The sequence below is a fragment of the Lepisosteus platostomus genome, chromosome 10 (genome assembly GCF_059453375.1).
Source record: "Lepisosteus platostomus isolate fLepPlt1 chromosome 10, fLepPlt1.hap1, whole genome shotgun sequence".
NCBI classification, from domain to species: domain Eukaryota; kingdom Metazoa; phylum Chordata; class Actinopteri; order Semionotiformes; family Lepisosteidae; genus Lepisosteus; species Lepisosteus platostomus.
The window spans coordinates 44,053,081-44,629,796 of record NC_142620.1 but is presented as its reverse complement, the minus strand read 5'-3'; the positions used below and the strand labels follow the sequence as shown (position 1 = coordinate 44,629,796).

The window sequence follows — 576,716 nt, the reverse complement described above, 5'->3', positions numbered from 1 at the left end:
TTCCTCGCTCTTCTTGGTTCAGTGTGTTCTGGGGTCCTGGCTTGGACCTGCGGTTTGCTTTCTGTAAAGGTGAGCTATCCCAGCCCAGTCGGAATCTACTTCAGTATCTTCAACCCGGGACTGCGCTAATGCTGTTGTGTCAACAAGGTTAGGACATGTTGGACTTCCCCTGCCTTTGTGTTGGGGCCAGGTGTTAAGGATCTTTAATATTCTTCCCTCCAAAATAATAAAACTGGCATTTCAGGAAGTGCTTTGTTTTAGTTGCTTAGTCTGTTAATGCAAAACAATAAGCACTCATTTCCCTTATCTTCCTGGAGAGGGGGGAGTTTTGTTTTTCCTAAAGATGTGACTGAGTGTCTCATTTTTTTTCTTTAAACAATGTTTGTGGTCGGGGTGGGGGGAGCCCTTGTCCCGTAAATTACCTTGATTTATGGACAGAATTGTCCAGTCTTTTGTTTTTCAGCACTTTTTTATCATTCTGTTCTTCTGTACGTCCGTGGAAAGATGTAAATTCTTGGGTCCTATTTAAAAGTCTGTATTTTATTTTCTGCACTATGGGGAAATAAACATGCAAATACAGAAGAACGTTTTCTTGTCGTGCTGCCTTTTTTTTACTTCATGTCTCCCGTCACCAAAATCCAAGCACACAGGTTTTGTGTTCTGATTCACTTATAAGTAACGACCATGTTTACTGCACACAGGATAAACTGAAGTTGTCAAGGTTAGCTGCATTCGTAGCTTATGTTTTAAAGGGTGAGTGAAAAGTGCTTATTGAAACATTGTTTGTAAAATGAAAGGGGAGACTGGGAAGTACCAGCAGACTGATAAAACAAGATTTTTTTAAAAAAAATTGAAATAAAAAAAAAACAAAACAACACACCCGAAGCCCGTTATGATTCATTAGAAACCATGAATGTAATCTAGGACAGCCTGAACTCGCATTTAAGTTTCTCACTGCAAGTTGCTGTTGTGCCAAGAGGGGAAAAAAAGAGAATAGCTATAATGCAGCTCATACAATCATTACAAGACTTTATGATGTCATTAACATTCCTGGAACTTGAGGCAACACGTTCTGTAAATTGGATGTTTCAATGTTGTGAGCCTTTACTTATTTGGATGGGTTGAGCTCTTACGGTGTGTTACAGTGCCGTCTTGTGGTAGTTGTGCAAACATACATACATTTAACAAATGTGGTGACAAATCCTAACAGGAGATCACCAAGGGTCTCTGTTAAATCCAGTTATGCTTGGGTCAAAAGTCTGTTAACTTACTAAGATATATTCTAAGCCATGTTTCTCCAAGAGTGAAATTAAGTTGTGAGCCCAAGTATTTCAAACATATGATGAATGGTTTTCAGCTGTGAAATTCAAGCAATAAGCAGTGCATTAATAATGGTTGTTTTCACGTTTCAGAATTTTAAGCTCTGTAATTATTTTTTTTTAATTTACCTGTAAATAGACTTTGAAAACTGCAATATTTAGGTGCAGAAAACTAATTGGGCGTGTCAAACTCCTGGAGAACCTGTCTTTTTTTCCACTACAATTTTTTTCCCACACAGTATGACCTACTGTACATAACACTAATACTACTAAGCTGGTCACTGCACTTTTAATTAAGTGAATTATTGATAGTAATTAAGTGGGGAAAATGATCTTAAGAAACATACTTTATCTATTAAAAATGTTTATTAGTTTAGATCAGCGTGAAATAAAAACCAGAAGATACCAGGAAATGAGCTTTAGACCCCTAGTCTGATCAATTACACATTGGTCAATTGAGACTGAATGAAAAACAACAGGCACTTGAATTGCAAAGCCCGGAAATTTGGAATGACTAGCTTGGATGAGAACCTAGAATAAAAATGTTTTAAACCTGTTTTAAAATGAATACATTTTATGTCAGTCCAGTTAAGTGAAGAATTATCACACCGACTAGCAACTCAAGGGAACGCCAGAGGTGCTTGACAGGTCCTGACTCTCAGTGGCCAGGGCATTTCTTGATAAAATTTCCCCCCTCAGCCTTTACTGTGGCCTCCAAATTGTTCCCATGTATGATTGGCTTGCACTTGCCCTGCGATGGACTGGCGCCCCATCCAGGGTGTACCCTGCCTTGCGCTCGTTGCTTGCTGGGTAGGCTCCGGCTTCCCGCGACACCGTATGGTGTAAAGTGGTTTGGCAAATGACATGACTTTGCCTTTGTACCTTAGAAAGCATTGATCATTTGAGACGCAGTAGGCGTTCCCTAAAGAACAGCGGGATTTTCTGTGCGGCTTATAACGCACATGTGAAAGCTTCAGAAATGTATGACAACAGCGACTGACGACCTCGAGTCATGAGAAACAGAGCGCTCCTACATTTCATGACTCTAGCAGCTGCAGGGTCTTATTCCTGGCAAAAGAACTGAAAGACTTGGGTTGAGTTTCTTTGTTGTTTTGTTTTTTTTTCTCTACTAGATGTAAATGCGAGAAATTTGTTTCTTCTTGCTGGTATTTCCTGACAGAAAGACTTGCCGAAAAAAACAAAACACCATTAAGACATCCCACTCCTAGAACTGTCCTTTTAAAAGGCATAAATAAAAATAAATTAATGGCCCATGATGTTACAATACCAATGACATGAAAGCTTATATAATTTTTATATAAGTTCATATGATTTGCTGTTTCTGTTTCTTTAATTTATATGTCTTCTATTGGTTTATAGACATGGATTATATGGTATATTTACTAAAACTCCTGGAAATCTGAAAATACTTCTCAAAACATAGTTTGCACCTGGATAAACCATTGATCCTGGCAAGGTGTCATGTCACTCCAGAGTTCTTAATTAAGTAAGGGTGATGTTTGCTGATTTTAATCAGCCAGTTTTGTTTCTAATTATTTTCACAGTTGTGAGTTATAAAGTATCAGTTGAAAAACACCTCGTCTAATTCTCTCTTGCGAATGGATGGTGCTTGACAGTTTGGAGATGGAAACAGCCCACTCAATACCCTTCTTTTCTAACTGCTTCTTCCAATTCTGGGTTGGGGTGGAGCTGGAGCCCATCCTGATAAGCAGCGGGTGCAAGGCAGGGTATACCCTGGATGGGATGCCAGTCCATTGCAGGGCACACAGAAAGGAACAGGACCACACTCACACCAGGGCCAATTTTCCTAGAAGCCAATTAACCTACCAGTATGTCTATGGACTGTGGGAGGACACCAGAACACCATGAGGAAACCCACCCGAACACAGGGAGAATAAACAAACACCCCAGGAATTGAACCCATGGCCACAGCATTGTGAGGCAGCAATACTAACCCATCTCACAAGCATAATTTGGTTAATTTGTTAATTTGCCTCACTTCTACCTCTGACTTTCATTAAAACTTTGAATATTGTTAATTATTTCATAATTGTCATTCCATAATTATCTCTTATTCCATAATTGTCTCTTCCATCATGCTTATGATAGCCAGTTTGTAGAAAGCAGTTTCTACAAATGGGCTATTATTCGCATTATTTTTCTTTAACTTATATAGCGCTTTTCTGGACACTCCACTCAAAGCACTTGTGCACCACCACCAATGTGCAGCATCCACCTGGATGCGACGGCAGCCATAGTGCACCAGAACGCTCACCACACACCAGCTATCAGTGGGGAGGAGAGCAGAGTAATGAAGCCAATTCATAGATGGGGATTAATAGGAGGGCATGATTGGTAAGGCCCAATGGGAAATTTGGCCAGGACACCGGGGTTACACCCCTACTCTTTTCGAGAAATGCCCTGGGATTTTTAATGACCACAGAGAGTCAGGACCTCGGTTGTACATCTCATCTGAAGGACGGCGCCTGTTTACAGTATAGTGTCCCCGTCACTATACTGGGGCATTAGGACCCACATGGACTGCAGGGTGAGCGCCCCCTGCTGGCCCCACTAACACCTCTTCCAGCAGCAACCTTAGTTTTTCCCAGGAGGTCTCCCATCCAGGTACTGACCAGGCTCACACGTGCTTAGCTTCAGTGGGTTGCCACTTGTGAGTTGCAGGGTGATATGGCTGGTGACTTTAAGTCTGCAGTCACATGCACATAAACATAAGATACTTTGTCAAACACACAGTATATATAAAACAAACCTTACCCACAGCAATTTACTGTGTTTTACCCCTCATTTGTGTTTTATTCCTTTTAGTAGCAGGGGTATCTTGAAATGTGTAACCTTGTGCCCAGTGCCCACGAATGCTGTTTCATAGGAGCAGTCCTTGATCAGATATTCGATATCACGGTTAGTACCTGCTGTTTCGGTTTCGCTGGTGGTGAATATGGTGCCATGCACCATTGCCAGATTGCACCCTCCAGGAGGGAGAGGAGGATGAAGCAGCTGGATGAGGTCTTCTCTCCCGTCTAGTGACTGGACAGCAGGACCAGGACATAGAACAGTTATTAGAAGCACACAAGGCAGTAATATGTAATACGGCGCTTAAGAGTGATTAATTTTGCCGTTTCGGTTTAAATGTGCAAGTACTTCTCCCAAAGTAAGCGTGTACTGATGATAAACTGATACGTTACATTGAACTGTAATGAGAAGTATCAGAGCAAACACACTCTTGCTGCAGATATTTTTAATTAAGAACGACAGGAAATAATAAACCGTCCCTAAGTAAACTGTAACTGTAATGGACTTTTTAAATGTTGTTCAACCTAACATTGTGAACAGGAAGGATTAGCAGGGCTAGTTTTGTATACGAACAGGCAGTCATCCCCGCTAGGCGGCGGTGTGTCCTGTTGCGGGCCTGGCGTGGTATGGTCCTCTTCGGCACCCGTCCCTTCCTCGTTATCCGTGTCGGCCTGGAAGTAGGAGGTCCTTTTCCTTGCAGACACCGCCATGGTGAGGACAGTTTTACTCTTGGTCTCCTAACACTTAACCCATAAACATCTTGTTTTTTCTGTTCAATACCCTTAACCGAAGTGCAACAATCACGACTTTAGTGTTTGTAGTTATGCGATCGCCCGGTATTTTAAGATTTGATGCTGTGGATGAATTGGAAAAAAGCCTTGAAAAGAAAGATGCCGGCGGACGCCACAGTGTTACCTCGTATGGCGGTTTGTCGTGAGTACAGTAGGGCAGTAGTAAAGGCAGAGTACGACACAGCCCTGGTTTTCGTTTTGGTTGGGTTTGTCGTTAGGTATTTTGCACGAATATAAAAAAATAATGTAATCGCGTGGTGCCATAGGGTAGCAGATCAGTCTGTGTGAGAAGCTGGCCTATAGCGGATTCGAGTCGTGGCCAGAAAATGAGCAGGGAGAAAATTCTGGATCCATAACTGCATGGATTATTCGATCGAGATATGGTTTGTTACGAGTTATGAAATAAACGTGGTTGCTAGTTTTCCGGCCGGTAGCGATTTCAGCTTTTGCTGTGTGGCTATAGACAGGTTTTTAATGAGGATAAGACCTCATTTAGAGTCTGTTAACCCACAGGGTGGACTACACACATGGGAAACCTACTGCTTCATTGTGTTCTAGAAAAGCAATAGATGTGGGTTCTGGGAAAAGTCGGGTCTTTCCTGTCGTGTCGCCCTGGCTACTCCGGTTGTAACTTATTAAAAATGCTAAGTGTTTTTTTCTTTGTTCTTTCAGGCCCGAGGACCGAAGAAACATTTGAAGCGCGTCGCAGCTCCTAAGCACTGGATGCTGGACAAGCTCACGGGAGTTTTTGTAAGTGACCACAGGATGCTCACATGTTAGTGCCGCAGGAGTGGAGGGGGTGTTATAGGATCGATGCTGAAGTGACCTGTGGATCTCAGGTGTCTGAAATACTGAAGAAAGTGACATTCAAGCCAGAGTAGAAATTACTGCTCAGCCTACTGTAAAACAAAGCTTAATAGTCCATTAAAAAGGGTAGAAATTTGTTTTCAGCATAGCCATACCATTTGTTTTACAAAAACTGCAGAAACAACACTCAACCTAAAATAAGTGCATATTAAAAATGTTCTGTAGCATGTCTAGGACTGTGCACGCCACTCTTTGGTTAAATTGGCATCACAGCTGGGTTGAAGAGGCGTCTTGAAACATGAGGGTTTTTACTAGAGGGTTTGGAACTTGTCCGTCGGCGCGTGTCTATGAGGAGACGCGTCTTGCTGAGTCCTCGTTCGGCCGTGTTCCGCAGGCTCCTCGCCCCTCAACCGGCCCCCACAAACTGAGGGAGTGCCTCCCCCTCATCATCTTCCTGAGGAACCGGCTGAAGTATGCCCTGACCGGAGATGAGGTGAAGAAGATCTGCATGCAGAGGTTCATCAAGATCGACGGCAAGGTGCGCACGGACATCACCTACCCCACCGGCTTCATGGGTGAGTGTGCCGGGCGCGGCCCAGGACAAGGCTGCTGGACTTTTTCTTCATGTCTCTGGAGTGTTCGTGGAAGCGGATTTTGATATTCCTGATGTTTTTAAACTATTGATCATAGAAGCCTTGTTTTAAATTAAGTACTTTATGCTTGCATGGATTTCCCATTTACCAGGGCATTGGCTTCAGTATATCTAGCTTCTTTGTACAACATCTTAAACTTGAAAATCACCGCAGGGGAACTTTGATGCAGCTCTTACCCTTCCTCTCTTCATGCACACTGGCACAGCTCGCTCGTAGAAGAACTCTTGATTGTTTGAGGGTGGATTTAATTAACTGAGCATGTTGGTATTGCTATTGGAAAAATTCAGGGGAAAACATTTAACATCAAACTGCGAACGATTGCAATTTCAAATTAGTGTGTCAGAGGAAAACCCAGGAAACTTTTAATGCACTATGAACATCTGGCACAGGAGTTAGATGAAGTTTGATACCTACTAATGATGAAATATGCATCAGTAATTTGCAGTATTTCTAGTTTTTGTATTAAGCCTCCTGTAGTTTTTTTTGTAGTCGTAAGGATTTAAACCCTTGTTTACAAAGATAGATTTGTTTAACTGAATTATTTTATTAGGAGGAATTGTTGCATTACTGGTGTTCGTGCTGGTTTAAACAGGGTGCCGCCTGTGTTTTAGTAAAATTCACTTCACTTTGTAATCCTGTCAGCAGTGATGGTCAATATTAATAAGAATGCGCTGGGAGTTGCCGTTTGTGTTGTGGTATCCAGCGATTGAAGTGATTTCCAAGGCTGTGTAATGTAATGAAGCTCTAGGGGCCTGGGCTTGCTGTTTGCTGAACCCATTGTGTTTGGCTTCAGATGTCATCAGCATCGAGAAGACGGGAGAGCATTTCCGTCTGATCTACGATGTCAAGGGCCGCTTCACTGTTCACCGCATCACAGCTGAGGAAGCCAAGGTGAGTTTTGGGTCAGTGCCACCTGGAGCAGTAAGGGGTGCGCTTATCTTTATATTTCTTTAAACTTGATGTTGTGTTGATAGGTAAGTCTCACAATGCAATGTTCATTATATACTGTGCTTCTGAACCTTGTGTGTTGATAGTAGAAAGTGAATTTTTTGCACCATGGACAGATGCATGATCATTTGGCCATGCAGACTGTGTATTATACTCAATTAACATGCTGATAAAGTTATCGATTTTGGTGTGATGAAAAGGTCTTAAATAGCTGATCAAGCTTCATCTTTTCCTCTGAAATACCGAAAGGCTTCTTAATCAGCTGTTCATGCTTTTCATAGGTCGGAGAACAAAAGTTGACAAAAAATTTTTTTCTGAAGAGCGATCATGGTTTTTTGCAGCTGTGTTCAACAATTGCAGTTGTATGCTTGTGCTCATCTTTGCCTTTCATGTTGAAACCCTAATGTGGAAACGTTCTGCCTCTCAGTACAAGCTGTGCAAAGTGAAGAAGATCATTATCGGCACCAAGGGCATTCCCCACTTGGTGACCCATGATGCCCGCACCATCCGGTACCCTGACCCCCTCATCAAGGTGAACGACACCGTCAGGATTGACCTGGAGACGGGCAAGATCACAGAGTTCATCAAGTTCGACACAGGTAATTGGGGAAAGGGGAGCGGGGTTGAGTCCAGGCCCCTACTGGGGCTCAAGCATCTTACCTCCTGCTGTTTCTGAACCATTCTTGATATCTTCTAATTAATACAGCTTATGGATCCAGTGTCCACACAGCTGCGGTCTTTCCTGATACACCTCAGATGGAAACAGAATGCTTTCAGAAAGCTGTGTTTTAATTCTTTTGGATGTTTTTGCTGTTAAATGTTGATGTTAAGTGGGATTTAATCCCACTAGAGTTGAAATAGTTATGTTGCGGCCACTTCAGGAGTGAAATGTTTCCAACATCAGTTTTGATGGTGCCCCCCTGACTAGGTAGAGAAACTCACAGATCTCTTTAAAGTGGATGGTAATGCTATTCTTCCATGCAAGAGTTGAGGGTAGAAAAGAGCCATCTCATAGAATGCAAAAGAACTGGTGTTTAAAGATTCATTAGAAAAGGTGTTTCAGAGCCTTTGCTTATGTTTGAAAGGTTATTTTTTTATATCTAAGAACACCCTGAATGTGGGCTTTATGCAAGTCATTAAACCTAATGTGGGTAATTACATGTATATGAAGTTATTTTGCCAATGAAATCAGTTGGATGATTTGGGAACCTTGACTCTCTTAAGGAATGTCTGGTGCAATTTGGAGAATCATTTTAAATTATACATGTATGTTTCACCTTGGAATGTGTATAATGGTTCTTGGATTTTTTTAAATTGAATCAGATATACTAAAGGTTACAGTATTTACTTATTCAAATGACTATTGTCTTACTGTTTTTGAGTTTGTGTTTTATTTCTTGCACTGTTTGAAATGCTGAAATAATCTGCAGTAGAAGCACGATTAGTGTGTTTCTGTTAAGATGTAATATTCTTTTGTCGAAAGCTTTGCTTCAGTTATTTGACATGCCGTGTCATGCCTTGTGGTATTATAAGAGTCTGGAGCTCGAGTTGAGTATCAGTTGTGCCTCTTTACTGGCCTGGTAGCACTTCACAAATAGGATCTGTTAGAGCCACTTGGTCATTTTGGTCATTGAGGCGGAGCAGTGGCACTGTGGCTAAGGATCTGCGCCTGTGGATGGAAGGTTGCCGGTTCAAATCCCGCGGCTGGCAGAGGAATCCTACTCCGTTGGGCCCCTTTGAAAGGCATTTAACCCCAGCTGCTCCAGGGCTGCCGTATAAATGGGTGACCCTGCGCTCTGACCCCAAGCTTCTCTCTCCCCGTCTGTGTGCCTCTGTATCTCATGGAGAGCAAGCTGGGGTATGTAAAAAGACAAATTTCTAATGCAAGAAATTGTATATAACTAATAAAGTGATCACTTTTTTGTGGCACTTGTAACTAAACAGGCATGTTAAGGTTTCAGTTTATATATGTTGAGTATGAGAATGGACAGCACCCTGACTACATTTGAAAAGCCTTTGATGGTTTTTTAGACACGCTGTGGGCTTGGACAGTACTCGATTCGGTTTGAGAAGGGTTATCAAAGGTGTGAGGCTCAGGAGCATCTCCTGTGACCAGAACTTGGTTTTTCACAGGAGGTGAAAAAAAAGCCTGTCACTAACTGTGTTCTTTTCCCTGCAGGTAACCTGTGCATGGTGACTGGGGGTGCTAACTTGGGCCGAATTGGTGTGATCACCAACAGGGAGAGGCACCCTGGGTCTTTTGATGTGGTCCATGTCAAGGACAGCACTGGAAACAGCTTTGCCACCAGGCTGTCCAACATTTTTGTGATTGGCAAGGTGAGGCTTCCTGCAGAGCTACCCAGTAGGGGTGTACATATAGAATTGTGAACTTAATTTGATAGTCTGGTGGGGCGCTTTAAGGGACCTTACAAGTTAAGAATAGCTGCAAAAATCTATATACATTAATCAGTTCTTTAGTGTGATAATAGATTTCTCTTTGAGAGACAAGAGGGACCTCTGGACAGTCTCTGATCTATTTTGACTCAGTAGCTTAAATGGAACAGACCTGATTACTGGAGTGGTAATCACTGCCATCTGTCTCTCTAGTTTTATAATTTGTAACTGCTACAGGTCATCTGCTTTGGGCTGCAAAGTTGCAAAAATTATCCAGGCACAGACCTGTCCTTAAAGCAAGTTTTTGTGCAGTGGTAAATCTGAGTGTAATGGCACTCAGTCCCCTGCTTGGACTTGGGGAAGTGTGAGGGAACAGAGCTTTAATTCTTGTTAAATATTACTTCAAGTGGCATACACTCCGCTCTTGTCTTCACGTTCGGAGCAAGAGTTCTCCAGTTTGATCCCTGTATTGAAATCATTTGTTGTAGCTGTGTTTGGAATTTCGGGTATTTGCCTAAGTTGTTGACAAATTGTTTTTTTATCATATCATATTGAGGTTTTTATTGTATAAAAACAACAGCTGATTTCTAATGATTAGATTAGGCTAATGAACATTGAAAAATCATCTTAAGTATGACTTTAAAAGTAAACCTTGGCAATGTTTTTCGCCATCAATTATTTTTACTATTAGTCTTTTTTTTTAATAGAGGGGTGGTTAGAACTTGATTTTTCCAGAATCGCTTCTAAGAGCAGTGGAGCTCTTTGGTACTCTTTCTAAAGCCTCTTGACCAAGTGACTGATGCCTTGCACTGAGCACTAGAATGATATTCCTGTAGTGCATGCTGTAAGACTGTCCTGTCTTGTGTTTCAGGGTAACAAGCCGTGGGTGTCTCTGCCCCGCGGAAAGGGTATCCGCCTCACCATTGCTGAAGAGAGGGACAAGAGGCTGGCAGCCAAGCAGGGGCAGTAACTGTGCCAACGTTGACTGGGCAGCCCTGTACAAACAGCAGAGATTCATGAAATTTGAATAAAATGTTATTTACAAAAACACCATTTTTGGAGTGTTACTAATGTATACAAGACTTGCTTTCTGTGGTCTTACTGAGGAGTTGACTTGTGTAATCAGTTGTGCATCGGTACTTTTTCCTGGTTTCTGGGTTTGCACAACCTGATTTACCAATTCATTCCTCTAGTAAAGTCTCTCTGCTTCATTGGTAATGTAGTTTCCATTGTAGAATGCTCACATTATTTAATTCTTTGGGATTAAAATGCTGAAGGTTAAGTGAGTTATCTGTCTATAATAGCTACATGTTTCTAAATGTTTAAATGTATTCATAATGCTTTGGGCTCTTCCTGTTGCCTTTTAATGAGCGCTTAACTTGTGAGAGATCCAGCCACTCATTCATGCAGCACCTCTCTGTTTCCTCCATGTAGCACAGCTCTTTCTCTAGCTCCTGCCACAGGTGTATCAAGAGTGGCCTGCAATGGCCATCGATACAGTAGGCCTCAGGGGAGTTCTGCCACATATCGATCCCTGAACATTTTCTCAACAGGTTAATTATCACAATGCTAGAACATTCCACATGTCAACCCAGTACTGAGTGTTTGTCTTTTGTATTCAGCCCCCTATAATATGAAGGAGCAGATAAGGTTCTAGAAGCTTCTTTTCTCAGTCTGCTGAACCAGTGAATAAAAACATTAGAGGGTTAGAACTGCATTTTTAATGTATTTACAGGCCATGAAAGACATTTGAAAATGTAAATGGGACAAATTATTTTTATGGTTACATTTACATACTGTATTCATTTCTATGTTATTAAATTTTGTTTAGAAAACCTTGAGGTACAACAAACATCTTTTGCTAGATAAATCATTGAGGAACTGTGGAGGCTGCTGTATATGCAGATAGTTTTGGGGTACTGTGTACAGGAACACCTGCAGACGGGTGTAGAGTGTGGGGAAGTGTGTTCCTCCGAATGCTCCGAAACTATTTCCCAACATGCTTTTTATCCATTTTATCCAGTGCGGGAAGTTTTTCAGCTGCAGAAAACGAAGCACGCTCATTGGTTTGTGATTACCTCACTATCTGTAAAAGAAAACCACAGAAGCGCCGCAGGAAAAAGAAAATTGGAGCTGGTCATTGTTTTCCCCTCGGCAAGTGTGTTCTGCAGTGTGTGCTCCCAGGACTTGACGAGGGAAGGTGCCATATGGGCACTGCTGGGCGCAGCCTGCTTTTCTGTACCTCGCGCCAACGCACTCATCACAGACCACACCGAATAACCCAGTGGGTGCCAGCAGAACTCCACAGGGCTGTCTTCGGAGGTATTCTCCTTGAAAGCAAGTGTCCTTGGGCTAATTATAGCACACAAAACAGGACACTGGACACCATGCTCTCTTTTAAGTTTACTGGACTCTAGCATGCAAGAGAAGGATTGAGAGTTGGTCTCCACTTGGGCTCCACCTGGCCTTGCTCAATGAATTGAAAGTAATTGTACATTCTGGCACACAGATGGAGGAGCTGTTATGCTGCCTTGGACCAACCACAATCTGTCCTGTTCAGAGCTCATCCTTTCCTGCTCGGATCTGTAGTGCTGGAAGCTGTTCTGATTCTGGCAAGTGTCGAAATTCTGGGATAAGATTTATTTTAGAGACAAAGGTTTGTCTAATCCAAGAGTATTTCTCATAGTGCAGAAGAAAACTCATCTGTCTTCTCCCTGTTGCCAGTGGGTATACTCCTTTTGTCTTTAGGCAGCCAGGTTTGGCTGTGTCCATTTTCATTTGCCAGTCTGTGGTTACTGAGCCTGTCGTATCAGAGCAGCCAGGTCTCACTGTGTCCAGTTTCTATTGCCAGTCTGTGGTCACTGAGTCTGTCCTCTCGGAACAGCCAGGTCTGTGCCTTTGTCCAGTTTCTATGGCTAGGATGTGCTCACTGAGCCTGTCTTCTCTGGACAGCCACATGGTCTGTGTCCATTTTCTATGGCTAGGCTATGTTCCCTGACTGAAAAGATTAAACCAGATTATCTTTGAGTTATTTGTGGGACCAGTGAAGTGAATAATTGGTTTGGTTTATGCTGTTACTCAGGTCTTAATCTGTTGAAGATTGAGAGATTTGGAATGCCAAATGGGGAGTGTCCCTCAAGAATTAGAATTTAGGTTTCTTAGGTTCTGGGGCCATAATTGTGTCAATTAAGAAATTCTGAGATAGCCCCAGCTTTCTGAAGCTCTGGGACTGCATTTGTTTGTGCGGTGCTGTGTGGGTGACTGGTGATGTTTTTGTGACACTGACCAGTCATCTTTTGTAAGTACACTATGTATTGAAAGGCAACATTTTTTAAACCACAGCTTGAATAGGCCCTGCATTGGTAAACATTTTCAACATTTGCTTCTAGACCATTTTGCTACCTTACTCAAATAGTTTGCTTTCTTCCCTCAAGGGTGTTTTTTTTACTTCTGAAGTGTATGTGTGTGTAGTAGTAATTTGGATTTTACGCTGGCAAATGTGTTTGCTGAGCTCTGGAAAATGCATTAGTGAATTGCTTTAGAAAGTGATATCACCCATGCTATCATGTAATTTTATTTGTATACTAGCTGGAGCCTTAAGGGCCAGACAATATCATGCACTGCTGTCACAGTGGCTCATGGTCACCTTTATTCTGTATTTGAGACACCTGCTCTTGATGCTTGGTCCAGCAGCATTTTCACCTCCTTGGCTGACCTCCTCAAATGCTAAACAAGGACGGAACCTGTCCACTATTTGAATGGGAGACTTCTAGAGAAACCAGGTTACTGCTGTAAATGGTGTTGTTAGACCAGTAGGTGGTGCTCTTTCCTCTGGTCTGGACTTTCCAAACCAGCACCACAGTATGTTGACAAGGCACTCTGTGCTGAAGAAGGTATAAACCCTGAAGTGAGAGACAAAACTGACTATGTGTGCATTAAAGATCCCAGGATGTTATTTGTAAGAGCAGGGGTGTTAACTCCAATGTTCATGTTAAACCTAAACTCCATTTCACGCGTGATCAATCTGGCTGACCTACACTTCCTCCATAATCAGAGAAATATCTCACTTCTCTATCTGATCACACAGGTGGGAGCTGCATTTCAATAATTAAGAGGATCCTCTCTTATATGTGAAGCTCCTTGGGATTAAAATTGTGCCCCATGCAAGATGCAAGCGATAATTGTTAAATTATTATTTTTAGTTGTGTATTTCCAGAATTAAGGAAAATCTATCTGTCCGTTTTGGACAGGGGGCACGTTTGCTTTAGAACTGTGAGTAGTATCTTTCCCCAGCAGTCTTAGTCTTCTGAGTCTGCAAATAGATCAGCAATACTGGAGATGCCTTTGGCCCTCGGAATTCCCAGAAAGGAAATGAACTCAAAAAGGGAAGAACCAAAAACGATGGGAGGCGAGGGACTGTGTATTTCTCAGATATATTAAGCTGCCCCCCTCCAGAAAACAATGGAAACATTCAGATTTCAGGCGCAGGACGGCGAGCCAGCTGGTTTTAATCAATTGCTTCCATGTGACCGACTTCATATTAGCCCCGAAAAACGGTCGTGATAAGATAGCCTAGACGGTGCTGCACAGTGGCCTGGCAGTTCCCTAGGGACTCGGCTCTTTTGCTCTCCTGTCGGGTTGGAGCCCTGTCCTGTTCATAACGACACCCTCAAGCAGGTCCAGATGCTCCTGAGGTGGATCCCTGAGCACGCCAGCCTTCGCCAGTTCCAGCCGTGCAGCTCTTTTTCCACATGTGAAATGACTGCCAGTCACGTTTTTGTTTTTCATTTTGACGTTTTCGCGGAAGCTTGGACCCGCGTTCCCTAAGACGAGGCTTTTCTCCCGTGATAGAAAAACGGCAGCTGATGATGAAGAAAGATCCTGCTCCAACAGCACAAGCATTGCACAGTTTGTCACAGTTAACTCCACACACCCAGGCATTGCCCTGGCCCTTCTTCTTCAGCAACAACAGCCTGTATTTCGAGCACTCAGAATAAACACAGACGTGGAGACCCCGGGGAAGTGCATTTAAAACAGAGAACAGGAGGCGCTTCTTTCGACAAAGGGTTGTGAGAGTCTGCGACAAACTAGCCAGTCATGTTGTTGAAGCAGTTACCTTGGCTTCCTACCAGAACCGGTTTAATAAGACTGTTGGATCAATTGGCTACTAACTACCTAATGGTTATGACGACGGGATGTTCTCGTCCCGTGTGTAACCTTTCTAAAGTTCTAAATGTTTACATGCACATGTATGGTCCTGAAAAACGCAGTAGCCCCCTGCGTGTCATGAGCCCAAAAGCGAATTCAGGATCTCTCAGAGCATAAATAACCGTAAGGTAGTAGGATCTGCTCTTTCTGTCACCCCTCATTTACTACGAGCTAAATACAGGCACCTGCTTATACCTTAATTGCAGCGGCGTTATCTCCACTCTTTGCAGCTAATTTCTAAAGGATTTCACGATTCACGTACGGCTTTCAATGCGTTTGTGTTTATAAACCTTAAACACTTCTACCGCGTGGGTTTGCTGAGTCTCCTTTCCCACGGTGACAATTTGGTGTATTGTACCTTGCGGAAACTCAGTGCTACCAGAACGTCTTGGGTTCACTGGAGGCAGTCCACGGGCTATGACTACTAGTCCTGAACTAAAAAGGTGAAGCAGAGACAGAACGCGATGAGGTTCCAAGCCTAGTGGTACCTTGGTATAGTGTTTCCAGATTCTGGATTTGAGAGCAAAAACAAAGCAAAGACTACACATATGAAGGTGGTGTACAAAACCACACATAAACGACAGTGAAAAAATGATTTGATAAAATAACAGGTGTATCATGCAATAGTGCAGTAATTATTGCAAAATAACGCAAAAAATTAGTTGAGAAAACAAAGTTTTCTAACGACGTATTAAATATTAAGTTTCCGTTATAAACCTAACATGCGGTAAGACTAGTTGTGAGTAATTTCCATTTAAACATTAAGATGTTCTTGTATCCTTTTTTTTTGGCTTGGGGCATTTTTGCTATCGCTCTGTTTCGTGCCGCATCCAGACTTGTAACATTCACGGTTTTCTCAGTAGTCATTCCTGGAGGAGTGGGCTATGCTTTGCTCTCTGATGATAGGTGAACGGCCTTGACCGGAGCGCTTTTTGGGTTTCAAGTTAAAACAAGAAGGCTACAGCGCTCCAGCTACAGCTCCGCGCAGTGGACAATTAATTACAATGCAAAGAGACATGAAAGTCATCGCAACTCCTGGCGAAGATTTCGCAGCAATAGTTTGACTTTTCTCGGAGTGCCGACCGACTGTTTGTTAAGGGTACCCTCGGGCGAAAATGCCTTTTTGTAAGAGGGCAATCCTTCCCAGAGATGTTTGCAAAGGAGACGCGAAAAGGCAAGCGGCGATATTCGCGGATCTGGTGGACGTTTGCGGCTTTTCGCTGTGCTCAGTGCTAAGACAGCTCTCGGATTTATCCAGGCAGTCCGTCAGCATCATAGAAGAACTTGAGGGGGAGATCGTTTCGATTTATCGGCGTTCCGGGACTTTGGAGAGCAAAGTTATCAGTCTCCAAAAACACGTTTCTGCGCTAGCTACAAAGCCATCAAGAAGGAGTAAGTAAAGGCACCAATTTTCCGGTCATTTCACGGGTGGAATTTTAATTGCAGACTTCTTTCACCAAGTTTTTATTTTAGTAAAAAAAAAAAAGTGCCAATAATTAAGCTCAGATTTTCTGACATAAATGTAAGTCGCTTTCGTTTTATATGATGCATGTTGGATGAGAGTGACTGTGATTGTGTATGATAGGCACGCACTCTCAAATTAAACTTTGATTTTGCCTTTTTCTTTGACCTTTCAATCATTATTTGACAAACATATCCAGTTGCAGATATATGCAATATAAAACCAGCAGCCTGATATAAATGAATTTCCTATTTTTCTCTTTCTCTTATTTCCTTCTTAAAAGGTGTTTATATTTTTGTCTAATACTGCATATATTTAGTAGAAATAGGAGCAAATTCAGGTTATTCATACCGTCTGTACAGTATACGATTAAAGTATATAAAGCCTTTAGGTTTATGAAATCCCATCTGGATAATGTTTGGGGTGTAACTGCGATCAAAACCTTGTTCAACTACACAAGCTGACAAGTTCAACTCGTGACACAGGATTGGCTTGTGCGGAGTCCAAAACTCACAGCTGGGACGAGCAAGTCGTGGTGTAGTGGGAGCGGCAGAGGGAGGCAGATACAGGTTCCACCCCCAGTCTACATTTCCATTGCAGTTTTAGATAAAAAAACATTTTATTTCCGACAACTTTGACATGGGTGTTAAGCTCAGGAAATGCTGTACTGCAGTTTATTATTTTGAAATACTTCGTTCAGTGGCTGATTAATTAAATAAAACAGTCGAGATACTACCCGTACAATTACTAAGGGCAAATTTATTAATAACGCGAACACATATAAGATGGTAACGGACCTGGCGACCTCTTATTTCCGTTATACTGACAATGCAGGAAAAATAATATACTGTAGGACGCAACGCGCAGTTACTTCTAGTTTATATACAGTAGTAGCAAATCAGGGCTCACACACCATGATGACTTCTGTGGTTGGCAGCGTTTGAGCTCCTTGAGCTAGCGTTCAAAAAGCTTGAATTTTTGTGTATCTTTATGCTTTGGAGTAGTCTCGTGGGAGATATTTCCATTATCATCAGTTATCCAGAATGACCAGTGAAATGTGAACCAGGGAACACAAGTGGAAACAATGTGGAAGAGCAATTAAAACCAAATAACAAGAGGCACTTCTTTACAAAAAGGATCGTGGGAGTATGGAACAAGTCACCCAGCCATGTTGACAAAGCTGATACACTGGCGTCTTTCAGGAAATGGTCGGATGAGATCCTTGGACTGGTTAGGTACTCGCAACCAAACAAGTTGGATGGTTTGGATGGCCTCCTTTCATCTGTTACCCGTCTTATGTTCTTACAGTTTCTCTAAAGTGCATCTAAAATATTTCAGTTTCAGGTCAGCCAATTGCAGTCTGTTCTTTGCCCTCTTCAGAAAAAAAAGACATCTTGTTAAACTGTATTGCTTTAACTGAAGGGAAAACCCTGTTAGGATACTGTTTCTGCCAAACTGAAACTAAAGAGGTTGTTTTTTTGAGCAACTGGCTGCAGTTTCTTGATTCCCTTTGGTCAGAGCTAAACCAGAGACATGGTAAGTGGAAGTGTTTAGTAAGAAAAGATGGGCTGGCATCACAATATTTCTTGAGGCTTTTTCATCATGGTGAGACTTCTTGGCTGGGGAAAGGGTTCAACCAAAGTACTACAGTGGAGTTTTTATCATGAGGCACAAGCAGCTGTACATTCAGAACAAATATATTTCCTCTCGGTGCTTCAACTAGGCCCAGATCCTCCCCAGCAGTGTCCCACGGGGCTGCAGGATAAAAGATTCAGTTTCAGTTCCCTTTTCCATTAGAAGAACATCTGGGTAACTGCTAATTCCAGGAAAACAGACGACGAAGGAGCAACACAGCTTAAGAGAAATAGAATGGGATAGGACAGATATGGAATCAGTAGAGAATGGATGACAACAGTTTAAGGTTATTGAAGGAGATTCACACCAAGAGAAAGGAAATTCACAGCTAGACAGCAGTTGTCAAAGTGGATCTTATTAAATAAAATGAATGTGATTAACCCTCAGCACAGGTGAAAAAGGATATTAGAAAGACTGGCAGAGAAGTAACTTAGAGGGAGTTAACTGTGGGGGTTAAAAAAAATAAAAAGATCTATCAGTACCACAACAGCAAAAGAATAGTAACGTGTTTCAGAGACAGAAATGAGAAAACTTATATTGGATAATGTATTAAGTTAATATTTCACTCAGCCCTTTACTAAGAAAGAAATTATCAACACGGGTCAGGCTGAGGTAGAAAGAAACAGTTCTATATTCAGTAATACTGCATTTCTGATAAAGAAATCAGCAGTGGCCGATGGCATTGTAGCAATTGAACATAAGGAAACAAGATATGATACTTTTTGTTTGTTAGCAAAATTCTTCAACTCAATTCCTCACTCAGGATGAGGAATAATACATTTCGATTGGCTTACCTTTTGATAACGTAGTGCTTATTCCACCACAAAAGTGAAATAAAACAACAAAACCAAACTAAATAATTACAGACCAATACACCCAGTACTAGAGTTACATGTAAGGGTATAAAAATGATGATTAGAAGTCATAAGCAGTAATAAGCTTATAGGGGTTGAGCAATGGGAAAGGTTGGTCACACTAGCTAATGAACAAGCAACAGTATTCCTGGATGCAAACAGTGTTTGATATAAATTTTCACAAACCATTTTATGTAATGTATAATAAAAAATGTTTAATTGCATGTGGTAGCAATTCAAGATAATATATTTGGACACAGTTAATCGATAGTATGAATAACAGATAAGGGGGATAAATGCTCGAATTCGATTGCACTATTGTAGTACCATAGGGATCTTAGGACCACTTATCTTCCTTAATAAGGCAGGCATTCTGAATTGCAATGTAGTTAGTAAACTAGTAAATTTAGCAAAAGATGGGAAGGAAAAAACAACTGGCAGAATGTTACATACAGGAAGACAAAAAACCCATACATCTTAAATATGAGAAATGCTGAGCTTGAAGTGCTGGTATGCGCATGTAGGTTATAGTTTTTTTATAGTGGTTCTCAGCCAAGGTCTTGGAGACCATTGTGTCTTTTGGTTTATGTATCAGTTGCAGGAAATTTGTTTAATTTTTTTTATTTTAGATGTTTCTTCAAATGTTCTATGGGGTTGGCAATTCATATCAAACCTGTACGGTTCGTGAGTTTTAGAACTCCTGAAATGTGAAATGTGATGCAGTGTAAACTAGGAACGTGTGATACATTGTCAAGCCCTCCTGGGTCTGTTCACCACAAATTGATGACCCGTTAAGAGCATTTTAGTCAGAAATCAGGAAGCAAATTACTAATTAGCTTAAGAATATAAGCATGGCTACAGGCAAGAGGAAGCCTTTTGACCATCTGGCCTATTCAGTAGTTAGTAGTTCCATGATCCCAGAAACGTATCCAGACGTTTCTTGATAGAAACCAGGATATTTAACAATGTAAATAGGAAACTTGTTCCAGACTCCTACAAGTCTTCTGGTAAAGAAATACCTCCTGCTCAGAGTTTTAAATTCACTTTCATGTAAGCAAGTTTCCTCTAGTTCGCTTTTCACTGTTCGTTTTCAAGAAATCTCTGTCATGGGTTTGAGTAATTTGAATACCTGTAATGTTGCAGAGAGACTGCATAAACCTCTGCATGCTGGAGTTGCTGGAAATAATCTACTTTAATTTGGCTATTTTTGACACTAGGGGCTAAGTGTAGAAAAAAGAGGGAGCAGGTCTGTTCCTATTAGCAGTGGTGCTTAAGGGCCCAGCTGGGACACATCCCATCAGACAGTGGTCTCACAGGAGCAGAGCTGACAAGGCAGTTAGTCACTGAGTCAGCAAAATTCGCTTAACTTTGTAATATTAACACTAATAAGTCTGCTAGTCTTGATGGTATTAACATTTTTGTAGAACTTGTTGCCCATCTGGTATTAACTACGGAGAACCCTTTCCACAGACTGGATGTCAGACCCTAACTGCTATAGACATACTGTATGTCTTGCCTTCCCAAGATCTTGGACAAATTGTTAACAAGCAGCTAAGCTCTTTTTTATACATCAGTTACATTTTATTTGATACGCAGTCTGGTTTTTGTTCTGAATGTGTGTGAGTTACAGTAGCTGTGAACGTTCTTAAAATGCTCTTGACAAAAAACACACTAGCGCAGCTTTTCTTATAGATTAATTCCTTAAAGTAACGATGATAAGACTTGTATCATTCAATATTATATAATAAATATTTGGTCATTCGGAATCTGTGCAATAGGGCAAGTTATAAAGGGCCTTGCTGTATAAATAAGAGCAACCCAAAGCATATATGAATTGACTTTTTTTTTACTTACACCTGTAGGATAAATGGCAAGCCTTCTCTGTGATCATCTACATCTGACCAAGTTACCTGCATGGAGTTGTTTATTTCAGTTCCTTTATGTGCTTGGTGTTTTACTGAGGCTGCTTATTTTAAAAGTGGATTTTTCCTGTCTATCGGTATTCGAATCCCGTAAGCAAGTTGGAACCTTACAATTTCAATTAGAGTCAGTTATGTACTGTATTTAACCAGGTCAGCAAACAAAAAAAAAATACACAAAATATGTGCGCATAAAAGAGACACTTTTCTCTCTCACTGGGTGAATCTTGATTTCTTTATGCACTGGGTTGATGAACCCACAGTGCCTTGCAGCTGTTCCCCAGGGCGAAGTGTTAATGGTCTAAGTCTGTGCCATTTCAAATACAGTCCAGAGAATGCGAGGATGCAATATTCTTGGTTTCTCTCCTCTGCAGGCTCTGCGGGAGACAGGGTCACTGTGGCTTGGTGACGAGAATCAGACTCTTGACATCTCTCCACTCCTGCAGTGTGACACAGCCTTCTCGTTCTCAGAGAGCAAGCAGTGACCTCGTAATGCTAGCTCCTGCTTCTCGACAGATTTATTAATCACACACAGGCCACCTTGGTTCATTTTACCCTGACACAACTGAGGAGGGTTGTGTCATTAGCTTACCACTAACCAAAAAATTAAAAGTAGAAGAACTTAAATGTTTATGATTAGTTCTGGCGTGTCACCCCGGTCAGCTTAAAAGATGTGCTTGTGCAGAGATCTTGAGGCGGTATTTGTTGTAGGGCATGATTTTGCTACTTGCCAAGAGCTCACTTTTACACCCCCATCTGCATCTGTGTTTCTCATCTTGCTTCTTTCCATGCGTTTAACAGCTTATAAGCAGAGCTCAGAGACAGAGGGAGCAGCTGGGGGATGTGAGCGTTAAGGGCTGACATTACATCCAGGTAATGCGCAGCAGTAACAACTTCCTGTCTTGGCTCAGGCCTTCCTCTCAGATACAGGCCTTGCACACACTTTCCGCTGTCCTGGTGTTGCCACGGCAGCGCTCCAGATGTGGATGCCAAAAAAAGCCCAACCAGGACGGGAGTGTTTACAGATGGACAGATGAGTGAGGAGATTGTCTGTCGGCAAGGTCGGGCCTGGCTTTCATCTGTCTGTTCTTTACAGCTTCAGAATATCAGGGCAACTTTCCTTGAGGCTTCTCCTTCTTTCGTTTGTTTGAGGCATTGATTTGCCTTCACAGCCCAATGAAATGGAAAATGTTTCCTGTTCAAATTGCTATAAAATCCACTTTCAAAGGTTACTCTTCCTACAGAGGTAATTTTTCAAATTACGTTTCCATTATAGCTTATCGTTATGACTACTGAAACAGCAGTTTGGACCCGTGCCTCTTATTGTTATTGTCAATGCAAAACTTGGAAAGCACTGCCTTATGTTTTCAGACCGTAATAAAAACATCATTAATGTCTTTCTGTTTGTATAACATGGAAAATGGTATAGACAGAATAAGAGAAACATTATATGTAATTAATATAAAATACTCTTCTAATGTTGTATTAGTTTTATAGTGTTGTCATGGTTCATCCTTGTAAAAGTGCTTTGATATAAGACTGCTACTTTTTTAAGTTTTATGGATTGTGTTATGTGTAAATTTTTTTCTTCAGGACTTTACACCGAGTTAAAAAAACAAACAAATGAGCAGACACAAATAAGCAAACACACATAATTTACTAATTCTAATCATACCTGCTTACACACCCCTCAGCTCAATAAATAATGCTTTATTATATAATCAGTACAGTTGTTTTACAAGAACCAGCAGCTTGTATACCTTGAAATGTCTCAAATTGCAGTGCAGTGGGAGTCTGATGTATTTCCTTCCACCCAGTGTGCTTGTAAGTCAGCTCGGTGGCTGAATCACATTGGCCTTGAAGGAGATGGAATTAGTTTACAAAAGACGCTGTGTGCTGTGTAACAGCATTTGTTCCATGGTTTTCTGCATTAACAGCTCACAGGGAGCTTGTGGGAGGTCTTTACAAGATGTGTTTATGGCAATTTGAAAGCTGCTTAATCTTATATTGTGAGTGGATCTCACCAGTGTGTTTCCCCTGTGGGGACAGGGTTTACACCCAGGCAGACAGTTGTGAAGATTTCACTGAGAAGGCCTCTTGGGTTGTGAAAGATGAAACAGAAGTGACTCCCTGTGTCCAGATCCTCTGCCCAAAGTAATGATAAACGCATGACCAAGTCAGGGTCTCGATTTCAAGAATCCCGTCATGGAAGTAGAAGGTGTGTTTAGGTGTTGCTTTCTTGAGGCTGCTTCTCGGTGCGGGACTCAAGCACCGCAAACGTTGCGCTCACTGAAAGCGGCTAAAAATAGGGAAGGGTGTGAGTCTGGGGATTGATGCCTGACAGTGGCCGCTATCCAACAGCTTGCCCACGGAGTCCCTCATTCCAGATGGCATCGTGCACAATCCTGCAGTTCCATCAACAGAGCAAAGATGCTCAGAGCGCCCCCTCTGCCTCTCTGATAAGGCCGAAGCTAACACAAACCCCCCCCTTTAGCACTGCGGTGAACTGTGGCAAAGCAGCTCCAGCACCAAGATGTTGGATATTCTTCTCTCTGGAGCACCAGCATATCGCCGACTACTGTCTTCAATCCTTTTTTATATTTGACTCTGTCTGTAGTTGCAAACGCAAGTCAGTGTCACAGTTGACATTCAGGAAACCGAGGGGTGTAAATCATTTTGCCTGCCTCTTGGCAACACATATCTCACAGACGGTGATTTTCCTTGTGTTTACAGTCAGGCACAGCCCTAGCAGTAGCTGTGATGTGGCCTGGTCCAGAGCCCGATCCTGGTAAACCTGTGGTACCACTTTTCATAGGGGGTTTTCGGTGTTGGTATCTGGGTTCATTTGGGTTGCCTCTATTTTAACATTAGACCAACAGCCACAAAGACAAAGGCCTCCGGCTCTCTAAGCCTGGTATCGTGGTCCTGCAGTTGGTGCCTTACTGCAGCACACTGCCTCCGGAAGGAGCCAGGCTCAAGCTGTGAGGTGGATATAGTAAGTCCAACAGATCCTGCTTCAGCGTTGCCATGGAGACGGCACATGTACTGTAGGTATTGAAGCTGACCCAGGTACAGCACCTTTTTGAAAAGGCAAATGGTATCAACCAACTCCCACGTACGACTGCAAAAATTCGGTAATTGTTACTTGTTCTCGGCATATCAGACAGACAATAAATAATAAAAATGAATGGCCCATTTCTGAGTTACTATAAATCACATCTCGACACCCATTTCACCACTTTCACAGATGGCTGCGGTACTCAGAAAACACATGCTTGCTATTTAAAATGAGGCTTCTTTTTGAGTATGCAATCATGTCTCCAGATTTTCTTGGCTATAATAGCTGGGGATTTATTTATGTTTTATAGCACTGTGTTCCAGGCCTCCTTGACATGTGAGAATACCATATATCTCATAAAACTTTGTTGTTTTAAATATTTATGTTTTCCTTACAATATCATGCTTTAAAAATGCTCTTTTCAAATAGATTTTCACTTCAGTTTATATGAAGCAATCTTCATACAGTGATGTGAAAAAGAAAGTACTGTACACCCCCTTATGATTGTGTGGTTTTATATATTAAGATATATCCGACCTTCACCTAGTCCTAACACTTGATAAATCTGACCTCATGCGACAAATATCACTCACAGTTTTTACTTATTATTTTTTAAACAAAAAATCAGCCAACATTCAGAATTCTTTTGTGAAAAAGTAAGTGCACCCTAGCTGTTTCCATGTCAGTTAAGAAGCTAATTTAATCAGGTGCTGCTAAACAACTGTACATGATTAGTTGATCATCAGGAAGTACTTCCACCTGTATATAAAATCAGAAACCTTGTCAGTCTGGTCTGGAGCATTCAGGTTTGTACAACCTGGGGTGTTTTAGTAACACAGGATGCGTGTAATCAGAATTAAGCTTAGTGTTAAATTTACCTCGCTAATGGATTTTATATAATTCCACGGCTGATTCCTTCTCAATCATTGTTTTTTTTTTCTTTTTAAGTATAACAAACTGATGCAAGTGGATCCTTAATAACCCTTTATCTTTTAAAAAGGTTTTAATTGAATGTTGTGATGAACTGTACAATTGGTGCGATGGCTCTGTGGCTAGGGATCTGCGCCTGTGGCTGGAAGGTGGCCGGTTTGTATCCCGTGGCCGGCAGAGGAATCCTATTCCTTAAGGGAATATTCCTTAAGGGCAAGGCCCTTAACTGCTCAAGGGGTGCCGTAAATGGCTGTCCCTGCGCTCTGACCCCAAGCTTCTCTCCCTGTCTGTGTGTCTCATGGAGAGCAAGTTGGGGTATGCGAAAAGACAGATTTCTAATAGAAGAAATTGTATATGGCCCAATAAAGTGATCTTATCTTATCTGAGACTATGGGATATACATTCTTCATTTCATACATACTGTACAAACTTTGATTTCCAAAGTTTACCTCAGCACATGACTTCACTATGCTCTGTGCTTGTGTTTTTGGCCATAGTGTATTGCACGTAATCCAGGATACTCTCTTATCCTCGTGTAGCTGTCTGCCAACTTTGATATGTGAAGGAGGGCTGTGACATTTATTACCGTTGTGTGAAGATGAGAAAGACCACATTAGTCTTGCCCATTCATCACATTGTTATCATTTCATTTTCATACATTGAGATGAAAAACTCCTAACATTTCAGTAATGCTTTTTATTCCATTCCCTGACACATTTTAATGATGAATCCTCCCTCACGTTTCAATACCAAATGACTTTGTTAGGTGTATAGGCAAGTTCACCGTGTTTATCTGTCCATGTTTTGTGGTTGTACTTCTAAATGACTTTTATGATCATATAAGCTCTGTCTTGTTGATTTTTGGATTTGTCTGGTCGCCATGCACAGTGCTTAGTGCATAGACAGGACCTGTAATAAAAGAATGAGGCAGTTTCACATTAATATTTTTAATGAAACGTTTACATGTGTATTTTTTAGTTTTGCAGTTATAATTCTATACCTCTTTTGAGGTTTTTTAAAACAGAGCACCTACAGTATATATTAATCTAGAGTTTTCTTTCTACAATTTAGCGATTGTAGATACTGGGGATTTGTTAAATTGCTTGGATAAAGAAAAACACAGGAAACCTATTGATGATCTCCTGGAACAAGAGAAGGTTTGTGAAATAGTGTAATTGAATAACCTTACCTAATGCCTAGTAGATCCCTGAATACTATGCTTACAGGAGAAAACAGATTACACGCACTTTGGTAAACTCTTGCTTTGACATTTCAGCAACTCCTGTGACTTATAATGGCAACTGTGCCACCACACACAATAGCTTGTGATTAAATCAGGAGCTAATGAATGCAGCTTTCAATGATAAAATAATGCAAAATTGTTGTCATGCCAACAGGAGTCTATTTATACTGCATTTTTGGTTTCAAATTCATGCTTCCTTGATTAATATTTGAAGTATCTTGCTATATAAGAGGAAACTGCATGTTTTGTAAGAGTTTTGTTTGTCTGACTCTTTTGTTGCACCTGACCTCCGTATTCTGATGTGGTGAGTATTTGACCCCCCTGCCCCTCCTCCCCCCCCCCAGGAATACAGCAGATGTCTTCTCCTCCAAACTAGAAGTCAGTGCTCCTAATAAATCACTTTCATTCCTCACCACTACGAGCGTGAGGAAAACTAAACACGCCATCTTTACAGTGTTTGGTAACATTGTTTTAATTTACTGCCCTAACTTCCGATCCAGCGAGAAACAATTTCAACTGTGATAACTTTCTGTCAGCTTTGCCGCATGTCACATGTGGCTGCATTGTGGCATTGTGGTCAAGGCTCTGCCCTGGAGGGTTGCAGGTTCGAATCCTAGGTGGGCCGCAGCTGTTTTGCCCTTGGGTGAGGTTTATACTCAGAGTGCTTTAGTAAGTGTCCTGTAAATGGGTCTCCAGATTGATCAAATGGGTAAATGGGTCTCATCATTGGAAATGAGAGTTTCTTCTCAATTGACTGACATGAATAGAAAAGTACCTCAGGTGTTTGAAACTTGTTCTGCTTTTTTCCCCCACACATTCGGTTTGGCCATCATACAGCAAAATGCACAAAACAGATGCATTTTTTTCTTCCAGTATCAGAATGCCTGACCTTTGCTACTTTCTGTAGCAAGTTTCAGTAGGTGAAGAAACAAATCCCTGTAATATTGGGTTCACATCAATTATTCAGTGTAATGTGTTGCCCTCTTTCTCTTCAGGTTTTCATATTTCTACAGGATCAAGCTGTTGTTGTAGCCATGTGGTATGACTCTCTAGGTTAGAGTAGTAGACGTAGATTTTAGCCTTTGTGAGCTAAGCACTAATCACCAGGTAGAAATGTGTTGGACAAAACAATGCTTAATCGTAGGTGATGTTTTGTGGTTGTGCACCTCCACTCTACAGCCTGCTGGACGCACCACCACATGTGAACCTGAGCCAGCAGCTCACAGGAAGGCTCTCTGAGCGTTTCTTCAGGATTTAAGATTTAGTCTGTGCTTTTAACAAAAACACTGCAGAAAATAATGCATGTTTTAAAATAGAGTTATTAGAGGGATGTCCCTGAAATGTATTTAGACTAAGCAGGTTTGATCTAGAGTAGCACAGTGGTTAGCATTGCTGCCTCACAGTTCTGGGGTCCTGGGTCCAGTTTTGGACCTGGGAGGCTGTCAGTGTGCAGTTTGTATGTTCTCCCCATGCTGGCTTTCCTCTGGGTGCTCCAGTTTCCTCCCACAGTCTAGAGACATACTGGTAGGTTAACTGGCTTCTGTGAAACCTGACCCTGGTCTGTTAGTGTCTATTTGCTGTGTGTGCCCTGTGATGGACAGGTGTCCTGCCCAGGGTGTACCCCGCCTTGAGCCTCTTGCTTGCCAGGATATAGGCTCCAGTTCTCCTGGGATCCTGAATTGGAAGAAGCGGTTAGAAAATGTATGGATGGAGGTTTGAAGTAATGGCTCCTTCCTCGGCTGATGCTTTTTTCAGCTGGACCTCTGTGTGCCCAGCATCCAGCGAATGTTTGACATTTGAATTTGCATATACTTCTTGTCTATATAGTTTGTTGCTATTGTCTTCAAGTGTTTATCTTTTTTATGTTCACATGTTTTTGTTTTTTTATGGGAACGTATCTGGTATTTCATCTTGTTTCCATCATGTGTTTTGCATTGCCGGGCTGTTGGAAAGATACTTGAAGGCATTTTGCGGTCCAATTTGAATGGAGACAGTTGACTCCAGGCGCAGACAGGGAGAGGGGTGTGAACGAACTAAACAAGCTGATGCCCTTTTTCAGTATTTAATGATATTCACACACTACTTGCTGAAAGTTCGAATTAGAATATAAACGACGATCATGCTCATTTGGAATGAAATGGCAGATCCCATCCAGAAAATGAAACTTCGGCACCCTTTGTGTAAAGAGATATGTTGATCCTTAAGAAATCATTTGGTTGACTTTATCAATCCATTTGCGCAATCATACAATTCGGATTCTACACTTCTAAATCAATAGACCGGCATTTTGTATTTGTTTTCCTATACATTGTCTGTGGGAGGATGATGATACATCAGTTTTATCGCCTACATCTTACTCAGTGATAGGTTCAGCATCTCCCATCTAATAGTTCACAGGCTTGCTCACAGCCCATCTTGTCATTACTAGCTACCATAAAGGCTGGATAGAAACTGGTCTTGTTTGCACCCTTACTTATATTCTTGTTCTTTCTGTCTACATGTAATACTCTGCAGTTGACATTTACCAAGAGTCCTGAATATTGATGAAGTCTTTCCTTCAAAAATACTTGGACAAAATGTTAAGAGATTGTGGAAGACATATCCACGTTTTTAAAAGCATAGCACGTACTCTATAAGGTGTACAAATGAAGGGTGGTTGAAAACTCCCCTCCCCCTTTCCCCTATGGCCTAAAAATGATGATTTGCTGATTTTTCGGTGATTCTCGAGTCCGTGCTGCAGGACCCCGTGACCTTACTGAGTCCAGCCATGCTCAAAAAAATAGTTTTGTGCTCGGCGCAGAGTTGAACTTCCAAGACGGCCCAGTTAAGATCAACAAACAATCTCCCTGCCGGCTTTAATGGCTTTAAAATTCATTCCAGATGGCAGGGGCTTGACAGAAAGCAGATGCCTTGGCGGCCGGGAGAGAGGAGCTGAGTGCTGTGAGAGTAGGGTGCTGGGAGCTTTTGAAAATGTGTTTGTTGGCAGCATGGCCACAGAGCCCCAGCCCAGCTATAAAACACATGAAAACAATAAATTAAAGCAACACCAGCTCACTAGTTTTTAATTCCTCTGGTGTGAGTGAATAACTCATAGAATGGAAATACTATACGTCAGGGGCACCCACAACTGGAGGGTGGGGTTTTTAATGGAAGGTTGTACTTTCTGATGGTATCAAATTTCATAGACAAGGATGTACGTCTACATTCACGTGCACAGTATACCATGAAGATGGAAATGTACACTTTAGCTAGGTCTGGCCCTTTCACAGAAAACAAACTTCTTCGTCTAAACAGCCTGTTAATTCCACTTCATGTATATCGAGTCAAAGAGCGCAGCTGTTTTACCCTTATTAGGACATAGCTAATTCTGACAAAAAACATGACCTTATACTGTATATGCATCTTGCAAGGAACTCCTTTCAGGGTTTTTGTGGTTTTTGAGAGTAAGGAGCAGTCGCTGTGAATGAATGCTAATTAACCCTGGCAGTTTCACAATGCTAGAAAGCAGAGATGTCTAACATGATTTGTAGTTGTATGAATACTTTGTGTATTTTATTGTATTATTGACTTGTCTTGAGAGTTTAATAGGAGAGGATCTTCTTCTAGAGACATGTTAAGTTGTATGACCTCAATTCTTTTGCTGGGTCTGATCATACAACTTAAAGTTTAAGTTGGGTACTTCTGAAATTATTTTAGAATAATATAGACACACAGGTGCGTATGAGGATATGCATGGAATACATTTTAGAAGTAACATTGAGTACAATTCAACAGATATTTATATAATCCTTAAATCCTTGTGTCCCTTCAATGAAGAATTACAATAACACAGCTGCATTCCAATGAAGAACATTATTTTAAAACGATCTCTAATGCCCATACAACATTGCGAAGAAGTGTTGCCTATTGTCCGAAATGGAATTCCTGTTTGTGCATGTGCAAGTTTGTGTCTGCGTGTGCTTGTGTCTGTTTTGTGAGAGAGTGACAAGCCAGGGAAACTGCAGACCCCAGGAGGTCAGAGTCTCGTGCCTTGAATTGTGTGTCTTTTTGAGATTGGGCTTCTCTCACTTTCCTAGTCCTGGTTCAGCCCAAACTGTGAGCTTGTGAGCTCCGGCCTTCCTTTGGAATTGTCACAGCCTGAGGAACTAATGTATGTAGTGTGGAGGGGAGACGCCAATTCGCAGTTTGCTCCCTTTCTTTTTTTAAACCTGAGTAGGTGTGAGCTATCTTGCCAGAGCTGTGCCGCCACATTACAGAGTATTTCTCTTTAAAACTGAGTGAGTGTACGTGTAAACAGTACGTCTATGAGCTAGAGATAGAATTAGGAGAGGAGCAAAAAATTCCTGTGCTTTGCAGTGCCTGGACCAGAACTGAGGGGAAAAGGAGCCTGTTCCCTCTGGCAGTGAAGCATGCCACTATTTAAAGGTAATTATGGATGAAATTCTGATTCTGTCGGGGGTTGCAGTAATGTGGGAGTACATTAGGCAATATTACAGTCAAAGATGTGAATTTATGCATCGTTCTGTAAAACTGCAGCATGAAATTGTGGAAGACATATCCATGTTTTGAAAAATATTGCATGTACTCTGTGAGGTGTAAGATTTGTTTTCACTGTCAAAAGAGCAGAAGACATCATAGAGTCTTATTTTTATGTATTAACTTCAATTGGAGGATTGGAATAAAATGAACGGAAGGATTGAAGAGGCCATGTCGTTCAGTTCTGCAATAGGTAGTTATATGTTCTTCAGGTCAAAGTAACTTTGTTTTGTGGGTGCACGAGGCTCCAACACGAGTTGCACTTTTGTGATATTTCATTGGGGTAGAGCATTCAGGTCAAAATGGGCTCTAAGTCGTGCATACCGTCTAAACTCACAGGCACTGCTGTCAAGTCTGAGAAAACACTCCCAGCCACAGTAGGCTGTGAGTACCGGTCACAAAGGTTAGAGAAGCGCTGCAAAGACCATTTCACACTTCAGCATTGATCCGTTTGCAGAGGTTTGAGACAGGACATTAAGTTCTTGATGTCCACAGAAAAGGCAGAGACTCTAGAATTTCTCAACTGACAAAGATGTGATCCTGACATGACGGGTCTGAGACTTGTGATCGCTGTGATCAAGGCTCCAAAGAGGCATCAATGGGGTTAGCTGGCCTGAGCTTCACACAGTAATCACTGAGACTTCCCAGGTGACTGCGGAGCTCCAGTTAGCACTGATTCTCGGATATGGAGCTGTGCGTCCTGGACAGTAAAAAAAAAATGTAAAAAGACATGTGGCTCAAAGGTGGGCAGGTGGTGGAAGTACTTACACTACCAACTTCTCACTCTCCCCTGTGTGCGGTCACAGGGTTCGTACCTGCAAGTCTTGACGTGAAAAACACATAGTTGGTAATTCCAAAATTGGGGGGGTTATAGTAAATGTAATTGGTGATTTTATTTTTTTAAAATAATACAAAAGGCAAAGACCCTTGCCCTCCTTTACCACTGTGTGGTGCAGTGTTACAAAAGGTGCCTCTTGGAAGGGATTCAATACCCTCAGCCTGCTCCTGTAAGAGATGAGAGGTAACAGAGGTGTATTCTCTGCCCCTGAGAGAGACATGCTCACCTGCACAGTGGATAGAACTCAAGCAGTTTGCAGGCTTATTTTAAGATTATGTATTGATTTTTTTCTTCACTGCATTTTAAGGCTGTTTCTGGATAGCAGTGTAAGCCAGTACTTTCCCCCAGAACACCAGGAGTCCCAGGAGCAACCAAGAGCAGGCTGACCCTTGTGGTCCAGTTGCTAGTCAGTTCAAGCCTGGGCTGTCTCATTGGCCAGCTGTGACCTGGGTTCCCCCAGCAGTGTTCACCCATTGGCTATGCATTGCCAGGTCTGTGAGTGCTGTAGGTGCCCAGGGTTCTCTCGATAGAAGAGCAACTGCTGGGACCCGCCCACTGCCTGCAGTGACATCAGCGAGAGACATGCTGCTTCTCCACTCAGCACTGACTCTCCCTTATGGCACTGCGGAGCTTGACACACGTCAAGTGATGAGTGACTCTGACAGGAGGAGAACTACAGGTGTGCATCCGCCAACTTAAAAAAATTACAATTAAGATTTTTTCAAGGATTATTTCAAAGTTAGAAGGGTAGTTAACACCCCTCCTCCAAATACTCTTCCAGCCCTGACCAGTTTTATCACGATGATGTTTGAGCATGACCATCCCGTACCAAATTCAGCGCTGGAGAAAATAAAAATGGATTCGCCTTGATTCTTAAAAGCCCCCTTATGGTTGAAGAAAATAATCCTTAGTTCATCTGTGTTGGTCAGAGATGAACTGAGAAATGTCCACAAAGTCATGGAGAGCTGGGAGCTGTACTAACAAACCTGACAAATATGCCGTTTCTTCCAGAAGTTCTCTTATATTTTAATACACCACTTTGTTAAAAAACTGCAGTGGTGGGACCACAAAACTTTCATTTGTAAGAAAAGGGTTTTATGACACTTGTGAATTCGAAATTTCATGAATCCCCAAACCATTATCACATTTCATGTATGTTTCTATAACCGTATGCGGTTGTCTGGTCTGGTGATTTGTCTTCTGGGTTTTGATGATTTTGTGGTACACATTCTGACAAGGATGATGTAATCCTTGGGTTTGTTATTATGGTCCTGAGCTTTAGCATATCAGTCACTGCTTTCCAGCAGATTTGTGACCCCGAGAGTGTGAGTGAAATGTGAGAACAGTTGCAATGTCTTTGACAATGAAGTCAGGGCGATAGGCACTCACTGTGGACAGCAGTTGTGGGCCTGGTGCTTGTTATTAGCACCATGGGGTACTGTATTACTCATTTAAAAAAGGAAACCTGAAGGATGAAATTGTACATTGAAATTCCTTGTTGGTTCTGATCTCCAGCTGTAGAGCCACAATTCAAAACTGATATTACTGTATGTGAGTGAGGGGGACAATATGAATTTGCTATATTTTATAAAATGGAAAGACATACACATTCCTTACCCAGTTCTTTTAGTAACTTGATAATATACTACTCTTAATGATAGAGTAAACATATTAACATAAACATATTAGTGATAACCTTCCACTTCTGCCAGAGTGAGAAATAAGTGACAACAACAATGACAATTGTTTACAAGGTCAACCTAGAGGACTTCTTCAGAATCAACAGTAAAACACAAACCACAGGATACAAGTGGAAACTACATGGCATTTAAGACCATAAACAGGAGGGACTTCTTTACACAAAGAGTTGTGGGAGTGTGGGACAAGCTGCCCAGCCACTTTGTAGAAACTCTGACTTTTTTCAAGAAATGGCTGGATGAGATCCTTGGATCAATTGTCTACTACCTACCAAATGGACTAGATGGGCTGAAACACCTGCTCTCATCATGCTGTTTGGGTTTTTTATGACATACTATTTTACCATTAAAGGTTTAGAAGGGATCTGGAATTCCAGTATACCGAGTGACCAAGTGCAGAAGATAAGGATATTAAGTCAAGTCTGTAGAAAAGGGGCCTCTGTTGGATATTAGCCTTTGATTGAGTTGTACAAAAGAGAAGTGTTCTGGATTCCCCAGTTCTCTTTCAATGAGAGAGTGAAGAGAGAGCTTTTTTGTTCTTTGAAGGTCATTCCCTTAAGGGGTTTGAAGAAGAGAGAGCTCCATGTTCCATGGTGCTCATATGACACGCTTATATAAGGCATGGGTATGTTTTTTCGAGTATGGTTATTGCAGAACCAGAAAGCACATCTGAATGAGGAGTTTTTCCTTGTTTCAGAGGAATTTACATTATGCAGTATTTAGTCTTAATTCTTCCAGACACTCTGCTGGGTCCTCAGTTTCTGAGTTTGCATAACTGGTGACTGTGAAGAGGCTGATTGCATTGGTTTTTCTGAAAGGAGCTGATATTGATTAGTAGAAGTCAAAAGCAGTGTAAATGTAAGTAGAGGGGGGGTCTTGTGGTTGCTAAATTCAAAATGTAGCAAGTGATAAGCCAGAAATGTTGTGTTGTTTTTCAGTTAGCTTCAAGTTGCTTTTCAAGAAGACTGGCCAAGTGTTATTGGAAGACATTGCAGGATAAGGTTTTTGGGAGCCTGTTGTTTTGTTTGTGGGAATGAGTGTTAGGGCCGCCTGTGAACTGTGCACAAAGATGGAATTTAGAGTAATGTATGTAATATGATGTGGAGAGGTGGGGGCTTCTTGGGGAGGGGCTTGACAGGATATGTTCTTCCACTGGGCGTCTGTTCATATATTTGTCTGTTATTTTGTACTGACTCACTTTAAAGAGGCTCCACATGCTGTAGGTGTTGTGGGAACTGTACAAAAATGCCATTTGCAACTGTTATTCCATATTAAACCCTTTTGGCAACATTTTACAACATATGTTGACCAACAGGGACTCAAAATGATATCTGCCCACTCAGATAACCTCATGGGCTTTGTTTTGTTATGACGTATCTTGTGTTGACAGAACACTCTTGATAAATTGGCAAATAAACTTTCTCAGGGGGAGTTCTCAGGATTTAGTATTTAGAAATCAGTACTGTGTGTATGCCTGGCAGTGATAATACAGTCCGTATGTATACAGCTGTATCTCTGAGTGAACTGAGTGTTGGTAACAGCCTGTCCCACTGCACTACTGCACAAGAGGATGAGGATTCTTGACAGTGGTGTTCCAGTATATCTTGATGTGTTGACACATGTTGCTCGTTGACATGTTAATGAGTTGAGACTCTTCACCAGACACCAGACTTTGGAATCCTCCAACAATAAGAGATCATCCCAAGATACCTAATCTGTGCAAAAGTCTTGCGTGGAATACGTCTTGAGCAAAGCAGTCCAGACATCACTGGTTCTGAGCTCTGTTACTAGGCAGCTTAGGCAGAAGGTCCTGAAGCAGTGGTATGTAATTGCCTGAGCACTGGCTCTGGGTAGGCTCAGGTTGGCCAGGCAGTTCTTGGCTTGCTGCTCAACAGTGACCTCTCTTCCTCTCAATGCTAACTCTCCTAACGGAGCCTGCAGTGTGAACAAGAAAAGGAAAAGTAAACCCCGTTTCTCATCATACTCATCATACATAAACGTCTCTTTGGTTGTTAATGGGTTCATGTTGTGTTAAATGTATTACTAAATGTATCTTTTACCTGCCTGCAAAGTAAATTTCCCATCTTGGACAATAAAAGGAAGTAAGTACAAACTTTAAATACTTCAGCAGCTTCTCACTCTGCTCTCCCTTTTCAACCTTTTCTGCTCTCCCTTGTGAAGTGACCTGTTCGTGCAGGCTGGGCATGGGTTCTGAGACATGCAACCTGCACGACTGACACTAAGATCATTTCCTTTTCTCCACCACTACTGAAAAATGCTGCTCAGCTTCCTCCACGTTCTGAGCCACGTAAAGTACAAACTTTTTGTGCAAAGTGTCAGCTGCACCAACCAAAGCAAACAAAAGATCTGTTATGTTGGATATGGAAATAGAACATCCAGTACATAATTATTTATAATTTTGACTGGTGCAGAAGGGAAAGCGGACAGGTGAAGACTGGGTTTTATTTGACTACCGCATGATTACGGAAGCAGTTCAGTAGGGGAACGATTGTCACCAAAACTCGGTTTATGTATTCTGCTTTGCTGAGGTTGGCCCAGTACATTCTACATCCCTGCCATCAAACGCACAAATCTGATTTGATTTAATTTGTCTTGATAACTATATACAAAATGCATGTTCTGGAGAACATTTGGGTGTTCTCTGCGATCTGTTCAGATACTCTGCTTCATTTCACTAACACAAAAACTCCCTGGATTCATGCAGTTAAACGTAACAGTGCTACATGAAGCTGAGCCTGTGCTGTCACTCACTAATGGCAGTTAAAAATAACTGACAGCAAAGGAATGCAGTTCTCCAGTCAAAGTTGACAAGTAAGCCTTCCATATTAGAGCTCAAGTGATTAAGTAGGCTATAATCATGTTATTCTAATACTAATAATACCTGACTAGTGAGAAAATTAGTAGCCTCCATATTAGGGAAGATAAAAATATATGCTTGTTATGTCTTGTGGGTGTAATTCGTAACTCTGATGGCATGCTGGTTTTTGTACAGTTTGTAAGAAATGATAACCCACGATGATAACATCTACAGAGAACACACAGAGCAGTCATCTGGGATGACATATTTTCATGTTTTCTCTGTGGTTATGGTTATCTGCCAGTGTTCTTTCTCAATTGATGTTAATCTACTGAACACAAAGAAACAGATTCTCAAATCTAACATCACTGGCACTTCGGAGAATTAGTACAAAATCACTTCAGAATCTTCCATGAGCTTACTGGTTATACTCTCCCCCCCCACACACACACCCCTCCGAGTTTTAAGATGCTTTGTTCCAGTTATGTGCGGTTAGTCCCTTATTGAAAGTTTACTATTCCATACCCTGGTAATGTTATGATAACAATGACCAGGGCAGTGAAAGTGAACGTGTGGTGTGAGCATGGGAGAGGAAGAAGCTTGCTACTGCATTTACCTTGTGAGAATTTTATTTAAGTTCTTGTGGATTTTAGCTCTCATTTCTTCCTCCTCATGGATATTACGGTATACTGTTTTTATGATGTTTACAATTGAGCAGTGCCATTGGCTGGAAGATTCTACCTTCTTTTCCCAAATGACTCCACCCCAAAAAAAGAAGTCCTGCATTGAAAGTCCCACTCAGAAGCCTCCACATGTGCAGTACCAGAGTCATCGTGATAGATCCTGGAATAGCGCAGCGCTGCTCTCAGATGGACAAAGGAAGGAGCTGAGTTGTATGTGTGTGAAGGCAATCTCACTTTGCTTCCCACAGGACTGTTGTGTAGCTGGATTGTTGGAAAAAAAACTCTTGGCTCTTGGATTTCCCCCTTCCGATTATGATTCCCTGCAGCTCCACCATCTCAGGCAGCCGCAGCTCTGTGAGAGCGCTAAGGCGCCACTGCATCGCTTGCGCTACAGCCAGGAAGCGTGCTGCTGTCCCACTGTGGGCTGCTCCATGCCCATCGCCCTGCTGGCACTGCTTTCCCTGCTCAAGCTGGTACAGAGTGCCAGTCCGCCCCATCTCTCTTCCACACAGCGCGCGATGTGTTGCCAGGAGCCACTGGAGGGGAAAAAAGGAAAAGAATGCCGAAGGCCAGAAAGTAACCAATTGTGACAATTAGCAAAATCTCAGATGTCAGGAGCTTTCTTTTGCTTTTCAACCTCCTCCAGTTCCAGTCATTGTGATAATGAGCAGAGGCACCAAACTGAGCTTGCGAATTCTGTCTCTGCAGGGTTGCTCTTTTTCTATCACACTGCTTTGGGGATTTTAGTTCATTTTCGACCTTGTTGGGCTTTTTGGCTGCTGCACAGTGCTCACAGCGGCCACGGGGACAATGACCTTTCTGAGGGACTCAGCCATTCGGCTTCCCTTTAGTTGTCCAGTTTTTTTTAATAATTCCAGGCCAGTAAAATGTTTCTCCCTGTGTATTCTCTCCACCCCTGTCCTCCCTTTCCCGACTTTTGCTCCTAGTTCTGACAAGCATGTGTGTACTGAAAAGTATCTATAGTCTATATAATTATATAAGTGTATTTGTTGTCCGGTCCTTCCTCTTCCCTTGAAGTATCAGAGATACTTAGTCACAGGATGTCTGTTGTAGCATTTCATTTGGTGGCTGTTTTCCCGTTTGCACCGTCCAGAAAATATCATAAACATTCCTAATTGTAGGGCTGTTCACTCCAGTGTCCAGGCCAAATATTCCCTTGGCTTTTACCAGTCATGGCCTCCTAGTAATCACCATCTTTGAATGGGTTTCATTACTTTGTTCCCCTCCCCACTGAGAGCTGATGTGTGGTAAAGCCAAGCAAAGTCCCCATTACCTGAAAAGCACATGGAGTGGAGTGTCCAGAAAAGTGCTATATTAGTATAGGGAATTATTATTATTATTAATTGCTCAAGCATGGTCTGAAAACGCCTGTACCTTATGTGTGAAGAAACAGAAGAGGTATTTTGTTAATGAGGGTACTTATAGTCCATATGGGGTCTGGTTAGTCCTGTTCTGGGTGACCACATACTGTACCTTCTGCGTTTCGTTCTATCCCAGTGAACTAAAATAATTGAAACCTTAATTGATCCAAGAAGTTGCTTCAGTGGAATATTTGCATTTTGTTTCTAGGCAGACGTTTGGGATTTTATTTCACTTACAAAATACAATGGTTAAATCTCCAACATGTTTAATAGCCTGGAACAAACAGTTATTGTTTAATCTTACTTAAATAATTAAGCCACCTTACCAAACCAAAGAGAATGTATCAAGAATGCTAAAATTCCATTTTTGACACGTTTTGTGTTATTAAAAATTCTGGATTGAATGGTGGCCACTATGAATACAGTTTGAGGCATAAATCAGTTATACCTCATACAGTTTGGCTTTATTTGTTAATACGCCTGTGTATTCAATGCCAATTCAAAAGCTTTAAGAGCATAATCACTTTTTTTACACTTTTGCACTCAGGGCATTTTAGAGAAGATTTCGGTTTAGGCCAATGCAGTGCATATAGTCATATAGGTCAGAAAAAAATGTGAAGATAACATTGAAATATCAGTTTTCCTAAATATCCTTTTAGTCCTAAAACACAGCCGTGCAATCAAAAACCTTCTAAGTTTAGTCGGAATTCTAACCCTAACCCTAGCTCAGAGTTTGGGCTAAGTTAGGGTTAGGGTTAAGATGCTCTTCCAAGAGGTTCCACAGTCTTCCACTGATTTGACTGCAAGAAATAATACACTGAATAAAACTTTTAAGTGAGAAATAATTAAGCCACCTTACCAAACCAAGGAGAATGTATCAAGAATGCTAAAATTCCATTTTTTACACGTTTTGTGTTATTAAAAATTCTGGATTGAATTGTGGCCACTATGAATACAGTTTGAGGCATAAATAGAGTAAAAATCAGTTATACCTCATACAGTTTGGCTTTATTTGTTAATACGCCTGTGTATTCAATGCCAATTCAAAAGCTTTAAGAGCATAATCACTTTTTTTACACTTTTGCACTCAGGGCATTTTAGAGAAGATTTCGGTTTAGGCCAATGCAGTGCATATAGTCATATAGGTCAGAAAAAAATGTGAAGATAACATTGAAATATCAGTTTTCCTAAATATCCTTTTAGTCCTAAAACACAGCCGTGCAATCAAAAACCTTCTAAGTTTAGTCGGAATTCTAACCCTAACCCTAGCTCAGAGTTTGGGCTAAGTTAGGGTTAGGGTTAAGATGCTCTTCCAAGAGGTTCCACAGTCTTCCACTGATTTGACTGCAAGAAATAATACACTGAATAAAACTTTTAAGTGAGAAATAATTAAGCCACCTTACCAAACCAAGGAGAATGTATCAAGAATGCTAAAATTCCATTTTTTACACGTTTTGTGTTATTAAAAATTCTGGATTGAATTGTGGCCACTATGAATACAGTTTGAGGCATAAATAGAGTAAAAATCAGTTATACCTCATACAGTTTGGCTTTATTTGTTAATACGCCTGTGTATTCAATGCCAATTCAAAAGCTTTAAGAGCATAATCACTTTTTTTACACTTTTGCACTCAGGGCATTTTAGAGAAGATTTCGGTTTAGGCCAATGCAGTGCATATAGTCATATAGGTCAGAAAAAAATGTGAAGATAACATTGAAATATCAGTTTTCCTAAATATCCTTTTAGTCCTAAAACACAGCCGTGCAATCAAAAACCTTCTAAGTTTAGTCGGAATTCTAACCCTAACCCTAGCTCAGAGTTTGGGCTAAGTTAGGGTTAGGGTTAAGATGCTCTTCCAAGAGGTTCCACAGTCTTCCACTGATTTGACTGCAAGAAATAATACACTGAATAAAACTTTTAAGTGAGAAATAATTAAGCCACCTTACCAAACCAAGGAGAATGTATCAAGAATGCTAAAATTCCATTTTTTACACGTTTTGTGTTATTAAAAATTCTGGATTGAATTGTGGCCACTATGAATACAGTTTGAGGCATAAATAGAGTAAAAATCAGTTATACCTCATACAGTTTGGCTTTATTTGTTAATACGCCTGTGTATTCAATGCCAATTCAAAAGCTTTAAGAGCATAATCACTTTTTTTACACTTTTGCACTCAGGGCATTTTAGAGAAGATTTCCGTTTAGGCCAATGCAGTGCATATAGCCAAGGGTTTAGGCTAAGTTAGGGTTAGGGTTAAGATGTTCTTCCAAGAGGTTCCATAATCGTCCACTGATTTGGAGTGCAGGAAACCATAAATAAAATTGACAGCGAAAGGTTCAATTGTGCAACTGAGGGCTTGGAAGGAACACAAACCAACAGGTGAGTGGGTCACCAGGGCCAGGACAGAATGACAAGGTTAGACTGATAAGTCTTCATGTTTAACATGCCTTCATTCCTAATTTACATGTCTTCTTTACAGCCAGGCCGTATTTGACACAAGATAGCACGGCTATGTATTTGTGAAAGTGTGGCAGCCTTTAATAACTGCAGTATATCAGAGGTCACAGGGAGAGGATTCAGCCTGAGACAGGAGCTGTGCAGGACAGTGGGGACAGTGCATGGCTGTTTCCTCTGGACCTGGAACATGGCTGCAGGATGCAGTGACTTTGCTTTCGTGTTTTAAGAGAGGCTAAGAATACAATTCCCAGAATGTGTGGCTGCATGCTGTCTGAAGAAATACAGAGCTCTTACAGTGAGTGGTTTGATCCTTCTTGTGATCTGCAGTAAACCAGGGTTATTTGCATTCTCAAACAGGTCGTTCTCATGAAAGCTGCTGCTGAAGCACAGTAACTCTGCATTCAGGAAGTGCGTTGAGGAACGTGTGTTCTCCAGTAAATGCTTAGTAAGGCTTGGAGATCTCTAGAAAATGGACACGGCGTTTTCCAAGCTAACGGAAAGGGATGTTTTCCACTCGCTCAGCGATGAAAGTGTTTGGAACAGATGAGTAAGAGTTGCCTCTAAGGTCAAGTTATCACAAATGTTTTTATTGTCTTCGTATGATTAAATTAGAGCCTTATGACCTTTCTCTAGTTCATGCCAAAACAACAACAGATTGTTCCCTAAGCTCTCCTCTCTGAACCTGACAGCATTTCGATCCCAAATCTAGCAGCTGCAGTTCACACCTTGTTTTTATGATTTCCTACTCCCCTTCACGAGAAATCCTTGGATGTCCGAACGCAGGCAGCACGTGACTGTCAGACGGATAGGCCCCCAGGAAGAATCTGAGGGTCAGAGCTTCCGGCCTGAGATCTTTTGGAAAAGTAGGTTCCCAGCATATTTTTAGTCTGTATTAGAAAGATCTGGTCTGGCCTTGTTTTTGTTTCTCACAGAGTGAAGTTTCAGTGGAGGAGAAAAAAACTTGTAAGACTGCTTGGGGTTAACTGGGATTGTGTTGTTGAGTTTTTTGCTTTCATGGTGTCTCAACTTTTTCTGCTGAAATGACTGACTCTGGGGATGCAGAACAGTTTCACTTCTGCATGGCAATTATTGTGTGTGAAAATGGCAACTGGGTGGTCTTGCAAAAGGAGTGTGCAGCAGCAGCAGACTGTCTGAAGCTTGTCTCTTGGCCTGCACAATAGTATATCCACTATGTACTACTAAAAGATTTTCAAAAGTTGCTCCCTTCCTTGGGAAGAGAATTCAGATTGTTCAATTATGTGGTTTGGACACATCGAAATGGGGGTATTACATTATATGTCATTGTCCTGTTTATTTGGTCTTGTTTCTGTTTTGCCACATGTGTTTATTAACAGTTCTTGGAGATTAGAATCTAAACATCTGCTGTTATGAAATAACTAGAGGGGTAATAATTTGGGTTGATGTGTGTTGTATGTGCTGGATGCCTGGAGGGATGAGTGCGAGTGTTTATTAGCTAAAGAAGAAAAGGAAGTCTTTTGAGTTGCCTTGGAGAGAGTGGGACCCCTCTTACACATCTGGGGGCAGCTGGACTCCTTTGTGTCCTAGGAAGAACAGGAGAGCAGAGGGCCTGAGGCTCTAACTGTTTGAACAGATATACATACATGTTTTTAACCTCTTGTAGGGAAACTTTCTAATAAGTAATCCATTGCCCTTTCAGATGACTTTTTTTTGGTAAAAGTAATCGCTTACATGTGTAAATGACTGGATAATTATAAAATGATAAATTCATCAAATCACTTATTGTTGCACCTAAGCGCTTAATTGTGTGGATATCTGTATCTAATGATGTATATGCAATAAAAACACGATGGAGTATAACAGCTACAATTTTTTTTCAAAAATCCATCATATTAATCGTTTACCTTACAATTTGATCCCTTTCTACTTATTTCTTGTTGGTGGAATTTGAGTGCATTTCATTGTGCACTTTAACCGACTTCAGGCAGTTTCTTGTTGAAAGCCATGAAAATATCCCAGTGAGATTTTCCTCCGGGGGGGTGGTGACACAACAGCGGATCAGCCTTCACCCTTGCCAGTTCTTTCTCCGTGTGTGTCTCCCTGTGTTGACTTTCTTGCGGTCTGCCCACTGCACACTGGCACAAGGGGTGGTTTCTGAAGTCCCTAACCACACATTCAGGAAACCCTGGCAATCGAGCAGCTCACTGGCGTAATGCAGATGTGACAAGCTTCCTGTGCCAGACAGAAGCAGTGGAAAAACAGTTATGCCTCAAAACAACAACATTTTTTCACTGTAAAAGAATTATCCATCAAATATTTAGGGTTATTTATGGTTTATTTATGGCATAGAAAACAGGAAGTCAAACGTGAAATTTACTGTTCGCGAAATACATGCACTGTTAGGGCAGAAGCTCTGGAAATCCCCTTTTGCCGATTGAGTAAACTGTTGTGGTTTATCATCCTCAGTACAGGCTGTGGTATGCTGAAGTACAGGGAGGTGTGGGGAAGGAAAATACAGATTGGGGGAAGCCAGAGTTATGCATATACATTTTGTATATAATATAAACCTCGTAAAACCATTGGAAAACTGCACCGTGGTAACATGCTGTTTTGATTTAGTTTAGTATTTCTATGCACATTTCTGAAGTATAGTCAGCCTGTGGAAGGCTACTAAAAATGAGCAAATGTACTATTTATCGATTGCAATAGTTTTAATGTTCTGTCAGAAAGAGGGTACACAGTGGATGAGCACATTGCCAACAAAATGATTTTCTCATTAGGAGATTAATTCCTGGTGGAGAACGACGTGATTTTTTTAAAAACAAAAAGATTAACAAATCCCAAATACCACTTCCAGCAGTTCTTTTGTGGTTCCCTGTGTGTAAAGGGAAGCTTCATGCTACAGGCTGGTGTTTTAAAGAAAAACAGAACATCCCCTGAGGTGTTTTAACAGGTGCATTCTTCCGAACCGAACACCGAAATGGTAAGTTCCTCAACTTGTCCAAATCAAAAACACCTGTGCATTCCTGAAGGCCACGCTTGATCAATATCGGATTCATACATGTGAAAACGAAAGCTCCTCGGCTCTCCAGACCCCAGTCACGTTTTTCTTCAGCCTCCTACCAATTTAATTATGAAAAAGTGGCCTTGCGTTACTGACCTATGACCTGCTGGAAAAAAAAACACTTGGGCTGGTGTTTAAAGCTGACAAGGGGGCTAGACCCTTTGGGTGTCACTCAGTGACTTTCATTAGTTTAAGCCTCAGCTGAAGTATTAGGTAAGAGTGTGTGCTGGGAAAGGGGGCAGACCACACAATATCAGTTCTAGCTCACAGCTTTAATCGATGCCAGGAAGGTTGTAGGCCTATTGCTGTGAGCCTGAATCAGCTGCTGCATTGCCACTTCGCTGTGTGTAGAAAAAATGTGTAAACCTGGGCAAAAGCTCTGTAACTGATTTTTTAAGGCTCTCGGGTAAGACGTATATTTGTAAAAACACTCCAAAAAATCATTGCTTACGTTTTAGTTCCATCGTGGTTTCTCATATACTGTTCCTCTTTGCAGCAGATAGTGTTCTGGGGTGCAGTTTTAACTGCTTTATCGTGGTTGTGGTTATCTCTAGAACCACATACAGTACTAGGCTGTCTCACAGGTGAGAGACAATGCCGGCCACTGGCAGGCAGTAAGAGTGACAAAACAGTGTGCAAAAGTGACGTGTAGGATGACATCAAACAATGAAACTAAGACTTAAGTAATGGTATTGCCATTTTTTTGGAGCGGAAGGGGGAAATGAGAGCTTTAGAAGTTCTGTGTTCAGCTGGAAGTGGGTATTTCTTGTGCTGTACAGCTTTTATCTGTGAAACAGATGACATGTGATGTTCAGGCTACGTATAGAAGTTTTCCCCCATTGAAGCACCCTTCAACATGTCAGGACTTCATCTTCTGCAAAGAGATGAACCATGGACCTTCTTTCCCTCACAAGTCACTGTTAGCGACTGCTAGTTGGAAAGGCCATTTTCTGAAATCAGGATCTTATGCTCATCTCAAGAATGCTATCCGCCTGGAGTTTGTATGTTCTCCCCCTGTTCATGTGCCTTTTCACTGGATGTTCCTGTTTTCTTCCACAGTCTATAACCATACTGGTAAGTTAATTGGCTTCCGGGAAGCATGGCCCTGTGTGTGTATCTGTGTGCATGTTAGTGTCTGCAGTGGACGGGCATACTGTCTACCCATTGCTTGCTTACCATGGATGAACGGTAATGCAGTAAGAATTCTTATAATACGAATTTTGCTCCATAGCAGCATAAATTGGATAAACTACCACATGTAAAGAATCAACAGTTATTAACCTATAATGTAGTGTCATGGTAAATAATTCAGGAACTGGGATTGAAACAACTGGTAGGCTTAAATTAACAAAAAAAAGGCCGAAAATGCCATCTTGCAATTAACAAGCTTTAAATAAGTGTCTCATTGTTTTGCTTCACATCTTGTCTGTTTAAAGTTTCCTCATGTACTTCGCTGTGTGTGAATGGAAGTACAAATCCTTTCACACACTACCAGATGTACTGTTATGTTTTAGGCTGCTTGTATGTATGTGTGGGTGGCAGTACAAGCAGAACAAGGAACAACTAGAGACTAATTCCACCCTGGAAAACAGAAAGGAAAAATCACAGCATTTTGGTTGTTGAGACTTCTTTAGCTGTCAACACCTGAAACAGACATTAAACGATTTCTTTTGCAATGCAGAATGTAGCAGTATAAGGAAAAGTAAAGTAGAATGTGCTTCACTGTATTAGCTGTCTCTAATATATGATGTGATTTGTATCCAGTATAAATACCCCTGGACTCTCACACTCTGTGTCTCCTGTTGCTTCCTCACTAAAATTTCATGTTTGGTCTCTGTCTGGCATGCTGGCATGTACTGAATGAGCACACTGCAACTGGTATACTGTATCACACCTATTCAGTGGGCATTTTACTAATGATTTGAAAGGGCTGTTTTGGGGGTGAGCTTTTGAGAGCTTGGTCACAGGGGGCTTATGGGCATGAAATCAGAAAACAATTCAAGCCTGTTTTTATCTAAGAAATCTTCCTTAGGAAGTGTTTTTATAAGAAGCACTTTTTCATTTTTACATGGCATACAGTACATACTGTAGAGGGCTACAAACTGTGAATCTGGAGTATTGTAAGGAGTGCTGTGGTGCAGTTGGTTAAAGAGCTAGGCACATATTTTCATTTCCACATCACTGAGATCTTCCTCCTCTCCCCTTGCAGTTTTAACTCAAATAATAATAATAAACTTTATTGATGACACCTTTAGATGGTACCTTTTAAAAGTGGCTTCTCAAAGCGCATTACAGAGCAACAACAAAAACACTGAGAGGAGATAGAAGATGAGGGTATGGAATACAGTAGGAAAGCCAAGGGGCAAGGGGACACAGAACTAGTTAAATAAAAAGCCTTTATTGGAAGGAATTCGGGGAAGGTGACTGTCTAATATCTTTAGGGAGAAGTCCCTGTCACCTATAGAGTTTACACAGGCTTAGGGGCCAGAATTAGACGAGCGAAGGTTACAAGGTGGGAGTAGCACGATAGTAGCTCAGATGGGTACCGAGGTGCCAAGCCATGCAGAGCCTGGTGAGTATCAGGATTTTAAAATCGACATGAAACCAGTGCGACAGGTAGTCAGTGCAAGGACTCCAGGATGGGAGTAATGTGATCACTTGCACTAGACCTGTCAGGATTCGGGCTACTGAATTCTAGACATACTGTAGCTTGTGGATTTAGATACCTCGGTGAGTAGGGTGTTATAGTAGTCAATACGAGAAAAGACAAAAGTGTTAACCAGCTTTCTTAGCAACATGTTGCAGCAACATATGATGTAGTCTGGCAATACTGTATATCTGAGATGGAAGAGTGATGTTTTGACAGTATGACAGTATGTTGGTCAAATTTAATAGACATATCTGAAAGCAAGAAATTAAACTGTATTTCCATGTCATATACCTCATTCTCTAAAGGTTCTTAAATGTGTAGAACACAGATAACAAACAACATTTAGAACAGGTCTTAGAGGTGTACGTAAGGTGGTGTTCAATAATGAAAATATCCTTTATTAAAACGTGATATAGAAAGACTAGTTTAACATTAATGTTCTTGTTACAAAATGGTCCTTGTCAAGTTTTTAAGATAAGATGTAATGATTGAAGCAATTTGGGGATGTTGTCTCTTTTTTTTTTTAGAGAATGGAAATGTTTGCTGATTTTGAATCCATTAAAAATCTGCAATTCATTAATGTGCCGTAAAATATATTATTCTGGAAATGCATGTGCCATACATTAAAAGAAGAAGTAAAGCTTTATTACTGCAAAAATGTACCTAATAGGCCAATAGCAAAATCGGCCTATAAGGTACATAGCCTCAGAAAAATGCCATTTTACAGTTCTCAGAAATCACAGGTGAGCCTTCACGGGCAAAAGGCAGGCAGATAAGCCTACAAATGAAAGCTTCAAAATGCTGTATGTGTGATCAGTCTGTCTGGTGAAGATTTCTTTCTCTGACAATACTACTGAAGGTTGACTTATCCTGAAAATCCTGAGTGTCCTCCGGTGAATGACTCTTTCTCCTTTCATAATATTCCTTTTCTTTGTTAACAAGGAGGGCAGCTTTCATCAAGAAGGATCTCAGCTCCTAACACCTGCTTTCAATCAGAGCTATATAACACGCAATTTAAGGCACTCTCTGTGGATAGGATGGTTAGTGAATACAATGTGCATACCATTACCCTCATTAACTCTATCTTTCCACATTATTTACATACACTGCTGTGCATTTGTATATTTAACAGATGCTAATAAAATGCATTGTTTTCTTTGAAGGCACATATGTTAATCAGTGTCTTATGCTTTAATACAGATTACTGTGACTCAGGACTGTGCTGTTTCGTAGTGTGTGTTTTGGATAAGTCTTTATGCACTGATTGAGAGGAGACCCTATATTCTTAAAAGGTTCTTATTTCCTCACTCTAGTAAGATATTAGGCAACGCACTTCACACGGTTCTCAAATATACATGTCCAACAGCCTAGATTCTGAGCTGTAACTACAGACTCCAAAGAGGAGTCACAAGATGTAACACAGTACAGAAGCTTCTAAATCTTGTGACTGAACAGGTGGCCATTTCTTCAGAGTTGTACAGGCACTGTCCTCAATTCCTACAGCACCTGCTGCCTTCTGTGGCGAAGTCTCTCTAATTTGGATCTGTCTTCTTTTCTTAGATACTCATGTAAGCCCCATTCACACACTTTTAACTGTAAAGGCAAAGGGTTTGAGGCCTGCCATGGGGTCAAAGGTCAGTCTGACAGTTATTAAAATGGTGTCTTTGAGAAATCAATTTAAAAAGAGGCACAGCTGTGCTGTGTCTTATTTAATTGAGTACAAAATATTGTTTGAAAGTGAAATAATGAAATCTTTATGTACTATAAGAGACAGACACAGTGGTGCCCTGGCAGTGTGCCTGACAGGATGGTACAGCAGGCTCTTTCATGGGGCACACTGATCTATCATGGAGAAACCCACGTGCCTCTTAAATAGGGATTGACCAAGACACATTATTCTCATTTGCCATAAAAACTCCCTTTATCATTGGTTCTTCTTTTCTCGAGCCACACTCATCTCAGTGTAGCGCATTATTCTGAAGGGTATCCTGGGCACGATAGGATGCAACTCAGCAGTCACTCAGAACTGCATGTGTTCCCGGGCAGTGCTGTTTTTTCCCATCGGGTAATCTTAATTCTTCATACGCAAAGGTGAGTTTGTACTGATATTAAATGCTTTTTGTCACTTCTTTCAAATTTGCTCACCGGAAAATTTGCTCACTGGAAAATGGTGTTTAGTTGGAATATCCACTGGAATATCAACTACTATGAATGATTTACAAGCCGGAGGAAGTAGAATGAAAAAGACATTCCCTTCATGACATTCAGTAATAAAAGATAGAAAGTTGTAGAAAAAGGGATCTGCTGTTAAGTGGGAGTTAAGTGTGTTTTGTGAATTTGTTTGTGCACTGAATAGAATCAGGGATGACGCAGATATCATTGTCAGCAAAGAAGGGTACTCACAACTACAAGCCTTTAACAATCATTTTTTCTAATTTCCCAGTGCTTTGTCCTTTAACAATAATTTTTTTCTCATTTCCCAGTGCTTTGTGGCAGCACCACAGTGTTGACCCTGTATACCTGTATACCTGTATTAATAACCTATAATAATGACAGAGTATAAATAAAAAAGACAAATACCCAATGTCAGATGTTGGATGGATGGGCTCTGTGGTCTAGTGATTATGATAACAGCTGGGTGGTCTGGTGATTATGATAAAGGGATTTAAATCTGAAGTCTGTGATTTCAGCCTTTGGCACCAAGTATGTAGAGTTTGCAAGTTCTCTTCGTGTCCATGTACGTTTCTTCCAGATTGTTACTGTGTGTATTCACCCTGCGTTGGATTTGTATTGTCCTGCCTTGCTCCCTGCCCTGCCAGGATGGGCTCTGGGCTGTTCCAGCCCTCACCAGGAATAAATGGCTTTCTGATTATGGATACTTGACCCTTGGTATAAAACCCCAGCTCAGCCAGTGTTAAAGCAACTTGTGTGGAATCCACAATCCACCGCCTGCCTCTCGTTGCGGTATTCTGTATTTTCATTCACAAGAAGTTTTCTTTTAAATTAATGCAGGTAAATGTATTCGTTTTGCAGTCTAAATGAAATGAGGTGAAGATAACATCCTTAAGGCCCAACTGAGGAATGAATCTGGTTGCTATGGAAATGCTGGGTGCGGTGGAGCATTTAAAAAAAAAGGCCAATAAATCAACTGCCTCCTCATTAGAAACACAACTACTGTATCTATTTGTTATGTCTTTACAACCACTTAAAAACATGCGAGTAAAGGGATAAATGGCTTTGAGAGATGGGTTTATTCGAGTCTGTCTGTTGTCCACTCTAGGGCATTGTGAGGGTTGATGTCCCGCTAGCATTGATCTTCAAGACAGGACTGGTGATGAACACACAACACTGATTATGACATGTGGCAATGAGAAGGTTAACGCCAGTCTTTCTTAGTTCATGAAAAAAGAAGCAGCTATTTATCTTGCTCTTAGCACCCAGCTGCCTGCACCCATTAATGGGAATTGTGTTTGTTCCATGTCCCCACTTGTGCTGGGAAACTATTTTGCTACTGACAAGCCAAACCGTCTTCAGTAAAAGTTCTGAATTGCCCTTTTATATTTATGGGAGCTCCTTTTGTCTATGGCCTGGGTTTTGTTACAACTGAACAGTAGCATTTTATTCAATTGCTCTATTATATCGTGTGACATTTCACTGAGTGGGACGTGCTCGCTGGCTTTGTGGAGGAAACGTTGATACGGCCTGTGGCCAGGTGTGTCTTTCCAGAACCTAATCCTTTATCCCGGGCATGTGTGCATCATTGTTTGAGCATGTAGGGTGATCTTTCTATGAGCGTGTTGAGATATAAAAACCCCAGAGGTTGAGCTGAGAGCCGGCGATTAGTACTGATTTCTGAAAAATGATCCCTTCCCTTTCTGGTGAACGTGAGTCACTGTTTGAGCTGTTCTTTATTTGTCAAGTAATCTGAAAAGGTTTGGCATTAACTGTTGAGCTACAAAACGCTGTAAGATGTTGCTGCCATTAAGTGATGTGTCCAGATCATTCAGACCTCCATCAGACCCTGATGGACCTGAAAGCTGAATCAGGTAACTCAACAACCTCTGTTATGTTTAGGATGTCTGGTCAGTACTGGGATGGGAGACCTAGTAGGAAAACCAGATTGCTGCTGTCTATGGTATTAATTGACCAGTAAGTGATGCTCTTCTGTTCTAACGGTTACGCTGATCTGCTGGTTTGGCAACCTGAATCTGAGAAGCAAGAACAAACTTGTGAACTATGTCAGAAGGTCATTGGTGCTGATCTTCCAGCCCTGTCCTCCATCTATCATTCAAGTGTTTTGGGAATAACAAAATCCATCTGCACCGATCCTTCACACCCCTTGTTTAATAATTTCCAGTTACTCCCATCAGAACACAGATACTCCCCAACTCCAAAACCAACAGATTTAAGTTCTCATTCATACCTGTAGCCACATCGTTACTTAACAATTAATAATAATAATAATATTTACTTACACTTATATAGCGCTTTTCTGGACACTCCACTCAAAACGCTTTACAGGTAATGGGGACTCCCCTCCACCACCACCAATGTGCAGCATCCACCTGGATGACCTACAATTGACCTTCTATGCAAATATGTATGTTATATTGTTTCTTTTCTTTCTTTGTCTGTCTGTACACCAACACTGCTGCTGTAAAAACAACTTGCCCCCCCACCGGGGATAATAAAGACTCTCTCTCCCTTTGGACCATGGCAATGCTCCAGTATGGTGACAGGGCACACTGTGCAGTTGCCGTTTTTCAGGGGAGTCATTAAACCAAGGTCCTGGCTACGTTGGTATTAAAGATCTGACACTGTTTGCAAGAGTAGGTATGTTTTCTACACTAGGGTGTTCCCTGGTGTCCTGGCTAAATTCTATGATCTGACCGCCCTAAAGTTCCCCCTCAATCCAGCAGCTGACATAGTTTCTCACCCTTCCTCTTGATCAGCTGTAAAGTGGGGCTGCTGAGGAAGAATGTGTCAGGGAACCGATATGTAGAATAGGAGGATCCTTATGCGTAACCGTGAATCCTGCAGAATGTGGAGTAGCACAGGGACAATATCCAAAACACATAATCCAGGGGCTTGGTCGATTGGAGAAGCAATGAGTCCGGTAACCAGGGAAACCTGAGAAAGACAATCCGAAAAACTAAATCCAAAGAGCGTGGTCGATGAAGCCAGGAGCAAAGATTAGGATCTGGGAGATCAGTCAAAAAGGTTAGAAACCCGCACAAGAGAATACTTCAGGAGGCTTCTCAATAGTGAGCATGGGTTGGTGTGTGAGGGATCTTTTAATACTGAAGGAAAAGGGATGGTTAGATAATTGGTCTGGGAGTGAGAATTTGAGGAATCTGGTGCATGTGAATGTGATGGGTTCAGTTTAGGAATGAGATTGTGAAACAGGGGGTTTGGAAATGTAACAGCGTTTACGAGGGAGAGTGGGGGGCTGACGTGCGTCACTCAGGTGGGGGCTGGGTGCAAATAGTACCCTCCTATATGTAAACCACTCTGAGATACACCTATATAAGTAACATTTATTAGCAGGTCCAGTGAGTAGATTGGTTGGTCATTCCTGGTCATAGTGGTCCATCAGTATTAGCACAGATCCTCATGCTTGATTCTTGTTATAAAGTCTACAAATGGGCTACTTCATACATAATTAATGTATTTTATTTTCACATTAATTGTACTTATAGAATTACTCTCATGTCAAAGAAAAGGTAACTGCATGTGCCTAAAGATACTGAGTCAATTACACGTCTTAAAGCAGGAAAGGTTCTCTTTTTTTAAATGTTTGTTTTGAATGGGGTGTGGAATTTCTTTAAATAGAGGCACACCTGTATTTTAGATTATTTTATACAATAATAGATCCAAACGTGCTAGAAATTAATTAATTCAGAACCGAAAGTTTCACATTTTAATTTTCTCTGCTTTTACTACTTTGTGATATGTACAATTTTGTGAAGGCGATCAGGCAGCTTTTGTTTAAAATAAATGTTCAAAGGTTTAAAAGGACAAAATCTTGGTCATTTAATAAAGATAACCAATAAATCACACTAAACTCTTGTGGAGCACATAGCATATTTTAATGTGGTTGAGATGGTGATTGTGCAGTAACTTGTCAGAAGGTGGCAGTAAAGTAAAGTGCATACTGAAATCAAGTCCGAGAACAAACTCACTGTTGGGGATATTTAGATTTCCTATTAACTGTCATTATAGTTTTGGACAACCACTACCATGCTTTTTATATGCTGTATGTATGATGTATTATGTTGAAGATACAGTACTGTAAGTAACATAACCGTAGGAGAAACAGATACCCACTATAGGAAGAATAGACATCAGTCTTATCAGCTCAGAAGTATATAATAATTTTTTTTTAAATAAAAATAGTTGTTAAACCCCAAGGTTTCCATTTGTGAAAAACACAGAATTATTTGACATCATTTTGCTAGTTTAATATATTTTGGCTGTTGTTTAGTCTTTTACAGACTTTTTCTCAATAATGCATAGAAGTCTGAATGATTACATTCCTGCATTTTGGCATTTTCAACGTTTTCTTTCTGTGAATGTTTGCGCGAATAGAAAAGACCCATCCTTCTCTGCCATAGCCCTGTTCCCCTCTTGTCTGCAGAAGGTCCAAAAACAGGGATCCATCATTGAAGTACAAAGTGAAGCCTTATTATAATCGAACAGATAAGACTTTTCCACTCCAATTACCTAGATCTGCATGTGCTCCCACACTCAGAGGCCTTGTTCAGCAGGTGAAGTACAGGCCTGGGCTCAAAAACTCCCTTCTTGTCCACAGTAAAGGCAACATTTTTGAGGGCAGTTGTTTATTTTTTTTATGCCAACCCCCTATTTGAAGTGGCTGTCCTGAAACATGGAGCATTGTCCTATTGGTAATGATGAGCTAGTGAACCATCCCAGAGTTTTTCTGGGTTTTCATAGTCGAGAACTGACATCAAATACCATTTCAAGACAAGATGAAAACAAATAGCTACTCTTAAAGTTGACAAAACATGTACAGAATAGTTCAAGGGCCCTCTATAGTGCAGGCTATGTATGGAGACTTTGCAGTAATATTTACCTGTATTAAGGGAGGTAACTCATCCAAATTGTTCCTGACACTTGCATGACCATAAAAACAGTCTTTCATCCACTGAATTACAGTTATGAGACTCTTAACTTCTCTGTGCTCAACTGCTTAGGTATGACAGTTTCTGTACCTCAGACGGTCTTAAGAGCTCTGCTGCATTGATGAATTTAATGGGCTAAATTTTATTTAAAATAACATGCATGACAAAAAGAAGCAAAAATATATCCAGAATGCACTTGGCTGCAGAAAACCTAAAATAAATTTGATACCAGAAGAGGTTGCCATGGGTGTCATTAGCAATCAACTTGTACAAAGTGCTGCTTTAACCTAAGCAGTAAAAGAAGCTTACTCTGATTAAAGAATTTTCAACATCTGTCAGTGTCAGGGTTTGTATGTTACTATGTCAGTTTCTTTTCCTTATTTTACGATCATTGATGTAACTATTGTTCTTGAAATCATGGGCAGTACTCTTACTTTGCTAATGGGGGACAGTCGACAATACTGCCGTACAGTATGTGCTTCTCTCAGGTAAAGCTTGGGGTGTCTGTGATGCTTACAAGGGTTTCTTATTCTCCAGATATTTGATTATTGCACCCATACATATAGGAAGTACTCCTCAGTCTTGGTCAACTTCAGGGCTGTGGTCCACTTCTTAACAAATAATGTTGGTTTGTGAGCACACAGTACATAATATTGCCAAAAATGAAAACACCAAAATTGTTAAATGAAAAATGGCTGATTGTTAATTCTCTAGACTGGTTAAAAATGCATGTCTCTTTCCTCTTTTAATCTGATACAAGTTTCCGCCCCCCAGTCCAAGGTTTCTGTAAGAAAAGAAAGCCTTCTGTCACCCATGGATGTGTGTGCCAGCCAGGAGAGGAAGAAAATCTTCAAAATGGTGTTGTTAAACACTAGTTTACAAGACGGTCCGAATGTAATCTTGTGTTTCCACTCCCCTCTGTGTAAATACATGTGTATCTTTCCTACACCCCTCCCTCCACTCCATCTTCACCCTTGGAGCAGCTCCGTGGTTCATTCCTCATACTTTACTTCAGGGGTATGCCAGGGCTGTCATTTTCTCAGACAGGCAAATTAAGTTCCTCTCCTCCGTTGTCTTCTGGTCTTTTCTGTTCTGTATTCACAACATGTATGGTCACTTGCTTTGTTAAGTGCCTTGCGGCAAGCTTGTTGTGATAGGTGCTATATAAAATAAATTGAATTAAATTGAAATGAACAAAACACAATAGCGTATTAACTATAAGTACGCTCCTTGGTTGTCATCTTGTCTGCTCTTCTGAATAGGCTTGAGATTTGGGTTTTGTCAAGGGCTCCACAGAAGTCCTGTCAAACCGAACGTGTCTTGGGGGAAGGGGGAACAGTAATGAACTTGTATTTTCCAGATGCTGTTGTGGACCGTATCCGGAATTTGACTTTGGTGCCAAAAAGGCAGCAGTTGATCGTTAGCAAGGGGGCGTGCTTCTCAGATTACGCACAGCTGGTTTGGAAGGATTTCACGGCTGCAGTTAGAGATTTGATTTTTTTTCCCCCAGTCTTGTCATTTAGTTTTTGCGCTCAGTTTTGGAATTCAGGATTGAAATTTCACCTCGCCGATTTGAAACCGTTCCCTTAAGCAAAGTAACAGCAGGAGTTGAGGCATTTCTCACCTTCCTAACCTTACTGGATAGCAGTTTTCAGCGTCAGTGTGGTAGAGATGTTGAGCCTGAGAAGGAGTGCAGAGATCATGCCTCATCATGGTTCAAAAGCCTATGACACTGGCACAAATGACCCTCAGGTTATTTTAGTCTTCCTGACTACGAGTAGCAGGAGTGTCAAACCCAGTTGTACGTTCCAGCAGGACTCCAGCCCACGATGGAGTAACAGGATAGCCATCTACAGGCAGGGGCAGATGTTTGTACTAGGGGAGAAATTTTGTCAGTACTAGTAGAGTACAACCTCACCTTGTTCATTTAGGATGATGGGAAAGTGCTTAACTTTCCGCAATACTGTACAAAGAAGATAAACTGCTCGGTCATAGCGATGCCGAGTGCTCGAGTGCATGACCAGGCGGTTTGTGTGCCTGATGATATGTGATTGCTGGAATGTGTAGAATGTTGAGCTGATTCCAAAATTGTTTGGTATAAAAGGAAAAAAATAAAGCAACTTTAAACCAGGAAGTGGTCCTGAGATTAAGACCCGTTTCAGTGGCAACATGAGATAGAAACAGACTTCAGTGCTAAAGCAGGGGTTGTAGTCTGCACATGGTGTACAGTATATATAATAGCTAATGGGATATAGCCATTATTTCTGACAATGGGGCTAATACTTTGTGTGAAGTGCTGCTGAGTCTTTAGTCACTTGGTTTAACATCTTATCTCAAAGTTGTCACCTTCAAAAACTTTTTATGTGATCTGAATTACAAAACATTAGATACAGAATGCACCCAATGAGCGTGTCTTATTCAGAATATTTCAGAAAACCGGAAAAACCTTACCTTGCTCCAGACATTTCTTATTTTGTTATACAGTGGTAGGTTGGGGTGGACCACATCTTTTAATCTCCTTTCGTGTTCTTTTTCATACTGCCAGAAAATGTCCGAGATAGGCTCTAATTCAATAATAAGAGTGAAAAAACAACAACTTTTCTCTCCTTAAAATATGTAAAAGGCTGGCTGTACTCGAATGTCCACCCCCCTAAACGCAGGACACGGTTTAGGTTAGAAAGAGAGGCAGGGCTCATGAGGCTCACACCCTCCCCCTGAGCTCCAGCTGCCTGCTCCCTTTCCCCAGCTGCGCTGCAGAAACAGCCTGGGCTGGATCTAACTCACTGTTTCTTACCTTCCTCCTTGACTCCAGCAATGAAAAGCGTCACACAGGTAGAGTATATGTTTTTTCCTTGCTGCGGCCTGTCATTCCTCTGTGTTACTAACATCCTGGCTTTTGAGCAAAAAACAACCAGAGACAATCTTCAAAGTTAACTAACGGCCAGATTACGTAGGTTCACCGGTGACTCTAACAAAAATTGACTTCTGTGCAGGTCCACAGGCGTGTTGATGTCACAGGTGCGTTGGAGAGAACAGAATGATAAGACCCCTGCCTAGTCTTTGTGCTGTCCTAAATGAAGGGTGCATTGTTAAATTGTCTCTGTTGCTTTAATGGGTAGTGCAGAAAAAATCTCTGTTCTTCATTCTTCTTCAGGAAGATTAGGGCTTTTCAAAATCTTCAGTCTGTCAGATAAGCATGTAGATAAACTACAGCTGAAGCATTACTGGATTTTTTTGTAATCCAGGTCTTTATTTATGTGATCCTTGGATTATGTAAAATGCTGGTCAGAAGCTCCTAGTTAATTCTAAATTTATGTTGAAGTTCCCACCATCAGCCAAAACGTCCTTTGTGGTTTCCCTATAATCACAAAGACAATCATGAATTCATTTACTTCTGAGGAAGTTTTTGTCTTTGAGCTATAAAAGTGTGAGAACAAATAGTCCAGCCTGAAGAAGGATACAGCTCTTGCTTTTGCAGGTCAGCCATTATTTTACAGGACCCAGTCAGCCATTTTTTTTGGAGACCTGGTTCACAAATGAAGGATGTTGCAGCTGTCCTGTTCTTGTTGCCTGTCAGATAGAGGTGGACACTTCTGGGATTAATAATATAGGTTGAGTTGTAATGCAGATTTGTGAAGAAAGAGAAACAGTGGGAGGGAGCTGGGATGAGATGGATTCTGACAAAGAATTGAAGGATATTTCACTCAAAGCACACGACAAAAGAAATACTATTAGAAATGTCAGTTTCCTTCTGAAAGCTTATCTGAAGCCCAAAACTTGGCAACTGAGAACAAATCTAGTGTGCCCTAACGGTTTAGTTGCACAGAAGCTTGATTTTCTTATCCTTGCTATGATTTCTATGTAATAGAAAGTTCTAGAAGTGTCTTGGGGAAATACATTTGTTCACCAATATAGTTGTCAAAAGCCAGCATCAGAGTGAATCCAGGACAGTTGTATATGCAGGCAGGGGCAGATGCTTGTCCGTTGTGGACAATGATGAATTCATCGATTTTTCATTTAGAGGAATTCTTCCCATTTTCCCATTTCGGTAAGGAGAAATGAAAGAGAAGCTGAAGAGTTATAAGCTGTGATGACCATACAATGAGATATTTGACATATTTAAAAAACATTGAAATTTTAGAATTGAATTTGATTTTTGATTGAAACAAACTGTACTAAAAGACACATCCAAGGGGATTTCCAGGAAGTTTCTAAATTAATATCTATGTCTCACTGTGACAGTAAAAATAAACTTAATTGTGTGTGGAAAAATAATCTAAAATATATCCTTAGCTGGATTTCAATGGATAAAAAGTGATTAAAGTGTGTGAAGACAGATGCACACATTTTATACTGTGTCCTGATTTTTTATATGCATTATACAGTATGTTCCAGGATATATATATGGGGAGGGGATTCTCATTTAAAAATAAACATAGTTTGTATAAAGATGCACATGTCTCTTTCAGATAATTTGCTGGGGGTTCTGACAAGGCTCCTACAGCGATGCTGTTGTTAGAGTTAGGGTTGTGGGAGGTCACCTGTGCTATCTGTGAGTGTCAAGGACACCGCTAAATCTGTAAGGGTATTTTCGTTCTGCACTGTACTGTTCTTTCCTGGGCCTATGCCATGAGCCATTCTTGAATTTCCAGCTTCTTTTAGACAACTGTAAGAGTGCCCCGATTATTGCACTTGTCCTCTGATTTTACTTTTTACATTTATTTTTGCTTTACCTCTCAGTTCTTTGATGTTTGGAATGTGATTTGAATGCTTTGTGGTTTTTTTTTTATGAACATGAGTGGACGGTGCGTTAGTTGTAACAGGGATCTCGGATCGAAAGGGTTCACAAAAACATGAAAACAGCCTTTCGCACAGACCATATCGTTTGCTATTCAGCATATTAGGTCTCTAAAGCTGGAACCAGTTCCCTTTTGTGAGTTGACTTGCCCCAGCCCACTATGAGCTGGCATGGAGCCTAGGGTTTCCAGCACGAGATGCCTACATTGATGCATGTGGCTCCCATCTGCCAGTGAGCTGGGGAGCAGGGTTTCAAACCTGAGCCAATGAATTCCGCAGCTTGCTAGCAAGCTGAGGCGTCCTCAGTAACACACTGCAGCATCCAGGACCATCCAGGGCTTTAGAGAAGGGTCAGTCACTTTTAGGACACTTTTATCTGCAGTCTCTTTCTCGTGTTTAAAGAGCAGGTGAGGTGCACAATGTCTTTTTATTAGTTAAATTTAAGGTCAAGTATTTTTATGGCCTGACTGTTTCCATTTTTGTGTTTCTAGCTGACAAAGATCCCGTTAGTTTGGCAATACTGTCATATCCCAAAGTTGGGTTATATTCCTTACACTCAGAGTAAAGCTAATTTGGACATAAAGCAATTCTTTTGGCTTGTTTTGGCTAGTGCATTTATTAAAAGGAATTTTAAAATATATATTCAACTATATTAGAAAGCCAGAAATCTAACTATTGGATTTTCATTCATTAAATAGGCTTCAGGACTTTCACTAAATTGAGGAATTTTGGCTTTCAGACTAAAAAGTCAGGGATAGGCGAACCCTTTTCTTATCTGGTTAGAATTGTTATTCTTAATGTCCTGAATATCTAAGGAGAGACATTTCTGGAAAACAGAAAAACATCAGTGAAAAATGCACTTGAAATGCTGCATTTTTCACAGGGAAAGGCAGACTTTCCAATGAATTCGGCGCAAAAAGCTTTTATTTGATTTATGATAACCTTTTATGTCTGCTTAGATAAGGCCTCCTACTGTCTTAAAGGATGAGTAAGGAGATCATTTAGGACAGTTTTAAGCTCAGCGTAAAGATGTCATGTGTAAGTATTTAGCAATGTGCTTGGATATAAACAGTCTCTCACTGTGGGAACAAGACACTGAATGTCACACAATATGGGTAGAGACAATAACAGGCATGTTGGGTATACAGGCATAATGGTGTCTGTCAACTAATATGCTGTATTCTGAACCCATGGAAACTTGACCACTGGGTTAAATGTATCTATGATCCTTAAAAGCAAGCTATTTAAAAAGTACAGAAGAGAGAGGAGAGGTGTCAAACAGATGCACTCTTTCACACAGGAGGTTGTAGGTCAAGCAAACACTCACAAACTAGTCTTTCAAGCTCTTGAGCCTTTCTGTGGTGTCAAAGTGAATTATGATGTATTTCTGATGTCAGCTCTGGGGGTCAGTCTTCACCCCCAGTATCAGGTTAGTGCTATTTGAGGCTGTTGTTTGAGTAAGAATGCAGCACATCACCACTGATAAGAGAAACATGCATGCAGTCAGTATTAATAGACCCTGCTTAATTTACAGAGGACTTCACCAGTCCCTCTGCCTTAAGCCTTAATTCTAACAGTCTCTCACCTGCTTGAAAAAGTAAAAAAACTCCAAAATTGAAGTTGATGGATTGGCCATATGAAAAACATACACTCAAGTCTTTTATCTCATTTTATTTAGACAGAAGTATAAGACCTAAGCGTATAATAAATAATAAGTGCTGAATACAACCCTAGAGATACTTGCCACTTCTGTCCTTTATTAGTCTTCCTCAAATGCTTTTGCACGCATGTCGTCTTGATTTTTCCTATTGGTAGACCTTGGATAGACCGACTCTTTATTATTTCACTGTGGGGTAGGGGGTCCTGTGCCCACAGTTTGCCTATGTAGAAAATTCGGAATGATATCTGTGGGAAGTGGAGGTTTTTACAACCAGCTCTCGCAAAGTTCATCCTCCATCTTGAATTCAGAGGCAGACAGGTATACAAGGTATAACTGACTGATTCTCAACCCCTCTAGCGCTCATGGGTCCACAGCTTGTGCTCAAGTACACAATCAGCACAACCAGCATATTACTGCAGATAAGAACATAAGAAGAAAAGCAAGGTTACAATAGCCCTGTCTAGCCATGCTCTGGATGTTTGCGGATTGATTCTTTGATTCCAAGGCCATGTTCTGGATGTTTTAGCTGTGGTTTGAAGGTGTTATTAAGGTGTGTGTCCCTGCTCCTTCTGGCTTGTGCCAGCATCATAACACATCATGACTAGGCTGGGTTATTGATGTTATGGTTTGCATTGCAATGTCCCAGGTGTATGCTAACATAACATATATCTCTTGCTTTTATATTGCACATTTTGGAATTAGACCAGCAATGACAAACCTGCAGGAGGAGGCTTGTAACGGATCAGTGCCTTTGGAGTGGAGGCACAGTTCATATTTGACCCCTGTTACAGACAGGAGGAAGGTACTGGCTAGGACAAGATCTAAGTCAAGTGCTGCAGGATACCACTGAGAAAATGGCCCCATCTGAGTTAGCAAACAGCGTGCAGAATGAGCAGCCGCACATTTGAATTAACCTGGATGAGAAGCACAATTGAGATGAGGCCACTTAGTACAGTAGGTCCCGGATCAAAACCATGCAAAAGGGACCAATCCCTCCTGTCTTTCCCACCACAGGACAAGTGCTCTCTGCATTGGAGAGGCCTGCATTGGGTATAAATTGGGTAATAAGATCATGTGCAGCGAATCCTGGCTTGGAAAGCTTCCCTGCGGCAGCACAGCCTGCCAGTCACATGCTGGGAGAAGCATGAGGTGGTTACCATGGAGAAGCAAACAGGACATAATGTGCTACTTTGCTTGTGCAGGTGCACTTTCCCATAATCAGTGTCTGTGTACACTTGATTCCGCCATATCTATTCCACAAGGATCATATCCTGACTTAGTTTTGACAATTTGTTGATTCCTTACATGATACAGCCAGAAACCATATCACCCTTATCACAACTGGCAGCCCTCTGAAGCCAAGCAGGTGTGCGCCTGGCCAGTACCTGGATGGGAGGCCTCCTGGGAAAATTGAGGTTGCTGCTGGAAGAGGGGTAGTAAGACCAGTAGGGGGTGCTCACCCTGCTGCCTGTGTGGGTTCTAATGCCCCAGCACAGTGATGGGGACACTGTACCGTAAAAAAAAGTGCATTCCTTATGATGAGACATAAAACTGAAGTCCTGACTCTCTGTGGTCATTAAAAATCCCAGGGCATTTCTCAAAAAGAGTAGGGGTATTACCCCAGTGTCCTACCTGAATTTGTTCCTGGTCTTTACCAAGAGAGCGTGCTGGTGCAATTTTGTCTGCCATCTTAACATCCATTGGGTGCTGCACATTAGTGGTGGAGGAGGGGAGTCCCCATTACCTGTAAAGAGCTTTGAGTGGAGTGTCCAGAAAAAAAAATAATCTAAATGTAAGGAATTTTTATTATATGATCTGTAATTCCTAGAACATTTTCACGTTTTTCTTGTTGGTTTAAATGAGAAACATGCATTATTTATTCCTCCCCTGATGCCCAAAGAGCAGCAGGGCTGCGTGCTGCACAGTATCTAATGAATTCCTGCTCTGTGGTGTAGAATGATGTTGTGTCACTCTTCACCCTGCCTGTGGTTCCTGTGTGTGGCCGATGGCCATATTCACACCACAGTTTACAACCGGGAGCAATGTCTGACCAGAGTATAAGAGCATTTAGAGAGAATTAGTGGACACTGATGTCAGATTGTTGACACTTGAAAAGTTATTGTCTGTGTGAGTCAGTAAGAATTATACCATTAAATACCAATTACATAAAACAGTAATGATGATGATCATTTTAAATTAACAGCTATCATAAAAAGACAGGTCTTCAAATGAGTATTAAAACAGTCCACAGTAACACAGAGTCTCTAATGGATTTGAGCAGTGAGTTTCATATACAGTATGTGGAGCTGCACGAGAGAAGCCCACTGTGTGTAGCTTAGACATCTTCTGACTCACACTTTCTTAAGAGGTGGACCAAGCTTTAAATTAGTGAGCCTTTAAATTAACCTGGACATTCAGTGCTTAAGACACTGAAGAACAGGAGAACCTTAAAGTCAACTGTACATGTCACAGGGAACCTCTGCAAGTTACAGGATTGGAAGTACAGAACATATATAGATCCAGAATAGTTCTGGGTGATACGCAAGCCGCAGAGTTCTGGATTTACTAATCCTTTTTACTTCTTTAGAAAGTACCCTGTCAGTGACAGTGGTCTAATGCAGATTAAATAAAGGCACAAATCAGTTTTTCATCTTAAAGGTAAAAATGCCTTAATTGTAATGACTTTGAGATAGCCCTTTGTTTTTTTTAACACAACCCTCTGCTGGTTTTGGACAGTAATTTAGTGTATTTTTTTTGCCTTACAGGCACCATTCTGATATTTCTACTACAGAGGCTTTCTGTAGTTTTGGTCTCTCCATGTTGTCTGGGTCACTGCCATGTTTTATTCATCAAGAATTGTGATGAGACACAACGGTGCAGTTTTATCATTGATGTCTTAGAGCCACATGCTTTCAATGTAACTGATATTAGGGATTCTTCATCGCACGTGATGCATAAGGGTTTGATAAAGAGGTGCTTTACAATTTGACCTGCCAGGTACTGTATTAATACTCACTGCTGAACCCTAGCCCAACGATGTATTCAAACAATATTCAGTCAATACGAGTCCACTTATATTAGAGAGCCCTCAAAGAAATGTTCCAGAAGTGCTACGATCTTACCCTCTGAAATGTTTACAACAGGTTGACATAGCTGAAGAAGCCTCCTGGGTTGTTAGCCTGTGAACCTTTCTCCAGTTTCTGCTCAGTCCCAGCTTTTGTGAAGTGTGCACCACTCTCATTCTGACATGCTACTGGGTTTTGACAGAAGCGGGATACACGTGAGCCGGAGAAAAGCACTCGGTTCAGAATGCGAAATAAAAATTATTCCGATTTTTTTAGAAACTGTGCAGTTAAAACTGCTTTTTTAAAACCAGACAGCAGTATTATATGGAAAGACCTGACTGAATCTGTAAGTGTATTTACAGCTACGTAGGCTGACGAGGGGCTTGCATCATTAAATGGCAACTAATTACTGGTAATCTGTTCTGAGCCGGATGTCTGCTGCTGTAGACTCTTTAAAGCAGATTGATAGTTGCAGATTACCAGCAGGGAGTGCAGGCAGATTAACTACAAATTTCTGACACCCGGAGGCTCAGTTCAGAACATCAGTGCACAAGGTGACCTCAGAGCTCCTGAGGTAAGAGTTAGGGTGATCGTCTCAGTAGCTGAGATCTATCAGGATTTGACGGACCATGATTGAAGCCAAGTGGGGAAGATTTTACTGCCACACAGAACAAGGAGTTTCCCCTTTGAATGTCTGCACGTGGTCTTTTCATCACTTTAAATGACACTGGTACTGTACAAGAGCCTGCACTGGAACACTTTGCTTGGTAATTTCCCCATCTGATTTACCTCCTAGAGAAAATGGTGGTGGGATAATTAGGAAGCAGGCTTACTCTTGAGCTGGGCTGCGGTGTTTGGACTTTGGAGAACTTCTATCCTCATCGTCATTTCCAGAATCTCCCAGTTTACCCTTAGATGAAATGTAGTATGTACTGATTGATTGAAACATGTGCTAATTCTTTGACTGGTTGCTTTGATTATTAGAAGAAAGTCTTCTGCAATCTGAATCGGATTGTTGCACAGTGTTTCTGCTGTGATAGTACAGTCAGAAACATTAAACACAAGTTTCATCGTAAATTTCTTCATTCTGAGAATTATGGGAGGATTATGGGATATGTCCTCTTTTTCCTTTTCTTTTGATTGTTGGCTGTGTCATTAGCCTTTCGTAAATCCCAGCTCTTATATTTGATCAGGGGAGAACTACATCTGTCTCTGGGTTTAGTTCTGTAGAGAGAGTCTAGTGGGGAGGATCTGTCGGAACCTAGATACTGAGTCAAGGATATATGGTTGCTTCTTGTATTCATGAACATGTTCTAATTGCAAACGTTGTGTGAAACATTAAGTCATTAAACATTAATAGAAAGTGAGGGGCCATTGGTTGTCTTAATAAGAGCTGTCTGTACTGTACATCTGTGTGCGTGATCATCTCACACACTTCCCTTGGAATGGCTGAGACAGAACAGAGGGGGTTTCTTTTAAAATGGGACAGTGGCAAGCTACAGAGAGATGATAACAGCAGGTTCCAAGAGGTGACCTTGCATTTCAGACTGGGATAACAGGGGAAGGGCATTTTTGTGTCACTGTGGGTGTGGTGATTGAGTAACTTCTGCTCAGCTGGGAGGATCTGTTTAGTCATTTTGGGTCATGCAAACAGTGAACTGTCATCTAGGTTAGGGAGGCTGACCAAATAGAGTTCCTACCACTGTTTTTTTAGCCTGAGAGTCTCTAATGACATTATAAATATTAGGAATTCGGGTGGGTGATCTTTTATCAGACTCTTCTCCAGTAAAATCAGTGGCACTGGGGCAAATCTAGCCCCTACCCTGGGCACTCCTGGACAATCCTAGTGCTTTATAAAGTTCTTAACAGCAAAAGGGGATATGGCACAAACTATGATATGGCTTGCACAAATGTAGGAAACTATTATTTAAACTGTGGAAAACTAATCTCAGTAAATGTGAGGTTAAAATACTGAAAAACATACAAAACCCACACAAATACCTCACAGATGCACTGTAGTTATGTTTTGTACTGTAAGTGACAGCGTACACTGGTCCTTGGTTTCCTGGTAAGGGTATATACTGTAGCCTTGTCAGAGTGTGGTACCTCCCAGAAAGGAGTTTTTCAGTTTATGTTTTTTTAGCAATTAAAACATTGATTCTCCAAAACCCCAAGGCAAGACTTTCTGATTGAATGCAGATTTACTGGTTAAGTGCTTAAAAAAGCCCTTTCTTATGGAAATGGGGGAGTTGAAAAGGACATTAAAAAAAATATCTGTTTCTTTAAATCAAAGAAAGCTCTGTTCCAAACTAAGCGATTTCATTATTACAAAAGGAAAAAGCTAAAAAATTAGTTTAGTTAATTCTAGTATGTTCTTTATTGGATTACAGTGTTGCTAAATGAGTAAAAAAGATTTAAGGTAAACGTGTTCTCTACCTGAGGCTATTCAGTCATTTGCTAAACTCAGGCCTGTAGGGGCCCAGTTGGATTTGCAATCAGTGCATCTATGTTAAATGAAGAAAAAGAAACGTTTCTCTTTGTCGAGCACATTGCCCAAGGCGATACTACACCATCAGTCATTGGTGAGCGATTTGCAGGCTGAATGAAGTGCTGGTTAAATAAATGAGAGGCTATAGCTGGTGGTTGACACAAGAGGGTGCTGTTTTCTCTGTCTAGACTGAAGTCAGCTTTGAACAGCTCTCAAGTGCAAAATTGTGCTTTGTAATGTTTCTTTATTAGCCATATACAATTTCTTGCATTAGGAATTCGTCTTTACGCATACCCCTGCTTTTCTCCACGAGACACAGACAGGGAGAGAAGCTTGAGGTCAGAGCGCAGGGTCAGCCATTGTATGGCACCCCTAGAGCAGTTGGGGTTAAGGGCCTTGCTCAGGGGCCCAACAGAGTAGGATTCCTCTGCCAGCCACAGGATTTGAACCGGCAACCTTCCTGCCACAGGCGCAGATCCTTAGCCACAGAGCCACCGTATTTTTACAGTTTGACCTTTCTCAGTCAGCTAAACTGGAGTGTCAAGAAATGTGAATTTGCACTTTAAGCCTTTGTTTTCTGAAACCTTTGTGACAAATCCTAACAAAACCAAATAACTGAAATCAAGAAAAAGGGTTAAGAATTCAATGGCAAAGAGCAGAGGCCAGTATTGACTGAAGAAACTATGTTCTTCACTAACGAGGCTGCGTTAGTTCCATACTCTCACAACCCTTGAGGTAAAGAGGTATGCAACAGGCTATCCAGCCTAGTTGTTGATGCTGATAGCCTGTGTTCTTTCAAGAAACAACTGGATGGCGTCCTCCAAACAGGATACACAAAGGATTTGGGGAATCTTCAATCAACAAACAGATGTATAAGATGCTTGGATCAATTAGCTACCGTTTTCCACCTGGGATAGATGGACTGAATGACCTCTCATCTCTAACCTTTCTTAAGGTCTTGGTTAACATCAGATCATGCCTGCCTTGGGTCTCCAAGTAGCTCAACCAGTAAAAGCACTTGCCTAAGCACTTGTTGACCATAGTTCTATCTGACTATGGGTTTGAATGTGGGTCATGTTGCTAGCTGGCTGTGACCAAGCTGAGGTGGTGTCTTGCTTGTTTGTGCTTGCGTGTGAACCAGCCAGTAGTCACAGTCCGCACCCTCAGCAAGTCTCTGAGGACTTGATCCACACAGGTCAAAGAGCAACTAACCTGTCATGCCTGAATGAGCATGAGCAGCTACCAAGCTACCCTAACGTGGCAGGCCCCTTGAACTTCTATGAACTGAGGGCAAGGACAAGCTTATTTCAGGCAGTGAGCCTAGATGCACAAGTGGAAGAAGTGAACTGTGAAAACTGCAGGCTCTAGCCCTGAAATAGGCAGCTGTTAGTGTAGCTAAACATTGAAAGTCATCTGTATGTCTTCCGCTTCTTGTTATAACATTTTTTATTTTGCACACGCCCTGTTTATGGTTGTGGGCAGCACCTCGTAATGGGTAAGTCTCTGGACTCATGACTGCCGGGCTGTGGGTTTGAGTCCCAGCTGCAGACACTGCTGTTGTATCTTGAGCGAGGTTCTTTACTCAGGCTGCTCCAGTCCACCCTGCTGTACAAGTGGGGACCAGTCCTACTGGGAGACTCACGTGTTCTTTCATCCACTGTCCGGCTGAACTGGCCACTCTGCTCAGGACATTGTGTCCAGAGAAAGAGTAAGGCCAGAGAAAGGTGGATGATGATGAGATAAAACCCACTGGAGGTGGAAGAGAAATACCCTGTCCCCTCTCTGTTGAGCTGGAAAAGTCTTCCTCAGCCATCATTTCTATAAATTCTCTTTTTGAAGCTGTTTCAAATAGTGGCAAACCAAGTTAAACATGTCCAGAAGACATAGAGATCGAGCAAACCTTAATCAATCCCAGAATACTCCACAGTAAAGAAAGGACATAACACTGGTGATATAAGCTCTAATGTCAAAATGCCAAAATATTAGTTGTTTATGCAGTTTTTTCTCTCCCTTGTGACTTTGCACATAATTGAAATGATTTGTAAAATCTGTACCACAGCCTGCAGGAATCCTCCTACAGAGTATCCTCAGCCACACTTAAGAAAGTTTCAACTCTCAGAGTTTCACTTTGAAATGATCCTGTCAATGAAGTTTATGTGCTGAAAAAAATGAGTCACAGAACTATGAGGCCACATGCTGTTTTCCAGCAGATGTTCTGAATAGATAATTGAGTGAAGGTAAATGTAAGAACTAAGTATTCAGCTGATGTTTTTAAATTGACTGCAGGGAAGCAGATAAAACCTCTGTACTGCATCCACAGTAATTTATAACAGGCAGAGCGCGTCTTTCCAGAGGGTGTGTTTTTTCTGTTCTTTTTCCAAGTGACACACACATACCCTTGGAAGAAGTCTTGGTTTGGCTGGGAAAATCATTTGCATTGGAATATAGCTTTTTTGATTGTGCTTTCGCCTGTGAACAGGACCCGACCAGCTGACATAAAAGCACAGTCGCCTCAGAGCCCAGACCCTCCAGCTTCTCTCCCGCCGACTGAACGCATGCACACACAGCTGCCCTCCCTCCTTCCTGCCTGCCTGCCTGCCTGGCTCCCTCTCTGCTCTCTCTTCTCTCAAGGCAGCGGTGGCTCCTCCTTCTGGAAAGACGCTGTCCCTCAGGAGCACTCCACATTGATGAATCAATCCAGCACCCCCCTCCCCACCACCACCACACTCCCCTGTTTCATTGAACCAGACCTCTACAGCCCATAGCTGGCTCCAATCCAGGCAGGAACACGCACACTCTCGCGCGCGCTCTCGCTTGCTCACCGCAGAGGTAAGGGGATGAGGCGATGTTCTGGGACAGGAAGCACGGAATGATGGGCAACTCGCATCGCCAGCCCAAAGGGAGGCACAAAGCCAAGGAGGCAACAGGTACCAGTCCTCTACACCCCCGCCTTAAGCCTGCCACAGGCATCAGAGAGGGAGTTGTGTGGCGTGATGCAGATTGCCTCTTGCTGTTGTTTACTTATGCTTGTGCTGAAACAGAGGAAGGGAATGCGTGTGTCTGTTTGTGTTGGGGGGTGGAGTTCGAGTGCTATTGGTGTTGGTGGGCTTGCACTGCGCTGTGCTGCGCTGTAAGCCTTGAAATTGAATAATGAGATTTTTATCTGTCTTTCCAGTGACAGGTTTTGTATTGACGCTTCTGTCTTTGTGTGTTTGTTCTGAGATAAAGCAGATGACAGCACCTTTTAAATCTCCCTTCTCTCCCACACCCTCTTTCTCCTGACACTGTCGCAGGAGGGACAGGCAGTTAAGGTGCTGTCTTTCCAGGATCTTTGCACACCCAGACCCTGGTTTCACTGGCTCTGAAGGAGCAGTGAGCAGAGACATGGGTCATCCACAGGGCAGTGCCTGTGCTGTGTAACAGGTGAGTCTGGTGGCTCAAAAGGCATGCACTTGTGCAACAGTGTGATATGTTCTCCCTTAGCACCTGTCTTAGTTTTAGCTCGACGTTTTGAGGTCTGTGTTTTTTCTCTATCTATTCACAAAGCTGAGAGGGATCTTCACCTTGACCATGCTCTCTTCCCACGGCCTGTGCTCTCCCACTTGGCTTCTTCTCATTAACAATTCCTGCCCTCACCTTGCAATGACTGGCTGCAGTGACTGGCATGAATTCCTTTGCATTGTGGGTAATAGCGTCTGACCATCAACTCTGTAGCGATGTGAGGGAGGGGAACTGAGAGGCACAAAATGTACAGAATTGTCTCGTTGTGTGCCTTCACTTTGTCCATTGTGAGAACCTTAACCTTTTATGTCACTGTCCTTGCTCATGATTCTTGTGTGTGAATCTACCATGGAAGTTGGTTGTATCATAAATCCTGAAGAATCAGGTACAAATTAATCGGTTGCCCCGTTAAAACTATTTGAAGAGTTTTGTAATGCATAGTCTTAACTGAGTTTTTTTAAATTGCTCAATGATACAGCCCCTGAAAAACCCTGGGGCGATGCGGTGGCTCTGTGGCTAAGGATACGTGCCTGCGGCGGTTCGTATCCTGCAGCTGGCAGAGGAATCCTACTCCGTTGGGCCCCTAAGCAAGGCCCTTAACCCCACCTGCTCCAGGGGCGCTGTATAAATGGCTGACCCTTTGCTCTGACCCCAAGCTTCTCTCCCTGTCTGTGTGTCTCATGGAGAGCAAGTTGGGGTTTGTAAAAAGACAAATTCCTAATACAAGAAATTGTATATGCCCAAGAAAGTGATCTTATCTAAAATTGACCTCTAGTTGTTTTAGACTGCTGTCAGAGAATTAAATGGTGGGAACTGTGTGCTTAACAAAGTTCCTTGCTTCTATTTCTAATTAGTAAATGCGCCTGGAATGTCAGCTCCTGCTCCCCTCAAGGGGTCATTAGTTCTTTTTTTATAAAAAAATATTAGCGCCTGTGTTCGATCATATAGGAAGGCAATGTGTCTCAGATGGCATTTGTCTGAACCCATCATAAATTAGCCTTCCCCTGTTAAAAAGAGCTTGTCTAATTAATGTTATTCTCAACCACTTGAGAAACATATACTATGCAAAGCTTGCCAATAACCTAGTTATTGATGAAGGGTACAGCTACTCTTAACCATGTATGATATAAAGAACATGGCCCTTTCATGCTATACTCAGTCATACAAAGATAAGGGAGAGATGGAGTCACATGTTGATTGCTCAGCTGCCATTTTAGAAAGCCAGGTGCTTCCAGGCAGGTGTTACCTGCATGGAGCAAAATGAACAGGGCCAACTCACTCACCAGCCCAAATACTAAGGGGCAGGCACCCGTTAAACGTTAAAACTGAGAATCTGCAACATGTCGTTGGGCTGTTTATAGAGAGGGAGGGTGAAATGAAATGAAAGGACATGCTCAATAGCGAAAGAAGGAAGCCCCCTTCTCAAAACCTGGGCTAGAACTGCCCCAGAAAACCAGCCTCCCGAAAGCAGAAGAAAACAGGAGGATTGAAGCAGAAACCAGGTGGTGGCAAAGCAGGTCTCAGAGATGGCCTTCAGGATTCAGCACGTGTCCCAACCGTGGTGAAGCCCTGAGGTAGGAAGCAGTCCAGCTGCTGTCTTTACCACCAGTTTTGCTGAGCAGCCACACCAGGGCAGTTCATGTAGGTGTGTACCTGAGGGCGTCCTCCTTGACTGTTCTTTTCCATGGCTTCTGTTCATTCATTAACTGGTTCTGATGAAGACTAAGCAACTTGCCAGCAGTTATGTCACCCTGCAACTCACGCCTGGCAACCCTTTGAAGTTAAGCAGGTGTGAGCCTGGTCAGTACCTGGATGGGAGATGGGAAATGCTAAGGCTGCTGCTGGAAGAGTGGGGCCAGTATGGGGCGCTCACCCTGCAGTCTATGTGTGTCCTACTGCCCCAGTATAATGACGGGGATACTATACTGTAAAAAGTCGCCGTCCTTCTGATGAGACGCAAGACCGAGGTCCTGACTCTCTGTGGTCATTAAAAATCCCTGGGTGTTTCTCAAAGATTAGGGGTGTTACCCTGGCATCCTGACCAAATTTCCTAATAATCCCCATCTATGGCTTCATCACTCTGTTCTCCTACCCACTAATAGCTGATCTGTGGTGAGCGTTCTGGCGCACTATGGCTGCTGTCGCATCATCCAGGTGGATTCTGTACATTGGTGGTGGTTGTGGGGAGTCCCCACTACGTATAATAATAATAATAATAATAATTGCTTACACTTATATAGCGCTTTTTCTGGACACTCCACTCAAAGCGCTTTACAGGTAATGGGGACTCCCCTCCACCACCACCAATGTGCAGCATCCACCTGGATGATGCGATGGCAGCCATAGTGCGCCAGAACGCTCACCACACATCAGCTATCAGTGGGGAGGAGAGCAGAGTAATGTAGCCAATTCATAGAAGGGGATTATTAGGAGGCCATGATTAGTAAGGGCCAATTGGAAATTTGGCCAGGACGCTGGAGTTACACCCCTACTCTTTTGAGAAACGCCCTGGGATTTTTAATGACCACAGAGTGTCAGGACCTTGGACGTCTCATCTGAAGGACAGCGCTTGTTTACAGTATAGTGTCCTTGTCACTATACTGGGGCATTAGGACCCACATGGACCGCAGGGTGAGCGCCCCTTGCTGGCCCAACTAACACCTCTTCCAGCAGCAACCTTAGTTTTTCCCAGGAGGTCTCCCATCCAGGTACTGACCAGGCTCACACCTGCTTAGCTTCAGTGGGTTGCCAGTTGTGAGTTGCAGGGTGATATGGCTGCTGGCATAAAGTGCTTTGAGTGGCGTGTCCAGAAAAGCGCTATATGACTGTAAGCAATTATTATTATTATTATTATAATTATTATTATTATTAATATGGGCACTTAGTGTCCAATGTAGTGGATCACCTGACAGGACACATACTGTATCCTTGTCCTGCTTTAACATGTGGGCAGTTCCACAGTTTTGCCAGTTCAGTCCAAACATACTAGGCTTCAATTCAGACAATATTTATATATTTATGATGGACGATTCCTGAGTCTGAGTTGAAAGGAGGGAAACAAATAGCTCTACTAATAATAAACACTGAACAAAAAGACATGATTCTGAGGTGAAAATATGTCTACTTTTTGTCCATGGTTGCCCAGGATCATGGATAAAAGATTAGCTTTTTTAAAAAGGATCTAAGTTGTGATTTGGAGCACAAATAATTAAAAGCATCTCACAATTTAAAGGGAAATGGATCTGATTGAAAGCAAAACTCCAGTGAGACTTGCTGTCCATTGCTTTTTGATTGTAAGACTGTAAGAGCTTGCTAGAATGGTATGCCGTGCTTGGGGTTGCAACAAGGAAGAGAATATATTTCTGGAGGCCAGAAATCAAAGCTAAGCTGCCAATCTGTAGTCCTCTGGGGCCACATGGTCTCCACGTTTAAGCTTGTCAATAAACTTGATTGATCTTATTACTTTCTCAATAGGACATACTTTAAAAGTATTCAAGGTTAGTCAGAAAGATGCACTTGGCAAGACACAGCGGCTTTTCAGATCTGAACCCTGGAAAGAATTCTTACGGTTTCCCTGTTAAGAACCTGTTAAGTAATTGAGAGGCAACTGACCTCACTATCCCCAGATGCAGGGTCAGAGGTCAAGTATATTCTTGATTGTAGTCCTGTGGCCTCAGGTGAACTTGCTGGTGGCCACATGTAAGCAGCAATTGCACTGTTCCCTGTGTCAGCAGAGCTGCTGGATGGCATGCAGGTGCTGTCCTCAAGGGTGCAAACACCTGGCTTTGATAGTAACCACGGAGGGGGGAGTTCGGCTTCAGTACTGGCAGTGGCAGCCAATTTTCTTCTCTCCCTTAAATAAACACGCCTTGTGCCCTTCGCCACGTAGCTGATATAATTCCAACTGGCGGCCGCCTGACACATCAGTTCGTTAGGAAATGTCCTGCAGGAAGTGAAACAAGGCTTCTTTGGCCATGATGACACACGGTGCTTTCCCTCACAATGAGAAGCTCAAAGTGTTCCGCTATACAGGGCATTTTATTAGCTCAAGCTGCAGTTTTCAAGTTTTCAAATGTTTGTTTAAATGATATCACTAAATATCACTAAAATAACTGTCTTGTCTACTTAAAAAATGTCTAGAAACGGGGAAACGACAGCTGCACTTTCTCCGTTAAATTACTGAGACGTGTAGGCTGCTTTCAAATGCTCTTAACTAATAATATTAACTGAAAATCCTGAAAATAACATTGAATTTGAAGGTTCTTGAAGATCCAGTCTACTGTGTATTGAGTCTTTCAGATACATATCATTCCCCCATTTCCTAAATGGAGATTGTTTTAATTGTAAACTTAAAATAACATTTAAAATAACATTTGAAACTATATACAAGTACTACATTTCATAGCGTATATATATATACATGTATATAGTGATCAGGCTGTGTGAGAAGCTGATCTGGTTAGTTAGAACGTTATTCAGGGTCGGGTTTCATACTGAACAGCTGTCAGTATTATACGGTATTGTACTGCGCGTTGAGCACAGACTCGCCAAGGCGTCATGCAGTCAAGCTAGTAAAAGCATGACACACAGTTAAGCATGAAGGTGTGAACCGATTGCACTTGAGGTCCACGGCGTTCTGTTTGGAATCTCTGCTCCGAAAAACATTGTTCACTTGAGCAAAAGTGCCAGATGTATTTTGCAGCAAACGGTCGGGCTTCTATTTTCACACGCCCGACCCTGCTGGCTGCTGGAATTATTTTATTATTCTCATTGAACAAAATTCTCCTCACCTCTCTGAGGCAGGAAGAGGCTCTAATGTGGGAAGGAAAGAGGATTAGAGTGCTGACAATGGGCGGAGAGGGGGGCTGCCTCCAACATTTGGTTCCTGCTCATTTCCTTTCTTTCTCCCTGGACATGATGAAGGAAGTGCAGGCTCCTGTGTGCTCTCCCTCTCCCTCCCCTTCTCTCTCTCCCACACTCGCACTGCTTCCCTCCAAGTCAATGGGAGCTTGCGCTCTTGCTCACAAACGCTGTGCCTTGCTTTGCACCACAGATCAGTTCTCCTGCTGAACTCGGGCTCTGTCTTTCCCCCCTCAACTAGTCCCTTATGCTTTGGCTACACACTGAGCTCAGTAGCCCGGCTGCTTCATGCAAATGGAGTATTTTGCCCACTCCAGGATCCGAGGAGGTAAGTGAGGCAGCTTTCCATGGAATTTGTGAGACTGGGGGAACTTGTTTCATCTCTGTCGTCCTTAGATTAGATGGGTGGAAGGCATTACTTAAAGCACCGGGAATCTGGTGAAGGGGAGGACGGGATTAGGGAAAAAAGTAAGGAGAATCCAATGCACTTTAGCTTTTCCTCTTCATTTGTTATTTGATTTCTGTTACTCTGTGAAAGTGGGTTATGGAATCGGAGGGATAGGTGCTGTTCTGTGTGGAAGCTGCAGGTGTGGAGCTCTGTGTGGTTGGAAAGTGAATGCTCACAGGTGGGCTGGCCTGAGATTAGTGTGAATGGAGTCTGAGCAGCTGCCAGTGTGACACACCAGGCTGAAGAGAATAGCATTTCATGTTTCACTAACTGACAATGTATCCCACTACCTTCATTTTATCACCACTGGCAACACTATGCATGCAAATGAAGTACCTGTGAAATGGTACCAGTTGTGCATGTTTTATACAGGTCTCTTTGGCTAAATGCTAAATAAATAAAGCTTTCCTAAGAGATACAGTATTAGTGGAGCTCAGATCTCTCATTCTTTTTTCATGAGTCCATTATTAGAAGGGGTTCCTGACTTAGACAGAAGTAGTATGTACATTTTTATTTTCTATTCGTAACATTCTGGTAGGGACTAAACCTGTCCTTGTTTGTTTCTGAGATTAGATTTGTGAATAGCTGCGACAGCTGGGTCTTTACACGGGACTGTCTCCTGTACCCTCTAAAGAAATGGAATAGACTTGGGTTTGGCCTGGGATCCACATAGTCCCAGTTTGTTTATCTTGCGGACGTGGGAGCTACATGAATCATTGCCGTGATTTTCTGTGTTTAGGAGAAAAGGACATTGCAAACATGTGTTTTGTACTAAAACAATATGTAATATTTCTGTAATTATGTAGCATGTATTTTTATTTTTGCATTTTATATGCAATGTGGGGGCAACATGGTGCTGGTTACCATTGCTGCCTCACAGTGCTGGGGCTCTGGGTTCAATCCCCAGATCAGGGGTGCTGTCTGCATGGAGTTTGTATGTTCTTCTCGTGTTCATGTGGGTTTCCTCCAAGTGCTCCAGTTTCTTCCCACAACCCTCAAACATACGGATAGCTTAATAGGCTTCTGGGAAAATTGGCCCTGGTGTAAATGTGTGTGTTTATATCTGTGCGTCAGCCCTGCAAAGGACTGGTTACCCAGTCCAGAGTGTACCAGGTTAGGCTCCAGCTCCCCCACAACCCTGAATTGGAAGAAGAGTTTAGAAAATGGGTGGATGGATATGCATTTTCCAGAGTCACTATAGTGCTTATCAGCTGACCAAGGGGTGTCAACAGTGGAAATAGCCTATATTATTTCTGAGACCCGTTCTTCCTTGATCAATCCCCTCTTATCAGCCTGAGGACAGACACCTAACATGGTCCAGCAAGGGGATTGTGCATTAGCCAGTTTAGCAATGCCAATGGGAAAAGCTGTCCACTGGAAGTAAGCGGCACAATATGGGTTTGGTCAGGCTCATTGTCAGACTGTTGAGCATGCTCTGGACACCAGGCAAAGGATTCTACTGGACAGCCAGTTGGGCTCATTTCTGTTTCAGGGCAAGGGGAGAAAAAGAGTTTTTAAGAGAACAGAATGTGAAGCTATATTGTGATAACGTTTCTGTGCCAGATCTCAGCAGTTGGAAGGTACGGGCTAGAAGAGTTTTAAAGAAATGTGAAAAAATGAGTCATCACAGACAATTTAATGGGCAGCATCTGTTAATAATGAGCTTCATGTGATTTCTTTTTGCCTCGCAGCTGACAAATGAAACTTTAGCAATTTAAAGACTTTGCAGTCCTGCAGGCAAATGTGAATGTCTGACTGATTGGCAACATTACAGTGACGCGTGCAAGTTTAAACAGAGACCTTGCAGAGCCACATTCACCTTGACTGGAACACTGAATGTTTCTGAATGTATTTTTTAGTAGCCTGTTTACCAAAAAAGGATCTGGAAGTGCAGGCTGTGGAACATACATACAGTGGTCCTGTCCTGCAATTCAGGCCTCCTCTTATCCTTTTGATGTTTATCTGCAGCATTTGTTGAGAAATTGGTTCTGGCTCTGCATGGAGATTAACACTTGAGAGTAAAGCACTGCACATTTACACTGATGGAGTGCTGTTTTTTTTCTAAAAAAAATGCCTCAGACTTGTTGCTGGAACTGGGTCACCAGAAAATGCTCAGTCCAATCTGGATCAGCACAATGGCTACAGTATGACAGATCTCTTTCAACCGTGTCCTCATTTTAAAATTGCTTGGCATTGAAATGTCTCTCTCTGCCCAGTGTAACAATCCACAGTATTGATCCCTACAGCAAATCTTTCAGTGATGAATCTAAAATGTTCATTTATTATTAAGGAAAAGGGTAAATCAAAGGCAGTAAAGGAGCATACTCGGAGTAATTAAACTCACATGCTTCCATTATTTCCGAAAGCTTCTTTGACATTAAGCACAGCCCATCAGAGCAGCAGTGAAAGAAGATACCCAGTATTTCTTCAAACAAAGTCCTCATCATAAGTAGGTCTATGGGACGTTTCTAAACCAGTTTTTGAAACAAATCAGCCGTCAATCAATTATTCTGAGTATGGTTGATTAATATCATTAGGTATGCCCATCGTAGATAAGAATGCTAGTAGGAAATAATAACTGTTTTGAGGCGATTATGATTCAGAATGAAATATTGTGTCAATGCCTATTATTGTTAGAGATAAGGGTGTTTGTATGATCCTTAAAGAAGACACTTCTGAAGCAGGAAGGAATTTGTCAGTGAGTGGACTGATAGGTAAACAGAGAAGCATAATTGACTCTCCTTTGCCAGTCCTAGGTGTAAAGGTCCCCCTTAGTGTCTGTGGCTCTGCAGAAACACTTTCCCCTCTTGCTGAGAAAAAGCCAAGTTCACCTGCAAGAATTACAAGAATCCCATAAAGAGAAACCATTGCTCTTATCCGTCTCACATCAGTGTGAAAGAATGAGTCAGTGGCGAGAGGCTACAGGCTCAGATTTATTACAGCTATCTGCTGCAAGACAGGAAAGAAATTTCCCCTCAATGTTTCATTGAGACACTGCCTGTGGAAGTCATTGGGAGTGGCGCGGTCCCCACAGAGTCGGGATATTGAAGACTGACTGGCTGCCTGGGTAGCCGAATGCTCCTTCCCTGTGTTGTGATTTCTTGTTTTTCAGCTGTTACCTCAGAAGGTCTTTCACTCATGTTTTAACTTTTTATCTTGAAATTGCATCTTTCTGCCAATATTTCATGGACCTACTGTACGTGCTTTATTGTGTGGACTTGTGAAATATTTCCACTGCACACTTATCTGCTGATAGAATGGTACAGGAGGCCATTTGAGCTGGGAATTTATTTTGTTATACAGGTGGAGTGGCGGAGACTGCTCTTCTTGTTTTTTCACTTTTCCAAGGGTGCACCACAGAAATTGTGTCCATACTGGTGTGTGTCTTGGACACCACTGCGTCAATTGCTCTTTTGAAATGAGAACTCAGTGCTGTTTTATAATTCAGTCAGCTCTGAGATCAACAGGCTAAGGTTTGGTCTACACTGATACTGTATATAACTACTGTATATAAAAATCTGAAAGAGACCCAGGAATGTCCCCCAGACATCTGATTGGCTTGCACTAGTGCTCAGTCAGACTAAGTGGAATGAGAGGACTTTGCAGATGATTAATCGTGATCACTATTTACAAGTGGAAGAGAAGAGATCATTCCCTTGAAATGACAGGTGCAAAAGTATTGATTCAGTTCTATTAGTCATCATTTCGTTGTCAGAGCTACTGTCAAAACAGTATTGCTCTCAATTTCATCCCAATGATTGGGTTTGGCTAAGAGCTGTAGCCCTGTGTCTTAGATCAGTGAATCAGAGAAGCTGGTTCTGGTGCTACCAAGCAGTGCATAGTAAAGCTACTGAATACAGTGCTGATGAAAGAAGATAAAGGATACCATAGATGACATTGCCACAGTTCCTACCTTTGGGATTTTTCTGGAAGTGCTGCAGAATCAAGAGTACACCCATTTGGTCTTACAGTGATCAAGACTGTGCTATGGATTTTTTGCCAAAAGCAGTCCTGGTCACTACATAACACAAAGCTTGCCACCTGTTTAATAATCCGTGTTTTTCTTAAAGCTTAAAGACCCTAAGGCATATTTAATCTACAGCTTCTCAAGTCACTTGTTGTTAAACATATGCCAGTTTAGAATGCAGCTTTGAATTCAAGTCAAGTCAATCCACTTGACTTAAGTTGATTTTTGTGAGCTTCTTAAAGTGCTTTTATATCAACGTGAAGTTCGTTTTCAGCTTACTAGAGCAGTTATTCAAATAAACCGAGGACTTCAATGAATTGTTTGTTTAAAAGGAATTTTGCTCAAGTAAATATTATGAGAATAACTTCACCTGGTAGATTTTTTTAAAATTTCTGCCTTCCTTTTGGTTGCTCTTTAGTTTCAGTTTGATTGTGTGTGGGCTAGGAGCTGTGCTTCTCTGGTTGAGGAATTGACATTACCTTTTAATTAACTTGAAGCAGCAAAATGTGCATGGTGTAGTAGTTGGGGATCTGCCCACTTAACTGGGAGGTTGTGGGTTTGAATCCCAGATGGGTCACAACTGGCTGCGTCAGACAGTAAAATGCCCAGCTATACAAATGTACACAGTCGGTAAAAGTGTCGCTAAATAAATTCATTGCAATATTAAATGCAAATTTAATAATGGTTGAACATACTCTATAAAAAAGCTTAATTGCAGCACAAATAGCAAGGTGCATAACAAGAACTGGTTCCCAACAACAACATCTTGTATAAATGAGATGTACAGTATAGACTTCCTCCATTCTCGTGCTGCTTTTCCTTAAATGTCATCTCTAATCTTGCACTGATAACTCAGTTTAAAATAACAGCTTTTTTAAACAAATGCCCAGGGTCTGAGACATTATAAGGGTGCATGAGAAATTTCCAGAACGGTGCAACATTCACTTTGGAATCGTTCAATTGTGAGAAAATAGGACAGTTGTAGGGATTTGTGTCCATCTGGACCCTGATGCTGTTACACTACCGTGAGATTGCTATGCTTGTGTTTTGGCTTTTGTGTGTGCTTCTCCAGCATTTCAGAAGCCAAAGAAAGAGCTGTAAATTTTCCGTTATCAAGCTTATTTTAAGATCTGAGAATCACTGCCAAGGATGCCATTCCAGCCCAGTGAATAAATAAACGGTTGCCTTTCTGTCTTTTGTACAAAAAAGGAACTAAAGGTTTGTATATGGCTCTTTCTGCTACTTTTAAAACATAACTCTGGCGTGCAGAGCTACGCACAGTCCCCAAAAAATTCAGTTCACTGTTCTGTGTGATGGAGAAATGTTGCCGTGATAAGATTCCACAGATTTTTATGAATAATTGTTGAATATCCTCTGCATGATTGTTTGTCATCTTTTGATACACCAACCAGTTCTTCCCCATAAAAGACCATTCTTGCCAAAGCAGGTCTCAGAGATGGCCTTCAGGATTAGAGAGGAAGACAGTTCAGGGCTGCCTAGAGTTCAGAGTCCCTTGCAGTCCAAACTGGAATGTCTGTTCCTTTCTAAGAGCAAAAAGTTCTCAGCCTCATTCCTTGAGGCATCTGCACAACTAGGAGCAACACAAGCCAAATACGTATTTGAATGTTAGAAGAGAGCTCTGTGTCCACATCCCGGAGTAATGTTCCGGAAAGAATGGTGAAAAGTAGGCCCTGGCAGAGATCCAACTTTGAAAACACAATTGTTGCTCATTGTTTCCAGAACCTTTGGGTCGTGTATTCTTTGGAAATCAATTGATTTTTAAAAATTTTTTAAAAAAATTATTTGCCTGCGTGATCTCCTACACAACTGAAAAGAATAACTTCTTCCGTGTTTAATTTTTTTTGCTACAGTTTGGTTTGATTGGGAGGCCTGGGTTTTAGATTAGGCTTGAGTGTGTGGGAAACAAAACACCCTGTGCCAGTCTCATTCTGTTCTCCGTTCTGTTTAATTACTGCTTACTCCAGCAACATGGCCCAGGCAGGGCAGAGCCATTCTGACAATCACAACTGAGAAATGATTTGACAGCAGCCATATCACTCTGCAACTCACAACTGGCAGCCCACTAAACCTAAGCAGGTGTGAGCCTGGTCAGTACCTGGATGGGAGAGCTCCTGGGAAAAACTAAGGTTGCTGCTGGAAGAGGTGTTAGTTGGGCCAGCAAGGGGTGCTCACCCTGTGGTCCATGTGGGTCCTAATGCCCCAGTATAGTGACAAGGACACTATACTGTAAACAAGCGCTGTCCTTCAGATGAGACGTCCAAGGTCCTGACACTCTGTGGTCATTAAAAATCCCAGGGCGTTTCTCAAAAGAGTAGGGGTGTAACTCCAGCGTCCTGGCCAAATTTCCCATTGGCCCTTACCAATCATGGCCTCTTAATCCCCATTTATGATTTGGCTTCATTACTCTGCTCTCCTCCCCACTAATAGCTGATGTGTGGTGAGCGTTCTGGTGCACTATGGCTGCCGTCGCATCATCCAGGTGGATGCTGCACATTGGTGGTGGTGGAGGGGAGTCCCCATTACCTGTAAAGCGCTTTGAGTGGAGTGTCAAGAAAAGTGCTATATAAATGTAAGCAATTATTATTATTATTAAACTGCCTTAGTGTTCACTGCTACCTCAGATTTTAGTTCCAACACAATTTCTGGCTCTTCATGAACATGCAGTGCTAATTAAATATTAATAAGAAGGGAAATAAAAATCTGTGGAAGTTCACTTAAAAGGTATTGGAGCTATTTTGCTATATTCAAATGAATGGTTTACTTAATCTGATTTTGTGTTGATGTGTTGTGTTTTACTAAGTGTTTTTCATGAGTACTGTAGCTGGGATTTACATTCTAAATGATACAGTACTTCAGATATACTTTGGAGAAAAGTTATCAATGGACACAATACTGACAATATTTGCATTGTTGGTCTGCAAGAAAATCCGACTTCATAAGCACTAAATCTGTTTTTAAAAACCTGTGAACATTGTGAAAAATCTGTTTTTGGATGTCTGTTATAAAGGTAGAGTTAGGGATTACAGTAGGGTCAGGATAACAACTACTATGAAAGTTTTACTTAATTTAATGTTGTGCTTGTGTGTTATTACCTTTACTGAAGGGTTTACGTTCAAACTGATGTTTCTGATGTAATTTGAAGAATTAGATTTTTATAGATACAATACTAACGTTATGTGTAATATTCGTCTTAAAAAAATGTGAAGCTCTGACTAAATAAGCATTAAATCCCTATTTCAAAAGCTTGTGAAAAGTGCGGAAAAACCTGTTTTGGGTGTCGTTATAATGAGACTACCAACCTTAAACCGGGGATCATTAACATAACAATCTTTCCATATTTGAGTTTGGACTAGAGTATAATTTACTTTGGTGTAGTTTTGTGTTAATTGCATTTATATTTAAGTATTTTTAGCTTTATTTGAGATTTAAGATCAATTTGATACTCCTGATACACTTTAGGCAAAGCTATTAATGGGCACAATACTATCTATGAAGCTGGATAAGTAAGGGTTGATCCATTTTAAAAGTTTGGGAATAGTGTGATCAATCTGTTTTCAGATATTTTATTTAAGGAGAAAGATAATCCTAACCCTAACCTGGGATTTATTGAGGTAATAATTTTTCCAGGTTAGGGTTTGGACTAAATTCAGCTTAACAATTACTATGAAAGTTATCTGGTGCTGCTGGAAAATGATCATAAGAAATGTAAATGGAATGGAAGATGTGTAAGGAAGATGTGTATATATCGCCTTCATTTTTTGTTTGATCTTGAAAGGTGGACCATAGTGCCTTAAAATTCTTATTTTTTTCTCATTAAACACACAGTATTCAGTTATAATAAAATGATCACTTTGGACTACAGAGGTACAAGTAATTTTGACCCTTCTGCACACACTCTACAGCAGCCCCTGTATGATAAACAAAGTCAAGAGTCTTGGGACTGCTGGGTTTGTGTCTGATTGGTGTTTTATTGGTCACATGTTAGCCTTGTGTAGTTTATTTGTTATATAGTCTTGGCCTTTTTTGCTCTACCTAAGATCCTTACAGTACCTCTTCATACTTCAGTTATGGAGTGCTTTGAAGGTCTGTGTGGAAAAGTTATGATCAGATTGACACACTGTGCAGTGTCAAGTGTCAGCATGTCTCTTGGTGGCCCAGATATAAGAGACAAAGGTGTAAAAGAAATGTGTGAATGAGACCTCATATAGCCTTTTCTCAGTAAACCTCTGAAATGTACCCTTTCTTTCCAGTGCTCAGTAAGAATCGTGAATTTAGCCATCACTGATCTTGTCTGTGAGGCCTGGGAGCAGTGGAATTTGTCCTCCAACGTCTCAAGTCTTTACAGTGCAGGCTTGATTGTCGTCTAAGTAATGACTATTGTGCACCACAAAGTTTAGAACATATGGAGAGTTTCACCTGAGTGAAGGCCATTGATCATGAGATCAATGGGGTGCAGTGGTGGCTCTGTGGCTAAGGATCTGCGCCTGTGGCTGGAAGGTTGCTGGTTCGAAGCCTGCAGCAGGCAAAGGAATCCTACTCTGTTGGGCTGGTGAGCAAGGCCCTTAACCCCAACTGCTCCAGGGGTGCTGTATAAATGGCTGACCCTGCGCTCTGACCCCAAACTTCTCTCTCCCTGCCTGTGTGTCTCATGGAGAGCAAGTTGGGGTATGTGAAAAGACAAATGCAAAAAATTGTACATGGCTAATAAAGTGATCTTATCGTTAGTTTCATCTTCCTTGTTTGATTGACAGCAATTTATTAATCCAGCCACTTCTTAAAGGAACATGTAGAACCAGTTGCAACAGTAGCTCGTTTTTGAATGTAGTCTGTAATATTACATTTTTTTTAAATTTTGACTGGAGAGGCATCTAAACTGTAAATAGTCTGTTAAAATAAGGGAGTGGGGGGACTCTGGACCTGAAAGGCCATAAGTTCACATCCTGAGTTGGGTCAAGGCTACTATAACATTAAGAAAGGCAGTTCAGCAAACATAAATAGATGCTAAGGTGAGTATTTATAGTATTTCTGGATAAAAGTGTCAGCTGGATAAACTAATGGTAATGATACAGTTGCTGAAAATGAAGAATGAAGTGTTATCTGGAGTCTTTAAAATGTCCAGTCAGAAGCTGCTTTCAAAATACCTTATTACTTGAGCAGTGTAGATTTAAGAAGGAATGATTTTTATTCCAGTTTTCCATAAATGCCAATTATCCGCATTAGAGCGCACATGACATGTACTAGATCAATTAATTGATTGATTGATTAGCCAATCAAACACACCCACCTGGAGAGTTCTGTTTGCCAAATGGAGAGGGGAAAAATGACTTAAACACATTGTTAGAGGTCAGATTGTTTTTCTTGGAAAAACAGGAACTCACCCCTCCTGAGATAAACCCGTGCTGCCTGCCAGGGTGACTAATGTCTGAAATGTGCACTGTATAAATTGATTAAGTATATCTGGATCAGCTTATCAAGGGTGATGTAAAGGAGCAAATGTAAAAAAAAAACAGATTGTGTGAGTGGCTTGAATGGTGTTTGTGATTTGCTCAGATGAAGCTGAACTGTGCCTGGGTTCACTCTCAAAATTGAATGTCCCATACACAAATACTAAGTTGGTGTTCCTTTCTACATAGAAAAGTGTAGTCATGCATCCTGTCAGATAAAATTGCTTTTTTTAATACAGGAAATTTGGAAGTTGGTCAATACTGTTAAATTGTTTAATAGTGTTTAACAGACAAAATTCCCACTGGTATTTGTTTCACATATTGACATTTTCTCCAGGAGTGAAATATAGCCATCTTAGCTCTTTTCATAGAAACGTTTTGAGAAGTGGCATGTCCTTTTTTGCACTCCTGGGGTTGGGGTTCTTTAAAGCTTTGTAAGCTGGCATGCCAAGTTTCTTTAGTTTTATTTTTTAGATCATCTGTTTTCTTCCTTGTGTACTTAATAGAAGTTGTTTGTGCAACAGTGAAGGAAGTAGAAACTAGTAAATAAAGTATTGTGGTCTTTCACATACAGCTGGGCGTTTGCCTGTTAGATTACCCTCCTGAACTATGGGAAAGAAAAAAACAAGAAAAACAAAATGTTCTGATATGTAGTTAGAAGAACTGATTTTAAATCGAGGGATGTTATGTTAAAATTGTACAAATTTTACAATTAACCACATTTAAAAAACTGCATTCAAAATTGGCCAAGTTAAAAAAAATGATATTGCCGCTCTGGAATTAGGACAGAGAAGACTAGCCAGGTACATTCCTGAGCTTCATGGATTGTCCTATCTTTATAGAAACGCCAAACCATTGACAATATTAAACGTGAGGACATCTTTGAAATGAACCGTTAACCTCAACTGAATTTTAAACTTTACACAAGGAGTGGTGGGAGTGTGGAACAAGCTAACCAGCCATGTTGTTGAAGTGGAGTCCTTGGCTTCCTTCAAGAAACATCTGGATAATGTCCACAGATCCGGCGGTTAATCACTACCAAATGGCAGAAGAGCCAAATGGAAAAAGGGAACAAACGTTTCTTTTGGAAGTTGTTTTTGTCTCAGATGTAGCCTCAACACGCAGAGTCTTTTCATCATCTAAGAGCAGGTCTCGCTCGGCAGTTGAGCATCTGCTCTGATTAGCTGATAAACTCCGGGTTGGCTGTCCTGGCCCAGCAAGAGGAAATGGAGAGGACCATCTCCGAGGCACGTTGATAAACATCTGCAAGGCAGCTCCCAGACTGGACCCGAGTTTGTGGCATCCCTCAGGAGAGGAGTAATGAAAGACTGGGCAGGCAGGAGCCTTCACGAGCCGCTGTAACGTCTCTCTGAGGCCCCAGGAAACCCTGCTGGCTTCCTCTGTCACGCCTTGTCAGCTTCCTCTTCTGTGGGCCGCGGTGGCTTACTGTTTACAGCACAGGAGCGCATGACCACAGACAGAAGAGAGGTGTACCCTGGTGCTGAAGCAGCACATCTCGCATAAAGCCCAGGGAATTCTGGGGGAAGCGCAGACAGAACACTCCTAAAATCTCGAATAGAGACTCCAGCCAGAAGCGCAAAGCGAGCAAGGGTCTGAACAGGTAACCTTTTGTGTTTGCTCCTTTTTTATCCTAGGTATGATGTTGTAGTGACTTACCAATGTAAGATGCAGGGTGCCAATACTTATTTAACTATGAGTGTTATTTCAAAGATTTATTCTCCAGGTGGGTTTTTCAAAATTAGTAAGAACAGGGCTTATTTTTCTGTGGCAAGTCAAAACTTCATCCATCCAAATCCATTCAGTACCTGAATATGTGGCTGGTTATATCGGGATAATCAAGGTGAAAATCTTAGAGAACTGTACGGGCAAGTGCATTTAATTTCCGATCTGATGTTGCTCATTGCCCTCTGTGTCATGTGTTGCAGCCACTTCAGAGAGGATATCAAGACTTACTGGACAGTCGGGCAAGATGTGCAAGACTCCAGATAATGTTAAAAAAAAGATATAATAATGGCATAAAGCTCAGCCAGGTCCAGATGTCTCTCTTCTAAATTACAGTATAAACACAGTGGCGCCAATTCTAATATGAACAGCTGGAGTACAAATGCTCTGCTCACCAGAGCCACTGAATGCGAACATTTAAATATAGAAAGGATGGAAAGATAATGCTGCCAGACAGCACAGATATGGAGTTTTGCAGATCTCTCTATTTAATCCACTGGCACCATTGCCACCTGCACAGAACACAGAACTTTGAGCTAAAGGCATCATTTGAAGCAGCTCAGGAGTCAATGTGATTCGAGTGGTAGTTATATTAGGCAGCAGTGGAGGTGACTTTGCAAGTGCAGAATGAGTGCTGAGCACATACTAGATTGCACAGGCGTTGGCTCTGAGGGGTGAGAGTTTTTGCTGATTCGCAATATGTGCAATGGGAGCGGTTTTGTCCAATCAGCTGTTTACTTTACTGTCTGGGCATCACTAACGAGTTGCACTGTTACATTTTTGGCATATAGCAATTTCTGCCTCTTTTCTAATTTCTTTCTGTATTTTAATATTTATTTTATAGGGCTTCATATAGGTTTTAAGTGTGAGCCATTTTTCAGTGACATCCGACATTGGTTATTCATAATACATTTTTAATGCCAAACTGTGATATCCGTTTGGAAATACAAATAGTAATTAGTACACATAATTCTTAAACAGCTTTTCTGAACATGCGTAACCTAAGCTTTATAAAAAATATATCAGGGGACAGTAGGTTATAGCTCTTATTAAACATTAAAAATACAATTAAGTCTTGTTTGGCAGATACACACCACAGAGCCTTGTAGATTTAACCTGGCACGTTGCTCTTGTGTCTCTCTGTGAAATTCATCATAAATGAATGAACTGAAAAGAGTATGCAATCAAGAAGGACTGAATTGTATAGAAGGAGCTGAGCAGCTATAAACACCCTACTGTCAGTTTCGAGAGGCTAAAGAAGAATCTGAATACCTGTTGTTTCAGAATTCACATTATATTGAAAATTCCATCTGTAGCCCTTATGACACCAGAGCCTAAAGTCTCCTGGTGAGTTACAGGTCTGTGTCCTGTCAGATTTCATTCCGAGAATATTTGGAGCTTTGCAGCGAGACCTGTAAACGCCAAGGAGAGAGAAATCATAATTTCATTTTACTGTTTTTCTCACAGATCCCCTAATTAAGTTGTTTGTCTCATTTTGCAATGCCCTTCTTGTAACTGGGTGGGTCAACATTGCCGGAAGTGGGCTGTGTCCCTGTGATCACATCTGTTGAGATGCGGTTAGCAGTTTGAAAGAAGTCGGCAGCCGGGTCAGCAGTCCCACACCTGCTTTATTTATTGCCATTTCTGTTGGTTTACCACTTCTGAGGTGTGGAGAACAATAACATCAGGGCGGTTAGATCGGTCCTACAGGGGTCACAGCACTGGGAGTTTTTAAGAAACGTGCAGATGAAAACCAGAACGTTTCTGCTGCTGCTGTAAGACTTGAGTTGATAAAGTGTCAGAGGAATTATTCAGTCAGCCTTTTACAGCTTCCCCAAGATGCCTAATAGGAAGGTCAGTGATTCTGTACGGCAGCATACGGAATGTCAGTAAAGACTGGAGGTCAGAAGTCTGGACTCACGAATAGTCTTCGGTTCAAATCCCAAGTGGGCACACTGCTGTTGCACCCACAAGCAAGATACTGACTGCTCAGGAAAACACAGCTGTATAAATGTGGACCAAACCCTTTTATGTTCACAGTTAATTAAACAGTAGCTACTGTAAGCTTCCGCCTCATAAATTAATAATAATAGGTCACCGACATCGGAAGGACTGTGTGGCCTGAGACCACGATTCCTGAGAGATCGTAACCTGATTGAGTACCGACTGCAGACAGAAAGGCCAAGCAGGAAGGACACCTCCAGGTGTGGTTACTTATTTCTTTTGACGGGTAGACCACAACGGTAGTTTCATAAAATATAATACTGGCATACTGCTTCTGAATTTCCAGACTCACTGTGACAGATTTTGTTTGCTTCAGGTCATACAAAACTCCTTGGTGCTCTTTGTGGTGTTGAAGCAAACTAGCAGTAAAGGCCTCACTCGGGATGGAGCTAGGCAACCACAGGCTAATTCCTCAGTGGTTTCCAGAGCTGTGCAGTGTGGAGCAATGAGGGTGGACAGCAGTGTCGTCACTGCAGGCTTTGAACCCACATCTTTTTGGTACTGAGTCCTAACAATAGATCAATGCAGTTTTTATTTTTAATCTTCACCCTCCTTTCCAACCCTCCTCTATTAGAAAAAGTATTGGTAGTAACAAAGAACCAAATTCCTTCACCAAATCACAAAAATCTGCGTCTCCTGTGTCCCGCTGTGCTGCCTAAACATTTCTGCAACTATCCCAGTATTCCGCTATACAGGAAGCAGGAAATGAATAGAACACAGGACGTAAGTGTTAGTGATATTTACCACTCCTTTAATGTTTCCCGTCCCTGCTAGTGAGCAAAGTAATACATTGGTCTGTGGTTTGTCTGTGCTCAGACACACATCAGTCCGGGTGCAATATTTTCTTTGACACTCGGTGGTACTCGGGGTATACTTCCCAAAAAACATGACACCATCATTTTTAAGAGTTTCCTACTGTATATGTGGCATTAAATCTTCTACAGAACCAATGGACAAATCAACTTGATCCTAGTCTTTGGAAGGGAAGACTTCCAAAGTTCTTGGAAGAGGCTATGCTGTTTTCCAGTGAGATGTGGTTTATCAAAATATTTAGCCATTGAGAACCACTCATTTCATTTCTGCTTTTCCAATTTAATAGAATTGTTTTCTTTGCGATATTTATGGCAGTAACACTATTTTTTTTATTTTGAATGGCGAAATCAGAAACTGAGAGGTGACTCGGCAGACATAAAGTGGGAGAGAATGGAATGCCATGCATGGTCTGGGAAGTAGGGAGATCCATATTTCTTGGCCACGGATCAGATGGACTGGCCACAGCGTGGTCATTTTTAGTCTCAGAGAGCTGGCCTTTAAATTATTGCTCAACATGCTTGTGCTCCCTTAATGAGGTTTGCTTTTGAATGTGTTTGTGAGTGCTACTTAATTAAGTCCTGGGTCTCACATAAAGTCATCTCTTGGTAATTACTGGTCAACTAATGGATGGCATTACATTAGCCAAAGTCAGTGTGTCACGTCTGTAGGTAGACAAAGCTTTGGACTCACTGAACACAGGGGCCGAGGAAGTGACACAAAGTGATTTTCTGACCACACCCCTCTGAAATGAGAGTTGATCCTTCTGGGGGTACTGTTTCAAAACGTCAGACGTATGGTGACTCAATGCCCAGTTACATAAATGTTTTTCAAATCTGGCCACCAAATATACTTCTGTTCCTTATTTCAGATATGATCCATTTTTCTGGATGACAGCTCTTTTTATGGGGTGAGCTCTTAGCTTTCCCACATCAGGTGTTGTACTGCAGCCTCCCCTGGTCACATAACGTTACTTACAGTAGCAGCCACACTGTTCTGTGCTGAAAACAAAAACAAAGGCAGCATCTACAGTTTCAGTTCCCTCTTTTGCTGCACCCAACATGTCTTCAAATCTGCAGTAGAATTCAAAGGCAAAAAAGAAAATCTCTGTTGGGTTTTCCTGTTAGACCCTGAACTCTTTAAATCTATTAAGTCATTTTGCTCTCAAATGCTGTAAACCTGCTCTGTGCTTGAATCAATCACTCTGCCGTTTTCATCGTTAGGAGGTTAGTCCCTGAACTTGGAAAGAGAACTGTATTGTGCTTTCTGAGAGGCACATAAACGATGTCATCAGTCTTAATCTGCGAGTTCCACAAAATGCTGGTGTGAAATAAGGGACTCCTCTGCGTATAAGCTGATTGTGAAACAAGAACAAAACAGAATAATAGATTCTCCCTGCATTTTATTCTGCCTTCAGTGCAGGCTGTCCCTTCTACAGGTTCAGTATGGAGGCACTGATGAATACAGTCTTTGAAACCATGGTAACGTAAGGCAGCTTGGTAAAGAGTCTCTGATTATGGTAAATTACAGTGGATAAGATTGTAACACTCAGTAAGGCTGCTTCTGGGGGGCTGTTTTTGTTTTAATAAATGTGTTTGGAAAGCACAGACCAGATAGAGAATATTTTAGTTGTGAGCAGCTTTTGCAGGCTCTATGTCAACATTACATCATTACACCATCTTGGCAGCTGAACATCTTAACTTCAAAGTGCATGTTAACTGTTAACTGACAACATACACATTGTGCTTTTCTGTTATTTCCTCCATTGAATCCTGTTTTCCCTCATTGAAAATGAGATGAGATGTATTATAACAGTTAGTGAGATGATGAATGCCACTGTGTTTTATATTTTAAAAGCTAACATGACACTGTGGTTCTTGCTGCACTGAGGTTATCACATGATACCTGGGCCTCACACCAAACCAGCAAGCAGTAATGTTATCAAAGGTAGCTCTTGATTGAAATAAATCTCACAAACAAATATGTGCTTGCCTATTGCATATTCTTTTTTAACCTTAGCTGAGCAAGCCACTCAAACTCAGTAGAGCAGTACAGGCATATTTATATATGTGAAAAGCCATGACCAGCATTTCTTAATTTTCTCAAGAAGAAACATACTTATCATTATATACTGCTAGCTCTGAGGGTAAGTCTGCTTCTACAGCACATACACGATACACTGTACAGTATATAGAGGTGTAGAGTGATTATATTGATACTTTTCCAGATTACACTGAATGCACAAGGTTCTGATATTGCAGACAGCCATTCAATTTGGTATTCTACACATACATAAGAACTACATACACAACTATACATGGAGACAAATAGCATATACTGTACTTAAAGACTACAAACTATTCTAGACTGTTAAGATTTTCTTCATGAACCCAGACGTTTTTGGATGTGAGCTCCCTTTGTAATGAAATGCGTCCCTCACTGATGGCTTGTGGAAAAGTTATATTAAAGCTGGAGATACAGTATGGCAACTACCGACCACTGAACACCAAAGGGCAGAGTGTAGATGCTCACATGGAAAGAGCAGTGGGCCGGCAGACCAAATCACCAGACTATTCAGATACTGTGTGAACAACCTTCTTTCAGGGCACTAGAGTTGCGCAAGTCAGTGCTGAGAGCCATTTTCCAATCTGAGTCTTCTTCTTTTTATAAAGGCAGAAGTTGCCCAAGATGATGAGGAGTGCCTTTAGAAAAGTGCTGGCTCTGTGGTGTCCTGACAAACTCCCTGTAGTACACATGCTCCCTCTTGTGGTAGAGGTGGTAGTGGCAGCTTTTCCTTCTCTCCTGCTACTCCAAGCTGCCTATGTGGATTCGGCCGAAACGTTGTGTTTTCTTTCTTCTTTTTTTCAGCATGGAATAAACCTACTACTTGTTCCTATGTGGATTCTTAACCCACTGTAATTCTAAGAGAGATGTCTGGCTACAGTGTGTGTCTGTTGGTTTATACAGACTCTGCAATAGGCTTCACAGCCACTCCCTTTTCTGTACAAAAACAAGTTAGCCTCCCAACTTCTCCTTTTTTATGCCACTTTGGCTAAGTAGAACTGACTGGTTCATCTGCCTGCAGCACTACACAGATGACAGATTTTTGTAGATATTTTTAATTTATCTCTCCTGCAAATTGGTACTTTTTATGAACAGCTATTGAAGAACAGGAAACCCTGTAGTTATTGGTCACCCTCTGCAAGGACAAGAATCTTACTGATCAGGCCCTGATGATTTCAGGGTAAGTTTTTTTTTGGAGGGGAGGGCAGAGAAATGCAGAGCAGGAACGTCTGTGCCAGTGAATGAGCTGGCATGAGTTTAAGACCTACATGTTCTGAGACACACGGAGAGCTGCCACCTGGCCCCTTAATTCTGGAATACCTTGAGACAGGACAAGTCCCTAAACTGACAGTTAGACTATTGCTATGGTGATAACACTCATGAATGATAACGTTGTTTGTAATACTGCTTTGCATTAATCTATTTTTTGAATCGCCTTATTGATTAGTTTATTTCCCTAATTGGCTTAGAGTCTGCCTTGCCAGGCATGTGACAATCTATGAGAATGAAATATTGAACAGAGAAAAACTAAAAAATGAGTGACTACATAAAAACATTGTTGATTTTGGATTTTTTTAGATAACTTATTCCATGTCACCCATTTGCAACAGTCACTAAATACGTTTTTTTTCCTCAAGGAAACACTGTATTAAATTGTGTTTTAACCTTAACACCACTTCTCCATCTTAAAAGTAAGCCCTACAACGACTTAAGCAGTAAATCTTGAATAGCAACCCACAGAACGCTTCCAGCAGATCCTGTTTGGCCAGAGACAACACACTTTGAAAAAACAAGTACCACCCCCCTCCCCCTACAGAGGTGCAGGCAGTTGGGAGGCTTTCACCAGTTACAATCCTAGACCACCCATCTGTGTAATCTCAGTTTCTCATCTTTAAGGTGGCATTGACCCGCACCATCCAACCCTAGACACCACCACCTCCTATCAGCCCGACATCAACTCGTCCAGCGTGATCCTCTGCAGTGAACTAGAACTACACGGAGCCTGAAAAACTATCCAACAGACACCTGTCCAGCACCTCTGTACAGACTAAGCTGTATTTTCTCAGTTATCCCACATTGGCCAAGTCTCACAGGCCTGTAAACCAGCTCAGTACAGCTCTGGTCAAACTCTATACAGTACATCACTTATACACCCTCTCCTACCACACTAAAGTCTAGATTCAGACTGCTATAGTTTACTCCAATCATATCCAGAGTTTATCACTTCTGCTCCTTTCCCTCAAGTGGAATTTCTATCCCTCTGAGTGTTAATTACTCATTAAGAGGAGCTGTGATTCATTCAACAGGTTCTTTCAATGAGCAGTCAGCTGTCCTTAAAAATGTGTTATACTCTTTGTCAGCATAACGGTACAACACTAGGGTGTCCCGAACTTGGGAACTGTATTATTTTCTTACTGTATTTTATCATTTATTTTGCTCATAATTAGTTGTGTGGTTATTGATAAATGTTATTCTGTTTTCATTTTAAATGCTGTATTTAGACATCATTATGGCTTAGTAGCTTGCTTGTTGTGAAATTATACGGTGTGATTAGCAAATCTTGGTAGAAAGTGTTACCAGAGTCATTAAGCAATAGTGTAAGTTTAGCAAAAGTCTGTTGCCTGTAAATTGAGGCGTGAAACTGTGTCCTTTCTTAGGGGGTCTTAAAAACATGGATACCAATTGCCCCTGTGGCCACTGTGAATGAATAAGTAATAGGTTTATTCCATGCTGAAAAAAAGAAGAAAGAAAACACAGAGGTGCTCACACCTGAAGAAGGCTCCACGGCTGAAACATTGTGTTTTCTTTCTTCTTTTTTTTTTCAGCATGGAATAAACCTATTACTTGTTCCTTTGCAGCCTACGCATGCTGACGCAGCTACCCACCTGAAGTACTGTAAATGAATGGCTTGAGATAATGAGGATCATAAATAAAAGAGTAATAACAAACTGTGCCTGCACTAATTTTGGTAAAAAAGGAGGCAGGGAAGTACAGTACATGACCTGTTCTTGAAGACTCCCATTTCAAGAATTGTGTGTGCTTCCGAACAGGGGGCACCTCTTTATCCTATGGGTTGTGGTAAAACGTTTTTCACTGGAAAGTAATAGGAACTTAACTTCTTGTGCCTGGAACATAAAATGATTTCCTGATTCTGAATCAGGAATTGAGAGAGTCAATTAGTTCAGGCTCAGGAACAAATCCTCCAAAGAAGACACAAAAGGAAGATGAGTGTCACTGTCGGTAGGACAGAAAAAATAAGTCCCTCTTTATTCTAAAATGCTTGTGTAGCTGGGAAAAAAAGTAGTAGTATTTACTGATCTCCTGGAGATTAATTAGCAGTGATGACTAAAGGAGCATTTTAGTGACCAACAAGCTGCCCAGCCATCTTGTTGTGTCAGATACCCTGACATCTTTCAAGATAAGGCTGGATGAGATTCTTGGCTCAAGCAGCTACTTCTTCCAAAGGCCAAAATGGGACACGTGATCCCCTGTCGTTTATAACCTCTCTTATGCTCTTTTATTCCTACTGCACTGTATTTATACACTGAATGGAACTGACCTCAGATCTGCGTCAGGACACCACACAGCAGTGTTTTCTGGAGAAACCCCTACCTCCCTCACTTCAGAACTTTCCCATACTCTCTCTGTGCTTAGACCTAAACTGCAATGACAATCTGTTCTCCCGGTCTCTCCTTTCCAAACCTGCTTATTTGTTCTTACCATACCACCTCTCCATGATCAAAGTTGAAGTCTCCTCTTGTAAGCCCTCCCCCATTTGTTGTTGTGGGAACTGGCTGAGATTTGTTTTTGTTTTTGTATAGATGTAACTTCTTAAGAAGTTCGGGCTTAATGAATCTATGTAGAATTTCTCCATGTCACCCCTGAGCTTTTAAATGCCCTTGTAAACATTATACAGGTTGATTGTCTCATCCAAAAGACCAGAGCCCATAAAGCAGAATGTCCCTGTTAACAGACATTCAAACTTGTTTACAACAGGTTAATCAAACAGGGGAGCTAGCGAGAGGCCTAAAATTGAAAGCCTGCCTGGGCCTTCCTTCCATGAGTTTTGTCAAGGCCAGAGTGAAGCTGATTAACAAGATGGCCGATACCAAAAAGACTTATGGCTGTGGGAGTACATGAAGTACATGAACATCCCACAAGGTGTTGTTTCTGATCAGAACAAAATCTAAAATCAATCCCAGGGCCTGGGATTGGGTAGCCTAAGTGTAAAATATCCCCTGTCAAGAAAACTTTTCAGTTTATAATAGGTAGACTATAGTAAAGATGTGTAGCTTTTTTATTTTTTTGCGGAATGGAGGTCTGTTTCTTGGATACTTCTGCTCCTGCTTAAAAAATGATTCTTAGTTGTGATCTGAAATAGAAAAGCAGCATATTTAAGACATTTGATGTGGAAGTACTGTGTCATTTCTCCAGTCCTGTAGTTTGGAAAGGGGAGGGCTTTGAGACAACGTAGGCGTTTTGACCCTGGTGCAGATGTGTGTTTATTATTCGTATTATTCTCTTTTCAGTTACATAAATATTTGCCAAAAGCAAAACAAAAGTCTAGTTCTGTCTTTGAAGCTCCAATACTTAGGTCCCTTCCAGACAGCTAAGCTATTAGCTATACAAAATTAACAATAAAAAGCAAAAGACTTTTACTGCAGTTCATAAATCAAACTGCTCTGTCTTCTCGGTCCGCTGACCTTTCTCTGTCTCTGTTTCTGTCTGAGACTCGCTCCCGGCCTCCGCACGCAGGCGTTGCTTGCCTCCCTGTCAGTTATGCTCTCTCTCTTAATGCCCACTCAGCAGCTCTGACTTTGCTCTTGCCACAGGACACCAAAGGTCCATGTTTCCTTCCTATATGTGCCCTGTGACCTTTGACCTTGACGGTAGCATCAGGTGACAGAAGGTGATTGTGGGAACTGTATTTTTTTCCCCAACTCTGAGACTTAACCGCCCTATACCATAAACATTTTCCAAACACTTGAAGTGTGGATTTCTAGACCTAAGACACATTAAAAAGAACAACCAGAGATTAAAACATTATTTCCTTTGGAACAGCATGCATTTGGACTACGATTTATTAGGTAGAAAAAAACCCCATCAGTTATATGTATATTAAAGTCAGGTTGCTACTTTAAAAGTTCCTTTGGGCATTTTATACATTTTGTTGTGATATTTAAACTTTGGGAATCCAGTTATCAAAATAATACAGTCAGTTTAGGGAGGTACGATATTGCGAAGATCTCCTGACATGTCTGGTTTGTTCACAGGTTCTCATGGAAATTAGTGGAAATACTTTAGCAGAAAAATAGTTTATGATTCAAAACTAAGTAAACCAACTAAACTTAACTGTAGTGTAAAGGCATGGTAAACCTAGGAGAGAACTTAAAGTGTTAGGTAATAGTGTCATGGTTATTTTTTGTCAGTAGCTTGTCTATCACCTACTGTAGCTGCTCCTTGAAGAATTCTTGGTAATTAGTATCCAGGTGATCAGTAGATAGTTTCTTATTCAAATACTCACAAATCTTATTGTAAAGAGGGGCTTCCTTTTACTATCCCAGCTCCAAAGACACTTAACTTCTTTTTGTGTCCCCTGACTCTCTTAATCAGCCTGAACTCGTTTGGGTCAGCCCGATCACAGATGGAGCTAGCATAGAGCCTCTTGCTTCCTTGTGTGACCCTGTTTTCGGGCGCCGACAAAGTGGACCGCTCCAGTGGGGTGCATGTGTGCTCCCTGGGCCCCCTCCTCTCCCTCTCCCTGCCCTTGTGCGCGTTTTCTACTTTGCCACGTCCGCATCGCTGTACATATCTATACATATTGAAATTCCATTTCCCCCTACAGCTGCCACTAACTTGGACTCGGAGAGCAAGAGAACGGCCCACTTCAGATCGTCATGGCAACAGCATGTGAATGTGTTCAGCTCCTCGAGTAGGCCGGAGTGTGTGGAGGAGCTGCATCAGGAGGCACAGCTCAATCTCCAGAGCTTGCTGCAAGGTAGGAGGATGCTGGGGTTTGTTTTTTTTCATTCATTTCTCGGTCCGTTTGTCCCTCTTGTTTATTTCGCAGCTTGGGTTGTTCATGGGAGCCCGAGGGAGGGTAGGGGGCTCAAGGCTTGCCTTTCATCCATCTCTCTGACCACCTCCCCCTGCCCTTCTTTTATTTTTGACATCTCATATAATTTGAAAAGACTTATTCATTCATTCAGTCATGCTGAAACCAGTAATGAGCCTCACCGTGTGTCCTGCTGGGCTAAAAAAGAGGGGACACTCTTCCTCTCGCTGCCTGCGAGGTGTTTTAATTCTTCACCAGGTAGGACATGAATGGAGAGATGTTGTAATGCGCTTCACTGTTCTCTGCCCGGGGCTGTTACAGAATTCCAGTACCAGCTGGGCTGGTATATCTTCGATATATTGGCATTTACTGCGAGAGATATGTGTGAGACCTACAGCTGCAGGAACACACTGTAGATTACTGTTTACCTCATTCATTCCAGAGCCTTACCTAGTACAACAGTTTACATGCACATCTGTCTCTGTACCTGTAAGCTGCATCATTATTTATGTCAGATTTTTTATGGCCCAGCTTTTGCCATGACCTGTGCAGGTTTAGATGAGGCTGTTAAGGCGAGTGAAAAATAACTTGCATTTCAAGAGTTACTTGAAAAAAAAAATACTTTTTTAAAAACTAAATATGGCCTTTCTTCTTAAGCCAGGAAGAATTCAGACAAGAACTGATGTTTAGCTGCTTACCAAGCCATTCCAGACTTCCCAAGTCATTTGTTTTACTAAATACAAGTCCAGTTCCCAGCCCTGTTTGTGAGTGACTCACTGTGTGGTTCCTATCAGTCTTCAGAGCAGTACAGCTAGGAAGGACAAACAAGTTAGAAGTTCCTTATTTAAAAGCAGGGATTTTTAACACGGGCTTGCCTTTATGTGCCTTTCTAGCTGGAAAGAGCTAGTCCTGAGACTGTCTATCTACTCCCCAGGAGCAACTGAATGTTAGATGATGAGGCCATGCAATGTCCCTTTTTGTTAATGAAAGGTACTGTAGTTTATAACAGCAGTGTATAACAGCATATTGTAGCTTATATTCCATCTTTGTTCTTTCTTTGTGTTGTATTGTACATTTTATTTATGATCTTTCACTGCTGTTACTGATTAGCTTTTCATTGTTGCTAATTGCACCAGAAAGGTTCCACAAGGCTGCCAAGGAAAAATAATGTGAGAAGTATTTGAATGTTACACATGCTTCATTGCACAGTAGTTTCGCCAGCTGGATTTTCAGATCTCTACAACACCACTTTCTTTTTTCCATTACACAGAATGGAGTTTGTTGCAGCATTGAACTAGCACTATTGAAATCTGGGGATAGGCTTGTTGTGATTGCTGAAACTGAGTACTGTATGTTCTCAGTATGAAGACAGAACTATGATACACAGTGGCTAAGAACTGCGGTTGTGATTGTGACATTATGTCTTTTAATTCACTGTTATGGAGAATTCTGCCTTAAAGATTAAATGGTGAAATCCAGAAAAGAGAGCACGATCTCATTTTGGGGTCCCAGCTTTGTTCACAGACTGTAACAGGAGATATCCCACGTTTACATCAAACACAGTTTATAATTTTTCGGCTTGGACTGAAATAAAAAATCTGTAACACTGCATATCTGGATTATATATAAGTGTTGTCGCCATCTAAGAAGTCCCCTCTTGGCGTTAGTGGTATTATGAATTATCCCAGAGGAAATGTTCTGCATGTTTGGATGTGTCTGGCCAAAGCACGTAATAATAAAACCTTTCGCTATCTTACTGATAGTGAAATGCAGACAGAACCAAACACATGCTGGCAGAACCACAACTTCACAAGGCAGCAGTACACCGATGTCTGAACATTGCTACCTTGCAGGAGCTTAGCCCATACCCACAACAGAATCTGTCAGGTGGGTTTACTATAGTAGATCACAGCCAACACACTAAAGATTAACCAGGTTGTAGCACCACTGAGTAGTGTGTACAGTAGGCACACCACAACCCCATCTGACACTCTGCAGTCAGTCCCAGAGAAAACGGGTGCTCTTTCCAGACAGGTGCCAGTTTTGCTGATATAAAGTGAAGTATGGGTACATAAAATCTGTAAATGGAAAAAAAATACTCTTAAGAGTTTTAATAGCCTATGTTAGACAAAACATACCCTGATTTCTTCTTTAGCTTTGAAAAAAGAACAAGGGCATTGGCTGGATGTGATACTGGCAGAACAGGCTCCTTCTGAATTAGTAGAGCATGAATGTCTGTCTGTTCCTCATTCAAGCACACAGTAATGAGCCAGGGGTCCAAGTAGAGAAATAAGGGAAATAAACAATCTATACATTCAATCCTTCTTTACCAAAGCATTTCAGAATTTGGAACTATCAATCTAAATATATGAAAGGATTTATTATATACTGTACATATAGTATACGAACATTCATCCCACTTAATACTGCGCATCCACTTAGAAGTTATGTTTTGCACATTGTTGCAAAGTCCATAAAAGCAGATTTTAATCAAACTAAATTTTTGGGCTGGGGTAAAGGCTACTGTGGTGCTGTACTTTCCCCATGGCTGGAGACTGTATTGTGAGAGAGGGGGGGGGGGTGACCCATTTTGAAGAATAGTTCTTGTTTGTGGAGTGCTTATTACCGAAAAGCAATGCAGGCCATTATTCTGCATCAATGAGGCGCCACACACCAGAAGCACGCCTGTTGCCTGTTCCAGTGGGCTGTGATCTCTCTCATTAGTGCTCAGCTGAGCTCTGTGGGCAACAGGAGGGCCAGCCAGTAAAAAGCTATGGCAAGAAAACCTTCACGTCTGCTGTGGGCTCTCCAGATTGTTTGTCGTGGTAAAGACTGGTCCACGTGTGTCACTGTGGCTTTTCAAGCTTGGTGAGTGAATCATTTCAGTTGGTTTTAAAAGGCATAGGTAGGCTTCCAGGGTGCAGCTTGTAGGTAGTGTATGCACAGTGCTCTATAACTGAACGTTCTTGACTGTAATACATTAACCTTAGACCTCATCCTGGGCTCTTGCACCTGCAGTGACTTCAGATAGAGTGAGAGCTCAGAATGTACTAAAGTTTTTTTTTTTCCTTGGGGACTTTTGGGATCAATAGATCAAATTAGCAGATTGAGAGATGACGTGCTGTTGTCGGCTAAAGCAAAAAAAATTTAAAAGTTATTTCATTGTCCTTTCTTTTTAATAAGATATTGTTTTAGAACGTTTAACCTGGGAGAAATAAGTAAATACATATGCTACATACATTTCAGCTTTCTTACGTGTGCTCTTTTAAAAAAGGTGCCTGTGTTTTTATTATTGTAAGTGCATTCTTTTTCTTTCCACACTTCATTTCTTAAGGTCCTAGTAGTCACATTTCCGAAACAGAGCTCACAAAATGCTTTAGAGTTGAGTAAAATTCCATTAATGTTTAAAGCTGCCAAGATGTATTTAAGCAATCATAAGGAACTGGACAAAGATAATACAAGCCCAAACCATTGCAGCATTATTAAAACAAAGTCTTAAAATAAAAGCAAATTGTTATACTGAGCTTTACTAGACACACTGCAGAATGCTATCTGCTATTTTATCCAAATCTGGTAAAAGGTTTATTGGTGAGTAAACTGAGCAAACTTTCCAGTTTTACAAATGAAGATATTAATTAAGATGACGGCTCTGCCTAATTTATACACGTTTCTGTGGAGTTAGTTAACAAGTGAAGTTTGCAGATGACTTAATGGCAGACAAACACTGTAGATTAAATTTAATCAAGTCAGAGGAGCTTTTTTTAAACTATAGATATAGAATGAGGAACATGCCAACCAGAATGTTTCAATATGTAGTTAAATTCTTAGAATGTGTATGAAAATGACATGAAATTTGTGTATTTATGCACTAGATCTCATGTAGAATATTGCGTAAAGTTTTAGTCATCGTATTACAAGAAAAATATTGCTGATCTGCAGTCAGTTTAGCGACGAGCAAAAAGATACATTCTTGGACTCAAAAGGAATGTCCAACTACACTGACCAACTAAAAGAGCTGAACCTTTTACATTTTGATCAGAGAAGACTTCAAGGGTCCTTAAGTAAGCAATCTTAAAGTATTCAACAAAGTCAACATATTGGACTTCTTTGCAAATCAACAGTGAACAGTGAAAGGCAATTGGTTGCTAGTAACTAATTGATCCAAGCATTTTGTCAAGCCATTTTTTAAAAGAAGCTTGGGTATTGGTTTAAGCAAAATGGCTGGATAGCTTGTTACAGATGCCCTCTCCTTTATAACCTTACTTACTGTATGTTCTTATAATCTATTTAAAATCAGAACATTCCCTTTTGTCATCTATATTAAGGATAGTTTCTTTTACATGGTTGGTTAATTTTATACAGAAGTGGTTTTCAACTTTTTTGTTTCAAAGTTGATACAGTTTAAAATAAATCTTTAGGCTAAATTAACACTGATAACACACATTTGGAAAATCTGCCCTTTAAATTTTTGTATCCCTCCTAAAGTTTTTTAATCCATAATCTGAGAAGATTCTTTGAGATTCTGGGGATGTTGTTGTGTTGAGAGCTGTTACAATGTTAAGGCACTGCCTTTTAGAGTCCAGGTGAAGGATTTGGCCTGTTTTTTTTTTAAGTTAATTTCATGAAAACTTCATTTTTTTCTTCAAGAGAAATACAGGAATGACCGACAAGTCTGAGCACCAACTCTTCACTTTTCAGTTGCTAACATGATTGTGAAAAGCAACACAGAAAAGAACACATTTCAAAATATCCTTCCGTTGCTACAGTAAATGTTTTTCAGTTTAGATAAGCTTTAAAAAGCAAACCCGTAGAAAAGTGGACAAAAACTCAGGCAGGGGCCTTTTCTGAAGGGTTGGGCAAGTCTGGCCCAAAAATAGCAAAGGTTATGAGAAACTCCGCTAGTAAAATAATATTGCATTACCAGTCATTCACTATCTTGTTTCTAGTCCAGTCAAATGTATTTTGGACCTTGGACAGGTGTTGATCCAGAGTGAAGTACAAAAGAAAAATAAATACATCTATTATTAAACCTTTACAAAACAGCGTTACACATATAATAATATTAGATAATATTAATATATACAGTATAATATACAATATGTAGTTAGTGCTTGTAAGTGAAAAGAGTTTTGGTTCATTTATGAAAATACAATATATCGGGGATCAAATTACTCTATGATTTTGTTTTGAAAGTCTTTCAAATTCATTATACTGTGTATTCAAGTGTATGTAGTGCACACATGTAGGACAGTCAAACATACTAGGAGGATACAGTAAGAGAAATAATTCAGTTTCAGTGAGTTGTATTGTACTAATGATACTCTTAATAACTGAATGCACATATTCACAGAACTGAAAGATGGTTTTGTAACCATCTGGCTCTTTTCTTTTGTCTCAGCATTGAAACACCTCAGCTGCAGCTAAAGTTTTGCAGCAGCATCTTCATTATATGCAAGACTACACATATGCATGAGGACTGTCATTTTATAGCAGATTTTGCAGCACTAGGAAGAGTTCACTATCTCTGACAGACAAGAAACAGTTGTCAATTTTTGAATTGCATCACAATCTCCCCCAGTTCATACCCCTCCATGACCGAATAATGTCATGGTCAGAATGGATTTTTTTTCCCCTCAGACTGGTCCCAGAGACATGACCTGAAGTGATCTGGGGGTTTGCTGGGCTTTTGTTGACTTGAGAGGTTTGCTATTGTTTTCTACTGCCTAGCATTGCTAGGCAACCAGGCACCAGGAGTTTGGCATCCATAATTTGCTAGAGAGCAAGTTCACTTTTCTCCAGTCTGTGTGAGGGACAGGAGCCAATGAGGTGGCAGAGTTAAGGGTGGGGCCTCAGGAGGGAGGGTCGGGGTGGGGGTGGGGGGTGTAAGGAGTGAAATGTTAATCTGGCTGTTTACAAGGCTTGGAGGGAGCCAAACTCAAGAACTGTGTGTGTGTGTGGTGGGTGGAACACGCTATGCATTTTCAAACCACCTAAGTGTGTTTCCTGTCTTCCGTTATCTTCACAAAGAATTCGAGGAGCAGCTGTACGACCACAAAGTTACAGGGCAGACGTTCCGACATCCTTCTTCCCAGAGCTCCGAGGACACTTCCCAAAGCAGGTCTCCTCTAGCAGCGAGCAGCAAGCGGACAGAGTTTGTCTTCCTGGTAGGTTGCTCTTCACTCTATTGCCATGTCACAGCTCTGTCACTTCACATTTTGAAGACGAATTTGCACATTTAAATTGAGGAACTGGGTTGGGGGCCAGGGCTGAACTCAGCTCAGTATCACAACAAATCCCACTGGAATTTGGTATTTTGTTTGCTTTCTCTTTGGATAATTTGGAGATCACAGTGTTAACCCGGAATAGAAAACAGCAAAAACTGGAAGTGATGCCAGATTCATTACTTCTGTGCTTCCATCTGCAGTGATTTAATGCTGAATGTCGAAATTGAGGTTCTTTCAGACCCAAGTATTTTGAAACATTTTTCAATGTCTTTTATTATGTTATTTTTAATTATTTGCTGGTATGATTCTAATTTCTAATTCTTTATTAAAAAACTTTTTAAGAATCAACTGAAACACTGGCATTTGCATTTGGTCATAAAATCTTCTTCTATAAAAAACAGATTTCAAGCAATTGCAGAGAACAAGCCAACATATGAGTTGTTATTTTTTTAGACCAAGATACAACAAACTTGATTTTTTGAGAGATGATTATAGGTTTTGTGCTTCAGAACATGTTGGATTTCTGAAGAGGGCTTGTTGTGTGCTACAGGCCAGGTATACAGAGGTGGTCTGAACTTGAAATGATTCCGGTCGTTAAAAGAGTTAATTTCTTATTTTATTACCCAGCCATCCAGCTGAAATGTAGGTTACCACAGTGCACATCAGCAGATATGTAACATAAATCAAGAGTTGTGGACAAAATCCCAGACCCATATATATTTCACAGTAAATGGCAGTGCTGAATTCATTATTACTTGCTACTGTATAATAATTAGGGGATCTAAGAAATAAGCGGGTGGTAATTTAAAAGTGATTAAACTGAAGGAGACAAAACTGCACAGCTTGTGAAAAAAATGGAAGATTTCACACCATGTTGCTGTTCTTTGGTCAGTTGCTTCTTAAAACCAAAAACCAAACCAGAAGAAGCGACATAGTTACTAACACCTGGGCTGTGCAAATAAGGTGGAAGAAAACAATGAGGTTAACAGGCAACAAGACAGCGTAGCTAAATCATTTTCTTTGGAAGAAAACTTTTCTGGCTTTCTTTTGGGAGACTTCCCTAAGCACAGACACTCTAATCCCCCCCCCTCCTCAAAACGCTGTGCTTTGTGTTCCTGTGTAAATACGCCAACAAAAGTTTGTGTCTCTTCACCGGCAGCCAGCCGTGAAGCAGGTGTGTGGGGATGAGACCACAACAGTAGGAACCCGCCTGCCGGACTCAGACTCCAGCTCGCCCCACACCCCAGACAAGCACCCCCCAGGCTGGAGCAAGACATTCGAGCTGCCAGGATCGGAGAGGCCACGCTGGAACCTAGGCCGCGGTGTTCAAGCCCACATCATCCCCATTAATGTATCTGGTATGCCATCCGCCTGTCTCTGTCACTCCTCTTCTGCCATTTTGTTCCATTCCACTCCTTCTCTCCTTTCACTCTTCCACACTCAGACCCAGAAGGCCAGTGCAGATAGATAGCAGCTGTCTTCCAAAGGCCCTTGTCTGCAGGAAGTGCTGATTTTTCTCTCTTCCTGCTGTGCTGAGGAACAGGTAGTGGTTGCTGTGGCAACACCCAGCTGTAACTCGAGGCCAGGGGGAGACTGCGGAGTGTTCTTTATTTCTGAATGAAGATCAGGCCCTGTCACTAACAAGGGCATTTAAAGGGAATCCTTCAAATGTCAGCAAACATACAAAAAAAGGTGAATGGGAATGAGTGCATCCCCAAATGACCACCACATTGGGTGACTCAAAATTTAACCACGGTCCTGAGTAAATTCCACTCTGGCTTGTAAAGCCTAGCCTTCCTAATGTTCTTCCTTAATTCAGCTGATGAAGTAATTTATCACTCATACTCCTCATTAAACCAGGTGGAGGCTGTACTTCAGAGGTGGATGAAGCAGTTCTCCACCACTATATAAAGTGCTTCAAAATGGAAATCAAAGTGCTGTGTAAATGAGGATGTATTGTTATTATTATTATTATTAATAATAATAACAAAGTACTTACTCCTATGGAATTAAATAAATCTCTAGCAATTACAGGCTTTTCAAACTACATTTCTTACTAGCAACATTTATTACTAAATATAATTTGCAAGTATAAAGAGGATGTAAAACATAGTGCTAATAATGTACCGGGACATACAGTATATGACAATAGATCTGCTTGCTTCTTCAGGCATTTTTTAACTACTGAGTGTCACATATACCCAACAACTTCAGCAAACAGATTTTTACACAGCTTCTCCTCAACTTGCTGGCTGGTATTTCTGATTAAAAAGGTCTTGCTAGTTGATCAATTAATGGTGAACATACAGCGTTTGTTCTACTACATGGATACATTTCAGGTGACACACCTGAATGAGGGTAGTTCTGCAACTCATTTTGGCCCTAAGCAAATGGGCAGGGGTGATATAAATCACATTTGACCTTTAAAGAGCCAAAACAAATATGCTCCAGATGGAAAATTGAATTCAATTAATTTTATTGAACTGTATTCAGTCTCGGCTGGAGTAAAAACCAGAACGTCTTCTTGGACTAGGAACAAGGTTTGGGAACAAACCTGGAAAATAGTGAATGAACACAATTAAAACAAATATAGCAATTGCCTGAAGTGAAGGCACACTACCTGGTGTGTATATATGCAGTGAAGGTCTAATGTCATGCATCCTTAAGTTGTTCTGCTTCTCATTCTTTTTCTCACTTGTTTTCAAACTGCACCACAACTCACCCCAATCCACAGATTTCATGGGAATGTTTACCATTTCAGGGCCTAAGCTCTCACATTGAGAACTATTTCTGTCTTAATTCAGGACAGAGCTTTGATAAGCACGCCAGTGTGCTCCAGTCCCTTTTTAACACTGAGACTGCCATCAACCCAAAGAATATCCTAAGGAGAAGAAGAACTATAACTGGAGCCCCTGACCTCTTGCTACAGCACCAAGGTGACACCACAGGGCACATGGTAACTCCTTAAATCCATAGGCACTGATCCTGCAGATAAAGTCTATTTAGGATGTAGAAATGTTTCTGTTTTCACATCCCTCTTTCCTTAATTTTCAGTTAGAGATTTCTTTGTCATTCTTTGATGTGTACAAAATATATGTTTTTGTTCATTACCTCACCTTTGTACAGGTATACATGCCATTCATAATAGTATATAGACAGCAAAGTCACATTCGAACACAACCCACAACTGACAATGTGACCATAATTGGGACATATTCAATTTAAGTGCATTTCAAGTCAGTATTTTGTGGTGTATACTTTTGAAACTTCTTGAAGTCTGTGACCAACTGAGTTCACTGTCTGTGGAATCATAAATATTTTTCTTGGAGTTCTCTTTCATTTTGGGGGGTGTTCTGACTTCTTGGGTCTTGTTCTTCTTGGCTGTATGTTGTGTGTCAATGTTATGCTCCATGGTGAAAAGTTGCCACGAAGAAAGGGAGCATTTTCTTCCACATAAGCACCGTGTTTCAACAAATGTGCTGCCGCTATTAGTTCCACCAGCAAAACAGAAAAGTGAGTCAGTTACAGGGCCATTGTGCATGCCCAGGTCATGATGTTATTTCCATCATGAGGAGGTGTTGTTCAGAGTATTTCAGTCCCCTTTCTCCTACTTCAATCTTTCCATCACTTGCTTGAGGGTTTATCTCATATCAACTGTCCATAAAACATTGATACAAAAGTCTACTGGCTCATGTTTGTACCACCAAGAGAAATATAACCAGGCTTTTATGTTGTTGATGATGATAAATTATAACCTGTGTAATTCTGCTGTCTCAATCTTTTTTGAAATTTAGATTTTAAAACCTTCACCTCTTCACTATGGAGGTTACTGGCGATTTCACTGACTTTTGTTTTAGGGTTTTCCTTAACAGGTCAGATGAATTTTCAACTGCACATGTACTCCTTGGTCTTTGCTGATAAGTAGTTATACCTGTAGTTTATTATTCAGTCTTCCAAATTATTGATTTTGATATGCCAATTTGATTTTTGGCAACAGACTCCATACATTGAAGTCAATTTCAGACTGGTAGTTAGATTTTTCACAGCTCTTTCATGAATCTAATTACCCAAGAACAAAAACACCCATCCAACAAGAGACACCGGTCAGCCAATTAATCCAATTGTCCCAATACGTTACTCCTTCAAAATAAAGATTTTTTAACACTTTTTTCAAATTATCCAAGGGAATAGTACTGTGCTGCCTTTAATAAAAATGAAGCACTTTGGACTTGTACTTATCAGTCATGTTTTTGTTTCATGAGAAATGATTATAATTAACAGTTCTTAGTGAAAATCCCAGTGTAGATTTCACTGTATCACTACCTTTGAAGGGTGCTGTATCATACTCAAACACCTATTGTGGTGAGGCATGGCAAATTTCCATATTAGGAGATCTTCATCCTTCATTCTTCAAGCAGCAGTGACATCTGTAAAACTCTGCTGTATAGAACGTATACATATATGTCTCTGTCAGCACGTATCAGTCTAATACACTTACCAGGGGATGAACAGAGGAAATAATTCTGGTTTGATCTCGTGCTTTAATTTTGGAGAATGTCACCTGTTTTGAATGGTGAAGGAGAATCCCTCCCACCCTTGATATGAGATCTAGAGAATTTTGAAAACTGAGTATGCAGCAGTAAGTTTAGGAATGTCTGGGAAGTTTAGAGAAGAGCATATTTTTGAAGAGTTGTCTGAGGAAATTCTGCTAGTTAAACCTCTTTCCTCAGCTCTTTTTTTGTTTACCTTTGAGTGAAAGGGGCAGAAATTGTTCAATTGTATGGATTGCGAACGCATTACAGTATATCTCTGTATAAACTACAGAATTTGGACTCTTGGTTTTTTCAACACATTTTAGAATTTGTGTACAAGGTCAACATTCTTATATCAGCAGTTATCTATTTAGGACTCACTCTCTCTTTATAAAAAATACTTTAGTATTTTGTAACACAGCTTAATAGGGTAGTTTCTGGCTTCCCTGTGACTGTGTATTAGATAAAACAGTTACAAATTGAATGGATGGATAGTATAGAACAGAAAGTAATAAAAGAAAAAGTGAAGTCAAAGTAATAATTTGATTTTAGTGCATCACAGACTCTGTAATTTCTCTAAATGTTTGTTTTTATGAGAAAAATCTCCACCTGAAATAAAAATATTCAAATGTGACAGATTTCATTAGTTCTTCAGGAAAATCAATGTAATATAAGCAAAAAAGCTGGAGATGAGTTCAACTATATTTAATGAGCAGAAGCACCAGGGTAATTGTGGCCTCTTTGTATCCTTCAGGTGACGGCCATGCTGCTGTGGAGCAGACCTTCAGCGCTGACCTAACCCAAGGTGCTTCTACTCCGGGAACTGCTCAAGCCAGGCAGCTGTCACCTTCTTCAGAAACTGCCGGCCACTTGATGCCTCTTAGAAAGACGTACAGCGATTTGGACCAAATTCTTTCACAGACGCCAGGGAGTTATTCCAGCATGATGGAGAACTCTACCATGATGTGCGCTAGTCCTTCCTGGAATGGACCAAAGGGTTCTACGTTTTCTCCTTCCTGGAATAATTCTTTCAGCTATTTGCTGGCAGCGAGCCCTGTTGCCAAGCAGCCCTCCCAACATGAGGGCGCACTCACATGTCCCTTGCAGGGTAGCTCAGGTCTTTCAATGAGTTCAGGGTCACATTCCAGTTCTTTTACATCCATATCCATGGAGCCATCTGCCAGAGCACAGACTGTGGCCAAGAGAAACGACACAGAAGGTGGTCCTACGAGCCCAGGGCAAGACAAGCGAACGGCCCGGGTTCATGCATTTAAGTTCCGCGAAAGATCCCTATCTACCCCGACAGATTCCAGCTCCTTCTGCTCCACAGATAACATCTGCTGTGATCACCGGAGGGAAAACGAGAACTATGCCATGAATTACCCCAGCGCCAGCTCAGAGGACAGTGCCAGCACCGACAATGCTTCCGTAGTGGCAGATCCTCATGGCCGACCCAGGCAGAGGTCCAGGAGCATCTCGCTGAAGAAGCCAAAGAAAAAGCCCACCCCCCCTGTCCGGAGTGTGTCCTTGATGAAGAATAAAGCAGGGAGGAAAAGCGATATCACCTCCTTGACCAAAGAAGAGAGGCCCAAGAGTCTCTTCCTTCCCAGGGATAAAGATAACTTGCAGAACATCTTTGAGGTAGCCCCCGATTTCATCGACTCCAAGGCATTACGAATTGAAAGAGACCTGCAGGCTGCAACTGTAGCAGACACCCCATTGTTGGGGAAAGAGATTGATATGACCTTTCCGAGCCACTGGCAAATCAGCGAGTGGAAATCCAACGACCCCTACAGGTCTTTGTCCAGCTCCAGTACTGCCACAGGGACGACTGTCATCGAGTGCATGAAAGTGCGTGAGAGCTCGGAATCTCTCGAGTCCCCCTCCACCTCCCGCGCTACGTCACCTTCCCAGCTCTCAACAGAAGCGGAATCCAAAATCTCACCCCTAAAGCCCCTGGGGTTGATGTCCCCCTCCAGTGGGTACTCCAGCCAGTCCGAAACTCCTACCCCAACCATTCCCACTTCTCTGATCACTGGGCCTTCACCGCAGGGCTGTAAGATGAGGCCAAAAATCCCAGAGAGGAAGTCCTCTCTCCCGGCCACTTCTCCCAGAGAGAAGAGTTCTCGTTGCAGGTTGTCCTTTGAGCTGCCTGTCACAACTCACTTGGATTTATCTTCTCTCAAAGGGAAGACCAAAGCCAGTCGCCGTCATTCCGATTCATCCACGTCTAACAAGTGCGGTCAGAAGCTAAGCCCCAGCCAAGTGGTGATGCCCGTGGTGACTCAGTTAGACCTGAGATCTGTGCGGCTGCGGTCAGTCAGCCGCTCAGAGCCAGATGACAATGCAGATGGTTCTTCTGACATCATAGAAGAGGAAGAAAGCAAGGAGCACTCCATCACCCCGCAGCCAAAAGTTAAGCCACCAGTTGCCATGAAACCACCACTGCCCAAAAGGCCCCCAAACCTGCTCTTTAAATCTCCATCCTCGTCTCCCCTAGCGTCTGAATCTCCACCTGCCTCTCCAAAAGACAAACTTACATCTGTCGAGAATATCTACATGGTGGTCAAAAAACCCAAAACCAAGAAGCCTCAATGTCCCATTAGTGCTAGCTCCCCTCAGGAGTATCCCGAGCTGCCAATTCCCAGCATGAAGCAAGGAATGGACTTTGTCGACCTGCATTCTCTTCCAGATAGGGAGGACAAGAGCAAAACCCTGCCCAACCGAATAATTGTTTCCAGCCTGACTGAGATGGAAAAGAAAAAAAACAAGATACCTCCACCAGTCCCCAAGAAACCTAACGTGCTCCTTTTGCCAGCCAGTTCATTTCAAGCCAATGGGACCACAGACAGGCCTGTTATCACCCTGGACAGCTGCCGCCCCTCTGGAGCTGTATTCCCCAATGATCTCTGTGGTGAGAGTGAAAACCACATCAAAACTGTTGCAGCCAGTGGAAATGACAGCAAGCAGGATCCTGGAGAAATGGCGCCCTCTGCTGCTACTCCAACAGGTAAGCACCTTGACAGGTCATCTAAAAGAGACACGAGAAGTGTGTGTCTTTTTGCAAGCTTTTGAATAATTCTCATGTTTGATCCTGTTGCCTCTGGAAGTTTTAGAAAAGGTGCATTTAGTTTTGTGTAAGGGCATTTAGTTTATTTTATTTTCCTGTCATTTTTCCCTCCAGGGAGTTAGTTATAGATCTTTCAACACTCTTAAGTGGGAGCGTTGAAGCAGTTTGTGGAATGAAGGCAATACATTAGACACTACATATAAAATTATAAACCTGCTATTATTTTTCCAATTTTTCTCTTCCCTTTTCATTTTTTTAGATGTTGACACATTTGTCTTTTCTAGAATTGATTACTGAAACTTGCCACTCTCTGGGGTATCTAAAACCACAATGATATGTTCACAATTTTCCAGCCAGTGAATGAGACCACATTATGCCTGTCTTGGAGTTCTTGCACTGGCTTCAGATTTTGTGTTAACTTCAAAATTCTCATGCTCATCTATAAGGCCTAAGAAGGCTTGGCACCTCAGTACCTATCTGACTTATCTGTCTACTCCATACCATCCAACCTTCATTCATCTGACTCTGGTCTTCTATATCTCCCCCAAGCTCACCTACCTACTATGGGCGACACAGCCTTCTCTTGCTATTGCATTTAACTTGATACTTTCCTCCTACACTGACCTAGAGACTTTCTACTCTTATCATTGAACGGTGGCTACAGTAACCATGTCTGCATTTAGTGTTGTCTAGAAACCCAAGGATCTCCCAGCAGCCTCTGCCTCAGTCCGTGTGAGCTGTACTGGCAGGCTAGGCAGTGTCTTTATTGGTGTACAGGCCTCATCCCGAGCAGAGCATATCTGAGAAGCCGAGAGGCAAGCAACAGAATATCCATGTGGGTGTCTTGAGTGTTTTATGAAGACAGAAAGGTTTCCTACATATCAGGTCCAGGCTGCTTTCAAGAAGGTACAAGAAGCGCACAAGGAAAGTAGAATTTCTAAAGCAAACAAAGGAAACGAGGACATATTGTAGACAACAGCATTTACATTTACAGTGGAGCAGTCTGATAACCTAACATTTTCCAGAAAGGGACCCATTATTTTTCTATTTGATTGACAGATACTGCCCTCAATGAGAGTGTTGAGGAAAGTAGCACAGGAAGCGAGAAGACCGCCCTGCGGATCTCAGAAGAAGATGACGATGTGTTCATCCAGACATCCACCCCCCACACCACTGAGGACCTCTTCACTATCATTCACAGGTGCTGGCCCATTCCCCGCCATTGCTGGAGTCAGTAACAATTACAAATAACTATCAGTACAGCCCTGTCTTTGCATAGGCATTCCACAGCTCTTCATAAATAAGAACAGCTGACGTCCAACAATGAGTGCCTCGAAAACAGTACTCTGCCTTCCCTTAAGCTTGCAACAAGATTTTTAAAACAAAAACTGTGTTCACTGAAATTCCTTTGCACTAAAGTTCCTTTCAGTAGAAAAATGTATTTACACATCCTTTAGTTTAAGATGAAGTTACCTATTCAGCCAGGTTGGTAAGTGAAGGCAGAATTGTGCAAATGTAAACTGAAGGATAACATAAAAGTGTGACCGTAAAGTATAGCATGTAAATTCTTTAATGAGATGAAAACAACAGGCTTAGTTTGTTACAGTCCAGGGGGAGTAGCACATTATAAAAGGACAGTGCCTGCTAAATTAACCGTGCATGGTGGTGGGCTTTCTCTAGGAACACTATGACCGAACATGTGCCTTGGCACCAATTCAATTAAGATTTGCTGCTTCTTTGTGTAGCTTTCAGCAAAACAACCTCTCTGCCAAAGTGATGGCATGCTTTAAATATTCATTCTTTTTCTTAAGTCTATATCTGGCTCCAGAATAGTGCTGTTGGAAGGAGGCGGTACATGATAGTCCTCTTGGTGTCCCTCTGTCAACCTTTCCAGGCACATTTACTGCTGTTTTCAGACAGGAGGAGCGCTGGGACCACATTTGGCCAGCTTTGAGTAGTGGAGTTCTACATCTTTAAAGAGAAAAAAAAAAATTTTAAGATCGCCCATTTCCTCTAGTTTTGTAGTCTCATTTTTTTGTAGTCTCAGTCATTTTTTAAACGAATGCCATAGCATATATTTAGAGATTAAAGACCAACCAGAGATTATCTACATATTATATATAAAATTATATAGTTCTTATATGTAAGATATATATGTCACTAGCATGGAGAAAAAAAGCTTTGCATTGTAGGTTCCATGGATATTAGCAACTGATGATGAAGACGACAGTTTTGCACAATCACTGCTGCCTGAACTGGACTGCATTGATACCTATACATGTTCTGGTCCAGTCCTCCTGTTCCATTCACTTTGTCTTCTTATTTAAGCATAGCTTCATCTTTGTGGTGTCTTCCTCTCTCTTGTTCCAGCTTGTGTCCTGTTTACACTATGAATTGCATTAGCAAATGTACCCAAGTTTCTGCAAAATATATATATAAAATTCAGAAGCAGATGAAGAGTTTTTCTGAAATTGATTTTTTAGCAGTTTTTGGTTGTCAGAAAAAAGCTGTTTTTGTTCATATATTGTACTTTTCACCAAATTAAAGCAGAATCCTACTGAAAAGTTAACTATGGCTTTGAGTGATACCGATCCCTGTCCATATGACAAGTTGACAAGTTGCATGTCTTTCTAGAATGTAGCTGAGGATATTCTGAGTTGTTCAGCCACTTGGAGTGCAGGTTGGGTCCTCCACTCCAGGCATTCCCAGTTTGAATCAGGGCTATGTTACCAGCCCACTGGGACTGCTGTGCAGGGTTGGGTGAGATTGAGCTCACCAATGTAATGTTGCACACTGTGCATCAGTGATGTCTGTTACCTGCCTGGCTTGTTTGAGCTTATAATGTTGTCCATGATCACTCCTCCAGTCAGGATGAATCCTCACATAAGGGCACTTTGTGAGCAATATCAGGTTGTAGAGCAAAGTCAGCTCAGTCCTCAACTCAATTTGCTGGTTAGGTGGTTATACTGGTAAGTCAAGTTAGATGCTCTTGGAGACAGCACGTTTCTGCACATTTGCCCAAATGCTCTCTTCTCTTTCCCTCCCGGCAGGTCAAAAAGAAAAGTCCTGGGCAGAAGGGAGCCTGCGGATTCCTTTGGCAGCAGGCAGAGTTTGGTGTCTCCGGTCAAGAACACCGTCCCCATGAGCGAGTACAAGAGTCTGTCTCTGAGCAGCATCAGCAGCACCCCGAGATCCAGCTCCAGGAATGAGAACTTCATGGCCCTGCTCCAGAAGAAAAGCAACAAGCCCAGTGCCAGCGCCCGCGTCTCTGCCATGGAGCTCCTGAAAAGCACCAACCCTCTGGCCCGGCGGGTCACCGAGTTCTCTCAGTCTGAAGCCGAACAGACCAGCAACGCCAAGCCACTTCCAAACCACTGATAGCTCCCAGGCCGGTTACACAGAGCAAGAATGTGATGTACAGGAGCCCTGCGGCACATCTTCTCTTCTGCTACACTTTGGATGGTGCCAGCAAACGAGGCATATTGGCTCAACACAGGTTGAAATCCTGTTTTTAATCTGATCCCTTCTTGCTCTGAGAGGCTAGAGACCTGCACTATTACATATCTGTGTGCATGACTCTGAGTACGGCAGTCTGACTCCATGTGTGCGATTCCCTTGAAATAGTGGAACAGTTTCATTATTCTCAGCCAGACTCCCCTTCCCTTACCACAAATAAGTATAGTGCGTTACTAGGACCATCAAGGACATCAAGGAAATAGGTGCTTTGATGGCAGACGAGAAAAGAGTAAATTCGTGTTTCTCTACCAACATTTCATTGGAAGAGTGATTTTTGAAAACCCACCTTGGAAAGATCTAACACATGCAGGATATTGAGATCAATTTGAAAAAGCAAAACAAAGAAAGCGGTTGATGAATGATATTGAAGAGTGAAACTCAACATAATAATACGTAGACAACTCAAACTCGGCAAATAGGACCTAACGCCCCACACATTTGAAAAAAGGCACTTTCAACAAATGCATGGTTCATTATACAAAGCATTTTTATTAAAATGACAGTTAATGTTGAATTTTTATTTGATTTATCTTGTAAATATAGAAATGTATATATATATATCTTTGAAGATCTTTGTTTAGTAAAAGAGAAGCTTTTATATCAAAGTGTGACAAGGCTTCCTTAAATAGTGTATCTTATGATAGTGAAGTCACACTATCTTGGGATCAAAGAAAATGATTACAAATGGCAATGCAAACAGCTCAGATGGTTAGAATGGAATGCCACACTGCCTATATCAACATATATATATACTTATAGAAAATATCCCACAAAATTGAAGGGTCATTAAGTTATAGATATGCCGGTGTGCTCATTTCTCAGTACTATTTGAACCTAGTGTTGGCCAAAGTGTAATGTGCACACATCAAAGCCAGATTGTAGCGTGTTGTCAAGCTTGTCCTTTTTTTTTAATTTGCAAACCGTATACAAGGGCTGAATGTGTTTTTGCACACTTGGATGACCCTTTCATTTTTATTTTTTTTTGACATGGCGGACTTTTTCAGAAGTGAGCAAAAATTCAGGGAGAAGGGTTAAGCCTGTCCTTTTGATTGCGAGGTGGCCATGGCGACGGATCCCTTTCTACAGCCCCTCCTCTGGTCTTTTTCCGAAACGCAAGTCACAGACTAGCCCAGCCCCTGCCATCCACCAGTACTTTCTATTTCCAGGTGTGCACTGAGCCTCTGTGGATCTCCTCTTACCTTGAGAGACAAGTACGACTGTTCGAAAGGGGGAACAACTACTGAACAGTTTTTACTGTAACATTTGTCTTCAAATTGCAAAACTTTTGGCTTCACCATCACTAACCCTTAAGAGCTTAAGTCTTCAGTTCCCTTTCATGCTGAAACCAGGATCCTACATCTGGAAACATGTATGAGAACAAAAGCAATCCCTCAGGCAGAGGGTTCTTTGTCGAAATGTAAATCCAAGGAACAGTAATGAATGAACTTCCATTAAATCTTTCCTTTAAAGTAGGTACAGCACAGTAGCAGTGGACAATGGGGACAAAGGGGACTCCAAACAGAATAATCGGGTTATTTCCGCACACCTTTCACGAGAACACCTATAAGCTCGATGGCATTCACTGGGTTTCTAGACTGCAGCAGAAACTCCTGGTGCTACAGTATTAGGTCTGGACACCATCTTGAAGACTTTGACCAACACCGAAAAGAATCTTTGACTTGTGATCTCTCTCGACCTTGTCACAGCAGACGATGCTGGATTTTAAACACAACAACAAGTCTTTCAGGTATCCAGCGACGGAAACACTGAGGTGACACTTGTTTTTAAATATTTAGCGAATGAAACAAAAAAAAGTGTTTGTTTGCCTTGAACTCAGGCATTAATGCCTCTGTGTTTTTTAAATGCCTTGGTATTGCACTTCCTTAGCAGTATACCGTGATTTTTTTAAATTCTGTTTACTATTATTCTGATTGTACCTATTCTTCAGTGTGCTTCATCTGTGTTTTAATCCCTTGTGAAAGGAAATTCCTACTGACAGAGGAAAGAGAAGCTTAGATGCAGAGTAAAAAAAAAAGAGCTCCAAGGATTATGAATTTCAGAATGGCTAGATTTCTTAAAATGTGGAACTTCTGCCTCTTGATGATGGGAAATTTAACCATAATCATTTTACATGGCATTTCTGTAGTTTCCCCCAAGTTGAATCACAACACACGTTCACTCTGTGGTGCTATACTTTAAGATACCTGTCTGTGGTTCACAGCACTTTTCTTTGATGAAATTTATCAGGTTTAGCTACACAAGTTCCACATGAGTTTAGCATTGCCGGTCCTTTCAGGTAAGATACTGAAGTACCATTCCTGAGGTATCCACATGGTCTTTAAAGGAGACACACTCCCTTCACTTTCTTAGCTCATGAAGTTGTTTGAGCCTTTTATGCTTGAGGTCTTCAAGTCTGGCCCTTTCATCTTCACATACAGAAAGCTGAAGCTTCTGTTGGTACAGTATGTGTTACACAGGGAACCCCATTGTTCCCTTCCTCTGAAAAGGACAAATTGCCTGACGTTCATAATAAGTGATAGCCGGATAGTTTGGCATTTTGTGTTGCTCAAAGGTAGAATTCCAGAAATCTGAAACGGTAACAATCTAGCAACAGATGACCAAAGTATGGAAAAGCAATTTCTTTGAAAAAAATCGGTTTTGGAAAATGACCCAGAGTGGACTTGCGAAGTTCGAAAAGTTGGAGCATGCCACCATGAGCCATCCTGTCAGTATTAAAATAGCCGAGGTTCCCTCGAGTCAGAGGAACCTCTTTTTACAGCAGCTCAATCTTAACAGATTGGTTCCCTTGCACAACTGGAATGGTTCCGAAATTGAACTTTGACGGCTGTGCTCTGCCTATCGTTCTTTTTTTGCCAGCAGTTGGCAGCTGTGGAAGAAGATACTGTATAATTCTGTCAACAGGTCCCAGTTGATGTGCCAGCTCCAGATCCTTCTTGTAAGATGCGAAGACTGCATCGGAGCCAGTGTATCCTAGCTTTAAACAGACTTCAATGACTCTGGTGGAGACTGTCCCCTACTTGATATTTTTGTTTTGTGACAGAGCTACAGGCCTTATTTTGCCTTTCAGGTGTGTCACCCTTCTTCCTTTTGCTTTCCATTGTACTACTCACAGGACTCACAGCTTTTAAAGCGTTCCTTTATTCCCAGTGAAAACTGGTTCCAGTTAGAAATGACCCCATAGTCAGACCCCCGAAGCACCAATTTATTCCCTGTGTCACAGTGAACATTGGAAGGAGTAATCCATTCTACTGATGAGGTTATCAGTAAAAAGCCAGAGGATCCTACAGCAGGAGACCTCTGAAAACATGAGCGCTAACAGAAAGGTGCACTACCGTTTCCGTGAAGTTTGAGGGATGACCAAAACGAAGCTTTAAAAATACTCCCACGGGTTTCATGTGTCCTAAATCTCAACAGCAGAAAGTGGGATTTTTTTTTTCTTATAGGAAAGAAATAATTAAAATTATTCCACCAGTATTAAATGCAGCTGTGATTCTGTAAACAGCTACTTCTTGTCTATGTGATGAAATATCATTTAAATAAATTATTTTTATTGCTTAACACCTGGTCAGTAGTGATTTTTTTCATCTTTAGAACGATATTAGAATATGAAATCTAATCTCTTATATGCTTGAAGTTTGTGTTGATGAACTTTTGTCAGGTCGGTAAGATACAATAATGCACTACAGAACACGCAAGGATGAGGCAGAAGTTCACTGCTCATTTCAAAAGTATTATATGGGCAGATTTTGATCTGTTTAGATTTCTTCTGGCTTTAATTTCTTTATTGGTTTTATTTTTCATATTTATCTAAAGGTTTGTGTCCAAAAGTGTTTTCGGAAGTTTTCTTAATACATAAACATTGGACAAGAACTGGACAAAACTGGAGCATAAAGGTGAATCTCACAGAAAAGGAAAAAGTGAGGCCCATAGCTAATTAAAGTCTATCCAGAAGATACAGCTTTTGCAATACAAAAATTGTGATAAATGATATCTTGATAGCGAAGACCTTGCAGCTCTCTCAGTTCAGCCACTTTGAACATTTGAAAAATACCCTTTGAACACTTTGAAAATACCCTTAAATATCGGAAAACACTTTTCAACTTAAATTGACTTTAACCTGCTACCTCTCTTCACGGAACGCAAGAAGTACAAGCAGCTACTCTGAAATTGGTACAGTATAGAACAGAACCATTTGTTAACAAAAAAGAACAGCTGTTGCCCTCTTGTGGCAGAAAACAGAAAAGGGGAAATGGTTCTCCACAACACAAAGCTGAAGGTTTTTATGGTGTAGGCCAATGAACTGGACAGTATGGCAGAAATAAAACATTTTTAATTACATTTTAATTACGTAATTATTGACTTAAGCGCAAGAATTCTCTAAAATTTGTCGTTTTGGCACATTCTAGATACTGGTTTTCTCGTCAATATGCAAATTAAATTGTCCGCGTCTGTTGCCAGAGTTCGTGAAATTCAAAATAATATGCCCGGCAGTGGAACTTCTCCCCTCGGGAACCTTACTATTCAAAGAAAACAGGCTGTAGAAACATTGACTTTTGGAGTGAAAACTATTTTTTCTCTCTGAACTAATAACTGACCATGTACTGTAAATACTGCGAAATGTTGTGTCTTTGGCCATTATATCTCGAGCCTTTTTTGAAGAGTGACGTTTTATAAATTCACTAATATCACAATGTTTTGTTTTTTTTGCTGATTTAGGGATTCCAGCAGAAATTAGATACCACCACTATTGTAGCATAGCATTTAGATTAAGACACTTCATACGTGTTATTAATTAATATAATTCCTTAGCCATGCCATCTTGTGCATTTGATCTCAACGTTGGCATATTATGCAACCTAATTTGTAAACTGAAATTGCAATTACGTGGTTTGTTGGGAAGATGGAGTATAGCCAGGGTGGAAAAAGGTGTCACTATAATCTATCGACCATCTTTTCTTGGACTTGGTTGCCTTCTGCTATTCCTCCTAAGATGTGCAGTGTAGCCAGTTCTATAGGTGCTGAGCAGTAAGGTATGTTAAGTTAGGTCCGTGCTACTGTTTTCTGCAGAGCCAGTGTAAACTAACTGCTTTCTGTGATTTGCTTTCCTATAGAAACCCTTCTTTTGATTGCCATATCTTTCATTATTGAGGCCTGAGGCTGTTGCAGTATATAGTCAATTGTTCCATATGATAAATATACATTCCTGTTTCTGGTTATTATGGAGACTGGTATCCTGTCTTTCCTCATTAACCCTGCAGTTTTAATATGTCATGCTTTCCTGGGGCAAGTGTTTGTCTGTGTTCTGCTGCCAGCAGCACATTTCCGGTCTCTGACAGGGCAGGGAGCTGAGGGTCGCCAAGTCATTCAGATATCTGTGGCTCGCTACACAGGAAGCCTGTCTGCTGGTACAATGTTCTTCTCCCAGATGCTGGAGTGCAGTAGCCATCACCACCACCACCACCACAGCCTGCCAGCGGAGGGAAAACACAAGGAGATATCTGGGGCTCCTTGACTCTCGCAGTGTTTTCCTGTTCGAAGTCACAGGAACTTAACAAACGTCCGAAATTAGACATTTGTAGAGCCAATGGATGCAGCCTGAAGATTTTGTATTTATGGACACGCAGTTTTTCTATGTGGTAAGTATGAAGAGGTATTTCCAGCTAGTTGGATAGTCACAGGAAATAGCGGAAGGGGAGATCTGTATGTTGAATTCTATAAAGAACAACCTGCACTTCTTGTTGCTAAGGTTGTGGTGATTCTCTGAAGTAAGCGGTAAGACTTATTAATGGTTAGTTAATGGCTATTCTTAGAGTTTAAGCAGCTGAATAAACATGTGCACCGTTATTTCTTGTGCTAACTAGCATTGTTTCTGGATCACATGACTGAAAACAATGTGGTGCTGTTTAGAAGTTTTATGTGAGTGCCATTTTTTTCATGACTGTGTTCTTAATTCTTAATGCTTAAACTGAATATTGATGCAGTTGGAAATCATGCTGCTTCTTGTCCAGGATGTGTGCTTGGCTTTAATCAGTCGTATTTTGCTTTTGCAGTCGAAGAACAGTTTGATTTCATGTTTCATGAAATGAACATTTTGCTGGTGCATAGGGGTATGTTGCCCTGTCATGGACTGGAGTCCTGTCCAGGGTGTATCCTTCCTTGCGCCTGTTGCTTGTTAGGATAGACTCTGGCTCCCCCATGACCTTGTATTGAATAAAGAGGTTTAGAAAATGGATGGATAGTAGTGTACATTGTAAAAAATATTTATATATGTTGAATTTCTGAATGTCATCAGTACTTGGTATAGTTGCTCAACGCAATAAATGAAATCTGTTGTTTTGAAAAGGCACTGGTTATTGGTTTCATAGTCTTGTCTGCAAAGAGGTTACTGTACTGTATGTATAGCAAGGAATAACCTTATTTTATCCAATACAATCGCATGAGTAGAGTAAGCAGTTTGACGAAATGTTAATGAATCTGTTTTGCTGATTTTATTTAATTGGACCCTTTATCACGGAAATCACCCAAGTTCTCAGATCAAGTGGGACATTATGTAAATGACATTGGGAGCCTGTTTGGCACTCTCAGTTTACATTTCCTGATATTTCCATACACAGATGCTGCCCAGATGTAATGTGAACCCAGGATTACTTTCAAGTGCAGCTTTTTAAAACATGCCTGTTGTGTGATGTTAGTGTGAATTTGTCAGAACACTGGGTGACAAAACTTTTTTAATCACAATAATCATTTTCGTGTACTGTGCGCTTTTATAAATCAGTTCTAAACGTTTGTAAAGTATTTATCCATTAGAGGAGTGCTTCCGATGAAAATGTCCAATGCCAACGTATTTGAGAGGTGCTAAATAGAGTCTTGTAAAAAAGGCTATGTCAAAATGTAATGTGACACAGCCACCTTATGTTGATTTTGAATATAAATAATTTATCTTAGGTTTCAACATTCCAGGTACCAAAATCAGTACTTCCAGCTGGCATCATCCTATGAAAGTTGGTCAAATGTGTCATTTTAGAAAGCAAGTCTCATTCCTGCTCTTGGTCCTCTTGATAAATGGAGAAATCAACAGCTATAATTACCTTAACTTTACAACCTCTTTGCCTCCTAAAGTAAATGGACTCAAGTAAATGGAGAGCTGGGAAACAACAGGGAAAAACGTGCATCAAAAGAGTTTTGTCTCTTCTTGAGTGTTTCATTCATCATGTCGAAATCAGCAGGTTTCAATGCAAGAAAAATGGAGAAAATCCTGTTTTTAGCAGATAATGAAAACATAACCGAGGCCCATATCTACAGTGTATTAAATTGATAGAAAGCCCAGCAGCCACATTCACAAAACACATATAGGTATTCGGAAGCTACCACTCTCTTTTTTGTCTGGTCTTATCAGTGTCACAAGCTGGGCATGCAATCTGAGTCTTCCAAAATGCTGAAAAAAAGTATCTAAAAAGCCCGGGAACAACGTTGGGTTAGCATTGCTGCCTTGCAGCTCTGGGTTCTATTCCTGTGGTACTATCTGCATGGAGTTTGTACGTACCCCTGCCTCACAATACTAGGGCTTTGGGTTCAATCCCCAGAACAGGGGTGCTATTTGCATGGCATTTGTATATTCTTCTTGTGTTCGTGTGGGTTTCCTCCAGGTGCTCTGGTTTTCACCCACAGTCCAGAGACACGCTGTTAATTGATGTCTAGGAAATTGGCCCTGGTGTGAGTGGATGTGTTTGTGTCTGTGTCGATTCCTCTGATGGATTGGCATCCCATCAAGGTTGCGCTCAGTGCTTCGTAGGATAAGCTCCAGCCCACTGTGACCCCGAATTGCAGAACAGACCTGGAACCCGAAAAAGTAAAGCAGAACTTATGGGAAGGCTGGTAGTGTACTTGGTAGAGGGAGAACGCAAGGCTGTGGTGGGGCAGTGGTCCTTACATGAGTTACTGTAAGTATGACCGATGATGTCTAAAGCCAGTATCTACAGTTCCACAGAAATGCATGACTCCACCTTAAGAGTCTGCTGCCACTGTTGTACATGTGAGCCATATCTCATAGCCATGTCCCCTGCCCAGCCTTGAGTATCTGATCTGCAGAGCTCAAAGGAGTATCAGAAGATTGTCCCCAACTGGGGGAACCTGCCAGGACAGTGATGTTTCTGCATTGTGCTCTTTATATACCATGATATACCTGCATATACAGCGTACTTCTTTACATCATGTCGCACTCGCAAAGTATGGAAATCTGTGTTAGTCTGATCAGGAATCTGTAAGAGGGGCTGGAGATTCTTGCAAAGCTGTGGGCACCCTCAACTCTATGACAGAGCATGTAGCCCTGAAGCAGACTTTGAACACGAAAGACATTCCCACCACAGTAATTAGTAGAAAACTGCAAATCCTAAGCTCATTTAGAGACCACTCTAACCTTAACAGAATCAATATTGTATTATACCTTTCTCTTTCTGGATGAATGTAGGCAGATATTGTCAGGCTTTCTGTGGGTTAACCTGACCCTTCTCTGGAGTGCATCACTGTACAGAGCACTATATCTGAACCATGCTGAGCACTGTATCTGAACCCAGTCAACAGCAGATTTCTTGGGTTGAAATAGAAATATAACAGGTATACTGTATAGCAAATGCTGTGTAATTGAAGTTAGAGATAATACGTGTGCTGAAATCAGTATAGACCGCGGCAAGAAAAAACACAACTTGTACAGCTGGCCAAATTGTCATTCAATCACTTGGTGAAAGATGGTAAAACAATTTGCACACAAATTGTTTCAGATCATCGTTACTCATCCATTCATATTTCACAGTCAGATTTTTCATTGTAATGTTAAATGTGTTACAGAAGAGGCTAACACTGTTCCCTCACAGCTCCTGGGTCCTGGGACAGTTGTGTGAGGACTTCTGCCAGCTCCCAGAGACATGCTGGCTGGGATAACCAGTGTCTCCAGAGTGTATTCCACGTTGAACCCTGTGGTTCCAGGGGCTGCTGTGCAAGTTATGACTTTCTGATAATGAATGGAAAGATATTGAAGGAGATCCTTATTTATCATAATGTTATAGTGTCTGTGGCAGGATTAAGTAAGCAACATAGGGTACTAGCTTGTCTAGTGTCCTCCATGGGATGCATTCAAGGCCGCATGGGTACAAAGTGGGGTCACCCTGATATAGCGCCCTATCATGTGAACTACGTTCCATTTTTACGTGCGACATTTATTTCTGCATTTATCCTACATGTTCTAAAGATTACCGGTGGTGTTTCAAATGTCACATATATTTTCTTCTGAAGGTTGTGTAGTTACACATGAGGCTTTTGAAATAGTCTGGGCTGCCCAGACGAGATTAGAAGGATGAATAATACAGAACAGTAAAAGAGAAATGAAAGGAGCATGTGGAAAAAATAAAATCAGGCACATTTCTCATCTAAATCTCATCACTCATTACCCATGTGGTATGTAGAGAAGTCTATGTTCTGATTTTAGTTGGACATAGCCTTGCAAATTAGCAAAGATTTTCAGTTTCCACAGCAACTTGCTAAGTGTGTTGCCAACCATGATGGCTGCACCATTTTAAAATAGTCATGCTAGTTAAAGTACCTCACTTAAGGTTTATTCTGAATTATTGCTTCTCTTCCTTTTAAAGAGTGTTTATTCTGCTTGATTTACAGACCCTGCAAACTCTCTCCCCAGAAGTGCATAATTTCCTGTTATGAAATCTATAATAATCACACGGAAAATACACAACACTGGGCTGGGCTGATTGTTTCCATAAGAAGAAAAAAAAACATTTCCTGAAAACTGTTTTATTATGCTCTTTTCTTTATCAGTAGTATTCAAGTCATAGTTGTTTTTAGAAAGCTCTGTTTACCCTTAAAACCTTGACTCATCTGGTAATGACAAATTTTAGAATGTTGTAATTCTGCAACAGTTGGAAGAATTGTCTAGCCTTCACTTTGAGAAATCTGAGTGAAGCTCAGCTGTAAGATGCGAGAAACGCTTTGCAGTAGGAGAATTAGCCAATTGTTTCGTAGCAAAGCTGGATGTCAGTGCTGTCAGGGCTTTGTGAGATCATACAGTATAGTGAAGAGAAAGGAGGTTCAATTTTTTTTTAATTAGAAATGACAAGAGAGAAGCTATGAGACATGGTTTGAAGGAGTCTGATTTTGAATTCTGTTGTGTTAAGTAGTACTTGAGTTTTGACAATGTTTATAACATGGTATAAACTTTTATTGTTTTGTTAAATTCATGTACACAGGTCTGTGGCAAGCCTCACCTGTTTGCTCAGACTGTATAAACCAGCTGTATAAACGGCTTTGTTGTGGATATTAACATGATGATACCTCAGGAGTAGTTGAAATCTGGTGGGTCGAGAATGTCCTGTTTAGAAAATTGCGGCATTTTTGACAAATGCTTGTATAAAGATCATTTTCCTGTGCCTGATCACTGGGGGATTTGGGGAAAACAGGGAGCAATACTAAGGTCTAGAGAACATAAAGAAAATGACAGAAGTCTGAATCTGATCTCTTCAATTCCGTCAGACCTTTCCTCTTTGAAAGCAAAAGCTATGTTAAGGTTGTCCTCTGAGGTGACAACCGGTAATGTTCAATGACACTTGTTGGACAAGTTGACACTTTTTTAGTCTTGTAAAGACTAAAAATGACTGAGCCGAGCAGAAGAACATCAGAATATACTGTATTTAGTCATCACAGCTGGAGTCAAAAGTAAATTACGTAAAATGGCTCCAGGTATTGCATAAACAGCTTTGATACCAATACTATCCTTTACTTTACTTTTTTTTCCCTGAGAACATTTTTTTTTCTGACTCAACCTGGACCCCTACTGCCTTGCCTCTTTGAGAATCCTGGTCTGGTGACACAAGTCTGAATCAATCCTGCACTTCCTAATCTGTAGGGTTCAGCCTGAAATATGAACAGACTATTTCACAGGCTGAGTCACTGGGGAACTTGGCCACAAGGCTAAGAATGTATCTCCATGCAAACAAAATCAATTTCTAATCTGCCTAAGCACTGAATGTTCTGTCAGAGATGTGTAGAATGCAGGATAGATTATTTTGCTTAGCAATTTCCTTTCGAAAACTTTCTTAATGAATGTAACCGTATTGTCGTGTCTTGAACCTTTTGAAAATGTTGACACACTTTATGCACAAAATCATTTTCTAATCTGCAAGGACCCGGAAGCCCTCTGGAAGGAATCAGAGCAAGCTACATCACTTGCCCCTACCTGGGATTGAACCTGGGACCTTCCGGTCAGGAGCTAGTACTGAATAGCAATACTAAAAATAATAAATTAATAGTTCCTTGCATTTACAGTGCCTAGCAAAAGGCTTCACCTCCTGCCAATGATATCAACTTTTGTATATCACAAGTGGTGTATATAGTGTTTTCAAAGGACCTTTTTTTTCAGAATTGTAATAACCAAACTGAACACGGCTACTGTATATGTGAAGGAGGATAGAGGTCAGCAAAACCTTCAAAGGAGATATACGAAGTAAAATGTAGTGATTGCAGAAGGATTCATTCCTCTATGTCTAGTACTGTTTAGAAGCACCCCTGGCAGTAATTGACTGCTGTCAAAAATTTTTAGACACTTTTCCGAAGTGGGATGCTGTAATTGTGCCACCACTGACAATATTGCTCCAGTTCGGACAGGTGGAGATCATCGAACAACTGCAATTGACAGGACTCGCAGTACATTTTTGGTTAAAGTCAAGTCAGGACTTACTGTAGAATTTTCTTGAAGCACTGGAATGGCTGCCTATTTCCTGTGTGAGAGGAGCCCTGGCTGCCTGCAGAGAGTCTGGCTTTGCTTCATTCTGCAAATGAAGCAGCACCCTCAGCTGTTCCAAGGAAATGGGAGGGATCTGAACTTTGTTCATGCTGCTACCTTGAGGCACTGCATTAGTTGCTTTGCAAAGGTGCGTTCACTTCAGAAGCACAGGTGAACTCTCTAATCCTCTACAATGGACTTTTCCTGTTCTCTCAATGAAATGCTCTGGCATTCCTTCAGAATTCACTCGTCTTTAACAGTAAGTGTTGCCACCTTCCGCCTGTGTCAGTGGGGTTTTTGTATTGATATGCTGGTTTCTTTAGTGTGAGGTGTGAAAACAAGAAATAACTGATATAAAACGCTTCCTGTGTCAAGAACTGAAAAGTCATACATGTTACAGTAGTAAGAATAATACATAATGCCACAATCCCTGCTTGCTTTTAAATAATCAGTTCTTCATGGCTGTCGAAAATGTAGTAAACAGAGGCATTGATACAGATTGAAAGAGACGCCAATTTGTATCATGAAGATAATGTCATTTGTAATTCACTTAATAAGTGAATTTGTAATAAACTAATTGGTATAATGGATATTTTTATTGGCATTAAGACATTTTTATTAAGCTTTTGCATTGAAATTTTAACAAGTGATTGCTGAATTAGTCTTCTATGTGGCCAAATGAAACTGTGAAATTTGAAAATGATTCACTCTCTAATGGGAAATGTAGCCACCTCTCTACTAAATCACATTTTGGCAGTTTTTCTCGGCTGTGCATATCAAAATCTCCCAGCTTAATTGCTCCATTTTTTTTTTGCCACCACCCTGAATTCAAGTGGTATTTAATTATGCGAAACGGGAATTGCTTAGTTCTTGCCGAAACTGTTTAATTTGGTATTAACATCTAAAGCACCGGAACTGTAAATACAGTATGTCAGCTGGCAGTGCTCAGAAAGGGTCGGCACTCCTGCCTCACCACTCTTGGACCCAGCTTCTGGGCTAGGACACCTGCCAGGGTGGAGCCTGCATGGTCATTCCCCTTTTTGGATCAGTTCCTTCCCACCTCTCAAAGCCATGCTGACTACATTAATGGGTGTCACCAAATAGTGGTTGTGTTCTGCGATGGGTTCAGTCTCACCCTGTGCCCTGCGATGGGCTGGCATCCTGTCCAGGGTTCAGTCTCACCCTGTGCCCTGTGATGGGCTGATGTACTGTCTGGGGAGCAGTCCTCTGCTTAAATGGCTTTTGTCCAGTGGTACTTTATGCTAATCCTTAACTCTTTGAAAGTCCATGCTTTTAAAGTCCAGTGCTTACATGCTTACAGAATCAGAGGGGTTTCCTAACATGAATTTCAGGACTGCTCAGTACGGTACAGTTTTATTTCTCTCGCTCTTGTCTAGAACAAATCACAATAACTCAGATTACAGGTTTGATTAAAATATCTTCAGTGCAAGAATATAAAGTGTACATTGACAGTAAATTTTATACTGCTCTCAATATACATCACTTTATATTGTACGTGTGTTACAAACCTCCCATTCTCATTATCAGGCCTATTCCTGAATAAATTCTGTACCTTTGTTCTGGGAATTGAAGGAACCTATACCTAATCAGGCACATGAAATGTCTGTCAACATGTACAAGCTCATGGAGGGATTATAACCTGACTGGTATCATTCTGTTTTTTACTGTGGAATTTTCTCCCTGAAGGTCCCAGTGGAAGGCTAAGATATCATAAAATTGGTCTGTCTGTGCTGAAAACATTTCCCCCCTTCTTTATTTTTTCTGTGTGCCTTTAATTTTTTCACCCAGAGAAAACCTGTTTGGTCAGGTAATGTGGATCGCAGGTGTTTTAAGTAATGGAATGACCTCAGCACTGCATGAAACATTCATACATTCCCAACTTATCTATAGCAGCCAATGGGAATTCCCATAGAACTTTCCCTGACAGGCAATGCATGGTTAACCTTAGGATATTTCCCGATCTCAATCCTGATCTGGAAACTGGTGGAGGAGGTGGAACATCACCTCATCAAAACGTGATCCTGAAAGTTGGGCTGAACCTAGTGCCAGACGTGTCAGGTCCTGTTTTGAGCCGCACCTACTGCTCCTAGGGGTTTCAACATGATTATTCAGCCTAGAATAAGGATAATAATAATCTTGGAATCTTGGAACAGGTTTGTGATATCCTTCTTAATTGGTTTGTGGAGAAAGATGTCTTTTGTCCCCCTCCCTCTAGCAATGATGTAGATGTTTTTCCATTTTCAGCATTTCTTTTGTGGCTTTCCTATAATATTTCAAATGAATGCACTTTGGATGTTGTTGCTTGTATAAGGCATGGTATGTGACAGGCACAGGCTATGCAGTTATCTTTTGTTTTGTACTTGGTACACCTCTGTTCCTTCACAACAGAGAAGCCAGATAGTCTCAGACTGTTCCATCTCATTATTTCAGACATGGGCTGAGCTTTCGCCTGTCGTTTCAGAATTTGAACCAGACCACAATGAATTTTTTAAAAAAAGGTAACGCAAAGTACAGTACATGACTTCTCAGTTGCTAGATTTCGGCTCAGGTCAATCAGTGTGAGCCTGTCAATCAGCCATCTAAGTAGCTGATACCCATGATGAAACAGGAAAGTACCTCTGAAACAGAAAACAGACATACAGTACACCCTGCACTGGCCCAGAAAAGCAGCTGAAGTATTCATGAAGTTCTTTTAATGTTGATATTAGTAGCATAAACTGCATTCTTATCATCAGGACTGATCTCTCTATTTGTAAATCGTTCCCTGTTCCAGATTCTCTTTTATTAATTACTGTGTTTAGAAAGCCATTGTGGAAATACTTTTAAAGCACTAAGTAATTATTATTAGTTCACCACTTATTACTTCCCTGCATGTTGACTCAAGCTGCCCATAGTTCAACACTGCTCTCTATAATGTGCCTTTATAAAACCTGTTGAGATGATGCTCGGCTTACAAAGTAACTCAATAACAGTTCTTCTAGGTTAGTTTTGGAGAATCACTAAAAGCCCATTTCAGTCCTTAATTTTCACTGCCATTTCCTTCCAGTTATTACGTCCCATCATATGAATTAAATAATTCCTTCATTTAGCTCACTACAGCCCCTTGAGAAAGAGTGACATTTTTGCACTGGACATGGAATTTGCATTCAGTGTTAAGATTTAAACATATACATGCCATGTGTGTCCTTTTCCTAACATGACATTTATGGTAACACAGCAGTCTTTGCAAGCTGTGTCTTATAGATAGATAGTTTATTGATCCCGTGAGGGAAATTGCAGTGCAAAAGCAGCTTAACACAGACAACACAGCAATAGTGTAACAAATGATACAATAATAATACAATACAATACAATCAGTACAGTAAGAAGTGCACTAAGAAGAGTTACTCACAGTCCAGAACACACAAAGAACAAACCAGAACAGACCAGTACACAAAAAAGTCGTATTGTACAATATAAATATAAATGTATTGCACAGGTCCCTGGCATATAGTGCACAAAAACGGGTGTAAACGGGAAAAAGAAAAAGAACAGATGTATCAGTTTACTGTTCAGTCCAGAAACAGGTCACTGTCAATGTTGCCTCTGCCCAGACGCAAGGCGGATGTGTTGTACAGTCTTATGGCAGAAGGTAAGAAGGCAGTCTGAAATGCCTGAGCCTCAGAAGTGAGGGAATGAGAGAAGGATGGCATCTCTTTTCTGGGCTGTCCGGAGTAATTCCTAGGAAATTAGTTTCAAATCCACGCTGAACTTTCGTTAGCTTGCACCAAGGTGGTTTTAGATGTACTGGAAGGATGAAAAACAGAACCTGTTCTGGTTCTGAATGTTGGAGCTGAGAGCTGCTGCTGATCAGATTCTAAACATGAAGCCAGGAAGGATGAAAGCTTCACAGCTGTTTTCAGCAGTAACCTTTAAATAGGTTTCCTGGTAAAAATAATGATTGACCAGGCACATGTGCTTCGTGTGGATGATTTATCCACAAGGGAAGCAGTGGCTTCTCGTTCTGAGAGCCGAAATGAAACCTGATGAAAGCACTTCAAGAAGTATTTACTGTAACATGCTTTTGCCAGCCTCTGCTTGCACTCTGGCACCAGTTATGTTGTGTGCCCCTTGAGCAATAAACTCAGCTACCATTCCAGAGCTTATCAGCAATGTTTACAAACTGAGTTTAGTTTAAAGAGGGAGATGTCTGCTCTTGTTTTGCAAAGGTCCTCTATGAAACAATATGAATTTACCAAACCCTGAGCTCACAGCAGAGGGCATCGGTGTCAACTTTTATTCTGGGTAGCAGTCTCCTTGCCTGCAGCCTAAATTCAGCTGTACTGTAACTCACTAGTGTTTAGATAGGCATCTAAATTACCATCTCTTCACACGCAGTATTAAGCATGGTTTTCTGTTAGTAACGGTAAGAGAGTCAATGAAAGCGGAGCGTATGAAAATCACCTCTTTTCAAGAGAGCAAAACTATCCAGCTGTCCTAATATACTGTACCTCTGAAACCCATAAAACAGTATATCATAGCCTTCTGCATGAACGCCTCATTCAGGTACTGTTTGATGCACCAAACTCAGCCAACAGGTGCACTAGCAGATGGATTTGTTTGTGCCTCCTCTGGCCTGTGCTTTGTGTTTTATCCCTATGCCATTTCTTGTTATATATGAAAGGGCTCTGTCAATTGTTCTGTAACATTAAAGTTTTAAATACTGATTGCAATATACAATACATTAATAAAGCAAGAATTGCTCATTTTGATTACAGTTTGAAAGAAATATGTCCAATATTTAAAATGTATTTACTAGTAATGTGTACAATGTGGTATCGTAACTTCTTTTCCCACATGTTTTCATAAATATAAGTTTATAAATGAACATAACCTGAAATATGGTGTAGATTAGAAGGGAACGTACTTGTAGGTTGACTACATTAGTGTTAGGTTTTTTTCAACTACAGAAACGATGGTAACACAAGTCGAATTCTTCCAATTTTACACAATGTTGTAGAAGAGAAGTCCTTTATCGGTGAAGACCAGATATATGATCAAAATACGTTTGTACTGCCTAATCTACGAAAGCAGCATTGTATTAAAGTTCCCAGAATCTGTGATTCATTGCTGCACAGTGCTGAGATTGTCGGAGCATTCCTTCTTTGCTGTCTAAAGTTACAACAGTACGTCTACTTTGCAACTTTGTTACAAGCTCCTCGGGCTGTTCCGGACAGATCCTGATCACACTCTTCATGGCGGGGATACAAAATCCAGTCTTGTGTTGTCTCTCACGTAAATATGCCAGAAAAAAAAAATCAGGTTCCTGGTACTCCTTTACAGTAACCCGTTAACAGGAACGAAATCGGAGGGGAGGAAACTTCCTGTGGAGGCTGCCAGGGGATACAACAGGTAAACATGATGGAAACAGATCCCGATGAACTGATTTCTTGATTCCTTCTCTTCATGGGAGTTTGTCAAATACAGTAAAAGTGTTCCTCCCAGAACCAACCCTTAACAAAATGTATTTCAAAATCAGTCCGCCCCCCCCCCCCAATACAGACAAAAGTTTTAATGAATGTTGTTTATTTGTTTATAAATTGTTACATTTATTTCATGATAATATGGTGATGGGTGCAGAACAATGGGTAGAATTCGTTGCTATCATGAATCTTATGGAGGAGTCTCCCATCGATGTCTGGAGAAAGACTTGCTCTCGTGAGTTTCATTCACATGTGTTTTTATAGTATAGGACAGGGGGTCTCAGCCCTGGTCCTGAGGGAACACTGTGGCTGCTCGTTTTTTTTCCAGCTGAACTCAAAATTAGCCCAGTGCTAATGGGTGACTCTAATGAATCCTTTTGCAATATTCCAATTTTTCATTTATTTGTTTCCGATGATACATTTGTAAAATAATTCCTTCTTTGTGTTTGCTGTTTCCAACTGCTTCAGTACTTTAAGCAGCCTCTCTTTTAGTTTCTGAGGAGTGTCTCTAATTCAGTGGGATCAAGCTATGATGAATTTACACAGTTGGGAATGCCACTTTTTCAGACATGTTCACAAGAATACAGTGATCCTTTTGACTGTAGAACCTCAGAAAATGATGCAAGGTTGATGTTAATTACCAGTCCCATTTAACCTTTTAAGAACTGAGATCACATTTTAAAATTTTTTAAACTCAGCTGGAGCAAAAACCAGAAGGCAAAGTGTTCCTTCAGGAGCGAGCCTGGAAAACACTGAGAGGGTGGAGTTGTGTCAGAGTGGCCATTTCATGTATCTCCAACCCTGATCCTCTCCAGAAGGGATGGGGCTATGACCCTCACCCCAGCTTTATTTCCAGGGGAAGAACTCAGGTCAAACGGCCAGGGGGCTCAATCGAAAAAGACATTGGTTTCAGTCTGTCCATGCATTTCAGGCCACAGCTACTCAGATGAGAGTAACACATGGTGGAGTAAGTCTCTCTTCCCTTGCTGTCTTTGCCCTTGTCTCCATGCTTGAACCGTTTTCAAAGATCAGATATAGGAAGTAAATGACAAGAAAGGAGACCATCCCATTCAACATGTTTGCTTGTTAGTATGATGCTAGGATTTACCTCAGTAATAATATAATAAGGAACAAGTAATAGGTTTATTCCATGCTGAAAAGAGAAGAAAGAACACAATCTTTTGGCCATGGAGCCTTCTTCAGGTGTGGTCTTTCTTTCTTCTCTTTTCAGCATGGAATAAACCTATTACTTGTTCCTTTGCAGCCTACGCATGCTGACGCAGCTACCCACCCGAATAATATAATAAAATATGGGAACCATAGTTATATGAGAAAGGGGTGAGAAAAGGGTATTGGGGTAAGGGTAATGATGTCAGCATTGAAACATTTACTGCTGCTTTATTCCGACCCTTTCTCTTAATGCCTGCTTGATTATCAGCTACACAGTTATTCATGATCCATCCAAAGGATGAATGGTTATTGAGATTTGTGGTGCTCCATATAAGGGACACATTTTGGGGAATTAGGTCTAATTTTTAAAAATAAAATAGAAAAGTTCCTAAATGATAGTGACCAAGCAGGGAAACTCATTATTATTACAGAAGCAGCTACGTACAGTATCTTCCATTTCTAGCACTGCAGCAAGAGCAACACATGTACGTACTGTATGCAGGCATGTCAAAATTTTCCAACGCTAAATGTCATAATCTTGTCAAAATCATAAGCAGAGAAATAAACTCGTAGGCTTCAAAACTTTTTACTAAGGACAGTCGCATCAAAGAATCAGATGCTTTGTGAATGTTTGGAATATTTGGTGAGACATGTTGGGCTTAATCCGGTTGGTTAATGGTTAGATTCCTGGCTATAGGATGAGGAGGCTTGAAACCCATTCAGGGAGGACGCGAAACAAGGGGTAGCTGCACGGTGGAGATGGGGTGGAGGAGGGATGCTTGAGAAAAAATGCTAAGGGAGGTGTTTGTGTTCAATGTATATAGCTAATTTTCATAATAATGGTGATTAGGAACAGCCGTGTGAGATTGACCTGTCGTTGTTATCCCTCCCCAACTTCAGTTAATAACTTCCATTAATAAAATTCTACAGCTGCTCTGCTGTGTTACATTCCTCTGGGATCTGTGTGTCTTCCTGCACACTGAAAGACTTAGGGTTGTTACAGAGAATGATGTGATTTTCTCAGTCATTTCAAGGAAAAGGATGAGGTTGGTTGTTATGAGAACTGTAAGGACGGGTATAAATATGGAGAGCCTTGTAGTTTGATTATGTGGAAATCCTTTTCATTTGGCTGTAATGTGGAATTTGTGTTCCCTGCAGGTTTTGGTTACCTATCAGGATGCCTAAAGCAGTTTGACCATTTTTCTAGCTTGGTGATTTTTTTTTTTCTAATGTTGGTTAGGAAAATCTCTGACATGATTCCTGCTGAGGTTTTAAAAATGCCCAAGTTCACAATGGGGCAGGGAAAGAAGCAGGGTTGTTGTCATTTCCATTTCCTGTGGCTTCTGTAGTTGGGATTATGTTTTAATGTCATGGACTTCTGTCACTCTGTATTAGCTTGCTTTGTGCTTGAGAGGGAACTTTGTGTCAGTCGAGAACAATGGCCTGAACACTAGTGCCTATCCAAAGGGAAAGAAAATACAAAGTAGCCTTGATGCCAAGGCTGGTTTGTGCCGGCATGTTTTTGTAGCTGGAATTTGTTTCAATGTTGACCTTCCCTTCTGGGCCTGACAAGATCAGAGACCCTCTGGAGGTCTGAATGCCTCTGTCTTACAGACGACCATGTCGCCTCACTGAAAATTCAGCTTCATTTAAAGACATATTTCAGGGCAGTTGACTGTTTTCCTAACAGCTCACGTAGGGCCCCACTAAGAGATTATTAGACAGTGACTGTTCCTTGCTCTCTGAGTCACCTATCACTACACTATAACGTACGTCATTGATGTGTCAAAATTAGGATCATTTTGTTAAGGAAATCAAAATGCTGGTGTTGGCTTTATGGAGAAACAATGGGGGCTTACAACTCTTCAAATAAAGGAAAGCTTACTAATGAAGTATTTTGTAAAGTATTTAAAATTTATTTGTAATAACATTAAGTTCACCTTTTCAAAAAGGGCTGTCCATTTGATATTATTATTTATATGATGTACAGTACGTGCACACCTTCCCAGTTAACACTTAATTTAAGTTTGCATGTATTTACTCAACATGGATTTAGCTTTAAGAAACTGTTTACATGGTCAGAGAAAATGTTTGGGTCTGTTTTCACACTACGTGAGTTTGCTTTTGGAGGAGGTTGGAAATGTAGAAGAACGGAGAAGAACAAAAGACAAGGGGAAATCTTCACAAATTTTTTAGAACAAATGTGTGTGTTAGGGGTTTTGTGTACTGTATATACTAAAACTAACTTTATAATGTTCAAATGGATACTTTCATAACATTTATAAAGAACATGGGAAATACATGGCTAGAAATCAACTTTAGTATTATTGTTGTTTAGTATTTTCTGAGACTTAATTTTATTTTTTCCTTGGACACACAAGAAACAGATACAGAGACAACTGTATTTTTCCAGGAATAACTGAATGAAGTACACCCAAAGGACTTTAATCCTAAAGTCCCAAAGGACTTTAAGGCAATTAATTGCCAAGCAAATCTACTTCCTTTATAAGACTACAGTAAGTTCATAATTCATTTTACTGCTAGGTGGAAAGAAGAGAAACATACTTGTTTATTAGTATTTCATATAAGGTCCACTATGATTGGTTAGCAAGCCTAAGGAAGCACAGTGAGATGCCAGTGCCACTTACTGGAATCCCAACTCTTTGTAATAGGAGTGGGTGTTTTACGTGAAATAACGTGAATCAAAATGGACTACCACAGGTTTCTACAGTCAATAATCTTGTTTTCCTTGGAAACTCAATACCAAAAAGTGAACTAACATTTCAAAACAAGTAACTACACTTCTGAGGAATAAAAGGCTTTACAATTAAATGCATTGAAGCCCAAGCACTAGCATGTGAGATCTAGACACACCTTGACATTGACACTTTGTAGCTCAGAACACACGTTGGGCTCATTTCAAGTTCTCAGATTTGTTACGAAACCATATGCCCTAACCTAAAATAGATTACAGCAAAACCTAGGGTTACCTAGGGTTATATTTTGTTGAGTATATCATTCTTTTATTATTGTGTTTATTTCTCTGTGATGAGATGCAGGCTTTTTGCCAATAGCAGCTCTCCAAGTTAAATAAAGGCAGGCTCGTTTAGAGAAATGAACCCTAAAGTTTTTTCAATTAATATTGCTGTAACCACTCACTGACTATTTGTGTTATACAGATCTGTAATAACTGTGTACTGTGTGTTTATGTTAACTATGACAACCAACCCTACTTTGTCTCGTGCATGAGATCTGAACTTGTTAATGAGAAGGATACCAGATTAACTTAATGGAGAAACTAAAATTGCTGAAGGAGGGCAAATGCACAGCTCAATAAAGGATACCAATAAAGAAATCATAGCCAGCGACAGGCTTCAGAAATAATTATCCGGGGAGCTTAATACATGAGGAGTGGTGCCAAGGTGAATATTTTGGTTTAATATAGTTTGGCATTTGCTTTTGTCGCAGTTCATCTCTGAAGCCACTAATGCAGCTGATCCCCTATATTGTGCTTGTAGGGTGTTTTACGAGAAATACTGTAAAGTCTGCGGAATCGATCTTGTTCTGCTAGTGTGGCTTAAGCTCTCCCAAGCCTGATAGCAGAACCCCTGATTGTAGTAATTATACTTATTACAGTGTATTAAAGAAATTTAAATGTGCTTTCACTATGAGTGAACCAAGCTCCCCCTGCTGGTTCCCAGGAGGAATATTTCAGCACAGTGCTGCTGTTCCGCAGGGAGTTCTGGGTCTCCTGCAAAGCGACTCCTCCAGTGACCTGGCTCAGGCTGACAACCTTTTCTGGCTCAGGAAGCAGCTTCCAGAGTCTTACGCTTGACATTACTTTGATCATCATGTCCTTGCAGATCAAGCAAACAAGCCGCAAAACACATTAGAGCTATGCTGCCACGGGGGCGTGGCATCCTCCTTGTAATTTGAATGGTGCTCCGACACTGATGTTTAATGAATGAAACGTTCTGCTACTTGTATCCTATGTGCAACAGTCTTCTGCAGAAATGCTGAAAGGAAATGCTTTGGGCTTCAGCTCTACTTGCCTGCTGTAGAGTGAGTGTGTATACTGACTATGCTTAGACACTGGATTGCTGGCTGTGCTGAAGACAGGACATTCTGCGTTTTTGCTCTTGCTCTTTTGTTGAACTTTGTTACCTGGCTTCATTTGTTTGTAAATAGTCTGCATGTGGTGCTTGGAGCCTCAAGTACTTAGAGTCAACACTGAGGGCTCACTGATTACGGCCTGGACATGAGTTTACCAGAAATGATGCTGAGCAAGTGCGTTTTTGTTTGCGATTAAAATGATTTAGTATACTAGACCAACGAAAGGGGTCTGTCGAAACCCTGGAAAACTTTGTTCATCAGAAACTGAATCCACAGGGCAGGGTTGTGTGCTCTCACTGCTTCTTTCATTTCCTGTTTCACTATTTTTGTCAAGTTGATTTTATTACAAGAGCCTTTCCGGATGGCATTTGTTGCCTCTCCACTGCCTTCGTCATACTGTAGACTAGAGAAGACCCCGTGAAAGATTAAAAGCCAAATTTAATATGTTTTGCTGAAGAAACCTTATGAAAGCCTTCATACGTCGGCGGATTAAAAAGAGCACGGGCTGACACTGACCATCATGCAGAGCGTTGGATATTTGATCTGCATGTGGGGAAATGCTGCAGGAAATGAAGACAGTGACTCTACGTGTGGGATAAATTTGATTGAAGTATTACATACAAATTTGTAGAAAGTGGCAATATCAATAAGCTCCAGTTTTGTCATCAAGACCTCCTCCACTTCCCCCTCCAAAAACCCTTCCTTCAGACTGCGTTGATTCTACATTTGCAGAACTGCTTTTGCTCAAAGTGTCACAGTTGGGAAACAATTGCTGTGATTGTGAGTCAGAATAGAACACGATAAAACAGCAGCAACTTTAAAAATGGAGATATTTAACACCTTCCTAGTGTGTAGTGCAAATGGACTGCACTGCAAAGTCACAGGGAAATACAGTCCTAGACACAGTCATTAATCCTGTGATTGGATACCCCTCCACCACCACCACACATCATCACTGAGCAGCGTGTTTACTTGAAGTCTGCTCTTGGCAGAGATCTCGCTCAGTGATTTACTTTAGTAGCTTCCAGATGGAAGGAGCAGAATAGCACTCAAGAGGGTCGAGCTTGCACTGGGACTGTCTGCAGCGCCTAACCAAGTTGCTGACACTGGATCACCGCTATTTTATTCCTTTCCTTCGTCAACCGAGCAAGGCCACTCTCTGGGGCGAGACTTTCCCATCGCATCTTCGCAAAGCTGCAGGTAAAAGTGAGTGCTCCAACTTTGCTCTGCTGTTGGCTTGTGTTGTGTCTAACTGTCAGAGGCTTAAACTTTGCCAGATTGAAGCCAACCTCAAAATGCAAAACACACAGTAGTCCTTTTATTTTTTTAAAAACACATTATTTTCTCCTGGGGACACTGTCACGGATATCCATTAATGTAGAAACAAATTATCAGAGAAAATGTAAAAATAAGTATTTTGAATATTTCTAGACGATGCATAGATTGAGTTCTTTAAAAATAAAGGTAATTCAGCTTAAATACATTTGTATAAAAGACATAGCATGTGTCTTCTTTTCTTTCTTTCAAAAAGGGAGTTTAATTTGAGCTCTAATACAATGGATGCCTGCATTTCTAAGGTTGCTCATGTGCAAAATGTTATTTCTGTGAAAAAACAACTATTCTTTATTTAATTCTTTACTAATGGAACCGAGTAATATTATTTCATGCTTATGTGATCTGTAAGCAATACTAACAAAACAATTGTCTATAATTCTATTAGTGGTATCCTGTCAGACCACGAGAGAGATTTTGGTTTCTCACACCATTAATCAGTGCTGCCTTGAAAGCTGGATTGGCAGGCAATGTTCTTGCAAATTTGATAAAGTGGAACATGATGTTGGGAAATTGTTGTGCTCTTTATATGAAAATTTGTGTTTTCTTGTTATTGTTTAACTATAGTAAGTGTTGGAATTATATGTCACTAACTGAAATCGACAGAGAAAGTGTTCCTGACAAATTTCTCAGTCTGGTCTAAATTGTTGTTGGATTAAAACCATATGTGGAGGAAGTACTGTATTATTTGTAACGCATAAATTCAGAGTTACACATACTTTTAATGATTATAGTTCCAAGGCAATATAAATATAGTTACGCAGAAGTAAAATGATGTCATAACTTCACTCATAACAAAGTCAAACTGTTTTATTGATTTACAGTATGTACAATAAACGGCTACTTCAAACTTCAGACTGCACACACCTCCCTATTCACACTACTAACAAAATATAATTGCTGGCATTTAACTGGCTTCACTGGGATGGCACTAGTAGTTTCAACAGAATGGCAAAAATGCCACATGATCAATGAAAACAGGGAGAATTGTGTGTGCTTTCATTCAAAGGCAAATCTCTTGTTTGTTTTTTACTTTAATGTGTTTCAGCAGCAGGTTCTGCAAAGAAATGTAATACAAACATGAGAATAATTCAAGCGCATCTGGTAGCTGTCATATACAGTATATGTGTATTTATAAATATTCATATAAAAGGCTTCAGACTGGAAGCTGTATTCTACTACTGATTTAGAGTTTGATAAATATAGTCACTTCATGTATAAATGTGAATGGGAGGAGTGAATGAAGAGGAAGACATAAAAATAAGGGTTATAAACAGAGATTGTTCCTTGCCGTCAGGAGGAGGTAAGCACTGCACGTCTGAGACCTGTCTGAATAAGTACAGTCAGAATGGGTTTTTGATCAGGATTATTGGCTTCACAAAACCTGAAGCAAGCAACCCAATAACAGAAATACAATGGCAGCCTTCCGAAGCTCTTTGCATTAGCGATCTGCCTTTTCCATCTCGAGACAAAATTAAGTAAATCAATGAAAAAAACATTTCCTCACAACCTGTGTTTTTTCTAGCAAGGTTTATGCCTTAAGACTTTTTCCCAAGGCTGTGAGAGAGTGCTTGGTAATCTTTCGTTCAGAAGAGCCGATAATCCACTTTGAGGCTGTCCTAACGAGATTGATTGAAGCCCCTGGCCTTACAGTGGCATTTGGGTTCATTAAATGGACAAACCGTCTGCTTGTCCAAACTGACAAGCGCCGACAAGCACGTTTCCTCACAGCTTGTGCCACTTTCTTTGCTTGTTTGTATTGTTGTGTATATCTGTGGCAAAAGAGACAAACAAATTGGGTTCAGTGCGGTCTGAGGGAGGAGACGCCTTGCTCACAGAGTGCTGTCTTTATCAGGGATACGCTGTGCTTCACTTCATGCATCCTTTCACCATACAAAGTCAGTTCACACTCTAACTGCAGAGCAGTCTTGACCAAGCAAACACCATCTAGCAATCTACAATTTGATCGCTTTTTTGATCACCTAACTGTGCTCTACATGAGAGAGCAGACCAGAATCTCCACTTCACAGTTACAAAGAAAAGCTCAAGATTGACATCTGTTGAATAGAACATCATGTACACGTGCTAGACTTAGATTACTGCAGAGATCATTAAAAGATCAAGGGCAAGTTTAGAATTCAGTCTAATAAGCTCTTTTGCACATGTTCAGAAGATATTTACATTGACAAGGGAATCAATCTCCTTTCTTGGTCAAACCACTCACTCCAAAATACAACACCTTAATTGACCATACTGGGTTAAATTGCCCTTTGACATTTATCATCATCAGTGTATATAGAGACCAAAAAATGTTCTTTACTGTTTACTGTGGTTGCTAAAGTGTCAGTTTCATTTGTCTTCTATTTCTCTTTCCTTCATGTATTTTCAGTTCCTGTTAATTACTTATTACTGGCAGTAGCACACAGTGGCAGCCTCTTTAGAGAGAATGAAGACAGAACTGCAAATTTGTGATGGCATAGACAGCCCTCAGATATCAATTAAATCATTTACACAAAAGGTTGAAGGACTGTGGGACAATCAGTCCAGCCATATTGTTGAAAATGCTGGCTTAGCATCTTTCAGGAATTGTCTGGACGAGATCCTTGGATGAATGTAACTACAAACTGGGCTAGATAGGCTGAAATGCTCCTTCTCGTTTGTAACCTTTCTTAGGTTCTTACAGAATTTGGTTTCTAGACTTGAAATTGTTAAAGTTCATCCAGCTTTTGCTAACTTGTGTTCATGTGAGGGTATCAGATCATGGGAAAAAAAGAATAATAGTTTTCCACAAGTTGTAAAAAAATAAACAGGTGGGATTCTTTGGTTTGAGCTAAGATTATATTACTGTTCTAAAAACATCAGAGATGGGTTTTGCACAAAAGTGCTTGCTGAGATTAAAATAAATCCTATTGCGGCTCCATGTCCTTGGTTGACAATATGCACCCTCTAACCTGTGCTCTTTTGACTTTTCAGAAAATGCTTTATTTGAATGTACTACTGAACTATGCTGTTCAACTTTTTTAGCATATTAGCAGTTTGTATCTTGATTAAGTTAAGTGCTCGCGTGTTAAAATGACTCTCCTCACATGCGCATTAAACAGCAAACAATCTTGGTTAACATCTGTAGTTGTTTAAAATGAGATCATTTTAAATGATTTTCATATTGGCCTGTAAGTAAAGACTGTGGCAATATGAATACGTTTGGTTTCTAAAAATAAATATATCATTAGAATGGTTAAAAACTAAAATAAAAATAAGGAAAAGAGTGTAACAGTAATTGGGGATATATTATTGTTGCAGCATTTGCTATATTTACTATTTGGTTTGCCTTAGTAGCTGGCTGGCTCGTTAATAGGCAATATACAGTACGTTTAAGTGGTTATCTCCTGAAAGCTTAGTCCTGTGGAAAGACAATTGTGACAAGATATGGACTGTGTTCATTTCATTTTCAACAGCACTAAGCTTCACCTTATGGAAATCCTGTCAGGGGTTCTCTATTTGGAAACTGGTGCAAATCATTTTTCACCTGTCAGAGGTGATACCTGGTGTTTCATATTCTAGCATGCTACACTAGAAATAACTTTTCTTTTCAAAACGTAGGTCTTTTTGAAGGAGGAAATGAAGGAGGAAACAGTAAAAAAATGTTTTACAGTGCATTAGGAATCTAAAAATGTCAAAAACATTCTCATACCAAATCCATCTTAGTTTGTTTTTATGGTACTTACAGAAATTACTTCCTTTATTCTTTAGAAAATGATACATGTTTCGTAGAAAAGATGAGTTCAGTAACAACCATGCATTGTGCATTGTGCTTCTCCTCTCATGGCATGCAGTTTGTGAATTTTGAGTGTAAATGTGTATATGTACAGTATATACACTAGATGCCATATGTATAGGTGTGTGTGGTTGTACCAAATCTTTAATGTCCTTTCCATGCTCATTTCATAAGTTGCTTTGCATTCCTGAGTTTGTCATAAAAAGTGGTCCAGTAAGCTACAAAGTACACTAAAATATATTGTCTAAGATCATTCAAAGTTTTTTACTGTCCAAATTGCTAGATTAGCAGATGAAATCTTATCACATTTAACAGAATAATTTGCAACTAAAAAAGTGACAAGAATATAGGAGTTTATTTGCTCTGCTGATAGTGGCACAAAGAGTACTGTCCTTGTATTCTGCTTCTCATTCTTGTTTGCTGTATACAGTATGTCTCCACAGCTTGAACGGAATTCTAAAGCTCGAGCTATGTAAAGATGTGTATTCTCTTGAAAACAAGAAAAAAAAGCCAGAACTACATACACATACATTTCATAGTCGGAGAAATCTGTCTCTCGATACAATTTATCCTACCTGTAATATTTAATTTTTCCTGTGCTCAAAACTCACAGTGTATGTGCTGGTAACGGCAACAAAATATCAGGTTAAGTTTTTTTGATGGTCTTTGACATTAGCCAATGCTTTTATTTTTTGTTGTAATTTATTTATGTGCTTGTCCCTATTTACTATAAATAATTAGGATTTTACCCTTTACTGCAGATACAAAGATAGGTTAAAAATACAGTTGTTAAAATCAAAGAAACTCTTCTATTTTTATTCAGATCTGGCAAAGATACAGTAAATGCAGTATAATAATCTTACTTGTATATGCATACATACTATAAGTAAGACATTAATGAGGATTACCAATATCTTTGAATAGTAAATTTAATGCAAATGCTTTCTACACTACGTTTTGTTTTTAGGCAATATACTGCACAGCATCTTGCAGAAACTGGGATTTTTCATAAATTGTTTTTTTTTGTAAGGAAGACAGAAACCCTTTTGTAGTTATTCTACACATTTTTAGCCAAGCAAACAGACTAGTGTGTTCTTGTGGTTAACTTCAAGACATTCCTTAAGAGGAAATAACATACTGCATTTGTTAAGGGTTTCAAGGAAAACTCGCTCAAAGCAAAAATCCCCTCTCCTTTCCGTTTCAGTTGTGTTTTTTTGTGTTGTGTTTCCTTCCTGAAACCAAGCTGTGTCAGAGGATAACTCGAAACTGGTGTCCTGTGGCACTGCAGATCTGAGCTGGGTCTGTGAAACTGTTCCATTACTGTGAGGTCCTCAAAGCTTGAATTTCAAGCATGCTGACAAAAGAGAGCTATGACGAAGTATTAAGAATTTGTAGAGAAAAGGTCAAAAGAGCAACAGAACATTTTCGGATCATTGTGCGGAAAAACACATCTTTCCAAAATCATTCAATTTCTTCAAGGGTGAGAAGCTACTCCAGTAAAAATGCTACTGTATGGAATACAGTGATGCTCTACTGAGCAGAGGAAACAAGTAACAGGTTCAAATTTGGTAAATAATTCATATATGATCATAATTCTGCAGCTGTCTGTGCTGTACAGTATCTTAGCTGTTCTACAGCTCAGATCAATGTGCAATGTGCAATGTTCTTGGAAAAAATCTCGTGACCCCAGTTTTATTAGTGTGTAAAATCAGCACTCTCACAAAGCAAATCTGATCTGACAACGCTCAGTTTTTAATCCTTAAAACTCAATAACAGCATTGTTTATCATAATGGCAACTCACACATTTGGGTTCATGTATAAATTCAGGGTTTTTGCCGAGAGATTTTTCCTGAAATGGGGTTCACAAGCTAGGAAGTTCTGTGTCCCTCTGGTATTTGATAAAATTGTGAGAAGGGTGAATTGCAAAACATTCCCAGTTTTCAAAGCAACATAGTTAAATCTGATGGTGAGGCTGGTGAAAAATTATAACAACAATATTACGGCACAATTGTAAAAGAATCCTTTTGATCTGTTATTTAATCCCCATTATATTCCAAAAGAAGTAAAGGCACATTTTGACTGTCACTCTGTTTTATGTGTCATTTCAATTTTTCATTTTGGAGCTTGGCGATTGAAGAATTGATGTTTTGCTACTTGACATGATTTCTTTTTGGTACAATGTGACTAAAACGAATTCTGCTGACATTAGTACTGTATCTGCAATGTGTCTGCAGGCCAGTGGGGCTGTCTGACCTTGTTGTCTTCTTTAGGATTTCACTCCCTTTTCACTTTTATTTTATTCTTTATAACTCCCTTTTTGTTTTGTTTTTTGGAGCCTGATGTTTTTTTTCCTGATTCAGAACATCTCCAACAAATAAACCCCAGTTTCCTCATATCACTTTCTTTGCCAGTTTTATGAACTTTAAGCAAAGTTGAATCTTACAAGATCAGACTTTTTCCATACTCCTGTAACTGAGTAAACACAAGCAAAAGAATATATGTAAGATAGTTTAAACAAGAAGGTCTAATCCACTTGGTAGTTTGTATTTTACTTTTTTCAAAAGATTTAAGAAAAAGTATAATCCCACCAAGTCTCTTTTTCCATTTCCCACTAATTACAGCATGTAGGTGCAGACGATCATGTAAGGAGGAGGCCAGACAAGTTTTCAGAACTCATCACCCCTATGATGCACTGAACCCAATTAGGAATGTGTGTGGTTAGGTAGCGCGTTGTTGATTGCAGTGTTTTGGGTTACAACAGAATTAATGTGCTGTTTAGATTACACCCCCACTTTAATAGATATTTCAAAGGTACAAATGAGTGAATCACTCTAAAGCTTTCCCAGTCTGGAAAGCATTTTGATCTGTGTAAAAATCCAGGTGGACAGTATGAATCACCGAATGTGGCTTGAAGCTGGCCGTATTTGGGTTTGTTGCCCAAGCAGAAACCCCTCTTTCCGCATTCCTGCTCAGACAAAGTGCTGCTGAGCTGCCACCAGGCACAATTAAAGTCAAGAGGGCGGATTCAATACAGATTAATCACACTACTCTCTAATTTAAGGACTCTCTTTTCAGCGACAGAGCCTTTCTCAGGAACTCGAAATCTTTTGCTTTGTGTGAACTTTATCCATCTGCTTTACACTCAGGATTGCCCCCAAAAACGTATTTTGCACTTCTTTTGTGCAATTATGGTGCAATCTTTTTTAAGGTTGGATGCACAATGAAACACTAGGAGGGAAAGGAACACTTTTTGGCAGGACTACAGTTCCAGCATTCAGGATAAAGACATTGTCTTTTCTAGTTCAGTGGCAGTGGGGTGCACACAGGCTTCTGTTGAACAACAGGAGGATTTAAAGTAAAGGATACAACTGACAGCCCTGCCCACAGGTGGTATAATGTAAGACATTTGAGCAACACTGCCGGACTGAGCATGACTGTGTGAAAAATGGCAGCCTATACACAGTAAAACTGGAAACACTTCACTTTTTCACAGATGGAGACCCTCCGGTATACAGTTTTCTTAAACTGGAGTTTAACCTGCAGGTGAGGACATGGTTGATTCTGGCATTTGAGGTGTTTGGGTCATTCACTTCTGAACTAAAAGAAAGAACTGAATATGCAGTTGTTTTCTTTCTGCAGAAATCGCAGTGATAAAATACTGCCAACACTCAGCTGGCCTCACAGTCTCCTGCTGCGCTGGCAGTTCAGGTTATGGCTTAATAGAGTGTTGGATAAAGAGCATTGCACACAACACCCATGGGATTCTCCACAGCTAAAGCAACACTCCCAGGACTGAGTAGAGCCAGACATTGTTTTTAAAAGAAATCTCTGCCACACACACTTGCAGTTGTTAACAAAACTATTTAATAATCTCCTATTAATAGCCTGTTGAAGTTGAACTTTCCTCTCAGTAATTTGGAATTTATTGTGACTTATTTTGTGCTAAACATGCGAATCATGGAAATTCTGAGAAAGCGTGTTACTCTCCAGAAGGAAGGGATACTGTGTGGTTTTTGTGGACTTTAACCCTGATTTTACTTGACCTCACTGTATCTGCTTTGCTCTTTTTTAATTTATTTTTCCCTTCATGTGTGTGCATATTCTTTTTTTTTCTCCAGGTTGATAATACGTGGACCACCATGTTGGGACAGACTGTCAGACTTCATCCAGTTCCTATCCAGAGCCTCTCGGAGCTCGAGAGAGCCAGACTGCAGGAAGTGGCCTTCACCCATCTGGAAGAACGAGAGCTGGAATGCAAGATTAGCATTCCCAGAGGTACCATTACCTATTTTTCACTTCATTTTGAAGAACTGGGGGCCAGCTAGAGGAAAGATGCAGCTCTTTTCCAATGTGCCATTCTGTTATTATTCTGGTTCTAGTCCTCAATGCAGCATGGCAGCTATCTCTCGCATCACTTGACGATGAAATAAATATCTCCCAACCTACGTGATATTGTCTCTAACCCAGCATGTTGGAGCCATTCTTGTACAGAAAGGTTCAATTTATCCGTTTTCCAACCACTTTATCCAATTCAGGATAAGAATATCGCAGTAAGCAAAGGGCGCAAGGCAGGGTACACCCTGGGCAGGATGCGAGTCCGTCACAGGGCAGACACACAGACACAAACAATAAACACTCCATGGCCAATTTTCCCAGAAGCAAATTAGCCTACCAGCATGTCATTGGACTGTGGGAGGAAACCAAAGCACCCAATGAAAACCTATGCGAACACGGGAAGAATATGCAAACTCCGCACAGATAGCAGCCTAGAAATTTTACTTAGGACTCCAGTGCTGTGAGACACCAATGCTAACCACTGCACCACTGTGCCACCCCACACAATCTGTTTAAAATTGGCAGCAGGAGTCATTTTGTGCTTGTGTGCTGCTGAGGAGACATCGGCATGTAACTACAGTGATTTAAAAATAACTGAAAATGTGTTTTCCTACCCAGTTTGGTCAAAAGGCCATATCTCCAATAGAAAGTGAGATATTCCAGCTTGTGTGGTTCAGTACTTATCAATGCCAACCACTGGCATTATAGGTTGAGGTGTGAAAAAATAATAAGGATAATACATTTGTATTTATATAGCACATTTCATCTCAAAGCCCTCCACATTCAAGGGACCCATGTCATCCAAACTTGAAGTTCAGCACCCACCTCTGTAATGTGTATCAGCCTTTCAGTAGCACATCTACTGCCTAAACAAGTGTGAATGAGAAATAAGAGCATTCAGATAAATGTGGAAGCTCATTGTAAAACATTTCTGTTCTTTAGATGCATATGTTTACCAGATACTGTATATTCAATCTGACTAGTTGTGTGGCTCATGTTGGAAGCTAAACTGAAATGAGTTTAAATTCAGTAGCATGTATTAGGTCAAATATAATAAAGTACCAAGCTTTGAACTGTGTTATCAACAGGGTAACTAGACACAACAAACTTAAATTACTTATGGAAGTAATTATTACGGAATCAAGATACTTTTCTGGATATTAAGTGGAATGAGAATGAGCAATGGACTATTTATCTTCACAAAGGCAAAGATGAAAATGATACGAAGAGATTATGCAACTGGCGAAAATAGATACCTTAACAATGCCATACAGTAAATGCCAGGATGTCCTCATAAAAACATCTTTGTGCACAAGAAGTAATTTGTGTCTGGTTGCTTTGATTTGGTTGGGCTAATGAAAACCTTGCCTTACTGGAATAGAACAGAGTATCGTCTCAGCACTGGTTTATTGTAAATGTTCAAGGGCACTTCCTGTTTCTCCATAACAAAAGGCTACAGAATATATTAATACATATTCCACGCAACAGCAAAAAAAGAAATACTGCCGCAGTAAGAACATACAAATGTATTATTTAGTAGTTCAGTTGCTTATTTGGTAGTTCGCCTAGCCAGTACTTGAACGTACCCAGAATTTGTGCCTCAGTCACCTGGTTTAAAAAACTGCTCTGGACACCTGTAACTATTTGTATATAGAGCTTTTTCATATTGTTTGTCCTAAATGAACACCCTTTCAGTTTCCAATTGTGACCACTTACAGTATGTGAGTCTTCTATTTGACCATGTTTACACATCTAGGGATCTCATTTACTTCAGTCATATCTCTTTTTTTCAACTCTGAACCGATTCACCTCCATTATCCTGTCCATATATAAAAATCTTATCACAGCCTCTTTCTTTTCCTTTTTGTGGCATAGTGACCAAAACCAAAACACAATATTATAATTGAGATCTAATTCGTGTATTGAAAAGTTTAAGCATAACTTCTCTAGATTTAAATTCCACACCTTTTTGGGCTTCCACTTGTTTGCTTTTTAATTTGCTACCCCACACTGACTAGATGAGAACATAGAAGAATCAACATAAGCCCACGATGGCTTTCATCTTAAATCTCCTCTAGATCAGAATCCAAATACAGAATAGGTATTCTGCATGTTTCTACTTCTAAGCTGGGTCACTTTGCACATATCGGTGTTAAATGTCATTTCTCAGGTGTCTGCCCACTCCATGAGTTTGTCTTTAGTAATTATCTTGCTGCAATTTCTGTCTGTCACTCCTCCTGTTAGATCATCTGCAACTGTAACTCTTCAAAGACCATTGTTTTCTAAGTATTCTCCTAAATTAGCTCTACTGGGTGGCATTGTGGCACAGTGGATAGCATTGGTGCCTCCCCCTGCTGGGTTCCTGGGTTCAATTCCAGACCTGGTGTACAATCTGTGTGGAGTCTGTATGTTCTCATGTGGGTTTCCACCTGGAACTCTAGTTTCTAGCCACAGTCCACATAATGGTAGGTTGATTGGATTCTGGGAAAATTGGCCCTGGTGTGTGTGTGTGTGTGTGCATGTCTGTGTTTGTGTGTGTCTGCTTGGTGATGAACTGGCATCCCATCCAGGGTGTACCCTGCCCTGAATTTCAAGAAAAGGCTAGAAAATGGATGGATGGCTGTTTTAAATCATTTACCTGTAACAGATAACAGACTGTAATAAAGGGTCTCTCAGATTAACATGGAAATCGATACTTTGTAAGCTTGAGGAGTTTCTGCACTGCCATGGTTCTACTGCGTTTTTTCAGAACTGGATGTCACAGCTTAGCCACTGCATGCCAGGCTAATTCTGAAGTGGTTTCCTGCAGATTTCTAGCCTCTGGGAAAAAGTGGAACCAGACGACAATGTAAACATGAATACATGGATTTAATTAAAATCTAGTTTGCAACGGAAAACATGTAAAAAAATATTATCTGGAGGAAAATGCTAAATTCTCTCCAAACGTACCTAAACATAGATACTAAGCACATCTGAGAGAACAGAAGGGCCATGTGTTTTGGATTTCTGTGTTGACTTGTGGAAGGTGCTGTGAATGTGTGTAAGCTCCAATACATTCTTCTCTTCAGGGAGATGAATTTCCTCCCAAACACTGGAGGGCTGTAGTCTAACATAAAGTAACAGCACAATGCTGTTTTTCAAGACTGCTGACCAAATGCGAGGGGGTCAATAAACTCTGTGGGAAAACGTATTTCATACACTTATGAGCAATCCCTCAGATATTTTTAATTTACGGCATTTGCTTTTGTTTTATTTATGCCTTCCCATGGACTGTCAGAGAGCACCTTGTGTTTGTCTAACTTCAAATGACCCCTCTACATACTGCAACTTGCTTTTCAAACAGTAGAGAAGACAGAAAGTGGAATGGAATCATTACGTCTTGGAGACTGTCAAGTCACCGCTACTAAAGGCCAAAACTTCAGTCAATACCCTTTGCTCCTGACTTCTCTGAATCTATCCTGCATCATGACCTGTTTTCTTCCTGTTAATTGAAACATTAATACTGTAGATTTTTCTGCCCATCAGTTTTCAAAAACCAGTACAGTAAATGTTTATTTGAATGGTACAATGTGTTTTTTTATACACATAAATAAAAAAGTCTCTAAAATCTGGCATCCGGCCCCCAGCTAGGATAAAGTGACACAATGATGTACAAAGGAGCCAAGGGTATGGAAAAAAATAATTATGATTAATGATGGATCTAAATAATTTCAAGCTCCAAACCAAAGAGGAGACTTGAATTCCTCCATTGTGTCACAATGCTGCGTTCTGAGCGTGCTGTTTATTTTGCTATATATTTTGGTTTCAAAATATACGTTATCCTCCATCCGTTTAACTGAGATCAAAGAGCATTTACTTTTATGGTTGGACAGAAAACAAATATTCATTTTAAACTGTGAAGAGAAAGCAATCAATTTGGATACATAAATGAGGAGACGAATGTAAAAAAATTAAGTAGCGGAAAAATACATTTTTGTGTGTTTTTGCAATGGATCTTCGGAGATTAGACATTAGCCCTCAATAAGCACATTCATCGGTTTAGCTGTGAACATGAACTTCCCATTGGCCACAATAAGCAGAGCTGGAGGCTGTTATCCTGGGTAACTGGTAATATTGCAAAAGTGCTAGAAATAAACTTCAATTTCCTGCAGTCATGGGAATATGACCTTGTCTAAGCTGCCCTCTCCATAGGGGTTGATTGTACTGTTTGTGAATTCTTTGTGCTGTTGTCCTGTGAGTCTCCACTCAGAATGAGACACATCTGGCCTGGTGCTGGAAGCAAAGCTAAAAAGGGCCCTGATCCCCACCCTCTCAGCTTGGTTTACTTGAAAAGGAAACAATGGAGCCTGAAATAAGAGCCTCAGAGGACTAAAGAAAGAGCTGTTATGAAAAAAATAGTTAACCATTATGCGGCCCACTGGAAAACAAAATAGAAGTGTAATTATATATTTTGTATGTCTGGATTAATTTGAATAATTTCTTGAGATACTGAAAGATGTAAGATTCTGTTGTGAATAGAACACTTAAGCATTTTGTGGAGCAATATGTCACAATCTGGAAAATAATTACTTGAACAGGTTTGAAAACTACCCACATTAAACAACACTCTTCAGTGGTTTAGAGGTAATAGGGGTTTCTTGCAGTAAAAATAGTTTCCCATTTAAAGGAAGCATGCTGAATGCCTCTGTTTTTCAGTAATTGAGTAGCAACTTATATGTAATCATTTCTGTTTTTAATTTATTAAAAACAGATATGTTGGCCATGAGTACACTCTTATCAGTGTCTTTTCTCTTCCAGAAACTCGGAAAAGGAGGAAATCACTGAGAAGAAAGTTTGATTCCTTTTCCAAAGAGAAAAAAGAAAGAGGTAAGTGCCAAATGAACAAAATTCTGGGCTCTAATACAAAATTTACATTGCTGCTTGACTGGTGGGCTCATCTCTAGGAGACCTGTTTTGCGCAATTGAGCAAATATTAATGACTCTAAAAAGTAATATTAGCCAATGAAGCTTGGGTTGAAATTTTCAAGATCAGTTTAAATGGCACACAGGGGAACCCAGATCAGCAATTTTACTTATGAACAGGGCTCCCTGATTGTTACCACATAAAGATAATCAAATTGAGTTTTTCAGGTCTCTGTAAATCTCAGGCTCTAACACACCTGAGATTTAGCTATCAAAATAAAAGAGTAAATTTGTATATAGGTGCACAAACCACAGATGTTATATTGAATCTTTTTTTCCTTATGCTACAGTTCAATTTTCAATCATTTTTGGTCTGCAGGAGCCTGCAAGTCCTGTGCAGATCACACATTGAAACACAATCATGTGTTCATAGCATGAAACCTATATTTCGTATGTCTATAGCAAGAAACCAGAACAAGTACCTGGTTGTTGGTATTGTCTCTGCTTTTCATCTCCCAGATTGAATGACAAAGAATGAGAGAATTAGACTTATTCTTTGGGAACAACTGTGCTCTTAGGAGGCATGTTGAGAATTCAGATTGCAATCTAAAGTCATCAAGTGGGCAACCACATACCACACACAGTATCCCATCCTTGGTGGTCCTGTTCTGAACACATACAAATTTCTAGTTAACATTTGCATTGCAGCTGATTAACTATGAGGTTTTGCAGACATCAGGCTATGTCAGAGAATAGTAGCAAACTTTATTCAGGTTCTGCTGCATGATGCATACGACCTTGGTATGAATCAAACTAGATTTAAAAAAGTTAGGAACTGACTGAAAGAAAATCTGTTTTCACTGGCAGGGATGGGGGCTATAGTGAACTTATCTCCATGTTAGGAATGTCTTTAGGCACTAGAGATAGCAAAGCTTGGATGACAATAAGACCTCCACTTTAAGAGGCTTAGACAGGCCACATGGGGACACTCAAGTATACTGAGTATGGATTACTGTTAGACTACAGCATTGGATTCAAGTTTTCACAGGTGGAAAACTTTTAAAGCAGAGAACATGATGCATCATTACTAAACAGTCAGAGCCGAATCATCTCTCTCTGTATAATCATTTATATAGAAGCCAGAAGCCATATCACCCTGCAACTCACAACTGGCAGCTCCACTGAAGCTCAGCAGGTGTGAGCCTGGTCAGTACCTGGATGGGAGACCTCCTGGGGAAAACTAAGGTTGCTGCTGGAAGAGGTGTTAGTGGAGCCAGCAGGGGGTGTTCACCCTGTGGTCTATGTGGGTCCTAATGCTCCAGTATAGTGATGGGGACACTACTGTAAAAAGGCTCCATCCTTCAAATGAGACGTAAAACCGAGGTTCTGACTCTGTGGTCATTAAAAATCCCAGGGCATTTCTCAAAAAGAGTAAGAGTGTAATCCCGGTGTCCAATCATGGCCTCCTAATAATAACCATATATGAACTGGCTTCATCACTCTGTTCTCCTCCCCGCTAATAGCTGGTGTGTGGTGAGCGTTCTGACGCACTATGGCTGCCATCACATCATCCAGGTGGGGCTGCGCATTGGTGGTGGTGGAGGGGTCCCCATTACCTGTAAAGCGCTTTGAGTGGAGTGTCCAGAAAAGTGCTATATAAGTGTAAGGAATTATTATTAATTATTATATACCAGATGAATCTGATGGACTTCATAGCTGCCTCTCGTTTGGGAATTGTCCTATGTTTCCTGTTTTGTGGCCTGCACTTGTCGGGATGTGATTATGCCCAGGCACTTTCCTTCTTTGCAGAGACTGCTCCCAAGGCCTTTGGGATCCCGCTAGCTCAAGTCATAGCGAATGACCGCGCCCACAAACAGAGGCAGGGTGCCCTGAAGGAGAGCAGGAGGGACTGCCTGGACCTGGAGGCCAGCGTGCTGCGCTTCCGTGCCGAGAAGAATAACCAGTCCCTCTGCAGCCCCGATTCGGCCCCCAGCCCTTCCCAGGAGCTCAGCTGCAAGCCTCTCTCCCCCATGTTCTTGGACAACACCTCCAGAGTGCATCGTCGGGTAAGGTTTCTCCCCATGCAGCTTGCAGCAACAGTATGCATGTCTCCAAGACTGTCCACACATCTCTATACTTAACACTGATCCCCTCTTCCACTCGATCCTGGGTCTATGTGTTAACAGAGCCCTGAATACACACTGCAGCTATTTCAGACTATCACATATTAGGCACATTGATTGACATCTGCCTTCATTAGCAGCACGTAGACACCTGAAATGGGGCTCCTTAATGGTTAATCTAGCAATCTCCTCCACCTACAGAGGAGTACACACCTTACAGCTTGTAGATCACAGGTTCAAATCCAGTCTGTCCCCCCGCAGATGACAGGAGCACCCAATTTTTGGTCCAAACATAACAGAGCACAGGAAGGTTTGAGTAGGGTAACAGCCACAAGGGGCTCCTCAGTTCAGCCTGAAGCAGAGAGCCATTCAGGCTCACTGGACACCTTCAGGATTGGCAGATGTTCATTGATCGCTCTGCTTCACATTGGAACAGGATTGTTATCCACTTTAAATTTGACATTCAAAGCAGAATATCTTTGCCCAGAGTGGCCCAGCCAATGAAAGCCCTTGCTCGGAGAGCAGGATTGGCTCTGGTGTCCTGTTGTCAGTTGTTCAAGCCTGGGCTTGAACAACTTGCTGTGTGTCGCAAGAGGCTGGTGAGTGAAAGCCAGAGTTCTCTTACCTTGCCACACAAGACCAGAATCAGATACCCCTTGAGAAACTGTGAATGTGCAGTGACATCAGTGAAAGATCTTCACTTTTTAACTTAATGCTAACTGTCCTGCGAGGCACTGTGAGACTTACAGTATGTGTCAACTGGCAAGAACCTCTATTAGATAGGTGTGTTGGAGAAGTGTGTGTGACACATGGGCTATAGTGGTATACTGAAGTGATGCAGGAGTAAGAGGGTTAAATTAAACAATGTGGTACATGTGTTACTTGCCAGAGAAATAATGAAGAAAGACTGTGAGACAGATAATGGAAGCAAGCATTCTTGGGTACAAAAAAAGCACCCAGGACTGAGAAGGTCAGAGCTCAGGTCCAAATGACCAAAAATGGGCCTCATTCTCTTACTACCTTAAAACAAATATTTTAGCACAAATTGAGTTAAACAAGTAAGGTATCTAAGCCACCACAAATGTTGTTATTCTGCAGTTGGTGTACTGTGGGAGCTTCTATGTGTCATACATCTTTAAGGAATAGAGGCAGTTTGCTAGATTGTAACCTTTCCAATTGACGTTTGGGAGATGAAAGCTGATTAAACTGCCTGTACAACCGTTGCAGTGAGGAAAGCCAGAGATTTTCCGTGTTTTTGTTGTTATTTTTTAGATTAATTATATTCACTGTATGTATGCTCAATACACTGAGTATTTTCCCCACTCTAAATACCTAACTAATGACCAGCGATTCCAGTTAGGATGGTTAAGAAAATGGAAACTAAGTGGTGATTTCAAGTTTTGAAACAAACAGAAACAGTATAACAAATGGCCGAATGTGAAGCCATTGCTCTATGAACAAGAGTTTACTAGATTAATACTGTCTGCCAAATCATATTTTGTTGCTCTGCAAGTGGTGAGGCTAATAAGCCTTTTTTATTGAAGACTTTGGAAGAATAAATAAAGCAATGCAACCCTGGCTGACCTAATGCCTGACATTGCTTCGGGGGAAAACATTTGTTGTTCTTCTAATACAGTTTGTGGCAGCTGAAAGTAAAACATTTTGCAAATCGTTTTGCAAATCATTACATGTACTCAAATGAATAAAACACAATCACTGATATTTAGGATAAATAAATTAGCTGCAGCTAAAATAAGATGCATTCATGTTAACATTTTGTACTGTGTTGGGAAATGGTCTGCAAAGTTCATTGATGCTCCTTGTCGTAGTAAGTCTATTTGTATGAGTGGCATTGGGTTTGATACAGTTCGTATTCAAATACTGCACGTTGTTTTTTTAAAAGAAATGTTTAAGAAATAATATAACCTTTTTACTAGTTCAGTTTTTCAGCACGTTTGGAAAACCAATGAGCAAACAGCACATCTTTAGCAAAGTTCTGGAGACCGCAGCAGCCTGTCGCTAAATTTGTGCCAAGCGCAGACATCGGCCTCAGAAATATATCTCACATTGCGTCATTTCACCTTTGGAAAATCCGAGATATATTTAAATATAGGGATAAATCTCATTGTCTCTGGTGATACATTATTCCCAGACAAATTCCAAGAAAAAGAAAAAAAATGTTTCAATGCTTGGCAGTGAAACATTGGTTATTTGGTTCAGGGTGGGTTTGTCAAAGTCTGCATTAATACCGTCTTGCTATAAAAGGAAGCACAAAATGTAAGAAATTTTACAGCGTCACAGTGTCTTGTCTTTAGCCATAGTTTTGCAAGCAAATATTGACCCAAAACCATTAAAAAAATACTCCTTAAATAAAAGTACTACCCAACATTTGGGGTTCTTATATTTTTCCAACCTATCAGTTTTCTACACAAGTTGAACAGCGAATGAAGCAAGGCAGTCTGATTAAGAGATAAATGCACATCCACAGAAATGCAGAACAAATGTCCTAGTCTTTGTCAGCATTATTAGAGATTAAACAAACTTATTATATAAGTTTATTATATAATAATATACTTATTATATTATTATAAGTTATTATTGGAGATTAAGCAAAAGAAGTCTGCAAAAAAAACTGAAAACTCAGCAATTTAATAATTGCACTGCATGTCAGAGACACAGGGCCTGGCTTAGAAAAGGTTCTTATGTGATAATGTGCACCTTATCCATAGGCTTATCATTGGATGAGACTCGTCTTATCATATAAGAGCCTTTTGCAAACAAGACCCAGTTTCTGTTATATCACAAGTCTGATGAATAGCGGAACTTGCTCTCATATTTCTTATTTTTTAATCTTATTTATTAACATTAGTATTATTAGCCCTGTCTACATTGTCTATGTCAGTGTCTTGTCTGTATTTGCACCGTGGACCAGGAGGAAAGATATTTCGTTCCACTGTATACTTGTATATGGCTGGAATGACAAATGAACTTGAACTTGATGGTAATAAACACTCACAAGAAACCAAGTGGAAACAGTCCTAGATTACCACCAGCCGTGTGGGCACGTGAGATGCATGACAGTGTGAAAGATGCAGTAGTTTAAGTGGCTTGAACTAGGCTAAGCTGTGTCACACTTGTCCTAATCCCTGTCCGTTTCAGGGAGGGCTGTCTGTGGATTCCATTTCCGACCTGGTGGACAGCCAATCGCGGCTGCTGGAGGCTCTCCAGCTGTCCCACCCTAACGAGCTTGAAAGCAAGAAGGTGACAGGGCGGGCAAATAAACTAAGCATCAATCCCATCTACAGGCAGGTGCCGAAATTAGTGGACTGCTGCTGTGAACACATTGAGACCTATGGTGAGTCTGCCCAACTGATGGAGAACTGATGGATTGGAGAACCGGGATGTTTCTGAACACACTTGTAGAGGCCATGTCTGGATTTTATTTCCAAAAAAAAATCAGCACAACCATTTTGATTAATAGCCTGGCTGAAATTATGTGGCAGCCATTAGATATATGAAGATCAGCAATGTCTCTACACATAGATATTATTCATAAAAATGTACAGTTCAGAAAAGAGTGTGGTACATGAAACACAATGCAAGAAGTAGGACAAGTTTCACTGAGAATCCAGACACAAATTAAGCAAGTGCCAAACTACAGTTAAGCACACTGCAGATTTACAGGTCCCATAATCAGAGAAATGTGAGGAACTTGTAAAATAGTGATACCCCAAAACCATAGTCCCTCAAATACAAAGTCAACGATGCACAAAAAGCAGAGAAATGTTCTTCCTGGTTGTTATCAGTACAGTACATCATAGAGCAGTTTTATGGAGGCATTCTGACATCAGCATACTAATCCATTTCTTTTTAATCTTGAGAGAATAAGGACAATTGCAATTGCAATTGAATACAGTGCAATAAAAGTTCATGCAGAGCTTATCTTTTGGTGGACTAGATAGAGGCATCTAAGACATTGAATAACTGTTTAAAAAAACGTACTTGTCTTTTACAACCATATAAAACAGGTTAATATAAACTAAAAAATGCTGTTGCCTTTCAATGCTATTGACTTAATAATATGCAGTACAAGTTAAATTACTAGTGAGACTATTCACTTTTTTGTCTGTAGCTTTCACACATTTGCTTTTGGAGATAGTTTTGAGCTGTATTATTTTTCAGCAGAAATAGTTGGTTTAAATTAAATTTAAATGAAAAAAAAGTTTTGTTTTAAATTGAAATATACAATTACTGTATATAGGAGAAACAAGAAACCTATTGTAAATGTTGTTCTTTCAGCCTGGGCTTTGGATATGAAAGTCATAAGATAGTATATGCACTCTTGATCTAAGAAAACCACTGACAATAATTTTCTTTCATCTTACAGTCATCTATTTCTGCGTAATTGAAATTGTGAAAACGTGAAAGAAATTCCTTTTTCATAGTGCACCACAAAGCAAAAATCCTAAGCTAAATGTTTTTTTTTTCAGGGAACATAAGTGCCAGTTTTTAACCTCAAGTCAGGAGGAGTTCACTGTATCACAGATCACTTTTCTTGTGCTAAATTTTTGAGTCAATTAGTTTCACAGAAATTGATGTCCAAAATGGTTTTTAATAACAATAACCTCAAACCTTCCTCAAAAACAGTAAGGACCTGTAACAGATTTTTTGCCTTTCATCCTTGTCTAATGCTTTGGTTCATTTTCCTTCAGGTTTACAAACAGTTGGGATTTTTCGTGTTGGGAGCTCAAAGAAAAGGGTCAGAGAGGTATTTTCATTTATCTTTTTTACCCGTTTCGGAATTTTCTAATTACATCTTCAAATGTCTTCACTCGTCGCACTCCTTTTCCAAATGGACACCTCCTCTCCAGAATAAATTGTGTGAGCTATATCTTTCATGCCACTGTAAAATTGTTTTTTTATAACTTCTAAACATATACATCTTTCAGCATTTTCTATGTCACAGTATTTCATAAAACTCCAATTTCAGTATCATATGAAAACTTCACTTGCTTCATCTATGCTAGAATCAAGATAATATAAGGTAGGAATTGTATATGAATTATTAATGTATTTGGCTGATACTTTTATCCAAAGAAACTTGCAGTTGTCCACCTGGACATTTCAATGTGCAACCTGAGTGAAGCTCCTGGCATAAGGTTAAAACAGCAGAGTCTCCTCCCAGATTCGCCCAAAGTCCTGATGGCTCCTCCACACTGCTGTCTTAGGAAGAGTATTTAACCTAATACAGACTCTTTTGGTTCTGTGCTCATTGCAATACACCATTTAGGGCATTCACTCCTTATCTGTACTGTTTTCTGTCCTGTAAGCAGTTCTTAGTCTAAATACATGCCTTAAGTATCTACCACCTGCAGTTTGCAAATTATAATTATTATAAGGACTTTTATTAAAAGGCTTCTGAAAATATAAATATGCCATTTCAAATGCTCTATGTGTGTCTGTTACTGTAGTTGCTTGAAACTCACATATGAATTATGCTGGATCTACTTCTCCTTTAACCATCACTATTGAAGTCAGATTTATGTTCTATAATTACTTGGTTTGATTTAGTCATATTAGCAATTGTGGATAAAGAGCATTATTTGCAAATAAGACCTACTTGCCCCTTGAGAAGCTTCTAATTGTAACTGCAATGGATATGTGTTCCGTCTTTTTCTGTAACAACTGTTTCAAAGTAACTGCCCTAAGACCGCTCCCTCGTGTCTGAGCAGCTGCGGGAGGAGTTTGATCTGGGCAACGACGTGATTCTGGATGATGAGCACAGCGTCCACGACGTGGCTGCCTTGCTGAAGGAGTTCCTGAGACACATGCCCGACCCCCTGTTGCCTCGGGAACTGTATCCCGCCTTCCTCCACGCCAACAGTACGAGAAAATACCGGGGTCGATGCTAAGAGTCTTTTCCTTAGAGTGACTGTCCTGTAGCTACCAGGACACTTTGCAGTTTTGCTAAATTGATATCTGCAGCTTGGAATTTATAGTCTTTAGTCTTTTTATGAACACCAAAAATCAATCAGATTTTTAATATTTTAATAATTCATATAATATAGTGCGTCCATGTTGTTGTTTTGAAGCTAATGCTACCTACGGTGTTATTTACAGCTGCTATTTGTTTCCAGTGAAGCCTGGCAAAGTATCGCTACTACAACAGTAATGTACACTGAGATAAAGTCAGTAATATTTTGTGTCATCGATGGCTGGAGTACTGAACAGCTGACCTTAGCAAAGTCATTAAGAAATGGTATTGATTAATACCATTGTAGCAAAGAAGCAATGTTTGAATTTTAGGGTGTTTTACAGATTATGGCCAGTCTTAGCAACAGGACTATCATCTTTCTTTTTTTTTTTACGCTTCTGTCAATAAATGTTAAAATGATTAAGATCTGTTTTCCCCCATCTGTTCGATTACTGTTGTTCTCTTTCCCATTCACTTTATACTTATATGTTCTGTATGTTTGGTTGAGATGCTCCTGGATCTCTTAGCTGTAGTAAAACTCCGAGAGGTTTGCACAGCTCAGTGGGGCCCAGGAGCTGTGTGTGGCTGACAGTAGGCTCCTGCATGATGAATATCCAGCAGCACTGAGAGCAGCTGAGCCGCTCGGCCTGACTGCACCTTATTTGTGTTGAAGCCCTGAAGGGAGACGAGCAGCTGGAAATCCTGCAGCAGCTGATCTACCTGTTGCCCCCGTGTAACTGCGACACCTTGCAGCGGCTCCTGCAGCTCCTTCACACCGTCCAGAGCTACGCGGAGGACAGCGTCGGCCCTGACGGAGAGCCGGTGAGCCTTCCTGCGCCCCCGCCCCCCAGACAATGGGACAATGGGAGTTCTGGGAGAATGACCACAGTCACTCGTGTCAAAAGTGAAACACAAGAGCAAACGTCTTCCTTCTAACACTTACAAACACTTCAGGCAAATAATAATAAGGGCTTATCGGCTCATTCCTGAAAGTGAGATTTTTCTCTCTACATTGAAATATTCCAGCAGAAATGCCAACTTTGATAGTGGTACCACAGATATTGGATCTTGCACTTCATGCCATGAGGGAAAAATGCTGAAAACCTCGCTTTAAGAAATCAAGCCTCGTGGCTTCATCGGCTCTCTGATACCAGAGGGCACGCTAATGATTTCCAAACAAATTATACCATAAATATTGTGTGTTGTCCACATTGTTTCTTCGACATCTGCTTATCACACTTGCAAACTGCAGGATATTGGAAGTAAACCAGAAAATCGAACTCAACAGGAAGCCCACCTTACATTTAAAATGTCGTTCGATTTTGGGGTAGATAGTTATTTGAAAGCATTGCTGAGGTCAGAGTCACAGGAGGAACTCCCAGTTAACTGGTCCCATCCATTGATTTCAGGTTCCTGGGAATAAGATGACAGCCACTAACCTGGCAGTCATTTTTGGACCCAACCTCCTCCAGAGGGAGAAGGCTGCCGAAAAGGACCATAGCCTCCAGATGGTGGACATAGAGGACAGTGCCACCATCATCACCATCACCCTCAGGCTGATAGAAAGCTACAGAACCTTGTTTACTGTAAGATGTCGGTCATATTCTTTTATCTCTGACTTTCAATGCTTCATTCACTTCATGCCTGGATTGTTACTGCTAACCCAAAATCCCAGGACTCTTTAGAACAGAAATTGTTTGAAAATCTGAAAGGTTACATGTGAGAGGAAGTAATTTGGCCTATAGTATATAGCCCATTTGGTAGTTAGTAATTAATTGATCTAAGGATGTCACAGAGGTAATTCTCTGTATCTGTATCTAGGTAGAAAAGAGATTATTTGAGGCAGGAATTGGTTATTAAATAAAAAACAGAGGGTTATTTGTGGTGACGTTGTTTTTGAAGTACCTCAGAGCTCTGTGCTAGGGCCTCTTCTTAATTATATCAATGGCCAAGATTCTGTTATAGTAAACTAGTCAAATTTGCTGATGAGACCAAATTAAGACAATAAGCAAATATTGCCAAAGCAGCAAATGAAATCCAGAAATATTTAAATAAAAGTAAATAATTAATCTTTTATGGGAAACTTTATCAAAAGGCCTCTTATACAGTTGGTATACAGTTGGTTGTACAGTTGAATTCTCTAGTTCAGTTCTTTAACTATTTCAAGTACTTTACATGTAAAAGAAAGCAGACTTATATAAGTTTTATTGTCCAGACTGTAAACTGGTTAAGTTTTCTCACTCTTTTGTGGATGGGCTTCCCATTAGCAATTCTCCAGTCCCTGGATACTATCCCTATCTTAAGGAACTGTTGGAAGAGTAATAATTAGTAATACTCTTGTTGTTGTTATTGAGAATTATGTAGAATACTTTAAAGGTGAGGATTATGGATGGACACAGTATTAACAGCATCAGCAATACTGGTCTACAAAAAAGTGAAGATACAAATAAGTTTGCATTAAATCCATCTTTAAAAGCTTATGAACGAATGTCTTGTTTAATGGAAAAACTAACCCAAACCCTAATCTGGGTCTTATTGAAGTGGAAATCTTTTCAGGTTAAGGATTGTTCAAGGATCGGGTTACCATGAAAGTTTTATGTTTGACTTATTTTGGTATTAGATTTGTGAGTGGCTTTCATGTAAGTTTTTCCACCCATACTTGGCAATAACGTTCAGTTGCATGGAGACATGACACTTGCAGAAATTCTTATTAATGGACACAATGCTACTAGTATCTGCAATACTGACTTACATAAAAAGTAGAGATACCAATAAATAAGCATTCAATTCCTTTTAAAAGACTTAATAAAGTGAAATAAGAATATGTGAAAGTATGTTTTCAGATATCTTATTTAATGGGAAAGTTAACCCTAACCAGGGACTTGTAGGAGTAGAATCTTGCCAGGTTACAGTTAACTCTAGGATCAGGTAACATTTCCCATGAAAGTCTTACTTATTTTAGTGCTATAGTTTCTTTAGTTTCTTATGCTCCCTCTTGTTTTCAGTCTCTCATATCTTCTTACATCCCCTCTTGTCCTCTCCACTCCTCTGCTAGTTCCTCCTGCTTCTCGTCACTGAACACTTCTCTGGTGCAACCAGATACCGTGGAGGTATTCATCAAGACCTCACAGCTCCTCGTGAGGACCCTCCTGTCCAGACTGCGCCTATAGACATTACAGTTCAGCCCTTTCTCTGCTAGAACTGCTGTACCTGCAATTGTTTCACTTGCGCTCATGGCTCTCTACGTTAAGCAGAGTTATTGCACAGTTGCTTGGTCATTCGAATAGTTGTTTTTTTTCTCTGAATGCAAACTAGACTAGCATTGACAAAGATATCAACAAAATGGAATCAGTAATCATAGTTATGATCATGGAGTTCCTGGGGTTGCAGTAATCGATCGTTGAGACAGTTTCAAGAACTTCTGGCAAAAAAAAATCTCGTGAGGTGGAAGCCCCAGTATTGTTCATCATTCACTGTCACAACTTTGTTCTAAAACTTTCAAACAGATGAGGTTTTTTTTTAATAAAAATAACTTTTATAAAAGAAAATCAGGCTGGAGAAATACTGGTGTGATGTTTGCCAGCAAAGCTGTGCTAATGGAAAAATGAACCTATTAGTTTTCCACAGTTTCCAGTCATGTGAACCTGAGCACTGCATTCTCCTTTGCTCCCTAAATCTGTCTGGCTAGAGCTATTTCCCTTCTTCATTATTTCAGCATGTGCTGACACACAGATTAAGCAAGAATGCAAGCCTGCGCCTTGCATATAAATTCCAAATTAAAATATTTTGCGCTTTTCCAAAACCTCACTCTTTGAGGTAAAGTTGTGTTATTGTCTGACACTGACCGCAAAGTTTGTAATCAGGAATCATAAAGGATCCATAGTATACATGCATCTCTGCATTACCCTTCATAATGTCAAGATATTTACTGAATCCTAAATTTATGTTTTGAGAACTAACATCAAAGAGCCTGGTTCTGGAAGAGCAGGACACAGACATCTGGGATTTAAATTTAGGATCCACTTTATGAGCCAAACAGTGAAAGAGAGGGACTGTTTCTCAAATTGGAATGGTCTGGATCTGAATTGTTTGGAAGAGTGATAAAACCTTGTGTTTATGTGTTTTTCATCCCAAAGGATCCAATCCACTCATTCCTATAGCTGAGATGCATATCACCCACCACTGAGCGGTGTGACAAATGCCAGTCATTCTTCTCTACTTTAGCTAAGACACCAGGGTTAGTGCCTGAAAGCATGTTCTGAAAGCATTTTGTCAAGATTATACTTGGAATAATGTTTCATGTTCCTCAAAAAGGTCATATATATTGTTTGAAAGTAATAATTAGTAACGAATTGCTTTTACATAGGACCAAGAGGTTTACATGTGCTCTTTGGGATGAAAGAGCAAATCTAAAGCTTAAAAGTGCAGCTCCCCCTGGGTGACACAGCCATTCTACAGAAGCAAAAAAACCCTGGACAGCAGATCAGGGGGAAGGAGTGAGAAACGGCTTTACCAGGTGAATTGAGATGAATTATCTTTAGGGAAGGCCCAGAGTGCAATTTAACCAAAATTTAGGGGTTTAGGGGTTCTCTTACAAACGGTAGTATCATACAGTTCTTAGTGACCACGTAAACAGGATCTGTTCAATGACTTATCGGAAGGAGGGTGCAAAGGAAAGAGTGCCACCTGCTGGTTAAATTGTAGGTATGAAAAACAAAATGTTCCCCCTAAACGTATTATTGGAAAACATATTTGGATTCATCTGAGGTTCCAAAAAAGTGAGGTGAAATTTTTGTACCACAGGAAAAGATCTTAGTCACCCTGGAAGGCTGTTACAGGCTGATACAGAAAACAGCTGTTTTGTTTTAACAAACGCTGTTTTGTTACAGGTTTCTGCTGCTATGCAACAGGAGGTCCTGATGGGTCTGCTACAGACAGACCCTGATGTGATTGATTACCTCCTGCGCAGGAAACTGAGGTACGCTTTGTGTTTAGTGCCTTGCCTTCATGAAAAAACCGGCCTGCAGGAGCACAGCTGCAAAACTAACTGGTGTGAGGCTTACTTTGATCTCTTAAAAAGAGGTTTCATATATTTTCACAATGTTTTTAGAATAGCCACATTAATGTTAATCTTTGTGTTGAGAGAATTTGTTCAGTATTTTCTTTATTGTGAAGCCAAAAAATGCACATTTGATTTTCTGCTGTGAAATTGTGATCGAGGTACTTGCAACTTAAAAATTGTTGAACGGCAAAGTATGGAGTAGAAGACATTTTCTGCTCAATGAACTCAGCCTAGCCCAAGGACTGCTATGGTTACCAAGTATTGTAGAGTGGATGAGCACTGGCAGAGATGAAGAGCTTGTCTTGTTTAAGGTCATGCCTGGAGATCCTTAGAGAATAAACAGAAAAAGGATTACTCAAAGAGCATTCTGAGACCTATGGTCCAGTCACTGCTAGTGTGAGCCTGGATTATGTTACTGGCTTATTGAGACCAGGAATGCCTCAAGGATTGACTCATAACAGGCTGTGCACACCCCAGGGTTTGGGGTGCACAATTCAGTCAGAGTTCTCCCAGCTTTTACCACAACAATGATTCCTGGGGCTCCTAACTGGTCATCAGTGCAAACTATTAAACTTGCACTGATATAGAGATGTGCGTCTCATTCAGTCCATGATAACTGTCCTCCAAGACCAGAGTATCAAAAGATGAATGGCTTCAGAATGTAGGTGTGTAAAAGGATTGTGTCTGCAGATCCTCATTCTTCCTGTGCAGTACAGGATTTATAGCAAGGAAGCACAGTTAAAGGCAAATCATGATTGAAAGTGTTTGTGTGTAAACTAAGCAAGAGTGGCAAATGTCAGTTGCAAAGACCAGCCTCTGATCATGGTTCTCCTCCTGTGACAGGGGTTTGGATGCAGCCAGCCAATCAGATTCTTCTGCAAGACACTGCTCTTCCAAGATATCCCACGATTCCACCACACTGTCATGTGAAGATTTCTCCCCCCAGGATACATCTTCTGTCATTTCGGATTCGGATGAAAGCAGCCTGAGCAACGAGGTCTTCTTCAGCTTCTTGAGTCTCAACCAGCAAAGGCAACGTAAGTGTTCAGGGAATAAGGGTCCCCTTGACATTGAGGCAAGACAGGTTAGAGGTGAGACAATGTGGTCGCCTCACCAGACACCCGCTCGTCATGTTCTACAGCAATGCCTTTACCACAGTCACTGGAATGTGGAATGACACAGGACCAAAAAGATTCCTCTTAGAACAAAACATCACCAAAGAAAGATGTGCTTTTGTGTGCTGTCAAAGACTCTTTTAAAGGGTAACTGCGACACTGGTTTTAGATTTCAGGGTTAGAAAGTATCAGGATTGATGAGTGCATTTCAAATCACAGTAAAAGAGTAAAACCTCCAGTTTACATCACAAAATAGATTACATTTCCAGGTATGCACGGCCCCATATTCTGCGATTCAGAATGAGAACAAAACTTCCGGAAGCTTGAAGCGGCCCTATTACATTGTAAACAAGCAGGCTTGTGAATACTGTACATCTCTTTTGATCCACTAGAAATCTTGCTCTCGACTTCAAGATAATTTTACCAATGAATACTACTTATTTGTTAACTCTGCATGCAGATCACATTGGAACATTTCTGCAGTGAAATGTCAGCTGCATAACCTGTACTTATTTGCTCATACATCTCATTACATAAGTCATTACGGTGACTAGTGAGCAGGAAGGGCCATTTCACCTCGCAGTTCATGCAAACATGGTGACTTATCTACTTTCACAAAGTTCACAATTTTGTCGTTAATTTGAAATTTGTCAATTTTTCCTATAACGTCAATGGATTATATTTTGTGACCGAGATTTAATGACCCATCTGAGAAATTGGGATTGCAGCTCCCCTTTAAAGAGATATATTTAATCTGATCACAATAACCATTTAATGATATCTGATGCAAAAGTGTCATGTTGTTGTGCCTCACACAGATATAGTGAAATGTGAATGTGAACCATCTCTCTTAGGCCCCTCTGAAAAGAGCCCCAGAAAACCGATGAACCAGACAAGACAGTTTCATTCTTACCACAACCTCTCCAGTCTGTCCGATTCTTCCTTTGGAAGCCGGCTGGAAGACTGGGAGACGTTCGAACTCAAGAATGAGCGTCGCTTTCTCAGGCATAAGAAGCAGACCTCCCACACAACCTCCTGTCAGAGGGGGAGCCCGACTGGTAGTTCCGAGAGCCAGCCAGCATCTGATTCCGTGAGTCCCAGAGACGACGTCTGCTTTTCACCTCTCAACTACAGCCAGGTCACGAGAAACAGCACCAGCCCCAGCTCCCCCATCCAAATTCTCCAGCACCCCTCCCTGGGAGATAAAGTGTTCATGAAGCAAGACACTCCAAGCACGCCTGACGGAAAATCACAGGGTAGTCCCACAAGCTTCTGGGACTGTTTCACGGGAAATATCTCAGGTTCAGAAACAATTGTATGAACTCCAAGACTATTGTCTGCCAGCTCCACTGGAATAACCTGAGAGTGGCGATCTGAGGATGACATGAGGCAGCTGGGTTCACAATCTAGCAGTCTGAGGCCCTCCAACAAAACAAAACATGGGTTCACCTGAGATTGTAGATTATCTTCCTAAATCAGGCAGCTGCTTTTGCATTTTTCTTCCTGCAGAGTAGTCTTAACAATCTGCTGCTCATGAAGCATTGGTTGGGTACAATACCTGTAAGATATTGGGGATTGTGCTATTATTGGACTCCATTTTAATGAAAAAAAAATAGTAGAGATTAAAAAACAAATGCACCAAACACTGAAGATGTACTTGTGTAAGTAGAATTCCTGAATGTTGGAATACAGAAAACCATTCCATTTTGGAGGTCTTCTTTTCATAGTGCTCAGTATGTACTATTACTTGTTGCATCTGGACTTATTAAAACACTGCTCCCATTTTAAAGTGATGCTGGGATTTTCACTGAAGCCATTAATTAGCCAGCAGCTGTCCCTGCTTCAGTTATGGATATTAGCTGCAACTATATACTGCACTTTTGAGACTTCTGTCCAGTTCCATTTAAAGACTGTACATGAAGAAAAGCACTTAGAGGAACCATATTCTGAGATGGAAGTTCTCCAGCACAAAACCTGTGGAACTTCTTTCTCTTCGAACAATAGACTTGATTGATTAACTGCATGATTTAAGGAAGGTTTTGTTGTTGGTTTTTTTTCATTTAACAGAGTAATGAAATAACTTTTAATATGTTTAACATGATTTGCGTTGTTTATTAAACCAAAACGGTGGTTTTCAATGTGCAAGATGTTTTACAGTATATACAACATGATACTCATTTATGAACATGCCTCTTGTACATAATTTTAAGATGTAGGACAGGCTGGAAGATTAAGTGTTCAAGAAAGCAAGATACTGCCTTTTGCTCTCTGTGATGTGACTGCATTAATTTGTCGCAAACATTTTGCCACTGATTGGGTTTTTTTGTTTATTGTAACATTAATACGCAGATCACAAGGGGGAGCTGTGCTCAAAGTACCTGAAGATTTATTTAAGATTATTATCATGCTGTTAAGCCCAGCATATCCCTGATGATTTCTCTCATTATTCTCACACTGTTAAACCAAAGTCTCAAACTCTAGACTTTTGCAAAGCTCTTAAGGATTTCTCCAGAACAAAATACATTTTAAAGTGGTTTATACAACTGTCCACTGGCTGCTAATACTAGGACACTCCAAGAATGGCTTTGTGCTGTTGCCCATTCGAGTCTCCCACCTCTAACAGCTATATCATATCAGTGGTTTCACTGAGCACTGCCCATAGAGAGGAACACTCTATGCCTTCTGAATGGTTATATCCGTAAGACATTAATATAGCAAAACTGAAAACAATCTATACCACAGAGGCATAACAAAGCATGGCATATGGGAGAACTGTAAAGGTATTGTGAAGATTTCCTGTAGTAGACTTGCAGATACTAGACCCAGAAAAAGCAGTGAAAACCAGCACAACTCCATAACATTTCAGATTACTGCTTTACAAAAGCACGTCAGATACAGATGGCAATCATAGAATGGAATTTAGAATGATTCATTATGATGCTTAAATCCTTTAGGTGTGTGAGAGAGAGCACTGTGCAGCTCACAGTCGGTTACAACCAGAGAACAAGTGTAGCTCTTCTTTGAAAGCAATTCCACGTTTACTCCATGTCAACAGTGAAGGTGAGCACTCTGCTCAAATTTCTCCCCCAGTAGACAACTGTACAGCTGTAACATCCTCTGCTGCAAAACATTAACTTCCGCCTGCCAAATCAGTACCTGGATGGGAGACCTCCTTGGAAAAACTAAGGTTGCTGCTGGAAGAGGTGTTAGTGGGGCCAGCAGAGGGTGCTCACCCTGTGGTCCATGTGGGTCCTAATGCCCTAGTATAGTGATGGGGGCACTATACTGTAAACAGACACCGTCCTTCGGATGAGACGTAAAACCAAGGTCCTGACTCTTGAAAAGAGTCTTGAAAAGAGTAGGGGTGTAACCCCGGCGTCCTGGCCAAATTTCCCATTTGCCCTTACCAATCATGGCCTCCTAATAATCCCCATCTATGAATTGGCTTCATTACTCTGCTCTCCTCCCCACTGATAGGTGGTGTGTGGTGAGCGTTCTGGCGCACTATGGCTGCCATCGCATCATCCAGGTGGATGCTGCACATTGGTGGTGGAGGAGAGTCCCCATTACCTGTAAAGCGCTTTGAGTGGAGTGTCCAGAAAAGTGCTATATAAGTGTAAGCAATTATTATTATTATTATTATGGTTAACGATCTGACAGCAGATACCGTACACTATTAGTACATTTTTAATTCTGGTATAATAATTTCCCACTAGGGGACGCCACATACTACATAAAAGTTCAGGCTGTTTCTGCTAACTGCACACAAAAATTTCCCCTAGTGTGCTGTAAGAATCTATAAAACTGAAACTCCCATTGATGTTATGGATTTGTATAGTATTTTATGATGCATTGTTATGCAGCAAACTGGTTTCCTAGGACAGTTTTTCCAAAGGCATACTTGGAAAGTGCAATGAGTACCTGGATTTAATGAGACTAAAGTGTACATCGTGCTGGCACTGTTTATTTCAACACACTGAGTATTTCTCAGTCCAGAATTTACAAGTCTAATAGGAAAACACACTGTACTCAGGTACAGGAAGAATGTGGTTTTTATTTGCTATCTGCATGGTGACGGGCTGATTATCAGACAGGCAGAAAATACATTGCCTTTTCACAATTAAGAATATTGCATAAAGTCTTGAACAGGTAATCAGGAATTTGGTTAAACATCAGAATATATTTCATTCTTTGCTATTAAAAAAAAAGCAGAAAACCAACTTCAGATCAAGTGCGATTGAAAAACAGCACAACGTTTTTTTTTTATATTCCTATTTTTCCAGAAATCCATAAGTTGTCCATTTTCTCTTAACACAGGCTTATTAGATCACATACGATTGAATGAGGTCATATCACTCCGGATGTTTTGTAATACTAAGGAGCTGGAGTAATGAAGCAAGGTTATTACATATCTAAATACCAACTGGTTACATTTCCAGATTTTCCAGTTTCACTTGCTTTGGTTGTCTCTGTATTAATACAGCTGTTCTGATGTCAAGATAATTCTGTCACCTTAAAATTGTCTTGCTTCCATGAATCTACGTTCAATTGAAAACTAAACACTGTTGCCCAGATGGGAACAGTGCAATGTGGGGAGGGCAGAGAGCTTCACATATCAGCTCTGCTGCAGGCTGGCTGCCCTGCTGGCTGTAAGGAGAGGCTTTTCACCACAGACCGCACGCCATGAGCCAGAGGAGTCGACAGGACACGCAGCTGTGACCGCATGCCCAGACCCTGAAGCAAGCCCACTGCATTCCTTTAAACAGCCAATATAAAACAACTCCACGGATGCTGTTGAACCACATCAATGGAAAAAAATAAGGCACTGTTGAAAGAGTCCTGTAAAGTCCAGGAGTGTAGAGTGTGCTTCCTGAATACCAAACTCTGCAAGGCATCTCTGTGTGCGTCTCCGTTATTGCAGCTGAGAGAGCCAGTTTGATCTCATTCTTTCTTGCCTCCCCATAGACTTGCATAGAGGCTCTCCTGAGACTGGGTTTCATTCCAAGGATGCAGACACCATACAGCTACCTACTTTCACAAATTTCAACGTGTTTAAAAATCAAACCCCATTCATTTCTCTTTTACATTCGGCACACTTGCTAAACCAGAGGCAGGTCTTTGATAACAGCGATACAAGGCCTGAGGTTCATGTAATTAACACCGATACATTACAGTACAGAAATCACTGCCGGTTGAAAATCCAAGTCAGCTGCAGAAGACACCTACGTGGGACACTAACATTAACCATTTTTCAAAGAAACAGCAACATAATCTAGTCATGTAGAAATCACAGGAGGTGAAAATGGCCCTGGAATGGATCTGTCTCCTGTAGTCCTTGATTTGGAATACTAGGTTTTTTCTGCATAGACAAAAAGCCCCCCAAAAAAAGGAATCGGCAATTACAGTGAATGCAAAGCACAGTCCAAAACGACACTTCCACTGGGCCAAATGCCAACTATGATTACACCCCGTGTTAGGCACACAGGGACCCAAGAGGGCACAACCTTCACAGAGTGACAGGAAAGAGACACTGCTGCCCTCTTCTGTTGAGAAACATTGTAGGGATCGCCAAGGGCAGGCAAAAACTGCAATACCGCATTCAAAAGCAAAAAAAAAAAGGCTCCCTGCAGCCGGAATAATGGCACAAGGCTAAATTGGTTTTCTGCCACATGATAGGATTGTTTACAATCTGCTACTCGCCTGTTTATTGTTGTAGCTCGAGAGCATTAATGACTAATGGTAATGGTAAAGGGTAAAAGGTCAAAAAGCCTGAAGATACATTCTGTTGAACTGCAGTTGGATGCTGCAGGCAAGAGAATTTTCACATTTCACAACTGGGCAGCTTGGTTCAAAATGTTAAATACGTTAAACTGTCTACATCTGAAACTGACACAAACTCTGTCTCCAAAACACCTCTCCAGCTCAGATCCGAGTCTTTCAGGCCTGTTTACAAGCTACATACAGCGCATTCTCACATGGGAATATTCATTGTTCACATTTTTGTGCCTTTTGTGTCCCACATTCAGCATCTGCCATTACTTGCATTGTACAATTTTGAGCTGCAGGAATTTTTCCCTCTCTGCTAATACATAACCTAATCATAAATTTAAGATAAAAGAGTTTGTCAAAAACTGGCCAGGAAGCCAATCTGTACTGCACAGGACTGAAGCAAAACAAAATATCTCAATGGCTTCAATAATGAAAGCAAAGTGGACAATTATGTTAATTATGTTAACGATGCTTAATTCAGTCCATTAGATGTTTAGCTTTGGCTGAAACAAGATGCCCGCATCAATAGACTTCTGATGTTATAAAAGCAGAAATAAGAATTGCAGCTATGAATAGGGACTCTTAAATTAGCACCTTGAAATATCTGTGTAGTGCTCCAGTTTCCTCCCACAGTCCAAAGACATACTGGTAGGCAAACCTAATGTCTGGGAAGTTTGAGTGTGAGACTGTTTCTCTCCTGCTTTGGACTGGCAGCCTTGTGTCCATTACTTGCCGGCATCAGATGTGACCCTGAATCAGATGAAGTGATAAGAAAATAGGATGAATGGGCAGAATATCTGTATAGCACTTCATAACACCATTAATTCTACTGCAACAGGAACACGTCAGGCATAAATGTAATGAAGTGGCAAATAAATATGGCTCAAACCGTGCTCTTCTCCAAGCTGAGCCTCTTCCAAACCTCCAATGCCCGGACTGAAGTAAACTCGTGTCGCCGAGACTCTCCTCTGTGCTTCATGAACTTCCCCATCTCCAGAAACACAAGGCAACAGACCAGCTGTTTTACCAATTCTTTCTTTATTTGAGACCCCCTTTTTTTTTTTGAGGTTGGGGTCCTGAATGATTCACATCCAAATCCGCACAATCGCCCCACCTCCACTCCCACTGTTGTTGTTCCTGGTCACTTACAGAAACCTCATGATCAGAAGTGCACTTTGTTACGGTTGTCAATGTGGTACAGTATACCTCCCTTGACCGATGGAGACAGAAAGAAAACAGCCATCCTACTGGACGAGCCACAGGTTTGCTATGGCGCTCTGAACTGGTTTGAAAAGAAATTTCTATGAAAGGACTCAGGACTGCATGGAGTCTAAGGTCCAATAAGCCATGTCAGCCATGACTGTGGATTTGTTTTGGGGTGCATGTAGGTCAACGAGCAGCCTCTCTTGGCTACCCCAAAAGCAATCCACTCCGCAGGCCTTGAAAGAAGGCAGAACAATATAAACAGTGGAAATTTAGGAAAGGAAAATATATCTTTTCAATACTCTTAGAATTCACAAAAATAGAAGACCCTCACGCTCTACCCCACATCTGCCCACCTATTTACAGTTACTACTCTTCACTGGGAATAGTCACAATAATTCACAGCATCTAATGCCTCTTTTCCGGTTATGCAGCCTATGTTTCTGAAGTGTCTTACCCACTGTGATGGTAACAGAACACCCATTCTATTCTAGTGGGTATCGCTGGAGTAGAATACCCACGTGAATGCTCTCCAGGAAAGCACAACCACTCCTACTTACAATTCCTAAGGAAAAGGAAAACTGAATACAAACTAAACCATGGTGACCCTCCTCCTTAACTTTGTCTGCAGTGTATCACAGACAGGGTAGATTCCCAAAGCCTTTCCTGCTACACATCCTGATTGCTGTCAACAAGAATATAACACACAGTAGGTATGCTATACAACTGGGGGGTCAACCTCCAGTGACTGGCTATTATACTAAGGACTAAATCCAATCCAACAACCATCTTCTCATAAAAGAATTAGAAATCATACTCAGGAACTTGGTCTTCTAAGCGGCAAAAAATGCAAGAACCTCCTGATCACAAAAGGAAAGGTGCCTGTATCTTTGGACAACACTGGAGTCACGCATGTTTCCTGAAATGAGCAGGGACTTTCCATCAAATTACTAAGAACACAAATGATAGCATTCAGTCATTCAGTGACTTGGTAGGTATATGGACCAGACTACTAAGCCATGCTACTGATGCAAATACCCTGGCTTCTTTGAAGAAAGGGCCACATGAGACCTGAGGATCAATAAGCTACCAACTACCAAAATGGGCAAGACTGTCCAAATGGCTTGTGCTCAGTCTCTAAAGCCCTTCACAGATGTGAAATCATGTCAACAAACACTTGGGCTATCAGACAGGTGAGGCTGCCAAACTGAGAATGGCAACCAGCACTTAACATGCAGCCCCTCACCAAAATAAAGCTGTTACTGTTGATTATAATGTAACTGGAGCCAAGTAATGAGGAAAAATATTTGAGCCTGTAAACCTGAAACTACCTCGGGCTGTACCGAAAGGACACAGGAATTAACCACATTTTTTTTTAAAAGGAGAAAATCATAATCAAAATACTGGAAAACCAAAAGCGCGTTTAAAACTTGTTGCAGGGACACAGGAATCAACACCCTGCAAGAAGTGTGACTTCCCACCAAAATACTAAGAACACAAAAGGGGCAGCCCTTGCCAATTAATGGTGTGATGGTGCTAATCTGGAAAAAGAAACAGGCCCACTGGAAAGTGCTAATGCAAGTGACACTGTGCTGATGCCTGCTGGCACATCACACAGCTCTAACCTCCTGGGCCTGCTGGGACGGCAGCCAGGGAGGGTTGTACTAGCTGCGGTCACTGGCTTCTGGGTTTAGGAAGAGCCATTTCTGTCCTGCAACAGTAAGCTTTCAGGGAGCAAACCAGACTAGATATGAAATCCTCCCACCCCTTTAACCTTTCTCCACAGTCGGCGAACCTCACTGCCGCTGCTCTGCTGATATCTGTGCCCAACTCACATTTTCAGCACCGACATCGCAGCTCAGCAGATTTCGCTGGTCTTTCTTATCTAAACGCCTCCAAAAACTTCTAACTTAGATTGCTGACTACACAATATACAAAACAAACAGAAATCCCCGACCTCCGTTTGAAGCAGCGCATGAACAATTTGTGCCTTTTTTTGATTTACGGGTCCTTTGACGGACCCGGCTTAAAGAACACATTCCTGCCCATGGCGTGAATATAGTAAGAGCGGTTCTGCCTTACCAAAAGGCAACTTGATCCCCAGTCTCTTCACAGAGGTTGGAAATATAATTTAATTGACTAAATGCATCAGAACTTTATCGCACCAAAATCAACAGCTTTGAAAATGTTCATACAACTGGACATGAGAGACGCCTGCTGCCGCATGATAAAAGATGTGCAAACATTATCAATCTGACAGTTTCCAAGCACATGGTTGTTAATCCATCACAGAGGCTACTCTTCACTGACACCGAGTAGCTGCGTGCCACTCCTTTTTGTAATCTTTCACCTTATTTGCAATTGCACCACGAAAAAAACCCCAACTCAAGACGACTCCGATTTTGAACCTCTTCCACGCTGTATCGCCTTGTTGGACGCCATCTTGAAAGCAGCGTCGCTGCGGAGACACTGGCAGCACTCTTCGTGGCACCTCCTGTGTGAAGCGCCCTGCCCGTATCTCTCAGGAGCAATGGCACTCAACCGGGCTCTTCGGACAGAAAGGTGCAACACAATTGTTCCAAATCCGATCCTCATACACAGATGATGGTAACATAACCGGGAGCCGACCTTGAAACCCTCTGATCTACAGAAATCAGGGGGTAGGGGGTTGGATTTGACAAAATATTCCCTCCGTCAATATCGTTACTTATAAACCAATAGTCTACCAAAAAAAAGTTGCAAGTAAAAATCATACAGATACAAACAATTTGTCTGGGGGGGGGAGCAGATAAACTGGGAATTAACTCTTTGAGATCTGCCAGCAGCTCTGTGGCTCACACAGGTTGCTAAGGGCCCCGACTCTCAAATTTGCCTCCTGGGCAGGGCTGTGGAGAAGCAGTGAGATGCTCTAGCTGGGGAGCACGCTGCCAGCTGCGAGAACACTTTCCGAGCCCCACTGGCAGCAGAGAGCAGCCCCTCCTGCTTTTCTCAAGCTCTGGAAGAGCCGCGGATTGACAGGAGGCAACAGCCTGTGTGTGCCCTTTCAGTCAGCACGACAAAAACACTTCAGTGCGAGGACTATCTCCTGGGCAGGCTCTGCTTTACACTTCATTTTTACATTTACACAGCTGTAAAGAGCGTCCCAGTCCATGGGGATAAGGCACTAGGACGCATCTATGAAGCAGGACTTGCTAGGTAGCATTCTCACTAATGAGTTCAGAAAGAGAGGGATATTAGAAGGAGAATTACTTTATGAGGTACTCCTTGTAGATTAATTTTACACTTTAATTATTCATGGATTCAACTGTGTATATAGCAGCATTTTCTTAACTTTTTTTTAATGTTAGTTCTTTGATAGCAATTAGCAATTTTTTTTATAGCAAAAAACTCTGAGAACTCGAATAAAGCCCTGTTGACGGTAGTGTTTAAAACAGAGATCCATGGGGAGAGAGCAGGCCTGGTCAGGTCTTTTTAGAAGTACTATAAGAGATTAGCCATCCCAGGTTCTAAAAGGGTTAACTTAACAATACATATTTTTCTGTGGAGCATTCATAACGGAAGAGGTCGACGACAGTACAACCCACTTTTAACTTAACAGTGCCTGTACCCTGAGCAAATCTCCTCAAAGTTGGTAGGACATGTAGCACGTTCCCCGTCGAAATCCATTCTTCACAGGAAATTTTCTTAATTCTGTCGTGCTCAGCATGGAATTCTGGGGTTTAATTTCCTCTCTCCAAACAAAAATGAAACAGTCTAGTGACGACCGTTAAGAGTCAGAACCTTTTACAGCAAGTTGCAGTGAAGTCAGAAGACTCAGAGGCACAGAAAGCAAGGACTGCTTCCTGCACAAGGAAACTTGTGCCCAAAACGCCTGCCTCAGCCAAAAAGCATGCTGAGCTGATGAGGCCAGAGGGTGCGAAAATGCACAGCCCACTGAGCTCAACATTGCTCACTTGGCTGGAGGTTATTTCCGTGTCAGAAAGGCTGCAGTCCTGTGGCCTGGACAGCAACAAGCAGTGCCAATAGCAATTGGTAACCTTAACAAAACCAAATAGCGTCATCATCCTTAAAAGGTGACTCGACGAGGTCTTCACTTCACAGGTTACAACTTAAGAGTGAGGGCTTCTCTTCTCCGAGATCGTCACGTGCTCTTGTCTGAAGGTCCTTCCCAGCAGTCCCCAGCTCCATGGGACACCCCCTCAAGGGGTGTCAGCAGACCCAGAACCCCAGCTCCTGTCTGCAGTGCCATCAGTCCATCGCTCTCCACCTCAGTCTCTGGACTGGTAGAAGAGGATGTATCCGGATTCGGAGTTTTTGGAAATGTCAGATGTTAAACCATAGAACTCCTCTATCGCTTGAGCATCTATTTTCTGAAGCGGGGGAAAAAAAGAGAAAAATAAAACATGAGTTACAAGGTAATACTGTATAGATTTATATTACAGAAGTGTTCCTCATGATTAAAGTAAATACATATTCATCCAGGCGTGTGCAACGTCTAAGGATGCAAAAGAGTTTCTCCAAAATGACCGCTTTGTGAAATTACCAGTACTAGAGTATACAGTAAAAGTACCAGGTGTTTTAAGAGCCAGTATGCGTCAAGGGGGGCAATGTGATCCCCTTGAGAGCTGAACAAGCTGTGAGGATCCCCTCTCTCAGGATAGTTGTAGTTTTAAAAAGTGTCATATTCCCTGGGACAGTACTGTCACCTAATTGGGAATTAAAAATAGATATGGACTCTGATGTAATGCAGGAGTCCATTCTACCAGCAGAGAGTTTGATAACCGGACCTGCTTCCTTCTCTTTTTAGTCACACTCTAGGAGTGTCTAGATGTTCTCGACCCTATGAATCGCAAAACTGAGAGTGTGAGGCAGGAGTATACGCAGGACTTGAGGAGGTGAGCAGCTCAATCCGACAAGACACAACACAGAAGTGCAGTCAGTCATTACGTTTCCATTAAGGCTAACACGCTGCTGTTAGAATACTGGAATGTGAAGCAGAGTCATAAAAACACATCATTGAGAATATAAACAGCTACATTGTGAATACGAGAATTCCTAAAAAAAAAGGTATTGAACATAAGAATATATTGTTTTTTTTTCAAAATACTTGTCACCATGTTAACTTTCCACGGGAATTTTTGGGGGATTTGATGCTGGAATTTATCCTTTGTATTAATCAAAAGAGCCGATCAGGAACAATGTAAACAGATGCTTTCTGTCCGAGTGAGTCTGTTTTGTAGGCATATAGAAGGTTAACAAGGAAAGGTGCCAGCTCAGGGATCCTTCAGAAGAGGCTGGCACACAAAAGCCTTCTCCCGCACAAAAGACTTGCTGTTAAAAAAACAGCAGTAAAGAAAACTGATGTTGTCAAATTTAAATGTAAAGGCTAAACAGTTCATATGCTGCATGCCCGGCAACCATTCTGTCTGAATTCCACACTAGTGCCTTCAAATTCATAGAAAAGCATTTCCTCTGTCAGGTGATACACAGATCTGTAAAGAGCACATTCATGTGCATAAGGTAATGAAGCCGAACATTACTGCTACTACTACTGACTAAGATGTTGGATTCAGAATAGATAATTGAAAACAGTGTTAAAGCAAGTCTGGCCTTTCCATTTTAATGTGGCATGTATCTATGGCATATATTCTTTAATCAAAATTAAGAGGGAGATATGATAATTCAATCCCAGTAGAGAACCCATTTTATTTGATCATGAAACAGCCTAATTAGCGAGCAACAGGGAAATTGGTGAGCCAGTTAAAAGATGCCAATTCTAAAGAAGACAACACAGAGCTGTAAAAGCCAAGTGTTGAATTTTTCTTTTTTACATCAGCACAGACTGGAAATTAAATGCTACCCAGAGCACATTTTATACCCCAGACCTTAAAGACTTGAAAGTTGACACATTATTTTTCCTTCAGTTCTCTAGAACCTTATCTCTGAATTAGAAAACAATAGAGCCTTTTAAACTAGAAGACTTACAATCACAGCTAGGAAATCACTGACAGCATGAAATTAAAACAAAACAAGTCTAGTTGTCACTGTCAAAGCCAGAAATACTATACTTAAGTACAATTGCACTTAAGTATTTAAGCAAAATTGTATAGCTAACAAAAATGGATTCCACAAAATAACATCTTTGCACACTGCGCCCTAAATCAAAGATCTTCAACAGAGCAAAGAAGTCTCTCCAGGGTAGTTATCAGCACTCTTACACACAGAAATCTCTGAAAAGGTTATAGTTTTCAGGTGATTTCTACATATTCCTAGCCCTGTCACTTGCTGACATGTCAGAAGACTCAGGGCTGCTCTTTTTAGTTCCTGACCTGCCACAATACACAGGCCTGATTTTTGAAGCTGAAGACAAGCAAATTCAGAAAAAAAAAGAGGAATAGCCCTTCCACAAACCTTTCCTTTAAATAAGTGCATATAATCCCACGGGTTTTAGCACATCTTAAAATAAGATAGGCTTTCTCAGAGAAAAAGGGTCCCAGCAGGATGTGAGATCCATGTGCCGTTCTGCTGTTCAATCCTAATCCGCTCAAAGCTCCTTTCCCATGAAGTTCACTGACCACCCCCCGATCTCTCAAATCCTGTAATCGCCTGAGGGCTCCTACCATACCGACAGCTACAACAGTGGGACTCTCTCCGTTTTCTATTACTTCCGACTATCAACGCAACTGGATTTCAGGGCCTCCATGGCCTGGTCTTTATGAAGCACCAGAGGAAACCTGTGTTGCACAGTACATGAGATCACATATAGCTGCAGGGCTCCGACTACTGTATTTATCTCTCTGTGAAGCAGGCAAGTAAGAGATCTGGAACGGGAACGGGCATCTTTTGACCTTTCGATACGACGGGCATTCAAGATGGTGCTAAAAACGGAGTTCAATTACCTTTCCGGAAAAGGAAGGTGTAAGTTTGTGCCATGCCAGGACTGAGTGTACGCTGCCTGTGGAATTTTCAGGCCTCTATCTGCAGTGCTACTTCAGCACTGTACCAGCTCTCTTGTACTATGTGCAGGCTGTCATTGAAGGTTACCCACTATCGGCTTACACCATTTCCCTTGAGCATCCTGAATACAATTACTTCAAACAAGACGGGCATTTGACTGTGCCCATTTTTTTAAAAAAAGTAATCTTTTCAGCTAGATTTATGGTTTTATCCTCCTACTCCCTGTAACTGAGTCAAGGACATTTCCATCTCTTTGTACTGTTGAATTTAGTACAACACAAGCAGGCAAGTCCACCCCAAACTAGACTGAGAAAGAATAAAGCTAAGATTTTAATCCCAGTATCTGTAATGCTAGGAATCAGGAATAAAACGCCTCTGGCCTCAAAAATGCAGGTCTTTTTAAAGCCCTCCTCTATTGATATGCTTCTCTTTCTTGCTAAGGGGTAAGAAACCACAGAGTTGCTCTCCAATGACCCCCCCACCTTCTGTGAAATGTCAGATAACGAAGAAGGACAAGAGGCTGGGACATACCTCTACAATGTCGTCATCGAACAGCAGCCAGAACCCATGGCTCTTCACAATGGTGATGTAGTGTCCTCGATTGGGCCCACTGCGGAGGCAGAGGACAGTGAGTTGTAAACACCAAAGAAAACACTTTCGAATTCTATCCCATCAACAGAGACAACCACAAAACTCAAAAATACCGCAGCTGACATTTTAACTCCATGGCAAAATAAATTAAAACTGCCTTCTGAAGACATTAAATTTCTAGGTATTATGGTCTGTAAATTTTAAGTTAAGGTTTTAGCAAAAATTTAAGATAAAACTTTCTTACAATTGAGAATAAACCAGATTTAGAATAAAATGAAAACCTTTTTGGGACATATAAAAATATTAAACATGGCTCTTCTGACATACATACTGTCTGCTATTCCTCTGTACGTACAGCAGCTCTCATTATGTTGGTACCACAGATCACATTAACACAGACTGCTGTTTCTACAACCTGATACAGTAAATGTTCCCCTTTGGGTCCTGCTTCACTACAATACCTCTTTGTATACAGTAAATTCTATTAAAAACACTGTCCACTCCTTAGCCATGAACACAATCTCTTAAAAAAAACTTTGCAGACCACTAGCAAAAGGCTGCCTCTGATTTTCAAAATACAGAATAATCCTATTACCGAGGAATTATCCTATAATCCTCCAGCAGGTGAAGAAATGAATAATACATCACTAAAAAGGACTTGCAAAAAAAAATCCGAATTCACAGATTTTGGATCTCATTTATTTTCATATTCTACTGTTTCTGTAGCAAACTTGCTTTCTGGGAAATCATGAGACTGCAGGAGCAACGGTGGTTTTGGGGCGATCAAGCAGAGGAAAGGGTGAACTGTGCTTCTCGGTAAAGCGGATGAAAAAGGGGTCTCCGCTTGGCCCCTGTGCCCACCTGCCGCAGTGCACCACCACCGCCACCAGGTCGTACATGCGGTCGGGGTTGGTGGCGTCGCCGGAGGTGTTGAAGAGCCGCAGCTCCAGGGGGAAGACGACGCGGTAGGACAGCTTGGTGTAGCGGTGCAGCTGGTCCATGTACTTGAACCTCTTGAGGTGCAGAGCCAGGATCATGGGTAGCTTCTTCACTCTCATCCTACGCAAAAACACACAAGACAGAGCTCTGTGGCTTCAGGGCAAGGCCTCCGACTCTATTCCTCTTTCCACCGTGTGACATTCCTGGGAAGAAACCAGTAGTTCCCAGGCTGAGCTCGGGGCAAGGCAAGCTTTGCATCTTAAATGGCACAAGACCTGTGGAAAGCGGTTTACTGAGGCAGTGAAGAAACAAACCCTGCTAATTAAGAAAATAAACAAAACAAGTCCCTTTTGGGGGACTAATACCAGACCCTGTCACTTGTGAAGAGAGAACTTGAGCTGCCCTGCCAAGACTGCTTCACAACGCAAAGCACGAGCAATCAAAATAAATCCAGGCATCAAAAACATAAATACAGGAATAAACCAAACAAACCAAATCACAATTTTTGTCCAGTGACATGCCTGCAGCCCAGACTCTGTTGGCTGAACATAAGCCATTTGATCTAACGTGCTCTGAGAAAACACCGTACCAGTTTGTACAGCACCAACGATGGAGCGGGAATGCACTGTTCTAATCACTCTTGTACAGTAGATCAGACTTCACTGAGGTTTTGGAAACGACACAAACACAAATCTGGCTTTGCACTGGTCTCAGGAAAGAAAGGGCTTTACTGAAACAGTCCGACGTGAAATTGTGCTGATCAGAATGGAATTTAAATTATGACAAGGTCATAGTCACATGTTAAGGTTAAAGAGTTTCTTACATCCTAAAGAAAAGGATGGACGTCGCACTGCATTAAAGACTCCCACTTAAAGCATTCTAAGTTTTCAGCAGTTCGAATTTTTAGGCATCAAGACAAATTAATGTTGCTGAAGGTTGAAAGTTGTGCTGTCCAGTACGCAGTGTAATGAATACAGCTTGAATTACTGCATGCACATACAGGCCAAACAAAAAACTTGGGGTGGCCATTAGACTCCAGAAAACTGGATACCTTGACTCATCAAAACGTCTTTACTGATCAATCACTGTTAATTAGATTTAATCATATGAGCAATGCACTAAATGAAACAGTTTACAAACTGAACTGCATTGCTACTTTTCTCTGTGTTAGAATTTACAGGCTGCCTTTTGTCTGCTGAATAATAAACTACTGCTCCAGCCTCTCCAGTCACTGAAATAAAAATTAAGAAATATGAAATATTAAAGAAACGTGAAGTGAAGAAAAATACTAATAGCGACAGTGATTAAGCTTATTTGGTTTTCTTTGTAGTCATTATTGTCGGGATTCTCCCTGTAACTAATCCATTTAACATCAGGCGTAATGGTTACTCTTTTCAGTCTCAAAAATCCCCTTTTGTCTGGAGGGGTCTGGTTTGACTGGAGACCCTAGCAACTGTGCGGCCCTTTCTCCGTAGTAACGGTACACGAGCAGTAGTACTAAGTGCCACGTGGAGACCAGCTGACTGGTGACTTTAGGACTGAGAGGGTACCATAAACAACAGGGCTTCTCTGAAGCATCTCCTGGCTTTTTAAAAAAAGAACAGCAAGTAAGAGTGATTGGCAATGACAAGGTGTTTTTACAGTGCCCAATACCTTTTGCAATTGCAGATGGAGTGAAAGGGTGGACTGAGAAACAGTTTTAGGGCAGTTTTATCTTATATGCCAATGCTAACCAGAAGCCACTGGAGTCACACCAGCAGGGAAACCCCCCCCCCCCCCCCCACACAAGGCTGTGGCAGAAATCAAAAATCATCTGTTCTGGGAGCTGACCTCTTCTGTGCTTCCTGTTTGCTCCGACACTGCTCACAGTAGTACTTGTACTCGCTGCACAGGGTTTCCGTGTTGCTGAATCCCCTGAAGACAAAGAAAGAGGGGGAAAAAAAGAACAATTTAAAAACTAACCTACACCAGCGCACAGGTGCCTGAACAGTGGGTCTCAGCTCACCTCAGACAGTGGGTTATGGAGGTGTTTTGTTCCACATCCACAGAGAGATCAAGGAAATCCTCATCTTTGCTGCTGACCTGTGAAACGAAGAATAGCTTGTGATAAAAAGTACCGGATCATGCCAATATTAAAAACCCAGCCTTCAGATAAAGACGCTGAAATACCACTGAAGGACAAGAGCTGGTTTGTTTTAGAAGAGCCACAGAGGAGCAGGTTATTCGTGTCAGCCTGAATGCAGTACCTTGCAGTTTTCAAACATCATTTACAAATGATACATATCTTTTTCCAGTCAGCATTTTTGTGGCAAACTCTCATGTTCAAACAGAACATTTTTAAAGACAAAATGAGTTAGTCGGCAGCATATGGTTTTCAGAAAAGCAAAAACCTAAGAACGATGGAAAAAGATGTGTATCATTTGCAATCCAGCAACATCTGAAAACTTTTACAGGGTCAGAAAACTTTTGCAAGGCGCCGCATTTAAAGAAAATCCTTTTTAACTACTTTGCTTGTTGAAATAATACCAGGATTACTTGGATCCTGTCAACCTGCACACCTAAAATCCCCAAAGGACACAAACTGTTCACACCTTACCTACAGATCAGCTGCCTAACTGACCCAAGATCAGAGAGACGGGTGATCTCAGGGTTAAGCTACTAAACCTGCCCTCCGACACCTCTGCAAAACCGTTCCTTCCTAGTTCCTACTGCAATATTCAAGCCTTTGCCTGCTTGAAGGGTGGGGACCTCTCTCTCTCTCTCACCGCTTCGCAGTTGAGGCAGCGGGTCTCGTTGGTCAGCGTGCCCTGGAAGATCTCGTGGACCCAGGTCTGCTCCGGCTTGTCGGCCTCCTCGCTGCCCACGCTGCCGTTCTGCAGCTGCCCGTTCTGCTTCTCCTGCTTCCGCTCCTCCTGCAGCAGGTCCGCGATGGTGTTCAGCAGGTAATTGAGGAACTCGTGGGCGTCCTGCTGCATGTAGTTGTCGAACAGCTCTGGTGGGACCAGCCAGACGCGCGCCCAAGAGACACCAACGAGAAACAACACAGTCAGAGCCGGGGAATGCCTTCTGAAGGGAGGGTGGAAAATGGTGGATTTCAGAAAGGGATCTGGATGATTAAGGCACAAATCGAAACCAGATTTGATCAGATCTCTGCCGAGGTGGGTTTGCTTGCAGGCTTCGCTGTTTAGTACTCAACAAGCTCCTGCAATTATGGTCTTCCCTGTAGGACACGTATTAATATGTACAACTACAAAGGATCACAAAAACAACACTGTAGAAGGGTATACAGTGCTCTCTATGCACTTAGATAAGGTGGTAGCCTTGATAAAGAATGGGAGAAAGGTTATCGACAAGATGAAGTCGTTCAGCCCTTGTAGCTCGTTTACTAGTTCGTAGCTCACTGATCCAAGGCTCCAGGTGTTTCTTGAAAGAAGCCAGAGGGCAGCAGCTTCCACTACATGGCTGAGCAGCTTGTTCCAGCCTCCCACAACACTTTGCATAAAGGACTGCTGCCCATATTTGCAATTTATCTAATTTCTTCTTTCAATATTCATAAAAGGGATATTTCACCAATATTCTGGTGAAAGGGACGGGATGAAACACATTTTTGTTGAACTCTTCTTCGATACAAAGGTATTTATCCTTATTTTTATGGCCTGTCGCACTACCCGACATCAACAAACAAGAAAAGTTTTAGCCCTTGTGTCGTTTGTTCTCATTTGCGCACTGCAGATCTCCGTTTGCCACGATTCAGAAATGTGCAAAGTGCTTTTTTTTTTTGCTGAGGATGCAGTAGTTTGAAGTCGCATGCAGTACTGAGATGTTTACCCTCGACAGCTTGAAACGACACTGCAGAGAGACCTGGCTCAAAATGGAAAAGGCTGAAAAGCTCAAGTGGAACGGGATGTGGAATGAGAAAGAGGAGAAAAATCTTCTGTATTTTTTTTCAGGGGGCGGCACGATAAATACTAGAAAAGCACACAAACAACACTACTGCAATGCATTATGAAGTACATTTCCAAAGGACTAAAAAAAGTCTTCTCTCTGGATGCGATTACAGAATTATCTCACATTAAAAAGGCCTCTTGCAAATTCAGCCTCAGGATTCCACTGAAAGGAGAGAACAACAGAGGCAGGAACTTCAAGTATGTCTTGAATGTGAAAGCAACCAATCTTCACCTTTTAATAATGATATTAACATATAATATAATATTAATAATATAATTATAATAATAATAATATCTTCTTTTCCCACTTGAGCCAATTGGTCTTCAGGCTGCATTACAATCCACTAACAGAAAAATGTGTGCTTCCTGGTTTTACACTTAGAAGAGATATATTGAAACTTAAAATTGAATTTTGATTGCAAAAGGGGGCAGAAGGTTTGAGTGCTGACACTTCTTGGCTTTCAGGCGCAGCACAAAGTCTGTTCACCCAAACAATGTCTCGGGGTTTGGAAAAGTTCCACAGGAAAAATATTGGTTACAAGTTTTCATGGGCGCCCTGGAATATCGCTGAGTCGTTTGAAACAGGGAAACTGCTGAGTACTGACCTGCCACTAAAGAACACAGAAATAAACACGACAGCTCAGTCGGATTTATGACTATTCTCCAGAACCTCCTCTCTGGTGCAGTACATCTCGTGCACCTCGGAGCTTCTCTTTCGCCAGGGCAAAAATTGAAAGGATCTTCTCGACTCCCAAAGGTAGCCCAAAACTAGATCTGGCAACCCATTACATATATGTCAGCAAAAGAATGAAGTCTGAAAATGATCAGATTGAATGAAAACCCTCTCAAATTTTTAAATCATCCCAGTTTCTTTTTCCCCAAGTGATTCGTTAGCAGAAAACAAAGTCATATGTCCCAGTGAAATGATACACAGCAAACACAGCAAGCTATTTATGGCAGTGGGGAATAGATAAGATTGGCACCGCTCTCCAGAAACTACTTTGGAATAACACGCTCCTTAATTCACCGATTTCCAAATCAAATTTGGGTTAATTAGCTACCCTGGCAAGAGAGCGGTACCAAAATTTTGCGAGTGGCGAACAATGCAAACAACCCTCAGCTGTTTCCGAAGGACCAGTGAGAGAAAAAGCTGTCTTTGCTTGCTTGTGCTCTGTGCCAGTGCAGAACAGAAGATAAGCATTGCAGCTGCGTGGCATTTAAAAACCTGATCCTTCTTACTGGCCATCCCGTGCGTAATTACGACCTATTTTTTTGGTTATTACCACATCACCTGAAGCTCAGTTTTGCTGTTCTGTTGGAGTGTATCAGTGCGTGAAAAGGTATCGGTGCTTGTGTGACACCCAAAGAAGGCTCCACAGCCAAAACGTTGTGTTTTCTGTCTTCTCTTTTCAGCATGGAATAAACCTTTACGTGTTCCTTTGCAGCCTAAGCATGCTGACGCAGCTACCCACCTGAACTGTATCAGTGCATGTCAGATAATTCGTTTAATTGGGTCTTTTGGGAGATGCATTGCCAAAGAATACCCTCTAAGATTTTTAAATCATCCCAGTTTCTTCTTCCAAGTGTTCACTTGGGGGGGGGTGTACTGAAATGATAAGCAGGAAAAGAAAGGAAGCCCCATTGTGGGTCACCAGTCACATCGAGCACTTAAGCATGTGTGCGCTTCAGCTGTTTCAATTACAGCAGCACCTCACTTTAATGGGCCCACAAAGGAGTCAAGTCCTCCATTTCTGGCCTTCACCCAAGTCAAGATTCGTTTTCTATGCAGATGTTAGGGGAGTAAATCCCTTCTGGACCCTGACTGGGGTGAGAAAAGGAAGCGTGTTAATCTGAGTGCGAGTCAGAAACTAGAACTGTAAGGAAATCTGAACCTGATGCATCTATTGTTCTCGTGAAAGGAGTGTAGTGTAAAGAAATTGCCTGATATAAAAAGTACAAAGAGAAGAGAAGCTCTTCATTTATCAAAACCTACCAGCTTGATGGTAAACAGTGTTCATTGTTTTACATAGTTTACATTTCTTTTGAAAAATCTGCTTATTCTTAGTATAACAACATGCAGTGTTATGTAATTGTAATGCTGTTCTCCCTTATTTTTAATCGGTTTTTATTGCGCGAGAGGGTTTTCACCTGTAATGTATGTTTCCACATACATATGCTTGCATTTCTAAAGACTTTGGACTCCCACCCAAAGACACCAGCAATTACCAGGCAGCACCACCACCCTGTTAAACTCTTTCATCTAGATGTTACTGTATACACAACAAAAACTTCTCAATGCTCTCAGAAAATAGGTGCCTGAAGCTGGTTAATGTGATACTTAAGTCATTATACAAAAACTAAAAATCAAAACACTCCTAGAGAAATAGTTGCTTTAAAGTTTACATAAATTTAAAGTGATTGAAAAAGTACACAGAAGTCAGTCTAGAGACACTAATATCCCCTACCCTGGAAAAATGAACTGTGGAACTATTCCATATTAGGAACTAAAGCCCACCTCAAAATATTTCCTGAAGTGCAACAGTCTGGGGGAATTGCTGGGAAAGGGTTTCCTAAAATCAGATCATCCGAGAAGTGAACTGCATGCTTTATTTGAGCTCTGCGTTTCTGCTTGGCTAGCGTTGCTATAGCAACAGCTCAGGGCCAAAACACAGGCCTGCAGGCCCGGCAGGCCTCACGTGACAGGGGAAATGTTTTCCCGGGGGCAGGGCAAAGCTGGGGCACCCCTGTTCTGCCTCCCAGCCTGCCGGTGAGCTTTTCACTTCCCCTTCCCTTCCCCCCACACGCTGAGCTTTGCTCAGCAACCTGTGCTGTTCACCAGAGGGAGCGTTTTTCAAAACGGGACGTGCCGATACCTTCAATCTGGTTAAATCTGTGTTTTTTGGAACTCCATTCTCTTGAGCCCCAAGCTTCAATAGCATTTTGGTTTTCTTAGGGAAATTAGCTGCATGCCAAGTATACCTGTGATTTTTATTCTTAACCTTTTAAGGGTTGTTAATGTTGTCAGAAGTTTTCAGATTTTGGCAAACAGAAGAAACTTCTAGAGCTGATCTCCAGAGATACACAATTTCTCAGACAAATGTGTTTTTTAAAACATTATATTCATTATCGGTCATTTTCTCCAAACGACAGAAAATGTGACTTGATCTTCACCGCTAAAATCTATAAAATCTGACACTTCAATTTAATTATTTCCTGTTTTACTTGGAAATTCCTGAGAAGATGCCACCAGTGAAATTACAAAGGGGCAGGAAGAACTGAAGAAGGTGCCCTCTAATGAGAGCTTTCTGGGCAAGATCTTTACTTTTGCTAAAACTTTGCACTCATAAATAGCAGTTTGAACCTCACAGTAGCACACCACCTTCTCAAAATGGGAGAACTCTTCAGAGTCCTGTCTGTGCCAGAACATAATTTACATGTCTTGCATGTCTACAGAAATCCCCGGAAACCCATGAAAAGCACAGTTTTGCACACTGAAAGGCTACAACTCAGTTAAGTAGGTCACTACAAGCTACTCTACAACTGTCTTAGGATGTAATTAGATTTTACTGATCTGTAAATGGCACACTAGTACATAGTCAACTGGTCTTGTGCTCTGATTTCTGATAACATAGGAGGAGAATTACTGTTTCTGTTCCACTGGGGATAACACTGAAAATTAGCTGTAAATAGCAACGTACCCTAGAGTCAAGACAGTTTTTTAGCTTCTTTGTTAATGCTGGCGTTTAACAAAAATGTACAGCCTGGATCTTTCCTCGCTACAACAAGCCTGCTAATCCAATAAACCAGAAGCTCTTATCCCAGTTTGGATTCTTACCCTCAGAGGTTTAAGAAAAAATACTTTGCCGTTTTATTTGTGGCTACTTATTCATGACAGCATGACAAAGGACACAAGTGGCAAAACTTTCCACACACAGTAGCCAATGCAGAGCTGATCTCAAAACCAGGACTACAAGATAATTCCTAAAGACACAGATTAAATCAAAGGTCCCCGGGCAGGAACCCAGAAAACTCCAAGGAGAGTAAATAGAGGAAGTCAAAATCCTAAGAGGCCTGATGGAGTCAGTCCAGCCTATTTAGTTCAAAATCAACAAGGGCACTGAAACCAAAAGAAGCCAACAGAGATCAGATTCTGGACTTAGAACAGATGTACTGCCTATGCAGAGACACAGATGTGTGTCTCTAACACACCATCATGTCATGGTTCTGATTTTCCATCATGGGCAATCCTATAAAAAATCTCAGATTACGCTCCAAGATCAATAACCTATTGGCCACCTGATGAAAGAGGTGTGTCAATCGGCTATTTCCCGTCTGTTTCCTTTCTAATGCTACACTATTACCACCATAGCTTTAGCAATAAAATAGATAGCACTGAAAAATATTTCTTTGCAAACAGGAAAGGCATGTCAGATTATTTGAGACAGAGCGTTTTATACCCAGTGGACAACGTGACTGTCCTGCTCCTCCTCCTACGGATGCCACTGTATGTGCACTGTGAACCTCAAGAGCACAGGATATCTTGAAACACCAGAGAGGCTCCTGGGCTCGGTCAGGAAAGGACGCAATAGGAGAGGCTCCCTTACCATTCTCCTTCCTCAGCCTGGAGATGAACTTCTTGGGAGGGATGACCCCCACCTTTTTCTTCTGCGTGGCGATGCTGTTGAAGAGGTCGGACAGGCAGGTCAGGAGGCTCTCCTTCTTCCGGGGCTGGATCTTGTAGGCCAGCACTTTTTCCCGAAAAGGCCGACAGAAGTAAAGTGCTTGCAAGACCGAGTTGCAGTAGCAAGTGTTGCCAAACTGCATAAAAACAAGAGAAAAGGAAATCATTCAAGTCGCACAAAATACACCATCCTGCCAAAAAGCCTAACAGAATCCTGTACAGGCCAACCGAGGGAAAACAACAATATTGAAATCTGTGATTGTGATACTATGAGATTGCTTAGTACTGTACACTGATGAGGACATTTTCCAAGAGCTATGAAAACCCTTATTTTGCTAGTAAAGCAGGCAAGGTTGCTTAATGAAAATACAGTATGTGCTTGGGGTACCTTCATTTTAAATACATTGGGTTCTCTGACCCAATTTCTAATTATTGTATATTTTATATAACTGCATACTTACAAATTTACTTACTATTTTGACGTTTTAATCCACAGTGATTTACAAGGGTACTGTAGAAGTGTATCATCTGAGATTTGAACCCATAACCTTGACTCCAGAGCCCTGACTACTGCTCCACACTGTGCCGTAGATATAACCAGCAGCTCAAATCTGTACTCTGGTGTGTATTTACCGAAGCCAGTTTAGTGAGACAGTTGGAAGGGATATGGCACAAGTTCCCGTACTGCAGCCTTCCATATCACATTCCAGCAGATAGTTATGGAATTCAGTCGCTCAGCCCAAAACACTGCAACTTCATTTTACAGCAGGTCATGAACTTGCGTCTAAAAATAACCAAGCTACTGAACTGTATAGGTACCATGCTGTGGTTGGCCTTTTTAACCAGACAGTTATACTCTTCTGGCAAAGACACTGGAGTCTAAAGGTAGGGTGGAGAAACTGATTAAAAATGAAGAACTGTCCGTTCAAAGTACTGCTACACAGCACATAAAACCATCGTCATCTATACTCCAGTACAATTGCATGGCTGTAATTACTCTTTTAAAAAGAATGAACCACACAATAATGCAAAACACTTACATATGCACTTCTCATTGATATTTAAAAAAAAGTTTTTTTTTTAAAGAAAGTTTCTTAAAATCAGCTAATTAAAAAGGAATTTAGTAAACAAGACGTGACTGAACTCTGGCCGACCATTTTTAATCCAAGAACGTGGAGTAGTTTACAATAAGACGCAAGATACAAGGCAAAGATGGTACTTTTTAAACTTAAAAAGGAAAGTAAAAAAAAAGTACAAGATGAACAAAGAATTACACAAACTGGAAGCCAAGAAAAATGGTAAAACAGAGATTTATACCATTCAGGGGAAACAAAATCATAAAGGAGAAGTAAAATTTCACAAAATCAGCAATGTGTCCTGAGATCATGCAGCCTCTTCTCTTTAAAGACTGAGATAGAGATATATTGAAGGCACTGAAAATCAGTATGGATATTTCTCAACCCCAGTTAACAACAATTTTAGTTATCCCTGACCCCTCTTTTAATTTATTTTTTCAACCCAAGATTAATCTATAAATCTACAATTATCTTAATCAAGCCTTAGCATTACATCCGATTTGGACAACTATTTGAGCCGTACTTATCCCATTGACATTCCCTCTGTGCCAAGTTTTGGATTTTGAATTTAGTCTAGTTGATTCAGATCTACTTACAAAAATTAACCGCTGTAAAACATCTTCTTTTGCCTAGATCCCATCCCTATCTCTTTATTGAATGGCTGCCTGCCAGACATCTGCCCTTAAATTGTCAATATTATCAACAGTCCTCTTTCCTAGAGTCTGGTCCCTAATGCTTTAAAGACTGCATCAATCATTAATTTTACATTTACAATTTCGACCTAAGGTTTAAGAATGTGTGGTTGCACATCAAGTACAGGCTCACATGAGAGCTAATGATTTTTTAACCATTCCAGTCCAGTTTTCGCACTAATCATAGAACTGAGATTGCTCTTGTCTGGGTTGTGAATGATTTGCCTGCTGCATTTGACTCTCTCTATAAGTACTCCTATGCTTGTTGATCTTCGTGTGTCTTAATATTGCAAATCATTCTGTGGTGCTCAAAGGCTTGCCAACATTTTTGTCTATCAATGGTAGTAGCTTTAACTGGTTTTGGTCTTTTCTGGTCAGAAAGTCTTTTGTTTCCCTTGTTCCTCATAATTCCCCCACGGCCTCAGTCAATCCTGGTGTGCCACAAGAGTCAGTCTTGGGCCCGCTGCATTTACTTATATGCTTCCTATCTGTCAGATTATATGCAAACATGGTCTTCAGTTTCACAGATATGCAGATGACACTCAGATTTACATTAAAACATTTCCCCCCTCTGACCTCCTGCCTCCTTCACTTATCATTTATCTGCATGATATCAAGATCTGGTCGACATCAAATTCCTTGAAGTTAAATAGCGACAGAACAGAAATTGTACTGGTGGGTAGCAAATGTCAGTTGAAAAAGCCGGACAGATTGACAGTAATGAAGCAAAGGCTTCTCCATTCAATCACTAGCTGCAGTCAGAAATCTGGGAGTCAAACGTGATCTGCTGTCTTTTGAGTCCCAGGATGACAATCCACTTAAGGAATACTGCCGGTATTAGGTCGTTTCTATGAGTGTCCGATGCTGAATGTTTGAGTCATGCATTTATACAGTAACATCAAGGCTTGATTTCTGCTACTTTTTGCTCTATGGGCTCCCCAACACAGTAAGTAAGTTGCAATATGTCCAAAACTCTGCAGCTAGTTTTCTAACTCACACCAGACCCATGTGGCAGCATATCACTTCCACACTTAAATCTCTACACTGGATGTTTATAAATTCATGTAAGACCTTAGTACCGACTTGCAAGGCTGTTAATAACCTGGCTCCCTCCCACTCAGCTGAGGCTGGTCCTTTGCTTACTGTACTCTGGACTAAATCTCAGACTTTAGGTGACTGTGGTTTTTCTGTTGCTGCTCTGTTGTTGTTGTTGAATGCCCTTCCTCCGACTCTCAGAGAGACAAATTATTTTACCCTGAACTTAAAACACACCTTTTTACTATTGGTCTATATCAGCCTTGTAGCCCTGGGTTTAGAAAGGCTCTTCATAAAAAAATCGATCAATATTATTATTCTTCAAACTCACCAGTAACATTAACAAACACCCATAAGAGAAGTAAATCAAACAGCAGACTATTTTTGGTGCCTCAGAGTGTCATGCTTTGTACTATATGATGACTTTATACATATTCTAACGGAATCACAAAGTCTCCAGAGTTTCCTTCCAAGGCTCTCCCTGATGTACAAATTAGCCAACAAGAGATTACTGTTAATTAGGAGCTCTGGAACACCCTAATCTACTTACTGCGCAATCTCTCTTTCAAAAACAATCAGCTTTTAATTCTCACATCGACTTCTACATACATACATTTCCATAGGACTGCGAAAAAAAGAATGAAACCTTCTGAAGATGCAAGCAGTCAGGTCTGACTGGGATGCTCATCTAGTGGAAACAGAACACCTCACACTACTGAAATTTCGCTACATCCAAGTCAGGAGACTGCAGGAGTGAGAAACACTTGGGAAAGAGAATATGACTCATCCCGGCAGATGCTTCCAGAAACTCCTTGTCAGAATCTTCAGACACGCAGTTTGTGGTTCTAGAACACACGGCCCCCCACACTGACAGAATACCTCACAGATGCCAAGGAGCACTCTGACAGAGACAGCAGCAGTGCAAATGAAGATAAATTCATCTAAACAGTTACTGGTAAGACTAGTTTTCTCTTAAGTTCCCTGCACCATACTGATGGGAGTTTTTTTGCCTTAGTTCCAAAATGCCCTAATGAACCTAATTTGTTGTTGCTCACGACAAGCATCCTGATATAACATATCAAATTAAACATTTCCTGGGGCAGCATGATGGCTCAGTGCTTATCATTGCTGCCTCGAAGACCTGAGGTCCTATCTGCATGGAGTTTGCATGTTCTCACACTGTTTGCATGGGTTTCCTTCAGGTGCTCCAGTTTCCACTCACAGTCCAAAAACATACTGGTAGGTTAATTGGCTTCTGGGAAAATCAGCCCTGGTATGAGTGTGTGCATGTCTGTGAATCCACTTGTACCCACTGCTTGCTGGGATAGGCTCCGTCCCCGTCCCCCCCCAACCCTGTGGGTAAAGCAGTTAAAAAAATGGACAGAAGTATTTTTACCTGGGAGTTCAGCGCACTTTCTGAGACAGCCATGTTTTTTTTCACTGACAAGCATCAACCAGAACAAACAAAGCAGATACAATACACATCAGCCATGTCCTTGCCCAGGGCCTTAAGACAAATCCACACGACAGTGACTGATTGGGAGTGCAGAGGGCACTTACATTGACCAGGCCGAAGTAGTGCTCATTTACGGGGAACTGTTCCGGTCCAATCTCTTTCTCCAAAGCTGAGGCATTGGCGCCCTGGAAGAGACAGAAAGACAGCTTCCTTTATCTTAAAAGCCCTTAGAGACACATCACTGCATGAACCTGACTCCCTCGGACCCTCTGGGCACAGTGCTCACGGGACTCAGACATGACCGTCAGCTTTCCTCAGGACCTGCGGATCAGGTTTTTCTTCTCAACCTGAGCGGTTTCTGCACAGCGCAAGAGTGGAAGCTCAGCTAAAATTTACATTCAGTGTGCTTATAAAGTCGTGCAATCTTTCCTTAACTGCTCATATACTTTCCCCAAGTACACCAACAGGATCATGGGCCTTTCATCGTCACTGATGGGAAAAGAATGCAGACACATAACACAGGTGCCAAGAGAGGCGAGAGAATGATTCGACTCGGCGATAAATCCTGAAATAACAATCCAAAACCAAAAGCAATCCTTAGAATGACGTGGATAAATGGATTTTTAAGCAAATCTATTTCTTTGAAAGTCTCTTGAATATGTTTCTACAGAATACAGAAAAAAACAGCTCTTACAGTATAGCACTGTAGAATAAAAGACTTCTAATTGTTGATAGAAGACTTACTTTTGTCTCGTTTCCACAGATTAAGTCATTTTTTATCACATCTGTCGCTGAGTAAATGTTTAGTACCACAAATGTGCACATATTAACATCCCTAGACATGTTCTTTAACTCTTCATAAGTGTGGACGCAGATTTAAAGTGATTATCTCAAGAAAATAGTTTTAGGGCGCTATACAACTTTTACTCTTGTTCTGAATCTGCAGTTTTCACAGAAATATGTGCACAAAAAATACCAACCACGTCCTTTACAGAAGGCAAATTGCAACAAGATGCCAGTCCACATTGTAACCTGGCTTATTTTCAGAAACACCTCGATAATATCCTCCAAGCTCGACAAGAGTCACGTCTTCACACCAAGAGCTATGTGTCTGTGAAACAAGCTGCCAGATGATGCCGTTGAAGTTGATAACCTAGCTTCTTTTAAGAAATGGTTGAATTCTTGGATCAAACAATTATGTTTGTGACTTTTCTTATGTTCTTAAAAAGGCCAGTAATGATTACGGACATATGCAGATGATAACAAGATCGGTCTGATTTGGTAATGAGCATAAAAATTGTAATGAGACCAGGTCAATCTGCCTTCATCATTTTAAAACTATTTTTAATAAACAAAACAACCTACAAGTCCCTTTCTTCATAAAACACATCACAGATCGAACGGTTTATTGCATCATTCCAAGATAAATATCAATAGTCCCTATTTTAACTGTAACATTTCATAATAACTAATCTGGAAAATAAAATACTATCTTTCAAAGGTTTTACACTGCAGACACGTGTTTATTTTGTTCTTGAACCTACAGGGTGAGGAAGATAAACTTTAAATATAACTTAAAAGGGGCAACTTCAAACCATTATTTGAAGACAATTTATGCTTTATATCTTCTTGTGCGATCACTCTATTGCTTTCTGCCTGAGACACGCCAACGAATCTAAAAGGTGGCGCTTCAAAAGCGGCAGTTTTGAGACAGATTATGTATGCATGCTCGGTTTCGGAACCGGGTCTAATCTCTCCTCCCATCGTGCACTCGCAGACTGTCCACAGGTGCAACGCAGACTAAGGGGGATGCCGGCTGTAAAACAGCCCCTCGCTTGAAACGAGAGTCAGTTTGACTCGTTCTGCACTGCAGCGCCGGCATACAAATGCAACACCCGTAGCTCAGCTCACTGAACCGTCCAGAGGGTCACGGAGATCACGATTTGCACAGCTCACTTCATCACAGTGTACAGCTGCTGAAGTCCGCTCAGCAAACACGCCTCCGCACTTAAAACTGAACCAACGCCAGCAAGAAAATGTTTGTTTAATAAGGGGCGGCATATTTGTAAAATAAAAGCAGCGTCCTTCCTGCATCTGGAGGATCTGAATGAAACGTAACTCCGAACAAAAGTAAATATCTGTCACCATGCTGCTTTATTTTTATTATTGCAAGTTAAAAATAAAATGGACAATCGATCTCCCTCCCAAACACACAGTCCAGGGGGTTCCAAGTATCTTTAATGCGGCCATATGACAGATCGGGACTCCAGTGCTGGTAGGTTTCTAACCAACTTTAATCTGCCTGAAAAGCAGTTTCTTATTCGTCTCAGTGCTTTAATAATAATAAACCAACCCACCCACGCCGCGATCACACTTGTGTTACTACTGAGCCCTGACTCAGGGGCGGGGGGACTTCCTGGAAAACAACTCCACTGCTGATCTACCGCATCGCTGCCGGACTCCGGTAACACACCGGTCTGCGGCCGCGGGACACCGGCTCTGCTCGGTGAAAGGGGAGAGTAGGAGAAAAAAGGCTCACCATCGTACAAATCGAGGCGATTTTTCGGACTGTCATCAGTATTTCCATCCGTCCGCCGCCATATTGGACCGAACCACAAACTAAACTGACAGCCGCAGCGGCCGAAGCTCCGAGGAAGACTGTCCACCGAGCCCACGGGTTCACAAAGAGGGAGTGTCGCTGGGATGCACATCCGCCGCAACACGCAAGAGCTAATAGGCCCTTCCCATACGTGCGGCCATGTTAGAGTGAAAACGAGGCTACCAGCACGCGCAGGCACGGCGACTTTCTGCTGTGCTCTTCGCTTTACCTGTCAGCCACTGTCGTTGGGCTAATTTGTCATCGGAACCTAAAATTGAAGATCACGCAATCACCGCTGTCTGGTTAACCCATACATACTGTTATCGCAATATAAATCTGCTTAACAATGATGCTACATATACAAATAGTAGTTAAGGCATAAAAGCCTTAGACTACAAACTGGAAAAAACAATTCAGAGAAATATGGGAGAGAGATGCGATATAACCTGACACAAACACGTAAGAATGATTTATCTACTTGCTGTCAGCTCAACGTCTTTCAACCGTCATCTCATATGAAGACGGTTTAGATAAATCATTGGATTAATGTACAGTGATTGGAGTTGTTTTCGAATTTAATGTAATCTTTAAGCGCGATGTGAACACATTTGCCTGTGATTGATGTATCTCCTAATCAAGAAATGTTACATTTTCCCTAATTTAAATGTGGGGATATCAAACAGACGGGGTAATTGCAGTACCGGGTTCAATCTGGTGTTCTCTTTCCATTGGGGGGTATACACTCAAATATCCCAGCGTCGTACTGTAGGTGGATTGCAACTGCAGAAATAGCTGCCCTTCGTCTAAATTTCCGCAAACAGGTCTCTTACCGAACTCACCAGCCGAAATCGAGATCTGGTTTTGACAGTTTGTCAGCAACGTCAGAAAATCTTAAATTACACTAAATTTCCCGACAAGACACTCAGGCTCACTGTGCTGGTGGTAGCGTGCCAAGCGAGCAGGGAGTTAAATAGGAACATCCCCTCTCAGCAGTCTTCACTTTACGCACGCCCCCGGCACCCCAGCTGTGCTCTCCGCGTTCTCTGGCTGAGTAAGCGAAATTGTGGTACAGAAAGTTGTGTAGCTGCACTACTGCACAATTCCACAACCTCGACCTGTGCGCTTCTGGCGTGGATCAGTCTCGGAGTCAAAAGGGCTAAGGATCTAATCCAAGACGGAGAGAGGGGGCATCTGCTTCGCGCTGAGCTTTTCACGCAGGACCTGGAGCGTGTACGTTGCGTTTCTACGGGAGGAGATGGTGAGGTCCAGAGCGGTGCGAGTGGTGGCCCGCACGTTGGAACTTGTGGGTGAAAAAGTGAAGTAGGAAGGGGGGATCGTTGTCCCATGCTGGGGGGGTGAGACACGGACTGAGATTTACTTTCTCGGATGCAGTACAAGCAGCGGTTCATAAATGCGCCTCCTCGTCCAAGATCAGAGAAAAATGAGCAGTTACTCTAGTAACTTTCTGCTAGTCCCCATTCCGGAATATCCAGTTTTAGACTGCGTGCCCAACAAGACTGTGAAGATCGTTGTTCTCGGCGCCAGTAATGTTGGCAAAACAGGTATGTGTGCTTTGCAAAGTGCCTTTGAACTCAGGAAATACCCTGCAACATCTGGCCCGCTGTACAGCTGATTGCCTTCGTGTGGATAATCGAGGGCCAACACTCATACACTTTTCTCGCTTTTAACTTCCTAGCGAAGGAAAAGGAGTTTAGGCACTTTCTGTCGCTCCGCGATGCTAAGTCTTGCCGCTTTTCGTATAAACATTGAGAAGACAGCACAGTAACGACATGTCTCTCCACAGAAGACCCATGCCTCAGGGGAAGAAAAACTGCGACACTTTTTTGTAAAGTCTCCGTCAATAATTCATTACGATCACGCTCTTTTCTTTCTATTATAGTAGCCAGTTTAACCGATTTTATAGACTGTAGCCGGCTACAAGAATGTTGTGTTTTGGTGAGGGCGAATATGTAACAGCTAGTTAGATACCTTTTGAATTAAATTATTTTTATTCCGATTGGGAGTGTTAGCAAATCCGTGTTGCTTCTGCAGTCACGGATATTAAGTGAAACTAACCACATTAATTAAAAATGCGGTGATAAACAAAATACTTAACATTTTTAGAAAATTGTGTGTATAATCTTGATCTTTAATGGTCCGCCAATTGTCTCTATGGAGCATGTAAAATGATGAAAATACTAGCGAATAAACAATCCAGATGTGTTGAATGGCCTCCTGCCGAAAACGTTCTTATTTGTGAAAGAAAAATCTTGCAGGCTGGAAAGGGTGGTTGCAGCATTGTTCTTGTATTATAAAGTTTCTACAGAATGTGGCGCTGACGTATTTCTTAAATAGATGCATATGTTCGTAATTATCCTATGAGTCTTTCTAGAGAGAAAGTGCTTATTATCTGGGGAAATTGTTGTATAGTTTAACTGTAGTCCTGTTCTATAAGGAAATAGGTCCCAATCTGCAGTTGGATGGCTGAAGAGTGTGTGCGTGGTGAATGTATATCTACAGTACATGCTGGTATTTGCGGTATGTTTCAATGCAATAACACAACACCCAATTCTCCGAGAACTATAATGTCCCTTGATAAATGCCATAAATATTATTTAAGCAACTATTGAATTATTCCGGGGTTCTAGCTGCATTTTAAAGGTGCTTTACTTTACGTACAGTATAGCGTTCATAACGACAGCGCATTCCTGTACTAAGAGACCTTGCTAAAGCCTTTCGTGTTTAAAAAGCGATTTTCCTCCTCCACAAACTAATCAGCCTTCTGCTCCGCGAGGGGGCGCCACCGCAGCAATTTCAGAAATACAGCTGAGGCGCTCTGTCTAGTAACACACCCTGTTAGAGCTAGAGCATCATACTCCCAGAGCATAGCGTCATGTAGCGGTGTGATTATCCTTCAAATTGTTTAACAGCGTTCAGAGATGTACTGTATATTATACAGAGATGTATAGTAGTCATTATTAGTATGATTGACTGTACATTGCACAATGTTATACGAATAAATCATAGAGCTGTAAACTTATGACATATTAAACTGTAACTTATGCCCTCTGCAGTACAGGTTCGTATATTATACCCAAAGATGTGATGTCTCTTTTTCATTTTGTGTACTACTTTAGTGGGTGGAGTTCTGTAATCATCATAATTACGTAATTATTACTTGCAGTTATTATAGTGCTTTTAATTCCAAAGGGATTCACATACAGGAGGGAATCTACTCTATTCACCACCCCCCAGGGTGACACACAGCAGAAAATTCCTCTGTCTCTCCCATTTTGTTCTGGTCATTACCGTGGAGTGAATTTAGAGCGGAAATTATCCTGAGTTATTTTCCAAGTACAAAATTGGAATAACAAACTGTCTTACATGTGAGGAGACACATCTGGCCCTGAATGGGCTTGTTTCTCCCTTTGAATTTGATCTTGATGTTTGTCTTTTGCAGCCTTAATAGTGAGATTTCTCACCAAGAGATTCATTGGAGACTATGAAGCCAATACAGGTCAGTCCTTTCCCTTAGTTCACCACTATATTTGGTTATAAAAGAACAATAGGTTAATTCAATGCTGTAACCTCACAACACCCTCACACCTGAAGAAGGCTCCACAGCCGAAATGTTGTGTTTTGTCTCTTCTCTTTTCAGCATTGAATAAACCTATTACTTGTGCCTTTGCAGCCTACACATGCTGACGCAGCTACCCACCGGAACTATATTAGGTTATAGCACTTACGCCATCTATTAATTCATTCATTGATTTATGAGATAAGAGATCTCATCTTTAAAGCACTAAAATCATGCACAGAATGCGGATTTTGATGTTTAAACTTACAAAAATCTCAAAATTAATCAGGAAACACGTAAAGCCAAAATTGTATTCTTGTTATTAGATCAACACTGATCAGAAAGCTGAAGTCAGTTGAGAAACACAAGGCAATGTATAACACAGGCAGCAGGTGAAGGGAACCCAACAAGATCAGACTTGCCTTTTGAACAAGGTGCAAACTGGGACATCTCTTACAGTTCTGTGCCAGCTCTGGAAATTTTAAATGTTTTCTGATGTTTTGGGGTGGAAAAAATGACTTCCGCTTGTAATTTTTGGTGGTGTTTTTTTTCCCCATCTAGGAGCCCTTTATTCCCGAAAAATTAACCTAGAGGGGGAGCAGGTCTCTCTTCAAGTCCAGGACACACCCTGTGTTGCACTCCAGGTAGAGCTGGCTTTCCGAGGGGGGTGGGATTGTGTTGTGAAGCAGCGTTTCATCATTTGACCTTTCTTGTTTGTCTCATTTGACTCGAAGTGCAGGAGGAGATCAGGGCTCTTGTGTTTCATTCTCCTGCCAGTACCTGTTCCAGCTGTTTTCTGTCTCCAGAAGCAGAGGAAACCCAGTAATTAACCCAGTTGTTTGGGTCAAGGGTCTGAGAAGTCGCAGATGGAAAGAGACATCTCTGTTCGTCTTGCTTTTTTCTTGTTAGCTTCCTGTCAGCAATGCTGTTTATCTCACTTTCAGAATCAAGAGGTGTGAAAAAGTCACAACATGGTTTGAGTTCAATATTAATTGCACAGTTCATATACAATTTGTTGTTCAGTTTTTAAATTTTCTTTCTTACTTGATAAGAAATGAAATGGCGGTAATGAAATAATGAGTGGTTTGAAGCAGATGTTGAATAATATGTGGAGTGAGAGTTCAAGTGTTGACTTTTTTGTTGCTGTGATTTCTGGAATCTACAGGCTACTTTTTAGCAGGGTATGGACATTTTATAAAGCAGATCAGTGGTAATTATTAAGTATTAGCTATTGGAAGCTGGGAAATGTCACAGAGTTAACCCGATGGGGATAAGATACTCATCAAAAGTTTCCACATGCATTAAACCATGCATCCATTATCAATAAACCAATGGTTTATTAATAACCAATTATCAATGGTCCCAGTAAGCTGTACTGACTTTGCTTTCTAGCTGGATGGCACATTGTGGATATTGCATATCCACAAAAAAAGGACCATTTAGAGTAGCCAGTTGAACCAAGCCAGTGTGTCTCTGGGAGATGACTGGAAATCAGAGTACCTAGTAAAAACTCATCTGACCTTCAGAACATGCAAACTCCACAGAGTGGGATTGTCAGGATCAGAATCAAACCCAAGATGCTGGAGCTGTGGGACAGCAGTGCAAGCTGTGAGAAACTCAACAGTGTCTCCCAGGATTCACACAATAAAAGAAAGACTGGAGACCCTTCAAGGCCGTCGATACAAATAAACAAAAACATCAGAGACAAACCAAAAGGAAATATATAAAAATGACAAACAGAAGTTTTGAGACATGAGACTGGCTTAAGGTGTTACCTCCAATTACTCCCCAGGCGAGTTTCAGAAAAGGATGGATCTCAGCACTTATTTAGTCAGTCTGCCCCAAATGGCCAATTAGTGATTGCTCACACCATTCAATAAAATACCTCTACTCCAATTAAGTAATTAAGTAAAGGGCAGGTGGTTGCCTTTTCACCATGAGGTGAGCTGTTTAACGTGGTAAGAGTCTTTAAAGCACACTTCCTGACAGAATGAAAGCAATAATGAATATAATTGAATAATGAATGAATGAAAGCATGATAAAATAAAAGCAAACAGGAAACAACAACCAGAGACATAACAATTGGATAGTATTGGGTTAAATTAAAAAAAATAATAATTGTAGCTCAATTATTACAAAATGAAACAAATGGTATGTGGATGGTATAATGTACCCCCAGAACACTCTCAGACAATGAAGGAGTGCAAAGTCACAGTGGGGTGAAAAGGCACTCACACCGAACACTCAAACGCATAGAAGTTGTGTATAAACAGGGGTTGTGTTTACGTATGAGTTGGGCGCAGAGCATTGAGGATGAGTGTGAGACAGCTTTAGTCTCTTGGTTTATGCAGTCATAATTTAAGCACTATGCTAGGGACCATAGTCACAAGCATTTGCACATTATGTGTTACACATGAGGTATAGTTATTAAAAAGGAAAGAAAAGAAGTGGTGGTCTTATTGGAGGCAGCCGCCCTGACGTACAGGACTTTATGTCCCTGTAGATCTTATTCTTTTAACTCTTCTTCAGCGGTCTGTTGCAGTCTATTGTTTTGTGTCCTGTTTGGTTACTTTTAGTTGGGTGGGCATCCAAGGGCCAGAGAGGTTTTGTTTTGGTTTTTTTAAGTTTACTTGTAAATTCAGTTTCACTGAAAATGCAGCAGAACGTTCTTCAAATGCCAAGCTCATAAATGCTTCAAGTAACATTAAAAATAAAGAGGTGTTACACTTAACCTAATCTATACAAAAACCACTCAATAGACAGAATCACTGCATTGTCCTTCCTGTTAAATTTAGCATTTTAGCTGTGTGTTATCTGAAGTCATAAACTGAATGGAGAATTCCCATAAAGCTGTTTATCTTTTGCTTTTCTGGAAAAATCATAATGTGGATGGCTTTAACTTCTTCTCTTTTTTACTGTCTGTGAGATAACAGTGGATATTGTGCCTGGCTAGCTCCTGCTTGCTTTCTTTTACAGTGGAAACCTGTTATCAAATTTAGAAAGCGAGTGATTTACGGCTGGCAACACAAACATAGTGACTGTCGAAAGTCTGATCTGGGCACAGATCTTAAAGTAAAGGGTGGAGTGACTGTCTGATGTCTAAAAGCTGTTCAAGTGCTAAGGTTCAGGGGTTCAAAGAAAAATCACATTATTAAGAGTGTCTAGGGGCTTCACAGGTACTAGTGATCTGCAGTACCCACTGACTGGATTCTTTGTAAGGAAAAAACCTTGTGCAAGAGGAGATCAGAGGGGGGTCGTTAATTCTGAATGCTCCTACCTAGCCATGAAGAACTCCTGAGGAGCGTGTTACAGTCTAAAAATGATGTGTGTGCATTTCTACTGCCTGGGGATTGACCACACACAAACAAAATGTTACTGTCTGCAATGTTTAACTCTTGGAACTAATATCAACACATAGGGAGAAAGTGCTGCCTAGTTTTAAACCTGAACACAAAGCGTTAGTGGATTGTCCTCTTAGTTGGGAGGCCTTCATTTTAAAAGGTGATGTTCACTTCACCTTGTGTGTTGAATGACTCTGCCTGTGAAGCCCTGTGACACCTATATTGGGCAACTTTCTGTCTCAATAGGTGGGTTTGCCTTCACTGTAGAGAGGTTCAGTGCTATTGAAAAAAATCCATTTCTCTCTCTGACAAACAAAAGAAAAGGACGGTGCTGTTTGAAAGGCCATCGTGGTTTTTTTGTTCACAGGACGATGCGGATGGCCTGTACTGCCAAGAGCAGATCAACCGCTCCATCTACTGGGCCGATGGCTACGTGCTGGTCTTCTCCATCACTGACCACAGCAGCTACCGCACCGTCCAGCCCCTGTACCAGCACGTGCGCAAGATCCACCCCACGGGCAACATCCCCGTCATTCTGGTGGGCAACAAGTGCGACCTGCTCCGGGCTCGCCAAGTGGCCGCCAGCGATGGAGAGGCGCTGGCCCAGGAGCTGGGAGGGGTGTACTTTGAGGCCTCCGCCCGGGAGAACCACGAAGGCGTCCATGCCGCCTTCCTGCACCTCTGCCAGGAGGTCAGCCGGGCCCTGGGCAGCTGCAACGGCGAGAAACGGAGAGGCCTGCACCTGGTCAGGCCGAAGTCGCCCAACATGCAGGACCTGAAGCGTCGCTTCAAGCAGGTGCTGTCCTCCAAGGTGAAATCGTCTACCACCCTGTGACCTCCTGTCACTCACGCACGGGAGAGGAGGTGTCGTACCCTTCTAGGCCGAGCGATTCAAGACCAGCAACTTGCCGAACTACAAGTGTATTCCTTGGCCAAGATGGCATTGAATGGAAGTGACTGGAGAGACTCTGGCAGCCATGGAAACCTATGATGTCATCCGCCAGCCCATCAGTCTCTATTGCTTCAATACAGCTCTTGCCAATCTCTGTCCTGACTTCACTATGGTCTCGCTTGTGAAGGCTGTATAGATCCGTATCTCAATGAAGGAGCTGCACTGAAACACTTCAGATCCCTGAAAGGCAAGAGACCGTTCAGAGGCTGGTTTCCCATAGGCCCCTGCCAATAAAAAAGCTATTCCTTCTCGTCAAAGTTCTCCTGTGTATGACTGTAAGCAAGTAATCCAATATTTAGGGAATCCAAGTGCCTGGTTTGAAGGAGCTGGTACTTTCCCAGTTTCACTTCTGGATTTTGTCCATTAAAAATCACCAGCCAAAGCATAATCTCCATTTAAGGATGGAATAATCCCAGGATATGTTGACAATCATCAAATGTGCTCATTTAACCAAAGTTCACATATCACATTTTGATCAGACATTGTTGATTGCTATGGATTTCTGGGAAACAGTGGAATTTATAGTAGATATTTTTAATGCTATTTTTATGTAGAAACTTGTTTTAAGAGCAGTTGTTTTTTTAAAAAATAAAGTGCTGGAAATGTTGGTTTGCACAGTAACATACTTGGATCTGTATCCCAGGTCCTGATGAAATAAGTCTGTAGGTATTATAAACACCAGGAAATCACCAGTGGATGAAAAATCGGGGAATGTTGACAATTACAACCCTCCCCTTTGATTCATTCAGTTATGTGATTCAAAGAGGAGCTAAAACTAAAGAAACTGGCATCTCATGAAGACCAGAGTTAAATTAGTGGTTTGTAAAATTCCAACAATGATCTATCACACATTTAAACATTCCTTTTATTTTTTTGGCTGTTGACTGATGTTCAGTGTTGTCAGCACTCTGTTCAATGTATACTTAAGGGGTTCTTAAAGCTCAGAAATATGCAGTTTGCCAAGAAGTTAAAGTTAATGTTCTTCTAATTGGGATCTTGTTTTTTATTTGCTGAATATAAAAACAATCTGTAGCCTTCATTGCTCAGGAATGTTCTCCTCTTTGTATCGGGGAATTTTTAATTTCAGATTTTGGAGGCAGCAGTTTGTTCTGACCCACCAGGATTTCCATTTTGTTTTACAAGGGCACCAAAATGAGTTTCACAGGTAAAAGTTCTACCAAATCCTTATCGTTTATTGTTCTATTCAGAACTGCACACCACAGAGCAATGAAATACAGTTCCAAAATGCCAACAACACCGCACACCCATATGTACTGTGTTTCTGCTTTAGTGCCCAAGCAGGGCAAACATCACCTGTAGAGGCTACAGCTGATACAGACCTGGTACAGACATCACCTGAACGGCTATCGCGTGGTACAAACATCACCTGCAGAGGTTACAGCTGGTACTGCTATCACCTGTACAGCTATCACCTGGTACAGACATCACCTGTAGAGGCTACAGCTGGTATAGCTATCACCTGTACAGCTATCACCTGGCACAGACATCACCTGTAGAGGCTACAGCTGGTACAGCTATCACCTGTGGAGGCTACAGCTGGTACAGCTGTCACCTGTACAGCTATCACCTAGTGCAGACATCACCTAGTCCAGGCCACAGGTGACAGTGTGGTCATCTTGTGTGAGCTACAGAGCACAGTTCCAATGATTAAGCTGATTGAATAAGCCCACCCTGTATGTGACCATTCCCCCCTTCTCCCTTCACAATGAATACACTACCCCAGTTTCATGACATCTGCTGATCTCAACAGAATATTGTTCCTTAATAAAGTTCGCTATTCACATTGGGTCTCCTCTCTGTCTGAATTGCGGTTTGACCAAGCTACCGGAATAACCATCCATCCGGCCATTTTCTCACTGCTTCTTTCAATCCAGGGTCGCGGGAATCCACAGCCTAACTCAGCAAGCAATGGGAAGCAAGGCGGGGTATACCCTGGATGGCAGTTCACTGCAGGACAGACAGACACAAGCAGCCAATTATCCCAGAAGCCAATTAACCTACCCGTATGTAGGAGGGAGGAAAGACACACAAAGACGTGGTGAACACACAATGCATACAATGCAGAATTGAACCCAGAGCTCCAGCGCTGCGAGCCAGCAATACTGACCACTGCACCAATAAAATTCAATCTCCAAGCCATTTGTAAACGAAAAGTTAAGATTTTTCCTGTCCACACCTATGTTGTCTCTTGCGAGGCTTGCTCCTTTCAGGCTTTTCAATTAGTTTAAGACAATCCAGAGCCAGAGAAGGATCCTTTGAAAAAAGGTCCAGTTGGTATGAACCTCTGCTCCCCTGCCCCCCTCCAGAAACTCCAGTTTAGAATTTCACCTCCTTGCTGCATTCCATGGACTAACGGAGTTCAAAGGTCAATGGTGTTTCTCCCGGCTCCATTGGCTGCAGGAGGTGACTGGAAGGAGACAGGACTCTGTTCTCATCAGTCCCAGATGGGTTAAGATGCTGTGACTGTGTGAGTCTGGTCCTCACCCCCCAACCCCTTTCCAGGATGAGTCCACTTTTGTGGATCAGGAACAAGTGGTTTATATAAGAGTAAAGTGAATAGAGGATCGACACAGGCCTAAAACATGTGTCACATTTAGCATAACATAGACATACTTCAAGTAGGTAGCTGCATCAGCGTGCGTAGGTTGCCAAGGAACAAGTAAGGATGTATTCAAACCTGAAAAGATAAGAAAAGAAACACAAGCCCGAAGAAGGCTCCACAGCCAAAACGTGGTATTCTCTTTTCAGCATGGGCTCTCCACACCAACACCATTCAAATGCAATCAAACACGAAGCTATTCCCAAATCAAACTTTTCAGCACAGTGTACAATAATGATACACTTTTCCTTAAGCATTACCTACAGAGCTACTGTAGCAAAAGTATAGAGCCCAGAGGAAGACAATCTTGAGTTCTCAGAACTGGTGCGCAGTGCTGTACTCAAATAATAACTGCATTGCTGGTAATACATATGAATCTTTTTAAGAGATGTGCAGTATGTCTTTAAAAATATTGCTTACCATAGATTTTTATACAGTAAGCTATTATTTAGAGACGTCTGACTTCTTTTACAGGATGAAATTAGAGGATTACCTCAATGGACATAAGATCCTAGGGGATAGTCTAATTGCAGTTAGAAAAGCTAGGTCTCATCCAACTAACTTGCTCGAGATACTTGAACAGCAGTAATGACCACACACAGACCATAAGATATCGTATATTTAGATTTTTTTCAAACTGTGGGGGGTAGGCATTCAGGGAAATACTTGTGTTTGGATTGAGAACTTGCTAATGGATAAACAAGTCCTCCTCTCAACAAGACAGTCCTCCTTAAAGATTTCAAATAGACATCTGCTTTCCTTTCCTGCCAGAAGGGGATTTGAAATAGCATGGAACTACTCTCCTCGTACTCATTTTTTTTAACAGCCCATGACTTTCGTCAAATGCACTGGGACCAAGTTGCCTCAATGGAGGGAAATGATTCATCTTCTTCACAAAAAGAAAACATACGCTCCACAGACTTGGCTTGTTATATCCAGAGGAACGCTCCAAGTAAAAGTCACAACGATCTTCATCGTAGCCTATAAACTCTTTAAAAAGTGAGACCAAATATAAAGGTCTTGTGAGTGGACTGTTAAAGGTAGAGAAATAATCTAATGGTCATTGCAGGAATAGAATCATTTTGTTAGTGTACCATGACTATGAAGGATAAACAAGGCCTTCAGCTCACAGCCCAGCCTGAATTCTCTTATCCTCTCAAAAATAGAATACAAGGTGTGATAGATTAGAAATAGCCTGAATGACTGGTGTTTGGTGTGAAATGATACAGTGTTTGAAAGACTTTGTGTAAAGAAAAGGGCATTTAAGAAAAACTGTAGTTTTGTTCCCTGAAAAGTTTCCATAATGTGAGGAATGTTTCCTTATTTCTCTATTGTACATCAACTGGCACCTTCGTCTGGTGAAATCAAAACCTTTTTGAATCAAAATGCTTTTAAAAAGGGTCCAAAGATTTGCTTTGAAATCCACAAGATGGAAAAATACAAGCAGCATAAACTGAGAAAATTAATCAAGTTGGACATGGAAAAACAATTTGTTGCTCCAGATTTACCATATGGAGGAGTAGAATCTAAAGTTCAAATTCAGATGCATTTTGAAAGTCCAGTGAACAAGGAACAGCTGCTCCTGTTGAAAGTCATTACGAGACATGAGCATGCTCTGTGGCTTATCTGTTATCAGATTTGCAGGAAATGTGGCTGGACTCTAACTAGGACTCCATTCAAAACTAAATCCCAAGGGGTTCATAGGGGATCATAGGGGATTCCATTAAAAAAGCAAGGCTGGGATCTACCTTTCAAAGAGGACATTTTTAAGACTAATGCCTTTAGCTTGTATCATCCAAATCATGTGAAAAAGACTTTAAAGTATGTGTGTTTAGTGCTGTTTCCCCTACCTATGCAACAATCAGCAGACTCTACATTGTAAGGTATAGACTGGCCCTGAAAGTAAATTAAAAAAACTTTAAGTCAAATCTCTACATTAGCTGACACAGTGCCCTTGATAGCTTTGACCTTTCCTGAACTGAAATGAATTAATTGTAGATTTTCTCCAGATAAATCTGATTTCGTAATTTGACATTTTATACAGGTAGTGGCAGAGTACCTCACATTTACTTTTAAATGTGTTCATCAAATATTGCATTATTTTCACTTAGCAACTGGATACTCTGTGGTTGTGCATTGCAGTGGGAGCTTATACATGTATTGTGGCTTTGATTTACTATTCCTTACCTCTGTAGGGGAAACACATAGCTGTTGAATAAAACTGCCAACAAGTCTAGAGATCTAGAGGTCTAGAAATCAGTCACTGTAAAAGGAGCTAGCAGACTGAAAAACATTTTTTCTGCTTGTGTTGTTTCACAGCACTAAAATGCTGGCTGAAGGAAGGCTATGACAGTGTGTTGTCTTTGGGGTTTCTGATGTAAGTGACCCATTTTGGTTACCCAAAAATTAATGAGCCATCTCCTCATTAACTTGTTGTCATTGAGTTACAGATTGATGTCTGATGCCTGAGTAACAGATGGACGAAAGATCAATCTGCAGACAAAACAGTTTCTTAATAGCAGCCGTATTGCAGTAGACTCATAGTACATAATGGACAATCCAGGGATTTGTTTTCAATTCCTAAGCTTTTTTTATTATTTAATTACACGCCACCCTTAGATTTTCAGCACTAGAGAACTCTGAATCCACTAGTATTTCAGACATGTGAAAGATGTTCTCCAGCAGCAAAGGATTGATAAGACTAACATGTTGCATTTTCAACATTTTGAGAAATATTTATGGTCCACCTGCAAATGACACAAAGTAGAACTATGGAACAGACCTGTGTAGACCGCAGTGAGTTGGCTTTCTTTGTTCACTCGACACAGACGAGCAGGACCTGCCACAGCTCTGGACTCTGAGGTTTCCTCCTGTGTAAGGTTCAGGACATTTCGATCCTGCCTCGTATTGCATGTTGTTTTGCCTTGCATATTTGCTCACAGCCTGGCCATTACTTTTGATATTCCTTGGCATAATTCTTCCCTTGCAGCCAAACATTTTGGCATCTACCCTGCTCTCTCTCCTCTCTCACCCTCACTGCTCTCAGTCCTCTCTTACCCTCACTGCTCTCAGTCCTCTCACCCTCACTGCTCTCAGTCCTCTCTTACCCTCACTGCTCTCTCCTCTCACCCTCACTGTTCTCTCTCCTCTCTCACCCTCAGTGCTCTCACTCCTCTCACCCTCACTGTTCTCTCTCCTCTCTCACCCTCACTGCTCTCACTTCTCTCACCCTCACTGCTCTCACTCCTCTCACCCTCACTGCTCTCACTCCTCTCCCTCAGTGCTCTCGCTTCTCTCCCTCTCAGTGCTCTCACTCCTCTCACCCTCACTCCTCTCACCCTCACTGCTCTCACTCCTCTCCCTCTCAGTTCTCACTCCTCTCACCCTCACTGCTCTCTTTCCTCTCTCACCCTCACTCCTCTCTCACCCTCACTGCTCTCACTTCTCTCCCTCTCACTGCTCACTCCTCTCACCCTCACTGCTCTCTCTCCTCTCCCTCTCAGTGCTCTCACTCCTCTCTCACCCTCACTGCTCTCACTCCTCTCTCACTTACTGCTCTCACATGTGTGAAGTGTGTATAATCCCATTAATAGATGATAATAGTTGTATAAACCTTTAAAAGGTGTGAAACACATCTGAAAGCATTTGGGACGATAAGCATTACAGATTAAGGCCTTCACTTTAACAGCCCCTGGCCTTTGGCTGTTGTACCACTGATGGTGGGGTCAGATTGGCTTGTTTTGTGCCATGACATCGCCGAACTGGCCCTCGCTCATTATCCAAGATAAACAGACAGAACCGTAGAAAGTGCTCCTGTTTATTTGCGGTCAAAGCATTTCCTGTGGACACTGGCGCTGTTTAATTTTCTCTTTTCCCAGCCAGACTGAATTCCCACCGACAGAGGCAACTGTTTCCCACAGTGCCTGACACGGGGAATAAATGCCCCTGGGGAGCAAAACCCTATTTTAATCTGTGAATCATTAAGGGGTCTCGGCAGCTTCTCTCTAGAAGGTTATTTATTATCCGTCTTGCTTTAGCACAGACATTTCTTCTAGGAGCAACTGGAGCCATGTAAGGGAAATCCCTTCTGTCCAGCCAAACTAAACCATCTTTCATATCCAGTAATGTAGCCTCATCAGCCTCTGTCTCACGAGCAGCCCTGGGGCCTCTTTGAGATACGCGGAGGCTCCCTTCGAATTGACTGTCAGGAGACCCCAGTCACAGGGCTACTGAAAGGGCCCCACCCTGCGTTTCAGATCTCACCTGCACTGTGTTCACACAGCTCTCATCGTCTCGTCACACGACCGGTCCTTCTCAGCTGCGGCACGCCAGTAGGTCAATTGCTCTGGTTACATTCCATTCTGGGCTTGTACCATCTGGCCCCCCTAAAGATCCCCATTAATCCATCTGGTGAAGCAGTTTTTCACTGCTCCCTCTGATCTACTGGGCAGGAGGGCAACAGGTGTAGAATGGCTGTGTGACACAGGAGAGGCTGCACTTCAGTGGTGGATGAAGTGGGTCCCCTCCTATATGTAAAGAATGTTATAATATCCTGGAATGGAACGTGCTATACACACAAAATAATTATTAGTAAATTGTGTATTTAAATATTCAAATTAATGGTGTATTTCCTGTAAATATCTGAAAAGACTCATTTGTACAGAATATCATTTGTGTTGTCCTATGCATTTCTTGCTTCTTACACAACCATTCCTACTGACTAAATAGCTATTAAATAGGCTTGATCAGAGCTGCTATAAAGTCTGTCAATGAAGGTTAAACAAAGTTTAGAAAGGTTCATGTATAAAACTGTCATACAGACACAATTTCTTATCTCTGATAAATTCTTTCAGAAGCGTGGGTTGCTGTTAGCGATTCGGCCATGTACCAGACAACAGCCGAAGCTAAAACACTTAAGCAAGAATTCTGCTCAAACAATGTTCCAGCGCCATCATCTCGTGCTTGTTCAGGCCACAGAAATGATCTGTAGATGCCGTATCTTCATTCGACTCTACTTTTTAAGCTAGTAACCAAAAACAAATATAAAAGTAAGCTTAGGAAAGAAAATAACCAGATTAATTCAGTAGTCTCGTAGGAACATATACCAGTAGACACCGTGTTCCTCTGGAAACCCTTCCAAATAGACCAGCTGTTGAGGTGGCTGCATACGAGTCCTCAAGTAGCTTCTGAACAATGGTGGAAGTAGGGTTCACAAGTCTTTGCTGTTTGAGCCCTGGCCTGGTCACTAGCCAGCTGCAACTGGGATTCCACATATTTGAAGGCACGGCGTTCAAATAGCTGGGTGAGTTCAACTGAGAGAACTGTTTCTCTAAGACAAGTATCTCTAAGACAGGGGACACAAGATCTGCTAACTGGAGACTAAAATGAAATAAACATTGAAACAAATATGACAAACAACGCTCTTTTACCCAATACATACTGCCAATCCTTCCAGGGCTTAAAATGACCATGTGCGTTTCCACTCCTCAAGTTGACCCACTTTGCTGGAGCTTCTGCCTGGGGGACAGTACTACTCAGTCACAGCACTATCCCTTCTTCAGCTCAGGAGGAAGAGAGATATCACGCCTAACCTCCGATATACTGAGTCTTCCTCATTGGACTGGCCATTCATCTCTTGGCTTGCTATTTCGTTACTATATTTGAGAATCTTTCATACAGATCTTATGGTCTCCCACCATATCCTTTGAGTGGGAGTTCAGTTAGCTAAACTGGACAGCTACCACCAATCTTCATGTCCAGCAATTCAAACTGACTTCTAATTGAACTGAGCGGTGAACAGAATGCTTAGCAGCTATGAGCAACCCACTGGTATAATTAGTATCCCCCAACGCATAATATTCTTTTAGAGGTCTTATAAATGCATTGCACGATTTTAACATATCTTCCTTTGTCTATAATTTTTTAAAGTATCCTAACATTTCATCTGCAGAGTGCTCCTCAGCATGTGAAACATAATAAGGCCTAAATTTGGAGAGTAAATGGCTCCCTTCAGATGCAGGGAGGTGGTATCAACAAGGCAGACTGCCAGCACAGTGCCATTAGGAGAAGGCTCACATTGGATTTGGCTCATATTTCGCAATCTGCAGAAGAGACAAAAAGGATGTTATTAATCAGAAAGGGGAAAAAAAAACATTTTACAAGTATTTTCTCACTGTGACTTTACTGTGGCTTGTGAGATGTTACAAGTCTCTCTGGTGGCTCCAATCTGCTGTGAGCTATTTTTAAGCTCATTCACTGGGGTACAACTGTTATGGTTCTGAGTCTTCATGTCTGAGCGCCTTTTTACTTGGCAGCCATACAATATTATTAAAAGCAGGCAGAAGTGAAATGAGTGGCCGAGCTAAAGTCATTTGTACCTGACTGACTCCTGAAGAGCCTACTCAGCTTCCTCTTTCTGTAAGGAAATAACCACCTCTCTTCAGCAATTTAACACTGAAAATAAAGCTGTCTTCTCCGTAGCCGGCCCCTTAAATCTACTTTGAGGCTGTGACTTCCGGTGAAACGCAGGCACAGCTTTCTTCATTTCAACATTGCATCACTCGTTAAATGAACTGATAATGGTCTGAGCCACCCTCTGGTAAGAGAGAGAACGATTCAACCATCATCTACAGTCATAGATGATCGGTCATCTGCAGTTCTGCGAGATATCAGGTGAAAATGTTATTTAAAGGTCTCTTCCCTGTGTCTGCAGGATGTACAGGTTTTATGGTCCGTACGTAACTTTTCAAAAGCCCTGAACCTAAATCTGAACTGCAATCTCAGGTACGCTTTCAACCACAGGGAGCAGTGCAGGCTGCAGTCCAATAGGAAGATCGTGGACATTTTTAATAATATGCAACTTGTTTTCGTGTATGCGTTTACGCAGCGCCGTGTTTCTTAAGAATAATTTACACATTTCTGGTGCAATATCTTACTTTACTGTATGCACCACATTGGCTTGCGTGTATGAGTTGCAACACAAACATTATTCACAAAAACAAAACGTGCTGTGATTTGCAGTTTTTAACTTTAAAATATTCCGTTTTCCAAAGGCACAGGTGATCAAACCTTTGGAGGTAAAAAAGAATAATTTTGCAAAGCTAGGCGTTGCTCAGATTAGTATTTTTATTGTAAACACGCAGACAAGACAGTGTTTGTCTTTATAAGAGAATGGAGGGAGTAAATATGTCATACGAGTCTGGTTTCAATCAAATTAAGGTTCACTGAATGAAATTCTTTCAGCAAAAAACGTCTGCAGACGATCGAGTGAGGCTTTACGACACACTGCCATCTAGTGCTCAAGATATATATTCATGCGAGACTTCTGAGGTGCTCAGTGGGTCCCACGGCTAAATCAGCCATAACCTCAGTTGCAGCATTACAATAGTTACGCTAAACAGCTGGGTTCCAGTCAAGATGTGGCCTGAGGGACTCATGAGGGGGTCATGTTGTGGAAAACCACGTTGTAACTTCCCAGGCTGCAGCCATCCTGAGAGTTCAAATCCATCATGTCCACGAGTATTAACGCACAGCATTCAGCCAAACCGCCCCAAGAAATGCCCCCCTTGAAAACCTGCCCTTTCCTGCACGAATGCAATGATCTCTCCTCGCCCTCACACTGCACTGCAGGAGTCCTGACCAGCCAAGACGGGACTGAATGAGAAGAACAGCAGAGTGCACAATAACACAGCATCTCAAGAGGGTTCATAATGAGAGCATCTCGCATACAGTATATCCAGACTCACTCTCCCTACCCGCGTCAGGCTCTTTTCATTCCCAGAAAGAGGCCGTCACCCCTCTCATGGGGAAGGCAGATATCTTTACATCAGCCTTCAGTCAAGTCCCGCCTCCATTTTTTGCCATTCCCCACGCAAAACGAGTCTCTCTATCTCTTGAAAGTGAAGGGAGACAGTTGTTTGGCTGCGCCGTACGATAACAGGAAGTCCAAGACACAGTCACAGGGGCCCAATCCAGATTGACAGCACAGCCGAGCTGTTCATAGAAACTGACCAATACGGGCAGCCTCCCAGGAGCACTCGGTTTGGTTTTATATGGGCATAAAGCCTAATCCGTCCACATCCATCTCCTCGTTTATAGGAATTCTAATTACAGGAAAGTACGTCTTTTCTTTTGGGAACTCGTTTACATCCCAACCAAGAACGAAACAGCGAAAAAACTCCCATCCCAAATGTGTCTTATACTTGACTGCAGATGTCACAGCAATTAGGAAACGACACAGTCAAGTCCTTATTCAACGGGATCAATATTTTCATGTACGTTTTTTCCGCTAAGGTATAGTGAGACACATTAAATGGTTTGCATTGAAGGGGAGCTGTTGACAACCCTTTCCGTTTCTAGAAAAAACCTTCAAACCTTCGCCGGCAAAAACACACTCCTAGAAAGAACCAGAAAAAAACAGTCGAAAACTTGAACCAGATCATTAGAAAGGGACGCCTAATCCACCAATAACACAGAAAGAGAAAAACTCATTAACTACACTGTCGTTTCAGTGGGATAGTAAAAATGACCGAGGAAGAGCTCAGGTGTTAAATCATAACCACCAAATCTGTTAGTTGTCCAGGAAGCGGACCGAGCTCAGGAGATACAGGTGTGGAGGAGAGAGAGAATCACCCATTCTTCTGAGGTCTTGTGTTTTACAGAAAGCTCCACTGCCCTTAAAGGCTTGTAAAGCATAATCTGGCCTAACTAGAAAGTAAACGGTTTGTATTTTAACACACATTTGTGTATTCATTTAAGCACCTACATTTTCACTGGGGCAGTCCAAGGAAAGTGCCTTGATCCAGAATGCTTCAGCAATGTTCAATATTTGACATTAAAATTAACAAAAACGGAGAAACCAGTAATAAAAACTATAAAATTTATTTTTGCTACAATGTTTTGCAATCAGTTTTTTTTGTTATGTTTTTACACTTTGGTCATTCCAGGTTCCTGTAAATAAGGTATCAGTGCAGAGTTTTGAAAATCCTCCGGGAAGCAGAACGCAATACAGTAGATTGGATTTAAAATAATCTTCAGGTCACTCTATGTAGGTCGGTAGCGTTGTCACCCACCTGGTATCATTTTAAAGGATTTAGCACGTCATCGAACGGGATTCTAAACCGGGCCCGCATGCGAAGTGCTGAAACTCACCTCTACAGCTTAATTCATCTCCCGTTCATTTTGGGATTATTAAAATCCTTTTTTTCATTTTCCATCGGCGTTTTCTTCCCATTGTTACAAGGCTGAAACATCAAGCCCTCTATGGTTCTGGGTTGGGTCTCAAATCTGGTGGGAGTCCTTTGGGAAATAACCGATTAAAATTATGAGATATCGGAGATCCGCTGGCTAATACGGCTACACAAGCAAGAAATCGAATTCCAGAGTGTTTCTTTCTCGGCACAACATGGTAAGAAAAACATTGCTTTTTTGAAGTCGTTAAATGAGAATTGTTTTATTCAAGGTGTATCTATATACTGTATATAATTTTTTAAAATAATTGACGTCATATTTGCTCAATTCTATCTCTCTTAATAAAGGCATTAAATATTCTGTAAGCATGAAGTACGTTTATCAGTCATAGTTAAGCTTCTTTTGTAATGTATTAGTTAACATGTGACATTTTAACTGAAATACCTGGGTTCATTGCTTAATTATTGGATGATGGTAAATTGTGAACTTTTGCCTTGGACGTAATTGTTTTCAATACGTAATTTCAAGAGCATGCACTACTTCCAAATGGGAAATAGAACGGTAAATGTTTGTGCTCTCCGTCAGAATATCTATGCAACTTGCAGATCAAAAAGTATTATACTAGCATAAACTGTGCTGGAAATATGGCTTCTTCTTATTGCCATATTTAGATTAACCAGCGGTAGATTAATGCGTCTGGTTACAGTCTAATAATAATTTCCAGAAATGAATCCAGTTAGTTTCGGGCCATTTTTGGGGTTTGGGTAAAAGCAAGTTGTCAGCGAAGAGATTAAGAGAATACTTCATTCTTTATTAAAAAGTTGTGCAAAACGTAATCAAAGGATCTCCACGTGCGTTTTGGTCATTCGATGTCTCCTATAAGACTGACACATTTAAGTAATATTCAAGAACCCTTAATTTAACTGTTACTAGCTGAAGGACTAGTTAGGTTACGCCCAGTGCAATTCGCTTAAACTTATGCAGGAGATCTAGTAAACAGGGAGAAACTGCAACTAAGAGCAAGTTATAAATTAAGTAGGTGGGGGAAATGCTTACAGTTTTGCACTTGATTGTCTTTAAAGACAATTGTCTTGCTCAATGGAATGGCTATTTTAAGATCATATCTGGAGATTAACTGCATAACTGCGCAGAAAAAAAGTGAAGAACCTTTGGACTTTTAAAATGTATACCTCGTACCATAATTAAAGGTGATGGTTTAATGTAACACTCAAACTTTACTGCTGTGCAAGAACAGTTTTCTAACGGCACTTCTAAACAATAAACCACAAGTCCTAAAATCTGCTAATTGTTCCGTTTTGACCCTTACGGTTGAGGATCTAGCTGATCAGGCTAGACCGCGGACCACGGTACTTTGGCTAAGAGACCCTTCCTCCAGAGCAATACTCTTCAGATTCTTCATTAAACGGCTTGAGATCCTCTTCTCGTATTACTCCGTCCTACGTTCTGCGTGCATTTCCTTTTTGCTGAGAATCTGGACAGCGGGGTAATGGAGTAATCTAAAAATAAGGATATCCCTCAGGTGAGGTGACATACGTTTACCAATACAAAAGCAAAGACGGATTCCTTTTCCATTTTACATTCTTACAGAGCACCACGTTCTTAGTTCGCCCAATTCTTTTTCAAAGCTGCAACTGTTAAAGAATTGTTCTGGCTGGGTGGTACACACTTTAAGCGACCTGTGTATTGTACTTTTAACAACCGGTGTACTGAAGTAAATACGTTAAAAGTATTACTACAGCCTTTCCAGAATTCAAATAGCACCCTATAAAAAGTCAAGTTTGGAGAGTGTTTGGCATCTTAAAATATACTATATTATTATATATAAGGGTGTAAATATATAATAGATGTTCTTTACAAATGTATACATTAAGTACTGCCTCAGCTGGTATTATATAACACTGGAATAATGTCAAGGTAGCTGTCCAAGAAACAGTCACCCTCAAAGGTGACCACCACAGACAATAATGACCACTTGTGGTTGGGTCCAGCATGCCTAGCACACATGACGGCAGCACTTCCACCCTGAAGCCTGATGCTGTTGGATCCCTGGGCCTGGGCCCGGTCAGTAAGAGCTCTCACAGCAGCCGCCTGTTTGTGTTGGTGGACCAATAGGTGGCGCTCTTCCCCTGGTTCACAATTTCCAAGAATAAGGGGACGTTGTGCTCTGGGAGGTGTTGGGATTTGGATGAGATGCCAGAGTCTTTAACTACTTTATTAAAAAGTAGTGGTGTCCTGTCTAAATTTAATTCTGATCTTGTACAGTCTGGTCTCCCTAAAGTCCCTCTTTAATTCACACTAGTGAAGCAATTTCTCATCCCCCTGCTATGCAGAGGAGCTACTGGCGCAGAATGGCTGTGACACCCAGATGGAGCTGCACATAAGCAGAGGTTGAAGTGGCTTTCTATATATAAAGCTCTTTGGGATGAAAAAGTGCTTTATAAATGTATTTGGTTATTCTTCTTTTTGAATAATATATCTTTCCGAAGAATTGGAGACAGAAATTCAAGTAGACTCTTGAAAAAATGTTTCAAAGACACTTTTCAAATGTAAATCTGTTGCCTCCTTCCACTCAGGGTAACACGATTTGAATGTCGGCCCATTCCTGGACCAATCAGACTTTCAGATTTCCTTTTGTTAACCAGTTGCTTTAAGGCCGGTTACAGAGCACATCTCTGGAGCTGAGCTTTTTATTAAGTTAACTTGGTCTTTCGCTGCCAACTGAAGGATATGTGTAAAACCTGAAAGACTGAGATTGTAGAGGAATGGGGCAGGGGACCAGATGTGTCTCCTCCTTCAGCAGACACATCTTGATGAATTCTTTACCTGTTAAACATTCCAGCACCTCCTGGCCCTTCTTAACAAAACAAGCCACTACTTACAACTCTTTAAGATCAGAATTATATTAAATACGTTCCTAAAAAGGAAGACCATTGGCTTATCTTGCTCTTTCTGCACACATCCTGTACTTGGTGCACCTTCATTTTCATCAGCATACAATTCTGCTTTTTTCTTGACTTCCTTGTAGTGTGAGAACAGTGTGTTGTCAGAGGGAGAAAATGGGAAAGACCAAATTCTCTCCATTGCATCACACATACTTCTGAAAAAAAAAATAATCCAACTGCAAGCATGCATTTCAAAATGCAGCCAAAGAAGGATTTATTAGATCAGAACATTGCATGGTAGTACTAAGACTGCTCACTTCCTGAATGGTTTCAGCATGGCAGGGCTCAAAACAGTGCTGTGCAGCCCCTGTGACAAGGGGGCTATACTTCTCTATAGAAGGCAGGCTTACCCTTCCAGTGACAGGGTGACACTAGAGCCATGCAAAGGAGCAAAAGTATCATGCAGTCAGGAGGCACAACAGGCACAAAAAACAAGTGGCTGAGCTAGAAAATAAAGCATGTGAAACTAAATATTGTGTGAACCTAGACACAGTGAGCATCACATCGGCCTGGGTTAACTCACACAATATTGATGTGGAAGATTCTGAAAAGAGGGAGAGAATATCAAAACTTTGTTTTAAACCCATTCTTTCTGAAAAGGAAGCACAGCAATGTAGAACAGCGGTTAGGGCTCTGCACTCTCACCTGGAAGGTGGCTGGTCCAAGACCAGGTGCTTTGCACCCCTCAGTGAGGTACATCACCCAAATTTCTCCAGTAAAATATCCATCTCTGTAAATGGGTGCTCATGGGAGTCACTTTGGGTTAAAAGCATTCACACAAACAAGTTAGAATACCCAGACACTTCTAAATAATGTTTTATCTCTATTTATGCGTGGGTGTATTGCTTCAATAAGTGCCAAGAATTCTTCACAGGCACTCATTCCCTGACATGTTATTGACTACTGCCAAGAATGGGCAGCTGAAATAAATGTTTGTTAAAATTCAGACACATCTCTGAAGTGTTCCTTTCCAGCTTGACCTCCTGCAGACGCTGCAGAGTCTCGTTTAATCATTTCATAGTTTAGCATGAACAGGGGAAAGTCAAGCAGACTGTAAACAGATATGTGACTGAGATATAGCTGAGTGCACAGAGAGGGATGCTGCTTTTATTGCAGTGTGTTTTATTCCAGTTTCTGTAGCAGTGTAGTAGACCGCAGTCTGGGTCGACTTTGGGCTTTGGAACGGGACATCCAAAATCATTTTTAATGATCAAGGAAGCAGATTCTCATACAATAATCTTGCTGCAAGCGTGAAACACGAACAGGGAGGGTTCGATGCTCAGTGTGGAATGTGCAGTACTTTTGTTTGGCTGAGATTCTGCTCTTAATGGTTTCTAACACACTGTCTCCTCTGCGTGGAAGTAGGAAGTTTATGTTGCTTTTCTATTCTCTTGGTGTTTTGTTGGTTTGCAATGCTGCAATAGTGAGAGTCAGTTTCCCCAGCCAAACCTGTGTATATTGTACAACCGGATATTATGGGGTGATTTATTTATGCAGACGCAATAAAATTAATATACTTTCATCATGATGATGGGTATGCTATTAGTTTCTTGTATGCTGCTATACCCAGCTGCTTTGTATTATAAATGGTGTTGGAGCAGAAGTGAATTAACACATCCCAGCTTCAGTCCTCCAAGTGAAATGTCCTTCATTGGTTGGCTTCTGATCATATAACACTACAGGTAGTGTACCATTCCTCCAGTTAACTTTATTACTATTACTGTGTTACTGCATCATTATCCCTATGTGGCTGTTCTTAATAGTTGTGACTTCAGACTAATTACTAAGAGAATACCATCTGCCCTTCCTGTGGGTTTTGAAGTTGTAAGGTTTAGGTCTCTTCCGGTCTAGGAGTCTACCCTTGATTGAGAACTAGGAATGTGCACGAGACACACAGAAGCTGAATCCTTGAGGAGCTCGGCAGCCTGGAATTGACATTGTTGCATTTGAATATTGAAAGAATACATTATTTTTCAGATTGTTGGTTCTGGAGAAACCAGATTTGGTTACCTCATTACCCATGAGAAGGAAAACATTTGGCTAGTTAAGTTGGTATTGACGTGGGTGTAGTACTTTCACTGCAATGTTTTGATTACAAGCGTTCTGTCCTGCTGTATCAGGGGTCAGATGTTCTGGCTTAGAGCTTATGTCGTTGTGTTGACCTCTGTAGCTGTGGCAGCTTCCCCATGTGCAACAAATATTAATCTTTAAGACATAGAGGCCAGCGTCATATTTAGAGAGATAGAGAGACTTGGAAAACCTTTCTGTAACCTCTGCATTGTTGCGAAACTTATCCTTGGACTAATCCCAGAAGGATTAAGAGTAAACAAGTAATGGGCTGTGGTTTAGAAATGAACTCGATACAGGATTTGGTGAGGATACAATAAATACATGATCCTGGGAAGACTTCTTACCCAGCCTTAATGCTTAAGAAGGGATAGTAGTTCAGTTTTATAGAACTGAACTATGTTCTTCTGTCCCCTTAATCACATCCTCAGCATCATTGCATTATCGTTACTATTATTAGTTGCAGCAAAATTATTGGTATTATTCTTAAAAGCAATGACATGAATTTTATTAAATGTTTGATTTTAAATATTATATTATGCTGTTTTCTAATTTTGGCCATTGTTTATTTACGTCACTTGCTGCCCTAATCCCTGTAATGCACAGTGAAGATGAAGACCTGTGTGCTGACATTCTGACACTCTCATTATTCAACATGCCAGATGCTCCACAGCTCCCTACTGGAGAGTGAATCTGGATTGGGGGAGCTGCACAGCTCTTGCTGAAAGGAGGAGGAACCTGGGAGGAACCTGAAGTCACTGGTTCAAGTCAAGCTGAGGAGTCCCTGGCAGCTTGATCAGTGATCAGGCCAAATGGCTTGGGAATATGACACAGCCTAGACTCAAGCCAGTGATGTCAGGAGTGTAGTACTCTTATACATACTAATTAAGTGTGCTCCTGCTTTGGGAATCCTGGGTGCAAGTGGTTAGCGACTTAGGCCCGAACTCGCAATGTCTGGATTTTCAGTGAGTGCTTTTAATAATCGTGCCACTCAGGAGCTTTCAGGATCCCCACTGTTCATACAGCTTCCTATACAGTAGCTGATGCTGTAACTTGCAAGTGTTACAATAAGAAAGGTACAATGCATCAGAAAAATCACATACTGTCTGTAAAGTTCTGTTGAATACATTGTGCAGTAGTTCACAGAGCAAGAATTTCCAGTAAATGGGATTTAACATGATTACATAAAAGCTCATACTGAATAGCAGTAGACTATAGTTAGTAGATATGAGGCAGGAGATGATTATAGGATCTACAGTTGAATACCTCATTTATCTATTGAATGTTACACCCCAAGCAAACTTAACAAGGAATAGTTAGTTATCTTCTCCCAGCTGCTTAATTATAAAGACCAACTGGAATCAAAATTTCACCAAGATCCTTAACTTCATTACAAGTCTGAATTGCGTTTCAATCAATGAACAGTTTTCACTTTTGCGAAACCAATTTGGTAAAGCAGCATCACCTCACTCTTCTCAGAGTTTGACTGGAGACAATACTGTTGCATCCAGATCTTGGCGTTAACCGAACACGGTGGATCTGGCTGACCCCATGTCAGACTCTGGGTGTCTCTGGTTTCCTCCCGCAGTCCACATACTGGTAGGTTAGTTGGCTTCTGGGAAAACTGGCCCTGGTGTACCCTGCCTTGTGCCTGTTGCTGACTCCCCTGTGACCCTGAACTGAAATAACTGATTAGAAAATGGACGAATGGACTAATGAGTATTTCTTCTCAATTTGAATAGGAAGGTTCAACATTTCGTACTCTGTGTGTAAACCTCATTTTTCTGTGAACTCTAATGCGTGGGCATCTCTGGGATGGTAATTTGGAGATGATTTACTGACTGGTTGCTTGGTTAATGGGTTTTTATTTCCTCTCAGTAACAGTGTGCAATAATGTGGCAAAAATGAAAATGCAACGATAAGCTACCAGGGGCCTGCTTAGGGACACTGAAATATTAAATACTATCCCATTTTGAGAGCTAGTGATATTTAATTTGAATCAGATTTCAAATTATATTGGGGGGATTCAGACTTAGAGGCATTCAGTCATAATCCTACAGATTCTGTTATAGATCAATGGCTCTTCAGTCAAGCACAGACACCAAATATCTGAAAACGGAGTTCCTCTCATACTGAGCAAGACTACTATTGCAACAACTTAAATGCAGGACTTAAATGCTGCAGAGTATATCCAGATCCTCAAGAGATGGTAAGAGCTGGTTTTAATTCATTCTGAGTGTGTCAGAGAGTATGTTCCAAGATTAGGCCTTTCCCTGAGCAGGCTAGAGAATCTTTGAAGTGCATGTGACCAGCTTGTGGTGTGGGATGCACCCCAGCAGTCTGACAGAGAGAAACTAGGGTCCACGGCCATGTCATGTTTCTGTGTTTCTGGCCGCTCTTGTCAGTAAACACCCTGATTTGATCTTGTCTGGGCATTTTCCAGGACGTAGGAGCTGCTGGGGAAACAACCTTTGAAGGGAAGTGAGTCACATGTGAAAAGGTCTGCAATGCTGCAGCAGCTTTGTCTGTTCCACAGTTTGCTGCAGAAATGGACAAGGAGAATACCAACAGCGACTGAGCCGAAGTACCCGAGATCTCCACCCCCCTCCTCGGACACGTTACTGTTCTGCATCCTGTTGGCTATTCTCTGCCTCCCGTGTAGGACTCAGGCAGCTGTCTATAAGGTTGGGGTGGTGGGACCTTGGTCATGCGATCCTGTTTTTGCGAAAGCTTTTCCAGGTGTGGCAGCTAAATTAGCTGTGGATCGGATCAACAGGGACACCTCTTTAAACTTAGGGTACACTTTTGAGTATGTCATACTCAATGAAGACTGCCAAACATCCAAGGCCTTGACTGGATTTCTTGGGTACTATAGACTGGTCTCGGGCTTTATTGGGCCCACAAATCCTGGCTACTGTGATGCTGCATCCCTCCTGGGCAAAAACTGGAACAAGGCCATCTTCTCATGGGCCTGTGTCAACTATGAGCTGGATGATTCACACAGTTACCCCACCTTCGCCAGGACCTTACCCTCCCCAACCAGAGTCCTCCTCAACTTCATGAAACACTTCCGGTGGGCTCATGTTGGCATTATATCTTCGGAAGAGGACATCTGGGTGGACACAGCCAGCAAGGTGGCCAACGCCCTACGAAACCATGGGCTTCCTGTGGGCATTGTCATCACCATGGGCCGCGACACAGCAAGTGTCCGAGAAACCCTGGCCCAAGTTAAGAAGGTGGACGACCTACGCAGTAAGTGACAACAGCTTTTTCGGTTTATATTTTACTCCCTTTTTTAAAAATATATATACCCCCCCAATTCAGAATAGCCAGTTCTCTGTTTTTGATGTCTGGATTTTAACCCTTCGGCCGCGCACAGGGAAGAAAGAGGAAATGTGGGCAGGCTCCTCTCTCCCGGCCACCTTCCAGCCACTTGTATTTTATCACATACGGTAACTGGCAGCACAGCCCCATATCCTCATTGTCAGAGCCATGAGCCTGCAAGCCTGCAAGGATGCTGCAGGGGTTGACGAGAGTGCTCTGGTCAACAAATTCCACTCTACCCTAAGTGGTTTGGGGTATCCTAGTCACAGTCGGCTAGTGACGTGACCCAGTCTTGAACCCCTGATCACAGCACGAATGTACTTGGGCAAGAGTATTTACCGGTTAACCCACTTGAGCAGCCCCTATTTGTCATCCATTTAGACTTAATCAGATTTTTAGTTTTGTTGCAAGGTAACATTACGGTAAAAGACATCAGCCTTGCATTTTTCTTGCACAGTTTTTCATGACCATTAAAATGCAAAACTGCCTCCCAAGTGGTTGGGCCCAATAGCCCAGCTGTTGGGGTCTGTGTTGATGTCCAACAGAGATCTCGGGTTTTCACTCGACTGGCCTGGCTGTGACATAATAGAGTGGGCATCAGTCAGGCTGTCGTTAATTCTGCTATGGGCATTGTGTGGTTGGCAATGTGACATGGAAGTGGCACTGTAGCCATAAAGCCAGGAGGATTAACAACTAGTGATTTCATATCAAGAAGGTATGATAGAAAAAAACAGTTCCAATGCCAGTTTTTGACAAAAGCAGCATAAGCGTTTATATGCAGAGAAGTCTAAATTTCAACACTTTCAAACTTGGATTAATCACAGGACAAAAAGATTACCTATAGTACATAATCTTTAAGCAGAGTAGAGCTGTCATCAGTTTGTCAAAAGCAAGTACAATTACAAAACGATTTGAATTACTTTTGTCATCACGAGTATCCCTGATTTAACTGAGGTAATTGCATTAATCTAATGAATAATTCAAACATACAACTCATGGGCGAGCCAGAGCTTGTACAATCATTGTAAGGGTTACAGTATCAGCCTGAACCAGTCTTTGTAGGAGCTGAGTCACTAAGAAAGAAGGGATCAAAGGTGCTTTTTTGTTTTAAACTGCAGGCCGTTTTCATAGGTGATACAAATAAAGAAACATAGTACCGAGCTGCCTCTGAAGGTGACAGGGAAGATGTGATGTAACAGAGATTTGGAGCGATTAGCTGGAGCACTTGATAAAGTAGTCCAGCTTACACAGGTAATACAACAGACAAGCACATTTGACAATGGGAGTCTATGCTTTCAAAAACCACACATTCACACAAGAAGGTGATTAAAAAGATAGAATGTATCACGGCTTTGATTCTGGTCATGGTCACCAGCTGCTTTTGAAGGTCCGTTTTATCAATCCCCAAAGACAAGGAACAAGCTGCCACAGAGCCCGAAGGGGATGACAGCTTGTGTGGCTGATCGTCTTCACTGTGCCCCGCAGTCTGACAGTGAAGGCCGCAGCCATGTTCCCCGTGTGTCGTTTCTCTCCCTTGGCAGTGGTAATCATGTGTATGCATTCGGCGCTGATTGGAGGCAAGGCGCAGAAGCAGCTCCTCGAAGTGGCTCACGACATGCACATGACCGAGGGCTCCTTAGTGTTCGTGCCGTACGACACCCTGCTGTACAGCCTCCCCTACAGAGACGTGCTGTACCCTGCGCTGCGCAACAACAGCAAGCTACGCAAGGCCTACGACGCGGTGCTCACGATCACCGTGGAGTCCGAGGAGGGCTCCTTCTACCAGGCCTATCAGGAGGCCATAGACAAAGGCGAGCTGCATCCTCAGCCTAAACCACAGCAGGTAGGCATCAACATCGCCCTGTTGGGGCTGCAGTTTGGGTTGCCCACTTCAGATTCAAAGGGTAGAAAACCAGTCATCTAAAATATACTGTGTATCTGGAAAATCGCTATTTAAAGGGGACCTGCATCTCTACTTTTATATTTGGGGGTTAGAAAGAATTGGCATTAATGAGTGCATTTCACACCCCGATAACAGTAAAATGTACACAGTCCTCCAATTTACTTCACAAAATAGACAACTTTTCCAGGTATGTGCAGCACCATATTCTGCAATTCAGAATGAGGCATTAAAACATCTTGTTTACATTGTACCAACTGCAGGCTCGTGAATACTTATCTTTTAATCCAACAGAAATATTGCTTTTGATTTTGAGATGGTTTTGCTGTCAAATACTATTAGTTAACTCTGGATGCAGATCACATTGGAACATTTCTGCAGTGAAATGTTTGCTGCACAGCCTGTACTTATTTGCTCGTACATTGCATTACATTAGTTGTTACAGTGACTAGTGAGTGAGCAGGAAGGGCTGCTTCATGTCGCAGTTGGTGGGATATGGAGATTTACGGTACTTTCTCAAAATTCATGATTTCGTGCTGAATTCTAAATTTGTAAAAAATTTCTATAATGTCTATGAATTTATTTTGTTACCGAGATTTAATAACTGGCCTGAGAAATTGGGACCACAGTTCTCGTTTAACAAGGGTCCCTTCACAACTAGGAGTCCAGTTTGTATCTTGTTAGGTAAACAAAGTGCAGTACAACCATAGTGTGGCACACTCTTCAGTAAATCTGTCAGGCATACAGGCCCTGCTCAGGAATTTCATTTTTTCTACGTCTAGCCAGTCAGAGAAGCTTTTTTGTAACTTTTCTACAGAGGGACCTGGTAGGAGAGACTTAAAGATTTTCCTCTGTTGGTTTTTAGGGTGGCAGTGAGCAATGAAAATATCACTACAGCATTGCGTGATCCAAAAACTCAAAAGGTTCTACTAAATTCTTCAATATGGCTGGCATGAGCACTCAGCAAAGAATGGCTTGTTCTTTAATGTCTACCATTTTCATTGTGGCATACTGTCCTCATTTTATATTCAAAATGGGTATCACCGAGCTTAGGGTTTTCTATATTGGCAGAAAGTTTCAGACACAGGGTGCCACTAATGTTTTTTTCCTATATTTTGTTACATATGGTACTTTCTGTAGCCTGGTGTATTCTGGGTGTTAAGGGAACAAATTTTGTCACAGTTTAAGTGACAAGAAGTGGTGCTCACTGAGGAGTTTAGCTCAGTTTTCCTTGTTTGTGCCCTTTCCATCCTCTTGAACAGTTATTGCTAGCAAGGATGTTTTTCCTCTTTTAGTCTCAAAATAGACCCAAAAGAATGAAAATGTTGAGGGGGAAGTGCTTTTTGAAATACTTTTCTAAAATGTTAATGTTCTGAAAAAAGTTCCATTAAGACAAAGCCTATTAGAAGAAACTAAAGGATTGATTATTTGACTCTTTTTGTCAAAACCATTTTTTAAAACTTTACTCCCTGGAAATTCTGACAACTTAATTTGAAAAAAAAAAATCACTAAATTGTGGCCTCACTTGCGGCTAAGCCCATAAAGACGTTCACTCAAGCGAGATTCAGGCATCGCAGGTTCAGTAGGTTATGTCACTAGCTGACTGTGACTGGGATTCCTCGCATGGTTGCGTTCAATGGGCTGAGCGCCATTGACGGTAGGGTGGGGCTTTGCCAGTTAGAGTTCTCTTGGTTGTCAGCTACAGAGCACCCCCTGTGGCCTCCTTGGTGCCTTTAGGGTCGCAGTAATGTCAGTGAGGGATGCACCTCTGAGACATAAAAAACACACCTCTGGTAATTCCAACATAAAAAAATTGGCGATCTGAAAGATAAAAATATAACTAATATGTAAATCTGGCTAGTGACATTGTAGGTATATCAAATTTATTTTGGAAAATTGCTGTGTAGTTTCACATCGAAAAATAGTCGTTTTGCACTGGGGCAAGGAAACAGTGATATACAGTACGTCCTATTTGTATGGTCAACAGGTGTCACCGCTCTTTGCTACAATATACAACGCCATCTTCTTCATGGCCCACGCCATGCAGCAGATCCGGGACGCCGGCGCCTGGCCGTCTGGTGGGAACTTGGCGCGCTACTCCCGTAACCTGGTCTTCCACGGCTTCAACCAGAGGATTCGCACCAACGGCACTGGGGCTGGCTTTGTCAACTACGTCATCCTGGACACCGACGGCAGGTCGCGCGACATCTACAGCACCCACCTGATCGACATGGAGACCAACATAGTGCGCTTCCTGGGGCAAAGCATCCACTTCCCACAGGGGGTGTCCCCCAAGACTGACTCGGGGTGCTGGTTTGCCCATGGGAAGATCTGCACTGGAGGTATGGCAACATCATGCTTTGGTACTTGTGTTTTCCCAGCAGCAGGTGTCAGTTTGTCAGTAGGGCTGTTTCTTGTATGGCAGCGTAGCAAAGCCACCAGGCTTCAGATATCATATACGTGGTGTCTGTGTTAAATTATAATAGGGATTCAAAGCTTGGGAACATGAATCCATTGTAAAGCCGTGAGAGAAAAATGACAATGCATTTGCACCTGGGTCAGAATTTTTCTTTTTTCCCAGAAAATATTATTTCCTTGAATCTCTGTTTAAAATTCTTCCACCTCTCCTGGAAAAAAACAACAACCTTGTGCATCATTTTCCATAGGCTAAACTGTGAAAAGGCAAATCCTCCATGTTCCCAAGGAAAGCTTTTCAAGGTGGAGTTGTGTTTCAAAGACCCAAGTGTCTGGATCGCTGTGTGTTTTCAGTTACACTTTGTTGTGTGGCTTTCGCTGTCATTTTGCCTTTTTTTTTTCTTGGCTTCAGGTGTCGATCCAGTCTTTGCTTTATTGGTTTTCCTGTCTGTCTTCCTCACCATTCTGTGCATTGTGGGGCTTTCTTATTTGATAAGGTACAGCATACAGCACCGCATTTTTCAAGGTTTCAGCAGAGCTCCCGGTCTGCCACAGTTCTGTTTTCATTTGTGGATGATTTTAATCTGCATGACTGACTATAGAAAGTGTTCCCATCAAGATGCTCCAGTGAAATTAGGGAGGTACCTCCATTGAAGTCACAAACTTTGTCTCAGAAACCAGCTTATCCTAGACCAGTCCGTCACAGTCCTACCTCCAGCAAAGGCCGGTCCCAATTTATACAGTGCATATCAGGGTGGACTGGAGCAACTGCATAAAGTACCTCACAGAAGGGACAACAACAGTGTCTGGAGCAGAGGGTACCAAGTGTTATTTTTTAAAACGTACCCTTTTCTAAAGCAGCCTCTTGCACCTTTTTTTCATAAAAAAGGTATCAATTCAGTTTTAATTAGCAGGTTTACAAGATATTCTAATAATTAGCTGAAAATATTTAAGCAATGAGGAAATAACTATTTCTTTAAGAAATGTTTGACAGAGCTCCCCTCACGGTTATAGGCGTTCTCCCTATTTTTAATCAGTAGTTTTTTATCATTTGTGTTTTTATTAGTTTGGCGTTTAAATGATTTGCTGCAGTTTCAATAGTAATACTTTCAGATGAAGGAAGCATTAAACTGCTCTATCTGATTGAAATATGAGTTGATTTGATATGTAGCATTATCCTATCAATAGGAAAAATTACAGATTTACTGACCCCAGTGGAAAAAACGTCTTCATTTCTAGGTTCCTGTTTTGGTATTTACGATTTTTTTTAGTTGATAAAATAAGGAATATTAAAATAAAGAATCAGCGTCACTTGTTCCCTAAGGTATATCTTTGTACATGAAAAGCACACGATGGTTGAAACCTTGAAGTAATGGGCTGTTATGTGTTTTTCTGATTTTTTTTTGTTTCAAGTTCCTTTCTCTTCCTATAATCTATTTGTTGTTAGCTGTTTGAGACTTTAATCGTTGTGTTTAACATTTTGAAGATTTGTTTTGATTGTGCCCTTTGTGTGTCACTGTACAAAAGCTCGAGACACCTAAACAGTAAAAACAAAGAAAATGGAAAGAAAGCAAGTCCAGAAAGCAAAGTGTATTAGCAGATGCTATTTACCTGATCAAAGGTGGTGAAAGACCCTTTGGCATGTATGAATAGTCACCATTCCGATTCTTAACTGTCAGGTTTGCGGGACAATTGCAATAAATTCTCCACTTTGCTTCTCTATGGTCGATAGTAACACACAGGATATACCAGTCTGCAGCTTCTAAGTATTAGTCTTTATCCTTATGGTGGAGCTGGACTTCATGAGAAAAACGCAACACCTTTAGCTTAATAGTTATTATATCAACAGCTTGCAAAATGGTTCTCAGCTCAGAGACTCCCAAAGTGCTCTGCGTGTAGTTGCCTTGAGCACTAAGCCAAAGCAGGTTTCTGAAACACCCCTTCAGCAGGTCTAGCTGCCATTTCTCTCTTGCAGGCGGCGCATCAACCAAATTCGACTGGTACGGGGTCCCAACAAAATCCTGCTCACTCTGGATGACGTCACCTTCATCAACCCACAGCTCAGCACAAAGGCAAGTTTCTCAAGGTGATTGGTCTCATAGCCTGAGAAACTGAAAGCCGAGGGGCTACTGTAGCAGGCCTGGGTTTCATAATGGTCCTCCCGCGTTCAGACATGTTGTAAAAGCTTGGTAAGCTGCACTGAATACATACATACTGTAACTCGATATGCAACATCTTGTAGGTGCATTTCAAACATTGTCGGCTAAACAACAAAAAACTTCAATTTCAGTAAAAAATCGTCTTTGGGCTAAGGATCTGCACCTCTGGCTGGAAAGTTGCCGGTTCAAATCCAGAGGAATCCTACTCCATTGGGCCCCTGAGCAAGGCCCTTAACCCCAACTGCTCCAGGGCCTCTGTATAAATGGCTGACCTTGTGCTCTGACGCCAAGCTTCTTGCTTATGCTGTCTCATGGAGAGCAAGTTGGGGTGTGCGAAAAGACAAATTCCTAATGCAAGAAATTGTATATGGCCAATAAAATGATCTTAAAATAAAGATAGAATTAGAAGCTGTCACTTTATTTTTCAAAACATCCTGTTAGAAATTTTAATCAGATTACATAACTACAACACAAGCATCCTAGGAGTCCCAGTTCAGCTACTCCCTGCTTCTAGAGGACGAGAGAGAAGAGTACTTTATTGTATTAAAATGAAGATTTCAGTCAGGTGTTTAGATTTCTATTCCGGCTAGACACTGTGGAGCAGCAATGGGAAATGGAAAAAGGATGTTAGGATAAGCACATGATTTAAATCAAGAACTGTTCTATCAAAAATGTGCAGTGCACTAGTAAGATCTCATTTAGAATATAGTAATCCCTTGCTGTACGCGCAACCACTGTATAGGTTTTCCTTTTGAAGAGATGTGGTCATTCCTACCTGTTTTTTTTTATTTAACAACTAGCTAGGCTCAGGTAAAGCATTGTCGGTCACTGGGAGTCTTCTTTTCCTACATCGTCTCAAAAGAATGTTCTTTTTGACACATTTGTATTATATTTTAACTTTTTATAATAAAGGCTTATGTGTGTTAAGTGCATAAAATACAGTTCAGGATTGTACCTACTGTTCATGCAATTGCTAATGACTGTAACAATGTACTGTACCTACTTGTACTGTACCTTCAGAGCAGAAGGGTAATTGGCTTCCTAGCTATCGGTTATGCATTGGCTAATGATGTCAACCTTGTTATCTAAATAATTAGCCAGGAATGTTACCATTTCCATACCTAGGTACTTCTGTGCAGTATTAAGGTGAAGTCTGGCTCCCTGGAGGAACACTTTAAAGTACTGGAATCAATCAGACATTATAATAATTATTATAATCTCTGCTGTATGAGTTTTCACTTTACGAGAAGTTTTCAAGGCCTGAATTGATCTTATGCAATGAGGCATTGCTGTATTTTGTACAAAGTTGCTCATCATTTTATAAAAAATGGCTCTGGACCAAGAGAGAGCAACCAGGACTGAAAAGAATACCCTACACTGACAGATGAAAATAATTAAATATTTCTTTACCCAGTCTTTACCCAAAGGGTTGTGGGAGATATGGAGCAAAGTGCCCTGCCTTGTTGTTGAAGAAAATAGCCCGGCTTCTTTCAAGGGACAACTTGAAGGGATTCTTGGATCATTTTGTTTCGGGCTACCAAACAGACTAGGTGAATGAGGTGAATGGTGACCTCTTATTTGTAGCCATTCTTAGGTTCCTGTCACCTGACAGTCTAATGACAGCAGTCCGTGTAGGAAATTATCCATATCTCAGTTCTAAGTTAAACCTAATTTTCTTGGCATTTCCATATATTTCTCCAGTCCACCTTATTCCTCATGTATATGCTCATTTCACAAGGACACGTGTCTTAAGTCATGAATCTCTTGTTTCAGAGGCTGAGTTCAGATGACAGCAAGGTCAGCGACGCTGGGAGGAGCTTCTCTGATGCTGACCGCAGTCTCAAGTCCCCTTACTCTGCTTCTAGCCTGACTCCTGCCACCCACGAGAACTCCAATGTGGCCATCTTTGAGGTGGGGACAGAACTGGAGGATCGCCAAGCATTGGTCGTCATTACAGAATTCTGAAATGTGATAAAAAAATATGTAGGAGTATTTCGTCATCTATGCATTGTGTTTTTTAGTTCACGCTGAAGCATGGATAGTCCAGTACTTACGATTTAGATTTCTCTCTAAGTTAGCCATGTGGAACTCTTGGAAGGCTGTTTGAAATGAAGGATGTGTCTTATAACCTGAAAATCTCTAGTTCAAATCCAGACTGTGCCACTAAAATGACAGTGGTTGAGAGATGGTTTGCAATTTGTCATCACCATTAAGGCACTGTGAGAACACACAAACTTCCATGCCATTAAGGAACTTGTGTCCTTCTAATATGTTAATTTCTTATTACAGAATTGATCCCTAGCTGTATTGTTTTTGCTTTGTAAGAAGTAGGTGGCTTGACATGTGGCACAAGGACATATGCTTACATATCACCTGGGTGATCATACAGCTGGGCAAGGTTGAATTAAGATAAGAAATTCCATACTGCAGAGTAGAAAAGAGATGAAGAAAAACTGTGATGATTTGCACAGACACAGAAATGGGACAGGTATGGTAATGAGGCTTTTATTATTTCTCAGGGAGACTGGGCCTGGATGAAGAAACTACCATCTGGAAACTTTGGCACCATTACACCAAAAACCAGCGATGTCTTTGAAATGGTCAGTAGATTTGTCCAGCTTGTCCACTCTACTGTGTGTGGAAGACAAAGGCTAGAAAAATTTGTATGCCTCTACTGCAATATTTCTTTATTTTATCCAAAATGTTTTAAGCTACCTGTCATGGATTTAAAATACATTACTGTTTGACCTGTTTGTGTTTGTGAATTCACTGTTTGTGAATTATATTTTAATCGAGTGCCTCAAACTCCCACAGTTTTTAATCTGTATTAAATAGACATAGAAGATCACCTTTGAGTGTGTGACATGTGACCTGGGGAACTACACTACCTCACACGTCAGCTAGCAGATGAATCAGCCAGCATAGAGTGTATACACACCAGTGGGCACACATGGAAACTAAGAGAAAGTGTATCTAAGGAAGCACATATTTACACAAAAGCCTATGGGGGTCTTGAACAAACTACCTGTATAAGTTGTTGTACCTGGAAATCCTTCCAAACATTGGTGGGAAGAGTCTCAGTGTAATTATCTACCTCATCCACTCACATTAGAAGAGCCAGATGGCTTCCTCTTGTTTATAATCCTTATCTTGTTGTGTTATAAAGTCACTAATTCCAAAATGTATAAACATTGCCCTCCAAAAATAGCCACAGGCTGTCAGTAGCACTGAAGAACATGGGTTTCGAGCAGGTGCTTATACTCTAGTCCCAAGGGTTCCTACCATCGGCAATGCAGATAGTAGCTTTATCACTCCACAAAGGTCTGCTTTTAGCTGACACAACCTGTATGTTAAGCCGTCGTCAACTGTATATTGAGACCCCTTGCAATGTAGTCGTTCTGCAATTTTTGGCCAAAACATAGTCTCCCGCCATGCGCCCATATTTGTCAACACGAGCAGTTTGAACTCGCACAATATTTCAGGATGCCGTTCCCTAACCTACAGTACAGTCGGTGTTCACCGTCAAGATCTTGTCAGACTGGACAGGGCGCAATGGGCTCACCCCACATGAAGGCACTCTTGACCCCGCCCCGAGCCCATCCCTGTCCGTTTCCTCTTCCAGATGAAGGACCTGCGCCATGAGAACGTCAACCCTTTCCTGGGATTCTTCCACGACTGCGGAGTGTTTGCCATCGTGACGGAGTTCTGCTCCCGCGGCAGTATGGAGGACCTCCTGCGGAATGAAGACGTGAAGCTGGACTGGATGTTCAAGTCCTCCCTGCTGCTGGACCTCATCAAGGTGGGGAGAGGCCTGTCATCTGAGTGTAATTTGTGTAATATCTGGTACGGAGGAGTACTCAGTTATAACATTCTGTTACACACCCATACCTCTTTTTACAAACAGAATTCGTGCCCAGAAGCTCTTTTGTATAGCAAAAATTTGTAAAAAGAAAAACTTATTTCCTTTATTTCTTATGGCCAAAAACCCCACAAATGTTAGCCCTACTTTTACCTTTTTCACCAAAAAACAACAAAGAAACAATAACTAAAATTAATCCTGTTGGAACTTGGGGCACGGTGGGAAATACACCTTATGTGTTTCACTTTCAGTGTGCTTCAAAAAAGGCTATTTTCATTAAACGCAAGCCTTCACTGGACTATGCTGTGACTCCTTGCATCCCTACAAGGTTAATGGGTTTCTGGTAGAATTGGCCCAGGTGTGAGTGTGTACATGTCTGTGTCTGTGTGTGTGCCCCAAAATGGACTGGTATCTCGTCCAGGGTGTATCACACCTTGTGCATGCTGGGATAGGCTCCAGCTCCCCTGTGACCCTGAATTGGAAGAAGCAGTTAGAAAATGGATAATAATAATAATAATAATAATTGCTTACACTTATATAGCGCTTTTCTGGACACTCCACTCAAAGCACTTTACAGGTAATGGGGACTCCCCTCCACCACCACCAATGTGCAGCATCCACCTGGATGATGCGACGGCAGCCATAGTGCGCCAGAACGCTCACCACACATCAGCTATCAGTGGGGAGGAGAGCAGAGTAATGTAGCCAATTACTCTGAGGCCTCAATTCATAGAGGCCATGATTGGTAAGGGCCAATTGGAAATTTGGCCAGGACACCGGGGTTACACCCCTACTCTTTTCGAGAAGCGCCCTGGGATTTTTAATGACCACAGAGAGTCAGGACCTCGGTTTTACGTCTCATCCAAAGGACGTTGCCTGTTTACAGTATAGTGTCCCCATCACTATACTGGGGCATTAGGACCCACATGGACCGCAGGGTGAGCGCCCCCTGCTGGCCCCACTAACACCTCTTCCAGCAGCAACCTTAGTTTTTCCCAGGAGGTCTCCCATCCAGGTACTACCCAGGCTCACACCTGCTTAGCTTCAGTGGGTTGCCAGTTGTGAGTTGCAGGGTGATATGGCTGCTGGATGGATTGTTATTTTTAATTACTGTTGTTGTATTCCAGTATTCAAGATGGTTTGGGCAGCAAGACCACTCCCTTTCAGGGACAAGAGAAAGCAAAGCAATAAACTATAAATACAACTGGACTGACTGGCCCTTGTTAAAACTAAGCGCAGGGAATCTGTGTGGCGTGTTTTCAGTTGCAGTTTTGCACGGCTTATACCCTGTATTTTCTTTGCTGTCCTGTGATCTCGCCCACTGTTCTTTTTTTGTTGCTTTACTGTACCACAGTTAACTTTTATAAGGGTCACTCAAGTGACTGCAGTTCAGTGTAGCTATTGTTTTGTTTCTTGAAGAAAACTGAAAGCACCTTAAGTTATTCCTCATTGCTGATTTGCACTTTGCTGCAAGAAACCCTCATGTCTTCTTGCTCTGGCTCTGCCGACAGGGTATGAAGTATTTGCACCATCGGTCTGTATACCACGGCCGGCTGAAATCCCGAAACTGCGTGGTGGACGGGCGCTTTGTGCTGAAACTCACGGACTATGGGTACAACGAGGTGCTAGTGTCCCAGAATTTTCCATACGAAGAGCCACCAGCGGAAGGTGTGTATGAAGTCTTGGCCCAGGTGAAACCAATTCAAACCTTAACCCACCCTCGCAAGCTCGCTTTTCTTTAGACACTAGAATCCCTTTGGGAGGCAAATAATTTGTGCATTATGATCAGGTTGAAGTTTAATTTGGATGTGAAGTGAGCTTTATGTAGATTGTAATCTTGGATGCACAGGGCGGCGCCCTAGTCTGCACACACTTCACTTTGAGATGGGAGGGCCGGACCAAATTAGTAAAGCACAGCAAACTGTAGTCCTGTAGGAATACATATGCAAGTCTGTGGCAATCCAGGCCCTTCTGCGTCATTAGAGCTGGGTACCTGCCCCTCTACATCTTGGGCAATCAATCTGCACAGCTGTCGATCTTTAGTCTTAAGTCCTTATATTGGGCTCTTCTAACTGTATCAAGATACCCTTGAACCTCAATTTGTTTTACAAGTATTGCTGTTTAAGGGAAAGAGGATTTTTACAATCTCTAACACCTACAAAAGATAGACTCTGACTCTGAAAAGAAATGACTCTGTCTTGCGTTGGTGATGGAATGTTGCTAGTACCTGCACAGCTATATCATATACAACCAGACTTGTGTTGGACTTGGGGATTGAGAGTGCAGTGGCGTTCAGCCCCCTCCTCATTAGAATGTCTGTCAGATTATCTCTTTAATATGCAGCTCCCAAACTATATCCAGATCATTGTACTCCACTACATTTTTAGATTTAGCATTACATAGCCCTGCAATATTAAAGTGGACACTCTAATATAGTAGAATCTCTATAAATACTGTTATGCCCTTGACTGTGCAGGCCACAGATCTTCAAGAGGGTGTAGGTGAGGGCCTGCTAGGCGTATGAGGCCAGGCTGACAGGCCCTGATGTAGTTTCATGCTGAATGTTGGGCCACATGCATCTACCTGAGTTAAAGGTGCTCATTTGAACATGGCACGTTCTGAGGTTTACTGGGATCTTTCACAAAGCTCTTTGATGAAGCCAAGAGGTCTGTAACGTACTACCAACCGAAGGAGAAAGGAGGGTTTGAGTTGGAATGAGCTCCCCTCATGTAACACATCTGATGTTGCTGTGTGCCGCAGTTGTCTAGACAACAGGTTCAGCGTCATCAGACCAGCCCCTGTGTGATTTGTTGCAGATCTGCTGTGGACAGCACCGGAGATCCTGCGGCAGTCCCACCCAGGGCTGTACGGCTCCTTCAAGGGGGATGTGTACAGCTTCTCCATCATCATGCAGGAGGTTGTGGTGCGGGGCCCCCCCTTCTGCATGCTGGAGCAATCTGCCGAGGGTATGACACTCTTCCATGCCGTGCATTCGCTCTTCTGTCTTTTCATTTCTATACCCGTCAATCTGACACGAATTCATTATGTAAGAAATTGTCAAATATACAGTATAAGCAATTAGTATGGAAGCAGTGCACAGTGGGTGTATATAGTGCAATATATCATTTGTATATGTGACTTAATGTACTAATGTGGTTATGACCATTCTCATTGCGCTAAACTAAAGTGGAGGCAGTTATACAGTTTGTGGTGAGAATAGAAACCACAGGGAAGGAGATCACATACAGTATGACTAGCTTGTAGAAATCAAAGTTTCAGCTAGAGAAGATTCACCCAGTGGTGTGTGCAAACCCCCATTGACAACAGAAGAGTTGGAGGGTGAAAACTCAACCTCTCCAAAGTGAAGTGCAGTTCCTCGGGGGGGGGGGGGGGGGGTGTTCTGTGTCTTATGGGCCACAGTCCAGGAGAGATCTTCTAAATAACCTTGCTGCACGAACTAGTGTTACAGTGAGACACACACTAGTGCAGAGTGGTCTCAACGGGAGAATTGCTGCCTTGCTGAGAACAGATGACCAGACTGATATCGGTAACGGAAAAGAAACAATGAGCTGACGAATTCATGTTTGAACGTCTTGGGAATGATCAATGGCAGTGGACTGGAGAGTAGTCAGAGTTCATCACCTATGCTGAATCTAGGGAGGGTAGATCTGTACAGCTGGGCAGTTGCCTCTCAGTTAAGGGTGTCAAGGATTTCCACAGACCCGTTAGTCCTTGGAATGCTGATGGGCACAGACAGACTATGATTCTCCATGCCATTCCTTCTGGAATACTTCTCATTGAGCAAGGATTCATCTTTTAACACAACAATGACCCCAAACATACTGCCGAATCTATTTGAAAGCTAAGCGTTGCATCAGCACTCACACAGAAGAAAGTTGCAATACAATATTGTCATATGGGAGTTAGGGCTGGGTGATATGGCCAAAAACATTATCACGATAAAAATTTTCATATCAGTCGATATCGATAATTATCACGATAAATGTCAAATCATTATTTGGACAGCTTCTACAAGTCAAACCAGGTCAAAGCCTAAGTTGTTGGAGAAACGGTTTCCATTAGTGGGATAATCTTATACAAGATGGGGTATCAACATTTGTGAGGTTTTGGTGCAGAGAACCATTGCAAATAGCCAAATTCGCATATAATTATGCTGTCGTATAATGTACTACTGTATATTATATCAACTAAAAGACACGACAGAAATCACGAACTTACAATAATCAAATAAACAAACATGAATCCCTCCTCTGCATCCAGCCTGCACTTTCTCTGCCTCCATGATTAGCACGCCCCATTGTAATGAAATGGACACTTTTAACAACTTTTAAAGCTGTCAGAGAGCCTGTAAAGTCATCTGCAGCCTGTCATTCCCCACACAGCAGACACAGAACCAAGAGTGTTCATTACAGAATAAAAACAAGCCCAAGCTGAGATGTGGATGCTGGGTGGTAGCGGGTACTCAGCCAGATGACAGAGAGAGGATCGGTTGCTAGCTAGATTCATTTTGCGATCCTAATTTGAAAGGTGAAGTCAACAACCTTCAGCTCCGTTTCACCCCACTCTGCTTTTCTTCCAAGAAGACCCCCTTCGGCCAGACCGAATCATGAATAAGCTAACCCAAGACCCTACTGTACTACTGTAGCAACGTCATGATGTTGTTACACCACATTTCCAGTGATTCTAGTATATGCTGTAAGACTCTGATTGCAAAGCAGGGTGAATCCATTTCAGGTGTTCCAAGCTGTAGGCTGTTAGTCTAGAAATGTCGATTTTATGTTGATTACGTTTTCCGTATATAAAATTAAAAAGCAATGAAATATGGTGCTTTTGTGCTTTCAGTGTGTAAAAGAGCCCCAAATAGATGACTTTACTCTGCAGTGGGGGTCTTATCTGTTTCCTGCTGTTCATGCTCAATCCTCCATGGGAAGTCTGTGCTTGCTGATGCCTCTGAGGCGCGTGTCTCTTCACAGAACTCATCCAGAAAATTAGGAAGCCGCCGCCGATGTGCCGGCCCGTGGTGTCGCCCGACCATGCGCCCATGGAGTGTATCCAGCTGATGAAGCAGTGCTGGAACGAGCAGCCCGAGCGACGGCCCACCTTCGACGAGATCTTTGATCAGGTACGGCCCCCCAGTGCCCCCACATTGCGGTTGCTCATCAGGCCTTTAGAAGCTTTAAACGGTAGGTTAGTCTCTCTTTGATTAAGAGCACACTTCTGAGCAAGTGCCGTCTGCACTGTCCAGGCAAGCCCTAAAGTCGCTGCTCCAAGATCCTCACGCTGCGAGTTTGAATGCTGAAGAGAAGTGTGTCTCACTTCTTGTCCTGGTGAGCCACAGTTGTCATTGGTTGTCATGGTTGTCATTTCAACCCAGACTCTTAATGACTAAATGAAATCAATTAGTGACTTAGCTGGTCTTACCTACAACCTTTTTCAATCACTTCAGGACAGGAAGTCCTTTAGGAAACCTGCAGAGCTGTGGTTGTCCAGGACTTGTAGAGAAGTGTAATGTTCTAGACACGTCTAGGAGAGAGAGCTGGTATAGAGGTGGCCAAAATAATGAAAACATCTAAGTACTGGTCCAAGAGAGATATTTAGAATGCGTTGTCTTTTAAAGATCATCCACACTGGCTCTTCAAAAATAGTCTGTGAGTGTACTGATTTTCACCCTTCTCTTCTGAGTTGTTCAGTTCTTAACTGGGGCATTTGCTTTCTAGAAAAGCAGAGACCACATCAGAAGTGACAGAAGTACAGCTGTCCAGAACCAGGGATCCAGGGTTGTCAGTCAGTCATCAGTTTTAGTCCTATTAATTATAGTTAAATACTCTATTGTTTACTGAATATAAAGTATAAGAGATGTAATTGAGAATTAAAAGAAAAGTAAGAATTAAAAGCCATTGCAAACATAAGTTTTAAGGTGAGTTTTAAAAACATCAACAGAAGATGCATTCTTAATGAGATCAGGAAGAGTATTCCAAAGATGAGGGGCTGCTGCTGAAAAGGATCAGTCCCTTAACATATTTTTTGAGGTCCTTGAAACGTTGAGGCGCCTAGAAACAGACAAATGTTGTCAGCGACCTGGGATCTGTGTGGGGAAAATAACTCTTGAAGGTAGACAGGAGACAACCCATGCCTGACGAGTCAACAAGAGAAATTTAAAATCTATCCTGTTGTCCTGAACAGTAAAAAATCAGATTCCACTCCAAGACTCTTAAAAAATGTCCAACAACTGTACCAGCAAATTCTTGTAATGAGCTACACACATAGATAAATCAAGAAGTTTTGGTACTGCATTACTTTAGTCTTTCGCTTAACTACATTTTAGATAATAATCCAATCGGAAGGAGTTTCATCCAGCAGGATTTTTTGTTTGTTTGAATGTGCTTTTGACCCTGGGGTTCTACTTTTCCCAGTTTAAAAACATTAACAAGGGCAAGAAGACCAACATCATCGACTCGATGCTGCGGATGCTGGAGCAGTACTCCAGCAACCTGGAGGACCTGATTCGGGAGAGGACAGAAGAGCTGGAGATCGAAAAGCAGAAGACGGAGAAACTGCTCACGCAGATGCTGCCACCGTGAGTGTCGTTCTGCTCCCGCACTTTGCTGTGTACTATACAGACTGACCGAACCACAGGGGTTAAAGAGGAATGGCAATGCTATTTTTAGGCTTACAAATACATCTCTTTTAATCCAATACAAATATTGCTCTAAAATTCAGGACGGTTTGATGACAAATAGTATTTACTTGTTAACTCCGCTTGCAGATCCCATGGGAACACTTCTGTGGTGAAATGTCTACTGTACAGCCTGTACATTGCATTACATTTGTCATGACAGTGACTAGCGAGCAGGAAGGGCCACTTCACGTCGCAATCCGTGGGAACTCTCGCTCTCACCCGTGGAGAGCAGTTTACAACAACAATGACAACTTACTGTACTTTCACAAAGTTCGTGATTTTGTCCTTAATTCGAAATGTGTAATTTTTTTCTATATCATCGTTGAATTTATTTTGTTACTGAGATTTAATTTAGAGATGTAATAAACTGGGATTGCGGTTCGCATTTCATGAGAGCCACGCTTAGTCTTCTTTCTGTCTTGTTAACTCGTAAGAGAAATTCAAAGAAATCAGCTGTTTGGTATGCTTTAAATCATTTCCTGATTGATTCACAGAAACTTTAACAGACTACACATCCTTAAGGTGCTGCAATTGTGAAGGTATTATGTGTTATAATTTTCACACCAGGTAGTTTCACACTCGCAAGAATAACTTGGTTATACACATTTTGAAAGATTTAGTCATTTGTTTAAATGACGTGTCAAAATGTGTCACAGTGTACAGCAACAGGGAGAAAGCACTGCTTTATTTCCTTTATAAACTTAATTCTGCAACATCTTTAGATACCATAATTTTTGCTTGACAGGTGTCTGGCCTTAACTGGGTTTCATTTTTATTATTGATAGTTTTGGAGCTCCATATTGGCAAAGCACATGAATCAATGAAATTCTATGATCAATTTCAACTACCCAACAGGCTTCCTTTGACCTGTAACCTTACTTATGTCCTTATGAAGAAATGTAATAGTTTCCAGGTATCTAGAAAAATACGGAATTAGCGTTCCACAAAGCTATTCTGTTTAGCAGTCTCCGATTCTCCTCAATATTCTTGTAATGAGCTACACACATAGATAAATCAGGAATTTTTCATCACACATAACTGCAATGCTTTTACATAATTGCATTTTAGAAATGGGCAATATTCCACTTGGCAAGCATTTCATTCAGGAAATAATTGACCTCTTGCCCATTTTATATAACACCTTTAAAGGTTTTTTTATAAGAACATATCACAAAATTAAATTCTAATTAAAAATTGCATATAAAAGCAAACACAAAGGAATCACAAACAGAGCTTGTAAGAGTAAGGTTTCAGTCTAGTTTTTAAATCTAGTTTTTAATAACTCACAGTGTGTCTGAGTTTCTGAATTCTTTGGGGATGGTATTTCAAAGCTCTGGGACAAAGCAGCAAAAGGTCCTGTGACCCACAGAGCGTAGAGTTTAGAGAAACAATGAGCTGCAGGTCATGTGGAGAGGAGTAAACATGTAGGAAACATATACAGTAGGCTGGATGCTGGGGAGTCAAGCCAATGTATTGCCTGAAATCAACTCATAACCTGACCAGAAACCAGTGCAGAGAGTCTAAGACAGGAGTGATGTGAACACAATTGTGTGTGACCCTGTTGGGATTCAAACCGCCAAACTCTGAACATACTGTAACTTGTTCAGCGCAGTTTTACAGGCTCCTACAAGTAGGACTACACAATAATCAAACCATGAAAAACGCATGAACTAATTGTTTTACTACAGGCAGCATAGGATGGGAGCCTGGCAATACTTCTAAGAATGGAAAAGCTGTCTGCACAACATTCTGCACTTGCTGGTCATTCAGGGTTGAAAAATATCCTGAACTTCTTCATTTTGGGATGAAACTCAAGCACAGCACAATAAACGAATAAGGTTACAGCGTTAGTTTTACATGGGAAGAACGCAATACTGTAACCTCAGTCATATCACCCTTAGGATGAAAATACAATCAGTATTAGGGTTTGAATGCTTTGTATCACTCTATTAATACTTTGTGAATATACAGTATTCTCTTTAGAAAAGCTTTAGAAATTGTATCTGCCACCCCTGATCGGACGTCTTGCTGAACAGTTTTATTTTGGATCGGGAGCCCTGTTGTGTGAAAGCTCAAGTGTGGGGTTTCCTTTCTTCCTGCAGATCTGTGGCAGAAGCCCTGAAAATGGGGTGCACTGTGGAGCCTGAATATTTCGACGAAGTCACCTTGTACTTCAGTGACATTGTGGGCTTCACCACAATATCTGCCAACAGCGAGCCCATCGAGGTGGTTGACCTCCTCAATGACCTCTACACGCTGTTCGATGCTGTTTTAGGGAACCACGATGTCTATAAGGTAACTTTCTTGCCTTGCCTCTGGGTGAGCTGGCTGGATTTAACAGCAAGACAATAATTGTAGCATAAAAATGATCTTATTTTAGTCAACTTTTATCAGATTATCCAGAATCCAGTTTTTCTGGAATTTGCATTGCTTTTTAATATTTTGGTAACTCTATAGGCTCTGAAATTTATATTGCTGCTTTACTGAGGTCCCCTTAGTATTGTTTTGAAAAAACACAATAGATGCAGCAATTATATATTAACACTGAATAAATGTTTGTTCAGTTATATTCATACCATTTTTGATACCACAGTTTAATTTTAGTGTCTCCTGAAAGCTCTGAACAGAGACTGTTGGAAAGCCTAGCATTAGAAACAAAGTGACGAGTTCAAGGCGTCAACGGGAGAGTACCTGGATCGCTGCCTTGGTCTGGGTCTCCTGAGCATGAAGGTCCCGAGTCCAACCCTGTAGTGAAACTGTGTCCTCTCTGGTGCAGGTGGAGACCATAGGGGATGCCTACATGGTAGCCTCTGGGCTGCCCAAGCGTAATGGAAAACGCCATGTGGCAGAAATTGCCAACATGTCCCTGGACATCCTCAGCGCCGTGGGCACCTTCAAGATGAGGCACATGCCCGACGTGCCCGTGAGGATCCGAATCGGCCTGCACTCGGGTAAGATCTCCGGAAGAGCACTGGCAGCGGGGCTCGTGGAGGGACACATGTTTTTGAAGTGTGTCTCACGCTTTCCTCACTTGTGGGATGACTAGCTGTTCATTTTCTCCCGCCAACACGCCGCTCTTTCCTGATCTGCACCTCCGTTTCCCCCTTCACCAGACAGAAAAGGAAGCAAAATGTGCTTGTTTCGTCTCAGTCTTATGCCACAGTTACCTTTATTATGATGAATGTCTGGAATCTGGAAACACAGTTGTGAAAAGCATTCTATGGAAAAAACCCGGTCTTCAGAAAGACCTGGCTCAAACTCTTGTGCAAAAGGACAATACACATTAGGTGTTGTGAGAAAAACTGGAATTTCATTTTCGGCTGAGCTCTGTAGTGCCTGCGTACATGTGTTGCTCTTCCTTGCCTCACTTCAGCTGATCTTCGCGAAAGTACAAGGTACTGTGTCTGGGAGGCCTTGTTTCGGTGCTCCAGTTTCCCGATGCTCTCGAGAAGATTGGCCGGGATTCAGTGCGGGGCACTCCGGTGACTCTGTCCTTGCAATCCATCTCCTTTCTGTTGTTTTAGGCCCAGTGGTGGCAGGAGTGGTGGGCCTGACCATGCCAAGGTACTGTCTGTTTGGGGACACGGTGAACACGGCCTCACGCATGGAATCCACAGGACTGCGTGAGTACCCTGCACGTAGACACTGACATCACGGGCGGGTGGGAGACTGCAAGAGGGCCACATGCACTAGGACCCGGGTGGACAATCCTGGTGCTGGAGGGGGCGCTGTGTCCTCAGGTTTTCAAGGAAAACTTGCGGATGCGCCAACTGTAAAGGACCAGAATTGCCCATCCCGGTACCAGAACTGAGAAACGTCCACATTGATTTAAAGATACCCCTCTCTTACTGAGAGTACCTCCAGCTGAGCTGTGTGTACTTATGCACTTTTACAGTACCTTGACACCAATTCAGGGTCATTGTGAAACACCAAAAAACCCAGATGCTGTCTGTGTGTTAAGGTGATGGTTGAACACATAGCCCATTTGGAGACTGTGATTTACTTTATCTAATTAAATGTTGAATATGCTGTTGTGGTAGCAAACTTCAATGTCTATTTAATCTGTTGGCCTTTAATTTCCCACTATTGGCTGATTTGGAGTCCAACCCAGGTCACTAGTGAAGTGACCTTGGCTGGATCTGAAATTTGAATTTCATCTGTGGTCGGTCCTTCGCCTCCAGCACAATGTTATTACACTGTTATTGTTATTGTGTTACTGTCTATTTTCTTGTCTTCTGTTCTATTTATACTGTATACTGCACCTGGCTAATGAGAAACACTTTTCACGATACTATGCACCCGTGTAAGTATAATGACAAATAAAGTTGAATTGAATTGAATTGGCATCCCAGCCTCTTCCTTTGCTGAAGGGGGTTGAGCTGGACAATTTAGAAACTGACAATGACACAGTGTAAATGAACATGGGCTGTGCAAGACTGACTGCCACAGATATGTAGGTTTCGCTTCCTTTCTCCTGTGGGTGTACAGTCCACTCATCTCACATGAGTTCGGCAATTTCAATCACAAAATGCAGCAGTTAAGGGTTTGCAAATAATTGCACACAACTGTTTAACAGCATTGGGTGGTATGGTTTGCATTTACGAAGCCTTTTCCTGTGTGTGTAGCATCACTCAAATGCCTCTGGGATATTAAATGTTATCTGTGGTATTGATTTTAGTGCAGACCTAATATGAAAGCTTCTTGCCATTGTTTCAACATTTGCAAAAACAAATGACGTTGATACCCTTTGCAAAAGAGAATTGACATGAGGAAAAGTCTGTGTTCTGGAATTGGTGAAATACTCAGTTATTTTAGGGGAATTTAGAAAACATAGAGCAATATTTGTTTGGAAAATCTTGCCGTTGATACTCCGACTGATGTTTTCAGTTTTACAATTCGTTTTTTTTAAACTAAACTTTTTGAAATGAATGTTTTGCCGCTAAATTACAGAGAAACAAAGGTCTTGTGTGGAAAGCTCTGTTTTAGTAGATATCTGTGTTCTCTCATTTGGGAAGAAATATTATGGTCCCAACAGCTGGCCTCTGCTTTAATCACTGTTTGTTTACAGTGCAGCATTGCTTTTGATTATATGATGTATTATGTAACTGTTTTCTTTGTTACATTAAAAGATCATAGCTAGAGTCTTCCCAGGCACTGATAATTGAACACACTTCTAGCCATTTTCCAGGCACTGAGAAATGAAACTGCTTCTAGACTCTTCCCAGGATCTGAGAATTGAAACTGCTTCTGTCACTCATCTTGTCTTGCAGCATACCGCATTCATGTTAGTCACAGTACTGTCAAAATCCTAATGGAATTAAAGGAAGGCTATAAGGTCCAGCTAAGGGGAAGAACAGAACTTAAGGTAAGTACCTACCAGCTGGTGGTCTGAATGCCTCTTGCCTTTTTGTATTTGGTATTTATAAGCTGTTTTGAGACTGTTTTAATACATTCTAAATGGCCGCTTGAAAGTTTTCCAAACCAGAAGTATCTTTTGTGATGGATGGTAGAAGGCAAAATGATCTATACCTGAGTTATTGTTCTCAGGTTATTGAGTTTGGTGTGAAAAATTTCAAGAATGTGAGATGGCCATGTCATTGTGAATCTGGCAAAGGAGTGGTGTTTGAGCCCTTTCTGCCTTGGTACACCTACGTGACACGGTGGTTACAAATACTGGCCTCGCATATGTGTCTGTTATAGATAAGACACCAATTCAAAGCAGCTCCAGCAGTGCCAATAGCCCTCTCTGTTCATTTCTTCAAGATGGTCTGATTCAACAGGACAATAATGGAGAAAAAAACAGATTTGGCAGTGATGAGTGTCAGGAACAGTTCTTTCCGGGCCCTATGCGGACGACACGATCCGGAAGGTGAAGAAACAATAGGGAAAAATATCATGCAGGAGTGGGTCAGGAGACAGGGGGGGCATGTCCAAGGTGAGCAGGTGTCCAGGGGAAGTGAGTCCGGGGCAAACAATCCAACCATAAATCCAAAAGGGAAATCCCAAATGGGTTTTCCCAAATGAGTCCAAGACCAGGGGATCCATCCAAGGTAATTAAAAACCAGAACCGGGTCGGGACCGGCGGGACAGGGAATCAGGAACAGGAAACTAAAACCATAACGGAGCCAGACGCAGCAGGACCCCGGGCTCTCACGAAACGGGATTCAATGAGAAGCCCCGGGCAAACGCCTGCGTCTGGCTTTAAAGGTGGAACTAAAGAGGGGCTGGATTAAGGAACAGGTGTGGGGAATGGGACAGAACGAGGAAGGGCTGGAGCGCCCTTAAGAGGAGGAGTAACGATCGTGACAATGAGCAGATTACTAGCAAGAGCTGTTTCTGTACTACGCTTCAATCTGAGCACAGATTTAAGTAACTCATACATCTTATTTGTAGATAGATGAGATATATCAGCTATTTGAGATAATTATGCTCGTATACTAAACTGCATCAGCCCATCCATTCTACCAGATTTGCCAAATACTGTTATATAGATACTGGTCAATAATTTTTTTATTTTTGACAGATGGACATGTAAGCTCCACATTTTACAGAAGGATTATACAGTAAGTGTAGGTTGCAGGATTAAAACAAACAGTTCCAGATCTTAATGATTCATTCATGAAAAAAGAGACAAGGGAAAAGGATGTAAGGAACATGTGGTGGGTTTTAGTTTAGTGCTCATTTGAGACAGCTGCTGAGGAGAGACTGCTTGAAACACTGCTGGGAGAGAAGCAAAAAGCTTGAGGGTATATGAATTATATCCATCAATGGAAACAAGATACAGTCTGACTACAGATACTGAGACTGACTCTTCCAAAGCAGCACTTTTAACCAAGGCCAGATTTGGGTGTTTGTAGGCCCTAGGCACTTTCACCCTTAAATGTGCAAAAAGAGGGGTAAACGGAATTCCGTGGATTGACATGCTGCACTTAAAACTATTCTAATGCTAAACCATGTGATTGATGGAGCGAGTCGAGAGACCATCACTTCGATACTTTTAGTTTCTAGAACAGCCTCTAGATAGCGTATGATTATTGATTTGGAGCACCTAGAGTCGATTGCAAACATGTTGTTTCAGCTCGTTTTCAGCTCTTAGATAGGGTTCTAAGATTACTCTTCTCCTCTTGAGATCACTTCCCAAAAAACGCTGACCTTGTGATAGTGCATCACTGTAGGATTGCTGGCCTTGCTTGAAGGCAAGTGTATCTCCATCTACATTCAGGTTTACATCCATAAAATTTAAAGGCATGAAAGTGGTTGCTCTGCCGAGGGGAGTGATGAGTAAAAGATACTGATCTAGTTTGGTCTGTAGCCAAGCAATCAAAAATGCCACCAAGGGGGGAATTCTGATGTATTGTGGAGTCCACAGGTCTAGATGGCTGACAGGAGAACCTAAATCTGCATAAATAGACCTGAGCTTGATGAAGCCTTAATAGTATGTTTAGGTTCTTGAGCAGTTAATGGAACCACCAGATCAAAACAAAAGACTAGATAATCCGATATTCTCGGTTCATGAACCCCCAGGTAATTAACCGACAAGACCATGGGAAATAAGGTGCAATATGTGTCCTTTGTTGTGAAAAGACATACAGTATACACATGTGAAAAATTAAAGAAATTTAGGAGGGCACGGAATTCTGCCCATAAAGAGCAGTGAAGAGAGTAAATGTGAATATTAAAATATTTTCTTTGCTGGCTAGCTCCCACCTCTACTTTGTCCAGACAGGAAATCCAGTTTGGAACAAAGAAAAGACTACAAACTGAGAGTAGGCCATTTGGGTCTGTCTACCCTTTTGGTATTTAGTACAGATAATTGATTCCAATGATTTTGTCCAGCTGTTCCTTGAAAGAAGCTATGGTATCAGCCTTAACAGCATGGCTGGGTAGCCTGTTCCATAATCCAAAAGCATTTTGTGTAAAGAAGTGCCTGCTGTTCTCAGATTTAAATGCACTTCTCCATAATTTCAACTTGTGACCACTAGATGCATGTTTCTGTACAGGATAAGGCGAAGGTCTTGGGGTAAGGTGGCCTCTTTTGGCTTTAGAGCAGCCATATTCATTCTTGTAGTATAGCCACCAGATTTCCAACCAGTGGAAAGTAGCCTGCAAGCTCTTCGCTGGATAAGGTGGGGGACACAGTAAGGAAGCAGTCAGTGCACAGATGCTACCATCTCCTCTATTTGATCATGCTCGGTCAAATGGTAGACGATTCCTAGTTGAATTTAAAAAGAAAGAGCGTCAGTTTCATGCTAAAGGTGGGGGCTTGCTTGGCATAACTCCTAAGAGAGACAAAGAACATGAGGAAGTTTAGAAACAAGAGGAGCCATTTGCCTCATCCTGGTCCAAGAATCTCAACCAACTGTTTCCTTAAAGGTCTGATAGTGTGGCTGTGTTGCTTACACCAGATACCCATCGAGCTTTGTGTGAGGCACTGCACCCTACTCTGAATCTGGAATGATGATGAACAAAAAAAAACAAAGAGAAAAACACTTCAAATCCAGAATCACTAAAGATCTTTTAGTTTTGACTATACCCTCACTCCATTGCCATTGGACTGCTGATAAAGGAATAGCCTGGAAGTTAGGAAAGGAAAGATGGTTTGAGCAGCGCGTGCCCCAGTGACTGTTCGCCTCGGTTTATTCCCCTTCTGTTTCTGTTGTTGAAGGGCAAAGGCTCAGAGGAGACCTACTGGCTGATTGGAAAAGATGGCTTCACCAAACCCCTGCCTGTCCCACCGGAGATCAAGTCAGGGTAAGGACAGCAATGCTAACTTTTGCGTGTTGCTTACTGTAAGTGTTTGCCTTGTTTATGGTGCCTCTTTAATGTATTTTGCAGGCAAATGGCTCATGGCTTGCAGATGGAGGAAATAGCCGCATTCAAGCGCCGGAAAGCAGAAAAACAGCTTGCAAAGAAGAATAACTGAGGTAATGTTATGCATGTAAAATGTATAACATTACGTGTTGATGACATGGGCATCATGGGTTGGAGAAATCTTGTCCACCACCTTCCAGCTTTCTTTCTCTCTCCATGTGTCTCCTCAAAGTCATTAATCACTTTTTTTTTTCAAATTAAGACTGTGAAACTGAACTCCTCGAGTCACACAAGAAGAGAATTCCACTCTCTCTCTCTGGTTCTCGAAATTTAAAAAAACGGGTTGTTCTTTTCAAGCAAAAGGTACCTTTGCCCTTCTTCGGAGGATCAGCTCTTCTTCCCGATCCTCACATTTCTAACCTTTCTTGATCTTTTTGAAGAATATGAAGGCAAGGAGTGCGCTCCAATGAAAAGTTTTAGTTACCTGCAATGATGTTTGTGAAAGGAAGGTTTAAGAAAAACAGATTTCTCCATGAGGTGTAAAGAAACAGCAGAAAAACTTCACTTTTTCCAAAATTTACCAAACATTAATATTTCAAAATTGAAATAGTGCTTGTTCACCTGCCAAAAATGTCAGTCCCAAGAGATGTCGTATTTAGTGATTTGATGTATAACAGATGCTCCAGCCAACTTTGTTTGTCCATGCCTAGGAAAAATAGTTAAGATAATCTAAGTATATATCTGAGCATGGATACAATCCTGTTAAGGAGACTTGCCCCTTTCCTTCCTTAATTTTGATCGTACTGAAGTAACCTAACCTGTGGTTAGGTGGTATAATGAACAGGTGAGTTGTGTGGAGACACTGGAAGGTGGTGAAAGTTAAGGCCAAAGTGATGATGACAAAAAGGCCCTTCTCTTACCATTCACTGTCTGGCATTCATCTAGCTTCCTGTTTTTGTTTTTGTGTAAACAATGATGTAAGCTCCCACTTTTTAACATTTCGCCCTCATGTCTTCTGCTGGCCCAGCTGAGGGGCCACCTCATAGCTGCAGCATTCCGTGAAGACAAATGATGAGGAGTGGGGGTCCTCCAGATTTAATTTCTAGTCAGATCCTCAGTATTGCCGCTCAAGCACAGGGTGATGTGCTTATGGCCCGTTGCTTGATTTTATGTAGATTTTGGATAATGAGGTGTGAATACAAACTCATTGTCTGCAAAAAGAGGCCTGTACAGTCATTCCAATAATCCCTTACCAGTCTCTTCTTGGCCTGACATAAGGTGAGATAAAACACGCTGAGGCTGGAAATGCACCTCTCTGCGTTTCTTTAACAATAAACAGCTCACAGACAATTCCACCATTTTCTCTTCATTCATTGACGTGATATCAGGCTTGCCTTGCCTTTTTTAGAATTAGTCTCTATTGTAAGGTTGCAAGCAATTCTTGGGTAAGACTCATTTTGTGTGTAGTTTACAGTCACTTGAAAGTTGTCTTATTCGGTAAAAGACAGCCTTACATTATGTGTTCTGTACTATACTATATATGAGTGATGTCGTTACATTTCAGATACTTTTCATTATATTTTCATAATGGAAAGCCACTGTGTTATTGTACTGTTGCCATAAATTGTGTTGTTACATTGAGGGTGTGCTTTAAAACAATTTTCCTCAATGGGACAATAAAGCTTGAATTGAATACATTTGTCTTCCAGGGAAACTGGACAAAGAAACTGTTTATTGATTGTGTGTAATAATTATTGTATAATCTCCTATAAGGGCTCTTTACAGTAAAGTGTTACCTCTGCGGCTCAGTGTAGCTTTTCAGCCGTGATTGTGTTATAAAGCAGATGTGTTTTTAATTCACATTGTGACTGACATAATACATATGTTTGTGGTATTTCTGTCATTTAACAATATACCTGGCTGCCTGTATAAAGTACTCAAGGTCTCTTTCCCAGTGTTGGCATAGTAACAGGAAATTGCATATTAAGCATCATTGTTCCTATTGCCTCCTCCTGTGCTGCTAACACCTTCTTATTTTACTGCTGTTCTGAATTTGTTTTTTACATGGTTGACTGAATAACAGTACTGACAATAATCTGTACACAGAGGCTCTGCAAATGAAATTAAAGGAAGGACAAAACTGACTTTATCTCTACAGGCTTGACAATTAATCATTGCTTTCTTTCAAGTTTCAGGTAAAAAAAAAACATTGTCGTAAAACTTTGATTTGAGATGGCCCGGAAGTACCAGTCTGCTCCATTTTACACGGAAAAGGAAAACTTGTGTGCTCATTCCAGTTTCTTGTCTCTTTCAGGCCAGGAGTGCCGAAGGACTTGAGACATATGCTTAAGAAGGCAGTCAGGAAGCTCGCGCATGTTCAACAGGTCACTCGGATAACAGCGCCCGATTACACAGATGGCACGGTTGGTATGTGCCACCACTGAGGCCTGCCTATCGAAGGTGGTCCGACACCTGCTGGTGGACAAGAAGAAGCTCCAACAGGCTTATCAGGCTCACAGCCCCAGCGACTGATATCTGAAGCAGCCCTAGGAAGAAATACCAATGCTTTATCCTGATTGTAGCTATTGCTGTGCTCTTATACTGGAGACCTACTGCTCCAGCCCCCAGAAAAGACAACTTCAGACTCCTTTTTTTTCCAGCTACCGGAGCCCCTGTTGTAGAAGACTTCGCCCAAATGTTCTGCAGCACAAATGGATTTGTGTGGAGCCAGTCTTTTGGGACTGTACAGTCTGCTTTCACTGTGGTTTGGCCCTGCCTTGATTCAGGACTCTCAACGAGGGAGCTGTGGTTACATAAAGCAGCCAGAGTGCAGGCCCTGCCCCAGAATCCAGTGATGGCAGTCAGGTGTGCTTTCTACAGCCCTTTCGAAGAGGTTTCTGGAGGAGCTGAGCAGAGCTACCCACTAAACCGGGATGAGGGAGGTTACATAGTTGCTTGGCTGGTTAGAGCTTAGAGGCTTTTTTTAGTAGCACCTTTGGAGACTACAGTCACTTGCTGAGTTAAAAATAACTTGTGGGATTTCACTTCTAAGCTTGGCAAGGATCGGATCTGTCCTTCTCTCCCTTTGTTCAGAAGAGAATCACCTGTTCTGTTTCCATCAGGTTAAATTTGTCCTTGAGGATGGAAAAACATGTTTCATCCCTCTGCTCAAGTGCAAAGACCTGGATTGGGAGGGATGCATTTTCCGTAGCTTTGGAGGCTCAATGTCCTGTCTAATTTTGCTGGTTCTTTCATTTGGAACACTTGTGTGTATAATGCAAAAGGAATCGTGTCTGCTGGACCTGACAGTCCTGTTGCCCAGAGATGGTGGCCCAAGGACCTCACCAGGAACAGATAAGAATAGGAACATTATAATTCCTTGTGTCTATATAGCGCCTTTTCTAACAAAGGATCTCAAATGGCTTTACGTGTAGGAGGGAAACACGGAATCGCAGCAGTGTTTGAGACATGTGCATCACCCATACTGCACTAGCAGCCCAACTACACAGCACACGAGGTGGAGAACTGAGAAATTACGTTGGAAATTTTGGGAGGGCAGACTAAGCAAGCCCAGAACGGAGCATGGACTCCAGAGTTAACACCCCTAATATTATGGACAGTGCCATTGGATCTTTAATAACCAAGCAGATAGAACATCTGTTTAATATGTCACCTGAAGGACACCTCCTATGGCTCAGTGCTCCCTATCACCATAGTGGGGCATTGATTTAGGAAATTCTCATCCAGAGGGAAGAGGATCACCTATTGGTCCACAAGCACCACCTACAGCAGTAGCCTGGTTTTCCTTAATGGATTCCCATCCCACTACTGACCAGGCCCAGCCTCGCTTAGCTTCTGAGATTCGGCCGACCAGATGAGGTTAATCATGTGGATTTTCTGGAGTTGCAACGCAAGGACAAGGAGTCAAGCTAATACAGCTTGTTACTGTGTATTGGTGACAGTGTGAAGTTGGTGTGAAAGCATAGCGCATGCAAATGCAATACTATTAATGCAATCTCCAATGTATTTAATTCAGGTCAGAATTAAATGGACAGCACTTTCAAAATAGCTAGATTTTCTAGTGTTTTTTGCTTTAAAAAAGAAACATTAAAAAAATCAAACCACAGATCCATTGAGTTCATCTAGATCTCCACTGATTTCCCATGGGCAAGGAAAGTCTTGGCGTAGATTAAGCATTTTGGCAACAGTGTGTATTGGCACACAGAGTTGGGTTGTGTCACCTAATGAACCGCTTTCCAGTCTATATCAGGAATGCTGTTAGTACAGCTCCAGCATAGACAAAAGGATTATTCTGGAGAATATTCCAGCTCACACACAACCAGAGAAGACAGATGGCCTCTTCTGGTTTGTCACCTTACCTACGTGCTTATGTTCTTTGCCGATCACAGTTTGTTAATGCCAGGCCTGAACTACTGCACACTCCCAAGATGAAACAGCAGGTGACCCAGATATGAAGTTTCAAGTCTCGTTGGGCCAAAGGGCCTCCACTTATTTGTAGTTCTTGTTCTTGTGTTCTTAAGTGGAATGTATTCAGTGATGCACAAAAGTCACTATTTGAACTGTACGGGAACTGTTAATATTTTTGTTTTCATTTGAATGCACTGTATGTACCTTTATGAAATAGTACATCATGTACAGATTAAACAAAAAAAGGAATGAGATTGTTTTGGTTTTAGCAGTCAGAAACTATTTCAAGTGTATGTATGAATATGATTATACAGTTTGTGGTGAATATACTAAATGGTGCTCAAGACTGTTGTGCTGTACATGCTTTTCAATGCCGTATACTGCATTAACCCAATCAAGCCAAGGCAAATTAATAGTGATTGATATGGAAAGGGGTAATAAGATTCACCCTTAGGAGTTCTGACACAAGAAGCTTTATTCTAATTATTTGATTCTTTCAAAGTACAAGCCAGTGGGTTGAGGATTTTTAAACTGTTAAGCAGCAACCAGCTAGACTAGGTAGTAGGTCATCTTTTTATTTGATTTAGTCATTTTCCCCGCTTAGCTCAAACTTGCTACTTAGCCCCTGTGAGGACTAGGATAGATGGGTCTGTCTGTACTGTGTTATGGCTTGGAGAAATGCAGGTCCCAACAGAGGGTGCAGAATGGATTATTCTTAAAGGATGCTTTCAATTTTTCAATCTCTGGAGAGCAGTGGAGAGGATGCTTCACAACCAAGTCTTCCCAGTGCTCCAGGCCAACCCCACACAGCTATTACACCTCCCACTGCAGTCAGTTTCTGTCTCAGCCTGGAGTTTCATTGCCCAGGAACATCAGGCTCTGGAGATATTATAATGGAGAGGCCCCAGACATCCAGGCCCTTTTAGGTACAAAGCACTCAGATTGTGTCATGGAATGCATCACTGATGAGAAAAAACACAAGCCCCAGTCACTCAGCCCCTTGTGTAAACTGGGCCTTGCAAAACTACGTTCTGTGGTACTTAATTTCCTGGTTAATAGTTCTATTTATTGGCTTTTACAGATAGTTTTACTCTTCTTTGCTTTCAGTCCTTGTTTCAGAAATTGAAAAGGAGATTTTGCCAGGAGATTTAGCAAACAGAGCAAACCAGATCACCTGGTTAATTAACTATTATTCCCCTACAGCTTTAGCTAAACAGTTCTTAATGTGTTATCGGTTAATGCTGTAACAGATGCAGCAGGGATTTTCACTCTCCCATAATAATCATTCATACTTTTTTCCATTTTTCATTAACCTAATTATTTCAATTCTAGACACCTGCTCTTGGAATCAGTATACTGAAAGGGAGGTTTGAACCCCAAGACTTTGTACAGGTGAAACGGTTGTTTCTAATTCAGTGCAATGTTGCAAGAGCAACAGAACAGCTCACAAAAAGACCAAATAAGGTTAATGTTTCAACTAAAGGGATCAATTAGCCTTAGTAATTAATAACCCCATTAAGAATAAAGAAATTATACCAGGATGACTTTCAGGAACAGGAAAGATAGTCACGATAGAGAACTGTGTGCTCTTTTTTTTCTTACAGCATATTCATTTTTTAAGGACGAAGTTGCTATAAAAGTGTCTTTAAGACTTTTAAAGTAATAATATCAAACCACTTTACAATACACAAAAAGCACATTAAAATACAATTAAATACCAACACAAAGAAAAATGAAATACAGAAGATCACACAAATCTTCAGAAAGAGCATGTGTTAAGCTAGACTTAATGTGACTGAGACCTTGATTTGGGGGATTTTTTTGGGGGGCACAGCAGCAGCAGGCCCACAGAGTAGAGGAACAGTGAGGACACAGTGTACCAGGATCGGCGAGTTAAAGTTTAGAGGGGAGTAAACAGAAAATATATCAGCTCGATGCTGTGGGGTCAAGCCACCCAGAGCATTGAAAGTTACTCATAACCTGACAGGAAACCAGTGCTGGGACTCTAAGACAGGAGTGATGTGATCACAATTTTGTGTGATGTCAGGATTCAAGCTACTGAATTCTGAGCATATTGTGACCAAGAGTTATTGTGTTCTTTTGTAAAATAATTGTAAAAGCGTAGTGAATTAGCATAATGTGAAACATCAATGTGAAGTCAAATGTAACTATAATAAACAGTCTTTTGGTTTAACTAGAAATGCCATAGTGAACAAGGTAAATATTTTAGATTTGACAGTACTGGCAGTCTATTGTTTTTCTGTTCCTAGATTCTGCTTTACATTTTGGGAGATCTTTATAGTCCACATTTGCCTTGTTATTTTGGTGTGTTATTGGGGGGAAAACTGTGCTGTCAGATATTCTCAGCACCATCGATTGTTGGAGAGCACTGTACATATAGAGTATGATAAGTCCAGTGTGTCTGTGGACTTGGACAGGTTACAACTCTGACTTCACGATTCTTTTTTGGTTCACAAACATTGACCACTAGCAAATTAGTCAGCTGAAATTGATTAGAGTGTCAAGTAGGTACATACAGTAGGTTGTCTTTTCACTCACAAGTCCTTCAGATTAGGAAAAGAAATCATTGCAATTGGTTTAAGATTTGCTACAGTTCGATGCATGCTTTGGATTGTTATTTCTTTGTGAAGTCCATATGCTACCCAGCAGGACAGAAACCACCGGTTTCTGGCTTAAATATCCTTTTAAAATATATAATCTGTTCCTCATTCCTAACTGGGACACCAGGACTAGAGGGTCCACACCAGTCTTAAAGTAAATCACATTAATTTCTCTTCCCAGGAGGGATGACATTCTTTTTCAACAAGAACCTCACTTTTCCATGCAAATTGTACCACTGACGAGACACCGAATTTGCGTTTCATCCAACCACTTCATGTGGTTTCCTTTTGACATGGCAGTCAGACAGTTGCTATTAGGCAAATTCATGTCTTTCCTGTGTATGTTGCCACAGAGCTCTGCCACAGACCCCAGAGCCATGAGGTCAGTCCTGAAAGGGAGCCACAGAGACATTTATACCCTGATGATGCTAGAATTTCCTCAGAAATTCTGCGTTCTTGTCCTTAGATGTGAGGTAGCCTCTCAGATCACTTTTCTGACTGCAGCTCAGGACAGATGTTGGGTGGTAAACATCCCTTTGCCTTTGAACACCACAGTGAAAACTGGGATCTTAGGTATTTTTATAGGTGACACCAGAGTTTTTAAGGTCAGTAATCGTTTGCCTTTGACCATCAATTTTCTGCCTTTTCCTTTGGTGATATGGTACTCGGTGCTCCACTTCTGTGCCCAGAATCAAGGTATCATTACAGAAGGAATTTTAGTCACACTGCAGTTTATGTCTCAATTATAATTGACTATGAACTATGACTATGATCGATGAATGTGTTATTATTCAATTACACCCTATGGACATGGTTAGGTATGGTACAAACTGTGCTCAGGATTAGTTTTTTTGCTAAGTAATTTATGTCCCTCTGTTAATATTTTATCAATATTTGCCATTACAACTTCTAATATAGTGTTAAGTTAATGAAACTTATAGATGACTAAGTACAGAAGTATTAATTACGTTTTAATTATTTTTTTCAACATACAGGGTATGAATTCTATAGATATGTTCAAATCTCTTTTTCATACACCGACATAATGTTTAAATCCAGAAACGGTGAAAAAAAAAATCTGAACTCCTGCATTTTCTTTGCCAAATCAACTTTTAGTTGCAGGCCATCAAGGGTATGCGTATATTTACATGCTAATGCAGCTAGAGGCAAAAATGAAAGGGGAAATGTGGCTGAAAATGCAGCATCTTGAAGGAAGAAAAAATGTTGGTTGAAAGAACGGTAGCCAGGATCATGGGGGAAAAATAACAGACAGAATAGAAAATACACATGCAAAGTTAAAAAGAACAACTACCACTATAAAGTAGCCTGGCGGGCTGACCCTCACGGTTGAGGGGTGATGAGACTCACAGGTATTGCACTGGAGCAGAGAAAGAGGGGAGCACAGCAGCATCACCTGGAGAGGCAGGGAAAGGTGGACCAGATGGTGACCTCAATACTGAATGGATTATCTGCCACTCGGAGCACTTAAGAAGGACACAGGCAGGGAGGTCACTCTTAACGAGATTAAAATCATCCTAAAGCTAATCGTCGCTTGGGACAGATTAATATGCACTATATTTTTATAGTATTGTACCATATTCCACCCCTGAAGAACATGGGCGAACTAAAGAAGAGGCACTGCGGTCTACCCAGCTTTGAAGTGACACACTACACGGACCTGATTTTCTTTTTAGACTCGCCAACTGGGAGCGGCGATTCCTTTCCACATCCATTTAAAAGCACATCAGTAGCCACTGCCTGAGACAAATTAGTCTTCAGGGCAGCAGTATGTCCAGTCTCCCACCAGAGTTTTACAATCGACGCCACAAAAAAACAGGAAATGGTGAAACATGGCAACTGTTTCAATCTTCTGGGGCAGGAAAGGTTTGCGAAGCAAAATGATCCCATTTGTTTTCAGACAATTGGGAGTTTAATTCAGACCACTGGTTCAGTCTAGTTTTACATGTTATGACAATGCGGTACAACGCGTTCTTCTGCAGGGCTGGTGAGGAAGCCTGACATCACATGTCTTACAAAGTAGATGCAATTGTCTGCCACACTAGTCATGAGACCACTGGACACTGGAGGCTGTGGGTTCAAATCCCACTCTGCTGCTATTCCTTTGAACAAGGCACTGTGCTCCGATTCTTTAGCAAATCCATCTGTATAAACAAGTAGCAAACTCCATGTCTTAAAAAATAGACATCGGAAATTCACTCAGGATAAAAGCATCAACTGAATTAATAGTAACCCTTTAAGACAATTATGAGGTTCACTGTAGTATCTTTTTTTTAATAGCAACAAAATTCTATTTGCCACAAAAGCTCATAGCCCCCCTTCAGAAGTAACAGGATATTTTTAATACACTTATTAAAGGAGTAATCTCAAACCCTGGTCCTGGAGAAACCTGATTCAGTAAGTTTTATATCACATTGTAAATCACCAGTGAACCAAAGTTGGGGTCACCAGCTTGAGAAGGATCAGCTTGATGGTAACCTATGACTGATTCTCAACCAATGGTTCTGGAGGAACATGTTGGTGTTGGTTTTTACTCTGGCTGGGGCTGAAACCACCAGTGCTAACTGAGCCACAACCTGTTTCCCTGTTTCTGAAGAAAAGCTCTTTCTGGGTGAAGTTTGTCTTATGTTACATGCACCTACAAGTAGTGTTTTTTTCCCCTTTCTGCAGATGCCCAGTTAGTTACATTTCAGGTAACACATGAAAACAGTACTGGACTTCAGAAATTAATACTGATTACAAATTCCATTTGACTTTTTAAGAGGAGAAAAGACATTTACAACTGTGCTGCAAACAGAAAAGTGGAACCTATGTGCCTGTGATTGCAATAGTAAAAACCAGAAGATACAGTGTGCCTATGGAACCAGGAATGAGTATCACTGCTGTAGAAATCTTGCTGACACAGGGTTCTCCAGAAACAGCACTGATCATTATTAAACAAACATTGAAAATAATAAGTCCCAATAAGCACTGCAATGACATTTTTCTGTTGCCCTATTTCCTTGTTTTTATTTTTTTCAGTCAGTCTGTTCCAGGTTCAGAACTCTGAAGCATTTCACGGTGCTGGTGGCACTTAAATATGCAAATTGCACTATTGCTACTATTACGTATCATTAAATAACATTAATGTAGTATTCCATTTTAATATATAATAGCAATTAAATATGTAAATTATATACAACATTAAACATATATAGATTTAAAATATTGATCTAATGCCTAGGAAGATATGAAACATTTATTTGGGGGTCAGTTTATGTCTAAACTATTCATTCATCTAGTCGTTTAGAACCATGAAGTCAGCTATCTGTTGTGTTACAGCCTTCTTGAGAGCAGAGAGACCACAAGGAGACGCTGTGTCACTTTGACACGCTGGGGAAAGCGCAGTAGCCGGGATTCTGCGCTGTTTCAATTCGGTTCCAGTCTGGAGCAGACGTGGCTGTTCCTAAATCATTATTGAAACTGATCATAAAAGGTGATAGTCGACGCTTTAATTAATTCATTCCTTAATTAACGCATCATATAACTAAGCAAGGACAAGCATACATCAAATAAAATTACTTCGTGTTGGAACTTTTATCGTTCACAAGAGAGACATAGGCGAACCAAATGATACCTCAAAACTACACTTCTGCATTAAAAAGCCGCCGTTAAATTAAAAGGTTCGCTGAAAACGCAGATTTTAAGGAAGAAATAGCATATTATCTGTCTAGAAGGCACCTCACTCTGGTGATCTAAAGCTCTCAATTCACTACGCCGCACTTCATTATATTATTTTAGGTGGGTAGCTGCGTCAGCATGCGTAGGCTGCAAAGGAACGAGTAATAGGTTTATTCCATGCTGAAAAAAAGAAGAAATAAAATACCAAGTTTCGGCCGTGGAGCACCTGAAGAAGGTTTCACGGCCGAAACGTTGTATTTTCTTTCTTCTTTTTTTCAGCATGGAATAAACGTATTACTTGATCATTATATTATTGTTGTTAGGCTAAAACAAAGACAGCATTTTGACACATTCTCGGAATTTGAGACTTCTAAAAACTTTTCTGCCTTAATAGAGGTAGAGGTAATAATTGGTGTATACTTTCAAGGATTTCAATCTGTAAACTGTATTGTGAATTGCAATTGTGTAATTTATTGTATCCTCATTTGTTTTTCTCTTTTCGTTAATCTAATCCCTAGAAATTGCTGTCCCTTCTACTCTTCTATCCCGACAACACCGCTGTATTGTTCATGCATTCATACATTGATTGCGTGATTGCTTGATTGTTTTATTGTTTGATTGCTTGATTAATGATTGATTGCGTGTGTTTATAAATCGCTTTATACTTACGAAGGGGTCCAGTACATTCAGCCATGTGGCAATCCACTACACCGCCGATCGGATAGAGACCTGAGAACTTGTTTTATCAAAGGAATAAAATCTCTTTAACTAAACATGATTTCGAACCCTGCAGGCTCATGGGGCCATTATGTTTTATAGGCAAATATTTAATAATCAGGTTCTAAAGACCCGGAGCAATTTAACCATGATTAATTAAACAGCTGATTTGTTTAATTAAATAATTTCGAAATCATTTGGGATAACTCCTTTATCGTATTGGGATAAATCTACTGAGACAAGGAATCATTCTTATTGCTCTTCTTCCCACTCCTTCAAGGGTAAGACTGTACTGTCAGTGGTGTAGTGGGCCAAAACTGAATGCAGTATTCCAAAAGAGGAATGAGCAGAGCTTAATTACTACTGAAAAGTCTAAATAATGTTTGAGCTGTGAGCTTCTTCAGGCAGAAAGCAAGGAAAGGGCAGGAATGTCAGGACAAAAGGAGGAGTGGGCGAGTAAAAATGGGCACAGCAGGTGAGAAAGAGCTCCAAGGAAATGGAAATCTGGGAGAGGAACACCAGGTCAAGTGTGAAAAAAACAAAATCTGTAAATGAATGGAGAGGTCGAGAGAGACATTAGTTGGTCATTGAGAGCTGAGGGAAGGTGTGATCATTTTTCTCTGAACATTTTAATTTGGGTTGCAGGAGATCAGTGTCTGGACAACAGTTTTCACTTACATGACTGGTGTTGTTTTCAGACAGTTGAGGTGTGAAACAATCACTCCAGGCTGACAGGTTTGTTTACAGGTGAATTTGCATTTTTCCAGTTCTTTGTTTGGGAATCCTGTGCCCTGCTGGTGTTTTGTTGTTGAAGAACACTTAGGCTTGTAATATCTTTGTGTAATGAGGCTTAGAACCCTATAAAAGCACAGCGTAGTCCTGGCTGAAAAATGGAGGTGAAATGGAGAACTTTGGTACTGGAAAGGTCTCTGATTCTCACTATGCTAATATGTTCCCTAAAATGGTGTGCCAGTCTTTCATCTGTCTTCCCAGTTTTAATGACACTATCAGCAAAAGCTGTAATAAATACAATTGCCAGACAAATGGGATGCTCTCAGTGATTATGAACACAACAAAGTTGGAAAGGGTGTGAGAAAAGGAGGATTTGTGGTATGTTTTGGGATGAAAAGGGCTTTAAATTGGTATGTTTGTAATACGAAGTTTTCAGTAGTAAATAGCTGTCGGCCATATCACACTGCAACTCACAACTGGCAACCCACTGAAGCTCAGCAGGTGTGAGCCTGGTCAGTACCTGCATGGGAGACCTCCTGGGAAAAACCAAGGTTGCTGCTGGAAGAGGTATTAGTGGGGCCAGCAGGGGGTGCTCACCCTGTGGTCTATGTGGGTTCTAATGGCCCAGTATAGTGACAGGGACATGATAATATTAAAAGGCACTGTCCTTATGATGAGATTTAAAACCAAGGTCCTGAATCTCTGTGGTCATTAAAAATCCCAGGGCATTTCTTGAAAAGAGTAGTGGGGCTGCACATTGGTGGTGGTGGAGGGGAGTCTCCATTACCTGTAAAGTGCTCTAACTGGAGTGTCCAGAAAAAGCACTATTTAAGTGTAAGGTATTGTTATTATTAAATAAACTTATGTCGAAGAAAAAAAGGCAGATCATGTGTTTTATTGTTATTCTACATGCCAGCCTGTAGTAACAGATGGTATATGTTTGCTTTAAAAGTTAAGTGTGGGAAGGTTTAGGAAAGAAATCTAATAGATCCTAGAACCTTCAGCTGTGTCAGCCATGTCACATCTAAGGCTCGGATTGTAAAGAAGTAACTCCTATTTCTAGCCCTAATTTCACTCGGAGCTCTGTGTCCTCATTTCATCTCTGAGCTGCCTTTGTTAACACCTTTCAGTCTCACAACCTAATTGTTCAAGCCTAAACAGAATCTATTCCTTTGATCTACGTTAGGTAATATTCCTTTGAGGCTACTGTCTTGTCGCTCTTCTTTAAAGTCATTCCACAACAATATTCTAAATATACAGTATATACTTTATATGATAAATGTATATAATTATCATTGTTTCACAAGCTTAAATTTTTTGATCTATCACAGCAAATCTAAAAACTCTAATGGCCTTGCCCCTGTAACTTCTGGTTGAATCGTATAGTAAAAACAATCACCTTTAAACAGCAGAGATTTAAATACCTGAGTCTTTCCATACATTTCTTCTTTGTTTTCATTTGCATATTGTAATTAACTGCTGGCTGTCCCTTTCTTACACAGATGATTAGCAACAAAGAAGTGGTATTTTCAAAGGTATGCTTGACATGCATTTACCATACTTCTCATGGGTTCCAGAGAAACTCTTTAGGTGGAATCTTAAAGAGCCCTTCAATTACTCAATTAGGTAAATACTCAGTTGTGCCTTTCACTATGAATTCTTCAGATCTAATGAAAAAATACATAGTACCATGAATGACCCAAGTTCATTTGGGAATCTCCTTCATAACCCTAACCTTCATTTTTTTTACACTAGTGATATGAATGCCTTTGAAAGCCCCTAAACAGAGTTCACCTTGAACACTAAATGGCCAAATTAAGTGGTGCAGGCTCAATTGAAGCTGGGGATCTATCTGCTCTTTTCCACCAAGCATCTCTTAGATTGTGTGATCCATGACCACTATTTTTAGTTTTACCTCTGAATGTATGGGGTCCTCAAATCCAGGTTTGCAAGTTTCCATTGCTGCTCACGTTTTATTATTTTCCATTAAAAAAAAAAATACACTTGATCACCCCCCAAAAAAAGATATATTTCTACATTTTACCATGAAGCCTCCTTCTATAAAAGTGTCTTTCTGCGGGTCGTGTCAAGTGATCAAACATGTGAATTGATGAGGGGTAGCAAGCAAGGAGCTTCTGAATGAAAAAAAGATGGATGAAGACAATAAATGTGAAGACACATAAGCTGCCATGACAAATAAAATTGTGCCCTTCTGTGGGACAAAATGTTTTCTCTATTTTTAACCAAATACCAGTAAAAGGGATGAATGGGTAGAATTTTGAAAGCATCTGTTATGTAAAAAAGAGCTTGCTAAGCCTGCAAGCCAGCTGTGCTGCCTTTACTTAAGGGGATGGCCTTATCTGTTGTTGTGTAATGCAATTAAATGACCCTTCAGGGATTAAGCTATTTAAGCTTGGAGTGTTCATGTTTTAAACCTAGCAAATGAAGGTTTGTATTACTTAAGTGAAGGCATTAACCCACAGTGATGAGAACAATTCAATGAAATGCAGCAAGGAAAGTTGATTAGCTATGACCTCGTTAAAGAGCATGCCAGCCTCTGTTCCTCAATGTGCCAGGTGTCATAGTGTAAGGACTCCCAGCAGTGTTCCATCCCAACACTGGACTTCACGCGCAGAGCGCTCTGCTGCTTGTGTGCAGCTCACAAAATTTGTTGTAGTTGTTGTGCATGTTCAGAGTGAAGTGTGGTAAAACACAGTGAAATCATGGTAAAATCATAAAAGCTTTAGATTCTACTGTTCCGTGAAATGTTTTGTCCCAGTGGTACATTTCAAACTTTTGCCCAGCTGTGTAGCTGTATTTGCAGATTTGGTTGGAGTGTGTTTCACATACTTGCTATTAAGACTAGAGCATAAAAAAACTAGTTTCAAGATTCCTGGGATCCAACCAGTGCTTTGTGACGTGGTGTTGGGGTGCTTCTGGAGATCTGGGAAGTCCCCATGATCAAAGTAGCAGATATACCTTTTATTGAAAATCTGGAATGTCGAATGCTGCACTAAAAGCATCAGAAATGTTACAGACAAGAGCAGATCATGTTGCCATTTTGGTAGATAGTACATAATTAACTGCTGGATGTGCAGTAACTGACCTTACAAACTTTTTAAAAGTCCCTTCCTCCTCTGCCTATCATACTGCAGATACTATTTTACATCATGTCCAGAAGATGGAGCTATTAATATTATCATAAAACCTTTACATATCTCACTAAAAGCTAGACCTGTCCTACAGGGAACTAATAATGCTGTCTGTGTAAACCAAACGCAGAACATACTGTATGTTTTTATGAGAGGACAATGTTTTCTGTGCTTCAGTCTCTAATGATGGAAAATAATGATGGAAAAACACATTTGTCTTTGGTTCATTCATTAAAATGGAACTTTTACTGAAAAATAAGATTTCAGTGACCAACACTGTAAAACAGATTTATGTAAAGAAAATTAGTCACCGTACAATGAATGACAAACTTTTAAAAATATCAAACAGTAAAATTAGTACAAAGCAACAGTTAAAATCTTTTGAAAATGCTGTGCACATCTTCCACAATGAAGAATAGTTTATTCATTAGAATACTATTTCTAACACGTATCATGATACCCCATTATTGGAATATTAAATATAGACAAAAGGGACTCTGTTCTAAATGGCACAGTGCATATGAAGATAACCAAATTAAATACAAAAATGTTTTTGCAAGCAAACTGCACTCTGGTTCTTTATTATTGTAAAACAAGCACCAAATATGAATGTTTCTGGCTTTCATAAAGGGAGTGGATCCATTATTTATCCCCTTTAACAAAATAGGTGTGAATATTGACTGGAATTTCTTTCAATGGCTTAATTTCTTCTTTGGTGACAAAAGGTGTCAGACTTTTAATTAAAACTCTTCTAAGGCTTTACTGGGGACTACCTTTGTCACAGTATTGTGGTCTCAATATTTAATAGCAATTCTTTACTGTCCTGCTCATTATGATACTTTATTGAGCTCTTGTAGTATTCTACCTTTCTGTATTTTCTGCACTATCACATAATGATTATTTCAAATAAATGATCATTTCAAATAAAGAGCACTTTGCTTAACGTTGTTAGCTAATAAGAATGGCCAGCCTTCATCGTCACCTCATTAATCAGCATGAGGAAACACTTCATTGTTTAAGTCTCGACCCAGCTGATCTTTGTGAGATCATATCAGCAGTTACGATTAGTTTATCGATTTCCGTAGATTTATTTTTACCTGGAATGCCATGGTTAGTTTAGTGGGAAGAAGTAAGATTGAACGCAAAGAATTCTTCGTAGGAGCCATTTAACCGTTGTAAACAATTTAAATACCTCGATTCATGAACTGACACTATTAATGCCGTATAAAACCTACGGACATTGCGCGAATAACTATAATTACGCGTGAATGTACGGCGAACCGGTGATGATACATAAACAAGCCCGTTTATCCGTCATCAAACATACAGGGAATAATTGTGTCCAATATAGTTACTGGTATAATCTTTCGATAAATACATTTTTAGTACCAGTACAAAGATAATGATTAATGTTTGCACTTAACGTGGCTCATATTACATCTTCCGAGCACAAATACATACATGATTTCGCAGTGTAATAAAAGCGCATAACAAGGATACTTTGCTACACAGTCTTTATCATTAACTGTATTTGGAAGCATTTGCATTTACAAAAATAAAAGGCTGTAGATCAACTCTTTAAAATCAAATTGGTTAGAAATAACAAGACAAGACGTTTATGAGCTAAATAAAGTTTTGAATTTACAAAACGCGAACCCGAGAAAATGCCTTGTTTACGTCTACAAGCTCTCCCTACGTCACACATAGTTTAAAGGAACTAGGCCAAGGACCGTCCGCTGCCGGATTGGCCACTACCACATTCAACTCAACCACGCTGCACACCGATTGGCCCACAGTGGGTAGTTTAATATGGACGCAACTGAGATCAACTTCATGATTGGATAATTAGAAATGCCAATCAGACACGGAACGCCTCCACAACCACCCTCCAAAAAAACTCAACCTCTCATTATTTGATTGGTTTGCTGAATTGACGTAACAGTACAACCTCTCGCATCTATTGGCTTATAGCGACGTCAATCATACTAACATTCTGCTGATCCCCGATTGAAATGCTGGGATTTCACCCCCCCTTCCTTAGTCGTGGCTGACGCAATGGTCACGTGTTGTTTTCGCTGTGGTCCGTGGAGCTGTGTACTGTGTGAGAGAGATTGATTATAGAAACGAGTGAATGCGGTTATGTAGCAATTGGCTGAATTTCTGTGCCTGCTGTCTGTGGTGGATATATATCGAGCAAGGAACGAGCGGAGAGCATCATTTATTTGGAAAAACGAAATTGAGCCGGACTCAGAATTTGGCACCCGAGATGGGGTCTGTATCAGTAAAGCTAAGGTAAAGTGACCTTTATTCGTATTCTCTCATGGCAAATTTGGTAGATTGTCGAGAAAACAACGCCGCTATGTTGCTGTTGGAAACACAACAGCGCGCAATTGGGTCGAAAACAACAGTCACAACAAACGGCGACACCTCTGTCGGGGAAATCCCTTCATCTTTAATTAATATTGGCAACGTGCAATACCAGCAGCACCTGCCGCTCTCGTTTCACCACAGCTCACAGCAGGCGCAGCAACAGTATTCGGAGGAAAACCTCCAGGACGAACTGCTGAGAAAACCTTCCCTGTCCCTCGTACAGGAAGAAGTCGCTGTCGGCACTACAGCTGCTCCTGTGGCAGCTGCTGCTGGTGCCGGCGCCGTCGCCGCCGCCAGGAGCGACGGGCTGGACGACGTGAGGAAATGCGGCTACTTGAGAAAGCAAAAGCACGGTCACAAGCGGTTCTTCGTGCTGAGAGGACAGAGCCACCTGGGCCCCAGCAGGCTGGAATACTATGACAGCGAAAAGAAATTCCGCAACAGCACAAGATCCACCGCCACCGCCTGCCCCCCGAAACGAGTGATCCCGCTATACCAGTGCTTCACTGTAAACAAGAGGGCTGATGCCAAGAGCAAGCACCTCATTGCCCTGTACACGAAAGACGAGTATTTCGCAATGGTGGCTGAGAATGAGCAGGATCAGGAGGACTGGTACGCCGCTATAAGCGACTTGATGAATGAGGGAAAGAGAGGGCACCTGGACTCGGAGGAGTTGGACGACGGGTATGGCACCGTCACTCCTGGCACTGTTTTCAAAGAAGTGTGGCAGGTGAATGTGAAACCCAAGGGGCTGGGGCAGACCAAGAACTTAACCGGCGTGTACCGCCTGTGCCTCTCCAGCAAGAGCATTCACCTCGTGAAGCTGAACTCGGAGACGCCCTGCGTGAACCTGCAGCTCATGAACATCCGGCGCTGCGGCCACTCGGAGAGCTTCTTCTTCATCGAGGTGGGGCGCTCTTCCTCCATTGGCCCCGGGGAGATCTGGATGCAGGTGGACGACTCGGTGGTGGCCCAGAACATGCACGAGACCATCTTGGAGACCATGAAGGCCCTCAAGGCCTTTGCCGAGTTCCGGCCCCGGAGCAAGAGCCAGTCCTCCAGCTCCAATCCGCTGGCCTTCATCACCACCCGCAGACACCTGGGGAACCTGCCCCCCAGCCAGACGGGGCTGCAGCGCCGCTCGCGGACGGAGACCATCGTGGGCACCCCCCCTGCCAGCAAGAGTGGGGGCTATCGTTTCCGGACCTCCAGTGAGGGGGAGGGCACCATGAGCAGGCCCTTCCGCTCCGTCACGGGCAGCCTCATTCACCTCAACGCGGCCCGCATGAACCTCGGCAGGCAGGAGGGAGGCGGGGGCCGCTACGTGCGGGCCACGGCGGGGGCTCCCTGCCACATGCGCTCGGCCTCCTTGCCCGTCTCCCACTTCCCTTCCACCACCAGCCCCGTCAGCGTGTCCTCCAGCAGCGGGCACGGCTCGGCCTCCGACACGCTGACCCGGCCCTCGAGCGCCTCCATCTGCGGCTCGCCCAGCGACGGGGGGTTCAACTCCTCCGACGAGTATGGCTCCAGCCCCGGGGACTTCCGCTACTTCCGGGTGAGGAGCAACACCCCCGATTCTCTGGGCAACACGCCGCCCATCCGGGAGGAGAACAGCCTCAATGACTACATGGCAATGGACAGACACCGAGAGGGCCTGGGCTGTTCCGAGGGCCCCAGGGAGGACTGCGTAGAGGTGGACAAGGGCTTCCGGAAGCAGGCTCACTCCCTCTCCAGGCCGGGCAGCAGCAGTGGCGTTGCAGTGTATCAGAAAATGACCCAGACTACCTCGTCGCTGGATGAGCCCTGTGCGGAGGCCAGCCTGGTGGGAAGCAGTGGCCACCCGGCCTGCTCTGTTTCCCCCAAGTCAGGCTTCTGCCCTTACCCAGAGAACTACTACCAGGCCAAGCCCCCTGCATACCAACATCAGGGTAACCCCAAGGATGATGGCTACATGCCCATGATGCCTGGTGTGGTGCCAAAACGGAGTGCTGACTATGTGCCCATGCAGCCCAAGACCTCTTCAGCTCCCCAACAGATTGTCAGCCCCAGATGCTCCCAGTATGTGGACTCTGAGGGCTACATGATGATGCTGCCCAGTGGTGGCTACTCACCTGTTCAAACCTGTCCCCAGAGCAGCAATGGACGCGTTTCCAATGGCGCATACATGGACATGTCCCAGAACGGTGCACCTACCCATCGCAAGCGCTCCAACGACTGCCACTGCGCACAAACGCCACCTGATCTCCCAAAGTCTTACAGCTCCTACTTCTCCCTGCCAAGATCTTACAAAGCTCCCTTGCGGGAGAGCCGTGAGAGTGATGAATATGTGCCCATGTGTTCCCCTGCAAAGCCTGCCTATGCAGTGATTGAATGCAGCCGCCGGGGCCCTTCTCCCACTCTTGGGATGCATAATGGTTGCCAGGCGTCCGTCGGGGGAGATGGGAGAGCTGTGCGACCCACACGCCTTTCCTTGGAGAGGCACAACTTCCACAGCTCCCTTATTGTCTGCGAGCCCCCCAGTCCTGGAGAGTACATCAACATTGACTACGAGCAGAAGGCCTTGCACACACCCTGCTCCCTGTCTGCTGAGGGCTCTCCATCCTCCTTGGGCTCCAGTAGCGAGCAGCGACGCTCCCCACTTCCGGATTACATGAGTCTGGACCTTGATAATGCCTTTCCCAAAGGGTGCTCCCCACAGCCCATGCCAGTAGCCCCCAGGAACCCCACTGACTACAGTTTGCCCCACGCATCCACTCCCAGCAGTGGGCGGACGGATGACTACACGGAAATGACCTTTAACCTGGGAGGGGAGCCCAGCAGCCCTTCGGCCATGGTGAAGCAGCTTCGCATTATAGAGCCCTACCCTGCCCTGCCAGCCTTGAGCCCCCCTGTTGAGCCCAAGGTCATCCGAGCTGACCCCCAGGGCAGGCGGCGACACAGTTCGGAGACCTTCTCCTCCTCTCCCAGTGCGCCCAGCAGCGCCCCTCAGTCCAGTGCCCTCCTGATGGACAGCAGCAAGCGACACAGCTCGGCCTCTTTTGACAGCGTCTGGCTCCGGATGGAAGGTACGGGCTCCCTGGAGGTTGCGGGGGACTTGGCGTGCAGCTCCAGCAGCAGGATGTGTCGCAACACCTCTGCCGGCTATCAGAACGGCCTCAACTACATCGCCCTGGACCTCCGGGAAGACCCCCAGGGCTGCTGCGACCCGGTGCCCCCTTCTGTCCCCTCTCCACCTCCTCTGGCTGAAAGCGGAGCTTACACCAGGATAAAGTTCCCCAAGTCCGATGGACTGACCGCTGCCTCAAAAGGTTGGTTATGTTTCTGTGTCCCTTTCCGCCAGAGACGCAGGGAGGAACACCTGAGTTGAGTGTGGTGGGGAAAATTTTAAAACGAAGCAAAATTAGGAAAAAAAAATGGAGCGAGGGAAACTGAAGTCGGGAATCTGAACCTGGTGTTCTGATAAATATTTTCTTGAAGGTGCAATGAGGCTTTGAAACATCAGAAAAAAAGTTTCAAAGTATCATTTATAAGGCGTTTTCTTTTTCTTATTTCTTCACCTTTTCGAAAGCAGGTTTGAAGTCAAATTCTAGGGTACACGTGCCTGGATTTAGCTTATGAGTCAGGTGCTTCCTGGTAGCTGGAAATGTCAGGCTTCTAGTAACTGAATGTGTCTTCAGGGAATGTTAATGACTGACTTTCACTGTAGCAACTGACCAGCAGCTTCTCTGAGAGGAAGGAAGGAAGGATCTCTAGGAAGCGATAATGTGTAGACTGTACACAGCCTGTGTTTGCAGGCAAATGGTTTTCATTAACACATTTACCAGCAGTCATGTGGTGAAGGATTTGAACTAGCCGCTTATAAGCGGGCTTCCAGTGTTTTATCCGAGATCTCCTTTTACAGTTGTTCAGTAGTCTGGGCTCAGGAGTGCCGAGTTAAACTCTAGATTTGTGAGCTTGATCTGGTGAAGAGGGGTGTATTAGAACAATATGCCACATGTAGAACCATAGTGCTCGGAGGGAAACGGAGTTGCAAGTGAGCAGTGATGAGTGAGATGTGATGCTGTTGACCTGTTGTTCTTTTCCCATCTTGCCCAGCCTCTGAAGTGGGGAGCTGTCAAACGTATCACGCGATGGCCCGGCTGTCGAATGAACGGAATGTTCCGAAATGTGTTGTATGCTTGTAATGAGCCTTGTTTTGTTTGTTTTTTTTGCTTTGTTTTTCCTTATTTCTGATGTATCTGAACATGGCGAGTTACTATTTCTCTTCTGCAAAGCTGGTACTGGTAGATATGAAATGTAACTTGCTTTGTAAGCGTCTGGAGCCCTTTTTTGTGAATGATGAAACTGCAGAAGTGTTGTGCTGCGCACCTGGAGTTTAATCTGCGGGCCGACTGAATGTGTTATTAGTAAGCAAACCCTGGAGCAAAAACTGTGTTGATATACGAGTGCTGCACCGTCATTAGACTTATCCAGCCATTTTTTTCCTGTTCTCTTAATTTGAAACCCTGGTTTATTAATTAAAAACAAGAATAAACAGGGAATCAAAATAGTCATAAGACTAAACTGCTACTCTCTGAAGAAGATGCTTGTTTGGGGTTTTATGATTTTGTCTTGGCTGCTTATTCCTGTAGGAAAATGGACTGCTGTATGAGGAATGGGAGTTTGTTGCCACCATTAAAAGGAAACATCACTGTCAAGGTGTCGCAGTATCTGATTAATCTTCCTAGCCTTTCTCTGATCCTTTTGGGTGTTTTTTTTCCTGTGTAGATGCACCTTGCTTATGTAGAAAACACAATAAAACATCACTTATCTTGCACACTGGCCAGGTCAATACCTGAGCAAAGGAGTCATGCCTTGTATGACTACTGCGATAAGTGAATTGATTGCCAGAAGCAATGGACTTGTGTTGGCCCAAAGTTTTAAAATGATTTAGGGGTCAGAAATGGATCCATCTGCGCTTGGGGCCCATATCCACACAGTAACACACTGCAGGAGGATTAAAGGCTAATCTCTAGAATTTACTTAATTCTGTCTCCACGCCTCTCTCATAAAGTGTACCTGAGCACATTGTCCAGGTGGCAAGAGTGCTGTTCCTGAGTGTGTCTCAAGACTCTCCAGAACAGTACGCAGGGCTGGACTCCTCCTGATATTTTGCTCTGTATTTCTAATAATTTGCAATACTGCCTTTTGGAATTTGTTCCTCCTGACCTTTTTAACTGAACAAGCGAATTGCCCGAGTGGGGGGGGGGGGGGGTGTTTGGGTGGAAACATGATTTTCTTCTCAAAAGTTGAACTTAAGTTACTTAGAAAACGGTAGTTAAAAGGCAGCCTCCTACATGTTTAAGAACTTGATCTTAAACGTTTGACTAAAGAGTTTAAATTAATCCTATTAACAGGTTAATTAAGGGTTGAGTTATATAACTGAGGGTGGTGAGGTGGCATAGTGATTAACATTACTGCTGTGCAGCACTGGGGCCCTGGGTTCAGTTCTAGCCCTGAGGTGCTATCTGCATGTTTTTTTTTTTAGTTTCTGTGGGTTTCCTTTGGGTGCTCCTGTGTATGGCACCTTGCGCCCATTGCTTGCTGCTCCCCTGTGACCCTGGATTGGGTAAAGTGGTTTGAATGATTATATAACGGAGTTGTGCTGGAACAAAATGCAGCTCCTACGCGAGTCTCCAGAACTGGGGGAGCCACTGTTCTAGTTCACCTAAAAATTACAAGGATTTAGTGTCATTTGAGATTTGGGAATAATTCAATGGTTTTCCACAAGCAAACGTTGGATCTATATATTGATAGTAATAAAGGTGGAATTGCCAAATGAATGGGCACACGCTGGGATGCTTAGTTGATGTTGAACCTGAATCGGCATGTTTGATTAAAATGTCACTAAATGTATTTTCCTGCAAGATATAAGGGAAATATAAATTTCATCACTCCGTTCGGTAATTTCTTATCTTTTGACCCTTGTGTTTTAATGGGGTTAACCTTGGGGAAAGAACTGGCTTTCCTCTCTGTTCTAGACATTCCTGTTTCATTGTCAATTTCTTGAGGATCTTTCGGAGAGAATGCAGCTTTTTAGGTCTTTACCAGCATGCCAGGCACTTCAGTTCAGTACGATGTAAGCTTGCATTCCTCCTATAGCTGCCTTTATAGTGAGAATATAGTGTCATCAGCAAACATCTGACTGCTTGAAATAAATGGTCATGATTTTTCCCAGGTTTTCTATGCCCCTGTTAGGTTGTAGGGCTTGTCTGGCATAGCAGTAGAAGAAGGAAGCTTGCCCGTCATCACCAGGAGTGCTTAACTGTTACTTCGCACCCTTGTAGAACATCTGAAAATAAAGAGGGTTGGCCCTGCTCTTTATTGACTTTTTTTAATATGCCATTAATCTGTAATATAGTCTTTCTCTTCAGGGTGAATGATCATGGGAAAGAAGTAAGTGTCTTTGAAGCGGGGAAGCGGGTATTAGTCATTTCTTGGTGAGATGAATAGAGGCAGAGTTAGTTTCTGTTTTTTTTTTTTTGCAGTCTTTCCCTTTTCTCCTTGCAGCTGCTACCTGGCCTGCTCCGCAGCGTGAGCAGCACTTGCAAGTTGAGTGCGCTTCATGCCACTGCCGTACCTTTTTAGAACAATCAGGATCCTGCCACTCGGGGGCTTAGAGAGCTCTTAAGCATTGGCTGCTTGGGAAGCGATGAAGCAAGCCGGCCAGTTCCAAGTAGGTTAAACGTGTGCCGCTCTGTTTGAGTGCTTCCTGGTGCGGTGTCATCTGGAAGCCATTCATTCAGCGAAATGAACAGGTGTTGGAAACTTCAGGGCCTTGATCAGTGGGATGTTGGCGAGCTTGTGGTACTCTAGTTCGTGAAGGACAATCGCAAACAAACTTCAGAAATTAGCCTTGGGTTCCCCCCCCGTTTTGAAATGGGGTATTTGATTTTTCCAGCCACCAGAGAACTGGACTTATGAATCTGTGTGAATATTAGTAATATGCAGTGCTCTTTAAAAGTTTATAAACACCATGCAGTGTAAGGAGAGGCTGGGGTGCAGAACAGTTTTGTTCATTCTTAGCCAATTCCCGATTCACCGATTATATGCATCACTATCCCGTTAACGTCCCGTTTTTTTGTCGTAATTGATCGGGTCCACGGGTCCAGGCGTTTCTTGGAAGTGGCTGTAGTATCAACCTCATCAAATGTTTCTGCTTGTGGAAGGACCCTGTGATCCCCTTATGGTGATTCTTGTTAGGGACTTAAAAGGTTCAGCTCTTTTAGTCTGTTAGTGAAGGATATCCATTTAAGCCCAGGAATATGCCTGGTTCGTCTTATCTGGGATGATTCCAATGTGGTAATTTTTTATTTAATTTCACAATATACTAAATGAAGTTTTACTAGTCTGAAGTTGGATTACATCATCCTGTTTTGAATATTTTACATCTTATCTGTTACCTCCGTTTCCCGTGAACTAATTCTGAATTCACATAAGTGCATTACCGTCAATGCCTATTTCCTGTCCATTGAGAGTTGATCTTTTATGACTTACGTTATCAAAAACTTTCTGAAAATCTACCCATATCATTCTGTATGACCATTACTGATACTGCTTGTTCAAAGAGCTCTAGAAAGTTAATTAGGTAACCTTCCTTTTCTAAATCCATGTTGATTGTCACATAGAGTCCATTACCAGACAGATGAACCTCATTTACAGTCCTAAAATGAAACTGTGTGGTGCAATACTGTAATGGGTTTGTGGCAGTGTACGTCTCCTGTTGATATAAAACTAGAATGAAATGATTGTTCTGCAAGAAGGAGGTATTTCCTTCAACTAATTGTGGCATCTTTGTTAAGCTTCTGAAGGCTAATGAAGGGATAAAATTGGCAAAACTCATCCAATGGTTTATCAATCAGCTTGACTTTGGAGCAAATGAATAGAGTAAAAATTGTTTAGATGTCCATAGTCTTATGAAATTTATTACTTTCATACTTACAGAGGAGAGTTGGATAGAGTATGTTCAGATGTTTATTACTGAATAATTAGGTGGCATGCTAAGGGTCCACAAGTAACGTATTGCAACAAACAATGTAATCTTGTCTTTTAAGACGCGTTTGGTTTATCAATACTGAAAGTCAGGTTTCTTCCTCTCCTTCTGAAGAGGCTGACGGTCATGGAGGATACTTGGTTTGGGTGTGCCCTGTTTGAGCAAGTTTATGGGAAATCCGGTGACTGTGTCCCTCTCTGTAACGTGTGCCTTGCTCCTGGTGCCTCATCTGTTGCTTTCCTGCTCAACTCTGGCCGTGGTGTCTAGCAGGTTGCCTGGAGGGAGTGAGTCAGTCCAGTTGGTGTGGTCCTGACTGCTGTGTTTATCGCAGCCCTCAGCGGGGGCCAAGGGGGTGAGCCTCTGCGATCTGTTTGTACAGCTTGTTTTGCAGAACTGTACTTATTTCTCCACCTGACCTGTTTATCTAGCAGAAATGTGAATGATTGAGTCACACTTTTTTTTTTTTCCCCTGTGGGTTTGAAAGAATGTAAAATAATACCCCAGCTGTGAGTCCATCACGGATTGCAACACTCCACCACAGCTGCATCAGTCTGGTTCAGCTTTCTTACTCCAGGAGCCCCAGAAAACAAATCTGTGGCGTTACCTTGCTTTTTTTTTTTAAGCGTTACAGTGGTACACTGGGGAGAGAAGTATCACTTTCAGTTAGTTACTGTAAGGAAGTATTTCAAGGAAATGAGTGTTTTTTTATGCCTAAATGCGAATTAAAAAAAACAAATGGAAATGGGGAATATGAGATGACAGATGTGAATTCACAAGAAACGGACACAACATTTATTCATTTGGGAAAAGAAAATGCTGGTACTTTCCATCATGTAGACGTTCTGTGTATTCCAAGTGCACGATTACTGTAAACGGAGCTTGAGAGTATATAATGAACTCCTGGCCAATTCTTGTTTGAGCTGCAGCCTACAGTACATGTGAGTCAAATGCAGAAACATCTGCTATTAATTAAGGCAAGTCGGGACGTGGGGCAGTGACGGCACAGCTCCGCTATTGTGCCTGTGCTGTGTGCTGTGTGCTGTATCCGGCACACCTGGGGCCGAAGAAGCTTGTTTATGAGCCTGGCATTTTGAGATCATCGTATGACTGCAGTGGCGCGGCTCGTCATGTCACTTAGTGACACTGCGCGTGGGTACATGGTGCTGTGCTTGATTTACAGTCGCCTTGCTGCACACTGCTGCCAGACTGCTCTACTTTTAGACGGGAACTTTCCAGTTTTCCAAGACTGGGAAAGCAACCAGTTGAGGAGTTGAAATCACCTCTGTATCTCTTGCAGTAAAAGCTGGGATTTCAGGGCCTTTATAGTTCAAAACATTGATGATAATTATCCCAATAACCATGTTATTAGCAATATGGGAGTCCTTCTTCTCGGCAGTTCAATACTCCATTAAAGTATCACCAAAAATATTAATCATTTTCAAAGCCCTCTTAATTTGTGATCTGGTTTGAACTGATGGAACCTGGAGATCATCTTTTCTCATTTGTGCCTTTAGGTACAAAAGGAATCATGTTAAACCAGTTAGGGAAGTGGACAGAAGCTCAAGAGTCCAGCTCTTTGACTGGAGTTTTGTTTGTTCACTTTTGACTCTGATTTTGGCTTGGAAGTATAGACATGAATACACAATTGCCCGATTTAAGCTTGATGGTGATAAACTTGTCACTGTCTCACGCAGCCTATGGCAGGGTGTATACGCACAGGGACAATTATCCCGCCCAGCTTGTTTTGGGAATGTGAGAGAACATGCAAACTCCACACAGCAGGTAGGTGTCTGGAATCAAATTTCATAACCCTCCAGGGCTGTGTGGCAGAGGCAGCTCCAACTTCTGTGCCTCTCCTTAAGCATCGTTCTTTCAAGGCTTCTAAAATGGCATGATACTAATTGCTAGGACATTAAATTGGTATGGGTTTTGTAAGAAGGGAACTGTTGGATGGTGAAACTTTCTTTCTGTGAGGTGAAAAAATAATGCCGAATGACTTGTTCAAACACAGCCCTGGGTGGGGAAATTGCAGTGGTCTTGGTATGCAGCAAATATACATTTGTGAATACTGTGGTCCTTGGTGCCAGTGTTTCATTTACCTTTGAGTGATTTAAATGCAAATTCCGTTAAGACAGTTTGGGAGCACCAAGCATGGTCTTTTCTTGTTCCCCCTTAGTTCCAGCTGTATTTCCTGTATCTGTAAAACTCTGCTAGTTAGACTTGACCCTTTCACTTTCAGGACCTATATAGGAGTTTTATAGACGCATCAGTAGCCTTCTGTAGCAACCACACCTGGAGGTGGACCTGTATCCTTTCCAAGTCCTACACCTCAATAGCTGGAGGAAGTTGGCCAGTGGGTCCAGTTAAGACCGTAAGCAGCTGGGTTTCGGGGAGAGCCGAGTTGTAAAGGTAACCCACAGCCACAACAACACTCCAAAACCTGAATCAGACAGCCCTAATGTTTGGTATTCACTTTAATCTCTGAAACCACGCCAACAGGTGTAAGAACTCTTGCTTTAATATATTTACTGCTGAGCAGATCAACTTTCTCACTCAGCATTTCTATTGGGTAATAATCATTAGGGGTCCTCGGGCCCCCATAGTGCATAAGTAGCCTGTTAGGAAAGGTGGGATCTGTACTAACCTGAAGGAAGGCCAATGTTTCAGAAATCGAACTCCCTCTTTCCTATCCTGGGGTTTCCAGCATGTGCTGAATTTCCTAATCTCTTGTTGCTGAACTCTAATTGCATGTGGGGTTGTAGGTATATCATAAATGAGTTCCTCCCTCACACTTGCACCCAGCAGTGCTTAGTTTTTTTTTTCTCCCCTGGCAGACGTGTAAATGTTCCTGTATTTAATTGCTTGTCAAGTGGAAAGGTGCAGTCTCTGCTTTCATCAAGCCCATGCAAGTACTGTACTTTAGAAAGTGTTCTGTAGCTGGCGTTGTAGAGTGCAACCTGTTGAAACTGGTGTGTTTTGACTCCTGACTTTGTGAAGCCTTCCCCCCCCCACTCTTCCAGAAAGACTCAAGAGCCATTCACACAAGTGTAAATTACTAGCATTATATTGTTAGTGTCTGATTTTCTTATGATATCTGTTTTCAAGCTGTTAGCTGTATTCTGACATTGGATTATGCTTCATAGTTACTTTTTCGGGACAGTGCTTCTAGGAAAAGGGATTGTAACTCCAGCAAGCCGGGGCAGGTTGTATCCAGTGACGATGGGAGGCATGTAATGCATTTTTTTAACATTTCCACCATTCTAAAAAGTTTATAGTGAGATGAGCTACACTTCATACCTCATCTTTACTCTACTTGTTGTTTTCCTTGCACGTCTGGTAACTACCTGAGAGAATCTGAATTGGCAGTCCTTAGTACAGTTTTCAGGCAGGGTCTTGTTAATTCACCTTTATGTGCTAACATAGTGAGCTATGTATTTATTATATAAGCATAATGTATACAAGATGAATTCAGCTTAACGACCATGGTTGTGTGCAGTTTGCAATCAAGCACACCCTAAGGGAACAAATGACTGCATTTTGTATACTCGGACAATGAGGGCCATGTATAAATACACAACCAGGTCCATCTAAGCCTGTACAGTCCCTGGTCATCAGCCTTGTTAATGGAATCTTTGCTGTAGAAATGGAAATGTGAGTTTTAAAGGTGTTAAAATAGGGTCATGATTCCAAACTTCCAGTGTTCATCCCATGTTGAAGTTGTTTGCAATACCTCATGTTATGCTCATTTTCTAAAAGAGGGTCAATGCTACCTTTATTTCTTCGCCAAAAGAAAACACTTTTCTTCAGGAGATTGTCCCTTTCCTTGTGCAGATTACTTGGCAATAAATATTTCCTGTTCTTTACTGAAGGGTAAAGTGCTGGAGTTGCAATAAAAGTGCACTTCAACTTTCCCCTCTTTTCTCCAGGGCACTAGCAATGTGCCATCTCACACCTGAACTAAATTCTCATTGCTCTGTCAAAATGTCATCAACTAGGAAATCCAGACATTGGCCTTTTTCCCCTTTATTTCCTCTGGTGTTTACACTGAAGCAGAAAAGGTTATATTCAATTTCGTATATTTGACATTTCAAGCTGAAAAAAATGAATAAATGCAGCCGTATGAATGATACTCTACTAAGTTAAAGGTAATTTCATACTTAAAACATTGCATTGAGGAAGAGGTCATGTTTTTGCTTTTCCTGCCTAGGATAGTAATGTTCCATAGGGTTGCCCTGGGGAAGGGTACCAAGCTGGTGTTCCTAAGTATATTTGAGGTAAGCGGGGTTAGTGTGCATTCCCCAAGGAAAGTGAATTAGTTTCTGTTTCACACAAGGGTGACTAGTTCCCCGTGCTGTGACAGGAAAAATATTATCTCGCAGAGACCTCAGTCTGAATAAAGAACTTGTCCATATTCACTCTCCCCAGCAGCCAGCAAAGAAATCATGTAAAGTATGCTGTAAGGTAGAGCTAATAGCCTAAAACCAGTGCTTTGTACATTTTCAAATAACTAAAATTCCTTGTAGCAACGTGGGGCATAGCGATGATAAATTCTGGTTCAGAGTGGGCAGGACCACCTACTGGTCCACCAACAACACTTAAAGCAGCAGCCTGGTTTTTCCTGGAGGTCTCGCAGACCAGGACTAGCCCACCTCAGCCCGTTTTAATCCGAAAAAGATTAGACTGCAGCAACGTTGCTGACCGTTTTGAATTTTGCATTCTTAAAGTGTTGCTCACCAACGTTAAGTCTCGAGCACAGGCTTGCATAGCCAAAGAAGCAAGAAAGCCTGGATATAGACAGTACAGGGGGGTTGAGCTGGGATAGGATCAGCTGAGGGCAACTCTGCCTCCCCCCAGTGCCTGCTGGGTGTCTGCATTAGGCAGTTGAAGCTTCTCTCCTCCCTCCCAATAAAAACATTTGCTGTATCAATTGGAAATCATCACTGTGGTTGTCTTTTCAGCTTCTGCATTGTGTAATGTTTATTCACGACCTTGTAGTCCTCCATGGCCTTTAATTTTAAAAATAACCGTTTATGAGGTATCCTCTTGTAAGCCTTCTGGAAATCAAAATATTATGTTTTTTGCTTTAGCATAATGTCCTGTCCTTTTTTTTTTTGTTTAAAGACCTATCTCGAGTTACACAAGACCTTCCCTTTCTCAGTCCATATTGGATTGTCCCTTTGGTAAGGTTTCCTGTTCTCCAGATATGTTTCTCTCCCATCTTTGCTGTCCACTGCTTTTGACAAGGAAAAATCAACGTTTGATGTCCCTCAAAAGTCCTCGTCAATATTTCGTCTCCTTCCCGCTTCCCTCAAGCACCCTTTGTTACTGACTCCAGTGACTGGCTGAGCCAGGTTTGGTGGTGGTGCAGCTCCTGTAATGACAAAGTCCGGATCAGGGGCCAAAGAGGTTTGAAAGCTATTTTCAGCACTACTAGTACAGTTAGTGAGTACTTGCCTTATACTGCCAGTAGTCTGCTGAAACATTTAATTCTATGTATATTTTTTTTAGAAGATGTGCTTAAAGGGAATATAAACTGTAGCACAGACAATGTGGCATACAATGAATTTTATTTTTAAGACTGATATCGTATATAGTGAAATGTATGTAATATTGCTTTGCAAGAATAGGCATCTTAACAATGGATGATCTTAACTTCTTGATATTATTTCACCTGGAAGAAATTAGTATTTTCATTAAAAAAAAAATTAAGTCAAGCACAAGCCACTACCCTTAACCCCTTTTAGCATATCGCTGGTTTTGCCTGCAGGCCAGCACTAGAGACTTCAAAGAAGTGGATGTTTTTTTATGAGGACTGGCCAAGTCCTGCCTTCCTGAGTCCTTGCCCATCTTCCCCAGAAGTTCTGCAGATGCGTCTCTTTGTCAGAGCGTGGTTCTTCCCTTAATCAGCGTTGCTCCATGTAGTTTCTTTTATCTTTCTGTTTGTACAAGTGTCTGACAGCCTGTGCAAACTGCAGTCAAAGCAACATTAAATGTTAAAGTGATCTTCAGATTTTGGTAACTACAGAAGCATAGCAAAAGATTATTGAACCCGGATCTCAGATGGAACCTTCCAATATTAACTGTTTTAAATGTTTTTAAAATTTAAAATTGTTCAATTGTTTTTTAATTGGAAATTTTAAACAATCAATCACTTTTTACTTATTTGGCTTTTTTTGTATCAGTATGTATTGCTGTTGGCTTTTCTGGTAATGTGTGCGATGCATCACACAATCATTTCTTCCCTTTGGGCTTTCTGGTTTTGGCAGCTTTGAGCTGTAATCTAATGGCAGATCTATGCCATTTGGCACAGTCGGCTCTGCTGGGTCCCAGGAAGGCACCTCAGACAGATTGCCTTGGGTGGTCCCTGCGTTATGCAGCCCTGCTTTTTTTTTTTTGCAATAGCGGGGGATCTATATGCTCATGACACCTAGCTGGAGGTTCCCGTTCTCCTTCATCCGTTTCATGCATTTTAATCAAATCACTGCTTGCGCTGCTTATTTGCTATTATTGTTCTCACCTAAAATGATCATTCAAATTAGAAATGTAATAAACCGGCACTTTTACGAGGCCTTGCTGTAGTTATACCCCCTGCAGCACTGAAGACGCTCCTCTCCAAGGATGCACTGGCGTCGCACGAAACCTCATTACAGCACAGGTCTCGTGGCACATTAGTTCGTATGCGTGGATGACAAGCTGTGTTTGCACAGCCAGCTGACCCAGACCAATGTAACTTTTTATCTGCAGCTATTTGTATGCATTAGCTGCAGCCTTTTCTTTGTACTTGTGATGCAGCTTCTGTGTGGGTCACTGCCAGATTGTCTGGTCAGGGTACTGTAGTGCTTTGGTGACTCTCATCTGTGTGGTGTTCAAAGTTCAGGCGTAAGCTATATGAAAACAGGGGTCTTCACGTACACCCAAGTCCAAGTTTGGAGCAATCGCATGTTCGTCCATGTCCGACAGCTTGGCCTTTGGCATCCTGCAGGGCCTGCTGGGGTTGATGCTTATAATACTGTGATGGAAGGCAAGTGCTAAAGTGGTAGTTCACAAATTGATAGGGGTGCTCATTTTAATGGTGGGAGTATATGTGCTATTTACATTTAAGTAAATAAGAGCTTCATTTCACTATCATTTTAGTAAAACAAATTCATGAGCTGTGAACTTGGCTTTAATACTTTATTCTAAACCAGATTGTTGGCATTGAAACTTTTGATTAAGTTATTTGGGGAAATGTGCATGAATAATTGTACTCCGGCTGTAAGGTTTTGTGTGTAGTATAAGAATCTGCACTGTGTAAAACCTGAGATGGATGAAACCGCTCTGTATGGAGAGTTGAGTTTTCCCCAAATGACAGAAACTCAACTTAAGGGAAATCGTTTGCTGTTGACAACAGTTTCCATTTCAATATCTTCTTGAAACCCATTTCTCTAGGTCCTACCTCCCCATTTCCTTTGGGTTACCCAAAATGAGAGTCTGAACTCCAGAAACCACATTGCTCTTCCCAGCACTGCACACATCCCTTGTCCGGTGTGGCTGGACCTGTGCAGCCAATCTCCTGGTGTCCTTTCTCCTCCAGCAGCAGGTTACTGCACTGGCATTCAGCATTCCATCCAGTTGCTGCAGCAGTCTCTGTTCACCTCATGGGCCAGCCATTCCCTGTGTGACTCGGCACTGCCAGGCCAGAACCCAGCCCCCAGCTTCCACGGTGCCAGTGTTCTCTCCTGGTGTAGCCGGACACAAGCCAGCCTCCCGTTCCGATATTCGATGTGGCAGCCTCTCCAGGCGAGGGCCAAGCACAGCAGGCTGTAACTGCGCTGTGTGAGATTTTCGGCTTTCTTTGCGTCACTTTCTGACTTGAGTTTTGTGCTGCATGCCTGGCCCTGTATCCTTTCCCTTTATGCGAGTAATTAGCATGTGCCTCACAGATCTTGGAACTCTGGCAGTGAGCTCCATTTTAATTTGTCGCTACACACTGTAGGCTACAAGACAGTGAACTGGAAAATTTGTGGTTTCAGTACACTAGCTGAGAAAGGTAACTTCCTTATATTGATTATATTCATTCTTAGATTTTCTATTCATTCCTAGAATATGCCACTGTGTGAGATACCGTTTTGTTTTTTAGAAAGTGTAAATCTGTATATGAAATGGCTAATAAGTAAGAACTACATTTCGTTTCCTTAAGTTAATTATATGTAGTTGTATTTGCATAAAGGTTCTACAGATTTGCACTTGTTTTGCAGTCCTGCAAATAAACCAACTTTGAACTGTGATGAAAGAGACGTGAGACGGAAGTGGACTCCTGGCTGGAAAACAGTGAGTCCAGAGTTCACATAGTGCTTTGACCAGCAGAGTTCATATTCAGTGGAAATTGTTTGGACACTCTTGACAGTCTCACTGCTTCACAAATTCAGTCACCTTGTGACGTTGCCTGTCCTTATATACATCATATAAATATATACATTCACTTTTTTATGGATAGTGCTACTGCTTGGGTGCATGTATAAAAAATCCCTGAAGTAATTTCAAATTGATTGTTAAAAGACCTAAATTAAAGGTTTAGTTTTATTACAAAAAAATGATGCTAAGAACTTTTTTTTAAAAAAGGGTGTACACTCAAATTCAAGGAAAGAGTGCCTAAATGCTTTTGTCAGACAGGAAAGGCAGTTTTAGTGTGTTGTAGCTCATTTTATGTGTGCTATGTAGTATGTACTGGCTTTATTGGAAAACTGAATCTAGTATCCATTTTTCAGTGCTATACCGAATGTACACTTCATCACATCACTGCTTCAGCTGCTAACCCAAAGGACCCAAATTCTTCTGAATCCCAGACTCTAATGTTTTGCAGCAGATAGGAAGAGCGCGGGCACGAGATTCCGAATAACACTGTCAGTTTCTCTCGTGTCAGTTGCTGCTCGCAGCCCATTGCGGTCATTTCTGGTCAGCACTGGGCATCACGGAGGTGGCGTTTCTGCCTCCTTCTCTTGGCATGAACTGCAGGGGTGGTACTGAGCTGACACTTGCTTGACATCTGTCCATAGCATCTCAATCACATTCGGGTCCTGTAATTGGAAAGACCAGTCCAGGACCGCAGTTTTTGTTTCCTCCAAACGTCGGCTGTAATTTCTACTCTGTGCTCTGACTTGCTGTCAGGCTGACGTTTTTTTTTAAATATTTGGCCGCCTTTGTGCGATCTTCAGTAGAGCAGCATTTCCAAGCTGTGTGGTGCGAAATCAAGACTGAATCTCCTCTGTGTTTGACAGAGGAACAAGGCTGTTTTCTTTAAAGGTTGTGCACACTAAGTCTTTACTGGACAAAGCTTTTTTCTTGTTTTCACACCAGCAGGCTTATTGAAACTGTGCCCGATGAAATTTTAACCATCGTAAAACATTTTATTTCTTGAGTGGCCTTGGAAATTCGTGGACAAGTTCACTCAAAGTGGAAGGATGGATGGTTTGGGTAATTTTCCCGAATTGAATTGTCCAGTAAAAATGGTTAAAAACCTGTGAAATAAAATCTAGTTTCTTTTTGATCCTCAGTTGTATTTTGGCTTTTTATTTTACTCCATTTGATTCTTTCGGTTAGTTTTGTCGTACTATTGCATCTGAAAGGAGCACCAGAGTTTTATCTTCAAAAAAAGTTTGAAAACGAATGAATTTTGGTACTACCTTATACTCGTTTCTCTGTTTGATATTCCAGTCACACATCCATAGCCAGGTATTTATCATCAGCAGTCTTTTCTAACTTTTTTTTTTTTACTCTTCCTCAGTGACTGCATTGTAATTCATTGCAGTGGAATAATTAAGTATTTCAGTGTATCGGTATCATCCATTTGATTGTGCTAGAAGTCCTTCAGATTTCTGGTTACAGAATGAAGTCCTTACCATCAGCCAGGGCTGCTCCTACTCTGGTCACATCTAAAGGCGTTCTACTGTACTCATGTTTCTTAGTTGATGTAAAATACTCGTGTGACCTCAGGAGAGGTCAGGAGACTAAAGGGCCTTCATAAATTGTAAATGTAAGATACCTCAGGGTTTTCACATGAATGCATCTCAATACTAGAATATCAGAGCATTGTGTAGTTGTCAGGATGCTTTGCATTTGTCATACCCAGAATTTCCACTCCAGAATCTGTGTTTCTGGATTTCACTGCAGCAGTGTTCCAGGGTGAATTGGAGTGTAAGTGAGTGGTGTGTGCGCGCGTGCACTCAATGATTGCAGCATTAGCGCCTTTCATCTTTCCTGCAGGTAAATCCCTCTCTGAGTGAGTGTAGGCGCTGTATTTGAGAGCGCAGGAGCCTGTAATCGCTGGCAGTGAGCCGACAAAGGAAACTCCCTCAGGGCAAGATACCTGCGCTGCTGGCGGGAAGAGAGAGGGAGGAAACTCCGGAGCACCCTGCCCCCCCCGGCTCCCCCTATTCCTGGAAACCTTCAAACCCCGCTTATCCACATGCTTAATGCCTTCTGTTAGGTGGTCTTGTTTTCCCACCCATTGGAGTTTGTCAGTTTCATCTCTGAACCACATTATCCAGAGTTGTCTGCAGAGCTGGGGAAATATTGAGAGACTAATAAACGTTTTATACAAGTGATTGAAATGATCACTATATCTGAGGCTCCTCCAGCCTGGTTTCCCAACGAAACCAGGATATCTGCTTTGATAACCATGCCTTTTTCTACACTCCCACAATTCGTGTAATTCTCTTCTCAGATTCCAATGCACTTCCATTTGAGGAAGTACCCTATGGTCCCCTCGTATGTTTTCTCTGTTCAAGACTTAAATGGTTCTGCTCTTTTATCCTGTCAATGCAGGACATTCCTTTCAGCTCAGGAATGTATCTGTTTGCTCTTCTCTGGAATGATTCCAGAGCAGCGGTATTTTTTTTTTTTAAATGTGTTGACTAAAATTGTACACAATCTTCTAAATGAGGATCTGTGTTCTTCTTGGAATGCCCAAGGAGCACTGAAGCAATCCTCTTTTATTACCTCCTGCAAATTTAGAAACGGAACCAATTCATTTCTTGTATATAAAAAAAAAAAACACATTGCAGCACTGTCTCTAAGTGTTTTTTTTTTTTTTTCCTCTGACTTAAAAATACAGGCCTGCTCTCTTGAATGTGAAATCTGGACAATGATAAAAGCTGTTAATAGCCAGAACAAGGGTTTACTTCCTTTCTTCTGCTTGAGGCCACCCTTGGCACCAGTGCTGTGGCTGAAAAAAGAATTGTTCTTCATACAGGCTCTATTCGAACAGCTGTTTCTTGTTGGTTGCATTGAAACCACTTCCATTGTCTGCTGTGGAGTACCAGTGCATGTTTCATGGTTTGTGCTTTGCTTTGAAATGGCACACCTGCCACTTGTGCATTTAATTGAATTGACAATGCAAATGGGAGAGGTAAAGGGACTGATCTAGTGTGATCAGGAATAAAGGTTATTATTTGAAATAACCCGACAGCCAATACTTTGCACAGTCCAAACAATGTTTAGCGTATTTCAGTGATACAGCTCTTAATAGTTGATTTTGGGAGACTGGAGATGCAGTTTTTTTGCAGTCACGTGGTAGGCTCGACAGCTTCTGCTCCACTGGTTTTTGAGAATAAACAAATTTTGCACAGCATTTTACCTCGAAGTCCTGTGCCTAACATGGATTTAGTGTGATGTGTTGTCCGTCACCTCGCCATTCAAATATCCATATGGTTTGAATACATATGGGATGATCTCCGATGACCGATTTTATACTAAAGCAGATTTAAAAAGTAGGCCCTCATGAAGTCTTTTGAATTTTGTCATGTTCTACTACACCTAGCGATAAGGTTATTTTGTTGTGTAGATTACACCAGTACCACTACCACTGAAGCTGGGGAAAACCTAAACTGTGTTAATGAAGAGAAGTCTAAACTCCAGTACTAATCCCATAATCCATGCTTCGAAAGAGATGTTTCAAGGTGATTTGGCAGTTCTCTGTAAGGCTGATTCAATCCCATTTTGGACTTCAGTACTTCAGTGACTGAATCTCAGTTTCCGTTCTGTTTGAGTATGCCACACTGTCCGGTTAGGCCTGGAATTATGATGTCTGGTCTTTTCGATTACCCCTCTTCCAGACCGATGGTGTGTGTATACCGAACATCCATTCTGTATTAAAGTCCAGACCCGGATTTATTGTAGTAAATGATACACTGGGAAGTACAAAGTGGGAGTAACATGGGTTCTAAAATTAAATCTGCTCGTGGCATCTCCGATAACATCCACCACAAACATTTCAAATAATTCAACAACCTGCTGACAAAGCTGCTCTGAAGAGGTTAAGCTCAACACCTTGAGAGGCAGCTTTAACATCTCTTGTGATGGAAGTTAATAACCGGCAACGCTGTCTGGGACACAATAAGGGTATTTGTGGTAAGCCTGTAACAAGAAGCACTGGCTTTAGAAATAGAGGCAGCCAGTGAGAGTAGAGTTTACACCAGAGCATTGTAAGGCTCCAAGACAGGATTATGCCTTCTTATCTCATTAAAGAGGAGCAGATTCTTGATAAGAGAGAATCAGCACAAGACTGGAAAGACACCTGGGTAAGGACCAGACCTCTGCTCCATCAGTATGAACATCTTTCGTTATATAGTAACTTAAGCACTCACTACTGAAAAAACCTGGCAAAGGTGGACAGTACAGTTTCCCAGCGGTATGTCTGGCGGGGTAAAGGTTGGCCCTCCTACATGAGCATTGACACCAGGCCCCGTGTGATGGCAGAAGACTGCAAACCTATACAGATGCGTTTATGCATCTTCATCTTCCTCTCTGCTATAGCTGTATGATCTTGGTGTCAAGGATACTACTTTGCTGACATTAAAATCCATTAACAAAGCATTTCCTCTGGTTCCATGAGTAGAGAGATCATGTTTGTGCAGAGCTCTATTGTTATTCAAATGAGTTGTCTTGATATAGAGTTAGAAAATGTGATGTGGCACCAAGTGCAACTGGTGGTGTGGCCAAGTACCCTAATACTTATTCCCATATCAGGTACCTTTTCTGCTTCATCTTGGAGATGCCATTAATTGTATAAGGCTGGGATGTCCAGTGTTTACAGTGAATACGTGTTACCAGGAAGTGTGCTGGGCTATGCCTGGCTCAGTTGCTGACTCGCATCTTTTGCCTGTGACTCATTCTGCAGGAGCAGTTGACGTGTTCTCTTGATTCTCTAGCATGACGCCAGTAATTCTTTAAGGTGGAAGTAAGAAGTCCATATAAATCTGTGCAGTGCAAATTGAGGCTCAAGAACCAAAGAAGTGACGGGACAACTTTTCATCTATCCTGAGCTGAAAGAGCTTACATTAAAACATCACACAAATATGTTCAGTGTTTTGTTTTAAATATTCACCTGATAACTGTCACCGATTCGTTTCTTAACTAGCACATACCATAAATGCCTTGATAGGATGCAGGAATAATGTAGCACGTGTAAACATGTATGATATCAGCCAGCTCCCTGTGGTTATCAAGACAAGTTGAAGTCTTCCAGCTTTCATAATGACATTTGTCTTCTAATAAAGTGTCACTTCTATTTGACTCTGAAGTGCAAAAGCATTACCCCTAGGTTAATACCCAAACAGCAGGCCCACAGAAAAGATCTGTTAACCATTTGTTTCCTGCTTTTGTTTTGGAAGTCCCTTAAAAATATTTGATTTGAAAGTATACATTTGATTGTGTCACTGCGTTTGTAATCAAATAAAACTGAACCTTTGCTTGGCATTTTTTGTAACTTTGATCCATTGTGAAGGTGAAAGAAGAATAGTACAGCAATTAAATCTGGACTGAAATTAGTGGGTTCATTTGGAAATCAGTGTTACCCCTGGACATTCCACTTACTTAGTTTCCCCATTGCATTGTTACTTTCATAAAGGGCCAGCTTGGATATCCATAGTGTGTCTGTTGTTTCGCTTCTGGAAATGGGAGCAAAAGTGAAAAAAGCTGAGACCTTAGACTGCTTATGGAGTACTGTGGCTGTGCTCACTAAAGGCTCAGCAGGGTCACTCCTCTCTTTTCTCTCATCACTTTCCAGCTGCATCCAGCACCTTATAGCATTTCTGACCAAACCCTGCATAGAAATGAGGATTTTAACGATGATAGTGATTTGGGTGACAGTAGTGCTAAAAGAGACAAATGTAGAGATTGATGAATACTTCAGATGTTTTACTTGATTTACACCAAGTTCAAATAACTTTAAAGAAGCACATATAATATTTAATGGTGTAGAGTTAAGTACCTCTACAGAACAGAGTTACAGTGTAGAGTTAAGTACCTCTACAGGACTGATAATCATCATTTCCTTCATGATCTACAAACTCTTTACTCGGAACTACTATATCATTTCGAATCTGATAGCCTATCATGTTCTCTTTTTCCTGGGAAAGCTGTCCAGCTGTCTTCTGTGACGCAGCTCCTCCAGTATTGTGGAGCAGTGAAGCTGATTGTTTAGATCATCTCTTAATCGGAAAAACTTGAGGAAAACCCTGCATCCACAAGGGGTATTCTAAACCTGTGCCAGTTCATGGTTGAACCATTTCTTCCTCCGAACACCCTCTTCAAAAGCAGCGCATCATGAGATTAGTCCAGTGGCTCGAAGTGCGGGGACAGTGGTGCACAGTGCTGGCTCTGAGGCCGGACGGTGCGAGTAAACACTCTATCCATGCCAGACTGACAGAGCCGAACCGTTTCGAAAGCATCTGTATTGTGCTTGGCCTGGAATTGTTTCAACAAACAAAGCTCTTTATCAGACACGGACAATAGGAGTTGTGTCATCCAAGGCTATGACCACCGGAGCCCGCAGTGAGAGTGCCAGTGGAGCAAGCGAGCAGGCGAGCAGTGCATAGACATTCCAGGTGATGCGAGGGTGGCGATTGTGAGCTGCTGTCACAGGAGGGGAGGGTTGTGAGGGGTGTACAAAAAAAGGTCCATGATGTCGGCCGCTTTTCCATTAAAGTCATGAAGAAGGCTGTTTTGGTTTTCAGGACTTGCCCAATGCCTCATCTTATTTCACTCAAATCACAGTCCTCACAAACTATTTCTTCAGACTTGTTGAAGGATTTTGTTTCTTTTTTTCCAGATATTCCGACGATATTCTCAAGTCAGACCTCAGAATGTTTCTCCTGCCTTTTCTGTTCTTTTAATTCTTGATAAAATACTGTTTTATTGATGTTAAACTAAAATGCTTCAAGTACAAATACATGCTTAGCACATATCAGTCTTCTCTTAGGTCCTTTTCAGACTTCATTGAATTCTCACATTTTTCTATGTATTGTTTATTTTTTCCATTTCAAGAGATGATATGAATAAGTACAACTTGAGCAAATTTGTGGGGGAAAAATTTAAAAGAAGTGTTTAACTTGAGGAAAATTAACTTGTTTCCTATAATCCCTGGTAAAGGTTGAAAATCCAGTAGCTAGAAAATAAAATTACAGGAATGATTGTTTGAGATTTTCAGCTGGTTTTATAAGGTAATAGAAATGTTTTTTTTTTAACTGCATTACGGTGAAATTCCAATGGAAATAACTTTGTTTACTGTACGGTATGGCACAGACCAGAGTGTCATAATTGTAAATTAAGAAACACACAACAGGACAGTAACCCACAGAGAGATCTAAAACCTGCAGGTACTACATGGGGAAAAAAAGGAGAAGAACAGGCTGTTCTGTAAAACATGATCTCATTACTTCCTGTGCCTGGATTTGCCTCATGCAAAACTGTTTTGGGATAAACCTGATGGAAAAGATACCACAGTACTGCCAAAGATTGAAAAGTGCTTGTGGAAACAAGTTAATGGTACCAGGATTTTCAATTATTAAGGATATAGTGGAATGCCTATTGATGATAAGAATAATTACTGGGAATGAGTGAGCAACTCCAGTCCCTAGTGGCTGCATTGTTTTCTGGTTTTCATACCACCTCCAATTTTAACTACTTAATTGCGTTAATTATTTTATTTGAATTTTTAATCATTTGCTAAACAAAAGATATTTAGGGCTTCATAGCCCAAGGGTTAAATCGACATCTCTGGCCTAGATTATAACCAGATGTAAATGTAAAAGGTTGGTCTTTTTGATTGGGGAAAAATGTTTATAGTGGTAGTCTGGAAATATACTTTTCTCTTTGTTACACACATCATTTAGATCATGTTGAACTTTAAAAATATAAATTTAACGTGCCGGTCTTCGGCTTCATGATTTGTAAGTTGATTTCAGACATTTCTCTGTACTGTGTATCCTGAATGTTTTTTCTCCGTTTCCTTCACAGACTGAAGAACATGGCATCGAGTCCGTTTCCAAACCCGGCTGCTGTGGTCTGACCCTGCGACGGCAGTGAGCTACAATGCCCCTTTTAAGCAGCCCCCCCATTTCCGGTTTGACCCCAGCTGCAGACCCCTCAAACTCACCCCAAAAGAGAAGGCTTTTTTTTCCCTTTATATCCAGCAGCAGCACCAACAACTGAATAGCGATTATTTAAAACCAAGTACTTTTTCTAATCTGTGGAGTGGTTGCCGTTTTGAGTGGAGCACCTTGACGTGACCTAAAGAATGTTTTATTTTTCCTTGAAGAGCCCAGGGCGGTCAACACTGAGCAGTCTGGCCAGCTGATCAGCCAGTAGAGTTTACAAGCATTACATCTAGCATGTTATTATTTATTTCTACTTTGGTTTCTTACTCTGAGGATCCCAGTTTATCCCACAACAGTTCAGCAAGGTTCAAACCCTACCCACCACCTCGGAATTGTTGCTCCTATTTCTGCTCTTGCACTTTGAGGCTCAGGTGGCAGAAAGCAGCTCTGCTAAAGCAAAGCCTGGTCCAAGTGCAACATGCTGTGAATATCTGAGAATGACAGTCAGGCTGTAGAACCCCCCCTCCCCGTCTTACCCCATTTTGAGTCGACCACTTGCCAAGTATGTGTTTGACAAATGGGGATCTATACTTGGACTTTTAAAATTCACTCTCAGCCAAATGATCTGATACTCTATCCAGCCCCCAATACCTACTGAGCAGCAGTGCCAAAGGCCAGTGGTTTGACCTGCTTCTTCATGGTGTAAGCCCTGATGTTTCTCCTTTTACACCTGCGATACTGGTGATCTGGTGTCAGAGTGGGGTCGTATGATACAAGCAGATGCTTTTCTGAGTGTTCTCTCTCTTAAGGGTTTCCCGCTGTGCAGCGAAGCAGCCAGAAAGCCTAAAGAAAGCCCTTTTACGGAAGTGACAGAAACGGGAGGGAAAACCTTGCTCACGGATTCAGGTGATTTTCTGCACAGCAGAGGCAGGTGGCATCCTGGCAGATGAATAGTATTACCAGGAATATGCTGGTATTTCCATTCACACACTTATCAGAAACCTCTCAGACTATAATTAATAGCCACTGCAGGTTTGCAGTTGTTAATGGCAACTAATCTGAGCAGGCCTGGAAAACAAGTCAAACCCCTTATTGTCACTGCAGGTGTTGCCACGCGTAAGTGAGGATTTTCTTTCCTATATAAAATATATTTAAGTTCGTAGTGCAAATAGAGACCTATGGGTGAAAACACATGATAGTGTGTGGAAATACCCAATACTGCTAGAAAGATTGAAGTACTTTCTTTAAAAAATGCAAAATGCCTAAGTGAACCCTGTTTTAATAGTCTCATTTGTTTTTGGTACAGTCTGTCTCACCATCCTCTACAGTAAAAATATATGAATACTCATAGTGCTGATGAGATTAGCCAGATGTTTCATCACCTGGCCAATGTGAGCTGGTTCCTCTTCCCCCTATCCTGTCTGATTCCTAATTGGAAATTTCTTTGCAAAGCCCTTTCGTGCCACTCTGTCCTTTTACAGAGAACTGTCTCCCAAAGTGCTGTTTTTTTGCTTGTTGTCTCAACACTGTTGCTGCTCCAGGGAACAAAGCCTGCAGGACACGTCTCTCGATCACCTTTGCTGTCTGCTCATGCTCACCAGACAATCAGCTGTCGGGTAACGTGGTGAGGCAACGGCTTGTAACAAAAGGATCTGATACAGGGTCTGGAGCGGCCATTCCGATGGGTTTTCCATGTTTACCTTCCTTGTGAATGGATAGGTCAAGGCACGCTGTAGTCCTGGGCTGTGCTCAGCCATGGCAGAATGTCTTCTGTATAGCGTTTCCCTACCTTGTCCCGGCCCCTCCTGGCAGAGCAGGGTTCTGATCCAGCTCAAGTGCTCAATCAGGTGCTGGTTGGACTGGAATCCTGGCCTAGTCAGGGTTGGGATGGGGGTGGGGAGGTTTTCCATTTCAGTCATCACCTTCAACTAGCAGACAAAAACAGTGCTCTAAAATCCACATAATTTATTCTGTACTAATGACCAAAAAGTCTTCTGCTTTTATCGTTTACGGTATTGTCCATGTAGGCAAAAAAAAAAGTTTTAAAGTGTGGGGTACTATCATTTCTGTATGGACAAAATAACAAAAACTGGAGTTTGCTGTACACTTCATGCGAGGTTTTGGAGATATACAGCAGAACGAACTGGTACGAAACAGTTTACAGGACTGTTTTTTTTTGGTACAAAATGCACTATTTTTATTTTGTGGTACAGAACACTAAAAAAACGGGAGCCTTGTTTGTGAAATATTTCCACCCTGTTTGCTAGTGGTTAAGACTCAGCTGTCCATTCTTGATCTCTTTGCCATGGGATGAAGTCATGCATGCGTGAATTCGTCAGGAAAAGCATTGGAAACAACAGCAGCACCTCACGTTTTGTTTTTGATTTTAACTGACAAACCTTAAATGAAGAATGCCTTTGTGTACAGTTGTACAGGTTTCTGAGGGCTGGTTTATACTGCGTTGTCAACTAAAGCACACAGTCGATTCGTTGAAAGTCTGCACAAGCTCATACCCCAGGAGTTTTCTCCACGCGCCCAGTGCCTGTTGAAGCAAGGAGATGCCTGCCGTTCATCAGTAGCACGTTCTCCCAAAGAAGTGGGCAAGAGGCAGCATTACAGGCTGGGCTGGGACTGGCGGAACAGCAAGAGCTGTAAACCTCCTGCGGATATTTAAAGGCATTTTTATGGAAGCTGTAAAAATGACATTGGCATACCCTTTAAAGCAGTGAGAAATCAGTAAGGATGAGAGGTTCCACAATGCAATGTTGTTGCAGGAGACTACACGGGAAAACACTAGAAAAAAATCTGATTCAAGTTACAGTAACCTCACACATACCTCATTAAAGCTTTTTATATAGACTGAGAGTTGACAAAAGAGCATTACCTAGTCTTACTATTGCAATGGCTTGTTTTTATTTTATTTTGATGCATAAAACCTTTGCACATACCCTGCGTTCTGTCAGAATCTGCTCATTATTTCTTTTTACGTGGTACAAATCTGGCTCTGTAGTCCTGGGTACTTACTGGAGATTGTGGAGAAAGGAGCTTTGGTACTCAATGATGGCAACTTTTTCTGTCCATTTCATTTTGCTTGTATCCTTGGTTCTGTTTAGAATAGATGCTTTAGACGGGAGGCTAAAGCATAGCACCGGCACTGGCTTTCTTTTTTGAGTGCAGACAAAAAACAGATGTATGTACGACAGTAGCTTTTACTGCAGAGGGCAGCTGAGAACAGGAGTGAACAGTACAGTATGTGCTCTTGGGGAATTCTCTGCAGTGATTGACAAGGCCATGCCCATCTGCAGTGCCCTACGTCTGACTTGGCAAATATAAATCAACCAGCATACCCGTATCCATACCCTTACTCAACCTGTTGTAATTGTAAGGTTGCCTGGCTGTAGTTTTCTTGTTTCCCTATTGAACCATGTTCAAACAAAACACGAGGCAGGGCATACATACTTGCCCTCTTGATGACAAAGTCCTTCAATATTAATATAAAGTACACCCCACTTGTAAAAGAAAATAGTTTAATACACAAACTTGCATCTGAAATGATTTTCTAATTGAAACAAATTGATTTCAGATAATTTTCCTGTGACTTGAAAATCTACAGGAAAAATATATGATGTAACGATATAATTAAGTTGTGTATTTATAACACATCTCTCATCTTTGTTGTAAGCAGAGATTTTAGCATTTAAAATACCCCACCCTGCCAAAATGGTTTGTTTATTCCACAGCCACTTGGATATTATTTGTTTATTTTCTTTTTAATTGAAGTGTTCAAGTACAGTCACAGAACTAGATACCTTTGTTTTTGCCGCAGTTGAGAACTCGACCTTTTGGGTCATGTTGTACAAATGGCTGCTTTAGGCATGACCAGGATGACTTTTTTTGGGCAGGACACGAGACCCCCATTTTGGAGAGAGACCCTGAAGCTTTAGTCGTTAAAGAGCGGTCCCTATAAGATATTTTCCCAGATGGACTGAAGTGATTAAACCTGTCAGAAAGAAGAGTTCCATACTGTTCCTTTGTGAACATGCTGGCCGTATCCATTCATTAGGATAGTCCTGTGTTTTTTTTTCTAATCATTAAGACATATGCATATCTTGCAGTAATCAAGTACATAGTATCCCAGGAAGTTTTGTTCAGCAGATAGAGTGAAGTGGCAAACAGGATTAGAGGCAAGTACCACAGTGCAGCTCTGTGTTGCACATGATAGAATTGATATACAGTATAGTGCTGAAAATGGGCTTTTTTGGTTTCACAGTTAAACAGATCTTTTAACGGTGTTCATAGCTCATACATTACAGGACAGATGTCACTTTTCTACCAGACAGCACAGAGATTTACATTTGAGCATCACACAAAAGGATTTATGTAATTGAGTGTACTTAGAGCAACAGAGATTTTGTACAATGGCACTGTCGGTCCTAAAAACAAGAGATCATTATTTTTATCGCATTGAAGTTTCCCATAATTAAAACATTTATTTCTCAAAATGAATGTAAGTAATGCAAGACTAAAAAATGAGTACTAGTATATGTCTATATATGAAGCGCTGCCCACTGCTAGATGGTTTGTATTCGGCAGGATTGGATGTGCGTAGCGTTTTTCTTAATGGATGGTTACCTCAAACATTTGTGATGGTAAAGTCCATTTCCACAAGCTCCACAAACACAATTACAAAAAGACCTGCCTGCAAATACTGGGAGTGAAGGAGCATTCTCTTCTGTGATAACTGCTATGCAAAACCAACTGGGTTTTCTCCGAACGACAGTGTTACACACAATCTGTGCTCTTTTTCCATCATGTGGTATAAACTGCTGTTTGTGCAGTCTATCTTCTGCGTGGTTTGCAGTGTGACTTTGTTACCTGCACAATGCCAAGCTACTTTAGGCAGACAGAATGGGGTATCTGGGTAGGGCCAGAGCTGAACTCCTTTGCTGTTCACTTTTTATACAACTGCGGGCATAAAGAAACATAAACCCATCGCAAATCTTGTAAACTTTATATTTTTTACAGAAACCTTCTTTCAGCTCACAAGTTTTGTTTTCAGTGGTACTTGGGTTTCTATGCACTTTAATTTAGAAAAATCTTGCAAAAGTAGATGGACATTGGGGGGAAAAAAAGTTAGTTGGGCTTTTACTCACAACCTCAGACATGAGTACTGTTTTGTCATATGCAAATAAAAAGAAAGCTGTTCTCCCTTTCAGTAAGTTGTAAACATAGGACAGATTTTGCAAACAAAATGCATCTGGATCTTTTAGTCAGAGAATAATATGCTACCTTTTTATATTTTTAGGATGTTTTGTTACAGAATGGATCAAATTACCAGCCTACGACAGCACTAAATATAACACAAATTATCCCAACCCAGCTGAAACAATAACCCTTTCCAGTTTGTGTGTCCTTCCAACATTCTGAAAAACTGAAATAATTGTGATTTTTTCTTTACAAAGTTTGAAGTGGATTGTTTTTTCAGCTTGGTCAAGTTGATTTATGTTTCCCACAAATTACAATATACCTCTTCGATGAAAGTGGAAGAAAAGTGTTGTGGCTCACCAGAAAAAGAAGTGGAATGAGCTCAGCGGTCACTTCTGTTCATGTCCCAGATGAACCCGGGTACGAAGGGCATCCGTGTATAAAAAGCTGTTTATGTTAGGACATAGAAGAGAGAAACTGTTTAGTTAAATTAATGTTTAGCATAATATTTAATGACCTTTGGCCTTGGTACCTTTTTTCTTGTTTTGAAATATTTTTGCATCAAATTGTAGTGTCATGATTTGTTAAAATATCTGCCATTTTTGAAGTAAAAGCACTGATTTAGATGGTAAATAAAAATAACCTCAAAAAAATCTACGATAAAATGTACAGGTACAGCATAAACTTTATGCAACTGTTTTGAAATTTGTTTTTATCTAGTTTACAGTTCTGAATTAGCTGTTTGGTATAATGCCGGATGGGTTTCTAAAGAGTACGAGAAAGTTAAAAAAAAAATCTAAAAACATATCATTAAAGGAAAGAAAAAAAACATTTTGCAGTTTTGTAAACCTCTGTACACTGTTTTGTATTTAAATTTGATTTGCTGCTGTAAAGTATAAATAACTGATGCTAATGATAAGATAATGTCTTTGCTACGTTCTGTGTGTTTAATTTGATAAATGGAAGCTGTTATTTAGGCTGTACAGAATGGAAGTATTCACAGTGGATGTGTGTTCATGTGTGGATTATTTCTGCAGCGAGTGTCTTTGAGGGAAAGGTCACTTTTGAACCGAGTCTCTGGCTGCGTCTTCCACTGTAAATACTGTTGCGTGGTTTTCCTATTAATTGAGCCATGGTGGCATTTTGTTGTTTTCTGGGGGGGCAGGGGGATGAAGATGATGACTCTGGAGTGCTGTATAGTGTGCATATTTATCTGGCTTATTTTGCTTTCAATAGAGCTATTGCAATAAAACGTGTTCATGTACCTTATGACTCCTTCTTTGCCATCTGGTTTTGTGTTTTACATGCAGAATAAATACTTGAGTTGGTTGTGATTGAAAAGGAAGCTGAAAAGAAGATTACAAAAGTACTCCAGCTTCTATCCCAGGTACAAATACATAAAAAAACCATACAAGTAGGATCAGTGACAGGTGAACTTGGACATAAGAGTAAACAGAGCAGTCCTTTAATGTGTACACCTGGCTTACTCACTGAGTAAAGGATAAGCTAAGCACCCTTTTGGAGCCTTGCCTACACTTCATCCTCCTAATCTAGAAGTTGGCAGCTTGTCAGCTTTTTTACTTTGAAAAGAAATCGACCTTATGTTCCAGCACAAGACTTCATCTCTCTCTCTCTGCCCTGACGACTCCCAGCTTTCCATTGGTGGTACTGACATCCTCCATCCCCGGGGAAGATCCTCTCTCTCAGGATCTCGCAGTCACACTCTGTCACTGCCCTGCGATGAACTGGCGTTCTTGCAGAGATCGATTCCGTCTCCCATGTCCTTGAATTGGACAAAGCAGTTAGAAAATGCCTGGCGTATGCTTCCCTGATGTACCTCCACTCTTGCTCCAAAAGTAGATCACCAATCTGCAAAGCATCATGGTCTTTTGGGGATGCAGTTAAAAGCTTGCCACAAGACAATCTGGGTTGGGTCTAGAGATCTGTCCTCCTCTCGTGCTTAAATAATGTGAGAGTATTCATGTAAAATACAAGGGAGAAATAGTCTGATATTAGAATCTAGAAAAACAGGCTGGAGAAACATCAGATCTAAAAAAATCTATCGCACACCAGCACATTAGACTTCGTGAGATTTTGTTTAAGGGGGGGGTCTGAATATGGTTTTGTTGCCTGCCAGGATAGGCTCCAGCTCCGCCCGCGACCCTAAATCGGTTAGAAAATCGATGGATGAATTTAGTTCTCGTGTCTTTACACAAAAGGCGGTGGGTGTGAGGAGCAAACCAACAAGTGATGCTGTGGATGTGGTCCTTCAAGAGTCCTGGATCATTAAACCCGGGATGGGAGAAGATTGACAGCCGACGTGGCCTCTCTTTTGCGACCTGCCTTGTCTTTTAACAAGAAACAGGAGATCTGTTTCCCCCTAAACGCTGGCAAGGTTGATGCTCTTAATTTATGAGTGTTGTTGACCACTTGTCATTTGTAATAAATACCTTGCAGGTGACTTTTTCATGATGTCAAATAAATTAGATTAAGGGATCCGGAAGTTCTAAGAAAAAAGGAGCTGTATTTACAAACTGGAGTGTAGTGCTCATCCAAGGGCTTTAAATAGCTTTTCTGTTTAAACAGTGTCTGGCCACTCAAGGCCTTGTTAAACAGTACAGTTTTACCCTCTGCAGACAGAGGTTGGTGACACGGTGGAACATTAAAGTCATATTTCTATATCAGGAAATGTATTATCTCTCTTAAATATGAAAAATAAATGATAATTTTTATCAAATTAGATTGCTCCAAATGTACAGAAAAAACAACCATCACATTTTCTAATATATACATTGTCAACAGCGAAAACAATTAGATCAACACCACGCACAGGTGCATTTTTTTAAAGTTAATTTTCAATGTGGCTTTCCCTAGTGGGTTACTCTTTACCTTTCCTTGTAGTTTAATGCTAGGTGCCTATAGAAAGCAAATATACAGAGCCCTCCCCAACAACACCCTGCAGCCTTATGTATTAAAGACAAAACACCAAGCATTAGGAGAGGAGACAGAAAAATCTGTTCGCCTGGCCTTGTATGTCTACTCCAGAAGGTCATACAAAAAACTGATATGAACACCATGGATGTGCAGGTACTGCAAAACACGGAATAGTCCTGACATCTGTAAGGGGGTGGTTCTCAGTTTCAAGCTACATGGATCTGCATTACAATTTGCCTTGAACTTCAGACAAGAGACAGTGAAGCCCAGCATCACAAGTCAGCAGAAGGGGTGCTGGGAGTGTTTTAAACGATACCAGCATATTACTTCATGTGATTAGGAGAAGAATATAAATTAAATAATACTGTACGCCACCTTAAACTGTAAGGCACAGATTCCAAACACCCAGAATTCTATTTCACCACTGACATTGTATGTACAAAAAATTCATGGCAGGAGCTTTCTTAACAGAATCAGTGGATTCACCTCCTTAATGTTGCTTTTGTCAGGTAAACTGCTGAAGCTGGATTTCAATGTTTTCAAACAGAATTGCACAATGTAAACAGGTTTCTGCTGTCAAGGCACAAACAGGTGCTAATGATATAATACTGACAGAATTTCAAGTACTCGTAAGTAAAAATAAAGGAAGTTATTCCTGTTATGAACAGGGACAGTGAGACATTCAGCAGATTGTTTTCCTGAAATAAATGGGGGAAAAACCTATTTTTTTAACTGTGAACTCTAGGTTTAATGATAACTGGGATAACTTGCTGGAGGATGCCTAGGTTTGATACAAAATAGTTTACTTAATAGAGGTGTTCCTGTCAATTAGTAAAACGCGTGTTGTTGTGTTGCAGATTATTGACTAATTCATTTTCTGAATCTCATGCTGTTTTCTAAAAACTTTAGTCTTATAGAAAGATTGTTCTTCTGAAACAAAACTATTATGACATTCAGATACCACTGATAATTTATTGATCTATTATTAAACATCTTATGAGAGTACATTGTAACTCTGCTACACCCCATACAGCTAAATATGAAATATTACATGTAATCTAAGATCAATCTAAGATTAAAACTGTTTTTGTTTGCTTGGACCTGGCTGATGATGATTTAAGTCAATGAAATCACGTTTATTTACAACAAAGTCCAGAAAACGCATTTAAGACATTGGGGACAAGATAGCATTTTCCTTGACATGCAAGATTGCAAATGGAACAATTTGGGAGTTTTTTTAATCCTTGTCTTTAATACTAAATAGACAATGTCTTGTGCTTATTGCAATGATGTACTCCCCACCTGAAAGAATTGTTCTTATCAGAAATAGCAGAATTCCTGGTTGGAATTAATCAGGATTGTTTCAATTGGAGATACAAGCTGTTAATAATAATGAAGTTCATTCAAAGGTCATGGGGAAGAACTACATTTTGATTTTTAACATATAAAAAGACCTTCACAAAATCATGGTCACACCTTAGAATTAATCATCTCTCCAGAGCTGAAAATTTGCATCATCCATGTACACATAAGAGCACCAAAAAAGTCACAAACAAGAGAGTCATTAAGCCCATTTGGTAGTTAGTAGCAAACTGATCCAAGAATCTCATCCAGCTGTTTCTTGAAAACGTCTGGATATCAACTTGAACAACATGGATAGCTTTTTCCATCCGTCCACCACCCTGTGGATAAAAAGTGCCTCCTGTTCTGAGTTTTATATGCAGTTCCACATAATTGCTCTTGTGTCCTTTGTATTCTTCTCTATCCATGACTAAAAAGTCAGTTCTTTCAGTCTGTCAGTGTAGGACATTGCCTTAAGCCACAGAATGTATCTGTCTGCTCTTCTTTGGACTGATTCCAGAGCAGCAATATATAGTTTTTTAGGAACGTGGTAACCATAATTGTACACAAAAGCATTTAAATGATGTCCTGCTGGCGCATTGTATAATTTTAACATAAAAACCCTTGATTAAATGTCTACAGTTTTAATTCTATATCCTGACATGTTGTTTGCCTTTTTACTGCTTCCCTACAGTGTCTAGAGCAGCCTTCTCCAACCCTAGTCCTGGAGTGCCTGAATCCAGTTATCTACTGCATGTAGATCACCCTTCATCACCTGTTATTTAAAGATTAGGAACACAATTGTGTTTCATTATTTGATCAATGAACCAACTAATGTTTCGATGAAAGAAACTGAATCTTGAGGGCTAAAGGATATTTTGATTTTTGTGCCAAATGATCTTGAAATTATTTCATTCAACACACCCACCTAAATTGATCATTAACTTTCTCCATACCCCTATTAACTCTGTTATTGAACAAATACTATCACCTTTTAGAAAATATTCTTGATAATGTAGATGTTAAACTATAAAGCTAAAATGGTCTCTTCAAGACAGATGTTTGTTCATCTGTGGAATGAAAAGTATTTAATGGACAGCGGAACTTAAAGAGCTACAAAATTACTGATCCAATATAAAATTGTGAAGTGAAAACAGTCGTGGTGTTCCATTACCCCCCCCCCCACATTCTTGAATTTGATAAGATAGCTTCTTTTACTAAGTCCACTAAGTGTGAAGAATCCCTTAATGGTTTTCAAAACAAAATGGTAACTCTTAGGGATCAAATTTCAATATATCAGATTTAATTGTGCCATTATAGCCTGTTGAATCAGCAATTAACATTCTTTTTGATACATATGCAAGAACTAAATGCAATAATAAAGATAAAATCAGTTTCCTGTCCACTTGATTCACTGGATCTGGCAATCTATGCAATAATATCTGATTTACTCTCTGTAAGCAGGAACATTTTCAGATGATTTTAACACTGCGCTCGAGAAATGCTTATTAAACAAATTTAAAAAATCAATTCAATTTAAGTTGGTATGTGGTGCCATTTCAAACAAATAAACAATGTTCTCTATAGAAATAGTGCCTTGAAAAAAAATTCAAATCTAATAAAGTTTCCACTCCATTCCTAATTGAGGCTGCTTTTTGTTTAAAGTAGTGAATTATTTACTCATGTAACTCTGCTCATCTGTTTTGGTGTCTTTAGATTTAAATGGTGTGCTTTTGAGACCTCTGTCATGAGATAATGACATTTTAACTAATCTTTCTAGAGAATGAGTCAATGTTTTTTTAGGAACTGCTCTACACTGGTTAAGAACATGTTAAAGAAGTCGATCTTATTTTGACATGGCACCCGACCACATGACACCTGGAGAAGGCTCCACAGCCGAAACATTGTTTCTTTTCTTCTCTTTTCTCTTTTCAGCATGGAATAAACCTTTACTTGTTCCATTAGATCTAATTTTGTTGCCTTTGGAATCTGCTTCAGGAATGGATCATACAGTAGATATGACATTCCACAGGGTTCCACTGTTGGGGCAGTTTGTCATTTTTTTGTGTGTCCACTTTTGCATATCATGATTATTAAAAATGATGGCAAGACCTTACACAGTTATGCACTGAGCTGATGCACAGCTTTATACCTGATAATAATGCCAACATTAACTATGCATGTTTTCTTTTTAAATCCAGTTAAATCCAGATAAGACAGTTATGCTAATGGGCAACAAACAGAACGGACAAAAATAGAGATCGGGATTCTGATCTCAAGGATTCAATCTGAGGTAAGGAATCTGGGTTTTGTCTTAGATTCTAAAATATGCTGAGTCATTAAATACATCACTCAACTGTCCAACAACAAGTAAAAATTAATTTCATGCTGAAGAATAGACAGGAGAAACACAACGTTTTGTTTTTTGAGTCTTCCTCAGGTGAGCCTTCGTTTGTCTGTTAAATGTTGCTAAAATAAGATCATTCCTTTCTTTTTCTAATGCTAGGACATGGGACATGACCGTATAAAATCTAAGTCTAAGTCTCACATGTAGCTGTTGGCAATGGTGATGTATAGAGTTGTTTTGGCATAACATGTGCTCTATAAATAAAGTATAATAGGTATGGAAATGAAACTATCCATCCATTTTCTAACTGCTTCTTCCAATTTAGGGTCATGGGGGAGCCGGAGCCTATCCCAGCAAGCAACAGGCACACGGCAGGGTACGCCTTGGACAGGATACCAGTTCAGTGCAGGGCAGACACACACAAACACACATTCACACAAGGGCAAGTTTTCCCAGAAGCCAATTAATCCACCAGTATGTTAGTATTTATTTGGACAGTGAGAGGAAACCGGAGCACCCAGAGGAAACTACACAAATGCAGGGAGAACATACAGTATAAACTTTAGATTAAATAATGACAAGAGACATATATGGAGAGCTAGCAGCATGAGCAGATCCTCAGTGAGCAGGATTAGTTTGATAAGGACACTATTCCATTCTTTTTGCATAGCTGTGATTCAAGTGTAAGGAAAGCGATATGCCCCGAGAAAAGCCCAACAAGGACACAATTGGCAACTGAAACACACCGTTTGCTCTGGGCATCAGTGAGAGCTCCGTGTTGCCTTTCCTAGAAAGGCCTGCAAGATGACAACGCTGCGAGAATTTGATAGTCCCTCAGAATCTCAGAATCTCCCTCATGGAAAATGTCACGGTCATTAGGAGACCGCGGCTCTTAGTCTGCTGACAGCTGGCAGAGCAGCCACCCGAATTGGGTCCACAGGAGCCCGTGGTGAGAGAGTAGAGCTCTGCTATCTCCAGCCATGTTTTGCTGGGATTTAATTCCTAAATTAGAGGCCCCCTGGAGACTTTGTATTTCCCACTTACTTGAATTTCAAAACAGTGTACTCGAAAGCACGTCTCCGAGACCGTCCATCTCTCGCCAACCAGGCCAAGATTCCATTTTCTCAGCAGCTGCTTCCTTGATAAATGCGAGTGAAATTCACCACCGCAGCCTGTATATGCCTGACCAGCCAAAAAAACAATCATTTAAGCTTAGTGCACCATTAAAATGACACAGGCAACTTCCTCGAAATGTGACGTAGGTTAACAAATTGCGTCTAACTTTAACCCGATACTCAAAGCGGTGGGGGAGGGGGATGGAGGGGGACCCCCCGGGCGCTCTGTTCTGAAAACGCTGCTGTTTTTCATTGACGTCATTGAGGAAAGGCCATCGTGCCGATTTAGGTTTTCAAATGACTGAGAGTCCTGACTCTCTGTGGTCATTAAAAATCCCAGGATGTTTCTCGAAAAGAGTAGGGGTGTAACCTGGGCGTCCTGGCCAAATTTCCCATTGGCCCTTACCAATCATGGCCTCCTAATAATCCCTATTTATGAATTGGCTTCATCACTCTGTTCTCCTCCTCACTAATAGCTGATGTGTGGTGAGCGTTCTGGTGCACTATGGCTGCCGTCGCATCATCCAGGTGGGGGCTACACATTGGTAGTGGTGGAGGGGAGTCCCCATTACCTGTAAAGTGCTTTCAGTGGAGTGTCCAGAAAAATGCTATATAAGTGTAAGCAATTATTATTATTATAAATGCGCATTGGTCACTTGGCTTATGAAGAAACGGATATGCGGTATTTAAATAAAAAAATCCGTCTCATGTTCATGCCGGAAGTCACAGTCAAAAAAGTCAGAGTTACAACAAACTCCTCTTTGACAACCTGGATTGACCTTGGAATAGGTTAAGAAGGGGCTATTTGAGGAACAACTATTTAAGGGGCTCAACAAAAAGGAATCATCCTTTGGCCACTCTTTTTATCCAGAGTGACTTAGAGAAATGATGTTGCAGTGGTTAGCATTGCTGCCTTACAGTGCTGGGGTCCTGGGCTCAGGTCTGCTTGCATTATGTATATTCACCCTGTGTTCACATGGGTTCCCTTCTGGTGCTCCAGTTTCCTCCCACAGTCTAAAACCATAGTAACTTCTGGGAAAACTGGCCCTACGTGTGTGTCTGCCCTGCGATGGACTGGTGTCCTGCCCAGGGTGTACCCTGCTTTGCGCCCATTTGCCAGGATAAGATCTGGCTCCATCTCGAACCTGAATTGGAAGAAGCTGTTAAAAAATGAATGGAAGGGTTTGGAAGCATATTATTTAGTCACTGACCTTGGGGTGCAACTTGACCGGAGATCAGGGCACAGGAAGGATCGTTTCAGGACTTACTTTAAGGTTAGCGTTGAGGTTAGGATTAGGGCTGGTTTATTATTTTAGGATTTAGTTAGAATTAAGGTAGGATTACTTCAGTATCCATTACTCAGATCTATTCAAGCACATGGCTGTAGTGTGGGCCACTCCAGGTTTTGTATACTCACACATAAGAACAATACTTCACGTGTGAAACTTTTACACTAGCTGGTTGTTAGAGGTAAAGTTAGAAAAAGATCAAGGCAATAGTAACCATGCAACAATATGCAAGGTTCACTTGCTTTTGCGTTCCTTAATTTATTACATTCATATGGTGTCAATTATATCAAAACAAAATGAAAAAAAAAAACTATTTCTGAAGCTTTAAGACAAAATTATAATCTGAACATAGAACATAGAAAAAAAGTCATCAAGATTTAAGTCAGCAATCTTAATATTTTGCTTTATTTTATTATGAGACCCAGCTGGTAGTTTTGACTGCTACGTAACGGAAAAAAAGCCAATTTGCCTCCAGATTTTTGATTCAGGAATGTAATCAGAAGATTTTAAAATGTAGGTTCCTATCCTTGCCTGTTAAGGGATACATCAAGGAGGTCTCTGGCCGATAGCCTCTAAAATCATTCAATGGCTATAGCACATCAGCAGTAGTAGAAACGCAGCCGCCCTTCAGACAAATTGAAAGTGTTCACAGTTCACCCTCGGCTCTTGCCAGGGCTGGAGGAGCAGAAGATGGGAAGATGTGAGAAAGCCTCAGGTCCCGGTGGAGCCAGCTGAGAAAAAGCCAAGAGGGACGAGTCAACACAGCAGGGTGCTTCTTTGACTGCTGCTTATCGCCTTCAGCAGGATAAAGTGGATTTTCCAACACGTGGAGTATCTAGAAGCCGGGGAAGTGGCGTTCCTGACACTGCACATGCTGTGTGGAGGAGGAGGGGGGGCGATCGTGGTAGGGACTTGTCCAGTCTGTGTCAGAGGGATTACATACGTCCCTGTGCGGAGAATAAAAGGGCAAGTTTGGATGCAAAGAGTATTAAACTGACCCCATGCACAGGTCTAAAGCACTTCAAATACAATCTAGTGCGTGTTCTGAACGAGAGATCCGAGCTTCAGCCGGCTTCTCTTAGACTTCAGATTAGCATCTGTGCAAGAAAAAAAGAGTTTTGACGAAGGTCCCAACATAGCCGAGGTGTACATCTAGATGAATGTGCAGGATCTAAGTTTCCAGGGTTCTTCCATCGCCCACAGAATTTAATGAAGAGTTTTATCTAGGATTTAGGTGCAGAGTCTCAGAAGGTAGATGGAGTGTATACTTCAGCATCTTCAGAAACCGCTGAGCAACCAGGGTAACCATTTACAAATGAGTTCAAGTAGGTGGCTACGTCAGCATGTGTAGTCTACAAAGGAACAAGTAAAGGTTTATTCCATGGTGAAAAGAGAAGAAAAGGTGCGACACCTGGAGAAGGCTCCATAGCCAAAACGTTGCGTTTTTCTTCTTTTTATTTACCCACTTGCCACCCAACAGGTGATCAGAATCAAGCAGATGAGGTGAAGAAGCAGCAGCAGCAGCTGGGGTCGGTAGACTTTGTTAGAAAGGATAGCTCTTGCTCCTGAAGACCATGTAGCCTTCCCTAATCCAGTGACCCCCTTCCCCATGATCAAAACAGGCAATTTTCCAGAAGGAACAAGGGTAACTCATGTGAAAGCTACACAGTTCAAATGTACAGCACTGTAGCATTTGGTAGTTAGTAGATCCAAGGATCAGCCAGGGTATCGTCTTGAACAACATGGCTGGGTAACTAGTTCTAGATTCCCCCAACTCTCTGTGAGAAAAGTGTCTACTGTTCTCAGTTTGAAATCCATTAACCCATAATTTCTCACTTGTGTTCTCTGGTTTGTGCATCAACATTGATTCTGAAAAAGGCCTTTTGGATTGACTGTGTCTAATGTCTTGGACAATTTTAAATGTTAAAATACCTGCATCAGATGCCCTCAGCAATGTCTTCTTTGCTAAAGACTGAAAAGGTTCAGTTTCTTCAGCCTGGCAATGTAAGACATTCTCTTACGCTCCAGAATATATCCAATTACTCTTCGCTGGATATCACTAGCAACTATAGCCAGTGGTGGGTGAAATGGGAGAACTGAACAGGCGCTTTGCTTAAGGGGAGTTTGTTTTTTTGTGCTGCGTTCAATGTGCCAGTCACACCAAGTTTCCAAGAAAACAATAGAATGCCTTGATCTAAAAAGATAAATGGCTAACATCTCAAACCATACTGTTACTGAGAAAAAAGGCATCATTCACAAGGCATTAAGAGTGTTGGAGTAATGATGTTTTGTCCAACTTTCTATCCACAATAGGTGATGAGATCTCAGTTGACTGTGATATTTAAAGTAATTAAATCTTGTATGTTTTGTTACATAGCTGGATGGAAATCATTATTTCAGTATTTTTCATCCTTAATTAAGGTTTCCTATTCCTGCATTTTATTTTGCTTGCAAACAGACGTTTTGAAGGGTAACTCACATTGATGTTCTTGTAGTGCTAACGGGAAACTAAAAGAATTTGAAAGCAAACTGATTTACAATCCATTACATTTACAATCCTCTTTGCTGATTTTCCAATGTAGTTATTCATAAATAAGTGTGATATAGTGAAATTATACATACTGGAGGATTCTTCCTAGTGACTGTGTATCGTAATACTTACTATGTATTTGATAACTTCTTAGACATTTACTGGACTGCTTGTAGAGAAATGAACTACTGTTATCGAGCTCAAATCTTAACCTCAACCTCTACAAAGGATAACTTAAAGGCTTTCTAAAGATGACACTTTGGAGATACTATTTCATCGTTCATGCTAATACAGGTCTTTGAATTTAAATCCATAGAACTAACTAAATCTTTACAGAAACCTTTGCAAAACTGTCCTGTACTTCAGTGTCACAATTTAATCTTCAGGATTAAATATTCAACAAGTCGCAAAGCATCACTTTTAAACATTTAGTTCTTTCCTGGAGTGGATACAAAAGACAAGGCACAAATGAGGAAGTCCTCAAATTGAAATCCTATTTTAATAAACAGCATAAAGTGATCAACAGCAACAAAGATCTCTCATGCTTCCTCCTACAGTCAACTAAGAACCAACAGCAAAAAACCCTTTTGTAAAAATATGCTCAGTTATGTAGTTCAAGAGTTTTCTTCACAATAGCTGCATTAAAATGAAAGGAATGGAGTGACTGTTCCATTTTCTTCCCATTCTGTTGTGACTTAGAAGGGTTTGATCAAAACTGATGAACAGTTTTCAGTCCCACAAAGAAATGGGAGGGAGTATAAAAAGAAATAAAGGACTACGGAGGACCAAATAACTTTCCTGTGCGCACATATTCTTTGCCCCTCTCTTCTGGGAAAAGAAAATAATTGTAAGTTAAACTGTTCTGCCCCCTGGTGGTCACATCAGTCATTGAACACTCTGGGAACAAGCATTATTTTCTCCTTAACCACGGGACCCAGACGTCTGCTGGCCACTGCAACAAAATATAGTTGTCAGAGTTGATAGCTATTGCTGTGGCTCTCAAAATAAGTTTACAAAATTCCAATACCTTACTGAGTTTTTAGTCTTAGGACCCCAGACACAAAAAAGAACCATCTCCCCTTAAAATAAAAACCCATACTAAGTTAAGTGTTAAAAGGCAGAATAGTAAGATTGGGATTTAGAGATCTACAGTTTAGGATTAGGAATTTTGTTAGTACGATTATACAAATATTTTAGGACTTCAAAAGTAATCTCAATGCCCTATAAAATACATATATACCACCACAAAACTACAATCAAAATTACACAGTTGTGTATGAATACAAACAAAAGAATCACAAAAGGGCTTTTATGAACAAGTCTAGTTTTTAATACACTCACAGTATGAGTCTGATTTCTTTTGGGATGTTGTTCCAGAGCACTGGGCCACAGCAGCAACAGGCCCTGTGACCCACAGAGTGTTGAGGAACAATAGGAAGGTCATGTGGGGGGGGGGGGAGTAAACAGCAAACATAACAGCTAGATGCTGGAGAGAAGGGCCTTGAAATCAACTCAATACCTGACCGGAAACTAGTGCAGAGACTCCAAGACAGGAGTGATGTGATCACAATTGTGTGTGATCTCATCAGATTCAAGCTGCTGAATTCTGAACATACTGTAACTTGTTCAGGGCAGTTTTACAGACTCCTGCAAGCAGGGTGACAATAATGAAACCATGAAAAACACATGAAATAACTGTTCTTCTACAGACAGCATAGGAAAAGAGCCTGGAAATGTTTCTAAGAATGGAAAAAATGTCTTCACAACATTTTGCATGGGGTTCAAAAGCCAAAGTGTGAATGAAAATTATCCCCAACTTCCTCATTTTGGAATGAAACCTCATCCATCAACATTGCTTATACATAACCGGGAGGAGCTCAAGCACATTCATCTGCATTAGATGCTGGTTATCATCATGTTTAGATCACCATGTTAAAACTTTATACACATGCTACATGTGATATTTAGAAATGGAATTTCCAACCCCTAATTTAAAGTCTTACCACTTAACCATCCATCCTTCCATTTTCTAACTGTATGATTCAATTCAGCTTCTTTTCAGGGCAGCTGGATCCCATTCTGGCAAGCAACAGGCTAAAGGCAGGGTCCAGACTTGATGTGGTATCCATTGCAGGGCAGACACAAACACAGCCATGCACATATTCACATGAGGGCCAATTTCCCCAGAAGCCAATTAACCTACTAGCATGTCTTTGGACTATGGGAGGAAACTGAAGGCACCCAGAGGAAACCCATGCCAACAGGGACAAACCCCACACAGCTAGTACCCCAAGTCCAGAATTTAACCCAAGGCCCTAATACTGACCAATGTGCCACCCACCAGAAAAAAAACAAACATCCTGTTCAGGAGACTAGTTGGAAGACCACAATAATTAAGATCATGTTTCTTGGGAACACACAGGCATTTACGTTATATTTCTTTATTTCAGTCTTAAAAGTTTACAACAACTTCTGGATAATACACATGAAAAAAACAGATTTTAAAGTTAATACATATATATGTACCTTTGGTGATTGAAAATGTGAAGGGCCTGTGGTGATCATTAGAAAAATAATTTGCTTTACCAATCTTGCTTAGTTTCATATACATATAGATCTATATCTATAGATAATACACACAATTCCGGCATTTATCGTTCAAATTTTCTGAATTTTTATTTTCATAGAAAAATCAAGGCCCTCTTAAAAAAGACATTAAAATGGAATACAATTTTTTTAAAACCCTGATCGAATTATGTATAGTATTTTATAATACATCTTCATACGAACTCATACTATTAACAATTGGCATCAGTGGAACTGACTTCTGTAAAAAAAAAAAAACAGTAGTTTGCTAAAGGTTTATGGTGGGAAAAGGTATGAAATTCTCCTAAAGCCAAATAAAGTTTATAAAAATGCTTCTTTTTAATATATTTATATATAAAATACTGTTTCATTTATAGAAAGTTTACTTTGTACAAAGTGTGTGAGCAAACGGAAAATAAAGAACAATCCTGTCGCAGTGCAGGAACTGACGTTTTCCACTACCAAGGTGTACACAATATACACACGTTATTACTTACAAAACAGACAGGCTTATATCGAAGAGTCGGGGGTTACAGTAGTGTTAGTAGCACCATGAGAAAAAGAAAAAAAAATTAAAAATGCAGTCTCGCTATTGAAGGGTCTTCAGTGCATTTCTTCTCTCTGATGTTTAGAAAGGCAAAGTGCTGATTTGGTAATGGAAACAATTCCACTCATGAAAAACCCCAACGCACTTGGCTTTTTCGAATGTGTAACGAGCAAAATAGTAATAAAAATGAAGATAAAGGAAGGGGATCAATCCTCTCAGTCTGTCTGAGAAAACGCACCATTTACACAGCTCTGCCATGGCACTTTTTCTGAGGTACTCATTTTAGTTTGTTTCAAAAGTTTGTGCTGTGTCGCACAGTAGCACCACTAGAGTTGAACTGGAAGACAATGCATCACTGGAATTCTGCCTGTTGTCCCAGCAGCCTCTGCAGCGTTACGTCTTCTTCAAGCACACGACGCAGCGACTGACCCGTGTTCGCAGGTTCCCTGCTTTCAAAGTATCGGGCGTTGGCTTCCTGTGGAGAACAGGACATGGGACATGGAATACAGGTTTCCTTCCAGCCCAGCTCTTTAACCTTAAAAATCTGACAATTACCATATTTTCAACCAGTGTTTTGGGGGAATTTGTAAAGGATAACCCCAAAATAACTTTAATTAAGGTCTTGACAACTCCACATAATACTGGGAGCACCTAGGATCTCAGGTGTGTGAATTGCTGAAACAGGACTTCCAAGAGCATTTGCCTTCAATCCTCAACACACCTCAGTCCTAACTGCAAGACTAACACTTATTCTAACCCAAACTATAAGCCTTCCACTAACACTGTCAGTTACTGTAATCCCCACCAATAGTGTCACATCTGGTACATATAATCAAAACCTGCTGGAAAACTTTCAAAGTGACAGAAAGACAACCCACAGTTTCCAGTTAGTGGTGCTCATACTATTAGGGGAAATAAACAAGACTACATTTGTATAGTGAGGTAATTCATTTCTATTTTGAGGTACTTGTCCAAACTTCAAGGTGAAGCAGATAAGGATTTCTGCTTGTGCCAATTTATGCAAGAACCTGTTGCTAGTAAAACCTGTAATGGATTAAATTGTAAAGCAAGGGGAATTTGATCTGATCTCCTAGGCTGTAGACAATCATACGTTTACCAAAGGAAATTATTTTGCAGGTCTCCAAATGGTATCTTCAATATGAAGTAAAGACATGCTATAGCTAAGATACACGTATCAGATTTTGAGGAGAAAACGACTGATAAAGAATGAGGTCCATTCAGGATAGACTGTAGGCGAAGGGGAATAAAGTCACCAGCAACACATTAAAAGTATGACTTCTAATCTGTTGGAAAATTCACTTCCCATTTTCAAGCTTCAAATAAAGTCAGGATCATTTTCTAAAACCATGCAGAAGTGAAAATAATATTCACACTCTCTTCCCCCTGCTACTTAGGTTCTGTCTCGCCAGGACCGCATGCTGAAAATCTTAAAATCTATTTTTATCAACCACTTTAACCTGGTGCGGATCCTAGCTTGAAAGTCTCAGAAACACACAAGGAAGTTCTTCTCTTGTAGCAGGACTGGGTCTGGGTTTACTGTACCTGAACATCTCATTCATTTCCACTGTGGCCAGCCAGAAGCTGTAGGAGTTGCCGTAGTAATTGCAGGTGCCCTTGCCATGGCATTCGATGAAAGGTGCCGAGCGGAACTCCTCCAGACAGGACCCAGGTGATGCTAGGGCTTGTCCTGAGCCCTCTGCCCCAGCACTTGTATGCTGCCAGGAGACAAGAACCTGGGGTCACAACACACCCCTGGCCGGACCCACACAGCCTTCCAGAAGAAAAATGCTAACTGTAATCTCCCTGCCTACTCCTTATCCTTGTACTCCTGAGCCTAGTTTATAAACCCTGATAGGAATACCATGTTATTTAAATGTTATTCCCAATTATTATACCAAATTTAGAAATGTTTTTTAACAAAACTTTACATTTACAACCATTGTCCTCAAGGCCTGCTGTCCAGCAGGTGTTTAAGTCTCTTTCAACTTCCAGGTGATCAAGAACAAGGAAAGGCTTCAACTTGTCCAGTTAACCACATAATTAGGTAATTAAAAACAGAACACTTTAATCAGACCAGGTTCCACCCAAACAATCATCACAGTTAGCACCATTTATATGGCTACAAGTTCTCTAGACTAAAATAGTGAAGTAGAAAAACTAGAAATCCTGAGTTTCAATGAGGGCACTGACAGGCTCTGTCACACAGTACTGTTGACACCAACATACCATCATGAAGGAGTATCCAATCCACAGCGGCTCCCAGTTCTGGGGACAAGTAGGCAGCTGGATGGTCTGGCTGTGAACAGCAATCACCATGGCAGGAGCTTCACACACTGCGCACCTGAGAGATATGGGCACACAAACTGTCAGACTAGTGATGGGGCTAAAGAGAGCCCCAAATTTTTTACTCAGTGACTGAACAGCAACCTGCATTACTCAGGCCATCTATTGAATTTCTTTTTAATCCAGCAAAGAGAAGACTTCTCAAAGAACAGCCTTAGTCCACATAACCCAAAACAAAGTTACTACAAAAAAGGCCAAAATGATGGGCTTCTCTTCCAACATGATCCTCCTATACAATTAAACTCCCAGTTTCGGACAAAACTTGTGTGAAGTGTGAAAACGAGTGGCACAAGGTGTCAGTCAGGTCTTGCGCATGTCCCAGCTCCTATCAGCCTTGTTTTGTGCTGCTGACAGGACAGTAGTGTGGTGAAGCAGTCCAGAGTTCTGGACTTGAATTTAGCGGAAGTTAGCGGGTTCAGATCCCAGGTACCACACTGCTGTTGTACCCTTGAACAAGGTTGTTCACCCAGACCGTTCCAGTAGAATACCAAGCTGTGTAGGTGGGTGAGTGATCAGCATTGCTGCCTCGTGGTGCAAGACCGGGGCTCAATTTCCGACCTATGGCGCAATCTGTTTGGAGTTTGTATGTCCTCCCCGTCTTCGGGTGGGTTTCCTCCGGGTATTCCAGTTCCCTTTCCCAGCCCAAAAACACATGGACAGGTTAATTGGCTTCTGGGAAAATTGGCCCTAGTGTGAGTGTGTGTGTTGTCTGTGTGGAGAACTGGCTTCCCATCCAGGGTGTACCTTGCCTTGCGCCTGCTGCTTGCTGGGATAGGATCCGACTCCCCCACAACAGTTAGAAAACGGATGGATAGATAGGTGTGTGCAATCAGAGAGAAGGGATAGCCATATAAATAAATGAGAGTTCAGGTTATTTGAATACAGCAGGACTCTGCCTTTGTTATTCCCAGCTCTCACCTGCTGATGAAGGGCTTGATGTTCTCCCCTGTGACAGGGGCCATGCTCATGGGCATGGGCTCGGGGGTGGACAGCCAGTAGGAATAGTCATTCCGGGAGGCGAAGTTGCAGACGTTGTTGATGTTGCAGAACATGAAGGGCATGGTGCTGAAGCGACGCAGGCAGCTCCCCGCTGTCCCTGTAGGGGTCACCGTTTCAACAAGTGAATGAGACTAGGGCCACTAACAACGGCCCACTGAGCCCATCTCTTGCTGGCAGTTAATCAATCCCAGAGTTACCTCTAGACAATACTTTGCTGAAGGCTGCAATAGTGTCTGCTTTGACACCATAACTGGCAGTTTCCCCTCAGAATCGCCTCCATTAGAGATCCTAGCTACCCCATATAATTAACCCCAAAGAACAAGTCTAGTCACGGATAACTGACCTGTTTGCAGGTTTTTACAATGACCAGTTTTAACGTGGTAAACTGAACACTGAAATTGAAAGATCATGCCTTATAACCAAAAAAAACAAGTGCTACTTAACTGCTAATTATTCAGAATGATATGGGTTAAAACTCCTACAATAACATTCCTTGTTTTCACAGTACTTTGTGGAACTATTCACCCTTTGCAAAGTATCCAAACAGTGTTGCCGACCAAGCTTGCAAACGCTTCAAGTAGAACTTCATATGTAGAATATACACAATGCAATCCAAACTGACAAAACAAACTGCTAAATGTTAAATATTTTTTGTATTTAGGGTTTTTCATCTTAAAGTGCTTTACATAGAAATGGGGACCCACTTTATCAACTGTTTAAATGCAGCCCCACCTGATTGAGGATCAACAGCCATCTTGCACCAGTAGATAATGTAGAGAAGTGAGAAAACTTCAGTTAAATTAATGGATCTTCAGATAAGCTACATGCACAAGACCAATGTGTAATGTAACCAGCCCACGACACAGAGAATAACATCATTATTCTTATGCCATAAGACCCAGTAAATGGCAGTAATCACCAGGTGGTCTGGACCTCAGTTTAATGTCTCATAAAAGTTTAATGTCTCCTTTTTAGTACAGTGTTCCAGATCACCATCCTGGAACATGTCTAACACCACTTATAACAGAAGTCTGGTTTTCCTTGCAGATGTTCCATCCCGATACTGACCAGGCCCAGCCCTGCTCAGCTTGTGAGGAGATCAGAGTGGCAGGGTGTCACAGAAGTAAAAACAGTTTTTCAATGTTAAGGAGTCCAGTTTTGGTCTAAATGAGAAATATTTTGCTCTTTTCTTTGTGGAAAATGCAGACCATTTCAGAAATGATTGATCACACAAACCTCTGATACTGGAACCCCCTTCATACAACATGGGGAGACATCTAATACCAAGAACAAATGTGAGAGATACAGTAGGTGGGCCCTTATGGGCTGGAGTATATCGACTCCTGGATTAAGCACCTCACTTACCCAGGTCCTGGCCGTGAGCCCTCTCATTTCCTTGTACGTACAGCAGGGAGTAGCCATCGTATATCTCAGAGGTGCCAGGTGGGCACGGGGGCACCTCAGTGCTTTGACTGTGACGGGTGATAAGGAACCCATGCGCCACTGAGGCAGGAGCCGGGGGTCCGGGAAGACCCTGCTGTCCGTCAGGTCCCGGGGGTCCTGGGAAACCTCGCTGCCCTGAAAGAAAACAAGCACGACCACATTTCAACTAGACAGTACCGGCCATGACAAAGCTCTGGGCAATAGTCTAACCCCAGACAGGTAATGGTGGGGACTCAGAGGAGTATGAAAAACACCTTCTGAATGGCCCCATACAAGTACAACTCCTATCAGTTCTAGTCGAACTGGAGAACTCTGAACTCTGATCCTCTAGGTCAAACCATCAGATTAATTTTTAGGTTTGATGTTTCAATTGCTGGTTATTATCAGACATATTTAGCACTTGAAAAATTGTGTTTGCACTGCAGTCATAGTTGACACTAAGGTACCGGGTAATGTCATTAAAAAGCTAAGCACAGTTCTCACTTCTCTGCCGTGGAAAACCCTACAATCTTACCGGGTTGTCCAGCAGGGCCTGTTTCGCCTTTGCGTCCTGGAGGACCGTTGAATCCAGGGGGGCCTTCAGTACCTGGGTCTCCTGGGATCCCGCGCTGACCTGGAAGAGATTGACCTTGTTATGACCACTTTAACACCACCACTCCCTTGTGCTTGAGAGGGGCCTCTTAACACTGACATCACAAGTCAAAGGGTTATGAGAGTCAAACCAATCAGAAGCTGCACATCCCTTTCGTGCGATGATAATGAGAGCACTCGAAACGCATTTTAAAATAAATTGAAGATATTTAGGGAGACAACTTTATTCCAGACAACCTACAACCAAACAGTTAGTGAAATATAATTATTCATATTAAGCAACAGACCCTTTTTTACTGTTTGCTAAATGTAACACAGGAACTTTTACTTCGGAACTAAGACTAAATAATGTGGAAATCTACCATTTTCCATTTCTTCCCAGAGATATTTTGTTGGTTTGTATACTTCCTTTAGAAGAAAAAGGTTTTGAAATGCACCTGAAGTTGAAATGAAGTCAGCGGTATCTGTTCAAGTCAAGCTTTTACCATAACTCATTTTTACTTTTGGGCAGACATAACGTCTGTTTGTTTGTGAGCTGCATCACATTTGTTATCTAGGACCACAGGTGTTTGCTTTAATAAGAAGTAGTGGTTATGACCAGGTAAACTGCTACTTTTAATCCTCCAAGGGGAGTCACACAAATATTTGCCTGTGTCCGGCGATTGAAACTGGACAAGTGTCAAGGCGTCTCATCCTACCTGTTAAGCCGTCCAAACCCGGGGGTCCTTGAGGCCCACGAGGTCCTGGCTGTCCGGGAGGGCCTGGGAGACCCGGCTCGCCCTTCACCACGATGGGCGCACCAACAGGACCAGGCAGCCCTGGAGGACCTGAGAAACAAAGAGGAAGACAAGGCCACAGCTGCAGTCAGCACCACCCACACGTTGGCAGAACTACGCAAAACTCTGGCTGAGACATTCACCTGTACGATTCAGAGCTAAAGCCAGAGTTTCAACTCTACAGAGAGCGTCTTCCTCCTTGGGAATTCCTGTAGATCTATAATTTGTCACACTACTATTTAATGCTTCATTCTTGAAAAACAAGAACAAATTCAATGCATTTTGCAGAAACCCTTATTTGGAAAAACAAGCATCCCAGAGCAAAGGGCATTTTCAAATTTCCCCATAATACAGCTGCGTCTCTGGAAAAACTGACCAGCTTTCAGACCCTGCTGTAATTACAGTCTATTTGAGTTATGCTGTAGGTTTGGTGTTAATTCATTTACACACACCATTATGTAAAAAGCCTCTGTTAAATAAAGTACTGCAGGGCTCTTCTAATGTGATCCAATATCAAGTATACATCCATCCATTTTCACTCCGCTTTTCCTGGTGAGGGTCGCAGCTGCAGCAGGCTGAGTAGATCAGCCCAGACTTCCCTGTCCCCAGCAACAGATTCCAGCTCCTCCTGGGGGATCCCCAGGCGCGCCCAAGCCAGCCGAGAGATATAATCCCTCCAATGTGTCCTGGGTCTGCCACGGGGTCTCCACCTAGAGGGATGTGCCCGGAAAAGCTCCAGCGGAAGCCGACTGGGAGGCATCCTTATAAGATGCCCAAACCACCTCAACTGGCTCCTAATGTCAAGTGTGAAAGGGAATGTTGAGCCATAGCACCTCGTTCGAGTTCTGATCTTGAAGGTTTCAATTTTTCAACTTGCACTAGTTAAATAGGATGCGCGTCTTTGAGAAGGAGACGAGCCTGCAGAGCAGATTGGTACCTTGAGGGCCATTTTCTCCTTTATCTCCTGGAGGTCCAGAAGATCCAGGTTCCCCAGCCGATCCCTTGAAACCTGAGAAAGAGACATGACCAGTCAGTGCAGTCTTGACCCACCAGCCCCTGTGCTGAGTTACCAAAGAGTATCCTGGACAAACTTTCTCAGACTAACCTGGGAATCCGGGAACTCCCGGAAAGCCAGAATCTCCTTTCTCACCGCTGGGGCCTGGGGTTCCAGGTGTACCCTAAGGAGATGGGATAAGAAGCCATTCAGAGAATTTCAGACTCACCTGAGCTAATGGTTACCAAAACCTTTCCCTTTTCTTAGAAAATGCCATAGTGTGGAGTATGTGTAAGCAATGAAGACATTACTGCACAATTCATACAAACTCCATGCTTTCAAATACACTTCAGCTGCAATTCCTGCATTCAGCCCTTTGCTGACTGCATTTACTGGATCTGTACATTATATATCTGTACATTATTACATGTTAAACCCTAAGGTCATCAGTTAATTGACTAAGGCTAACACTATTAAGATGCTATTAAAAAGATTAAATGAAATCTATGTAAACGCACAGTATAAACACCAACTGCTCAACAGGCATATAGTGTATTAGGTAGAATAGTCTGAAAAATTTAGTTGAAACCTAAAAAATACTAGAAATGGCATTTACTAATCTCTGATGCTAATATGATACATGACATGAGTAGTAAAAGATTGTTGGATGTCTTTAACAAGGTACACAGAAAATTCTATTGTATTTAAATATTTTTGGGGGCCAGTTTCTAAATGTTGCAGTAATTTTTTAAAGTGCGTTTTTTCCAGTCACACAACACTCCACTGACCAAGGCTCCTTTTCCCAGTGACACTACTGCACCCTCTCCACTCACCGGAAATCCAGACGGCCCAATCTCCCCCTTCTGGCCTGGAAGTCCTGGCAGGCCCAGCTGGCCGGGATTTCCCTTCTCGCCCTTCACCCCTCCGATCCCAGCAGGGCCCGGGGGGCCTTCAGGGCCAGGGGGCCCTTCACATAGGAACAGAGTAAAGGTAAGTCAGTTTGGCAACACCCAAGAGCCCGTAGGTTCATACAGAACCCTGACCAGCCTAGAAACACTGCCATGTAATTGGGATCCTACAAACAGTGGACTACATCATCAGACCTTTCCTTGTATTTAATATTTTATATGTTAAGTGTATTATCATGTGAGTCACTCCTTTGTGTGTATTTACTTTTTCATACATATTGATCTTCAGGTTTAAGAGTATTAAATACTCCAAATGCACAACAGACATGTACATGCATTATTTGAATGTTGCTGCATATAATGTTGCACCAAGCACTAGAAACGATGCTAAACCAAATGCCCTGACTTCTTACGCACAGATTATGTCATTTGTGCATTTATGTATAAAGCATTATGCATTTGATTATGTCTTTTGTAGCAGTTATGAAGGGATGATGAAGTCTTTATGCAACAACATTCAAACAAAGTGTTACCTCCAAAAAATCAATACTTTTATGCTGTACGTTGCAAAGAAGCTGTAAACACTTGTTAAAAATGTATCTGTAGCCACAGTATCCAATGAACTCAGGCAGTGACATACTGTACAAGCATCTACAATAAACACTGAAGCACCACTATACTGCTGAAGTAAGCGCTGACACGCAAACACCAAATCAAACTTCCCTCTAACCCTCGAGGGGGACATTCTGATGGTACCAACAGCATTCCAAGCATCACACTTCCTGTTGTGCAGGAGACTGTGAAGCAGCATGGACTCTTTACACTGCTACAGAAACACAACTACAAAGTAATGTATGAGGCAGTGATATTGTGTAGCACTGGAACTTGTGCATAGAAGAGAATTTTGAGTCAGCAGTGTCTTAAATTCTCCAAATCTTTGTGGGCCCTGTTTAGTAAATGTGAGCAAAAGCGCTCTGTGAATGTACATAGTTTGGTGGTTGCAGTTGGATTTATAATTCACTATGTAATTCACACTCAGTTCAAACCTGGTTTTCTCATCTGCAGTTAAGAGAAATGCTATATAACTTGTTTATGCTTTACTAAATTGCTTCTGTTATATGTAGATGAGGACAATTCCCTGAAGTTCAGCACGTGTGCTGTACAAATGCTAATTTGGGATGTGGAAGTTAAAATACATATATGGAGGGTACTAATGGAGAGTTTTCTGGTTAGAACTGCACTAGAGGTCTTAATTCACTTGCGTAATTGAACAAAATTAAAACTTCTCCCAAGGCAACCCTTAAATGCCCAGAATGAACAACCCCTGCCTGCCTTAAAGAAAACTGTGTCAGTGGTTTCAGTGGCAAACATAACTTTGTAGTTGTGCGGAAATATTTCTTCAAAAGCAGCAACATGAAGAGTCCAACCTATTCTTTTATCGTTACTGTGGATATTAACTTATATAGACACAGCAGCAATAAACCACAACTTTGAACATGCACACTGTTGGGAAAGAAGGAAACTGAGCAAAGAGAGGATTTGAGAATGTGAATGTGCTGCATTTTTTCCTAGAAAATGGGGAGAGAAGGCAGAAGGGATGGGAGGAAGGCAAGTCAGTGTAACTTGAAAACGGAGCACCCCATAGTTCATAGTGCACAGGAGGCAGTGTGAACAGTTACTGAAGACTCTAACCTGGAGGACCTAAGTTCAAAGGTCACCCAAGATCCAGAATTCCCCCGTTTTGAAGGGCCACACCCGTCACAGAGTACAAAACAAGATTAATGGTTAGCATAGTAGGGGGTGGGGGGGGGAAACAAGCACTTAAATCACAATGAACAAACAAAGTCATGGTCAACTACATGTCTGAGGGACAGCCAGATCCTGGAATATACATACAGGAAGACATGCAGGTACTGGACATGTTCCGGCATGTACTTAGTCGCTGTTAAACTCTTGACTGAACAGAGAAAAAAATGCCTGTTCCTTCACTGGGAGACCTGATTAAGATGAAGAACATGCTATACCATTGTTGTATTAACTTCCTTTCACATCAATCACATCCGATCAGACAATAGGATGTGACAGGATTTGGCTGAACACAGACTACAATTTTCTTAACAGAACTTGCTTTTAAAACTTGAAAAACCTACAATTCTGCTCAAGAACTGATCATATGAAAGGTACGGAGCCATAATGTGTAAAGAGCACTACCACCAGTCAATACCTCAAATCTGGCTACAGATTTTGTATGTGCATTGCATTGATTGTTTTAAAATCTGATTCTGAATCTAAACTGGCACTTCTTTTGGAAAATGATTCCTTAAGGCTGAAGAGCGGCCCAGCAGGGTTATATTTCACTGATATTCCCAGGAGATGCACTTGTGTCAAGTCGGCAGAAGTTTTATTTCCAATTGCTGTGGGGAAAATAACGTGAGAACCACCGGGGAAAACATGAAAACGTGCAGATGACAAAAAGCAGAGTATGTGGTAATCCTCACAATTTGACGAATTGTATGTGTACAGTAATCAGGTAACACTGGACCCATGGCTTAGCTCCTTATGGGAGTTTCTTGAAATGGGGAGAGATCAACAGGTGGTGGGTCATGAATGCAGATTAAAACATGCTGAATCTATTTAATCAGAAAAGGACTGTAGGCGTACTGTATCAGTTACTTTAGCGAAACATTTGTGGTAGTTCTTTGATTTAGTAATTGCCCGCCATTTTAAATGGTCTTGATAGAAAACAAAATGTTCACCGGCCAGGCTTTTTAAAGGATAATCGTGGGAAAAAGAGACAAAATCCAGTGACCCATGATTTCTGCTTCTTCAACCCTGCTGGAGCTACTTCAACAGGATGATGTCTAGAAGTGTCTGGCCACAGCTAGCCCTTTTGATGGCCACACAGTGCACCAGCACAAGACTGACCAAGAGAAGCAAGATGCTCTTGTGCATCAGACACTGATTGTGTACATTATCAGTATATAAATCTCATATTTAAAAAAAAAGTCACGCCAAGTGCAGCTCTAGGGAGATATAAAGGAGGAATCTCTAAAGCTTAAAATGAAAACAACTCCCTAAATCTTCAGACCAGAAACTGCCTTTGACTTATTTTAATAACCAAAAAAAGTGCCAATGAATTTGGGAACACATTTGTACTTTTAAGCCTGTCATTAACTTCCTTTTACTTCTGCTTTCAAAATGGATTATACACTGAGAGCCAATACAAAGCTTACAATGGTGATGTATCTTGTGTCTAACACCATTAATTTAGCTAGAATCATTATATGGTTAAACCACAAGAAGGAAAAATTTAAAGTTGGAATAAAAATGGCAATCAGGCATTATGATTACATATAAATAATATACTGATTTGATAACGTTTTGTGATATTAAAATTATAACTGCAAATGAAACATTCTGCAGACAGGGGATAAACGTACAAAGACATTCCTGCTCATCTTACAGGGCTTTGTGCTGTAACATTCCTATCCACAGCTCTGCCAATCAGTTCAATCACATTTGAACTGTAAATGAAATTTTGCAGTTTTGTAGTTTTTTTTTTAGAAATCCTTAACAGTTCTAGAACGAATGAGAACAAACTTCAAACAGATAATCAATATAGTAAAGAAGGAACACTTCTTCAGACACTGAATATGATCACATCATTAAATTAAGGCTCCGATTCAGATGTGACGCTAAAATTTAATTTAAAAAAGTCAATGATTCCAAATAATTGCTCCACGTAACTCTCTATAAGTGATTTTAATTATATTGGCAGAGTGGCTAATTTTGATTTGTCTCCTCAATACATGATCCTCTATGATATTACAGAACATCATAGTGTTACTAGGAAGATTCAAACAATAAATTCTTAATGGACGAACTGTTCACAAACAGAAAAACATTATAAACTTATAAAGTTTCTCATCTTGTTTTTCAAACAAATTTACAACTGTTTCTAATTTTCTCTGATACAGATACATGATATGCCAACCAACTTCAGTACACCCAATTTATCCATTCAGAATTTTCAAATGTGCAAACTAGGTTATAATGATGTTGCCTGTTTTTTAGTTTTTAAAAACAGCATTTCAAAGATGCAGCCAGTTAGCTGTAGTTAAACTAAACCCACAGCAGACAATCTGGGCATTTCATCATGGCATTCAGTTCCTGGTGTACAGTAGTTTTATGCAGTATAGGAACACCACAAAAATTTAAAAATTAAAGCCCATGATGTGACATACTATAATTCAGACAAGTATCAAACTGAAACTGTTTGCTGTATCAGCTGAAAAGTCCTAGAGAGTCACAAAAGAGAGCACTGTTTCAATGTGCAGGGCTTATAAAGTTCCAGCAAAGATCAGGCTGTTATAAAAGAACTGATGAGCAAATAAACTATTCTTTGATATGGCTTAACAAACAGAAAATATGAAAATCAATGAATACATGCCTTTTGCATTATTGTCACAGTCTTTCCTCCCCTAAATCTATATATTGGAGCACAGCTTTAATAATGGTGTTACACCTATGTATTCACTAACTGCTGTGCCTAACATTAGGATAAACAGTTCAGTTCATCAACCACACGCTGGCTCCACTCCCAGAGGAGATTATACATTTTACATTTAATCTTTTGATGGCTAAAACTGATGAACATTCAAAACTACACAAAAAAAAATACCTACAAAGACAATATGCTGGCTAGGGGCCTCCCGAAGGGCTTAACCAGTAACAGCACTTGACCAAGCACTGGTAAAGCTCTATAGTCATGGGTTCGAGCCTGGTCATGTCACTAACTGACTAGCACTGGTACACGATTAGCTGAGCACCGACGTGGGTAGGGTGGTATTATGGGATTAGTTCTCCATGTCTCTCTTGTTGCAGCTACCCCTTTGTCATCCTGGGCACCTGCAGGCATGCTGTGTTGCTGGTAAGGAACACCTCTCTGCTCCAACCAACACTAAACCTCTGATTCAGGGCTGTGCTGCCTGCAATGCACTAAAAGCCAAGCAACTCAAAGGTAGGTGGGTTGGAGGAGTCTCCCTAAATTTGCTCATTTTTCCCGTGTGAAATCAGGGTGTTCATTGCAGCGAGCCAACTGGTTGAAAACACACAACTAAGTCGTCCAAATCAGGTGGGTTTATCAAAAATAACTAGCAATTATACATTGATATAAAAATAATGCTGTCTTTTTGTCAGCTTGAGGCTTCTTCATTGCCCAATGGAAATTCACCATTAAGCACAAGATGGTAAAACCCGCTGACTTTCAGACAATCTGAACGGAAAAACAAGCATAGCAGTTGGCTGACATATCAGACACACACTAAACTGTGAAATCTTTTTGGAGACAAACACATTCTGATGACAGTGATGATGTAAAGTCTAGAGCACCCAACTTGAAGGCATGCACAACAATTCAGAGGTTCGGCGTCTAACCTGTAGGACCTGGGGGGGGGGGGTGTCAAATGTCACCACGAGACACCATTAGGTAAAACGCCACAAAAAACAAAAAACAAGTTAAAGTCCATTGCATCAATATTGCATAGCAAACCTTATAATGCAAAAGGATTACCCATAACATTCACTTGGGGTTAGTGAATTAAAGGTCATCCAAAACCAGTTGTTTTGACACTACAAATAATGCTTTTCTATGTTAGCCTTTCATTTGGCTAACCAAGTCATTGCAAATCTTAGCAAAATTGTACTTTTTAACAATAGAAAACTCTGTAGTGCCAAAATCAAGTTTGGATCAAAACTGTTAGTAATTGGGTACCTTTTGGAGACCATGCTGTCAGAGTGGGACAAAAAAGCTGAGCTGTTTTCAAATACACCACTGAATCCGAGACAAAAGCAATTTGTACTCCTTCAATTATTTGTACCGATGAAATACCATTTCAATGTTTCCTGCAGTGCATTTACTCAGTGTTACAACAGTTTAATGTGCCAGACGTTTTCTGTCATATAACAAAGAATAACATACAGCAGACCTGCTCTCTGGAGACAGCACCTATACTGCTCCAGTTACTCAGATATCTGAATAAAATTAATTATCATTGTCAGTTTTCTAAAAATGGTACACTGATTTATAAAACAAGTAACATAATATTTCTACAAGATATGCTCTGTGCATTGTAGCACAATGATTTCATACAATGCTGAAAGAGAACGTTGTTTAATTCTTACTTATTTGTCACTGGAAATATCTATTGTTACACTTCATCTCCTGCTGCATTACATTAACATTCTTATTGAGCCTAAATGGATTTAATTGTTTAGAGCTCAGGTTAATCAGGGTGTAAGTTATCAGTCCACAAACACTTACATACTCTACTGTAAGAAACAGGCAAAAGTCTTTTAAACAGTATTTTCATTGCAATAAGTATTGTGATCAATTACATTTCATGACGGTATTTAAAGGACATGGAAGACCAATGTGAAATTTAAGCTTCTGTAAATGATTTTGACTGCTTCAGTCAAGCAGTTTTCGTTTACCAAATTAATGAGAGAACCTCATTTTAATGCTTTTTGTTAAAGCACTAAGGTGAGAACCTACTAAGGTGGAAAACCTACTCATTCGGGGTAGTTTATAAGATTCTTCTGCAGAGGATGTGTCTACTGTTGATGGTTAAACCACTTGCTGTTAGAGTGTCCTCACAAAGGAGCTGTACAGTTAGGAGCTTAATAGACACCTTACACACGGGTTCAACTGCTTTGAGAGTGTTGTTTATCTCAACCAAATAGGAAGGAGCAACCTGCAAGAATTTTGTACTTCTTTACTGTTAGAGAAATGCACTGGCCTGCTTAAGTCTACCTATGTCCAGGTAAGTCATAGCTACTGGAGAACAGACCCGCCTGGGACTGGGGCAGTGTTCATTAACAAACACCAAGTAGGTGTAATTAATCACAGCTCAGCTATTTCAACCACTGACAAGTGAGAAACCGGATTTGAAAAAGAAATCCCTGTGAAAAGAAGGAAACAGACTTGCTTTCTGTGACTGGGGCAAAGCACAATGGAAAGATGACCATGGATGATGGAGGACAGACACACCAAATGGATTCTTCCATGCTCTCAAGCCTACAAACTCATGTGAAGAACAAGTGGATTTCTGGTCCTTTTTGGGAGTGACATTTCATTACAGTGTGCAATGCAATCTCGTCATTCTGTGCTCAGTCAACATGACAGCGATTGGAAGTGCGCACGTGTGCTCAGTGATCATGGTTTCGTTCGTGTAGCATCCCATGCAAATCACAAAATGAAAGAAACCACTTTGTTGCCTGGTTTTTAGAGACACAAAGCAAGGTTTAGACTTAAGCCAAGGTTTGGACTTTGATACAGTTTTATAGTCTGGAACTGGTCTTGCAAAAGAACCCATGTACCGTATAGTTCCAGCGATTTGCCAAATTATATTCAGAGTACACATGGGAAACCAGGCAGCAAGTTGGCCAGAGGGATGTGATGATGTGCTCCACACTTACCGCTTCTCCCTGGTGGGCCCGGGGGGCCAGGGTTACCTTTGGGACCCTGCTGAGGTAGACCAGAGGGACCTGGAGGACCCGTATTCCCAGGAGGCCCAGGCAAACCCGGGAAGCCTGCCTCTCCTTTGGTACCAGGAAATCCAGGGCTACCTGGAAGACCTGGTAGACCCACATCTCCCTTTGGACCTGGAGGAAAACAAACATGGCTCCAGTTACCACATCAGCAGACAGCAGCACCACTAGGACTGGAATGGACGGGCTGTCGGTGAGCTCCGTTTACTGAAGATGGATGAGGAAATGTCACCTGGCAATCCAGGAAGGCCTGAGGAACCAGGGCGTCCTATTCCTGGCTGACCTAAAGAAGCACAGAAACCAGATGTTAGTGTACTACCTGTATTGCAGCACATCCCGTTCATCTGTAAAAACCCCACCATTTTTGTTTGGAGTTTAAAGAGTCACTAAGAGCACAAGTAATGTTTCTCTGTATTTTGTGTTTCTCACTCTGCTGTTGCTCTGTACCTTAAACTGGATTTTGAGGTGCACATGCACTTTCTTAAAAGAGCTACAGGAAAGTTTTTATGAAGAAAGACTGTGGGCTTCATAGGTAAAAAAAATAGTACACATGTACAGGGCAACCCTGCTATTGGTCTCCGTGTTTGTCATTTGGCTTCCTTGTCATTGATTAGGAATGATTTAATAATTTGGCAAATTTGTTTAGATTATTTATCACTAGCAATTGTTTTGCTGCTCTTTCATCTTGCTGACAATTTACAGCATCATAGTAAGATGGTTAACTCAGGAAGTTTATTTGTATTGCACACTACTGTATTTGTTCCTCGTGAGCAAATTTAGTACCTGAAAAAAATATATTTTCCCTTTTGGAAATTACAGTATGTATTATGTGTAAAGCGGTCATGGAAAGAAAGTCAAATGACATTCTGTACTATGCTTCAGGATCAGCCTGTTCAGTGTGCACATCTGGGATCGTTTGCTTTTGTATCATACAACATTTCTCCTTCAGGAGAGCAAACATTGCTTTAAATGAAAAGAGTGATTCACGAAAGAGAGAGAGAATGAAAAGGTCACGTAAAATGAAATATTTGGGATCTGAAAAAGAGTGGTGAATGTGCTACAAGTATTCCACAAAGGGCATTACAAAAAGTCCCTCCATTTGTGGATGCCTTCCAAAACAGCAGCCCTGAAGCCGGAAGAGTTGCTCACCTGGATCACCCTTCAGCCCGGCAGGACCAGGGATGCCATCTCGACCTGCTTGGCCCTTGTCTCCTGGAGGCCCAGGGGACCCAGGGCCGCCTGGATTTCCTAGACGACCTGGGGGCCCTGGAAGGCCTGGACTGCCTGGGGCCCCATCAAGACCTTTCAGTCCAGGCTGTCCGGGAGGGCCTGAAAAACAAACCGCTTCGTTACCATGTCAACGTCTTAATCAGGTTCAGAAAACATATATACTGTACTACTAGAAAATGTTAAAAATATTGAAACTTAATTTTTCACGGCCTGAACTCCTTATTCGAATATTTACACTACGACCTGTGGGGCAGATGCAGAAAAAAATGAGCTCCGATTTGAGGTGAGAACAATACTGAGCTTCTTCTTCTCATCGAAAACTGCAGTAGAAGAAAGGCTGTTTCAAATACGGGTGTTAAATGAACTGAAAATGCCACTGACTCAAGTCCATCAGAGATAAGTGTCCAACTGCTTGTCCAACTGGAACGGTTCAGCCTTTCCCAGTAGTACGTCTGGTGAGCCATTAAGAAGACTCATATGGCTGCAAGGCCTCTGGGCCTTGAGGAGCCCATTTCCATTGGGTTGGGGGACCCCTGCAGGAGTTCTTGTACCTTGAAATCCTGGCAGCCCTGGATCCCCCTTGCTGCCCGGGCTTCCTGGGAGACCTGGCAGTCCTGGAGTCCCTGATGAGCCTTTTGTTCCTGGGAGACCAGGGAAACCTGGCTGGCCTGACTCTCCCTGAGAAAAGTACAGAAAACAAGTTAAATCCCAACATAGCAGTCTGTTCAAGATAATAATAATAATAATAATAATAATAATAATAATAAAAAACTTTATTTTATATAGCGCCTTTAAAGGTGGCTTCTCAAAGCGCTTTACAGGATGACAATAACAATAAATAAGAAGACTACAACAATAAATAAGAAAATTTCACAAGACAGGACACAATTATAATTACAACAATACAACAATAACAATAGAGGAGACCGTGGAAGATGGTATTAAGAAGAGCAGAGGGGTGAAGAATGGAACCAGTTAAGTAAAGGCTTTTCTGAAAAGGAGGGTTTTGAGTCTGGATTTGAAGGAGTTTAGAGAAGGTGACTCTCTAATATCCTTGGGCAAGGAGTTCCAGAGCTTGGGGGCATAGCAGGAGAAGGCCCTGTCGCCCATACAATGTAGACGGGCTTGGGGGACAGTAAGGAGGGCAGAATTTGAAGAGCGGAGGTTGCGAGGTGGGGAGTAGGGCGATAAAAGTTCAGACAGGTATTGAGGTGCCAAGCCATGTAAAGCCTTGTTGGTGAGCATGAGGATTTTAAAGTCTATGCGGAATTTGACCGGAAGCCAGTGCAAGGACTCCAGGATAGGAGTAATGTGAACACTTGCACTAGATCTGGTCAGGATTCTGGCTGCTGAATTTTGGACATACTGCAGCTTGTTCAGAGTAGATTTAGATACCCCAGGGAGCAGAGCATTGCAGTAGTCAATTCGAGAGAATACAAATATGTTGATCAGCTTTTCAGCCACAGTTAATGATAGCATAGGGCGTAGTCTTGCGATATTTCTAAGGTGAAAAAAAGATGTTTTGACAGTATGCTGTACATGTGGGTCGAATGTTAAGCCAGAATCGAATATAACCCCAAGGTTTTTCAATTTTGATTGGAGCTCAAGTACAGAGCCATCTACAGACAGGGTTACAGGACTGGCTTTACGAAGTTGATGGGGGGTACCAATAAGCATGACTTCAGTCTTGTCACAGTTAAGATGAAGGAAGTTTTGAGTCATCCAAATTTTTATGTCAGAGATGCAATTAGATAGAATAGAGACAGCCACATCAGTGTCGGGTTTGGTATGGATGTATATTTGAGTATCGTCAGCGTAAAAATGAAAGCTGAGGCCATGTGATCTTAAAAGCTGACCAAGTGGGAACATGTAAATGCTGAAGAGCAAGGGGCCCAGTATTGAGCCCTGAGGGACACCAGACTTGACAAGACCAATTTCAGACCTGTACCCATTGAGAGAGACAAAGTGACAGCGATCAGTGAGGTAAGACTTAAACCGTTTGAGGGCAGTGTCAGAGACTCCAAACACAGTCTCGAGACGAGAAAGCAAGATGTTATGGTCAACAGTGTCAAAGGCAGCACTTTGTTCTGGTCCCACATTTTCTTCCTCTTTCTGATGAGTTAAAGTGCTCTAGAAACCCCACTGAAGTTTGGTCTTCAGTGGAAAATTATGGAAAAGTCAAAATTCTAAAAAAAACATTCTAAAGTCTGTTGTTCCATAAGTGTACCAGTTAACGTAGTTCAAACCCTCTTTTTAAGCTCACAGTTTTTGTAAAGCAGGCACTGATATCCATTAATAACATCCCCAGTCTTGCCACAGATGGGGAGCTCTTTTATTAGTATGATAAAATCCTGCTTATAGCTATAAGTGGGTTAAAACCACAAGCTTGAATGCTTTTATCAAACCCGGACAGTCTTTTTTTCAGTATTTCAGTACATTGCTAAATCAATGCAAAACATATTAAACCAGATTTTCAAACATGCTTTCGTAGCAGAGTAGCAGGAGTAATCCTGAATTACCAAAGATTCTAAATTAAGCACCAGGAAGTACTAGTTATTATAATGAGAAAATTAGTTGGAACTTTGAAAGGCTGGTGTTTTAGGTTAAGTAAAATAAAAACATTGTAAAGAGAAAAGGTAAGGTCTTCATTTAGTCTTTTGAAAATATAACTTGGTCATGTATGTCTCAAGAAACAGTATCTTTCACTACCTGCACACTGTGATGGCACTAGTTTCTAAACAATTTGCCTATAAGATAGCACAAAGCGGAAGTAAAGATTCCATAGCTGTGTGCAGGATGTTATTCACCAATGCATAATGCGACAACTAGTCACTTTTCTCATTTTCAAGCATCATATGTTGTTTTGAAACAAAAAGGTTACAAAAACACGGTTAGACTAAAAAGGTTAGACTCTTGAACATCTAAAACAAGTGCTCTTTTTTAACCTTCAAAATACCAGAGTTCAACTTTGACCATTCATCACCTCTGACGTATGAGATATTGAGGTCAAGACTCCTAAATTAAGTCATTTCAATTTGGATATTAACAAGTCATGAATTTCTTAAGAGTACAAAAATGCACATTCATACTTCCTCTCAACATATTAAAAACACAAACACTGAAAATAACTTCTTCCCACATTTGTAGCTTGCACAGATTGGTCCTTATTTTGTACAAAAGTGTTTTTGCAGTAATAATACATAAATGACATTTATAATCACAATTAACATTCCTGATATTTTTGAGAAAACCCAACAAACTTATGAACTGCACCATATTTTTTAAAATTCCACTCTGTAAAGAAACTTTGTAAGATGCATATTTTATTTCCTTCTCGACAGGAAATTTTAATGAGTGACTGGAATATCTCTGGGTCCACTGGTCCAGCTCCTCCTTTCAATGGAATCAAACGGGTGTCGGTACAGTAGGTGTGAGGTTAGCATTGTACCTTGGCCCCAGGAAAACCTGGGGTTCCGATTCCTGGAGGTCCAGGATCACCTTTATCTCCCTTGAACCCAGGGGTTCCGGGCTGGCCAGACTGGCCCGGTGGACCTTGCAGACCAGGGGAACCTTTGACACCAGAGGGACCTGTGGAGCCCAGATGATGAGTTAAGACCAAGCAAACAGGTGTCAGAGTCACCATGCCGTATCGATCAAACTCACACTTTTTTTTAATGCTCTTGGAATCATTTAAATATCCCTGTCACATCACATCAGTTTGTCAACTCTTCTTCTGATCATATAGCTGATACCTTTATAAAAAACTCAGTTATCAGAATACAGTACATTAAGTATTCAAGGATTCAGAAGGATTTAGAACAAATTTGGAGAGGAAATGAGTTATAAAAGCTTTAAAATAGATCTGGTACTCCTTGAATGTTTAATGGTTATTTCTGATTCTATACAGAAATGGGGATAACATTTATACAAAAGCATATATGCAATTGAATTAAATCACAATTTCTGCCAGCGTATGACAATCAGGTCTCAGTAGGAAGAAGTTTGTTGTGTCTGCATGAACAATTACACTTAAATAGGTTGCTTTTAGAGTTGTAACAGAATCTGTCTCAGCAGCAGACTCTCTTTTAGAGCCAAACGCCTTGAGGAAAATAATGTGGGTAAAAACAGAGAGAAGCATTTGATTCAATCTACCGCAGTCTGGCACTGATGTGTAGGCCGACAGTGTGGTGGCCCAGGACAGTGAAGAGATAAGTTACGCACCAGGAAAGCCCATTTCTCCCATGCTGCCCTTTGTCCCGGGGAAGCCCGGACTTCCTGGCTGTCCTGGTATCCCTGCTTCTCCTTTTGGACCTGCAGATCAAAGAAATTACGTTTCCCAGCTGCACCCTCAACACTACAGCAAGCTTCTTGCCCTGCCAATGCAAAATCAGTTTTAACTAAAATTACAGAATATGGCCAAAACATTTGCATCACTCTGGGTTAATCTGTAATGAGCTACCTAAAACTCTAGTAGTTCAGGTGGGTAGCTGTGTCAGCATGTGTAGGCTGCAAATGAACAAGTAATAGGTTTATTCCATGCTGAGAATAGACGAAAGAAAACACGTTTCGGCCATGGAGCCTTCTTCAGGTGTGAGCAAGGTGTGAGATGCGAGCTCACACCTAAAGAAGGCTCCACGGCCAAAACATTGTGTTTTCTTTCGTCTATTTTCAGCATGGAATTAACCTATTACTTGTTCATTTGCTACCTAAAGCTCTTTTGAGTTTAAAAACCGCTGGCCACAGCTGTATGTAACCAGGGTTTCTCTTGCATTCTGTAATGATGTACTTTTTTAAATTCTTCACTGACATGTTTGGCTTCCCCAGTTAATGAGAGACTAGCCACGTAGAAATATATGCTATGCTATGGGAATATCCATGCAAAAAATGACATCCTTTCACGAGCAAGTCAGGGCCCTTTTCTAGAAGTGTGAAAGCCATGCATCATTGATATGTCTACACTGCCGTCCAAGAGCAGCTGCCTCACTGACCTGGGAGTCCTGGTGGCCCTGGCCTGCCGTCCAGTCCTGGTGGACCGCTGTCTCCTGGGAGACCCTGAATCCCCTTCTGCCCTGGAACTCCATTGATCCCTGCAAGGCAAAAGGAACAGACATGGATCCCGAGTGAACTGTGCAATCAACTTTTATTCAGTCAGACCTACATGTGCAAGTGTTTCGAGTGTTAGTTCACATGTGGTGAACTGAAGCCCGTAATTACAAAACTTGATAGCATTCGCTGCAGGTACTGTAGGTTTTTATGTAGCTGCAGGGATAGCATCTCTATATAACAGTAACCCACTGGAAGATGCCTCACTTGCTGTGTTTGCTCTGGTAAATCAGTGGATGGAGATAATCTCATTGCAATATCAAAATAATGTACTATTCTCACTCCATAATGAAGGGACATAATTTTAACTTTTATTCACAATTGCCTGTAAACACTTTTCTTGAATCTTTAAAATGTACAATATGGGATGGCACTGATCAGGAGGGTTAATGTAGGGGGCTGGGTTGCTTGCCTTTTAGTCCTTATGCTTTTAGCACTGAAATAAGAGCATCTATGAAAGGACTTACTTGATGTGTTGTTATTAATGCTGACCTTGGCTTTCCTGTTCTCGTCAGAATCGACCTGTTATGAGCTCTTATTATCTCCAATAATTTTTTTCACTGCTTTCTTTTTACTAGGCAAGAGGGGGACTGAGGCTTATCCCTCCAGGAAGCCAGTAGCCCCATCCATCTCCAGCAAGGCCCAGAATCCTTGGACACAACCTCTGGGAGGTTTATTCCTGTGTGTTCTACACTCCCCTTCCATGGAGCTGCTGCCTACAATCACCAGCTACTAACCCATCCTCTCTCTCCTTCCTCACAAAGTGCACAGTCTCTCTAAAGGGCATACTACACACTTCCATCACATCTTCAAAGCTGCAGCTGACATTGTGAGGAGAAAGTAAATTCACTATTCTAAAGGTACCAACCCTTCTCTAGGGAAATGCTAGAATAAATGACTAATCCTTTGTGCATTTCTCTTTTAGAACAGGAGATACAGTCATAGCGTTTCTTACAAATCTTACAATGCATTGTAAACAGGCACTTCTGAAACAGGCACAATCCTACACCCCCGTCACTGACAAATTCCTACCTGGTGGCCCAGGATCCCCCCTCTGTCCCTTCAAATCTGCTGCTGGGATGACGGGTCCAGGAGGGCCTGGCAGACCAGCATCACCCTTATCTCCCTTAAATCCTTCAGGCCCACGGCTTCCTGGCTGACCGGGGAACCCAGCATCGCCTGAGGGGAAAAAGGGAATCCTGAAGAATCCTGAAGAGCTTGTCACAGGAAAATTACATAGTGAAAGAAGCACAATAGTGGAGGTCACTTTCTGTGCTGGGACCACTTCACTATTCCAAGCTGCACAGAAAGGTGTTTCAATACCAATCTCAGTGCTCTCAATTTCGAATCTTGGTTAATAATTGAACCTCAATACTCCAGGAAGTCACTCTCAGCAAGACCTGCGACCAGCAACTGCTAGGAATTGATTACCATGAAATTCCCTAGTCTACACATGCCAACTTACCCCTTTAGCAATGTCATGGCAATTCAGTATTTTGAAATGGGAGAAAGAAAAACAGGCTGCCAGGTTCTTCCACAAGGCTCTTGGTGATTTAAAATGCAAAGGCAGTTTAAACTCCAGGTTACAGTGTGCATGTGATGAACAACAACAGTCTCCTGACTCTCCAGAAGCTGTGTTATTCACAGTCTTTAACAAGACAGGGCACTGGAGGGCAGGTAGGACAGATACCTTTGGATCCTGGGAATCCAGAGGGGCCAGTACTGCCAGGAGGGCCCTGGGGGCCTGGGGTCCCCATGACACCCATCTCTCCCTTTTGACCTAAGGTAGGGAAGGAAGATATTTAGAATCATACCCTGAGGTTTGGTAACATACTCCACATTCTATAACTGATCCGTTGCGTTGATAATTTCATCGACATTGACTTGCTGAATTTTCTCTATACAGGCCTATTGGACACATTCATCTAGGACTAGAAAATCTGACATTCATCGCTACTTTAATAATACTGGTTCTGACAACATCAGTGAACAATCGAGAAAAATGAAATGGTGATGGAACATCTACACATTTCAGGAGTGCACGGCTCACTCACCAGGCAGCCCTGGTAACCCGTCTCTGCCAGACTGGCCAGGTAGTCCCGGAGGGCCGGGGACTCCCGGAGACCCACGAGATCCTGGGCTTCCGAAGTCCCCTGGGGGACCAGGAATATCCAGTCCTGGGGGTCCAGGGTCTCCTTTCTCTCCATTTATTCCCGGGAAGCCTGTGTCAGGAAGACGGTCAGCATGAGAAGCCTGTGACAGACTGCCTTGCAGGACATCCAACACCCCCCCCCCCCCTTTAAGAATACACCACAAATGTCTAAAAACTGACTTTGCTTTTGCCAATCCAGGTGAAAAGATTTAGTACGCCTGCAATTGCCAGCAACTCAAACAGCCGCCACAAGAAATATTACAGTACGCTTTCAAAAGGTGAAGGGCGGGACAGCAAGAAGTCCAAACGATTCAGAGAAACAGCCTGTGTTTCACATAAAAAGCAGGTAATATGTTTCATTCACCTGACAAGTTGTTCCTCTTTTTACTTAACAAAAAGCAGCAACAACATAAAATCTTGTTTATGTACATGCAAAACATCTGGTTTCTGGTATGTACAAGCGACAAGAATCATTGAAACAGATACTGCAGTATTATCTTGCTTAATGGCTTTTTCATTTGCATCAATTGACTGATGTACTTTAACACAAGCATATTTTGTATAGTGTATATACAGTGCCTTGCGAAAGTATTCGGCCCCCTTGAACTTTTCAACCTTTTGCCACATTTCAGGCTTCAAACATAAAGATATAATTTTTTTATTTTATGTGAAGAATCACCAACAAGTGGGACACAATTGTGAATTGGAACGAAATCTATTGGATTTTTGAAACTTTTTTAACTAATAAAAAAATGAAAAGTGGGGCGTGCAAAATTATTCGGCCCCCTTGCGTTAATACTTTGTAGAGCCACCTTTTGCTGCGATTACAGCTGCAAGTCGCTTGGGGTATGTCTCTATCAGTTTTGCACATCGAGAGACTGAAATTCTTGCCCATTCTTCCTTGCAAAACAGCTCGAGCTCAGTGAGGTTGGATGGAGAGCGTTTGTGAACAGCAGTTTTCAGCTCTTTCCACAGATTCTCGATTGGATTCAGGTCTGGACTTTGACTTGGCCATTCAAACACCTGGATACGTTTATTTGTGAACCATTCCTTTGTAGATTTTGCTGTATGTTTGGGATCATTGTCTTGTTGGAAGATAAATCTCCGTCCCAGTTTCAGGTCTTTTGCAGACTCCAACAGGTTTTCATCCAGAATGGTCCTGTATTTGGCTGCATCCATCTTCCCCTCAATTTTAACCATCTTCCCTGTCCCTGCTGAAGAAAAGCAGGCCCAAACCATGATGCTGCCACCACCATGTTTGACAGTGGGGATGGTGTGTTGAGGGTGATGAGCTGTGTTGCTTTTACGCCAAACATATCGTTTTGCATTGTGGCCAAAAAGTTCGATTTTGGTTTCATCTGACCAGAGCACCTTCTTCCACATGTTTGGGGTGTCTCCCAGGTGGCTTGTGGCAAACTTTAGACGAGACTTTTTATGGATATCTTTGAGAAATGGCTTTCTTCTTGCCACTCTTCCATAAAGGCCAGATTTGTGCAGTGTAAGACTGATTGTTGTCCTATGGACAGACTCTCCCACCTCAGCTGTAGTTCTCTGCAGTTCATCCAGAGTGATCATGGGCCTCTTGGCTGCATCTCTGATCAGTCTTCTCCTTGTCTGAGCTGAAAGTTTAGAGGGACGGCCAGGTCTTGGTAGATTTGCAGTGGTCTGATACTCCTTCCATTTCAAGATGATCGCTTGCACAGTGCTCCTTGGGATGTTTGAAGCTTGGGAAATCTTTTTGTATCCAAATCCGGCTTTAAACTTCTCCACAACAGTATTACGGACCTGCCTGGTGTGTTCCTTGGTCTTCATGATGCTCTCTGCGCTTTCAACAGAACCTTGAGACTATCACAGAGCAGGTGCATTTATACAGAGACTTGATTACACACAGGTGGATTCTATTTATCATCATCAGTCATTTAGGACAACATTGGATCATTCAGAGATCCTCGCTGAACTTCTGGAGTGAGTTTGCTGCACTGAAAGTAAAGGGGCCGAATAATTTTGCACGCCCCACTTTTCATTTTTTTATTAGTTAAAAAAGTTTCAAAAATCCAATAGATTTCGTTCCACTTCACAATTGTGTCCCACTTGTTGGTGATTCTTCACATAAAATAAAAAAATTATATCTTTATGTTTGAAGCCTGAAATGTGGCAAAAGGTTGAAAAGTTCAAGGGGGCCGAATACTTTCGCAAGGCACTGTACATCAAACATTGCGCACCAAATACTGTAACACAAGCCCTTCTTTATAATGAGGGCACATGTCATTACTCAAGCCAGTCTCTCGGTATTCTTTGCATTACAGTGATGCTTGGGAGTATTCGGTGCAGGAAGTCTTCTAGGATTCTTGTTTATACTTGAAGTGCTAGGTTCTGAGTCTCTATCATTTCAAGCTTCTTAACTTTGTGTTTCAGTTTTCAGATATTTCTGGTAACCTGTTCCTTTCCATTGTCCCCAACTGGAGCAGCACACAGTGTGAGCAGTGATGATTCTCACCATTCAAAGACCTTGGATGAAATAAGAATTTCCTGTTTCTGCTCAACATAGTATAAAAACGGGGTAGAAAATTACCAAGAGTAATCCTGGGATTTCCTACATTAGCTTTTGCTGCATTTACAGCAAGATTACACAATGACAGCAAAGCCTAAGAATGTCTATTTCTGTGAACTGAACCGTCTGTTCCAGCCTTACCAGAAGTTGTACACAGAATGATTTCATGGAAACATCAAAGTTGTTTTGTATGATCTCACAACTTGGTGACAAGTCCCATAAAAAACTGGGAAAAAAAATCAACCACCAGATTTCCCTCAATTTCCAAAAATGTAAACACCCAACATCAAATCGTAAAACATACAGGACACACACACACCAAGCTGGAGAAACAAGCTACAGTACCTGGTTCACCTTGAGGTCAAAGGTCAGCAGGTTAGGGAGCACCATATTGTTGAGTAGAGAGAAGGGATTAGGCATTTCAAACAGGCCAAAGATGAGAGGGATTAGAAAACAAGGTAAAGGCGCATAATTGTAAAACAAATGCTGTACTATTACAGTTGAAAGTCATCCTCAATCAGTCCCTGTCCGTTATTCAACGCACAATGGATAGCTAATGTTTCAGTAAATGTCTGTGGACAGACATGGGGTGGTATTGCAAAATGCTGAAGCTATGTGGTACTACCACAGAAGGACAGGATTTGTGAGAGCACAGGTACAGCTTCTGAAAGTTTCTTTACCAGTTGAGATTTCAAAACTGAGGGTGCTATAAAATAGTTCTTTAAAGTGTCCGGTCACTTTATCCACAACATCACAGCAGTTTTATTTCCACATATTTGTACAAGAGGTGGGAATCACAATTTCCTGGGGCTCTCCACGGATAAGTTTCTTGCTGGCCATATCTGTGCCTGATTGATAGTTACAGTGCTAGATGGGGCTGCGCAAAATCCATAGAAAGAATAATAATAATAATAATAATTGCTTACACTTATATAGCGCTTTTCTGGACACTCCACTCAAAGCGCTTTACAGGTAATGGGGACTCCCCTCCACCACCACCAATGTGCAGCATCCACCTGGATGATGCGACGGCAGCCATAGTGCGCCAGAACGCTCACCACACATCAGCTATCAGTGGGGAGGAGAGCAGAGTAATGTAGCCAATTCATAGAGGGGGATTATTAGGAGGCCATGATTAGTAAGGGCCAATTGGAAATTTGGCCAGGACACCGGGGTTACACCCCTACACTTTTCGAGAAGCGCCCTGGGATTTTTTAATGACCACAGAGAGTCAGGACCTCGGTTTTACGTCTCATCCGAAGGACGGCGCCTGTTTACAGTATAGTGTCCCCGTCACTATACTGGGGCATTAGGACCCACATGGACCGCAGGGTGAGCGCCCCCTGCTGGCCCCACTAACACCTCTTCCAGCAGCAACCTTAGTTTTTCCCAGGAGGTCTCCCATCCAGGTACTGACCAGGCTCACACCTGCTTAGCTTCAGTGGGTTGCCAGTTGTGAGTTGCAGGGTGATATGGCTGCTGGAAAATGGAAAGTGCTGGAGAATGGAAAGTGAATGACAGCACCTGCTCTAGATTTAATTCATGCACTGTGACTGTGTGGCAGGATGGGACATGCAGCATATTCCTAGACCAATCCAGTCCCACATAAGAGAAACAAGCACAGTGCTGCTCAGCATATTACAATACCACTCCATCCTGTCTAGCTCTGTAGAACCTTTGATGAATTAGCATCTAGATTTTAACCAAAGATTAGTGGGATGGTTTAGTAGAAATGATCTTCAGGAGAAAAGGGAAATAAGTTAGGACAGAGGAGTGCTGGGTAAATATTGATGCCTTGTACAGTGACAAAATTAAAATTTTATTTAAAAAAATAGATGCAGCACAGTGCATTGGATAAATATAGATCACCAGGGAATCACTTCCTCCATCTACAAATTGTATTGAATGAGAAAATAGCAGTGACTTGCTGGGTTTTGCCAAACAAGTTGTACCTGCTTTTTTTTCCATCAAATAAAAATCATTATATCTCATTTTCACACAGAACGTCCTATAGTGCCTACAGGAAAGGTAGCATTCACTCACAACACTGCAAGCTCACATGTGGCCAGTGAGCCTTATGAAGGCAGTGTTGCACAAGAGGCAGAGGGGATGAGAGAGAAGCTCTTTCCATGACCCAGTACAGTCCACTAATGACTTGAGCCAGAAATGTCCAGCTTGCAGTGTTCAACATCTGTAAAAACAGACTATACACTTTAAAAAGGGCCACAATATTTAAATTTTGCTTTGAACGTTAAGTTTTGTTTTTGCTATTTTGTTCTGGGTAGAACAATCCAGGCCTTGATCCAGTTGTTTGGTATTTCACTCTAGTATTTGCTAAAGGCATCAATGTTTAAACAAGTGTGAGTCCATGCCAAGAGAGTGCTGAGAAAAAAAGGTATAGATATCTTGAGAATCAGTTGTCAAAATATAGGAAATCTGATACAAAGGACAGTGAGTCTCACTGCAGTCTGTCAATAAACCCAACAAACTCAAAACCGATGTTATCCAGGCCTTGACACATTCAACACAGGCAGTGTGGCATCGCTGGGGAGTGCTCTAAAACACTGGGGAATCTCCAAAACCTCAAGCACCGCATTCACGTAGGCATGCACAGTGGAACCAAGTGCTCATGTTCAATTAAAAAAAAACAACGGGTGAGAACTGATCAAAAGTGGTTTAGTCCTCTTGCAGTTGGGTGTGAAACTCTTGCATCAGGCAAAAGAAACAAAAGAAATTTCTGGTAGTTATAAGTGATGACTGTGCTGCATGACATTAAGTGGATTGATAAAGATACCATGCACAACCTTTCCTTTTCAATGATTTCAGAATGCTGGTTTTTCCAACATGGTTCACAACACAACAGTACAACCATAAAGTAATGATAAAAAAAAGATTTTGTTTCTTTATGTGCAGTCTCTTCAGAAAAGAGAAATAAACAGTTTGCATATATACACTTCAGCAGCACTTTAAGATGTTGAAAACTAGAGTGTGGAACAACTAGCAAGGTGTCATTGTTTAGGACTGTTCACAACACTGGAAGAGTTTCTGTTTACCACACAAGATGTGATTCAGTCCTACAAATAGTACTCCAGCTTTTGGCCCTGTACGATGACAGTCGGGCTGGTTGGTTACAATTATTTAAAAGCTGGCTGAAATAAAGGACAGTTGGGAGCAGAAGAGCTAGTAGCTAACATGATTCTCACTCTTATAAAGTGCACACAAGTGCAGCTTTTTTTATTGAATAACTCAGTCAGTTTCAGAAGTTGCATTTTCATCTGTCATCTAATGATTGCATATTTTATTAATGGACTTTGCCTTGCCCTCATTTGAGAACAAGACCCTAAATGGTCTGAAAAACCTGTAATTAGAGATTTGCCTCATAGGGACTGAACTGAACTGATCTTTCCAAGCTACATAATTCTCAATGAATACACAACTGAGGATTCGTTATTGTGTATGACAGTATTGGACAATGGCTGCTTTTGAGGAAGATATTCAAAGATGTACCTGGAGGACCCACAGCTCCTGGGGGTCCAGGGGGGCCAGGGGGTCCCTGGATACCAAATCCTGGAGGTCCTGGAGGGCCACGGAGTCCTGGCTGACCAGAAAGCCCAGAGTCCCCTATGACAGACAGGAAAGAAGGGTGAGAAAGAGCACCACTATCTGTGACGCGCAACAGAGCTCAGAGGGCAGTTTTCAACCTGCTTGTTCATGGGCTATAGCCACATGCAGTCCTGTTCAGCAGGTTGTCTTAACTATTTGAATTTTCTGGCTCCAGGACATATATCAACTGGGAAATGAACAATGATAATCTTGAACCACGTCACACTTCTGGGAGATTACAACAAGCCTTTTAATTTAGTGGCTATGACTCCCTTGGGTTGATTTATAACCTAGGCAATCGCCTCTTAGCCTTTGATACACCATGAATTAGAGTTGCACAGCCTGCAATCCTGACCTTTTTGCCCTGGGGTGCCGTCAAAGCCAGGGCGTCCTGGCTGGCCAGGGGTACCGGGGAACCCAGAATCCCCTTTCGGTCCTGGAATTCCTTTCATCCCAGGAGGTCCTGGCAGGCCCTGCGGACCAGGAAGTCCAAACCCTGGCTCTCCCTAGAAACAAGTGGAGAGTTGTTAGCGAAGGACTTGAATTGGACATTTTGAGCCCACGTTATCAGTGGGGCAGAAGTGAAGACCACTTTGTGGAGAAGTGTGGCTAAGGGCTGGAAGGAGTTAGCAGAACCAACTTGGGAAACTAGAAGAAACTAATCTCACTAGTCTAAATACTAAATTTAGATTTATATATTTTAAATACAAATATATATATTATATTCATAAAATTAAATAAAAATATTGAATATATAAATCCTGATATATAAAAAGTAGTCTTGTCCCTACCTGACTGTTTCCGGGATTCCCCAAGTGGCAGTGCACAACTGGCTATGTGTCTTGGAGAGTGGGGTGGGATTAGTCAGACTGGCCTCTCTTCGTATGACGGGGACCACTTATAGCAACCAGGACAGAATCTCTGAAGCTATGCTGCCTGTGCTGTATTACAATACTTTGACTCACAGGTGGGTTGGGTCAGAGAAGTCTGTCTACACGTCCTCGTTCTCACTTGTGCATGGTTGCTAGGTTCACAGCTGCAAGCTGAGACGCACAAAAACATAACTGATGACCAATTCTAACTTGACAAACTCCGACCAGTGTTCCAGTCTTACTTTGGACCCTGGGTTGCCTGGCAGGCCTGGACGTCCATCATTACCAGGTCTTCCTGGGCTTCCAGCTGATCCAGGCAGGCCCGGAGGTCCAGGGAACCCTAAATGAGAAGCCAGCATGAAAGTTACTCTTCAGTCAAAGCTCAGCTGCAGTAACTGGAAGAGATCATGTTATGTTTTACCAGATTATATTCAGCCAAGGAGCACCACACAAAATTAGCAATATTTTTTTAAATATTGATGATACGTGCTACTAGAAATGTAATACCTTTACCTGTATTTCAGTTTTAGAAAACAGAATGTATGACCCGGAGAGGTCACGTGATCTGCTTCTTAATTTTCTGGCGTGTTTCTAGTAGGCTGCCCCTTGTAATGATAGTGTCACAGTGCAGCTCCTAGGTCCTATAGCAGCACACCAGTGGGACTAAATGAACTGGAACTAACAGAATCTAACAGATAAAAGGGCTTGGGACCTGTTAAGAACTATCCCAGTGACTTTGAGCTATGGAAATGTGTCAAAGTACATATAAACCCAGACTGCTTACCTTTGGGCCCTGGAGGTCCAGGCAGGCCAATGCCAGGAAGGCCTGGGTCACCCTTAGATCCTGGCAAACCGGGGAAACCAGGCTGCCCTGGTTGCCCAGGATTACCTGCACAGACCAAACAATTAGCATTTAGCAGCAATTAACCTTAATTAATTAGCCTTTGACAACTAACATGACTGACTGTCAAAGGATTTCTCCAGCCTGGCACGCCTCTTGAAGCCTGATGATACATTCAAGAGCTTTCTTGCAGTTTGATCAACAATAGGAAGGTAGTACCATTTCTGAAACAGAGCTTGCAATATTGCAAAAAACCTAAAACAGTTTGAGTTTTTGAGATAATTGGTGGTTCATACCTGGAGGTCCCGACAGACCAGTGTCTCCAGGTGGCCCCATTGGTCCAGGCAGTCCCTTTTCAGAGAGAGCTTGACCTGGTTCTCCTTTAGGTCCTGTAGACAAAAGAAGGAGTCTCTCAGCTCTGAAGAGCATAAAATGACATATAGTGTCGTGAAAGAGGACAGACAAAACTGAGAAACTCTACTAATTAGGGTTATGGTCACCAGCAAAACAAAAGAAAAGAAAATATTTCTTAAGGACAGTATTAAGGTATTAAAATTAGACAAGATGGCATTGATAAATCTAATTTTCCTTGCAGTCATAGAACAAATTGAGTGTTATGAGTCACAGTAAATAATCAGTGTTGCCCTATAAGGCAATGGCAGCATTTTAAAGGGAGGTTGTCCTAATCTTCATGGAAATATTCTGTTCAATATGACTGCTCACAAATCATACACACAATCTCGATTTCAGTCTAATGACTGAAAACCTGAGACCGGGTCATGACGAGGAGTGCCACAGGCGTCGGTATGAGGATTGTTAATCTGTTATTATAATTGCAGTGTTAACAACTGGAAATGTATCAACTTTACACAAAAACGTGAAGGCATTTTGAGAAATGGTTTAGAGAATTTTGGGAATGAGACGACAGTCAACACTATACAATTAGTAAAGGAACTAATATGCTAAATATTTATTTACACAAGAAACAGTACATGCATCAGAAAGAATTTATGAATTATACTGGCTTTAAATACTGGCTGTCTTGTGGAATTCTGAACGTTCATGGGTCTCTGAAACCTAGATGCCACACGTCATCCAAATCATCCCAAAAATGCTCAATCAGACTCAAATGTGACAAGTGGGGCACACAGCATAACTATCACATTCTCATTTTGCAAGAAAGCAGTTTTTTTATGAGCATCATGTGGATTTCACCTGCTGCAATAATGTCATGATGAACATCTGATGAGGTTCCAGGACTCCTGTCCAGACCATTACACTTGGACTGCTCCATAATTTGGCCTGGTGTACACAGGAACTCGTGCCATTCTATATATCTGCTCTGTACTTGATGACATCCATTAAGGAGGTCTTTACAACACTTTGATTCAGTGCTAAAGGGCTTGTCTTGACTGCTGGAAAGTCCACCTGAGCTTTTCCTCCAACATACCAACGGCACAAAGGGACTGTTTTCTTCATGTGTGAACCACAGCTGTTATTTTCTGTGTTCTTATTTCTTTTTATAAGGCTTGACACTCAACAAGATAAACCACCTCATGATCTTGTATCCAACCAACTCTTTCAAAATAGAGTAATACATTTTTGATGCTCAGAATTTACTTTACATTGTTGTAGTGGAATGTAATGAATACTATAATGACTTGAATATACAGCAATAGAACATTCGAATACAATTTCAAGCAGACCAAATACATGTTTAACATTTAAATAAGACAAAGTCTAAAGAACTTTTATAATTAAACATTTCACAATGCTTTCAAACGTATTGCAATGTTTCTCCTTCTCAATCAATATCTATGCATTACTTATTGGATGCATATTTTCTTATATCTTTTGGATGGAGCTGAGCAAAGCCCCTGTTCCAACCAAAATCATCTTCATCCGAGGTGTACTTGCTTTGAGGGTGTTGAGGTCTAATTTACAGCAGTGTTGTGCAACCAGTTAAGCTAAGGGGCCTTGCAAGGCACTGAACTGAGGGCCACTAGATATCCTGAAAGAAATGGAAGCCTAAAACCAATGGAATGTGCTTCAACTTCTTGTCCTCTTTGGGCAGAAAATAATTATTCAGTGTTTCCAAAACAAACCTTTTCCACAGGGGAGAAGAGAACTTAGGACAGCACATTTGGCAACTCGCAATATAACTCAAAGATCACAACACATCAGACGGCCCATTCAGAGCCTTACCTGGTGTTCCTGGGGATCCTGGACGCCCAGACACCCCCTGGACTCCTTTCTCCCCTGGAGGACCTGGGGGTCCAAACCCTGGGGGCCCCTGGGGTCCTCTCTCACCGGGTACGCCTTGAAAGCCTGGGTCACCTGGAGAACCTCGCTCTCCTTTCACCAACAGGGCTCCCTTCAGAGACAGAAGCCGTCAGTTCACATCAGGGACTAAGACTCAAACTGGCAGAGTCAGATTTTTAATTTCACCACCTACAGTACATACCGCAAGCAACAAGATAAAACCCAAGAGGCTAAGGATTTAAACCAATAATGGTGTATGGGAATCGAATCAGACTACGCTTGAGATACTGTATGACTTGTGTTCATGTCATCTTGGATTCTCAAATGCTTGATTATTAGGATTATGACCCTCGAGAACATTAAACGGGAACTGCAGTACCATGTTTCAGATACGATCACTTTATACTTTATATTTGGCCATAAACAATTTCTTGCATTAGGAATTTGTCGTTTTCGCATACCCAGCTTGCTCTCCGTCAGACACACAGTCACAAAAACAGGGGGAGAGCGCCTGGGGCCAGAGCGCAGAGTCAGCCATTTATACAGCACCCCTGGAAAAGCTGGGGTTAAGGGCCTTGCTCAGGGGCCCAACAGAGTTGGATTCCTCTGCCGGCTGCGGGATTTGAACCGACAACCTTCCAGCTACAGGCGCGGATCTTTAGCCACAGCCATTGTAATAAAAATAATAATTGCTTACACTTACATAGCGCTTTTCTGGACACTCCACTCAAAGCGCTTTACAGGTAATGGGGACTCCCCTACACCACCACCAATGTGGTATTAGGAGGTCATGATTGGTAAGTTTCCAATGGGAAATTTGGCCAGGTAGCCGGGGTTAAACCCCTATTCTTTTCGAGAATTGCCCTGGGAATTTTATTGACCATGGAGAGTCAGCACCTCAGTTTTACATCTCATCCGAAGGACGGCGCCTGTTTACAGTATAGGGTCCCCGTCACTATACTTGGGCATTAGGACCCACATGGACCGCAGGGTGAGCATCCCCTGCTGGCCCCATTAACACCTCTTCCAGCAACAAACTTAGTTTTTCCCAGGAGGTCTCTCATCCAGGTACTGACCAGGCTCACACCTGCTTAGCTTCAGTGGGTACCCAGTTGTGAGTTGCAGAGCGATATGGCTGCTGGTCATTAATTCATTGACGTTATAGAACAAAATTACAAATTTCAAATTAAGCACGAAACCATGAACTTTGTAAAAGTACTGTATGTCACCATGTTCTTGCAAACTCACATTTGAAATCCCATGAATTGCAACGTGATGAGGCTCACTAGTGTCCGTAATGACTAAGGTGATGTATAAGTGAATAAATACAGGTTGTGCAACAGATATTTTCACCACATTGTTTACAATGTCACCACAAATTTTGTTGCCTCATTCTGAATCACATAATATGGCACTGCGCATGCCTGGAAATTTTGTCTGTTTCGAGATGTAAATTGGAGGTTTTACAAGTACATTTTACTTTTATGGCGGTTTGAAATGCACTTATCAATGCTGAATCTTTCTAAACCCAAAATATAGCATTGTAGTTCTCCTTTAAATAAGGGCACAAGGAGCCACAAGGTAGTCAGCCTTCACAAGAAGATTACAAAGCCTATGTGCGAAATGTTATTTAGGACTTTGAATGAGATAATTGGTCGTCTTCTCTCCACGGGGGTTATGGACTCTACTCACAGGGGCTCCTTTAGGTCCGGGTGATCCAGGCAAGCCGTCTCGGCCTGGTCTTCCCTCTTGGCCAGGCGGACCAGGGAGCCCTGGGAATCCTGGGTCTCCTTTATCACCCTTCATATCTGGGAGAGCGATGGCATCACCAGGATCGCCCTTCATACCTGGGATTCCAGGAAGTCCTGGGCCACCTGGCAAACCCTGGAATCGGAGACTTGTTAGGAATTGCAACCATATTCTACCTCTTAAAACCCCACTTCCTTGCGTGAGGTGGAGAAATACAGCTCAACAAAACAAACTTTTCCAGAACTCTCTCCACAAATACGCATTTCCGGTACCACCTTGTAGTAACAGCTTTCCCCCTCTTTCCAGCCTCTTATTTTAATGCTGACATCTACTTGAATTTCCTCAGCTTCAGGTCTAAAATACCCAGACCTGCCGAAGATTGACAAGGGAACACGAGGCTGTACCTACAGTATCTCAACTATTACACCAAAGTGCCGGAAATGAAAGACAACCAATTTGTTTTAAGGGGGTCATGGAATCCAATGAACTCTGAACATCAGAAAAAAAACAATCGGCAATATAGTCACCAGCAATAGCAGTTTTAAGAAGTATTCTGGGCAGATATAGCACAGATCCCTTTACACATGCAGGTAACAGTTTACTGACATACACATAGTAGTCCTTAGCTGGTATGACTGAAATTTCCATGTTGATTTTTCCCTCTTTTCCCCCTCGCGTCCAATAAGATACAGTAGCACTTGAATTACATGCTACTTCTTTACTGTCAGGAAGAGCAATAGGAAGTGAAGTTAAAGGAAGGGAAATCTGCATGAGAAAAGGCTGTTACTTACAGGAGGTCCCATTGGGCCTGATCCGCCTGGGAAGCCTCTGTCTCCTTTGGGTCCAGGGAACCCACTAGATCCTACAAAGAGATGAATAGAGTTATTCTGGAAGCGCTCAATTAAAAATGACTATATAACTCACAAAGCATATTCATTAATGAGCTGGGATCTGAGAGTATTCCATGTACAGCAGTCATTTTTATTTTTAATGTCGTCAACCCTGCCATCCTGAACATCTCCTTATTAAACCTGATCACCCACCAACTCAAGAACTTCAAAACAAAGCCAGTCAGATCCCCAAAGCAAAGACCTCTACCATGAGCACATTGGGAGAGATGAGCTCCTCCACTCAGCACTAACTCTCCTCAGGTGCTGTGGAGCTTGTAGGTGTCAGATGTTGAATGTTTCTGCAGGCAGGCATTTTGAAGGATGATGTCCACATGATCAATCTTTCAAAGTTATGCAGAAGGCAAAGTTTTACAAAAATTTGAGATCCAAATTGGGGTGATAAAACACTTATTATTCATAAAAATATATAAACACAGAATCAACTGGGGTTCAAATCCTGGAATACTTGATAAATTTCAAGTAATTAGTTCAACCACAGAATAATTGCCTCAGGTGACCCACATGGGCCCTACATTTAATTTGCAGGGAATGTGACCTTCATCCTGCATTAGAAGTACTTCGGATTCCTTCTGCTTGAAAAGCACCACATAAAAATGCACTGTAACACGTCTACTGGGAGCTCCCATCACAAACATTAATACTCTGAGATGGAGGCCAGAGCAGGAGTGCGGCGGAACTGTTGCACAAATACCACAGTCGAAAACTCTGCATAGTTATGAATTCCTCAAAAGCACAAACAACACCATTGCTTTGGTATCACAAGGTTATAAAAGCAGTTGCTGGATGCTGATATTCAGGCGTTATTAAAGGCTCACTATGCTTGAGCTTTATCATGGTTCATATTTCTTTGAGTCCCCTGGTTGCCCAGAAACACTTGTGGAGGAGCCACTTACCAGGAAGGCCAGAGGGTCCTGGGGGTCCAGGAGGCCCTGGACGTGGGTCAACACCAAAACAATTGTAGCAGGTATCCCCCTTTTCACCTGGGGCAAGAGACCAGAGAGGATAGCATCAGGCACAATGGGATACAAATGCTAAAACATTAGCAACCCCAAGCCCAATGACAAGACTCTATGCACTATGTGAGGAACACAAGCAAGATTTTCAACACTTTCCCAGGCAGAATTCTGTCCATTCTTGCATGAATAACACTACAAAAAAATCACAAAGTGAGCAAGTAGCTTAGGTATTCAATGTTCTTTCTTCTCCTGCAGAATGGCACAGAATCCTTACACCTGAACTGTGCATTTGGGAAAGAGAGATGGTCCATTTCAACTAGTTACCTTTCAGTCCAGACTCTCCCTGAAACCCTTGGGGACCAGGCTGTCCTGGCAAACCTGGGGGCCCATCTTTGCACTCCACACCTGCGGAGACGGACAGCAGTCACACTCCAGGCGAACAGAACCGATATGGCATTAATTAGGATCAGAACAAATCGCACCATAAGAACATACTTGATTTCAGCATAAGGTTCCTCTGCAAAATGTGCAGTGAAACAACTCACTGAATTCTGCCAACTGCATACCCATGTTTGAGTGAGTACCCAACTCCACACTGCAAAGTTTGGGTCCAATTTTCTCTCATGTTATGATTAGGTATTTCACAATTAAGGCCAGGAAAAAAAATACTATAGCTCCATACTGACTGAATTTATGCTATGGTGAATTCCTGGCATAGTTCTGAGGCTGAAACAGGCTACATTTATTCATAGAAAAACAGAACACATACCGTCGGGCAAACACATTTCCACCTGGATGACTGAATGAATACCAAATGACAAACCAAAAGCTCAGGGGGAAACAGAACAGCAGGTGAACAGAACTGATGAAAGTTACATTTTGCCATTCAAAAGGCTGGATAGGGGACATTTGTAGTGTCTCTTTTCCTGCTTCATTGAAGTGGGAGAACAGTAACAGAGAACTGGACATTAGGTCACCTCTGCTATACTGTACATCTACAGAAACAGATCCACTGCATCAAACCAACTACCCACTTAAAATTACATGTCTTCAAATCATAACAGGAAGACCTGAAACCAGCAATTCAGTCCATCACATCAGCCTTGTTCATTCAGAGGATAATTAATAAAATATGAAATTTACAATATTACAAGCTGTAGGAATTTTGTGTCTCTTAGGGGAACATGCAGTGCCTGTAGTCTATAGAGTTTTCACAGACCTCTCTACAAAAACAAAAGCCCTTATTGGAACAGTTTCTGTTTTAACCATACTGGTATTGGATACGAAGTGCGTATTACATGATGTTTCAGACACTTCTAGAAAAGTCAGGCCAACAGGGCAAGTTCCGAACTACATAAGCCCATGGTCCACAGGTTCATGCTTTTCGCTATGACATAACAAGGCTGTGGTCAAGGGAGCAGAAACTCAAAGATGGGGTGAGGATCTTACAAAAGGGTTTTAAAGACTGGGCAGGTACAGTTCTAGCTGCTACTGTACCTGTTATGCTGCCTGGGGGTCCCGGAAGCCCAGGTGGTCCAGGGGGCCCTGGTCGCCCACTGAGTCCAGGTGGCCCAGGGAGGGATACTCCAGGTTGCCCTTGATCGCCCTTCAGTCCCCTTTCCCCAGGGAAGCCAGGTTGGCCAGGGGGGCCTGGAAGTGAAGAACCTGAAGCACAAAGGACTCTCGTCAAGAACCAATAACAACAACATTTTGGAGTGGTGTGTGTGTGCGCGAGGCAGGTTGATTCTGAGTACCTCTGAGGAAGGTTGGTGAAAGGACCTGTGTGAACAGAATATGCCACGCATCCTTTTTAAAGGCCTGCTTTGTATGCAGTGAAACACGTTAGAGGAACAAACGTGTAAGAACACTTTCCATGATGGTGAGTGTGGAGACTCACTGCTAGGGTGGGGACACAGTTACTATACTCCTCCTTTATCTTTGTTTTACTCTAGTCTTCACGTTGCTTATTAGAATGCATGGATCCAGGCTATAAGCCTTAGAAAACAGTATAACTCACCTGGAAGGCCAGGTTGCCCAGCGGGGCCTGATATACCTGTAATTCAGAGCAAACAAGAGTGAGGGGTAGACTTTGCCACCTGTGCACTTTTATGATCCTTTTCACATTAACCAAAGAATAGAACCATATTTCCACAGTTGCAGTATAATAGGCATCCTTCTCTGAGACCCTGGTCATTTTCACAGCATTAAAACTGTAAGTGATGACATACAGCCCTCTTGACTTCTTATAATTTACATTAGTGTATACTGTTACATTACTACACCGAACAGGTTAAATTCAGTCAATATGCTAATTTTGCCACAACAAAAGCCAGGCAAGACTACCAATGTTATGTAAAAGGAAATGAAGCATTTAATGTTTAACACAAATCTCCAGTCCAGACTCACACAGAGCGAGTCATTTCCAATACAGATTTAGCCCTGAAAACCAAAAAGTCTGACAACTGCTACAGTATGTAAAGAGAATGGGTACACATCTGCACCAAACCTAGTGGTGATCACATTCTGGATGAGATTTCTTTAACCATTACACCGAGCTGTCTGAGAAATTCTCAAGTGTATCCAACAATCCTACCTCAAGTAAACCTGTTTCCGAATCAGCTACCTAGTGTCACAATGAGAAATGTCAAAAAACACATGTACTGTACATGATGTGGATCCTGTCCACTGACACACACCACCGGCTGTACTGGAACAAAAGGAACAGGAGGAGCACAGCCACATGTGATTTTATCTACTTAGTCTGTGCTGGTAAAATAAGACCTTCATTTGAAATCAGGCTAGAACTCCAAGAAGTTACTTACGCCTATTCTTGTCCCCCTTTGTTTCTGTACCATCTGAAAAGTGGTACTGGCTGCCTTTGAAAGACTATCAGCACAATGTAGACTGGATGTGCTCTGAAGCCACCCTGTGCACGATTATAGCATGCAGATTCTCCCAAAACACAAGACATCCCCAGTGCTTAGGTTCAAATTCATGGTATAATCTTTGCAAGGGATAATTTCGCTATAGAAACCTAATTGGTGTGGTAATATAAAGCTAATGTTACAGCATATGCTACGGAACTCTCAACGTGGGGTAAGAGCCCAGAATAAGTGATAATCACAGAAAAACCTGGATTCTCCTTTAGGCATCCCATAGTGCAACCTAATGTCTCCGATAGCTACCTGGTGGCCCTCTTTCCCCCTTTCTTCCCGGGCTTCCAGGAAATCCAATGTCTCCTTTTGTACCAACACCGTTCAAATCTGATCCAGGGATGACCTGCAACACATAACCCCATTTTTCAATTACTCTTAATTTTTACTGAAAAACAGCTGACCCTTTTTTAAGTAACTATTTCCCTCCAAACTTCCAGGACTGACTCCTGGAAAACAAAAAGGCATGAATCCCAACCCCCTCTAAAAGGCACTTGCACATCAGTAGAGCCCAAAAGGAGAGCAACAGGGTTCTTCTCCACCTATTCTCATTGAGTGACTGTAGAGTTGGTTTGGCCTATCTGGAGCAGTTCAAATCTATGCATTTAGTTGGAAATATTTTTTTTCTATTGAAAAGTGTTTCTCTTCCAAAATCAGAAACACTTGTGGCGTCCCTCAAGGCTTAATTCCGGGCCTGATTTTATTTCAGTTTTCACATGTCACATCTGTGAAATGCTATTATGGAGCATGAGATTGATTTTCATAGCTATGCAGTTGATGTTATATATCTCTGATTCGCTTAATGTTGAGAACCCTACTGCTGAACTGGTTACGTGTACAGAGGATATTAACCTGTGGATGACTCAGACCATCCTACAATTGAACAAGGACAAAACAGGGCCTGGTTATTGGAATGAAGGCCCAGAGAGAGAAACTGTGCTCTCAACATCCTGACACACAACATCAAGCCACCAGTTAAAAACCTAAGTGTGTTCTTTTGATCCTGATTTAAATCTCAAAGCCCACATCAATAATGTCATAAATAAAGTCTATTAATTGCTTCAGAGATATTGCAAAAGTACAGCTGTTATCAGACAGGTACTGAGAATCTAATGTACACATTTTTTTAACTAGTAGGCTCTGGTACTGCAATGTCCTCCTGTCTGATCACCCCAAGAAAGCTTTAATTACAAGCTTTATTTAGATTAAAAATAAAGTAGCACATCTGTTGACCAAGAACAGAAAGAGAGCACATATTACACCTGGTTTAAAGGGTCTTCACTGTGTGAATCAAGTATTTGCCCTGAATATATGTCTGAAATGCACTTAAGTTCGGTTCCTATCCAATTCCTCTTGTCCTCTGACCAAGACCTGAGAGACTGCTTTTATTGTGTACGGTCCTCATCTATGGAGCAGCTTGCCAGAAGAGCTACGGGTTTCATAGTCTATTGACATTTTTAAATGTAATCTTAAAAATACCTTCTCACCTTGCCTTTTATACAAGGGCCACGTACCTTTTCAATGTATTGATTTATTTTAATGATCTTTTACCTTGTTTTCTCTTACTATGTACTATTATTTTGATAATTATGTAAACAAATGTGACTTGATCCACATGAAACTGCAGGAGGTACCGGAACATTCCTGTGATATTGCTCTCCTAAATTAACATCCTGACAATAGGGTTGTATTTTTATGTTAAAAGGCAACGGGTCAGATGTGAGCATTTTTTAAACAACCACCTTCATAATCTGCGCTCAGCAGAAAAAGTAAAAAAAAAAAAGAGCACAAGTACTTTGCCTAAGTATCAATGTCCACATCCCTGAACTGGAACAAAAAAATAACCTGATGTCATGGGAAGCACAAAAGACAAAGCCCTGTTATGAGCTCTTCAAAACTACAAGCAGAAAGTATTTAACTCCCCTTCAGCAGGGTGGGAGGAACAGTCTAATGATCTGGACAGCAGTGCTGTGAACATCGCCTATAAAAATATCACTTATGATGTTGGGGTTTGCCTAAAGGTATCCTTCCCATAAATCACCAGGGTCCACTCCACCTCTCTTTACCCCCCATGTAATTGTTCTTACCACACCAGGAGGCCCTGGGAAACCACGCTCGCCCTTTTCTCCCTGAAATGAAACAGAAAATCAGCCACCTCCAAAAAGATTTGCCCCAATTATACACCTTAAGACATACTGCGAGGCAATACTCATTCTTCTTTGTCAGTACGTTTAGTAATAATTTTTTACACTTACTGTATATAGTGCTTTTCTTGACACTCCACTCAAAGCGCTTTACAGGTAATGGGGACTCCCCTCCACCACCACCAGTGTGTAGCCCCCACCTGCATGATGTGACGGCAGCCATAGTGCGCCAGAACGCTCACCACACATCAGCTATCAGTGGGGAGGAGAACAGACTGATGAAGCCAATTCATAGATGGGGATTATTAGGAGGCCATGATTGGTAAGGGCCAATGGGAAATTTGGCCAGGACGCCGGGGTAACACCCCTACTCTTTTCGAGAAATGCCCTGGGATTTTTAATGACCACAGAGTGTCAGGACCTTTGCTTTACATCTTATCCAAAGGACAGCCCCTTTTTACAGTATAGTACCCCCATCACTATACTGGTACCACACAGCCTCCAGGGTGAGCGCCCCCTAGTGGCCCCTCTAATACCTCTTCCAGCAGTAACCTTAGCTTTTTCCCAGGAAGTCTCCCATCCAGGTACTGACCAGGCTCACACCTGCTGAGCTTCAGTGGAGCTGCCAGTAGTGAGTTGCAGGGTGATATGGCTGCTGGCAAGTTAAGGACCTTTTGCGGTTTAGGACCATATCGTACGCTTATCCGAGGGGGGGCAATAGAGATATTTACCTGATCGCCATCGAAGCCCGGCTGCCCTGGAACTCCGGAACCACCAGGAGGACCCTGTAGGGACACGGGGAGAAATAGATCACCTGTGTTGTTTGAGCTGGTGGTTTTTCCAGCTGAGATCGCTGGGTGGCCACACATTCCATCCAGGGGTGGTGAAAACTGCCCAGTCCATCACTGGGGTTGCTCTCCCACCCATTCAGGACATTTATGACAGACGGTGCTTGAGGTAAGCTCTAAGCATCATAAAAGACCCCATACACCCCAGCTACAGACTGTTTTCCCTCTACCATCTGGAAAATGGTACCGCAGCATTTGGGCCCAGAATACCAGATTCAGTGACAGTTTTTACCCCCGCACTATCAAACTATTAAACCCCCAGCCTCTCTCACCTACAATCTGAATCCTTACGGTGCATTCTCTCTTTATCAAAACTCAAACACACATTGAAATCTACCTCTACCTCACATGTCAAGACATTCACTCCCCATTATTTTGTATCATTTAATTCATTCTGGAGATGTATGATTTTGCACAACTGTTGTTGTTTGCACAATGCTTGTCTGTCTTTCTTTTCTTACACAATTGTATTGCTTTTTGCACTACTTACCTTATTTGAGAGCTAGCTAAATAGCATTTCGTTTTACCATATACCTGTGTATGAATAGAATGACAAACTTGAACTTGAAAGCCCAGCCACCCCAAAGTCAATAATTCAAAATCACTGCAAAACCAGTTCCATTCTTTATTAATGGAAATGAATGAATATCTCTAGCTAGATCTACTATATGCATCTGCTTGCTCAGAAGCATTCTTGGAATATAACATTCAAATATTAATTTTACATTCCCACTGCTTTTGACAACAAATTAAACTGTGACATTCCTGTTGAGAATGGAGGCATGTACAGTATAATGTTTTCAGAATGGAGGCAAGGAATACTTGATTTTAAAAATGGAAACAGACAGGGATGCTTGTGAATTTTCCTTTTTGGATACATCTACTCTTCAGACAGATACCAGAGGAATACCGTGTCAGACAGTACCCTAGCTGTGGTTAAAGAAACCCATAACTACTGCTGGCGTTGCACTGAAGAGCACATCTTTCCACCAACGATAATTCCCTGCAGGAGAAAACTATCACACTTCTTTTGTGGGACCAAGCCAACCCTATTGCAAGACACTTACCTGGAAACCTTTTGGCCCAGGATCACCATCTTTTCCTGGCTTTCCCTTTGAGAAGGAAATACAGCAAACAAGTCAGCCTCACGGATTTCAGGTTTCATCAATTCCAAATAACTTTTCCTGCGTGCTTTCAGGAACTCGTCCCGGCCTACTTACCCTCTTGCCCGGTTCCCCTGGCTCCCCCTTCTCACCCTTTGGACCACCAGGAGGACCCTGGAACACAGAGCACAGACTGAAGATGGGAGGGTGGAGCAGAGAGTTAGGAGTGCGTCCCACATGACTTAAACAGTGCTTTTCCACTTTCAAAGGGGATCTACAGCAGGCTGTTCCCAGAGTCTCTGTCACCAGTTGGGCAAACCTCATAAGACGCAGACACTGTTCATTTTCTCCAATGTTCAAAATGCATTCCAAAACAGAAGATCAAGGCAACTTCATGGAGTATTAACTCTCAATTCTTTAAGATTACTAAAGGTCTTTAAGGACATTAAAAACATTCATGGAAAACATATGCAATTCTACCCTTCAACCTCTGCAAAGGAATCTTGCCGAGTTAAATACATTTAATTTTGGCTTTGTAATATAATTGTGCTATGCGATCTTTATGGATCAGAAAAGTGGCTTTGAAATAATTGCTTTGAAGTTCATTGTCCTATTAATATAATGCTTTGCTGTGACCTCCCTTTTTAACCCACTGACGACAAGATTTGGGATATCGGTGTAGTCTGACAACTGAAGAAAGACATTTAATTACTACTTGGTACCTTCTGCCCGCCTAAATAGGGCTACAAGAGAGAATCCATTGACATCCAAGACAACGCACTGCCTTTTCTAAAAGGGCTTATTAATCATTGTCGCCACTCATTCAAAGAAAGGTGGATTTACTGTTCATTAAAGGAAACTCATCATTCTTCCTCACTGGAAAACAAAACTGTCATTACGGTTTCTTTCATTGCTGCCTATGCAGTTTGGCTCGATAGCACCAAAGTTGCTCGTCTACAGGTGCACAACAAGCTATGGGGTGTCTATTGGGTTTTGAAACATTTTCGACTATTCTTTGTGACAGGTAAGTGATGGCTGAAGAAAGATTCAATATGAATGTATTTCAATGGGGCTCCCTTGGGCTTGTTATAACTAGGAATAAAGCAACAGGAGTCTTAGTTCAGTTTCTCAAGGCTGACATCTACTTACTGAAGGTCCTGGAGGTCCCGGGAGGCCAGGCTGGCCAGGTTCTCCCTGGTCACCCTGCCAGGAGAGAAAACAGGAGGGATGTCAATTGTTTGCCATTACAAAATACAAATGACAAACACGGTGAAAATAGCCCTCATGGACAATGACAGGAACACCAAACACTGTACAAGTTTCACAGATCTGTAAATAACACCGAATTGGTGGTGCCCTCTAGTGGAAATAAGAGAGAAGTACAACCATTTGAGACTGAAAATCACTACATCACAATTTACCATAACATTTACTAATCAAGAGAATTTGGTGAAACTATGTAAGGCAGGAGAACAAATATCAAAGATCAACTTGCACAGTGCATATATATATATACACGTTGAAACCCCAGCTCCATTAGAATAAGAGGCAAATATAGAGAACCAAAAGAAGTGATAAAGTTTCAGGGAGAAGCTAGTGATATGTGAGTTTAAAAAAATCTACCTATCAATCTTACAGTGAAGAAGACCATACAAGTCCATTTTATTCAGAATTATTTAAAACATCACAGTTGTGTGTGTTGCTCACTACATTTCTGATCTATTGAAAATAATCAGATGTCTTATTAAACAAGAGGATACATGTACTCAGTCCTATACTGGTTGCTCAACACAGATTTGATCAGTGATCAGCATCCCCTGCATTTGGTAACTGAGGGATTAATGACTATTTTAGCCGCTGTTTGGCATCAAGGAAAAGTAGCTCAGTCCTTGTTTCATACCGATTTACGATTATAATGTTTTAGCTTAACTGGAAAACAAGGACATTGCGTGATGAAATAAAAACTAAAAATGCAGAACACTAGGAATATGATGACAAATGTTTTTTGCCTCCCATGTAGAATAATGCAACATGTCAACAAAAAACAGAATTATAAAAGATACTAAAAGCCACTACTCCACATCTTTGAGCAAGGTGTTTTGTAAAAAGGATGAAAGCTGGTCATCATCAAAACGGTGACACAATGGAGAAGGTAACCAGTTATTTTCAACAACTTACAGCTGTAATTAAATGTTTTTATTGGCTTATCAAGTAGGAAACTGAATGTCTGTTTCAGCATTACAAGAATATTTAGAGCTTGCATGCAGGTACAATGAGTAATTACATATGTACAGAGAATTATATTTTTAATCAAGTTAATATTAAAATAAAGACAATATCATTCCCTTGGCTCAGCTTTAGTGCTAAGCAGATCATATTAACTCTGCAGTTTATGCAGTGGTATTATAAACTCACATATGTTCACTATCTGTGCCACAATCACAGAGTTACTAATTTACAATACCACATCAGACTTCTTAAGTTACTCTCTGTAACAATAATGAGTTACTTTTTAAAAATAAACAAATGTTACTAATTACATTTTGTTCACGTAACTTGCTTGACTAAAACTTAAAAAGAACTTCAAAAAATCTTGCTTTACACTGATAGCGGTGCGTTAGAGGGGAGTAATAACCCCCATTCTTACTTTGTCCCCTCTCTGGACCTCCCCATCTCCGGGCTTCTTCTGCTCACTGATGATCCCTTTGGGCCCGGGTGGGCCGGGTGGGCCGGGATTACCCTGAAACCAGACCGCAAAACAGATCTAGTCAGGACAGAAGCGCACAGCTGCCACCTAGGAAAAAAAAACTCCTCACCCTTATCTCATAATTACGAGACTGTCATTCTCGCATACTTTATGTAATCATGCGATAGCACAACTGTCATACTGTATAATACCTACAATATATCTCTATGTGCGGACTTACAGTTTTAAGCAGTGGGACTGATTGCACGTATAACTTCTTTGATCTCTAAATTCCCCAAAAAGTGGTCCTCATGCTTATTATGATTCTGTTCATATTTGCTAAAAATTGCAAGATTTCGTTATGACTCAACCCCAGTCAAAAGTAAATCCAGAAAAATTCTGCAGCATTGGACACTGACACGACCAACCGAAAGTGCCAGTCAAGTTCACGGTAGTTTCTAGATGTATTCAGTGCACAACGTAATAGGTTGTACATACAGTGAAGTAATCATTGCTATCATAATTACAAGGTAATTCGTTATCTCATAATTAAGAGATAAGGGGCAAAAAACAATTTTTCCCCTAGGTGGTAGCAATGCGCTTCTGTAAGTCAGAACCCTGCTCCATGGACAACACAACAGATGGATGACACTGCCCCCTGGTGTCCGAGGCTGGAACTGTGCTCCTGTGTGGGTGTGGCTGTCTGCATTAAGAGACAGCAACTGAACAATGTTTAGAGCAATTACACAATTGCTTTAGTAATGGAGGAGAAATATAAATATACTATATTAAAAACCGAATTGGAATAATTAATAGATCATGAAATGTTAAGGACTCTACTAGAAATAGTCAATTAATATACAGCTGAGGACCTTTACTGGAGTTTTCCTTGGTTAATAAAGTCAGAAACTGAAAATCTGTGGTGAGACATTGTCAGAATTTGAAAACAAGAGATAACCAAATTCAGTGTTAAACTGAATTAACACTGAATTTGGTGTTAATTCACTAACTGAGCACAAATTGAACTTGGCTGACCTGGTGGACATTCAGATCTTACCTTTTCACCCTTAGGACCTTGAAAATTTAAGCCCATGTTACCCTGAAATGATAAAAATGAAGTTTTTTTAGTGATATTCAGTGACATTCACTGAATTAATACAAAAACCACACTCACTGACTTGTAAAACGATTATGCAGATGATGAGAAACTCTGGAATCTAAGTAAATATTAGCTCTACAGTCCATCAATTAGGGGGCAAAAGAAGTAACCGAGCATTGCATCAAACCTCCAATCCAAACATCTCTTCTCCAACACAGGGACTACGGATATAAAGTTCTCATAAATAAGGATATAAAACCATCACTACCGCTGTACAAGCAGTACTTATGTAATGAGGTGATTAATTCCTTGTGATAAAAATGTTACATGCCTAGAAAATAAAATGTCAGTGGGAAGGTTTCCATCTTCTAAAAATGTAGAAAAAGTTAATGGGGGTCTTAATCCAAACTAATAAAAAGAACTGCCAGCACAAGAAGATATACAATATCCTCTCTTTTCTCTACCCTTGATTTACAACTCTATGTAATTATTTCCTTGTAATCTTTTTGTACTGTTCCTTAATTCTTTTGAAGGCGACATGGAGACGCTGTCACCACTCAGATCCTGGGTTGAAATCTGTCCATCTGTGTGGGGTCTGAAGGTCCTCCCCATGTCTGTTGTTTCAGGCTGCTCTGTCCAGGTGACCTGGTGTGTGTAAACTGCCCCGTGTTGGTGAAGGTGTGCATGCATGCCCCACGCCATCTGACATTGGCTCTGCTTCACTATGACCCTCTAAGCATCAAGTAGTTACTGAAAACTGATGGACAGGTGCTTTAAATGGCATAATCTTGAAAAAAAAATCTAGTATTGAAATGATTTCAATATATTCACCTCTGGTTCCAATTAATTTTTATACCCCATTTGTAAGAAACGTGGGATCAATATTCTTGAACCACACGCGGACAAGTACCCTGAGGGTTCATTTCCAAACCAGACAGCTTACCTTCGGTCCTGGGAGACCAGGCGGCCCTGGACGACCCTGTAACAGAGATATTAGATGAGACGGTACTCTCAGCAGAAAGCCACGCATATTACAGATCCTAGGCTAGCTCTCAGAACACAAGCCTGCTGGCACCACCTGTGAATATTCTAGCATGATCCTAAATATGGTGTTTCTGGCGAGCTGGAGCAGGGATAACGTGTGCAGGAGACCGATACCTTGAAGCACATTCAGAATCCTACAGCTCTGCCAGAAAGGCAGAAATTTGATTCATATAGCTGTCAAGATTGGTAAGTATGGCTCACAGCAAAATAAAACAACAAAAAGTATACACAGTGAAGAACTGATTTAATACTTGTACCCCTATTAGGGAATTTTTTTAGCCATCACTGGAAAGAAATATAATTGCTTGGCTTTTACAAGGGGCCATGCTAATCTACTCTGTATCGTTCCAATTTTAGTATATGTGCTGCCGAAGCAAATTCAAACCGGGACCGACGCTTACTGTGGCTGTTTTTTTTTTAAATCAGCTCTGCAACAAAATAAAATGGAAAGTTCTCACCTCGAGGCCAGGAGGCCCAGGAGGGCCAATAGGGCCTATGAAGCCGACTGGACCTTGGACACCCTGAAAGACACCAGACAATTACAGAAAACTCCGATCCAGGGAGTATGCACATCACAGCACTTCTCAGGCCATTCAACAATCCGCCCGTGCATCTTAGCCGTGCGTTTATTTCCTGTCTGTTCCAGCTCAGCTCCTTGCCTTTGATGGCCACAAGCTGGAGGTGATATTAAAAACAGGTAACCCCTTATTACTGACAGCTATTAAAACCCAGCTCCCTATATTTCTAAGGTATCAAACACGGGGTGCCTGCTTCTAATCCAAGTGTTGCATAGACATATTCTAGAAGCAGCAAAATGCACCAAACCTAGCACTAGTGTTGAGTGTCAGGTGAAAGACCATCATTAATCTTTTTTAAAAGCCTGGTTAAATATACAGTCGCAGAAATGGAATAACAAGGGTAAAGAAGAATACCTAAAGTCAGACTCAGATAAGGTATACAGCCAGAGCCCATTTACCCAGTATGACAATTCAAGGCAATACGTTTTCTGAAGAACTGACCTGCTTGGTAATATGGACGCCTGGCTCAACACACTCAACAGCACTTTGACAATATGCACAAGTAGGTGTAGGAGTAATACCTTTCAGGAACTGGTAGCAAATTTGAGCTGTAACCAAGAACAAACTTACCGGCGTCCCCGGAAGCCCGGGCAGACCCGGCTCCCCCTTCTGACCGAACAGATTTGATCCGATCACTTCTCCTGGTTCTCCCTGTAAGCACACACAGACAGAGACAAGGTGAGGCTGTGGGCTGGATGACATTAAGGCCACTGGCTGATAAGAGCAGCGCAGAAAGTAGCGCCCCCCTAGAGAGACCCTGGCAGGACTACTCCGGCTCCCAAACGCGCGTGCACAGGATTTCCCAGAAAATAACAATAATTGGAAATGGGAAAAGTCACACTCGTATCTAACTCGATATTTTTTAAGACCAAATGCTGTGCTGACAACAAAAAACTGATTAAAAAGCTGTATTGAATAAAGTTGAAATCTAAGCCATGGTACAGAAATTAAAAACAGATGGCTTAGAGCAGCTTGACTTTAATGATAAAATACAGCATTTATAATTTAAACTAGAAATAAAATCGTATAGCTAAAATGAAGAAGTTAAATTCTTTCATGTTCTTCCAAGGCAATTTGCCTTAGATGGATCAGGCAGCAGACAGAATGTAACTATAAACAGTGGAGGACTGGAAGGGCATACAGGAAGACTTACCTTTAACCCTTGCAGACCAGGAGAACCCTAAAGAAAAGAAAAACACGGACACTGTCAGTTACACAGTTCTTCTTTCATAAGCTCATCTCACAATAGTGAGCACCAGTTGGCAGACTGCTGACTTCCACTCTCCAATATCCACTCCTGAAATGTTGTCTGACAAGGGAGGCAGTACTTTATACGTTTTCACTAAACTGAACTGTGGTACAATGTTCAGTTCCCATTGAGGCCAAGAAAATACGACAGACTGCCCACTAGGTGGCACAGTGAACCGAGTATCACAAATGTGTCTCATAAAGATCAGTGGCTTTTAAAATAGTATGTTTCTGGAAAACTGGCATCTATCTGTAGAATGTGTTGAATGGCTAGTTCTCCACCATTAGGAGTACTGAAATAATGGAACAGATAATGGAATAATGGAACAGCATTAGACACTCAGGATGTGGCCAAATTTTAAAAGGTTTAAAAGCCAAGTGTGGAGTCAGTCTTAGAAGAGCGACTAGAAAAGATGTGGAAGAGATCACGTCTAGTGTGACATTACGTGATGGGGAAGGTTCAGTACCTAGTAGAAATCTGACATAACAGGAACTGAGGTCAGAATGTTCCACTTACCGGAAGGCCCTGTAAACCGGGAAAACCTGGGCTTCCTGGAAGTCCTATGTCACCCTGAGGTCAAAAACACACAATTTCATTCACCTGTTTACTCCTGGTTCCTTCTATATTGTCAAATGATTCCCATGGTCCCACCAAGACCCTAACAGCACAGGTGAGCAAACACACTAGCCTCACTTAACCTGTATCAAAACAATGACTGGTACTACACAGCAAATTCACATCTATAACCGACTCTCTGATTAGCATCTTTTGGTAGCACTAACGTTATTAAATTGTATGTTACATTTAGCTGCTTAGACCTGAAAGAACACCTTTTCAAAATACATTTTGCAAGTGCATGTAGCACAAAGGAGAGCAGCTTTTGACACTTAAAATCCACACATGTATATAAGTGTACCTACAAAGCTGCAGATATCCAGTACAGAACAGGTCTAGACACTCAGAATCAAAGTTCAGCTTCACTCACTGCTTTCCCTTCTTTTGTGCAGGAGCAATTGTTTTCTCGTAATTACAGCTGTTTCAAGTGAAATGTTAATACTGGTAAAATCTGTATTGGTCAGTTCAAAGTCTTTTAGCAGGAAGGTTGTGTAGACAGGAGAACCTGACAGTAAGCCAGTCTGATTTGACTGGTAAAGTAAAGTAGCTATGACAACACTTTGCACTGGCGGCCAATGGATAGGGCTATTTCGGATTGGTGTGAACAAGTTTTTTATGAGAATTACAGATTCCTAAATGACAACCTTATTTTGATGTTTATAGAAAGCATGTGTTAATAAAACAATTACAAAGTTTATAAGTTTTGAGTTAATGTTGTCTAAGAGCTAATGTACACTGCATTTAGGCCTGCTTAAGGGCATCTGAACCACCAAAAATGACACTACAGTTCATACGTCTGTACATATCCGAGAGCGCCCCAGTTCAAAACAGTCCTGGTCACTCGAGTCCGGATAGCGAGGCAGCCCAGACTCACTTTTGTTCCATTACATCCTGCTATTCCTCTCGGACCTGGGGCGCCATCCTGTCCAGGCAAACCCTACAGCAAAAGAACAGAGAAAAGGAAACCCATCACTGAGGTACAGTAACACAGAATGAGTCAATGAAAGGCTGGGAAAGGAAGCAGAGGGAGACACCAGGAAGAGCACAGGATAGAAACAGGAGAAGAGCTCAGAGGACTGGGGCTGAAAGTGAAGTGTGAAAGCTATGAACAGTGAGAAGAAGAGCGAGAGATGGAGAGGAAAAACAAAGGACAGGGAGAGAAAAAGACAGAGACAGACAAACCAAAAATGGGGTACACAGAGAGAGGAGTGGAAATCGGGGTAGAACTCACTGGCAGTCCTGGAGTTCCTGGGAATCCTGGCAGCCCGGGTGGCCCCTAGAAACAAAGAATAACATAGTGAATGTCCTTTTGTGTAACACCCTTTGAACAACCAGTCAGGACACAGCAAGGCTGACATCAGACACACATTAGCCAAAAGCAAATTGGAACCTCTCAATTCCAACTTGATGAGCCCTGTAAGCTTGCTCAACCTGTCTAATGTAACCCGCAATACACAAGAACATTACTCTGCATTTCATTGCTTAATAATCAGAGAAAAGCTTAAGTTCTGGGACCTACAGGGGACAACAATAAAAGGATGTAGTTGATACCATCTTTTTACAAAAGTAATGAGTTGAGAAGTTTAAAAGTCAGTGAATTAATTACTTGCATTACATACAGCAAGTGTGTTGAGTGATTTTGGTTACAAGTTGAAGGACTTAAGTATTTCAGGCTTGTTAGCTCATACTGAATGTAGGCAGCCACTGTATTTAGCAGACTATATACTGCACATTTTCTCCATCCCCATTTAGAATAACCTGCTCCTTTCTTTATGAAGGATCACACTGTGAATAACCCATTCCATCATACACTGAGGTTTGGAAGGGCAGTGTTAGAGCACTGTAGAGCAAGAGTCTGAAGTCGGTACTCACCCTGATTCCCTTGGGTCCGCCTGGCCCTAGAGGGCCCTCTTCACCCTGGAAGACAGAAAAAGCATGACAACCTGTATGTGGGATCCAATCACACAATCAATGGGCTGTCAACCTAAAAACACCTGCCCCTGATCAGACTGGTGCATCTCTTTTGAAATAACATGCAGGGGAAGAAGCCAAGACAATAGAACACACAGTTCTGCAAGTATGTGTGAAAGTGTATGAGGTGAACACTGGTACGCTGGAACTCTAACCTCCTATGCACTGGTAACAACAGAATGTTTATCTGGTTTGGCTGATCTGATGACTCACAGCGTTTAAGCATCCAACTATACACATTTTACATGACATTCACTTACAGCAGCAACAGCTGGCTGAATAATCAAGGTGGTCATGCTGGACAATGGCAGTTTCAACATATTGGATTATCGTTGTGGGGAATAAAAGAAAAAGACTGTGCTCTCTTAAAACCTGTACAAAAGCTCGATTAGCAATGCTAGAGAGTGCTTGGGCTTTGCTGAGGGCCATACTGACGTCATTGAAACACCAAGTTTACTTCTGTCCTGCTCTTGGGTATAACTAATTAAAACACTGTTTGACCGGTCAGTCAGGTCACCTCGACAACGAGGCAGATGCAAGCAGCCACACAGAAGAATGGGGCTGTAAGGAGTCCACAAAGCAATGCTTTTTACCTTCTCCCCTCTGGGGCCGATGGGACCCTCTGGTCCAGGGAAGCCTGGCAACCCAGGCTGGCCTTGTAATCCTGGAAAACCCCTTTCACCCTGGGAAGAGAAACCAGACACAAATAGCTAAATATAAGGCAACCAGAGACTAAAGAGAGCTCAGTCAACATAGGTAGCTGTATGTGAAGTAACACTGGAAGGAGTTAAAGTCATGAGACTAGGCTGGGGTTCAAACCAATATGGCACCAGCCTAAGGCCCGATTGTTACCATTCTACCAAAAGTGGCAGTCTGTCTAGCACTGCATCTAGGTGTTCATACATTTCAATATCAAAAACAGCCACGCATTCAAATCCCGACACAAAGACACATGACAATACTTCGAATCGCTTGTGGATTGAAGACAGGAATTTGACATTTAAAAGATTTATTTAAACAAAACCGTTAACTAGTGACTGATATTTGTAAGACACCTTCATATTAAAAGTAGCTGCTCCATGGGGTAGTTTTAATAGGTCCTACTCCCCATCTGCACATAAAGAAAAACAAACTATGTCCTCTGTTAAAGTAGCCAGTTTTTTCTTTTTTCATGTTAATCGAAGAAGCATTCACGTACTATTCAGAAAGCTACCAGTTCTGCCCACCTGTTTCCACACAGAAGTGTGAAAGTGCATGTATAACAAGAGAGGAGTATTATACCACTACAAGGGTTGCTTCAGCTGTTTTAAATGACATCAGTTATTCACTGCATGTTCTGTAAGTTTTAGAAGAACTAAACCTCGACAACATATAACGCATCAGACATTTGGCTATAAACCCTGTGTAAGTTATGAAACTGAACTGCTTCATGCCTTCCAGACCCCTGCTGCAGTTTTCTGGGCTCCAGTCATGTGCTGGTTGGGTTCCAACAGTCTGGTGCTCAAGGCCTGGCTGTCAGTCCCTCAGCTCAGAGAGTTAATGCCAGATTTCCACCAGAAGCCATACACTACTACTGAACATCATTTCCTATTGATCGTACTTAATATCCTGCAAGCTTTTTTTACAATAGAAGGTCACAGTCTATCAACGCAATATGAAAGATATTTATTAGTCAAAAAAAGGAAATTCTGCTAGTGAAATGTTTAAGATGCCCAGAAAATTTGAATAGCCAATTCTTTCCTTGGTATAGTTTATCCAGACAGGTGTTCTACTGTAAAACAACAGAGTAAAGGCAGAAGTTCTTGGTCTTCATGACAAATTACTCATATTTCAGTAACATTTTTTATCTGAATGTATGTTAAACACAAAAAAATACTGAGTAAAACAGAACACCGCTTTTTCACTTTCCCTCTAACTGTAATGTTGAAACATACACTATATTAGATGTTACACATGTATATGAGTGAATGGAAAAATTATGAAATGTAGAATTTAACCAGTTTTTCTACAGATTATTTTGTAGTTTTGTCAGGAAAAAAAACATTATGTTTTACATCTGCACAGATGTGATAGGGGGTAAATTCAGTGTGGTGATTAATATTTGTCATCAGGACACTCGATCACAATAGCATGTCTGATCATAGCTGGAGGCTGCGCAGTTTGCACTCGGCTGCAGGTTCAACCTTGTAGGACTCCATTCAGGTTGCTCGAGTTAAAAGCAGCTTAATGAAACCCCAAGGAGCTGAAAATATGAGGTGGATAATGAGAAGGCATCTTAAGTCGGCAGGAAGACCTTAACATCACCGTGTCTGGAGATAATATTTTGCAGGAGTCTTACCTTCTCTCCTTTCACTCCACTGCAGTCACACTTTGATCCCGAAGCACAGCCGTGGCAAGCCTGAAACGAACACAGCACAGCAAAGGGTCAGACACACAACCTGAGCCCTTCCTCCTGCACTCCAGCACCCAGCTGGCTGACCTTCAGTCTCCGCGCAACACGGTCTGCTGTGTAAAGAGCTGATGAAGCTCCAGAGGGCGCACAAACACTCATTTTTAAATTGCTGTGCAGTGGATAAGCAAAATAAAAGCTCAATAAGTCGCAGTGTATACAGCTGACTACTTACATACTGTATATGAATGTCTTTTTTTTTAAATTCCACAGCCTGCATTAAGAACAACTAATGGAAACTCAGGAATTTTATAGAAAAATCCTTGTGAAAATATTCAATTCAATGTATATAGCGGCTTTCACAACAAGGTTGCCCCAAGGCGCTTAACAAAGCAAGTGACCATACATGTTGTGAATACAGAATAGAAAAGACCAGAAGACAACGGAGGAGAGGAACCAAAAACTCCTTAGTAAGGAGAAAAAACACCTCTAGGGGTCCAACATCAACTGGCTGCCCAACCCCTTTGGGTATGCTGACATTATGCAATTAAAAAAAGGAATAAATGAATAATGGTCTTAATCCATCCATCATGACTTCTGTGTGTCAGTACTCCATGCAGATCTCTGTAGACCAGCAAACTCCTCCAAGAATACAGGCCTAAAAGACCTACGACTGGGGGTCTAAGTAGAAGAAAATGCTTCTAAACTTATGAGTAGCATTTCAATATGCAGTATGAGAATGACTCAAAAAACACAGGTTAAGGAAAACTGATCAGGTAAATCAACTTCAGTTCATCGGGTGAAAAGTGGAAAATCAAGTCAGTCTCCAGATTTCAGTCCAACTGAGCAAAATTTCACATTTACAAGGTCAGAACACCCAAAGAATAGACTCAAAATAGCTGTGGCAAACACCTGGTAGAACAGCTAAAACAATTAAATTAAGACTATGGTGAGCTCAGTGGGTCAGACGTCATGCTGTTACTGCCTCAAAGTGATGTACAACAAATACTGACTTTTACACTCTGAAATTTACTTCAGGTGAATGTCCCAATACATATGCTTATTGGAAATCATTGGGTTGGTAAAAACAATGTTTGGTTTTGTTCTAATACTACTGGTTTTATACAATTACAAGGGATACTTTTTCATACTCATCTCATGAAAAAACAATTTTTTGACTGCAGTTTTGAATTTGTGGTCCCATTGTTGTTAGAGGATACTGTAATTTTTTTAAAAAAAATCATTAAGCTTTTTCTTGACAAAGCCTCCAGTAGGATAAGTGAATTTTCTTCTAAAAAGGGCACGCTGTTGCTGCACAGAGTTTTAGAAAACTGCCATAGTTCAATAAAGTGGGCTCCTTCAAAATGATGTAACCGATTTATTAAACCACTAGATTAAGTGAACTGTGAATAATTTTCAAATTAAGGGCACCATAACTTTTATATAGAAGGTTCTGTCCAATACCTTGCTCTTGACGTTCCAGTGCTGCAACTATAACAGCCATAAAATCCATGCCAAAAAATGCAAGGTTTCTTAAAAAGTCTGAAGAGCCCGTTTTTGTATTTTGATGTATTTCCACAAATCACCACTAGATGGGAGCATTTGTCTCCAATATGAACCCTGAGAAATGCTTGCGAGGAAATGACAAAGGTACAGAGCTCCGATGAAGACCAAAGGTTAGTGTGTATTTCTTTTTGGAAAGGAAATACTCTTTTCCAGACAATCAACAAGACCTGCTTATATTTGGAATATTTTAGGTTTCCTGGCCAAACAAAGCTCACCGTTGACGTTACTGAAGGAAGTGGCAAAATAAATTATTTATTGTCTTTACAATGTGCATTTCTAGTATACAGTCCCAAACAAAAAGTCACATTCTGTTTTCTGCCAGATGAACTCCCTGGGCTGGAAGTCCCACAAGGAATAAAAATAGCATTCAAGAACAAAGAGAGCTGAGCAGAGGGCAAATTAGGCCTTTACAGCCCAGAGATGCACCCTGGAGGTGAGTCTGCATGAAGCTCCTCTGGATTTAATTTCCTCCACTCAAGGTTGTGTTTACAGCATAGAGATAACATACAATTAGAACTGAACATTTCCAATGGGAACGGCAAAAAAAAAACTGCTACAGTGAATGGTACCATGAAGGACAAGAAGACTAGGCCTAGAATTCTTCCCACAAAATGTGCATTTCTGAGCGTCAGTGACTGTTGAGCTTCCTAACTCAGTGCCACGCCACAACATTTTGATACCAACACCAAGATAAAAATAATCTTAGCAGGTTACCGTTTCTAGTATGTCTGCACTTCTAGTTATTGTGCTCTAGTTATTTGCCCTCTGATATAAATATCTGGAGTAACCAACACACTGACTAGTTTTACTCCCAAAATGTTTAATATTTAGTGCACAATATGCAACCTACTTGAAATGACAGATTCCTGAACCCATTTTGTTCACAGTCTTGTTACCAGCTAAATGGTGTGCATTAATTGAATTTCAGTTAGCTACAGAAACCCTGCTTTTGATTACAGATTGCTGGGGAAAGTCTGTTTTCCTTACGAACATGGCTCCTTTGAGAGCAGTCAGTCAACCAGAGCCTTGCGTGATGAATAGAAAGACAGCAGTGCACAAAGCCAGTGATGCAACTCTCCTCCACTCTGTTATCTTGTGTGCTACACATTTATGTTTTAAGCTTTTTAAGCTTTGGGGGACTGATATATAGAGTCCATAAAAGATTTACGACTTTGAAAGTCCCACAACCGTTTGTGGGGCTTCCAAAATCCTATTTTACTTTCAGACAACTACACACAAAACACAGAGCCTGATTAGAGCACTGAAGAGCACTAAAACTGCATAAAGCTCTTATTTGTTCATGTTAAAAGCTTATATATTTTTATTCCTCTTTCCTGTTGATTAGGGGCACAAATCTCATTTAATGATAATGCCTATCTAGGCAGACAACTGCACTAGAAGTAAAAAGCCACTGGTAGCTAATATTCATATCTATAAGCCATTGCTTGCATTAAACCCTTCAAGAGTTAAATTTAAATTGGAGTTAAAGGCTGACCACTGTGACAGATGAAGAGCACCTATGTAAATACAGGAATCCACAATACAAATACAAGCCAAATTACTCAAAGTTGCCTTTTCAAACAGAGGGAGAATTAATGAAGTGGCTGCAGTGCATTAAAAGCTCTGCGCGCTGCCCCAATGTGGGCCTCTCGAGAGCAGCTATCCCACTGGGGAGTCCATTCGCACAGAATTAGTCCCTTGAGAGCTTCAACGCCCGTCGCCTTTCATTAGTGAGCGGCAGCATATGGGCATAGCGCTGGGGGCGGGATCTTCTTGTCGAGAACCAGCTTGACTTGTCACCTAGCTGGCGCACGCAGCCATCGTAGCGTGTTTTTCCTGTAAACATGACCGTGCGCCTTAATCTCCAGGGTGCTCCCATCCATCCCCTGGGCTCTTCCGAGATAAGACTGCACTCACTGTGCCAGAGCGGTTTAGTCCTTTCTGTCAGTTGTCTGGGTTGAGCCTTTTTATCTTTTGGAGGGAGGGGGTTCGAGTCAAAGGGGGTTCGTTTTCGTTGGCAACATGCATGAACTTGAGGCGTGACTGTAACTGGAGCTGCTGTGTTTCTGAGGCACTTTGGCCTGCTCTCAGAAGTTCCTGGCCCGGTTCACCTAGCGCAGCCTGAAATCCCATCATCGGGAGGAAGCGAGAGGGGAGAGAGGAAGCTATACCTCTCAGTTGGTACAAGCAAAGGTCCAAGGAAAAATGACATGGAGGAGCTCACCAAAATAGGATTGAACCGGATACACTGTCGCAGTAAACTGTCAGCTGTAGGGGTGAAGATATGCAGGGTCAGGTAATTGTGCAATACATGCAGTGATAATTGTTTAATCTACAATTCAGAGCTGTGATTAATTCTCTGTTAAAAGGGACATTACCACTGGTCAGTTGTGTTTCTTAAATAAGCATGTCACACCATATGACCAAGAACCAGAATTGTAGAGAACTGGCAACCTCCTATAGTGTTGGCTATGCAAGGCTATTTTATTGTAGCAAAGACAAGAAATAACTTATATTTCTTAACATTATTCAGCAGAGACATTGTGTCCATTTTTATCCAAAAACAAAACATGTCCATGTTTGTCAGACCTTAGTCACCAGTACTCTAACACACAGATTCCCAACCCTGGTCTTGGAGGATCACTGTCTCTTCAGTTTTTGACCAGTCATGTTCTTAATCACTGGTACATTCATTTTAGTTTTCCGTTTGGAGCATATTTGTAAATTTGCGTTCAGCTCTTAAAGGGTCAAATGTGACTTGTAATTTGTATCATCCCTGGACCAACTGCAGGGTTTTAGAAGTGTCCCCACTAAGGTGTGTTGCCTGAAACCATAGCCACGTGGACCTCCGAAGAAAAAAAACCACTGTGGGTGTCTCATTCATACCTGTGTATGTTCTTTATCACTTGATTAACTGGATGACTAACTGTTGAAGCAGAAGTTCAAACAAGTTGGAGAGAAGCAGTGTAAATTTCTGTGAGCTGACGTTGTTGGAAACGGTGCCCTTGAAGTAGGAGATTACTGACCCTCAGCACTGGCTGAAGAAACAAATTAAATTAAAGTTTTAACAAGCAAGCACATCAGTTGAGTCATAAGTTAGCACTGGAATGAAAACCAGCAGAGCATTTCTCCAGGACTGTCTAAGCTTTGTGCCATCATGCACAACCTTGCTGTCGCAATATGGAAGAGAGGAGGAGGATGTAACATTCTCACCACCAACAACACAAGTACAGAGGTGCAAGTCTCTAAGCACACTGACGTCTCGGCCACAGAAAACTCTTTGCATATAATCACATATCCCCAACAAATATTAATATCTTCAATAACTATTTGTTGCAACATTGCAATTCTAGCTATCAAATACGAAAACATGAACAAATATGGTAAACAGACAGATTAGATTTGACACCTATACCGGTCCAGGCACCAGTTAATAACTGCAGGCTTTTCCTACTTCTCCATTCCAATCCATGCAAACCCTTTTCAACAACTTTTATATATATAGTATATGCAGAAAATATTTCTGCAAAATGATTTTGAAAAGTTTAGAAAGCTCTTGTCATAGAGCTTTCTCTATTGGATTGATAAATGTTGTATAGGTTCCAAATGAGGACTTTTGAACTCAAAGAACTCAAAGGTACTAGAGGTATTAGGTAGTAAAACTTTGCCCTCCTTTGTGTCCCAGACTGCTCTCAACCTTTTCCAAATGAACACTGTCTTGCACACACAAAATAGTTACTTACATTCAGCTACCCTGGTGTCTGATGGCCACAACAGGAAAGGGTCATTTAGGTAGTATATACTGCTGAAATGAGCATACACTCCCATATATTTTACAGGAGCTGTCCCAGGCATTAAACAGATCTGGACATGTTCTCTTAGCTTATGGATGCTAGCAGACCTAAGGGGTCTGGAAGGCCACCCCCAAATTTTACAAGTGTCTGAACACATCAAAAAGAGATCCAAAATTAGAACCACACTCCTTAAGGTTTTATGGCTGCTGATCATGAACTAAAGAGGCAGCAGGAACCATACATCTTTGTAATGGACCACAGTACCAGGGTTCTTTCATTTCTTGAAAGACACCATCTGAAAAGGTGCTACACAAGAGCGTCACTCCACATGCTCAGCTATACCCACCCTGACAAAGGGCATATCTCGCTATGAAACTGTCAGCCAGGCCAACAGCTTCGACTTCAGCCAACGAATGGCACAAACTGCCCGTAAAATACGTCACATTCTGTGAATTCTTCCTGGGGCTACTATGAGGGATTCCAACCCAGTGAACAGTTACCAAGAGAAACTCTGTAAATGGTTCACCTGATGTAAACAGTTCATGCGTTAATGGTCACTGAATCAATATACTGTACAGTATTTGGAGGTTTCTGTACAGGGCAGTACAACAGAGTTCTAAAATAAGGTGGGTGGACCGTGGGTGCTGATAGTCACTATAAATTTAGAATAGGGTTCCTCATATAGAAATGTTTTGTCTTCTGTAAACAAAGTCAGGAACTAACCTCGACTCTGTGTTTTCATTCCAGAGTTGGAACATTATTATGCAAGAAGCATCAAGAGCTTCAATCTTGAGTACTGTCAAAATGCATCATTACTGTTTTGTTAAATATTTACACATGTACATACACCTATCCCCTGGTTAAAGGAACCCATATTTAGCAATCAAGGACGAAGGACCAGAGAATAAGCTTATGAAATTAAAATACTGCAGCATATTCATTCACCATTTGGAATTGCCAGTTCTTGAACAACTCACAGCAATCTTCGCACTTGCAAGGCAAATGCAGAAAAGCAGGTTTTTTTTTGCTATAAGAGCCACTGCCACCCGATATCATACTTTTGATAAAAGGTGCTATCAAGTCACCAGGTGAAGACCTCGAGGTATTTGGCTTCGGGAAATCCATGACGCCATCAATCAAAATGATCCTATTTTCCTCAAGAATATACGCATGCATTAAAGTAACAAACATCCTCGGCAGGCTCTGGCGTTCTGGACACACCTGAGGAAGTCCTCACCAGACTAAAGGAAATCCAATGTTTGGATTTCTGGATAAACAACTTACTCCATTCAATAGTTACAAATATTTGACTAAAGATATAAACGGAACAAGGTTTACCCTAGCTATCAGGGCTCCCGGCACTCTGCCTCAAATTGAGGACACTAAGCGAAGTGTATGGTTGGCCTGAGTGTGACTAAAAGACCCATACAGGCACAGCTGGCTCTCATCACTCAGTTGCTCTGGGGCTTCAGGAGAACTCTGGTGCAGTCTGGTTTGTCTCTGTCCAAACAAACGCCAGACGGCTTCATTTACATGGAACACGAGATCTAAAATCTTTCACAGACCAAAGGAGGATTATTGTTACAGAGAACAGATACTTGCAGCTAAGGAGTGAGACAGTCCTTTTTGCCTCAGTGACTCATAATGCATTTTAGGCTGTACCACTATTTAGAGCAGAGCTCTTGAAGCAAAATAGCTGCATGGATTTATGTGCAGAGTACAGGCAGCCAAGTACAGTTCTGGTTCCTGTTAATGACACCTACCACTTTATCTGCAGAAAACAAAGATAAGTGTCATAAGCCATCAAGCCCATCATTACTGTAGCTTACAGACTGATCCAAAGTGCACCATTCACTCCAGCTCACATCCAAACATAATTGCGGGTTTGTTTATCAAAGCAGATGACTGTGCTAGAGAAAAACCCCAAGGTATTTAATACAACTCAAATGGAATAATTGGATGAAAATATCAACATGCTAAAGTGAATTTCATGGAGGTTTTGAACAAACATTGTGCCAAAATTCCAAACTACTCAACACAAGGTGCATACAGTATGTGGACTTTCAATATTCAGTTATTTTGTAAAAGGCAACGCATGGTTAAAGTAGCAAACGTAGCACCGGAAGATATGTTTAAAGAGGAAAAAAAAGTGACAGTACCAGTCTACAGCGCTTCTGATCACTTCCATTATCACACTTCACTATACTGTCAGCTTATCCTTCAGGCAGCCAGAAAAATAGACACCAACTTGGCATGGAAGAGGATGAAATTCTGTTATTTTCAAATAACAAATAATAAAAACTCACACAGCCAATCACAGCTAAAACATGTAGCACAGACAATCGAGGTTCACACAGGACCTGAAGCAGAAAGATTAACCTCAGTGCTGCAGAGCAGCAATGTCTCGTTGACAGACTTCACCTGCTGCTTTACTGTTAAGCCAAACACCCACCTCCTCTATCTTTCTTCTCTGTTTTTTCCAGACATACCCATTACAGAATGTATTTGGATTTCTTTGCAAAGCAGGCAATCTGATTAAAAAAATTCTGATGAAATTAACCTGTTTTACATACAGACAAATTCACAGACATAGCACAAGAGATTACCAGATGTGAACTATAAAAGGGTGGTCGCATCTCTTATTGCAAATAAGCAACTTTCTGATAATGGACAGAAGGAAGGAAGGAAGCATGAAGATATCAGTAAGTTGTTAGCTCTGTGCTGTGCAGTGGCTGTTAAGAGCTCCCTATGGTGATTCAGGATGTGCTGAATGAGCTGAAGCTGAACCAGCCAGCCTGCGATCCCCAGCCTCTGGGGGCTCCCCACACAGACAAGCACATCTGGAGGGCCTGAACAGCAGCCAAGTCACACATGTGGAAGCACTTAGCCCTTAAAACAAGCCAACCACAATCACAGGATCACAGTGCAGTCAACAAGACATGGGTTGGAGGGCTTGCACATTTCACCGGAAAAAAATAATTTATTTTGAGTTTTCTGAAGGGGCTGAAAGGATAATTAAGAACTTCAGCTGAAGAGTCTCTTGAACACATACAGTATAGGTGGCCATTTCCTGATGCTTTCCTTCAGCCATGAACTTTCTCTAGATGCATATCTTTTGTACATATGTGGCTCAAAACATTAATTTTCAATTTACAATCACCCATGGATGTGGCTGGCACTTGTATCTGTTTATACAATTCGATATTATACTGGAGTGATCTAAGATCTATACTGAAGGACCTTGCTCAAGCAAACAAGTGCAGTATTCTACCAGGAACCTGCAGCCTGAAACCTTCCAGTTGTGTCCTGAGACCTAAATACTAATCACTGTGCACATCCTTCTGCACCGCACTACCAAAACAACATACAGGGCCCCCAGCACAGTAGTAGAGTCCTGGTGAAAAAGGAAGAGAAAATGGAATATGCTTTTTCATGTTTACGTATTCAAATATGCATTGAGGATAGGGAATAGGAAATGCAACTTTATATAAAGAGCTGTGGGTGACTGCAACAGATGCCCCAGCTGGGTGGGACCAAACATTCAAACCAGGCCCAAAATATGGTCTCCTTCAAGAAGCAAGCTGATGAAATTTTAGAAACTGGAAAATGAACAATGTTAGTTGAGGAAGCTTACAGGCTTTCGTATTCTACACTAAAATACATTGGTTGTAAAGAAATGTCCATTCACACATACTGTACAGTGCTTCATCAATGCAGCAGATGTTTAAGACTGAAGCACACACACTGCACAGGGATAAAAAAAAACTTGGTCACTGGGGAAACATTAAAGCAGGACAATGGGAAAAAATGGTTTTCCAAGCGGTGAGAAGTATATTCTTAATTTCCATAATAGTATGAAACACGTTGACCTGAGTTTTCTACATGGCACCCAAACTAATACTACTGATAATAAAAACCATGGAGTGTCTAGCTTGGTTACTGACACCAATGTCTCAATATCTCCAAATTAAAAGATTTTTGCATGAGATCTAATGCAACACAGGCTAAACCTGCCTCCAGGTCTGCTAAGCAATGTAGTCACAGACTTACATTCTCCAGACTATACAGATCTACAGAATCAGGTGTCTGGGTTATCTGGCTAATTAACCTTCTGGCATGTCTACATGTAGATATTCAACATCCTGAAGTAATTCCACAGTGATCTAACATGCGGATTGCAAAGAAAACAGCAAACCACTGAGAGAAATATTACTCAATCCTCCTAAGGCTATAGACAGTGCTGCGTTTTGTTTTTTACAGGGATGGCACGCCCGGAACTCTGTGGCTCTGTCAGTCAAGACACAGAACATCTTGCACCAGACAAGGGCAATATGAAAATGCCAAGTACTGGAGAAGTCAATACATATACTTCTCACACAGATTAAATCCATTGTCCTCCAGTGCAATAGGAACATTTTGCAGAATGCACAGCATCTTCGCAAATCCGACTTCAAAAACAAAAAAATGAATGTATTTTAGACATTCAGTACTTTACAAAAGCAATTCTAACATGATCAAATAAGGTATTATATAAATTCTGCTAAACACCGTATTCACAAACACAGAAATTAAATACATCCCTGAATACCATTAGAAATCTCCAGCCGACAACAGGTTTTATTGGTCGGAACTATAAATGCTGATGCACAATCCGCATTTTCATCAATTTCCCTACGGGATTAATAAAGTATTATCTATTATCTATTTAAAATTGGTGAAGGACACAGCTATTGCTCTTAGCTGCTACCACGTTTTCCACTAGATGGCAACGTAGAGCGAGTTCATTTTTCAGTGTTTTATTGAGTAGAAGACAGATTTGGATAATAGGGATAACCGGATTTTAGCTGATCACATCCAACAGGCTTTCCAGTAATTTGGTGTTTAGTAGTATTTCTCCTCTAAACACTGCACATATGAATGAACCAATAGGTGTGTTTTATCATTTATTATTATTTTATTATTTGTTTTATCCCATATCCTTTTCCCCTTGGAACTTGAATATGAAAAAAACAGAATATTCAAGTGCTTCTTAGAGTGCCTCGACCACTGAACACCCTCATGCCAAAGAAAATATTTCTTGCCTTGTATTACAAAAAGTGAATAAACTGTGACCAAAAAAGTGTCAGCCCAATACATTAGAACATTTTCTCATGGAAAAAAAGGAATTTACTACAATTCTATCACAGCCATTAAGCTGAACATATTAGAACATAAGAAAGCTTACAAACAAAAGGGGGTGTTTTATTGTCAACGGTGCCAAACTACTGTTTGACAGCCAATACCTGATGCATCTCACCCGGCTGTTTCTGGAAAAAAGTTAGGGGATCAACTAACATCTTGACTGAAGCCGATAACCTGGCTTCAGTGTAAAGTACGGGACGTCACCAAGCTGTTGGAGTTCGTACAGAAAATAAATAGTATTTAACAATACTGTTATTCATAGCATTTTGAATATGCACATTCTGCAACAAACCCCCACATTCTTTAAGTGACCTAAATTCTTTATTCCACTAAGAGGTAATTAACTGTGCCAGAATGTCACAAGTTAATTGGAGAAAACAACTTTATAGATCAACAACATAAAAAAGTGAAAAGGCATGCACTAAAATAAAGCAAAATTGCTGACAGATTCCCACACTACCTAGCGCTCACAGATCTCACAAACTGGAAGGTACAATACACAATTTAGATGGTTAGGTTAAGGACTAATGGACTAAGGACATTATGGATTAATTATATTATCGATTCAGATTAATTATATTATCAATTAATAATATTAATTATATTATGGATTCAATTATATTACCGATATCGATTACTAGGACAGCCTCTTGGTTTTACTTAGCAACCAGATAGTCTCAAGCATATTGGCTCTGTTATTTTTTATTTTCTTCACTTTGCCTATCTATCTGACCAGCTTCTGGTCTGTGAACTTAATGATCTAAATCTGGGACTCAATTTTTATAATGTTAATACTGTTTGTTACTACTCTGCCTGTACAAATGCTTTTCTACGATTGCTACTGTATGCAAAATGAGGAAGATATTCTGTGGCTGAAGGAAGCAGGTTTGGGAAAGCAAACATTTTAGAAAACAAAGCAAGACAAAAGAACATGAAGGGAGAACACAATACAACACTGGAGAAAACATCCACCTGTGCAAAACTTGTGTTTCGGAAAGACATAGAAAGAATGTAGTGAAGTAGTAGAATTAATTTATTATACAATTATTTTTAAAGGGGTTAATATTGAAGAACTTATGTATAAAAACAATCTTAAAAACTGTCTGCTTTTCTGTTTTATAGAGGTAATCCAAACACCACGTGATTAAATACAATTCCTTTAAAAGCTTTCTTCCTTCACAGTGACAGGGGCGGATTAGTGGTCTTCTCACTGGCATTTGAGATATCTTTCTATCTACTTGTACCTCTGCCAGAGGGGTTGTTTTTTTTTAAAAAGAGGGAAGAGCAAGAGGAAAGCCTTACTCTGTGAATTAAACACATTCTCTAAGATTAGAGCTTCAGTAATCCATTCTTATCGATGTGTAGGCACCCTACCCTCACGTGCTTTTGAAGAAGTCATAGCAACCCCCTTCCCCATCATTAAGACCATGAGATATGCCAAAAATGTTCTTTTCTGACCCCAAGACCCATTCAGCACTGCAACTCTCCTCGACGTTCACCCAGGCAGTGTTCCAGACCTCTTCACTCCTTCACTCTGATCTCTCAGCTGTGCGTAACATTTCCACACAGGTGCCAATCATGAAGGCCAATCCCAGGAACGGCCACTTGTTCTCCACAGCAAGCTGGACTCTGCCACAAGGTCTATAGCTAAGAACAGAAAACATCCTGGCACACAGACCTTGTGAATGAAAAACATATTAACCGACAATCCAGGCTACACACATGAAAATAAATCTTCCAAGCTTGAGTAAAATATTGAAGTTATGATCCCCACTACAGGATTGTGCCTACCCTGGCCCCTAAGCACTGATTTCTAGTTGTTTTTAGATTAGGACACACTGGTCTTCCTCCAGTAGAGGGCAGGCTCCCAAGTCAGTTCATATTCCCTTCTGAGGACAAAAACTATAAAGCTAGCTTTCAGCTACAATGATCGTAGATGCAGAACTGCAATAACCTAGTCAGATACAGGCCTGGGCCACCTCCTCGTTGCAGGTCTTCCCATCTCCAACAGCTTTGGTCTAATTTAAATACAATTGCTAACTTTAATCTTCTACACGCAAAGTGTCAAACTCATTGGGCTTCTAGGAATCCAGATTTATTATCAGTCGAGTATAATACTTTGTGCCACCCTTGGCTGGATACTTTTGGCTTTGTCCTGTTATGTACAATGTTTTTTGCCCCTACACACAGGAAGTGCGATTTTGAATTTAATAACCACAGTTCTTCATTTTACAAATATTGTATGTTTGTTTGCAAAAACAAAATGAAGCTAAGCCAAAGCTTCAGCTAAACACCAAAGCTAAGCAGGTGTAAGCCTGGCCAGTACCTGGATGAAAGACCTGGGAAAGCTGAAGTTGTGGCTGGAAGAGGTGTTAGTGGGACCATTAGGGGCGCTCACCCAGTGGTCCGTGTGTGTTCTAATGTCCCAGTTAGTGATGGGGACACTATACTGTAAAAAGGTGGCATCCTTCGGATAAGATGTAAAACTGAGGATCTGACTCTGTGGTTATTAAAAGTCCCAGGATGTTTCTCGAAAAGAAAAGGGGTGATACCGCAGAGTCCTAGCCAAAAATTCCCCCTGGCCTTTACCAGTAATGGCTTCTGCTCTCCTCCCCACTGATAGCTGATGTGAGGCAAGTGTACTGGCACATTTTGGCTGCCGTCTCATCATTCAGGTGGGTGCGATTAAATTAGGGAGGGGAGTTCCTATTACCTGTGGAGTTATTTCAGTAGAATGTTTTAAAATTATTATAAAATATTTACAAACTCTATACTGTTACAACAAGAAACAAAAATGTCTAGTTCACTTTTTAAAGCAATAGTGAGTCAAAAGTTTTGAGAGAGATTTCACAGGTTATTCCTACTGTCCTACTTTAACATTTTCATCAAAACTCCTGCTACAGGAGTAAACAGAGGAAGGTATCTTGCTCCCATTTCTGGTCTCTCAGAGGCAAAGAAAGACCTGTGCTGGTCACTTTCTACTAATACACAAAGCCTACTTCAATGACCATCCTGTGGTATGATTTATTTCATGGGAAATAAATCTTAACCCCCCGTGGCATTCCAGGATATGTAGTTTCTGCTGTTCATGCTGACCCTAGAGACCTGCTATTTTCAGCGAACAAGGTTACAAAGGGTAGAAAGCTTGGTAGCACCCTTGGCTCACTCTATATCCTTGTGGTCAATCAGAGCAGTTTCACAATAAACATACGCACTAGCACAAAAATCTGCTGGCCTATGCAAATCAAAACTGCCGTTAGGCTTCTTTCATGGTGTCATCCACCTCCACAGTTTTATTTATACTAGTACTGTAGGTCCAGCTAGTGTCTAGGTGCTGTGTGGGCTACGAGTTGGATCACTGAACCGCAGACTCACCTACCAACTTTAGCACAAGTCTGCAACTGAAATTCTAACTGGCCGAGTCATGCCTAAGTCTATTCTCATAGTGGTATGCTTAATACTTTTATAGACTTCAGAAGTTACAACTGGATATTATACAGCCCTGGCCAAAAATATTGGCACCCTTGCACTTTTTGCAAATAACTCACAATTTGTCTCTATAAAATAAGTTGAAACTGACCAAAGAATTTGGTCTCCACAATTCTTTATTTCACTGTTAATATAACAGAACATTTGGTTTTGATTCAGAACTTAATATATCCTTTTAAACCAGGAAATGAAAAGAAATGTTATTGACAAAATTATTGACACCCCAGACTCATTATTTGGTAGCACAGCCTTTGGTCAACATAACTGCAATCAAGCACTTCTTATAGCCATAAATGAGTTTCCTGCACCTCTGTACTGGCAGTTTGGCCCACTCTTCTTGGGGATACTGCTCCAGTTCTCCCAGATTTGAAGGGTGCTACCAAATACTGAGTCTGGGGTGTCAATAAGTTTGTTAATGCCATTTGTTTTTATTTTCTGATTTAAAAGGATATATTAAGTTCTGAATCAAAAATCAATCAAAAGGTTCTGTAATATTAACAGTGAAACAAATATTTGTTAGAGAACATTGTGAGTTATTTGCAAAAAGTGCAAGAGTGACAAGATTTTTGTCCACGACTGTATATGGGAAAAATAACTCCCATATACAGTTATTTTAGTCATGTATTTACAGTCAGCTCTCCACATGCAAACACCAGACAACTGCTAAAGGATTTTTAGCAGCCAGTACAGAAATGTATTAAAAGTGAAACTTATGAAAACACCTTAAGGTATTCTCAATTCTACATTACCTATGTAAAAGGATAAAATACCTCTTTTAAATCAGAATGTTGTTTATTTTTAACCAGATTTAGATGTCATGTTATTTCCGAATTGCAGACTCCAGATATGTTTATCTTGTGGAAGCCTATAATGAGAATGAAAGATGTGTCCACTTCTCCATTTGAACCGGTATTCTCCAGGCTGTGCCACGAGCCCTGCGTGGCTTGGGAGCATAGCTGCACAAACAGGGCAGGGCTAGGCAGAAGTGAGCTACATACCCTTGACCCCCATCTCTAGCCAAGTGTGTGCTGCTTGTCAAAGACACAAACTGCTGAAATTAACCACTTTATAGTGTGGATCTGAGCCAAGAGATTTTAATTAACAAAACTACTGTTCATTACATTTTCCTCAACTTTTTTAATCTGAACGTCGCCAATTGATCTTCCAAGGGCCCTCTGAGCAGTCCAGCGCTTAAGAAGGGCTTCAAACTTAAAAGAGAAGGGGACATCCTCACTTTGAACAGGCAGCTTGTAAGACTGTTGCAAAGCTAAAACAATCTACCCTATGCATCGAATTCAGCACCTCTTCTACCTGCAGTGCACAGTACATTTAAATGAGATATGGACCCCTGCAGAGACTCAAGGACAATTTAAATCTACCTCTTTTTCTCTCCTTTTAGTCCAAATAATTCAACTGCCATTTCATTAGGAACTTAGTGAAAACTGCAAACAATACCCAGATGTAATTCAAAAAACTGTTTCTTGGAACATTATATGGCTCAGACATGACCAAACATGTAAAGGTCACATTTTAAACAAAGGGCTCTTAAAATGGTATCTGAGAAGCCAGGGATCCTGTGCACAAGAGAGCCTGGGACAGTCCCAAACTAGACCTCCCAGCACAGCACACTCTATGCAAGAGGCTGGGTGGGACTGATAAGATTACAGCAGACAGCCCAGGCCAAGGCTCTGCACTGTGAAACATGATTTAAAAATCCGACTGAAAAATTTCACAGTCTCAGCCAGAATGGCAAAGTTCAAAGAAACACACAAATTAAGCTTTAGTGTCAGAGGTAGAAACTAGCAGCGTAACATTCAAATATGTAAAAAGCCGTCTGTATATAAAAATATTCTTTACCTCCTGTCAACAGCTGCCCGTCTTTAACTTGTGTTAATGTCTGTAAGCACACCCCTGTGCTACAGCACTTTCTTAATTGGCTCCTAGCACATCAAGACTGAAATATGTGCACATTTAACAGGAAAGTATGCACAATTATACAAATTAGTATGGTATACTACCTGGAGATTGAAATTAAAGTAAAAAAAGCTTCATAAGCAAAGGACGTTCGTCGTCATGGATGCCATTCTTTCTAAATGTTGAGGTTGCAGAAGTGTTGGAATAGGCAATACACAAGTTTTGATGACTGACAAAAGAAAGCCTATACTGCTTCTCTTCAGTCAATCCTCTTTAGAGCAGACGTAGAAAACCTGCTTTTAAACTTCTGTTCACAGGTCAAGATGACTTAAAGACAGTAGTGACTTTAGTGGTAGCAGATGTGTGGATCACATCTGTTTTAACTAAGTACAGGAAGCACTGAACTGCCCAGGTTAGTGTCATAGTGGTATTGTCTGTGTTGAAGTTTCAGTGATAACACTCAGTCTGTCATTTCAGTCAGGAAAAACAAAAAGGGCAAGGATTCAGCAAGATGAGAGAGAGCACCTCATGAGCTACAGCTGTACAGGGTAGCTCTTAAAATCCAAACAACTACACAGAAGGCTTTAAGAAGTGAATCTTGATAGCCCACTATCTGCAACTAAGCTTGGAGCAGTCTCAGAGGAGCACAAAGTGTATCCAACCACACAAGCAAGCCACCCGGACACCACACGCAACGCCAGACTCCTTTGATTTCACAGCTGCTCGGTGTGATTCAGCATTTCCTCCCCATTGCTATGATCTGAGAAGATCGGATAACCTCTGGTTTGGATGGATCCCACTGCTTCAGATAAAAAAAAAGAAATTAAAGCCAATTCACCAGAAGCCTCCCTCTGTGCAGAAAAGCCAGAAGGAATAACTCAGCCCAACTTTCTGGGTAAGCGCGTGGGCAGGTTGGTTCAGTCCTAAAAGAATACAACTCCTTTTTAAAATCAAATATCTCTAAACTGAAATAAATCAATGTAACACATAGTAATGTGGATCATGAGCAGGAAATGCATACTGTACGTGTGAATTTTTTTTTAACTTAAGTAAATGCTGGGGCATTTAGACTAACCCATGTATAGTGTACAGTACAGTGGACCTTATCAGAACTAAAGTTTACCAATATAGATAATTTCCCTACACATATAACAACATATGATTGCGATACAACACTGTACAAAAAATATATTCTTTTGGCCTCTCTGTGATACCTCTCTATGACATTTATAAGTGGTCAAATAATTTCTTCTTGAAGCAGATTGTGAGTCCAAGCCCCTGGCATACCACTGATTCATAAGAGGAGGAATGGAGAGAATCCTGATGTTGTAGGGCTGATGCAGCTCCAGGTTTTCATTCCAACGCAGCTCTTAATGTATGCAAGCTTATTATTGGCTTGACAAGACTGACTTAAGGACAGATTTCAGCTCTTCAGGTACAAATGCTTTCAAGAAACTTAGAAAACGTGCAGATCATTCCTCCAAAACCAGGACTGGCCATCCATGATCATCCCCCTACTCATCAAATAAAAGCATCAGCTAAGTTAAGGTTAAAAAGCAGGTCTTGCAGCCTATCCCACAGAAGAGCCTGCACCCATCTCATTGCTTGGATGACGGAGAAACAGTGGTCCATGAAGAATGCCTCTTACTCACTGAAACACTGAAAATCGCACACAAACAATGACAGACAAGGCAATCGTGCCCAGGCACCATTCATGGTTATCAAGGGTTCATACATCAGCATGCCGCGAGCACACAACAAATCTAACAAGTCACTATGGTCAGAAATGTAAACTATAACCTAAAGATGGCCAAACTTCCTTTTAAAAGGTTTGAGCACTCAAAACGTTTTACACAGACACAGCCTCTACCCTGATCAAATTACACAAACCTGGTAAAAGTAAGGTTTAATCATACTTTGTAAAAAAAAAAACATCCTGCTATGGTGTAGACAAGAGAAGGAAGGCTACACAACCCAAGCTTCAATATTGACATAAAAGGAACATTTTGAAAAGTAAAAGGGCAGGATGCTTGTAATTGAAATTGCTTGTAAGGACACAAATACATCTTACCACGTGAGTGAAGGAAAACCAGCATTGGCTGACCTGGACAAGTGCGGCTCCAAAAATGAGCGAAGTCAGCTTTGCAGTCATCTCATACTTGTCGATACATTAACTATGAACAGCTTATAAAAGTTGTTGAAGAGATGGATGTCACATTCCTGGGCTGGCGTGGTGACCGGCTGCCTTCCCCCTGGACTAGTCTGCTGCTCACTGAAGCAGAACATTCTCTGGGCAGCTCCTCTGACAGACAAGACACTCTCCATCATGCCCAATCAACTTCATTTCTCAAGCGAAACATGGCCTTTTATTACAATCACATCTCCTTGAGAGGCTATTTATATTTACTCTGAAATCATTTAATCACTTTGGGGATTTTTAGCCCACGGACCACCTGACATTTTAGGGAATCTCATAACTTAAGTTCAGTGTTTTAACATCCCAAGGAGGAGCAACACTCAAATAAACCTCACTGGTTAAAAATGTAATTTAACACTGTCTAGTGAGGACGTGACGTAAAGCCTGTTGTGTTTCCACTCTACACATAAAAAATGTTCCACTAGGCAGTTGATTGTACTGCAGCAGACATCAAGATGAAGGTCAGTGTCTTCTGAAGTTTAGCCTCATGTTAACCCAAACAATGAAACTGCTGTGGCATTATCACTTCACCCAGAACTGTCTATAAACATGTGCTCATCAAAACTGTTACAGTAGCATCGCATACTTGGATCAGTCAGTGAAGAGCTTTAGAAAAGGAAAGAATTACAGTGCAGACTTGTTTCTAGGGGTAGGACATGCACAGACAAATCCTGTGGCTTCGCCTTCCAAAATCATCACATTTAGAAATATTACTGTATATTGGCAACACTTTCAGGCATTGGTTTTTACAATATCTATCACCTCATAATCTTTGTGGGCTTCTGGCAGTTATCTGAACTCTTTGGACTTGCTTAGGAAACGGCCTGATCCGTAAATAGTCCAGGAGAACCACATTATTTTTTGTGGACTCTTAATTTGCTGTCTCCAGAAACCTCAAAGTCAGTGTCAATAGACTTATAACCAATAACCAGGAGAGTCTCTATTATTATAAACAGAATATGCAGGCGTGTCTTCACATGTGCAATACCATACATGGCTGCTAATTAATGTTAAAAAGGGTACAAGATATAAATTATAGTGTAATCCCTCCTAAATGACTATTTTTCTGTCTTGCCCCAAAAGAAGTTTGTATTTTAAATAAAAGCCTGCTCAGAGTTGCTGTGCATCTGTTTGGCATTCTTAATGTCACAGATCTATCATGCCTGAAATGATTCACACTTCTCTTCGCCAGGAGTTCTAATGTGAGGTAAACCACTGTGCCTCTTTAGTCAATCTTAAATCTGGTCAAGTGAAAGAATAAAAAGGGAACTAGATGCCTTTGGGGAAAAAGCCACAAACATCTCATCACCACAAAACATGCAGTGAAACACCTGAGGAGCATCCAACCTTCACTTACACAAACAAGACTTTTCATTTTACTGTGTATCTATTCAGGGCCACTAAACAGTCAAGTATTCCCATTCCATCATCAAGTCACCATCAGTCCCTATGGTCCAAAACGCGTAACTGCAAGCTGGCTGGAGAAAAGCTCCTGAGATTGTTCAAAATAAATCAGATCAATTTCATGATCGAGGATCACATTTCACAGAGAGCACAGCAATTCGTGTGGGGCGGAGCGACGGCTCTGTGGCTGAGGATCTGCGCCTGTGGCTGGAAGGTTGCCGGTTCAAATCCCGCGGCCGGCAGAGGAATCCTACTCCTTTGGGCCCTGAGCAAGGCCCTTAACCCCAACTGCTCCAGGGGCGCCATATAAATGGCTGACCCTGCGCTCTGACCCCAAGCTTCTTTCCCCGCCTGTGTGCCTTTGCGTCTCATGGAGAGCAAGCTGGGGTATGCGAAAAGACAAATTCCTAATGCAAGAAATTGTATAGGGCCAATAAAGTGATCTCTTATCTTATCCCTTGCCTTCTCCACACCCATGATGATGGCACAATGCTGTAAATTCCTTTTTGGTCTTCTGCTGTTCAAGTCAGACTACAAGGTGTTTATTATTTGTCCTGAAAATGAAACTTTCCTAAAGCAAGGCATGCAAATAACAGTGTCAATTTGTAAACTATATCAGCTCCTTTACTCTTCAGTAGCTAGCAACATTACTGAAACAGGTCTGTGTATTTGGCCACAATGGATAATGAAATATTTGAGAAATTAAGCAGAATTATTTTATATATTGCATTGTACCACATAAACTTTAGCACAAATCAAAATTAAACTAGACAGGAGCACCTCCAAAACAGCAGGTCCCTCTGGGCAGCTCACACCATACAGATGCGAGGTCAGGCTCAGCAGTCTAAACATCGCAAGTTTGAAAGTAGGCCAAATTGTACCTGGAACTCTTCATAAGGTGACACTCGAGCAGGCCAAGATGTCCTAGGACTGGGTGGGATCAAGTGGATTAAGTCAGACAGGGCATTTTAAACGTCAGCAATCCTGCTGGTCTGCCAAATATCATAAGACTTCCATAATTACCTTGCAGGAGATGGTCTGCATTCCCTCTAAAACCTTAGGCGGACCACTGGCGCTATGCCCCTTGACAATGAAAACGTGAAGCAGGTGCCCACCTGGGCTCCTTCAACAGGAGGCTTATTTGTGACCAGGGGTGCCAGAGTGGTCGAGGAAATGGATTAATAAATAGTAACAGCAATCAATGATGCACAGAAGAGAAACAAAGATGGGAGGAACTTATGTTCACATCCTACTTCCACGTTTGGTTCCACAAAGCATCACTGCAATACTGCATCTTTTAAATGAAGAGAATAAAAAACAGATCTTTATTGAAGTTAACATATAGGATATAAGTTATATTAAAGTGGTTTCACACTGCAATGGCTGTGCTTATCTCTTAAATCCTGAATTCAAATGTTCGACAGGACGACGGTCTATCACAGAGCACATACACAGACACACACGCTCAGACCAGCGCCAATTTTCCCAGAAGCCAATTCATTTATCAGTTTGTCTTTGGACTATGGGAGGAAACCCTTAATGCAGATAGCACCCCAGGAATTGAACATGGAGCCCCAGCACTGTGAGCCAGTGATGCTAACCACAGCACCACTGTGTCACCTCTAGTAAATCAATTGATTAGAAAGCTTGTAATTCCAAAAATTCTACATGAAACTAAGTGATTGTCCAGCAACTAGAACCTCCTGCCTTAGACAAAACAGAATCTAGATGGGGAAAACCCCCCAAAAAACCTTAGTCAACTTCGCCATCTTAGCTCTGGTTTAACAAATTTTAGTTTCGATACAAAGCAGACAGGAAAGAACTCTCTTTGCAGGAGTTAAGTTTCACCAGCATAATTACACCCCCTTATATGGGTAAAACACTTCTTGCAGGAGCAGTAGGAGACAAGAGCAATTAGTAAACTAAACATAGGCCTCTTTGAAAGTCAGCACCACTGCGCTGTTTATCCAAAACAGCATTTAAACTCCATTCACACAGAGCCGTCATCTCTTGCCAGCCTCGGGGTGCAGGTCAGGGGCTGGCAGGGGCAGGAAGGAGGCAGCATGGAGGCAAGCAGGGGCAGGAAAGTGGTACCACAGAGGGGCAGGAAGGAGGTGCCGCAGAAACACACAGGGGCAGGAAGGAGGCACCACAGGGGCTTAAACAGACCAAAATTTAATTTCCACTCATGTCCTCGTGTTGCTGCAGATCTTGAAAGAGTCCCTTTAAGTTGCCTTAGTGCCTTTCAGGAATTTGAATACCTGAGTTAAGTCCCCACATTATCTTCGCTGCTCCAGGCAAGAAAGATCCTATTTCCTTAAACTGTTCAAGTATAACACTCCCTTCAGGGCAGTAACAAGTCTGGTTACTCTCCTCTGTACAGTACCTTGCTCGCAGAGTGGTAACCCAAAACTGAACACTACTACAGTACAACCAAGGTCTAGCAAATGCTTTGTGTGGTTTTAACTTGACTTTCACTGATTTCACTTTTCTAAAGCTTATTGTTCTTCAGGGGCAGACATTCCAAACTTTCTTCATTAAAAGACAAAGGTTTCTCCTGCTGCACTTTTCTGAAATGGGTCACTCCCCAAGCTTGAGACCAAGTGGTTCTAGAAATGTCTAGACTGCGGTCTGACTATCAGATGAAATTTGAAAGTGTGCATCAAGAATAACTGGTAAAAAGCCTGAGTTACTAAACTAAATAAGTGCAATCAATTGTTGGACTGGAGACCCGTACAAAGCGTCAAGTGCACAATTTGAATTCATTTGACCTGAGGTACTATGTAGTTGAAACAGGAATAGAAACGAAGCAAAATCTGGGTTCTAATGAGGTGTGCTGCTGCCGTTAATACTGAAAAAAAGATATAGTAAAAAAGTATGGGTGATTTTGAACAGATCTTGTTATTCCATGATTTTCTTTCTATTTAAACAATTGTCAAATGAGTTGAAATCTCCCCATTTACTCTGACTAGGGAAATCCTCCACCACCAATTGAAATTCAAGCCTGGTGTGTGTGTGTGTGTGTGTGTGTGTGTGTGTGTGTGTGTGTGTGTGTGTGTGTGTGTGTGTGTGTGTGTGGGTCTTCTCACACCTTACCTGGTTCCCATTTTTACTTTCAGGCAGCTGCTTGGCAGCTGGTGAAGATCACTGTCCCCTGGTAACTTTCAGAGGGAGAGAAAAGGAAAGTGTGCCTGGTGACCCAGGTAAAGAACTCATTCTGATCTTGGCTTTAGTGAGTGTACAGGAGAGGCTGTTGCACCTTGTGTTAAAGGTCTTTTAGGCATGTACAGTAGGTCTCTTTCCATTTATCTTCCAGCCCAAACCTGGTTTCAACAAAGTACATCCTTACTATGAACAATAAAGCAGTACCTATACTACATCTGCAGTGTAAACAGGTGTGTACAACCACTTTATCTGTAGCCTTTCTGGAACACACTATATGTCAAATACACATCGTTAAAAAATCAATGTTGAAAACAAAAACAGGCAGCACTGTACTGGTATATCTATGGCTCTGGCAATTTTGATGCTTGCATCAGCTATGAGAACCAGTTAACTACAGTAATTCCGTGCCTCTGAACTGAGAGGCTTGATATTACTCCTGTACACTACACACTCGAGAACAATATAATGAAATACATGGGGCTGGTGCTTACCACAAAACCTCAAGGTTTGTGTTTTAAAGACCGACACTTTACAATTGCAAACACTATCATCAGTTTTTCACCACTTTTGCACTAAAACAACATGTTAGAATTTTGTGGTTTTAGAATTCTAACCTCTACAAAACAGACTGATGCCAGCCAATTAGCAATTCTTCCACAATAAGGCACAAAAACAAAAGTGAGGAAACCTTTTGCTTTGAAAAATAAAATGTAAGGCCAGGCTTCAAAACACTAAAAGTCCTCGTCGCATGTGGAAGTTTTCAAAGAAAGAATGCTGTCAGTTTTAATGATTTTCACAATCAGTCTGCCGGAGAGTAAATGTGAGAAAATGTTACATGATTAAAACAGTTAAGAGCAGGTTGCAAATGATAGGTAAAGCTTAGGGTAAAAAAACACTTGTTTTTTTGTTTCACTAGCCACAAGAAGCTTAACTTGGAAAATATAATTAAGATATTTGGTGTGAACTTTTTTAAAAAGGATAACACAAAACTGGAAATACTTGATTTGAAAACCTCATTTATTATATCTTGTTCCTCAGTTATTATATCTTATAACTGAGGAACAAACTAGAGGACCATGTGCTTGGATAGTTTTTCTGAAAGGTTCTGATTGCCAAAGGCACCTCTGAACAGCTGTAAACCTCTGAGACAGGTAGATAAAGCTGGTATTTGCATGCGTTTTTGGATGAACTCCATGTAATTCAGAGCCCCCCACCCCATACAGGACTGCAATCTTGTCTCGATTTAGGGAGTGATAGCTTCAGCTTGAATGCATGTTGTGACTACAGCTTCAGAGTGTTCACTGACATGCAAAGTCACTTTTCAGAATGGGGGAAGACTGTGCTGCTAGGAGTACATGGCTAAACTCCACTGATCTCTCCAGCCCCAGATTCAGTCTGTACCATTCATGGCTGTCATAGCGACACAACTGTTTATCTTTCCACTCTTTCCACAATCTATGAGGTACTCCAACAATTAAACCTAGATTTCAATTCAAACCCAAAATATCTGTATTGATTAAAAATACTTTTGTAACATTAGAATTCCTTTTTAAAAAGGATTACACTGAACAGGCTGTTAAACAGTTCCATTGCAGGAAGCTCCAACCTGAAGAAGAATTCACAGCTGAAACATTGTGTTTTCTCTCTTCTCTTTTCAGCATGGAATAAACCTATTACTTATGCCTTTGCAGACTATGCATGCTGATGCAGATACCCACCTGAACTATTGCAAGAAGTAGTTGAAAGTTAATGGTTCTTTGTACAACTTACCATTTTTTCAAAATTATCCATTTAAATTTTACTATAAAATGATAGGTATTAGTGATTTTCACAATTTAATTACATTTTTCCTTTCAAAAAGATTGTCGTCAATGTCCCAAAGAAATTCCAATTTTATTTTAAAAGGAGTCCGAGCTAAATTAAAACAAAGGTAATTAACACCATTTAGGCTGGACTTGGTAATAAAGAGTTAAGTACTAAGAATACAATTACAAAATTAATTTTTACACATCTGTGACAAAAGTCTCCACTTTAATACACAAAACATCAAATTTTTGGTTATGATTTGATTAAAATTGATATGGTTTAAATTAAAAAAAGGACTGGAATATTTATTTTTTACAGAGGTAAAATGGAAGATGGATTTTCATGGAAATCAAAATGTTGTGCTTGAGGGGGGACAGCCATTCCTCTAAATCTTTTCTCCAAATCGACTTTATTTGGAGTCTACAGTAAAGAACGTAGATTGGTTTTGGCGGGACCTGCATTCACTTCTGTGAAACAAAATGCTTGGAGCAGCAAATTCCATTCAATTAAAATAAAATGCAATTAAAGAATTCTGTGTTCAAGGCAGTGCCTGTTATGTACTTCACATAATACTGACTACACAATGCACACTTATCGATCATTTGTTAAGGCTAGAATTTCTGATAATCTCTAATAATTCTGATAATCGCCCCTTTTTCCTTCTCACACCAGCCTGCAAGAGAGCTGCAGTATTGCACATCACTCTTTTTTAGAATGTCTTTTATTTAACTACTTCTGTTATTTACCCCTTTTGCTCCTACCATACAACTATCTACTATCTTCTTTCATGATGTATTTTTATTGTGTATATTGTATATCTTTTTGTTGTTGTGGTTCTGTAAAAACACTTTGAGAAGCCACCTCAAAGGGCACTATAAAAAGTTTTATTATAATTAATATCAATACCAGTTCTTAACTGTGTTGCCTGCACAGTAGTGCAGCCAGTAGTGTTTTGCCTATATTTAACAGACTCCCTGTTCTTCCTACCTTTAGATATCTCTACACAATGACTATCATTGCTTTAAGACATGCTGTAACATACATTAAGACAATACAGAATACCAAGCATTCTACATATTTTTAAAAGACCCCCTGAAAGATTTGCTGGTGAGTTTATGACAAGTAAAGGCATAGATACATCTTTCCCCCAGAAAAAAAACCTCACATGAGTGAGAAATATCTGAAACCCAAACAGCAATCTGTAACTCTTACAAAAGGGAAGAAAAAGTCTATTTTGTCTTATGCACTATTGAGGATGTGCTGCTGGTGTCCACTAGAGGGACATACTGTCCACTCAGTTTGACAGGTGACAATGTTATACAATCAATGTCTAAAGTAATAACTCATGAGAGTATGATGGTACACTTCTGTGTTTTTCTAGAATTAATACAGATCATTAGATAAGAGTTTCAGTGAAGTGATCTTGAATTACAGTGGGGAAACTAAAAAAAGTACACCCTAATTGCTCAGATATGTCCTGATCAGAGAGATCATGGTTTCTGGCCATTTCAAATTAAGCATAGTTTAATTCATGGTTTTCCTTTTTTTTCCTGAAAGAGTGTCAAACCTGGCAGGAATAATCTTTTCAGTACTCATGAATGCCATGCTCTCAACGTTGTAAATATTCTGATGACCAGAAGGAAAGATCACCTGGAGTTCTCTAAAATTGCATTCCAGACAGAGACTAACCCACTTTCATGTGGGTTCATGTGAGCTTCTGGGAAAAGATAATCCACATAGGCTCAACAAACATGTTGGACAAAGTCAGACACTTCCCAGTGTCAAATTAAGCATTCTGTAACTTGTAAAAAACTGCTTCATTAAACATCTTTGGCAACAAATGTATTGCTTCTTTGATCATTTTCAGAAAACAGTGTAAGGCTATGTCTCATCATTCATAAAAGCAGGCTTCAGACAGATGGAGAGGAGACTCTATTGCTTCGTTCTACATTTGGAACTGAGAGGCACAGTCTTGAAGGGTCTGATCTGAACCCTAATACCACAGGACTCTTCATCAAGTATTTGAATGGTGTTGATGCAAAGATACCACTGTCGTAAATCAAGCTGATCTAGACAAAATACAGACATGCTCAGAAAACAAATTACAATTTAATTTGTTCCCCAGTGAACTAGATTGACACCAGCCGAAAGGTCTAAACACTCAATACAGCCCAGCCTTGGCCTCAGAAAACTCCATCCTGACAGATACCCAGAGTCGATTTCCACTGACGCAGAATCCTCTCTTCAGGTATTTTTTTCAGGCAACCACTACTTACAATACCAGGTTCTGATGGTTGTCTTCAAGTACATCACGTGTCTTGCTAGGTGAATTCTTCATAAATTGTAGCTGAAAAACTACAGAGGGTTTCAGAGACTCAGAGGACAATAATGAGGACCCAGGTAGTTAAAGACAAGGTGAGGCATGAAAAAGATTTTCTTCCAGTTCTCCTTGACAGCATGCTAAAGAATGGTGTTCTTGCCCTAAAACTGTAAAACCAAACCTGAAAGAATATCATACACATTTCGTCTTCTCTGCCTTGTAGTGTAGCAACGTCATTAAATCTTTGGAGTGCAGGAAACCCCAAAAATTCTAAGGGGTTGCCTAGGAGGATTTCTTCAAGAAAGTCACGCATGATAAATATGGTTAATGGAGAATCTCAACCCGACCCTAACAACTAAAGTTAAACAATATCTTGATCTACACTCTTAAAGCGCTGCAGACTTCCGGAACTCCTGGAGGATTTCAAACCCCAATTCTCATGCCAGCCATTTTGGGGCTGGTAAAATTCAGATCCATACCAATCTGTGCTTTTTGTTTTAACACAGATCTTTACCTCAGACGTCCTCTGTTTTACATTGGACATTGGAACCTCCAGCAAAACTTCAAACTCAATTTTAATCCCATGTGAATCAACCATGGTATGACCCTTTTTTGGAATGTAATTTAAAAAAGCAATGCGTCTCACATACACATCCTAAAACCCATCAGGGATATCGATGACAAGTGTGAGAAATCCATGCAAGCAATCCATCACATAACAACCATCAAGAAGCATCTAAATGAAGCTCAAGGATGTCTTTAATATTCCCTGGATCTTGAGCCCTTTTTTCAACTCTACAGAGGTGGGAAAAGTATTCATCAGCTTCCCACCTTTCTCAAACTGTCAGAACTCCAGTTGGTTTTCTACAAGGAAAGGGGGACACCTAATTGATTCGACATCGACAAGGCTATAGAGGGGCTGCTTAAAAAACAAGCTGTGGGAAACAAATGTAATTTGTCTTATGACAGCTGGGGATATCTGGTCTGCTCTTCTGTACCTGCAGGCGCAGTGTGAAACATCCCTCAGCTCCACATTACACCAGACCAATGTTGACCACCAGTCCTGTGAGCAGATAGGTCACACTCACTTGATAATTGGTGGCAATGTACTGTTATCTAGTACATCAAAATTACTAGGTACAGGTTTAATTCCTATTATAAAGTCCTTGTCTGGCAGGTCTCAGCCAAAGCAAATATATATTCTAGCTAGTAATTTTTTTAGTTGCCTGCTATCTGTATTTATTTACTTATAATGACATAATTGAGGGTCATACTCATTCAAATCGACTTGGAGAAGTTATTGGGGTGCCATTTGAGTCTGTAAGTACAAATGGATGAATTTTATTCGATTTTAAAAGCGCTAATTAAACTGTTTAAGTGTAACCGGTCCTCCTTTTAAAACTATGGTCATATTTGTATACTTGTATTGGTCAAATAACTGACACAGCACGATGGCATCAGGGAAAAATCAATAACTTGCTAATGAATTTCTATAATCAAAATTCAAGCCTGAACCAATACATTTTTCTGAAGAAACCAATCTGTCCATGCGAGAGGCTGACCATGCAATACTTCTATTAAAAAGCACACTTTATTTTATGTGACTAAATAATATTCAGCACGCTGATGGAGGGGAAAGGTGGCAGATCTGCACTAAAGTTATAGTTCCTGCAGATCCATAAGACTCAATGAATGAACTATGAGTGAGTGGAAAGTCTCACAAAAGCTTCCAGCTCTATAGCCCTTGACTCCTCCTTTGCTATTTAAGACAGACAAGTCCTTTTCAATTACCTCTAGCTTTTTTTTTCCACAGAAGAGAGGACTGTTCAGCATCACAAAAGCTTTTTTTTTTTCCCTGAACAAGAGCAGGAACATTGTCACAGAAAAACATCGGACAAACTGATGTTTTAATATTACCTTTGAATGCCTGTGTTATTACAGATTCGCCCTCATAAGCCTTCCAAATTTGCAGCAAAGTCCACACTGGTACTGCAAACCTATGCTGGGAGAGTCCCTTCAACACTACTGCCAGAGCCCAAACACCTTATCCCAGGTGAAGTGCCCGACAGGCACATTTGCAATCCTGGAAATACTCAGGTTTACTAGAGGAAAATATGGGGTTCTCGAGAAGAAGAACAGCGACCTACCAAGTTTTGGTGGCTGTCTTAAGTTCATCACGTGTTGTGCCTTGCTAGATGAGAACTAGAACACAGAACTACATGAGTGAAATTCAACACAAAAATCCCCGCTGAATTCTGACACTGAAATCACCCTCTGGTCAATTATTCTTAACTGGGCAGTCTCCGTGAGTGTCTAAAGCCAATGCAACTATAGTTAGCTGAAAGATTTAACCACAATGCTGTAAAGCACTGCATACTTCAAGCAACCGAGACGCAATGATATTGTCGTCAGTAGCTGCCTGCGCATCAAATTCCATTTACTTTCGTATTTTATCTGCTTAAAGATCTCAGATCGCTCCGAGAAAGGAACTATTTCAGCCTCATTTGTTTTCCTCCCTGTTTATTCACTTTTTACCAACACACCAATACCTCTCCCAACAGTACGAAAAATAACGACAATGCATTATTTCTCTCAAAGTGTTATCATTTCTGTTTCTTGACGGGAGGTAGATAAAACACAAACTCCAGATGACAAAGATTCCGATATAAGAGATACTGACTGTTTTGCTAAAAGGACTCGATTTTCACGCAAAGAATGAACGGGTATAAAACTATGGAAAACCCGCTGAGCTTGAAGTCGTACCACGGGGTAGAGGGTACAAAAATATTACTTTAACACGGTGCTTTAATTGAAAATGTTTCCTTTGCGCAGTATCTAGCATGTTTCCAATAAGACACCGCCAACAGGAATATCTCAGGGACGCGTGTTTAATTCTAGGACTGAGAAATCAAGAGTTATTCCCATAAAGCTGGCAGAGTCGGCATTTATAAAAAAAAGAAAATCGAAAGAAAGCCGGCGTGTTTCTACAAGTCGTTAGGAACATAGCAGACCCTTAAAAATGTGATGCGCGCTTCTAGAAGTTGGCCAATTTCTCACCCTGACGCAGAACAATCTAAGCAACAATTCAATTAAAAAAAAAACCTTCCTTGGTCATTGTGTGAATGCTTTTATAACGTCAAAGTGAAAATCCCTCTGAAAGATACTTTTAGAAACCACGACCGGTTATTTACCATGCAATCACAATTGCAAGAGGCCATTTATTAATAGAATCCAGGAAAAGCTGCACTTGTGTGTTATAAAGTAACCGCACTCTATTTTTAAACAAGTCGGGACTCACACGTGCGAACAGGGTATGAGCTACAGAAATCATTGTAACAGTAAACACTGCTTGAGAGCGGCTAACTGATAAAAAAAAATACTCGGTACTCACCGCAGATTCCGAATTCTGAATCACGATACATAGGATTACCGCTAGAAGACACACAGCAAGGTTCTGCAAACGATTTTCGTTTTTAATCTTCATTTTCTAAAAATTACTCCTACTCAGCACTGACATATACAACTGATTGTGGATGTGGAATTTGTCATATTCACGAACTAACTCTGGAAAACAAAACTTAAAACTTGTAAATTGATACTTATAAAACTCCCAAGCCGTCCAACCCTTAGCGCTTCCCTTTCTGCAAACCTTACTAACTTTTTCTCTCCCCTTAACCTGCTGGCCGGGACTACTTCCCCAAATAAGGAAACAAGTGATCCTTGCGCCGAGTAAAATTGTAGTCCACAAAAAAGTTTTGGACTTGTATCTTTTTTAGAATGTAATAATGTAAAACGGAATATCATCATTGTATAGATTGTTATACCAAAAAAAAATGTTTTTGTATTTGCTTTTGATGAAAACACTGCCCCTTGAACTGCGTTTCTCAATAAAACAGCAATTTGCAGCGGATTAATTTCAGTACCGGTCTATAATACCTAAATATAAATTATTCCAACACCCTAGTCATCCTGACAAACGTTTGTGCTACAACATTTAACTTTGATGTAATTTTTATTGTTTTGAATAATATTTTCCCACTTAACTGTATAGCTTTGCAAGAAATTAATTTACCTTGATATAGTTTACACAATATTTTTATAATATTGTGATTATGAATAAAGTAACCTTTAAACACCATCACGGAAAATAAAAAAGTTACATTTACAAATATATGCATTAGGGAAATCAGCTGCTTTAAAGAAATGTTAATATTACACACAGTATTACATACTAAAGAGTCGAAAATGCATAAAATGTGTGAAGCTTGGATGTTTTCTGAAAGTCATCTTTAGATTTGTGTCATGAGTTTTTTATGTATTATAACTTAATTTATCATAATCGTCGTCATGATTATCATCAATAATGAACCGATTTTATGGGCTATTCCTGTATCCCTCTACTATTTGGAAAAAAACCTACAAAATTGCTTGTTTCCTCCAGTTTTGTGAGGGGCGAAACTGATACAGGTGAGTACTTACTGTAGTAGTGACACAAACAGATTTACGTTTAAAAGCAACGATTTTCTATTTATGATATTCGTTTTCTACCGACAAATTGTGCACGTTTGCGAAAGAACCAGCAGTATTCTCTTGAGGTATTTAAACAGAACCATTTAATGACAAGCCGCGCTTTGTTCTCTGTGGTCGTGCCGTTTCTCTTTAGCAGTTCAAGAATTATGAAAAGGAGGATTTTCACAGACATTTGCTTTTCATTCGATCTTCTCTAAAGTCATTAATCGTGTACTGGCAAGATCAGTGATTAAAATGGGATAGTTACGCCACTGGAAATGTATGAAAAGCTAGTATTTGTAACAGAATCCAGACCTCCAACTCAAAGATGTGAGATAAGGGCTGTTAGATATCTTCATGCATCTACTTGTCACCCAACAATGTAATCCATCATAGATGTTAGATTTAGTTTTTTCACCCATAGACGTATGCTAACAACCCAAATATTTACTTGAAGGCCACAACATCTAACTGTTTGATCGAAGGATCTGGATGTATTACCAGTCATAAAATGCTTTGAAAGAAATCAAGACTAGCTCTCAGAGATGTCAAAACTACGGTGCAGGTTGTGTTTGAATAGTTCTGCTTTATTTAGTTAGTTCCCTGTATATATGTATTTATAAACGCTAAAATAACGTTCAGAATTGTTACTTAGCATATGTGTGCAATAATAGGGATAAATTACCTAAAGCAGTACAAGTTCTGTTGTGAATAAAAATGAAACGCATCTTGTCTGACCAGCACACCACGGTTTCATACAGTTTTTCACTCTTATATCTCACAGCGCAGAAAGAACACGTTTCTGCGTGTATTGTCTTATGTAATACATCACCAATTTCCCTTTCTTTGCCGAAGGAAACGTGTACTTTTTCTAGTTCCTTGCTGGGTAGCCTGTACCGGGACCCCGACAGCCACGAATGGGAGCAGACCCGGTCTGTGCCGGGCAGCTGCTGCTCAGCCTGTGACAAAAAGCTGAGCGACGGGGGATGATCCAAATACTTTGAGCTGGATGAAGCGGGGGGAAAGAAAACCAATGAATGGGAAGCATTGAAACCGAGACCTTCCAAAGATGGAAATCAACATTTTCCAAGTCCTAAGTTGCTACAAAACAGCTAATTATCGACCGAAACAGGCAACTACGAGATAAAAAGGCTACAATGACGCAGGTCTACTCCTATGGCTTGAAGTGTCGCGGCTTGTTCAGAAGGCCTTGATAAAAAACATTATTGTTATTGTAATGATAAATGATACTATCGCTTCCAGTTCTTATTTGTGTTTGTGGTTAACAACAATAACAGTTCTCATAAATTTGATGCGGAGCTGAACTGAACACGATTCCCGTTAGGCGCGGGTCTCTTTTCTTGGAGCTGTCCCCTGATTGACAGCCGCACGCCCCGCCCCTGCCCCGTGCCTGCTCCGCTCGCTTCAGTGTGCACGGGCTCAGGTCGGGCAAGGAGAGAGCTCTTCCACGGCGTGTGAAGTTTGTGACTCCCAGCTTTTCTGCCTTTTTCAGGTGCCGATATAACCGCCTTTCCTTCTCTCGCCGCAGACGTTCGCCGGATTTTCGAAAACCCTTCGCCTGATTTGCGCGTTACTCTTGCTTGTCTGATTGATCTTTGAATTTGTTTCTGTTTTTGCGAAGTGGGGGACCCGCTGGCAGATACTTCAATGAGCGCTTTTGAAGTTGCTGCAGCCTCTGGCTTTCCTCTGAAGAAATGATAGCTGCGCTGCTTCCCGTATTCTGCTCGACAGACCAGAAAATGAAGTACTTGTAAGTTTGAGCTCTGTTACAAATTCATCTTTTTTTATTAGGATTGGAGAGATAGAAATCACTAAAAACGATACATTATGTCTAAATTAGCAGATGCTGATATGATTTAGATTGGATCAAGTAAAAAAAGGGGTAAAATGTCTTTGTTGCAGGTCTTTTTTCATACTTGTCACAGTCCTGGCGGCAGATTTGGTCCACGGGGTAAGTTTAAAATATTTGTTAATTCTATTAAGATAACGTGTTTTCTGCAAGTGCTGTAGTTCTGGACGGAACTGTCGTTGATGCGGGTCTGTGCAAACGCGCTTTTCCCACGACACACCTGAGTTTTGAAACCGCACGTAAAATAAAACTTGCCATCTTGCCAATAACGTCTTTGTTACTTACGGCGTGTTTCTAAAAGTGCATTAAACCGTTACAGTTGTTTAAAAAACTCCCCATTGTAAATACTCCCGTTAGAAACTTTCGTTTTGAAACGACTGCTTTGGCTTCACAAATAAAGTGCTATTCGCTGGATTCTGTTTTGGACAGGCTATGTTTAGTATTAGAACGCATTCATGTGTGCTTTTATTTATAGCCGCAGAGCACGGGCTTGTTGTGACCGAAGTTTTAATTGAATGCGTTTCAACTGCTTTTGTGCTTTTGCGAGGCTACATCAACAATTTGACAGCAGATGTACAAATAATCCCCTAGTTAAAGGGCAGAAACGGAAAGATAGTATACTGTATGCGGTACAGTAGGTTCGACATTCTGTTCCATGTTCATGGACATGCATGTTCGTATTTATATACTGTGGTGGGGACGGTGGGTTGCATGAAGACGTCGTCGCGTCAGTTGGTGGGAGTTGAAGGAAACGAGTCGGTGTAACCTAACCCCACAGTGATTTACAAAAGCGTTAGCTTTATCCTTCAAGGAACCTACAAACCCACGAAAAAGAGTGAAATTCGAGGATATATATTGGGATTCTGGGAAAAGAAGTCGCATTTAAATAGGTATCCTACTGCTGTACCGAAGTCCAACCTCGTCCTTGTTGTATCTTATATTCAGCTTATTTATATGCATTATTAAATGAGAAATGATTAGTGGACCAAATGAATGAATCAAGTGCCACCAGTGGCTTTATGCCTTTGATGCTTCCCAGTGACCTGTAACGCGGTCTAAACCTACTGTACAACCTACAACATCACACTGCTCTTAGTAAAAAAAACAACTCGCTTAAACGTTCATGAGGGGAGTAGAAAAAAAGTTGGTTTGCAACCGAATAGCACATTATTGTCCATTTTGAAGTAACATTAACGTTGAAGTCCATAGCATACCAGGAGCACCTGGTAGAGCCCTGTGTAAGCGGTGTCCATCGTGGGCAAGACACGGGGCTCAGTGAAAAGCGCCGTTGTTGCTTGGAGAATTCCGGCCAGGCGACTTGACAGGGGTACAGTAACATACTGTACTGTAGTACCATGGTAACAGGAGTACAAGTCGCTCGACAGTAGTGCAAACCTGGGAGGTCTTTGGTCCGGAAACCGAGGCCCTAAACTTTTCTGAGCGACAATATCTACAATTGCAGCGTCATTTGACAAAGGTGCAGTCTGCATTATGAATAGAGGACATTTGTTTCCTTGAATTATTTTTCGGACCAGGCTATGAAAGGGCATTCAATGATTGAAAAGTATGAATTTGTAAAAAAGGACTTTAAAATGAAGGAGATCAAGGAAATGTAATTGCAGATGACGTCTTTTCCTTTCAATCCCGAGATCGACGCGCAGCAGTTACAGTTTACACTTTTTCAAGTAGTTGACGGATGTTTTAGTTCCTACGGGGTAAAGAGCACATCAGTCAATGTCAAGGGCTGTAGATAAGATGGTCCAGGATTCGTCTGAAGTCCGTGTTAAAAAATAACGATACAAGATTTCTCTCACTATCACTTCCCATGATGGTGCTTTGATCAGGTTACATTAAAGAGGAGTGAACCTAAAATGTGACTTGACTAAACTATAAGGTCATCTTAATCTTGAAAATCCTGGTTTATCTTCAGTGTGTATGCAAACGAAGCTTTTGTTGTGGTACTGTAGGACTTTTTCTCAGAGTAACTACTACAAAATAATCAAATCTCCATTATTAGTGCAAAATTAAATTATATCAGTACCTTGCCAAAATACATGAATTCCAACTGTTATGTTGATTGTAAGTCACCAGCATCACTAAGCCTATAAATTCTGTATCTCTTGAATAGCTCTTGTCTTCTTCTAATAAAATGATACCATCCTTGTTAAGGGGACAATATTCTGGGCTCATCTCCACATTCTAGTAATAAGAGTTCTAGAACTGATTTTCTTAAGATTCAGATTTTAAAAGAAACACAAAACTCCAGCAGAGCTTTTCATTTTAAGCCCATTTCATTTGGTGAAGAATTACCCAAATATATCTGAACAGATAAGTGTAATCAAAGATGGTGCCCATAAGGCTCCCTCTTGGAAGAAGTAGGGTGCTTCTGTGGGTCCCTATGCCATGTACTGTATTTCATTTCCTGCAGAGTTCTGAGAAGCACTAGCTGAGATTGGAGCTTCTAGTCAATTTAAAGATTGGACATCGCATTGACAATGTCTGGGGAGAAACACATGGCAGAAGACCATTTCTTTTGTCCAGAGAAGTTTCTGCTGGGTTTCTTCTGGAGGAACTAAAAGTTTTTGTTGCTTTTCTCTCAGTGAATTTGAGTTTCAGTCAGTACAGTTCAAAGTCTACCTTCCTCCATCACACATCTTCCAGGTGCTCTTTTGGTCAGTCTAGATGCTACAGCCGACAGCTGTAGGTTGTTTGACCAAGTGCAGGTGCCTAACGAGTTAAGCATCTTGGCAACTCAATACTGGATTCTTCCCAGTTCTAGTCCTAATTCTAGGTCTGTTCCAATCCCTTCCCTGAGCCAGTTCTAGTCCCTGCGATAGGTCTGTTCTAGTCCCCGCCCTGAGCCAGTTCTAGTCCCTGCTCTAGGTCTGTTCTGGTCCCCACCCTGAGCCAGTTCTAGTCCCTGCTCTAGGTCTGTTCTGGTCCCCACCCTGAGCCAGTTCTAGTCCCTGCTCTAGGGCTGTTCTAGTCCCTGCCCTGAATCAGTTCTAGTCCCTGTCCTAGGTCTGTTTCTTGTCCCTGTCCTGAATCAGTTCTATTTACTGTCCTAGGTCTGTTCTAGTCTCTAATGTGAATCAGTTCTTGCCCCTGTACAAGGTCTACTCTAGTCCATGGTCTAGATCTATTCTAGCCCCTGCCCTGTGACAGAGGAATCTTGTTAGCTTTTTGAGAAGGAAGTGGGATCCATTACTGTTAGGGTTAAGCAGGACCTTTGGGGTAACCTCATGCTTCTGGGGCTTTTACATCTTACATTCCGAGTAATAGTGTTTACTACACTTCACTACTGGTAATTGTTGGTCTTCATTTCCAGTGGCAGTTACCTTTCCTAAATGATTTTTTAAAGTAATACAGTATTCTAAACATAAACTGTGTGTTGTATGAAAAGTCTTCCACAATGTGTGCATTCTTCTTTTCATACAGTGCTGGACATGACAGTATTTCCATGATTTCTCAAATGAAAGGGGGCATTTCCGCCCTTCAAGCTCATGTGGTCCTGTTTCTCTGTAGTTTTGTAGCACCACTGATTGTATTGGGAATAAACTGCCAATTTTAAAATATTTGTTGTTTTTGATTCTTAACAATACAGCAATATAGAACCTCTTCAAATGGTTCCCTGCTCCGTTCTCTTCCATATGATAGGTATGGCTTTCAGCAATATTTTCAGAGGTGTAACATGAGTAATTTCTTCACTGTAGTCTTAAGGAAATACTTCCAATAATCTACATTTACGTCACCTGAATTGTTTCCTGTAAAAATATTAAAAAGTAGTTATTTTATACATCTGTACATCTTTGGTACAACAAATACATCTTTGTTATTTCAAAGGCTGAAGATTTCATGCTTGCCGGGATCTTTTAGAATAGAGCTTTCAGGCACTGATTTGGAATTTGCGTTTTGTAAATCAAGGCTGTCATTTTGATCAGCTTGAAGTATACTTGATTTTATTTCACAAAGGATTGGGATTTTGAGCTTAAATTCTCTCAGCTATTCTATTGTTGATGTCCACAGTAATTTGGGATCTGTTTAAGCAATCCTGGGGTTCAGGTTTATGGTTGTGCTAATTCTTTCAACAATTTTACAAAACAGAACTTAAAATTCCTCATATGGCATTCCTTTATTAACAGACTAGTGTGACTAACAAGGGCTGTTGGCATTTGCCAAGGTTTCTGTTGCCACAGTGAGGTCTGGGGTGACTTTCTTTCCAGTTGGTCTCACTGAAAAGGGTGCTGTTACCTCTGAAACCTGGTTATAGATACAGTTCACATGAGCAGCAGTGAGGAGGCCAGGCTGCTGTTCAGAGCAGAAAGATGTTTGGGCCGTGGTATTAATCATATCATTTCCCGCCTCTCTGAAAATGATACTGTTTCATTTATTCCTGCTTTGGGGTGTGACTTTTGCCAAATTCCATGTCACACAAAGACATGTTTATGCCTGATGGCCATCACAGAGATGGGAAACTAAACATTTTTATTTATTTCATGGTCTCATATTTTTTGGGGGGGCAGGGTAGTGTAATGCAGCAATGTAATATGGAAAAAACAATCCTATAATCTCCCACATTCCCCCTTCTATCCCTGAATCCCTCCCAATCTGGTAATCTACCCCTCCTCCATACAACCCATCATTCCTGCCCAACTAGCACACTCCTTTCTACTTTACAAAACCACTGTCTTACTGAGCCCAGGTCCTGAGGTCCTCTGTAGTTTAGGAGAGTCCTAAACCACAGAAGACCCAGGAACTGGGCTCGGTAAAACAGTAAAGTAAAGTAATAAGTCTCTTCATGCTATGGGGTGCCAGGTAGAGTATGTGTAATTCAGAAAAAGACGCAGTATCTTTCTTAGTGTGTGTAACTGCAGTGTGCTTGTCAGCCTTGAACAGTCCCCTCCCCTGCTCTGTGTACACCACCAAGACAGGATAGAGACTGACACCAAGGCATGACACCCCTCTTAGCAGTAGCAATGCCAGGCAGCTACATCTAGTGAGCACAGGGAAATCTAGTGAGGGGATGCCACTCAATGAAAGCAGCTCTTGGATATTTTTCCCCAAACAGCAGATAGAAAGCACTTTCTACAGCAATATGTTTATAGTTATTAAGCATTGAATTAACAGCTCCCAGCAGGCTACTAACACACTATTAAAGTATTGCTGGCTGTCAATAATTTCTAAATAGAATTTGCATTTTCTGATCCTAAATTACAATGCAGTTTTTCCTTGGTGAGGTTTGTGTGTCATTTCTCAAAATAATCTAAATGGAACATATCTTGTTACCAAATTGGTGAAGCTGTTAGACAGAGGAATGGCTGTCCCCAGCCATTTCCTTATAGATTCTGTGAATGTGTGTGCAGTTATGTGGTGTTCTCTTCTACCTGGGACAGACTGGCTCTGTGCTTGATGTCACTTCAGCCTCTCAGCTGACCAGCTGCAGTCTTAATTGTTGGCTGTATACCCTCATCCCACCTGCAGGCACAGTGTGCTACAAGTTTTTAAATTCTCTTGCATTGAGTAAACAATGGATTATAGGACTAGGCTAAATTTCCGCATTTGCAAGTTAGCTTTTAAGATTTTCATAGGGAGGCAAGAAGTTATTTTGAGTGATTATGGTCAGTGGATAATGTTCCTTAAAAAACATTTCTTCACCTAATAAATCTTGATTAGAGTAAATATGGTATAATCCTAGAAGATTTAAAAAAATGGGAGTTTTAATGTTATTACTGTTGCACATTTGGTGTTACCAGAATAATTGGAGAGTTTGATTTTAGCTTGTTGTAAGAAAAGAGGAAAGAATTGACAGAAATGACAGAATGAAGTTCAAGTTAATATTCAGGAATTAATGTCAGGAGCATAAAGTGTTTTGCTACTGAATTCAGGGTTTTTACTGCATTTAACACTGCATTGTTTACTATTAGTGTTTAAAACATAGCTCAGCACAGTGCTTTGTCTTTATACAGTACCTGCTTCCAAAAACAAATCTTTTGAAGCCCTGGGAGACCACTAATAGAGGAATCTGATGAGCTTCAAAAAAAAGTTTAAAAATAACTTTCTTCAAATGTTTGGGCCGGGGTCGAATTTCTGTTAATTTCAACAGTCTTTCTTTTCCCTGAGTCAAATGCTAATGTCTTTGTACTGGCTTTGTAAAGTTGTAAGTCTCTTCATGCTTCTGGTTGCCAGGTATGTAATTCAGAAAAAGGCTGAGTGTTTTTTTTAACAACATTTCTTTGTGTGTGTATAACTTGCATTATGCTTGTTTTATACATGTAATGTTTTAAAGTTATTTTTGTTTTAGGTGTTTAATATTAAGTAATATTATTAGTTCATTTTTCCAGGTACTTCAGAATTAGGGAAATTAAAATGGGAATGCTTTCTACACATCTTTTAGCTTAGGTTATGGTCCCAAAAGAATTCCTCCAAGTCTTTCTCCATCAATATCAGAACTGGAATCACGCAAACATCCAGTCAATTCAGAAATCTAAGATTCAAGTGACGAAGTGTTTCAAGCACATTTCACAGGTGTAATAATTCTCCGAATTCTCTGTGCAGATAGATCTACTTGTAAATCAGAAATATTGGCAGTTACAGGAGCTGGTAGCTATTTTTTCTCTCAGGGTTAGATGGAAATGGGATACTTTGTCTTTCTCTTGGGCTTCCATTTTGTTCCCTGCACTGGCAATACATGCCTTCATCTTGTTATTTGTAAGGTGAAACAAGGCAGTATAGCATCACATATACACACAATCTCCAGACAGGAAGAACTCTCATCTTCTCTTAGTCATCTGAATCTTGGATGTGTTTCTGGTTTAGTTGAGCTTATACTGTGATTTTGTAAATATATTTCTTGTATCTTGAAATTGTTACATGTATGTCTGTGGTACCTCTCAATGGGTTCACAGTGTAGAAGTGACCAACTTAGTCTCTACTAGTTAGTGCTCTACTAAACAACAAATAAGATTGTATTTACATTATTTTTTTCAAAATTATTTGGAGTGGAGAATCTGTGGCACAAATACAGACAAACCCTTAATCTCTGTGAATTCCTCCAGTAGACCTTGTTTTATGCAGAAAGTGCCAATTAGACAAGAGGTGTGCATTTTCGAGTCATCCTCAAACCAGAGGTTTTATTGATATGTGTACTTCAAGAAACCTGACTAGTAAGTCTGTTAATATTTTCTGTTAATGTAAACGTTTGAAAGTACATATTTTCAGTGTTTGTTTGAGAGGTCTGGTGAGGAGCTCTATTAATCTACTTTTGCCAAGGGGCCGAGGACCTTGATAAAGAGGATTTCTGCACTTTGGCATCTATCAAGGACATGGGTGTGGACTGCTCATGTTTCTGTACAGAGTAGTGCATGTATAAAATGCACAGCACAATTATGATCATAGCCTCATCAGTCCGGTTGTGATGGCAAGAGAAAGCTGCACCCTACCAAGGAAGCGGACATTTTAACATCTTCATTTTTACATTAAGAATTTTAAGATTCCCTTCATTTTCCAGTGTGGCTCTCTAGAGCATTTCTAGTCCAATTTTCAGATTCACTTTTGCAAATGACTGTCCCGTGTTGGATAGTTTTGATCATATGCAGATCATCATTCTAAAGCATTCATGCACATTAGGCAGAGACTAGATGACCAGCAAACACTTCTGCGTTTCATGATTTCCAAATCCTAGAGGGACAAATCCTTGGTGTTCTATACAGAGAATACAGCAAGATAACTGCATGTGTGATCATTAATACACCTATCTGTCACAACTCAGAATTGCACTCTGGTTCTCAAACTGAATCTGATTTTACATTGGAGCATCCTTCTGCAATCTGCAGTTTCCCTCACGGGATCAATAAAGTATCTATCTATCCTGGAGCTTCTGCAAGGTCTTCAATGCTACTAGGGTTGCAGAAAACACATAGGTCCCTTTGGGAGATCAAGCTGATACATTTACAGCAATTAAAATAAGCCTGTTAACCCAATAGAAATGAAGACAATATAATGCTTTTAAATTACAACTCGCCAGAACAAAAGATGGTAATCAGTATGCTTTGTACAATTATTATTCCTTCTCTAGCCATTTTTTCACTTTAGGGTGAGTTGACGTTGTGCAAGGACCAGCAATTGAGATCACAGGTGAATTACGTTAAACTAATGGAGCATGAGGGATTTTAACTAAGGCCTTGCCTCTTGTGTAAAAGGAATAATTATGGTAGCCTTTCACTTAAGATCCCAGAGATCTGAAGGCAGCCAAGATGTCTTTCCAAACAGAGAGAGGGACAAGGCATTAGGTGCTAGGTTGCTTCAGGGGGCAGTGAGGAAAGGGAAACAGGACACTGTCAGCAACATACAGCTTTTGCAAAAGAGTTACACAGAGAATAACGGCACACTTTTTTTCTCGGCTAGGATTATGTTTCAGATCGTTGCAACGGTGGGCAGGTTCAGTCTTACAGCATCATATGTTTCATTACTTTTCTGTCGGAACTTTAGGGAAAAGTGTGGGACATTGCTATTCAGGTGAAACCTCGAAATGTTGTAGTCCCTCCTGAAATGTGAAGGGTGTACAGTTCTAGGAGTGGAAGAGACATACTGTAACCTGCCCGCCTTTGGAATTAAGGCACCCCCATACAGACTCTTTGCTAGACCTCCTGCCTGCCTGTGTTGCTGCGTAAAATGAGCAGCTTATGAGCCAAGGCTGGAGTCTGCCAGGATAACAATGAGAGACTTGATTGGCCTCAGATTCAAGGCCGGGTGTTATTTCAAACCAGCTTCATGCAGCAGAATACAGCAGCGAGAATGGAAACGGGGCTTGAGAAGGGAGAGAGTTGTCAGTGCAGTGTGTAGGTTTTCATATCACATTGTTGAATCCAATAAATCAAATTGAATTCCCCTCTGAATTCTCCCAGTGCTACAAAAATCAAGCACTGCAAAGGGGCTTCATGACATACAAGGACTTCTGGTGTTTTTTAGCAAGATGTTTTGGCCTTTGAAATGAACTTTCTGTACTTTTTACTTGCAGGAGATTTTAATATATAATTGCGGGAAATTTTGCACAGCAAATATTAAATATGTAAACAAAGAAGATACGTTGGTACATTTTCTGTTGGGAGTTTAAGCCCAGACCACAATACATATAGACACTGAAGCAGAAAACATGGAAATCTCTTTCGTAGGTCTTTATCCCCTCCAGAAAATAAGTAGTTGATTACACCGGGGGGCTTTTTTGCGCCTGTATTGTGTTCTTAACATTCCACGGGAAAATTCCAAGCCGGCTTGGTGGAACTTGTTACCAGCATTTCCCAGCTGCAGATCTCACCTCCAGAAAATTCCTTCTTGAGTGAGGCGACGTATTAGCATTTGACAAGCAGGGCTCTGAGCAGATCTCATGGCCTGGGGGAGGGCATTTTAACAGGAGGCAGCTTCTGCTTGCTGTCGGCAGCCTGTGCCAGAGGTAGAATTGTTAAAGTACTACTGTGCAGTGCTGCAGTCACTGAGAAATGAAATGACCAAGGAGTGTGTGGACTGAGGTTAAGATTGCTTGGTTTATTAAGATTCAGACTTTTCTCTGCATGAATGAAATGCAAGGTCTAATGTAAAAAGAAATTAATCTTGGTTTTTATTCTGAAAAATGCGCAATTTAAAAGTGTAATGGTGCACGTAAGAGAAGAAAAATACATTTTGCAGTGTGTTCTTTAAAGAACTTGTTCAAACTGGGCATGGATTTAACTAAACAAGATCACAGTAACACACTCCTTTGTTGTTATTCCCTTTCAACAGTGTAGTTTGGTTTTTGTATGTTAAAACGGATCAGAATAATCTAGACTCCTGACATAATTCTTTTCCTTCCAGTCCCTCACAGAGGGTTTACTCCGTATAACTTTTAGCAAAAATTCAAGGGAAAAAAAATGGAACAGATCTTAACTGGAAATAATTAATTTTGATTGTATGCATTATGTTCATATGACTGATGTTCTAGATCAGTTTTTATTTTAGGTGATCTGCATTTCAAGGTTTTAACGAATCAGGCTGCAACAGGGTACACTTAAACTTATCCAAAGAATTTCAATAATAGATGATAGCATTTTGGTTAATAAAAAATGGAACAAAGCAAATTCATTAAAAAGTGGATGGTGTAAATTCAAATTTAATCTTTTGGAGTCAATCCTCCAGCTCACATCTGAGCAGCTACAATTCTTAATTGTACACAGACAGAAAAAGGATAATGACTTCTTACCATTATATAAAAAATGGGAATACTGAGTGCTATACCTGAAAGGTTGCGGTTTAAACAGACACAGACCCAAAAACAACTGAGATGAGAAGCTAAAACTCTTTAACTTTATTTTTCAACTTTGAAAATTCAGAATGATAAATATTAGAATAAAAATCCACTGTTTTCCACTAGGAAAATCAGTTTTCTATTACTTGTCGCAACTGCTGAGAGTTGCCTGTGTATTAATTCACATCTGAGGTCCTGCCCGTTTAGCAGTTTTGAGATTTGACGTGAATGCCAAAATTAATCTTCAGAGAAGGGAGTTCATTTAAATGGAGGTGTACTGTGAAAAACAGAAATACTATGAAAAAATCAGAAAAATATAGTGAAAACAACTCCCAAAGTTTAAATGGTGATAGCAAAGTCTGGACAAGGCTAATTTAACGAATTTCAGCCATTTTGAAAAAGATCATACAGTATGATCTTTCTCTCTTTGCTGATGTCTTTGGATAGAAGAGATCTTAGTAACTGGCCCGTTACACAGGGAGAGGATGTGAAGTCAGCATGATCACATGCATCTAGACTGAACCCATTCTGCCCTTGTTTGCATGTGACTTTCCAATTGGAGTCTACAGCACAAATCCCAAGAGGCAGCGAGCGAAGAAAAAAAAAAGCTGGCAGGTGCTTTCATTCTGAAAAACGATCCTGCCCACTCTCCGTTTGTAACAGCCGGAAGGATTTTTTTCCAGCATGATATTGTTACAGACATCTGAGTGTGTCCATGTACACTGTCATAGTCTGTTACCTGTGCAAATAAGCCAGTTTTCTAAATCTTTCTTTTCCAGAGCATTCACCTCTGACGATCTCCTGTTATTGTTTCACCAGAAACCCTTTAACCCAACAAAGCCTAGTGTTCTGCATGCCTGCCTCTGAGGGTTCTGTGCAATGAAATCTAATGTTGTTCGGGTTGTCCATAAGAACCAAAGAGGAGAGTGTTTATTTTACACTGATGCCCGTTCATTTAGCAATTAACATCTGCTCTTATTCCTACATAATTGGGGTAAGTTATGGTCCTGACTGCACCTCTTCTGTAAAGTGCTATCTGTTCCTGCTGCTATTCTGCATCAGACTGTAAGTGGTTCAAAAATATACATTTGAATCGTTTCTTGCTGTTATCATTGGTTACTCTGAACTACCCAGATCTGCTAAGAACCAAGCAGGGCCACACGTGGGCTCTTTTCCAGTTCAGCATTGTAGTCTGGGCAAATTTCTGTAACTTGGATTGATGATTAATCATATAGTACTGTATGTTGGAATGATCACTGGAACTATCATTTAGGTGGTGATCAGTAGCAGTTTGGTTTTGACCATTCATCGGTGCTGTGGGCCTTGTCTTATTCACTGGAAAAGGGCTTAGATTGTGTAATGATGATAGCTTTATCGGACATTTAGTTTTTTTCTAAGCTCTCTTACTGTGCACTTAAAAATGCAGTTTAAGGAAAACGACTTCTGACAAACTCTTTTTGTGAAATTGGACGTGCTGGCAGTCTCAAAGTGATACTAATGTTTAATTCTCACTTCTATAAACTCTGGCTAATGTGATTCATTCATCAGAAGGCCGTCCTGACACTTGGCTGAACATGCTAGTATGCAGCACTCCGATGTCAGATTATCTCATCATCTTGCTTCACTGCTTACAGTAGATCTTTGAAGTGTCTGTCCATTAGGCACTGCATTATTACTGAAATATTTCACCCTTTTTTCTAAAAATACAGATTGCTGTTTGCATGATATGGCCTGCCTGGCACACATTGTCTGTCTGTTCCCTGAGAGCATGAGAACAGCTCTCATGGATTTTTTGTTTTGACAGGTTAAAAAGACATTGATAGAGGGCTAAATGAAAAGCCTCTTTTTATTTTTTTGTTCGTGTAGTGTCTGATGCAATTTAATTTCTTTAAAAAAAATACTTTTAATTTTCGTCTGCCCATGGCCAGGAATGCGATATTTATTGCTGTTTTAACGCTGACGGAAAAGACAATTCCTACTCATACTTTACATTCTTTTGACTGACAATGTGTTTGCTGGAGGCCGAAAATCACCCCAGCAGGGTGTTAGCCACTGTTAACATAGTTCATGAGAGAAATATGTTAACAGTCATGGATCAGGGACAAGCTGAAAGATCAGGTAAAAGCTTTCAGGGAGTAAGCCTTCTGCACGGAGGTTAAATAGAGTCTTCAGTCTCCCCCGTGAAGTTTATAAAAATCACACCCCCGATGCGGTTTCCTTATTTCTGTCTTCATGTCTGTCCTCGGAGTGGCACAGGTGGACTTTCTGAACATTTGGAACTCTTCCTGCCTGTGGTGAAAAAACGTGCAAGAAAGACACGAGCAGCAGAAAAGAACCCTTGAACCAATGTTTTTTTTAATTTTCTCCTTAGGATCGCTCTCTAACTCTCTCTCTCTCTCTATACATCCTGGTCTCCAGGTGTTGCCCCCAAGTGATTTCTACTCCGCTCCACCCGGCCGCGCCCACCGTTGTCTCCCTGTCACGCCACGTGCGGCTTGGGTGGTTAGGGTTCCGTGAGTGGTTTCCGTGGGCATGTCTCGCTGGCTGATCCCTCAGAGGGAGGTGCAGTGCCCGCCTGATGATCTGTGCTGGTTGATAAAAGCCTCCATCTTTCAGTTCTTCCTGTCTAAATTCCTGAACAGTGATGTTTGCACTGATTTGTTGGTTTTTTTATAGCAAAGGAAGAGTCGATGCATAACTGGACTCCGCAACAATGCCGAGTGCAATCTGATTGTTCAAGCCTGCTGTTTCAAGTCCGTAATCTTTTCAAAACAGTAGTTGGTGATTTATTGAGTAGATAGGGGACCTGGTCGATCTGGTCCTGAAGGGCTGGTGTGTCTGCAGGTGTTCAGTCCGACTGTTTTTATAACGTGAATCAGCTGATTATTGTATTAATTAGACCAGTTTAATGGCTTCTCCAATTCGGGTGCTGATGCTTTAAAGAAACTGCTCTTCAAGGACCAGGGCTGGGCTCCCTTGCTTTAGTGTTAACATATGACAGTTTATTTCTGCTTCTGGAATTTTTAACTGCTTCTCTTGGCAACATAAATGCCCATGTAACTCCTTTCTCTCTTTGGCTTACCCTGTGTTCAAGATTTTTGACGTTCAGATGTTTTCGCCATTTTAGTGAGTGCTGCTGTATTGTCCCAGAGTCAGATGTGAATGGTCTACCTAGATTTACATGACCCGAGTGTCCAGAAAAGTGGTTATGAGTCATTCTGTTTTTACTGAGTTTTGCCACTTTTTTGAACAAACAACTTGGTAAATTAGAGAGCAATGGAGGGTCCAGGAGCAAACACTGTCCAGGGGGTTGGTCTACCATCAAATAATCTTTCATGGTATGAGGCTCAGGGTTTCTCTGTGGAATAATGTGCACAGTATTGGCTGCCTTGACAGCGTTGGACAAAGAGCGTTGTTAAGATATTCGGATTTGTCTGCATGGTCTTTTGGATACGTATTGAACAGCATGTTTCCTGTGGGTTGGGAGGGGTCCTTCATTGCAGCATCACATCTACGAAGGTCAGTTTTCTGAATCTGAAGCGGACAGTGGCAGGAGTCAGTTCTTTGATATAAGAAGCAGTGAAATCTCAGGCAAGAAGCCTGTGAGACTAGAGACACCATTTTCTCTCACTTAGGCGGTACTTTGTATTGCTACTGTTCAGGTGTAAAGCATGGCAAGACTGCATGGAACATTAAAGGGCTGGTGGTAACAGGACCCATAACAGGAACTATAAATCTCTCCCAGTGTGCTCTGTTGGGCTCCCACACAAGGCCAAAACAGCAACAGACATTCCATTGGCAACAACATTTTGTATTTGAAGTTTGAGACACTGAAAGATATGCAGTGATCAAAATTTGGCTGCTGTCTTTACCTCTTTATCTCATCGTACCAGGATGATCCCCGGAACACTGGGGTGTGAAGTAGACTGATTGCTGGGCGTCATCTTCAGGAGGTCAGTTACTGACTAAGGAGCACCTGGACTGCAGCTCTCTTGACTGAGGGGAGAGTGGATAGGATAGTGATGGTCAGTCTTTCCCCAGCTCAGTGAGCAGGATGATGGCACAGGCGATCAGCAATTCACAAATCACTACATTAAAAAGAGAAAAGCATATCTGTAAAGGACACAGGCTTGCTGCCAATTTCCTCACAGTGGACCCAAGTAACATTTGGATGGTTATCATAATTTCTCTGGTTATGTTCTATAAACCGGTAGAAAGTACAAAGTGTGTCGGAAATAACAGTAAATTGTTTGTTCAGAGAAGACGTTTCCCCGTTTAATTCAAATAATGAATTATAAAATAATTTTTCACTTTCTCTAATTTCTCTGCCTGACATTCTGTGTAATGGTCCTGCAGGTGCTGAATAATGCCACATGTCGCCCAAGTGGCCATCTTCATCAGTGGTGGATGAACAGGGTCCACACCAACGTGCAAAATGTTTTAGCATTCTTTGGGATTAAAGGAACTATACAGTATAAATGGAAGGAATTGTTATTTGTCTATGGAGAGTGAAGAGTTTGACTGAAGATGATACACACCGATGAGTCAAGAACTCAACTCCTTTTGGCAGAATACAGATGCAGCAGTAATTAAAGATGGATTTATCAGAGTTTGAATTTGGAAGTGTTTTGAAGTGTCCTCATTGAATGGAATCCATTATAGTTTCGCTGGGTACTGATGTAGGATTACTTAGATGAGGAGATGAAATGGAGCTTGAGAGAGCTGTTCTTATTGTTAATCATTCTGGTCTTCTTAGTACAGGTTCCAAAATGTAAAGACCACTTCCCAATTACTAAGTCTGATCAATTTGTGTTTGGAGATGCAGAAAAATGGCTAAGCTTATTTGCTTTTATGATAAGACAGAGTAGGTTTTAATGACATTGTGGATGAAGTTTGGCAGGAAATAGCTTTCTAATTTCTCCTAAGGAAATGTAAGTCATGATCATGAACAGTACATCTATCCACATGTTATATTCTTTAACAAATTACTTTTGAACAGAGATCTGTAACTTATGAAATCTGATTTTTGTCTAAGTTTTGTCTAAGTTTCATTGAAGCTAATGACGGAATCATAGATCTGGCAAAAGCCCTTTTTGAACAGATGGTTTCAATTTTCAGAACCTCTGTTCTTCTAATCTTTTCTTCTAAACTCTTGCATGAGTGTTGTTCTCTTTTCGGTACAATTCTTTTCTGTCCTTTGCGGAAAGTATTTCAATTGCTGCTGATAAATCATTTTGATTTAGATATTTAGCATGGCTAGTTTGTATTTTTAATGTTTTCAGCCAAGTTTTATGTGCTTGTTATTAAAGTATTAAAAATATTTTTTAAATGTAAATGCAATTAACTAAAACTAAATCTTTCTGAGCAGGTAAAAAAGTCACATTTTTAATATTAGATAGTATTATTCATATTTTTCAGGGACTGTATTATTCAATCTTTGTGGTGCATTAGAAGATTTTGTCTATGTTTTTTTTTTAAGAAAATATTTGACCTCTGTGCGTTTCTCCACTGGTGAGACTGTAAGTGGAAGTAATGAGCACAAGACACAGGTACCCTAGGAGCTCTTCGATCCCTGATCTCCATTTAGGTGTTGCCCTTTTCCACGTACTGCAGGGGCAGGGGGCAGGTGTGGGCAGTTCAGGAAGAGCAGGAGAGCCCTGAACTATCATGTTCATGCCAGCCACAGGGGGCTTGTGTGGACATGTTTGATGGATGGAGACATAGGTTCATGACCCTTGGAAAGCGAACCGCTTCGTACATCAAGAGTAACCATTTTCAGACTTACGGCAAAATTCCTGAAAGACCTAATCATGCAGCTCTGCAGTTCTTTGTACTGTTTTATAGTACGAACACGGGAAGGATTATGCCGCAAGAGAAGAGCATTCTACTCACAGGGCTCACCTGTTTGCTAATTGCTGTGAGATCTTTGGACTCCAACATGTGCTCTGAGGTCAACAATAATGGATGGTCATGTATTCCCACAGTCAAGAAAGGTGAAAGGCCATTTTGCTATAATACCTCTAAACTCTTGATTTTTTTTCTCAGACTTTTTGTGGGGCAGACAAGCTTATCCATGTAGATAAGATACAAAAGTTTCAGTTGTGATTTTTCCTTAGGCTTGTACTGAGATTTCTGGGACGAATGAGCAATGAATCGGAGCTCTTTGTCCAAGCTTAAGCCTGGTGTATGAAAGAGCCTTGCATGCTGAGAAATAGGAAACATTTTAAATATTAGCTGCGGTTGGATGGTTCAAACCATAAAAATGCCTCGAATTCAAAACCTATTTCCTTGAGAGGCTGGTAAAAGTACTCAGAAGGATGCTTTCTAATTTGGTTGGCATGTTCTGCGGTAAACCATAAATTCCAATAAGAGTGTGGTTTTCCTAGTTCATGCTTTGGAAGAGGTCTGTGGTGATTTCCTGAGATTGAAATGTTACTGGAGAGCCCCAAGAAGGAAATCCTTCTTGACCCAGGTCCAGATGTGTGCAGCTGGCGTGAAATGTATTTCTTCTGGTGCACAAACTGCAGTTTTGATTCTTGCACACTAATCAGTTTAATTACAGAACATGACCCTGTCTCACTGGAGTGTTTAAAGTAGGTAATGTACTGAGAGGTGTGTATTACTTGACTGTAACAATACTGGGTGAGGTGCAAATGACTCAGAATCTCTTCTGGGAGTCTGTAATATCTAAGCTTATAAAACAAGCATGTCTCATAATGGATGCTGAGGTGTTTGAGGTCACAGGTAATCTGGCTTAATGGGAGACATTCAACAGTTGTCTTTGAGGACATAATGCTGAAGTTCATGTCTCTCACAGAGGGGATTGCTGGTTACTTTTGTTATTGCAGGGCATCAAGTCACTCACTGGATATATTTGTAAATGATGATTATATGACATAGAAACTTGTGTTTCTCCTGTGTCAGACATTGAATTTTTTATGATGTTTTTCCCTGGAATCATCTGTGCACTTCCCCCATCTCCCCCCTTACACACCCACCTGTTCAGACTAAATCCAAGGAAGTGCAGATACATGTTTTTCAAATCCTGGCCACATCTTTCAAATCAGATGGGTAAATAGGGATAAACACTTTTGATAAAAAAAAGTTATCTAACTTTTATGTAACAAGCTATAACTTCTGTTTAAAAGCTACCTTAAATTGCAGTTTTCACAGAAGGATTTTACTGTTTATTTACCTGTCTTGTCATTTATTTGATTTCTCATCAGGTTTAGGAAGAAATAAGAAATGGGACCTCATGGCCGGTCACAAATCCTGGTGGTAGAAATAACAAGCTGCCATCAAGCACCAGATTTTCATTCTTGTTTTTTGAGTAGTATGACATAATGTCCATAGACAATTGGATTATAAATCCCAGTTTGGCAGATGCTCTGATATATATATGCAAAATTAATAAACTACAAATACATGGAAAAAGGGTCTGGGTTAAGCAAGGGAAATATGTCTGAGGTTTTAGGTGTTGGCACAGTTAACTGGGAATACTGATATTGTAATGATCCCACTGCCTGTGGGACTAGCAGTCGATCAGGAGCTCTCGCTGGGCGTAAGGCAGATGAAGTCCAGGGGAACTGCAGGCAGGGCGCTGACAGTGGTTGTCGTGCGGTGATACACAGTGTCAGACGTTCATAGCCATAGGTGGGGTGGAGGTGTAGCAGAAAGGGTTTCCAGGCTGCCCAGCCAGGCAGCCACACAGCAGTTGCAGAGGTGGAGACAAGCACACCTAGGAAAAAAATAAGATGGTCAGCCAGGTGTGATGTCTCAGCACTGGAGAAAGGCTCAGGAGTCAGGCAATTAGGGTTGTATGTGGGAAGACATAAACTAAGTCAGGGGGAGCTCCAGGAATTGTGGTTGAGAGAGCAAAGCGAAGTCGGGAATCCTAGACAAAGCACAGGAGACAAAGTTAGGACACAAGATTAGAATACAGAGGCTCAGAATCCAAGCTCTATCGCAGAATCTGTGCAGCACTTAAATATCCCTGAATCACCTGGGCAGGCAAGATGGTAACTGCCTCCAGGTGACCTGGGTCTCCTGTCAGTTGGTTTCCATGTTAACTGGTGCTGAGGAAGAGGAGGGTGGAGCAGACTGCTCAGGGAAGCCACATTGGATTGATCAGAATGGCAGAAAAAAATGGATCCAGAAACTCTTAATATTATTTGGTGGTTTGTAATAAAAATAAAATTGTCAGCAGTTTCTTAAAACTGTAGCATATCTAGTATCATCCATCCATTTTGTAACCACTTTCTTCAAAACAGACTCAAAGGGGAGCCGGAATATCCCAGCAAGCAATAGGGACAAGGTAAGGCAGGACACCCTGGACTTGACACCATTGCAGGGCATACACTGACACACACAAAGTCACACCAGGGCCAATTTTAAAACTTAAGAAAAAATTTAAAACCTACCAGTAGATCTTTGTACTTTGGGAGGAAACCATAGCACCTGGATAAAACCCACACAAAGATGGACAGATCATACAAACTCCATGCTGATAGCACCCCAGGAATTGAACTCAAGGCCTTAGCACCTTTGCACCACCATGCCACCCATACTTAACATCACTTTTTTCAAATGATCTTTGCAATAATGGAGTAGTACATTTTACTATTGCAAGTCCTTCAAATCCAGTATCCACACTGCTGTGCAAGTGTCCTGTACATTGAGCTGCACTCTTTTGATATTGTGCGAGTGTATGTGGATTGGGCTGTGCTCTTTTAATCATACATACAAAGGATGTTGTGTTGATTTTTGTTTTGTTTTGCAGTAATTGAATGCAGCTGTTTACAGCTCTCTTTTGTATATGCTTGTTGGTCTTGGTCATAAATCTATGCCCTGATGAAGGTGTAAATAGACCAAACCTTTGGCCTCAAGCCTAGATTAAATTAAAACTTTGTCCCACCTCCCAGTCGCACATTCCAAGTGTGTAATGTAATGCCAGGTTTCTGTTTGCCAGAGATTTCTTCTGTCTGACTCTGTCAAGTTCTTCCCCAGTTCTAGAATTTAAGGTTGAAGAGTTGTTAGAACTTAGGCCCTTATTTTCTGAGGAGGCAAAATGAGGCAATCAAACTGTCTGATTCATATGATTATTTCTGATGTTGAGGACATCCAGCGATTGGGACACTTTTCATACTGTAGCACCCTGTATTGTGCAACCTGCATGCTGCTATGTTGTTTCAGAGTGTGTTCCACTGTACTGTCCTCACAACCTTCTTTGAAAACATTTTGTTATCTCAGTTCAGAACAGTGTGCTGTCGTACTGATTCTGTTTGCCTTCCCTGAAAAGCATTCTGTCCTGCTAGAGTCAGGAGAGCGGCGCACATTCTGAAACTCACAGTGGCTACGCTGCTCTGACGCTCTCTGTCTCTCTCTGCTTTGACGCTGCCCTGCGATATTACTCCACCTTTCATGTTCTTCCTTCACACACCACAGCCAAGTTCTGCACATATTTTTGGCCTTTAATACATTTGCGGAGAGGCAGATATAGAAAGCAGAGGCCTTCTTCCCTTTTCCAAAGGTTGCACTTTCATCCCAGGAGACGTGCGCTTAGATTTTGGGGATAATTGTTTCTATTCATAAACTCAAAGATTTATGTTTTACATCCCTGTGTGAAGATGTAGACAAATACTTTCAGTGCTCGAATAAAAGGAATTCTGAAGCTGATTTGGAATCATTTCTATTGGGTATTAAATATTGGGTGCAAATATTAAACCTTATGTAATGATTGTTTTAATAATGATCTCTTTAATTCTAATGTTCCTTTAAATGCCTGAAAATACAGCCAGAAAAATCTCCATTCTTTCACCTTTTATTTGTGATTATCTGAGCCATTGCCCAGATAATGTACAGCTCCACTAGGCATTGACATTGCAAGAGAGAGAGCACTTTGATCCTTGATCCTGAATAGATTACAAGCCTCATCCAGTTTTATCTGCAGAAACTCTTATGAATCCATGACCAGCAAGTGGAAATCTTATCAGCTTCATGTGTTCGGTGGCGCTCAGATGTTCTGGGCTAGGTGCGGGGCAATGGAACTAACCTGATCAGAAGGGAAAAGTAATAGATAAGTCTGGAGTCTTGTGAAAAACAAGATCAATCTTTTCTGATGAAAACACCTCTTGTTCTTCCGACCACGGTCATTCTTCAAAACAGATACACCGTAGGCTTGATTCCATATACAAAACAGTTAATCCTGTCACAGGTTTAGGCTTTTTAAAAATGTCAGCTGGGGTGATTTATTCACAAAAGAGAGCAAAATCCATTCATACACACCTCCACTGGTACTTGTGGGAACAAATACCAAGACGTTTTACCAGGAGGCTTCTCTTCTTAACTCTTAATTAGGATGGAGCTATGACATGCCCTTGAGTCTAATACAATACAATGTCACAACCTTATGGTTTGCTCATTACAACTGCTATGTAAAAGATTAGCCTATTCCTGGCCTGAGGGCTGCTCGGCTGGTTAAGGCGCAGTGCTTGTTGTCAGGAGGTTTTAGGTCCAGACCCCTATTCTGCCACTATTTCTCAGTGTGGTTCCCCGCGAAGTGTTAGTTAGTGATGCCCTGAGCATTTGCATATTTATGAAGCTATAGTTCATACTTTAGACCTGGGGTGATCAACTTTAGCGCTTGAATTCCATACCATAGCAAGTCTTTTCTCCCACTAACACTTGAAATCAAAATGATTTCCATCCACCCATTTTCTATCTGGTTCTTCCAGTTATTCCAACTATCCTGGCAAGTGACCGGTGCAGCAGGATACACCCTGGATGGGTTGCCAGTCTATCAAATTAGTTTTCCATTAAAAAAAATTTAGAAGACTTTTTAAAAAGCTTCTGTGAGATTAAACATTTCTGCTGTTGTTGTGAACATGGAGATTCTTTGTTGAGGCAGTCATGATGGCAGGTGACAGCAGGATTATTGCCTTGCAGCTGGATCTCGGTGAATGTGAGAAGCTCAGCAATGCTGGGCCTGGTTAGTACTGGAAAGGGAGACCTCTAAACTAGGTTCTACTGTAAATGGTGTTGGTGGACCAGTAAGTGGCGCTCTGCGCTCTGGATCTGAATGTAAAATGATGACATGGTATGATGACAGGGCGGCACAGGGCTGTAGGAAGCATCATTTGGATGAGTCATTAAATCACAGTTATGACTATTTGGTCTTTAAAGATCCTATGGCACAGTAGGGATTGTAGGGGTCTGAATTCCCATTTTTAGCTCTTCTGAAGAAAAAGGTGTCTGAATTCATGAGGTACTAAGAGGTCATAGCTTCAGATGGGAAAATTAAAACAAAAAAGAACAACAACAAAAAAGAAGTGACATTTTTAAAGCAGATGAAGTTTTCAACTTTTGTAAAACAAAAAACCAAGGCTTTTCCCCTCTCAAAAATGTGATGATAAAAGTATTTAATGTAAATTCCCTGGTACAAATTACCCCTTTAAGTAAGCATACCATCCTAATTTGAATTAGTAAAAATAGCCCCTTCCTGAGCAGAATGTCTCTTTTTTTCTAAATTAAGTAATTATAGCAGTACACAAAATATCCAATACTCAGTATGAGACATGCAATTCTCTGTGTCCCAGAGTGTGGAGAAGCCTCTCTAAGATGTTCTGATAAGGCCATTTATGTCACTTGTGCCAGCTACCCATTGAGAGCCGATTCTGAGATGGCGACCCGCTGAGTGGAATCACAGTAACCGGTCAGGGTGCTTTGGAATTCTGCAGGCCTGGGCGTCTGGGTAGTTTAATCCCGGCAGGCTCCCAGACAATTCCAGCTCCAAGGAAACTCTACCAATAAATGTCAGGGTTATTAATTACCACTGACAACCTCTGAGTGTTTTAAGTTGGGGTGTGGCATGTCAATTATTTATTTTAAATGTAAAGTACACACAGTGATGTCATACTTATGTACCACAGTTTTCTTGGCCATTGGATTCATAGTTTGTTTTTAGGGATTATCATACAATTTGTAGGATGCAGATATTGTACCAGGTATGTTGTTCCTAATATGTATTTTGTACATAGGATTACTATCTACATCTTGTATATTTGTTAATTATTGATAAAAAATTGATAAGAAAAGGAGCAAAAGAAGGAACTGTTTTGGATTGAACATTTAATAAAGCTTTTCGTAGGTGTTTTTAGTTCACTTTCAGTGATGGTTCAAGATAAGACTTTGGATTTAAGTTTTAGAGCAGGGCACTGCTTTCTCATGCAAAATATCTCACTTGAGTCACGGTGGATTTTTATAGGGAGTTCAGTCAGGGCATCACATCTTCATTGTAGTACTGTAGGTCACGTGTCTCTCCAACTCACAGGTTCACTCAGAAAATCTCAAACTCTTCTCTGCTTCCATACATGTGTATGATCTCAGCAAATCTCTGTAGCTGTTGTGCATTGGGATATACCTCATGGCCTTTAGATGTGAGCTGGACACAGTTCACGGTTCCTGGGAGCCTCTGACAGGAGAGTCTCTCTGAAGGACATTGTAAAGGTAAGGGTGTGCTGCGGAATAGTCATACAGCATGATCTACATTTCTTAAACTGAATTCTCTTTAACTAACAGCTTTGGTGGTGTAGCTCAATAAAAGGAAAAAACTGAAACAATTAATAGAAAGCCCTTTAAATCTTATTTTACAACACTGCCCGCAAGGAGAAGCTACAGTATAAAGAAACTTACACTTCATGTGTTTGGTGTACTGTGTTGCCCCCATAAATATTCTCCCTTTGGGCTGCTTTGATGAAAAATTGACTTTATCCGGTGCTTCCTGTCGTTCAGAAGGGCTCTGCTGTCTGCTCTTGGACTTACCAGTGTGTGAACATCAGGAAACTTGAGGGTTCTTACTTTGCCTGTAATATTCAGAGCAGGCAGCCATTGGGCTAAATATATCCGGGTCATCCTTGTGTGTTTATTTAGGGCATCTCATTCCACATTATTTGTCAATGACTTAAGGGCCAAAAGTGATACCCCTCACTTGTTTGGGGTGTGCTTCCTTCACAGCTCGGACCTGCTGACTATATTCTGAATCATGTTGAGCAGTAAATGCAGATAAACAGTTGAATAAACTGCTCCAAGGTGAAATATTGTTTGAGGAATCTAACAAACACGTGGAATGCTTTAAAAGGCATTTGATTGATTTAGCAGTTTCCTAAATGTCTTAAGTAGTTGTTTACATGATTTTATAATGAAACAATACATTGATACAATGATAACTTATTGACGGAAAACAAGTATGTGAACTCAGGACGTGATTTTAGTGTGGACCAAATTATAGCAGAATTAAACATATCTCTGGGAATGAACAAGGAACATACACCCAGGCAGTTTCTGCCTTCTTCTGATCACAGCCACTACCTGCATTTGCAGATAGTGAGAACAGGGTCATTCTCTGTCCATTGCAAAGCAGCACACTATATTTTTGTCCTATATTAATTTTGTATGTGTAAATACTTATTTATGGTAAATCATATGTTACATAGGGGGACATTTGTACAGCTGTTTCAGTGGCATATTTTAATGAGAATGCTAGTTATTTACTTACGTCTTCCTAAAAAGAGCACAGTTTATCTACCCTTTGGTGGCTGGAACAAAGGCAGTATCGCAGGTCATTCTTTTTCTTTCACTTTCACAAAAATAGTTGCAAAAGGCAAAATATATTTTTCTGTCAGTTCGGAAAAAGTCTTTCCAGCAGCCCATCCAGAAATCCCAAAGGAACTTGACTTGAATTAGACTCTGCGAAACACTGTCAAAGGAAGGTTCAGTCGACTAACCTGTGCAGCCTGTGAGGTATGAGCTACTGCATAGCTCATGAATGAAAAATGGAATGCACCATTCATTTAAATGCATTGTCTTCCTAACTGAAACAAACTGATCTATTAATTTGGAAAGAATAAATTATACTGTTCAGATAAAAAACATTACCACTTTACTACTTGACCCTGTTGACAATTTTATCCTATATGGGACATTTCATATCAAGGTCATACTCCAGAGTACTGACATGCAGTTATCACTCATGCAGAAATGGGAATTTCTTCCATTCTTGCGTTGGAATGTGCTCTTTTGTGGGTGCACACATGCTGGTTATAGGCAATGTTATCTGGGACACAGTGTTATGGACGCCATTTTCTTTAGCACAGATACTTCAGCATGAAGCATGTAATTATGATATGACTTTAATGTTTCAGCCTCTTCTACATTTTGGTTCCTGTAAAAGCTTGGTGACCTTCTGAGACATTTCCTCCAAGAAATGTTGCCTAAAGGCAGTTTGAGAAGCTTGGACTGAGCAATGGGTTCCAATGCCTTAGGCTTAGAGATACATGGGCATGTACCTTCTGAAAACGTCATTGTTTCTTTAAGGAAAGGAGTGTCCAGTGTGCAATCTGCACCTGGAATCAGCATGCAAAGATTAGATAACGGTCAAAAGACTTATGTAACAGAGATGTTGAATCTCAGTCACTCATGCTGTTTATTTTTATTTGGGTTTGTCTGAACGCCCACAGGCACAGTGACTTCTTCGCCATCTGCGGTGTGGCAGAAGCTTGTTTGTGTTCTCTTTTTGTAGCCCCCAGATGCTTTTTCAAGTGAAGTAATATTTTTGAGTAGGAAGAGAAAAGCCTCACTTTTATAAAAAAAACAATAGATTATTCAGTCACCAGCTTTATTTTCTCACTCTAACCCCTAACAGATGTCTGTGCTCTTCTGGCTTATTACAATGGCATACTGTAGAACAACCTCTCTCTCAGACATTGTTCTCCCCAGACCTGATTAATCTTTATGTTCTTTTTGACTTCAGTTTTTCAAGAACATTCTTTTCCAATAAGAGGCTGGGTAGCCAGTGCTGCAATGGGGGGTTTTAAGAGCATTTCTCACTGCGCTGTCAGGAGGATGAGTTTATTAGCTTTCTTTGTTAAGACTATGAGGGCGGCTTCTGTAAAGAGGGCTTCTCGCATGTGCCTGCTAAACAGGGTTGTTTGTGGTCATGTCCTCTTCAAAGCAATTAAGGAGTTGGCATGCTTTAATATTCAGAGGGCTGATACATTTGCTGAGTAAAGGAGGAGGGGGGCTGCTTTCACTACTCAGTTTTTCCTTCCCTGCGATTCAGGTCTTCTTTTGGATGTGAATGGAAGTGGTTGGCGGTTTCTATGTAACAGGCCTCGTGTGGGGTGACATTTCTTGCAGATAGCTGAGGAGACTGTGGGAGAGGTCTCATATACAGCTGATAATTGAATAACAGATTTCCAGGATGTGGTTCCAAACCAGTTCTGTACTGTTTTTTTTTGTGAACAAAAGTTCTCAGTGTTAGATGTGGTTTGTAAGTATTTAAAAATAAGCTTTGGAAATGCATAGTGCTGCAGTTTTTTATGATTAATACTGGGTTGATTTACTTATTTTCTCAATTTATTACACATATCTTGGTATAACCTGATGGAACATAATTGGAGTCGATTTGGTCCATCAAGCCCATAATGGATCTGAACGTTTCCTCCAGCTGTTTCTCTAATAAAGCCAGGGTATCAGCAACAGTTACATAGTTTGTAGTTCGTTGCATACTACCACCTGCCTTTGTGTAAAGAAGTTCATCCTGTCCTCAGGTTTAATTGCATTCCCCTGTAGTTTCCTTCCGTGTCCTCTGTTTCGTGATTCTGTGTTTGATCCTAAAGAAGTCCAAAACGTTGACTATGGCAGTGCTTCTGAAGAGTTTGAATACTTGAATCAGGTCCTTTTAAGCCTGTCAGAGAAGAGCATTCCTTTAAGCCCAGGAATGTATCTGGTTTGCTTTTCTCTGGACTGATTCCAGACCAGTACAATTACTAGACTTATTAGTGCATTGTACAATTTTGACATAACACTTCTTGAGTTATTTGTCTTAAAAAATACTTAAGTGTGCCCTCTGTTCTTATTGTTATGTGGCATACATTTGCAATATTCCTATGAGCCACTACAGAGTTTGTTCTGAAATCTTGGCATATTTCTTGGGAATATGATCCCTTCTTTCTTCTAATGAAGTTGGATGTCAGCCATCCCAAGTGAAGTGCTCATTTTTAAGGCGACTGACGTGAACTCTGCATGGCACAAAAGTGCCCTTGCTTGAACGTGCAGTGTTCATTTATGCTCGTAATATCACCTATTCAAGACGTGCAGAAAGCCAAAATACTCCAGCTTACTTTCTGTTCTGTGAAAAAAAAGTATTCAGTGCATCCAGAGATAAAGAACTTTTCTTTTTGGAGTTCAGCAAGGAAAAAAAAAAACAGAACATTTTCATGATTTGAAACACTAGTTTGTGTGCATTCTTTAAAACCAGTAGGTGGTTTCTCATTCAGCAGCTCAGTAATGTGTAAATGCTGAAATAGAAATGCAATGGTATAAGCTAGTGTAATTTCTGACCGTAATTTATTCTATTTGCTTGCATTTGTGTACCACATTGTATCTCTCAAGGATCCCTAAGTGATTCACGCATGGGAGGGGACCCCATGCTTCTTGCACTAAAGTGCAGCAACACCTGTGTGACCCACTGAAGCCATTCTGTGCCAGCAGCCCCACTACAGAACAAATCGGGAGGAGAAGTGAGAAATGACTTTACTAGCTGAAATACAGAAGCCCGTAATGAACTCTTATGAACAGTGCCATGGGATTTTTAATGACCAAGTAGGCAGGATCTTGGTTTCATGTTAAGGATGGCACAACTTACAGCACAGTGTCCCTGGTCATCATATTGATATGATATGAAATTGATATGGCTTGGAAATCCTCAGAGTGCTCCCTACAGCAGCAACTCATTGCATCATGACTTCTTCCCTAACAAACACACAGTCATTTCCATTGTTTTTTTTTTTCAGTTGTTCTTGAGTTGTTCTCATTCCTTCCTTTAGCACATGGTAAGTTGGCCATACCCAGTGGTCCCAGACAGGGATAACAAATAACATGTAAGAATGTTAAATATGTCCCTCTCTGCCTGTGAAGTCACCAATTTCAGGATTTCAAAGAAGAAATGTAATTCTAAAGAGAAATAAAAAACCTCAGTTATGTCAAGAGCATATTTCTTCTATTTCACTCCCACACAAACTTTAGAAACAAAGGCAAAATACATTTTAAAACTGAGAACAGGAGACGTGTTATTTACACAAATGTTCTGGGAGTCTGGAACAAGCTGCCCAGCTGTATTGGTGAAGCCTGACACCATTGCTTGTTTCAGGAAATGGCTGGATAAGATCCTCAGATCAATTACTTACAAACAAACAAATAAAGTAGCTGAGCCTACTGGTCTCCTCCTGTCTCCAACCTTCCTTATGTTCTTAATTTTAGTGTATTGCTCAACATAATTCAAGGACTGCACATTAAACTACAGTATACAGTTGTGCTCACAAATTGTACTTACTCCTTAGGCTCACCTTTGTGGCATTTTCAAGATATTCTTTCATTGGATAATGGGAAAATACACGTCACAGGCAGCATTATGAAATACAACATCATCCTCTTCCTCCAAGTCATAACCCATAACCCATTGCTCAGACATTCACAAATCAGATCTGCTTGTGCAATCAGATCCATCTCACTAAACATACAAGGCTAGAGCTGTATTCTGAGAAGAGCAATGGCCTTTGGTCATTATATACAACACTGACCATTCTGGAAGTGGCCATCAAGCTCCCCAGCATCTCCCAGTGTAGACTTTGAAAAGAAACTTATTGGAAATTCTCAAGAACACAGCAAGAGGAGATAGTGCCCCATCAATTAGGGTACCATCTGTATATATTTTTTTCTTTCCTTCTTCATTCTTGTCCTTTTGTTCTCTCTGAGCACCTGATGTTATATGGTTCCACTTTTGGTATGGGCGGCTTGCAAAGCAAGACTTTGCCGTAACTCGCTGTGCTGACCCAACTGTGCAGATGGGATTGAGCCAGTGGGTATTTGTCTTATGTTAGTTTCTGAACCTTCTCCTGTATACAGTACAAGCACTCTCCCATATACTGTATGTCAAGAATATGCACCAGAAAGTAGCAACAAACTGCAAAAAGACATATAAAGGGGAATTTTCCACATCAGAACAATGTAAATATGGAGGGTTTGGAACCATAAGAGGATAACCTTGGCCTTGGAACTTAAAGCTGGAGGATTTTCCCTTAAGAATAAATGGTAGAGGGTAGGTTAGGGACCTGTGTTAGATCGAGTGTGTGTTTCACTTGTAGGTAACCAAATATAGTAAGGACTACCTGTTAAAAGTCCAGGTCATGTTCCTTAATAATGCAATTTATAGTCAAATAAGTCAGAAAGGGGAATTAATATCTATAAAGAATGGAATTAGCTTGAATTACAGTATGTTCCCAACATACTGTTCAGACACATGTATATGCAATGCACATATATTGCATAGCAAAATAAATAGAAATAGATAAATGGTGTCACCAGCTTTTTTCAAACTGTGGTCTCATCCAAACCAACAAAGATAGTCACTGCTTCAGGGTAGTATCATTTAAAGTTAGTATTGGTTGGATCTGCAACGTAATGTGTGGAAATACTGTGTGAACTAAGCTTTAATGTTGGGGTATAGCAATTAAATTAATTTAAGTTGTGTGCAACAGTTTAATGTTGGATTTTGCTCTTCAGATTTTTTTTTTCATTTCCGGAACACAATGATCCACAAAACCACATATGTTGCAGGTTTTCTGGTGCCTTGAAAAACAATGTACTGTAAGTGCAGGGAATTGTTTTGTTGAGTTCATCAACAATAACATATATAGCGGGGTGGCTTACAGTATAACAGTGTACAGTATATACAGTAAATAAGAATCTGTCTCTGACATTTGCATTGCTTTTTTTATTACAGATACATTCTTAGGAATTTAGGTGGTCATGGCAAATCTGCCAGAGAAGATTAGGCCTCAAAAGCCTCATTTTGTTATAAATAAGAATGTCATTCCCCCAGTTCTGGTTCATGTCTGTTACCTACATGTGGCCCGGGGAAACTTGTCAAGAAGTGTCTTCTTTGTATCATGAATTGAACATGCTTTGTTATTTTTTGTGTGTTATGTCAGATTCTTCAGATATTCAGAAGGCATGCAAGCCAACTTACCAAAGAAACCGAGGATAAAAAAAACTCCAGCAGCTGTCATGGTCTGTGTTGAGGAGTTCTGTACCATTTTTTCAGCTGAAAAAAATTAAATACCAAGTAAATATCATTGACAGTTTTTCTTTCAGAAGGAGGAGTCAATACAAACTGGATTCTTTTAAACTGCCTCTTTCAGTAAGACAATTTATGAAAATCACCCATTTGTCAATTGATGTTTCACAAACGTGTCTGTTTAATGTACTTGCCTTGCTGTGAGGCTTATTCTAAGAGCTTTTAAATGTGTAAAAGATAGAAACATTTTAGAAATGGATTTTAGGGTGACATAAATTTGAGAATATCCAGGCTGTAACTAAGCTTCAGACCATACTTTGGAGTTTTCAAATAAACTTTGACCACTACTTGTTATTCATGCAGAAGCTTTAGTAAGGACAACACTGAGATTCTGTGACAAAATGCTCAACACAGCGATGACAAACCAATGGCACATTATTTTCTTTTTTAAAAAGGCTAGAACTGTATGTTATTTCATTACGCAAACCCCCAAAATATCTTTCTGATCTGAAGTGCCTGGTCACTCCAATTCTTGGTATGATGGCACTCTGACGAAACACAGTACTACAAAACACTGAAGGAACACCTTCCATTGCTGAACAAGAAACCTGTATTTTTACTAATAAGTCACCTAAAGAAAATAACATATCAGAGGTTAATACAGTAATTGAAAGACATAAAAGACTTAAGCTTCTACCTGTAAGTCTGATTTGTGACCATCAGCTGTCTGGGCTGGCTGCCTGCAGGACTGAGATTTTGCTCTCTGGAGTAGGCTGGGTGGTCACCCTCATTGATCATGCCAGCAGACAGCTGCTGGTCAGTCAAAAGGTCAGGCCGAGGCCTTAGGTCATAAACCCTCTCTGAGCATAACAGCTTTGTTTGAGAGAGAAAGAGAGAAAGAGGTCCTGGTCGGTTTCTGTTTAGTAGCAATGAGATGGGCATTACAATACCAATGTGGCTGTTGTCTGTTGTAGAGAGGATATAGTAATGGCTCTGCCTGCTACTCAAAAGTTGTGAACTCATGGACTTATTTGGACAGTGGGGACTGTTCTGAACTCCTTTTAAAAGAATGAAAGATATTCACCAGGCTTTAATAATTCCACACTGTATAGGGGGAAATACAGCAGAGTATTAAACTCAGCAAGAGCTAGAGCTGTTGAGTTCTTTATATTAAGATAACCTTGATTTGTCTTGGTAAATATAACCAATTGCAATATGGCAGTTAAAAACATTTATAGTGCATACTAGAAATATCTCTACAGAATAACAACAGTAATACATTTGTAGCTCTAGATTTCAATGCAACTGAATATACAGGACTACAGTATTACTTTGAATTGCACTAGCACTCTACTTACTCAGTCATGCATGGAGCTATTGATTCAATCTGAAAGGCAATGGTGAAGTGTTTCACTCAGGCAAACCTCTCCTTGTTTTAAAGCTTTTCATAGAGAAAGATCTCTGCGCAATTTGATTGTCAGCCATAATCAATGTATCTCTTTTACTTACATTGGAACTTGAGATCTTTCACATACACATGTACTTTCAGAATTCGTCAAAAATGCTGTGAAATCATAGTTATTTCAAGGTTTCAGTTTCCCCAAAGTATGTTTGAGTAAGGCATCTTGTAGCATCTATTATCTCATTTTTCTTTCTTCAGCCGAGATGAATCTTTTCACCACGGAAGGCTGACTCTCAGCTACCGTGTCCGTTCAGGATTCTGGAAATAACAGTGCTCTTGGTTTCTGGCATTTGCTTGTTGCCTGTCCTTTAGCCTTTGAAACTGATCAACCATTAAGAGGTACATCTTTCTTTCCAAATCTAGTGATGTTCTTCAAGGAGAGTGGAAGCTGCCCTTCTGTTATTTACGTGTGGCACCTATAAGGTAATGTACTGTAGTAATGGAAAGATTTCCATGTTTGAATATTCCATAGTAAAATGTTTTTTATTATTGCTAATACTACATTACTTCAGGTCTTTTTCCCAGTGTGGGCAGCTTTCTCATCCCAGATGTCCCTAGCAGGAGTTGCGTGACAAGGGTAGCTGCTGCAGGGTAGGAGAGGATGGGTTTTACCCTAAAATCTGGGGGAGGCTGGAAACTGTAACCTCTCCAGTAGTACCTTTAGGCCCAGCTGACTTGTAGCTGCCTTGAGGATAGTATATCTGATCTCTTAGGAATGTTTGTTCCCATCTGTCACATGTTAGCTATTGTAGTGAGGAGAGGCACATTTATATTGTACGTAATTCCTACAACAAAGCAATATGGATTCATGTTTTTACAAAAAGATGCAGATTACAAAAGGATTCAAACACAATATAGGCCAGTATTTTCAGGATGGCTTTTGTGCTCTCTTGCAAACCATGCAGATGTCTCCAAAAACAATATGTAGAAAAATTACTGTTAGTTGCGCAGCCATAATTCTTACTTCGAGGCTTAATATTCTGAACATACTTCTAAACAGAAGTGCTGTTTTAAAATAGTCCCAAGTACTGTACAATAACCCACACCTAGTACTCATAACAGAAGTAAAAAGAAAGAGAAAAAAGTACAGAAGACTAAAGACTAGAGTAAAAAATAATTTAATTAATTAAGTTTAGAGATGTTTCTTTAGTGAGGTTTAAAAATGTCCACAGTCACAGAGTCTCTAATGGATTTGCACATTGTGGGGAGCCTGGTCTTCATCACTGTGAGAAGACCTCAATCAGCAGATCTCAGATTAACCACTGGACTGTACTGTATTCATGCAATAAGGCCTTAAGATAACTTGAAGCAGTGGGCCTCCCTGTGGCTCAGACAGTAAAGACACTCACCTGAAATTAGAAATGAGATCTGTGCTTAAAGGTTCAAGTCTGGGTCATGTCACCAGCCAGCTGTGAGCAGGACTCTGCAAGCTGGTATCTGCACAGAAAAGATGCAGATGATGCCCTTGTGACATTCTAAACATGAGCTTCAAATGAGAGCACAGGATCAGAAGCAGGTTTCCAATTTGAGATGAAGGTCTAATTTCAGCAATATCAACAACACCCAGATCACCATATTTATAATATAAATGATTATCCAATCCCAGTTGTTGTGACTAATCTTTTAATACAAATTAATCAGGTATATTCTAAAAGGTGAATTGCTTATCATTCTGGGTACAGAACGCTTGTCAGCACAACATCACAAGTTTCTGTCAGTAAAGTATAATACAATTAAAGAACAATAAGGTAGAAAAATATCATTAAAATTCTTATTTAACTCACAATAGTTTCAGGGTTATGTGGGACATGAGCTTGGAACCTATCAACACATTCTGAGCTCCTTTTTAAAAACCATCAATTATTAACTCATATTCATAGTATAAATCATACCAAAGCAGAGGGTTAGGAACATATTTCGATGATGAAATAAAAAGTTTCATGTTAAGGGTTGGAAGTCATTTGGGAATTATTCTCAAGTGCTGAGGTCCATTATTGAGTGCCTATGAGGATGTTGGAACTCATCTAGTGAAGAGCTTGTTTAAGCTGATTAGCAGTCAGTGACTCTTGACTGGCAGAGAGGTTTGAAAAGAAAAATTATTCCATGTTGTTAAGAACCAGCAAACAGCAGATTAGAAGATGATGTACAGGTAATGTGCTGTTAGCTTTCAAAACATACATCCTCTACAAGTGTGTGATGAACATTGGCATTTGAGCTCACAAATATCAAGTTACATTTGTGAGCTCCAATTTCCATGTTTATCACAGCCTTGCAGAGTATCTATCATCCTAACATTTGTTACAGAATGCCTTATTCATTTCGTAATCCCAGCTGATTTAGAGCATTCAGTTGCTTTTTCAAGACCTCAAGAAATCTATTCAAATTCTTTTTCCTATTTTTCTAAATTGGCACAGGCTAGCCTTAACAATTGTGCTAGCTTTATCGGAGTACCATATTTCTCCTTTTACCCTTTTCCACGTCACTGATGTAAAATGTATATACTGTATGTGATCTTTACTGGGTCACCCTTATTTTGTGCACTGGGATTCAAATTTAAAGTAAGGTACATAACAGGCTTGGAGATAATTTTGCTGTTATCTTGTCAAGGATCAAATCTGGGAAAGCCCTGGAGATTTGTTTCAAAAACCTGTCCTGCATTTAGCCCATCAGTCTTTGGTGTATCGATTAGATCTTGCCCTCAAGCAGCATTATCGAGACCTTTAGGCCCTCGCTTTGGTGTCTTTAGTAGGAAAGGGTAGTTGGAAAGAATGCGTGTAATTTATTAGTAATTACCCTTTCATTTGCAGTGTTTTCCTCCCAATCATACATTCCCAATCTCGGGAACACAGGAGAAAAAAAATATATATGGCGAAAAACTCTTATGAAACTTTTTAAGTGCTATTTGGAGCTGCATAGCCTTTAATTTACTCTTTCCTCCTAACCCCACCGATTCCAGAGGGTCCTCTGTACTGCACAGCTGGCTTCTCGTCTGTATGAGCCCAAGCACATCTGTTCAGACACCCCTTCTGCCTCTAGGGCTTCCTTCCAGCCAGATGCTTGTGGAAGACTATACGAATGTATCTAGAAGAAAATGATAAATGCCTTTGGTGTTGGTCTGTTTTATGCATCTAGGTAAAAAAAACCCACATCCATACTATACTTTAATGTGCAAAACTTAATCATTAAAAAAAAATATCTTTAGTATTAGAACGGTGAAAGAAATCTTTTTCTATCAATGTCCTTAATAGGAAGTTTATTTCACTAACAACGCTTTGTTAAAAAAATAAAATGAAAGAACTGTACAGATATAAGCACTGTTTTGCACCACAAAAAGCTGGATCTCAGGGAGGCGCAATATTCAAGCAACCACCCAACCAGAGTGCGCTGAAGTAAAAGGGCTGGGCGAGAACTATATTTAGGAGACTATTTTGATTACAGTGTGAGGTTTGCGTGTCCCTAATAAAATGAACTGTTTGGTTTATGTTTCATTTCTGGCCCATTGGATTGACTCTGCCAGTGCACTTGATCAACTAAATTCTTGAAACATGTCCCCTCATACTCATCTCTGTTCAACCTAAAAAAGTCAATTTCCTTTAGTCTGTACGATATTTCTTTGAGCTTGGGAATGTACTCTTTTCAGATTTGACTCCAGACCAGCAATATCTCACCAAACATGTACGTACACAGTATTCTGAATTAAGTCTTACTTGTGTATTGTACAGTTTCAAAATAACAGCACCTCATTTAAAATCTACACCTTTAACTACATATACTAAAATTGTATTGGCTTATTCCCCCACATTATATAAAGGTATAAATGAGGTGTTCATGTAAATACATATTCATTGATAACATCTTCAAATTACATCTTATATTTACTGTTTGTATTTGCTACTTGCTTGCAATATTCGGCACCTGTCAACATTAAATGTAATCTGAAAGATATCCCAGTCAGATACAATTCTCGCTATTTCTCCTATTTGGTATGATCTGCAGTCTTCACTAGTTTGCTAACTATACTGTACTACAATCTAGATGATCAATAGAAATTATGAAGTGCAGTACTGATCCCTGTGGTGTATCACAAATTAGACCCAATTTAAGCCCCCTATCTCTTCTCTGTTTTTTATCCATTAACGAAGTCTCAATCCAAAGACATGCCTGTCTTGAATTAGAATTAATATTTTGTGAGGGACATTATTAAAAGCCTTCTGTAAAGATAAACATGCCATGTGTATACATCTATGTTATGCATGTGTTCATTACTGCTGTTGTTTGTTTAAAAGATTCTAACAAGCTAGTTAAGCAAGATGTTCCTTTTACTGTATAAATTCAGGTTGACTATTCCCTAGAAATTTGTAGCCATATATATTTGTTGCCATAGATCCTCTAGATTAGTTCAAATTATTGTTTCCAAGGCTTACATGTAGTAAAAGTCATCACTGTCTGTGACACCTTTGTTTACTTTTGCTGCCTTTTTTATGAATGGGCACTATATTAGCAATTTTCCAGTAAAACCCCTTGTTTGAGTAACTGTTGAGTGAATATTAGAAGGGTTTTGTTGATGGCCTATGAATAACATCTCTTAAGCAAAGTTGATAGAAAACTATCAGTCACTGGAGATTTACTGTACCTTACGAAATGCTTAGAAGATGGTCAATTGCTCTTCTTAAACTGTCACTCCTTGTCTCACTAAAGGATAATACTCAATCTTTATTAAGTAGTGGTGATGGCTTGTGTGTGCACTTTCTCACAGCAAAACATAAGCACTATCTTCAAGCATGAGTTACAAATCCCATCTGTAGGTGCTGAAAAACACTGACACTGTTACCATGGATTCCTCAGTGTGAATGTTGCTTTGCACGGAAAGCCCGTTTCTGAGTACTCTGTGGAAGTGCCGTGTGGAGAGTTCTGTCTGGCCTGCTGGTAGTTTGTGTAAGAACCGAAATGTAAAGTGAAATTGTGTTCGTGGACATTCAAAGACTGCATGGCCATGCTGCAAGGGCCAACAGAAATCTTTCATCTGAATGACATGTACCAGGATGGTGTATAACTGCTTACATAAGGTAGTTTGGAAATTAACAATTGCACTTTACTTTCATAACATAATTGGGGCATTAGGTGACCTTCAGCCCTGACGAAGGAAAAGAACAATTGCGAAAAGGTTTTGGCTTTTTGACTGACTTGCTTATACACTTGCCAGGATTTATAGTGCTGGAGCCTGGCAGATACCTCTGTTTCTGAATTTCAGGAGGGAGTGGGGAAACATCTGTCCGCAGTGTTTTTTTTGCGTTTTCAAGCAATCTGTATTACCGTATCTGTGCATTCCGCTCCTCGCTTGAGTAATGGCAAGACATGATGGATGCTTCAAAGAGAAGATAACATCTCGGTTCCACCCTCCACTGACCCCATCCTTACCTGCCAATGCTGTTTTTTTTACTTTCCAATATATTTGATATTTCTTAATCTTCTTGCGGAAAAAAAAAGTTTAATTTCTTTGGAGAGGGGGAAAGATAAAAACCAAACCTCTCTACAGCTGTTCTCCATTTCAATGTGGAGCACAACAGATAGTGTTATCTATAAAAATCCAATCAAGTGCACTTTGAGTGCAGACATTTCATGTTTTGTTTATATCATTCGCTTAATTTCAGCCTGAAAGTTATGGCAGTGCACTACACTGAAACTTGTGAACTGAAGTGTACGCATTCAGTACTCTCTAACTATGACCTTGGTCTGATCCGTACTGGGATGGGAGACCCCTAAGGAAAACCAGGGTGCTGCATCAAGTGGTTGTTGGTGGACCAGTAAGTGGTGCCATTCCCTCTGGATCAGAATTTCCAAGCCGGTGCCCCAGGACAGTGACTGGGGACACTGTGCTGGAGGACATGACACGAACAGGTGAGAGGTTAAACTCAGGTCCTGCCTACTTAGTCATGAAAGGTCCCAGGGTGCTGTTAACCCTAGTGTCCTAGATCCACTTCTGGGGTGGAGCGGTGGCACTGTGGCTAAGTATCTGCACCTGTGGCTGAAAGGTTGCCGGTTCAAATCCCACAGCTGGCAGAGGAATCCTACTCCTTTAGACCCCTGAGCAAGGCCCTTAACCCCACCTGCTCCAGGGGTGCTGTATAAATGGCTGACCCAGTGCTCTAACCCCAAGCTTCTCCCTCCCTGTCTGTGTGCCTTGTGTGTCTCATGGAGAGCAAGCTGGGTTATGCGACAAATTCCTAATGCAATAAATTGTATGTGGCTAATAAAGTGATCTTATCTTATCTTAAATTCCATTGTGGGCTTGTACAATCTTGTCTTCCTAAAATTCTTCAATTCAAGTAATTGCTTACTTTTCTACCTGATCAGCTGTAGTGGGGCTTCTTTTCATTTTAGTTTATACCTGCATCACTAGTGGAGTTTTGAGCAGGAGAGTATTGGGTGTTACCTATTTTACAGCACATTCCTAATGTTTCCGTATCAGGAAATCTCCCTACTTTATTAATTATGTTACTACTTCTACATGCTTTCCCATTCCTGGCATTATTGAAATTTTCTGCCGATGGACTGAGCTCCAATTAGAAACAATTGAGTTTTGGGGTCTCGGGAGTTGGTAACAGCGAAAGCTTCAGAATTGAAAATGGTTTCAAATCCAGTGTACCAAGGATATTCTGTTTGACTTCAGGCTCTAGCAGAACTAAATTACCACAGCTGCAGTGACAAGCCCACACAGGACAGTCAATCAGAAATGACTTAATGAAAGCCAGACTTAACTCATTCCTTTGCATTTAAGTGCAAACCACTTTACAACCAAGATGCCCAAACAAAGGCAAGGTGCTGCCAGGTATATTTGTACCAGTCATTACCAAAGTTACTCATCATGCACAATATGAAGATGACCAACTATTTAGCTTTTTCTTTAATTCTGCCATGACAATTTCCTAAATTGAAGTGAGGCAGTTGCACGCTGTAATTTAAACATTTTAGCACTGCATTTGTAGTTACTGTTTCTGCTGTTTCCACCAAACGTGCAGTTATCCTAGTTGAAGTAGACAATGGTGCAGGCTTGTATAGTTGTAGTTGTAAGTAATAGTCTATCTCATTGAAAAAGTAAAAGAAAAATGGCTTCATCACTGTTGCACCAATAACATGTCAAATCTGTCTAATTTTCTCCAAATAGTATTGGCGTTATTGTGGACGTTTTATATTATGATAGTACCTCCTTAACTTTGTCTTTTTGCTTTCTTTAAAGGAACCCGTATTATGTACCTATGCAAGCAGTGTGAAAATATCTAATAAGTTGGGTTCCGACACAGGCAAATATTAAATGCTCCTAGATTTCTGAACATAAATTGTTCTTTTGTGGAAAGTCAGGAAAGACAGTACAGTACATTGTTTTCTGTGGCCCAAAAAATGACAAGCTCTCTTCCAGGTGCTGCGGAACTCTCCACCTGTGGGTGGTGATTTGTTAGCTTTGACCCACCTCGACAGATCTCTCTGAAAGTCCCACAAGACTTGTCTCGTTTAATTGTTTCTTTCTTGAAGGCATAACCTGGCATTTCGGTATCTGTGCATCCTGCAGTACAAAATATTAATATTGTTTTGCCACGTTTTTGGACGTAGAGTGTTTCATAAAATCAGAACTAACAGTAAGTGCAATTCTTTGCAATTCAGCAGTTACATTAAACCCCAGTTCAGATGGTGTAGATGTGTAATTTGAATTAGTTTGTGTATTGACTTAAATTGCAGTTGTCAGCTGTACTGCCTGACAGATTAAATCACAATCTGAGATCGAGTCATTGAGTTAGTGAGTCAGCAGGAAGCATGATATTTATACGAAGGCAGGTAGAAGTGTGTGAGTTCTGTGACTGGTCTCCCACTTTCTTCCAGAAGTCCCTAGGACCAACCCTAAAACAAGAAAGAAGTTAAGTTCTAAAGAAAAAACACACCGCCATGAATCCAGACAAAGAGATGATTTTTGAATTCTGGAACACTTAGTTCAATGGATGATGGCATTTCCAACATTTCTAAATCCTGAATAATTTCATTAAATGAATAGTGTCAAAAGAAAAATCAATATTTATGTAACAAGCTGTTGTGTGTAATTCTATGTGACCTCAGGGTTAGATTGTTCCAGGAATGTTTTTTGTCTTAAATAAAGGTTTTTGAAACAGAACATTATCCAGTTCTCTTTCATAATTTTCCAAATCTTCCTAAGCCTCCTCTACTGTATTTAAGTGCAAACTCTTCTCAGCTTTTAAACCAAACTCCAATTAATGTTACTTCAAGATTTAAAATGTATTCTGCAGCATGCCATGCAATTTTGTGAAGAAAAAGGCTTAGGCACTGTCTCTGTTACAGGGCTATAACTTTCCTGCACTTACTGTTTCCTAGATTTACTTTTCCCATTCTCCTGTCTTTATCCAAAATATGGAAATTTGCCCTTTATAGAGAGGCAAGGAAGCAAGAGGAAACTGGAAATTAATCACTAGGAAGACATTGGGACTGGCAGAATAAGCCAGGCAGAATGAGATGTTGATCTTATCTTCCAAGTCAATCAGTGGGCTATTCAGTTTGGTTTTGGCCGAGTAACAACTTTTTTCCTTAGCGAAAGTGAAATATCTGTCTTTATTTATTTGCTTTTCTGGAGCAGCAGAGAAATGTAGATTTGTAAGTACTTGTCTTGGGATAAATGTCTCCAAGGCAGTATTAGAAAGAGTGACAGACAACCATTTATTCCATCAACAAAGTTTTTCAAAGCAATATTAATGGTACACTTGGATATAGCTGTAAGTCATACATAACCTTTCTGCATGATTTTACACTACATGAGCTCTGAAAAACTTTTGAACCAGAAACCCCTTTGTTATTAATATGTAGTACAGAAGCCTTGATTCTTAAACATGTGACTCTTCCCTGCTCGAAGTAAACTTTTATATCATGTGAACATGAGTGAGTCGTACTTTTTCAAGTACAGTATGTACAGAAATGTTGAAAGGAAGATACCGACAGATATTTAAGTATTGTTTTCTTAAAAAAAACTACCTTAGCATTTCAAAATGTCATGCTCTCAGGACAGTGACCTATAACTCTTAAGGAATTACAAGTCCAGAGAACCTGTGCGTCTCTAGGCCTGCCAGCCTAATCCCTCAATACTCAGGAAAAGAGCCCAATAACCACATGAACAAGCCCCCTGACAGGCGTCATCAATGGGAATAACTGGAAGTAACAACTCATGTCTGGGATCATGTGCACAGTTCTGTCTGAGGCTTGGCATGGATGATGCTCTTTTTCACTGGCAAGGCACATTAATTCCTCCACATTATCAAGACATCCCTGCTGTAACGCGTTCTTCAACACTCAAGCTGAAAACTGGCTGAGCTCATTGTTTGGGTAAGAACTGTAAGCATCGTTTTCCTGAATAAACGGCGACGAAAAGGGATGTTCTGACTCAAGATTGAAAACAGCATTTCGAAGAAGCACAACTATTGCATGGCGAGTTTTGAGGGTTATGGGTCCTTTTTAATTAAAATGATGGAGTAAGTTAACAAGTTATTTATTACCTCTGACTAGCTGAGTTTCCTTCTTTAGTTTTTTATTCAATCACTGGCACCTTGCCACAGTTGAAAAAGGCAAAAGAGACAATCACATACCGACTCTTGATTCTTGATTCTTAATGAATCCATTATTTCTATCTATAAAATGTAATCTCAGTTGAGTTTCTGCGGTTTAGCGGTTTATCAGTTTTCCGGATCACCAGTATAGTGGTTATAATATATGGTTGACTTTGTGGAAGATCATTCACACTTTCCCTCTCTGTAGACTGAGGAAAATTGATGTCACGTAGCTATCAAACCCTTTTTGCAAGGCAAAGTGAAAAGAAAATAAGCAATTGTGCTCTGAAAGTACATTATTGCCTTGACCCTGTTGGCACCAACTATAGCAGCCCCTTGCCAACTGTGTCCCAGGCAGGCATCCGTCCCTTGATCCATATCCAGTGACTGACCATCCTCCTGCAGTTCTGCCAAGTTCATGGAATATGAGGCCATTTCCTTTGTGCACAGCATGGGCTCACAACCCACTCCTGGACTGACTGTGACAGTGCGTACGACATGCCCAAGACTCTGCACTACATTTGAGCAACCCTACAGGTCAGTCCTTTCAGACCTGATGCACCCCGTGCCAGTATTACAGGTGTATCAAATGATCTCACTCCTCGATCGCTGGAGCACACCTCCTCCTTCAGGTGACTAGTCTCCTGGCACAGCAGGTTGGATTTTGAAGGGCTGTGCAGATGATGCTCACAGAAGTAAGACCAGATGACCTAAAACCAAACTTTTTTTATCAAATGATTGACACTAAACAGTGATGGTACAGCATTAAAGACTGAAAGAATTAATGCAGATCTAAATGTTGAGTTACAACATTCTTTGTCATGGTAGTCTAGATGTAGCACAGATAACGATCACAAACTGTTTTTTTTTAGTTCATTGCCCTCCTATAATCAGAAATAAGTTTTCTGATGGACCATCTAGGTCATTTTATATCACAACCAAAAGATTCAACATTATTTGGTTGCACAGAGCTGAGGGGTCCGGTTTATGTTATAATTACTAACCTATTAGTCTGACACTTTTCAGCACAGAAAGTCTGACCAATTATTATTACAATGCAATTTTCCAAAACAGAAACAAGCTGTAATGTGTAAAGACTTGTTATGTCTTAAAATTTTTTTTTTTAGATTAGCAGTAATAACATAAAAGACTAAATCTTATGGGAGACACGGTGTAACCTGTTGAAGTGATTCAGTTTTCTTGGCTTCTTTTTTCTTTTTTTAAGCTGAGGCAGGGTACTTATTTGCAGGATAAATGTTTGGAGGTGAAGGAGTGTTGGTAACTTTGCTGTTACTCATTCACTCTTTGAATGAACTTTTGGGAGTGTGTTGGGTGGAGGGTTTTGGTGGGGAGACAAGGCCAAAATCTATATAAAAAAGGGACCTTGGTCTTTCTTGTGGGAATATGAAAGGAAGCATTGTTTTAAGAGAGAGGGGGTTGGGTGGCTTTAGGGGCCTGGTAAATAGAACCTTGAGGTTTCTATAGTAATGCCATGTGTCTGTTTCAGACCTGCTGCCCTGATAGTTCCCTCACCCCTCCCTGTCTCTGTGTGTGAGAGCTTGAGCTGCACTATCTTCGGTTTACTGAGTACTAGCCAGTGCCTAGTCAGCCCAATGAGATTAATGAGGTGAGGAAAGACTGGAGGTAATTGGAGTCCTTGAAAAGAAGTCGAAGGTGAGAGCTATGAAAACACAACTTCCTACCCATCAGGAATGAAAATCTCATGGAACCTTTGGTTGTTCCTGTAGGAAAACATAGTTAAGATTGATGCGTCCATTTCGTGTTTTGTGTTCTTCTGTGTTTTCTGCTGAGCCGATGTCAAACTCTGGGCAGCAAGATATTATTCTTTCTCCCCAGGTGAAGTGGAGCTAAACTTGAGGCACTTTGATTTGCTTCACCTCTAGATGAAACACTTTTGAACACTTAAGGAAACAATGAGTCCCATAGATGTCATCCATCCAAGCCTTTGAAGAGGGAATCGCCCAGAATGTGGTTGATCTTTTCCTGACACCTGCGTAGTAGCGCTAAATCAGCCCTTTACCTTATGGGAAGGAAGGCAGATATACATGACCTCGCAAGGTGGTTGATTTGATCTCTGTTGTATGGCTGAAGGCTACAGCAGATTCAGCTGTCATGTCAATTAAGACAGCCTCATGGACTTACAGGCAGTGGTTAACAGGAAGAACAAACAGGCCACATTAGTTAAGTGATTTATGAACAGAACAAATGTGAGATCTCATGAGGTGACAACTGACTAATAATAATAATTGCTTACACTTATATAGCGCTTTTCTGGACAGGTAATGGGGACTCCCCTCCACCACCACCAATGTGCAGCATCCACCTGGATGATGCGACGGCAACCATAGTGCACCAGAACGCTCACCACACATCAGGGGAGGAGAGCAGAGTAATGAAGCCAATTCATAGATGGGGATTATTAGGAGGCCATGATTGGTAAGGGCCGATTGGAAATTTGGCCAGGACACCAGGGTTACACCCCTACTCTTTTCGAGAGGCGCCCTGGGCTTTTTAATGACCACAGAGAGTCAGGACCTCGGTTTTACGTCTCATCCGAAGGACGGCGCCTGTTTACAGTATAATGTCCCCGTCACTATACTGGGGCATTAGGACCCACATGGACCACATGGTGAGCGCCCCCTGCTGGCCCCACTAACACCTCTTCCAGCAGCAACCTTAGTTTTTCCCAGGAGGTCTCCCATCCAGGTACTGACCAGGCTCACACCTGCTTAGCTTCAGTGGGTTGCCAGTTGTGAGATGCAGGGTGATATGGCTGCTGGCTAATGTCAAGTAGAATCAATGGCACAGTGTGTTATAGTTGTAATCACTGCTGGGGGTGGGCTATTGCTGCTGTGTTGGAGAACTGCAGAAGCTGTTTTCTAATAATTTGGTACAGTACTACAGCATTATTGTTAAATTATATTTTGAATGGCCATTCATTTGTGACAAGGTGTAGCACAGCTAAACATTAAAGTAATGTTAGTTTACACTGCATCTATGCACATAAATAATATTTATACCCACAGTTCTACTTCTGGAAGATGAATGCTGTGGTGGTTGGATCACACTTTTCATAGCGACCCTTGACTTCATTCCACAGAAATATCTAGTTGTACAGAGAAACATCATCTGATGAATCGTCTGCTGAGTAAACTGTTTTCGAATCACAGGAGGTCACAGTTAGCTGTTCTGATTCAGAGCAGGGCAAGTGAACATGGACAAGATCCCCAATCAATGGGAGCACAATTGGGAATGAGGTGGGACAAATTGTGTCTGCCTGTGTGATTGTCAGTGTGAACATCCTTTTTTCTTGAGAAATCTCTCTCTTGGTTCAACCAGCAGGGCTCAATGATTCTCACTGTTTCACTGCAGTGTGAATTGAACATAAAAACTGCGGTTGGTGCATTAATGACACTGCACTGGGAGTGTATTTATTAGATATGTTAAATCCTAATGTACGCACTTAAACTCCCTGACTCTTCTCTCTTTAAAAGGATGGGATTTCTGACAAACCTTCTAGATGGGTGGTTGTTCTCAGCCAAGCAAGTCTTTTGCCAGATAACTCTCTCTGTTAGACCTTTGCCATTTCTTCATCTAAATTAAAGCTTGACTGGGCTACAGAAATAGAGATTGATAAAAAGCAGTGGAGACAGGTTTCCTTAAATGGTAAAGATTCAGTGTGTTCATAAAATAATGTTTTTAAATGGTAATAGTGTTCAAAACTGTTTGCTTGTTGTTTGCTGTGTGCAGTGTTTCTGGCAGGGAATATGTTCACATACTGCATTTCTGGCATAATCGTGCTTCCAGGTGTTTTAAATCCATCTAATTTTGATTAAGGGGATACCTATATGCAAAACTCCCACCCCGTTGGGGCAGTTTTTTTATAGACTCCCATGTGCAAATGAAGGTTCTTATTTTGTTGTGTTGTATTTTAAAAAAGGTGTTCTCTGCATGTACTCTATTACAGTGCAGCTTGTGGAAAGGACTATTGCAAATGCCTTCAACAGTCACAGTACATTATAATACCTGAGTATTATTGTATGTCCAAAATTGGTCTCCATAAATTGGCTGACACTCTGAGCAAAGGAGATCATTTGTGCAGTTTTACCAGAGCCTGATGGATTTTTTTTTTATTTCAATGAAGAGCCTGTAAGACAAACAGCTGGTTAGGAGAACCTGCTGGCAAAATATGTATGAATAAGCTTCAATACAAAGAAAAAAAAATCATTTTATTTTTTGCATTGCACAAGAACCCTTTAATTCCAGGCAGACAGGTCAGGTTTAATCTTTGTTTCCCACAGAAGAGCAGAAAATACTCTGCATTATGATTTTGTGTAAAGAGTGCAGTTACTTTGTTTGTAAACCTGGCTTTGGGGGCTGTGATTCATAGTTGTCTGGTATTTAGGAAATAATAATAGGCAGACACAAAGGTCTCCATGGGAATGGCTGACTTATCCATGGAGAGGCTTGTCACCTGCGAAGTTTGTCTGTCTCAGTGTTACCTTCAGGAATGCTGGGTGTAGAGATGAGGAATTTGTGTCAACGAAGAAGTAAGTCCTCAGAGAATAAAATATCCCATTTCTATTCACTGTATTTACCTCAAGATGTATTTTGAGAGAGTTTCAAAGGACTTGTGTGAATTCAGTCGACAAGAACAGCCCTATGAAAATACTCTACTCAGTTAATAAGAACATAATGAGGTTACAAACAAGTAGAAGCCACAGAGTCCTTCATCCATTTGGTCAATATTATCTTATACTGAAGTTGTGTCCGACCACTTCCTCAAGGAATGGACTTTATCAACATGGCTGGGCAGTTTTTCTTCCTTCATCTTAGAACCCTTTGTATAATAAAGTGTTTCTTGTTCTCAGTCCCATATGAACATCCTTGTAACGTTTTGTTATTTAATACTTCTTGCTAGGGAGACTGAGTGTTCAATAAATTGCAGAGGTATCACTGATAAGTCTGTGTTATATTATATTTAATAAATTAACCTTTGCCTCAGACAAGTGAGCAAAAACATACTGTATGTAAAAAGTATGTACATTACAAAGTATGTAAAACTACATTTGATAGTGTTCTGAACACATTATGCTTGAATTCATTTCAATTTCTGTTGTCTGATCCTTGTTGGTTTTGAAGTCAGCCTTTGTGTTTACAGAGCTATTCCCTTTCAGGGTTCAGAATGTGAAATGCCTCAAAGATGATCCTTTTCCTAGATTGCCTTAGTTCACTGTCTTTTCAAAGTTGTGAAGCTCTCGGCTGTGTCTAAACCCAAAGATGACATTGTGGATAAGACACTGTCCATTTGGGCTCTCTGGTGTTCTTCCTGTGTGCTTTTAGCCATCACAATCCCTTTTCTCAAGAAAAAAAATGTCTTCGGATTTAAATATGTCTGATTTTCGGTTAATTTTGACCGTGCTCGTTGTTTTATTCATTTGTGGTTGAGCAAACCATTTCACTTCAAAGCGCACCCCAGCCTTTCAAGCTTGAGGTGTGCTTTGTAACTGACAAGAGAGTACGAGGTTTTGACAATGAATGCACTGCGGTTTTGAAGCTGTAATTTGAAAAGGTTGCGTTTTGGAGGTAATTTCAAATCCCCGGTGCTTCCCCTTGGTGGTGAAATGTTGAAAATAGATTCCCTGCAGGATGGGAGGACTGATTACCACATTGGCAAAGACACCAAAGCTTTGTTTTCCGTTTGGTCTGGCAGTTCTTCTTGCAGGTGATAGTCCTGGCAGTGCAGGGAGCAGACGAGCTGATTGTGCAGTCAGGAGATGTGCTGAGCGGAGGAGTAAACACAAAACATGATACATTCGGTTAACAAGACATTGAGCAGATGTGACCTGTAGTGTCAACCCCCAAGCCCTGTTAAGATGCATAAAGAAGAAACTGTACTCTTTAGAGCCCTGCCTAATGAACTTTAGCATACTCTTTTCCTAAAAGTGTTGCAGAATTGTTCTTGTAAAAGAAAGGAAAACTTCTCACAATTTTGCTGCTGAAAATCTCCCAACTCTCACCTAAAGAGATAAACTATCGTTAAGGGAATAAAAAATTCTCTGTCAGTACTTTCACCTAAAGGTTGGATTTAGGGTTTAGGGTTAAAACATCTTCGAATTCCTCCTCCATCATGTTTGCAAGACTTCAATATACTAATGCAGTGTCTAAATCCTGTATTACTACAAAAATTACTGCATAATCTAAAAAACGAAAAAAAATCTTTTGTTTTTGTTTTCTACTGTATGTAGGCAGAAGGAAAGAAAAATGTATCTGAAAAAGAGAACAGTAACACTGTTGTTGCATTCTCATTGACAAGAAATGGATTAAAGGTACAGTATCTCTGTACCGAATTAAAATTATTTTTCCATTACTGCACCTGCGTGGCTGTACTTGGACTTACACTTCATCTTGAAGCATCTTGGATAAGGGCATGTGCTAAGCAAATAAATGTTGTTTAACATGAACAGCTATTTTTTTAGGCACACTAAAAAACAGAAATCTATTGCAAATGTGTTAGATTACTTTCCTGTCAAGATGTATGTCATTAAGTTATGAAGAATGAATAACAAATGCAGTAGGTAGGCTACTCACCACATAGAAAGACAGAAGTGTTGGTCTGAATGAACAACCTGTTGTTTCCATGGCTGAGAACCTACAGTTCCAGAAAGGCCAACTGGCAACCGCACTAGAAGAGCCGACTCCACTCTGTGACCGTCTTCTCCAGAGTGCATCAGTTCCTGTTCATTAGACCTAGTTCTGCAGTGTATACTGGGAACTGTGACCCCGAGTACAGCAGTCCATTGTTGTGGAAGTAAAGAAGACTCACCTAAAGACAATCCCACTATGTCCAATAATCATGTAATAACAGCTCCGAACTCTTAACCTCAGCATTACACCTTGCAATATAACTACGAGACACAGCAAAGCACCTGTCTTTGAAGTTACATTCTGGTTGCACTAAACTCTCAGAATTCTGCTATCCACTTTTAAAATCCCCTCCTACCTTATTCTGTTTTTTTTTCCTGTAATCTCCTTTTGCAACCCCTGCCCCCACCTCACCTAAGCGCAGATGGGTTTAGCAGCTGTAGTCCCAGAGCAGCAGTGGTGGGGCTGGTTTACCTATGCAGCCTGTCAGCCCTTTCTTTTCTTTCAGTCACACACTTCCTGTGGGCCGGTGCTTTTCAGCGCCTGGCTCTGCAGGCCTTGGCTTGGCTTCCCACATCAGCCCCCAGAGGATTGTGGGTCACCCCGGGCAATTCCCTGTCTACATTGGGAACTTTCTCCAGCTACCGTCTGTATATACAGTTAAACCAACTGAAGTGAGAGAGACTGCTTTTTTAAAAGCAGCAAGCCTGTGCAGGTTTCTCACTCTATTACCACAGCCTCATTATGAAATAAATGTCTTCCTTTTTATTTGGGTTTCTTTGAAATATGATAATCGAGGTGTTCATCAATTTTCTTGTGTGTGAACAATGATAATGACCCCGCAGTCCTTCCACTTGTCAAGTTGAGGTTATGAATCAGGTTAAAATAAATCAAGTAGTGAGTTATGAAAAGAATCTGTTTAAAAGTGACTAGGATTTTTTCACCGCATTTCAGTTTTTTTTAACGACTTCAAAACTTATATCCAGGTCATACTGTATATTTGAAATAAATATTTCAGAAGTTAAACTGAAATTGCATTGAAATTAAATAGGAAAACATGGGAGTGTGATGTGGAGAATTCAAACTGAAGCATGGGGATGACTAACCCATTTCAACAAGGATTGATTTTTCAAGCTCCACAGGCCTGCTTTGTGCTCAATGTGTAAACATTCTGCTCATTTCAGTGACTTGTTGAGGCGTGGCTGGTGTCTTGAGCTTCAGGGATTTTAGGGGAGTCTCTTTAGTTGTGGTCTTTCAATGGCATCTAACTTAAAGGGACAAAGTGGAAAAAAAAACTCCCTATATACTCTGTCAGTCATCAAAACGCAGCTGTGAAACAAAATGTACCATCTTCATAGTTTTACAGCAATCCTACTCTTTAATTTATTTATTTACATTTCCAAATGCATCAAAGACTGAGTGACTCACAAAATACATTTACTTGTGTTTACCCTTCTGAATTTAAATGTTTAGATGTTGGTCAAAGAGTACTTAGGCCCTCTCCTGTTGCTATGGTTATGGTCCAAACTGATCTGGAGGGAGCGTGTCTGTGGGTTTTGTGAAGCACATTTCCATCCCTGCAAGAACAGTTCAGGGCATGTGATGTCTTGGAATGTGTGCAGGTCAGAGAGTCAGATCTGGAGCATTTGATGTCCACAGAGCAGGACAAAACAGGAACAGGTGACTTAAGGATTTCCAAGAGCAAAGCGTCCAGTTAACCCCCCCACCACACACACACACCCACACGTTTGTCCTTTGCAGATGAGTCTCAGGCTCGTTTTCATTTTGCATGATGTTATGGTTGTGTGTGTGAGGTTACAGGCTCTGCCAGCCAAGCCAATCTGAGGTACTGTAAGCTCTATTGAACACTCTCTGTAAAAACACTCCTTTCACCTCCTTCCCTTTTAAATGAAATTTGACAGGCGCTACAATACCTGCAGACATGTAATAGCCCATTACTAAGGAGAAAACAAACACAGAAAATCATCTTAGTCTGGGTATATGTTTTGTCTGGATTGACTGAGCTTTGCACTAGCAATTTACTTAGGTAAAATTGAACAGTATTACAGAAGAAATGTCAGAATCGCTCTTTTAGAAAGTGCACATGTATTAAACTGATCCTTGAAGCATTATTCTGCATTGAATTCAATGGCTTACATTGTGCTAATAAACATTGTACTAAGCTCTAATTACTGAGTGGGGGATTCCTTTCTAAAAGTGATAGACATGGTTTACTATGATGTGTGCCACTGCTTTGTGCTGAATCAGTATTCATACTGGTATTCTGTGCAGGCCTGGACATGGATGTGATGATTGTCTTTACCATTTCACCTTCACTTATTTTCATCGTTGGGCTTTCTTCTTTGGATCCTAGTTCTGGAAAATGCAGAACTTGACTTGCCTAATGAGCTTCATTTTGGGGATACGGCACAAGCCATCGTTAATACTGTTCAGATACCCACCCGCTCTGGAGAGTTGTTTACATCCCTTGGAGAGTTTTTGTGTGTGGTTAGTGATATGGCATTTCTCCATAAGATAATGAAAGCTGATAAGGGGTGTTTGTGGTTTTGATAAACAGCACACAAGATTGCACCAAGAGAAGCAATGGGAGTTTTGACAGTAATGCCTGATTAGCGAACATTGTTTGAATGGTATCCAGGCGCATCAATTGAAGGTTAGTGAGATTCCAATTTATCTCTAACAGGCACAGCAAATCCTATGTGCACAAGTCCAATGGGCCACAAGTAGAAAATATTTGGAAGTGCATGTAATACTGAGAATAGGAGGTAATAATAATAGCAATTGCTTACACTTATGTAGCGCTTTTCTGGACATTCCACTCAAAGCGCTTTACAGGTAATGGGGACTCTCTTCCACCACCACCAGTGTGCAGCATCCACCTGCAGTCATAGTGTGTCAGTACACTTACCACATATCAGCTATCAGTTGGAAGGAGAACAGACTGATGAAGCAAATCCACAGATGGGGATTGTTAGGAGCTAATGATTGGTAAAGGCCAATGGGATGTTTGGCCAGGATACTGGGCTTACACCCCTACCAGCATAGGGTAGGGGTGTAACCCCTACTTATTTTGGAAACGCCCTGGGATTTTTAATGACCACAGAGAGTCAGGACCTCGGTTTAACATCTTATCCAAAGGATGGCGCCTTTTTACAGTATAGTGTCCCCGTCACTGTACTGGGGCTTTAGGACCCACACAAACCACAGGGTGAGCACCCCCTGCTGGCCCCACTAACACGTCTCCCATCCAGGTTCTGATCAGGCTCACTCCTGCATAGTTTTATTGGGTTGCCAGTTGTTGCAGGGTGATATATCTGCTGGCTTGAGGAAATTCTTTGTCCAAAGTTTTCTGGGGGGATGGAGCAAGCTGTCCAGCCATGTTGCTGATACCCGTTTCTTTCAAGCGATAGCTGGGTGACAATAGCTTGAATCAGACAAACAAATGTTCTAGATGGGTCAAATGTCCTTTTTTTAAAAAAAAACATTTCTTGTATGCATACTGTATGTATTGAAACAGTGCAAACATTTCAAAAGTGTTGAAAGATCAGGAATTAAATCGAGACACAGGAGGAATTTAAGACTGCATCACGCCCCATGTCCAAAGCTGTTATAACAGGAACAAATGTTACGTTGGGCTGCCTGCTTTTAAAATGGCAGATGACAGATTTCCACTTTCTGCTGCTTTGCCTCAGGCAAAACAATGTACTTTTTCATCACGTCATGCATATTGTCCCATTTCAAATCACTTCTTCAAGGCTCGAGCAAGCCCTGGCAGCTTTTCAAGGTGTGATGTGCAGAAGGGGAAAGGGGCGGTTTTAACAACAGGTGTTTCAATGCGCTGCTAATTCAAGTAATGACATACGCACCCCATCCAGGTGTGGACAAAAGTTCCCAAAAATAAACTATATGTGGTGGCAGACGACTGAGGCGTGTGCTAATGTCCGGTCCATGGCCAATGGAGTCCCTGAGGCTGTCTTGGCTTGTGGAGGAGGAGGCTGTTATACAAGCATAGAAACAGCTTTTTATTTGATGAGGGCCTGTCTTGCTGGAAAGGGTTAAAAAAGAGGACACGTTAAACAGTTCACCATGCTAAAGCAGCGCTTGTAGTTTGCCTCACGACAGCCGTCACACTTGTTTCTGTGTTTGTTCTTGTTGTTGTAAAGTCCTCATATGTACTGTGTCATGAGGTCAATGCTATGTCAGGTTCTGGAAGTAGTTTGACTCCAGTTTCAGTTTGTTGAAAGACGTGAAGCAGCGCCCAAGCTCACAAGCTCTGGATGCGGTGTGTGTCCCAGAGTCTTTGGCATTTCCCCCTCTACTGTAGCTCTATTGGTTCTGCAGTGGAGGGTCTGCCTCTTCTCATCTCCCGGAATAACGTAGTAAGGCTCACCCTCCTTCTGTCACATCGATTAGGGGAAGTGGAGAGATCAGATGAGGGAGATCGCAGGACAAGCAGATTTTTTTCAGAAATGGCAGCAACCATCTGTTCCCTCCTGTGGCAAAGCCCTGGTTCGAGACTGGGGCATGTGACACACAGTACTGTGCAGTGCAGTGTCTGTGTTAGCATGCTTGCTGCATGACCCCACACACAGTTCACCAAGGGCAGCCAAAATTGATTAGGACTTTCTCCTGCGACATAGGAAAGCTTAGCGCTTCAGAAAGATTGGCGCTGTCCACACGTTGTGTCCACATGATCAAATTTTTCTCCTTCCCTCTTCTTGATGTGATACAGGTTATTTGCATGTAATGCACCATTGTTTCACCTAATTGGATTGAAATCCTAATAGATAGATAGATACTTTATTGATCCCGTGAGGGAAATTGCAGTGCAACAGCAGCTTAACACACACAACACAGCCACAGTGTAACGAATTATATACTAATAGTACAATACATACAATACAATACAAGAGTTACTCACAGTCCGGACACACAAGAGGAAACTAGAACAGAACAGTACACAGAAAATCGTATCACACGTATGAATATAAATATAGATGTAACCATAGATATAAATATAAATATAAATGTATTGCACAGGTCCCTGGCATATATTGCACAAAAGTGGTTGTAAACGGGAAAAAGAAAAAGAAAAAGAAAGAGAACAGATGTAGCAGTATATGTGTATATGCGTTTAGTCCAGAAACAGGTCACTGTCGCTGTTGCCTCTGCCAAGACGCAAGGTGGATGCGTTGTACAGTCTTATGGCAGACGGCAAGAATGACCTCCTGTAGCGCTCCCTGTCGCACCGTGGGTGAATCAGTCTATTGCTGAACGTGCTCTTCATTCCTGCAAGCCTGTCATAGAGGGGATGGGAGAAGTTGTCCATGATGGCCTCCAGTTTGGACATCATTCTCCTCTCAGCCACTACCTCCAAGGGGTCCAGGTCAGACCCAATGACAGAGCTCGCTCTCCTGATGAGCTTGTTCAGCCTTTTGGAATCTACTGCTCTAATCCCAGAGCCCCAGCACACCACTGCGTAGAAAATGGCACTCGCTACCACCGACTGATAAAACATGTGTAGCATCTTACTACACACATTGAAGGACCTGAGCCTCCTCAAGAAGTAAAGTCGGCTCTGTCCGTTCTTATAGATGGCCTCGATGTTCTTAGACCATTCCAGTCTATCGTCGATGTGCACTCCCAGGTACTTGTACGAGTCCACCATCTCCACGCCACTCCCATGGATGTAGACAGGAGTAGGTTTGACCTTTTTCCTCCTGAAATCTACCACCAGTTCCTTTGTCTTTGTAACATTCAGTTCCAAGTGGTTCACCCCACACCACTCCACAAAGCTGCTGACCAGTCCTCTGTACTCCTCCTCCTGCTCACCTCCTGCTCCCCTAATGGGGACTCAGTGAACATTTATCTGGAAGATTTCAGTTCTTATAGAGATATATTCTTTGAAAATCGTAGTCTATTATAGCATACTTAATTAAGAAAACAATAATAATCATTATGACCATAAAACGCAGAAGTCCTGTCTGATGTCATAAAGGGATGTTGCAATATACAGATGTTGCCCTCATACAAATGGTTAAACTCCACATATTCTTTTTAAGCATTACGGACTAAAGGAACTCTGCCTCTTTAAAACTGAGTGATGCACAGACTGTCTCTCCAGCTCATTATGGGAGAAGCAGTGCTACTTTTTAGTCTCTCTGTGCATCTATGCATCTTTACAAAAACATTGCTCTTTGTGAGTATATTAGTGGAAGCTGTTTGATTGAGTACTGTGTACTGTACTAAAGGGGAACGCGGTTTTCTTTGTGAAACCAGTAGTTTTGGTAATAGAACAGGTGGAGGAAGAAAACCCAACCTCTCCAAATTGAAGTTACGTTCCTCAGGGTGTATTCTTTGTGTCATGGGCTGCCGTCCAGGAGAGATTTTGTGAATAAACCTGCTGCAAGTACAGGAAATGAGAATTCTCAGCGGGCATGCAGCAGCTCAGAAATCTTTAAGCAGAAGAGTAAGCAGAAAGGATGAAGCAAAGCTTTCCAAGCATCTCTGTCCCACCCATTTTGACCATTTTGAGTTTGTCCTTCTCATTTAGAGCAGGTGGCATTTAGCAATTTTCTCAGGGACCTTTAACCAGATCTTATTTCCACTGTGAAATAAAAACTGGTTGCTGGTAATTCACAGATCCACACACTGCACGATACTGTACATCACAGCTGGGGTCTCAGCGCATAGCCTCCACATGCTGATCATAACTATAGAAACTCTTGTCAGGTTTGCCTGCTTGTAAGACACAGAGCAAGATTTCTCCTGTGTGAAAGGTTATCATACTGTCTAAGCAAGACTTCTTCATCTTGATGAGTGCTTTGCTGAGGCATTCATATGTCTTCATTTTACTCTACCGGACATTAATGAGGTACCATTGATAAAGATAATATCTCACAAACAGCTGTAAACAGCTTTTGGTAAATCATGGTTTTATCACAATTGATATGAATAAGAGACCATAGGGGAAGTGTTTATTGGGAAGTGTAAAGGGTAAGCCACGATCAAGAAAGCAGATTTACAGATGTAATTACTGACTCGGAGAGTTTCATTCAGAGTTTGGTGCAAGGGTATTCTGATCTAAGTGCTGTTTTGTTATCTTTCCGTGTCCACAGGGGTCGAAGTTCCAGGGCCCATGTGCAGGCCGAGACTGCAGCCGCGGGTGTCAATGCCTGCCTGAGAAAGGCAGTCGGGTAAGTGGCCAGCTGAAACAAGCTTCTCCTTCCTGCCAGTGCTGTGTCTTCAAATCATGAAACAGGCACTATGACAAACACTGTTTATACTGTACATGGTTCTGTATAAAAAGCAGTCTGTTTCGTTTAGCTTTGTCTTCTGCAAAGGTAAGAATCACAACAGTTTCGTTTCTATATTACGAGTTTTGCAAATGTATTTTCCTGTGTTTTTTACCAAGTTTCGAATAGTCTTATTTTTACCTCTCACAAAGTGAGGTGAAGATGAACAGTTCTGGTTGTGGAAATGATAAACACATCACAGCCTTGTGTTATTTTCATTCAGAGTCATGACTCTTTGAATTTACTCAAGGGAGCAAGAAATTAAGAACATAAGAAAGTTTGCAAATGATGGGAGGTCTATCTAGTCCATCTAGGCCATTTGAGATTAAGTAGCTATCTACTACTAGTATATCATGAAATAAGATCTCCTCTTTTTTGCAACTGTTCTTATGTCTATTACTGTATTCCAGTTATCTATTAGCTGAAGTTATAGGTACACAAATAGGGTCAAGGCCGGGTAAGCTGAGATGCATAACATCTAAAGGGGAAAGCACATCTAAAGTCGTAAGCATAGCGGAGATCAGGATTATAACAAAGCCAGGCTCACACACTAATGCTTGAGGGGCTCAGAGACAAAACTCTGTAACAGAACCCCAAACCCTGTCAGATTAGTTTAAATATTCTGAACCACCTGAGCCTGGCATGGTCATAAATTGTTTTCAGGTGGTCCAGGTCTCCTGTCTATATATGCAACAACTGGAGCTGAGAAACAGATTGGAAGGTGATGTAGCTGGCTGCCGCGTCAATGCTAGCTTGCCTCACCGCACGACACCATGGGCGAGCATAACAGTTTGCAAGTAAAGTGTTGAAAGTGTTGATGTAATCAAGGCATCTGAGTATAGCACAGTAATCTTGTTGAGGCCAATATGTCTGGATATCCCAGCTGTGCACAAGTGCCTTTTATTGCGATCATAAAGAACCACACTTTTGCATTATCTCAAGATGCATTTATCTTAGCTGTTCATTCAGGTCTTTAATTGTTCTTTACTGAGTTCAAATAAGATCGTCTGTCTTTCTTACCTATATATTACTTAACAAAGTTATGCTTTTTGTAGTAGCACCATGTCATGGCTCTAAAATGAGGAATATTTAAAACTTAAAACAAACTTTTAAAACTTTTTTACAGACATACAGTAAGAGGGATATTGCAAAATACATATAGAAATGACATGAAACTTTTAAAAGCTTGCAATTGATGTAGATTTTTGTCATATTTTAAGACTACAACAATCATCAAGTCTGTTTCACTGTTGAGTGTTAGGACCCATCTGAGGTTTCACTCAATAACACCTAACACTGAAGCAAAACGTAATTATCTCATATTTCTTTTTCAGCCCCTGGGCCATTCCATTCTATTGCATACAGATCACCACCTCAGTAAATTTAATATGAAAACAAACTATGCTTTAATGAAGATTGTTAGATTGTTAGATTTCTGTTAGGACACAAGTGATGGCTAAACAGATAGTAAAAAGCTTGTTTAAACAACAGTATTTTAAAAACATGCAGATTTTTGCCTCATTCAAGGGACACATTTTAATCAGCAACACGTAAAAAAGACTTGTCATCCCATTGTGCCATTCTGACAGCTGGAAACACCTATGGTTCAACAAACCATTTCCTGAAGGGTCCTAAAAAAATCCAGACCCATGGATTGCTTTTGCAGCTTTTTCCCTATCCCTATACATTTTGGTGTAAAGCCCTACCTGCAGTCTGTCTTGAATCTACTGGGCTATCGTGTTACATATTCTTGTCCCACTATGTTTTGACTCTGAAGTAGTTGTTTGTCTTTTTCAGTGCCTTTTAGGGTTCTAAATCCCTTCTTGTGATGAGCTATTGCCTTTTTTTGTTCCTAGACAAAACAATCCTGTTCCTTTAACCTGACTGTGCAGGTAGTGCCCTTTAGTCCTGGACTCATTGTGATTTCTCTGCTTTGAACTCCATCTAGATCAGAATCAGATCAGGTTGTCCTTCTTGTTTCAATACTACCAGTTTGGTGTTTTCAACATATTGTACTTTTGTTGTCAGTAGCTGCATTTTCATGTACAGTACATGCCGCAGTCCAGAATTGTCAGGGTCCAGGGAACTCACCAAGTCTTCATTCTGTGTCTGTGCCATGTGTCAACCTGTTTAAGGTGAAGCAGTGTTTCTTCTGGAGGTGGGCCAGTAATTACTTAGGCCGGAAGAACATTTCTCTGGAAATATGGACAACTAAAGATTAGGTGAAATTTACCAGCATGAAGTGTGACTGAAAAAACAAACAAATGACTAGAAAGCACTGAATGAAGATGAAAAATTGCTGTGCTTTGATTAACCCATAGACCACAGTTCCTCTAGTGCTCTTTATGGGGAGACAAAATATGAGCTAACCACCTACAGGGTTAACTCTGATATAATTTACAAAACTAGGCATAGACTCCTATACCCTGTCATATTGTAACAATGTACAATTGCTCAAGTGATACATTTGAAAAAATCACATTTCTTTCCAAAGTAAAACCACATTGATCTGTGTTAAAGGCAATCATGCTTCCATTGGAGATACAGGGTCTTTGAGTGTTTCAGTTCAGGAGTTTCAATTCCACCAGCACAGCAAAAATGGCAAAAGTTCCTGCTTAAGATTCCGATCAAGCAGAATCTCTGGTAGTAGCACTGTATTTCCCTCCTGTTTCTAACTTTTAGAATGTGATTCTTTAGCAGTAATTGAACGATACTGGATATTATATCCCTGTATTTCAGGAACATAATCAATTCCTGAAAAGGCTGACCACTTTCACTTAAATCAATATGTAAATTACATCTCAGTCTTCCAGAATTTTTTACTGACCTTTATGTATCTGCTATTATTTAGAAAGCATTCTACTTCTCATAAAATCTTTAAGATTCTTAAAAGTAAAATGGGTTAGGAATCTAAGATACATATTTCAAAATTATAAACAACCTCTAAGGATCACACATAAAATATAGGAGGATTTTTAGCTTTGGTGTGACCTGATGCTGCTGTTTTCTTAATTGTCATGGCATGAAATGAAGTTTCATGTTTCATGCAGCAGAACTTTGCTCAAGTCTAGATATGATCTCTGTCTAGTGCCAATTTGAAAACAAATATAATGATATGCTAGCTATTTGTAGTAATTCTCTGGAACTGTTAACAAAGAATGAAATAAGTAATAATCACTTTTATACTTTAATTTAATGTGACAAGCTGTTTTTCACAGTCTTTCAAAGGTCGTGCCAGACAACTGATACTGAAGAGATCGGCTCTGACTTCAAAAAGACAAACATCTACTATATATTTAAGTTTAAAAGAAGGTTTGTGCTAGCATAGCATGGTATTTTACACTGAGTTATTAAAACACTGCTACAATTTGTATTTTTGATCTGTGCCAGTGTTTTTTTATTTAAACCTGAGTGATATACTGTAGAATTAAAACTAATTTGAAATTGCAAGTGAGCTTTCTATTTCTTTCAATTTCTGAGCCATGGCAAGAAACAAGTACTGATTTAAAATGTGTGCTTTAATGTTGTCACCTTCAAATACTTTTCTTTTGTTCCCTTTCAAACAACTATTGTCTAGTTAAATTGAACATTGACTTAATTCTGAATAGAATAAATTTGTAATGTATTTGAGTTAGCTGCTGCAGTTTGATGTTTTATTTTTTCATAAAATATAAGCCCAAGCTGTGTAAAAAGAGAGACTATTATTAGACTCTATTACTAATAGTAAATCATATTTACGTTTACTGGAACATGTACGGGTTAATTCCACATTGCAAAGCAGAAAGAAACAAAAGGTTCAGCTGTGGACCCTGTTCAGATTAGTGGGGGTAGAATAGAGTCATGGTGCTAAGTGATGGTCAAAAGGCAGACAAACTAGACAGTTCAGTAGGACATCAGATTGCACGAAGATGGATTGTTTTTCAGTTCAACTTTACCTGTCCATCTGTGGCTTTAATGTTATTGTTAAGATAAACTTGACACTTTCTGGAATGCATGATTACATAGACCATGAACGGTTCTTTTGAATCAAATTCATTTCACACTTCAGGAATTTACTGTTCTGCTCCTCGCTTTTTGAGATTTATGAGAGGACATAAAATTGTTTGTGTTGTGTTTACAGGTGGTCTGTATAATATAGCTTATTTTCTCTATGTTGTACTTTTTAACTTTTTTGATTTTGTTCCTTTGGGTTATACAGTAGTTATAGCGCTCAATGTGAAAGTCTGTTCTGGTCATAATTACATGCCAAGTGTTCTTTCTATTGGTATGGCGGAAAGAGCAGTAATTTTTACAAAACTCTCCTAATGAATTTCACATGCCAAGTTATATCTTTAATTACTAGCAGCGTGTAAATCTGTTCTTTGAACCTCAGGGAAAAGCTTTCTCACTGTAATTGTGGAAGAGTTCACCTGATGAGAAATTCTGTCTTGATAAGCACAAAGCCCTTCGCCAGACATTCAGAGAGACAGTTGACGTTCTCATAGCTGATGGCTCCTATGTATAGTTATTGTGAGGTACAGCAATTCAATTTCCTTGCATTTTCCGCCTCAGATCCCCTTACAGGTGCCATTTTACCATTACCCAGTGTTGCTCCACCTGCCCAGCAATGGTATAATGCATGCCATGTTCCTTTAGCTGTGCTTGCTTGTCGAATGTAATCTTTTAGCCCACAATCAGATGTACTAAGAGAGGAATAGAGCTTTTTTATGATATCCTGGAGAAACACTTTTCCGAAATTCTGATAAATTGTTTCACTAGAAATCAGTTCACTAGAAGATTTGATTTGGTGAAAATAAGGTAGAACGAGATGTAGTTTTCACCCTCATTGAACTTGAGCAGGGGTGTATTTATTCCAGATACTGTATCTAGCAAGACCTCATGCAGTGCGATACCTGCAGCAACAGAAAGTAAAGCACATTGAAGAAGAGCACCACGGCATTAATAACAATTCACAAAGTCATTTTTGAAACTCCCTTTACTTTTCCTCAGAGCACGGATAAGTCACACGACAAGCTCTGGGATTTGCTTCCTTGTCTTGTGTGGGTTATCGGCTTTTGAAATTGAGGGTTGCCTTTAGAATGAGAGGTTTGGAGTTTGCTGGACAGACTGTAAGGGTGTCTGTGGAGCATTAGGTCCTGCTGTTCAGTGCCGTGTGATAATACACATTACTGAATGAAGAGGAGTCATTAAGGGCTTTGTGATGTGGGACACAGAGCTAAAACAGCAATTATTGTAACTGTGTTTGCCCAAAGTAGACGTGTTGCCCAGCCTAGAGAAATGCTGTAACTGAAATGAGACACAGGAGGTGTCTTAGGGATGTTTGATGGCTGGACTGTACTGTACGTAATTACTGTACTGCTTGTCCGTGCTCTCAACAGCAGTTCAGTGTCTTTCCTTCATTGTAAAGAGCTATGAATTGAAGTGTGAAGGCCTGTTTCAAGCAGTAGTAGTCAAAACAGAAGCAAAATACCCATGATACAGGAAAAGATAAAACACTTATTGGCACATTAACACTGTACATGGCAATCTAATCTGACCCTGATTTTTCTGTTTGAAACTCTGTAAAAAATGTTTGTTTATGACTGTTACATTTCTACCGGCCACTCATGTTAAATCCCTCTTTTAGCCCATGATAGGATTATCAGCCTGCATATTCTTTCACTTGAATTCTGACCTCAGAATCCCAGCCTAGGGGCTCTCTTTAGCAGCAGGGATGCGAGAATGTAAAAAGAAAGGTGCTTTATAGAGAAAATGAGCTGCAAGTGGCTACCTGCCCCCTGTAGGCCTGTAAGCTCTCAAGGCAAGACTCCACATGTAAGGGAGAGAGGTTAGGAAGCACCCTCTAGTAACTTAATGTAGGAGAGAACATTCTTTGAGCATACAGTGTAAAATAGAAGACTGAGAAACACTAAGCACTTTTTCAAATCCTGTTACGTGAGTTTACGTGAGATCTGAACAGTTTTGATGGGGGCTAAGCCAAACTCAAGGGATGGGTTTGAACTATTTAGTGTCCAGATTCAAGTCTGGTGTTTACACTTCTCCTCTTACTGCTTAAGGGCTCTCGCAGTTGGGGGGGGGGGGGGTCCTGAGGTTACCAGGGCAACGTCCAGTTTCGCGACTGATATTCCTCTGTTGTCCAGAACAGTCAGCAACTTCCAGTTCTGGAATCACTACCTGACAAGTATCCGCTGAGGAAGATGATGAATACTACAGTACAACTGGAGCCAGAGAGCCACTAAGGAGTTTCTGTATTGCTCTCTGTTCAAATATCAGGAATATACAAGATGTTTAAATGGTAGGTTGCTCCCAGAATAACCAGTTCTGGCTACAGAGACACAACAGGACCAGATGAACTCAGATGGCTGAATGACCTCCTATTACTTAGGGGCTTCCTGATGCTTAAATGTTCCAAGTATCAGTTTTGTATTGTTTCTGTTATTATTACAATTAAAATTTGATTTTCTGGATATAAGAAAATGCTCTCCTCCCCATTATTTTTTTTAAAAATACACATACCTTGGGCCTCCATTATCAAATATAAAAAAATGAAACCATTTGCTTTCAAATAAGTGGGACTTTAAAAAATGCCTCCTGAAAATAGATTAAATAGCAAGTGTGAGGCTTGGGCAGTGAAAGGCGTGAATTGTTACACATGTCATTCCTCTGTCTGGCTTAAAGACAGATAAGATAATTCCAGACAGGCACCTCAATGAACTTTAACATTTGCTGCATCTTTGATCTTCCATGGTTAAAGCAGATTATCACTGTAAAAGATTAGGACTGATTTAAGTCATACAGTATCTGTTCCCCAGGACAGAACAGCATGGATGTTTGATATTACAAGGCTTGTTCGCATTGGTTAAAACCCAGATAGAGAGATTGGAAAACAGAAGAATGAAGGTGTCCAGTTGAAGGATTAAAACATTAAGGGTGCAGAAATACTGTTTAGAAATTAACTCCAGTTTCTCCAAGGGAAGGGCAACTTTCAAAAGATGTGAACAAAAGTTTCTTATTTGATGTTCAACATTGTTTTATTATTCTTTGTTATTCTTTTCAGCATTTTCCAATATATCATTCACATCCCCAAAACCCTTTCCATTGCTCACAAAAACAGGCAACCCATACACATTTCTACTGCTTTGCCAGTGTATAAACATATAAAAAAAGAATTAACATGTTAACAGAGTCATCAAATGGCACAAAGTTCATTTATAACAAATTTCAACACAAACATGCAAAAATAGGCTATATCATATAATGTTATAAATAATTTTACAGGGTTTAAGTTGTATACAGTCTTTAAATGAGACAATAAAATAAAATAAGTTGATTAATTAAATTCACACATCTTCTATTCAATCATACTTAATACTTGGCCCCCAAATTTGCTCCCTTTGCCTTGCACATAATAATAATGTATATTTTTTTCTGGTGTACAATATGACAAAAGCTCATTCCACTACTGTCTCACAGAGGGTGAAATACCAATTTTCCAGCATTTCGGTGTACGTATCTTAGGTGCAATTATTGCCAAAAGTATAATCTTCTTACCTTTATTTTCAAAATGTACAAATATCACCCAAAACAGCTCATCATGGTAATTGGCATTTCATTTTTAATGCTATAGATAATAATTCAGATATGCATTTCCAAAATACCAAAACCAAAACACATGCATCATATCAGCATTTTGTGATTTGGAATAAGGGCACTCGCACGATAAATTAGCTTTTAATTGAGCCATTCTCGTATTATATGTGTGATTAAGTCTGATTTAATCTATGCTTGATAGATTATCTATGTTTGTTTTAGGTTCTTGATTTATGATCTCTCTGTTGTTTCTCCGCATGGCCTTATCACTCTGGAGCCCAGCTTTCTTCCCTCTTTCACCTGTCCGGATGGGACCTTCTTTCAGGCCATCCAAACTCAGACCACATCCTTAACTGCGGTTCCATGTTCCCAAAACACATCCTGACAGTAATCGGTGCAAAGAGGCAAATAGCAGCCTGCAAGCAGCGATTTCCGAAAATTTACAGAACCCTTCATAACTGGGGTTACTTACTTCAATAACACCCATGTCATGTGGGCAACAAAATGTGCACTAATCTCTAATACTGATATTTAATGCCTCTTTATACCTGAAAAGTATAAATGCATAACACATTCCTGAACAATGTGTGGTGCATTTCTTTTTCTTAGCAGATAAACATGAGAGACACCTGAAGTCAATGGTATACGAACATGCTTTCACACAAACTTGACTTAAGGCTTATTGTCCTCAGTGAGAACTAGTAGTTCTATTACTATTAGTATAGTAATAAAGGCCTGAGCAGTTATAGGACTACAGAACATTCAGTCTAATTAGTGTTCTTAACTATGCACTGAGTGTAACCCTGCATACTTGAGTATTGGGGCCAGCAGGGGGTGCTCACCCTGCGGTCCATGTGGGTCCTAATGTCCCAGTACAGTGATGGGGACACTATACTGTAAACAGGCGCCGTCCTTCAGATAAGACGTAAAACCGAGGTCCTGACTCTCTGTGGTCATTAAAAATCCCAGGGCGTTTCTCAAAAAGAGTAGGGGTGTAACCCCGGTGTCCTGGCCAAATTTCCCATTGGCCCTTACCAATAATGGCCTCCTAATAATCCCCATCTATGAATTGGCTTCATTACTCTGCTCTCCTCCCCACTAATAGCTGATGTGTGGATGCTGCACATTGGTGGTGGTGGAGGGGAGTCCCCATTACCTGTAAAGCACTTTGAGTGGAGTGTCCAGAAAAGCGCTATATAAGTGTAAGCAATTATTATTATTATTCCTTGGCCTGATTTGTTCATCCCAGGCTTTTGTTTTTTCCCCTCAGGTCTGTATATGGTCATTTTCGAAATCCTTGCTTTTTAAATGCGAAATATAGTATAATTCCTCCCTCATCTAAGACTGGTGTATCTCATAATCGTCACAGTCACATTGCCATGCAAATGCTTGCACCTCAGCTGATACACCCAGATACTGTGAGAACAGCTTTGATGTTTATGATGTGTCATAATACATATAGTTCCACAGGTCACCAATGAGAGGACGCCATTCAGCTTATCTAGACCATTTTGTACCTAGAAGCTACAGTAATTGGCCCCAGTGTATTAGCTTCAACCACACAGGTCTGCAGCCTTCTCTAGGCTCTTGACAACCTTTCAAATTCTTAACTCTTAAGTGTGATCCTTCTACGTATGTAATTTTGCTACATATCCAAATTTGTTTTAGTGTGATGCATATGGAAGTAGTTCATACTGTACAGTGGCTACCCTTTGGAATAATATTACTTTAACATTAAAGTGGCTTATATTGACGTCATTGTGGATTTAAAAGAACCATGAAAACAGTTGCAGTTGGTCACCATTGTACTGTCCCAGGGGTGGAGTGGCTTTTCTTTTCATTCTGATGTCATAATTCATTTAATTGATTGAATCTGTTACTTGGGTTAACTTACTTTTCAGTTCAGGTATATATCATTATTTACATTATTTATTTCCGTAATACAAATTTAAATACCATTCCTTGGAATTCACATACTCGGTAAGTTCCCTAAATGTCAAGCAAGACATCAATTTAGAAAGCAATGTATACGTTTTTGTAGTGTAGGTTCTCTGAATTTATGGCATTCCAGACACTGCTCAGATATACTGCTTCAACTGTTTATTTATACGTCAACTTTATCTAACAGCTTTATTGAGTTCACCTCCAAAGATTTGGTAGGTAATAGGGTTGAGAACTGGAGTGGCCAGATAATGTTTTGGACCAGAACACCTGGGTTTGGGTGTAGCACAGACCAGTAGGCATTACAGCCTTCCAGGGACTGAGCTTGTCCGCTTTACGAGGATCTCAGCCTTTTTTAAAAACCCATTAGCTCATTCTTCAGCTTTCTCCATCTTTAGTCTTGTCTTAGTCTTGCTGGTTCAGAATCTATTGTTTCCTTTTATGTCCCTGCTTTCAGCTGGGTTTGCAGAGTTTACAATCAAGCTTGTTTATTCCTTTTATTATTTCAGTGACCTCGGCCAGTCTACCATGTTGAAAACAGAAAAGATTAATTGTCTTCGCCCTTTGTACCTCCTTCCAATAGCTCGGCCTATGTACTCCTCTTTGAATTGTTACAAAGAAACCTGTGTCCTTTTTACATTCTGGCGCCAAGAAACTCCAGAAATAGTCTTACTAAGGCACTGCTCTCATTGTAACCTCTCTGGACTACAGTAGGCAACACTTCTTTGTTCCTTATTTGTCCATTTAGCTTTGCAAGAAGATCATTATCTGGTTGCTATAATGTACTTTCGGTATTCTATAATATATATGATTGCTATAATTCTCAAGTGCCTCTGAGATCAAAATTAAGCAGACTTGTAGCCAGGTTTTATTTAGCTTTAAAAATCTAAATCTGATTCTTCTTTTGTGATATTGCAGTTTAAACATAAACTTTTCATATTTGTAAGAGAAGGAAAAAATATTTTTACACTTGAAGATCCTGCTTCTCAATCATTCTTTGAACTGTTGATTCAGATTGCTTTAGTACGGGCAGAATTGTGCTCCCAGGACGTTTTTCACGACCTACCTTTAAATTTAGTTTTTTCTGATGTTGGGGGCCACCTCTGCTGGCTGGTCTCATCAAACGGCAACAGGAGAACCACACGCCGGCTGTTCATGGTTTCCTACAGACTCAGATTTTAATCTGTAAGAAAACAAGTTGGAGTTCACAAAAGCCAGAACTCATGGCGAGCACACGAAATGAATTTCATGAATCTTCCTGAACCTTTCCCAGGCATATCCTAATCAAAATGTAAACACACGCAGTATTTATTTAGGTTAATGGAGGTTTTCTCAAACACTTGTTCTTCTGGACAAGATGTATCAGATTGTGAGGAAATCCTACCTCCCACTTCGGCAAGATTGTGTTTGAGGTTTGTAAATTGTGGCGTTGTGTAAGGTGCAAAGTGGGACAGCAAAGATATGTCCAAGGCTGTCTTTAGCTTTGGAGATGGATGGCCAGTGTACACCACTGAATTCTGTTCCATTATCCCAGCTGTGGAACTGTTCTGTTACACCTAGTTCAATGTTTGAAAAGGATACAAAAACCTGTCACCAGAACTGAACCCTGTCCAAATACTTTAATTGCAGGCAAGACTAGCAGTTTTATCAACATGTTTTTTTTCATGTTTGCCTACCCGAGTCTGTGTTTAAATCACTTTCCTGAGATGTCAACAGGTGAACATAAACTATACCCTTTCCGCTCAGATGATATATAAAAATTTAAATTTCAGTGTATTGCAAGTAGCTTGCCATTTGGGTTCATCTGAGTTTTAATCGAAGGCTTGTAAATGCCTGCTTAGTTCATGATATGACTTTAGTCCCGTTGAGTTTATTTCTCCGTTCTGTGCAAACAAGGGTTTGGTTCACTTCCTCCAATGTTGTTTTGTATGTCTTCCTTATTAATTGAGGCTCCTCTAGAGGTACTTTGGATAGCAAAGGGCTTAAAGCATGGAAGATCATGAGTACAATGATTAGAAACGTCACCTTCTGCTATTCAGTGAAACTCTCCCACTCTACCAAAATTCCTAACTTTGTGAAGGGATTTCTAGCTTTTTTAAAGTACTCTGACCCTTGACCTGGAAGCCATGACCCCATTTACGGCTTGTACAGAGCCACTGTCTTGGGGTCATCTTATCTGATTCATTAACTGAAGGGCACAGAGATGTCTGCAGGGAGGCTGAAGCAATCACACACAGGCAGCTTGTATGCTGCACATCAACCCTCTTTCTTCACATGGGTTGGGGGTAGCTGTGTGTTGAGTTGTCTGCCTCTGTAATGAACCATAATCTAATATGTGGAGGTTTGGAGAGATCTAAAAGAAAGACCTCCAGCAATGGAGGAGAGATGCAAGATATCAAAGCTGGGAGAAGGCCAGAGGGAAACAATCTTCTCGCGGAAACATGATTTTCCTTGACCCAGTGCAGCAAGGAAGCTAAGTTAATTGGTAGATTCAATTAATTAGAGGAAAAAAATAAGAGGAAGTTAAACATTGTCTGTTAAGACCATAAATATTGACAGATATCAGATGAACTCATCCCGACTAGTTTTTATTAAAGTTTGCCCAGCTCTTTGTTTTTTGTGCCATGATGGTATGATATATGAATGCTGACACGGGGCGGTTGTTTGTGAATGTGGAGATAACAGGAGGTATGGATTGCTCAGCCTAGTTTTCCTCTGGAAGGCTGTCAACAGGAGCACACTCAAAGATACTGCTCAAGGGAAATCATGTTACTTTAAACTGGCAAATTTCTTTTGCTTGTTTTAATATGTCCAGTAGGACAGAGTTCCCTGGCTGACGTGTGCACAAAGGCTTTGAAAACAACACAGTATTGTGGAAGCAAAACAACAGACCAGAAAAGATAAGGAGATGCAAGCACACCTAAACACCTTCAAAGGACCTTCTTCATATAGCAGGGCTTGATGCAGAAGGGTCACTTTTTTTAAAAGTGTGTACAGTAAGTGCAATGGGAGTGCTGGAATGTATGGTGCTAATTCTGGACTGGCATTTAGACTTCTTTCATTTGTTAGTGTTAAAGCCATCATAACCTCACTTAGTTTTGAGTTTCTTACTCAGATGGATCCAGCCTTGCTGGGAGTAACTATGTTAGCTTTTGGCATGTGCCCAACCCAGCAACAACGAAACAAAGATGTTTCTTCCCCCATTTCCAGGGTTTAAATTGCATAGTTTTACCAGAAACAACATATACATATGTCAGAAACACTAACTAAATATTCCTTGCAATGTATTTATCGTCAGATTGAAGTTGCTTTCTGCCACTTTTCTCTAATGGGACAAAAACCCATTAATATTACTAATAGAGTTGTCAACACAAAAGAGAATTAAGATTACAGTAAGGTAGTAGATGGTAAGATTTCACTCACTTTATCCATCTTTGCTAACTTTAACTGACGTTTCCTGCATCAGCTGTACATAATGTAATTACAGTCTGGAAATCTGGCAAACATATTTTACTGTACCAAATAACTAGCCCATTAATGGAAAAACCCCATTGGAAATAGAGCAGAAGTGACTAACTCCCTGAAAGCAGTCATGTGACATGAAGGCCGTATCATGTGACAGCAGGACCGTTTATTCAGTTTTAGCACTCCTGCAGACCTTTTTAGACAGCCTGCAATGTTGTTTGTTGTCTGTCTATTTGCTAGTGGCTCTTGCCCCTCAGAAACCTGCCAGCAAGGCCAAGATTTACCATTGGCAGTTGATTCAAGCTGTATCTTTGGGTTAAACTCTCTTTCACAAGAACAGAAAAAATGCTAGAAGGTAATGTGTCTACTTTTTGCTTGTTTGGTAGTTTAGTAGCTGACTGAAGCCTGTCACTTCATAAAGGAACCTAGAGTTTGGGCCTTAACCTCCTGGCGGGGAAGTCTGTTCCAGACACACAATTCTTTGTGTAAAGAAGCATCTCCTCTTCTCCCCTTAAAATAATTTCTTTGCCCAAATGTCATGTCTTTGTTTTTCAATACTGAGTGTGAAATAGTCTCCTATAGTTACTGAATATATTTGAGTCAGATTTCGCAAACATGTCCTTTGTTCTAGACTAAAGATATTTAGTTCCCAAGTGTGTCGACAACTCAACCTAAGCAACTGCAGTTTCATTGATAAACCACAGCACTAAGAATACACATACAGTAAGTAGTGAATCAAGATAATGTGCATTTCTATTAGGAAACATCTAAGAATCTCAAATCTGAAAAATGTTTCTCATATTGGCTATTAGGCGATGTGGAACTTGGTGCTGCCATCTGCTGCCTAAGTACCACACTGCTTGCTGAGTGGAGTGCATGTGGCAGAGGGTTTTTCTTGGTTTGGTAGCATTAGAAAAAGTGGAGATCAGGTCACAAACAGTGAACATTTATCAGATTGTTTTATTTCATTTCACAAAGCCTGTAAAAATCTTTGAACTTCTATAATTTGGTGGTCACAGAACTGAATTGTTTGCAGATAATATTTTTAAGATGTCTATTGCCAGTGTCCCATCTCTCATCAGTCCAATGAATCTGCCCTATAACCTACATATCAAGCATACAGCCGAACAGCATATTAGACATAAACTGTTGACATCTATACAGATGTTTATTCATTTAGCATCAATGTTGAGTAAATATTTAGTTTGTTGTTCTAGGCTTGCCCCTGGGAAATGCAAGCTACACAGCAAAGTTGTTAGCCTAGATCTTTTTATGTAGTTCAGGTGGGTAGCTGTGTCAGCATGCGTAGGCTGCAAAGGAACAATAGGTTTATTCCATGCTGAAAAAAAAGAAGAAAGAAAACACGTTTCGTTGTGAAACACACCTGAAGAAGGCTCCACGGCCGAAACATTTTGTTTTCTTTCTTCTTTTTTTCAGCATGGAATTAACCTATTGTTCCTTTAGATCTTTTTATGTTTTTGGTGAAATTAGTTAATGGCTTGCAGTTCTGCCGCAAGGATTACCAACTAAAACTATTTGTCATAGATGTTTGAATTAAAACGATTTGGCTTTTATCACTGGGAAACAGTGTCCTGCTGCTAATAAGATAAAATGTTATATTCCCAGACACTCTCCACAGCTTGACAGCTGATTTTATGTTGAAGTAGTTTTGAGTAACGTCTTCTACCGGAACTATTCTGCACCAATAGTTTTCACAGCTGAAAAGTCTTGAATATGTGTTCTAAAGAGCTTCAGAGAACTTTTATGCTACTGGTGGGTGAGAATACAAGATGGCTTTCAATTTGACTTCCCCCCTGAGGCTCTGTTAAGATACTTTTTTGGAAATTGCTTCTTTTTATTTATTGCCACACCAGGTCCAGGTGCAGGGGCTGCTCTTTTATTTTATAATTTGAGGCCCTTACATTTAAGTGTGTGAATTTGAAACTTTATCCTGTTTAAATCCAAAGGTGAGTTTATGCAGTGTTCCAGCCCCTTTCCCACACTGCTGGAACAGTTTTCACCCTTTAACAAATCAGCTGTCTGCACCCGGTTGCAGATTCAAAAGAAACCAGTGAAATCACCTGTTACTTGCTGAGTTTGTGTATGTGGTTTCTTTTCTATTGGAGCAAGGGGACACTCAAGAGTTCCTTCTTGTAGTTAAGTAAAATGTTGGGGGAAAAAAAGGCTCAAACTTTGTTGCAGCCAGATGTGTTTCTAAATGTTTGTCAGATAACAATTGAAAAGATTGCAGTTTTGTACAACTTTTTGCATGTCATGGCAGCTGTATTTTATAATCACGCATTGCGGTCAATTTTACTTGCCTTTTCATTTTTATTGGAGGAGTCGTGACTGCTTGTTAATAAGGGGAAGGTCACAGGTCTGCCCATCAATATGGAAAGCAGGTGTTACATGTTTAATTGGGAGCATTTTTAGAAACAAGGTAACAGGGAAACGAGGCAAAAGGGGAGAGACAGTCTCACGCTCTCTTCCCCAGACTGCTGAACACTCCCCTCTGTGGAATGACAAACATATATTACTGCGTCTGAAGGATTATCAAAACATCCAGGAATCGGGAACCTAACCTAAACACAGCTGCAGGAGTCTCTCAGAAAACATCGCTGAAAGCCTATCTGTCTCCTCCAGGGTCTCCTTTCAGCCACGCAAATCAAAGCAAGGTGGGACTGGGAATTCAAACCGGATTCTTTAAAAAAAAGACCTTGTCAATTCAGAAGAGAGAAGGAAGCCACAAATAGTATATTCCTGCTGAAAATAATGTCTTTAGGTCTTCACCACTTGTAAGTTAGTGTAAGTGCGTTTGTTTTAGAGGATCTTAATTAAGCCATGTAGATCAGAAAGAATCCCCATTTCTGACACAAACTGTTCCTGAAACACCTGAAAGACTGGTATGGTTAGGAAAACTCACAGATGTTACTCCATATAAATCCAGGAAAATAATGCCCTTGCTTAGATCCGTATTTTGCATTAAACTGGAATTTTAATTTTGAAAAGTCCTATTTTTCCAATGCTTACTTTCAATCAATTAAAAAAAATGAATCAAAAAGTAGATATACACAGTTTGTAATATTCCATGAAAAATCTTGTTTCAGGTGACATATTTCACAGGTGGAGTTTTTTCATTTCATTTCCAGTAGGGGAAGACTTACATGTAGGTTAATTACTGTACAACCTTTGGTCTTGATCCATCAACTCTCAATGGTAAGAAGATAATCTTTATTCCTGTTAGTATGAGCTGTGTGGGGTCTCCCTTGCCCATTCTCTTTTATAGAATCTGTCTTCACACAAGAATGCTTGTGATTCATATGCAAACCTGGGTCAATAAAGAAGCATCGGCTTTATTTGTTCCATCCTGAAATGCCCAGGAAAAAAATGAAAACTGTCTTGCAGCTGGTGCTCTTAATCCTGCTACCAAGCAAAGAATTCCAACACACCTGAGCGGCAGTGCATCCTCAAACTTGTTGCAGAGCTATGGAATGCAGGATGCCATGCACTAACCTCAGGCCCAATGAAGATTGTGTTTTTTCAGCAGATTGAAACAGTCCAAATAATTATGGTATTTCCAAGTTACCCGGAGTGTTTTACATCAGCGGATTTTAAGATAAGGTCCTCAGGGACAGCCTGGGTGGCCCTTTAAGAGCCTGTTGAAAAGTCAATGTGAAATCAGCACAGTTGCTCAATAAGACGTTACACTCTCAGGAGTGGGTTTTTAGCCTAATGTAGGAAGAAAACCTGAAAAGAAACAAGATAATTCGCCATTCTTTCTGTTCATGTTGCGGGTTATCTTATACATGTACAGTACCTATACTGAAAAATACTGTGTAGAATTCAGTAATTTTCCCTTTTGGCACAGATTATATGTATGATATGCGGCAATGACTACATAATAATACCTACATTACTGCCAGCTTTGAAGTTAATAATACTTTTCACTGTTTACCAAAATATACTTTTTATCCAAAGATTACAAGATATCAGGGGGTCACTTCTTTTTCTCTCTGGTTGATGGCCTGGTCTGCATTAACATCTGTAGCCAGTACCTTGTGTCACCACCTCACTGTATGGCTTTCAGACACGAGACACCATTGTGTTTAAATTTTACACTACCTTTGTCACACGTCTGGACTAGACCCTTTGGCAAATCAGTCATGGGATTGTCAGTTTGTTTCAGGTATTGAATAAAAGAGGAAATAACACGGTGACTCCATTTAATGTTAAAGCAGAGCTTTCTTAAATTCTGAGTTAAAATAACATCTTCCTTTATCAGGGCTGCATTAATTAAATGAGTTTCCTGAATTTGAACAAGGCTTTATGCTGTACAAGTCAGCCAAACAGTACATTTTTAAGTCTCTTCAAAGTAAGCCACCACCTGCTAGTCTTCTCATTCTTTTGTTTGATTATTTGATTCCTTTTCTTATTATATCACATCAGTTCTCAACAGTGTGCATTTTTAAAGCTTTATGTATCTTTATGTTTTAAAAATGTCAAGTTATAAGCATTTTAAACACTGCAACTTCCAGTCTTCATTTCAAGGCAACAAATTCCTGTACAAGATATACTGAACGTATTAAAAATATCAGTTTAAACTTGCAAATATATACTTTTAGACAATTATCCTATCACCTCAGATGTGTTGTACTGCCTACAAAATAAGTAATATGCTACATACAAATATATAATACAATATAATAAATAATCCAGAGTTTCCAGTCTACCAGAAATCCTGGTGCCTTTTAGAGCTTCTCACTTTATCAGGGTCATCATCACTAAAAATTTTCTTTTGCAATGTCAGTGTGATGAAAAGCTTCATCCATTTGCTTAGCTATCAATGTTCATTGTGACTGTTCTTCAAGCTCATTGTCTTCTGTAGCATATACACATTGGAATTCCAGCTGTTCTGAGTTTTTGTCGTTCTTGCGTGTGGGACTCAATTCATTAATTCATAGAGATCCAGCAGGACACTTGTTACTGTTTGGCTGAGGGGAGCTCTGTTGCATCCATATTTTCATATTAAATACACAGCTATAATGTTCTGTAAATTATGGTGTATAATCTGACCAAAAGGCAACGTGTAACTACTAATTAGTAACAGACCCAGCACAGAGCCATGTGGAACACCTTAAACAAGTGAGACAACGTCAGATTTCAAACAGTCAGGATTTATGAATTGGTCGTCAAATTGAAGTCAAACTAATGAAGTTTGAGTGATCAACAACAATGATAGTGGAGATTTTCCCAACACGGTTCAATATTGTGTTCACAAAAATAAAGACTAAAAACTATTTACAACTTTTTGAGTAAGGACAGTTCAAGTAGAATCTCCTTCAGCCAACTTGCAAAATGAATCTTACCCTGTAGGTGGCTATAACAGAGTTACATCTATCATCCACTAAAGGTTGAGCTTGAATCCGACAGTTTTAGACCTTGGTTATGTTAATCTATATCAGTGCCATAATCTATACCAAATCCAAAGTAATTTGTTTTTAGCTAGAACTAGGCTACAACTTGACTAGACTTTCTACTTGACTTCACCAAAATGTTGGTAATTCCAGATGTATCATGTCATTTTTCTGTGTTTCTCCTTCACATCTCCCCTCCAGCAGCTGAGATCACTTTTGTATATGGCTGAGACCTTGGTTTTTTCAAGAAACGTGTGGATAAGATCCTAGGATCAATTCGGTACTACGTTACCTATCTAATTTGATAAATAGGCCAAGTGGTCTCCTCTTGTCTGTGACTGGTCCAATGTACAGTATGTTCATTAAACCAGGGATGGGCATCTTCAGTCTGCAATGGCCTGAGAGTCTATTGGTTTTCATTCCAACCCTCATTGTAATTACTTTGTTAAAATCATTATTTGAATTGCAGAGTGAAAGCACCTGGTTATATAGGTCTTAATAAGGTGGTGATAGACATGCCCCTCTAAAGCTTCCAGGACTGGTTGAGTTTATGCAGTGTTCCAGCCCCTTTCCCACACTGCTGGAACAGTTTCACACTTTAACAAATCAGCTGTCTGCACCCGGTGGCAGACTCAAAAGAAACCAGTGAAATTACCTGTTACTTGCTGAGTTTGTGTACAGTATGTGGTTTATTTTCTATTGTTTCTAAATGTTTGTCAAATAACAATTGAAAAGATCGCAGTTTTGTACAACTTTTTGCATGTCATGGAAGCTGTATTTCATAATCAGACATTGCGGTCAAACATTCTTCCAGTGCCCCACATGCAGATACAAGTTAAGACGCCTCACTAACTCTGACACCCTGAACTAAATACGCTTCCCTTGTGCTTACAACTGATGAAGGGTTAAAAAATAAAATGTCAACGAATGCCACAATTGATAATACCTTTTTAAGTCATTGTTAAAAATGTCTAGACCATCAAGGCCACCATCATTCCCCCAGATTTTGCTTTCCTCCTATTGAAATGAATGATAAGTTAAGTCTGATTTTCCAGTACCTGGGCTTTGACTGCCCCTTAGTGATACATGGACATAAACCCGGAGGACTCCATTGCTCCATGACAGAGCCACTCTGTTTTCTTTTCTAACTCCCTGCTGGAGCCTTGCCAAGGATTCACTCTGCAGTTGGATTTTCCTTTTATTTCCCCCCCAAAAAGCTGAGGCAGCCCGGCTTTCGAGACAGTGTTTGGCTTGTCATATGCGCCCCGTCTCCGGGTGGGGCCGGGGGGGAATTAGGTTATCAAGTCCAGATCAGTAACCGTCACAGCCTGCTTGTCTCTGATCTTGGGTGGAATGTTTCCTTGTGCCCTGCCCATCAAAATCAAATGAGCACAGAGTGTGACAGCTAAAACCATCCCCAGACTGCCCGTGCTCGCGAACAATAGGTCCTGCTAAATCCCATGGCCTAATGGGCTGAGCTGGGGAATCTGTCTGTTCAGGAATTCTTGGTTGGTGTTAGCAGGAAATACATTGCATCGTGGGTAATTGTTGCCGTAGGCCCTGCAAAGCTTGGGATTCTTTGTTTCTTAGTGCGGACGGGGATTTGGGACACAAAAACGACTCAGTCTAGTGCAGATTAATCTGGCTGGAAGTTCCCTTTACATTAGCACAAAAAATAAATTCAGGCCTTATTAATCAGGACGACGCTGGCCTTTTTAAAGAGGAGATGCGATAGATGACTAAATCAAACAATTTAAGTGATGACAAGGCCACATTGGACTTAGTTAATGTTCAGGCACTCTGAGGTGAATGTTTGGAGAAACAAACTGAGACATTGCTGTTAAGTAGAGACCATAAATGGGAATGTGTTGGGAACATAGCTTCACAGAATTAAACAAACATACTGTATAGCAACTGCAGCAGACATGTTTCTGAGACTCAAAAGGTTATTGTAAGAAAAATAAAAATATTAAAAGCAGAATAAAGTATTAAAACTGCAAAATGAACCAGAAACTGTTTTTTTTAATGAAAAAATCATTCAGAATAATTTCTGCTAGTTCTTTGCTAAATCAGCTGTTTAATTTGGGTTTTTCATGTTCCAAGTGTAATGGTAGGGAAGAATCTCATCTAATGGACAGCACAGAAAGCAGTATTAGTGCTAGCATCATTTTGCACTTACTAGAATTAGTGTTAAATTTCATTTCTCAATTGTCTGTCTTTTTCTTATTCCTTTCTTGCTGTTTTTCTTTGCATTTGCTATCTAAGAAACAAAATCAGATCTCGTACGTCATTCATTAACCAGTGAACAAAAGTTTACATTGGATTTGTCTTAGAAATTTTTTTAGGAGACTGTATCAAATGGTTTTTGGAAGCTCAAAGACACCATGTCGTGTGGTCTAGTGTTACCTGCTGTTCTTGTTGCTTTTTCAAGGAATTCTAGCATGTTAGTCCATCTTTATGTTAGCTGTATTTCAAAGTGTTCTTGTCTTTTTTTAAATTTAAGTTTCACTATTGGCTTCAGAACTTTGCCCTTAATTTGATGCCCTGATTCTCCAGTACTTTCCTGGCTGTTTTATCGCAATGTTTATAAATTGGTGCTACATTCACAATTCAAATTGTGAGCTGAAATATCACTGGTAGTAGGTGTCTATGAATAACATTCCTCATTTAACTGAGTATGAGTGAGAAAATGCAATCACATTCCAGTGAACCTCAGTGTATATTATGCTTACTGTAAATCACTCTGTAATCATAAAGCATTGCAAAGTTTGCATTATAACAATGTAATACTCCAGAAGCTACTAACTTAAATACTCAGGGTATGTAAGCTGACCGCATCACAAGTGTTCTACTTCATGTTAAACAACATTGTCAATATTTACTATTTGATTAAATAAATAGGAATGATTTCTGTGTTGTGGGTGTGGGAAGAGCCAGAAAGAGGAGAGCCAGCTGTCTTTGCTTCCTTTTCAAGTTGGAAACCAAAGCTGATGGTGAAGTATGACTGTGCTTGATGGCATGGGCTCTAAACAAGGGGATGAGCTGAAGGAATCCCTCTTATCCCTCGTTGAAATGGAAATGAGGTGCTGTCGCGGTGCTCTTCGGCCTTTGATGAACCTGATCCCTCAATGGGAATTTCACCTGCGACCTTCACCTCCATTATACCTCTGACAGCCCACAGACATAGCAAGGGGCCTCTCTTAGAGACAGGACTGTCACGTACTGTAAAGAGAAGGCCAAACGACACACTGAAAGAGCCTGCAGCTCCCACCCACCCCTGCCCTGACTGCGCAGTGCTTCTTCCTCTTTTTCCTAACGTACCCCCTTGCCCCCTGCTCAGCCAGGATTCTGCCTGGGCCAACCCCAGCCCCCCTGGCCAGCAGAATGAAGATGTTGAGTCAGCCTGGGGTCTGTTCTTTTTTGTCCTTGCTCAATGGGCCAGCCAACTTCCTGTCAATGAAAAGGCCTGAAAGCCGCTCTCATAGGGCTGAGGCTGTAAGAATAGCAGAAGACAGCCCGAGCTGCCCCCACACCAAATCCCACTTTCCTGCTGAGCCAGTCTCCGACAGACCCTGTTTGCAATCACAGCCTTTAATTTGTCTCGGTGTCTGGTTGGTTTTAAGCACGTTTGACTGTGTAGTATAAATGTACTGAAAATACCCAGTCTAGGTGTGTGGATAGGTGCCAGGGGTAGTGTCTGGCTATAGAAAACAACAGCTTTTATTAAATTCATCTCATGCAGAAAAAATAAAATCATCATTCTGGCATTGACGTCTCTCGCACACTGTTTGGAGAACAGACCTGCAAAATGCAGGAAGATAAGTAATGTGTGTGTTTTTTATTGTGCGTCTGATATTTATATTTCGTATTTAGAGAAAACAACTTTCACATTTGCGTTTCTGCGGTTGACATTTTTAGACTGCCTTGGCACAACTGTCATTTTGAAAATCAGATTCTATGCGTCTTAATTAAAAGCATGTGAGAGAACTCACCAAGTGTATCAATCACAGTCAACAAAATATTGGCAGCTCTTCAATGCTTTTGAGTCTGATAAGCTGATTTCTAAAAATCCTCACTAGTAACATGTATTGACTTATCATCCATATTTCCATCGAATACATAATAAGCAAGAGCTGTGTCCCAGCCCGTAGTTTGGCTCACAGTCAGTGTTCCAGCCCATAGTTTCGTCCATAGTCAGTGTTCCAGCCCATAGTTTAAACCATAGTCAGTATTTCAGCCCACAGTTTGACCCATCTCCGTTTCCAGCTTATTTGGCTGCTCTTACGTCGCAGACTGTGGAAACCTCATGAATCTGCTTATTGAATGATCGTAGGAAAACAACCTCTGTAACATGGTGTGATATTTTCTTTCAAGTTCCTAATTTATGTAAACAAATTCCTCTGGTTTCCCAGCTTTTATAAACATAAACTTGTTCTCTTGTTCCAACTTCAGATTCACAAAATTCTGTTGTCTTGTGAATATATGCATCAGATCTCCACAGACTCTGCTTTAATCCAGATCCACGTGAAAGGCCAAAAATGATCATATTTTGGTCTCTGTTTTAAATGATGAACAGTAGACAAAATATTTTAACTTATTCCATCTTAACTTTGACACCTTGTTTAACACTATTGTTGGACACATTTGTCACTAACCGGGTACATGAATGAACATGTACAACTAAAATATTTTGGGGAAATTGCCTCTTCAAGCTGAACACCTTTAATTTACCATTTGTTTCCTTGTAACCTGCATATAATACAGTACCTTGAATGTATTTGCAGTGAATTGAATTTGCCATCTTTTTGTGGCATCTTAGTTTTCTTGCTGCCTTTACATTCTTGATGAGACCACCTTTGAATAACAGAATATACAGTAACAAAGTGGAAAATCTAGCTAGAAACCCTTCAGTTCTTAATGTGTTAAAATACTTGGAGTGAATTTTATAATCCAGACATTGCCAAGTCTGGACTGTGTCATTCGTAGTCCATGATTTGGATTCCACCAAACAGGTAGAAGCAAGACATGCCAGCATAGTGTTATTAGTGCAAGGAGAGCCATAGGAGAGACATTCCACCTAATCAGCCAATGCCAGCCATTTCCCAAAGAGAGGACTCAAAATATGACAGCAGATGGCCCAGATAAGTGAAGTACTAATGAATATAATTGCTGTGATTACATGTGACTGTGACTGGGGATGGTATCTGGAGGTACTGGGTCATAACAGTGCCCTGCCTGTGCCTGCTTGCCCATCAACTTGAAGGTCTACCTGACCAAAAGGCAGTGAAAGGGACTTTTCTCCTGTGGCTGAAAAGTTGTACAAGTTGGTCCCTGATGAAATAAGAGCGTGATGTTTTTGAAAGCACGGGGCACATTGCTTACAGCGTCTGGTCAGTCATGAGGTCATCCCCCAGTGTTTTTATGGCCAAAGGATCTGTGGGATGGATGTGCTTTTCTGTGTGAGAAAAAAGGGGATTTCAATGGGGGATGATGGCCGCGTATCAGCATCCAGCCCCCTTCTGTGTGGTAACTGGGAGCAGTAAAAGGATCTTCTTTGATTCAGAAGATGGGCAGTTAGCTCTTTTATGTTCGATCTTTCAAAGGCGTCCTGTAGTGGCGGCTGGGGCCCTCTTGTTAAGACAGCTGCGTGGAACAGCACTATAGCAGGGAGAGCAATATTACACAGAGTGTGGGGCTCTCAGTAGCCACGACAGCATTGAATATGTGTATCAGCACAGCATATAGTGTGATGCTGATACAGTATTAAATGTCGATTCAGGTTTGGTTGAATAACTGTTCAGGTCTTCACAAAAAAATATAATAATTTAAAAGATCCTGGTCACCAGCCCAACAACTTGTAACCTATCAAAAAGCAAAAACCAAAAGAAAGTGACATAAATATCTTTGTAATTTTTAAAATAACATTAACCATGATGTATAAAGCCATCAAGCAGTTTTACATCGTGAATTCTGTTGCATTCTGAAGTTTCCACTGGTATGGAAATATTTTACATTCTTTTCTGAGTGACTTGAAATGAACTGTGTTCAGTTCCATTTTCCCTTTTCTGCATGTGACAGGTGTCAGCGAAAACTCTCAAGCCATTATGGTACAGTATATTTGTAAGTGAAAACCCTGCAATATTTTGAGAAATACTGTATAGCACATCATCTGAGAAGATCAGGATAAAATAACCAGGTAGAAGGTGGAAGTAGGTACTGTAGCTGTGTCAGCATGCATAGGCTGTAAAGGAATAAGTAAGGGTTTATTCCATGCAGAAAAGAGAAGTAAAGATACACAATGTTGTATTTCTTTTCTTTTCTTTTCAGCATGGAATAAACCTTTACTTGTTCACTAGTACATGTGTTTCAAATTCCAAAAAATCATTGATTTGTTGTTGCTAGCCTTATTTAAAATACAGCCCGGGAAAGAACAGTCCTCATTGACCTGTATCATGAAAGTCCGCTAAAATAAAGCATTCCCCTGGGAAATGATCGTTAGGATGAATCTTACTCCCATTGCACGTTTTAATAGGTCAGGTCACAGTGGCCTTGCAGTATAAGCTGATTGGGAGGTTCTCTTGTGAACACATACACATCGAGACGTGTTTTTACAAGCAACTGAAAACAAGGCTTCTCTAAGAACAAAAACGAAAAGCAATGCTAAAAACTTTCTCATCTTGAGTTTTTTTTCTCTCACAAATGTTTATAGACCTCTCAAGCATTATGACTTATGGTGGCTGATTTGAAAAACGGTGGCTTTTACCATTTTCAGTTGTCCATGTAGTTCAAAAGAATGGGAAAAGTATTTTTTCCTGTGTATCTCCTTTTTTCAGCTATATTTCTCCACTAAAACATTTGAGAAAGATATCAAGTGGGAAGAAAGTGAAGTTGCTGTTTCATTCCTTTATCACTGACACTTTGGACTGAAAATTATGTATGCTTTTTCCAAGATTTCCACCTTATTCTTTTGCATCTCTTCTTTAAAACTATGCTGGGTGCCTTGAAAAGAAAGGTGTCTCAAGAGGATAGTAGTAGCCCAACCGGAAAAGCAATTTCTTAAACTCACACCAAGTAATCTCTTGCTCGTTTTCCTTTTCTTTCATCTGGCATATCAGTATAACTCACTGTTGCTAGATTTGTACCTGTAAGTGTTGAAGTTTACTTTCGCAGGTGCTTCCCAGAACAGACCATGGTGATGGATTCACAACCTCTACATCTTGACTGGTCTGATCAATAGAGCAGAGGTTCAGCTTCACAGAGGACAGGGGTTCCTTAAAAGCAAAAGTATAAATTCCTGTCTCCATTCTCTCATTAATCAGATTAGGGGCTTTGACTTTGCTGCTTACAGTCCTTAGATCTGTAGCTCTGATATAACACCAATAAGAGCCTCTTGCTAGGGATGAATGCTGGATTTTAAAGTGAAGTTTAAATCCCCTCACGATTACTGAAGTATTTTTCTTTATCCTTTATTTAACCAGAGAATAAATTCTCATTTGCAATGTCAATCAGGAAAACTGTTTTATACACCAGAGTATTTATTAAGAGAAAGATACCTGAAATATAAACCAATGACTCTCCATACCACTCTCCAGAAACACTTCTCCACATTGCTGTCCAAAGTTACCTGAAATTTACCTGGCTTAAGAGCAATACTAAAACCTCTATTAACATTGTGCATTTCTTTATAAAGCATTTAACCTCATTGACAAGCAAAGTTTCTACAGTAACTGAATACAAAGCACTTTAAGAAAACTGCTACAACACATTTCTTTGCCCCATTAACAATGAGTTACTTTCACTGACAGTAAAAAGTAAACTTCATTTTCAACCAAAAAATAAATTCCCTTATATTTCTCTCCACTGTTCTGGATTCTGGATCTCTGCCTTTTCTCATTTCTGAAGAAGCATGTCTCTCTTCTTGCCTGTGGATGCATCAGAATTTCATTTAACTTTCCAGTGTGATCTCCCACTGTTTTTACAGAGATGTTGAGCAGCTCGGAAGCTCATGTCGTCCTGAAAGGTGACGTGAGAATGTGTTTCTAAGGCTTTCACAAATGTAAAGTGCTTTGCATAAAAGAAAAATATTATTGTTCGCTTTGACAAGCAGCTCGCAAACAGCCCGTGTGAAAGCTTTTGTCAGCCCCAGAGAATGTTGCTTTTCAGATTATCTACCCTAACTAAACCAACTCTTCTGGCTGGTCAGGGGGATGTCAGCTGATTTTGTCTATATATCATAAAACCTTGCAAGCTAGTTACCTAAGAACTCTGAAGTAAAATATGGAGATATTAAAAAGCTAATAGTCTTGATCAAACTAAAATATCCCATCATCATTAAGAAAGAAGGTCCTAAAACTGTTCTAAAACTTTCGGATTCTTCTGGAACATTTCCTCCAACTGAAAATTTCAAGTCACTCAGCTTTGGAGTTAGCAGCACATTCCGGAAAGTTGAAAGTGTTTCAGTACTTCACAGTTAGCTGTAAGTGTCATGAAAGGGGACCGCAAGTAACAATTTCTCAGACCGGTTATTAAATCTCTGCAACAATATAAATTCATTGGCGGTAAACAAGATTTTTACAAATTCCAAATTAAGCACAAAATCGTTAAGTTTGTGAAAATACTGTAAGTCACAAACCAGTGGTCTCACCACGGGCGAGAGGCGAGAGTTCGCGAGAATCGTGAGCAGGGGGTTCCTGCTCACTAGTCACTGTAATGACTAGACATCATAATGCGATGTAGGGGCAAATTAATTACAGGATGTGCAGCAGAAATTTCACTCCAGAAATATTCATACATGATCTGCATGCAGAGTTAACAAGTCAGTAGTATTTGTTGGCATAAACATCGCAAGGTTGAAAGCAATATTTCTATTGGATTAAAAATTATGTATTGACAAACCTGCTTGTTTACAATGCCATAGGGCCGTACATGTCACTGGAAGTTTTGTTTCCTCGTTCTGAATCGCAGAATATAGCACTTTGCATACCTGGAAATGTTGTCTATTTTGTGATGTCAATTGGAGGTTTCAAAATATAAAAATAACGTTGCAGTTCCCCTTTAAAAGAAGGCAACATCATCACATACCCCACACTCTTATTTATATTTATATGCAAATATAAAACAGCAGAGAGATAAATCAACTTACAGGAAAACTATTCCTCCATCATTCCATCAGTTTTTCTCAGGATGTGAAAATAATACAGCCACCCTAACCAAATCTCAGTGCTTCAATTTTGAGTATTTTTTCACAGCCCCCACAAATTGCCTAAAACCTAAACAAACAGTGGTCACACTGCATTCTAGACATTTGTTAATAACTCTCCACACACAATTTATTAACTTGTTATGAATGATGTTATAAATAAGGTTAAAAAATATAACATATCCCTAATGCTGGAGTTAGAAGTATGGTTTAGGCTGATATCTAGAAATACATACAATATAAATATTTAAATAAAGGATAGTAGTGTATGTTTTTAAGCAAAGTGTTATTTGGTGAATAGTTTCTTACTCCTCTCAGTCAGGCAGTCCAGCAATGGTTTGTAAGCACTGTTAAGGTGATAAATGATGAATTAATTCACTATCACGTCTTTAATGACTTTAGGTTGAAAGTTGACCTCAGCTAAAACAGGCTGGATTTATGTTGTTGCTACAATTTCATTAGTTACTTAGATTGTGCATAACCAATTCAGTCACTTGCTGACAAGTACATGGACATTTTTGTGTTCTAAATAATGTGATGTAAAAGTTGTTTGGCAAGACCTTCTTATTCAAATGGGATTCAGGGAATGGTGGATGGGGTACAGTGATCCAGTATTTTGTTGGTAGATTTTCCTGCTCAATTCCCTGCTTATTGCTTCCCCCTGGTGGTGAGTTTTTATGTGTCTGTTGACAGTCCTTTGCAGATCCCAAGTTGGAAACTGTCCCTACAAACTTCAAAAACATTACACATCACAAGAAAGGTGCAGATACCATCTCCTCCTGAATACATTTAAGAGCTCGGGAGTTTATAAGGCAAGGACAGATTCATGATGTTCTTTAAAGACCTCATTCACATCAGTTAAAACATTACAAGACTCATAAACTTGAAAGGAGAGATGTCTTGCAGAGCCTGGATCTAGCCTTGGCTAGCATACCAATTATAAGCTTCAGTATGACTTCACTCGGGTCAAATTCAGGCTATTAGAATTATATTTAGATTAACAAAAAAGCTGTATATAAATGAACAGGAAGCAGTGAGAAAGATACTATTAATAGGTGTGTTCTGTCATGGCTTCAGTTTTAAAAATAATTCTGTTATTATCTGTATCTATAATTAGATTTATGTACAGAAAAATCAAAGACTCTTATGTTTTAACTACACTGTTTGGAAAGTAGGTTAAGTAGGAAGAGAGACAACCCTGTATTTAAGTGAGTCGTCAGTGTCCACTTTCAGACCTGAGAAACCAGTTAAAGATCCGTCACCAAAGTGATGGTCATTGATGTCCATTGAAAACTGGAGGTGTCTGATATATTATTTGGGATACCTGGGAATTCTTTTGGTCCCAGAGAGAATCCACAAATCATGAGAATTTTAAAAGACATTGACATTATTAAAGACATCAAAAGTAATTTGAAAAAGTCAGTTTTCAAATTGAAATTTCAGTGTAAAAAAGGCAAAAGAGGTGTAGGTGTTGAAACAAAGAGCACAACAGGGACAACTATTCTCTAACAACCAACCATGCAAACTGGACTGAACAACATCCAGTTCCTTCCCTTATCTTGTGTCCTGATCTCTTTATGGTTTGTAGTGCTTAAGGAAAACCCCAAATATTGTAAATGTCTGTCCAGCCTGTCAGAGGCTGAGGCAAATGGAAATTATAAATAGCAACAGCTTGTTTTATTAAACTTACATTATTCTAACTTGCCTTAAAAGCATTATAAATCAGAGAGTGAAACACAGGCCAAAGAGAGAGGGGGGAGTCTGACAGGGTGGACACAGACATTAAACACAGAACTGTACTAGAAATTCGGGGTGGCCCAGGGTTAGAAGACAACAACTTCTAACTTTTCAACTTGTTGCAAAACTGAATGTAGGGTTCCATTTTGGGGAGGATTTTAAGGCAATCTGATTTCCTTCCCAGTCTCCCCATCATTCGTGTTATTAGGCAGCCTGGCTGAACTAATAGCACCTCCTGCAGGCTCTACAATACAATTCAGTATTACTATTTCAAGTTTCAATATATACTTTCCTTTCGGAAGTCACAGCTGAATGATGTACACATACACATCCAGGTGGATGCTGCACATTGGTGGTGGTGGAGGGGAGTCCCATTACCTGTAAAGCACTTTGAGTGGAGTGTCCAGAAAAAACCCTCTATATATGTGTAAGCAATTATTATTACGTATGCACATGAGTGTCTTTCGAGATGTTGCTCAGATCATGTGCACTGAAGCAAAGAAGTTGGCTGTTTCTGAGCTTTGACTTCACTCTGTCTTCAGTTCGCATGGGACTGATTTTTATCACTGTAGATGTAGTTTGATCACATCTGCGGATGTCAGCGTAATGACTGATAAGTAAACAAATGACATAAGTCATTTGGCAAATAGATTTAGATGTGAATTTGTGTGCATTTGGCAATAGGTAATTTCCTGTAAGCAACAGGGGAAAACGTACAAAATTGTTCTTATATGACTGAACTCATCGTTACAGCAGAATTATTTCTTTTGATATTTTTTATTAGGATTTACTGATCTATTTGACAGAATTGGGGGTGTGCAACAAGCTACACAGCCATGTTGTTGAAGCTGAAGCAGATGCTCTAGGGTCTTTCAAGACACAGCTGGATGAGATCCTGTTGTCAAGACAGGAAACACGTCTTTACACAAAGGGTGGTGGGAGTGTGGAACAAGCTGCCCTACCTATGTTGTTTAAGCTGATACTCTGGCTACTTTCAAGATGGATGAGATACGTGGATCAATTAACTTCTAACTGATAAACAGGCCAGTTGTGCAGAATGGTCTAGCACTGGCCTCCTTTGTAACATTCTTCTGTTTCTTCACAGGGTCAACCAGGACCCCTAGGGCCATTGGGGCCAAATGGACCCCCAGGATTTCCAGGTAGCCTGGGGCCACAAGGACCAAAGGGTGAGGGGGGCCACCCAGGACCACGAGGGCCTGCTGGGCTGAAAGGAGACAAGGTGCCTCCCGCAATGCCTCCATCTTGCATCATGCAGATAGGTCAAGTCACAATATTATCACCCATGCAGTCCTGGTTTGCCAACAACTGCCACACTTTTGGAAGTAAACTGGGTGCCGGTTCAGGATCATCAGAATTCATAGACCTTTACCTCTCGACATCCAAAGTGATCTTGAACTTTAAAATATATTAGACCCTCGATTTTCAAAGGGATCTTTGTCTCTGATGTTGCGTTGCAATGCACTGGTATAAAAGATTGATGCACAATAGAGATCATTTGAAAGGCCAGTTATTGCTATATTTATATATATTTAAAATAATGTATTATTTTCCATTTGGACTAAATGTTAAAAACAATTAGTTAACATAGAATAATACATTATTAATGTATAAAATTTTAGTTAAAACATTTTTAAATAGTTGACTAAATGCTAAATGTTGACTGAATCATTGCCATTGCCTTTTTATTTATTTTTTTGCCTTTGTGAGCTTTTCATTCTGAATAAACCTGCACAATTACACTTCTATCACATACAGTACAGTAGTTACTTATGTCAAGAATTCCAATGGAGTATTTGAGTGGGAACGTGGCTAATCCATGGCTCTTTTGGGGGCTTTTAAAATGGATCCTAGTTTCATCATCTAGATTAGATAATTTTCACGCCAGAGAACAGTTGGATTTGGAACAAAACCTGTGGCTAACGCAAATGAATACTGGTTTTGTGTTTGGTTTCAGGGACCAATGGGTGTACCCGGTTTCTCAGGAAGTGACGGAGTTCCAGTAAGTACCTTCCCTGGCGTCCAATTCCACCTTCAGGTCTCCTGCAGCCCTCACTACTCGCTGGTAAACCGACATAAACAGCGTATTCTGAGCAGGTGGTAATGGAGCCCTTCAGTGTGCTGGACTTGTACTCATTGAATGACTGTCTGACCAAACCAGTCGGGGCAGTCTGAGACAGGACAGACAGGGGCGGAGTGGTGGCTCTGTGGCTAAGGACCTGTGCCTGTGGCTAGAAGGTTGCTAGTTCAAATCCTGCGGCTGGCAGAGGAATCCTACTCTATTGGGCCCCTGAGCAAGGCCCTTAACCCCAGCTGCTCCAGGAGCACTGTATAAATGGCTGACCCTGTGCTCTGACCCCAAGCTTCTCTCTCCTTGTCTGTGTGTCTCATGGAGAGCAAGTTGGGGTATACAAAAAGACAAATTGTACAGTATATGGCCACTAAAGTGATCTCTCATTTAATGATGCTCCCAAATTGAAAAACAAACAGCAGTGAAACTCTACATCACCCATTTGTTCAATAGCAGCTTAAAATAGTTTTCAACACAGTATGAATTTTTTATATTTGTAAAAAAGCATCCGGGATATTTAAATTGATTTAAAAAATAGTTTTTAAGATTTCATATTGTATTACTCTCATTGCCACTGACTTTTCTAGATTGGAAAACAGTGAAAATGACCAGCTCTTCAGCTGTTGCTTATGAATTTTGTTTAAGGTGTGAAGTTTAATTTACTCATGAATATTCTACAGGTTAAGGGTCACTTTAAAAGTTCATCGTTTTTCATAACATCCCTGTGACTGTTGGCCAGATTGTAGCCCTGTGTAGTCAAGTGTCCTACAGGGCTGTATTTGCGTATCTAGTGTCACATTGGAGATGTACTGTAGTTATGTTGATATGTTGTGCGTGGATTCACATTTCCTGGCACAATGTGAGAGATCTCATTACTAAGGGTCAGATGTTCTGTTTATGAAAGCTCGTGTTTATTATAATTATTTATGCATTTTTCAGACCAGTGATTTATTTTCCACATCTGAAATAATATTCTAAGTGTAGAAAAGCTTCTTTTCAGTGTTTTGAATGGCATGTAAGAGAAGCAGTTCAGTACAAAAACTGACCTAGTTGCATAACAGGAGAATCATGCTGAACCAAGCAGAAGTCATTCAAGTGTAATTAATGAATTATAAATATAATATAGCAGAGTACCAGAACTCTTTTAGGTATTATTCTTCAGTATGGTTTGCTAAATATTGTGTCCCAAAATATCAGCATTTCGTTTGGTTTCATAAATAGCTTAGATCATTTGCTGTAATGGAAAGACAATCTGTTAGGCTCACTGTGGTAGATTTGTATCTGGATCATTGATAGATCTGCTCCATGCTTACGTCTGCTCTGCATTACATTCATATAAACGTGGCTAAACAAGAATAGCTCTACTACATTGCTATACTTATATGTAATGCTTTAATAACAACTTAATTTTGAACCCTTGAACCCTTGAGATCTGTTAAGTTGTAATCAACTCTGCTCACTGCCACCAGACTCATTTACTGAAGACACTGAGATCAGCACGCACTTGTCATGCTGTTCACAGCCCAGGCAGAGGGAGAATCACTACAAGATAACAAGCACCTGGTAACCCCTTTGGGGATGCTGTTGAGGGCCAAGCAGATGGTGCTCTGGCTAAGCCAACCTTACCCAGACCTGAGTGTAATGATGGGGGGTGTTCCCAGTCACACCTGGGCAGAGAGAGAGAGAGAGCTTGATTCAACATCGCCCTGACCACAGTTCAGCCTGTGTTCCAAGCATGTCCTGCTTACATTTTCTGAGTCCGTCCTGCCTGTTGCACACAGTGGGCCGGCAGATTTTATTGTATAAGAATAATAGTGCCAGTAAACATTTTGCCCATTGTTGTGGTAGAAAATGTGACATCATTCCGATAAACCAGCAATTGACGATTAATAGTTGTGTTGTATGCCAAAATTGCAACCTTTTTAGAGTATTAAATCAGAGCAGAAGTGAAGATGTTAAAGAATAGAACAAATTTGTATTTGATTACATTCTTCTTTCTGCTTCCAGCCACCCCATCCCAAAATCGTTTCCCTGTATATACTGTATATCCTTTATCCTCTCAGACATCCTGATGGATGCCTGTTGGCTTCTTGCTTGGCCTGTGTGATGTCACTATGTGCTTAGGGTGCTTCTGATATTTCATGCATCTTATTACAGGGACATCCAGGTCAGGATGGCTCAAGGGGGTTGCCTGGGCCTGATGGCTGCAATGGAACAATCGGGGATCCTGGCCCAAGAGCTCCAGATGGGTTTCCAGGAACCCCAGGACTGCCAGTAAGTGGGTTTTCCACAGGTTTCCCAGAGAAATGGGGAAGTCTAGACGTTTTTCACATCCTCTGTCATAACTGTATGCCCCTTTGCAAAATGTATCCATCAAATGATCAGCATTGCACTCTTCTGGTTGTCTCGGAATAATATTGCTATCCATCCATTTTCTAACTCATCTGTGGAGGGGCCTGAGCATGTCCCAGCAAGCAATGGGCACAAAGCAGGGTATACCCAAGATGGGATTTCAGTCCCTCACAGGGCACACACAGACATAAACATGCACACACTCACTCCAAGGCCAAGTTTTTCATAAGCCAAATAACTTACCAGTATGTCTTTGTCCTATGGGAAGAAACTGGAGCACCTGGAGGAAACGCATGAGAACACAGGCAGCAATAGTCACCAATTCGCTACCATGCCCTTTTGAAATCTATCTGAAGCAAAACCTTTGTCCTGTTTTTCTTCCTTTAGCAGTGAGGTGAGATTGCCAGTAGAATATACCAGGTAGCACGTAAAAAGATGTCTTGAAAGTTTCATCATGGATCTTGTTTTGAAACAGTTACTAATGCATTTTAAATGTGTGATAAAGACCACATTTTTACTTAACCTCAATCTGCACAAAAATTCAAATGTACTGTATTTTTAACTCATGGTGGTCTGACATGTTGAAAGTGATCATTTTTATCTGTTTCTTACTGTATGCTGTATCCTGCAGACATATTCACCTCTGTGCAAACTTTCCACGGTGTTACTGTCTGAACTGGCAATCATGGCACTTTCAAATAGGACTATATATTTGGAATCTATACAATCTACTCCAGACCGACAAAGCTAAAAATGCTGATGTGTTTACAATACCTTTGCTATGGCTCCCACACATCAGTTAAGATGAAAAAGTTCGTATTTTGACATGTAACAAAATTACTGTAATGGGCTGTGTCTGACTAATCAGAGTGGTTTAGCTTGACTTCAAAAGAAATGCACGTGTCTCTTATATTCTGAGAGATTAAATTTCAAGCTACAACTCACATACTGATATTATAATTCAACCATAAAGACACCAGAGCTTTTGAAACAAGTTAGGGATGAAAGCGATAGAAAAGCACAGACCTAGAAAAGATTATTGACAATTTTACAAAGGTCAATGCCCGAGATGGATACAGTAGGTAGGTGGAGATACAATATCTTGGTCCATACAGCAGACTGGCCTGTACCGTATGTGTGACAGTAAGGAAACCTTTACTGAAAAAGAGTCTGCAACAAATTACATAATTATGCATTCAGCACATTCAAATTTTCTATCTTCTTTCCAGGCTTTGCTGGTATTCTGTCTCTTTCACATATATACCTGTAGTAACAGTGTTCACTTTTGTCATTACAGTTTTGTGGGAATTATTTGTGATTCACCTAAATGTAACATTATTGGTAGGAGTAAAGGTGCTGTCAGTGAAACCTAATTTGTTATGTTATTGTAAGCCTATATCTGATGTCTAGCTAAAGCCTGTCCTCTCTGTGTTTCAATTCAGGGTCCGGTTGGTCCAAAAGGCCAAAAGGGAGAGCCAGTCTTTTCAGGAGGAAGCAAAGGCTCAAGGGTGAGTCTTAGTGTTGTATGAGTGGTTGTCTTTATCAGCGGCCCCACGCATGCAAGAAAACGAACTTCAGCAAAAGAATCCATTATCCACAGTGCATCTTTAGAGATCACCCTCACTTGCATTACTATTACAGATTCTGTGCAGCGTGCATCCTGTCCATTTTTTTAAAAAAAGCACAGTGAGCCTAAACCACAAAATCATGGGAAATATGACAAAAAAACAGCCTTTTGAATATGTTGTATCATTAACATATGGTAAAATTACCAGTTAAAACCAGCTTCTGCTTCAAAAATCAGAGCCTTTCTTTTATTTTTGCTTGTATTATTGAGCAGCTATATTATTATTTTTTCCTCTTAGCTAGAACTGTAGGGATTTGTTTTCCAGCTAAGGCAGATATGGCTGATGTCTTGCCAAGAAGCCCTCTTGAGGTGTTGATCTGAGCACAGAAGATTAATAGATGTGGTTTTCTCTAATGTGAGCTCCATGTGTGATGTTTTCAGAGAAAATCAGTCAACAGGAATGAACAGAGGCTAGAGTTACCCTCTGTATTATAGCATGTGTTTTATAAGCATTCTCTTGTGCATAGTGAAGATCTACAAGTGTCCTAGTATTTTAACACTGCTGGCCCTGCTGGCCTTGTTCAATTATCTGTGAACCGTTAAATGCCTCTGCGTGGGCAGCTTGGCACAAGGGGCTTCTGGAGATCCTTCACAGTGCCAGCTGCTCAGTATGGCACCAGTCTGAGGTTCTGGTTATGACAGAGTGGCATTTCAAAGAATCAGCTTTCTTAAAATAGTTCCTGTTGCTAGAACATCTTAATAACTACTTGTTAGGATGGGCAAGTGTTCGGATGGATGTGTAAACATAAGAAAGTTACAGTACAACCATTTCTACTACGTGAAATGTGATAGTTGTGTTTCTGGAAGACTTACCTACATTTTGAGGTAAAAGAATCAGTGGAAGACATTGCATTATAGGAACAAGTGGTTCAATGGGAATGAAGGAGTAAGGGGTAAAGAACTCAGATTCACAATAATGATGGTATTTTTTTCTATAGTAATTGGTCATATTATTAATTTCTTCTGCATAATATGTGTTTTTGTGATTATTTTATATAGAAAGCAGTAAAAAAAGCATAATAGGCATCAGTATTTACAGTACATTACTAAGCAATGAGAAATTCTGCCATAGAGGAGGGGGAGACAACATTTTTCATAAGAAACAATTTTAACAATACACAATACTAAGCACAGTAGTGACAAAGATATCACTTTCTTTCGTTTCTTGCATATAATAACAAGCTTTTGTTCCAGAGTGATAGCTTCCCTTTTCTTTTCACTTACACCAAAAGCACTAGCAAAATTTCTATCGGTGTTTCCAAAGAATGAAAATATAGTAGCTGAGAACAGATACACAACTTTGACACAAATGCAGATTGGACAAAGACTGACACAAATATATTACAGAATAGCTTCCCATCTTAACAGACATGTGCTGCTAAGCTGAGGCAGCCACACAACCATTTTTACTCTAGGCATATGATTAGTTCAAGTATTCCCAAGTCCTTTTATAGCTAATGTATGTTATGAGAACTTGTGTTCGCATACAGTAGTTTGATTAATTGCCCTGGCTCCTATTTTTGTTTTACAAGTAATAGCCAAAGCTTGTGTGTTGTATAATTACATATTGGACAAGTAAAAGGTTTATTCCATGCTGAAAAAAGAAGAAAGAAAACACAAAGTTTCGGCCCTGGAGCCTTCTTTGAGACACCCAAAGAAGGCTCCACGTCCGAAACGTTGTGTTTTCTTTCTTCTTTTTTCACCATGGAATAAACCATTACTTGTTCCTTTGCAGCCTACGCATGCTGACGCAGCTACCCCGAATAATTACATATTGCTGTGCATGGAGTGTGTTTTCGTGGCACAAAGTGAGATATGATTACAGTACATATTTGTAATCATCCATATTACTTCATGATTCATGAGATATCAAATCTGTACCCAGTGTAGCTGGAGGCTGTCGATGATTGATAGGATCCTGGATACTGGCAGACGTGACACACTGTCCAATAAAAGTGAAAAGCATGAAAATAAAAGGTTGTAAGGAAGGCAGATGGCATTTTAATAATATGGGTAAACAGATGAATATCTTTAACTTACAGCTCATTGAAATAGTGTTTCTGCTGTTATAAAAACCAGGTATTGTATACAAATCTTGATAGATTTGTTTTGGAAGCTCCCATATCTTACTTCCCTAGAAGTATGTGAATCACTGGATATGTTTTTTTCTCTTATAATGCTGTGTATATTACTGTGTTTTATGAGCTGCTTTCCCATTGATTGTAGGGGTTCCCTGGCCTACATGGACTGGTTGGACCAGTCGTAAGTATATACCTTTTTAACTCAGTCTGGAATTGAACCTGGTGCCCGATCGCTGCAAGGCAGCAAATCAAACCACTGTGCCTGCTTGCTACCCTCTGCTTTTATCAATCTCTCAATAAGGATGCATTTACAGAATTGAGACTATATTTGCAAATTGTATTTCAGTGAAGAAAAGTGACTTGATTGCTCCTTCCATGCCTAATGCTTCATTCTTGTGGGAATTGGATGTTCAAGCATTTACAGTGAGTTTTAGAGAATGTGAAGCAAAAGGCAGTAGAGAATCTATTCCTTTTCTAGCCAGATGTCTGCTTTGAAAGTTGTGGGATAGACTTGACAACATCTCAGCCTTTTCCTGTAGATGTGGATCTGTTATGTCAGCTGAGTTATCAGGTATATTGGGGGAACAGTAAGACCTCTCTGCCTGACCTCTGTGGGGAGAATGGATATGCTGGACACAGCAGTTCCCCTGTCACACCCCTGTGTATACAATGGCTGGCAGGCTTACAGAATGGTTTTAGACCAGCGGCACTGTTTAGATAAAGGGGAGACGCAGAATCAGGCCTGAACATTTTGTCTTCTTTCATTTGCAGGGTCCACGAGGTCAAAGAGGTGAAGGAGGACCCACTGGTCCCAGAGGTCTGACAGGGAAACAGGTACACACACCTCTTCGTGATCTACTGTATGGCAATCCTTGTGCTTTAGATCCACTGAAGAATCAACAATTAGTTGAGACCTGCTGAGCTAGGTCAAAAGCTACTGCATTGCACTGCACACAAGGAGAGAAGGTTCATTTTCTTTCTTTTTCTTTGTTTAATCCTATAAAAAAAATACATACAGCACCGGCCAAACCTATTCATCCCCCTGAAAAGTTGCCACATTTTGTCTCTGAGCTTGCAATCATACCACTTTCAAATACAGTAGATTTTGCTTCTACAGAACACAAACTGCTGCAAACTATTGAAGCTAAAAATGATAATCCAGGTGGATGCTGCACGTTGGTGGTTGTGGAGTCCCCATTACCTATAAAGCACTTTGAGTGGAGTGTCCAGAAAAGCGCTTTATAAGTATAAGCAATTATTATTATTAAGGATGGTGGCAGCTGCATCACGCTGTGGGGATGCTTCTCATCAGTATGGACTGGAAACTTTGTTAGGACTAAGGAAAAAATGAATGGAGCAAAGTACAAAAGAATCCTGGTTTCACTGCGATGCTCTAATAATTTGGTACTAGCCATTTTTCCTATGCTTTTAGACATCATCTAGTAGCTGAGAAAAATGTATACTGATGGAAAAAAGAAACACAACAGTTTCTGGAATGAGAATACTATAGTTATAGCTTATGTACTTTCATAAAAAGTTTTCAATTTGTTTAAAGCCCTTTGACCAGCAATACAGCTTGTGCAGTGAGGCATTGCAACTTACCAGTTACACAAAAGCTCGTTAGGTGCACTTTAATCAAATAAGGTTCAGGTGGAACAATACCTGATCAGGTCACCTTTAAAACAGCCTTAATTAGAAGCTTTGGTCATTGCAAGAAAAAGGCCACACTTAGTCAGCTTTCTGTGCCTTCCATAATACCTTGAATGTCACCAGAAGCAAGGGAGAGGGCCATTGGCATGCTGCAGGCACGCATGTCATGTGCCAGCATTGCCAGACACTATGGAGTAAGCTGCTCCACTGTGTCCCGACTGCAGAGAAGGTTTCAGCAGATCGGCAGGACAGATGACTGTCCAAGATCCAGTCGCCCTCGAGTGACCACACCAGAGCAGGACTGACATATCAGACTGGTCCATCTGAGAGATCGTTTCAGATCTGCCACCCGTACTGCTGCTGCAACTGCTGGCAGACACAATGCCCACATCAGTGACAGGACAGTGAGGCTCCATGCTGCTGGCCTTAGAGTAGGGCAACCTATCAGAGGCCCTCTGCTCACACCTCCTAGACATCACAACAGACTGGCTTGGGCCAGACAGAGGCTGCGATGGACTCGTCAGCAGTGGCATCAAGTCCTCTTCACAGATGAGTCACTCTTCAGCCTGTTCCACGCAGACTGATGAGGAGGTGTAGCATTCCTTTTTTCCATCAGTATATATACCTGCACTTTGGCAAAATTGCAGAAACCCAGTACAAAATTTGGTTCCTGTCTGTTATCAGGTGCTGTATCAGATACTGTACAGCTTTTATTAGTGCTGTAGGTATTTAGTACAGGCCATTTTGGCACGACATCTGAACGCAGGTGATAAATTAACTGATTTATGGATGGATCTGATGATTTTCTTCTGTCTTACTCTCAGGGTCGCCCTGGTCCCCCTGGCCTCCCAGGACCCAAAGTAAGTACTGGGCATGTTGTGAATTTGATGGCAGTAATTGAATCTTCATCTCTGTTTCCCAGATCTGTGCTCTTTATTTAACCATTCATATGGTAGAGTTCGGTTTTTAACTGTTCAAAAACATGCAATCATGTTTGCTGTCAGACTTTAACAGTAATAAACAATCTGAACACAAGCAGGAAAATAGATTAGGTAGTGATATTTCCATTGAAAATCCTGTATTTACTGATGGTAGTGCCACAGCTGACCAGACTTTATCTTGCTCGCAATGATGGAGAAATTTCTGTTTCTAAACTCTGCCTGATGCTGATGTAAGGAAAAATGTGTACAGTCAGCTCCTGGCATCTTCTTATTTTGCACCATTAACGTGTACTGACGTTTATTTTATATACATGTGTAATTCAATGTTTAGCTTGGTGCACTTACTGTGACATTAAACCAATAATGACATTTGCTGTGTGCATTGTGATGTTTCACTGCTGAAGAGTTTATTTTAATTATTACAAAATATTACATTGATCCATTGCAAATTATCCAATAATGATCGGCTGTTGATATTGCTAGTTCAAGAAATAACCCATCTCTTCTACAGGGCAGTTCAAGTCTTGGTTTCCAGGGAGAAAGAGGAGAAAAGGTAAAAATGCTCCCACTGAAACTCAGACTTTAAGTTAGTTCTTGCAATAAGCATTATCTTAAGTAATTTTTTTTAAGATATGTTTTTGTTTTTATTGATGCAGGATTTCTGTGTCAGCATTTCATTGTACGTCTTATTCGTCACTTGTTTTATTCAGTTCCACCCAAGTCACCATCATTTTGGAATATTTTTTCATGCTAAGCATTTCAGCATGACAGCAGAAGTCCGCCCAGCACTGTTACAGTTCAAAAAGTGAAACTCACTCACAACATGAAGTACAGACACAAACAAAGGGTTTTTACAGAGCCACAGAGCGTCTTGTAATTAGTCTGGAGATCCAGTCTTTTTTCTTTTAGAGCTTCGCATGTAAGCTACACTGGTCTATACATTCAGTGTAAAAACAGGCACATTGTTATACAGTAGATGCATTCTTTTTAAATTGCACAAAACCGTGTTTTTTCATCACCATGAAAACTGCATTGGGGACCCACAGAAGTGCATTCAATATTCCCATCCTGTTTCAGATGCTACTGCTATTGGCCCATCTCACAGAGCAGTTAGCAGTGAAAAGGAATTGTCCATTGACGTTTTGCTCCATTTAAGATCTAGAGCATCAAGAGCAGTTGGTTGCATGCCTTCATGCAAATATGCAAATACATGTTGAGTCTTTGCTGAAGAGTGAAGTGTTTCCAGATTTCCCCCACACTTTGTTTGCAAGTGTATGTGGGTAAATGCCTGGAGTTGGACACACAAGTGCTCCATCAAACTTAAAAATAATACATTTGAAAACACAAAGAATGCAAATAAGCTATAAAAGTGAAAAAAGAGACATGGTAGGACTACAAAGTAGGACAAGTCCTTGTTAAATGACCGGAAAGGCTATGGGAAATTGCTTGGAATGTCTTCCATGAAAGGTCCAGTCAGGCAAAGTGACTGTCAGTATTTATTTTTCGTAGTGCCTTAAACAAGGAGCACGGTAACTATAAAATAATACAATAGTCATTATAGTGAGTTTAAAAATAAGAAAATTAAAAAAAACGGTCACACTTCAAAGCAAGATACTTCTACTCTTTGGAGTTATGGGGAAAATGCATGTGAAACAATAACCCTTCCTTGAGAAAAATTAACGAAACATCAAATCACTACTATCTTTATAACTTGGGTGATTTTCTTTGCCTTTTCTTATCCTGCCAAGATTTTATCTCTGCCTTTGTGTCCTAGCTTTTTTCCACTCCCGAACTTCAGAAAATTTCATTTCCTGCCTTTTCAAATCTTCCAGATTGCTGTGTTTTTGGTTTCCAAAAGGCTGCCTTCTCGCATTCTTTTTTGGTGACAGCAGTGCCACTGCGACTAGTGAGACGTTGCCAAAGTAGGAGGCCATTAAGTGTTGGGGTGATAAAACCAAAGTCTAATTAGTACATTAAACCTCCAACGTCATGACAAGTGCAGGTGTTTAATATTCACCTGACACTTTCTCAATCTGGTGCACTACATTTCTCTTCCTGGGCACAGTGCATACAGTACTCTAGTGCTATATCAAGTGAGATTCCGACCTTTAAAGGTCTTTGAAAGCAGGCAGAATTAGAAGCATGCTACAAATTCCCAACATATTCCTGCCTTTCAGAGAAGCTCAAAGGGATAGACATTCTTGGGAAAAACCCAAGTACAGTACAATCCACAGTTGAAGGAATGGTTTCTTAAAAGTTTCAGTGTGCATTCCACTACACAGATTGTGAAGGCAGTGCTTAAGGCAATGTGAAAATCAGGGTGTTAGGAGATTTTGCTTTTGAAGCACCTCTAAAACCGCGTGGCACTGCTGGAATGTTTCCTGTTCTCATTGTCTATGGCAGTTCAGAGATTTCAATTGGTGGGGACTGTGGCCCTAATCAGGCTTTTATCAGGTGGTGAGGTGCAACAGCACAATCCAAAATGTTCCCAGTGGGGCCAGACTTTCTCCTTCAGCAGTTACACATGAAACACAAATCTGTGAGCTGCCACACCACACAATTATGTGATTGGATTGTGACTTGTGCTGGAATCACTTGCTCCTACCTGCTGTGTGGTTTTATTTCCTTTTTGATCTTAATGCTTTTGGGGATAGACACAGTGGACTTGTGTTTTGAACCAGGAGTGGTGGAGGCAGTAATTTCTCTCTTTGAATGATCACTAACTTCAGGCACCATCTTTTCCTGCATGAGGGTTTTGCCCACACAGCACACTAACCTAGGAAGCATGTTATCGTTTGTCAAAAACAAAAAATAATCGGGAGAGGAATAATAAAGCAATACTTTCTTTAATGGGTCCCCAAATATGTAGGAATGAATAAGTGTATGAGATGTTGGAAATCAAACAGGAAATAATTTGCATAGTTAATTTGGTAGAATAATAAACTCTGGGGTAATTTATCACTATTAATTGTATTCGGAATTGGCCGTGCACACATATTGGGCATACAGTATATTCTGATTTGAGGGCAGCAGTTGAAAAGAACTGTTGATTGTAAAATGAAGGTGGTGGTCTTTTTAAGTGTACAGGACAACATTGTCTTCTGAAAGGTACAATTACAGAGATAAGTCATCTGACATAGTTTTGCATCGTTTCATTAATCTGTTTGCTGACAGTATCAATTTTGTGTCGCTGACAAAAAACCAAGACCATTTAAATGAAGGTAGGGCACACAGAAAATGTGCAGCTCGAGTCCTTGCATGGAGTGGGAACAGGCTTCAGGTTGCCATCGCTCTGTCTCTTCCTGAGTCTGAAGAGGGGTCTGTCTTCCCTTTCCCCTGTCGGAAACTAATGCCTAATTGTATTCCTCTGGATCTCAGGGCGATGGGGGTCAGCCCGGACCCCCAGGCCAGCAAGGACCAGATGCCCTAGACGGGCCACCCATAAGCACTATCTTCAAAGGAGATAAGGTAACACAGCCTGGAGCAGTGGTCCTGGCCCTGGGGATCAGGGACGAGAGGCACCCAGTGCAGAGTGAGGGCAGGAGGGAGGTTTGTTCGGCAGGCTCTGATCAGTAACACAGTAAATTGAGAATACTTCACAGCTCTATACCATTGACCCTAATACTGGCTTTCCTCATATCATGGCACGATTGACTGTCAAATAAGAAACAAGATGTTGCATGACCTTGTAGCAATTAGAGATGAAGGATGATCAGCCAATATGGCTAGTTGTTTTGACAAATTGCCTGCTGCAATACTACTTTTAATGATAGTGTAAGCACCTCGGCTGTACTGCAACAGCAGCCTGCCTGCTGCCCTGGTCTCCTCTCGCTCCCCTCTCAGCTATCCCCAGGGTCCTCCGAGTACACTACCCCTGAGGTAAACGTGTCTTTCCTTGGTTACTGTATTCAGGGAGATGTGGGCCCGCCTGGTGACCCTGGCCACCCACAGGCCAATTGCATAGTGGAGTTTGTTGGCTTCCCTAAGGGGGACAAAGGACAAAAGGTTTGTGAGAGAGGAGTCGATGCTGGGCCCTGGCCAACAGGAGTCATGGTGCAGAGATCTACTAGACCGGAAGCCGGTGTCCAGCGTTTCTGTTTTGAAACGTTTTATTTTTAGTTTCACTTACAGGTCCCCAAGAACCAGCTGATGGCTCTGGACGTCTTTCTGCTTTTGTTAGAGACCCCTGCATTTTGTTAAGCCGGCTATTTTAAAGTCAGTTGTAGTTTCAAACGGACAAATTCGAAAACAAAAAATAGTAGCAATTTTTTGGGGCACTTGCCTTAATGCAGGGGCCATTGAGACTGGCAAATACAAGTCGGCAAATAGTGTTTCGCCAAATGGAAATTTAAAAAGCAGAACATTTCAAGTGCTTAATGTATAAACTTATTATTCATCTTGGCAACCATCAGGGATTTACCAACAGTGAATACCGACACAGTTCTTCAGTTAATACACTAAAGGGTCTTAGGAAATCTCTTGCAGCATTATGGAAAACCTGCATACTCAATCTCCAAACTCTCTTCCACACTCACTCTAGGTGTGACAGTTTCATGACATAGTCCTTCATGTGAACAAAAGGCAATAGTTTATTTTCTCTTTAAATGCTGAAGATGTGTGAAAACCAAATATATACAGTATGTACAGTATACTGATACCTTGTCCACATAATTATTTAAATTACATTAACAAGCTAAAAGGGAGTAATATGGTTAGGATCCACTCTACAGAGCCAAATCACTTCTCTCAATTACGTTAGCTCTTCTGCACAGCTTAATTTTGAAACAGCAATTCAGTGGAAGTGAAAAACACTGTGTAGTTTTCTACAAATGTGTACAAATGTTGCACTTTACAGTTGTCTGTTTTGTTCACTAGTGAAATGCCTTTGGATGTTTTTCACCATGGGCTTTAGAAGTAAGAAGTGCAACTCTTCTTAAGCTACTGCCAGTCAGATTGTGCTTTGAACAAATACTGTGAATTAGCTGTAGTGTGTTAAAACTGTGTATTCTAAACTTAGTACCAGTTTACAAAAAGCATCCTTTCAGTATTTCAATGTTGCCAGTCTCTGAGGGACATTATTAAAGCCTACTGTATTTGTAGTGAAATAGACATTATTATTCTATCATGATAAGAAAAAAAGAAAGAGTCAAATGTATTACAAAAAGTAATGCACATCATGGGCGTAGGTGCTCTGTTTGTGCACTGCAAACAAACTTTGTTGTAGGATAGTAAGTTATTTAGTTTCATTATCCCCTGTGCTGATTATAACTGAAACCTGTTTTGTTGTGCATCCAAAGTGTTAAAAAATAAGCCCTGAGATTTGTTTCTTTTAAAACAAATACAAATATGAAACTTTATGCTTGTTACTCTAAGTACACATTTCAAACGGCTACCAAAACACAGATCCTGAAGATGACATTGTTTATGATTTTTTCTCCGTTTCTTCTCTTTCACCTGGTTCTTTTCTCGTTCCCTGTTAGGGTGAACCAGGCTTCGTGGGCATTCTTGGACTACCTGGCATGCCTGGGCCTCCGGTAAGAGCTGGGGTTCGCTCCAGAGCGAGACTACAGTCCATTGCTGAAACAAGCCTGCATTCAGAGGTTTAGAAAACATGTAATGTCTGTGAGATGACTACACACTGCACACTTCACTATAAAGTAACATTCATCCATCCATTTTCTAACCACTTCTTCCAGAACAGGGTTTCAGGGTAGCCAAAACATATCCCCGCAAGAGACGGGCGGAAGGCAGGATATACCAGTCCATTGCAGGGCACAGACTGACACAGTGAAAGAGTGTCATACAGCAAAATCTGACCCGCTTTCCCGAAATCCAGGCCCTTATCTTCATCCTGACACCTTTGTTCTAGCAAATATTCCATTTTCATAATGGCATGTCTGCAAAAGAACTAAAGATAAAAATGTTGGCTAGTTCATTTGGATGTTTTCTGTAGGATATAGACTTGAAAGGGCTTGTTCTTTGGGATTTTTTTTAATTACCAGGTCAGCTTTTAAAGGCAATTGCCCCAGTCAGGCTGAACTGTATGATCAAGGGTTCAAGTCTTGGAGATAGTCCCTGACTATTAAATTTCTGGAAATATAACATGTCATGTCATGTACCAAACCGCTTTATACAATACAGTGTCGCGGGAAGCCGGAGCCTACCTGGCAAGCACCGAGCACAAGGCAGGGTACACCCTGGACGGGGCACCAGTCCATCGCAGGGCAAATGCAAGCCAGTCATACATGGGGACAATTTGGAGGCCATGGGTAAAGGCCGAGGGGGGAAATCAAGAAATGCCCGGGGTTCTTTTAATGACCACTGAGAGTCAGGACCTCTTTTTAACGAAAGACCACACCCACTACAGTATAGTGTCCCTGCCACTATACCAGGGCATAAGGACCCACAGGGACCGCAGGGTGGGCGCCCCCCACTGGTCCCACTAACACCACTTCCAGCAGCAACCATAGCTTCCCAGGATATCTCCCATCCAGGTACTGACCAGGTTCACACCTGCTTAGCTTCAGTGGGTAGCCAGTTGAGAGCTGCTGGTGGAAATATAACATATTACATTTATTTTAAAATCAAAATATTTCAAAATATCATAAGGTGTCAGCATAGTAGCTGAAGGAAGATGCCACAGCAAACAAGGAAGCTGTGACGTAGGTAATAATTTGTAAATTGTGGGTATGTTTGCATATTGTTTGTGCTTCAATTTAGTGAAGAGGGTTGCCAGTGCTCATCCAAAACGTTCCTTTGCTGCCCCAGAAAAGATATGAGGTCACAAGGCATCACTTTCAAGAAAGTGCCTTCACTATTACTTTTTTGTGCTGAAATGTGTAAGTTTATACTGTATGTTTTAATTGGGATTGTTCCAGGGTTACTTTGGATACCGCGGAGAGAAAGGAGAAAAGGGCATCCCCGGAATGCCGGGAGCGCGGGTGAGATCCGAGGACCAGAGTCTCCTCCAGCCCTGAAAGGCCACTCTGCTCCCCTTCTGTGTGGTTCTAAATTGCTGTCTCTGTATCTTGTGGAGTACTTCTGTGATTTGGGTTGCAGTCTTCTCAATTGCATGTGCAGCACTTACCACCTTCAAATGCAACCCCTGTAAGCTGCCTGTGCAATTTGCCACTTACTAAAAGCAAGGAGAATAATATCAGCTATCAAAACTGCAGTATGAGGTTCTTGTATCTCACATTTGTCCAGGTGACACTTCTTGAGCAGTAGATGCTCAGTTCCGGATCCTTGTTCTATAGTTCTATAATGTTGTAGTTAGCAGAGCTTGACTGTGTTTTCTTCTGCAGGGCTATCCAGGACTGAATGGACCTCGGGGATTGTATGGAGACAGGGTACTCTATGATTCTCATTTCATGTGATTTATAGAAAACACATTCTTATTGTTAGTTATGTGATTAGCAGATACCCTTATCCAGCATGACTTACCATTCTAAATTATGTTGGACAGTCTAAGTTTTCATTGGCCATTTTAAATGCTGTCACATGTGCTTTCTCTTCGTAGGGTTCAGCTGGCATTCCTGGATACCCTGGAACACCAGGATTTCCTGGGCAAAAAGTAAGGCTAGAAACAAGACGTCCATTTACTGACCTTTCGCTATGTAACTTCTCTACTAAAACAAAATTCCGACCCAGAACTACAACAAAATGTCATTGCACTGTATTGTTTTGTGGCGTCAGCAGTGCCGGTGGTCTCTGCTTTTTTCCAGGGGGAACGAGGAGATATTGGCTTTCCAGGCCCAACCACCGTTATTAATGGAGGGGGACAAGGTAAGGATCCAACATGACCTGGATTGGAGCATGAGGGAATTAACTAAATTTTTGTCTTATATCTTGTTGGCTGTACTTTATGTACTTAGATTTTACTAACTCTGTCTAAGGATGTCTTGTCTCAAAAGATAATATAGCCACATATATCTTTACGCGTAGCTGTCATAGTTCTCAGGGAAATTACCAGTGACCTCTCCTGGAACAAATGGTCTATTCAGCAGAAGGGGCTGCTTGTCACGCAAGCCAGCAGTAAAGAAAATATATGTACTAGTCAGCTTTCTAGAATGATCATATATAGCCACAATGCAAGCAGAGATTCATGTGGGAGTGTATCTGGTATCGTTTGTTTCACTGTATAAAAGAGCACTGTAAGCATTGTCTTTTGAGTCTTGCGTACAAGAGTAAGACTCCCATATGCATATGAAATAAAGACGACTTTCAACACACTCTCGGCTGATGCCCTTTGTTTGTCACAACAGAGCACTTCAGTGTTTATGAAACTCCACCTTGCAGTTTGCCAGTCCTGTAGGGCTCACATTTACTTGTATAATTTCTAAGTTTCTAAGGAGGCCATTGAGCCCATCTTGCCTGTTTGGTGGTTTAATAGCTATGTGAATGTCAAATTCCATCCAGCCAGCTCTTGGTGTAGCCCAGAGTTTGGGCCTCACCCACCTGGCTGAGAAGTCTGTTCCACACATCCACCATGTACTAGCAACCAAAAATGAAGATGGTCTGAATACCCCAACTTGTTTTCTAACCTGTCCTCTGTTGTAAAATTCAAATATGTGCTTTCATGAACTCTTCTATGAGTGTCATGTATTGCCATGTATTGCTATTTCTCATTTAATTTTACTGTTGCTTATTCTAGTATGAACACTGCTAGGTTCCACTGTTTAAAATGCATTTGTTACTTACAATAAACGTGCCTTGCCTTGTACAGCTAGACATTGACATTGGTGGCAGATGAAAATAAAAATCAACTTCCCCACTCCAGTAGCATTAAAAATATATGTTGAAAATGTTAAAAATTCAACTTCTTTTTCCGTTTATTACTTTTTCTACGTGCATTGTGGTCTGCTAGGTTTAGGGGGGCACATTGTAGGAAAAGCCCACACTCTGGTAGACTTCGGCATGTTGTTTGCTGTCTTAATAGTAAGACGTCACTTGAAACTTTCACAGGCCCTCCCGGAGATCCAGGGCCAGAAGGCCAGCCAGGCCTCCCTGGAGATGAGGGGCCTTTGGGACCCCCGGGACCCCCAGGATTTCCAGGATCACCTGCATTCAGCCCAGGTAATACGCTGAAGAGAGAGCTAACCTGCAGAAATTCACTTGCACAGAGCCACAGTACCCTGCTCTGTATACCCCCTGCCTGGTTCAGTTTCCCGTCTTGGGAATCCGGTCTTGGCAATTTACACTTTGGCCTTGTGGCTTTCAATCTTTATGTGTCAGAGGTCTGGAATTGTGGGTCTCCTCATATCCCTGAGAACACACTTTGCTAGAAATTAGAGCTGCTCCATCACAGTAATCCAGCTCACTGCAGTACAATATGGGTCAGAGGCTGAGGAATAACCAAGTGGGCACTGCCTGCTGCCCTGCCAGTGAGGTTCTGCGGAGCAGCGGTCCACTGGAATGGCATCAGCAAATGGACCTTCTGCAGAAGACCCTGATGGTTTTTTGTCACGTCTTGTCTTCTTCTTGCATAGGTCAACCAGGCAGGCCAGGCTTTCCTGGGACACCAGGATTGCAAGGGGAGAAGGGGAGCCCTGGAGAGGTCAGCTTTGGTCAGCCAGGGGCTCAGGGAAACCCCGGCTTTCCAGGTCCTGCTGGGCCTCCTGGACCCCCAGGAGAAACGAGTAAGTGCATGAGGACAGGGGAAACCATTTCCCCAGTCTGGAAAAACACTGCCTACTGCCTAGAACAGGACATAAAAGTCTTCAGTCCAGCTGAAAAGATGGATATGTGGTTTTTAAAGATTAAAAGTCACCTCCGGTGATGTAGGCTGGCAGTAGTAGAGCTGGGGTTACTACACGGGTTCTACATAAATCAGAGCATTGCTTTGGCTCTTAGAAGATGCTCAGCAATGTGAGAAAGCTGGTTAGCATATTCTTAAACGTGGCTGACATTTGTGGTTAATTAGTGCAGCAATCAAACAGGAATATTGTTTTATTAATGGTCATTCAAATCTGACCAGTCCTTCACAAAATTGTATATTTGAGTGGTATTCTTAAATGTGAAATTGGAAATGGCACTCTGTCTGGTATTACCTGTACTGCTAACACATGTAGGTCGTGCTGTTATTGTTCTGCATTTTGAAAGATTCCTCTTTAGCCAGTACTGTTGATGCTGACCAAAATGCAAAATTTAACTGCAATGTTCACAGTTCTTCATTTGGCCCACCCTAAACCAGTGTGTGAGCTGTAATTTGGCATCTTTGTGGGGTCTTGGGACAATATAAGGTAGTGTCAAAATTATGTCAAAGACAGATTTATCTTTGACAAATGCAATAGCCGTACAATGCAGATGGCAGTGGCTGTTCCAGTGTTTCTGTAATATTGAAAAGAACCCTCACCTAATCCAAATGCTAAAACTGCCTAAATGCTTCTAAAAAGATGTATGGAAATGGAAACCTGAAACAGATTTTCTCAGACGTTTTTGTGTCGTTTTGAAGAATCATGGAGTAAAATGTTAGAGGTCCAGTGCTGAAGTGAACATGCATTTTTAGGAGCTTATAAAACAACGTCTTTGTGTTATAATCACGACTGTTGAACTCAGGAGGGTCAGGATGTTTGTTGAAAAAAAGAGCAGTGACTTTGCCTTAGTAGACTATAAAAGGGGGGCTTATTGAGGAAATCTCAAAGCCCTGAAATATTGCCATCACTTCATGTCACTATCAATTATTGAAGCCGAATATTTACACTACTAGCGCTGTACCTCTGTGTTCGTCACATGCACACTTCCATGCTAATCACCTGTCTGTTCTGCTTAGTCCAAAACGCAGATTTAAATGGAAGAATCGGAAATCCGGGACTGCCTGGACAACAGGGGCCTCCAGGGTCTCGTGGATCCAAAGGAATCAAAGGTACAAGCTCTTTCCCAACATCTTAATAGATCGAGACTGTGTGACACAACACTAAGTCCAAAATGGAGGAGACACAAATCTAGTAGAATCTGTAACATCTTAGAATGCAGAAGGTTCATATTTATACTGCAGGTGTTGCATTCTTTTGGGAAGACTGGATGATCCCAGAAAGCTGCTTGGGGCTCTGTACACCACTGCACACCTGAGCTCGGGGTCACAACCAAGACGTGAGCCTCATAGGCAGGGGTGTCATTTCCCTTTGAGAAACAGTGAAATAGCAGCAATAGAACAGTCATTTTCCGAATCGTAACCACATTTTGCTTGATTACATTCTGAATGAAAACAAGAAACAGGTTAAATAATGTTTTAGGATTTGTTTTCCATTTTACTTCAGTATTGGGACTCTGTGCACAAATCTTAATTTTTATTTACTGTAGGTTGTTGTGCTGTCACGGTGTTCCACTCAGAAAGGGATGGGGCAACTTCATCCCTTCAAATGCAAAGAGTCCTCCATTTCTGAGTGTGGAAAAAACCTGTGAAGCCTAGTCTGCGTGCCAGTAGACCACTAGACCAGTAGTGGTCTAGTGCTCTCTGGGATGAAGGGCAATGGTGTAGCTGGAAGCTGCCCCTAAACGGGAGAGATTGTGGGTACCCAGCTTGCATAAGCAGTGTTCTTTGCTGTTTCAGGGAATCTGGGAGACTGCCAGTGCTTGGGAGGCGATGATTTCAGTAACCCGGGCCCTCCTGGACCCCAGGGGCTGCCTGGTCCTGCAGGATTACCGGGTCGAAAGGGGGCAGGTGGAGACCCGGGACCCCTAGGTTTTCCAGGACCTCCTGGCCCACGGGTGAGTCAGAGTGTGACATAATGAAAATCATTTCATTTGAAAATGATGACATGGTGTTTATTACAAACACACAACTGAGACTATCCAAAACCTCGCTAAGTCGTGTTGTGTACCTGAGACCACAGAGATCATTATTTTGTGGTTCTGTTTGCGTCAGTCAGTGGTTTTCTACACATCTGGACAGTTTCAAATGTGTAGTACCAAAGCTCCTCACCAAAGCTCACAACCCAACAACCCAAAAGCTCCAGTCTAGTACCACTGGAAGCATACCCTGTCATGCTTTACTGTAGATCTAACACCCAGCAATACAAAACATTTGAGTAGGAGTAGATCACCACAGGGGCCCTGGAGGTTTACTTGACCATGTGGGCTCCTTACCTGCAATTCAGTTAATATCCACCAGGTGTCACTGAAGGCTCTCTAATCTCAGTATTAGTTAATCAGCATAGGAACTGTGATAAATTACACAATTAAAAACTAAACATGATGACTTCTTCAGTACAAAGTAATATATTGACAGTTACAGAGAGTTACTTAAAGAAAATTTTAAAAAATTAGGAACTAAATTATTAAGTGTATTGTTTAGACTGCACTAATATCCACCTGGTGAGCTTGTGGACTGATAATTGTGACTTATTTTTCTAAACTTAAAACTTAAAAAAGATAGCAACAGACAGCAACACATACAGAAAAAGGCTGGAACTGGTGTGGCGTTGCTATGAACTGGCTCTGTAAAAACACGCAAGGGAAAAGAAACTCTGGAACACCAGCGTGCTATAATATATGATTTCACAGAGGCATTAGTGTGTGCTTATACTCCCCTGGAAAGTGCTGACCATCCTTTGATATGTGCATTTCTCAACAAGCATGTTAAAAGGGCAGTGTCAGCGTACCTGTAGTTACTGATGAAACTGCAGTTATAAAAGATCACTATGTTTTGCACATTTTGTTTGTTTAACAAGGACAATCAGATACTGATGGACTGACTGACATTCATCAGAATGTTATGAAGAATGCAATCCGTGAATTACTGTTTGGCTACTGGAGGCTCAGGGCATTGAAACATGTTTGAACTTATTTGAAGTGGATTTTTTAACTGTGCCTAGATTTGTCTCAGGTAGCGGCATTTACAAGGTTAACAATAACATTCTCAATAGCAATAACAACATTGGCCTGTTGTCGGTATCAGCACATCTGAAATACAATATAATGCCTAACCATGATGAGTAATTTAATTTCCTAAAGTCGACAAGCTTGTTACAGCCAAGAAAAAAGATTTTAAATGTTGTTCAAAGGGAAAAGCGTTTTAAAGAGAGATGCATAGATCTATGAAACGGCTTCTTGAGCATATCCATCATGATGTGACACTTGGATTTCTGCTGGAGAATAGGTAGGTTGGTCCCTTTTCAGGCCATAAAGGCCCATGGGGGAATGGTGTTACGAGCACAGCCGGCACCAATTAGCTCCAAATGATTCAATCTTTCATTCCCCCCCCAACTATTTAAACCCTCTGCTCACCGCTACCGGCGCTTGGATTTCATTTGCCCTCCTTTCCTGAAACCCTCTCTACCTCTTCTGAGTCCCCTCACATACAACTCTTTGGCTTTGGACTTCTCTACCTCTCTTGGATTTGTTTGGCTGGCTTTGTCCTGACTACCCAGATTTGACCTCGCTTGGAATTACCAGCCACTCTTCACCTCCTGTCTTGGATACCTTAGCCCTTGGTACCACGTCTCTAGACCTGCACAGGGTTTGTTAACAGCCCGGCATTAACAAATGCTCATCAAGGGCCACCATTTTTCTCAACCACCTGACCCTGGAGGTGGAGGTGATGTGGTCAGCATCAAGCTCCGGCCGGCCTATTACCCCCAGAGGGATTAACCCCCGGTACTCATTTGGAAAGCAGGCTGAGTGGACCTGGGAGCTGTCTGGAAGGAATTAGAGCAAGCTACAGTACATCGCTTGCCCCTACCTGGGATTGAACCCGGGACCTTCCAGTCAGGAGCTAGACACCCCTGCCATCTCAGCTACCACGGCTCTGCTTGCAAGTACCATTCAATGTACACTGACCTGTTTTCTGAGATGGTCAGGCAATGGTTAAAAACAGAAATGTATTGTGTACTGAATACTGTATCTGAATACTGAAATCTGTAGATCTAGGTTTGTAGGTCTGGCTTGCCTTTAACTGCAGGGGAAGGCTTTCTTCTTGAGTAGTAACCCTGTAACTATATATGACTTTACAAAGAAACTGCATTTAACTTCAGTTCCCTTTTCTTTTCAATCCATCTAAGAGTCTCTGATTACAGTTTCTGTCCAACTTCAAATAGCGTTCGTATTCATATGTGAACTGTTCTCATTCTTTGTAAAGCTCATCTTGTTATACCAGAGTCTTCCTCGTTCTACCAGTGTGTGATGGAGAGTCTGCTATTAAGCTCTTCTTCACAAAGTAGGGAAGGTCGGTGTTGGCCGCTGTCTGTGGAGTTGGCTATTAACTTGGCTATTGTCTTTTTTTCAGGGAACTCCGGGCGAACGGGGGTTTTTCGGGCGGAAAGGAGAGAAAGGCGAACCCTACTTTCCTAACGGCATTGGAGTGAAAGGAGAACCGGGGATGGTCGGACCCAGTGGCCCATCAGGGGAACCAGGACGACCAGGCAGAGATGGGTTGCCAGGATACCCCGGACGTCCAGGACCCCCCGTGAGTCACCTGCCCTTCCCACAATCCATCACTGCCGCTTGGAAAAGTAGTGGGAAATATGAACATTTTGCTTTCTTTGTGGATTTTGCTGACCTTTAAGCTCTAACACCCCCCCAAAAAAAAAGATTTGAGCTGTGCATCTTTTGTATTTCAACAAAGGTGGGCGTCAGTAGAAAGGGATGAATACTTTTGCAAGGAACTGCAATGCTGCTAGGTGTTATTTTTAGAATATCCTGAATCCTGACTGTGTGCATATACAGTAGGTTTGCAGAAGCAATTCCCAGTTTAAATACTGGAATGGGAAACCTGTAATGTACTTGTTCTTTTTTCTGTATGTCCAGGAATGAACTTAAAAGTATTGGGGAAAAGGTATAAGGACTGAATGACAACAAAGTTTGCCCTGTTTTAACTTCAGAACTGTTTCCAAACTGTTCTAACACCATTCACTTCTTACTCCATTCAGCCCCCTCGTGACTGGCCCTTTTCCTCTTATACATTGCCAGTTCTAATACAGAAGGAAAACAACATTTTGAAAATCCCCCTGGTTGTGGATAAAGAATCCAAATGAAAAAACATCCCTTTCGTGACTGAATGAGAAAACAGTAAAAGAGACCAGTGCCTGTACTGGTAGTGAAATAAATTGTTTTGTGTTATGAGAACAGAGGGTTCTGTTCATCGTCCTTTGAGTGCAGTCAGTATAAGAGTGTCGGGGTGTGTCTGTCTCGCAGGGAGATGGAGGAATTGGTGTTCCTGGAGAGAAAGGGTTTCCAGGAAGCCCAGGCCTCAAAGGTCGCCAAGGAGATGTAGGTTCCCCTGGAATCGGGTACCCTGGAGCTGTGGGAAACCAGGGCTTGCCTGGTGTTCCTGGCATTGACGGACTTCCTGGTCAGCCTGGCCTCCCAGGACCTCCAGGTAAGCATACAGTCTGCAGTGGTGAGGACAGCCATGACACAGCAGTAAGCTGAAAATACCTGTATACCATTTTATACTCTCCAGAAAGAGTGACTCTGATTATTAAAAAAAGCAAACACCTAACTTTGGAAAGTTTCTCCTGTTTTGTTCAAAGGATTTGTACTCTTGTCATGTATCAGATTATTTTTGTTACTGTAAAGCAATATTGTGTCGTCTGTCCCCAGAAGAGCCTTGCCAACTTCTTAAATAGAACATGCCTGTCTCACACCAGAAAAATTAAGATAGATGGAGACATGTTGGTACAGAATATATGTACAGTATACAGTTAAGATGTTAAATATAAGAACATGCCACTGTTCCATACACAGTATGGATTTTAACACACTTAAGGACAAGACATACATCACACAGTATGGATAATAAAATATAGAAAACGATGCACTGTAGCGCTAATAAAATGTTTTTTCATCAAAACATCAGTTCCGGTGGAGAGGGCTGAGCGCTGTAATTGATTTCTACATTATTGAATTCAGTGGCTTATCATCCTACTGTATTCATTTTTAAATAAGCAAATACATCTGGCATAAGTGAACTTGAAAAAAACTTCTGCATTCTAATGTAAGTTACAGCAGCAACATTACTAAATACAGAAAATGCAAATAAGAAAATACATCCTCATATCCAATTGATTCCAGCTTCTGACTTTTTAATTAAATGCCCTCATTCAATGTTGGAATAGTCGATTGTCTCACCATGAATACAAGCAGCTACTGAGCAGATTATTAGAAATTTGACACCTTTATCGGATAGAATCGGGGTGAAGTTACCTTCTGAGACAACCTGCTGAACACCTCTTTGGTCTGGGTCTGGTCCAATTAGCCCAGTTCCTACTTTTTGTGCAGCTACTTTGTTATATTTGTCTCCCAGAAAGAGACGGCAAAGTCCTCATTCTAAAGCCCGAAATCCTGAATCAGTTCTCCACAACTCATTTTTCGATGTTTTCATATTTTCTCCTTGCAATCTTCACGCTGCTGTGACTGATATTATATGATTGATCAGTTTTAATTGTTTAGCAGGTCAGCTATATAGTTTAATCAAAGGAAATAAATCATAACTCAAAACCACCCCAAAGCAGGGAATAACCTTTTTTTTATTAGCAGATGCCCTGCATTTCTCTACAGTGTGTAATTTTTTTTAATCAAATCTGCTAACTTGTGAAAATGTTAAGTGTTCCAAGAGTTTTTCATCTCTAATTGTGTTGACGGCAGCATGGGTCGTGCTTCCTTGTGAAAACATTGGTGAGCTTGTGGGCAATGTTACTTTGCAATACCTACTAAGCTAACCTTGATTTAAAAGATAATAACACTCTTGAGATAATAAATTGCCAGGTCATTCCATTTCATAGGGCTCAGGGAAAATGCTGACAGACTGCCGGTCTTTGCTGAAACACACATGTCAGGAATTCTGGTGACACTCTTGAGGACCAACGAAAGACAAGGGTTTTCTGCTCAACTGCATTGTCTCATCCCAGCTGAACCTATAGTAGTGAAGCAGATGCCTGACCTCAAAAAGTTAAAAAAAACTTGAATGTTTATTTTTGAAATAAAAGCATTTAAAAATGATGATAAATACAGTGGTTCATCGTTTTAAAATGGGATTTATTTAATAAGTTTTAACATGTACTGTAGCCAACATATCTGTAAGTCATTGTTTGCTGTTAGTTAAGACCCCTGTAGTAAGAGGGAATGTAAAACTGACATTTTTGGAAGGTCTTGTGAAAATTATGCATCCACAAAACTCTCAAAAAACAAATACTTCATTCTAGTAAAACCTCCCTAAAAAAAGTATATTTGAACGCATACATTTCACCTTGAACAAAAAGAAGAAATATACACTATATCAGTAGTTCAGGTGGGTATCAGCGTCAGCATACGTAGGCTACAAAGGAAGAAGTAATAGGTTTATTCCATGCTGAAAAGTAAAGAAAGAAAACACAATGTTTCAGCTGTGGAGCCTTCTTCAGGTGCTCACAATAGGAATAAACTTATTAAACCAATATAGGTACACCTATATTGGTGTCTGACTGACTTTATGGAAATTGAGGAGAATAACGTTAGACAGTATTTAGATTGTACCCAGTCTTGCAACACCCAACTCTTTATTTCTAGGCTACAAGCCTCACTTCTGAATAGATAGCCAGTAATGGTCAAACTGTTTTCATGCTGAGGCTGATCAGAACCAACCAAACTGAAAGTCCACCAGCCCTCTGTTCACATTGTGAACTCTCTGAGATGGAATGGCCTGGATGCGTCTAAAACACGTGGCTTTCGCTTTGTTAACAAAAATGCTCCGTAATATCTTGCTAAGGTGATTGTTTTTCTGTTTCTCCCGAAAGATCTCAAGCTTTGTTTCAAATTGTTTTCCCCCCTGTAACGCTGATGTGCTGACTGATTTTCTCAACCCCTTTCTGCACGCGCCTGGGCAGGTGACTGTTGCTGTGGGCAGGAGGTTGGTAATGGACTCTCACTCACAGAGGGAGGTGAGATGCCAGAATGCCATAGTAATGATGCCAGGGAGCCTACGAGCCTTATGCCTGCACTAAAGCAGTGTTAACCGGCACAGCTGCATGTTCTTCAGCTGCAGAAATTAAGTGGAGTTTTTGTGAGGTGCGGCGCATGATCTGTTGCTGTGCACATGCTCAGGCTGTCTGCAAAGCCTAACAGCCATGCCACTGGTGTATTCTGATTAACAAGGATATTGAAGGGTTTTATTAAAAACAGAGGATTGAGTACACGAACATTAGAATCAAAGTATTGTGTAAAGAAGCAAGAGGTACAATTTATGTAGGCTATGTTGCTTAACACACTGTTTCTTCCCAGATAAGGCTGGATTTTCTATGACACTGCAGCTGTACATGTATCATCTATTCAAACTTGTTGGGTTTTTAATTGAAGGACCCGATATGCATGCAATTTTATAATATTTTGCAACTTGCATGTGTGTAGCATGTGCAGATTTTAACAGGACCCAGCCTATGAAGATTTGTTCCTATAACTGTCATGCACATAGTGCACAATTTATGTACAGTGTCTGCAACCAAAGCCCTTTGCTTCTACAACGAGTACAGATGAGCTTGCAATCTGGGCTTGAACAATACTGTTTAGAAGCTAGTTCACATAAAGATTTTAAAACATATTTCGTGTCAGTGTCAGTTTCACAAACAGGGCTTGGTTGGTTATGGTTTACTTAATTAGATGGATACATTTAAATATGTGCCATAGCATAATAAGATTCTTCTTACAGTATGTAGAGAAAAAGTAAATATTGAGAGCCAGATACCATAAAAGTAGACTTTTATCTATATCCGAATGGCAGGGCATGCCCCTTTCTTCAATAAGCATTTAATAAACCTGATCCATTTGTAGAATATTAGTTATGGCCGACAACTACATTCATAAGAGTTATCACTGAAAAATCAAGCTTACCTCTCAAGTTGTATTGAAATGAAAAGGTTTGTAGACAAGAGGGAGAAATCAAGTCGATGTGGCTTGTTTAGTTGCTGGTGGCTAATTAATGCAGTGGAACTCATCCAGTCATTTCTTGAAAGCTTCTTCCCGACTACCACAACTCTTTGTATGTCTCCTGTTTCAAAAGCACGTCCCCTCCATTTCCATTTGTGTCCAAATAAAAGGTTAGATATTGCCTTTCACATTACCTAAGTGTCCTTGGCTCTGTTTTATCATTCTGCTTTACTCTGATGGTCCCAGGGACAACACTGCCTTGTATGCTTCCTAGAGATGACGGTGACCCAGGACCACCAGGATTTCGTGGAATCCAAGGTAACCCTAAAGTCAGCAGGTGCAGTAAGAAAATGTGGATGTCCATTTAAAATACAGCGTGCATCATTTTATTTATTTTTTATTATTTTACTTAGTATTAATCAGATCTTCTTTTTGAACTTAGGGTGTATACCTTAAACATTGCTATTGAGGCATTAAAGGCGCTTAAAATCTTGAGAGAGCTCAGATTTGTCAGGTCCTTTCAAACAGGAACTAGAAGCTCACTACAGAGTAGCTTCCAAAAGGATGCCAAAAATGTCATTAATATTACATTGTGTAATTGTTTTCTCACTCTATTATTTGACGCACAATCTCAGAAATAATCTCAGAAATATCTAATCATATAAAGCTGCATAGTGTGACATCTCCCCCCCCCCCCGGTTATCCATAACTGGTTGATAAATAATAAAACTACTGTAAATACCTACCTACATAATAAACAAGGTCAAAGTTCAACTGTATTGGCACTCCTTAGGAGGAGGCTAAAATCCAAAATTATAGTTTTTTAACATTATAATTCATCATGAAGACTGAGACATGTCCAATAAAGAAAAACAACATTTTCAGTTTCCATCAAGAGTGGGAGAATATTTTTTTGCTTCCGAGCACCAGAAAGCAAATTTGTGTATTCAAACTGTGGTGTGGGCATTGCTGGAGGGAAAAGACACAGTATGGAGAGGCACTTCTCCACTGTTCACGAGAATTCAGGTCAGAATGTTCCCACTTGAAGCAGTCTGCAGTCTGAAACATTAAACTAGGTAAAAGCTGCCTCTCACAGGCAGTGATCCTCATTGCCAAACTGATTGAGGAAAACCATAGTGCACACAAACCATCTTTCAAAGTGTCTTGTTATTTGGCAGCTAGGAGTAAGTCCAATGTCAAGAAGAGTCTTTGTCCATGCAGTTAGAGTGGGATATTGGTATAGCCAGTGTGTCTCACAGTGTGTCTCAGTTTACTGTGATAAACTGTTTGAGGTGTTTTTTCAAATGGTGTTCAGGAACGTCACCATCAAAAAGCAATTTGTGGCATTGTCGCTGAACTCAACAACTGAAGGTACTGATATCTTCAACATGTTGATTGACTATTTTATTGCAGAGAAATGGGCCAATCGAGACGTTGGTGTCCCTAACTGACCAAGTGGCGTGTAAATGTTGCAAATTACAAAACTGATCCAGACTTGCTTTGTTTTAGGAACTATCATTGTATTATCCATTAGCAAGCAATTTTGGCCATTGTAATGGGGTCTGATTTCAATTCAGTCTATGAAGGCCACCATGCACTGGAATAACTATCATCTGAGACTTTTGAGCCTTCCTCTAACTCAGCAGAGAAATAATTCAGCATTGAAGCATTTCACATTTGTAACCGAAGTTTAAATAGAAATTACGCTACAAGTCACTTGACAGACACTGCTTGTAGTGTTTTGTAGTTTGATTAGGCCTTTTTAACCCATGTATCTAAGACATGCCCTGAACCAAATTGCTAGACAAAGAGAGGTCAGTTGCTGATATGATCAAGGCAGTTAAAGCTTTCAAGTCTAAATTGACCCTCTTTCTTCATCAAGTGCTGCAAAAGACAATGCGGCATCTCCCCTCTGTTCTCAAAATGCTGAAGGAAAATCCAGGTGAACCTAGGGCCTTGACTGCTCAGAAGACCAGAGATCTCTTGGTCAGGAGTTTGACAACAGATTCACTGATTTTGAACAGGTTGTACAGCTGCTAAATCGGAGGTTAAAGACACCTCCCCAAATGTCAGTGCCAGAAATTGTTAACTGTCTGACAACTGGAAACCTACTGAAGCTAAGCAGGTATGAGCCTGGCCAGTACCTGGATGGGAGACCTCCTGGGAAAGCCTGCTGTGAGAGGTATTAGAGAGACCAGGGCACTTCTCAAAAGAGTAGGATTGTTACCCTGGTCTCATGGCCAGATTTCCCCCCAGCATTTACCCATCATGGTCTCTTAATACTGTCCATCTATGAATTGGCCTTCATTACTCTCTTTTCCTCCCTGCTGATAGCTGATGTGTGGTGAGTGTACTGGCACACTTTGCCTCTTGTTGCATCATCCAGGAGGGGGCTATACATTGGTGGTGGTTGAGGTGGTAAGGAATTATTATTATTAATCTCTTTCCCAGGTCCTAAGGGAGAGTCTGGCAATCCTGGGTCTGTTGGCAGGCCTGGTTTTGATGGTCAGAAGGGTGAACGAGGGGACCCAGGATTTGGTGGACAACCAGGACCTCAAGGTAGAGACTTGATTCTGAGCAAAACCTATTCCTTTATTGTACAACTGATCATTCAGCTCATAGTCTCCACTCCCTCTTTTTACGTACTTTTAATTAAAAAAATGTTCTATGGCTCTATGTTAGCAATTTTTAAAAACTGTGTTCTATAACCTATGCGTTTAAGGAGAGAATGGTCTCAAGTCCCTTATTATCGGTTTGCTATTTCTTCTCTCAGTCCCGGGTGGATAATTCTGCTCATTCGGTTCTGGATTTGTCAACTCGTGGTCAATGCAGTTCTTCTGGGGAAACTTCACCACAGCCACAGGACATAAGAGCCAACACGACTGTCTGACATAAAGGACACTGACCCTGGCTTTTCTTTATAGGGTTCACAGGGCCCAGGGGTGACCAGGGCCCTCCAGGCATGCCAGGGCAGGATGGCAGACCAGGGCTTCCTGGGAAGGATGGCATTCCAGGGCTGCGGGGGGAGAAGGGAAAGCCTGGAGAGGTGCTCGGGGCTCAGCCTGGATCCCCTGGCCTGCCTGGCCTGCCTGGAGCACCGGGGGACAAGGGACAGATCGGAAACCCAGGCCTCCCTGGATCACCTGGTGAGTTCCGGAGTATAGCCAGTCTCCCCGTAGCCAGTCAAACTGACTTTACCATGATTAATCTATGTCATGGTGAAATCTGAGATGGAATGGATGTAGGGAGTTTTTAATTCATTGATTTGTACTAGTTCTGAATTACTGCAGTTTTTACCTCACTAATATTAAAATTAATAAACTCAATGCAGCTGTCAGACTACCCGCCCTTTCAGGTTATTGCTCCATCATCTTGGTCCCAGTTAACATCCAAATAGATTCTTTCAATAAAGTACAATGATTATGATGAACAAGACCTCTAATACATTTTACTGTATCTGCATTGTACTAGCATCTGCACCTGATGATCAATGGGCTATTCAATCAGCCTCAAAGGACATAGAATTCCCTCCTTCCAATATCTGGTTTTACAAACGTCAAGACAGTCAAGCCAACTTTGCATGCAAGGCCAGTATTTATGGTACCATTAGCAGCAATGAAAATAAGAAATGGTTGGCTCAGTCATGAGCATATCTTATAATAGAGCACTAGTAATAACAGAGCACAGATTGAGCTTTGAAGTCTCTTGCATGTGTAGTGCTGTTAACACATGTGCAGTTCCCCTTCCAGCCTCTGTATTAAAGCCTACTTTTTTCCTGGTTGATGTGCATCCGAAATGTGTACTCCTTCCTGCATTCTTCCAGGGTTTGATGGCCGTATAGGTATCCCTGGTGCCAAAGGGGAACGCGGTGTGGATGGCTTCCCCGGAACTCAAGGTTTGCCTGGGCTGCCTGGAGAGGGTGGTCTGGGAGGAATCCCTGGCCCTCCTGGTCCTGAAGGGAGCAAAGGATTTACCGGTCCAACAGGTTAGTTATCTGATCACAGGGCTTCCCACATAGACCTCTGGCTCAGCATTCTGCCGGTGTTCATGACACTTGCCATCAACCAGCATTTCCAGCTCTCCTCTTTCCCTAATGAGGTGTAGGATGCTTTTATCTTTAGTAGGAGGAAGAAACAAAAATGAGTTTGACCATTGTGCTTCTCTATACTTGCATTCTTCAGGATGTTTGATTTCTACAGTATGTACAGTATGAATCAATTTCAATGAGGTCCATCAGTCAACAGAAGAACCCAGAAATTGCAAGGGCAGTTGGATTCTGCTGCAGGGTTTAACAGTTATTTTCAGTCTGGTCAGTCTTGGAAACATCCAATCCAAATCTGTAAATGTTCCAGATTTATACTGTAAACAAAATCCACATATATTTACACAATTACAAAAGGGAATATCACAGACACAGTAATGCTGTAGTTCACATTTATTTTATTGAAAACATATAGTTACAGCATATACTGTATAGTAAAAAAATCAAAACTGTTCATTGACCTCACGCTACTGTTTGGAAATGTTTATTGGAAGCAGGTAAAAAAAAATGTTGCTGGACACTTCCAGTGGCTTTTCTTTGTAATACCACTACTAACATTTGTGGTGAAAATCTTAACAAAAGAATTCATTAACTGCTAGAGCCCAGGTCAGCATGGCAGTTTCATCACTACTGGGGAGTGTCTCGTGGTGTGAAGAGTGTGGGAATCAGCTGTGCACCCCAAACAAGGCCGCGGGCTGAACTGCGAGGCCCTCCCCAGACAGAAAGAAGTCCTCATCTTGTCATGGAACCACATCCACGCATGCCCATGTTTATTAATGTCTGTGTGTTTTTCCTCACCATGCGTCTTTCTCAATTCCCATCCTCCCTCCATTTCTGGTGTCACTCTGTCTTGGTGTTGGGTCACTCCATAGGCTGCCAAGGTGAGAATTGCTGCTGTGACATTAGAGCCAGCCAGTAGACCTAACAGCCCGCTTTTAGTGCTGCCAGACTTGAACTAAAAAGTAGACGTAACCATGTAGACTTGCCAGCTTAACACAGCCAGTCCCTGTTTTGAGCATGCTCTGTAGCACCCTGGGCAGGTGGTCCAGTCATCCTCCCCTTTTCATCAATGACAGAAAATGGGATGAACTCACTTCTTTTCTTAAAAAGCTTCTCAAATCTGATTAGCTCCTCATCAGGATTACGTCTCAAAGATGCACCTTTAAACAGTCGATCATTCCGGATGCAACGTAACTCTGAAGTGTTTGAGGTCATAAAGGAGAGCAGGAGCTGACAGCTTGCGCTAGCCAATTCTGAAACAGCACTGGGGCTGTCATCTCCTGCCAAGGCCAAGTAGGGAATTTGTGGCCTTTGAAAACTAAGGTAGCTTTAGAGAAACAAGGCAACCAAAGGTCAGACTATACAGTACTTCCTCATTGAATGGGGCTGAAACCTTTTCATTAGTATAGAGCCGTAGGGCTAGAGGAAGGGCATGTTGGTTAATCCATCTCCCTTTTTTTATCTTCAGATTCCTATCCCAGGTCGGGTCAAAGAAAATAAGTTCAAAGAATTTGAAGCATTTTAATCTTTTTAGCCACAAACAGAGAAGCCTATGAGGACTTGATTGTATTCAGAATCTGTGAACAGGAATGGCTTCCACTTGATCTAAATGTCCTTATCTTCACAGAAAAGCCAAGACGCTACTGCCATGGGCATCCACAACTTTTTAAAGGTGCATCGTAACCGAGAGATAAAAATTTGGTTGCTAACATCGGCAATTGGTGGATGCTGTTTGTAGGAGAAAAAATGCTAAAAACATTAGGAATTCAGCACCCACTATCTTTAAACTTTTTGAAAGCATCTCTTACCATCTGTCTGGGCATGTGTCATTGGGCCCCTCTTATGCGTTGTCGGTCTCTAGATTAGTCGTGTGTGTGTAGCCCATCGTCAGTGTTTTGCTGGTTTTCGAGCTCATCAGCTCCTCGACTAGCTGCTGCTCTGTAGGATGTAGTGCACTCTTAGGTGTTCAGGTGTGCTCCTGTGATTGTGTAATAAAAGTCAGTACTAAGAGCTGTACTGCCACTTGAAACCAAAGTGAAATGTAGAAGATGGACTTTTTTGTTTATTCACAGGTTGATAACTAAACTGGGTAAAACATTCAGCACAGTTAGTGTTATAATTGTGGTCCTCTGTTTTTCTTTATTAATAAGCATGAAGTGATTAAAGGAAAAGTTGTACACACACAGTAAGGAACATTCAGAAAGAAAATATCACATATTAATTTCTTGTTGTTTTCCATCCTAAATATTAAAGGTACTGTATATACAGTAGTTTGTTAATTTTTACATCCATGTATCTGGTTTTGTTAGTTGTTTTTTTGTTGTTGTTGTTTTCTGGTGTGCTTTTCTCTTCTTTTGTAAATAGGTGGGTTTTATTTGTTGACATGATGATGCACTTGCAAATTATTATCCTACAGTAAGTCTGCAGAGAGCAGTGGTGTCCAACCAGTCAAGAAGTTATCCATAGCACATTAAGTTGTATAAAATAATGGATAGATCACAGCTTGTACTTTAGTAAATGCTGCAATGACATTACTCCTGGTTATGGTGGCCAGACTACCCAGAGCATGTCTAAGAAATTATATGAAACCAGTATCTGGCTTATTAACACCCAGGAATTCCCTGCCATAGAATCCTCACAATCCATGCAGACATTTCCTTTCTCTCTTCGTGCAAAAAGGGAAGGAGAAAATATTTAAGCAGCATCTGTAAAACTTTTCTTTCATTTCATTAGCTCTGTCATTTAGGTCCATGTCAGCTTTGCAAGGGTTTTTGGTTAACAATAAATTGAATTTTTAAATTATTTTTAAAACAGTTAAGTAGAATTTAAATGATCAATCATTTCTTGATTTATAACTCAGTTCTTCAGTCTAATGGACTAAATTTAAATCAAATGTTTTAAATTAGATATCAAAAAGAAAATGTGAACACAATTTAAGATTCAAGAGAAATGATACGTCTTCAGTATGAAATATTATACATAGAAAAAATAGTAAGCTTCCAAAGTTAATATCAGATAAGGCCTTCCTGAGAATCAACACAAACCTGGTAAGACTGACACAAACACCTGATCAGCCTCTGGACAGCCTGCTGTGGGCTGTTCTACCACTTGGCCTGTACGGCTGACCAGCAAAAGTTGGCTGGTCACTGTTGTCTCTTATTGATGGCTCTGACAAGTTGGTCCCACAGGTGGACTATTGATCAGGATGTGGCATGGCAATATCTTGTGTTCTTGCAATTGTACCACTGTAATCATATCCTGTACAGTCTGGAACTGTCATGCTGGAAAGCTGACATTTCCAGTTTATCTAGCAGGATTGGCAAAACAGTTGGCTGAAGCACGTCATGAATGGATCTGAAAAGTGAGGTTGTCCTCAACATGTACCACCATAGAACACTCTGCCACTTTTACATATTGTTGTGTTTCTAGGAACCAAGAGAGACTTGGCCAGCTAAAGCCAGTGTTATATGTGGTTGGGCTAACCCAGCTGTAAACCACTGCTAGGGGAATCCAGGTCGTGACCCGTGAATGAACTTGCAACCTCAGCTGAAGTCTCCTTATTTCTGTTGGTCATATTCTTTCATGTCTTGTTCCTACTTTATATCTTGGTCTTTGATAACATGCCCACATTTTCATTCCATGTTTCATCTCATGTGCATTGTGGTTACGTAGTGTATATGTTAAGAAACTTACACAACCCTCATAGTTTGTTTTTTTAATATTTCCTTTAGAAAGACCTGTAAAATTGCTGCCTTTTCTGGAATAGATCCATTGTTTCCTTAGTTTGGCAACAAAATTGGAGGTTCAGAGCTTGGTCAAATAGAATATAAGATCTACCTTATTTGTAGGTGAATAAATAGTGTTCACCCAGGAAAGCAAGTGAATATTGTTGGAAGGTTAAAATCCACTGAACTTGAAATAATCAGTGTCCCAAGTAAGTATTGATTTCCATAGTAGGAATTAAGAACAAGATTGAGTCCTGCTAAAGTAGTGGAAATTGCTAGTGTGTTAGTGGGAAGAACAAAGAGATATCCTGAGATGCTGATGGGGGGAAAAAAAACATCTGGTACTTCTTGCAGGCTTTCCAGGGCTGAAAGGATTTGCTGGTGACCCTGGCCCCCCTGGTCCAGCAGGAATGAAGGGTCTCCCAGGACAGCCTGGGTTTCCAGGCCTGCCTGGACAGAAGGGCTTTCCGGGGCCACCAGGGAGCAGTGGACAAGATGGTTTTCCTGGGTTGCCAGGCAGGAGAGGTATGGCTCGCTCTTTACTTGTTGAAGTCACACACCCGGTTGCAAAACACGACTTTCTTTGCCGCAACAAATAAAGGCATATTTTCTTGCCATATTTTCTTTGATTTTTGCAGGCTCATTCAAAACATAAACATTGGTGAGAGTGACAGCAAACGTCCATTTACAACAGGCGGAAGTACAGCTGTTTGATTCCATCACGTGTTCTTATTGTTCATGTGTACAATAGAGGTCATGCCAAATATTATTTCTCCACATAACTGCTTCAGAATACATTTAAACACACTGTAAAAGTTTGCATACATAAAGAAGTGTTGGTAAATTCTATGTGATGTAACATACTGTATAGCTAGCAATTTGTGGTACCATACTATTCAAATACATCACAAAAGCAACTAAATTCAGCTGATGTCTAGTTAAAATGCTTGAAAAGAATAATAAACGTATAATATGTATTTAATGGGAATTCAGTATTGCTTTAACAAGTTTTCCCTACAGGCAGAAATTTTAGAACCAGCTATGCTCGTACTGTATATCAAGGGTTATCTTGTGTTTTGGGGTGCAGTTGGGGGTGAAGTGTCAAAAAGGAAAGGGTGAGTAAGGAAGGGGGAATGTGGCTGGATTTGTTTCCTAATGCATGGAATTGTGTGGCAGGTGAAAAGGGAGTACCAGGCATGCTGGGCTTCCCAGGCATGCCGGGGTCTCCAGGGGCCTCCGGGACCCCCGGACAAAAGGGACCCCGAGGAGTGGATGGCAGTAAAGGGCTGCCTGGACAAGCTGGACTGACAGGACAGAAAGGTACTGTAGGGCCAGACACCAGTCATTACAATGACAGAACTCAGCTCACTCTGTACAACATATAGAGTAGGATCAAATAGTGTTTTTTTTTTCACACCTAATTCTAACAGGTCTAGTGATAACTTTGGTCATGCTGCATATTTGTTTAAAAATATTTTTATAGTAAAATCAACAAAAGCATTAAGTATATAGCTATCAAAAGTGCATTTGAATTCAGAATTATACAGTAATGCTAATAATTACTGTAAAATAATCGTACCACAAGTACAAAAGCCCATTTGATTCTGAAATAAAAATCCATGGTCTGTTTTTTATATTTGAATTTTACATGTTTACCAGAAAAGTGTATGCAACATATGTTATTGAACAAACCTGACCTTTAAAAAAAAGAAGGATGTTCTATAAAATTATGGTCGTTTCTGTGTCTAGGTGAAGCAGGGCTGTTTCCTGCCATCAGGTGTGATTGGCCAGCCTGATGCAATTACTGTAGCACAATGCACATTAAATACCATTGGATTTCCAGATTACAGTTATTAATATATCATCTGTCCAGATAACTGTATCAGTTTGTCATACTGTATATCATATTAAATAGTCTCTGTTTTCTTTCTCCAGGAGACAGAGGGGATCCTGGGCTGCCAGGCCGGCCTTCCTTGCCCCCAGTGGCAGGATTGCTGGCAAAGGGTGACAAAGGAAGCAGTGGCCCCAGTGGGCTGATGGGGTTCCCGGGGCAACGAGGTGCGGACTTTTCGAACTGGACGTTTGGCACCTCATAGCAAGTTTTTGTCCACGAGTCAAACCCTCCTGTGCTGAGTTTATGAACTCCACACTCTCGTCCCTGGCTGAGCTCAGTAACTCCACACTCTTCTCCCTGGATGAGCTCAGTAACTCCACACTCTCGTCCCTGGCTGAGCTCAGTAACTCCACACTCTTCTCCCTGGATGAGCTCAGTAACTCCACACTCTCGTCCCTGCCTGAGCTCAGTAACTCCACACTCTCCTCCCTGGCTGAGCTCAGTAACTCCACACTCTCCTCCCTGGCTGAGCTCAGTAACTCCACACTCTCGTCCCTGGCTGAGCTCAGTAACTCCACACTCTCCTCCCTGGCTGAGCTCAGTAACTCCACACTCTCCTCCCTGCCTGAGCTCAGTAACTCCACACTCTCCTCCCAGGCTGAGCTCATGAACTCCACACTCTCCTCCCAGGCTGAGCTCATGAACTCCACACTCTCCTCCCAGGCTGAGCTCATGAACTCCACACTCTCCTCCCAGGCTGAGCTCAGTAACTCCACACTCTTCTCCCTGGATGAGCTCAGTAACTCCACACTCTCCTCCCAGGCTGAGCTCATGAACTCCACACTCTCCTCCCAGGATGAGCTCAGTAACTCCACACTCTTCTCCCTGGCTGAGCTCAGTAACTCCACACTCTCGTCCCTGGCTGAGCTCAGTAACTCCACACTCTCGTCCCTGGCTGAGCTCAGTAACTCCACACTCTCGTCCCTGGCTGAGCTCAGTAACTCCACACTCTCGTCCCTGGCTGAGCTCAGTAACTCCACACTCTCGTCCCTGGCTGAGCTCAGTATCTCCACACTCTCGTCCCTGGCTGAGCTCAGTAACTCCACACTCTCGTCCCTGGCTGAGCTCAGTAACTCCACACTCTCCTCCCAGGCTGAGCTCAGTAACTCCACACTCTCCTCCCTGGCTGAGCTCAGTAACTCCACACTCTCCTCCCTGGCTGAGCTCAGTAACTCCACACTCTCCTCCCTGGCTGAGCTCAGTAACTCCACACTCTCCTCCCTGGCTGAGCTCAGTAACTCCACACTCTCCTCCCTGGCTGAGCTCAGTAACTCCACACTCTCCTCCCTGGCTGAGCTCAGTAACTCCACACTCTCCTCCCTGGCTGAGCTCAGTAACTCCACACTCTCCTCCCTGGCTGAGCTCAGTAACTCCACACTCTCCTCCCTGGCTGAGCTCAGTAACTCCACACTCTCCTCCCTGGCTGAGCTCAGTAACTCCACACTCTCCTCCCTGGCTGAGCTCAGTAACTCCACACTCTCCTCCCTGGCTGAGCTCAGTAACTCCACACTCTCCTCCCAGGCTGAGCTCATGAACTCCACACTCTCCTCCCAGGCTGAGCTCATGAACTCCACACTCTCCTCCCAGGCTGAGCTCAGTAACTCCACACTCTCCTCCCAGGCTGAGCTCAGTAACTCCACACTCTTCTCCCTGGATGAGCTCAGTAACTCCACACTCTCCTCCCAGGCTGAGCTCAGTAACTCCACACTCTCCTCCCAGGCTGAGCTCAGTAACTCCACACTCTCCTCCCAGGCTGAGCTCAGTAACTCCACACTCTCCTCCCAGGCTGAGCTCAGTAACTCCACACTCTTCTCCCTGGATGAGCTCAGTAACTCCACACTCTCGTCCCTGGCTGAGCTCAGTAACTCCACACTCTCCTCCCTGGCTGAGCTCAGTAACTCCACACTCTCCTCCCTGGCTGAGCTCAGTAACTCCACACTCTCCTCCCTGGCTGAGCTCAGTAACTCCACACTCTCCTCCCTGGCTGAGCTCAGTAACTCCACACTCTCCTCCCTGGCTGAGCTCAGTAACTCCACACTCTCCTCCCTGGCTGAGCTCAGTAACTCCACACTCTCCTCCCTGGCTGAGCTCAGTAACTCCACACTCTCCTCCCTGGCTGAGCTCAGTAACTCCACACTCTCCTCCCTGGCTGAGCTCAGTAACTCCACACTCTCCTCCCAGGCTGAGCTCATGAACTCCACACTCTCCTCCCAGGCTGAGCTCATGAACTCCACACTCTCCTCCCAGGCTGAGCTCATGAACTCCACACTCTCCTCCCAGGCTGAGCTCATGAACTCCACACTCTCCTCCCAGGCTGAGCTCATGAACTCCACACTCTCCTCCCTGCCTGAGCTCAGTAACTCCACACTCTCCTCCCTGCCTGAGCTCAGTAACTCCACACTCTCCTCCCAGGCTGAGCTCATGAACTCCACACTCTCCTCCCAGGCTGAGCTCATGAACTCCACACTCTCCTCCCAGGCTGAGCTCATGAACTCCACACTCTCCTCCCTGGCTGAGCTCAGTAACTCCACACTCTCCTCCCAGGCTGAGCTCAGTAACTCCACACTCTCCTCCCAGGCTGAGCTCAGTAACTCCACACTCTTCTCCCTGGATGAGCTCAGTAACTCCACACTCTCGTCCCTGGCTGAGCTCAGTAACTCCACACTCTCGTCCCTGGCTGAGCTCAGTAACTCCACACTCTCGTCCCTGGCTGAGCTCAGTAACTCCACACTCTCGTCCCTGGCTGAGCTCAGTAACTCCACACTCTCGTCCCTGGCTGAGCTCAGTAACTCCACACTCTCCTCCCTGGCTGAGCTCAGTAACTCCACACTCTCCTCCCTGGCTGAGCTCAGTAACTCCACACTCTCCTCCCTGGCTGAGCTCAGTAACTCCACACTCTCCTCCCTGGCTGAGCTCAGTAACTCCACACTCTCCTCCCTGGCTGAGCTCAGTAACTCCACACTCTCCTCCCTGGCTGAGCTCATGAACTCCACACTCTCCTCCCTGGCTGAGCTCAGTAACTCCACACTCTCCTCCCTGGCTGAGCTCAGTAACTCCACACTCTCCTCCCTGGCTGAGCTCAGTAACTCCACACTCTCCTCCCTGGCTGAGCTCATGAACTCCACACTCTCCTCCCAGGCTGAGCTCATGAACTCCACACTCTCCTCCCTGCCTGAGCTCAGTAACTCCACACTCTCCTCCCAGGCTGAGCTCATGAACTCCACACTTTCCTCCCTGCCTGAGCTCAGTAACTCCACACTCTCGTCCCTGGCTGAGCTCAGTAACTCCACACTCTCCTACCTGGATGAGCTCAGTAACTCCACACTCTCCTCCTTGGCTGAGCTCAGTAACTCCACACTCTCCTCCCTAGCTGTGCATAGTAACTCCACACTCTCCTCCCTAGCTGTGCATAGTAACTCCACACTCTCCTCCCTAGCTGTGCATAGTAACTCCACACTCTCCTCCCAGGCTGAGCTCATGAACTCCACACTCTCCTCCCAGGCTGAGCTCATGAACTCCACACTCTCCTCCCAGGCTGAGCTCATGAACTCCACACTCTCCTCCCAGGCTGAGCTCATGAACTCCACACTCTCCTCCCTGCCTGAGCTCAGTAACTCCACACTCTCCTCCCAGGCTGAGCTCAGTAACTCCACACTCTCCTCCCAGGCTGAGCTCATGAACTCCACACTCTCCTCCCAGGCTGAGCTCATGAACTCCACACTCTCCTCCCAGGCTGAGCTCATGAACTCCACACTCTCCTCCCAGGCTGAGCTCAGTAACTCCACACTCTTCTCCCTGGATGAGCTCAGTAACTCCACACTCTCCTCCCAGGCTGAGCTCAGTAACTCCACACTCTCCTCCCAGGCTGAGCTCAGTAACTCCACACTCTTCTCCCTGGATGAGCTCAGTAACTCCACACTCTTCTCCCTGGATGAGCTCAGTAACTCCACACTCTCGTCCCTGGCTGAGCTCAGTAACTCCACACTCTCGTCCCTGGCTGAGCTCAGTAACTCCACACTCTCGTCCCTGGCTGAGCTCAGTAACTCCACACTCTCCTCCCTGGCTGAGCTCAGTAACTCCACACTCTCCTCCCTGGCTGAGCTCAGTAACTCCACACTCTCCTCCCTGGCTGAGCTCAGTAACTCCACACTCTCCTCCCTGGCTGAGCTCAGTAACTCCACACTCTCCTCCCTGGCTGAGCTCAGTAACTCCACACTCTCCTCCCTGGCTGAGCTCAGTAACTCCACACTCTCCTCCCAGGCTGAGCTCATGAACTCCACACTCTCCTCCCAGGCTGAGCTCATGAACTCCACACTCTCCTCCCTGCCTGAGCTCAGTAACTCCACACTCTCCTCCCAGGCTGAGCTCATGAACTCCACACTTTCCTCCCTGCCTGAGCTCAGTAACTCCACACTCTCGTCCCTGGCTGAGCTCAGTAACTCCACACTCTCCTACCTGGATGAGCTCAGTAACTCCACACTCTCCTCCTTGGCTGAGCTCAGTAACTCCACACTCTCCTCCCTAGCTGTGCATAGTAACTCCACACTCTCCTCCCTAGCTGTGCATAGTAACTCCACACTCTCCTCCCAGGCTGAGCTCATGAACTCCACACTCTCCTCCCAGGCTGAGCTCATGAACTCCACACTCTCCTCCCAGGCTGAGCTCATGAACTCCACACTCTCCTCCCAGGCTGAGCTCATGAACTCCACACTCTCCTCCCAGGCTGAGCTCAGTAACTCCACACTCTCCTCCCTGGCTGAGCTCAGTAACTCCACACTCTCCTCCCTGGCTGAGCTCAGTAACTCCACAGTCTCCTCCCTGGCTGAGCTCAGTAACTCCACACTCTCCTCCCTGACTGAGCTCAGTAACTCCACACTCTCCTCCCTGACTGAGCTCAGTAACTCCACACTCTCCTCCCTGACTGAGCTCAGTAACTCCACACTCTCCTCCCTGACGGAGCTCAGTAACTCCATACTCTCCTCCCAGGCTGAGCTCAGTAACCCCACACTCTCTTTCCAGGCTGAGCTCAGTAACTCCAATCTCTGCTCTCTGGCTGAGCTCAGTAACACTGTATTCCCAAACCAAAATGTCTTACAGTCTATGCGTTATATGTTTAATCCTAACCTACCTGCTTCAGGGATTACCCCACAGTGTATTTCCAGTCTGCCTTCACATCACTACCCTGCAGATAGATAATTTCAGGCAGTTTCTGAAATGTTCAGCTCTGCCACAGCACCACAACTCCCAGCCTCGTGAACAGCTGGAGCTTCTGTCTTCTTCTAACCCTGCCCTGTCTGGTATGTTTGACTCCAGGTGAAAAAGGTTTTCCAGGCAGAGCTGGTCTCCCAGGTCAGCCAGGCCTGCCTGGCTTCCCCGGCACGGAGAAGGGAGCTCCAGGAGATCTTGGACTACCTGGCACTCCAGGGTCCCCAGGATTTCCCGGTTCCAAAGGCTCTCCTGGGATTATTGGTTTCCCAGGCGTACCTGGACCCAGGGTATGTGATCTTACTTCATAAAGCCAAGATCATCTCGACCCGGTCAAACCTTCCACTGAGTTTCTTTCACTTTGTTACTGCAAAGTAACAACCATTACTTTTAATAATGATTCTCGCCTGCCCCTGACCTTACCGTCTTTGAAGTGCGAGTCTGGCAGGACTGTGAAAATGGGAAATTAATCCATCATAGATATGTTATTACTTCAACAGGGTGCAGACAGTAATAAATCTTTAAAATTGTAGAATTGAATGTCTGAAGGTTACTGAAGAGATTAAATACTGTATTTAGATGAAAAATGCTTGCAAAACTGTTTCTATTGTCCCTTCTTTTCAAAAGGTTAATCAGAAGGTTAACCTGTTCTTTCCTTTCTAACTAAGATATTTCAGCAAGATGTCAACTGGAGGCTTATGTTTTTTAGCACAAACAAAAACAAACACAAGCCTGTTTGTTGCAATTTTCCTGATGCTAACCCAGCTCTCCCTGCCGAAATGAACGTGATGTTCTTCCAGTGCCCCTCAGTCTCTGTTGTCATGGTTCGCAGGGTGTCGATGGTCCATCCGGTATTAATGGATTCCCTGGAGTTCCTGGGGGTCGAGGCCTGAAAGGTAAGGTTTAATAGAGTTGCCTCTTCGGTCATCACCATTTCTCTGGCTGGTTACAGCTGCTCTTTTTACAATGATTCTGGTCACAGAAGCTGCTTTTATGAACACTTGCCAAAAGCTCCTTTTTTCCTACTGTACTCTTGCACCTGAACAGGATTGCCAATTTCTCTCCCCATAGGAATCTAATAACCCATTTCTACTGCCAGCCCACTTTGTTATCTACCACTCCCTGGTCGGCCCAGCAACATAGCAACCATGTCATCTAACCAGGAAGGACCATTGACATTCTAGACCCTTAAGCTTGTAAATTTTAAAAAGGCAAAACTCACAAAATTAAAATTAAATAAACTAAACCCACTTTGCTATGGTGAATGCAATCGTCTTCACTCAAAGCAGAGATGATTCACTTCCAGTTTGTTTTTGATTTGGGACATTGGCTGATGGCAGCCACATTCTGTACTGCCACTGGTCTTAATTTGAAATTGTATCAAGCTTCTCACAGTTTCCCAGTCATAAAATAGCAACACCAAATAAAATGTTCTTTTGCTCACAAAATGCTCTCAAAGGAGTCATCACTCCTTTGTTAAAGAATTCAGATTGTTTCAAATGGTGTTCATTATTTTTTAATTAACCTATTCAGAATAGGCAAAGAAATGATGTTTATTATTTTTTAATAAACCTATTCAGAACAGGCAAAGAAATGATGTTCATTATTTTTTAATAAACCTATTCAGAACAGGCAAAGAGGTTAACAGCAAAAGAATTCTGAGAATAGCATGTTTATTTTGTTAAGGTGACTGACTTCTGTTTCTGCTGCTATTAAGAATATTTATGGCTGGATAACATTTTAAAGATTTCTGGTTTTTGTTATGTGTATATATATTGACGTCACAATAATCTGTCAATTAGTAATAAACTGTACATACAGTATAACACTTTGAAATTACTCTCCCAGTCAAATCTGTAACACTGATTAACTGTTCATTTAGCAAAACCTGGAAGAGTTAATCAGTATTTAACATTTGCTACACACAGTAATAAAGAATTGACATTAATGTTTTAATTTCAAAGGGAAAGAAAACATTTTAAAGAATACATTTTAAAAACCAGTTATGGCAGTGTAAGTGAAGCATGGGACACTTGCCCTGACCTCTGCTTTTGCCTGTTAACATTTCAGTGAGCTGTTCTGTCAGAGCAATACATATTTGATTGAATTTGTACCATTTATAACTTTGCTGCCATCAAAGGAAAAATTCTGCCTGTACAAAAATATTCCTTTTACAGAAATACTCCAAATTCAAATAAATACTCCATTACACATACAGTATATACTCCATATATGAAAATAATCTGTAAACAACCAAGTGTTGAACAGAAGTTGAATTTAGCTATAAAGTGAGATGGCATTGTAAAGGCATTGTAATAACTGTGTGTTATTAAAGAATACAAATGAAAAAGCTTCCAAAGAACGACGTTCTAGTGGATTGCTCAAGATTCTTGCTTTCCCAGGTGATCGTGGAGTCTCAGTGAGCACTCCTGGAATCCCAGGAAATAAAGGTCAGCCAGGAGACCCTGGAATACCTGGTGAGTTTTGTGCAGTGTCATATGTCACCAGAACCAAAGACATTGTCTATGCAGTGTTGAATTCTGGGAACTGATTTGCTCCTTAACTGTCCAAATGTTTGTCTGTTGGAAGGGTTGCTTGCATTTATACAGGGGGTTTCTTCCCAGAACACTTTACATAAAAGAGGGAACAAATTTCATGGAAGACACACGGTCATTATTCTGCACCAGCACCTACTGCTTCACCTACTAAATCATGGAAGGATGTGGGGAGGCCTAAATTTCCTGAGGCTAATAACTCTACACTTAAGCCAACAGTACCATGTGAACTTTAAAGAGCAAGTATTCAGGACCTCAATTTAATGTCTCTGCACAAAGATGTAACTTCATATAGTACGGTGTTCCTGGTCACCATAATGGGATACTGCTTTGGAAATTCCATTCTAGATTGAAAAGTGGCACCTAAATTTCGACCAACTCCCAATAGAGTAGTGACCTGATTTTCTTTTTTTTTTCCTTAAGGTCTATTATCCCAATACTGGCCAGGCCCCACCTATCTTAGCTTCTGAGATCTGAATAGATCAGGCTACAACAGGATTGTTTGGGATATTAAATAGTTGGGTATTCTTAACACAAAGAGTTATGAATGTAACAACTCCCCAGGCCTTGTTGTTGAAGGTTAGTCCTTTCCAGTTCTCCAAGGAAGATGAAATTCATTTTCTTCAATGAGCTACGTATTAAATCTGTAATCTAGTGACAATCAGCAAGTTTGGCCAGGTGGCCCTCTTGATATGTTCCTATAATAAAAATTAGCTATAATATAGGTTTTCAATTTTGGTTCCAATCAATATTTTTCATGATTTACAGGGGGGAGAGGCACTGATGGCCCATCAGGTGGTCCTGGTTTCCCTGGAAACTCTGGGTTCAACGGTCAGAAGGGCATCCCTGGAGAGCGAGGAAGGCAGGGCCTGCCAGGTAGGTGCCAAATAAAAATCAGACCATGCACAGGATCAGACTCATGTTTTAAGGAGTTTGCTGTACAATTCCAGGAAGCTTTGAATCACTCCAGATTTTGATGGTGTCAATGGTGTTGTAGCCTTGTATAAATGGCAGTGTTGGCCTAGTCTGTTTGACTGTAAGATAATATTATGTGGTGTATTTTTTTCTTTGTGATGTAGCAACTGACTCTCTCTGTTTATAGGTACCCCAGGATTCCTGGGCACCAATGGTCTGCCTGGGCTGCCCGGTCGGAGGGGGCCTGAGGGTTCCCCTGGTACCCCTGGATCACCAGGGAGATCTGGACAGAAAGGTGAGATTGTTGACAAAGAACTATTAACCTGTTTTGTAAAATGATAGTGGTTTGTCAAAAATAAAATTATTCATTCTTTATAGGATTTCAAGTTTGTCTGTTGAGCACAGGATCTAAGGCCGTTGTTGTGTAATCCCAGATGAATCCCATCTTTTTTGTATAAGAAGGAGATATTTCTGATAAAGCTCTTTCATTGTGGACTGGTGTGGCATTCATTAAGAATGCCAGAAGTTGTATAACTTGTGTGGCTCATGCCAATCATTTTGTATTCTGCATGCAGTTTCTATAGAAAATCTCTCTTATCATGGTGGGCAGTTGGTGATTGCAGAGGTGTCGGTCCGTAGCATGCCTTTTTATGCTTTACAAGAATCATAGTTCTGTTTTTCCACTGTGAATTAGATTAGAAGCACCTAATCATCGTTTTGAAATACAGACTGCATATGAAATACATAAGGACGTTTATGAGCAGTGGGATTTTCAAGACTAGTGGTAACTAAATAGCAAACTTGGAGAGCAGTGAAATCCCTTACTAAGGAAAAACGGAAAACATAAAAAGAACAGATTAAAAACTTCAGTATTTTATTAATGAAAAGTAATTATCAATTGCTTCACTCTGGGAGGGGTAATGTATAATTGCCCAGCAGAAAACAACAACATCACAAGGTGTGACAGATGACTTAGAAACCAAGTTGTTTTTTATGACATGGTGCTTTATGCTTTAGGTAACCTGAGATTAAAATTCACATGACTGTTTACCGAATCTGGAATGATGGGCATGTGTGTTTCTAATTTGCCACAATGTGCTTTTTCCTTGCCTGTCCTCTGCAGGTTTGCCTGGAGCTCCGGGCCTGGATGGGCTCAACGGTTTGCCGGGCCCCAAGGGACCCCCTGGAACCCCAGGTCAGCCCACTCACTTACACCTGGGGGTTCCTCTCACCTGCAGTCTGTCTGATGTTCCAGTGTTCTCTCTCTACTACTCCAGTAGTCTATCTAGACAGTCCCTGGTGGGGTTCTGTGGCTTTTTAAAACCAAAGTCAGCACCACAGCAACCTTTTTAACAATCATGCAGGAAGTGCTGCAACTCACCTTTTAACTGTTAATGAAGAAAAAAAGGACACACATACGCAGCGTCACTTACAGTTCTTTTCGGACCCTATGCGGACGACACAATCCGAAGTAGTGAGGAAACACTGGGGAAAAAGTCATGCAGGAGATGGGAATGAAGACAGGGGGCGTGTCCTTGGTGCGCTGGTGTACGGGGAAGGTGTGGCCGAGGCAAACAGTCCAAAGAATAAATCCATAGGAAAATCCAAAATACGGGCAAAAGTCCATGGCCAGGTGATCCATCCAAGACAAAGGATTAAAAACAGGAACCGGGTCGGAACCGGCAAGGGGAACAGGAACAGAGACTTAAAAACATAACGGAGCCAGGCACAACCAGGTCTCAAGCTCACATGATATAGAAACCAATGCAAAGCCTCGAGTGAAGTGAGCGTCTGGCTTTTAAGGGTGAACTGAAACGGGGTAGGAACAAGGAACAGGTGCGGGGAATGAGGCAAACGAGGAAAGACTGGAGCGCCCTTAAGAGGAGGGGTTTGCGATCGTGACACACAGTGGCATTAAATAAATCACTGTTTAAGATGGAAGTGTTTCATAAGATGTTGTGTGTCAGAAGAACCTAAGCATATACTGTAACAGGTTACAAATGAGAGGTGCTAATTAGTAGCTAATTGATTAGAGCATCTTATCCAGTCATCTCTTGAAGAAAGCCAGTGTCATCTTCAACAACATCTCTGGGCAGCTTTTCTTTATAATGTACAAATTATCATCATTATTTTGTAATAATGTAAATTATAGAAAGTAGAGGTCTAGTTCAGGGCCTAAATTGAAGCTAGTACTAGAAAAACAATTCCAAAGTGCAGTTAACACTGATCTAACCTCTTTCTTTAAAGGATAGGTGTTCACCTCACTTCCTGAAAATAATATATCAGTACCTTTGGAGGTTATTAAACCTACACCCTACGACAGAATTACAGATACATAGGAAGAGGACAGTCACTGGACTTTAAAACTCTTGAGCAGCAAATGCTTATGTTGTATTCTCTTGTAAGAAATGTGTATTTTAGCCAAATTAGTCAAAAATGAAACAGAGGCGAATTCAAATTTAATTTAATTTTACTTTTAAACACACACAATAAAATCAAATGTTCTTCAGGTGAAAGTACTCATTCATTACAGCTGAGTCACCTCAAATACATTAATTTCTGTTGTACTCCCTACTGTATTGTGTTAGGGAGTGTCATGGAAAAAGGGAATGTTTAATGGCAACTACTGTACATTCTGATTTTATTATTTAAGAGCTTTTCAAAAAGAAGTATAGGGACAAAAATGAAGGATCAGTACTGAAGAAAGATGAATCTATTGGCACTAGACTAGACTATAAAGATTTCCCTCATAAGACAAAATGACTGGTGCCAGAAATATCTTCATATTTGTCTTCTTTCAGTTTATAATCATTTGAACTAAAATTGGTCATTTTTTTACTTCAGTTGAAAGGCTGATGACTGAAAACCAGTTGCCCTAACGCTCTCATTCGTTTGTTTTTCTGCACACATGTGTGCTTTCCCTGGGATTCTGTGGCAGTGATTCCCTGCAGTCACCATTGAATCAAAGACATGGATGAATAACATGTCACCGGTACTCACTAGTGCTCACTAACACATACTGTACAGCATGACAGCACTACGGCTGCAGTGCTTGAATCTTTTATTTATTATCTCTCAGTGTACATTATGGTCTACTGTACCTGCAAAAGAACAAACCATGACTACGGACCCTAGACTCCTGTGAGGAAGGTAACTGCAAAAGCAGTGAACTCTGTGGTATTTACACTGTATACACATATTTACAGCCTTGGCAATAAGGATGGAAATCAAATGGTATGTAGGAATGGTTGTCTTGATTGTAAAATCACGCTTTAATTTCAGTGGTCAGATGATTAGAGGACAGATCAATTCCTCAGGACAGTTGACCTTGGGAGGAGATGCACCTCATTGGTCAACTCTGATGATTTCACAGGAAGCCTATGCTGGAGCACCTGTGGCTGGCACGACCTGTGTTAAAATGAATTTCTCCCATTCCCCCTTCCAGGACTGAGCGAGCTGGGGATCCCTGGCCCTGCAGGGCCTTCAGGCCCCAAAGGAGAGAGGGGGTTTTCCTTTTCTGGCACACCGGGTATACCTGGGAAGAAAGGAGAAAGGGGCGAGCAAGGTAAGAGGACAGGCTGAGGGCTGTTTACAGAAACCAGAAGCCATGACCGCTGTCTGCATGAGACGAAGGACTGGATTCAAATATGTTAGTATAAAAAACAAGAATTTATTTCCAGACTGTTTCAGACATTTCGTATGCATAACTGTTTATTTAGATTCATGATGCAATAGAAAAGAAGAAAGGTGAAGCTATGATATTTATCTGTTAATGACACGTCCAGCTCTTGAGAAATTACTGTCTGTGGCTCTAAGTTGCCAAACGAAGCCGTCTATTTAATAAGTGTGTTTTCCGCTTACAGTACAACATGTTTATAGCAACCGTGCCTCGCAAGAATTAGCTGTAGGTCATCAGTTTTCAAATACCTTGAAGAAGTGAAGATTAAGTTGATGTGTCCTGCTGAGAAACACTGAGCAGTACTTTTAAGTATTAAAAGAGCAACCTGGAGTAAGAGATACCATAGGTGTAGCAAAGCAAACACAATTTTCACCTGAATGTAAATGTGGGGAATTTTCAGTAACACACAAATGTGTAAACTGCTGTGTGAGAGCCTTGGCCGTGATAACAGGGTGTTTCTTTCATGGTTGGTAGGTGCCCCCGGTGTGGTGGGCATCCCCGGTGCTGCCGGTTCTCGCGGGGGCTCTATCCCCTCCAACTTCCCCGGTCAGCCAGGAGACCGAGGACTGCCTGGACTGGATGGGGAGCAAGGTACCGTACCATGTGCTACAGAAAACACAATGGTTACCAATCGTTCAGCCAATCTAGCGGGTTTGATAGCCGGTAGCTTTTTAATCCAAGGATCTCACTCAGCTGTTTCTCAGAGCCAGAGTAACAGCTTTAACTGTGTGGCTGAATAGCTTGTTCCATACTCCCACACCCCTTTGTGTAAAGACATGTCTTCTGCACTTTCTGCAGGAGCTGCAGATAAATAGTCACACAACATGGATTAAACTGATGTGTTCATCAAAGATTTGAACTGTACCACTTGCTCAGTGTACCCGTCACTATACTGGGACATTAGGACCCATATAGACCACAGTGTGAGCGCCCCCTACTGGCCCCTCTAATTCCTCTTCCAGCAGCAACCTTAGTTCTCCCATCCAGGTACTGACCAGGCTCACACCTGCTGAGCTTTAATTGTAGCTGTCATTGTGCGCTGAGTAGGTAATTGTGGCTGTCATCGTGCGCTGAGCAGTATGACTGTGTAACTGTGTGTGTTTGGGCAGGCTTCCTCGGCCCCCCTGGACCCCCAGGTCCTGCTGGCCCGGGCACCGCACAAGGAGACAGAGGTGACCAGGGCTTCCCGGGACCACCTGGCCTACCTGGACAACCTGGCAGTCTCGGCTTCTCCGGCTCTCCAGGAATCCCTGGAGCCCCCGGATTCAAAGGTGAGGGGGCATGTAAGCTTGAGGGCAGAATTCTCACTACACCACGACCCGTTGTATCTGCTTATAGATTGGAGAATAGATGAGCTTTCTTTCTTATGACGCTTAGATTTGATCTGTATACTAAGAACCAGAATAAAAATGTAATATATTCTGAAAATGGGATTACTACATTAAACACACTTTTTAAAATAATGTAGCAGGAGTGTGTGGAAATACTGGCTGTGGCAGTCTCACCTATGTTCAGCACATGGTGTGAGGGTGAATATGGGCTTTGGTCTACAGAAAAGTGGGTGGGACAACTTAGTCACTTTAAAGCTGAGAGCACTTTTTACTGCTGGGAAATATTGCACTGTCTGAGGTATTGCCCATGCTATAGTATTGCCCTTGATATGGCCACATCTCTAAGTTTTAACTAAGTGTGTAAGTGGCCTTTTTGACTGACCTTTTTGATGTGATGAGGTTTGTTGGGAACGTGCACTGTCCAAGAATCATGCGTATCCTCACATTGTCACGTCAATGGCAGGCAAAGCAGAAATAAGCTGCCTGGCAACCCAGACGCTGTCAGACATTGTCCCAGGTGTGGTGTTTGAATTTCAAACTCTTTCTCGGAGAGTCAGTCCTCAAGGCCATGTGTGGTACTCTACAGCTCTGGCACTCTTGTGATTCTGTGGAGGTTACTAGTTCGGGCTTCTGGTTAAGACCTTGCTGTGTCTTCTTCAGGTCAGCGAGGGGACTCAGGCATCGCTGGAACCCAGGGACAGAAAGGGTTCCCTGGGGACCCCGGCTTCTTTGGGTTGAAAGGACTGAAGGGAGTGAGAGGTGAGCAGGGCAACAGTAGCTGTCCTCCCCACAGGAGATTTTCACTACTCATTCAAAACACAAATCCAGTAAAACAAGAGCTGCTGTTACAGGGTCCCACTGGATGAAGGGTCTAAGAAAAGCTTGTAAAAAAAGAAAAATATTTGTTTTTGAATATTTTTTAAGGCAGTAGATTTTCTGTAAATTGATTTTTTTTTAAATCGCTTGCCGGAAGTGTACAGTCTATCTAGTAGTAAGTTACTAAGTTAATTTTCCAATATTTCTATTATAAATTATGTAACTTTCCACAAAATACTTCAGCCAAGGTTCCACCTGTTCAGACTGCATCCACTTCTATAACTACATCCCCGTATTTGCTCAAGTTAATATTATTATAACCTATTGATTTTCAGTAGGTGAACGTCAGAATTTTTTAACACTCCACCCCAATGGGTCTCAACCCTGGTCCTGGAAGACTTCTGTGTCTGATGGTTTTATTCCAACCGAGTTGTTAATCCTTAGTGCTAAAGAATGCGTTTAATTGATCGCTAACTTGTTTACAAAATTTTGCTTACCTGTTTCTGGAATGGTCTTTGGTTTCAAGAGTACCGGCCATCAAGCGCACTTCTTGAAAAACCTCAGCATACAGATCAGTTTATGATGCCCTTTAGATGACTAAAAAGGTTTTCCAGAAACAGGGTTGTAAACCACTGCCATACTATCTAACTTTTACACTTCATATTTAGAAATCAATAGCCTCACATACGTGGAATAAGGCAACAGCTCAATTGCAAAACCTAAAGAATATTTAATATGACTTAACAATGAAACACATCCAAACCACAGCAGGCTTGGACAGTTGGTATTTTTAATGGCTTCCATCAGTTCCCAGTTACATCAAGCAGCCACATCAGCCCCTTCTACAGAGGCTGTATCTCTGTATCTCTGCCATAGAATGAAAGAATACTTAGAGTAATGGTATTGGGTTTCTCTTCAGCAGCAGTCATAGAAAACACTGCTTCATTGTAATGTTTAAGGATTTGATCTGTTTGCTCTGGGCTGTTTGTGATGGGCTGGATGCCTTATACCATAGCTCTCTTGGTCCTGACAGGTTGAAGTGAGCTCTTGTATCTTCTGTGTGCTAGGTTCCCCAGGCCCTCGAGGGATTCCTGGATTGTCAACTCCTCCACCTGATATAAGGATTCCCACTGGATCTCCTGGATTTCCGGGGCAGCAAGGGATAAGTGGGGAATTAGGACCTCAAGGGCAGCCAGGCATACCAGGCAGTCAAGGTGAGGGTAGTTCTGTCCACCCAAGCAGTTGTTTACAGTTCATCCCAGCAGCCAGTACTAATCAATTGCTGAAAAAAACGGCTCTTGTTCTCAGCAACCTCTGGAGACTGCAGGGTGTACAGTGCTGCTGTACTGCCAGGATGTCAGTTTGACAGAGTATAGGGAGCAGCGTCGGTACAGGACAGGGCAGTCTGGGAAAACAGATAACCAATGCGGGGAAGCCGAGACAGGAGTAATGTGATCAATTGAACCAGAAGTTGTTAAGATGCTAGAAGTCATATTTCAGTGTTTTTCTGGAACCTTCAATCCAGACATTACATTTATTGTGTGTTTTCGTCTCTGCATAAGACAGAGACAGCTAAGGACTAAAGTCCATAACAGAACTACATGCTTTTTATAGCAAAAATGTCAAATGTTTTCAATACTGCTGTCCTTCCAGAACTTTTGTATTTTAGTATTTGGTTAATCCACTGCTAGTGAAGTACAAATTTCTCTTTCTTCATACAAGGTGTTGAGCAAGTGACAGAGAATGTACAGAAACTAGATTTTCAGACAATGTCATTATTTGGAATTAAAGTAAAATTTTGCCTCATTATCTATAAGCCTTGCAGTTTAGTCTGCCACTTCTGATGTGTTTATAGGAGTATTACCCACAATAAACCCAACATTCATCATTTCCATTTTGTAACCTTTTTATGGTTTTATTTTCCAGGTTTGAAAGGTTTTCTTGGCTCCCCTGGTAAACCAGGAAAGAGTGGGCAGCCTGGATTTCCAGGAGTAGTGGGAGATCCTGGCCCTCTTGGCATTCCTGGAGCCCCTGGACAGCTGGGTAAGGGCACCTGTCATAGATGTCAATTCAGCTCTTTCACATGGTTTTCCACTGTGGGCCATAGCACTTTGCATTGATCTCGGACACTTGTGCTGTATATCTACAATATATGAATCTGAATTCAGGATGCTAGATTTCTCATTTAAAATATTTACAGTAAATGTTCAGGAGGGATGACAGTAGACAACTACACTTTCATGTCAGCAATAATTCATTTTTATCTTTTTTATCCCCCAAACAAACTAGTAAAACCATATGTGAGACTTTTCCCCTTCACATTTGTCTTTACATCCCTCCTCCGCCTGTCTGTCTACTTCTTGGTCACTCCTCACTCTGCAGGGGACTCCTACAGTTAGGGGGCTGGCCCTCAGCCAAGCAGGTTAAATGAAATCTCACTAAGAATAAACTCTCAATAAACATTTTCAACACATTTCATTCTTAGATGTTACTGTGCCTCAACAGAGGTGGGCTTAAGAGTCAGGCATCTGTTGAGGCCAATGTGACGTTTACTGTTCGTGTTGTGACCCCGCCTTTTCTCATGCTGACATGGCAACAGGACTTCCAGGGAAGCAGGGTCCTCCAGGGCTGCCAGGCACCTCATCGCGCAGCCCCAGCATTGGGTACACCCTGGTGAAGCACAGCCAGTCCGACCAGGTGCCGCTCTGTCCACAGGGCATGGTGAAGTTGTGGGAGGGTTATAGCCTGCTCTACGTGGAAGGACAAGAAAAGGCTCACAACCAGGACCTAGGTAAGAGCCTAGGCATGGGAAGATTCGAGTTTAAGCCACAGAAGTGAGGAAAAGATGACAGAAAAAGTAGAAATTAAAAAGTACTATGGAAATAGAAAATTAAACCAGGCTTTTACCATCTGTCCACCTACGATATAACTTAGCAGTGCTTTCTTCCAGAGAGAAGTTAACCCCCTAGGCTCCACCCAGCCTCACAAAATAGATACACTGGCAGCAGTAAGAGCCTCCAGCAAAGCACATCATAATTAATAACTGGCATCGTCACAAGGCAAGCGGACCCATTTCATTGGAGAGCACACCAATATGTTATGTGCCACCATCACCATCAGGGTGTCTGTGACAGAAATGATCAAGAGCTCTTCTCTTCTGAAACTATCCATATAGTGTTGTGTGTATTATATTCCCTATTTTATAACGGATTAGCTGATGCACTACATTTTTTGTAGAAGACAAAGTATTGTTGCAGTCGGGACTGCCTCTGGCTTTTCTGATTGTCAGTCCCACAAAATGGTGACTGGAAGGGGGAGAATTTTAAAGAGATAAAATGTTTAATGATTAAGCTTGTAATATTAGTCACAGACACTTAGATCAACAATTGGATTAGCAGATATAGGAGTGTCCCATGGCATCCTGGAGGCACTAGGGACTGAGCTGGACCTGAGATACATTACTTCAATTGGGCAACAAGTGAAATTCCCTCAGATAATTGAATTGTAAAGAGTGAGGATATTCATGTGCTCCAGTGCAGACGGATAAAGGGCTGACTGCATATTGGATAACTTCTGGAGTTTCACAAAAGTGAGCAATAGTGGGGCCCATTCAATGTCAAATTGTCTTGCCTTCAACAACAGAGAAATTTAATTGGTTTAATTAACTCCTCTTCAGTGAAGGCCATTGTAACGGAACACTTCTTTCCAGATCCTATGCAGACGACACAATCAGAAATAGTGAGGAAACACTGGGGAAAGAGTCATGCAGGCATACAGGGATGAAAACAGGGGGGCGTGTCCATGCAGTGCTGGTGATCCGGGGAGGTGTGGCCGAGGCTGACAATCCAATAGAAATCCGAAGGGGGAATCCAAAATGAAAGCAAAGGTCCATGGCCGTGTCATCCATCCAAAAACCAGAGATTAAAAAAAGGGGCCGCGTCGGGACCGGTGGGGGGAACAGGAACAGACACAGGAAGCTAAAACCATGACAGAGCCAGACTCATCAGGACCCGGCCTCGCATGATACGGAAATCAGATGCAGAGCCCGGAACTGACTGAGTGTCTGGCTTTTAAGGGGAACAGGAAGGAGGCTGGAACAAGGGGCAGGTGCACAGAATAAGTCCAAAGTGAAAAGAGCCGGAGAGCCCTTAAGGAGGAGGGACTACAATCGTGACAGCCATGTGGTTAATGAATGCTAGTAATCTCATCACTGTGCTCAGAAATGAGCTGTTTTGTCTTACACACTGGGAATTCTGCATTTGCTTTGGTGGGTGTGTTTTTAGAGTAATTCAAACTCATTTTTCTCCTGGATATCACATTTTTGTCCAATTTTTGCATTTACTGAATTGTAGTTTTTAATTGAGAAGTAAGCTTCCAGATGTTTCCCGCCTTAGCCTGACCTTTCACTGCTGGATCTCCCTCCCTCCCCAGGACTAGCTGGCTCCTGCTTGCCCCGATTCAGCACCATGCCCTTCCTCTACTGCAACGCCAACGAGCTCTGCTACTTTGCCAGCCGCAATGACAAATCCTACTGGCTCTCCACCACCGCCCCCATTCCCATGATGCCCGTGTCGGACAACCAGATCCCTCAGTACATCAGCCGCTGCTCGGTGTGCGAGGCCCCATCCCAGGCCATAGCTGTGCACAGCCAGGACATCACCATCCCCCAGTGCCCCCAGGGCTGGCGCAGCCTGTGGATAGGCTACTCCTTCCTCATGGTAAGTGCAACAGGGATGTTTGACACAGCATCCTGGGACACATTCCTCCAGACGCTGAAGAACTGTCTTGGCTAAGCTGTACTCAACACTCAACTATAAGCATATCCCAGGAGCAAAAGAAATTTTTGCAGAAAGCTGCACTGTAGTTAAAATAAATCTAGCAATTCAGAAATAACGAAGATAAGTTTCTAATCTCAAAGACAGCGTGACTATAGAAGATAAAGGAACTGAATCTCATCAGTCTGCAGCAGAGGTGATTACGTTCTACAAATGTTAAGAATCCTGAAAGGCAATAAAAGACTTAAGCATCCAGAAGGATGTATTCAGGAGGCATTTATAGTAGAATAGATTTTAGAGCAGGTATCTGTTGGAATGAGGGACTTAAGTGATTTTTATCATAACTGATGTGTTTTTAATATGGTTTATCATTTATCTTATGTTCCTCTCAGTCCACACTAATGTAGTTTTAGACTCTGGTTGGGATACTCGGCAAGAAATCTCTTTTTGTTCTAAAACAATTTGGTTTTGGTCTAACAGCACACAGCCGCTGGCGCTGAGGGCGGCGGTCAATCCCTGGTCTCCCCGGGTTCCTGTCTGGAAGATTTCCGCGCCACGCCCTTCATCGAGTGCAACGGCGCCCGCGGAACCTGCCACTACTTCGCCAACAAGTACAGCTTCTGGCTGAGCACCGTGGAGCCGGGCCTGCAGTTCGTGCAGGCGCCCCTTTCAGAAACTCTGAAGGCCGGGCAGCTGCGGACTCGCGTCAGCCGCTGTCAGGTCTGCATGAAGAACTTGTAGCGGCGCAGACAGGAGGGAGGAAACACAGCAATGACTGACACAGAGGAGCAGAAATACCTTACTGGAAACAGTGCGCCAAATTACCACCTTATCGCCCCCACCTCTCCCTGTCCCCGGACCAAGGATTGGTTTGGGTGACCAGCTTCAGAGGGACCTGACATCACGGGACGAAAAGTGAAAGGGGTCATGTGGGATTCTCCTGCCTTAGCTCTCGCTGACGATGGTGCTACGCGTTCATTTTCCGTTTTGTCGCCTTTGCTTGAATTCCTCACGGCTACCTCAGCGATTTATGGCAAAAACCCACCTGGAGTCGCTCTGACCCATGTTCGGTTTTACATATCTTATGAAATGCAGAGAGGTGGCGGAAACACAGACCTTGAAGTGGATGGCAACTCAATAAAAGACACAGAGCGTTTAAGCAGAAAATCTATTCCATGAGTGCTCACCAGTCGCAGTAGGTGACCTTTCCTTGTTTTTGGAGGTAAAAAATCTCTTTGTAGGATACAGAAAACCTTGTGAATGTTCACTTCCAATGGTAGAGTTTAGGATCAAGTGTTAAAAGAATAAAAAGTAAAAACTACCAAATGCTACAGTTTACACAGTTGTCGAATTTAAGCTTTTATATTTCCTTTCTTAGACATCTGCATATACTACTAATGCACTGATCGGGATTCTTACAGGTATTATTATGTGGATTTTATGAAGCCTACAAAAAATGTAACAGCTAGGTTGTGGATCAAATGCATGTAAGTGAATAGTCTGCACTGATGGGATACAAGAGGTTAATAAGGGGCCAGTAAAATTATACACATGGCTGACCCCTCATTCTACCTCTGAAACACACACTGCTATTCGCCCACTCCATGCCCCTGTGAGTTCCTGATATGCTTATGGTTGTCCTATCTAAAATGTTTTTTAAAAAATACAAGCTCATTACTATACATAGTTTTTTTATAAAATGTTCCAAAAATGACCCTATTCATCTTTCCTTTTAAATTTAAACAATTCTGTGACAGAACGCTGTAAATGAAAGGAAACAAACCGCTACCCAAAATAATCTGACAAGTGATATTCATAAAGGGAAAGTTTGAAGTTGTTGACCCATGGTGTATGAGAAAAAAATGTCTGAATCTTTCCCTTCCTGTATCAATCCAAAAAGCAAGAACAATTCTGCTAAACATGTGCAATAAAAATATTTTTCTCACATGGCTTAATCACATCCACGTCTACAGTATTTAGTCTAATTTAATTCGCAATCATAATCATTAAAAAAAGAAAACATACAGCAGACTGAAACTACCCCAATTACCATAAACTGTCTGGCAATAGATGTAATTACACTGTAATAACAATATAATTATTATATTATTATCGTTTTAATAATAATCTAATAATTACTATTTATTTTAATGCTTCACTCATGTTTCAGCTTAACATACAACATACAAAATGCATCTCAGAATAGATTGTATTTCTTACAAACTGTGGAAAAATTGTTTTTCTGGTATCACAGGCTATAGTTAACTTGTATTCATTGATTGGCAATGAGGGAAGCATTTCTTGCAGCATGAAGAACATTCGGTACTATACTGTATTTTAACAGGGTATTCAGGAGACACCCTGTCAACTGTGTCATTTATCTAATCTTGTCATGTCTGAGTTAATTTGTGTTTAAGATCATATAGTATTTGACCTGATTTGCAATGTCAAAGAAACTGAAACAGGTTGGAAGTATTAAAATATTTTGTTTTAGACAGCTTTTACAGTTTTGTTGTAAATATTACCCCACAATGATCTAAAGTATGACCCTTCTTTTTATCAAAGAGATGCTGTTACTAGCAGAGAAGATGAGCTTTAGTTCTGTGATCCATAGATCTGTATTACCCCTGTATAAGCCCCATTTCTGCAGAAAGAGAAAATTAGTAATAAAGAAAAAATTAGTTTCACCTTAATAAGATGGGAAAGATTTGGATGTTCATTGTGTTATAAGTTTGTGGTCCTAACCCAGGAAATAGGTCTAAGTTAAATTAGGCAACATACAGTATCTAAGGATTTTGCAGACCTACAAGACCAGTTAAACTCCACATGTACTAGGTAGGTTAATAAAATGTGTACATGGTTGCAAACAGTTCACTTTCCAAAAAAGACGTGGAAAAAGAAGAACTAAAGAATGGAATTCTAACTCCCTGATACCCATTACAGTAAATGTAATCCTGCTACTTGTGAACTTGTGTTTGATCTCTGAAGACATTAATGACCAGTAGCGGGACATCAATAAATAATATTGACAAAAAAAGTAAAAACCTAATAGATTTGTCATCAGAAATGTATTTTAGGACAGAGTTCCTTTATTTTTATATTTGAAATCCTGAAACAATTGTACGTATTCATTACTCCTTTTTTGAAACACTGACTTGGCGTAGGCTTGCACACCTTCAAAATCTACTGTAGAGCCAGATCCTGTAGCTTTGCCCCTGATGTCTCCTCTGTGGTTGAACACTTTTGGGGTTTGCTGATTTAACCACTATGTGTATTCACTGAGCATTTTCTTTGGCTACTAGCCATGCTATACATTTTTACTTTATTTGTGTACTTAGATTGTGTATAATTATTTACAGTTTAACCTCTGTCTAAAGAAAAGACACAATAAATACAAAAAAGTATTATGTGGAGTATATGTACATTTGATGGATTAATCGTAAATCACTTTTTAACTGTACACTTAAAATTGCTTTTAGATTATTATTGTTAGTTTTGTAATTGCTTTTTATTTTTCTAGGATACAGGAGTAATAACATATTTACTGCAGAGTATACACTCATAGGTGTGGTATTGAGAAAAAAAAGTCTATACTGATTGTACAGTGCTGCAACGTTTGTAAAAACACAATTCCCAGTCAAGTATATAACTTAAATCAGACTCAGAGTTTTTACTGTTGAAGAACAGCAATTTTTTTTTAGTTTTCACAGTTTGGAAGCACCATGGGTGTGCCTTTGTTCATTTGAAATAAACAATTTAAACTTGAGTGGTTCCTTAGGAATCTGTGTTTCTTCAATTCAGCCCATTTATGCATGCAATTCATATGCAGACTTCAATGTTTTGGTCAAATTCAAATTGTATAAAAGTCATACTTCATGGGTCACATGGAATTCAATGGACACTACACAGGGAGTGACATGAAACAGAACAGAACACGGAATGTAGGTACAGAACACGGAATGTAGGTACAGAACACGGAATGAGTCATTTTTTTAAAGTAATATTATTTTAATGCAATTAAAAATCATTCAAAATATTTTTAAAAATCTGCAAATATACTTTTTTATTATTTACTAGATGACTGGATAAATACCCATAAATTAAAATAACAGTTATCTTTGATCTTTGTAAAAGTGCACCTGCCAACAAGACCCATTATTATGTTGTAATGGGCAACGATAAATTGAAGACCATTACAAGACCACAACACAGGAGAAAATATTCTAACAGTACATATCAAGGACACACACACACGCACCCATAACAAAGCAACTATCATTTGTCTGTGACATTGGGCAAAAGGTGTGCAACTTAGAGAGACCAGTCAGAAAAAATACAGGAATCTGTGGTCGGTGCAAGAGCTGCTGTGGCTAAGTGTGATTATTGTTCTCCATAAAAACATTTGAAACAAAGATCTTAAAATCTAATTGGCTTGGTATAGTGTAAGGCTTGTTTAAAAGGGGAGCAGCCTCAACAATATTAAGAAATATCTGAACTCTGACATTTACACACGTTAATATACCCTAAAGTTAATACTTCATACACCCACAATGACAAATCTGAAGAATGCTACCTTTCATCCTGTAGTGAGTTAGTAACAAAATGTCCCTGAATACGAAGCATACAAGCAATGTTAAATAAAAGTTTTCCATCTCTGCTTGTGTCAATACATCGCAATATTGGCGACAGGTAAGATAAGTGAATGAGATGGAATGAAATTAGGGAAAACAGATGAGTTCAGGCCTGAATCTGAATCATGGAGCTGTTTCATGAAGCAGGTTGAACTACTGTAATTCAGGATTTTCTTACATTATCCAATTAGACTTAACCCAATAACTGTGTTCAGGTTTCACTAAGGCAAACTCAGGTTTAGATTATCCGGTTAAAGCAACTTGGGCAACTATAAGTGAGGCTCCCCCACAAGTTTCAGAAAGTCTTATGTAAAATAAAACGTGTATTTTTTAGGCAAGACTTTTACTTTTTTAACTGTACATTGATGTTGTGAATTGATTTTGTTAGAAAATGCCCTGTGGGGACTTTAATGAGGAATTCCAGATAATGCTGGTCCAGAGAACCTATTGTATCAGGAAATACTTCAAGAAGTATTTAGATCAGGGTGCATATCTACAGGGAACAGAAGATACTTTTACACTGGATAGAATTAAATATGTGAATATTGCCAGTTATTTAATGGAACCCTTGTTCAGCATGGAATAAACCTATTACTTGTTCCTTTGCAGCCAACACATGCTGACGCAGCTACCCACCTGAACACGTAAAAATGGTGGTGGTGCAAACACCACTTTTCCTTATTGCATTACACGCTGCTGCTTTACTGAAGTGATCCCAGTTTCCAACAGTAAAAAAAAAAGCTGCTCCAGTCACAAGTTTAACATAACCTGCCCCGGAGCAGGTTAGGATTAGAGGATGTTGCTATACAGTAGCTACTACACCGGATATAATTCAACCCTGCTTCGTTAAACCGAAAATCCTTACTTTTTTCAGCACGTTTACAAAAGTAATCCATGTAATTGAGTGAGGGGGTGTTAAGACGTGGAACACTCGATACTTAATTTTAATTTAACAAAAGGGTTACTTTAACAAAACAAAGTTTTGGTATGTAGCTCTTCATGGCGTTCAGCGCACCAACACAGCAGGTTTAATTTCAATCCGCAAACTGCTGTTTTTTTATCATGTGTTTAGTGCTGCGCTTTCAAGCAGTTGGTTTGTCTCTCGCAGACAAATGTTCACAAATCCCGACAAGTCTGAGTGGTTTCTATTATACAGTATGTCAAATGAAAGCCTCTCCTTTCTATACTCGTGTTTCTGAAGGTACAGTATAGTATTATGAATGTTACATTGATTTCCCAAACTTCTCCACTAGGAGGCGCCAACAACAAGGTTTTGCACAGACAACACTTGATTTGTAGTGGGGAAGACCACCTTCCGCAAAACCTGGGAGCAAGTCCTTTGTGATTCTCTTTAGACACCTGGATTTATTTTTCAGTCTGCCTTTGTTACTACTTAAAATTCACTTACAACTAGTCCTTTTCCAATGTGTCCTTCTGTTGTTAGACTTAATGGAGGAGTTCTAGGGTTAAAAATGTCAAATGACAAAATACCTGCTGAGAAAGACATGTCCCTCTTTACAATACATGGTTTAACTTCATGCAAGCTACAATATCTTGATTTTTGTGCCTATTCCCCCACACAGGCAAGTAACTGTTTTTCTCACGCAATCTGTTTTCACAACCCTTCAGAGCTGTTTATGTACTGATAACATTGTACTTTATATACTGTAGTATCAGTGACCTATTGTATACGTTTTTCTGAAGTGCTTTTTTCCAAGCTTAGCACTCATGGTCATGATCTGTTCCCTTAACTACATTGATGGTTTCACATGACAAAATAAATCTGTGGGGATTCTCACTTAGTCTTAGTACCCTCAGATTTATGTGGGAGCAGAAAATCAAGATGTACACAGGTTTCTGGCCAAAAAGAGGAGTCAATGCTATGCCCTATATCCTATGGACATTACCAGAATAAATAACAATGTTTCATGTATGGAAGTAATCCTGCAAAAAATAAACTACTGTACAAATTTTATGAAGTATATATATTTGTCTGTATAGGCAACATAAAGCTAAATAGAGCCCACACAGAGAACCAATATGGAGTTAAAACTGAAACGCGCATCAAACAAATTGAAGTTCCTGACAAGATTTCTTAAAAGGTCATTCATATCTTAATCCTCTTTCAGCACTAAGATAAGAAGAAAACAATGCATCACCACAGCTAAAATTAGCAAATAAGAAATGCAAATGTGGCGCCGGTTAGAGAAAATTATTTACAATGAAATATGTTTTTCTCCTTGAAGGCAATCGGTTCTTGTTTTTCAATACAGAGCGAAAACAGAGTGAAGGTTGATGTTAGCATGCCCAAGTCTCCACAAATACACAGTGAGGCCTGCTGTTCAGATTGAGAATGAAGCATGTGGTGTTTATATGTCTTCTATGCAGTAACTGCAGCCGAATTGAAAAGTCTGTTAGTGAAGCACTGTGGCACAATAATAAACAGCAGTCTACATTATTTTTCAAACAACCGTCTTGCAAAATCATAAACAACGTTCTTCATTATTTACAAACAACACAACCATTGCCTGAGAAATGCAGTTTTTCGGAGGAGTACACTGACAGGGGCTGACCTAATTCATTCTGAAAAGACTTTGTAGACACAAAATGTTTTCCTTCAGGCCTTTCACCAAGTATTTGAATTGCTCTACTTATATAAAAAAACCGTTCCAGGTCTCAAAGAGTTAATTGCAGCAAGCTTGTGGATTTAGTACAGAGCTCCATACTAACCACAGGTTCATCCCCAGTTAGTAGGCTGCTTTCAGTTTGTTGCAGTTAACCCAAAATGACATGTCCTTTAGCTTTGCAATCACTGCTGTTTCAGAGTGAATAATTTGCCTAAAAAACACAGCAATGATGTTCTGAATCTGCCAGCAGCAGGTTATGTCAAAATGCTTCACATCTGATATAGTTCATTTCAATAAATGAAGGCAGCATGTGATTAAGCCCTTACACACATCATGCTGAAGCGTGGTGTATTTACCCCTGGTGGTGTATTGAAAAGAAAGGCAAACTGGATAGTTCTGCTACCACATTTTCTGCAAAATGGATGGAATATGGTAACATATACTGTATTTTAGTAGGTCGATCAAACTCTACTTAATGCAATAATTATTATTAGGGTTATGTATTGAAAGTTTGTTTGGTGGCTAGCTGAGGAAATGGCAACATGGCCATTAGGAGAAGAGAGGCCTAACACAAAGTTCTTCAAGACAAAGCTCATGTTGCGTGCGTTTATGGTTGATGGGGTTGGTTCGGATATGGGTGAGGTAAGACCAAACTAGACTTTAATGGTAGAGACTGGGGTTCCAAGATGATCTAACCCAGAAAAGTGATCCAAATGTGATAGGCACTGAGAGACGTTAGTTAGCCTGCCACGGACCTGGTGTAGGAACGGGCAGTGAATCGCTTCTTGTGATTCTTGTCAGTGAACAGGAGTAAAGCACCCTCAAGCATCCTGTCTCCAGTCTGGCCCATTTGCTTCACCTAAATGAATGGGGACACAATTTTGGCTCCAAGTGATACCCCCAAAATCTAGCAGGTTAAAACAATGTTTTTTGTGGGCTAGCAGGAGTCCTTAATGCTTCACGAGAGCTAAGGGTGGAAGAGCACAGGGAGAAAGAGAGTAAGATGTCTGACACCGCAGCTAGTTGGACACCAGCATGAGCAGGAAAGCTTTTATTAGTAATATATAGTAAATTAACAATGGGATATCTTTTATAATTTACTATTCAAATTAACTGTTCAGTCCACTTCCTGACAAACACCCTTGGGAAAAAGGAAAAAAAAGGTCATTTCATTTCAGACTAATACAGTCAGCTGAGTTCTGACCCAGACTGCCTTATTGACTTCTCTGTTTGTCTGTAGTACGTCTATCAGAACATCAGCCAAAGGTGATCTCTGTCTGCTCAGTTAGTGCCTTGACTCTAGTATACTGTAGGACCTGAATGGTCTTCCTTTGTTTACCCTGAAGGACGAGAAAGGCTCATTTGCAACTAATACCACATGAGATGTCAATCAGGCTCCTCTGTTACACGCCAAACGTGGTGATTGGAAAACAGCCCTGAGATCAACACGTCGGCCCTGGCTGTTCTCTCAGAAGCAAACACAGAGTGTCCAGATTGCTAGGAAATAGGAGAACATGGTGCTAGTCTTGTGGGGAGTATGAACTTGCCAACCTAGCACTAGGGAGGCGTCTGTGTTTACCCTCTGTGTTTATTTAGTCTCGTGAACTTTCGTCTCAAGGTCTTTGAGTCCACTGTTTCTGTGTTGCAACTGGACCAGATGGTACAAACGACTCACAACCCTGCTCATGGGTTTTCATTGCTGTTCAGAAGAGCAGCTGAGTCTCTAAAAGATGGTCATCTGTGACTATAGCTTTTTCAGCTTTTCCACTCTGGAAGGCTGGGTAGATGACTTTGCAATGACTGAGATCTAGAACATAAAATTGCATTTCACCTGGTGAAAGCTTAAATATACCTTTTGAAGCATTGATTTGGTATCGTATTAATTATTTTAATTACGCTGAGCTTTTTGCTGCCTGAAGTCAGCTTAATTGCTCTAACCTGACATATATTATTAGTCGTTTTCCTGGAAAAGATTGTAAAACTCATCATAACAAAGGTGACTGGATTCATTGCTAAAATAGAGCTTTCTGTCGATCGTTTTGCTCAGTTTGGACAACCAATGGTATTACCAGAGCCATACTGAAAGTTAATTAGAAGTACAGTATGTTGCATCTCAAAAGTACAATTTCTGCATCTTTCTGCCTACAGGGATGCCTAGACTGTGGCATACCATCTCTCACGTTCCGCTGCTGTCTGAAAACAGCCATTCATGAAATTGCTTCCTATGTCTCCCATGTGGTCCATTGCTCGCCCTCTTCCCTTCCTAGCGTGTGAGGGAGCTGCTGTCTGAGATGTGGTGAGAGTGAGAGCTCTGCAGCAGGTCTGAGCTTGCCCTGTGCTCTGTGTTCTGTGACGAAGTACCATTTCGCTGCTGTGATTCCCATTTCGTCAACCCTGGAGGCCAAACTCTCTCAAGAATACCTGGGACATTGCATCATGGGTACCGTTTGGCTGGGCTAGGAGAAACAGTGTCTCATTCCCTTAGGACTCCTCCAGGTGTGCATCATCAAAGCCCTGCCCATGTCCCCGGCCTCTTGCCCTTGGTATTCCAGCTACTGTAGGCGCTCCCCTCAGACACTTTCTCCAATCTTAAAAGTGCCACCCGTCCCTCTCCCAGAGTCCTGTGTGCACAATGTTTTATTGCTGTTCTACACAGTTGCTGTAGCATAATACTGTAACTGCATAGAAGTTAATCTACTGTTATTTCTGTTATACCGCTAACACAAAACCTCGATGTAGCGATTTATTCAACGGCCAAGCAAATATTAAAGGAAATGAAAAGCTCTTCTTTCCAGTCCTTGCAGTTACATGTACAGGATGGTACTCTGCTGCTGTCACCTGTTGTCTTCATCGAGCTTGAGAGGTTCTCTAAATGGTTATGATTGTGCTAGAGGTCACATTCTATGGAGCAGTTTGGTGCTTTCAGGAAGAGCAAGTGTCTGTTAGATCCAGACAAGTATTTAATATTTAGGTGGATATATGGTGATATACCATGTTATGGCAAATAATGTAATGTTTAGGGATGTGGGCTTGTAAATTTATGGTTATGGATTCAAATACTGGATTTTCATTTTTACAAAGATCCTTTATTGTGTCAAATGCACCAGCAGGGTGTCAAATTGCAATTATGCTTTTTATTCAGAAAAGAAAATGATTTGGCCAACATCATGGCTGAAACAAGAAGTCTTCAAACGTTTTGGTTAAGGCTTTTTTATTAGTAAAATGACACTCTCTGCATTTTACAGTCTCTTGTCAAAACAAAAAAAAAGAAATACAAAACATTAAAGGCAGAAGTCACAGTACTATGAATTTTCTATTCTTTTACAGTACGTTATTTTGCGAGCCTTACGAAGTGTTTCACATTACACCCATGTGCACATAAATAATTACTGGACTCCATGACATTCCTTCTCCTTTTGCCAATCAAAGGCATCCTACACTCAGCATCCAAAATGACAAATTTGTCCTCTCAGTTACGCCCCTGGAGGAAAGTCATGCTGAATGAAGATAAAGACAAAAGACACTGTCTACATAGGCTGCTTACACAATAAATAGACCTCACATATAAGTTCTATTTGTATTTGGAAATTCACGTACAACATGTCAATATGAAAACTTGAATTGTTAAAATAAATAAAACGATTAAACATCAGCTTGGCTCTGTGAGAGCAGAATTGGAGCTGACGTTTTTTTTTTAAAATGATTTACATTAGTACACACCTTGGGGAAGAACACTTTTAAAAATCTTTCCCCAAAAATGTTTCACTGCATTTTGTGGGAGGTGGTACATTTGAAAAGGTTTTGAGTAACAAAAAAATCGCATGACTTTCCCATTCAAAAAATGAGTTATTAATAAGCATAGGAGTACACAACCAGCTTAACAACTAGAAAAAGGCTGCAGTACTTTGACATACCACGTACAGCATTGCTATGTGAGTAATTAACAAATATAATGGTGTCCACAAGTTTAATACACGCATTTCTCTGTAATTCCCATAAAATTCGAGACTCCCACTCTCTGTGAACTTTTGTGAACTTAAGGAATGTCAAAACTAAACAATTCTTCTCAAATCTCAACCCCATCAATGCCAAAAGAGATGTGTGATTTACTTTTTTAATAGATAGCTTATGTTCTCTTTCTTAAAAAAAACGTCGTAAATATGTTTCCATTTTAAAAAAAGAGGAATTAAATGAAATGAGCATGGTTATATCCAGAACTTTCTTTAACACTTGAGCTACAGGGAAAGTTTTTAGTCTTTGTATTTATTACATGTACTGTACTGTATGACCTTTTTTTAAAGTCATGAGCACTGTGTTCTTAGTGCCATTCTGTTGCAGGATCTGAAGATTTTAGCTGGAAACACTGCATCACAGCAATATATTGAATTTTCCAGCAGAAATACAGTCTTTAGTGGAATAACAATATACAGTATGATGCTATGAAGAATAGCCTTGCACATTTGAGTGTTACTTAAACGTAACATTAAAATATCAGCAGATTTACATTCACTGCTCAGAGAAAAAACTTGAACAATGTATTGTCCTTAGTGCAAAATTTTGATATTCTCTTGTTTTTTGACAACTGGGGTAACATTTCTGATTTCAAAGTCTTCCTAGAAAATAACTTAAAGTTTTCAATATAAATTTTCTCATTTTCAAAAGGAGTCTATAGATCATGTATAGGTTATTTTGTTTTTAAAAAACATCCCACTTGCCTTTGCCCTTTTAATTGCTTTAAACATTGGTATTACCAAACCCAGTTTTCCAGACACTGCAGTCCACAGTAAGGACTGTCTCACTTCTTAAACTAAACTGCCGCAAACATTTATAATATCACATACATTACATTGCCATTTTACAAGGTGCATTATTTTAAACAAAAAATATAAGTTTTTCTGTACTCCCTAACTGCTCCAGTCGTATTTCTGTAGTGAAGAAATTTGGTGGGTTAGTGCACTTCTGTGTCTGAGGATGATGACACAGTCTCTTAGGATTGAAAGTGCTGATAGGACGAGCAGTGCCCCTCTCTGAGGAAAGAACGAAAGAAAAGAAACCTGTGAACCTGTATATTGTTGACACGATCATATCAATTCAGAACGGAACATTTTCAATGCCTAAATGTGATGCAGCATGACAATGTAATTCCTCCAGTTCTGCCCTAAATACTAGTTCTTACTAAAGCAAATCCATTTTTAATGTTGTAAGTATTGTTGTAGCAAGTAAAATGTGACTACCTGTCACAAAAGGAACAGAAGCTTATACAGGAGGCGATACAATTGTTTAATTTTTCTTGCAGAAGGTTAATCAGATAGAGAAGCAACTGTACATTGCTTTTCCTTATTTTCATTGTTACTGCACAGCAGTTTCAGATTCAACTCTCAGCTCTTCTCCACGTTCATAAGAAGGCTGTGAAGATGTCTGCACTGGGCAGGACATTGACTGATCAGCAAAAAAGCATTTAGGAATTGGCTTCTTTATCTGATGTCTGGGGTCATACATGTATACCTCAGCACAACAGAAAAACAATCAACGTGTCACTCAGAGTCAAATACTGTATAAGCCTTTATCTTTATTTTAGAGCTCAAAAAAGTACAAGGGTCAACATACAGTGTTATGAGAACTGTGATTTTGACAGCCAAATGAACTCATAGTTTCTACTGCTCCTGCATTCATTTCCATTATTGCATCTGAGCTGGAAGGCTGTAGTTACCTGCAAACCTTGGTTGTGCATTCAAAGCTGTCTTTGCAGTAGGCTCCATGAGGCTTGATACCTATTGATCGCCACAGGGGGGTCATGCGGGCTTTCCTAGTCAGGGTCTTGGTGCTGAAGCCTGTGCTGGAGGGCTGGCCCTCTGGAACTGGGCTGGAGGAGACCTGGAAAAGACACACGCATGGTGATGAATCCTTGAATTGCCTCCTGGGATAGAAATGTATGGATTGGGGCTCGAATCTTCATCACAAAGGGCAGACATAAAGAGCTGCACGTCTCACATCACTCAGTGGCCACAGAACCCCTCTAAAGAGTCTACTGTGATAAAGCAGGGTGAAGACATACAGTAGCGTTGTTTAGAGCTTTAGACATCTAGAAGGCTGCTGATTCAAATTCCAAGTGAAACACGGCTGTTGTACCCATGAGAAAAGTTCTTCGCTTGGATTAGTAAAATGTACAACAACAAAAAAGTACAAATATTAGTATCTTTGGTTTCCAGTTTCAGATAAATTAATAACAAATTATATGAAACTGTGGATAGCAATGGAAATGTAAAGTATTAGGTTTGTATAACCATAGGAAAATTGTCAAATGACTGTCTAAATGTAGCAGCGTATATCAGTGGTTACTGATATTTTATTTAGCTTTTGATGATTTTGCTGAAGCCCTTTAATGCAAAAACTCTTCTGTCAGTAGGGTATTAATTATGGCTCGACAATCCAGGACAGTGCATGTCTTAAACAGTATCCATGTGTATTCCTTAGGATTCTAGATATCTTCCCCAAAAGACAAAGGCAAAAACATGATGACATTTTGACAACTGATTGGAATAGAAACTCATGTATTGATTACTACTAAATTTAAACCTGCTAACATTTCTCAAAATTTGATATTGTCAAAAAAAGGCATTTCATAAACTGCCATATACCTTAAAACAGGCAATAAATTAATGATAGTTGTGAATCACCAGGGCAGAGATAACTGTGCTTTTGTAATGCTTATCAGACATTAACTCTACATTCACCTGATGAATTAAGTGTTGGTGTAAGGTCAAAGGATTCTCTTATGATAATCCAATTCCTTTTTTCTGTTTTTTTAAGAATCTAAATTATGAATCTGTTCATTCACTGTAAATAATGTCAATCACAAACACATTTAGACTTTCAACCTTCAAGCTATTGAATTTCTTACTGTCATGTGCGTAGCCATGACATGACCTGGAGAATTACAAATGGAATTGTGGCAAAATGCTTTGGTATTTGATAAATTCCATGAGCTTTGCTGAAAAGGGTTATAATACCTCATATCCCCAAAACTTCATAAACATAAGAAAACATTGATCTTTTTGTCTTTGAACAGGAATTATTGTACATCTGCCATAAGAGCATGAAGATGTGACTCCATCCATCCATTTTCTAACTTTTACTTCCAATTCTGGATCACATGAGAGCCAGAGCGTATCTCAGCAAGCAAAGGGCACAAGGCAGGATACACCCTGGATGGGACACCAGTCTCTCACAGGGTAGACACACAGCCCCTCACAAACATGCACACACTTACACCAGGACCACTTTTCCCAGAATCCAATTAACCTACCGGTAGGTCTTTGGGCTGTAGGAGGAAATCAGAGCACCTGGAGAAAACTCACATGGATACAGGGAGAACATAAAACTTCACACAGATAGCTCTCAAGGTCTGGAATTGAACCCAGGACCCCAGCACTGCAAGGCAACTTTGATAAACACTGTGTCACCGTGCCGCCCATCCTGGAAACAGTAACCTGAAGATATTTTACCTGGTAAATGAGGAGGCACACCACAAGCCATGTGGCTACTGCCTTCTTGCTGCAGATGAATGACTGCATGGTGGTCTTGGGTGGAGTTCTTGGGAGTAACTGACACAGAGGCTCTAACTGCACTCCTCCCCTGAATTCCTCAAAAGTGCAGAGATCTCTTCCTTTCTTGCACCTCCCTCACTCAGCTCCTCACTCTGCTTTTTATACCTAAAGTGACGTCAGGGATTGGCTAAATATTTGAAAATTGTACTGATTAACTGTTCCATCAGTCCCAGCATGAGCCAAAAGCTTGGGACTATTTGATATAAGCCAGCACTGGATAAGATAGAGCAAACGTTTTATCCTGTTTCGGGGTTAACTGTTAACTTGCAGTGTACTGTAGCCGTCCGAAAATGCAAAGATAAAAGACCTGTGCAAGTGATTGACAGGCTGGTAATATTTCACCAATGTCCTGAATGAGCTTCCCCCCATATTATTTTAATATATGCATGTCCAAAGAGAGAAGCTTTTTTTTGCCTACTGCCCTGTAGTTTAACATTCTAAGTAACTATTCCAGCAAAAAAAAAGTATATTTTTATAAATATTGTATTTTGCAGATTCACACCATACCAGCACAAAATGCATGATGGCAGAAATTAGCCTTGTAAGATTCATTGGTGGATTTCAACAATTAACCAGCTTTGTTTTCAGTCCGAAACCTCAAGATGTCAATGAACTGACTTGAAGAATAATTCAGTAGTTTGCACACCAGCTATTTTCCCCTTCCTCCTAAAAAGACAGTCAGGAGTCCATCTCAGAAGTTAAAAGAAGTTTTTATTTCATGCGCATGGGCGCGAAACACGCAGAGATGCTCGGTGTATTTTTTTCCAAGTAATTAAAGTAGAATAGTCCTAAAATATTTTTCTGTTATCTATCATGCTTACAAGATTGGCAGTGTTCCAAAATCACACACATCTTCCTACCTCCCTATTTGTTAAAGATAACTTCTTTTAATACAATTGGTTACTGAGGTTCGTAGCACACATTCCTATACAATGGCATAGAATTACATAGTAGCCCTTGTGTCCAGCATTCTTCCAATCCAGTTCAAACCAGTTCTGGATGTCCACCTTATAAAATATTGCATATTCTGCAGGAAACGTGTGTACAACGTTCACAGAAACCCTCTCAACATCCATAATGAGGCATAATTATGATTCCTGATAGATTCTGTGTGCCATTCACAAACAGGACCTGACCTAAGAACCACACACAATGAATGAACACTTTTTAGAAAGCATTACCAGTTATCTAATAAGATCCATCCATGTTCTGTTTTATCCAATATGGGGTCACTGGGGAGCTGAACCCTAATCCGGCAAGCAACAGGTGCAAGGCCTTTACTGGATGCATGCCAGTCCATCTTAGGGCACAAACAGACAAAGACGCACACACTCACACCAGGGCCAGTTTTCCCAAAATCCAATTAACCCACCAGTATGTCTTAGGACTGTGGGAGGAAAACATTATCACTTGAAGGAAACCCACACAATCACAGGGAGAATATTCTAACTTAACACAGATAGTTCCCCAGGGCCTGAACTCAGGGTCCCCAGCGCTGCTAGGCCGCAATGCAAACCACTGCTCCACTTTGTTGTCCCAGTACATTTATATGATATATAATGCACACAAACGTTAGAATCTAAATATTTAGCATTTAGATAGCATTGTGTTGTTTTGGTTAGCTTTGCTGTCTTGCCCTGGGTTCCCTCAAAAGACCTGGGATGCTATCTGTGTGGAGTTTCTATGTTCTGCCCTTGTTTGCATTGGTTTCCTCTGGGTGCTCCAGTTTCCTCCCAAAGTCCGAAAACAAAGTGGTAGATTGACTTCTGGGAAAATTGGTCCTGGTGTGAGAGTGTGTCTGTGTGTGCCCTGTGATGGACTGGCGTCCTGTCCAGAGTGTACCCTGCCTTGCGCATGTTACTGGGACAGACTCTTGCTCCCCTATGACCCAGAAATGTAAGAAGCATGTAGAAAATGCATGGATTTTTAGCATTTACAGAGTAATATATTTTTAGATTTTTTTAAACAGCAGCTCTGAAAATGTATCTACATTTTCTGTGATCTTTGAAAAGACCTTGTAAAGCCAATAAAGGATTATATCCTTGGCTGTATCGACAAAGTTTTCTTCTAACCTCTTATTTAAACAAATTATTAGAAATTATTAGAGTGCCTTAAAATTGCTATAGGGGTCTCTTAGTACTGCAGTTTTCTTTAGCAAACTGTAACAAGAGCTTCAACATTTCTCGTTGTAGTTTGTGATTTATTACACCCGAGATCTTTCCCATCACCAGGGGGCTAACAATGAACTTTGCTCGTACTTTCCTGTTTGTTTTCTTGGCAACCTGTCATGAAATGCAGTCCAGATTCCAGAACTGTGGAGAGTCATGGTTAGAATACATTGTCCTGAGTCATACCTGCAGTATGACACCAGGAGAAAAAAACTTGGCTCCCAACAAGTGCACAATGAAAGATATCAGGGCTCCTCATAACCATCACCATTCTAGAGGTTATTGAGGTGAAGGAGAATAAAATATAGGAAATCCAGGCTGTGAATCCTTAAAAAAAGCTAATCATATTTACTGTAGACATGAACATGCACAGACATAAATGATCCTTATTTCTCCCCAGGATTTATAGTGTAATTATTCTTTTTAAGGAGCAGAACTGGACTTTCACAGTGATGCAGATTTGGTGCAAATGAGAGAAATGCATGTTACGTTGCATTCCATATATCCATCCATTTTCTAACCATATTATCCAGTAGAGAGTTATGGAGGAGACTGAGTCTATCCCAACACACAATGGGTGCAAGGCATAATACACCCTGGGTAGGACACTAGTCCTTCGAAGAGCACAGACAGACAAAGACACAGACAGGCACACACTCACACCAGGGCAAAGTTTCTCAGATATCATCTAACCTACCGATACATCTTTGGACTGTGGGAGGAAACTGAATCACCCAGAGGAAACCCACACATACACAGGCAGAACATACAAACTCCACACATAGTAGCACCCCAGGAACTGAATCCTGGACCCTAATGCTGGGAGCACATTTCTGCACATGTAAACATTTTTGCAAGATATGTTGAATGGAGACTAATCTGATTTATCAAACCAAACTTCTCTGGCTCCTTTGAGTGCATCTCCTTATTGCTGTCAGTTGTGGTGTTGCGATTGGCCCCAGATACTGCAGGGTACTGTAAGATCAACTAAACCTGTTTTCTGCAAAGAAAGCAACATCCCTTTGGCCTTGATTTTAAGCCACATGTACAAGACCAGGGCAAAATAATTTTGAGGTTTGGAACAAGTCTTAAGGGAGCCTTCAAATCTTTAATTCTCTAAACCAAGAGGCCATGTTTTTTTTGTCTAAAGTTTGTGACTCATATTACAGATATCGATTTTTATTAGCCCTGCACTGACTTCAGCTATTTTGGCAAAAATAAAGTTAAATTGGGGTGTAGGGAATAAATAGAGAACATAATCCCTCTTAGAGTGTAAAATATAAAAATAAGCAGTTGGGACAGAGACCCACAGAAAAAGATTTACATTTAACTTAAACTCTTGTCAGAATAGTTGGGACCTGACCACTGCATCGTTTTCTTCCACCTGTACACATTCAATCACATACAGTTGTCTGAAGAACTTCAATTTTATGTCTGTTTGTACATGGACAGTAATTTTCCATATAAATATTCTATTGAAGAATTGATCAGATACAAATAAGAAGTACTGGAGATGCACTCTTGTAATTGCATGCTGAGAAAGTAGGAATTCCTCATAATCACACCTGTTCACTGGAAATGCCAGTTCAGAGTTACTGGTGTTGCAATGAAGCCATTACAAATGATGACAAACAGATGTACACAAAATTAAAAATAAGAGGCGTCTGCCAAGTGTTGATTAAATCCAAGCATAGCTCTTTCCATCCCAAAGCACTTTACATATAGGAGAGGGCAGTCTTTATCCACCACAGAAGTGCTGCACTACCTGGTCGACACCTAGCACCTCCACTACACAGCAGATCAAGACATGGAAGTGAGAAATTCTTTTACCACCTAAGTGAGGACCTTTAGGGAAGACTGAGCATAATAGAATTTAACCAAGACTACCGGATTAACAACCAATTATTTTGGTATTTTAAGAGTACTTAAGAGCCTGGTTTGATTTCGCATCTGAAGAACACACTTTCCTCAGTCATCATACTGCCATGCTGATTTGGAAATTCTACTTCTGTACAGAGAGAAGAGTACCACCCACAGATCCACCAATCCCACTTACAGAATTAACAGTACCTACAGTAGTTCTTTTTTTAAATTTACGCTAGATTTTTGTCGTCTTTATATTACTGGTACAAGTCTAGTCGATGCCGTTTCCTGACTGGACCCAGATGTGATTGCAAAGACCTCGAATTAAAACTATCAAACTAATTGAAGTGTGGATATTAATAAAGTAGAAAGATGTAACCTACTGTAAGTCTTTTTAGACAGAACACAGAGCTTTTAATTCTGGAATCTTTTCCTTAACATAAGACAGGTCTCCAAATCTCAGCCGAGTCAAAGTTCTGGTATAGGCCAGGCCGGGGCAGAGTTCTGTTATGTAAATGTCCTCTGTAGACCGCGTTGCTTCATCTCTGTGAATCATGGCCAGTCTGTGACACTCAGGATATTGCTCCACAGGAATGCACAGTAATGCCATTCCAAACAATGCATAGCTCAGCACAGAACTTAAGTTCATAGTTAACCTCATTATATCATAGGCCTAAATCTTCACCATCTTTGATTTGACACTTTTTTCTGGAGTTATACAAGATGACACAGTAAGATAGTTATGAATTAAGCCATATTTGTAGCTCCTTAGAATTTAAGGATGCGTTTCAGTACTCACTGTATACCATGTTCCTAGAATCACGTTTTACAAAAACATGACAACATTTACTGCATTAACATCTCTTTGAAGATGACTCTTCTCAAGGGTTTTGGTATTTTCTGTCTTTTAACCCTTTCCAGATTCGAACACAACAGATTCATCAGTCTCAAACACCTACATGGTACTGTACACTGGAGTGCACTGAAAAGGAGTCTGGACATCACCAATGAAAGAGTCCAGGGGATCACACCACTCATCATCCCACTCCTTATCCAAAAAACTAAGATGTCTCTCTCTGCTCCTTGTATTTTTTTGGGGGGCAGGCCAGTTAGCCGAAAGGGAACTGAAACACCAAAACGTAGATGACTACATTCTTTTTCAGGGCACCAAGCTTGTGAAAAAGGCTGTGCATTTCTCCTTTCAATACAAAACCACCACTTCTCACCAATTCGGTTAGTTAGTATTAGTAATCTACGTTTGAGGGCGGCATTGATGCCATGCAGTACTAGGGCCCTGGGTTCAATGTCCTCGCCATGTTCCTGTGGGTTTCCTCTGGGTGCTCCTGTTTCCTCTCCCACACATACTGCTTTTTTTAAGAAAATAAACTTAATTACAACAATGTACATAGCCATAACAAAGAACACCATTCTAACACTAAATTTCTGCAAAATTAAAAGGTCATAAAAAGTATGATTTCCTTTTCAATCATTTTATTTGGCAAATGGTGGTGAAGACTGGATTTGCGCAACAAAGTCCCTGCAAGACTCCTGGGTGTTACCTCTTGCGGTTGTCCATTGCATATCTCCAAACACCTGTCCCTGGCTCTGAAACCGCAGAAGCACAAAGAGACAGGTTTTAGTTTTCTCTTTCCTCAGCACTTGTACAGGGCCTATAGTCCTTTTCAGTGCTCTTTGCTGTGGAAAAGCCACATCTGGCTGTATTGCGCTTCATTCTTCCTCTGAGGTTTTGCAAGGATCCTCTTCTCCAGCTCCCTCGTCCTCCGTTCTATGTTGTGCTGGATGAGCGTGTTCCTCACATTCCTTGGTCCTTGTTTCGTGAGGGACACCAGCAGCCGCAGCAGGTACTGCATCCCTTTGCCCAATCCAGTCAGTGCCAGCCGCAGCAGGATGCACCGGTAGCTGAGCACCATTCCCACTCCCAGGAGCCGCACGGTGTCCATTCTGCCCACATCGATTTGCCGAAGGGCCAGCTCCAGCTCCTGTGTCTCTTCACCGAAACACGGGTCCCGGGGTCAGTGCGGGTTCCTGGTAAGTGAGTGTCTGTGGAGGACGTCTCTGGTCACCAGCCTCTGGTGCACGGCTACCTAGTTGAAGTTCTTCAGTTTGTTGTCCAGCTTTTTGGGTTGAGTCCTCGCCCAGGTCTCCTTTGGGGGTCATCAGCCTCTCCCCAGCAGCCAGTTGCCCTTTGGTCCAAAAACATACTGGTAGGTTAACTGGCATCTGGGAAAATTGGCCCTACAGTAGGTGTGAGTGTGTGCATGTTTGCCCTGCAATGGACTGGCATTCTGTCCAGGACGTACCCCGTCTTGAGTCTGGAGTCTGTTGATAGCTGAAATAGGCTCCATCTCCCCCGTGACCCTGAATTGTAAGAAGTGGTTAGAAAAAGGATGGATGGATTATGTTTGCAGACCATATTAAAACAAGAAAATGAGAAAACACTACACCAGCTGCAAAGGAGATTCAAAAAGATGTAGATCAGAGGTGGGCAGTCCTACTCCCGGAGGCTTTCAAGCTCTCTGTAAAACTGCAGCACCTGAAGAGGACTTCTTAGGCCTGAGTCCACAACACCTCTATCTTGTTTTTGAAACTTTTTGACTGCAATTATACACAATATCCCAAGCAAGGCCTTATTAATGCATTTTACCATTTGAGCACATATGTCATATGTCTTCTCCAGTTGGCCTGCTAAAATCACCTGTGGGGTCTACAGAGTGTACACAGGAGTATTGCGCGTGTTCCAACACTGACCAATTTTTATTCACTTTATTATACTTACTGCTTTACAATGATCCCATAAAATCAAGTCTAGTACCCATGTATGGAAGGCATTATGTTGAAAAATACCCCTATTATAATCTACTTCTGATAATTGAAATGTTTAGTTTCCTTTCTGTTTACAATAATATTACTGTATCTATTGGAATTCGTTTTCCAGAAGTAGCTGCTTCCCCTGCTACAGAGGATCACCGTTTTAGACTGATATGAAAAACCACTCTCTTCACATCTCACCCACTGCAAACAGCACACTCTGTACTGTACATCTTGCTAAATTCTCACAAATCAATTTGAAAAAGGGTTGGAAAACTGAACAAAAATAACACATCAGTCAGTTCTAACACGTCTAACACTCACTTTTCAAAGGGAACTATGAGTGTTGCTTTGGCAGCCTCTAGTGTTTGAACTTTGCAATGCAAGATTTTGACTTTTTTGTGAAGAGAAGTGGGGCTTGGATGGCACAAGGTGGTGTGATTAGTGCTGCTGCCGTTTCAGCTTCACTCTAGAGAACCATATCTGTGGAGTTTGCATGTTCTCCCCATGTTCGTGTCAGTTTTTCTCTCCCTCCCCCAAAGACATCAAAGATTTGTCCCTTTCTTTATGACACGCAATAAGCCTCCTATCTCTCATCTGCCCTTGATTCTGCCTTGCTCTGAACACATTGGGTCAGGCTCCATATTGCCCCGAGCTTTTACAGGAAAAACTGCTTCCAGATGATGGATGGGAGAGGAAGACAAAAGGGTTATTTTTAGGTTATGCCCAAAGCCAAATAAAAAAAAATACTGGGTCCATAACTACAAAGCAAAGCATGGGATATTTTATTTTTTATCTCCAAAGTGCACAAAACACCAAGCTTGGGCCATTGCATCAGGGAACACCGATATGTTTAGTTTTATATGGGCGCAGCTCCAGCAAAGAGCAAAGTATAGGCTCTCTCTTATACAATCCAGGGATTACCGTAAAAGCGTTCACAAGACACAAAAGAGCTTTACAGTAAGGCACTGGCAGGATTTGTCAAGAAACTCTGGTTTCTTCACAGATGAACTGCGACCACTTTGCAACATAAGAAATTCAGAGCTCTCCGGTTTCCTCAGGGATCACTTGAAGCCGAGGGAAGACCTTCCCACTGGCGATGGAGAACAGAGAACAGAGAAAGGTAGTGAGCAGGTTATACCTGCTACTATTAGAGTGAAGTTACATTATAGCATAGAAAAATGCTACATAAAATGTTGGAAGGAAAAGGACTTTGAAAACGTTGATGAAGCCAGGCAACACTAAATCGGTGAACAGTGCCGTAAGGCCAACATCCAATTCTTTCCCTTTGCAGATTCACACTAATACACACCAAGACTCAAAAGACATTTCACAATGATTTTAGAAAACGCATTTTATTTAATTTCTTCTGCATTTGCCTCACATAGATCATAAAATATACATTGTGTAAGAAGTGGTCTTGGCCACAAAAAACAGCTGTGAATATTGTTCCTCTTGACATATTGCACATATTCCCCCAAAGTTAGTTAGTTAGTTGGGAGAATACACCCTGCTGCCATTCTGGAACAGCCAAACCACTTTGCAAGGTCATCCCTTTACCAGAACAATTAAGTAAAGGACTCTTTCAGATTCCGCTAAGCTCTTCATCTCCCTTCACCTTTGAAATCCTTTAAAAGTTAAGAAATGTTTTCATAAAAAAAAGGCTTGTCACTCACGACTGCAGCAGCCAATGTGCAGTTTGCACTTTATTCAAACCCAAGTGTCAACATTGTGCATGAGTTCAGAGCAACTGTAACCCTCCCATCTCCCTTTCTTCCAGGGTTTGAAACTACTTTGAGACGCACACCTAAAAACGGCAACGCTAAAGCTCCATGGAATCATCCTGGTGATGCTTCTTTTAATACGACCTGAACTTTGCCCATCATCAGGACAGACTGGCACCGTTAACCTCAGCAAGAACTCCTCAGAAATGGTCCTCAGAGAGTTCTGGGATCACCCATTGACAAGTGACAATTGCTAACTAAGTATTTCAAAAGGATGGGGAGAAGGGTTCCACTTAAGACATCCTAGTGACTTTAAAACCAACACCGACAGCTTTGTCAAAGGCCCCTGACGAACCGCACATTAGCCTGAAGCATGCTGGCAGACACTGCATCCCTGCAACTACCTGAGCAACTCGAGCGCAGGGTAGATTTCAGAACGCAAGGAGTTCAAGATATAAAAATAGTGGGGTGCTTTCGCTCTCGAAGTGTAGAGATTGCCTCCTAAGTGGCTCCTCTTTATCTGCAGGTGCAGGACTCAGCGATCATGTCCTTGTACTCCTTGTAGACGATACTGCCGTTCTTCTCCATCATCAGGACACTGATGGGCTTGTACTTGTAGGGCACACAGGCAGGTGGCGGCACCTCGCTGTTGGCCAGCTCATGGATGAAATTCTGCACAATGGCGTGGTTGGGCGAGTTATAGCCATAATGAAGGACCCGCGGGCAATCGCCCTTGCAATATCGGGGGTTGTATTTGTGGGGAGCAATAATCCAGTGCTCCCATCCGAGTTCTTGAAAGGTGACTCTGTAGGAGTGGAGCTTGCAGAGGTTTTTGGACGCAGTGCTCTTCTGTTGGTAGTTGGGGATGTCTGAGCCGATGCTGCCCACGTGTCTCGCCCGTCTGGAGCGCCTGAGAGGAACAGGCTCCCTGTGGAGTCCAGGAAGGGTCTCCCAGTGGGCCGCCCCCTCATCATCTAGGTACAGGAGCAGAGCAGGAGCTCTCAGCTGAGTTGTTCTGGAGGGCAGACCCCTTGTCCTCCTCCTGCTCCTCCTCCTCAACCAGCCTCCTTCAGTACACCTGTACCGGATGTCAAAGGACAAGCGCTGCCCTGCCTGCCGAGAGATATGCTGAGTAATGTCCATCTGCGTCCACCGGTCCTCGGCTTTGAAGACGACTCTGCCACCCCAGGTGGCCTCGCCTGACGATCCCAGGGAGGTGACCGTGACCTCACAGCTGACGGGCCAGTTGCGTGGAGACAGGCCTCTCGAGTGGACTAAAGCTGCCTTTACCAGCTTTTCCCTAGGGAGGATCTTGAGCTCGTACTCCACCGTGTGGGCATTCCAGGGAACTGGGTGAGGAAAGGACAGAGGGACATTGAAGACTGGAATTAGCTGGAAGACTGGATTAAACTGCCTTACTGAGACTGCCAGTGCTAGGACCGATGATGAGATACCAAACCTAACACACATAGAAAACATAAACATGCAATCCTGGAGAGTGATAGTCCTATAGTTTTTATAGGTCACATTAACTACAACTCTTTATTATTTGAATTAAGCACCAGATTGATCCAGTTACAGTAGATCTTAGCTGGAATGAAAACCAGAAATTGTGGCTCTCCAGAATCATTTCTACAGTCCCCAGTCTACCCTAACCAGAGCTGAGATTTCTGGGACAGTCTGTCTATAGGTTTTGATCTTACGGGTTTGCAACAGTGGAATGGTGATATTTTGATTTTTGTTTTAAATCAAATGTATGGGGTCTTGTGAGTTCTGGGCCCTCTTCTAACTTTTAACCTACATTTTAAACCGTGCACCTTGTACACTCACGTGGAATAAGGTCAAGTCCATATATGAATCGCAAATTCAACTTACCAGGGTCTTGTACAGATTTACAGATGCAAAATCCTTATTTTCCACACTACTTTAGCATTAAACCTTTTAATTTTAACATTAGATTGTTGAACTGTGATACAATTATATTGCACTATTTGAAATATAGTCAGTGTACACTGGAAAACCACTACAAATATTGACTGGAGTGAAATATTATAGTAAATTCTAATGCTAGCTGTACTACATCACGACAAAACCTGAACCCAATCTGAGGACGATGTGCCTGTTCCACAAATTATCGGGACAAACTTGATCATGCCAGACATGAATAAAGTTCCCGCAGGCCGCAAATTGTACCTCCATGTACATACAAAAACCATCTGAAATATGAAATTATAAAAAAGATTTACTACCGTGATGTATGAGTTGTGGAAACTTACTTTTAAAAACCATTATGAAGTTACCTGAATATTGAATTTAACGAAAACAAAAAACGATTTTCCCCCCCAGATTGCTGGCAGTTTACGGCACTCTTTTTTGGCTTCAAAGATGCGATTGAAGCTCTTTCTAGTACTAAATAGACGCGGTGCGTCTCTACACTTTTACAAACAAAATGACTTTAATCTAATCTAGTTGATTTCACTTATGTAGCAAACCTGTTCAGTTACAAGTCAACTCACCTGTAAAAGCGGAGTCATGCTGCGTGTGGCTGGCGGAAGATCGGACGAGTCTCACTGTGTTAGAGCCCAGCTCTCTGAGCTCCTTGGTACTGCCATTACTATGTGTAGATTGCCAATACAAATTAAGCATGTACTGCAAATTCTGGTCGTTAGTTTGATCCGTTGTCATTGTTCTGTGACGCTGATGTGGCTTGTCATGATTTTGTTCTGATAAAACGAGCTGAAGCGGAGACATCGAGGTGCTGTCCCCCACTTTCTGTTCTTGTGTAAAAGTTAAAGATTTCAGGAAAACGCTTAAAGTTAAAACGTGGAACAAGTTGCTATGGCCGGTAGCCTTCATCTTGATCCTCTAGTGCGTGAATGTGATGTCGAAGGCTACCATTATCCAAAGCAAACAAGGCAGTGATACGGGCAATAATTAAGACGATCTCTAGAGGGATTCATTCAACTCGTTAAGCTTTTACTGTGACCCCAATTAACCTCATACGTGCCCTGTCAGGTGACTGACATGACTGGTCAAGTATAAATCTCGAATGCATTTTCATATCTTCTGGGGATAGATGTGTAAATTCGTGCAATTCAGTTTATCTTACTTTCAAGATATTTTTACAATAATAGAAATTATTTAGGCTACTGTGTCCCTTTGAGTACCGTTCCATAACTACAGAAAACTATACGGAAGTTTCCCTGGGAGAAAGACGTCCGTACTGATTCATTCAACTCGTTGAACTTCTACTGTGACCCCAATTAACCTTATACTGTACAGTACGTGTCTGTGTAAGACATTTGTTTAATTTTTCCCTTTGTACAGTACATGTATCGCAGATGTGTTCATCTAGGTAAATCTCCTACTGTATGTGGAGGCTACACATTGGTGCTGGTGCTGGAGCGTAGTACCCATTAACCCAGAAAAGCGCTACATAAATATATTATTATTATTATTATTATTATTATTATTATTATTATTATTATTATTATTATTAGTATAAATCTTTTATGCTAATTAACATTGTCATGAGCGGGTTGATCACAGACTAGTAATGTCTTTGTTTCAGGTTACGATACCCTTATTTGGGATTCTGTCCCATTCTACTTGTAGAGCCTGGACAACCATTTGAATAATCTAGTTCTAGTACATTGTACTTACAGCTCCAGAGATGCTTGCTTTTTAAAACTTTCCGTAAATTCATGTGATGACGGTAGGGGGCAGACCCGTGCAGGGCATATGGTCCTTGCGAACTAAAACTCTGTACAGTATCTGTCTACAAATCAAATTTTGTTTGAATTTCTTTACCAGACATTTTATAAAAAGATTCATTTTCTATAATGTAAGATTTCATATTATATATGTTACATATTTTAAAATCTTATTAGAATATTGCATTTATCATTTCTTGTTTCCACTCAAAGCAGTTTGGAAAGATACTGTATGTGGTTTTGTATTTAAGTGATGAAAATATTTTGTGTTGTAATTGAATGTGTTGTACATACTTAAATAGTATTACACAGTCTGGACATAAAGGTTTGTTCAAAACATTCTGATAATGCAAACCCTCCTAGTCTCTTGTTTTTTGTATGCACTCCATTTCAATGTACAACTTTATCAATAACGTGAAAGTCTGGAAGGTGGACAGAACCATTTGCAGGACTAACATGGAAGGCAGGAGTTGAAAAGGAACCCGTCTATAGATTTTGGAACAAGCGGATTAAAAAGTTCTGAGGATGCTGTCTTGTGTGTTCTCTGATACTACTCTTTTGTATTCACAGAAGATCATTACTAAAAAAGACTTTTGGTCGGTTTGCAAGCTTGAGTCAGCTAACCATTCAGTCTTTGTAGAAGTGAGATGTCAGGTCTGTGTCTGTCACATGAGTGTCAGCAGGTGACTGGGTGCACACTCTTCCTAGACCAGCTGTGGGTATTAATTTGAGGGCTCTCAGACTGCTTTTATGTTCAGGAGAAAACTCGCCTATCCATCTCTGCTGGCCGTCTGTGAGGAGGAGACAGTTATCTGATCAGAGACATCCAAGTATTTGAAGAGCCAGGAGGGGCCTGGAGAGGGTGGTAAGGAAAGGAATTTGATTCCCAACCTCGTACACAGTTCTACACGCCCATTTGCTGATGATTTTAGACTTCAAACCCTGTTCACAGTCTTCAGCAAGCTTCAACAATTAGGTTTTATAGTTGTCTTATTTGAACATTTATATTATCCAAGTAAAATGCTATGATTGATTCAGTTATGTTTGATAAATATTTTTCATATTTTAGGGGCATGGGTATTGTTTATGTCTGAATTTTTAGTTTTAATGTGTTTTTTTTTCTCAGTATTTGACCTGGTCAATATCTTGATGATAGCCATCAGATGGTTATATAGCTCAATTGAAGTTTTAGGTACAGGCAAACGTTTTGTAAAATAGTAAGCAGAATTGTACAGTACATGATATGCTGAATTAGTTATTACTGGTGAATTGTTTAATTACACTATACAATTACTCTATTTAAAATCTACGCTATTTCAGTTTTACTGACATCCCTCATTGCATTTTTAAATGACATTAAATACCTTATTAAATAAGGTTATTTTTATGGATTGTCTCCACAAAATTGCACTTTGTAAAAACATTACATTACACAGTTAACATACAAAATAAATATACATATTATTTAAGCATTCTAAAATGTTTTACATTCATTTTGTCCTTATTCTTATACTATTTACAAATGAACTTCAATTTCCCATGCTTTCAAACAAACAAAACACTTCCCACCCCGCAAACACTCTGAAAAATATCCAACTTGTGAGTCGCTTGATAAAATGCTAATTTTACACAGACCACCAGTAAAGGTTTGCTTTTCCTTGTCATGAGTAGAGATAATTAGAAAATTTTAATGAGAACCACTTCCTGATTTCTTTATATAAGACAGCAGTGGAGTTGATTTCTCAAACTGAAGTGTGGCAAACACCTGACAATACTGTTTGCTTTTTGGCTGTTGTGTGTAAAACATGCTTCCTGCATGAATCTATTTAAAGGAGTTTATCTTTCAGCCTTGACCATTTTTTCTTCTCTATCTTTGGGAGCTTCGATAGTGCCCTTTTTCTGGCTCTGTACTCCCATCGTGGAACAAGATAAAATGTTCATTGTAACATCCGGAAGCATTTGGATAGCAGGAGAAAAGTACCTATTCGTGCCACTGATTAAAAGAAAGGATAAGAAAAGACAGCTCCAAATATTGACCTAGGCAATACAGCTGATATTTGGCAGGACTAAATAAAGGAATAGTCATGAACAATAGGAAAGGTTATATGTTTTCATGCTTTTAGCCTTTAGTATTGGACTAGTGATCACAAATTATCTGGCTGTGCTGTGTGCATGTCATATTTCCTCTCTGAATCTCCAACTTTCTCAAACAGCTCTCTTTTAATTAATAAACTAGTACTGTCCGTAAAACACTCAGATTATATTTTTACTTGTACTCCTCCTGTTTTTTCCAGATGTGCTTTGATGAACACATCCTTTTAAGCAATATTGTAGTGTACTTATACAATTACACTGTCTTATTTAATGCTGAAGGAAAGTAATTAACTTGTTTAATAGCCAGAAATATACAGCTACAATTAAGTGAGATTATGTTGTTCAACATTTTCTAAAATATCAATCTTAACAGAAAAAAAGCAGTGTGGCAGCCTGAGACACTTCTAGAATTGGCACTGTAAGAAGCAGAGAGCTTTTGTCTCTGTGATACAAAAACCTTTGTAACATTAACTACTTTAGCTATTAGCTTATGATGGATCATGATCTCCAGCAATATGAAGAGACTTACTTACAGGTCCACTCTCAGCAAGTATGTTTTCAGCTCTATCAGGTCCAATGAGTTCTATCTCAAAGGTGATCAGCTGAGACCTACTGGCCTTTGGCACACATGTCATTGGGAGGTTCGTTAGCCTTTCATCTGGTCTGGGCAAGTCAGATCCATTATATTACTTTTAGATTATCATGGGACTTAGGCAGTTTTGGTTAGATGAGCATTATTATGAGCAATAGAATATCTTTCTGAACTTTTTTGCACGCTATTTTTGAGCAAAAGAAAGCTACTTCTGTCACCTGCACAAGCAAAGACTGGAATTAGAATATTTGTTCATGTTTAATTCATTTTGCCTATCTTCAGCAGTGAAGTTGAACTTTTGGAGAATTCTTGCAATTACCGGTAATTATATGTCAGCCCCTGTGTAGGTCTAGGCCAGAGCAGTATTCTTCTGAGCAGAAAATTCCCCCGCTGAAGATCCTATTGTTCATTTTCAGATAGATTAGGGAGCCACTTGTTTTTTTTTATTCCAATACTAGTATTATTATAATTACAGTCCTTAATCTCTCCATTCCCAGGGCTTAAGTCTCAGGGTTTCTGCAGGCAGCTTGTCTGTTTCTGGTGACAGGTAAAGTGGCTGTTAATCCTAAAAGTGATCCTAACTCTGGGCCTCTGCAATGGCATGCTTTCTGTGGGCTCGTGTTGTAATCTCGCAGGTTCCTACAGGTAACTGGGACTGACCCATGCCTGGTTAATACATGCCACCCACCATGCCTAGCCTGTACTTTGGGTAGCTCTGATGTGTTGTCTCCTTCAGCAAGGTGAGGGGGAAAAATAGTTTGAGGCTCCCACAAGAGGCGGGATTTCAAAACGCTTGTAACTGGGGGACCCCTCAGCAAACCATGACGTAGAAAAGTGGCGTTTAACTGAAGTTCAGAAGCAAACAGAGTTGATATGCAAGCACTGTTATATGGTTATGTCATGTTCTGTCATTTGCCAAACTGCTTTATACCATACAGTGTCGCGGGAAGCCGGAGCCTACCCAGCAAGCAACGAGTGCAAGGCAGGGTACACCCTGGACAGGGCGCCAGTCCATCGCAGGGCAAGTGCAAGCCAGTCATACATGGGGACAATTTGGAGGCCATGGTAAAGACTGAGGGGGGACATTTGGCCTGGACACCGGGATAACTCCTTACTCTTATCGAAAAATGCCCGGGGATCTTTAATGACCACTGAGAGTCAGTACCTTGGTTTTACGTCTCATCCGAAAGACAGTTATATGGTTATACTAATTAGAAATATAAAAACATCTATATACTGTAGAAGTGAAATGTCCTACAAAGAGACATTTCCAGGAGTAGGCAGCGATTCTTTTTTAAAAAGGGGGTTCACACAGGGAATGCTCTGAAACATTATTGCACAGCCACAACTTACACAGCTCCTTCCTTCTCGGATCCATCCATTTTCTAACCTCTTCATCCACTTCAGGAGTTGCAGGAGAGACGGTGCCTATACAGGTAAGCAACAGGTGCAAAGCAGGGTGCACCCTGTACGGGATGCCAGTCCATCACAGGGCACAGACATAGAGATGCTTGCACTCACACCAGGGCCAATTTTCCAAGAAGTCAATTAACCTACCAGTATGTCTTTGGACTGTGGGTGGAAACCCACGTACACACAGGGAGAACAAACAAACTCCACACAGCCACAAGCCCAGGAATTGAATCCAGGGCCCCAGCTGCTACAAGGCAGCAATGCTAACCACTGCTCCAGTGTGCTGCTCCCTTCCTTCTCTCAGCCAATCAAAATATTCTGTAAAACGTGTTCAGAAAATAGAGAAAAAAAAACCCATTCCATAGCTCTGAGGCATTTAGCACGTGTCCAGTAAACATGTGCTTGTACGGTATTTGTACATATAGTAGAGTATTTTCTACTGGCCCTGTCATCCCTAAAGTGGGTTCATCTCCTCCACCCACGTGGGTAGTTATCAGGGAGGTTGTGAACAAAGAAAACACGTGAGAGCTTCAGTTCTGTATGAGCCTGGCATGTCCCTTGGCAGTGGTTTGTCTCCAGTCTCAGGATTCTCATCCTTGTCTTCATCTCATTCACATTGTATTAAGCATCAGTGTTGACCCAGTGGTGAGCTATCTGTCCAGGAAATCTGTGTGAAAGACATTTTCCTTTTGTAAAGACCATTGAAGAGAATCAGCATGTCATTTTAAGGCTCTTATTTTTGTTTCCTGTTGCTCATTCAGGACCCCACAGCTTTCCATCTTTGTACAGAGCTGTTAGGTCAAAGTTATAAAACATATTTTACTGCATTTCTTTTCTCTAAAAAAAGATCATCCATCCCCTAATGTTGGAAAAGCAAAACCAACTGAAACTGGGATTCAAGAGTGTCCATTAAGATTGTGTTACACTTTCCTACTACATTGTGATGTCCTTGCATGCATGAAAGACCGGGTTTAGCTGTATGGTGGTAAATAGTTTTTGATATATCCTGTTTTATTTACTTGTTCACTTTAGCTTATAGCCAGCACTATTAAGACTTTCCCTACATGCCATAACACATCCTGAGTTAAATTTTTGGTGGATTTTGCCATAAAAATATAGAATAAATGTAGTCATTGACAAGGTACACAGTGTAAGTGCACAAAATTAAAACCTGACACCCCCCTTCAATAAACTGCAGCTGTGTTAGTGTCAAGCTGTGATTTATGTTTGGGCAAGAAGCAAGTCCCTGTTTTTAGTCTGCAGTATTGCAGTGTTTCAAAGGGGTAATGTCCCGATGTCATAGCAATGGGCACTACACATGTTTTTGTGCTACAAGCTAGATAAAGCAGGGGGTAAGGATATCACTGTACATTATACAAAGACCTCCCAAAAGATTTGGAGTGCCTCTTTTTGCAGGATCACACTCCTGAGCTTTTTCTAGCCTTCCTTTAGAAACATACAAACAACAAAACATGAATGTGCTGAAGGATTGTTGAAGGTGGGGTTAAAGTAAAGTAATTGCTACAGTATCTGCCACAACAGTTATTACTGGCAGGCAATAACTGGTTCAGCAGTGAGAAGGAGAAGGGAGAATTCAAAAAATTAAGGTCCTGGAACTACTCATTATTGCCCAAAGCAACCCATTTTATAAAGCCATTACATTGCAATTGCAGATGACTAGGAGCAAGCAGGCATGCTGAGGTGAAAGTCTGGAAATCCATTCAGAGCGACAGAACTGAGCTGGATTGTCCCATGTGATCTGAGGGCCATCGGGAAGCATGACATTGATCTCAGCAGGGGCTCCTAAAAATGAAACCTATGTCCGGCATCAGTTACCAGCTACAATAACTTCATA

General features: G+C 41.2%; 12 protein-coding genes and 1 pseudogene across 28 annotated transcripts in view; 8 read left to right on the top strand and 5 right to left on the bottom strand.

The window, feature by feature from the left end:
- The window catches only part of cited1 (Cbp/p300 interacting transactivator with ED-rich tail 1), a 22,517-nt gene extending 21,932 nt beyond the window's left edge, over nt 1-585 (top strand). For all 4 annotated transcript variants that reach the window (XM_088649147.1, XM_088649145.1, XM_088649146.1 and 1 more), the window contains exon 2: nt 1-585. This exon is cut by the window's left edge and continues 3,323 nt beyond it. The gene's annotated coding sequence lies outside the window, so the exon portion shown is untranslated.
- A 4,183-nt stretch (nt 586-4,768) lies between these two features.
- On the top strand, nt 4,769-10,792 carry rps4x (ribosomal protein S4 X-linked). Its single transcript, XM_088649143.1, has 7 exons — nt 4,769-4,862; nt 5,615-5,692; nt 6,144-6,324; nt 7,196-7,293; nt 7,778-7,949; nt 9,530-9,687; nt 10,616-10,792. Exons 1-7 carry the CDS (start codon nt 4,860-4,862, stop codon nt 10,712-10,714), a joined length of 789 nt encoding a protein of 262 aa, XP_088505269.1. The 5' UTR covers nt 4,769-4,859; the 3' UTR covers nt 10,715-10,792.
- Nucleotides 10,793-14,670: 3,878 nt separating this feature from the next.
- On the top strand, nt 14,671-117,149 carry nhsl2 (NHS-like 2). Of its 5 annotated transcripts, none has more exons than XM_088649137.1 (8): nt 14,671-16,344; nt 96,019-96,171; nt 102,256-102,392; nt 103,612-103,810; nt 105,257-105,388; nt 107,739-109,994; nt 111,114-111,255; nt 113,105-117,149. In XM_088649137.1, the coding sequence occupies exons 1-8, from the start codon at nt 16,068-16,070 to the stop codon at nt 113,430-113,432; spliced, it is 3,624 nt and encodes a 1,207-aa protein (XP_088505263.1). In that variant the 5' UTR covers nt 14,671-16,067; the 3' UTR covers nt 113,433-117,149. The 5 variants fall into 5 exon arrangements, with proteins under 5 accessions (XP_088505263.1, XP_088505264.1, XP_088505267.1 ...); XM_088649141.1 differs by lacking the exon at nt 14,671-16,344 and adding an exon at nt 30,286-30,478; XM_088649139.1 differs by lacking the exon at nt 14,671-16,344 and adding an exon at nt 67,416-68,238.
- Nucleotides 117,150-118,835: 1,686 nt separating this feature from the next.
- On the top strand, nt 118,836-166,899 carry arhgap36 (Rho GTPase activating protein 36). Of its 5 annotated transcripts, none has more exons than XM_088649133.1 (12): nt 118,836-119,227; nt 145,369-145,525; nt 150,383-150,451; nt 152,297-152,553; nt 155,770-155,965; nt 157,323-157,378; nt 158,343-158,493; nt 159,258-159,406; nt 159,994-160,170; nt 163,474-163,562; nt 164,490-164,683; nt 165,616-166,899. In XM_088649133.1, exons 1-12 carry the CDS (start codon nt 119,180-119,182, stop codon nt 166,080-166,082), a joined length of 2,010 nt encoding a protein of 669 aa, XP_088505259.1. In that variant the 5' UTR covers nt 118,836-119,179; the 3' UTR covers nt 166,083-166,899. The 5 variants fall into 5 exon arrangements, with proteins under 5 accessions (XP_088505259.1, XP_088505261.1, XP_088505257.1 ...); XM_088649135.1 differs by lacking the exon at nt 118,836-119,227 and adding an exon at nt 119,238-119,363; XM_088649131.1 differs by lacking the exon at nt 118,836-119,227 and adding an exon at nt 125,496-125,635.
- A 1,896-nt stretch (nt 166,900-168,795) lies between these two features.
- On the bottom strand, nt 168,796-195,812 carry usp12b (ubiquitin specific peptidase 12b). The gene is made up of 9 exons (XM_088649127.1): nt 195,647-195,812; nt 193,212-193,292; nt 188,772-188,985; nt 182,986-183,212; nt 182,226-182,302; nt 182,051-182,134; nt 180,143-180,340; nt 179,222-179,300; nt 168,796-176,103 (listed from the first exon to the last, which is right to left on the bottom strand). Exons 1-9 carry the CDS (start codon nt 195,692-195,694, stop codon nt 176,002-176,004), a joined length of 1,110 nt encoding a protein of 369 aa, XP_088505253.1. The 5' UTR covers nt 195,695-195,812; the 3' UTR covers nt 168,796-176,001.
- A 41-nt stretch (nt 195,813-195,853) lies between these two features.
- Nucleotides 195,854-204,564, top strand: rasl11a (RAS-like, family 11, member A). Of its 3 annotated transcripts, none has more exons than XM_088649129.1 (4): nt 195,854-196,165; nt 199,167-199,223; nt 199,845-199,927; nt 202,992-204,564. In XM_088649129.1, exons 1-4 carry the CDS (start codon nt 196,141-196,143, stop codon nt 203,457-203,459), a joined length of 633 nt encoding a protein of 210 aa, XP_088505255.1. In that variant the 5' UTR covers nt 195,854-196,140; the 3' UTR covers nt 203,460-204,564. The 3 variants fall into 3 exon arrangements, with proteins under 3 accessions (XP_088505255.1, XP_088505254.1, XP_088505256.1); XM_088649128.1 differs by lacking the exon at nt 195,854-196,165 and adding an exon at nt 196,821-197,268; XM_088649130.1 differs by lacking the exon at nt 195,854-196,165 and adding an exon at nt 197,579-197,662.
- Nucleotides 204,565-215,298: 10,734 nt separating this feature from the next.
- On the top strand, nt 215,299-256,212 carry gc2 (guanylyl cyclase 2). Of its 2 annotated transcripts, XM_088649126.1 has the most exons (20): nt 215,299-215,602; nt 222,859-223,667; nt 225,281-225,582; nt 227,627-227,981; nt 228,467-228,551; nt 230,030-230,126; nt 231,987-232,124; nt 232,733-232,813; nt 233,836-234,012; nt 235,584-235,740; nt 236,889-237,038; nt 239,067-239,215; nt 240,507-240,670; nt 242,875-243,067; nt 243,549-243,723; nt 244,297-244,395; nt 246,043-246,137; nt 249,438-249,523; nt 249,608-249,696; nt 251,898-252,035. In XM_088649126.1, the coding sequence occupies exons 2-19, from the start codon at nt 222,923-222,925 to the stop codon at nt 249,693-249,695; spliced, it is 3,336 nt and encodes a 1,111-aa protein (XP_088505252.1). In that variant the 5' UTR covers nt 215,299-215,602; nt 222,859-222,922; the 3' UTR covers nt 249,696; nt 251,898-252,035. The 2 variants fall into 2 exon arrangements, with proteins under 2 accessions (XP_088505252.1, XP_088505251.1); XM_088649125.1 differs by lacking the exon at nt 249,608-249,696 and having other exon boundaries at nt 251,898-256,212.
- A 10,726-nt stretch (nt 256,213-266,938) lies between these two features.
- Nucleotides 266,939-298,137, top strand: irs4b (insulin receptor substrate 4b). Of its 2 annotated transcripts, none has more exons than XM_088649124.1 (2): nt 266,939-270,589; nt 291,589-298,137. In XM_088649124.1, exons 1-2 carry the CDS (start codon nt 267,232-267,234, stop codon nt 291,591-291,593), a joined length of 3,363 nt encoding a protein of 1,120 aa, XP_088505250.1. In that variant the 5' UTR covers nt 266,939-267,231; the 3' UTR covers nt 291,594-298,137. The 2 variants fall into 2 exon arrangements, with proteins under 2 accessions (XP_088505250.1, XP_088505248.1); XM_088649122.1 differs by lacking the exon at nt 291,589-298,137 and adding an exon at nt 285,556-286,352.
- Nucleotides 298,138-310,854: 12,717 nt separating this feature from the next.
- Nucleotides 310,855-398,582, bottom strand: col4a5 (collagen, type IV, alpha 5 (Alport syndrome)). The gene is made up of 51 exons (XM_088649118.1): nt 398,302-398,582; nt 368,024-368,083; nt 366,279-366,368; nt 365,587-365,631; nt 364,946-364,990; nt 364,589-364,651; nt 363,616-363,669; nt 363,004-363,030; nt 362,421-362,501; nt 361,731-361,793; nt 361,172-361,207; nt 360,187-360,228; nt 359,091-359,183; nt 357,593-357,646; nt 356,561-356,617; nt 356,408-356,452; nt 355,224-355,277; nt 354,436-354,477; nt 352,601-352,694; nt 351,433-351,468; nt 350,913-351,080; nt 349,740-349,820; nt 349,353-349,439; nt 348,340-348,410; nt 347,492-347,683; nt 345,743-345,911; nt 343,834-343,926; nt 343,481-343,585; nt 342,939-343,036; nt 342,180-342,330; nt 341,729-341,842; nt 335,573-335,740; nt 335,209-335,298; nt 334,551-334,697; nt 333,404-333,502; nt 332,637-332,726; nt 331,864-332,003; nt 328,967-329,093; nt 328,335-328,514; nt 327,418-327,468; nt 327,114-327,299; nt 319,563-319,696; nt 318,841-318,913; nt 318,673-318,744; nt 317,658-317,786; nt 316,883-316,981; nt 316,291-316,503; nt 314,845-315,022; nt 313,810-313,924; nt 313,126-313,298; nt 310,855-312,037 (listed from the first exon to the last, which is right to left on the bottom strand). The coding sequence occupies exons 1-51, from the start codon at nt 398,392-398,394 to the stop codon at nt 311,956-311,958; spliced, it is 5,049 nt and encodes a 1,682-aa protein (XP_088505244.1). The 5' UTR covers nt 398,395-398,582; the 3' UTR covers nt 310,855-311,955.
- On the bottom strand, nt 361,562-361,649 carry LOC148653769 (U6 spliceosomal RNA; annotated as a pseudogene).
- Nucleotides 398,583-400,663: 2,081 nt separating the features above from the next.
- Nucleotides 400,664-547,366, top strand: col4a6 (collagen, type IV, alpha 6). 2 transcript variants are annotated; one of them, XM_088649116.1, is made up of 47 exons: nt 400,664-400,932; nt 401,062-401,190; nt 401,343-401,391; nt 455,564-455,641; nt 486,192-486,326; nt 487,062-487,106; nt 489,333-489,449; nt 490,970-491,035; nt 493,381-493,416; nt 494,007-494,069; nt 495,710-495,745; nt 496,338-496,379; nt 499,205-499,294; nt 501,307-501,360; nt 502,705-502,767; nt 503,131-503,175; nt 503,346-503,399; nt 503,551-503,611; nt 504,791-504,901; nt 505,315-505,464; nt 506,598-506,690; nt 507,378-507,535; nt 510,051-510,230; nt 510,959-511,142; nt 513,628-513,681; nt 514,910-514,981; nt 517,115-517,222; nt 517,588-517,809; nt 518,487-518,648; nt 522,785-522,955; nt 523,607-523,750; nt 524,366-524,488; nt 529,638-529,819; nt 530,362-530,425; nt 531,932-532,006; nt 532,853-532,960; nt 533,187-533,294; nt 534,123-534,194; nt 536,445-536,564; nt 537,153-537,269; nt 537,788-537,949; nt 538,670-538,768; nt 539,893-540,039; nt 540,752-540,868; nt 541,425-541,616; nt 543,257-543,543; nt 544,081-547,366. In XM_088649116.1, the coding sequence occupies exons 2-47, from the start codon at nt 401,135-401,137 to the stop codon at nt 544,339-544,341; spliced, it is 5,133 nt and encodes a 1,710-aa protein (XP_088505242.1). In that variant the 5' UTR covers nt 400,664-400,932; nt 401,062-401,134; the 3' UTR covers nt 544,342-547,366. The 2 variants fall into 2 exon arrangements, with proteins under 2 accessions (XP_088505242.1, XP_088505243.1); XM_088649117.1 differs by lacking the exon at nt 513,628-513,681 and having other exon boundaries at nt 400,665-400,932.
- Nucleotides 547,367-554,052: 6,686 nt separating this feature from the next.
- leap2 (liver-expressed antimicrobial peptide 2) lies at nt 554,053-558,534 on the bottom strand. The gene is made up of 3 exons (XM_088649115.1): nt 558,364-558,534; nt 556,569-556,732; nt 554,053-555,885 (listed from the first exon to the last, which is right to left on the bottom strand). Exons 1-3 carry the CDS (start codon nt 558,430-558,432, stop codon nt 555,846-555,848), a joined length of 273 nt encoding a protein of 90 aa, XP_088505241.1. The 5' UTR covers nt 558,433-558,534; the 3' UTR covers nt 554,053-555,845.
- Nucleotides 558,535-566,653: 8,119 nt separating this feature from the next.
- On the bottom strand, nt 566,654-570,033 carry bmp15 (bone morphogenetic protein 15). The gene is made up of 2 exons (XM_088649114.1): nt 569,566-570,033; nt 566,654-568,398 (listed from the first exon to the last, which is right to left on the bottom strand). Exons 1-2 carry the CDS (start codon nt 569,903-569,905, stop codon nt 567,566-567,568), a joined length of 1,173 nt encoding a protein of 390 aa, XP_088505240.1. The 5' UTR covers nt 569,906-570,033; the 3' UTR covers nt 566,654-567,565.
- Nucleotides 570,034-576,716: the final 6,683 nt, after the last annotated feature.

Coding starts and splice junctions, on each gene's coding strand:
- nhsl2 (XM_088649137.1), top strand. CDS start 16,068: ATGCCTTTTTGTAAGAGGGCAATCCTTCCCAGAGATGTTTGCAAAGGA. Junction 96,172..102,255: donor TCTCCAGAGCTTGCTGCAAG/GTAGGAGGATGC, acceptor ATCTTCACAAAG/AATTCGAGGAGCAGCTGTAC. Junction 111,256..113,104: donor CTCTTCACTATCATTCACAG/GTGCTGGCCCAT, acceptor CCCTCCCGGCAG/GTCAAAAAGAAAAGTCCTGG.
- col4a6 (XM_088649116.1), top strand. CDS start 401,135: ATGATAGCTGCGCTGCTTCCCGTATTCTGCTCGACAGACCAGAAAATG. Junction 514,982..517,114: donor AGGATTTCGTGGAATCCAAG/GTAACCCTAAAG, acceptor TCTCTTTCCCAG/GTCCTAAGGGAGAGTCTGGC. Junction 534,195..536,444: donor GGGACCCCCTGGAACCCCAG/GTCAGCCCACTC, acceptor TCCCCCTTCCAG/GACTGAGCGAGCTGGGGATC.
- bmp15 (XM_088649114.1), bottom strand. CDS start 569,905: ATGAAGGCTACCGGCCATAGCAACTTGTTCCACGTTTTAACTTTAAGC. Junction 568,399..569,565: donor GCATGACTCCGCTTTTACAG/GTGAGTTGACTT, acceptor TTCCTCACCCAG/TTCCCTGGAATGCCCACACG.
- arhgap36 (XM_088649131.1), top strand. CDS start 125,570: ATGGACTTTTCCTGTTCTCTCAATGAAATGCTCTGGCATTCCTTCAGA. Junction 145,526..150,382: donor CAAGATTAGCATTCCCAGAG/GTACCATTACCT, acceptor TTTCTCTTCCAG/AAACTCGGAAAAGGAGGAAA. Junction 150,452..152,296: donor CAAAGAGAAAAAAGAAAGAG/GTAAGTGCCAAA, acceptor CCTTCTTTGCAG/AGACTGCTCCCAAGGCCTTT.
- rasl11a (XM_088649128.1), top strand. CDS start 197,118: ATGCGCCTCCTCGTCCAAGATCAGAGAAAAATGAGCAGTTACTCTAGT. Junction 197,269..199,166: donor CAGTAATGTTGGCAAAACAG/GTATGTGTGCTT, acceptor TGTCTTTTGCAG/CCTTAATAGTGAGATTTCTC. Junction 199,224..199,844: donor AGACTATGAAGCCAATACAG/GTCAGTCCTTTC, acceptor TTCCCCATCTAG/GAGCCCTTTATTCCCGAAAA.
- rps4x (XM_088649143.1), top strand. Junction 5,693..6,143: donor ACAAGCTCACGGGAGTTTTT/GTAAGTGACCAC, acceptor CGTGTTCCGCAG/GCTCCTCGCCCCTCAACCGG. Junction 7,950..9,529: donor GTTCATCAAGTTCGACACAG/GTAATTGGGGAA, acceptor TTTTCCCTGCAG/GTAACCTGTGCATGGTGACT.
- irs4b (XM_088649122.1), top strand. CDS start 267,232: ATGGCAAATTTGGTAGATTGTCGAGAAAACAACGCCGCTATGTTGCTG. Junction 270,590..285,555: donor ACTGACCGCTGCCTCAAAAG/GTTGGTTATGTT, acceptor TCTTTCCTGCAG/GTAAATCCCTCTCTGAGTGA.
- gc2 (XM_088649125.1), top strand. CDS start 222,923: ATGCTGCAGCAGCTTTGTCTGTTCCACAGTTTGCTGCAGAAATGGACA. Junction 228,552..230,029: donor GGGCTTTCTTATTTGATAAG/GTACAGCATACA, acceptor TCTCTCTTGCAG/GCGGCGCATCAACCAAATTC. Junction 232,814..233,835: donor CCAGCGATGTCTTTGAAATG/GTCAGTAGATTT, acceptor TTCCTCTTCCAG/ATGAAGGACCTGCGCCATGA.
- col4a5 (XM_088649118.1), bottom strand. CDS start 398,394: ATGAAGATTAAAAACGAAAATCGTTTGCAGAACCTTGCTGTGTGTCTT. Junction 313,925..314,844: donor ATCAAGCCCTTCATCAGCAG/GTGAGAGCTGGG, acceptor CATATCTCTCAG/GTGCGCAGTGTGTGAAGCTC. Junction 313,299..313,809: donor TTGGATACTCCTTCATGATG/GTATGTTGGTGT, acceptor GTCTCCTGGCAG/CATACAAGTGCTGGGGCAGA.
- leap2 (XM_088649115.1), bottom strand. CDS start 558,432: ATGCAGTCATTCATCTGCAGCAAGAAGGCAGTAGCCACATGGCTTGTG. Junction 556,733..558,363: donor TGTGCCTCCTCATTTACCAG/GTAAAATATCTT, acceptor TGTCTTTTCCAG/GTCTCCTCCAGCCCAGTTCC. Junction 555,886..556,568: donor TGCACAACCAAGGTTTGCAG/GTAACTACAGCC, acceptor TTCTTTCCTCAG/AGAGGGGCACTGCTCGTCCT.
- usp12b (XM_088649127.1), bottom strand. CDS start 195,694: ATGGAAATACTGATGACAGTCCGAAAAATCGCCTCGATTTGTACGATG. Junction 193,293..195,646: donor TCGCCTCGATTTGTACGATG/GTGAGCCTTTTT, acceptor TGTCTCTTCCAG/GGCGCCAATGCCTCAGCTTT. Junction 188,986..193,211: donor ACTACTTCGGCCTGGTCAAT/GTAAGTGCCCTC, acceptor GTTTTTATGCAG/TTTGGCAACACTTGCTACTG.